This window comes from Panulirus ornatus, chromosome 11 (genome assembly GCF_036320965.1).
Source record: "Panulirus ornatus isolate Po-2019 chromosome 11, ASM3632096v1, whole genome shotgun sequence".
In the NCBI taxonomy this organism is placed as follows: Eukaryota; Metazoa; Arthropoda; class Malacostraca; order Decapoda; family Palinuridae; genus Panulirus; species Panulirus ornatus.
Window position 1 is genome coordinate 9,565 of NC_092234.1, and position 407,500 is coordinate 417,064.

General features: G+C 42.4%; 6 protein-coding genes across 26 annotated transcripts; 4 read left to right on the forward strand and 2 right to left on the reverse strand.

Annotated features, from left to right (window-relative positions):
• The first annotated feature begins 32,399 nt into the window (after window positions 1-32,399).
• On the forward strand, window positions 32,400-198,551 carry LOC139751162 (uncharacterized). 15 transcript variants are annotated; one of them, XM_071666264.1, is made up of 6 exons: window positions 32,433-32,526; window positions 35,652-35,753; window positions 43,879-44,529; window positions 49,652-49,882; window positions 85,742-86,099; window positions 152,825-153,019. In XM_071666264.1, exons 2-6 carry the CDS (start codon window positions 35,673-35,675, stop codon window positions 152,878-152,880), a joined length of 1,377 nt encoding a protein of 458 aa, XP_071522365.1. In that variant the 5' UTR covers window positions 32,433-32,526; window positions 35,652-35,672; the 3' UTR covers window positions 152,881-153,019. The 15 variants fall into 15 exon arrangements, 13 of the variants coding, with proteins under 13 accessions (XP_071522375.1, XP_071522370.1, XP_071522365.1 ...); XM_071666263.1 differs by lacking the exon at window positions 32,433-32,526 and adding an exon at window positions 33,047-33,288; XM_071666267.1 differs by lacking the exons at window positions 32,433-32,526; window positions 152,825-153,019 and adding exons at window positions 33,048-33,288; window positions 171,988-172,130.
• On the reverse strand, window positions 149,983-267,361 carry LOC139751160 (uncharacterized). Of its 6 annotated transcripts, XM_071666259.1 has the most exons (6): window positions 267,140-267,357; window positions 259,408-259,519; window positions 251,214-251,897; window positions 231,065-231,301; window positions 210,659-210,881; window positions 195,488-195,658 (listed from the first exon to the last, which is right to left on the reverse strand). In XM_071666259.1, the coding sequence occupies exons 2-6, from the start codon at window positions 259,486-259,488 to the stop codon at window positions 195,639-195,641; spliced, it is 1,245 nt and encodes a 414-aa protein (XP_071522360.1). In that variant the 5' UTR covers window positions 259,489-259,519; window positions 267,140-267,357; the 3' UTR covers window positions 195,488-195,638. The 6 variants fall into 6 exon arrangements, with proteins under 6 accessions (XP_071522362.1, XP_071522363.1, XP_071522358.1 ...); XM_071666261.1 differs by lacking the exons at window positions 195,488-195,658; window positions 210,659-210,881 and adding an exon at window positions 149,983-151,115 and having other exon boundaries at window positions 267,140-267,356; XM_071666262.1 differs by lacking the exons at window positions 195,488-195,658; window positions 210,659-210,881 and adding an exon at window positions 149,983-151,115 and having other exon boundaries at window positions 267,125-267,142.
• Window positions 267,362-275,830: 8,469 nt separating this feature from the next.
• Window positions 275,831-278,515, reverse strand: LOC139751164 (macro domain-containing protein CT2219-like). Its single transcript, XM_071666277.1, has one exon. The coding sequence runs from the start codon at window positions 278,513-278,515 to the stop codon at window positions 277,607-277,609; it is 909 nt and encodes a 302-aa protein (XP_071522378.1). The 3' UTR covers window positions 275,831-277,606.
• Window positions 278,516-279,630: 1,115 nt separating this feature from the next.
• pen-2 (presenilin enhancer) lies at window positions 279,631-291,528 on the forward strand. Of its 2 annotated transcripts, none has more exons than XM_071666281.1 (3): window positions 279,631-279,933; window positions 284,182-284,286; window positions 291,108-291,528. In XM_071666281.1, the coding sequence occupies exons 1-3, from the start codon at window positions 279,873-279,875 to the stop codon at window positions 291,245-291,247; spliced, it is 306 nt and encodes a 101-aa protein (XP_071522382.1). In that variant the 5' UTR covers window positions 279,631-279,872; the 3' UTR covers window positions 291,248-291,528. The 2 variants fall into 2 exon arrangements, with proteins under 2 accessions (XP_071522382.1, XP_071522381.1); XM_071666280.1 differs by lacking the exon at window positions 279,631-279,933 and adding an exon at window positions 280,039-280,072.
• A 9,976-nt stretch (window positions 291,529-301,504) lies between these two features.
• On the forward strand, window positions 301,505-365,894 carry LOC139751165 (probable tubulin polyglutamylase TTLL2). Its single transcript, XM_071666278.1, has 9 exons — window positions 301,505-302,042; window positions 324,513-324,650; window positions 327,496-327,599; window positions 341,217-341,353; window positions 344,523-344,647; window positions 348,966-349,123; window positions 350,108-350,226; window positions 353,097-353,266; window positions 358,555-365,894. Exons 1-9 carry the CDS (start codon window positions 301,920-301,922, stop codon window positions 359,407-359,409), a joined length of 1,929 nt encoding a protein of 642 aa, XP_071522379.1. The 5' UTR covers window positions 301,505-301,919; the 3' UTR covers window positions 359,410-365,894.
• Window positions 365,895-375,431: 9,537 nt separating this feature from the next.
• Window positions 375,432-395,237, forward strand: LOC139751085 (uncharacterized). The gene is made up of 6 exons (XM_071666189.1): window positions 375,432-376,123; window positions 384,039-384,243; window positions 384,889-385,008; window positions 386,927-387,009; window positions 390,024-390,166; window positions 393,731-395,237. Exons 1-6 carry the CDS (start codon window positions 376,010-376,012, stop codon window positions 393,963-393,965), a joined length of 900 nt encoding a protein of 299 aa, XP_071522290.1. The 5' UTR covers window positions 375,432-376,009; the 3' UTR covers window positions 393,966-395,237.
• Window positions 395,238-407,500: the final 12,263 nt, after the last annotated feature.

Sequence of the window (407,500 nt, forward strand, 5' to 3'; positions counted from 1 at the left end):
GCTAACCTGAGAGGTAAGGAGCGGAAGGTGGCGGAGCGCACACACCACGCCGCTTTTGCCCTCCGACACCCTGCGCCCGCTAACCTGAGAGGTAAGGAGCGGAAGGTGGCGGAGCGCACACACCACGCCGCTTTTGCCCTCCGACACCCTGCGCCCGCTAACCTGAGAGGTAAGGAGCGGAAGGTGGCGGAGCGCACACACCACGCCGCTTTTGCCCTCCGACACCCTGCGCCCGCTAACCTGAGAGGTAAGGAGCGGAAGGTGGCGGAGCGCACACACCACGCCGCTTTTGCCCTCCGACACCCTGCGCCCGCTAACCTGAGAGGTAAGGAGCGGAAGGTGGCGGAGCGCACACACCACGCCGCTTTTGCCCTCCGACACCCTGCGCCCGCTAACCTGAGAGGTAAGGAGCGGAAGGTGGCGGAGCGCACACACCACGCCGCTTTTGCCCTCCGACACCCTGCGCCCGCTAACCTGAGAGGTAAGGAGCGGAAGGTGGCGGAGCGCACACACCACGCCGCTTTTGCCCTCCGACACCCTGCGCCCGCTAACCTGAGAGGTAAGGAGCGGAAGGTGGCGGAGCGCACACACCACGCCGCTTTTGCCCTCCGACACCCTGCGCCCGCTAACCTGAGAGGTAAGGAGCGGAAGGTGGCGGAGCGCACACACCACGCCGCTTTTGCCCTCCGACACCCTGCGCCCGCTAACCTGAGAGGTAAGGAGCGGAAGGTGGCGGAGCGCACACACCACGCCGCTTTTGCCCTCCGACACCCTGCGCCCGCTAACCTGAGAGGTAAGGAGCGGAAGGTGGCGGAGCGCACTCACCACGCCGCTTTTGCCCTCCGACACCCTTCGCCCGCTAACCTGAGAGGTAAGGAGCGGAAAGGTGACGGAGCCGCATCCCACGCCACTTTTGCCCTCCGACACCCTTCGCCCGCTAACCTGAGAGGTAAGGAGCGGAAAGGTGACGGAGCCGCATCCCACGCCACTTTTGCCCTCCGACACCCTTCGCCCGCTAACCTGAGAGGTAAGGAGCGGAAAGGTGACGGAGCCGCATCCCACGCCACTTTTGCCCTCCGACACCCTTCGCCCGCTAACCTGAGAGGTAAGGAGCGGAAAGGTGACGGAGCCGCATCCCACGCCACTTTTGCCCTCCGACACCCTTCGCCCGCTAACCTGAGAGGTAAGGAGCGGAAAGGTGACGGAGCCGCATCCCACGCCACTTTTGCCCTCCGACACCCTTCGCCCGCTAACCTGAGAGGTAAGGAGCGGAAAGGTGACGGAGCCGCATCCCACGCCACTTTTGCCCTCCGACACCCTTCGCCCGCTAACCTGAGAGGTAAGGAGCGGAAAGGTGACGGAGCCGCATCCCACGCCACTTTTGCCCTCCGACACTCTGCGCGCGCTAACCATCGCTGCTTCTCTAGTTGGGATGCTGTCTTAGAGGCTTTCAGGCATAACCCCACGGACTTAGCGTAGCTCCAATGGCCGCTCGACCAAGAGCCCAACCATATGTCCGAAACTGCCGTTCCTCTCGTACTGAGCAGAGTTGCTATCGCAACGAGTGTCTGACTTAGACTTTGAACAGTAGGGTAGAACTAACCTGTCTCATGACGGTCTAAACCCAGCTCACGTTCCCTTTTAATGGGTGAACAATCCAACGCTTGGTGAATTCTGCTTCACAATGATAGGAAGAGCCGACATCGAAGGATCAAAAAGCGACGTCGCTATGGACGCTTGGCCGCCACAAGCAAGTTATCCCTGTGGTAACTTTTCTGACACATCTTGCCTAAAACTCTTAAAAGTCAAAAGGATCGATAGGCCCTGCTTTCGCAGTCCGTACTCGTACTGAAAATCCGGATCAAGCCAGCATTTGCCCTTTTGCTCTACGCGAGGTTTCTGTCCACGCTGAGCTGGCCTTGGGACACCTGCGTTATCATTTGACAGATGTACCGCCCCAGTCAAACTCCCCACCCGATTCTGTCCTCGGACCGGATCGCGGCAGGCGCGAACACGTCCGGGTATATTTCTTTCTTCCATTATCAACATCCTATTTTTCCCATATCTAAATTATCTATCTTCGAAATGAAGATGATGAGGATGAGAACAAGAGAGAAGGAACCCTTCCGCCGCTTGGGTCTAGAAGGAGGAGTCTATCCCGCCTGGGGAAAGCTCCGGTTCCGTCTCACCGAGTAAGTAGAGAAACGATCAAAGTAGTGGTATTTCACTACTGGCCACATAAATGGTCTCCCACTTATGCTACACCTATGATGTCTCTACAATATCAGGCTAGAGTCAAGCTCAACAGGGTCTTCTTTCCCCGCTGTTGTTCGCAGGCCCGTTCCGATTTTTAACCTGTGCTCTTGGACAACATCCTGTGAGTCCAGGTTAGGGCTTTGACCGTGCACACCTCAAGGTCCCGGTATGTCAGCCCTAACCCTCTGAGAGCACTCGCGCTTTCTTGACACCATGCACCTCGCCAACTTAAGGTGGCCGATGTTACGTGCACGGTGTCTTTCCCGGTGTATTCCCGTACGCCTTGTAAGACTTCCGGGGTACCGTAGTAGCTGCACTTATGATGGTGTGCACCTGAAAGCGGGAAGTGAACCCCAGAGACCTGTGTGTCAATTATGTAGGCCTATGTGCCTTTGGAAGCGACGATGTCCGGCTTCCGAAAGGACCCCACAATCGGAATGCGCGGCTCGCAGGACACTTCATAACCCCTTTGTCTCAGTCGCCCAGCCAAATAGGCACAGATGATGTCGTGCCGTTTTACCCTCCCGCCATGTGTACGAGGGCACATCTGTGCGATGTGCCCCAGCGTACCTGGCTTCTGACAGGTGTCACAGAGGCCGTTGATCTCGGGCCGGCCTCTGGACGCCCTGGCAGGGGTGGGTAATGCACCTATCCGCACTTGGACAGCCCTCACATAATCAGCGCCTGACAGGAAACGGTTCCCGCTATTCACCCATCTGCTCACCTGAGGCACAGCGGCAGATGGAGCGAGAGCTGCACCGTCGACGGTACTGACCAGGTTGGCCCTCCATACGTGCTGGCGTTCGGATTTACTACCCGCCTGTCGACCAGCAATGCATGCGGGTCCAGACCAGCGCTGCAGCTTGCTCAACACTGCAGGCTCCCGGACAGCCGCCTGAATCACTGGGTCGGTCGAACCGCGCTTGTTTATTTAGCCGGACGGTTGAAACAAAGTCTGGTATACCCAGCCCACCATCTCCAGTTGCCGAGTGGAAGAATGCACAGGGCACGTCATGGGCTAGGCGCAGCCAACGGCGGACCGCCACTCGCACTTGCCTGTCCATGCGTGCTCTGGTGATGTTTCGTAGCCCCTCTTCTAGCAAAGCCCCGTATGACTTACGCCGACCCCCGGCCCCGACAAGAATCCCGAGGTACTTGTATTCGTCCTCAGCACTCATGGATCCGACAGCGCTCTCCAAGACTTGGAACGCCCTGTTCTTATTGACGTACCAAGTCTTATGCTTGTCGTCGACCTCCATGCTGAGGGTACGACACTTCCCTGGGTTGACCTGAAGCCCATGCCCCCGCGAGGGTCGCAGCCATCACGTCCATTGCCTTCTGCAAGCCAGTGGGCGTCTGCGCAACCAGAACCAAATCATCGGCAAAAGCCAATGCTGACACTGTTTTGTCCCCCAACTTAACCCCTACACCGGTCTCCTTCACCCTTGCGATTCCCTCGTCAGAGTCATAGTTACTCCTGCCGTTTACCCGCGCTTGGTTGAATCTCTTCACTTTGACATTCAGAGCACTGGGCAGAAATCACATTGCGTCAACATCCATTACAACCATCGCAATGCTTTGTTTTAATTAGACAGTCGGATTCCCCTTGTCCGTGCCAGTTCTGAGCTGATTGCTTGATGCCAGCCGAGGTGGGACTAAAGTGAACCCAAAAGGCAACTGTTATAGTCCATCAACCCACAATCAACCAAATTGGAAATGGTAGTAGTAGTAGGTCCACGGAACCAAGGCCCAGCCACCATCGTGAGAACACGACCACGCAGCCTGGTGCGCTCCACGGAAGGGTCATCAGAGATACGCCGTCCGAACTGGATTCAGAGTTGTCGCTGTAGCAGTAAATGCTGGTTGTTGTTTATCATTATTATCAGTGACAAGCCGTACATCACAAAATTCCACACCCCTTCACCTTAGCCACCCAAAGACGCCGACACATTACTACTGCCTTGCTTGCCTGCTGCAACGACGACGACTACGACCCTGCCTGCACGTATGTTAATAATACCATGTTACAACATGTTACATCAACAACAGCAGCACCTTGTCCAGTCCTGCGCCTGAACCCAGGCCCGCTTCCTGCACAGGCCCGACTGGCTCAACCCTCACAGCCAATCCTTGTCCCGAAGTTACGGATCTAACTTGCCCACTTCCCTTACCTACATTAATCTATCGTCCAGAGGCTTCTTACCTTGGAGGCCAGATGCGGATATTGATATGTGCTGGCCCGAGACTAGGCGCAGCCGACTTTATTGGGAGGAAAAGTCTGCTCTACCTCAGTTACCTTCCCTCGCGTTTTCAAGGACCGGCAGTGGAGCACGGGACGCCGCAAGAACCGCGGCGCTCTACGGCTAACCGTTTTACAAGCACCCTTTCTTCCGGGGAATGGCTTCCAGGGTCACGGCGCCTTAAACAGAAAAGGAAACTCTTTCCCGGTCCACCGCCGGCGTACGAGAGCTGGTTACCGGGTTCCTGTACAGGTATGTCACGACTGCAGCCGCAACAAAATTATCAACGGCATTCCCATGCACGCTGCTGCCATAAACTCCAACTCCCCCTCCTCCTTCTACTAATCCTGCTAATGTTGTTGCTGCAGCTGATGATGATGCAAGAAGCAAGCATTCAGAGACAGACAGTCGTACAACGGACACAAGACGTAGAAGTATTAAGAAGAAGAGGAGCAAGGCAGTCAGACCATGTTACATCGAGAAGCTTTTCGATGCTGCCACAGTTACCTGTTTGGTGTCCGGGGCCAGGTTGCGGAATTATAACCGTATTCCCTTTCGCCACTGAACCCATCTAGCAACTCCCGGTGGGGTATCAAGGAACTAATGTGAACAAAAAATGGGTCTCGTAATAACAGCAGCAGTATTATGATTATTATGATTACTGTTACTACTAAGGCCGCTGTCAACACGTCATTCCATGACAATTCGCAACCGCTCACCTTTGCGGGAAAAAGACGAAGAGGCCACGGCATCAGCAGCAGCAGCAGCTCTGAGCTGTAAAGCTTCAAAAACTACGACTACTACTACTACCAACCAACCAACCCCTCCACTTTCTCGCTTGTGGTCGTTGCCTCTAACGTGGGATCAGGCTCTCGCCTTGGGCTTAGGATCGACTAACCCATGTCCAACTGATGTTCACATGGAACCCTTCTCCGCCTCGGCCTTCGAGGAGAGTCTCTCTTTATGATTTGCAACTACCACCAAGATCTGCACCAGTGGCGGCTCCAGGCCGGCCCACGCCGTACCCTTAAACGCACACCATAGCGACCCTCCTACTCACCGGGGCTTCGAGGCCCGACCACATACGTGTCGGACCATTAGTGCCCCGGCGGTCGAGTATCAGAAGAATGCTCGGGCGCCATTCCATTTTAAGGACTGCTAGTTGCTTCGGCACGTGAGTTGTTACACACTCCTTAGCGGATTCCAACTTCCATAGCCACCGTCCTGCTGTCTATAGCAACCAACACCTTTTGATGGGATCAAAACAGGCATTCATTTAGGCCCCTTAACTCGAGGTTTTGGTCCGTGTTCTGCTAACTAGTCATAATAATGATAAACACTTGGCCGGCGGCGGCTGCTGCTGCTCCGGTGTAAGACGCTAGACGATATGATGCAAAACAACCAACCTCTCACAGCGTAAGTACACCCACAACTACAGCACTACCCCGCAATCACAACAATGCATGCATGCCATCAGATCCTTTAGTGTTCTCACTGAAGAGGAGTCAGAGGAGGAGGAGGAAGTTGCATTGAAGGAGGCTCCTGTGGTTTTGGGGCAGATCACTGTTACTACGATTCGCACGCGCACGGCCAAGCGACATGGTGTAGCATGTACCTGCCCAGGCGCCGAGGTAGAAACTTAGGTCTCCCCGTACCGTCGTCTCATAAACCAACAACAGTTATTACCTTATCTTAAGCAAAACACCTCACAAACATAGACGCCATGCTTTTTTCTAATTTTCTCTTTCTCCATCATCAACTACCCACGGTTGTACCAGTAATAACACAGACCGTGGGTAGATATGTTTGTCCCAGTCCTCCTCCTCAGATACATTTGGCACCTGTAGTCCTGGTGAGGCAGCAGCCAAAAGCAGTCGGAGGAGCTTCATATTATCTCTCTCTCTTGGTTAGCGCGCACAGAGTGTAGGAGGGCAAAAATGACCTCGGATGCGCTCCGTCACCTTCCGTTCCCTACCTCTCAGGTTAGCGCGCACAGCGTGTCGGAGCGCAAAAATGCTACCAGAGGCGCTCCGTAAATTTGCGCTCCTTACCTCTCGGCCTCTCACGCACATAGTGTCGGAGGGCAAAAATGGTCCCAGAGACGCTCCGTTACTTTTCGCTCCTTACTTCTCAGGTTACCGCGCACAGAGTGTCGGAGGGCAAAAATGGTCCCGGAGACGCTCCGTTACTTTTCGCTCCTTACTTCTCAGGTTACCGCGCACAGAGTGTCGGAGGGCAAAAATGGTCCCGGAGATGCTCCGTTACTTTTCGCTCCTTACTTCTCAGGTTACGCGCACAGAGTGTCGGAGGGCAAAAATGGTCCCGGAGATGCTCCGTTACTTTTCACTCCTTACCTCTCAGGTTAGCGCGCACAGCGTGTCGGAGCGCAAAAATGCTACCAGAGGCGCTCCGTCACTTCGCGCTCCTTACTTCTCAGGTGAGCGCGCACAGAGTGCCGGAGGGCAAAAATGGTCCCGGAGACGCTCCGTTACTTTTCGCTCCTTACCTCTCGGCCTATCACGCACATAGTGTCGGAGGGCAAAAATGGTCCCGGAGACGCTCCGTTACTTTTCGCTCCTTACCTCTCGGCCTATCACGCACATAGTGTCGGAGGGCAAAAATGGTCCCGGAGACGCTCCGTTACTTTTCGCTCCTTACCTCTCGGCCTATCACGCACATAGTGTCGGAGGGCAAAAATGGTCCCGGAGACGCTCCGTTACCTTTCGCTCCTTACCTCTCGGCCTATCACGCACATAGTGTCGGAGGGCAAAAATGGTCCCGGAGACGCTCCGTTACTTTTCGCTCATTACCTCTCGGCCTATCACGCACATAGTGTCGGAGGGCAAAAATGGTCCCGGAGAAGCTCCGTTACTTTTCGCTCCTTACCTCTCGGCCTATCACGCACATAGTGTCGGAGGGCAAAAATGGTCCCGGAGACGCTCAGTTACTTTTCGCTCCTTATCTCTCAGGTTAGCGCGCACAGTGTAGGAGGGCAAAAATGACCTCGGATGCGCTCCGTCACCTTCCGTTCCCTACCTCTCAGATTAGCGCGCACAGCGTGTCGGAGCGCAAAAATGCTACCAGAGGCGCTCCGTAAATTTGTGCTCCTTACCTCTCAGGTTAGCGCGCACAGAGTATCGGAGGGCAATAATGGCCTTGGATACGCTCCGTCACTTCGCGCTCCTTACTTCTCAGGTTAGCGCGCTCAGTGTGTCGGAGGGCAAAAATGGTCCCGGAGACGCTCCGTTACTTTTCGCTCCTTACCTCTCGGCCTCTCACGCACATAGTGTCGGAGGGCAAAAATGGTCCCGGAGACGCTCCGTTACTTTTCGCTCCTTACCTCTCAGGTTAGCGCGCACAGAGTGTAGGAGGGCAAAAATGACCTCGGATGCGCTCCGTCACCTTCCGTTCCCTACCTCTCAGGTTAGCGCGCACAGCGTGTCGGAGCGCAAAAATGCTACCAGAGGCGCTCCGTAAATTTGCGCTCCTTACCTCTCGGCCTCTCACGCACATAGTGTCGGAGGGCAAAAATGGTCCCAGAGACGCTCCGTTACTTTTCGCTCCTTACCTCTCAGGTTAGCGCGCACAGTGTAGGAGGGCAAAAATGACCTCGGATGCGCTCCGTCACCTTTCCGTTCCCTACCTCTCAGGTTAGCGCGCACAGCGTGTCGGAGCGCAAAAATGCTACCAAAGGCGCTCCGTAAATTTGTGCTCCTTACCTCTCAGGTTAGCGCGCACAGAGTATCGGAGGGCAATAATGGCCTTGGATACGCTCCGTCACTTCGCGCTCCTTACTTCTCAGGTTAGCGCGCTCAGTGTGTCGGAGGGCAAAAATGGTCCCGGAGACGCTCCGTTACTTTTCGCTCCTTACCTCTCGGCCTATCACGCACATAGTGTCGGAGGGCAAAAATGGTCCCGGAGACGCTCCGTTACTTTTCGCTCCTTACCTCTCGGCCTATCACGCACATAGTGTCGGAGGGCAAAAAATGGTCCCGGAGAAGCTCCGTTACTTTTCGCTCCTTACTTCTCAGGTTACCGCGCACAGAGTGTCGGAGGGCAAAAATGGTGCCGGAGACGCTCCGTTATGGCCTCGGGCGCTCCGTACCTTCCGTTCCCTACCTCCGTTACTTTTCGCTCCTTACTTCTCGGCCTATCACGCACATAGTGTCGGAGGGCAAAAATGGCCTCGGGTGCGCTCCGTCACCTTCCGTTCCCTACCTCTCAGGTTAGCGCGCACAGAGTGTCGGAGGGCAAAAATGGTGCCGGAGACGCTCCGTTACTTTTCGCTCCTTACCTCTCAGGTTAGCGCGCACAGAGTGTAGGAGGGCAAAAATGGCCTTGGATACGCTCAGTCACTTTCCGCTCCTTACCTCTCGGCCTATCACGCACATAGTGTCGGAGGGCAAAAATGGTCCCGGAAATGCTCCGTTACTTTTCGCTCCTTACCTCTCAGGTTAGCGCGCACAGAGTGTAGGAGGGCAAAAATGACCTCGGATGCGCTCCGTCACCTTCCGTTCCCTACCTCTCAGGTTAGCGCGCACAGAGTGCCGGAGGGCAAAAATGGTCCCGGAGACGCTCCGTTACTTATCGCTCCTTACCTCTCGGCCTATCACGCACATAGTGTCGGAGGGCAAAAATGGTCCCGGAGACGCTCAGTTACTTTTCGCTCCTTATCTCTCAGGTTAGCGCGCACAGTGTAGGAGGGCAAAAATGACCTCGGATGCGCTCCGTCACCTTCCGTTCCCTACCTCTCAGGTTAGCGCGCACAGCGTGTCGGAGCGCAAAAATGCTACCAGAGGCGCTCCGTAAATTTGTGCTCCTTACCTCTCAGGTTAGCGCGCACAGAGTATCGGAGGGCAATAATGGCCTTGGATACGCTCCGTCACTTCGCGCTCCTTACTTCTCAGGTTAGCGCGCTCAGTGTGTCGGAGGGCAAAAATGGTCCCGGAGACGCTCCGTTACTTTTCGCTCCTTACCTCTCGGCCTCTCACGCACATAGTGTCGGAGGGCAAAAATGGTCCCGGAGACGCTCCGTTACTTTTCGCTCCTTACCTCTCGGCCTATCACGCACATAGTGTCGGAGGGCAAAAATGGTCCCGGAGAAGCTCCGTTACTTTTCGCTCCTTACTTCTCAGGTTACCGCGCACAGAGTGTCGGAGGGCAAAAATGGTCCCGGAGACGCTCCGTTACTTTTCGCTCCTTACTTCTCGGCCTATCACGCACATAGTGTCGGAGTGCAAAAATGGTCCCGGAGACGCTCCGTAAATTTGCGCTCCTTACCTCTCAGGTTAGCGCGCACAGAGTATCGGAGGGCAATAATGGCCTTGGATACGCTCCGTCACTTCGCGCTCCTTACTTCTCAGGTTAGCGCGCACAGAGTGCCGGAGGGCAAAAATGGTCCCGGAGACGCTCCGTTACTTTTCGCTCCTTACCTCTCGGCCTAACACGCACATAGTGTCGGAGGGCAAAAATGGTCCCGGAGACGCTTCCGTTACTTTTCGCTCCTTACTTCTCACGTTACCACGCACAGAGTGTCGGAGGGCAAAAATGGTCCCGGAGACGCTCCGTCACCTTGCTCTCCTTCTCAGCCTATGGGACATTGAGGGTCGGAGCTGAAAAACATGACAAAGATGCTCAGCTAACCCTTGCTGCTGCTGCACCCTCCTCTTCCTTGCATGGAAGGTAAGGGGGAAACATCACCTCACAATTATCGACGCCAGTAGCGTCCGCAGCGAGTTTCCTTCTTACCTGAGAACATTATACGAGTCACAAGGGGAGGGAAACCACTTTTAATGCCTGGTGGCGTGTCTGATCAATAGTTCCTCTTATAGCAGAGGTAAGGGACGATATTTTTGGGGCGACATTCTCACCTAGAGCAATGAACCCACATCTGTGATGCGAGGAGGAGGTACGGAAAGGAGCGACTGATGGAGGGACCCAACAGGAGGAGGATACAGGGAAATTTTCACACGAAAAATTTCCCCAAGTTTTTCCTCCGTTAACCAAGGGCTCTCTCTCTCCATACGTATGGTGGTGAACATCATTAGTGGACCTCTCTGAGGTGAGGGGGTACGTAAGGGAGCGATCGGCTGGCTGACATTTTTGCTCCCTCCCCGAGCGCGCATACATACCCACCACACACACACACACACACACACACACACAATCCTCACTGTCTCTCTCATCATCATCAGTTTCGAGTACCTGCCTGTCGTTGAAAATAGCTCGAGTGTGTTTTATATCTATATATGTAGGATGTTGCCATCGATTGGCGTGATAAACCCCTAACCTTTTTGGGGTTAAACCTTAGCGGATCGCACCTAACCTAACCTAAGCGAGAGAGCGGCGGCGGCCGATCCCCCTCCCTCCAGCGCGCATACCACACACACACACCAAGCCAGCCAGCCACCTCCTACTCACTCTCGCTTTCGATGACGCGCGGCCGACCCACCTCCCTCCCTTCCTCACCCACGGTGGTGGTGGTGAACATCAGTGGCCCATTATCGATCGACCCACATTGCATCCGTGGAGTTTGACATCACTCACTAGATTGGCGGTTGTTTTAGTAACGTATTTGTACGCGAGCGAGAGAGCGGGAGGTGGCGGGGCAGAGGAGGAGGAGGAGGACCGACACCCCCCCCCACCTGCACACCCCGCGCGGTCTCGCATTCCATACCACACACACCCAGCCAGCCACCCCCTCCTCACTCTCAATGCCGGCGTAGGGGGTCCACTTACGTTAGGTTAGTTGTACATTTACATACGTACAATGCTATTGACTTGTACGATTACTTACGGTGGCGAAATACACATGTCGATGGCATATAAATAAAATGTAAGTAAATGTACGGGCGCATACCACACACACCGAGCCAACCAGCCAGCATGCCGCCTCCTCACTCTCGCTTTCGATGACGCTCGGCCGACCCACCTCCCTCCCTTCCTTACACACGTTGGTGGTGGTGGTGAACATCAGTGAACCATTGTCGATCGTCCCACATTGCATCCGTGGAATCTGACATCACTCGCTAGATTGGCGGTTGTTTTAATAACATTGTCGTACGTGAGCGAGGGAGCAGGCCGGTGGCGGCGGAGGAGGAGGAGGACCGACACCCCCCCCCCCCAACCTGCACACCCCGCGCGGTCTCGCATTCCATACCACACACACCCAGCCAGCCACCCCCTCCTCACTCTCAATGCCGGCGTAGGGGGTCCACTTACGTTAGGTTAGTTGTACATTTACATACGTACAATGCTATTGACTTGTACGATTACTTACGGTGGCGAAATACACATGTCGATGGCATATAAATAAAATGTAAGTAAATGTACGGGCGCATACCACACACACCAAGCCAACCAGCCAGCATGCCACCTCCTCACTCTCGCTTTCGATGACGCTCGGCCGACCCACCTCCCTCCCTTCCTTACACACGTTGGTGGTGGTGGTGAACATCAGTGAACCATTGTCGATCGTCCCACATTGCATCCGTGGAATCTGACATCACTCGCTAGATTGGCGGTTGTTTTAATAACATTGTCGTACGTGAGCGAGGGAGCAGGCCGGTGGCGGCGGAGGAGGAGGAGGGCGGCAAACCCCCCCCCCCACCCCCACCCAAGTGCCTCCCTTTCCCCCACTGCCCGCGCGCTCTCACATTCCGTACCACACACACCCAGCCAGCCTCCTCCTACGCCGGCATTGAAAGTGAGGGCGAGAGGGAGGTCCAGTTACGGTGGCGAAATACACAACTCATCTTAATCCATATGTCTACTATGCAGGGGCTTTTGCCATCGATTGGCGTGACAAATCCCCTAACCTTTTTCCGGGTTAATCCTTAGTGGATCGCAGTGAGGAGACTGCTCTGCCACTCACGGCACCCAGGCCGATACGCAAGTCGTATGCAAACGGTTCGGTACAGCACATCAGGTTTTGGTTGATCCGTATTTCGGATGAGATAAAGTAGCAACTGTAGCTCTCAACTCTACCCAATTTCCTCCCTTTGCTGCTGCTGGGGCATTGGTGTACAACACTAAGACCTACGATTCGCACGCGCACGGTCAAGCGACATGATGCATGTACTTGCCGAGGCAGAAGCTCTGCTCTAATCATCACCCTCTAATCATCATCATAACAATTGGCTGGAGCGGGTACCACCACAACATCCCGCACCTTTTTAAAACAAGGAGAAAATCACATCTTGTGGAATTCTCAGGAAATGTGCTGCATTGAAGCGTCGGGGGAAGGTAGGAAACTCTCACAATAGGAAAAAGCCATAAACGGCAAGGCGTCGTCTCCCCCGTGCTGCAGCGGGGGCCATGACGGTTCCATACGGAGAAGAATGTCTTCGAAAAGACAGACCAAGGATATCATTAGACTGGGTCTAATGGAATTGAAGAAGGATACTACTAATGCAGCTGCCGCTGATGATGATGATGTTGCGGCGGCGGCATTAGGGTCGAACACTAATACTACGATTCGCACGCGCATGGCCGAGCGACGGGATGCATGTACTTGCCGAGGCAGAAACTTAGACGACGGTACAGGGAGACCTAACAAACCAACAACAAAAAGGAGAATCAAGCTCCTACGACCAAGGAGCTCCACAGGCATTCGTACAAGTATGACAAGACTCTTATGGTTTTCGTGCCTAACCTAACCTAACCCAACCACCCCAGGCGCATACCACACACAAACCGAGCCAGCCAGCCAGCCAGCCACCACCTCCTCCTCCTCACTCTCGCTTTCGATGACGCGCGGCCGACCATCCCTTCCTCACACACGGTGATGGTGGTGACATCAGTGAACCATTATCGATCGACAAGTAAATGTACAAGTCGATGGCATGTACATTTACTTACGTTTTATGTATGTTATCGACTTGTACATTCACTTACGTTTTATCTTTATGTCATCGACTTGTACAAGTTGATGGGTAATAAATAAAAGGCAAATGTACGATTTGCTGGCATATAAATGAAACGTAAGTAAATGTATAAGTCGATGGCATATATATAAAACGTAAGTATATGTACAAGTCGATGGCATACATATAAAACATAAGTAATTGTACAAGTCGATATATATAGAGTAACGTATCCCAACACCTTAAACCCTAAAAAATTCATAACGTGTTTCTTATCCCTAACAAGTTCCCCATTTTCTGTGATTATCATGTCAAGCCTAACGTAACCTAACCTGTCGATGGCATATAAATAAAACGTAAATAAATGTACAAGTCGATGACATATAAACAAAACGTAATGTTCGAGTCGCTGGCAAATAAATAAAACGTAATTAATTGTGTAAGTCGATTGCATATAAATAAAACGTAAGTATATATACAAGTCGATGGCATATATATAAAAGATATGTAATTGTAAAAGTCGATATATGCAGAGTAACGTATCCCAACTTCTTACACCTAAAAAATCCAATATGTTTGTAGAAAATGGTAAAATTTTTAGGGGTAACAAAGACCAATTTTTACCATTTTCTATTATTATCATTTCAAGCTTAACGTAACCTAAAATGTGGTTGGCATATAAATGAAATGTAAGTAAATATACGAGTCGCTGGCATAAAAATGAAACGTAAGTAAATATATAATCTAATGGCATATAAATAAAACGTAAATAAATGTACAAGTCGATCGCATATAAGTCAAACGTAAACAATGTACAAGTGAATGGTATATAAATAAAACGAAAGTAAGTGTACAAGTCGATATATATAGAGTAACGTATTCTAACTTCTTAAACCACCCAAAAATTCATAACGTGTTTGTAGAAAATGGTAAACATTTTTTGGCGTAACAATGACTAATTTTTATCATTTTCTGTGATTATCATTTCAAGATTAACGTAACCTAACCCGTCAATGGCACTTAAATTAAATGTAAGTAAATGTACATTTCCTTACGTTTTATTTATATGCCAGCGACTCGTACAAGTCGATGGCTTATAAATAGAAAGCAAGTTAATATACAATTCGATGGCATATAAATAAACCGTAAGTACATGTATAAGTTGATGGCATATAAATATAACGTAAGTAAATGTAGAAGACGATAGCTTATAAATAAATAGTAAGTAAATGCACATGTCGATGGCATATAAATAAAACGAATGTAAATGTACAAGTCGATGTCATATAAATAAAACGTAAGTAAATGTAGAGTCGCTGGCATATAAATGAAACGTACGTAAATATACAAGTCGATGGCATATAAATAAAACGAAAGTAAATGTACAAATCGATGGCATATAAATAAAACGTAAGTATATGTACGAGTCGCTGGCATATAAACAAAACGTAAGAAATTGTACATTTACTTACTGTTTATTTATATGCCATCTAGTTATACAAGTCAATGGCTTATATATAAAATGTAAGTAAATGTACGAGTCGATGGCATATAAATAAAACGTAAGTAAATGTACAAGGCAATGTATGTAGAGTAACGTATCCCAACTTCTTAAACCCTAAAGAATTCCTAACATTTGTTTCTTACCCTTAAAAATTTTACCATTTTCTACAATGACTAATTTTTACCATTTTCTGTGACTATCATTTCAAGCCTAACGTAACCTAACCTGTCGATGGCATATAGATAAAATGTAAGTAAAATTACAATGCGTTGTCATATAAATAAATCGTAAGTAAATGTACAGGTCGATGGCTTATAAATAGATTTTAAGTAAATGTACATGTCGACGGTATGTTAATAAAAGGTAAGTGAATGTAAAAGTCGATATATATATATATATATATATATATATATATATATATATATATATAGAGAGAGAGAGAGAGAGAGAGAGAGAGAGAGAGAGAGAGAGAGAGAGAGAGAGAGAGAGAGTAACGTATCCAAACTTCTTAAACACTAAAAAAATTCCTAACATGTGTTTGTTAACCCTTAAAAGTTTACCATTGTATACACTGAATAACTTACCATTTTCTGTGATTATGATTTCAAGCCCAACGTCACCTAGACTATCGATCGCACATGAATAAAATGTAAGTAAATATACGAGTCGCTGGTATAAAAATAAAACGTAAGTGAATGTATAATTCGATGGCATATAAATAAAACTTATGGAAATTTACAAGTCGATGGCTTATAAAAACGAAAGTGAATGTACAAGTATATATATATATATATATATATATATATATAGAGAGAGAGAGAGAGAGAGAGAGAGAGAGAGAGAGAGAGAGAGAGAAACGTATCCCAACTTTTTAAACCCTAAAAAATTCATAACGTGTATGTTACCCCTAAAATGTTTCATTTTCTACAAGGACTAATTTTCACCATTTTCTATGATTATCATTTCAAGCCTTACGTAACCTAACCTGTCGATGGCATATAAGTAGAACGTAAGTAAATGTACAAGTCGATGACGTATATAAAACATATGTATATGTAAAAGTCGATGGCATATAAGTAGAACTTAAGTAAATGTACAAGTCGAAATATATAGAGTAACGTATCCCAAACATAGCACATAACATCAAAACCCTCGAGTTAGTGTCAAGTTCTATCAGAGACACTGGGCGTGTATTTTGCAACCGTATCGCCAAATCCCTTACCTTATAAGAACACTCAAATCGTTGCACGGTAATTACAAAGTAGACCCAGTCACTTTTACCAAGATCAAATCATACACTTACTGGTAACTATTACTTTCAACGGTGTCTAATTTCCCCTAAAATCCCTTTAAGTTGCCCCAGGTACCTCGGACATTAGTTTTCAATTTCTGACATTCCTGATAACACTATTAAATGTATTACCGCGCTCTTCACACCAAAAGACAACTAAAGGCAAGCTAAAGAAGTTTGTCGCATCCAGACTTAAGGTAAAAAAGTTCTTCGCAGCCAGACATTTTAATGAAAGAGTTGAAACATATGACGTTGGACACCACAGGAGCTTTTCACCAGGAGTCGTTCAAAGTGGTGGAACCTTCTGATGAGTTGTCAATGCTTATTGCCAAAGCAAAGAAGGCTCACTTTATCGAAGACTTGAAATCATTCTTGTAGAGTCATGCAAATATTGTGCTTAGCGGCGCAGAGCCACAAAAAGTTACCCAAGATTTCACTTTTTGTTAACACATTGAAGCGTTGCGTTGATGAACTTTTAGACATTACAAAACGAATCATGATACAGATAATCCCACTGTTTTGGAACACAGTACGATGAAACCACTGATGCTGATCAAAGCTTTCAACTGCTTGTTTATCCTCGATTAGAGGATGGAGTTGCGAAATACGAAATGATTTTCTCGAAAGCACTGGAGACCACATGAAAAGCTTCCGGTATCAATGAAAGTCTTTTTTTCAGGAGAATTACATTTCATGGGAAACGATTGTCGGAGTCTCCAATGACTGTGCACAAACGATGCTTATGTCTCGCTCGGATTCATAGAATTGTTCAAAGAAATGAATGGATCCGTAACTGGGACTCTTGCATCATCCACAGAGGAGCACTTGCTGCCAAGACTCTACAGAAAACATAAGTAATTCAACTTCCTAATGACCTACACAATTTGTTGAATTTGGCAATAAAAGTTATTTTGTAAAGAGCTCTTTATATTCTTTGCATCTCTGCACAGATGTTGGACCTCATCACAAAGCTCTCCGTTTCCACATGGATGTCATCTGACCTTCAAAATGATATATGCAGGGTCGGCTCTATGAACGCAAGAGAGAGAGCAATTCTTTTCAATAAAGCCATAAACAAGTAGAACTGTAAGACGCATTTACAGGAGAAAAGTTTTAGTTTTCACGAGCGTACCTTGTGCACATTTCTGGGTATCAACAACCTCAATCTACAAGTTAGAAACGCAATTACCATAGCGTATTATGCAATCAAAAGTTTCAAGGAGAAAACTGCTTCGGAAACATCTGGACCTTTTCATAGTCTCAAGAAACTCCAAACAAATTTCAATGACTTCCTCACGCTTCAAACAAAAATGCATGTAGGTTTTTTTAAAATCCATTTTCCTGAGCAAAGAAGTTACGATTTTAGTTTTTTTTTTTTTTTTTTTTTTTTTTTACTTACAACACACAACAACCTACCAACGTTAAAGACTCCTAAACTTGTTGCTTCCCTTCCCAACAACCACTCACTCCCCACTAAAAATCTTACCAATCATCCTGACATCCCCGCTTCCCTAAGCTCTATCACAAATCCAACGTCCCTGGCCACCACCAGCACTACTGCAAAGCTTTCCTCAATTTCCCTAAAATTCTACATTCTTTACCACGACTCCCATCACCTCCCAGACCATCACTTACTCCAGGTCCCCACTTTATCAATTCCTCTCCTCCTTCCTCCCCCACACTGAACTTGGTCTTCCTGGAGGACCTCCAGAATCAGACCGTTAACTCATACGATAACTTCTCAATCAATACACTTTCCAACATTGAAATTCAATACCTCGACGAAGACACTTCCCCGTCAAACCCCAGACCGTCCTCGACCCATGACCAGACAACTCGTCAAAAATAATCACAATCGAATGAAATTGGCTTATCTAGGCAAACTTAAATCATTTGATTTTTCCCAAAAATAAAATACCTAAAATATTGCAATCCAACGTGTTCGGCTACTACAATAACCACCGCCTGACCGCTACTCTCCTTGAACACGTAAAAGCAGACCAGACATTGTCTTCAGCAGTGGGGCAGAAATTACCTTCAATTTCTATCTCCCAGGTCCCTATGGGGTTCCGATTACATTCCCTTCTACCTTCAACTCTCATCTAATAACCTCATTATCATTACAAGAAGTCCCATTGGGACACTTTCAGAAACTCACTAATCACACATACGCGAAAAATTGCCATTATCAATCCGTCACATTCACAGACACGGAGATAGGGCACATACATCAGCAAATCATATACAGCTGTCAACAGTCTCCAAATCACACTCTCCCCAAGATACTACTCCTTCCCTGCTACCAAAACCAAGTCTTCTCTGGTGCTACCGTCGATGATTTGACCAAAACTGACACCGATTAGGCCTAGCACACTGGGATCTCACTACCCTAAGCAGCCACATAATGAACAACCTCAGAGCAACCACATAATGAACAGCCTTAGACAGAGCCTAAGAATTCAGTAATCACCACAGCAGAGAAAAAAAAAAAAATCTCAAGACTTGTAGAAGCAAATCCATTAATTCAAAAGTACACCCAAAACAGACGTCAACAGGCTAAAAAATAGCACTTAACATCAAAACCTTCAAGACACTCAACATCTTTTAGAAACATTGGAAGGGTATTTATCAACCACATCCCCAACACTCAGATAGTTGCACAGCACATACAAAGTAGACCCAGCCACTTTGACCCAGTCAAGTCATACACTTATCCTTCCTCAAAGAAGACCACTTATTCCCAACTATTACGTTTAACGATGTCAAATTTCTCCTACTTAAAAATCCCTTTAACTAGCCCAGGTTGTCTCGAGCATTGGTTATCAATTCCTCACACATATTCCTGAAAACAATATTAAAGTCATTACCGCGAAATTCAAACCACAAAGCAACCAAAGGCCAGCTAAAGAAGTTCTTTGGAGCCAGACAGAATTGAAACATGACTGTGGACACCACGGGAGCTTTTCACCAGGAATCGTTCAAAGTGGTGGAAGCATCTTACGAGTTGTCACTGCTTATTGCCAAAGCAAAGGCGGCTCACTATTGAAGAGATTACTGAAATCATGCTCGAGACCTACAAATATTGTGCTTGGCGCAGATCCACAAAAAGTTATCCAAGATTTCACTTTCTGGTAACACTGAAGCGTCGCGTTGATGAACTTCTAGATGACAAAGTACAAATTATACAAATGAGAATCCCAGCGCTTTGGAACAGTACAACAAAACCACTGATGCTGACCAAAGCTTTCAACTGCTTGTTTATCCTACATTAGAGGATGGAGTTGTGAAAGAATCTTTCTCTGGAAAGCACTGGAGACCACGTGAAAAGCTTCTAGTATCTTTGAAAGTTCCCCAAGAAAATTATCTTCCATGGGAAACGTATGTCGGAGTGTCCAATGACTGTGCCCTAACAATGCTTGTCTCTCGTTGGGGATTCATAGAATTGGTCAAAGAAAAGAATGGAGCCATAACTGGGACTCTTGCCTCATCCACAGATGAGCACTTGCTGGTAAAACCCTTTAAGAAAACATGTAATTCATCTTTCAAGATGACCTACGCAATTCATTGAATTGGTTAATAGAAGTTGATTATTTTGTGAAGATCTTTATATTCTGGCCTCTTTGCAGCTCTCTGCACAGATTTAGTTGCTGATCATAAAATTCTCCTGCTTCCACATGAAAGCTCGCTGGCCTTGAAAAGGAATCGTGTCGAGTCGGCTCTATGAACGCGGCAAATATGAAGAGCAACTCTTCCCAATAAAGCCAGAAACAAGATCTGTATGACGCATTTACATGCGAAAAGATTTAGTTTTCACTAGCGTACCTTGTACATATTTCCGAGACCATCAACAAACTCGATTTACAATTACAAGGCAATCATTGTGCATTATGATGTAATCAGAGGTCTCAAGGAGGAGAAAACTCTGTTTTGGAAACGGCAGAACATTTTCATAGTCTCATCTCAAGGAACTCCGTGCTGACAGGAAAGATCATGATCAGTATGGTCTGGACACAAAGAAAAAATCTATCCCATCTGGATTCCGTTGCCGAGGAATCTATGCGCCATTTTCCATATCTTTGTGTTGGAAATTGGCGTGGTATCCATTTAACATTGATGTGGGGTAGTTAACGAATCCTGTGCAAGAAGCAGCCATCGAACTTATGCGCGACGCGAGTGCAAATGATGTTTGAAACCATGAGTATGGAAGAGCTCTGGGTCAAATAACTCCCAGTCTACCCAAAACTTGGCGAGGGAGCACTTCGTTTCAGGATTTTCTCTTCTATTTATCTCTGCCAAGTTGGCTTTTCAACTCTCATTGTACTGGACACAAAACATCGTAATCTAACGAATCCTAGAAAACTACTTGCGTAGTGCTCTTTTATCCCGGAAACCTATAATTTCTGAAAGAATGGCAGCAGCATCCACCTCGCTGAATGCACAAGATTCAAATCATCCTTTAACTCCAGTATGGTAATAGTTGAATATTAGATTCGACAGTTTTAATTCGTTTGCATATGATTTGTTTGTTCTAATGGGTTTACAAGATTTAACGTGTTTTTGGTTTCTATGATATTGGGTGTAATTTGGCTTTGGCTCACCTAAGTGTTGGCCAAAATGAATACTTATACACTTGATACATGTTATGTTTTGACATTATTTCTATCTAATTTGTCTTCATCCATGCTCACGAGATACAAGGCTACATAAATGACGAACTAGCTGATCCTCAATACTAAAGCACAACACAAAATGTCAAATTCTTCAAAAGAAATGGGGGGGGGGGGGTTGAGCGAGTATTTCGTGAAAGCCAACAGGCGAGAGTCATGAAAGCTTGAGAAACACTGATCCAAGTGTATCAGACGATAAAACTAAACTTATCCAAGAAAAAAAAATCGCCAAGGAAACCTGCAACGAAAATTTCGTTCATTTACTGTAACAACTGCCCGGCAGCGATGACCGAACTCTGAAAATCTTCACTATTTGTTAATGGACCGAATACATAAACGCCTATCGGTAGAGCATTAGGAGAAAATAATATTTATGAGAGTCAGTCGTCTGTCATGCAAACCAACAATACAGAACTTACACTTATGCCTATTACGTCCTGCTTTGTAAATCTAACTTCTGAAATGCAGTTGTGTTAAGGATGAGCAGAGATAATACACTAATTCAATTTACGATGAACAAGGAACATTATGATCCGAGTTACCCAATTCAGAACGTGAACTTGCCGTAGCCCTGACCACGGGAAGATGGTACCACCTGCTACATTACACGACACCTACGCAATCCTCGCCTTGCACTATATAAGAGTCAAGTGGCAGATTACCTCTAGGACGACTAGTAGTATCCTAATACCCAAACAACCAACTACCCTTCATATCTACATCTCTACGAGATGTTATGCTAAACCTTTTGAGAGTATGGTCCTCTGTCGTCATTTAGAGAACGAGAGATCCTCAACTTTCCATTCTACACAACAATGAACCTTTAACCCCATCCAAGACACCACAAAAATTAATGTAAACACTAGATAATAGTAAAAACTGTTACATCTAGCTGGATATCATGGCGGCTATATAAACAATATACCATCACAAGGACTTTCCAGAGGTCAGTTATAAGAAACAAATATGGCAAAAAGGAAAATAACAGTACTATAATGTAAACAATCGGGCGAATGTTCTGTCTATGGAAAACCCGCAGTCGGATAGCTGGCAGTCTTTGTATCAGATCATTTTCAGGACGAGTTACCGATTCAATCAATTACTCCTCCATGTTGCATCATTCACAATAAGGCAAGTTTCTTAGTGGTTCCTTCGTTATGGGTAGGAAATTGTTACAATAGGTTTGATAATCGTTAATTTTCTTTTTTTTTTTTTTATACTTTGTCGCTGTCTCCCGCGTTTGCGAGGTAGCGCAAGGAAACAGACGAAAGAAATGGCCCACCCCCCCCCCCATACACATGTATATACATACGTCCACACACGCAAATATACATACCTACACAGCTTTCCATGGTTTACCCCAGACGCTTCACATGCCTTGATTCAATCCACTGACAGCACGTCAACCCCGGTATACCACATCGCTCCAATTCACTCTATTCCTTGCCCTCCTTTCACCCTCCTGCATGTTCAGGCCCCGATCACACAAAATCTTTTTCACTCCATCTTTCCACCTCCAATTTGGTCTCCCTCTTCTCCTCGTTCCCTCCACCTCCGACACATATATCCTCTTGGTCAATCTTTCCTCACTCATTCTCTCCATGTGCCCAAACCACTTCAAAACACCCTCTTCTGCTCTCTCAACCACGCTCTTTTTATTTCCACACATCTCTCTTACCCTTACGTTACTCACTCGATCAAACCACCTCACACCACACATTGTCCTCAAACATCTCATTTCCAGCACATCCATCCTCCTGCGCACAACTCTATCCATAGCCCACGCCTCGCAACCATACAACATTGTTGGAACCACTATTCCTTCAAACATACCCATTTTTGCTTTCCGAGATAATGTTCTCGACTTCCACACATTCTTCAAGGCCCCCAGAATTTTCGCCCCCTCCCCCACCCTATGATCCACTTCCGCTTCCATGGTTCCATCCGCTGCCAGATCCACTCCCAGATATCTAAAACACTTCACTTCCTCCAGTTTTTCTCCATTCAAACTCACCTCCCAATTGTCTTGACCCTCAACCCTACTGTACCTAATAACCTTGCTCTTATTCACATTTACTCTTAACTTTCTTCTTCCACACACTTTACCAAACTCATCACCAGCTTCTGCAGTTTCTCACATGAATCAGCCACCAGCGCTGTATCATCTTTAGCGGTAATCTTTAGGTAACGCTTGGCTAAGTTAAAGAACGTTAGGCTTCGTAACGTTAAGACTAAATTGTGTTTGGTCTTGTTATGGGTCGTTAGGCTTCGTAATGTTACGGTTAAATTAGGCTGGGATTGATTACGTTTCGAGTTACGTTAGGTTAAGGTAGAACGGTGGTGTGTCAGTTTATATATATATTTGTAATCCAGTATTTCTCCCTCTCTAAAGCCCAACCACCCCACCCACTGTGTGGAACTCAAAAGTCTTGTACACTTTTTTACGTCATTTCCGTATTTAAACAAGACGAACTGCTCCGGATTATAATACTGCGTTGTTTCTCCCAGAAATAACGATGACAATAATAGTTAAAAAATAGCATAAACGAAGTTTCTACATACAGTTTTAACAGACATCAAAAATGAAAAATAAAGAAACAACGCGACTCAAATACTTAATACGTCCTGAGCTTTATGACAACTGAAGCAGCCCTTTGGCGCTTCCCTCATGCACTCACCGAGTGTTGTGGCAGCGAGGAGGTAATGGAACAGCAAAGCAGGATTTTGTTACTGTACATGAAAACCGATGTGTTGCGTTCAATGGTTTGCTATATCTTATTGCGCTTACTGTTACTTTCACTTTCAGAACGAAAAAGGCTTCCAAGCAAGATCTTACATCAATGGACAGGACAAATTCTGCTGTGTAAATGGAGTTTTTACGCCTAAATCAAACAAGACAAATATCACACCTAGTGAAAATCTACTAATTTTATTTTGGTGTGAAGATGGGAGACAACGATAGATAGTGGGCACCGCACGTTGTTAGGTTACATTATCTGTGAATAACCATGAATATAATGCGTTCATGGATAACTGCATTATTTTTCTTTGGTCGTTACATAAATCTATATATTAGAAAATGGTAACGTTTCCAGTCAACTTATGCACTGCGTAAAATAATGTCCTACATGACTTTGAAAGCCAGATCTGAATGCAGCAAGTCTGGATCGATCAGAAATTTTTTAGAAAAAAATTAGCGTAAATACCCAAATGACCAAACAACTAACTACAGAAAGACTAGTGGAGGAAATCAACACCGAAAGACTAAAATGAAGTAAAAATATAATCAAATAAAAACTCCATGGATAAGCGGAAAAAAATAAACGTTTCCCAAAATATATCAAGGATCTCACCTGGACGTGGGCGAAATTCTAGCATGATGAATCAACAGAAATGTTCGAGTATTACGGACGACCCTCACGAAAATATTGTACACAAAACATACCTGAAAAATGAGAGAAAAATATATTAGAATCAAGAAAAATATACAATTTCTTGGTTATTTGTATTGTAAAGGTTCAAGAAAAACCTGTGAAACTTTATAAGGAAACTAAGTTATAATAATGGCGTTAATGTTAACCTACTTGCTGAAATAGGCATCTTCAAAATTATGAAACTAGATAATCCCATACACATATAACCCTTAAATACCTTTTGGATGTGGTGGTACAAGGCAAAGACACGGGTAACATTTTATTATACGACCGAACGTAAACAATTCTTACTTAGAAATCGTAACATAATCGTCAAACTCCGTGTGGCACGTATGAACGATAATTATAGTAATATTCCTCACACCATATAAACTCAGATCTAAATATTTACCACAGTGTACATCAAATTTACGTAGATAGTTCGAGCCCAACGTGTCCACACATCACTGACCTGCTACATCCTGCAACGAACACGAGTCCTGGTACTGGCAGATGTAATACCAGCACAAACATTACTCTCACTTAGGCTGTTGTCAGTACATATTCTCTGCACACTTCCACACGATCAGGTGTTTCCCACAGCATCCCAGTTTGAATATACTTCTCGACAAACACAGACATCAACACACACCGCGACCCGCTCGTCCACCTGACGTTAACCCTATGGTAAAAGAGGTTCTGGAGTACCGGCAGCGGTGGTGGCATTATGGGAGAGAGACTTCAGCTGCACCAATCATCGGCCACAATGCTTTGTTTACATTTGCTGGGCGACAACGACTGCTCTAACTACCTCTTATCGTCAAGGTACAATTACACGGTAAAAGGTAAAACTTTTTATTCATAAATGAGATAAACTAAAGAGCACAATTAACAAACGAGTTCTCCAGGACTCAGGTAAATAAGACAATCAATCTTCAATCAGTACAATATTGATGACGCCTGAACTAGCCCGCCCACCGCGTGTTGACTGGTGCTTCGATACGGAGGATGAACCAATAGCAAGACCTTACAATAACGTATCTCTTACTTGTACAGTTCATTGTTGGCGAATCCATATGTATGATTACAGCATCACATGCAGTTGTGAAATTAAGAGAAACTGAACTTTGTTGTTTTTACGGTTATATATTCCTTGTAGTAGTAAATTCTGACGTTAGCCTTTTTTTTTTTTTTTTTTTTGCCAATGTCCAGCTGTGAAACCCGGCCTGACAGTGTCGGGTTCGCACCGTCAACATTCCAACAACGACGAGTCATTAACCCAGGTGCAATCAGTGCTTCGGGTTCACTGCTGGACCCAGCTAATAATTTTGCTTAAGGTTTATCCAAGATCCCATTATGAACCTTACTTCAGGTTCACTAATGAACCTTGTTGCGAACTTTACTTCAGGTTCACCCAAGATCCCACCATGAACCTTCAGATTCACTAAAGAACCTTGCTTCGTGCCATGAACCTCGTTTCAGATGCACTGAATAATAACAAAGAATTTCTAAGTAAAGTCAAGACTCATGAACCCTGTATCTGATCCTCATAGTTCCTCATATTCCTCTCGATGCAAAGATAACCATATATCAGGTTACACCGTCCCTGTCATTAAGAAAGGACCAGACACCTGGACCATGACAGATCACAAGCAGCAGAGACGATACCCCTCAAGGTGATGCTCAAACAACAAGGAGCGACATAACTACGAACACAGTAATGACACAAGTAATCACGTTACCAAGGTTACTGGGAGGAATGGAAAGTGATAAAGCTGGTGTGGTGTGGGCACTATGAACAGACATACCGCACTCTACTACCACACTCAGCACTGATATGGAGAGTGTCTAGGGGAATATCTATCAGAAGTAACCGAAAAAGATAAGAGAGCGAGACACATTCGCATGGGAAACTGCAGAAGTTGGTGTCAGAGTTTGGGAGAGTGTATGAAAGTAGAAACGTGAGAGTAAATGTGGATAAAAGCATGGTTATTCAGGTTTAGCAGTACAAAGAGACAGGTTACCTGAAGTGCGAGTTTCAATTGCAAAAAAAGGAGAAAGTGGGGTGTTTTAGATACCTGGGACAGCGAATGGAACCTTGGAAGTGGAGATGAGTCACAAGGTGGGTGAGTGGGTGAATCTTCTGGGAACACCGAGCAAAGTGTGGAAAGCGAAGCGACCTTTGGGAAGGTGAAAATGGGTATCCTTGAAGGTATAGTAGCTCCCAATGCCTAAAAACAGATGATAGGAAAGCTATAAAGGACCTTTAATGCTAACTGGAACCTCAGAGTACGATATTGCTGCGTATTGAATGTAGGTGGCGATGGCTGGCGCCTAAGTTTTCGTCTGCACGTATACAAAGTACGCGTTTCAGAAATACAGTTTTGCCATGACCATAACTCGTCTTTCATAATTTTACTCTGTAACCCAAAAAAAAACAACTATAACTTGTGAAACACCATCATGTACATACATATATACATTTCATTCAGGATATATACCAATGAACTGATCCGCAAAAAGGGACTACAGTTGTATATTTTTCAAAAATAATGCGAGACGAAATGGCTTTTTCTCATGTACACCTCAGCCAGCCTCCTCCTCCTCACTCTCACGTTCGATGCCGGCGTAGGAGGTCCAGTTACAGTGGCGAAATACACAACTCTTAATTTATATGTCGACTATGTTGGGGCTTTTGCCATCAATAGGCGTGACAAATCCCCTAAACATTTTCCGGGTTAAACCTAACCTAAGCGAGAGATCGGCGGCGGCGGCGGCCGACCCCACTCCCTCCCCGCGCGCATACCACACACATACCGAGCCAGCCAGCCTGCCACCTCCTACTCACTCTCGCTTTCGATGACGCGCGGCCGACCCACCTCCCTCCCTTCCTCACTCACGGTGGTGGTGGTGAACATCAGTGGACCATTATCGATAGACCCACATTGCGTTCGCGGAGTTTGACATCACTCACTAGATTGCCGGTTGTTTTACTAACGTTGTCGTACGCGAGCGAGGGAGCGGGAGGGTGACGGCGGAGGAGAAGGAGGAAGGCCAACTTCCCTACCTCCCGCGCGCTCTCGCATTCCATGCCACACACAAACACACACACCCAGCCAGCCTCATCCTCCTCACTCACTTTCGATGCCGGCGTAGGAGGTCCAGTTACGGTGGCGAAATACACAACTCCTCTTAATCTACCTCCCTCGCGCTCTCGCATTCCATACCACACACACACCCAGCCAGCCTCCTCCTCCTCCTCCTCCTCACTCTCACTTTCGATGCCGGCGTAGGAGGTCCAGTTACGGTGGCGAAATACACAACTCCTCTTAATCTACCTCCCTCGCGCTCCCGCATTCCATACCACACACACACCCAGCCAGCCGCCTCCTCCTCCTCCTCCTCCTCACTCTCACTTTCGATGCCGGCGTAGGAGGTCCAGTTACGGTGGCGAAATACACAACTCTTAATCTATATGTCTACTATGTAGGGGCTTTGCCATCGATTGGCGTGACAAATCCCCTAACCTTTTTCCGGGTTAAACCTTAGTGGATCGCAGTGAGGAATCTGCTCTGCCACTCACGGTACCCAGGCTGGTACGGGTTAGAGCAGCAACTGTAGCTCTCAACTCAACCCAATTTCCCCCCTTTGCTGCTGCTGCGGCATTCGGGTAGAACACTAAGACCTACGAATCGCACGCGCAAAGTCAAGCGACATCATGCATGTACTTGCCGAGGCGCCGAGGTAGAAGCTTAGGTCTCGCCTTACCGTCTCATCATCATCATCATAACAATTGGCTGGATCGAGTGCCACCACAACATCCCGCCCCTTTTTAAAACAAGGAGAAAATCCCATCTTGTGGAATTCTCAGGAAATCTGCTGCATTGAAGCGTCGGGGGAAGGTAGGCACACTCACAATGGGAAAAACCCATAAACGGTGAGGCGTCGTCTCCCCCGTGCCGCAGCGGGTGCCATGACAGTTCCATATGGAGAAGAATGTCTTCGAAAAGACAGAGCAAGGATATCATTAGACTGGGTCTAATGGCATTGAAGAAGGATACTACTGATGCTGCTGCTGCTGGTGTCGTTGCTGCGGCGGCGGCATTGCGGTCGAACACTAATACTACGATTCGCACGCGCACGGCCAAGCGACATGATGCATGTACTTGCCGAGGCGCCGAGGTAGAAACTTAGGTCTCCCCGTACCGTCGTCTAACAAACCAACAACAAAAAGGAGAACCAAGGCGCCTACGACAAAGGAACTCCACAGGCATTTGTACAAGCATGACAAGACTCTTATTGTTTTCATGCCTAACCTAACCTAACCTAATTTATATGTCGATGGCATATAAATAAAACGTAAGTAAATGTACAAGTCGATATATATATATATATATATATATATATATATATATATATATATATATATATATATATATATATATATATATAATTTATTGTTCCAACTCAGATCTGCCAAAAGCGCTCACTCAACATTGATTGCACTAGTCCAACCGCCCAATAAATTTAGTTTATGTTCTCTGTTTGTGCAGAATATAATGATACATGCACTACGACGTAGTCTATTGCGCATTGAAGATGAAAATACATTTTGTGTCACTTTCTTATGTGAGGCGCTCCATGTTGATGTTAGATATTTATTGTTGGCTTATGATACTCATCATTCACATAGAATTCAAAGTGTACGTCCTCTATGTTAGATGTAATATAGCAAGGAAAAGCTCACGAACAAAAAGTGGCCTTCAGTAGTAAACCTTCAGTGTATCTTAAATCAAAATAGACTTAACTAATTGGTAGATTTCGTGTTTTAAGAATAGTCTGGATATGAAAGAGAAACGAAATTGAAAAGCTATACAAAAAAAAAATCATAAATTGAATTCCTGGGCAGCTCTGGCTGGGGTTGGAACAATAAATCATAAGAGAGGGTTGCTACGCTGACCTTTCAAAGTGACGTCATAAGTGGGCGGAGTCAGGTTGTTAATGTTTCAGAGCACCGCCCACCATGACGTCTCCTAGGAGACAGTGTAGCAACCCTCTCTTATGATTTACTGTTCCAACTCAGATCGGCCAAAACTCACTCACTCATTCACCGGGAAATTTAGCTTATGTTGTCGTGTGTGTTTGTGTGGTGTAAAACAGAATGCACTATGACGTAGAGAATCTATTGCACAGTAAAGATATAAGAAACTTATGTCAATATATATTATTATTATTATTATTATTATACTTTGTCGCTGTCTCCCGCGTTCGCGAGGTAGCGCAAGGAAACAGACGAAAGAAATGGCCCAACCCCCCCCCCCCCCATACACATGTATATACATACGTCCACACACGCAAATATACATACCTACACAGCTTTCCATGGTTTACCCCAGACGCTTCACATGCCTTGCTTCAATCCACTGACAGCACGTCAACCCCGGTATACCACATCGCTCCAATTCACTCTATTCCTTGCCCTCCTTTCACCCTCCTTCATGTTCAGGCCCCGATCACACAAAATCTTTTTCACTCCATATATATATATATATATATATATATATATATATATATATATATATATATATATATATACACACACACACTCTCCACTTTCTTATGTAAGGTGTTTTTCTCTTGATGAAGTAGGCCATCGATGCCAAATGTAATAGATATGTTTTCTTCCTGCTTGGCGAAGATGCAAATCTACTCTAACAATTTGATGTGAACGGACATACTGTACAAGAATAATGATTACTTCTCTGATATATATATATATATATATATATATATATATATATATATATATATATATATATATATATATATATATTCAAATATGCATTAGAAACCTAAGAATAGCGTTCCTACTAAAAAAAAAAAAAGATATTATGAGGCTGTGAGCGGGAACCATATGATAATGAAAGGCTTGATTGAATTATTTCAAGAGTAACATTCATACATTTCTGTGCCTTCCCGAATTCGATTATTGCTGTGATCTGGGTAATATTGAAATTTACGGAACTTACACTTTGTGCACTACAAGACCTAACTAAGTAAGGGAAGTGTTTCCATTCATCATGTGATATGAGAGAAAACGACAAGAAAATGAAGGAGCTGACTACACTCTTAAGAACTCTCTCAAAACTTGAAGTGGCCATTTCTAATGAAATTCTATAGTGAAATGTAAAAGTGCAAACATAATAGAAACTTTATTTCATTAGTTGTTCTTGTAATCGGGTTAATAAAACTCTAGCAACGAAACCTGGTTAAGTAAATAAATTCAGTAACGGGTCGATGAATATAAAATTCTAGGTATAGCATATTCCGTTGTATTCCAAACAAACAGACGACAATATCATAAGCTAAATAATTCCTGGGCGTTGGGGCTGAGGTGAGCGCTTTTAGCGGCTCTGGGTTAGAAAAGAAATCATAAGAGGGTAGCTACGCTGGCCTTCCAAAGTGACGTCACGAGTGGGCGGAGTCTGCTCGACGTGTCATTTGACCAACGAAAGAACGAACGAACGCACGCATGAACGAACAAACGAACGAACGCATGCACGAACGAACGCACACACGTGTTTTTCGAACGGCCAAGATGAATGTCAAGGTTTGTCTGACCCAAGATGGATGTCAAGGTTTGTCTGACCCAAGATGGATGTCAAGGTTTGTTTGACCCAAGATGGATGTCAAGGTTTGTTTGACCCAAGATGGATGTCAAGGTTTGTCTGACCCAAGATGGATGTCAAGGTTTGTCTGACCCAAGATGGATGTCAAGGTTTGTCTGACCCAAGATGAATGTCAAGGTTTGTCTGACCCAAGATGGATGTCAAGGTTTGTCTGACCCAAGATGGATGTCAAGGTTTGTTTGACCCAAGATGGATGTCAAGGTTTGTTTGACCCAAGATGGATGTCAAGGTTTGTCTGACCCAAGATGGATGTCAAGGTTTGTCTGACCCAAGATGGATGTCAAGGTTTGTTTGACCCAAGATGGATGTCAAGGTTTGTTTGACCCAAGATGGATGTCAAGGTTTGTCTGACCTAAGATGGATGTCAAGGTTTGTTTGACCCAAGATGGATGTCAAGGTTTGTTTGACCCAAGATGGATGTCAAGGTTTGTTTCACCCAAGATGGATGTCAAGGTTTGTTTCACCCAAGATGGATGTCAAGGTTTGTTTCACCCAAGATGGATGTCAAGGTTTGTTAGACCCAAGACGGATGTCAAGGTTTGTCTAACCCAAGATGGATGTCAAGGTTTGTTTGACCCAAGATGGATGTCAAGGTTTGTCTGAGCCAAGATGGATGTCAAGGTTTGTTTGAGCCAAGATGGATGTCAAGGTTTGTCTGAGCCAAGATGAATGTCAAGGTTTGTTTGAGCCAAAATGGATGTTAAGGTTTGTCTGACCCAAGATGGATGTCAAGGTTTGTCTGACCCAAGATGGATGTCAAGGTTTGTCTGACCCAAGATGGATGTCAAGGTTTGTCTGAGCCAAGATGGATGTCAAGGTTTGTTTGAGCCAAGATGGATGTCAAGGTTTGTCTGAGCCAAGATGGATGTCAAGGTTTGTTTGAGCCAAAATGGATGTTAAGGTTTGTCTGACCCAAGATGGATGTCAAGGTTTGTCTGACAACAGCGGCAGCAGCAGATACGTGCCAGGTTCAAGTTATTGTTTACAAGACTATAGCAGGAAGATGTTAGCCATGCAATAGGAGGAAAGCTACTCATATAGATCGCATTTTTCATCAATTTCCACAGGATAAAGATATAGAATTAAGGTGTATTTTCTATATGAAGTTGGCGAGATATTCATAAATATAAGGAAAATGTACTAGTCATTGAACCTTGTTTTGGGAATGCTGGCTGGTAATTTAATAATATTTTTTGTGCTTGAGTAAATTCTGATTCCTTTTCCTCATCTGCATTTTATTATCTTAATGCACTGCAAGATGCAATTTCATTGGTGTTTTTTTTTAAGCTTTGCCATTTCTTTAATGTTGCTGCTTTCCAGGATTTTTGTAAATTTATGATTTTCCCGTTTGGTTTTATGATTTTTGTAATATATCAATTTTCTTGTGCTTTGTTTTCATGTTTGGTTATTCTGTAATTTATTTGTTATATAATATCATTATGTATACTGTGATTGTTTTGCAATCTGAGTAAAAGTTTTGTTATATTTTTCCTTTTTATGTGTTGTGAGCGAGAGGTCGTGATGCAAATTGGTGTAGGTGGCCCCAAGGTGTGGGACTCTAGAGAGGCTTGCCATTTTTGAACAAAAAAAAGTATTGTGTTTGTAAGTGAAACTTTAAAGATGGTTTGGAGAATGTGTGGGCAATAATGGTAACTGGGAATATCAAAAACTGCAAGAATCATAGGCGTGTTATGGTTAGGTTCCGAGGTGCACTTTCGTGTAATAATCACATCATCAGGGGAGACACGAGAGAAATATAACATTCAGTTGATATACAAGGAAGAGACAAGGAGGCCATTTGGTTTACCTAACCTAACCTAAGCTCACCTAACCTAACCTAACTTAAAACCTAACCTACCCTAAAACCTCAGCTAACGTAACCTGACCCAACCTAACCTAATGTAACTTGAGAGAAAATGTGTGTCATGACCAATAACTCTGCTTCCCATGTCACATAGTGGCGTCTTAACAATTATTTAGGAAGTGACCCACGCCTACTCGAAAACCACTTATGCATTTCCTTGTAAGGCTAGGTGCATTTTTTACCCCCTAGGTGTGTAGTACACTTTCCAAAGCTTCATGTTAGGGACAACCACTGGAACTTATATTTTACAGCCGAGCTCAAATAAGGCAAAGGTGAGCCTAAGACTACTATAGTGTCAGGTGTACCTTGCTGCACAAGGAAGTGTGACCCAGTATTGGATGGCTGATGGTAAACAACATGTGGAGTGAGCAGTGTTAACATAATTAGGAATGGTGTCGGCCAGTGTTAACCTAATTATTAATGGTGTCAGGCTAGCAAGACTCCTTTATATATGAACAAATATACAGTTCATCACACGGAAAGACCCTTGAATCAGTGACGTAAGTTGTACATGCTGATTCAATTCGCTTCCTTTGACTATAGTAACATGGTTTTGCAAATTTCATTTATTTACTCTTTATTTTCATAGTTGTGAAGAAAAAAAAATGAGATTGTATTGTGCAGGCTATTTTTTGTGCTTTGATGCTACTTTTGATATTACTGATGTGAATCATTGTCAATATTCATTTACTATCTTCAGTCTTTCATTGTTGGAATTTAATGGTTTATATAGTGGGTGTGCAGTAACCTCTTAACACCTTATCCTTCAAGTTACTTTGATATTTTGAATATAGAGCAAGTTAAGGTTGAGATGTGTGTGATTAATGATTGGCTTAAGGTAAACATTGGGCTGTAGTTTGTTTGTTTATTAATTGTTATGTGGGTTGCCTCTTGTGTGAGAGACAAATATCTGCCCTTGTACATTGTGATGCATTTGATGGGACTAATGGAAAGGTTGTGGGTGAACTTGTTGGTTATGTAAGGCTGAGGAGACCCCTTGATGAGCTAGGTTCACATTACTATGCATGATGTTATGCACAAGGTTAAGGCCTGACTTATCTTTAGACACTTTAGTGTGCAATACAACTATGTGCCATTATACATGAGTTTGATGAATGATATGTAGGAGGTTGTGCATAAGTTGCTTTTTCTTTTTTTCTTAGGTATGCAGTGGCCTGGACCAATTTATTTATGCCTTATTCTTCGTGGCATATTGCTGAGGATGGGAATTAGGTTGATGTATAATGCTTTATATAAAAGTTATAGGGTGTGCAGTGGCCTGGACCAATCTCTTTATTCCTTTGTGGCATCTTGCAGAGGTTGAGTGAGGGTGAGCGTAAAGTTGTGGATGAGGTTAAGGTTGTTGCATATGTCGGATAGTTATGGGGAACATTGGCCTGGATTTATTTTTTGAACCATTGTCTGTTACTGAGTATTAAAGTTCCTAGGGGAAGTTAGGAATGGTTTCAGGGGAGGTCTTTATTTCCAGAAGTGTTTCTTTTTCTTAGCACACATTTTTCCAAATCATCATAGCCCTCCCCACTTTTATTATCTGCTATTACTGTTGGACAGTAGTGCTCCAAATTCCATTCATTTGGTCTAAATGATTATAAGAATAATAATGAGGTCAGTGGTATATGTTCCTTGCTAATTCATATCATTTCTATGATGCCCATAAACTTGAACTTTATTGTACTGTATGTTTTTCACTTTCTTGTGGGCTGCCTCTCTTCTGGGCCATTGTTAACAGTTTTGAGTTGACTGCCCTGTAGGTTGCCAGTAACAGTTCGGCATTACTCATTGTTCTGAGTGAATGTTTGCACTTCCACTGTCATGTAGGACACTGATAGCACTTTAGCTTTTATTAGAGACTCTTTCTGTGGGTTGAGTAAATTTTGGGGTACCAGTAGCACTTTTGCGACTACAAGTACTTTGAATATTTTGATTTTTTTCAAATTTTCCCTCTTTAATTGCATTTGAAATTAAACTAATATTTTATTTGTCATTCACTTCTAGGAAAGGTATAGACTGTTCAGAAAAAAAAATTCCCCAACTTGACATTTGTATCAGTAATGAAGTGATGATTACAGGTTTTATTTGCCTCCATGGGGTTTTCTTTACATGCTGTATATTTTTCATTTATCTTTTTGTTAATTCATTCTTCATTTAGTATATATCTGCTTGTGCTTTCCTTTCTGTGATTAATTAGTTTTATTTTCCTCACATATATTGTACTGCATTTTTTGTGTTTTCAATTTCCTCATTGTTTTCATAATATTCAAGTAGCAGGAGAGTTGAGAAATTTACTTACCTATCCAATAGGGGTTACCTATCAGAGTATCTAAACTGCTTGTCTGTCATTACCATTGCTTTCCTCTCAAACTATTTAGCATATACCATGACACGTCCAGCCTCAGCATTATAATCTTTACCCAACCACTAACACGTTCTATGACATACTTTATTTTCACGTCTCTTTGATTGGTAGAAAATTCTTCATGTGAATCTAGGGAGCATATAGAGTAGACAAAGTGATCTACATAAGACTTTGGATTATGTACTCTCTGTAAGGGAATCAAAAGTAATAATAACAGTTTCCAAAAACTTTAGACTTATCCTATCTTAGAATCATTACATATTAACAAACGTGGTTTTAGCTGTTCTTGTATACGTATTGTATAATAGATATTGTATCCATAGTTGTTGCAGTTCTGTCAGTTCTGTGATATTGCAGAGCTGGAGAACTGTTATTATCTAAGCAATGTACAGGTTGTACTGTTATTTTGTAACTTGCTGACTGTGTGACCATTTCCTTCCATTTTGTCTCTTACTGACTATGTGACCATTTCCTACCATTTTTCAGACGCTAGCAAAGTAGTGCACCATGGACGGAGGATTGTTGTCACTTCGCTGGAATGACCATGGTCAAACATTCTTCAGCATGCTCTCCAGTGTCAGGAAAAGAGTAAGTAATAGAAAAAAGTACTGCCTACATATTCCCTGCATGTCATAGAAGGGGATGGGAGTTAGGGGGGGGGCTGGAAATCCTCTGTTCCTGTTTTACTTTACCAAAAGAGGGAACAGAGAAGGAGGCCAAGTGAGATTTTCCCTCTTTAGCTCAGTCCTCTGTTCTTAACACTACCTCGCTAACATGGGAAATGGCGAATTTGTGTAAAATATTATTTTTTTCTTTATTATACTTTGTCGCTGTTTCCCATGACAGCGAGGTAGCACAAGGAAACAGACGAAAGAATGCCCCAACCCACCCACATACAGATGTATATACATACATGCACACACACACACACACACACACACACACACACACACACACACACACACATATACATACCTGTACATTTCAATGTATGCATACACAGACAAATACATATATACACATGTAGATATTCATTCTTGCTGCCCTCAGCCATTCCCGTCGCAACCCCACCACACATGAAATGCCACCCCCTCCCCTCGTATGCGTGCAAGGTAGTGCCAGGAAAAGACAACAAAGGTCACTATTGTTCACACTCAGTCTCTAGCTTTCATGTGTATTGCACTGCAACCACAGCTCCATTCCACATCTAGGCCCCACAAAATTTTCCATGGTTTACCCCAGACACCTCACATGCCCTGGTTCAATCTATTAACAGCATGTCGACCCCAGTAAACCACATCGTTCCAATTCACTCTATTCCTTGCTCACCTTTCACCCTCCTGCATTGTCAGGCCCTGATCGCTCAAAATCATTTTCACTCCATCCTTCCACCTCCAATTTGGTCTCCCACTTCTCCTTGTTCCCTCCACCTCTGACACATATATCCTCTTTGTCAATCTTTCCTCATTCATTTGCTCCATGTGACCAAACCATTTCAATACACCCTCTTCTGCTTTGTCAACCACACTCTTTTTATTACCACACATCTCTCTTACCCTTTCATTACTTACTCAATCAAACCACCTCCCCGCATATTGTCTTCAAACATCTCATTTCCAGCACATCCACCCTCCTCCGCACAACCCTATCTATAACCTACATCTCGCAACCATATGACATTGTCGGAACCACATTTCCTTCAAACATACCCATTTTTGCTTTCCGAGATGTTCTCGCCTTCCACACATTCTTTAATGCTCCCAGAACCTTCTCCCCCTCCCCCACCCTGTGACTCACTTCTGCTTCCATAGTTTCATCCGCTTTTAGATCCTCTCGCAGATGTCTGAAACACTTCACTTCCTCTAGTTTTTCTCCATTTAAACTTACTTCCCAAATGACTTGTCCCTCAGTCTTACTGTACCTAATAACCTTGCTCTTATTTACATTTACTCTCAGCTTTCTTCTTTCACATACTTTACCAAACTCAGTCACCAGCTTCTCCAGCTTCTCACCCGAATCAGCCACCAGCGCTGTATCTTCAGTGAACAACAACTGACTCACTTCCCAAGCCCTCTTGTCCACAACAGACTGCATCCTTGCCCCTCTCTCCAAAACTCTTGCATTCACCTCCCAAACTACCCCATCCATAAACAAATTAAACAACTATGGAGACATCACACTCCCCTGCTGCAAGCTGACATTCACTGAGAACCAATCACTTTCCTCTTCCTACTCGTACACATGCCTTACATCCCTGATAAAAACTTTTCACTGCTTCTAGCAACTTGTTTCCCGCACCATATACTCTTAATTCATTCCACAAAGCATATCTATCAACTCTTATCATATGCCTTCTCCAGATCCATAAATGCTACATACAAATCCATTTGTTTTTCAAAGTATTTCTCACATACATTCTTCAAAGCAAACACCTGATCCACACATCCTCTACCACTTCTGAAACCACACTGCCCTTCCCCATTCTGATGCTCTGTACATGCCCTCACCCTCTCAATCAATACCCTCCCATATCACTTTCCAGGAATACTCAACAAACTTATACCTCTGTAATTTGAACACTCATCTTTATTCCCTTTGCATTTGTACAATGGCACAATGCATGCATTTCACCAATCCTCTTGTACTTCACCATGAGCCATACATACATTGAATATCCTCACAAACCAATCAACAACGCAGTCACCCCCTTTTTTCAATAAATTCCACTGCAATACCATCCAAACCCGCCGCCTTGCCATCTTTCATCTTCCGCAAAGCTTTCACTACCTCTTCTCTGTTTACCAAACCATTTTCCCTGACCCTCTCACTTCGCACACCACCTCGACCAAAACACCGTATATCTGCCTCTCTATCATCTAACACATTCGACACACCTTCAAAATACTCTTTCCATCTCCATCTCCTCGCATCACCACTTCTTGTTATTACCTCCCCATTAGCCCCTTTCACCGATGTTCCCATTTGTTCTCTTGTCTTACGCACTTTATTTACCTCCTTCCAGAACTTTTTTCTATTCTCCCTAAAGTTTAATGATTCTCACCCCAACTTTCATTTGCCCTCTTTTTCACCTCTTGCACCTTTCTCTTCACCTCCTGCCTCTTTCTTTTATGAATCTCCCAGTCATATGCACTATTTCCCTGCAAAAATCATCCAAATGCCTCTCTTCTCTTTCACTAATAATCTTACTTCCCCATCCCACCACTCACTACCCTTTCTTACCTGCCCACTTCCCACATTTCTCATGCTACAAGCATCTTTTGCACAAGCTATCACTGCTTCCCTAAATACATCCCATTCCTCCCTACTCCCCTTACGTCCTTTGCTCTCACCTTTTTCCATTCTGCTCACAGTCTCTCCTGGTACTTCCTCACACAAGTCTCCTTCCCAAGCTCACTTACTCTCATCACTCTCTTCACCCCAACATTCCTTCTTCTGAAAACCTCTGCAAATCTTCACCTTCACCTCCACAAGGTAATGATGAGACATCCCTCCAGTTGCATCACTCAACACATTAACATCTAAAAGTCTCTCTTTCACGCGCTTATCAATTAACACGTAATCCAGTAACACTCTCTGGCCATCTCTCCTACTTACATACATATATTTATGTATATCTCTTTTTAAACGAGGTATTTCCAATCACCAGTCCTTTTTCAGTACACAAATCTACAAGGTCTTCACCATTTCCGTTTACAACACTGGACACCCCTTGTACACCAATTTTTCCCTCAACTGCCTCATTACTCACCTTTGCATTCAAATCACCTATCACTATAACCCAGTCTCATGCATCAAAACTACTAACACATTCATTCATATATGTATTTATTTATTTATTATACTTTGTCGCTGTCTCCCGCATTAGCGATTTAGCGCAAGGAAACAGATGAATGGCCCAACCCACCCACATACACATGTACATACATACACGTCCACACACAGCACATATACATGCCTATACATCTCACCGTGTACATATATATATACACACACAGACATGTACATATATACACATGTACATAATTCAGAGAAGAGGTAGTAAAAGCTTTGCGGAAGATGAAAGCCGGCAAGGCAGCAGGTTTGGATGGTATTGCAGTAGAATTTATTAAAAAAGGGGGTGACTGTATTGTTGACTGGTTGGTAAGGTTATTTAATGTATGTATGACTCATGGTGAGGTGCCTGAGGATTGGCGGAATGCGTGCATAGTGCCATTGTACAGAGGCAAAGGGGATAAGAGTGAGTGCTCAAATTACAGAGGTATAAGTTTGTTGAGTATTCCTGGTAAATTATATGGGAGGGTATTGATTGAGAGGGTGAAGGCATGTAGAGAGCATCAGATTGGGGAAGAGCAGTGTGGTTTCAGAAGTGGTAGAGGATGTTTGGATCAGGTGTTTGCTTTGAAGAATGTATGTGAGAAATACTTAGAAAAGCAAATGGATTTGTATGTAGCAGTTATGGATCTGGAGAAGGCATATGATAGAGTTGATAGAGATGCTCTGTGGAAGGTATTAAGAATATATGGTGTGGGAGGTAAGTTGTTAAAAGCAGTGAAAAGTTTTTATCGAGGATGTAAGGCATGTGTACGTGTAGGAAGAGAGGAAAGTGATTGGTTCTCAGTGAATGTAGGTTTGCGGCAGGGGTGTGTGATGTCTCCATGGTTGTTTAATTTGTTTATGGATGGGGTTGTGAGGGAGGTAAATGCAAGAGTCCTGGAAAGAGGGGCAAGTATGAAGTCTGTTGGGGATGAGAGAGCTTGGGAAGTGAGTCAATTGTTGTTCGCTGATGATACAGCGCTGGTGGCTGATTCATGTGAGAAACTGCAGAAGCTGGTGACTGAGTTTGGTAAAGTGTGTGGAAGAAGAAAGTTGAGAGTAAATGTGAATAAGAGCAAGGTTATTAGGTACAGTAGGGGTGAGGGTCAAGTCAATTGGGAGGTGAGTTTGAATGGAGAAAAACTGGAGGAAGTGAAGTGTTTTAGATATCTGGGAGTGGATCTGTCAGCGGATGGAACCATGGAAGCGGAAGTGGATCATAGGGTGGGGGAGGGGGCGAAAATTTTGGGAGCCTTGAAAAATGTGTGGAAGTCGAGAACATTATCTCGGAAAGCAAAAATGGGTATGTTTGAGGGAATAGTGGTTCCAACAATGCTGTATGGTTGCGAGGCGTGGGCTATGGATAGAGATGTGCGCAGGAGGATGGATGTGCTGGAAATGAGATGTTTGAGGACAATGTGTGGTGTGAGGTGGTTTGATCGAGTAAGTAACGTAAGGGTAAGAGAGATGTGTGGAAATAAAAAGAGCGTGGTTGAGAGAGCAGAAGAGGGTGTTTTGAAATGGTTTGGGCACATGGAGAGAATGAGTGAGGAGAGATTGACCAAGAGGATATATGTGTCGGAGGTGGAGGGAACGAGGAGAAGAGGGAGACCAAATTGGAGGTGGAAAGATGGAGTGAAAAAGATTTTGTGTGATCGGGGCCTGAACATGCAGGAGGGTGAAAGGAGGGCAAGAAATAGAGTGAATTGGAGTCATGTGGTATACAGGGGTTGACGTGCTGTCAGTGGATTGAAGCAAGGCATGTGAAGCGTCTGGGGTAAACCATGGAAAGCTGTGTAGGTATGTATATTTGCGTGTGTGGACGTGTGTATGTACATGTGTATGGGGGGGGGGGGTTGGGCCATTTCTTTCGTCTGTTTCCTTGCGCTACCTCGCAAACGCGGGAGACAGCGACAAAGTATAAAAAAAAAAAAAAAAAAAAAAAAAAAGTAAGGCATGTGTACGTGTAGGAAGAGAGGAAAGTGATTGGTTCTCAGTGAATGTAGGTTTATGGCAGGGGTGTGTGATGTCTCCATGGTTGTTTAATTTGCTTATGGATGGGGTTGTTAGGGAGGTGAATGCAAGAGTTTTGGAAAGAGGGGCAAGTATGAAGTGTGTTGTGGATGAGAGAGCTTGGGAAGTAAGTCAGTTGTTGTTCGCTGATGATACAGCACTGGTGGCTGATTCATGTGAGAAACTGCAGAAGCTGGTGACTGAGTTTGGTAAAGTGTGTGAAAGAAGAAAGTTAAGAGTAAATGTGAATAAGAGCAAGGTTATTAGGTACAGTAGGGTTGAGGGTCAAGTCAATTGGGAGGTAAGTTTAAATGGAGAAAAACTGGAGGAAGTAAAGTGTTTTAGATATCTGGGAGTGGATCTGGCAGCGGATGGAACCATGGAAGCGGAAGTGAATCATAGGGTGGGGGAGGGGGCGAAAATCCTGGGAGCCTTGAAGAATGTGTGGAAGTCGAGAACATTATCTCGGAAAGCAAAAATGGGTATGTTTGAAGGAATAGTGGTTCCAACAATGTTGTATGGTTGCGAGGCGTGGGCTATGGATAGAGTTGTGCGCAGGAGGGTGGATGTGCTGGAAATGAGATGTTTGAGGACAATGTGTGGTGTGAGGTGGTTTGATCGAGTAAGTAACGTAAGGGTAAGTGAGATGTGTGGAAATAAAAAGAGCGTGGTTGAGAGAGCAGAAGAGGGTGTTTTGAAATGGTTTGGGCACATGGAGAGAATGAGTGAGGAAAGATTGACCAAGAGGATATATGTGTCGGAGGTGGAGGGAACGAGGAGAAAAGGGAGACCAAATTGGAGGTGGAAAGATGGAGTGAAAAAGATTTTGTGTGATCGGGGCCTGAACATGCAGGAGGGTGAAAGGAGGGCAAGGAATAGAGTGAATTGGATTGATGTGGTATACCGGGGTTGACGTGCTGTCAGTGGATTGAATCAGGGTATGTGAAGCGTCTGGGGTAAACCATGGAAAGCTGTGTAGGTATGTATATGTGCGTGTGTGGACGTGTATGTATATATCTGTGTATGGGGGTGGGTTGGGCCATTTCTTTCGTCTGTTTCCTTGCGCTACCTCGCAAACGCGGGAGACAGCGGCAAAAAAAAAAAAATAATTCATACTGTCTGCCCTTATTCATTCCCATCGTCACCCCCGCCACACATGAAATGACAACCCCCTCCCCCGACGTGTGTGAGGTAGTGCTAGGAAAAGACAACAAAGGCCACATTCGTTCACACTCAGTCTCTAGCTGTCATGTATAATGCACCGAAACCACAGCTCCCTTTCCACATCCAGTCCCCACAAAACTTTCCATGGTTTACCCCAGACACTTTACATGCCCTGGTTCAATCCATTGACAGCACGTCGACCCCGATATACCACATTGTTCCAATTCACTCTATTCCTTGCACGCCTTTCACCCTCCTGCATGTTCAAGCCCCAATAACTCAAAATCTTTTTCACTCCATCTTTCCACCTCCAATTTGGTCTACTTCTCGTTCCCTGTACCTCTGACACATATATCCTCTTTGTCAATCTTTCCTCACTCATTCTCTCCATGTGACCAAACCATTTCAAAACACCCTCTTCTGCTCTCGCATCCACATTTTTTTTATTACCACACATCTCTCTTACCCTTTCATTACTTACTCGATCAAACCACCTCACACCACATATTGTCCTCAAACATCTCATTTCCAGCACATCCACCCTCCTCCACACAGCTCTATCTATAGCCCATGCCTCACAACCATGTAACATTGTTGGAACCACTATTCCTTCAAACATACCCATTTTGGCTTTCCAAGATAACGATCTCGACTTCCACACTTTTTTCAATGCCCACAGAACTTTCGCCCCCTCACCCACCCTATGATTCACTTCTGCTTAAGTGGTTCCATCCGCTGCCAAATCCATTCCCAGATATCTAAAACACTTTACTTCCTCCAGTTTTTCTCTATTCAAACTTACCTCCCAGTTGACTTGTCCCTCAACCCTACTGTACCTAATAACCTTCCTCTTATTCGCATTTACTCTCAGCTTTCTTATTTCACACACTTTACCAAACTCAGTCAAGGGGTGAACAGTGTGAACAAACAAGCTAAGGGTTACCGACAAGACAATACCCTATGCAACACACTTGCCAAGTAAATCCTTCCCTGAATTTCCAGTTAAACATGAGGCAAACTGTGGGTTCCTCTTCCCAGTTTGGATAGACTCCACAGTTTGGTCTCCAAATTTTTCTGTAAACATGTGGCCATTAGAGTCTTAGGCATAACTGTGGCCATTAGCATCTTGGGCTGAATTGTGAGGAAGAAAAGCCTAGGTTCCATGAACTGTGACCGTTAGAGTCTCAGGCAGAAATGATAGATAGAAAAGGCTAGGAATGCATCACAAGACAAGGTAAGGAGGAAGACAAGGCTATATAACCATCATAAGGTAAGGTATAATCTTATATTTTTTTATACATACTGATGCAACTTTCATTCTTTTCAAACTAACTGATTTCTTAGTTTGAGCAAATAGTGACTACTACCTATGGAATATTTAAGCAGATGTTTTGAATGATACTATTCAGTATTCTATAAATGAGGAAAACATTGTATGGACAACCTGCATTTAAGTGCAGTAGAGAATGTGCATAATGAAGGAAAAGAAAAGATGGCATTATACATATGATTTATTAAAACTCATTGCTTTAGGGTCATTACCAGTAATTTGCATAGTAGAGGACTAGGATATTTGGGGAAAATCATGCAAATACAACTATGTTAAAAGTGAAGCATGAATGAAATTGACAGGTGGAGGGATTTGTTTAGTTTCTGACTATTGTTTTATAATTTTAATACATTGGACTTTTGAACATTTCAGGAGGTGTATTGTGATGTTACATTGGCTTGTGATGGACGATTTTACCCAGTCCACAAGCTGGTTCTCTCCACCTGCAGTGACTTCTTTGATCAGATGTTTGAGAAAACTGCATGCAAGCACCCAGTCATAGTAATGGCCAATATAGCACACAAAGATCTGGAAGCCCTGCTAAACTACATGTACCTGGGTGAAGTGAATGTCTTGCAGACTGAGCTCTCAGCACTTATGAAAGCTGCTGAAATGCTCAGGATTAAAGGTCTTGCTGAGCCAACCAAAGGGCTTTCAGCAAAGGACACTCGAGAGGGTAAGCGAACCATTTCATGGGATAAAGATTTACCTGATAGTAAAAGGAGGAAGTCTGAGGAAATACCAGGTTCTGTTTCAAGACTGTTTCAATCTTCTGTCAGTGAAAGTGATAGAACAACAAATACACGAGATACCCAAAAATCAAGAATAGCGAATAGTGATTCTCAGAATTCGAGGCTTAGTATTCAAATTCCAACAAGATGTGAAAGTAGTTCTAGCAGTTCAACTGACCAGATAGGCACATCATCCACAGAACCACCAAGTCAGCCCACAAGCCAAGAAGCAGGAGCATCTTCCCAGGCTGATCCCAGCTTTGAGCCTGTTGACAAGCCTCCTCGCCCTGAGGTATGCTGTACATTATAAGAATTAGTCTTACCACCAGTAGGTTACTTAGAGGCAGATGCTTGCTCACTTGAGTCAGTGCTGTCATTATGATTTTTCTTTCTGAATGTTTTTATGACAGAGCACATCAGTTAATGTTGGATAAATTTAGAATATACCAGGGTCAATGTGCTGTCAATGGACTGAACCAGGGCATATAAAATGTCTGGGGTACACCTTGGAAAGGTCTGTGGGGCCTGGATGTGGATAGGGAGCTGTGGTTTCAGTTCATTACACATGACAGCTAGACACTGAGTGTGAATGAATGTGGCCTTTTTTCCCTGTTTTCATGGCACTACCTCACTGAGGCAGGGGGTAGCAATGCTGTTTCCTTTGGGGCAGGGTGGTACCGGGAATAAATGAAGGCAAGCAAGTATGCATATGTACATGTGTATATTTGTCTGTGTATGTATATGTTGATATGTATGTACGTGTATATATGCCTGTATGGGCATTTATGTTTATTTATTTATTATTTTGCTTAGCCACTGTCTCCCGCGTTAACGAGGTAGCTCAAGGAAACAGACGAAAGAATGGCCCAACCCACCCACATACGCATGTATATACATACATGTCCACACATGTGTATATATATGTGTGTGTGTGGATGTAACCAAGATGAGAAAAAAGGAGAGATAGGTAGTATGTTTGAGGATAGGAACCTGGATGTTTTGTCTGTGAGTGAAACGAAGCTCAAGAGTAAAGGGGAAGAGTGGTTTGGGAATGTCTTGGGAGTAAAGTCAGGGGTTAGTGAGAGGACAAGAGCAAGGGAAGGAGTAGCACTACTGAAACAAGGGTGGTGGGAGTATGTGATAGAGTGTAAGAAAGTAAACTGTAGATTGATATGGGTAAAACTGAAAGTGGATGGAGAGAGATGGGTGATTATTGGTGCATATGCACCTGGGCATGAGAAGAAAGATCATGAGAGGCAAGTGTTTTGGGAGTAGCTGAGTGAGTGGTAGTTTTGATGCACGAGACTGGGTTATAGTGATGGGTGATTTGAATGCAAAGTGAGTAATGTGGCAGTTGAGGAATAAAGGTGTACATGGGGTGTTCAGTGGTGTAAATGGAAATGGTGAAGAGCTTGTAGATTTATGTGCTGAAAAAGGACTGGTGATTGGGAATACCTGGTTTAAAAAGAGAGATATTCATAAGTATACGTATGTAAGTAGGAGAGATGGCCAGAGAGCGTTATTGGATTATGAATTGATTGATAGGTGATCGAAAGAGAAACTTTTGGATGTTAATGTGCTGAGAGGTGCAACTGAAGGGATGTCTGATTGGTATCTTGTAGAGGCAAAAGTGAAGATTTGTAGAGGTTTTCAGAAAAGAAGAGAGAATGTTGGGGTGAAGAGAGTTGTGAGTGTAAGTGAGCTTGGGAAGGAGACTTGTGTGAGGAAGTACCAGGAGAGACTGAGTTCAGAATGGAAAAAGGTGAGAACAAAGGAGGTAAGGGGAGTGGGGGAGGAATGGGATGTATTTAGGGAAGCAGTGATGGCTTGCGCAAAAGATGCTTGTGGCATGAGAAGCGTGGGAGGTGGGCAGATTAGAAAGGGTAGTAAGTGGTGGGATAAAGAGGTAAGATTATTAGTGAAATAGTGGAGAGAGGCATTTGGACGATTTTTGCAGGGGAATAATGCAAATGAGTGGGAGATGTATAAAAGAAAGAGGCAGGACGTCAAGAGAAAGGTGCAAGAGGTGAAAAAGAGGGCAAATGAGAGTTGGGGTAAGAGAGTATCATTAAATTTTAGGGAGAATAAAAAGATGTTTTGGAAGGAGGTAAATAAAGTGCGTAAGGCAAGGGAACAAATGGGAACATCAGTGAAGGGGGCTAATGGGGAGGTGATAACAAGTAGTGGTGATGTGAGGAGATGGAGTGAGTATTTTGAAAGTTTGTTGAATGAGTTTGATGATAGAGTGGCAGATATAGGGTGTTTTGGTCGAGGTGGTGTGCAAAGTGAGAAGGTTAGGGAGAATGATTCGGTAGACAGAGAAGAGGTAGTAAAAGCTTTAAGGAAGATGAAAGCCAGGAAAGCAGCGGGTTTGGATGGTATTGCAGTGGAATTTATGAAAAAAGGGGGTGACTGTATTGCTGACTGGTTGGTAAGATTATTTAATGTATGTATGACTCATGGTGAGGTGCCTGAGGATTGGCGGAATGCTTGCATAGTGCCATTGTACAAAGGCAAAGGGGATAAAAGTGAGTGCTCAAATTACAGAGGTATAATTTTGTTGAGTATTCCTGGGAAATTATATGGGAGGGTATTGATTGAGAGGGTGAAGGCATGTACAGAGCATCAGATTGGGGAAGAGCAGTGTGGTTTCAGAAGTGGTAGAGGATGTGTGGATCAGGTGTTTGCTTTGAAAAATGTATGTGAGAAATACTTAGAAAAGCAAATGGATTTGTATGTAGCATTTATGGATCTGGAGAAGGCAAATGATAGAGTTGAGAATAAGTGAGAAAAGATTGACAAAGAGGATATGTGTCAGAGAGGGAGAGAACGATAAGTGGGAGACCAAATTGGAGGTGGAAAGATGGAGTGAAAATGTTTTGAGTGGTAGGGGCCTGAACATGCAGGAGGGTGAAAGGCGTGCAAGGAATGGAGTGAATTGGAATGATGTGGTATACCAGGGTCGACGTGCTGTCAATGGATTGAACCAGGGCATGTGAAGCGTCTGGGGTAAACCATGGAAAGTTCTGTGGGGCCTGGATGTGGAAAGAGAGCTGTGGTTTTGGTGCATTATACATGACAGCTAGAGACTGAGTGTGAATGAATGTGGCATTTGTTGTCTTTTCCTAGCACTACCTCGCGCACATGCAGGGGGAGAGGGTTGGTATTTTATTATGTGGTGGGGTGGCGACGAGAATGAATAAGGGTAGACAGTCCTCTGTTCTCAACGCTACCTCGCTAATGCGGGAAATGGCGAATAGTATGAAAGAAAGTATGAATTATGTACATGTGTATATATGTATATGTCTGTGTGTGTGTATATATATATGTATATGTTGAGATGTATAGGTATGTATATGTGCGTGTGTGGATGTGTATGTATATACATGTGTATGTGGGTTAGTTAGGCCGTTCTTTCGTCTGTTTCCTTGCGCTACCTCGCTAACGTGGGAAACAGCAACAAAGCAAAATAGATAAATAACACGGGAAATGGCGAATAGTTTGAAAGAAAGAAATATATATATATATGTTTATGGATGGGGTTGTTAGGGAGGTAAATGCAAGAGTTTTGGAAAGAGGGGCAAGTATGAAGTCTGTTGGGGATGAGAGAGCTTGGGAAGTGAGTCAGTTGTTGTTCGCTGATGATACAGCGCTGGTGGCTGATTCATGTGAGAAACTGCAGAAGCTGGTGACTGAGTTTGGTAAAGTGTGTGAAAGAAGAAAGTTAAGAGTAAATGTGAATAAGAGCATGGTTATTAGGTACTGTAGGGTTGAGGGTCAAGTCAATTGGGAGGTAAGTTTGAATGGAGCAAAACTGGAGGAAGTAAAGTGTTTTAGATATCTGGGAGTGGATCTGGCAGCGGATGGAACCATGGAAGCGGAAGTGGATCATAGGGTGGGGGAGGGGGCGAGAATCCTGGGAGCCTTGAAGAATGTGTGGAAGTCGAGAACATTATCTCGGAAAGCAAAAATGGGTATGTTTGAAGGAATAGTGGTTCCAACAATGTTGTATGGTTGCGAGGCGTGGGCTGTGGATAGAGTTGTGCGCAGGAGGATGGATGTGCTGGAAATGAGATGTTTGAGGACAATGTGTGGTGTGAGGTGGTTTGATCGAGTGAGTAACGTAAGGGTAAGAGAGATGTGTGGAAATAAAAAGAGCGTGGTTGAGAGAGCAGAAGAAGGTGTTTTGAAATGGTTTGGGCACATGGAGAGAATGAGTGAGGAAAGATTGACCAAGAGGATGTATGTGTCGGAGGTGGAGGGAACGAGAAGTGGGAGACCAAATTGGAGGTGGAAAGATGGAGTGAAAAAGATTTTGTGTGATCGGGGCCTGAACATGCAGGAGGGTGAAAGGAGGGCAAGGAATAGAGTGAATTGGATCGATGTGGTATTCTTTGTCTGTTTCCTGGTGCTACCTTGCTAATATGGGAAACAGCGGTTAAGTGTAAAATAAATAAAAAAAATTATTGTTATATCATAATTAATCACTGTTTCCCGCATCAGCGAGGTAGTGATAGAGTGTCAGGAACAAATGAAGAAAAGCTGCATTCACTCACATCCAGTCTCTTGCTGTCATGTTTAATGCACCAAAAACATAGCCCCCTATCCTCAACAGAGCTCCACAGACATTTCCTTGGTTTTACTCAGCCACTGTGCATGATCTGGTTTAGTCCATTGACATTTTGACAGCCCCTATATCCTACATCATTCCCAGTCACTCTATCCTATGCTTGCCTCTCACTGCATATCAATGATACCAGATGAAATCTCTGAGGCTCTACTTCTTAGAGTGCAGACAATAGAGGTATATCATCATAATATTATTTTTTTTATTATTATTATACTTTATTGCTGTCTCCCGCGTTAGCAAGGTAGTGCAAGGAAACACCTATACCTGGAAAATCCTAGAAAGTATGGTTCCCAACTTACTTTCAGAAATGTGATCCTGGTAGCACAACAGGCACTGAAATCTTTGTTGAATAGTTCCTCTGAAATCCAAAGATATGGTATACACAAAAAGAGAGAACATCTTTAACATCAAGGGCCCAAGTCTCTTTGACACCTTGCCTGCTATCATCAGAAATAGCATGAAATGCACAGTGAAGTTTGACAGTGCACTGGACAAATATCTACAAAGTCCACCATACCAGCCAGGCTGTAGTGACTATGTGGCCCTGTGGGCTACATCTTCCAACAGCCTGGCCCAGCCTAGGCTGCGGGGTGGAGACCCCTGAGGACTGCATCAGCCATATTCACTTGGCAAGTGTCATGATGATAAGAGGTATTCTGTGTATGATTTAGGACTAAGGTGCTTATCATTAACTTCATATGATGCTAAGTCTAAAGTAGCCCATCAGTTATTTCTTGTGAAGATTTGTTGCCTTTTTCCTAACTTAATAGATATTCTTTTCCAGGTTAAAATGGAAGAAGTATTAGTAAAAGAAGAGCCCTCAGGTTGGTTCCCTGACACAGAGGAAGGGCTGGAAAGCTTGCAGTACAGTGAACCAGACACAAGCCTTGAGTACAGTAGTCAGCAGACAAACTACCAGGCAGGATGTCTACCGTGGGAGTTGGCTGCCACTCAGGCACAGACCTTAGACACTCATTTGTCACAGAACATTCCTGGACCTTCAAGAATACAAGGGGTAAGTTTGACTTTGAAATTTTGATTGTGATTATGCCTTTATAATACTTTATTATTGTTTTTATTTTAAGTTTTCGTTTTTTCTTTGACTTATTCTTTTCCCTGATGGAATGAATTTGATTTTTCAGATAGTATTTTTTTCAGATGCAAAAGCTAGACTGGTGCACAATTTAAAATTTGATCGTATGTTGTTAATCATCATTAGAAGTAGAAGTAATAGGTAGGAGCATTAAAAGTAGTCTAAGGAACATTAGGTGGGAGTCTCTGCAAACAGTGCACTGGATTTGCCCTTTGTCAGTGGCCTGTTAAGATTGAGGCACTAAAGGCTAAGCATTGGCACTGGAGTTCTTTAGGTATGGAGATTATGTTGCAGTGGCCACCCCTTTGTGGGAGTTCCAGTTACAACAGACATCAAAGATATGGATAAATAGATCATTTACATTTTTCTGTGCTTTTGCCTTTTATCACGGGATGAATATGTCTTATCCTACAGTGAGTCAGTGAGTGAGCAAAGGAAATGAGGGAGTTTACTCTCTCTAGGAATAATTGGGCATCATCTAAGTAATAACCTGAGAGTAATCCTACCATCCATCTCTAAAACCAGGATCATCTTGTGTGAACCACTGCTCACTGCCTTTTTGCATCACAGGTTCAAGCCCAGAGTTTGTACTTAGTCAAATATTTATCTGCTACATGCTAACCTAAACAACAGTGTCTGGCCTGACCTAAACAACAGTCTGGTTTATTGCTTCATTTTTTACTTTTTCGCTCACCCTCTGTCAGGCCCTCATTGACAAAATACGCATCCTTTTACTTGTGATTACTTTTTGACTTGGGGAACAAGTAAGTAGGTCATTCCATCAAGATGAGGTTCATTATATGTGTTAAGGGCCCATGCAGTTCAAGTTTCTTTACATTTAAGAAGTGTGTGTCTCTCTTAATTTGGTGCTTCTTAGTGCACATATCAGTAGAGAAGTGTTTTTTAGTGTTTTTCCTCCATGTGGGTCATGTTTTGGCTGTACTTTTTTTATTTTTCCTGTGATTTTGGCATTGCTGTTATGAGATGCAATCACATTACCATCTCATAGCAGTTTTGATGACCATCTACTTCAACAAGGCAGCCAGCATTTTGTAAAACTTTCATATGTGTCCACTGTTTTCCATGTAAGCATGGTAGCACCAAAAACAAATGAAGAAATGGCCTCATTTGCTCACATCCAGGTGGCTTTGCAGGCCTCTCCATGATATTCCCTGACTGCTTCATATGCCCTAGTTCAGTCCTTTGACAGCACATTGCCCTTTGCATACCATTTTGCTCCATTTCACTCTATTCTATGTACATCCTACACGCTACTGCTTGTCCAGGCCCCAAGTACTCAAAATCTTTTTCACCCCATCTTTCCATCTACAATTTGGTTTGTCCCTTCCCTTGTTTTCACCACCTCTGATATGTAAATCTTTTTTATCAACTTATCCTCTATCATTTTCCCAATATGTCCAAACCAATTCACACCCATCCTCAATCATTTTCTCCATATGTCCAAACCAATTCACACCCTCTTCAGGTCTGTCAGCTATACTCCTCTTATTAGTGCAGCCCTCCCTTACCCTATCATTTATCACTTGGTCAACGTCAGCTATACTCCTCTTATTAGTGCAGCCCTCCCTTACCCTATCATTTATCACTTGGTCAACCCGCCTCACTGTATGTTGTCATCAGACATTTTATTTCCAACACGTTCACTTGCTTCTCTACATTCTCATCTAGAGCCAGTGCCTCGCATCCATATAACACTTGTGTGTAGTATACCTTCAGACATGACTATTTTTGTCTGAACAATCGCATGTTTACCAAATGGCATCCTGGCTTCGTCTTTCGATGTATATCAACTGTCTCCCCTGATGATGTGATTATTACACAAAAGTGCACTTGGGAACTTATCGTGTTTCATTTTCCCCGTGGACTCATAGGAATACCACATCGTTCCAATTCACTCTATTCCTTGCATGCCTTTCACCCTCCTGCATATTCAGGCCCCAATCACTCAAAATCTTTTTCACTCCATCTTTCCACCTCCAATTTGGTCTCCCACCACTCCTCCTTCCCTCCACCTCTGACACATATATCCTCTTGGTCAATCTTTCCTCACTCATTCTCTCCATGTGACCAAACCATTTCAAAACGCCCTCTTCTGCTCTCTCAACCACACTCTTTTTATTTCCACACATCTCTCTTACCCTTACATTACTTACTCGATCAAACCACCTCACACCACATATTGTCCTCAAACATCTCATTTCCTGCACATCCACCCTCCTGCGCACAACTCTATCCATAGCCCATGCCTCGCAACCATACAACATTGTTGGAACCACTATTCCTTCAAACATACCCATTTTTGCTTTCCGAGATAATGTTCTCGACTTCAAAACATTCTTCAAGGCTCCCAGAATTTTCGCCCCCTCCCCCACCCTATGATTCACTTCCGCTTCCATTGTTCCATCCACTGCCAGATCCACTCCCAGATATCTAAAACACTTTACTTCCTCCAGTTTTTCTCCATTCAAACGTACCTCCCAATTGATGCTCTCTGGCCATCTTTCCTACTTACATACTATGTATTATCTCGCTTTTTAAACCAGGTATTCCCAATCACCAGTCCTTTTTCAGCACATAAATCTACAAGCTCTTCACCATTTCCATTTACAACACTGAACACCCCATGTATACCAATTATTCCCTCACCTGCCACATTACTCACCTTTGCATTCAAATCACCCATCACTATAACCCGGTCTCGTGCATCAAAACCACTAACACACTCACTCAGCTGCTTCCAAAACACTTGCCTCTCATTATCTTTCTTCTCATGCCCAGGTGCATATGCACCAATAATCACCCATCTCTCTCCATTAACTTTCAGTTTTACCCATATCAATCCAGAATATACTTTCTTTCACTCTATCACATACTCCCACAACTCCTGTTTCAGGAGGAGTGCTACTCCTTCCCTTGCTCTTGTCCTCTCACTAACCCCTGACTTTACTCCCAAGACATTCCCAAACCACTCTTCCCCTTTACCCTTGAGCTTCGTTTCAGTCAGAGCCAAAACATCCAGGTTCCTTTCCTCAAACATACTACCTATCTCTCCTTTTTTCTCATCTTGGTTACATCCACACATATTTAGACACCCCAATCTGAGCCTTCGAGGAGGATGAGCACTCCTCGCGCGACTCCTTCTTCTGTTTCTCCTTTTAGAAAGTTAAAATACAAGGAGGGGAGGATTTCTGGCCCCCCGCTCCCGCCCCCTTTAGTCGCCTTCTACGACACGTGAGGAATGCGTGGGAAGTATTCTTTCTCCCCTATCCCTTATCCCCTATATATATATGTTTCTTTCTTTCTTTTCTTTTAAACTATTCGCCATTTCCCGCGTTAGCGAGGTAGCGTTAAGAACAGAGGACTGGGCCTTTTTTGGAATATCCTCATCTGGCCCCCTCTGTTCCTTCTTTTGGAAAATTAAAAAAAAACGGGAGGGGAGGATGTCCAGCCCCCCGCTCCCCCCATATATATATATATATATATATATATATATATATATATATATATATATATATATATATATATATATGACTCATGGTGAGGTGCCTGAGGATTGGCGGAATGCATGCATAGTACCATTGTACAAAGGCAAAGGGGACAAGAGTGAGTGCTCAGATTACAGAGGTATAAGTTTCTTGAGTATTCCTGGGAAATTATATGGGAGGGTATTGATTGAGAGGGTGAAGGCATGTACAGAGCATCAGATTGGGGAAGAGCAGTGTGGTTTCAGAAGTGGTAGAGGATGTGTGGATCAGGTGTTTGCCTTGAAGAATGTATGTGAGAAATACTTAGAAAAGCAAACGGATTTGTATGTAGCATTTATGGATCTGGAGAAGGCATATGATAGAGTTGATAGAGATGCTCTGTGGAAGGTATTAAGAATATATGGTGTGGGAGGCAAGTTGTTAGAAGCAGTGAAAAGTTTTTATCGAGGATGTAAGGCATGTGTACGTGTAGGAAGAGAGGAAAGTGATTGGTTCTCAGTGAATGTAGGTTTGCGGCAGGGGTGTGTGATGTCTCCATGGTTGTTTAATTTGTTTATGGATGGGGTTGTTAGGGAGGTGAATGCAAGAGTTTTGGAAAGAGGGGCAAGTATGAAGTCTGTTGTGGATGAGAGAGCTTGGGAAGTGAGTCAGTTGTTGTTCGCTGATGATACAGCGCTGGTGGCTGATTCATGTGAGAAACTGCAGAAGCTGGTGACTGAGTTTAGTAAAGTGTGTGAAAGAAGAAAGTTAAGAGTAAATGTGAATAAGAGCAAGGTTATTAGGTACAGTAGGGTTGAGGGTCAAGTCAATTGGGAGGGAAGTTCGAATGGAGAAAAACTGGAGGAAGTAAAGTGTTTTAGATATCTGGGAGTGGATCTGGCAGCGAATGGAACCATGGAAGCGGAAGTGAATCGTAGGGTGGGGGAGGGGGCGAAAATCCTGGGAGCCTTGAAGAATGTGTGGAAGTCGAGAACATTATCTCGGAAAGCAAAAATGGATATGTTTGAAGGAATAGTGGTTCCAACAATGTTGTATGGTTGTGAGGCGTGGGCTATGGATAGAGTTGTGCGCAGGAGGGTGGATGTGCTGGAAATGAGATGTTTGAGGACAATATGTGGTGTGAGGTGGTTTGATCAAGTAAGTAATGAAAGGGTAAGAGAGATGTGTGGTAATAAAATGAGTGTGGTTGAGAGAGCAGAAGAGGATGTTTTGAAATGGTTTGGTCACATGGAGAGAGTGAGTGAGGAAAGATTGACAAAGAGGATATATGAGTCAGAGGTGGAGGGAATGAGAAGTGGGAGACCAAATTGGAGGTGGAAAGATGGAGTGAAAAAGATTTTGAGTGATCAGGGCCTGAACATGCAGGAGGGTGAAAGGCGTGCAAGGAATAGAGTGATTTGGAACGATGTGGTATACCGAGGTCGACGTGCTGTCAATGGATTGAACCAGGGCATTTGAAGTATCTGGAGTAAACCATGGCAAGTTTTGTGGGTCCTGGATGTGGAAAGGGAGCTGTGGTTTCGGTGCATTATACGTGACACCTAGAGACTGAGTGTGAACGAATGTAGCCTTTGTTGTCTTTTCCTAGCGCTACCTCGTGCACATGCAGGGGGAGGGGGTTATCCAAATGCCTCTCTCTTCTCTTTCACTAATAATCTTACTTTTTCATCCCACCACTCACTACCCTTTCTAATCTGCCCACCTCCCACGCTTCTCATGCCACAAGCATCTTATGCGCTAGCCATCAGTGCTTCCCGAAATACATCCCATTCCTCCCCCACTCCCCTTGCTTGCCTTCATCCATTCCCGACGCCACCCCACCCCACAGGAAACAGCATAACTGCCCTGTGCTTCAGCAAGGTAGCCTTCATATAACATAGAAAAGCAAAAAGCAGTGGTAGTATCGTAACCAATGAGGTTAGGAGATGCTGCTTTTGTGAAAAGTGAAAAAAGCTAAAAAATGGAGAATGTCAAAATTCAGTGCCTCAAGGTGTACTTTAGCATCTTATAGCGTGTCCAAGTCTTACCCTCCCTTGTCGTAGTGACCTCGCTGATATGCCCCTTAGAAGTGGAACAAAAGTGGGAGGCATTACCATACTCCATCAGGGCAATCCTTTTAACTTTAGACTGTCACCAGGGGTGTGCTGTGACTTTTTGATATTTGGACAATTTTGGAGCCTCTGCCTCTGGAAACACTGCTCTGGAGTTGCCCTCTCCCAGTCACCTGTCTAAGGTTGAAGCACAAAAGGCTAAGAAGCAGCACTGATGTCTACCTGTTATGCTGAAGAGCAAAAGAGACAAGCAATGGGGGGGTCATGGCTCTGAATTTTAACAGGATGACTAGTAAGAGTAAGAGGAGGGAGCTTATGGAGAAGTTGAAAAGTTGTAGCTTGTTTGTGCTGGGGATTGAAGTAACCCATATCCTTGGGCAGGGTGTGGGGAGTGAAAATGAAGATGGCGAATGCAAGTTATGGAAGGGTGTGGAAGGAGTGGTATGGATGGGAGTGAGTGAAAATTATTGGGGAGGAGGGAAAGAAGAATGTGCAATTCTGCTATCAACAAGAGTATGGGAGCAAGAGCAGTGATGGAATGGATCAAAAATAGTGTGAGTGAAAGGAAACTTTGGGCCCGTGAAGTGTGCTTGGGCAGGTGTTTAAGCACATGTAAATATGAAGACTGTAAGAGGTAAGGATGAAATGAAGCTTTTCTGGAGAAATTTGAATGACTGTATAAATGGTTTTGAGAATGGGAGAAATGTGTTCATATTGGGTGATATGAATAGGAAAGTGGGATGTGATGAAATTGGTGAGATAGTTGGTAAATGGGGAGTAAATGAGAATGGAAGTTATCATGTGGATATTTGTTGCAAACACCTTTTTTCAGCACAAGATGATCCAGACATACATGGATGAGGAGTGATGGAAGAGAAGAGCAAAAGTATTTGATTTACTGTGTGGCTTTAGATGAAAGATTGAGGAAGGCCGTGCTAGATGCTAGAGTTGAGAGGATTCTTTGAAGATTGACCATTTCACAGTTCTTGTGGAGATGAGGATTAGGGAGAAGTAAAGTTATGGTGTAAGGAAGAATGGAGAGGTAAAAGTGTTGGCAAGCAGGAAGATTAGAAAACTGCAGGAAGGAGTATGAAAGGAAGGTAACTGATGGCAGGTGAGAGATGAATCAGAGAAACTGCAGGGAGGAGTATTAAAGGAAGGTAGCTGAATGCTTAGATGGAAGTGCAGTGAATATAGGGTTGCAGTCATGTGTGAATGAGGTGTTTGAAATGTTTAGAGAAATACTATTAAAGGTTGTAGAATTAGTATTTGGATACAAGATCATGATATATTCAAATAACAAGGGCAATGCTTGGTGGACAGAAGAGATTAGAAATTCTGCAGAAGAGAAGAAAAAGGCATATGGTAGATTGCTCAAAAGGAATGTACCAGTAGAAGTTCAGCAAAGGAGGAGCAAAGAATATAAAATATGTAAGCAGAATGTTAAGAAGGTGATAGAGGAAAACAAAGGAGTAGATGAAGATTTTGGAAAAAAGTTCAGTGAAAAGTTTTGGTTAATAAGAAATTATACTGGAAGGAGGCAGAAAAAGGAAATAGGTGGATGTGAGAGTGGAAATTGGAAATGTTAATGTAATGAGTAAAAGGAAGGGGAGTTTCTGAATAAAGAGGTAGAAGTTAAACAAAGATGGAAAGAGTATTTTGAAGAAATGATGAATGTGGCAGAAGGGGCGGCAGCAGTTGTTACATGCAAGGGTATGGAGGATGGAAGGAAGACGATACAAGTGCAAGGGCCCGTAGCAAAAAGTGAGGTAAGAAGAGCAGCATTGAGGCTGAAGGTAGGAAAGGCACTTAAAGTGGATTGGATTATGGCTGAAATGCTGAAATATAGGGGAGAAAGTGTGATAGAGGGGATGCATCTGATATGTAATTTAGTATGGAAACATGGTTGTGCTTGAGGATTGGGTGAAAGCTAATATTGTTTCTTTCAAAGGAAAAGGTGCGAAGGATATATGTAGCAATTATAAGGGAATAAGTCTCTTCAGTACAACAGGAAACCAGTATGCAAGAATGTTGATTGATAGAGTGATTGAAGTAACTGAATAAGTGAAGAGCAAGGGGGTTTTAGGAAAGGTAGGGGACGTGTGGATCAGATTTTTGTGGTAAATGTGACCAAGGAAAAGTATTCAGTGAAAGGTAAGAAGTTGTATGCAGCTTTTATAGATCTGGAGGAAGTGTATGACAGTCGAGTGTAATGCTATATGGAAAGTATTAAGGATATATGGGGTAAGAGACAATTATTGGACGATGTGAAAGCCTTCTAAAGAGGAGCAAATGATTGTGTTTCAGAGTGGATGAAGAGTTGAGCAAGAGGTTTGGTATACATGTAGGTGTGAGGCAGGGCTGTATGATGTCACTGTGGTTTTTTGATATATGTTTGGATGGAGTGATAAGAGATGAAAGCAAAGATAGGGAAAATAGATGCAGAGATGGATTGTGGTGATGAGATATTGTGGCCAGTGGCTAACCTGTTTGTGGATGACACTGTGCTGTTTGCTGAGATAAGAGAAGTTGCAGAAGGTTGTGTGTCTTATGATGTGAGTAAGTGTAGGCAATATAAATTACATACAAGTAAATGTAAAGTAATGGTGTTTGAAGGGAAACATAACGAAGTTATAGATTTTGTAAAATATTATCGAGTGAAAGAAGAAGGTGTTCTAAATTGTGCATGAAGATTTGGGGGAGAAAGATTGGAAGAGGTGAGAGAATTTGAATATTTGGGAGCTATCTTGGGTACACTTCATGATATGGAAAGAGAGATAAGGGAGAGAGCAGTACAGGGTAGAAGAGTCATTGGGCTCCTCAGTAGAATAATGAAAGGTAGAGGTGTAAGTATGGAAGTGAAGAGAGGATTAAGGGACTACACAGTCCTCTCAACCCTGACCTATGCAGCTGAAACATGGACATGGAATGAGCCACAGAGGTCACAAATCCTGGCTGCGGAAATGAGCTATTTGAGAAGAGCATGAGGTGTCACTAAATGGAATGAAGAAAGAAATGAAAGCATGTATGAGAGTTGTGGCATGGCAGGGAATGAATTGCGGAGTGGAAGAGTTGGTGAAATGTAATCCTTTGTGGTGGTTTGGGCATGTGGAAAGAGTACAAGACTGGGAGTTTACAAAGAGCGTGTATGATAGTACAATTAAAGGGGTTGGTGCGAGAGGAAGACCACCATTTACATGGGTAAATAGGGTGGAAGAATGCATGGCATTGTGTATGCAAGGGAGGCATGTATGGACAGGGGTAAGTGGAGACTCTTTTGCTGTGGCCATCCCTTGTTGGGAGTTCCCATAGGGAATGGGAATCAGAGATATAGATTAGTAGATAGAAGCAAAAGGCAAGCGGAACAACCTAAGCTAGCTTTGCAGGTGCTATAGTGTCACTAAAGCTGTTGAAGCTTCAAGCAGCCCTAGACTAGAAGCCTTATATGGTTTTTGTGTGGACGAAGAATACAAAGGAATTCAAAAATCTTGAGGTTGTTTGTGGTAGTAGAAGAGGTCAGAAGTACTTAGTTTAGTGTGGTTAGAGCAGAGAGACATGCAGATGTTTCAAAGAGAAAAACTGGAACTTTTCATGTAACTAATGAGGCACAAATATAGTCAGTTGAGTATTTGAAGTGATATATTTATATTCTGTTTTTAGATGTATCTGTGGTTCTGCTTTCATCAACATTAATCAGAAAATCATTCTATATGTCAACAGTCCCGTTGAAGAAAAAGTACCTCACCTCACTGGAGGTATGATGTTTGTCCATGACTTTTGTTCATTAGCATTAGGAAAATCAGATGGCTGTATCCTTAAATAGCTTGTTAGATCAAGATTACTGAAGCCTTTGATAGTTTTGATAAATTATAGTCTGCTGTTGTATTCTTTCCATTGTGTGCTTGTCGTCTTTCAAATAGGATGGTCAAAGCTGAACACAATATTTAAGGTAGGGACACATCATTGAATTATAAAGAGTGAGGATAATTTTCCTAGACTTAAATTCAATAGCCCTTCCTATGCATCCAAGAATTTTCTTAGCCTTTTACTGCAAGTCTTTTTCCTCATTTAAGTTTTTGTTGCTCAACAGTATTCGTAATGTATCTTGCCTTCTTGCTTTTGCTATTAGTATGTAAAACTTTACCCTTATCAATATTTAGATTCATATGCCACCTGTAAGCCCTGTCCATCATTTTGTGTATGTCAGTTTGAAAGTGCAGACGGTGAATTTCTGTAGATTTGTTTTTCCAGCTTCATATGCAAATTTCAATATCTCACCATGGAGCCCATTATTTGTATTATTGATATGAATAAGAAAGAGAGAATTCCAAGTTCACAGTATAGTTGCACCATCTCATGATTAAAATCAGTAGTACATATAGGTACACTACTGAATTTCCGGCAACTAATGGTTCGGCACCTCCTTTAGTCCGTACAGAATTACGTGAGGGAACTTGATATTACTGCAGCCACCAGACTAATTTACTAGGCAGCCACAGATGGCATTGTTTGTTGGGTGCGCTGATTTACATTCTTTACACTGCACTTTTTGTGAAGATACCACAATTCTGTGAGTTTCTTTGCTTATTTTGCATAGATTTAACCCTAGTTATGGCTTCTAAGACATTTGAGAGTGTCAATCGTGGTGTCAAATGTAAACACTAGTCCATATCGATCCAAGATGTTGTAAAACTGTTGAAAAAAATGGACTGTGGTGTTTCATTGCATAAGCTGTGTGACATCTACAGTATTGGTCCATCAACTGTTCATGATATAAAGAAGCAAAGGGAGAAAATATTGAAATTCTGTGCAGACAGTGATTCCAAGAAGCAAATGATGATTAGAAAAACTATGAAAGATGGGAAGAATACTGAACACAATCAAGTGATGATGGAATGGTTTCGACAGTGTCGGAGTAATGGAGTGGACTTGTCAGGTAGCATGGTAATGGACTAGGCTGAGTTGTTCCATAAAGAACTTAAATTACAACATGAGCGTGACTAGTGAAGGATGGGTTCAAAGATTCAAGAAGCGGCATGGAATTTCCATGAATAAAGTGTGCGGAGAAAAGCAGTCTGCAAACCACGAAGGAGCTGCTGAGTATGTGGACGAATTTGCAAACCTCATAGTTGACAAGCACCTCAGTCCTGAGCAGGTATATAATGCAGATGAAACTTGATTATTCTAGCGATGCATACCCAGGAAAACACTAACAACAAGATGAAGAAGACCCCACAAGATTCAAACTAATGTACTATTGTACAAGTAACTGTATTTCATTTGTTTATTTGATTTACATTTAATATTTGTTTAATTTAAATTTCTAGCAGTCCATGGTACACTTTAGACACATGGGAGATGTATAATTAGTGGGTTAGAGGTGTGTTGATGAATTATTATTACGTGACCATGGTTGGTCCGACAGAATGCTTAATCCAGCAAGGCTTTGGAACCAAGAGTGCTGGAAAATTGGTGGTGTACCTGTATATTACTTCCCTTTCATAAACTTGTGTTTACTTATTCCTCAGAAGCTGGATCTTTTTCAGGGTTCAGTGATCCTAATTTTACCATTTCAGAGGGTACTGATTTGGTTCCTTCTTTCTGCATCATTGCCAGAACCCAGTCTCATTTCCATTACTGTTCCTGTTAGATCTTTTAATGTACTGAGGGTGCTTTTCTGGTCAAAGATCTCTTTGTGAATGCAGCATTAAAGGAGTTCATCATAACATAGTTCCAATGGAGCTGCATACAAGTAGTCATGATAAGGGCTTCACAAGGATACTGGTAATAGCACAAATGTTGATTGTGTACTTGTTATGTTTTAAAACAATTTATAAATAATGATACTAATAATGACAAAATAGTGAAAACATCCAGAAACAATAGGTTATGGTGCAGTGCTGACCACTGTGGTTGCTCAGAGTAGTTAAAGCAGCCAATTTTATTAGGGGCATGTGTCACTGTGTGATGTCCTCCATCCACATGTCTGGCTGATTTTCCTTGAAAGAGTCTCAAACAATGGAAGGAGTGCACCTGATCTGTCCTAATTATCTGGGAATGTTCTAATTGAAGATGTACCAAACCCAAGCTTTAGTCAAAATTAACTTATAGCTCACCAGCCTCAGTGCACCCCATCAACTGCATTTTCATATCCAAACTAATGCTTTTCCTTGAATTCAAGTTTGGCAACACTACCATTACCATCACCTGCAAGCCTCCTTCCAGACAATTTGGTTGTCTTGCATCAGAAATGATGAAAAATAAGGTCACCTGACTGGTATATACAACTATGAGAACATTCATGACTGGTGGCCCAAATCACTAATTAGCTGAAGACTGTACTGTATTGTCTTTTCATTGGCTAATCAGACAGCTAAGACAAAAGAAGAGATTGATGTGTCCCTTGACCACCTTCTGTATACCTTATTACATGCATTTTATATGTATAAGCTCACTTTTCTTTAAATGACTACACGCATAACCAACACTATCATTTGCATACCATTTTCTTGACATTACGAATTTCTTGCACCCTGTAAAGTATGCAGAAATACTTGAGATGAATCCATCATGCTCTTGAAGACATAATATTGTGTGAGTACAAGCTTTATCTCACCTTATAGCCTGAATTTTCACATCCAAACAATTTCTTTTCCTTAATGCTTGCCCACATTATCATCACTAACACTGTGATGCCATCTTCCAGACATTTTGGATGTCTTGCGGACACACAAGTAGGAAAAAAATTAGAATAATTCCATCACACTGAGGTATGTTGGATAAGAGAGTGCCCAACATTGGTGGCCCAACACGCTGATTGGCTGAATGCTAGTCAGCATATGTTCTTCCCATTGGCATAGCTAATATCTCAGACATGATTAGAGACCTATGCATGTTGCATGTTTCTAGGTGGGACTTTTGAACGCTTGATGGGTTTTTTTCTTGCCTTTTTAAGCAACAATATTGCAGACAAGATGAAGCATTGTAACAAATCTGCACTAAATGGACCCTCACCCCAAGAGACCTGTCTGCATAGTGATGCAAAATGATCACAGCTGATGTCAGTTTTGGGAATTACTCTCCTGATTTTTTTTTCAATTTACTAGTGCCAGTATTGAAACCTCATTGCAGTAGAAGTCAATCAATGAATAAGATCCTTTACACTTTTCGATATTATTCAGTTTAAAGGGCCTTCCAAGAGTTACAAAAAGAAACCCAGGAGCCACCATCTCAGATAGGCATATGCCTTTGCTTTGTTGCCTCCATATACCATAATCAGTGTAATGCAACAGGTGCATTAGTTTCATACAAATTTCCAATATGGAACACTGTTCATTTGGGTGTGGAATTGATTTGAATCATTCAACTTCAGACATACTACACGAATACCCCAATTAGCACTTTGGATACATTCCTCAAAAATGGAGCGCCAAGTGAAACAGCTCTCTATGGTGTCATTATACTACTGCATATATGAAATTTACAGTATGGGAGGGTTACAGGTATTGATAAACACTGATTATTACAATAGCATATCTCTATTGATTAATGAATAACAAATAAACACTGCACAGTATTGTATCATGAATGACAGTCATGTGATGAATAGTGATGATTGCAGTAGAATGAGTGAAAAAGGCAGTGTGTCAGTGAGACACAATTGATGGGAGGGAGGTGGGGGGCAGTGGATATCATACAGCTCTGCTCTTGCTGAAGTTAATCCAACTCTTTAGCAGTGAAACTATGATTTAGATGATAATAATAGAGTTAGTAATGATGGGGCTGGTGATGATAGAGGTGGTGTTGGTGGTGGTGGAGATTGTTGTAAGTGGTGTTGAGGTGTTCCAGCTGTTGATTTCTTTGTTAATTGGCAGCAGCATTACTGAACAGCTAATGTCTAACCACAAAACTATGAGCAATAATGTATTTCTTTAATGTTATGTTACATAACATTTTAAAATAAAAATTGAGAAAGCTGAAGGATGGGGGTGATTTGAGAGGTGTAGTGGAAGGGTGTGGTAACGCACATCAGGTATGTTACCAAGCACTCATGAATTAACCTACCTTCACTTAACTTGCCTTTCATTTTTTGTAACAAACTGCTCCTTAAGCAAGTCACCTTTGTTGCCTTTACCTTTGTGTTTTTCATGGGAGAAGCTTTTATCTTACCTGCATTCTCAACAGTAGTTCTAACCGTCACTGTAGCCAGTTTGAAAGCATCACCAACATCAACCTGATGCTCACCAGCTTCCAACTGCCCAATTACTCGTAATTTTACATCAAAAGAGAAGCTTTTTTTAGGCACTAAAACTTGATACCTGGTGTATTAGTGCAATACATTCATCTGTCCTTCATCGACCCAGAGTTCCAGCTTACATCCTCCATGGTCCTGAGGATGTTCCCTGAGAAAGGTTGTATACCTTTACAATCTGATACCTTCTTATCAAGTTCTCATGTTGAAATCTTACTTTCAAAACACATATTTTATCACGATCCCCTCAAGATGGTAAATTAGTGAGACTTTTACTGTTCTGTCACATGGTCCTCTTCATTTTTTCATCAAGATCTTCTTTAAGTAAAGGATTTGCCCTAATCTTAAGTACCTTGCATAGAATGAAACAACCAGTTATGCCAGCATTGACATTGTTATTTCCAGTTGGAAGGGAACTTTTGGCATAGTCTATTCTGAAAGTGTTTGTAGATTCCACAGTTGACTGTTTTAAAGAGCATATCTTTGTCTCTTCTACCTCCAAACTTACTTTATTGGCAAGAAGCATTGCCTCATGTATCAAACACTTTGTCATGAAGCCCCAGCGTATCTCAGATGCTCACGTCCATGATGTCAGAAGGATGGCTTCCACTCCAGCCTGTCTTAAGAGCCTCTCACAGGAAGATAATGATCATAAAGGATGATAAGCTCTTCCAACACTGTCCACCATTAACTGAATCTGGACCTGCAGGACACTCCCATTGTGGTGCCAGGGAGTATGCCAGAGTCCTCTTCCAAACCCACTGCTCAAAATCTCATTTTTAGAGTATGGCCCTCATTTGCCAGGGTTCTCCTTTTTACTTTCCATTTCTTTTTTTTTTTTTTTTTCGCTGTCTCCCGCGTTTGCGAGGTAGCGCAAGGAAACAGACGAAAGAAAAGGCCCAACCCACCTCCATACACATGTATATACATACGTCCACACACGCAAATATACATACCCACACAGCTTTCCATGGTTTACCCCAGATGCTTCACATGCCTTGATTCAATCCACTGACAGTACGTCAACCCCGGTATACCACATCGCTCCAATTCACTCTATTCCTTGCCCTCCTTTCACCCTCCTGCATGTTCAGGCCCCGATCACACAAAATCTTTTTCACTCCATCTTTCCACCTCCAATTTGGTCTCCCTCTTCTCCTCGTTCCCTCCATCTCCGACACATATATCCTCTTGGTCAATCTTTCCTCACTCATTCTCTCCATGTGCCCAAACCATTTCAAAACACCCTCTTCTGCTCTCTCAACCATGCTCTTTTTATTTCCACAAATCTCTCTTCCCCTTACGTTACTTACTCGATCAAACCACCTCACACCACACATTGTCCTCAAACATCTCATTTCCAGCACATCCATCCTCCTGCGCACAACTCTATCCATAGCCCACGCCTCGCAACCATACAACATTGTTGGAACCACTATTCCTTCAAACATACCCATTTTTGCTTTCCGAGATAATGTTCTCGACTTCCACACATTCTTCAAGGCTCCCAGAATTTTCGCCCCCTCCCCCACCCGATGATCCACTTCCGCTTCCATGGTTCCATCCGCTGCCAGATCCACTCCCAGATATCTAAAACACTTCACTTCCTCCAGTTTTTCTCCATTCAAACTCACCTCCCAATTGACTTGACCCTCAACCCTACTGTACCTAATAACCTTGCTCTTATTCACATTTACTCTTAACTTTCTTCTTTCACACACTTTACCAAACTCAGTCACCAGCTTCTGCAGTTTCTCACATGAATCAGCCACCAGCGCTGTATCATCAGCGAACAACAACTGACTCACTTCCCAAGCTCTCTCATCCCCAACAGACTTCATACTTGCCCCTCTTTCCAAAACTCTTGCATTCACCTCCCTAACAACCCCATCCATAAACAAATTAAACAACCATGGAGACATCACACACCCCTGCCGCAAACCTACATTCACTGAGAACCAATCACTTTCCTCTCTTCCTACACGTACACATGCCTTACATCCTCGATAAAAACTTTTCACTGCTTCTAACAACTTGCCTCCCACACCATATATTCTTAATACCTTCCACAGAGCATCTCTATCAACTCTATCATATGCCTTCTCCAGATCCATAAATGCTACATACAAATCCATTTGCTCTTCTAAGTATTTCTCACATACATTCTTCAAAGCAAACACCTGATCCACACATCCTCTACCACTTCTGAAACCACACTGCTCTTCCCCAATCTGATGCTCTGTACATGCCTTCACCCTCTCAATCAATACCCTCCCATATAATTTACCAGGAATACTCAACAAACTTTTTTTTTTTTTTTTTTTTTTTTTTTGCTGTCTCCCGCGTTTGCGAGGTAGCGCAAGGAAACAGACGAAAGAAATGGCCCAACCCACCCCCATACACATGTATATACATATGTCCACACACGCAAATATACATACCTACACAGCCCTCCATGGTTTACCCCAGACGCTCCACATGCCCTGATTCAATCCACTGACAGCACATCAACCCCGGTATACCACATCGCTCCAATTCACTCTATTCCTTGCCCTCCTTTCACCCTCCTGCATGTTCAGGCCCCGAGCACACAAAATCCTTTTCACTCCATCTTTCCACCTCCAATTTGGTCTCCCTCTTCTCCTCGTTCCCTCCACCTCCGACACATATATCCTCTTGGTCAATCTTTCCTCACTCATTCTCTCCATGTGCCCAAACCATTTCAAAACACCCTCTTCTGCTCTCTCAACCATGCTCTTTTTATTTCCACACATCTCTCTTACCCTTACGTTACTCACTCGATCAAACCACCTCACACCACACATTGTCCTCAAACATCTCATTTCCAGCACATCCATCCTCCTGCGTACAACTCTATCCATAGCCCACGCCTCACAACCATACAACATTGTTGGAACCACTATTCCTTCAAACATACCCATTTTTGCTTTCCGAGATAATGTTCTCGACTTCCACACATTCTTCAAGGCTCCCAGAATTTTCGCCCCCTCCCTCACCCTATGATCCACTTCCGCTTCCATGGTTCCATCTGCTGCCAGATCCACTCCCAGATATCTAAAACACTTCACTTCCTCCAGTTTTTCTCCATTCAAACTCACCTCCCAATTGACTTGACCCTCAACCCTACTGTACCTAATAACCTTGCTCTTATTCACTTATACCTCTGTAATTTGAGCACTCACTCTTATCCCCTTTGCCTTTGTACAATGGCACTATGCATGCATTCCGCCAATCCTCAGGCACCTCACCATGAGTCATACATACATTAAATAACCTTACCAACCAGTCAACAATACAGTCACCCCCTTTTTTAATAAATTCCACTGCAATACCATCCAAACCTGCTGCCTTGCCGGCTTTCATCTTCCGCAAAGCTTTTACTACCTCTTCTCTGTTTACCAAATCATTTTCCCTAACCCTCTCACTTTGCACACCACTTCGACCAAAACACCCTATATCTGCCACTCTGTCATCAAACACATTCAACAAAGCTTCAAAATACTCACTCCATCTCCTTCTCACATCACCACTACTTGTTATCACCTCCCCATTTGCGCCCTTCACTGAAGTTCCCATTTGCTCCCTTGTCTTACGCACTTTATTTACCTCCTTCCAGAACATCTTTTTATTCTCCCTAAAATTTGATGATACTCTCTCACCCCAACTCTCATTTGCCCTTTTTTTCACCTCTTGCACCTTTCTCTTGACCTCCTGTCTCTTTCTTTTATACATCTCCCACTCAATTGCATTTTTTCCCTGCAAAAATCGTCCAAATGCCTCTCTCTTCTCTTTCACTAATACTCTTACTTCTTCATCCCACCACTCACTACCCTTTCTAATCAACCCACCTCCCACTCTTCTCATGCCACAAGCATCTTTTGCACAATCCATCACTGATTCCCTAAATACATCCCATTCCTCCCCCACTCCCCTTACTTCCATTGTTCTCACCTTTTTCCATTCTGTACTCAGTCTCTCCTGGTACTTCCTCACACAAGTCTCCTTCCCAAGCTCACTTACTCTCACCACCCTCTTCACCCCAACATTCACTCTTCTTTTCTGAAAACCCATACAAATCTTCACCTTAGCCTCCACAAGATAATGATCAGACATCCCTCCAGTTGCACCTCTCAGCACATTAACATCCAAAAGTCTCTCTTTCGCGCGCCTGTCAATTAACATGTAATCCAATAACGCTCTCTGGCCATCTCTCCTACTTACATAAGTATACTTATGTATATCTCTCTTTTTAAACCAGGTATTCCCAATCATCAGTCCTTTTTCAGCACATAAATCTACAAGCTCTTCACCATTTCCATTTACAACACTGAACACCCCATGTATACCAATTATTCCCTCAACTGCCACATTACTCACCTTTGCATTCAAATCACCCATCACTATAACCCGGTCTCATGCATCAAAACCACTAACACACATTCCAATTTTATCACCTATTTAGTATGGCAGCCATAATGTCCTCCTGTCTATCTTCTTATTGTCACCTTTATAATATGCTAGACACAGTGTCCTCCTTTCTACCCTGTTATTATGTCATCTGTGTTGTATGGCAAACACAAAAGCCTCCTTTCTTCCTGTTTATTGTGTCACTTGTGGCAGCCTCAGTGGCCTCCTTTCTACCCTTTTATTGTGTCACTTTTGTATTATGGCAGACACAATGTCCTTTCTACCCTCTCATCATGTCACCTTTGTAGCATGGCAGACACATAGGAATCTTTTTGTCTGTTGTCTGTCATTGGGAGTTGAGCTGTAACCTCAACCTGATCGTTTTTATAACTAGAAAATTGTAAATCAAGTACTCTCTACTGTTGTTTCTCAGCATTTGAAGAAGTGATTAGCATTAGATCCACAATTCTAATTTGGATTGTCCCTTAGGCTCCATACAAAAGATTTGGCCTATAGCTTAATGATGTTCATAACTTGAAGAAATTCCACCAGTAGCTGTAGAACTGTATACAGATGCTTTTTTTTTATGATTCAGGCTATATTTTTATATCCCCATCTATAACTATGCTGCAGTGCAAGTGACGTAGCTTTACCTTTATATTGTACAAATGCTGAGATCATCTCACAAGCTGAACAAGATTGATTCTTGACCTGAGAGAGGTTGTCTCACTCTCCTGTCTACACATAGGTCCTGGTCATGTGTCCATTGGCATCATTTTATTTGTGAACCATAACTTCTAGTCATTATAGGAGTTATACTTTATGTGAATATATTTTTTCTTTTAATGTCATAGTTCATTTGGATGTTACAGGATTTAAGAGGTTCCATCTTTCCCTGATAGTCTATTTTCCATAACTCAAGGGGAGTTATGGGCCTATGAACAATCCCTGAAGCATTAGCAGAGTTAAATGAGTTATCTTGCTCATTCATATATGTTTCAGCTCTCATCTCATGACAACAGCCTTCATTTTTAGAGGACACAGTGGCAAGGACTCCTTCCTGCAAGATGACCCCTGTCCTTGGGGGCATATGTTGGGTAAATCCACTGCATATTTTTTGCTTTTTTCTACATTATGTTGAAAGACGTCAGATTCCTCATCTATTCCATGCTTGCTGGCTTTCTCTTTACAAGGAAATAGCTTTTTTTCATTTTGAAATTCTGATTTTGTTTTATCGCTAAATCTTCACAAGTTTATAAATGTTGAGGGCAACATAATATGATATAGTAACCATAGTGATGCATCTGGCAGTACATATTAAGTACCAAGATTAATTGTTTCAAGAGGTAGGAAAACATAGAGTTTACCATAATGATTGGGAAGTTAAAGACATTAGGATGGAGTGACTGTGGTGCAGGTGTTTTGCTATGGTGTTCTTATGAATGACATCTCATCCCCAACACCCTTACGCTACTAAACTCATCTATCCCAGCACAGTGCCTCATGATTTTGTCTTAGATATTATGTATAAAGTGGGAAAAAATACATATTTTTTGTAGTTGTTGCTCATGCTAAGAAAACACAGTGTGTTTTGCATTTGAAGCCTTGTAGCCCTTGATGAATGTTCTGTGAAGTCTACGTGGCAACATCTTGGCTTACTGTAGCTTCCAAAATTGAGTAGCAGTGCTTACTACATTTGCCTAAGAATTTTGTTTGTTGTTTGGTTCCTCCACAAGGAAAGCTGTAAACCTGATTGCAGTAAAAGAAATTAGGCTTGTACATTGTGATTAGAATATGGGTAACCCCAGGAGGAGACACAATTAAAAGAAATGTGAGATAATGTAATGCAAAAAAGTTATTGTAGAGAAAAGGAATTGATTGAGTCTCTTAGAATCTTTTGAAAAGAAATGATACTCCATTACTCAGTACTACACCATGGATGTAGCCAGAGGAAGTGGACCATGATTTAAAGAATGGGAGACCAGAAAGTCTCTTTATTTTAACAACCCTAAAGCAGTCTGCCTTTTAAAGTATTCTAGGCTAACTTCCAGACTCGACTCTTCTCCTTATGCCACAATGTTGGTTCACTTTCCATCTTCTAGAGGTATTACTTTGGTTTTTGCTCTCAAGAATTGGTTGCTTATGTGCCCAAACCACTAACTGCTGTGTCAAATGATTATTGTGTGGCCATCAGCAACTCAAGGGTGGGCCGTTTTGATACCTGCTTCTTTCCCTACTCGTCGAAGCTTTGGAACTCTCTACCTTCTCATGTCTTTCCCAATAACTATGGCCTGGTTTATTTCAAAAGATGGGTTTTTCATTCTTAGAAATTCATAAATACTTTCCCTATATCTTTTCTTTTTCTGTTTCATAATTCTCTCTATATTTAAATTAAGGCTTGTCCTTGATGTGGACTTTTGTCTGTGATTGGCGCCTTCAACATAGAAAAAAAATTGTGCTGCAGTCCTTGCATGGAGTGACTGGAACCAGCTGTTGACTTCCTGGAATGTACAACACACCTCTCGACTTCTCTGATTCAGCACACTGAAATGAAGGATGAAATTGATCACCACCATCAATCAACAGGTTGAAGAAGATGGCAGTTTCCCAATGGGAAGAAGCCGTCGTGAATGCATCCGATGGACACCAGAGCAGCGTCTTCAGATCCATCAGGCCTGTTGTGAGATGGGTCCAGCTAAAGCTGCAAGAGAAATGTCTCAAAGGTTTGGCAGAAAACTAAATGAATCTACTGTGCGAAGCATACATAAAAGTTTTATTTTTAGGAGGTGAAGAGGAGCTAAATCCTATCCTCCATCATATCAGCAAGGTAAAACTGCTAAACTGATAGACTCGATACTACATGTGCACATATTACATGTGTAAGCCATATGTTATTTTCTTGATCCTGTATAATATTGCTGCAAAACCAAATTTGTTTTACTGTACAATACTGCTATATTCTTATGTTATATTAATGCTTTGAAAAGTTCTTTGTCACTTCATGCTTCAGTAATACCAGAATTATTTATCAAAGAGTTTGTTTATGATGTTGTTTGTGTCATCGTTATGAAAGCCAAGGGATTTGAGCTAAAATTATATCTTAAAAAAACCTGTTGAAGAATTGATGTAAACATTGATTATTACTCTTGATTGGTTTCAAGAATAATTACAAATTTAGATAAGTGCTGTTGAGAAAAAGAGTGAGGTACAGGGCAAGGTTTTTTTTTTGTTTTTTTGTTTTTTTTTCCTCCCCCCCCAAAGGAAGGAACAGAGAAGGGGGCTGGATGAGGATGTTTCCTCAGAGGCCCAGTCCTCTGTTCTTAACGCTACCTCACTGACGCGGGAAATGGCGAATAGTATGAAAGAAAGAAACACTAGAAAAGGCCACAGTTTAATTATATTTAGTACTAAATGAATATGGCATAACAGAATTTGTTTATGGGTGGGGTTGTTAGGGAGGTGAATGCAAGAGTTTTGGAAAGAGGGGCAAGTATGAAGTCTGCTGTGGATGAGAGAGCTTGGGAAGTGAGTCAGTTGTTGTTCGCTGATGATACAGCGCTGGTGGCTGATTCATGTGAGAAACTGCAGAAGCTGGTGACTGAGTTTGGTAAAGTGTGTGAAAGAAGAAAGTTAAGAGTAAATGTGAATAAGAGCAAGGTTATTAGGTACAGTAGGGTTGAGGTTCAAGTCAATTGGGAGGTAAGTTTGAATGGAGAAAAACTGGAGGAAGTAAAGTGTTTTAGATATCTGGGAGTGGATCTGGCAGCGGATGGAACCATGGAAGCGGAAGTGAATCATAGGGTGGGGGAGGGGGCGAAAATCCTGGGAGCCTTGAAGAATGTGTGGAAGTCGAGAACATTATCTCGGAAAGCAAAAATGGGTATGTTTGAAGGAATAGTGGTTCCAACAATGTTGTATGGTTGCGAGGCGTGGGCTATGGATAGAGTTGTGCGCAGGAGGGTGGATGTGCTGGAAATGAGATGTTTGAGGACAATGTGTGGTGTGAGGTGGTTTGATCGAGTAAGTAATGTAAGGGTAAGAGAGATGTGTGGAAATAAAAAGAGCGGGGGTTGAGAGAGCAGAAGAGGGTGTTTTGAAATGGTTTGGGCACATGGAGAGAGTGAGTGAGGAAAGATTGACCAAGAGGATATATGTGTCGGAGGTGGAGGGAACGAGGAGAAATGGGAGACCAAATTGGAGGTGGGAAGATGGAGTGAAAAAGATTTTGTGTGATCGGGGCCTGAACATGCAGGAGGGTGAAAGGAGGGCAAGGAATAGAGTGAATTGGATCGATGTGGTATACCGGGGTTGACGTGCTGTCAGTGGATTGAATCAGGGCATGTGAAGCGTCTGGGGTAAACCATGGAAAGTTGTGTGGGGCCTGGATGTGGAAAGGGAGCTGTGGTTTCGGGCATTATTGCATGACAGCTAGAGACTGAGTGTGAACGAATGGGGCCTTTGTCGTCTTTTCTTAGTGCTACCTCGCACACATGAAGGGGGAGGGGGATGGTATTTCATGTGTGGCGAGGTGGCGATGGGAATGAATAAAGGCAGACAATGTGAATTGTGTGCATGGGTATATATGTGTGTGTCTGTGTGTGTGTATATATGTGTACATTGAGATGTATAGGTATGTATATTTGCGTGTGTGGACGTGTATGTATATACATTGTGTATGGGGGTGGCTCGGGCCATTTCTTTCGTCTTTTTCCTTGCGCTACCTCGCAAACGCGGGAGACAGCGACAAAGCAAAATAATAATAAAAAAAAAGAAAGAAAAGATTCTCTCTCTCTCTCTCTCTCTCTCTCTCTCTCTCTCTCTCTCTCTCTCTCTCTGGAAAAATGTGACCATGAAAAAAGAGAAAAAAAGGAAGGCAGCATTGTTCTGCTAAACCTAATCTGCATTCACAAAACATAGACATAGAATAGAGCAGACAGATCTAGGACTCATGCTTCCAAAATGAGTTATTTGAGAGGTGTTTGCTCTATAATAGAGTAAGTGATGGTAAGTGTATAGAGGAGAAGACATAAAATATGATATCACAGTAAGTTAAGAGAAATGTGGTACCTTGAATTAGTTTCATCTTGTGGAGAGAATGCTTGATGATAGAGTGTAAAGTGTAAATTTATGGAACTAAGGTAAAAGGAAAGAGTAAGGGAAGGAAACTTACATCCTGGGAAGGGAAAATGAGAGAATATTATGGAAAGTACACAGGAAAATTAAGAGTAACGAATAATAATAGGTCAGTACATTTACTTATGGCAACTTATATTTCTTTATGCATGATAAAAGGTGAGCTAACATACCTTGTGACTCGAGTATAATGCTGAGGTTAATGTGTAGATCCTTCTGAGAGAAAATGGAGGAGGAGAGTTTGGGAGGGTATGCATGATTCTTATAATCTGTTTCTCTCCACAAGATGAAAGAAATATGCTTAAAAGCAAAAAATGTGTACAAGAAAGTGAGTTGATCTATCGTATATGTCTGTGGTATAATGCTGAAGTTAATGTGTAGGTTCCCTAAGCAAGTGATAGACAAAGCGTTTAGAAGTGTGTGTATGTCATTCGGATTTCCTGTTTCCTGTTACAAAATGAAAGAGGTGAATATGAAAGTAGAAAATATAAAAAGAAAATAGCTTACATATTTCTTATGTGTTTAGTAGAGCTGGATACTGCATAGATCCTTAGGTTAATGGTGGAGAAGGGTGTGCATCATGGGTTGAGGCATCATTGATTCACTGCTTATGCTGCCCACATACAAGGCAGAAACCAAGGCCTCACCAAGTAGCCATGTAAATGTCATGAGATTAGCACAGAATTCAAAATATGCTTGTGTCAGTGGGGACAAGTGTTATGACATTTGTTATGCCCTGGTAGTCAGCTATATATGGCTCCCATTTTTTAAGGGACAAGTATCCTATCATTCCATATTTGTAATTTAATTTGTCGGAGTCATTTTGGTGTTTAGTTTTGGATATATCTGCTGTACAAACAGTGTAGCATTACCTGACCACCTATATGTGGTTACTGTGCAAAGGAAAAGTCACCTTCATTTGGACTGTATCGTTGTTACACAGAGGATTAAAGGAGTTCAAACAGCAATGGACCATGGGATCCTTTTTGAGGGTACTTAATACCTGAACAGGAGAACAAATTTGGTAAGGAAGATTTCCCTCCAAAGGAGTGTGTTTTTTCCCAGCTACTGATTGTAGTGTAGTCTTGACCAGCAGAAATCATGTAAAATGGTTCCTATTATTATTGTTATTATACTTAGTTGCTGTCTTCTGCATCAGCAAGGTAGCTCAAGGAAACAGACAAAAAAATGGCCCAACCCACCCAAATATCCTATCATTACATATTTATGATTTAATTTGTCTGAGTCATTTTGGTATTTTGTTTTGGATATATCTGCTGTACAAGCAATGTAGCATTACCTGACTGCCTGTATGTGGTTACTGTGCAAGGGAAAAGTCACCTTCATTTGGGCTGTATCGTTGTTACACAAACGATTAAAGGAGTTCAAACAGCAATGGACCACCTGGCCCTTTTTAGGGTACTTAATACCTGAAAAGGAGAACAAATTTGGTAAGGAAGATTTCCCTTCGACGGAGTGCGTTATTTCCCACCTACTGATCGTAGTGCAGTCTTGACCAGCAGAAATCCTGTAAAATGGTTCCTATTATTATTGTTATTATACTTAGTCGCTGTCTCCAATGTCAGCGAGGTAGCGCAAGGAAACAGATGAAAAAATGGCCCAACCCACCCACATACACATGTATATACATAAACGCCCACACACGCACATATGCATACCTATACATTTCAACGTATACATACATATACATTTATTTATTTATTTATTTGCTTTGTCGCTGTCTCCCGCATTAGCGAGGTAGTGCAAGGAAACAGATGAAAGAATGGCCCAACCCACCCACATACACATGTATATACATACACATCCACACACGCAACTACACATACCTATACATCTCAGCATATACATATATATACACACACACAGACATATACATATATACACATGTACATAATTCATATTGTATGTCTTTATTCATTCCCATCACCACCCTGCCACACATGAAATAAAAACCTCCTCCCCCCTCATGTGTGCGAGGTAGTGCTAGGAAAAGACAACAAAGGCCACATTCATTCACACTCAGTCTCTAGATGTCATGTAATAATGCACCGAAACCACAGCTCCCTTTCCACATCCAGGCTCCACAGAACTTTCCATGGTTTACCCCAGACGCTTCACATGCCCTGGTTCAATCCATTGACAGCACGTCGACCCCAGTATACCACATCGTTCCAATTCACTCTATTCCTTGCCCTCCTTTCACCCTCCTGCATGTCCAGGCCCCGATCACTCAAAATCTTTTTCACTCCATCTTTCCACCTCCAATTTGGTCTTCCACTTCTCCTTGTTCCCTCCACCTCTGACACATATATCCTCTTGGACAATCTTTCCTCAGTCATTCTCTCCATGTGACCAAACCATTTCAAAACACCCTCTTCTGCTCTCTCAACCACACTCTTTTTATTACCACACATCTCTCTTACCCTATTATTACGTATTCGATCAAACCACCTCACACCACATATTGTCCTCAAACATCTCATTTCCAGCACATCCACCCTCCTCCACACAACTCTATCTATAGGTCACGCCTCGCAACCATATAACATTGTTGGAACCACTATTCCTTCAAACATACCCATTTTTGCTTTCGGAGATAATGTTCTCGACTTCCACACATTCTTCAACACTCCCAGAACTTTCGCCCCCTCCCCCACTTCCACTTCCATGGTTCCATCTGCTGCCAAATCCACTCCCAGATATCTAAAACACTTCACTTCCTCCAGTTTTTCTCCATTCAAACTTACCTCCCAATTGACTTGTCCTTCAACCCTACTGTACCTAATAACCTTGCTCTTATTCACATTTACTCTCAGCTTTCTTCTTTCACACACTTTACCAGACTCAGTCACCAGCTTCTGCAGTTTCTCACACGAATCAGCCACCAGCACTGTATCATCAGCAAACAACAACTGACTCACTTCCCAAGCTCTCTTATCCACAACAGACTGCATACTTGCCCCACTTTCCAAAACTCTTGCATTCACCTCCCCAACAACCTCATCCAGAAACAAATTAAACAGCCATGCAGACATCACACACACCTGCCGCAAACCTACATACACTGAGAACCAATCACTTTCCTCTCTTCCTACACGTACACATGCCTCACATTCTCGTTAAAACTTTTCACTACTTCTGACAACTTGCCTCCCACACCATATATTCTTAATACCTTCCACAGAGCATCTCTATCAACTCTTATCATATGCCTTTTCCAGATCCGTAAATGCTACATACAAATCCATATGCTTTTCTATGTATTTCTCACCTGATCCAGACATCCTCTACCACTTTTGAAACCACACTGCTCTTCCCCAATCTGATGCTCTGTACATGCCTTTACCCTCTCAATCAATACTCTCCCATATATTTTCTCAGGAATACTCAACAAACTTATACCTCTGTAATTTGAACATTCACCTTTATCCCCTTTGCCTTTGTACAATGGCACTATGCATGCATTTTGTCAATCCTCAGACACTTTACCATGAACCATACATACACTGAATATCCTTACCAACCAGTCAACACCATAATCACCCCCTTTTTTAATAAATTCCACTGCAATACCATCCAAACCCACTGCCTTGCCGGCTTTCATCTTCCGCAAAGCTTTTACTACCCCATCTCTGTTTACCAAACCATTCTCCTTGACCCTTTCACTTTGCACACCACCTCCACCAAAATGCCCTATGTCTGCCACTCTATCATCAGACATATTCAACAAACCTTCAAAATACTCACTCCATCTCCTCACTTCACCATTACCTGTTATTACCTCCTCATTAGCCCCTTTCACCGTTGTTCCCATTTGTTCCTGGTGTTATATAATTGAAAATATTACGTACAACATTGTTTATTTTTTACTTCAGGCTTTGTGTGCTTTTTCTGATACAGTTATTATGGTGGAGGCATTTGGTTTATAGCAAAATAGGAATTTGATCCATGTTGACTGATGAGATATGTTAGGTTTCCTCCATAACTGAAAATATGGCCACAGAAGGATTAGCATGGTTCAGATACTGGGGGAGATAGGATTAGCATGGTTCAGATACTGGGGGAGATTGCTGCTAGTTTTGGCCACATGATTGTTTAAGCCTTGCTGGTACATGAATTAGGAAGATGTCTTCTTATTATGACCTCAGGAAGGTTTAACATGCTAAGATAATTCACAGGTTTGGCTGCAAATTGCCTCTAGAGGGGTTATCATGCTTTCATAAATAAGGGTGATGGCTGTTAATATTTCTGACAGTAGGGTTTACTGCCTTTTTGTGAGACAAAAATGGCTTCAAATTACTACAATGGTATTTTCATAAGAGAGGAAGATGGTTGCAAATTACAGTAAGAGTAAGTTTTGCTAATTTCCAAATTATTGAGGGTTATGGCAGTTAATTATGACCAGTGGATGTTTAGATGATTGCTAATTTTTGCCGTTGGAGAGACTCTTGGATGTGAATGTGTTGAGAGGGGGCAAGTGGTGGTATGTCTGATCATTACCTAGTGAGGGAAGGTTGAAGGTTTTTACAAGTTTTCAGAAAAAAGGAAATAATATCGGTAAGAAGAGGGTGTTTAAGGTAAGTGAGCTTGGAAGAGAGACTTGGGTGAAGAAATACGTAGAGATGGTAAGTGTAGAAGAATGGAGGTGTGTAGCTGTCAGCATTTACTATCGGTGTAGTTTTTGTTACCTATTGTACTGGATTAGAATGATAATGTAATCAAAGTTTTCATTGTATGTTGTAACTCTACGACAGTAACGGCACTGCAGGAGGAAGGGCTGATGTATCATATATCAGTTTGACCACAACAATTATGGAATTGCATAATCATGGTTTCCCTACTGTTTAGAACTCAGAAATACTAAATACTGATTTTTTTTTTTTTTTTTTTTTTTTTTTTTTTTTTTTTTTTTGCCGCTGTCTCCCGCGTTTGCGAGGTAGTACAAGGAAACAGACGAAAGAAATGGCCCAACCCACCCCCATACACATGCCTTGATTCAATCCACTGACAGCACGTCAACCCCGGTATACCACATCGCTCCAATTCACTCTATTCTTTGCCCTCCTTTCACCCTCCTGCATGTTCAGGCCCCGATCACACAAAATCTTTTTCACTCCATCTTTCCACCTCCAATTTGGTCTCCCTCTTCTCCTCGTTCCCTCCACCTCCGACACATATATCCTCTTGGTCAATCTTTCCCCACTCATTCTCTCCATGTGACCAAACCATTTCAAAACACCCTCTTCTGCTCTCTCAACCACGCTCTTTTTATTTCCACACATCTCTCTTACCCTTACGTTACTTACTCGATCAAACCACCTCACACCACACATTGTCCTCAAACATCTCATTTCCAGCACATCCATCCTCCTGCGCACAACTCTATCCATAGTCCACGCCTCGCAACCATACAACATTGTTGGAACCACTATTCCTTCAAACATACCCATTTTTGCTTTCCGAGATAATTTTCTCGACTACCACACATTCTTCAAGGCTCCCAGAATTTTCGCCCCCTCCCCCACCCTATGATCCACTTCCGCTTCCATGGTTCCATCCGCTGCCAGATCCACTCCCAGATATCTAAAACACTTCACTTCCTCCAGTTTTTCTCCATTCAAACTCACCTCCCAATTGAATTGACCCTCAACCCTACTGTACCTAATAACCTTGCTCTTATTCACATTTACTCTTAACTTTCTTCTTTCACACACTTTACCAAACTCAGTCACCAGCTTCTGCAGTTTCTCACGTGAATCAGCCACCAGCGCTGTATCATCAGCGAACAACAACTGACTCACTTCCCAAGCTCTCTCATCCCCAACAGACTTCATACTTGCCCCTCTTTCCAAAACTCTTGCATTCACCTCCCTAAGAACCCCATCCATAAACAAATTAAACAACCATGGAGACATCACACACCCCTGCCGCAAACCTACATTCACTGAGAACCAATCACTTTCCTCTCTTCCTACACGTACACATGCCTTACATCCTCGATAAAAACTTTTCACTGCTTCTAACAACTTGCCTCCCACACCATATATTCTTAATACCATCCACAGAGCATCTCTATCAACTCTATCATATGCCTTCTCCAGATCCATAAATGCTACATACAAATCCATTTGCTTTTCTAAGTATTTCTCACATACATTCTTCAAAGCAAACACCTGATCCACACATCCTCTACCACTTCTGAAACCACACTGCTCTTCCCCAATCTGATGCTCTGTACATGCCTTCACCCTCTCAATCAATACCCTCCCATATGATTTGCCAGGAATACTCAACAAACTTATACCTTTGTAATTTGAGCACTCACTCTTATCCCCTTTGCCTTTGTACAATGGCACTATGCACGCATTCCGCCAATCCTCAGGCACCTCACCATGAGTCATACATACATTAAATAACCTTACCAACCAGTCAACAATACAGTCACCCCCTTTTTTAATAAATTCCACTGCAATACCATCCAAACCTGCTGCCTTGCCGGCTTTCATCTTCCGCAAAGCTTTTACTACCTCTTCTCTGTTTACCAACTCATTTTCCCTAACCCTCGCACTTTGCACACCACCTCGACCAAAACACCCTATATCTGCCACTCTATCATCAAACACATTCAACAGTTTAAAATGTAATCCCTCTTTTACCTTGGAATCCTACAATAGGTTTGATTTACATGCATTAGATGTGCATGGCATTTTCTTGAAATGCTTCCCACTTTTAAATCAAGGGAACAGGGTATTATACTGTGCATTATGTATAGTAATGAAATTGCTTTTAACTTTAAATCAGGGTAATTTGCTGAAAGTTAGCATTAATACAGACAGAAAACAAGCTTTGGATCATCAGATCTCCATTGTGAAATGAAATGAGTACATGTAAGAGTAAGGGGTATGAAAAAACCTACCTTACCCTGTCTGCAAATACCTTGTCTACCACCAAACACTTGCCCCTCCCCCCTCACAGTACCACAAAAATAAGATGTCACACTTACATTTTAGGTCCATATTTTGGGTCCATGGATTCTTGATCTCTTGAATAAGGCAAGGCACTGATAAGGTGTTTCAGGAAGTAAACTTGACTTTTATCTGGTGCATGCAATTCTTAATTGAGGTAAGGTCTGGGAAATTCCCAGGCCACTCCAGCAGTTGCATATTTTTCCCTGTTAGCCAATTCATCACCTCGCCAGTTTTATGACAGAGGGCACTGTCATTACTATCTTGCATAATCACATCCAAAAACCTCATAGAAAAGGAAGCTGATGGTCTTCTGGTACCTTAATATACTGCTCTCCATTTAGTATGGTATTTTAAGTTAAGAAGTCTAATCCTCCCCTGCCCATTGCACCACCGAAGCTACCTCAGATCATCACACTATTCAGGTGTTTCACCATCTTCATTGTGGAACATGAGTCATGCCAGCTGGCACCCTCCAGCCTCCTCACCCTCCCTTGCCTTAGTTGCTCAAATCTTAAGGAACTTTCAGCAGAACACATCACTACACCACTGTTGCTCACTTCAGTCCTTGTATTTCATTTGCAGATGCAAATTGTTTGCATTTCATTTTATTCATAATCAGGGTTTTGGCATCTGGTTAGTGGAAGAGAATGTGAAGATCTTTTTGTTGGTGATGTTGAGTGGTTCTTTGAGAGACATTTCATAGAGGTATTAGATGGCTTTTCTTGAGTTTGGCTGCTGAAGTTCAGGTTTGCTTCAATACTTTTCATCTTAGGTTATCTGTAAATCTAGAAGTCTTCCATGTGTGACCAGGGATAGGTTTTGATGATGTCAGGAAGGCCACAAGTGCTGGCAAGCAGCCAACTAATCATGTGTTCTGGGCACCCATTGTGCCTAGAAATGTCACTTGTACCCACATTTTCTTGCTTTCAGGCAAGATTTCCGGCTTTTTCCTCCTCAAAAAGGTAAGAGCCAACCATTTTGAAGCATAGGTGGAAGAAATACAACATCCTCAAGTGAAATCTCCAAAATGAAGTGGCAGCCAGGTGGAGTAGAGAAATAATATCCTCCCCTAAAGATAGCCTTAGGCACACTGACATGGGTTGCTGTATATCATACCTATAGTAGCATTATGGCCTTAGTGAATGGATCTACAGTGATTTCACTCTGTAATGTCATATTCTTGTAACCATGTTTCACCTTTGAAAATATATGGGGTGGACAACACTGAAGTTAATACACAGATTCCTAAGTGGTGGAAGAGGGTTTTCTGTTTCCCATTATTTAATGAAAGTATAAGAAAGTGTAAAGAATTTGTATAAGAAATGAGGTGATATATTTTATATGGTTATGGTATAATGCTGAGGTTAATGCATGAATCTCCCTGAGGAGTGGTGGAGGAAGGGGTTTTAGAGGGTGTGTTCACTTACTTTTTCTGTTTTTCATTATAGAATGAAAGAAGTATATTTAAAATGTAAAACGGTAGTAGTTGGTAGTAAGTAGTAGTAGTAGTTGTAATTAGGTATGCTGTGTAGTGAGCAAGCACTTTTTTGACCCAGGTAGCTGCCTTTTCTTTCTGCCACAGCCACACGTGGACTGCTGGTATTCTGTCCAAAAACTTACAATCTCTCATTGTCACAAATAACTCTTGACAAGGAGAGGGATCTGTATGGAATATATATGGATATGGAGAAAGGACATGATGAGGTTAATATTGATTCTTTGTGAAAGGTGATATGAATATATGGTGCAGGAGGAAAGCTTCTAGTAGCAAAAGACTTTTCATCAAAAGAGTAAGGCATGTGAATGACCAGGTGAAGATGGGTTTGCACGAAGGGTGTGTAATGTTACCATGAGTGTTTGATCTGTTAATGGATGGTTTGGAGAGGGAGGTAGATACAAGGGTGCTTGAGAGAGGGACAGGTTTGGATTCTGTTGGTGGGGAATAGATGAGCCACATCCCTGGTATTAGATTCAAGTGAGAAACTGCTGCTTGGTATTGTGAGTTTGGGAAAATTTGTGAAAGAAGGAAATTGAGTTATGTGAAGAAAGGCAAGGTTATGATGTTTAGCAGGGAAGAGAAATGGGTTGGTTTGATTGTAGAGAACCTGGAGGAAATTGAGAGTTTTAAATGCCTTGGAGTGGTCAAGGCAGTGGATGGAACAGAAGTGAATTATAGGATAGGAAAGGGCACAGAGGTATGGATGGATTAAGGAGTGTATGGAAAGAGGTCAGTGTATGTGTGCAAAGATGGTTATACTTGATGGTGTAGTAATCTTGATGATGCTGGATAAGTGTGAGTTGTAGGACCTAAATGCCAAAGTGTGGAAGAGGGTAGATGTGTTGGAAATGAAATGCTTGGGGACAATGTATGGTGTGGGGAGGGTTGATCAAGTGAGGAATGATGGGATAGAATAGGCATATCTTAATAAGTAGACTATGTTTAAGAAAGCTGAAGAGGGTGAACTGTATGTAGAGGATGAGTGAGAAGAGAATGACTAAGAGTATATTCAAGTCAGAGATGAGGAGACCAAGAACAAGGCTTTGAGTTATCAGGCATTTATGTATATGTAATGTAGCAATATGGATACAGGGGATTACATCTATCTGTGGGCTGAACCAAGGCATATGAAGTGGGGAAATCATAGAAAGATATTTGGGGCCTGGTTGTTGATAGAGGTCCATGGTTTTTGGTGAATTTTGCATGGCAATTAAGAGAATAGATGTGTGTATATGAGGCTGATCTTCATATATATGTGTAAATGGTAACCATGAACATTAATAAGTGTAATGTAGTGAATTTGCATCGTGAGACTAACTCCCTGTTGTACCATCCTTTTTCCACCTTCCTTCCACCACCTCTTCCAGGCAAATTACTTGTTCACTTTAGTATTATACTACCACCACATAAGTTATGTAAGCTCACTTGTTTTTACATAACCTGCATGCATAACATGCACCAGTATATCTTTCATGAATAATGCTAAGCATCATCACTGAATTCACTCATAGGACACACCCACCCTACTAATCCTACTCCCACATCTGCCACTGCCAGGTGATCTACATGTATCTTTTATCATTTGTCAACATAATATGGTCATTTAAGTATTGTTAGCTCACTTGTTTTGTACATATATTTTACTATGGCAAGCTAAACAGTGAAAATAAAATAAACTTGAGAAAATTGTTAAGAAAGCTAGGAAATTCAATGCAAACACTAAAACATTATATATGCTGTATCAGGAACGTGCAATGAAACAGGTGAAGATCATGCGAGATTTATCCCATCCCCTACACCAATACTATGCATTTCTAAGGTCAGGAAGAAGACTGTCTCTGCTTATACAGCTCACTGATAGATTCAGGAAATCATTTGGACCAAAAAGTATTCTACTGTTTAACCATCTAAAGATGCTGTAACTCCTCTGTGATATAGCTTCTTAGTGTAATAGATGATTCTTTATGTGGTACTTTTATGTCATATTTTATCATTTTTATTTATGATTCTTATACTTTCTGACCTTGAATTGAGCTTTTAGCCATAAACAATTTCATTTTGTATACATGTATCCAATTCATGTATACAATTTGACAATAAAGACATCTTATTCCTTTCAATTTATAATGGAAAAAAGAATTGGATTTTTCATTTCCACATATTCTTATTGCAAAATTTACCATTCATCTAGTACTTACAACTTAAGAAAAAAAAAATTTGTTACTTGAGATGACTTAAGAATATTAAAAACATGTTCCTAGGCGGGGTCTCAGAAGTAGTATAATCTAACCACATTTTTCCCATACACTGCTAATGTTTTAATTTACAGATTCAGCATTTACAGTATTTTCCAGGGATGTAAGCCAATAGATTATTGGGAATTGCTGTCAAGTTTTGTGCATAGAGATCATGGCATTTCCAGAGTCATTTTGTCATGAAAAAAGTGAAAATTTTTGATTTTGCCATTTTTTTGCATTTTCACTTTTAAAGGGTCTTTCTTATCTTGTTTAGAATTCCATATAGAGAGTATTTAGAAATAGATATTTGGATTTTAAAGAGTGTTTAAAAGATATTGCAAGTGTTTGTTTTTAGTATATGAAAGAAATTGAGCAAAATGGTTGAATAAAAAGGTAAATATATTCCATAGAATGAATTTGCATTACAGGTTTATTTATTTATCTGTATATACTCCTGGCCAATGTCTGTGAAAGAATCCTGGTGTTACCCAAGACCTTTATAAAGGCTCCTGCAGCCTTCCAGTAGCAGGGAGATGTAGATTCCTTTGGAGTGAGAAGTTCTTTGATGAGACTGTACTCCGAGTGATAAACCCTTGCCAAAGATGACTTTTTACACATGGTGTAACATGATGCTGGCATAGCCTGGTATGTACTCTCAGTGATAAAGCCTTGCCAAAGGTGACTTTTCACACATGGTGTAACATCTTGCTGGCATAGCCTGGTATGTACTCCCAGTGATAAAGCCTTGCCAAAGGTGACTTTTAACACATGGTGTAACATCTTGCTGGCATAGCCTGGTAGCACTCATGACAGTATTCATGTTGAGGAATATTACATATTTTACATATATTAGTTACAGCAGAAAATCACTTACATAGTAGAAACATAATTGCATCTTGTGGCTTGATTCCTGAAGTATCTTATCTTTCTCTTATGCTGTAACATCTTATTTAACCCATAAGAAAATTTGAAATGGAATGCAAAAATTTTTGAATAATTGAACCATGAAGATTTAAAGAACACTTATCACCCTCTTTTAAAAAAAGAAATCTTCATATTTATTCAGATTGTTTTATTATGAAGTGCAGTATTTTATATGGTAATCTCTTAGATTGAATACCATGATGTTAACATACATATAACATAATTATGATGAAAATACAGGTTAGCTATACGCAGAGTTTTGAGTCTAGGTGGATCAGTTTTTGTTCATTTACATTCATGTTTACTGATGATACTCACAGATGGCAGCAATCCATGTGGTTTTGTGGGCATTAAGGTCCTTTGATATGTAGCATATTACACAGCAGATGGCAGCAATCCATGTGGGTTCGTGTGCATTAAGGCTCTTTGATGTGTAGCATATTACACAGCAGAGGAAAATCTTTTCCATGGGTGCTATGAAGAAAACTGATTTTCTCAAGAATAAAAAATGTTGTCATATATGTGTGATTTCGGCAAAAATGTTAAGTATGGGATGGATATGAACTAATATATAAGCTTTCAAAGCTGTATATGCACATTTCATCTGAATTTAAATGAGTAAAAATATAGGAATTACAAAGATTGACTTCTTTTTATCTTTCTTTGCAAAAAGATTCCGTCGTTTGGAATTGCTATGGAGTTAACTATTAATAGCATCTGAAAGACCTTCACAGGTGACTGAAATTCTTCATATCTCTCTACAGACTGAAGAGTCATCCCAAGCAAGGCCGATGACTGAGAAGTCTATAGTTATGGATTCTGCTGAAGCAGCCATCCCACTTAATGCATCATCGCATTTATCATGTATCGACATTGGAACCCTCAACCTGTCTTTACCAAAGAGGTTCTCTACCTCTCTCATCAAAAAGATTCTCACAACACGATTTGTTCCACACAAATACTGGAAACCTCCACAACGGCAGTTTGGCAAGTATAGAAGGCGTGTACCAGAAAAGCTGTTCAATATTCAAGAATATCCCACACTCCGGTACAGTGTTATACAGGATGGCCTCTACTGTGCTCCTTGTGTTGTGTTCCAGAATACAGATGCCATTCTCATTGGTAAGCCCCTCCAGGATTGGAGCAATGCTATTCGTCACACGATGTATCATTTGCAGTCTAAAGGACACAAGTATGCTCTCCAGATGTCAGCCAAGTTTTTAAACAATGATAGATCTCAAAAATCATCTAACTTGGGCTCATCAGGAATGATTGTACCCGTGGCTGGTTGGGAACGAACTAGTTGTTTGTCATAAAGTTGTTTGTCATAATCTTACTACTTAAGTACAAGTCAAAGATTTCATTTCCACTTTTGTGCCATTTGATTTGGTGTCATTTTGTTGTCATGGTTTGGGTTTTTATATACTGAAGCAGGGGAGAAAGAATTCTACCTCAGTATTCCCTGCATGTTGTAGGAGGCCACTGAAGGGGATGGGAGCAGGGGGCTGGAAACCCTGTCCTTGTATTTCAATTTCTAAAAGAGGATACAGAAGGGGTCAAGCAGTGAGTGCTCAGCCTCCAGTAAGGCTCAGATTGAGGTGTCTGAATGTGTGTGGATGTAACCTAGATGAGAAGAGAGGAGAGATAGATAGTATGTTTGAGGAAAGAAACTTGGTTGTTCTGGGTCTGAGTGAAACAAAGCTCAAGGGTACAGGGGAAGAATGGTTTCAAAATGTCTTGAGAGTAAAGTTATGGGTTGGTGAGAGGAAACAAAGCTCAAGGTTAAAGGGGAAGAATGGTTTCAAAATGTCTTGAGAGTAAAGTTATGGGTTGGTGAGAGGACAAGAGCAAAGGAAGGAGTATCACTACTTCTGAACTGGAGTTCTTGGAGTGTGAGATAGAGTTTAAGAATGTACATTCTAGATTATTGTGAGTAAAACTGAAAGTGGATGACAAGAGATGGGTCATTATTGGTACTTATGCACCTGGTCATGAGAAGAAAGATCATGAGAGGCATGTATTTTGGGTCAGTGGGCATTATTAGATTATGTATTAATCAATAGGCATGTAAAAGAGAGACTTTTGGGTGTAAATGTGCTGAAAGGGGCAGCTGGTGGGATGTCTGATCATTATTGTGTGGAGGCAAGGGTGAAGAATTGCAAAGGTTTTCAAAAAAGAGGAAACAGTGTCACAGAGAAGAGATTGGTAAGAGTAAGTGACCTTGGAAAGGAGACTTATGTGAAAAAATACCAAGAGAGATTAAGTGTAGAATGGCAAAAGGTTAGAGCAAATGAAGTGAGGGGAGTGGTTGAGGAATGGGAGGTGTTTAGGGAAGCAGTGATGGCATGTGCAAGAGATGCATGTGGTATGCAAAAGGTGGGAGGTGAGCAGATTAGAAAGGGTAGTGAGTAGTGGGATGAAGCATTAAGATTGTTAGTGAAAGAGTAAAGAGAGAAGTTTGGATGATACTTACAAGGAAGGAGTGCAAATGATTAGGAGAGGTATAGGAAAAAGCAGCAGGAGGTCAAGAGGAAGGTGCAGGGAGTTTGAAAAACAGGGCAAATGAGATTTGGGGCGAGAGAGTATCATTAAACTTTAGGGAGAATAAAAACATGTTTTGAAAGGAAGAAAATAATGTGCGAAAGATTAGAAAACAAATGGTGACATCAGTGAAGGGAGCAAAAGGGGAAGTGATAACAGGTAGTGATGCAGTGAGATGGAGTGAGCATTTTGAAGGATTGTTAAATGTGTTTGATGATAGAGTGGCAGATGTAGGATGTTTGGGTCAGGGTGGTATGCGAAGTGAGAGAGTCAGGGAGAATGGTTGGTGAAAAGAGAAGAGGTGATTAAAGCCTTGCAGAAGATTATATCTAGCAAGGTGGCGGGATTGGAAGGTATTGGAGTTGAATTTATTTAAGAAAGGGGGTGACTTGTTGATTGGTAGGTAAGGATAATCATTGTATGTATCGATCTTGGTGAAGTGCCTTAGGATTGGAAGAATTCATGTATAATGCCATTGTGTAAAGGCAAAGGGGATAAAGGTGAGTGTTTAAACTACATAGGCATAAGTTTGTTGAGTATACCAGAAAGTTATATGGGAAGGTATTGACTGAGAGGGTGAAGGCATGTACAGAGTATCAGATTGGGGAGGACCAGTGTAATTTCAAAAGTTGTAGTGAGTATGTGGATTAGGTGTTTGCTTTGAAGAATGCATGTGAGAAATACTTAGAAAAACAGATGGACTTGTATGTGGCATTTATGGACCTGGAGAAGATATATGATAGGGTTGATAGAGATTCTTTTTGGAAGGTCTGAAGAATATATAGTGTGGGAGGTAAGCTGTGAGAAGTTTTTATCAAGAGTGTAAGGTGTGTGTACGAGTAGAAAGAGGGAAGAGTGATTGGTTTCCAGTGAAGGTTAGTTTGCGGCAGGGGTGTGTGATGTCACCATGGTTGTTTAATTTGTTTATGGATGGGGTGGTGAGAGAGTTAAATGCAAGAGTTTTGGAGAGAAGGGTGAGTATGGAGTCTGTTCGGGATGAGATGGCCTGGGAAGTGAGTCATTTGTTGTTAGCCAGTGATACAGCACAGGTGGTTTAATTGAGTGAGAAAATGCAGACGTTGGCTACTGAGTTTAGAAGTGTGTGAAAGAAGAAAGTTGAGAGTAAATATGAATTAAAGCAAGGTTATTAAATTCAACAAGGTTGAGGGACTAATTAGTTGGGATGTAAGCTTGAATGAGGAAAAATTGGAGGAGGTGAAGTGTTTTAGACATCTGGGAGTGGACTTGGCAGTGAGTGGAGCAATGGAAGTGGAAGTGAGTCATGGGGTGATGAAGGGGGTGAAGGTTCTGGGAGTGATGAAGAATGTGTGGAAAGAGAGAACATTATCTCAGAGAACAAAATTGGGTATGTTTGAAGAAATAGTAGTTCCAGTGGCATTTTGTGGTTGTGTGACATGGGCTATAGACAGGGTTGTGCAGAGGAGGGTGGATGTGTTGGAAATTAAATGTTTGAGGACAATATGCAGTGTGAGGTGGTTTGATCGAGTAAGTAATGAAAGGGTAAGAGAGATGTGTGGTGATAAAAAGACTGTGGTTGAGAGAGCAGAAGATGGTTTGTTGAAATGTTTTGGACATGTGGAGAGAATGAGTGAGGAAAGGTTGACAAAGAGGATTTGTGTCAGAAGTGGAGGGAATAAGAAGCAGGAGACCAAATTGGAGGTGGAAGGATGGAGTGATAAAGATCTTTAGCGATTGGGGCATGAACATACAGGAGGGTGAAAGGCATGCAGGGAATAGCGTGAAGTGGAATGATGTCGTATGTTGGGGTCGACATGCCATCAATGAGCTGAACCAGAATATGTGAAACGTCTGAGGTTAACCATGGAAAGGTGTGTGTGGCCTGAATGTGGATAGGGAGCTGTAGTTTTAGTGCATTACATATGACAGCTAGAGAATAGATGTGAGCAGATGTGGCATTTCTCCGTAAGGTCCTTGGCGCTACCTCATTGTCGCAGGGGGTGGCAATGCTGTTTCCTTTAGGGCAGGATGGCACTGGGATTTTATGTATGCATGTGTATGTGTTTGAACGTATATGTGTTAATATGTGTATGAGAATGGATGGGTCTTTCTTTGTCTGTTTCCTAGTGCTACCTTGCTAATGCAAGAATCGGCAATCAAGTTATTTATATATTTATTTTGCTTTGTCGCTGTCTCTCGCATTGGCGAGGTAGCGCAAGGAAACAGACGAAAGAATGGCCCAACCCACCCACATACACTTATATATACATACACGTCTACACATGCAAATATACATACCTATACATCTCAACGTATACATATATATATATACACATACAGACTTTTGGATGTTAATGTGCTGAGAGGTGCAACTGGAGGGATGTCTGATCATTATCTTGTGGAGGCTAAGGTGAAGATTTGTATGGGTTTTCAGAAAAGAAGAGTGAATGTTGGGGTGAAGAGGGTGGTGAGAGTAAGTGAGCTTGGGAAGGAGACTTGTGTGAGGAAGTACCAGGAGAGACTGAGTACAGAATGGAAAAAGGTGAGAACAATGGAAGTAAGGGGAGTGGGGGAGGAATGGGATGTATTTAGGGAATCAGTGATGGATTGCGCAAAAGATGCTTGTGGCATGAGAAGAGTGGGAGATGGGTTGATTAGAAAGGGTAGTGAGTGGTGGGATGAAGAAGTAAGAGTATTAGTGAAAGAGAAGAGAGAGGCATTTGGACGATTTTTGCCGGGAAAAAATGCAATTGAGTGGGAGATGTATAAAAGAAAGAGACAGGAGGTCAAGAGAAAGGTGCAAGAGGTGAAAAAAAAGGGCAAATGAGAGTTGGGGTGAGAGAGTATCATTAAATTTTAGGGAGAATAAAAAGATGTTCTGGAAGGAGGTAAATAAAGTGCGTAAGACAAGGGAGCAAATGGGAACTTCAGTGAAGGGCGCAAATGGGGAGGTGATAACAAGTAGTGGTGATGTGAGAATGAGATGGAGTGAGTATTTTGAAGGTTTGTTGAATGTGTTTGATGATAGAGTGGCAGATATAGGGTGTTTTGGTCGAGGTGGTGTGCAAAGTGAGAGGGTTAGGGAAAATGATTTGGTAAACAGAGAAGAGGTAGTAAAAGCTTTGCGGAAGATGAAAGCCGGCAAGGCAGCAGGTTTGGATGGTATTGCAGTGGAATCTATTAAGAAAGGGGGTGATTGTATTGTTGACTGGTTGGTAAGGTTATTTAATGTATGTATGACTCATGGTGAGGTGCCTGAGGATTGGCGGAATGCGTGCATAGTGCCATTGTACAAAGGCAAAGGGGATAAGAGTGAGTGCTCAAATTACAGAGGTATAAGTTTGTTGAGTATTCCTGGTAAATTATATGGGAGGGTATTGATTGAGAGGGTGAAGGCATGTACAGAGCATCAGATTGGGGAAGAGCAGTGTGGTTTCAGAAGCGGTAGAGGATGTGTGGATCAGGTGTTTGCTTTGAAGAATGTATGTGAGAAATACTTAGAAAAGCAAATGCATTTGTATGTAGCATTTATGGATCTGGAGAAGGCATATGATAGAGTTGATAGAGATGCTCTGTGGAAGGTATTAAGAATATATGGTGTGGGAGGCAAGTTGTTAGAAGCAGTGAAAAGTTTTTATCGAGGATGTAAAGCATGTGTACGTGTAGGAAGAGAGGAAAGTGATTGGTTCTCAGTGAATGTAGGTTTGCGGCAGGGGTGTGTGATGTCTCCATGGTTGTTTAATTTGTTTATGGATGGGGTTGTTAGGGAGGTGAATGCAAGAGTTTTGGAAAGAGGGGCAAGTATGAAGTCTGTTGGGGATGAGAGAGCTTGGGAAGTGAGTCAGTTGTTGTTCGCTGATGATACAGCGCTGATGGCTGATTCATGTGAGAAACTGCAGAAGCTGGTGACTGAGTTTGGTAAAGTGTGTGAAAGAAGAAAGTTAAGAGTAAATGTGAATAAGAGCAAGGTTATTAGGTACAGTAGGGTTGAGGGTCAAGTCAATTGGGAGGTGAGTTTGAATGGAGAAAAACTGGAGGAAGTGAAGTGTTTTAGATATCTGGGAGTGGATCTGGCAGCGGATGGAACCATGGAAGCGGAAGTGGATCATAGGGTGGGGGAGGGGGCGAAAATTCTGGGAGCCTTGAAGAATGTGTGGAAGTCGAGAACATTATCTCGGAAAGCAAAAATGGGTATGTTTGAAGGAATAGTGGTTCCAACAATGTTGTATGGTTGCGAGGCGTGGGCTATGGATAGAGTGGTGCGCAGGAGGATGGATGTGCTGGAAATGAGATGTTTGAGGACAATGTGTGGTGTGAGGTGGTTTGATCGAGTAAGTAACGTAAGGGTAAGAGAGATGTGTGGAAATAAAAAGAGCGTGGTTGAGAGAGCAGAAGAGAGTGTTTTGAAATGGTTTGGGCACATGGAGAGAATGAGTGAGGAAAGATTGACCAAGAGGATATATGTGTCGGAGGTGGAGGGAACGAGGAGAAGAGGGAAACCAAATTGGAGGTGGAAAGATGGAGTGAAGAAGATTTTGTGTGATCGGGGCCTGAACATGCAGGAGGGTGAAAGGAGGGCAAGGAATAGAGTGAATTGGAGCGATGTGGTATACCGGGGTTGACGTGCTGTCAGTGGATTGAATCAGGGCATGTGAAGCGTCTGGGGTAAACCATGGAAAGCTGTGTAGGTATGTATATTTGCGTGTGTGGACGTGTATGTATATACATGTGTATGGGGGTGGGTTGGGCCATTTCTTTCGTCTGTTTCCTTGCGCTACCTCACAAACGCGGGAGACAGCGACAAAGCAAAAAAAAAAAAAAACATACAGACATATACATATATACACATGTACATAATTCATACTGTCTGCCTTTATTCATTCCCATCACCACCTCGCCACACATGAAATAACAACCCCCTCCCCCTCATGTGCGCGAGGTAGCACTAGGAAAAGACAACAAAGGCCCCATTTGTTCACATTCAGTCTCGGTGTAATAATGCACCGAAACCACAGCTCCCTTTCCACATCCAGGCCCCACAGAACTTTCCATGGTTTATCCCAGACGCTTCACATGCCCTGGTACAATCCATTGACAGCACGTCGACCCCGGTATACCACATCGTTCCAATTCACTCTATTCCTTGCACGCCTTTCACCCTCCTGCATGTTCAGGCCCTGATCACTCAAAACCTTTTTCACTCCATCTCTCCACCTCCAATTTGGTCTCCCACTTCTCTTTGTTCCCTTCACCTCTGACTCATATATCCTCTTTGTCAATCTTTCCTCACTCATTCTTTCCATGTGACCAAACCATTTCAAAACACCCTCTTCTCTCTCAACCACACTCTTTTTATTACCACACATCTCTCTTACCCTTACATTACTTACAAGTATAGTAGATAATATGAATAATACTGTTTAGAAACAGTAGTTTTGTGTATTGTTAAGTCATGGATAGTAAACCCTGGATTTAACGCTCCCTGATATGATGGATTTCAAATTGACGAGAGCCTTTAGCACTGAGGTATATTTTCATAGGGAATCATGGTTTATGATCGGTATCTTCAAAACTTACATAGATTTGCCTAAGAGAGCCATAACTAGTCACATACTCAGTACCAAGAAAGATGATAGTGCAAAATTCATGGCCTTTTTTATTTTCTATTTTAGCTGAGGCAGCATGAGCAATTGAATGCCCTAATAAAAGCCATCTCATTAACACTATGTTTTAAGCAATTATGTAGATTTTGATGAGGGATCCATGAAAGTTGGCTAGTTCCTTTCTTTTTGATGCAGATATCTTTGGAGCCATGACTGCTATTCATTGGCTTCACTATTAATGCAGATGTGAGTGAAGAAGTTATGTATAAAAGCCATTATTATTATTGCTGATGCACATCTTTGTTGGATGGCCAAAACCTCTGACTGGTGTCATTAGTGTTGATGTGGATCCTCATTAGGTGGCCACTACTATTGGTTTATGTCTTCATTGCTAATATACATCTGCTTAATGGCCATGATCTTGGGCCATTTTCATTACTGATACAGATCTATTGGCTTGTCTTCATTGTTAATGTAAATGTGGATGGATGGCCATGACTGCTATCATGTCTTTAGAGCTGTTATAGATCTGGGTTAGTTGAACATGACTAATGGATTTTGTCATCATTGTCTATGCAGATTTAGATTAGATGTGCATGATTACTGACATGAGTCTTCATTGCTAATTCAGTGCTGGGTTGGGTGTCCATGACTGCTGACCTGTCTTTAATGCCAGCAGTGATCTGGATTAGGTTGCCACAAGTACTAGCCTGTCTTTTTTATTATCTGTGTAGATCTAGATTAGACGGCTATAATCTCTGACCAGTATTGTCATTGCCAATGCAGATATGGATTGGATGCTCTACCTTCACTACTAACACATATCTAGATTGGCTAGCCATGACTAGTGGCATGTCTTCATTGTTAATGCAGAACTGGATCGGATGACCATGGATAGTGGTATGTGCCTTCAGTGTTGTTACAGAATTGAGTCAGATGGCTATGGCTTCTGACCTGTATCTTGAGTTCTGTTGCAGATTTGAGTTGGGTGCCCATGACTACTGGCATATGTATTCAGTGCTGTAGCAGATTTGGGTTCAGTTGCCTTGACATAATGGCCTGTGTCTCCGCTGGTGTAGATTTGGGTTGGGTAGTTGTAATATCTAATCTGTATCTTCATTGGTGATGCAGATTTGTGTTGGTTGGCCATAATTTGCTGGTCTGTCTTTAGTTTTAATGCCATTCTAAAGGCAGCATGATGTTAGCATATTTTGTCTCAACGTTTTGATGTGTCACCACTTTTGATAGATTTGTGTCAGTATTGCAGCCTATCAAGCAGTACTAAATTGTTCATCTTGATCTTGAAATTTTTCATTAGTAGTCTTAGTCAAGATCTGTGCTTGTAAGTGCAAAGTTTTACTCAAATGAAATATGGTAGTTGAAAATAATTGATGGTATATTTATGATACTGTTCTTGTACTTTCTAAGACATTAAACTTGAAATTCAGTGTATTAACATTATTAATCAAAGACACATCTCATAGATTTTGTTTACATTCATATCACATGGCTTCATCTGCATGGCAGATACAATTTTGCTTGGTCTTTTTAGCATTAATTCCAGCATGGACACCCCAGGCTGAAGAATACCGTATTAAATATATAGGGTCCCATTGTTGTTTATGGGACATCAGAGATCCTATGTTTGCAATAATGTCAAGGAAGAGGAAGATGTACCATACAATAATGCTGGTGCTCAGAGAAGAGTTCCCTGAAGTCTCTCATGTTGCATTTCTGATATTTACTTTCAGTTTGTTCTTCTCATCAACCATAAGTACACTGAAATACACATTTTTGGATGCTTGGTCTTACTACTTTGTCTAGTAGGCACAAGCAAAGTTAAAATAGCTTCTTTTTCAGCAGTTAGTGCCATTTTGCTTGTTTATGTTTATGAAAAGGAAATAACTGGCCTATTTGTTCTACTCGTGTGTGATAGAGCATGTGAAAAAAAATGTGACAAAAATCAAGAAACTGATGCAAGCAATGCTAGTGTGATGCAGCCTTAAGGTGAATGCCCATACCTGTGTATCTATCTATAGCAGTGATGGCTGTTCCTGAGTGGAACACTTCAAATGGGTGGCTATGGCAGTAGAGCCTCCATAACTATGAACTCCTGTGCCTCTTTTTAGTGTTTAGTGCCATACCCTTAATTGGTCATTGGCAGAGGGCAGCATGAGCACAGTGTTTGCCCATAACTACTGACATATCTTCACTGCCAGTGAAATTTGCTGAGGGGCCATGACTATTGGCCATCAGTGCTGATAAAAGTGCATAGGATGGAGAAAGATGGGATTACTGTGCAGTCTAGTGTTTGCACTGCTTTTAGTGATATGCATTATGGGGTCATGACATCTGAGTCAAAGGCTGTGACTTCTAATAAGTGTCCTCACTACTAATAGAGATCTGCATTGTAGGCCTTGTTTTTAGTATTAATGAAATAGCGCTGGGACCATGACTGCTACCTATCGTCTTCACTCCTAACGAAGGTGTGGGAGAAATCATGACTATTGATTAATGTCAATTGTATCATGAGGGCATGAATACTGACCGCTATCTATAGTGATGAAAGTGGTTGAGAACTATGACTTTTAAGACATTTTCTTCAGTGCTGATGAAAATGCTTCGAGGACCATGGCTGTTGACCATTGTCTGCATTGTTGATAAAAGTACATGGGGGACCATGGCTAATAATTATTGTCTTCATTACTGTTACAATTGCATGAGGAACCATGACCACAGGCCGTTGTCTTCAAGTAGTAATGGAAGCACATGCAAAGCCATGACTATTAACCAGTGTCCTTAATGCTTATAAAAACACATCAGATGACTATGACTGTAAGGGTGTATCAGCAGCCATATTTACTATTTTGAAACTTCATGATGGGACTACAGTGATAGACCATTTTTGTAATGAAGAGCCATCAAAGCCATTTTATGTCATATGGTGGAGATGATTATGAAAGACACAATCATTGCTGTAGATACTGGCGTCTTTTTCCCCCATAGTAGGTGCTAACCTTACTGATATCAACCTATTTCCAAAGGGCTTTACTGTGTTTCAGCAGTGACATACTTAGGTATTATAACAAATCCCTTAAGTCTACATTTAAGAGGGCTTAGGACTTCTATCTAGATGAATCCATATGGAAACAAGCAATCCTCCATGTAAAACAAGATGATATTCCAACCTTCTTGCCTTCCACAGCTGCCTCTGGTAATCTGGTGTCTGAATATTGCCAGAAGTTGTGGAGAACGCTGTAGGTCTGTAGGTGAATGTTATCCCAATTTCATGTCTGCAGCTAGAGATTGGGGTGACTCTTTGGGTAATCTATCCAGATCCATTTCTTTGTAGACCCACAATTTAAGCAGCTGGGATAAATCAATCAAGGAAAGCATAACCTCAGTCATACAGGGTCAAGTCTCAGCTGTACTGGATTAAGCATCTTCTTTGCTGGACCAAACTACTGATTGCATAATGAAGGCTTACCTGTGAAATGTAAGGGCCCCTACTCAGGGAATTTCTTATTTGCTCTCCTGAACTCTTCCCTTGGTACTTCACCCTCATGTCTTGCATATTGGTAAAGCCCTTTCCCAGTGCCCCATCTATTCTGAATATCATTGTATCTTTTTAGGGAGAAGTGGTCAGTCAGTTTGGTTGATATGCATTGGAAAGAGTTCCATGGGATTGTTGACTAGGCTCAGCAAGATTAATGATTTAACATCAAGGATTGTACATTAATTGTCCAGCTAATGGAAGTGGCAAGTGGCCTGACATATAACATTATATTCCTGAAATAAGGGTAGGCATCTGGTGTGAGACTTCTTTTGTTCTTTTATCTTGAAAATGCAAATTTGGAGAGAATCTCAGAAAATCCAGAGGATTAATGGAAATAAACAAAACTTGAGGCCCTGGAACCTTTGTGTCTTGTTCCAGTTGCTTCAGAGATGTTTGGATATCGGAGGAGGAACACTCTTCACTTTATGAATAAGCTTGGTTACAGGATAATCATATCAACTAAGGACAAGCAAGCAGCAAGCTTTCTATTTCAGCAGCTCTATATGGCAATGAATGTTGCACTATTGCCTCGTGTCCCCTCTCTAAGGAACTGGAGGAAGTTAATATACATTTCAAATGTATTTCTATATAGATACTTTTTATGAGTCTGAATCTGATATTGATAGAATGAATGTCAGAGAAGGAAGTGATCGCTCAGGGAAGATATATTTGAAGTAATAACCAAGAAAGATCTCCCATTTTTATAGCTAATACAGAAGGGCCTCACTTGTTGTCACCCCAGTTAATGACACTTTGCTTAATGCCTTTTATCAGTTTTGGGACAGGTTTACATTAAGTCAAAGAGTTTTGCTTTTAAGTCACTAGAGTCATGAAACTGCAACTTTGGAAGTCATGACTATGGACCTTTTCCCCCAGTCATCAGTAAAACACACCCAGTAAGTCACAAGAGTGAGCTCTTGTCCGAGTAAGAATGATCATTGGGGGACTACAACATCCAGGTTAATGGGCTGATAGCCTCTTGCCCTACCACCTCAACCCTCTTTTGTAAGCAAGATTCGTTACCATATCTGGTAAGTGTTTATGTTCTTTGCATTCACACTGTAGTGTTCTGAAATGCAATAAACCTCCCTCAATCCAATTTTCAACACCAGACATACCCTCATCTAAAAGTACATTTCTCAGACATGAACAGGTTACACTCTTTTGACACCACCAGTCTCCAACAAAATGAACATTGATTTACCATATCAAGTTGTCTTCACAGCAGTCCCACTTTTTGTTACGGATGGCTTCTTAAGTGTTGCATATATTATAGTCCATACAAGGGGGTCCTGGGATGGGAAGTTAAAGTGTGTGAAGAAACCTAAAGAAATTGATGCCTTAAGTAATCCAGATCATATGCCATTATCACTAAGAACTGGAGAAAGTGCACTAGGATGAATATAAGGTAATGTAAAGGTCCATAGAAAATAGTATCAGTTATGCCCCATTACTTCATAGGTAACTTTTCATATTTTTGAAATAGACTAGCAGTTAAGTATAGTTACCACCTCAAACTTGCCAGCCAGATTTGCTCATGTATCTGATATATGTAGAAAATAACTAGAATTTCAGGGGAAGAAATCGCAATATAAGCACTCCACCTCCACACCACAGTAAAATGAAGTAATCAAAATACCTCAGTCGTCAAAACCTAAAGGTCTCTTAGCATCCCCTCAGTTGTGGTTTTGGGGCATTACACATGACAACTAGAGACTAAGTGGGAACAAAAGTGGCCCTTTTTTTTTTATCTGTTTTTCTGGTGCTACCTCACTTATGCAGGGATTGGTGATGCTGTTTTCTGTGGGATGGGGTGGCATCAGAAATGGATGAAGGAAGGCAAGTATGAATATGTACTTGTGTACATATGTATATGTTGATATATATATATGTACATGCATGGGTGTGTGTGTATATAAGTGTGTATATGAGTGGATGGGTCTTTCTTCGTGTTTCCTGGCACTTACCTTGCTGACATAGGAAACAGCAGGGTAGTGCCAGGAATGGGTATCTTGCTGACACGGGAAACAGCAATCAAGTATAATGAATAGATAGAATAGATATTTATTTATTTATTATACTTGATCGCTGTCTTCTTCATCAGGGAGGTTGTGCCAGGAAACAGATGAAGAACGGTCCATTCACACACACACACACACACACACACACACACACACACACACACACACACACATGCACATACACATATGTATATATATATATATATATATATATATATATATATATATATATATATATATATATATATATATATATATATCTTTTTTCTTTCTTTCATACTATTCGCCATTTCCTGCATTAGCGAGGTAGCGTTGAGAACAGAGGACTGGGCCATTGAGGGAATATCCTCACCTGGGCCCCTTCTCTGTTCCCTCTTTTGGAAAATTAAAAAAAAAAGTGAGAGGGGAGGATTTCCAGCCCCCCGCTCCCTCCCCTTTTAGTCGCCTTCTACGACACGCAGGGAATACGTGGGAAGTATTCTTTCTCCCCTATCCCCAGGGATATATATATATATATATATATATATATATATATATATATACATCCAAATATATATATATATATATATATATATATATATATATATATATATATATATATATATATATATATAAATATATATATATATATATAAATATATATATATATATATATATATATATATATATATATATATATATATATATATATATATATATATATAAATATATATATATATATATATTTACATCCAAAAGTCCCCAATTGATATGCACATCAATTAATATGTGCTCCAATAATGCCTTATGATCATCTTTCTGGGTTACACATATATATTCTTGTGTATGTCTTTTATCCCTGGGGATAGGGGAGAAAGAATACTTCCCGCGTATTCCCTGCGTGTCGTAGAAGGCGACTAAAAGGGAAGGGAGCGGGGGGCTGGAAATCCTCCCCTCTCTTTTTTTTTTTTCCAAAAGAAGGAACAGAGAAGGGGGCCAGGTGAGAATATTCCCTCAAAGGCCCAGTCCTCTGTTCTTAACGCTACCTCGCTATCGCGGGAAATGGCGAATAGTATGAAAAAAAAAAAAAAAATATATATATATATATATATATATATATATATATATATATATATATATATATATATATATATATATTCACTCTATTCCTTGCCCTCCTTTCACCCTCCTGCATGTTCAGGCCCCGATCACTCAAAATCCTTTTCACTCCATCTTTCCACCTCCAATTTGGTCTCCCACTTCTCCTCGTTCCCTCCACCTCTGACACATATATCCTTTTGGTCAATCTTTCCTCACTCATTCTCTCCATGTGCCCAAACCATTTCAAAACATCCTCTTCTGCTCTCTCAACGACACTCTTTTTATTCCACACATCTCTCTTACCCTTACATTACTTACTCGATTAAACCACCTCACACCACATATTGTCCTCAAACATCTCATTTCCAGAACATCTACCCTCCTGCGCACAACTCTATCCATAGCCCACGCCTCGCAGCCATACAGCATTGTTGGAACCACTATTCCTTCAAACATACCCATTTTTGCTTTCTGAGATAATGTTCTCAACTTCCAAACATATATTTATTTATTTATTATTCATTTATTAATTACCCCTGGGGATAGGGGTGAAAGAATACTTCCCACGCATTCCTCACGTGTCGTAGAAGGCGACTAGAGGGGACGGGAGTGGGGGGCCAGAAATCCTCCCCTCCTTGTATTCTAACTTTCTAAAAATGGGAAACAGAAGGAGTCACGCGGGGAGTGCTCATCCTCCTCGTAGACTCAGATTGGGGTGTCTAAATGTGTGTGGATGTAACCAAGATGTGAAAAAAGGAGAGATAGGTAGTATGTTTGAGGAAAGGAACCTGGATGTTTTGGCTCTGAGTGAAACAAAGCTCAAGGGTAAAGGGGAAGAGTGGTTTGGGAATGTCTTGGGAGTAAAGTCAGGGGTTAGTGAGAGGACAAGAGCAAGGGAAGGAGCAGCAGTACTCCTGAAACAGGAGTTGTGGGAGTATGTGTTAGAATGTAAGAAAGTAAATTCTCGATTAATATGGGTAAAACTGAAAGTGGATGGAGAGAGATGGGTGATTATTGGTGCATATGCACCTGGGCATGAGAAGAAAGATCATGAGAGGCAAGTGTTTTGGGAGCAGCTGAATGAGTGTGTTAGTAGTTTTGATGCACAAGACCGGTTTATAGTGATGGGTGATTTGAATGCAAAGGTGAGTAATGTGGCAGTTGAGGGAATAATTGGTATACATGGGGTGTTCAGTGTTGTAAATGGAAATGGTGAAGAGCTTGTAGATTTATGTGCTGAAAAAGGACTGGTGATTGGGAATACCTGGTTTAAAAAGCGAGATATACATAAGTATACGTATGTAAGTAGGAGAGATGGCCAGAGAGCGTTATTGGATTATGTGTTAATTGACAGGCGCGCGAAAGAGAGACTTTTGGATGTTAATGTGCTGAGAGGTGCAACTGGAGGGATGTCTGATCATTATCTTGTGGAGGCTAAGGTGAAGATTTGTATGGGTTTTCAGAAAAGAAGAGTGAATGTTGGGGTGAAGAGGGTGGTGAGAGTAAGTGAGCTTGGGAAGGAGACTTGTGTGAGGAAGTACCAGGAGAGACTGAGTACAGAATGGAAAAAGGTGAGAACAATGGAAGTAAGGGGAGTGGGGGAGGAATGGGATGTATTTAGGGAATCAGTGATGGATTGCACAAAAGATGCTTGTGGCATGAGAAACGTGGGAGGTGGGTTGATTAGAAAGGGTAGTGAGTGGTGGGATGAAGAAGTAAGATTTTTAGTGAGAAGAGAGAGGCATTTGGACGATTTTTGCCGGGGAAAAATGCAATTGAGTGGGAGATGTATAAAAGAAAGAGACAGGAGGTCAAGAGAAAGGTGCAAGAGGTGAAAAAGAGGGCAAATGAGAGTTGGGGTGAGAGAGTATCATTAAATTTTAGGGAGAATAAAAAGATATTCTGGAAGGAGGTAAATAAAGTGTGTAAGACAAGGGAGCAAATGGGAACTTCAGTGAAGGGCGCTAATGGGGAGGTGATAACAAGTAGTGGTGATGTGAGAAGGAGATGGGGTGAGTATTTTGAAGGTTTGTTGAATGTGTTTGATGATAGAGTGGCAGGTATAGGGTGTTTTGGTCGAGGTGGTGTGCAAAGTGAGAGGGTTAGGGAAAATGATTTGGTAAACAGAGAAGAGGTAGTAAAAGCTTTGCGGAAGATGAAAGCCGGCAAGGCAGCAGGTTTGGATGGCATTGCAGTGGAATCTATTAAAAAAGGGGGTGACTGTATTGTTGACTGGTTGGTAAGGTTATTTAATGTATGTATGACTCATGGTGAGGTGCCTGAGGATTGGCGGAATGCGTTCATAGTGCCATTGTACAAAGGCAAAGGGGATAAGAGTGAGTGCTCAAATTACAGAGGTATAAGTTTGTTGAGTATTCCTGGTAAATTATATGGGAGGGTATTGATTGAGAGGCTGAAGGCATGTACAGAGCATCAGATTGGGGAAGAGCAGTGTGGTTTCAGAAGTGGTAGAGGATGTGTGGATCAGGTGTTTGCTTTGAAGAATGTATGTGAGAAATACTTAGAAAAGCAAATGGATTTGTATGTAGCATTTATGGATCTGGAGAAGGCATATGATAGAGTTGATAGAGATGCTCTGTGGAAGGTACTAAGAATATATGGTGTGGGAGGCAAGTTGTTAGAAGCAGTGAAAAGTTTTTATCGAGGATGTAAGGCATGTGTACGTGTAGGAAGAGAGGAAAGTGATTGGTTCTCAGTGAATGTAGGTTTGCGGCAGGGGTGTGTGATGTCTCCATGGTTGTTTAATTTGTTTATGGATGGGGTTGTTTGGGAGTGAATGCAAGAGTTTTGGAAAGAGGGGCAAGTATGAAGTCTGTTGTGGATGAGAGAGCTTGGGAAGTGAGTCAGTTGTTGTTCGCTGATGATACAGCGCTGGTGGCTGATTCATGTGAGAAACTGCGGAAGCTGGTGACGGAGTTTGGTAAAGTGTGTAAAAGAAGAAAGTTAAGAGTAAATGTGAATAAGAGCAAGGTTATTAGGTACAGTAGGGTTGAGGGTCAAGTCAATTGGGAGGTAAGTTTGAATGGAGAAAAACTGGAGGAAGTAAAGTGTTTTAGATATGTGGGAGTGGACCTGGCAGCGGATGGAACCATGGAAGCGGAAGTGAATCATAGGGTGGGGGAGGGGGCGAAAATCCTGGGAGCCTTGAAGAATGTGTGGAAGTCGAGAACATTATCTCAGAAAGCAAAAATGGGTATGTTTGAAGGAATAGTGGTTCCAACAATGTTGTATGGTTGCGAGGCGTGGGCTATGGATAGAGTTGTGCGCAGGAGGGTGGATGTGCTGGAAATGAGATGTTTGAGGACAATGTGTGGTGTGAGGTGGTTTGATCGAGTAAGTAATGTAAGGGTAAGAGAGATGTGTGGAAATAAAAAGAGCGTGGTTGAGAGAGCAGAAGAGGGTATTTTGAAATGGTTTGGGCACATGGAGAGAATGAGTGAGGAAAGATTGACCAAGAGGATATATGTGTCGGAGGTGGAGGGAACGAGGAGAAGTGGGAGACCAAATTGGAGGTGGAAAGATGGAGTGAAAAAGATTTTGAGTGATCGGGGCCTGAACATGCAGGAGGGTGAAAGGAGGGCAAGGAATAGAGTGATTTGGATCGATGTGGTATTCCGGGATCGACGTGCTGTCAGTGGATTGAATCAGGGCATGTGAAGCGTCTGGGGTAAACCATGGAAAGTTGTGTGGGGCCTGGATGTGGAAAGGGAGCTGTGGTTTCGGTGCATTATTACATGACAGCTAGATACTGAGTGTGAGCAAATGGGGCCTTTGTTGTCTTTTCCTAGCGCTACCTCGCACACATGAGGGGGGAGGGGGATGGTATTCCATGTGTGGCTAGGTGGCGATGGGAATAAATAAAGGCAGACTGTGAATTATGTACATGTGTATATATGTATATGTCTGTGTGTGTATATATATGTGTACATTGGGATGTATAGGTATGTATGTTTGCGTGTGTGGACGTGTATGTATATACATGTGTATGGGGTTGGGTTGGGCCATTTCTTTCGTCTGTTTCCTTGTGCAACAAAGCAAAATATATATATATACATGATATATATATATATACATGATATATATATATATATATATATAATATATATATATATATATATATATATATATATATATATATATATATATATATATATATATTTTTTTTTTTTTTTTATACCTCGTCGCTGTCTCCCGCGGTTGCGAGGTAGCGCAAGGAAACAGACGAAAGAAATGGCCCAACCCCCCCATACACATGTACATACACACGTCCACACACGCAAATATACATACCTACACAGCTTTCCATGGTTTACCCCGGACGCTTCACATGCCTTGATTCAATCCACTGACAGCACGTCAACCCCTGTATACCACATCGCTCCAATTCACTCTATTCCTTGCCCTCCTTTCACCCTCCTGCATGTTCAGGCCCCGATCACACAAAATCCTTTTCACTCCATCTTTCCACCTCCAATTTGGTCTCCCTCTTCTCCTCGTTCCCTCCACCTCCGACACATATATCCTCTTGGTCAATCTTTCCTCACTCATTCTCTCCATGTGCCCAAACCATTTCAAAACACCCTCTTCTGCTCTCTCAACCACGCTCTTTTTATTTCCACACATCTCTCTTACCCTTACGTTACTTACTCGATCAAACCACCTCACACCACACATTGTCCTCAAACATCTCATTTCCAGCACATCCATCCTCCTGCGCACAACTCTATCCATAGCCCACGCCTCGCAACCATACAACATTGTTGGAACCACTATTCCTTCAAACATACCCATTTTTGCTTTCCGAGATATTGTTCTCGACTTCCACACATTTTTCAAGGCTCCCAAAATTTTCGCCCCCTCCCCCACCCTATGATCCACTTCCGCTTCCAAGGTTCCATCCGCTGACAGATCCACTCCCAGATATCTAAAACACTTCACTTCCTCCAGTTTTTCTCCATTCAAACTCACCTCCCAATTGACTTGACCCTCAACCCTACTGTACCTAATAACCTTGCTCTTATTCACATTTACTCTTAACTTTCTTCTTCCACACACTTTACCAAACTCCGTCACCAGCTTCTGCAGTTTCTCACATGAATCCGCCACCAGCGCTGTATCATCAGCGAACAACAACTGACTCACTTCCCAAGCTCTCTCATCCCCAACAGACTTCATACTTGCCCCTCTTTCCAAGACTCTTGCATTTACCTCCCTAACAACCCCATCCATAAACAAATTAAACAACCATGGAGACATCACACACCCCTGCCGCAAACCTACATTCACTGAGAACCAATCACTTTCCTCTCTTCCTACACGTACACATGCCTTACATCCTCGATAAAAACTTTTCACTGCTTCTAACAACTTGCCTCCCACACCATATATTCTTAATACCTTCCACAGAGCATCTCTATCAACTCTATCATATGCCTTCTCCAGATCCATAAATGCTACATACAAATCCATTTGCTTTTCTAAGTATTTCTCACATACATTCTTCAAAGCAAACACCTGATCCACACATCCTCTACCACTTCTGAAACCACACTGCTCTTCCCCAATCTGATGCTCTGTACATGCCTTCACCCTCTCAATCAATACCCTCCCATATAATTTATATATATATATATATATATATATATATTTTTTTTTTTTTTTTTTTTTTTTTTTTTTGCTGTCTCCCGCATTTGCGAGGTAGCGCAAGGAAACAGACAAAAGAAATTGCCCAACCCACCCCCATACACATGTATATACATACGTCCACACACGCAAATATACATACCGACACAGCTTTCCATGGTTTACCCCAGACGCTTCACATGCCCTGATTCAATCCACTGACAGCACGTCAACCCCGGTATACCATATCGATCCACTTCACTCTATTCCTTGCCCTCCTTTCACCCTCCTGCATGTTCAGGCCCCGATCACACAAAATCTTTTTCACTCCTTTCCACTTCCTATTTGGTCTCCCACTTCTCCTCATTCCCTCCACCTCCAACACATACATCCTCTTGGTCAATCTTTCCTCACTCATTCTCTCCATGTGCCCAAACCATTTCAAAACACCCTCTTCTGCTCTCTCAACCACGCTCTTTTTATTTCCACACATCTCTCTTACCCTTACGTTACTTACTCGATCAAACCACCTCACACCACACATTGTCCTCAAACATCTCATTTCCAGCACATCCATCCTCCTGCGCACAACTCTATCCATAGCCCACGCCTCGCAACCATACAACATTGTTGGAACCACTATTCCTTCAAACATACCCATTTTTGCTTTCCGAGATAATGTTCTTGACTTCCACACATTCTTCAAGGCTCCCAGGATTTTCGCCCCCTCCCCCACCCTATGATCCACTTCCGCTTCCATGGTTCCATCCGCTGCCAGATCCACTCCCAGATATCTAAAACACTTTACTTCCTCCAGTTTTTCTCCATTCAAACTTACCTCCCAATTGACTTGACCCTCAACCCTACTGTACCTAATTACCTTGCTCTTATTCACATTTACTCTTAACTTTCTTCTTTCACATACTTTACCAAACTCAGTCACCAGCTTCTGCAGTTTCTCACATGAATCAGCCACCAGCTCTGTATCATCAGCGAACAACAACTGACTCACTTCCCAAGCTCTCTCATCCCCAACAGACTTCATACTTGCCCCTCTTTCCAAAACTCTTGCATTCACCTCCCTAACAACCCCATCCATAAACAAATCAAACAACCATGGAGACATCACACACCCCTGCCGCAAACCTACATTCACTGAGAACCAATCACTTTCCTCTCTTCCTACACGTACACATGCCTTACATCCTCAATAAAAACTTTTCACTGCTTCTAACAACTTGCCTCCCACACCATATATTCTTAATACCTTCCACAGAGCATCTCTATCAACTCTTATCATATGCCTTCTCCAGATCCATAAATGCTACATACAAATCCATTTGCTTTTCTAAGTATTTCTCACATTCTTCAAAGCAAACACCTGATCCACACATCCTCTATATATATATATATATATATATATATATATATATATATATATATATATATATATATATATATTATTTTTATTTATTATACTTTGTCACTGTCTCCTGCATTAACGAGGTAGTGCAAGGCTACAGACGAAAGAATGGCCCAACCCACTCACATACACATGTATATACATACACACACATATACCAACCTATACATTTCAACGTATACATACATATACATACACAGACATATACATATATACACATGCACATATTCATACTTGCTGCCTTTATTCATTCCCATCGCCACCCCGCCACACATGAAATAGCATCCCTCCTCCCCCCACGAGGTAGCATGAGGAAAAGTCAAAAGGCCACATTTTTTTCACACTCACTCTCTAGCTGTCATGTGTAATGCTTCAAAACCACAGCTCCTTTTCCACATCCAGGCCCCACAAAACTTTCCATGGTTTACTCCAGATGCTTCACATGCCCTGGTTCAATCCATTGACAGCATGTTGACCCCGGTATACCACATCCTTCCAATTCACCCTATTCCTTGCATGCCCTTCACCCTCCTGTATGTTCAGTCCCCAATCACTTAAAATCTTTTTCATTCCATCTTTCCACCTCCAATTGGGTCTCCCACTTCTTGTTCCCTCCATCTCTTGACACATATATCCTCTTTGTCAGTCTTTCCTCATTCATTCTCTCCATATGTCCAAAGCACTTCAACACACCCTCTTCTCTTTGAAATCACAGTTCCCTTTCCACATCCAGGCCCCACAAAACTTTCCATGGTTTACCCCAGATGCTTCACATGCCCTGGTTCAATCCATTGACAGCACATTGAACCCGGTATGCCACATCCTTCCAGTTCACTTTATTCCTTGCATGCCTTTCACCCTCCTGTATGTTCAGTCCCCGATCACTCAAAATCATTTTTGTTCCATCTTTCCACTTCCAGTTGGGTCTCCCACTTCTCCTTGTTCCCTCCATCTCTTGACACATATATCCTCTTTGTCAGTCTTTCCTCTTTCATTCTCTCCATATGTCCAAACTACTTCAACACACCCTCTTCTCTCTCAACCACACTCTTTTTATTTTCATACATCTCTCTTACCATTTTATTACTTACTCAGTCAAACCACCTCACACCACATATTGTCCTCAGACATTTCATTTCCAACACATCCACCCTCCTCCATATAACCTTATCTATAGCCCATGCCTTGAAACCATATACTATTGTTGGATGGAACTCCTATTCCTTCAAACTTACCCATTTTTGCTCTCCAAGATAACATTCTCTCGTTCCACACATTTTTCATCACTCCCAGAACCTTCGCCCCCTCCCCCACCCTGTGACTCACTTCTGCATCCATAGTTCCATTAGCAGCTAAGTCTACTCCCAGATATCTAAAACACTTCTTAATCCAATTTTTCTCCATTCAAACGTAAATCCCAATTAACTTGTCCCTCAACCCTAGTGAACCTGATAACCTTGCTCTTATTCACCTTTACTTCCAACTTTCTCCTTTCACACACTTTTCCAAACTCAGTTAACAACCTATGCAGTTCATCACCCGAATCAACCACCAATGCTGTATCATCAGCGAACAACAACTGACTCACTTCCCAAGCCCTCTCATCCACAACAGACCACATACTTGCCCTTCTCTCCAAAACTTTTGCATTTACCTCCCTAACCACCCCATCCAGAAACAAATTATACTGCCATAGAGACATCACTCACCCCTGCTACAATCCAACACTCACTAGGAACCAATTGTTCTCTCTTCCTACTTGTACACATGCCTTACATCTCTGGTAAAAACTTTTCACTGCTTCTAGCAACTTACCTCCCACACCATATACTCTTAAAACCTTCCACAAAGCATCTCTATCAACCCTTTTATAATGCCTTTTCCAGATCCGTAGATGGTACATACAAATACATTTGTCTTTTCCAAGTATTTCTCACATACATTTTCCAAAGCAGACACCCAATTCACACATCCTATACCACTTCTAAAACCATACTGCTCTTCCCCAGTCTGATTCTCTGTACATGCCTTTACCTTCTCAATCAATACCTTCCTATATAATTTCCCAGGAATACTCAACAAACTTATGCCTGTGTAATTTGAACACTCAATTTTATCCCCTTTGCCTTTGTACCATGGCACTATATATGCATTCTGTCAATCCTCAGGCACCTCATCATGATCCATGCATACATTAAATATCCTTACCAGCCAATGAACAACACACACACACCTTACTTTTAATAAATTCCACTGCAGTACCATCCAAACCTGCTGCATTGCTGACTTTCATCTTCCACAGGGCTTTCACTACCTCCTCTCTCTTTACCAAACCATTCTCCCTGACCCTCTCACTTCACACACCTCCTTGACCAAGACACATTATATCTGCCACTCTATCATCAAACACATTTAACAAACCTTCAAAATACTCAGTCTATCTCCTCCTCACTTCGTCACTACTTGTTACTACCTCCCCATTTGCCCCCTTCACTGATGTTCCCATTTGTTCTCTTGTCTTACTCACAGTATTTACCTCCATCCAAAACATCTTTTTATTTTTCCTGAAATTTAATGACACTCGTTTACCCCAACTCTCATTTGCCATCTTTTTCACCTTTTGCACCTTTCTCTTGACCTCCTGCCACTTTTTTTTATACGTCTCCCTGTCATTTGCACTCCTTCACTGCAAGAATCATCCAAATGCCTCTCCCTTCTCTTTCACTAACAACCTTATTTCTTCATCCCATCACTTCACTCTTCCCCTTTACCCTTGAGCTTCATTTCATTCAGAGCCAAAACATCCAGTTTCCTTTCCTCAAAAATACTACCTGTCTATCCTTTCTTCTCATCTTGGTTACATCCACACACATTCAGACACCCCAATCTGAGCCTTCGAGGAGGATGAGCACTCCCCGCTTGACTCCTTCTTCTGCTTCCCCTTTTAGAAATTTAAATACAAGGGGAGGGGGGTTTCAAGCCCCCTGCTCCCACCCCCTTTAGTCACCTTCTTCAACATGCGGAGAATACATAGGAAGTATTCTTTCTTCCCTATCCCTAGGGATAGAGTATATAGAGGTAAATTCTCAATTGATATAGGTCAAGCTGAGGATGGCGAGAGATGGGTGATTATTGGTACTTATGCACTTGGCCCGAGAAGAAAGATCATGAGAGGCATGTGTCTTGGGAGCAGCTGAGTGGTTGTGTCAGCAGTTTCGATGTACGAGACCTGGTATTAGTGTTGGGTGATTTGAATGCAAAGGTAAGTAATGTTGCACTTGAGAGTATAATTAGGGTGCATGGAGTATTCAGTGTTATGAATGGAAATGATGAAGAGCTTCTGGTGTTGTGTGCTGAAAAAGACTGGTGAATGGAAATACCTGTTTAAAAAGAAAGAAATACACAAGCACCATATATGTATAGAGGAGAGATGATCAGTGGCATTATGAGATTACATATTAATTGATAGCATGTAAAAGAGAGACTTCTGGATTTAAATGTGCTGAGAGGGGCAGTTGGTTTGATGTCTGATCACTGTTTTGGAAGGTGAAGATTTATAGAGGTTTTTGAAAAAGAGGAAACAATGTTGGGAAGGAGAGAGCATTGAGAGTAATTGAGCTTGGAAAGTAAACTTGTATGAAGAAATACAGAAGAGACTGAGTACAGAAGGGAAAGGTGGGAACAATGAAGAAAAAAAAGGGAGTGGGGGGGGAAATTTGGATGAAATTTGGGGAAATCAGTAAAGGTTGGCAAAAAGATCTTGTGTCATGAGAAAAGGGGAAAGGGGTGAAAAGGGTAGTGAGTGGTGGGATAAAAGTAAGTTTTAGTGAGAAGAGAGAGGCATTTGGCCGATTTTTGGGGGGAAAAATGATTGGTGGAGATGTATAAAAAAAAAGAGACAGGAGTCAAGAGAAAGGTGCAAGAGGTAAAAAGGGGGCAAATGAGATTGGGTGAGAGAGTATCAAAAATTTTTTGGGGAGAATAAAAAGATTTTGGAAGAGGTAAAAAAAGGGTGTAAGAAAAGGGAAAGCAAAGGGGAACTTCATTTGAAGGGCAAGGGGAGGTGATACAATAGTGGATGTGAGAAGAATGGGGGGGGAGTTTTTTTGAAGGTTTGTTGAATGATTTGAGATAGAGTGGCGGGGTATAGGGTGTTTTTTTCAAAAGTGGGTGCAAAGGGGAAAGGTAGGAAAATGTTTGTAAACAGAGAAGAGTAGTAAATTTTGCGGAAATAAACCCGGGCAAGGCAGCGTGGATGGTTTGCAGGGATAAATTTAAAAAGGGGGGTGACTGTATTGTTGACGGGTTTGGGAAAAGGGTTTAAATTTAAAAATGTATGTATGACTCAGGGTGGGGTGCCTGAGGATGGGGGAATGCGTTCATGGGGGCCATTGTAAAAGGAAAGGGATAAGGTGAGTGCCCAAATTACAGGGGTATAAGTTTGTTGGTATTCCGTAAATATATGGGAGGTATTGATTGAGAGGTTAAAAAAAGGAAAAAAAAAATGTAAAAGAAAACAGTTTGGGGGAAGAGCAGGTGGTTCAGAAGGTAGAGATTGGGGAAAACAGTTTTGTTGAAAAAAATGTATGTGAAAAATACTTAGAAAAGCAAAGGATTTTATGTAGAAATTATGGATCTGGAGAAGGCATATGATAGAGTTGATGGGAGATGCCCGTGGAAGGTATAAGAATATATGTGTGGAGGCAAGTTGTTAGAAGCAGTGAAAAAATTTTTATGGGTTAAAGGGATGTGTACGTGTAGGAAGAGAGGAAGTGATTGTTCTCAGTGAATGTAGTTGCGGGAGGGGTGTTGATGTCTCCATGGTTGTTTAAATTTTTTTTTATGGGGGTTGTTTTGGGAGGAATGCAAGGTTTTTTTGGGAAAGGGGGCAAGTATGAATCTGTTGTGGATGAGGAGCTTGGGGAATGAGTCCCGTTGTTTTCGCTGAGATACAGCGGGGGGGTGGGTGATTCATGTGTAAACCTTTCGGGGGCTTTGGGGACATTTGGTAAAGTGGTGAAAAGGGAAAAAAATTTAAAAGTAAATGTGAATAAGAGCAAGGTTTTAGTACAGTAGGAGGTCAATCAATTTGGGGGGTAAGTTTGAATGGAGAAAAAAAGGAGGAGTAAAAGGTTTTTTGATATGGGAGGGACCGGCAGCGGATGGAAACATGGAAGGGGAAATAATCATAGGGTGGGGAGGGGCAAAATCCGGGGGCCTTGAAGAATGTGTGGAAGTCAAAAAATTATCTCGAAAACAAAAATGGTATTTGAAGGGAAAAGTGGTTCCAACCATGTTGTAGTTGCGAGGGGGGGGCTAAAGATAAAAGTTGTGCGAGGAGGGTGGATTTGGGTGGAAATGAGATGTTTTTAGGAAAAATGTGTGGTGGAGGTTTGATCGAGTAATAATGTAAGGTAAAGAATGTTGAAATAAAAGACGTGGTTGGAGAGCAGAAGAGGGTTTTTGAAATGGTTTGGGCACATGAGAGAATGAGTGAGGAAAATTGACAAAAAGGATATATGTGTCGAGGGGGAGAACGAGGAAAGGGGGAGACCCAAATTGGGGGTGGAAAATGGGTGAAAAAGATTTTGGTGATGGGGCCGAACATGCAGGAGGGGAAAGGAGGGCAAGGAATAGAGTTTTTTGGGATCGAGTGGTTTTCCCGGGTGCGTGCGCATGATGAATCGGGGAAAGGGGAAGCTCGGGGGGTAACCTGGAAAGTGTGGGGGGCCTGGATGGGAAAGGGAGCTGGGGTTTGGGCATTATCTTGACAGCTAAACTGAGTGTGACAAGGGGGGGCCTTTGTTGCTTTCCTAGCTCCCATCGCAACATGAGGGGGGTTGGATTCCATGGTGCAGTGGCGTTTGAATAAATAAAGGCTCGGAATTTTTTCATGGTATAATGTATTTCTGTGTGTATATAAAATTGTACATTGGGATGAAAGGGTATGTATTTGCTGTGTGGACTGTATGTAAATAATGTGAAATGGGGTTTGGTTGGGCCATTTTTTTCTTCTTTTTCCCTTGTCAACAAAGCAAAATTAAAAAAAAAAAAATATATATTTAATATATTATATAATATATAAAAATAATATATATATATATATAATATATATATATTATATAATATATATTTTTTTTTTTTTTTTTTTATCCCCGCCCGCTGTCTCCCGCTTTTTGCGGGTAGCGCAAGGAAACAGACAAAGAACCCCCAACCCCCCAAAAACACATGTACATACACATTTCCACACCCCGAAAATATAAAATACCTACACAGCTTTCCCAGGGGTTACCCCGCCCGTCACATGCTTGATTCAATCCACTGACAGCACGTCAACCCCTGTATACCACATCGCCAATTCACTCTATCCTTGCCCTCCTTCCCCCCTCCTGCATTTTTCAGGCCCCGATCACAAAAACCCTTCACCCCATTTTTAAAAACCCCAAATTTTGGGTTTCCCTTTTCCTCCTCTTTCCCCCCACCTCCGACACATATATCCTCTTGGTCAATCTTTCCTCCACTCATTTCTCCATGTGCCCAACATTTAAAAACACCCTCTTCTGCTTCTAAACCCAGGCTCTTTTTATTCCACACATCTTCTTACCCTACTTAAAACTCGATCAAACACCTCACACCACACATTGTCCCAAACATCTCATTCCAGCACATCCACCCTCCTGCCCACTCTATCCAACCCACGCCTCCAACCATACCATTGTTGGAACCACTTTTCCTCAAACAAACCCATTTTTTTTTCCCCCGAGATATTGTTCTCGACTTCCCCCCCTTTTTTTCCAAGGCTCCAAAAATTTTTTCGCCCCCCCCCCACCCATGACCCACTCCGTTTCCCAAGGTTCCATCCGCGACAGATCCACTCCCAGATATCTAAAACATTTCACTTCCTCCGTTTTTCTCCATTCAAACCCACCTCCCAATTGACTTGACCCCAACCCTACTGTACCTAATAACCTCCTTTTTTTCACATTACTCTTAACTTTCTTCTTCCACACACTTTACCAAACCCCGTCCCCACTTCTGCATTTTTCACATGAACCGCCACCAGCGCTGTATCATCACGAAAAACAACTGACTCACTCCAAGCCCCTCTCACCCCAACAACTTTATATTCCCCTCTTTCCAAAACTCTTGCATTTACCTCCTACAACCCCCTCCATTTACAATTAAAAAACATGGGGCATCACACACCCCGCGCAAACCTACATTTACTGAGAACCATCACTTCCTCTCTTCCTACACGTACACATGCCTTACATCCTCGTTTAAAAAATTTTTACTGCTTCTAACAACTTGCCTCCCACACAAAATATTTTTAATACCTCCACAGAGCTCTCTATCAAATCTATCAAAAATTTCTTCTCCAGACCATAAATGCTACAAAAAAATCCATTTGCTTTTCTAAGTCATTTCATCACATTCTTCAAAGCAAACACCTGATCCACACCTCTATATAATATAAATTAATATAAATTTAATATATATATATATATATATATATATATATATATATATATAATATTATTTTAAATTTATTATACTGTCACTGTCTCCTGCATTACGAGGTAGTGCAAGGCTACAGACAAAGAATGGCCCAATCACCACTATACCACATGTAATATACAAACACACACCTAAACCAACCTATACATTTCAACGTATAACATACAAATACATACACAGACACATACATATATACACATGCCACATATTCATACTTAGGCTCTTTATTCATTCCCATCAGCCACCCCCGCCACACATGAAATAGCAATACCCTCCCTCCCCCACGAGGTAGCATGAGGAAAAGTCCAAAAGGCCACATTTTTTTTTTCACACTCACTCTCTAGCGTCCATGTGGTAATGCTTATCAAAACCACAGCTCCCCTTTTTCCCCATCCAGGCCCCACAAAACTTTCCATGGTTTAACTCCAGATGCTTCACATGCCCTGGTTCAATCCATATACAAGCATGTTTTTTGACTCCAGTCATAACCACATCCTTTCCAATTCCACCCTATGCCTGCATGCCCTCACCCTCCTGTATGTTTCAGTTCCCCAATCACTTAAAATCTTTTTCATTCATCTTTCACCTCCAATTGTCTCCCCCTTCTGTTCCCCATCTCTTGACACATATATCCTCTATGTCAGTCTTTCCTCATTCATTCCTCTCCATATACAAAGCACTACAACACACCCTCTCTCTTTGAAATCACAGTTCCCTTTCCACATCCAGGCCCCACAAAACATTCCAAGGTTTACCCAGATCTTCACATGCCCTGGTTCAATCCATTGACACACATTTTGAACCGTATGGCCACATCCTTCCAGTTTTACTTTATTCCTTGCATGCCTTCACCCTCCTGTATGTTCAGTCCCCGATCACTCAAAATCATTTTTTGAATTCCACTTTCCACTTCAGTTGGGTCTCCCACTTACTCCCTTGTTCCCATCCATCTTCTTACACATAGATCCTCCTTTGTCATCTTTCCTCTTTCATACTCTCCATATGTTCCAAACTACTTCAAACAACACCCTCTTTCTCTCACCACACACTTTTATTTAGCATACATCTCTCTTACATTTTATTACTTACTCATCAACACCTCACACCACATATTGTCCTCAACATTTCATTTCCAACACAATCCAACCCCTCCATATAACCTTATCTATAGCCATGCCTTGAAACCATATACTATTGTTGGATGGAAAATCCTATTCCTTCAAACTACCCATTTTTGCTCTCCAAGATAACTATTTCTCACTCAGTTCCACACATTTTTCCATCACTCCCCCAAACCTTCGCCCCCTCCCCCACTGTGACCACTTCTGCATCCATATTTCCAATTAGCACTAAGTCACTACCCAGATATCTAAAACACTTCTTAATCCAATTTTTCTCCATTCAAACGTAAAATCCCAATTAACTTGTCCCGTCAACCCTAGTGAACCTGATAACCTTCTCTAATTCACCTTTACTTCAACTTCTCCTTCACACACTTTCAAACTCATTAACAACCTATGCAAGTTCATCACCCCGAATCAACCACCCATGCTGTATCATCAGCGAACAACAACTGCCTCACTTCCCAAGCCCTCTCATCCCCAACAGACCACATTACTTGCCCTTCTCGTCCAACACATTTGCATTACCTCCCTAACCACACCCGCATCCAGAACACATTATACTGCCATAGAGACATCACCCACCCCTGCTAACAATCCAACACTCACTAGGAACCAATTGTTTCCTCTCTTCCTACTTGTACACATGCCTTACATCCACGGTAAAAACTTTTTACTGCTTCTATAGCAAACTTACCTCACGACCATATAACTTAAAACCTTCCACAAAGCATCTCTATCAACCCTTTTATAATGCCTTTTCCAGATCCGTAGATGGTACATACAAATACATTTGGGGTTTTTTTCCAAGTATTTCTCACATAAAATTTTTTCCAAAGGAGACCCCCAATTCACACATCCTTTTCCCAAATTCAAAACCATACTGCTCTTTCCCCCAGTCTGATTTCTGAAAAAATGCCTTTAAACCTTCTAAAATCAAACCTTCCTATAAATTTCCCAGGAATACTCACAAATTTAATGCCTGTGTATTTGAACACTAAATTTTCCCCTTTGCCTTTGTACCATGGCACTATATATGCATTCTGTCATCCTCAGGCACCACATCATTTTCCTGCATACAATAAATATCCTTACCACCAATGAACAACACAAACCCCACTTAAATTTTAATAAATTCCACTGCATACCTTTCCAAACCTGCTGCATTGCGACTTTAAACTCCACAGCTTTCAACCTCCTCCCTTTAAACCAAACCATTCTCCCGACCCCACTCAACACACCCCCTTTGACCAAGACACTTTTTTTTTAATTTTCTGCACTCTATCATCAAACACTTTTTTAAACAAACCTTCAAAAACTCATCTATCTCCTCCTCACTTCGTCACTACTTGTTACTCCTCCACCCATTTGCCCCCTTCACGATGTTCCCATTGTTCTCTGTTCTTACTCACATTTTTTTTACCCCATCCAAAACATCTTTTTATTTTTCCTGAAATTTAATGAACTCGTTTACCCCAACTCTCATTTGGCCATCTTTTAACCCTTTTTTGCAACCTTTCTCTTAAACCTCCTGCCACTTTTTTTTATATCGTCTCCCTGTCATTTGCACTCCTTCACTGCAAGAATCATCAAATGCCTCTCCCTTTCTTTCACTAACAACCTTATTTCTTCACCCCATCACTTCATCTTCCCCTTTACCCTTGAGCTTCATTTCATTAAAGGGCCAAAACTCCAGTTTCCTTTCCCAAAAATACTACCTGTCATCCTTCTTTCTCATCTTGGTTACATCCACCACTTTCAGACACCCCAATCTGAGCCTTCGAGGAGGATGACACTCCCCGCTTGACTCCTTCTTCTCTGCTTCCCCTTTTAGAAATTTAAATAAAAGGGGGGGGGGGGGTTTTCAACCCCCTGCTCCCACCCCCTTTAGCCCACCTTCTTCAACATGGGGAGAATACATAAAAAGTTTTCTTTTCCCTATCCTAGGATAGGATATAAGGTTAATTCTCAATTGATAAGGTCAAGCTGAGAGCAGAGATGGGTGATTTTTGGAACATAAGCACTTGGCCCGAAAGAAAGATAAATGAGAGGAAATGTGTCTTGGGAGCACTGAGTGTTTGTGTCACATTTCGATGTACGAGACCTGGGGATTATTGTTGGGTATTTGAAAGCAAAAGGTAATTAATGTTTCACTTGAGAGTAAATAAAGGGTGCATGGGTATTCATGTTTATAATGGAAATGAAAAGCTTTGGTGTTGTGTCTGAAAAAAAAACGGTGAATGGAAAAACCTGGGTTTAAAAAGAAAGAAAAAAAACAACACCAATTGTAAGAGGAAGTATCAGTGGCATTATGAGATTTCATAAAAAATTGATAGGGATGTAAAAGAGAACTTCTGGATTAAATGTGCGAGAGGGGCAGTTTGGGTTTATTCTGATCACTGTTTTGTGAAGGTGAAGATTATAGAGGTTTTTGAAAAAGAGGAAACAATGTTTGGGGAAAGGAGAAGCATTGAGATAATTTTAGCTTGGAAAGTAAACTTGTATAAAAATACAGAAGGAATGAGTTTGAATGGCATTGAAGAAAAAAACAAGGGATGGCTAGGGAAAGGGCAGGTATTAGGGAAGCTTATGGCATTGCAAGAATGCTTGTGGCAGCAAAATGTGGGAGGGTGGCAGATCAAAAAATAGTGAGTGAAGGGATGAAGAACTAAAGTTTCATAAAAGAAAAAAGAAGATGTTTTTTTTGTAATTCAGGAAGGATTTCAAAAATTTGGGAGGTATATAAGAGAAAGTGAAGTCAAGAGGATTGGAGAAGTTGAAAAAAAAGGGAGTTCCCATTGGGAAACCCAAAACAAATATCATAATTTTAAAGGGGAAAAATAAAGATGTTTTTGGGTGGGGGTATATAAAGTGCAAATAACGAGAGAAGAAATGGGGAAAAATGGAAGGGGGTAAAAAGGGGTGAGTGATAACGGGAGTGTAAATTTAGATGTATATTATTTAAGGGGTGTGTTGTAAGGTTTGATTAATTCATTATCTTAAACATCTTTTTTTGGAAACTGTTGATATCTGTGTTGAAGGTCTACAAACTATAAAGGGTGGTTGCCCTTTCTAAAAACAGAAACGCATAGAATTTTAACACAGCAAATTATTATTTTTTTCATTTTTCTACAATTTGGCCTACATTAGGTTGAGGCACTGCTTTTGGGGCCCCAAAATTACCCAAATCATTTTTTGACCTGTTATTGGCATAAAGGTTTGGGATGATTCCCTTTGGATTTGGGCCTTTTAAATTTCATCGCTGGTAAAATGTATAGAAACATTCCTTGTTTTCTAGATCCTAGCATGAAATTTCTGAATTCTTAATACCCTAAATTCCTGACCTGTAAAAAGGAAATAAACATTTGAGCAAGAGGTCATGGTGTTTACCCCTTTCCTTTGGGTATCTTGTTTTCATCACTTTAACGTTCATTTGAACCTTTTCATGTGGGAAAAAACCTGCATTAAAGACATGACAAAACAAAGCTTTCCCATTTTTCCAACCCCTATAAGAGAAACCCTCATTACAACGTAGGTCACCAGAGTTTTTAGAAACTTGTTCAAAAATTTACTCCCTTTTCTTTTTGAACCTGTCTTTTGGAATAATAAATCAGTAATTGGTTTTAAATAAAAAAGTATTTTTGACAAATACCAGGGAAAACAACTTACTAAAGGGCAAATACCTTTTGTTTAAAAAAGCTACATGAAAATTTTCCCTATAACTTTCATTTTTTTCACAAAAACACCTCCAAATTACATATGGTTTTACTTCCAGTTACAAAAAAAGAGTTATGTAAAGGTCTACTTAAACTATTACATAATTTAGCCCAAATAATTTTTATCTTAGAAAAAACCGGAAAATTAATATGGTCATAAATACCAGTGCCTTTTCCTGAAAATGAAATTGCGTATATATTGGAAAATTTAAAGACACCAGTTAAAATTTAATGCATCTTTGACATAAAGGAATGCAGTTAGAATTATTTGGCACTTTGTTTTAAAGGGGCCATTCATAGAAAAAACCCCAAATAGTGCTGACCACCCAGTATTACGAACTCATTTTCCCATTTGCCCCCAGTTTACTCCAACAAAATGGTACCCTCAATAATGAATCTCTTTTTGACCATTTGGAAAAGTCCTCTTTAGTGAGCAACAAAACTTTTTTAAACCTTTGTTTTTAAAGTAAGCTTTCCCTTTAAATTTTTTTAATTTTTTGTACATTTTAGGGTTTTTTTTGTCTTCCCAGGGATTTGTTTTAACATTGGTTTTTTTCTTTTTGCTCAATTAAATCACTCATTATTTGGGGTTTTATAGGGTTCATGTAAAGGATTTCCCGTGCTCCAAACACTGCATTTTATTTTCTTTAAGTTTACTGATGTCTTTTGTTCTTTTTTTTTCATTTCACAACTTTAAATAAGTACCTATGGCATGAAAGTTTTTTTTAAAGTTTATCTGAGTGGAAAAGAATTTTGCTCTAAAATTGGGTTTTATTGAAAAAACAATGTTTTTTCAAGAGCTTTTGTTACTGGGTTTATCAGAAGCCTCGCTTCCCAAAGGACAAGTCCTTTCTGATAATTTTATATCTTTTTTTTTTCATACATTTTTGCCACATCCACATAGTGAAAAAAAATGCCCGGGAAAAAGACAAAGGAAAGGCATCATTCTCTCCCATAACCCCTATTTTCCCTGTATGATACACGAAACCCGTGCCCTCTTTCAACATACAGGGCCCCCCAAAAATTTTTTTATGGCTTCCCCTGAACCCTTTCATATTCCCTGGTTTTGCCCACTGATGACATCACCCCTGAAAACCCCCATCGTTTTCCCAAAATTTTTTCTCTCCCCCTTTCCCACCTTTCACCCCCCCTGCATGTTTAAAGGGCCCCATCCATAAACAAATCAAACAACCATGGAGACATCACACACCCCTGCCGCAAACCTACATTCACTGAGAACCAATCACTTTCCTCTCTTCCTACACGTACACATGCCTTACATCCTCAATAAAAACTTTTCACTGCTTCTAACAACTTGCCTCCCACACCATATATTCTTAATACCTTCCACAGAGCATCTCTATCAACTCTTATCATATGCCTTCTCCAGATCCATAAATGCTACATACAAATCCATTTGCTTTTCTAAGTATTTCTCACATTCTTCAAAGCAAACACCTGATCCACACATCCTCTATATATATATATATATATATATATATATATATATATATATATATATATATATATATATATATTATTTTTATTTATTATACTTTGTCACTGTCTCCTGCATTAACGAGGTAGTGCAAGGCTACAGACGAAAGAATGGCCCAACCCACTCACATACACATGTATATACATACACACACATATACCAACCTATACATTTCAACGTATACATACATATACATACACAGACATATACATATATACACATGCACATATTCATACTTGCTGCCTTTATTCATTCCCATCGCCACCCCGCCACACATGAAATAGCATCCCTCCTCCCCCCACGAGGTAGCATGAGGAAAAGTCAAAAGGCCACATTTTTTTCACACTCACTCTCTAGCTGTCATGTGTAATGCTTCAAAACCACAGCTCCTTTTCCACATCCAGGCCCCACAAAACTTTCCATGGTTTACTCCAGATGCTTCACATGCCCTGGTTCAATCCATTGACAGCATGTTGACCCCGGTATACCACATCCTTCCAATTCACCCTATTCCTTGCATGCCCTTCACCCTCCTGTATGTTCAGTCCCCAATCACTTAAAATCTTTTTCATTCCATCTTTCCACCTCCAATTGGGTCTCCCACTTCTTGTTCCCTCCATCTCTTGACACATATATCCTCTTTGTCAGTCTTTCCTCATTCATTCTCTCCATATGTCCAAAGCACTTCAACACACCCTCTTCTCTTTGAAATCACAGTTCCCTTTCCACATCCAGGCCCCACAAAACTTTCCATGGTTTACCCCAGATGCTTCACATGCCCTGGTTCAATCCATTGACAGCACATTGAACCCGGTATGCCACATCCTTCCAGTTCACTTTATTCCTTGCATGCCTTTCACCCTCCTGTATGTTCAGTCCCCGATCACTCAAAATCATTTTTGTTCCATCTTTCCACTTCCAGTTGGGTCTCCCACTTCTCCTTGTTCCCTCCATCTCTTGACACATATATCCTCTTTGTCAGTCTTTCCTCTTTCATTCTCTCCATATGTCCAAACTACTTCAACACACCCTCTTCTCTCTCAACCACACTCTTTTTATTTTCATACATCTCTCTTACCATTTTATTACTTACTCAGTCAAACCACCTCACACCACATATTGTCCTCAGACATTTCATTTCCAACACATCCACCCTCCTCCATATAACCTTATCTATAGCCCATGCCTTGAAACCATATACTATTGTTGGATGGAACTCCTATTCCTTCAAACTTACCCATTTTTGCTCTCCAAGATAACATTCTCTCGTTCCACACATTTTTCATCACTCCCAGAACCTTCGCCCCCTCCCCCACCCTGTGACTCACTTCTGCATCCATAGTTCCATTAGCAGCTAAGTCTACTCCCAGATATCTAAAACACTTCTTAATCCAATTTTTCTCCATTCAAACGTAAATCCCAATTAACTTGTCCCTCAACCCTAGTGAACCTGATAACCTTGCTCTTATTCACCTTTACTTCCAACTTTCTCCTTTCACACACTTTTCCAAACTCAGTTAACAACCTATGCAGTTCATCACCCGAATCAACCACCAATGCTGTATCATCAGCGAACAACAACTGACTCACTTCCCAAGCCCTCTCATCCACAACAGACCACATACTTGCCCTTCTCTCCAAAACTTTTGCATTTACCTCCCTAACCACCCCATCCAGAAACAAATTATACTGCCATAGAGACATCACTCACCCCTGCTACAATCCAACACTCACTAGGAACCAATTGTTCTCTCTTCCTACTTGTACACATGCCTTACATCTCTGGTAAAAACTTTTCACTGCTTCTAGCAACTTACCTCCCACACCATATACTCTTAAAACCTTCCACAAAGCATCTCTATCAACCCTTTTATAATGCCTTTTCCAGATCCGTAGATGGTACATACAAATACATTTGTCTTTTCCAAGTATTTCTCACATACATTTTCCAAAGCAGACACCCAATTCACACATCCTATACCACTTCTAAAACCATACTGCTCTTCCCCAGTCTGATTCTCTGTACATGCCTTTACCTTCTCAATCAATACCTTCCTATATAATTTCCCAGGAATACTCAACAAACTTATGCCTGTGTAATTTGAACACTCAATTTTATCCCCTTTGCCTTTGTACCATGGCACTATATATGCATTCTGTCAATCCTCAGGCACCTCATCATGATCCATGCATACATTAAATATCCTTACCAGCCAATGAACAACACACACACACCTTACTTTTAATAAATTCCACTGCAGTACCATCCAAACCTGCTGCATTGCTGACTTTCATCTTCCACAGGGCTTTCACTACCTCCTCTCTCTTTACCAAACCATTCTCCCTGACCCTCTCACTTCACACACCTCCTTGACCAAGACACATTATATCTGCCACTCTATCATCAAACACATTTAACAAACCTTCAAAATACTCAGTCTATCTCCTCCTCACTTCGTCACTACTTGTTACTACCTCCCCATTTGCCCCCTTCACTGATGTTCCCATTTGTTCTCTTGTCTTACTCACAGTATTTACCTCCATCCAAAACATCTTTTTATTTTTCCTGAAATTTAATGACACTCGTTTACCCCAACTCTCATTTGCCATCTTTTTCACCTTTTGCACCTTTCTCTTGACCTCCTGCCACTTTTTTTTATACGTCTCCCTGTCATTTGCACTCCTTCACTGCAAGAATCATCCAAATGCCTCTCCCTTCTCTTTCACTAACAACCTTATTTCTTCATCCCATCACTTCACTCTTCCCCTTTACCCTTGAGCTTCATTTCATTCAGAGCCAAAACATCCAGTTTCCTTTCCTCAAAAATACTACCTGTCTATCCTTTCTTCTCATCTTGGTTACATCCACACACATTCAGACACCCCAATCTGAGCCTTCGAGGAGGATGAGCACTCCCCGCTTGACTCCTTCTTCTGCTTCCCCTTTTAGAAATTTAAATACAAGGGGAGGGGGGTTTCAAGCCCCCTGCTCCCACCCCCTTTAGTCACCTTCTTCAACATGCGGAGAATACATAGGAAGTATTCTTTCTTCCCTATCCCTAGGGATAGAGTATATAGAGGTAAATTCTCAATTGATATAGGTCAAGCTGAGGATGGCGAGAGATGGGTGATTATTGGTACTTATGCACTTGGCCCGAGAAGAAAGATCATGAGAGGCATGTGTCTTGGGAGCAGCTGAGTGGTTGTGTCAGCAGTTTCGATGTACGAGACCTGGTATTAGTGTTGGGTGATTTGAATGCAAAGGTAAGTAATGTTGCACTTGAGAGTATAATTAGGGTGCATGGAGTATTCAGTGTTATGAATGGAAATGATGAAGAGCTTCTGGTGTTGTGTGCTGAAAAAGACTGGTGAATGGAAATACCTGGTTTAAAAAGAAAGAAATACACAAGCACCATATATGTATATGAGGAGAGATGATCAGTGGGCATTATGAGATTACATATTAATTGATAGGCATGTAAAAGAGAGACTTCTGGATTTAAATGTGCTGAGAGGGGCAGTTGGTTTGATGTCTGATCACTGTTTTGTGAAGGTGAAGATTTATAGAGGTTTTTGAAAAAGAGGAAACAATGTTGGGAAGGAGAGAGCATTGAGAGTAATTGAGCTTGGAAAGTAAACTTGTATGAAGAAATACTAGAAGGGATTGAGTGTAGAATGGCATGTGAGAGTAAATGAAGCAAGGGGAGTGGCTGAGGAATGGCAGGTATTTAGGGAAGCTGTGATGGCATGTGCAAGAGATGCTTGTGGCATGCAAAATGTGGGAGGATGGCAGATCAGAAATAGTAGTGAGTGATGGGATGAAGAACTATAGTTGCTCATGAAAGAAAAAAGAGAGATGTTTGGGTGGTACTTACAGGAAGGATTGCAAATGATTAGGAGGTATATAAGAGAAAGTGACATGTCAAGAGGATGGTGGAGAAGTTGAAAAAGAAGGCAGTTGCGACTTGGGATGAGCAAAGCAAATATCAGTAAATTTAAGGGAAAATATAAAGATGTTTTGGGTGGAGGTATATAATGTGCAAATAACGAGAGAAGAAATGGGAACATTGGTGAAGGGGGTAAAAGGGTGAGTGATAACAGGTAGTGATCAATTGAGATGTGAGTATTATTTAATGGCTGTGTGTTGGTAAGGTTTGATTATATGTCATTATCTTAAACATCTTTTTTTGGAAACTGTTGATATCTGTGTTGAAGGTCTACAAACTATGAAGTGGTTGTCTTTCTCAAAACAGAAACTGCATAGAATTTTAACACAGCAAATTATTATTATTTCATGTTCTACAATTTGGCCTACACTTAGGTTGATGGCACTGCATTGGGCCCCACATTAGCAAATGCATTTTTGACCTGTTATTGGCATGATGGTTGGATGATTCCCTTTGGATTTTAGGCCTTTATTTCATCGCTGGTATATGTATAGCACATTCCTTGTTTCTAGATCTCTAGCATGCATTTCTGAATTCTTAAATACCCTAAATTCCTGACACTGTAATATGGAAATCACATTTGAGCAAGAGGTCAGTGGTAGTTTACACCATTCCTTGGTATCTTGATTCATCACTTTAACGTTTCATTTGATACCTTTTCATGTAGGAAAACTGTCATTAAAGACATGACTACAAAGCTTTCCTCATTTATTCCAGACACCTATAAGAGAAATCTCATTACAACGTAGGTCACCAGAGCTTATGAAACTTGTTCTAAATTTACTGCCTTTCATTTTGAATTCCTGTCTTTTGGAATAATATATCAGTAATTGGATTTAATACAAAGTACTTTGACACATACCATGGTAAACAACTTACTGAAGGCAAATACCTTTTGTTTAGAAAGCTATCATGTATATCCCTATAACTTTCATTTTGTCACAAAAACACCTCCAAATTACATATGGTTTTTACTTCCAGTTACATATAAGAGTTATGTATAGGTCTACTTATACTATTAGCAGTAATTTAGTCAGATAAGTTTATCTTAGAATAACCAGGTATATATGGTCTATAAATACCAGTGCCATTTCTGTAATGCATTGCGTATATATTGGCAAATTAAGACACCAGTTAAAGTTATGCATCTTTGAGCATAAAGGAATGTCAGTTAGAATTATTTGGCACTTTGATTTAAAGTGCCATTCATGAGCATCCACATAGTGCTGACCACCCAGTATTACTGAACTCATTTTCAGTTGCCACAGTTTACTCCAACATTATGGTACTCTCAATAATGAAGTCTCTGTTGACCATTTGGAAAAGTCCTCTTTAGTGAGCAACAAAACATCTTTAAACCTTTGTTTTTAAAGTAAGCTTTCTTAATTTTGTTAATTTATGTACATTTCAGGTTTTTATGTCTTCTAGGGATTTGTTTTATCATTGTATTTTACTTTTATGCTCAATTATATCACTCATTATTTGGTTTTTATATGGGTTCATGTATGGATTTCTGTGCTCTAGCACTGCATTTTATTTTCATTTAAGTTTACTGATGTCTTTCGTTCTTTGTTTTATTCATTTCACATACTTAACTAAGTACCTATGGCATGTATGATTTTGTTTTAAAGTTTATCTGATGATGGAAAAGATTATGCTCTAAAATTGTTTCAGTTGAATAAACTAGATGTTTTGTCAAGAGCTTGTGTTACTGTTCATCAGAAGCCTCTGCTTCCCAAAGGACAAGTCTCTTTCTGATATTATATATCTTTTCTTTCATACATTTTTGCCACATCCAGCATTAGTGAAAACATGCCAGGAACAGACAAAGGAATGGCATCATTCTCTCACATACTCTATTTTCATGTATGATACACTGAAACCAGTGCCCTCTTTCAACATACAGGCCCCACAAACTTTTCTATGGCTTCCTCTGACCATTTCATATTCCCTGGTTCTGCCCACTGATAGTACATCATCCCCTGTATACCACATCGTTCCAATTTTCTCTCTCCCTTGCACACCTTTCACCCTCCTGCATGTTCAAGTCCAAACCTTTAAAGCATCTTTCATTTCCTCTTCCCACCTCCTTGGTTTCCCCCTTTTCCTTGTATCTTCCACTTCTGACATGTATGATTTCTAAGTCAATACTTCCTCTTTAATCCTATCCATGTATAAAGACCATTGCACCACACCTTCATCTTTCTCATTCATGCTTCTCTTACAACCACACCATTCTCCTGGACAATTATTTCTCATTTCAATCAACCCTCTTCACACCACATATTGTCCTGGATCATTTAATTCCTGACATTTTCACCATATTTTTTTTTTCTAAGGCCCAAGGCTTGCATCCTTATAGCACCAACAAGATCACTGTCCCATCAGGTATACCCATACCCATCTTTGAGCTTAAAGACAATGACCTCTCTTTTCACACATTCCACAATGTACTCAGAACATTTGCACCCTCACTTACCCTGTGGCTAGCTTCATATCCCATTGTTCACTACCAAATCCACTCCCAAGTATTTAAAGTGCAGTCCTTCCTCCAAGTTTTCAATACAACCACACTCAACACCTATACAATGTAACAAGGATCCTTTCAGTACAACATTCTCAGCACTCAGTTCTGTAACAACACTAGACTCTTCCCATCCAAACCATTCCATAACTAACCACTGACCTCACATAAAAAATAAGATCTTACCCCTGCCTCTCACTTCAGCAAGCTTTACTCACATATTCCTATCTCTCCTGATAAATGTGATACTGGCAAAATATATACATAGTGAAATAACCCAACAAGCATTGAACAGCCATACTCCCAACTCAGTTTTAAACTCCACCCCACCAGATTTACCCCCATCAGAAGCAACTCTTCCCCCCCCCCCCCACACACACACACACACACACACACACACACACACACACACACACACACACACGAGTCTCTCTTTCCCATGTACACTCTGGACATCACCCATCCCAACAACACTACAAACACCATTTCAACATATCCCAAGACCATTCATGCCCACAATGCAACTACCAAAATGAAGACATCCAGCACTTACTGTTCAACTGTCTCGCACCTTCCAAGAATATATGTACACACAGCGTCACTACACTTTATAACCTATGTTTCTGACTGGTGGGTATGACTTCCTAAGATTTCAAAAGTCGCAGATTAAGTTACAGCCCCAACTGGAATCTGAATCCGTCTTCATTGTCGTACAATATATTCATCACTTTCTTTTGATGAATAGAGCTGGTAGGCATCTGAGTCATCATCATTACCATTATAATGATGTTGTCATATACTATATTCATCACTTTCTTTTGTTGAATAGAGCTGGTAGGCATCTGAATCATCATCATTACCATTATAATGGTATCTTAGGTTTTTACACCATTATCGGACATACATTATCTTCATGTTTTAAGTTACACCTCCTCACTTCTAACTATGGTAAACTGGTACATTTTGTGACATCCCTCTTAGGTATTATGCAAATTATCCCAGCTGATGGCAGTATCTCCTTGGACAATAGTCAGTAGCCTGGCATGCTTAATTTAAGAAAAAAATACAGGACAAGAGTCACACATTGCCATCACTTTATAGGGGACTGAAAACTGACTGGCACATATGTGACAAAAATAGTGAAAAGGGTTGAATAACCAATCAAGTTTTCTTGCTGAGAATCCAAGTATTTTGGTATGGTATCTTTCTTTATCCCTGGGGATAGGGGAGAAAGAATACTTCCCACGCATTCCCCACATGTCGTAGAAGGCGACTAAAGGGGATGGGAGCGGGGGGCTAGAAACCCTCCCCTCCTTTTATTTTAACTTTCTAAAAGGAGAAACAAAAGAAAGAGTCACGAGGGGAGTGCTCATCCTCCTCGAAGGCTCAGATTGGGGTGCCTAAATGTGTGTGGAAGTAACCAAGATTAGAAAAAAGGAGAGATAGGCAGTATGTATGAGGAAAGGAACCTGGATGTGTTGGCTCTGAGTAAAATGAAGCTCATGGGTAAAGGGTAAGAGTGTTTTAGGAATGTTTTGGGAGTAAAGTCAGGGGTTGGTGAGAGGAAAAGAGCAAAGGAAGGAGTAGCACTACTCCTGAAACAGGAGTTGTGGGAGTATGTGATAGAGTGTAAGAAAGTAAAATCTAGATTGATATGGGTAAAACTGAAAGTGGATGGCGAGAGATGGGTGATTAATGGTGAATATGCACCTGGGCATGAGAAAAAAAGATCATGAGAGGCAAGTGTTTTAGGAGCAGTTGATAGTGTGTGTTAGCAGTTTTGATGCATGAGACTGGGTTTTAGTGATGGGTGATTTGGATGGAAAGGTGATTAATGTGGCAGTTGAGGGAATGATTGGTATACATGGGGTGTTTCAATGTTGTAAATAGAAATGGTGAAGAGCTTATAGATTTGTGTGCTGAAAAAGGACTGGTGATACCTGGTTTAAAAAGAGGGATATACATAAGTATACGGATGTAAGTAGGAGAGATGGCCGGAGAGCGTTATTGGATTACGTGTTAATTGATAGGTGCGCGAAAGAGAGACTTTTGGATGTTAATGTGCTGAGAGGTGCAACTGGAGGGATGCCTGATCATTATCTTGTAGAGGCGAAGGTGAAGATTTGTAGAGGTTTTCAGAAAAGGAGAAATGTTGGGGTGAAGAGAGTGGTGAGAGTAAGTGAGCTTGGGAAGGAGACTTGCGTGAGGAAGTACCAGGAGAGACTGAGTGCAGAATGGAAAAGGTGAGAGCAAAGGACGTAAGGGGAAGGGGGAGGAATGGGATGTATTTAGAGAAGCAGTGATGGCTTGCACAAAAGATGCTTGTGGCATGAGAAGCATGGGAGGTGGGCAGATTAGAAAGGGTAGTGAGTGGTGGGATGAAGAAGTAAGATTATTAGTGAAAGAGAAGAGAGGCATTTGGACAATTTTTTCAGGGAAATAATGCAAATGACTGGGAGATGTATAGAAAAAAAAGAGGCAAGAGGTCAAGAGAAAGGTGCAAGAGGTGAAAAAGAGGGCAAATAAGGGTTGGGGTGAGAGAGTATCTTTGAATATTAGGGAGAATAAAAAGATGTTTTGGAAGGAGGTAAATAAAGTGCGTAAGACAAGAGAACAAGTGGGAACATCAGTGAATGTGGCTAATGGGGAGGTAATATCATGTAGTGGTTATGTGGGAAGGAGATAGAGTGAGTATATTGAAGGTTTGTTGAATGTGTTAGATGATAGAGTGGCAGATATAGGGTGTTTTGGTCAAAGCGATGTGCAAAGTGAGAGGGTCAGGGAGAATGATTTGGTAAACAGAGAAGAGGTTGTGAAAGCTTTGCGGAAGGTGAAAGCTGGCAAGGAGGCAGGTTTGGATGGTATTGCAGTGGAATTTATTAAAAAAGGGGTGACTGTGTTGTTGACTGGTTGGTGAGGATATTCAGTGTATGTATGGCTCATGGTGAAGTGCCTGAGGATTGGCGGAATGCATGCATAGTGTCATTGTACAAAGGCAAAGGGGATAAAGGTGAGAGCTCAAATTACAGAGGTATAAGTTTATTGAGTATTCCTGGGAAATTGTATGGGAGGATATTGATCGAGAGGGTCAAGGCATGTACAGAGCATCAGATTGGGGAAAAGCAGTGTGGTTTCAGAAGTGATACAGGATGTGTGGATCAGGTGTTTGCTTTGAAGAACATATGTAAGAAATACTTAGAAAAACAAATGGATTTGTATGTAGCATTTATGGATCTGAAAAAGGCTTATGAGAGAGTTGCTAGAGATGCTTTGTGGAAGGTATTAAGAGTATATGGTGTGGGAGGCAAGTTGCTAGAAGCAGTAAAAATTTTTTATCAAGGATGTAAGCCATGTGTACGAGTAGGAAGAGAGGAAAGTGATTGGTTCCCAGTGAATGTCGGTTTGTGGCAGGGGTTAGTGATGTTTCCATTGTTGTTTAATTTGTTTATGGATGGGGTTGTTTGGTAGGTGAATGCAAGAGTTTTGGAGAGAGGGGCAAGTATGCAGTCTGTTGTGGGTGAGAGGGCTTGGGAAGTGAGTCAGTTGCTGTTCGCTGATGATACAGCGAGGGTGGCTGATTCGGGTGAGAAACTGCAGGGGCTGGTGACTGAGTTTGGTAAAGTGTGTGAAAGAAGAAAGCTGAGAGTAAATGTGAATAAGAGCAAGGTTATTAGGTACAGTAGGGTTGAGGGACAAGTCAATTGGGAGGTAAGTTTGAATGGAGAAAAACTGGTGGAAGTGAAGTGTTTTAGATATCTGGGAGTGGATTTAGCAGCGGATGGAATCATGGAAGCAGAAGTGAGTCACAGGGTGGGGGAGGGGGCAAAGGTTCTGGGAGTGTTGAAGAATGTGTGGAAGGCAAGAACATTATCTCAGAAAGCAAAAATGGGTATGTTTGAAGGAATAGTGGTTTCAACAATGTTATATGGTTGTGAGGTTTGGGCTATAGATAGGGTTATGTGGAAGAGGGTGGATGTGTTGGAAATGAGATGTTTGAGGACAATATGTGGTGTGAGGTGGTTTGATCGAGTAAGTAATGAAAGGGTAAGAGGGATGTGTGGTAATAAAAAGAGTGTGGTTGAGAGAGCAGAAGAGGGTGTTTTGAAATGGTTTGGTCACATGGAGAGAATGAGTGAGGAAGGATTGACAGAGAGGATATACATGTCAGAGGTGGAGAGAACGAGGAGAAGTGGGAGACCAAATTGGAGGTGGAAGGATGGAGTGAACAAGATTTTGAGCGTTTGGGGCCTGAACATACAGGAGGGTGAAAGGCATGCAAGGAATAGAGTGAATTGGAACGATGTGGTATACCAGGGTCGACGTGCTGTCAGTGGATTGAACCAGGGCATGTGAAGCCTCTGAGGTAAACCATGGAAAGTTTTGTGGGGCCTGGATGTCGAAAGGGATCTGTGGTTTTGGTGCATTACACATGACAGCTAGAGACTGAGTGTAAACGAATGTGGCCTTTGTTGTCTTTTCCTAGCGCTACCTCGCATGTGCATATGGGGGAGGAGGGGTGCCATTTCATGTGTGGCAGGGTGGCGACAGGAATGAATGAAGGCAGCAAGTATGAATATGTACATGTGTATATATGTATATGTCTGTGTATGTATATGTATGTATATGTTGAAATGTGTAGGTATGTATATGTGCGTGTGTGAACGTGTATGTATATACATGTGTATGGTGGTGAGTTGGGCCACTCTTTCGTCTGTTTCCTTGCGCTACCTTGCTAACACAGGAAACATCGACAAAGTATTATGATTAATATATAAATGAATATTTCTGGTATGTTCCCAGGTATTACTCTTGAGTTGATGTTTCTTTATCTTTTTGACTGAGTCGTTTTCAGGTTTAAAACATTTTTCTTTGACTTGTATTTGATGTCATACATTTATTTTCTTGTATCTCTCTTCTTCATTCTGGACAATAGTATTAAAGTTCCTTTAGTTGTTCATGCTCCAGTCCATCAGTTTTACTTGTAAAGTGTTTCTGTATTTGTTCTAGGTTGTATATTTCCATCTGCTAAACTGATGACCACACAGCACAACAGTTTTCAGTGGGAAGACAGGGTAGGTTGAGGGGGATGGGTATAATGAGGGATAGGGTAGAATGGATGGCTTGATAGAGTGAGGGTAGGTTAGAATAAGTGGCATAATAGGGAGATAGTGGGAAAAATGGAGTAAGGTGTTAGGGAAGATTAGGAGCAAGGTAGAATGAAGGACAGCATAGAGAAAGTCGGGATAGTGTAAAAAGCATGGTAGAGTAATGAGGCAGGTTATAGATTGGGAACATAGGATAGAGCAATAGCACTGAGTAGAATGAGGGGGTGCATGGTTGTTTTTTTCTGGTGAGACAGAATAGAGTGGTGAGGGCAGGGTAAAATGTGTTAAATGACAAAGTTTAGGGTAGGGTAGAATGAGTAGCATGATAGTGTTTGGGATAGGGTATAATGAGTTATATGATAAAGTAAGTGTTAGGGTAAAAGAGTGGCATGATAGAGCAAGGGATAAAGGGTAGACTGAGTGACAGGTTAGACTCAGTGCACTATAAACTGAGATGGAAGGATAGAGTGAGAGATTAGTTAGAGTGAGAAACAAGGTAAAGTGATGAATAGCAAAAAGTGAAAGAGCAGTGTAAAGTAAAGTGCCACAAATAGACGATGTTCCAGAATAATGGTAAATTTTTTACCATTATTCTGGAAATATACAACCTAGAACAAATACAGAAACACTTTACTAGTAAAATCATAGAGAGTTGGTCCTTTTCTGTAGTTTTCATTAGGTGTTTTCTGAAGCCCTTCTTTCATGTGGGTATGCTTACATGCTCAGTCCAGAGGTGAGAAGTACAGGCTTTAAAGGATGGAAACTAATTCTTTATTGTAGATAGAGCCTAGTCACCTTTCATTTCTTTTTCCTTTCCTTTTTTGCCCTGCTTTCCTTCTTAGAAAAAATAAATCTTGATCTGCTGCAGTAAAAGGCCTGAGACAGTCACAAATGATCACTGATTGATTAAGGCTTGAGAGGTCACAAGGTGGCACTTAATCTGTGTGCCATGTTGCTATATGTGTGGTTTGGTTTCCATATAATCATGTAGTTCTGTGAATGTGTATCTGTTTTCCTTAAATGTTTTATGATGGTCAAAAAGGATGAGTCCTCATGTGTAGACTTTATATGGGGATGAAATAGTGTTTTAACCCCCCACTGAGCAAGTGCTCCCTGAGGTGCTCAAAGGGTTGTGCCTGTGGTGGAGGAACAGTTTTCAGCTTTCAAATTTTACATTTTCATTGTGTGCCTCACCATAGAAAGTGTACTGTTGTAATTATTGTGCATTGTTTGTATAGTATATTATAAGCGTAAATACTTTGCTTTGTACAGGTACAGTATATTTTCTAGGCTCCAGCTGCAGATGCCTATTTGAGTAGTTTGTCATTATCATTATGATTATGAACATATCAACCTGATTTTACCTTCACACCAACTTACCTTAACCTTAATACCTACATATCTTTTTTTTTGTCTGATAATTTTCAATATTATTGTGGAATAGCTTTGTGCTAGCCCTCAACAGTTTATGAAGATCAGTGAACCATGACTGCCATGACTGTACTGTGAATTTGAGCCATGAATGCATGGAATGTGTACAATGTATTATGACTGAATTATGACTAATACAGTATACTGCATGGATTGTGTACAGGATATTATGACTTTATTTACCTCTGTTTATTACAAAATTTTTCATCCAACAATGTGTTTCATTACTGTGCTCCACAATGGTTAAGATTAGCCAGTTGTTTAATGTTGGGGATGAGAGAGCTTGGGAAGTGAGTCAGTTGTTGTTCGCTGATGATACAGCGCTGGTGGCTGATTCATGTGAGAAACTGCAGAAGCTGGTGACTGAGTTTGGAAAAGTGTGTGGAAGAAGAAAGTTAAGAGTAAATGTGAATAAGAGCAAGGTTATTAGGTACAGTAGGGTTGAGGGTCAAGTTAATTGGGAGGTGAGTTTGAATGGAGAAAAACTGGAGGAAGTGAAGTGTTTTAGATATCTGGGAGTGGATCTTGCAGCGGATGGAACCATGGAAGCGGAAGTGGATCATAGGGTGGGGGAGGGGGCGAAAATTCTGGGGGCCTTGAAGAATGTGTGGAAGTCGAGAACATTATCTCGGAAAGCAAAAATGGGTATGTTTGAAGGAATAGTGGTTCCAACAATGTTGTATGGTTGCGAGGCGTGGGCTATGGATAGAGTTGTGCGCAGGAGGATGGATGTGCTGGAAATGAGATGTTTGAGGACAATGTGTGGTGTGAGGTGGTTTGATCGAGTGAGTAATGTAAGGGTAAGAGAGATGTGTGGAAATAAAAAGAGCGTGGTTGAGAGAGCAGAAGAGGGTGTTTTGAAGTGGTTTGGGCACATGGAGAGGATGAGTGAGGAAAGATTGACCAAGAGGATATATGTGTCGGAGGTGGAGGGAACAAGGAGAAGAGGGAGACCAAATTGGAGGTGGAAAGATGGAGTGAAAAAGATTTTGTGTGATCGGGGCCTGAACATGCAGGAGGGTGAAAGGAGGGCAAGGAATAGAGTGAATTGGAGCGATGTGGTATACCGGGGTTGACGTGCTGTCAGTGGATTGAAGCAGGGCATGTGAAGCGTCTGGGGTAAACCATGGAAAGCTGCGTAGGTATGTATATTTGCGTGTGTGGACGTATGTATATACATGTGTATGGGGGGGGGTAGGGCCATTTCTTTCGTCTGTTTCCTTGCGCTACCTCGCAAACGCGGGAGACAGCGACAAAGTATAATAAATGAAATATAAAATAAAATATTAATGCTTAACAGGGTATTAAGGCGTAGATGCATATGTTTTGCATTGTTTTATTTATTTAGGGGAAAGGGGTTCTGTAGGTTTTGGAAGTGTTAGGTAGAAGTTTATTCCTGCTGTAGAATTGGTGGTTTGGTATGGAGTATTTTGGATGAGAAAAGTTTAATGCTTTTGCAAGAAACTAAGTACTGAGCACGTGAAGTTGGGACTGTTGGAAGTATCAATGTTTTGTTGTACAGCTGTTGAATGTTTTGTTTGCTAGACACTTAGCAGTTATTATAAGTCCTTTGTTTTGTGTGGTTTGCAGCTTTGCTATCCTGGGTTTTAACAGGATGGGTGATAAGATAGATGAAGCAAAGTTTAGGATGGAGCAGATGAATTGTTTGAATAGGAAACTAGGGTATTCTTTTCCTTGTCTGATTCTGATACCAGTGTTCTAAAAGATTTTAGTTTGTTTATGGTTTTTATGTTCATGTTTGTAGTGTGGGAAGTGGATATGTGTGTCATAGGTGATGCTGAGTAAGGTTGGAGCTTTGGTTAGTGGAACTGATTGGCCATTTAGGATGATAGAAGAGTACTGATTGGATTCATGTCTGTCAAGGGTGAAAATTTGAAGTGACAGTGGACTTACAGATGCAAACATTCTGTTGTATAAACCAGTGCTGTAGTTGCATAGTGTTGCATGTTTGGTGTTGCTTGGGTTGTTTGGTATTGCTCAGGTAATGTTTAGGTGCTGTGATGCAATTGATGTCATCTGCAGATGAGAGGACTTTCACTCTCTTCTGTGGGAGGTGCTGGAAGATCATGTAGGAAGCTTAGCCCACTGGTTGCAGATTTGGATGTTACAAGAGTTTCCTCAGTGATGTCATTTCTCCATTGGAAATGATTGACTTTTTTACAGTTTTCCCATGAAATGACCATGAATTTTCCACATGTGACTCTAAAATTTCTTGAAAAAATGTATTTCATATGAAAAAAATATATCAAGGATTGATTACCAGTAATTGTTATAAAGATATGACAATTATCCATCCCAAAAGCTTAATTATAATGTCACTGATAGATTATTTTCATGAAAGAATGTAAGTACTTTAAATTCTATAGCTTTATATTTGGTAAAAATGAGATGCTCTCTGGCAGATTGGTGCATTTTTTAAATAACATTAACAAAAATTGAACCATGCGGCTGACTGAAAAAAAGTCTTACTGTAGTTAAACTGCACAGCTATACAGTTGAAGTGGGCTGGGGATAGCACTGATCCATGGAAAACTCCACTGTATAGCTTAAAAGTGATGAAGGTGAAAACTTTGAAAGTTAGGAATTTGTATGACACGTGAATCACTTTAACTCAAATAATGGGGTCTGTCTTATTTATCTGTGGACTGTTTTGATGTACTTCTGGACTCTTTGATAAGACTATTTTCTTTATTTCTTTTTGCCCACTACTGATGCAGCTCTGGTTCAGAGTCAAGACTAGGAGTTTTTGCTGAGTCAGTCAGTATGTCTCAGTTAGGATTTGGACTGGATTCACTTTCCTTGCTTAAGATGTGCCAAAGGTAAAGCTACCAAAGATGCCTTCACGTGAGTTTCATTCATTTGCAGTCCCTTTCCCAAGTACAGATGAGTATCATAGATCTGAAAATTGACTACATAATCATCAGATTTTTGAAACTTTGAAAATCCTGTCAAAAATCAGTACCTGTACAAATGTTTCCAGAGGAAACTGCTACATTAAGTGAGTGCTGTGATAGCCTGCACTGCTCTCACATTTTTTATGTTCCATTATTCCCAGAATGAGTACAGAATAGAAAAAGGTGAGAACAATGGAAGTAAGGGGAGTGGGGGAGGAATGGGATGTATTTAGGGAATCAGTGATGGATTGCGCAAAAGATGCTTGTGGCATGAGAAGAGTGGGAGGTGGGTTGATTAGAAAGGGTAGTGAGTGGTGGGATGAAGAAGTAAGATTGTTAGTGAAAGAGATGAGAGAGGCATTTGGACGATTTTTGCAGGGAAAAAATGCAATTGAGTGAGAGATGTAGAAAAGAAAGAGACACGAGGTCAAGAGAAAGGTGCAAGAGGTGAAAAAGAGGGCAAATGAGAGTTGGGGTGAGAGAGTATCATTAAATTTTAGGGAGAATAAAAAGATGTTCTGGAAGGAGGTAAATAAAGTGCGTAAGACAAGGGAGCAAATGGGAACTTCAGTGAAGGGCGCAAATGGGGAGGTGATAACAAGTAGTGGTGATGTGAGAAAGAGATGGAGTGAGTATTTTGAAGGTTTGTTGAATGAGTTTGATGATAGAGTGGCAGATATAGGGTGTTTTGGTCGAGGTGGCGTGCAAAGTGAGAGGGTTAGGGAAAATGATTTGGTAAACAGAGTAGAGGTAGTAAAAGCTTTGCGGAAGATGAAAGCCGGCAAGGCAGCAGGTTTGGATGGTATTGCAGTGGAATTTATTAAAAAAGGAGGTGACTGTATTATTGACTGGTTGGTAAGGTTATTTAATGTATGTATGACTCATGGTGAGGTGCCTGAGGATTGGCAGAATGCGTGCATAGTGCCATTGTACAAAGGCAAAGGGGATAAGAGTGAGTGCTCAAATTTCAGAGGTATAAGTTTGTTGAGTATTCCTGGTAAATTATATGGGAGGGTATTGATTGAGAGGGTGAAGGCATGTACAGAGCATCAGATTGGGGAAGAGCAATGTGGTTTCAGAAGTGGTAGAGGATGTGTGGATCAGGTGTTTGCTTTGAAGAATGTATGTGAGAAATACTTAGAAAAGCAAATGGATTTGTATGTAGCATTTATGGATCTGGAGAAGGCATATGATAGAGTTGATAGAGATGCTCTGTGGAAGGTATTAAGAATATATGGTGTGGGAGGCAAGTTATTAGAAGCAGTGAAAAGTTTTTATCGAGGTTGTAAGGCATGTGTACGTGTAGGAAGAGAGGAAAGTGATTGGTTCTCAGTGAATGTAGGTTTGCGGCAGGGGTGTGTGATGTCTCCATGGTTGTTTAATTTGTTTATGGATGGGGTTGTTAGGGAGGTGAATGCAAGAGTTTTGGAAAGAGGGGCAAGTATGAAGTCTGTTGTGGATGAGAGAGCTTGGGAAGTGAGTCAGTTGTTGTTCGCTGATGATACAGCGCTGGTGGCTGATTCATGTGAGAAACTGCAGAAGCTGGTGACTGAGTTTGGTAAAGTGTGTGAAAGAAGAAAGTTAAGAGTAAGTGTGAATAAGAGCAAGGTTATTAGGTACAGTAGGGTTGAGGGTCAAGTCAATTGGGAGGTAAGTTTGAATGGAGAAAAACTGGAGGAAGTGAAGTGTTTTAGATATCTGGGAGTGGATCTGGCAGCGGATGGAACCATGGAAGCGGAAGTGAATCATAGGGTGGGGGAGGGGGCAAAAATCCTGGAAGCCTTGAAGAATGTGTGAATGTCGAGAACATTATCTTGGAAAGCAAAAATGGGAATAGTGGTTCCAACAATGTTGTATGGTTGCGAGGCGTGGGCTATGGATAGAGTTGTGCGCAGGAGGGTGGATGTGCTGGAAATGAGATGTTTGAGGACAATGTGTGGTGTGAGGTGGTTTGATCGAGTAAGTAACGTAAGGGTAAGAGAGATGTGTGGAAATAAAAAGAGCGTGGTTGAGAGAGCAGAAGAGGGTGTTTTGAAGTGGTTTGGGCACATGGAGAGAATGAGTGAGGAAAGATTGACAAAGAGGATATATGTGTCGGAGGTGGAGGGAACGAGGAGAAGTGGGAGACCAAATTGGAGGTGGAAAGATGGAGTGAAAAAGATTTTGTGTGATCGGGGCCTGAACATGCAGGAGGGTGAAAGGAGGGCAAGGAATAGATTGAATTGGATCGATGTGGTATACCGGGGCTGACGTGCTGTCAGTGGATTGAATCAGGGCATGTGAAGCGTCTGGGGTAAACCATGGAAAGCTGTGTAGGTATGTATATTTGCGTGTGTGGACGTGTATGTATATACATGTGTATGGGGGTGGGTTGGGCCATTTCTTTCATCTGTTTCCTTGCGCTACCTCGCAAACGCGGGAGACATATATATATATATATATATATATATATATATATATATATATATATATATATATATATGTCAAAGATGGAGGGAACGAGGAGAAGTGGGAGACCAAATTGGAGGGGGAAAGATGGAGTGAAAAAGATTTTGAGTTATCGGGGCCTGAACATGCAGGAGGGTGAAAGGCGTGCAAGGAATAGAGTGAATTGGAACGATGTGGTATACTGGGGTCGACATGGTGTCAATGGATTGAACCAGGGCATGTGAAGCGTTTGGGGTAAACCATGGAAAGTTCTGTGGGGCCTGGATGTGGAAAGGGAGCTGTGGTTTCGGTGCATTATTACATGACAGCTAGAGACTGAGTGTGAACCAGAATCTTTGGAACATATATATATATATGTCAAAGATGGAGGTAACGAGGAGAAGTGGGAGACCAAATTGGAGGGGGAAAGATGGAGTGAAAAAGATTTTGAGTTATCGGGGCCTGAACATGCAGGAGGGTGAAAGGCGTGCAAGGAATAGAGTGAATTGGAACGATGTGGTATACTGGGGTCGACATGGTGTCAATGGATTGAACCAGGGCATGTGAAGCGTTTGGGGTAAACCATGGAAAGTTCTGTGGGGCCTGGATGTGGAAAGGGAGCTGTGGTTTCGGTGCATTATTACATGACAGCTAGAGACTGAGTGTGAACGAATAGGGCCTTTGTTGTCTTTTCCTAGCACTACCTCACACACATGAGGGGGAAGGATGTTGTTATTCCATGTGTGGCGGGGTGGCGATGGGAATGAATAAAGGCAGACAGTATGAATTATGTACATGGGTATATATGTATATGTCTGTGTGTGTATATGTATGTGTGCGTTGAGATGTATAGGTGTGTATATGTGGTGTGTGTGGACGTGTATGTGTATGCATGTCTGTGTGGGTGGGTTGGGCCATTCTTTCGTCTGTTTCCTTGCACTACCTCACTAGCGCGGGAGACGGCGACGGGGCAAAGTGAATAAATAGATAAATATATATAGGGGAGAAAGAATACTTCCCACGTATTCCCTGCATGTCGTAGAAGGCGACTAAAAGGGAAGGGAGCGGGGGGCTGGAAATCCTCCCCTCTCATTTTTTTTTAAATTTTCCAAAAGAAGGAACAGAGAAGGGGGCCATATGAGGATATTCCCTCAAAGGCCCAGTCCTCTGTTCTTAACGCTACCTCGCTAATGCGGGAAATGGCAAATAGTATGAAAAAAAAAATATATATATATATATATTTTTTTTTTTTCGCTGTCTCCCGCGTTTGCGAGGTAGCGCAAGGAAACAGACGAAAGAAATGGCCCAACCCACCCCCATACACATGTATATACATACGTCCACACACACAAATATACATACCTACACAGCTTTCCATGGTTTACCCCAGACGCTTCACATGCCCTGATTCAATCCACTGACAGCACGTCAACCCCGGTATACCACATCGATCCAATTCACTCTATTCCTTGCCCTCCTTTCACCCTCCTGCATGTTCAGGCCCCGATCACACAAAATCTTTTTCACTCCATCTTTCCACCTCCAATTTGGTCTCCCACTTCTCCTCGTTCCCTCCACCTCCGACACATATATCCTCTTGGTCAATCTTTCCTCACTCATTCTCTCCATGTGCCCAAACCATTTCAAAACACCCTCTTCTGCTCTCTCAACCACGCTCTTTTTATTTCCACACATCTCTCTTACCCTTACGTTACTTACTCGATCAAACCACCTCACACTACACATTGTCCTCAAACATCTCATTTCCAACACATCCATCCTCCTGCGCACAACTCTATCCATAGCCCACGCCTCGCAACCATACATCATTGTTGGAACCACTATTCCTTCAAACATACCCATTTTTGCTTTCCGAGATAATGTTCTCGACTTCCACACATTCTTCAAGGCTCCCAGAATCTTCGCCCCATCCCCCACCCTATGATCCACTTCCGCTTTCATGATTCCATGCGCTGCCAGATCCACTCCCAGATATCTAAAACACTTTACTTCCTCCAGTTTTTCTCATTCAAACTTACCTCCCAATTGACTTGACCTTCAACCCTACTGTACCTAATAACCTTGCTCTTATTCACATTTACTCTTAACTTTCCTCTTTCACACACTTTACCAAACTCAGTCACCAGCTTCTGGAGTTTCTCATATGAATCAGTCACCAGCGCTGTATCATCAGCGAACAACAACTGACTCACTTCCCAAGCTCTCTCATCCCCAACAGACTTCATACTTGCCCCTCTTTCCAAAACTCTTGCATTCACCTCCCTAACAACCCCATCCATAAACAAATTAAACAACCATGGAGACATCACACACCCCTGCCGCAAACCTACATTCACTGAGAACCAATCACTTTCCTCTTTTCCTACACGTACACATGCCTTACATCCTCGATAAAAACTTTTCACTGCTTCTAACAACTTGCCTCCCACACCATATATTCTTAATACCTTCCACAGAGCATCTCTATCAACTCTATCATATGCCTTCTCCAGATCCATAAATGCTACATACAAATCCATTTGCTTTTCTAAGTATTTCTCACATACATTCTTCAAAGCAAACTCCTGATCCACACATCCTCTACCACTTCTGAAACCACACTGCTCTTCCCCAATCTGATGCTCTGTACATGCCTTCACCCTCTCAATCAATACCCTCCCATATAATTTACCAGGAATACTCAAAAAACTTATAACCTCTGTAATTTGAGCACTCACTCTTATCCCCTTTGCCTTTGTACAATGGCACTATGCACGCATTCCGCCAATCCTCAGGCACCTCACCATGAGTCATACATACATTAAATATCCTTACCAACCAGTCAATAATACAGTCACCCCCTTTCTTAATAGATTCCACTGCAATACCATCCAAGCCTGCTGCCTTGCCGGCTTTCATCTTCCGCAAAGCTTTTACTACCTCTTCTCTCTTTACCAAATCATTTTCCCTAACCCTCTCACTTTGCACACCACCTCGACCAAAACACCCTATATCTGCCACTCTTATCATCAAACACATTCAACAAACCTTCAAGATCTCCTTCTCACATCACCACTACTTGTTATCACCTCCCCATTTGCGCCCTTCACTGAAGTTCCTATTTGCTCCCTTGTCTTACGCACTTTATTTACCTCCTTCCAGAACATCTTTTTATTCTCCCTAAAATTTAATGATACTCTCTCACCCCAACTCTCATTTGCCCTCTTTTTCACCTCTTGCACCTTTCTCTTGACCTCCTGTCTCTTTCTTTTATACATCTCCCACTCAATTGCATTTTTTCCCTGCAAAAATCGTCCAAATGCCTCTCTCTTCTCTTTCACTAATACTCTTACTTCTTCATCCCACCACTCACTACCCTTTCTAATCAACCCACCTCCCACTCTTCTCATGCCACAAGCATCTTTTGTGCAATCCATCACTGATTCCCTAAATACATCCCATTCCTCCCCCACTCCCCTTATATATATATATATATATATATATATATATATATATATATATATATATATATATATATATATATATACATTTTACATTCACAAAAAGAATGGAGAAAAGAAACACCAGAATTTGAATAGCTCATGTTAAATGAAAGAATGATCATTTTCACCAAGCACCTAGAGTCCATGGCATTCAATGGGCAGGACCAAAAGTAAAGAAGTGTGATGTGTGTTTGTCTGAAAAGAGTACAGGACAGTTAAGGAGTAAGTTTTCATTGCCTTCAGAATGGAAGATACCTCTTGGGCATGATGGGTCTTGTAATGCATTGAATCTGTATTTGTAGTGTTGTAGAGATGAGTGTTGTCCAGAATACTGATAAGAAAGTGTCACATAATTTCAGATAGATTTATTTCTGGTGGGTTACAATTTTGTGACTATCAAGTCATTACAACATGTTCATGTTTACTTAATGTTTTGTTTGTTGGGGAGGGCAGGATCTGTGAGTATAGGTTCCAGATATGTGTGGCAGAGGCAAGGTTTATTTTGTCTTTACTTGTTTTTTGGTGGTTAGCTTGGTAAGGTTTGGTTTGGGAGGGGTCTTTTAGGGTCTGCTGCAAAGAATTGGGTTCCAGGCATATTGAAGTCAGAATGTATCATAAATATTTCTATTTTTTTTTATGCTTACATCGAATTTTTGTGATTGCTGCACAGGCTGTGATTATATTTATTTTATTTTGCTTTGTCGCTGTCTCCCGCGTTAGCGAGGTAGCGCAAGGAAACAGACGAAAGAATGGCCCAACCCACCCCACATACACATGTATATACATACACGTCCACACACGCAAATATACATACCTATACATCTCAACGTATACATATATATACACACACAGACATATACATATATACACGTACATAATTCATACTGTCTGCCTTTTATTCATTCCCATCACCACCTCACCACACATGAATAACAACCCCCTCCCCCCTCATGTGTGCGAGGTAACGCTAGGAAAAGACAACAAAGGCCACATTCGTTCACACTCAGTCTCTAGCTGTCATGTATTAATGCACCGAAACAACAGCTCCCTTTCCACATCCAGGCCCCACACAACTTTCCATGGTTTACCCCAGACGCCTCACATGCCCTGGTTCAATTCATTGACAGCACGTCGACCCCGGTATACCACATCGTTCCAATTCACTTTATTCCTTGCACGCCTTTCACCCTCCTGCATGTTCAGGCCCCAATCACTCAAAATCTTTTTCACTCCATCTTTCCACCTCCAATTTGGTCTCCCACTTCTCATTCCCTCCACCTGACACATATATCCTCTTTGTCAATCTTTCCTCACTCATTCTCTCCATGTGACCAAACCATTTCAAAACACCCTCTTCTGCTCTCTCAGCCACACTCTTTTTATTACCACACATCTCTCTTACCCTATTATTACTTACTCAATCAAACCACCTCACCCCTCATATTATCCTCAAACATCTCATTTCCAGCACATCCACCCTCCTGCGCACAACTTTATCCATAACCCACGTCTCGCAACCATACAACATTGTTGGAACCACTATTCCTTCAAACATACCCATTTTTGCTTTCCGAGATAATGTTCTCGACTTCCACACATTCTTCAAGGCTCCCAGAATTTTCGACCCCTCCCCCACCCTATGATTCACTTCTGCTTCCATGGTTCCATCCGCTGCCAAATCCACTCCCAGATATCTAAAACACTTCACTTCCTCCAGTTTTTCTCCATTCAAACTTACCTCCCAGTTGACTTGACCCTCAGCCCTACTGTACCTAATTTATATGTAGCTAATATAGATGGCTATGATTAGAACATTCAATGACCTATTCCATCTCAGTTGTCATAAGAAAGGGTGTAGCTGTGCACCTCTGCTTTTTGTGGGACAATGGCTGATGGCATAATTTTGCCATTAACTCTCATTCCTGACTGCATTGAAAAAGCTGTATCCCTTAGTCTTATCAATATTAAGAATGTTTAGATTATTAGAAAAATATTTGAGCCATTTGAATAACTATAGCCATTTAACCCTTTAACTGAACTATGCTGCATATGCAGCATGGGAGAAATTTTACTCTTAGTTGGTCCACAATGCGTAGTTTCAAAATTCCTTCATAGATTCAAAATTCAGCTGATACATTATTCCTCCATGCACCAATCATTGTAACTTCTGAGCCAGTTGTGGCCTGGAAAAAGTTTTCATCCATTCAGTGAACCCCTAAACACAATGGAGTGAGGTCATGCACCAACTTCTCATGCCACACATGGCACCTTTTCAAAGTGAGTTTGCCCTTGATTCCTACAAAGATACAAAGGATAGTCAATAGCTTCGGTAAGGAGGAAGATGATACTTCAAACAGGTATGAAGAGAGTAGTGACAAGGAATTAGTTTTGAGAGCACGGTGATTGCAGTGAGGAGAGTGAGCTTGGTGTGGGGGAGGAGGAGCACATCATTACAACACCCCACACTCCACACCCTCCCTCAAGGCCACATCATCCCCTAGAACTAACCACATCAGCAAAATGGTGAGTACCTCTTTTTTTTTCTTATAAATTCTCTGTTTTTAATTGCTGATCTATCATTTTAGAATTAGGAACCGTTAGGGAACAAAATTTCTTGGTGCTTATGGGGGGTCCTGCAGAAAAGTTTATTGCACAATTAAAGAGTTAAACTAAGTACTTTATAGGCATCAAAAGTTTGTATAAGTAGACATTTAAGTCTCAGTTTGCTTTGGCCATTTAACCCTCAGACAGTGATGTATCAATACACTGGTCTGCTATGATGGTTGCAATGTGCCAGTAGACTGGTAAAGACTTTGGCAAATAGTATTTTTAATTCCCTGCTGATTTATGATTCTTTCTCTTGCCTATAGATGTCACTGTCAGCCAAACATCACATGTAGAAAATTTGCATAACAGTTACCCATTAATCATCGACGAGTGTAATTATATCATCAGGGTCAGAAGCCAGATTTATATGGAAACTTTAGTACTCAGTTTTGTTATAAGAAAAATATATCTTGTGGTGGTATTTATGTTTTGATGAGACTGAATCTATTTTTTTATTCATGTGAATTATGTTTTGAGTATGTAAATAATATGTAAATACATTTTTTTTTTTCCACTGTCTCCCGCGTTTGCGAGGTAGCGCAAGGAAACAGACGAAAGAAATGGCCCAACCCACCCCCATACACATGTATATACATACGTCCACACACGCAAATATACATACATACACAGCTTTCCATGGTTTACCCCAGATGCTTCACATGCCCTGATTCAATCCACTGACAGCACGTCAACCCCGGTATACCACATCGATCCAATTCACTCTATTCCTTGCCCTCCTTTCACCCTCCTGCATGTTCAGGCCCCGATCACACAAAATCTTTTTCACTCCATCTTTCCACCTCCAATTTTATCTCCCACTTCTCCTCGTTCCCTCCACCTCCGACACATATATCCTCTTGGTCAATCTTTCCTCACTCATTCTCTCCATGTGCCCAAACCATTTCAAAACACCCTCTTCTGCTCTCTCAACCACGCTCTTTTTATTTCCACACATCTCTCTTACCCTTACGTTACTTACTCGATCAAACCACCTCACACCACACATTGATCTCAAACATCTCATTTCCAGCACATCCATCCTCCTGCACACAACTCTATCCATAAGCCCACGCCTCGCAACCATACAACATTGTTGGAACCACTATTCCTTCAAACATACCCATATTTGCTTTCCGAGATAATGTTCTCGACTTCCACACATTCTTCAAGGCTCCCAGGATTTTCGCCCCCTCCCCCACCCTATGATCCACTTCCGCTTCCTTGGTTCCATCCGCTGCCAGATCCACTCCCAGATATCTAAAACACTTTACTTCCTCCAGTTTTTCTCCATTCAAACTTACCTCCCAATTGACTTGACCCTCAACCCTACTGTACCTAATTACCTTGCTCTTATTCACATTTACTCTTAACTTTCTTCTTTCACACACTTTACCAAACTCAGTCACCAGCTTCTGCAGTTTCTCACATGAATCAGCCACCAGCGCTGTATCATCAGCGAACAACAACTGACTCACTTCCCAAGCTCTCTCATCCCCAACAGACTTCATACTTGCCCCTCTTTCCAAAACTCTTGCATTCACCTCCCTAACAACCCCATCCATAAACAAATTAAACAACCATGGAGACATCACACACCCCTGCCGCAAACCTACATTCACTGAGAACCAATCACTTTCCTCTCTTCCTACACGTACACATGCCTTACATCCTCAATAAAAACTTTTCACTGCTTCTAACAACTTGCCTCCCACACCATATATTCTTAATACTTTCCACAGAGCATACATGATATGTAAGTATACACGGAAAGTCCTTGATTTAACGGACTAATCGGGTAGGGGATGTCTGTTAATGCCAAAAGTCTGTTAAATTGAGAATGTAACCAATGGGCCATTTTTTTAATACAATATACAGTCCACATGTTTTTCTTTAATGTCTTTATCACTTGATGCCATTTCATATTGTAAGGATTGCAGTATTTTTCAATAATTAAAATTACAATTTGCTGTATATAACCCGACCACATGGTAGCTTGAGGCAGACTGAGACCAAAACAAAACGAGTACATCCCACACTACCAAAAACAAGTACGATGTGAAATGCACATGGTGTGGAGTTTGAGATTTTTTTATTTTATTCTCGATTTTTTAGATTATTAATTAATGTATTATTATTTGCCTGGTCCATTAAATTTGAAATCCATTAAATCAGGGGACCCTGATTTAATGGATTGAATCAAGGGTTTACTGTATACTGTATAAAAAAGTTATGCAAATCATATGTGTAGGATGTGTAAAATCAAAGTTGGAGAGAAAAAACATAAAGTTTGTAATTTGTTTAGGTGTATTTACAAAGAAAAAAGTGCACTAAGAAAAAACTTTAACCATCTTATACTTACATAGATAAGAGCATCCAGTCCATCATCCAGGACCCTCCACCATCAACTCAGTACCCTCACACACCAATATAGAAGAAAGTACGCTATTTATATATTATTATATTATTACTTTTACACTTAAACGCAAACGCGGGAGACAGCGACAAAGTATAAAAAAAAAAAAAAAAAAAAAAAAAAAAAAAAACTTAAACGCTGTTTCCTGCATCAGCGAGGTTTATTTCAGAGATTTTTTATTACTTTAGATACAAAATCAGAATATGTCAACCAAGTCACTTTATTTATTTATTTTCATATTATTATTTTTATTATACTTTGTCACTGTCTCCCGCGTTTGCGAGGTAGCGCAAGGAAACAGACGAAAGAAATTGCCCAACCCCCCCCATACACATGTATATACATACGTCCACACACGCAAATATACATACCTACACAGCTTTCCATGGTTTACCCCAGACGCTTCACATGCCTTGCTTCAATCCACTGACAGCACGTCAACCCCGGTATACCACATCGCTCCAATTCACTCTATTTATTTATTTATTTATATATTTTATTATACTTTGTCACTATCTCCCGCATTAGCGAGGTAGCACAAGGAAACAGACGAAAGAATGGCCCAACCCGCCTACATACACATGTATATACATACACGTCCTCACACGCACATATACATACCTATACATCTCAACGTATACAAGTATATACACACACAGACATATACATATATACACATGTACATAATTCATACTGTCTGCCTTTATTCATTCCCATCACCACCCCACCATGCATGAAATGACAACCCCCCCCCACATGTGTGCGAGGTAGCGCTAGGAAAAGACAACTAAGGCCACATTGGTTCACACTCAGTCTTTAGTTGTCATGTATAATACACCGAAACCACAGCTTTCTTTCCACATCCAGGCCCCACAAAACTTTCCATGGTTTACCCCAGATGCTTCACATGCCCTTGTTCAATCCATTGACAGCAAGTTGACCCCGGTATACCACATCGTTCCAATTCACTCTATTCCTTGCACGCCTTTCACTCAAAATCTTTTCACTCCATCTTTCCACCTCCAATTTGGTTTCCTACTTCTCCTCATTCCCTCCACCTCTGACACATATATCCCCTTTGTCAATCTTTCCTTACTCATTCTCTCCATGTGACCAAACCATTTCAAAACACCCTCTTCTGCTCTCTCAACCACACTCTTTTTATTTCCACACATCTCTCTTACCCTTACATTACTTACTAGATCAAACCACCTCACACCACATGTCCTCAAACATCTCATTTCCAGCACATCCACCCTCCTCCACACATCTCTATCTATAGGCCACGTCTTGCAACCATATAACATTGTTGGAACCACTATTCCTTTAAACATAGCCATTTTTGCTTTCCGAGATAACGTTCTCGCCTTCCACATATTTTTCAAGGCTCCCAGAACTTTTGCCCCCTCCCCCACACGATGATTCACTTCCACTTCCATAGTTCCATCCACTGCCAAATCCACTCCCAGATATCTAAAACACTTCACTTCCTCCAGTTTTTCTCCATTCAGACTGTAACTGTTGAGACTATGGGGCCCCCTTAGCAGTCACTCTGAGTGTATACACTGTTTAGGAATTCAGATGCTCTATCAAGGCCTAGGACTATATTGCCTGACATGTTACTGAGGTAGCTGTTTTTAAGTGAATCTTTTTCTTAAGACTGAATCCTTAGGAAGGTCTCTTCACCTAGAAGTCATTGCCCTTTTATTGTATTGTGTTTTCTCTTGCTTACACTTCAAAGGTATAAGGGGCTACTCCCATGATCTTTGGAAAGTTTAAACTCAAAGTATATATTTTTCTTTTAAAGATCCTCAAAAAAGTGATTCTTCTACTAATTGGTTTTCATGGTCTAGTGATATGAGTGTGCCAAATAGCATCCATACTATTAGCAGGTTATCCAGGATGAGGTCAAGAGTTGGAGAGTCAAGTACAAACTTTCAAGGAGTGTGGCAGATTTTGGGTTGGGTGGGATTATAAACTCACTAAGATGATGATGAAAAGCTCAAAACGAGTGGTATGATAACATTGTATCATAAAGAACTTTGTGCTTTTTAAGTTCTTTGTATGTTGGATTCAAGTACTGATATTAGTTATTTCTCTTGAAATTAATTACATAAGTATGGTTATTACGAGACTGGCAACAGGGTTTGAATGAAAACATATGTATGATATTTGATAATGTAAAACAGCTGATAGCAGTAAGCAAGGAATTTTTTTGATAAACCAAGTTAATAAGCTTTTATAAGCAAATTTTTTCATTGTACATTTATGTCATCGTTTTGGGAAGATGGTGAAGCTGATAAGGTTGTTTCGTTAGTCATCAGTGTAAATCACTCAAATGGTTAAATATATGTAGACGTATGCACATCATTGTGATTTACTTGCATGTAGATGTACATTCATTTTTCCTTTGGAATGATTGAAAGGACTAGAATTTGCTAGAGTGTATTAGCCGTTATTTATTCTATTATACAGCTTAAGGAGGGCGAATCCCCTCTGGTAGTGTACTACTGTGCATAGTTCCTCAGTCTTTCTTAATAAGTCATCACGATCATCAGATTTTGTTTTTAGAATCTTGACATTTAGATTAATTCAGATAGATGTTTACAAGAAGTTTTGTAGGATAATGAACAGAAGATTATTTAATTAATATTTGACCTTCCACCCATGGATAGTATTAGACAGTTTAGTATCTAAATGTTTTCCCTTCCACCCATAGACACTATAAGGAGGTATAGTAATCTTCTCCAGCTTTTCAAAGATACTAACAAAATCTGTTGTGAATGAATTTCACAAGTCTCTATCATGGAAAGAACGAAGATAATGACACTATTGCATTGTATGATAGTGCTTTAGATTTAGAGCCTTTGACCATGGCACTTGATATTCTTTCTGGCTCTGTGTGGAATAGATTATGATTTTTTTTTTCCAACCTAAAGTGGGGGCTTTCAAAGGCCTTTGATCTTTTACTATCTGCTAGCTCTTTGGGCAATATAGATCCATATTGTCTTCTTGTAAAGACTGTTCTTCATAGCTTTGAGATTAGGAAGGTAGTGTTATTCATTTAGTGTTTAGGCATATGGATTTACTGGTTTGAAGTTTTTTCATAGGTTGCATTAATTCAAAACTTACATAAGACTTAGATTTAGGAATAAATCTTTGTTAATATGGTTCAGAAAATTTCTTCCAAGTAATTTTATGCTTTGTATGCAGTAAGACTCAAAGATTTTCTTGGTCTCCTGGAAAATTACCAAGAATTTTTTTTCCTTTTGAACTCCTCTATCAGGAAAGTATATTTTTGGTTGGATCAGGAAACTTTTTATTGTATAACCAGGGTTGTTTACTGTTCTGTTTAGGTTGCTGGCTAATATTTACACCCCACACTCTCTTCCCTATGATAAAGTTAAGGGGTTGCATTTTGCATGATTTGGAAGAAACACATGGTAAATCCTTACCTTCCTGCCTGCCTCTGGATCTCCTTCTATTGGGGTTCTTGCTGTGCTTCAGAAGCCAGTTTCATCCACTTGGTGGCACCACAGGAAGTTAGGTGATATTGTGTTTGTCTTCCTGGAATGAGAACAGAAGAATTAAGAAGTATTTGATGTCTTAAATATGGAAGTTGTATCTTGGGTGTGAGGAGCTTTGTGTTGAATCAGTTTTTGTAACATTAGAGTGACAAGTGATTTCTACAATTCAGACAAGAAAATGGAATTTTTGTGTGCTTTAGGAATGAAGCTTCAGGTGGATGACTGTCTGGTGGAGTGATATTTTAGACTGGGATAACAGGATGGTTGTTTAGAGCCTGGAAGGTCATTATGTTATGTTTATATCAAGTATAGTTTGCTCAAGTATAAAATGGAAAATTTTTTTATTTCTATGTGAGGTTTGCTTTGTGATTTGTATTGGAGGGGTCTAGTGTTGCAAAATGCATGGCAAATTAAAAAAATATTTACAAACATTGGCCCAAAACCATGATTAGTGTTTATTGTGGTTATACAGACCAGGAAGAAGTAGAATTCTAAATAAAAAAGAATATTTTTGAGGAATACAGAGTTCCTTTTTGAATTACAGGTTTAACTTTATCAAATGAAACTCCAAAAGAGGTCCTCTTGGTAGCACCCACAGTGGGAGGAATGGATGGTATAAGTAGGGAAGGGGTGAAGTTGGCAAGAGAGCCTACAGAGCCCAGAATGTAAGGGCAATGGCTTTTGTTTCCTTTTCTTAAGGGACAACTCATTGATTAAGATTTGCAAAAGAGGCCTTTAACATTTGTCAGATACCTTTGTTCACTGATATAGATCTGGTTGATTTCATTGTGTGTCTTTTGATAAGCCACAAACAGAAGAGGATGGTCCAGAAAAAGTGTCAGCTATCATTAAGGGCAGGTCCTCTCTTTAATTTTCTATAGTTTTTTTCAAGTCCATTCTTCCTCTCATGAGTTTACTCTTAGGCACTCAAAGGGCTTCATTGTTGTTAGGGAAGATATGTAGATTTTAAAGAACAAAAGCCTATTTCTTTTCCCTTAGTTGAGCCCTATCAACACCCATTTATTTCCCACATCTCCTCTTTCCTTTTCAATAAAACATTTCTTTATTCCATGCAACAATTATTAACCACCACTGAATTAACGTGGATGAGAGAATGCTAAATGCCACCTCTCCTCCACACTATAACATCATAGGACTTGATGGGTTTCTGCATGGCCATTCAGCCCTTTGAATGAGAATCTGTTGGCCCTGTTTGATTTGTGGTAGTCATATGTGGAAATCCTTCATGGATACACTTCATCAGTAGGGGTTAAAATGGTGGTTCAGCACTCACTATAAAATCTTTCAGATGTTCATAGTGCTATACCTAGAGTAGAGATGGTTTCTCATCCTCCCAATACCTACATTTAGTACATTCATCATTGAGGCTTTTGTGTTATCTTAGGGAGAGATTGAAATTAGTTTGAATATACTTAGACTGGGGGCCATACTTAACTAGCATCAAGGAAAAGTTATATGAATAAAGACAGTAGTATCATATTAATTAATGACAAATTGAATTTCTAATGGTTTCCTGTAATTATGCAAAAACTACCAACAATAATATTTTCAAAGAAAAAATTAGATGATGAAATTAAGTAGAATAATTATAATAATCATAAAGTTGTATTTCAGAAACTTTGACAGAATAGGACTTCTTTGGAGTATCTTTTGTACCCTACAACCTTGAATGCTGCAGTATGTAACTGGTGAACATATTGCAGTACTGTATATATCATTCTTTTACAGATGGACGGATTCCTTATGCAGGAACATCAAGGGACAAATTATCAGATACTAAATAATGAGGATCTTTATAGAGCTAAGGAGAGAGCAAGGAAGAAAAGGCATTATGAGAGACAAAAGTGGAAATGTCATATTGACCAAGACTACAAAGAGGAGATACGTAGGAAATGGAGGGAAAGAAAAGCAAGACAGAGGATGAAAACTGATAAGCTAATTGGTGGACAAAGCTAGCAAGAGAAAGAACAGGCTGCTGAAATATTGCATATGTCATAGTGGTAAACACACTATCATTTTGACAGTAATAACTACACATTGAAAATTGATTATTTTTGACTTGAAAAATTAATCTTAGATCACTATCAACACAAACAACTTTATATTCTTACACAAACTGTATTCTCTTCCTCTTAAAATAGTTATTTAGTGCTTCTATTCTGCCTTATATCATTTTTATACTATTATTTAGTCTTTCATAATCCATTCTTTCCAAATTATCATAGTACCTCAGAACCCCATTTTTTTTTACTTCCTTGACCAGCTTTTTTTTCCTTTTTTTTTTTATAACATTATTCTTGTCATTTTTCTTACCAAACAAGGTTTGAATCAGCCTTTCTTATCATTGTAGAATTTAAGTGAATGATGATTATGTACATTACCACTGTGTGACCCATTTCTGTGATATTTTTTACCACTTGGATGGAGAGAATATTTGTCATGACACATCTCATGCTTTACTGTTTGATTTCTGGAAGCCTGCTTGAAGTATCTTGTGTCTGGCTATCACTTGCAGATCATGAAGACCTTTAATTTTCTCCTCAGTTGATAGAAATACCTACAGGGTCCCAAGATTATTTTGCATTCTCCAGTTTTGCATATGTTGTGTCCTCTTGGCCAATGAATAAAGGATACAGTTTACTTAGACATGCTGTTAAAACATAGTAAAACCATACTAAGTTGCAGAATTCATAAGGGCTTTGTAATAGAAATTAATAGAAGTCACTGCTGCAGCATGATATTGCAGCTAGTGTACTGGTCAGATTGACTTGGAGATATTTTTCTGTCCACATACCTTCCACAGTGAAGAAATATAAAAGCAGAGAATATTTTGTTCTGCTAAAAGTGAAAGAGCTACATGCACTGGCAAACACATCAGAAGAAAAAAAAGACATCTGTTTGAAAATAGTGAAGTTGTTACACAAATTTCTATGAAGCAGTGATATGCTCCATAAAATATTCCAGTTTGTTTTAAAGTCATGAATACCATTTTCTAATGTAATACTATTGTGTAAATATGTAATCATGTAATTATGGAGTATAATTGAATAAATCATAACACATAAGAGTACCTTTTCTGAAAACCTCATAATTTTACGTTTGTGGTTTTCTTATGATGATTTTATAGTGTGAATTGTCATGGAAAGTTTGAGCTTTTGGTATATTTTACACTAACATGGAGGAAAAGATATTTATTATTTATTTATTTTGCTTTGTCGCTGTCTCCCGCGTTAGTGAGGTAGCACAAGGAAACAGACGAAAGAATGGCCCAACCCACCCACATACACATGTATATACATACACGTCCACACACGCAAATATACATACCTATACATCTCAGTGTATACATATATATATACACACACAGACATATACACATATATACACATGTACATAATTCATACTGTCTGCCTTTATTTATTCCCATCGCCACCTCGCCACACATGGAATAACAACCCCCTCCCCCCTCATGTGTGCGAGGTAGCGCTAGGAAAAGACAAAGGCCCCATTCGTTCACATTCAGTCTCTAGCTGTCATGTAATAATGCACCGAAACCACACCTCCCTTTCCACATCCAGGCCCCACACAACTTTTCATGGTTTACCCCAGACGCTTCACATGCCCTGGTTCAATCCATTGACAGCACGTCGACCCCGGTATACCACATAGTTCCAATTCACTCTATTCCTTGCACGCCTTTCACCCCTCCTGCATGTTCAGGCCCCAATCACTCAAAATCTTTTTCACTCCATCTTTCCACCTCCAATTTGGTCTCCCACTTCTCCTTGTTCCCTCCACCTCTGACACATATATTCTCTTGGTCAATCTTTCCTCACTTATTCTCTCCATGTGACCAAACAGTTTCAAAACACCCTCTTCTGCTCTCTCAACCACACTCTTTTTATTTCCACACATCTCTCTTACCCTTACATTACTTACTCGATCAAACCACCTCACACCACATATTGTCCTCAAACATCTCATTTCCAGCACCTCCACCCTCCTGCGCACAACTCTATCCCATAGCCCACGCCTCGCAACCATCCAACATTGTTGGAACCACTATTCCTTCAAACATACCCATTTTTGCTTTCCGAGATAATGTACTCGACTTCCACACATTCTTCAAGGCTCCCAGAATTTTTGCCCCCTCCCCCACCCTATGATTCACTTCCGCTTCCATGGTTCCATCTGCTGCCAGATCCACTCCTAGATATCTAAAACACTTTACTTCCTCCAGTTTTTCTCCATTCAAACTTACCTCCCAATTGACTTGACCCTCAACCCTACTGTACCTAATAACCTTGCTCTTATTCACATTTACTCCCAAATTTCTTCTTTCACACAGTTTACCAAACTCAGTCACCAGCTTCTGCAGTTTCTCACCCAAATCAGCCACCAGCGCTGTATCATCAGCGAACAACAACTGACTCACTTCCCAAGCTCTCTTATCCACAACAGACTGCATACTTGCCCCTCTTTCCAAAACTCTTGCATTCACCTCCCTAACAACCCCATCCATAAACATATTAAATAACCATGGAGACATCACACACCCCTGCCGCAAACCTACATTCACTGAGAACCAATCACTTTCCTCTCTTCCTACACGTACACATGCCTTACATCCTCGATAAAAACTTTTCACTGCTTCTGACAACTTGCCTCCCACATTATATATTCTTAATACCTTCCACAGAGCATCTCTATCATATGCCTTCTCCAGATCCATAATGCTACATACAAATCCGTTTGCTTTTCTAAGTATTTCTCACATACATTCTTCAAAGCAAACACCTGATCCACACATCCTCTACCACTTCTTAAACCACACTGCTCTTCCCCAATCTGATGCTCTGTACATGCCTTCACCCTCTCAATCAATACCCTCCCATATAATTTACCAGGAATACTCAACAAACTTATACCTCTGTAATTTGAGCACTCACTCTTATCCCCTTTGCCTTTGTACAATGACACTATACAAGCATTCCGCCAATCCTCAGGCACCTCACCATGAATCATACATACATTAAATAACCTTACCAACCAGTCAACAATACAGTCACCCCCTTTTTTAATAAATTCCACTGCAATACCATCCAAACCTGCTGCCTTGCCGGCTTTCATCTTCCACAAAGCTTTTACTACCTCTTCTCCGTTTACCAAATCATTTTCCCTAACCCTCTCACTTTGCACGCCACCTCGACCTAAACACCCCATATCTGCCACTCTATCATCTAACACATTCAACAAACCTTCAAAATACTCACTCCATCTTCTCACATCACCACTACTTGTTATCACCTCCCCATTTGCCCCCTTCACTGAAGTTCCCATTTGCTCCCTTGTCTTATGCACTTTATTTACCTCCTTCCAAAACATCTTTTTATTCTCCCTAAAATTTAATGATACTCTCTCACCCAACTCTCATTTGCCCTCTTTTTCACCTCTTGCACCTTTCTCTTGACCTCCTGCCTCTTTCTTTTATACATGTCCCACTCATTTGCATTTTTTCCCTGCAAAAATCATCCAAATGCCTCTCTCTTCTCTTTCACTAATAATCTTACTTCTTCATCCCACGCAAATAAATTATGGAAAGTGTGAAATATGATTGGTGTAAATCTTTACCTTGTATTTATAAAAGGTGGATTGTACCCAAAGTGTTAATGTCTTCATTAAGATGGATTGAAGTACAGGTAGACCTTTATATTATACATGCATACTGGGGACTGCTTATTCATTGGATCTGTAAATGTTGTTTGATGAATATTTTAAAAACTTCTGATTAGGCATAATAACAAAGATGCATTTTACTTGGATTTTTAGCTAATTTTTAACACAGTTGTGGTAAAGTCTACTCATATTTTAAACCATGTCTGTAATGCTGTCTTAGTAATTTGCTGTGCATGAAATAACAACCTTCACAGTATAGTTTAACATACATACAACAATCAAACGTGGGAGTTTCTGTTGCACCTGTGGAGTCATTTGGTTCAGGAAATCATCTGGTTATTCTTTGAGTGTAATGAGAGAGATGTTATCATCAGCAAAGAAGAAAGGGGCATAATTGAAGAGACTGTACAGAATTAAAATTTTTTCCATTAAATAAGGTTTTATCTCATAAAATCCAGCCATCGTGGAAGTAGAAATATCTATTCCATTTTATGGTCTCTAGATCTTCTAGAATAGTAACTAGAGGTTATTAACCAAGATGTAGAGGCAAGATTGGAAAGTATTTTGTTTATAGAAATGAATCATACTAGAAAACCAAACAGTAGTGCAGTCTTGGTTGAGTTCAAGTTTTGAACCTCACATACAAAACGTGGTTCTTATTGGTCATCTGAAACTGCTGCTGAATTCTGTGGTCTAATTTTTTTTCTTTTTCTTATGCTTCTTCTTCTTCTTCTTCTTCTTCATGGATGGCCACTATCTTCCTAACCAGCTTAGCTTTGTGTAAGACTTTATAAGCAAGCAGGACATCATTGACATTAGTCCCTTAACATCTTTAGATGAATATTTATGTGAGTTAAATGATATTGTGAGACTGATATTTATGCATCTTTTACACCATAATATCAAGGCTATGTGCCAAGCTTGGGTGGTCACTGAGGTAGCAATGAGTGATAATTTCTCCCAACAGCCAATGAGAACACATTTTTGAGTTTTCATGAAAGAAATGGAGTGGCTTTTAAGTAGACTTAGAGGACCAGGCAGATGATCCTGAATCATTTGATGATGATCAGTCTTTGGGTCATGTAGAGAATGATTTTATGGACACTAACTCTTGCAGCTTTGAAAGTTGACAAATATGAGGGATGAGGAGGTTTTCTAACAAAAGTGGAGGCAGTTCTGCCAGCATCTACTAAATCATGACAGTACTGTGGCTGATAATTTGTAGACATTTATGCCTTTGCTATTATGGAAAAAAAAAAAAACATGAATCACACTGATTATAGTATAAGAAGAAATGCTTTTAACAGCAGCTGACCGGGATGGTACTACTGTCCTGACTGAGGAGTGTTAAAGTGGTGCCTGGAATCATCTTACACTCTCCATGTTAGGTTTGCTGGTTTTACTTTCTGTCTCATTAAGACAGAACTACCAGGATAGTCCTGGCATCTATTCCTAATAAGCACCATACACCTATTCAAACCTTGCTGATTCACTTCACATAAGTACTCTTCCTAAATCCTGTCTACTCACACATTTTTAAGCATAATCATGGTACAGTCCCACAAATTCATGGCCCCTAGGCCCCAGCATCATAGGGTACTAAGAATCTCTGATTTTCCTCCTGACTTTACTGCCAGTGCGAGGGAGAGCTCAGACAGTAGTAGTACCAACCCCTCCCACAAACTTTCTCTCTCAGTTAGACATTCCTCTTATTCTATTCAGTATACCAACAATTGTGGTCTCTCTAGTAACTTCTCAGTTGAACACCATTTGTGCCTAATATCTTACTTCTCTGATGATATTCTCACCAGTCCCTTTTTCATATCCAGCTATAATCTCCACTCACGATCCAGTTCGAAGGTGGTGTTTGTGCTTATCCCAACATCAACACACCTGTTACATGCCTCACGGACCTTGAGTACCTAAACTTAGATTTTATGTGGGTAGGTCTGTCTTCCTACTACCACACGTTTCCTCCATTTCACCTATTGCTCTCCTAATTCTGCAAATTTCATATCTTTCTTTGACTATCAAAACTCCTATCATGAGACTGTGACATCCTCTCACCAGCTAGTTGAGATCCTCTCCTATGGGGATTTCAACATTCACCACAGGGAATGGTTGAATTTCTCCCATACAGATGGAGAAGGAAGTGAAGCCTTCACATACTCCATTCTTAATTTTTTTTTTTTTTTTTTTTTTTATACTTTGTCGCTGTCTCCCGCGTTTGCGAGGTAGCGCAAGGAAACAGACGAAAGAAATGGCCCAACCCCCCCCCCCATACACATGTACATACACACGTCCACACACGCAAATATACATACCTACACAGCTTTCCATGGTTTACCCCAGACGCTTCACATGCCTTGATTCAATCCACTGACAGCACGTCAACCCCTGTATACCACATGGCTCCAATTCACTCTATTCCTTGCCCTCCTTTCACCCTCCTGCATGTTCAGGCCCCGATCACACAAAATCTTTTTCACTCCATCTTTCCACCTCCAATTTGGTCTCCCTCTTCTCCTCGTTCCCTCCACCTCCGACACATATATCCTCTTGGTCAATCTTTCCTCACTCATTCTCTCCATGTGCCCAAACCATTTCAAAACACCCTCTTCTGCTCTCTCAACCACGCTCTTTTTATTTCCACACATCTCTCTTACCCTTACGTTACTTACTCGATCAAACCACCTCACACCACACATTGTCCTCAAACATCTCATTTCCAGCACATCCATCCTCCTGCGCACATCTCTATCCATAGCCCACGCCTCGCAACCATACAACATTGTTGGAACCACTATTCCTTCAAACATACCCATTTTTGCTTTCCGAGATAATGTTCTCGACTTCCACACATTTTTCAAGGCTCCCAAAATTTTCGCCCCCTCCCCCACCCTATGATCCACTTCCGCTTCCATGGTTCCATCCGCTGACAGATCCACTCCCAGATATCTAAAACACTTCACTTCCTCCAGTTTTTCTCCATTCAAACTCACCTCCCAATTGACTTGACCCTCACCCCTACTGTACCTAATAACCTTGCTCTTATTCCCATTTACTCTTAACTTTCTTCTTCCACACACTTTACCAAACTCAGTCACCAGCTTCTGCAGTTTCTCACATGAATCAGCCACCAGTGCTGTATCATCAGCGAACAACAACTGACTCACTTCCCAAGCTCTCTCATCCCCAACAGACTTCATACTTGCCCCTCTTTCCAGGACTCTTGCATTTACCTCCCTAACAACCCCATCCATAAACAAATTAAACAACCATGGAGACATCACACACCCCTGCCGCAAACCTACGTTCACTGAGAACCAATCACTTTCCTCTCTTCCTACACGTACACATGCCTTACATCCTCGATAAAAACTTTTCACTGCTTCTAACAACTTGCCTCCCACACCATATATTCTTAATACCTTCCACAGAGCATCTCTATCAACTCTATCATATGCCTTCTCCAGATCCATAAATGCTACATACAAATCCATTTGCTTTTCTAAGTATTTCTCACATACATTCTTCAAAGCAAACACCTGATCCACACATCCTCTACCACTTCTGAAACCGCACTGCTCTTCCCCAATCTGATGCTCTGTACATGCCTTCACCCTCTCAATCAATACCCTCCCATATAATTTACCAGGAATACTCAACAAACTTATACCTCTGTAATTTGAGCACTCACTCTTATCCCCTTTGCCTTTGTACAATGGCACTATGCACGCATTCCGCCAATCCTCAGGCACCTCACCATGAGTCATACATACATTAAATAACCTTACCAACCAGTCAACAATACAGTCACCCCCTTTTTTAATAAATTCCACTGCAATACCATCCAAACCTGCTGCCTTGCCGGCTTTCATCTTCCGCAAAGCTTTTACTACCTCTTCTCTGTTTACCAAATCATTTTCCCTAACCCTCTCACTTTGCACACCACCTCAACCAAAACACCCTATATCTGCCACTCTGTCATCAGACACATTCAACAAACCTTCAAAATACTCATTCCATCTCCTTCTCACATCACCGCTACTTGTTATCACCTCCCCATTTACGCCCTTCACTGAAGTTCCCATTTGCTCCCTTGTCTTACGCACCCTATTTACCTCCTTCCAGAACATCTTTTTATTCTCCCTAAAATTTACTGATAGTCTCTCACCCCAACTCTCATTTGCCCTTTTTTTCACCTCTTGCACCTTTCTCTTGACCTCCTGTCTCTTTCTTTTATACTTCTCCCACTCAATTGCATTTTTTCCCTGCAAAAATCGTCCAAATGCCTCTCTCTTCTCTTTCACTAATACTCTTACTTCTTCATCCCACCACTCACTACCCTTTCTAAACAGCCCACCTCCCACTCTTCTCATGCCACAAGCATCTTTTGCGCAATCCATCACTGATTCCCTAAATACATCCCATTCCTCCCCCACTCCCCTTACTTCCATTGTTCTCACCTTTTTCCATTCTGTACACAGTCTCTCCTGGTACTTCCCCACACAGGTCTCCTTCCCAAGCTCACTTACTCTCACCACCTTCTTCACCCCAACATTCACTCCTCTTTTCTGAAAACCCATACTAATCTTCACCTTAGCCTCCACAAGATAATGATCAGACATCCCTCCAGTTGCACCTCTCAGCACATTAACATCCAAAAGTCTCTCTTTCGCACGCCTGTCAATTAACACGTAATCCAATAACGCTCTCTGGCCATCTCTCATACTTACATAAGTATACTTATGTATATCTCGCTTTTTAAACCAGGTATTCCCAATCATCAGTCCTTTTTCAGCACATAAATCTACAAGCTCTTCACCATTTCCATTTACAACACTGAACACCCCATGCATACCCATTATTCCCTCAACTGCCACATTACTCACCTTTGCATTCAAATCACCCATCACTATAACCCGGTCTCGTGCATCAAAACCGCTAACACACTCATTCAGCTGCTCCCAAAACACTTGCCTCTCATGATCTTTCTTCTCATGCCCAGGTGCATATGCACCAATAATCACCCACCTCTCTCCATCAACTTTCAATTTTACCCATATTAATCGAGAATTTACTTTCTTACATTCTATCACATACTCCCACAACTCCTGTTTCAGGAGTATTGCTACTCCTTCCCTTGCTCTTGTCCTCTCACTAACCCCTGACTTCACTCCCCAGACATTTCCAAACCACTCTTCCCCTTTACCCTTGAGCTTCGTTTCACTCAGAGCCAAAACATCCAGGTTCCTTTCCTCAAACATACTACCTATCTCTCCTTTTTTCACATCTTGGTTACATCCACACACATTTAGGCACCCCACTCTGAGCCTTCGAGGAGGATGATCACTCCCCGCGTGACTCCTTCTTCTGTTTCCCATTTTAGAAAGTTAATACAAGGAGGGGAGGATTTCCGGCCCCCGCTCCCGTCCCCTCTAGTCGCTTTCTACGACACGCGAGGAATACGTGGGAAGTATTCTTTCACCCCTATCCCCAGGGATAATATACATATATATATACATATACACACACACACACATACACACACATACGCACATACACACACACACACACACACATACATACATATACACATGAAAAATGCAAGAAACAATCTAGAAAACAAACTCTCAGCTTGAAATGAATGAAAAAAAAAATGAATGTCACATAATGGTTCAACCTCTGGCTATGGAAAAGGAAATGTACAATTTATTCACACTTAATTATTTAGAGCAAATTATCTCCCACTATTCCCGTATTCCTGACCACTGACCTCTATCTTATAAATTCTGGATCTGTTATTCACCTTTAGTCCTTGCCGCTGTAACTGTACAGTCTTGCCCCCACTCAGTTCATCTGATCACACTCTTATAAATGTATCTATTTTAATGGCACCTTCCCATCCAGCATCCCTTCTATACATAAATATTGGCACCTCAACAAAGCTGACTGGAATAACTTATGCAACATCTTTTCTGACTTTCCTTGGGTAAACTACTGTCTCTTTATTTGGTGGTGCTTCTGTCTTCACTAAATGCATAGCAGTGGTTATTCTTGCTGAAATGGAAGCATGTATCTACTCTTCCTCCAAGAAGAACTCCTCTCCTAATTCGTGATTCAACCGTTCCTGTTCTGAGGCCATTCAGGCAAAGGACCAGGCATGCTGTGCTCGGAAAAGCTCTCATTCCTGTGACTCCCATTCACCTTTTGTCACCGCCCATAATCATTCCAAGTACATTATCTGTGAGGCAAAGCGTTTCTTTATTCAAAGGAAGTACAATAACCTCTCCTTGTCATCCACTGATAGGTCTTTCTGGTCTTTAGCTAAGGGCATCTCTGACAACTTCTGTCACCCACATACACACATATATATATATATATATATATATATATATATATATATATATATATATATATATATATATATTATATTATCAGATTGGGGAAGAGCAGTGTGGTTTCAGAAGTGGTAGAGGATGTGTGGATCAGGTGTTTGCTTTGAAGAATGTATGTGAGAAATACTTAGAAAAGCAAATGGATTTGTATGTAGCATTTATGGATCTGGAGAAGGCATATGATAGAGTTGATAGAGATGCTCTGTGGAAGGTATTAAGAATATATGGTGTGGGAGGCAAGTTGTTAGAAGCAGTGAAAAGTTTTTATCGAGGATGTAAGGCATGTGTACGTGTAGGAAGAGAGGAAAGTGATTGGTTCTCAGTGAATGTAGGTTTGCGGCAGGGGTGTGTGATGTCTCCATGGTTGTTTAATTTGTTTATGGATGGGGTTGTTAGGGAGGTGAATGCAAGAGTTTTGGAAAGAGGGGCAAGTATGAAGTCTGTTGGGGATGAGAGAGCTTGGGAAGTGAGTCAGTTGTTGTTCGCTGATGATACAGCGCTGGTGGCTGATTCATGTGAGAAACTGCAGAAGCTGGTGACTGAGTTTGGAAAAGTGTGTGGAAGAAGAAAGTTAAGAGTAAATGTGAATAAGAGCAAGGTTATTAGGTACAGTAGGGTTGAGGGTCAAGTCAATTGGGAGGTAAGTTTGAATGGAGAAAAACTGGAGGAAGTAAAGTGTTTTAGATATCTGGGAGTGGATCTGGCAGCGGATGGAACCATGGAAGCGGAAGTGGATCATAGGGTGGGGGAGGGGGCAAAAATCCTGGGAGCCTTGAAGAATGTGTGGGAGTCGAGAACATTATCTCAGAAAGCAAAAATGGGTATGTTTGAAGGAATAGTGTTACCAACAATGTTGTATGGTTGCGAGGCGTGGGCTATGGATAGAGTTGTGCGCAGGAGGATGAATGTGCTGGAAATGAGATGTTTGAGGACAATGTGTGGTGTGAGGTGGTTTGATCGAGTAAGTAACGTAAGGGTAAGAGAGATGTGTGGAAATAAAAAGAGCGTGGTTGAGAGAGCAGAAGAGGGTGTTTTGAAATGGTTTGGGCACATGGAGAGAATGAGTGAGGAAAGATTGACCAAGAGGATATATGTGTCGGAGGTGGAGGGAACAAGGAGAAGAGGGAGACCAAATTGGAGGTGGAAAGATGGAGTGAAAAAGATTTTGTGTGATCGGGGCCTGAACATGCAGGAGGGTGAAAGGAGGGCAAGGAATAGAGTGAATTGGAGCGATGTGGTATACCGGGGTTGACGTGCTGTCAGTGGATTGAATCAAGGCATGTGAAGCGTCTGGGGTAAACCATGGAAAGCTGTGTAGGTATGTATATTTGCGTGTGTGGACGTATGTATATACATGTGTATGGGGGGGGGTTGGGCCATTTCTTTCGTCTGTTTCCTTGCGCTACCTCGCAAACGCGGGAGACAGCGACAAAGTATAAAAAAAAAAAAAAAAAAAAAAAAAAAATATATATATATATATATATATATATTATATACATATATTATTCCTGGGGATAGGGGAGAAAGAATACTTCCCATGTATTCCCTGCGTGTCGTAGAAGGCGACTAAAAGGGGAGGGAGCGGGTGGCTGGAAATCCTCCCTTCTCGTTTTTTTTTTTTTTTAATTTTCCAAAAGAAGGAACAGAGAAGGGGGCCAGGTGAGGATTTTCCCTCTAAGGCCCAGTCCTCTGTTCTTAACGCTACCTCGCAAATGCGGGAAATTGCGAATTGTATGAAAAAAAAAATACACATATATATATATATATATATATATATATATATATATATATATGGAGTGAGCATTTTGAAGGTTTGTTGAATGTGTTTGATGACAGAGTGGCAGATATAGGGTGTTTTGGTCGAGGTGGTGTGCAAAGTGAGAGGGTTAGGGAAAATGATTTGGTAAACAGAGAAGAGGTAGTAAAAGCTTTGCGGAAGATGAAAGCCGGCAAGGCAGCAGGTTTGGATGGTATTGCAGTGGAATCTATTAAGAAAGGGGGTGACTGTATTGTTGACTGGTTGGTAAGGTTATTTAATGTATGTATGACTCATGGTGAGGTGCCTGAGGATTGGTGGAATGCATGCATAGTGCCATTGTACAAAGGCAAAGGGGATAAGAGTGAGTGCTCAAATTACAGAGGTATAAGTGTGTTGAGTATTCCTGGTAAATTATATGGGAGGGTATTGATTGAGAGGGTGAAGGCATGTACAGAGCATCAGATTGGGGAAGAGCAGTGTGGGTTCAGAAGTGGTAGAGGATGTGTAGATCAGGTGTTTGCTTTGAAGAATGTATGTGAGAAATACTTAGAAAAGCTAATGGATTTGTATGTAGCATTTATGGATCTGGAGAAGGCATATGATAGAGTTGATAGAGATGCTCTGTGGAAGGTATTAAGAATATATGGTGTGGGAGGCAAGTTGTTAGAAGCAGTGAAAAGTTTTTATCGAGGATGTAAGTCATGTGTACGTGTAGGAAGAGAAGAAAGTGATTGGTTCTCAGTGAATGTAGGTTTGCGGCAGGGGTGTGTGATGTCTCCATGGTTGTTTAATTTGTTTATGGATGGGGTTGTTAGGGAGGTGAATGCAAGAGTTTAGGAAAGAGGGGCAAGTATGAAGTCTGTTGTGGATGAGAGAGCTTGGGAAGTGAGTCAGTTGTTGTTCGCTGATGATACAGCGCTGGTGGCTGATTCATGTGAGAAACTGCAGAAGCTGGTGACTGAGTTTGGTAAAGTGTGTGAAAGAAGAAAGTTAAGAGTAAATGTGAATAAGAGCAAGGTTATTAGGTACAGTAGGGTTGATGGTCAAGTCAATTGGGAGGTAAGTTTGAATGGAGAAAAACTGGAGGAAGTAAAGTGTTTTAGATATCTGGGAGTGGATCTGGCAGCGGATGGAACCATGGAAGCGGAAGTGAATCATAGGGTGGGGAAGGGGGCGAAAATCCTGGGAGCCTTGAAGAATGTGTGGAAGTCGAGAACATTATCTCGGAAAGCAAAAATGGCTATGTTTGAAGGAATAGTGGTTCCGACAATGTTGTATGGTTGCGAGGCGTGGGCTATGGATAGAGTTGTGCGCAGGAGGGTGGATGTGCTGGAAATGAGATGTTTGAGGACAATGTGTGGTGTGAGGTGGTTTGATCGAGGAAGTAATGTAAGGGTAAGAGAGATGTGTGGAAATAAAAAGAGCATGGTTGAGAGAGCAGAAGAGGGTGTTTTGAAATGGTTTGGGCACATGGAGAGAATGAGTGAGGAAAGATTGACCAAGATGATATATGTGTCGGAGGTGGAGGGAAGGAGGAGAAGTGGGAGACCAAATTGGAGGTGGAAAGATGGAGTGAAAAAGATTTTGAGTGATCGGGGCCTGAACATGCAGGAGGGTGAGAGGCAGGGCAAGGAATAGAGTGAATTGGATCGATGTGGTATACCGGGGTTGTCGTGCTGTCAGTGAATTGAATCAGGGCATGTGAAGCGTCTTGGGTAAACCATGGAAAGTTGTGTGGGGCCTGGATGTGGAAAGGGAGCTGTGGTTTCGGGCATTATTGCATGACAGCTAGAGACTGAGTGTGAACGAATGGGGCCTTTGTTGTCTTTTCCTAGCGCTACCTCGCACACATGAGGGGGGGAGGGGGATGGTATTCCATGTGTGGCGAGGTGGCGATGGGAATGAATAAAGGCAGAGAGTGTGAATTGTGTGCATGGGTATATATGTATGTGTCTGTGTGTGTATATATATGTGTACATTGAGATGTATAGGTATGTATATTTGCGTGTGTGGACGTGTATGTATATACATGTGTATGGGGGTGGGTTGGGCCATTTCTTTCATCTGTTTCCTTGCGCTACCTCGCAAACGCGGGAGACAGCGACAAAGCAAAGTAATAATAATAATAATATATATATACATAAACACCCACACACGCACATATACATACCTATACATTTCAACATATACATACACAGACATATATATACACATGTACATATTCATACTTGCTGCCTTCATCCTGTCGCCAACCCGCCACACATGAAATAGCATCCCCCCCAAGCGAGGCAGTGCCAGGAACAAATAAAACAGGCCACATTCGTTCACGCTCAGTCTCTAGCTGTCATGTGTAATGCACCAAAACCACAACTCCCTTTTCACATCCAGGCCCCACAGACCTTTCCATGGTTTACCCCAGACTCTTCACATGCCCTGGTTCAATCCATTGGCAGCACATCAACTCCAGTATACCACATCATTCCAATTCACTCTTTTCCTTGCACGCCTTACATCCTTCTGTATGTTCAGGCCGTGATCGCTCAAAATCTTTTTCACTCGATCCTTCTACCTCCAATTTGGTCTCCTGCTTCTCCTTCCCTCCACCTCTGACACATATATTTCCTCTTTGTCACTCTTTCCTCACTCATTCTCTCCATGTGTCCAAACCATTTCAAGACACCCTCTTCTGTTCTCTCAATCACACTTTTTATTACCACACATCTCTCTTACCCTTTCATTACTTACTTGATCAAACCACCTCACACCACATAATGTCCTCAAACATTTCATTTTCAACACTTTCACCCTCTTCCGCACAACCCTGTCTATAGCCCATGCTTTGCAACCATATAACATTGTTAGAACCACCATCCCTTCAAACATACCCATTTTTGCTCTCGGAGATACCATTCTTGCCTTCCACACATTCTTCAACGCTCCCAGAACCTCCTCCCCCTCCCCCACCATGTGACTTACTTCTGCTTCCATGGTTCCATCTGCTGCTAAGTCCACTCCCAGATATATAAAACACTTCACTTCCTCCAGTTTTTCTCCATTCAAACTTAACTCCCAATTTACTTGTCCCTCAACCCTACTGAACCTAATGACCTTCCTCTTATTCACATTTACTCTCAACTTTCTTCTTTCACACTTTATCAAACTCAGTCACCAACTTTTGCATTTTCTCACCCGAATCAGCCACCAGCCCTGTATCACACATGAACAACAACTGACTCGCTTCCCAAGCCCTCTCATCCACAACAGTCTGCATACTTGCCCCTCTCTCCAAAACTCTTGCATTCACCTCCTTAACCACCCCATCCATAAAAAAATTAAACAACCATGGAGACATCGTGCACCCCTGCCACATACTGGCATGTATATTTGCATGATAAATTTTGATCTGCTAATCCACATAGCTTTTGCTGAGAAGTACTTCAACATAACAGGTTTTCATACCCCTCAATGATGTCAGTGACCATTCATAGTTTGAAGGAGAAAATAGCAGAGTCAGCAATAATATAATTCAAATGTACATCTCATGACATAGCAAGCCAAGCTACATTCTAAGTATCTTAGAGAGAATTTTCACTTGTCTCAGATTTTAATGATATAGTGCTTTGCTCACTCTAATCTGGGGAAGTAAGAAATCCACAATTGTTATCATGGTTGGTGCCTTCCAGCATTTCCTTTCTGTAATTACCTATATACACATTATGAAAAGAAAATTTTAAACTCTTGTAATTTTTGCACCATCAACAAAGACTTAAATTTTGTAAGGTTGCTAGTGTTCACTCTCCCCATCATGCTTAGACCATTCCAACCATCCACTACTTTTTCACCGAATCAGCATTTCTTTATATTCTTTTTAACCATCCTTTGTCTATGCTTCTAATCGTGATCTTTGATAACTAGTACAGGTACACCACTGATTTTCCGGCACTCTTGGTTACAAATCCTTGACAGATTAACCATTTTGCCGGACCATCCGTGGTCACGTAATAATAATTCATCAACACACCTCAAACCCACTAATTATACATCTCCCATGTGTCTAAAGTATACCATGGACTGCTAGAAATTTAGATTAAACAAATATTAAATGTTTGATCACCCTAAGATGGTAAGTCTGTCCTTAGATTGTTTGAATCCTATGAGGCCTTTGTCTTCTGTTGTTAGTGTTTTCCTAGGTGTGCATCACCAGAATAATGCAGTTCATCTGCATTATACACCTGCTCAGGACTGAGGTGCTCGTCAGCTTCGTGTTTTGCAAATTCGTCCACATTCTCGGCAGCTCCTTTGTAGTCTGCAGACTGCTTTTCTCCACACACTTTATTCATGTTAATTCCATGATGCTTCTTGAATCTATGAAATTGTCCTTCACTATAGTCATGCTCATGTTGTAATTTAAGTTCTTTATGGAACAACTTAGTCTGCTACATTATGCTACCTGACAAGTCCACTCCATCACTTTGATGCTGTTGAAACCATTCCATCATCACTCGATTGGGCTCAGCACTCTTACCATCTTTCATAGTTTTTCTAATCATCATTTGCTTCTTGGAATTGCTGTCTGCATAGAATTTCAGTATTTTCTCCCATTGCTTCTTTATATCATAAATAGTTGATGAACCAGTACTGTAGATGTCACATAGCTTACGCACCAAAACACCACGGTCTATTTTTTTCAACAGTTCTACTTTATCTTGGATCGATATGGACTGGTGTTTATGTTTGACACTACAACTGACTCTCTCATAAGTCTTAGAAGCCATAGCTAGGGTTAAATTTAAGCAAAATAACCTAAGAATCTCACAGAATTGCGGTATCACCACCAAGTGCAGTGTAAAGAATGTAAATAAGCATACACTACACACAATGCCATCTGTGGCTGCCCAGTAAACTAGTCTGGTGGCCGCAGTAATTTCAAGTCCCCTCACATAATTTTGTCTGGATTAAAGGAGGTGCTGAACCATAAGTTGCCGGAAAATCAGTGGTGTACCTGTACTGCACCTTGTAAAGAAATGTTGACTGTCAGCTTCATCCAGTTGACTGTTGCTAGGTCACCCCTCTCTCTTCTCTCTTCTTGGTGGGCAGACATGTAGCCTTAAACCTTTCATTGAGCCTAAGCTTTTTTAAATTTGGTACCACCTTGGTTGCTCTTTGGACCCTTTCAGTTACCTTATTCTGTAGCACATAAAATGCTGTGGGGTATTAGACGCAATCCTTAATTGGTAGAGAATGTTTTGGAAAAGATTATTTGCCTGTATATAAGGGTTTCATGTTTCTTTAGGTCACTTACAATGAACATAAAGCATTTTTTCCAAAGAAATGGAATAAATTTCAAAAGAAATTAGATATTTTACTGTTATTCATACATGTATTCCTAAAACTTTAACCACAGTATTCCTGCTTCCAGTGTCTGCCAAAAAAAATCTTGCCCCCCCTAGTATATTTTTAAAGGTATTGTCACATTTACATTTTAGTACTTTATGATATATCCTTTGGTTTTGATGACCACCTGCAGACATCTGAGCATGGAAGTAGCACGGTTCCTGAAGTACTCTAGGTCCATGTTTTGGATCCATAGGGTTTTGAACTCCAGAATGAGGAGAGGCATTGATGAGATGTAGGAAGCAAGCTTGACTTTCAAGTCGCAGCCATTCTCAGTTCCCAGTGGGGTTAAGAGCAAGGGAGTTTCTAGGCCTCTCCAGCAGTTGAATATTTAACTGTTAACCAGTTCATTACCTTTCTATGCTCATAGCAGGGAGCATTATCTTGCATAAAGTGATCACATCTGTGATCCTCATGAAGAAGAAGCAAATGGTCCTCTAGCACCATAATGTACTGCTCTCCATTCACTGTAAAGTTTTTAGGTAAGAATTACAACCCTTCCCTACTCATTGCACCACTAAAAGTAACCCCAGATCATCGCACTATCTGAGTGTTTCACCATCTTCACTGTCAAACAAGAGTCGTACTCTCCAGCCTCCTCACCCTCCCCTGCCTTGACTGTACACAGTTGAAGGAACTTTCATTGTAAAACGTCACCGTACTCCACTTTTGCTCAGTCCAGTCCCTGTTTTTTTTTTTTTGTTTGCAAATGTGAGTCATAAGCAGGGGTTTGGCAGGTGATGTTGAATGGTTCTTTGAGAGACATATCCTAGAAGTTTTGGATGGCTTTTCACAAGCTCATCTTCTGAAATATAGAGTGCTTCAGTACTTCATGTCTCATGAGGTTATCTGTAGATCTGGAAGTCTTCCTTAGGTGACTAAGTATAGGTTTTGGTGGTGGGATGACGTTTTCAGGGAGGTCACAAATGCTAGTAAGCAGCCACCTTATCATGTATTCTGAGAACCCATTGCACCTACAAAATTGATACAAAAATGTGGTGTTGTGACAATGCCGTAACTGGGATCTGCCCCTTGCAATAATACAGATATTTTTTATATTATTTACATTCATCATTATACACACCATCAAGTTGAAGACCATTTTCATCAAGATAGTTTGCATATACAAGCTTTATCAAGTGTTGCCACTATGATCATTATTAGCATTATTGTCTTCATCATGATAGCAACCAGTTATAGAAGCATTATACAACACTTGCTTCATCTTTATCATTATTAACATCATTATTAGTGTCATCTCAAAAATTTTTCTTAGCTGAATAAGTTGAGTAATCCTGCAAACCAAGAGAATTGGTATTATAAATTCCTGCTGCATTTTATGGCTTTTTATGCTATGACCAATAGCCTTGTTATTAGTAAAAGACAGGTTAAGGATATGTTACCGTGGAGTTTGTAAAGAGATTCTTTGTTCTCTGAAATGAGAAATATAGCTCTATCTTTGAAGCAATGATTGTGAGAACAGTGATTTAGCTGTAAGATGGACAGAATGATTATGGACTTGAGAAAATTCTGTTAGCATTTTATATACTCTTAGAGAATATAGCTCTGTCTAGATATAGCATTTTAAGCCTTGTTGAATATTGCAAGAATCACTGAAGTATAACATTTAGCGTTTGACTGGATAATTTTTTCACTCACAGGACATCCTTGACTTCCAGAGGCAAGAGAGGTGGACACAATATATTGAAGAGCAACGCGAACGTTATAGAAAATATGAAGCCACCAAACGTTCCAGAAATTTTGTGGAAAGCTGGCGATTAGAATTTGAATGGGTTTACTACGACACCAAGAGGAGAGTCATGACATGCACAACCTGTTTAAAGTATGGTACAGAAGAAGACAGAAATTCAAGATTTGTGTCTGGTAATACTAACTTCAAACGCTTAGCACTAGTAAGGCACCAGCGGAGTCGGATACACAGGCGTTGCGAAGCTAGACGCATTGCTGAGCTTGGACCTGATGCCACAGAAGGTCATCATGGCATTCTTGCTTAAAATACTACGTCTTCAGTTTCAGATTTTAAAATTTCTGCCTACTTCATTCTAAGGTATACTTTGTTCAGATTAAAAAGACTGTTCTTTGAAAGCTGTCACAAATCGTTGATAGAATTATGGTCATAGAATACTGTTAGATTTACAGTGCCATACCTAATACTCTAGCAGTGTGGCCTCTGCATGTTAGTTGGACTATATTCATAATCACAAACTTAGGAGACAATGTAAATCTGGTCATTTTGCTGTCTCACCTATTCATTACCTGTCATTTTTTCTCTCTCTCTGATAGTACTCTGATTTTATAAAACTAAAGGTTGATCATTTTTATAAAATCCTGCTGTTAATAATATTCGTCTTTGATTTATAGTTATGTTTGTTGAAATACAATACAAATATGGGAACAATACAAATATGGGAAAGAAATTACTACAAAAATGAAAAATGAGAAATTATTAGACTATAAAAAGTCAATTTACCTTAACCTTTGTATTGCTTAGACTCACCACTCACTTTGACATAATGAAAATTAGCATGAGACTTAAATCTACTGAATCATCCATGATGCCACAAATTGTACATCAGGATTGCTGTACTTTCCTTCAACGCTTTCGAAGAACCTTCAAGTGTTCACCTGTATCACTATAAGACTTAGTGGTACACAACCTTGAATCTCGTCTTTCATCTTTACCACAAAATTGGTAATTTCTCCATCTCATAGATATCACCAGCTTGCTTTTTGGTTATGACAGTTAGTTTTAAGTTGCTAAACCTTTTACGTGATCCTTAAAGCAAAATTGTGTTCACTGTTGAGGAAGTCAGCCTGAGCCCACATGATATAGATGAGAGTGTTTGTCCACCTCTCTGCTTCTTTATAATTTTCGTTTTCATTTCTAAATAAGTTATACTACATTAACAAGTTCTTCCTCTCCTGTCATCACTTGGTTGTTTTTCAGTCATTATGAGTTAGAAAAAAAGCAATTTTTAAACTAAAAGTCATTGAATGTTGTGAAACAATGTGGAGCAGATATGCAAGGAACCACTGTAAATGCGTCACTGTTTATGTAAGGCACGCACCTTGAAAAAGAAGCTGCCTACCTGATGCATCCCTCCACCATATTCCTTTTTCATGCAGTAGTTAGCATTCTGTTACTAACTCAAATTTTCCATCTCAAAAAGATATTGTATTTTAGTTATGACAGAATATATGTAAAATTGCATTTCCATATGTCGAGTCTTCCATAAATTGGGAAGCATCTGTAGAAGTGAATGATAGTGACTCTTTGGTGTTACCAGACTATGCCTGCTCAAGGTTACATTACTAGAGAAAAGTCACCTTTGGTGAAGCCACATCATTAGGAGTACAAAGAACTTACTCCAAAGGAGTCTACATTTCCTTACTACTGGAATTAGCACATTCTTGGGCTGCAGGAGCCTTTAAAAAGGTTACAGGTAACACAATGATTCATTCATAGAAATTGGTCCAAGGGTAATTATGAATAGAATAAATACTGACACCAGATATTATAGAAATCAGTACATTGGTGTGGAAATGAATTACTGTCAATGAGATACATCAATTGAGTACAACAGATTGAGTGACATGAATTCTCACCATAACAGTTGTGACTTGAGAGCAATCACCGAATGGGAATAAGATCTTCAACGACAACAACTTAACAACAAACATGAAAATGTACTGTGAGAGAATAAGACAAATAATTATTGGAAAAAGGAGCAAATCAGAGGATACCAAGAGACAGTAAATACTGAATGAATAGAACAGGAGTACAGAAAATGAAGGAAAGGATAATGATGAAAGAAGCAAGAATATAAGAATTGGTTAGGTTAGGTTAGGTTAGCAAAAACAAGAAAACAGAGATTAGACCATTTTAAGTAAGAAGTAAATACAAAAATTGCTCCACAGAAATATGCAGTCTGTTGATTAAACAATATAAATCAGTACTTAGCTCAAAATGTAAGGAGAAATTGACCAATGAACTGTTCAACCAACTTATGAAATGCGGTGTGGTGTAATGCATGTTGACATCTTTTGAGTTGAAACTTTGCATCCTCTTTTAAATTCCTAAATGTATGACTCCAAATCTTATCCACGAATGTCACTGTGAAACTAGAAACACAACTGGACAAAGTTTTATGCATCATAGATACCCCAAACTCATTAAGGAAAGATGAATTTCAGTGACCACAGTGTATATTGTCAGTACTGTAAGCAATTCTGCAGTAAAATTAATTTTTGTTGTTTTAATGTTTATATTTTTCATGAATAGGGTTATTTTTTCATGGAAGTTATATCCTATTTTGTAAATTTTGTAAATATTAAATATTCAAATAATGCTTTCAAAATATAGAATATAAGATGCATGGAATCATGTATTTTAAAAAAAACTAAAAGTGTGTAATATGTTTAGCTACATGTGGATTGAATTCACTCCTAGAAAAACCATAATCATCATATGGTATACTTGCATAAATAGCAAGGATCTGTACTGCCACCAGGACATGCCTTTCTTCAACTGAACAAGCTCCCATACCAATATGAACGGAAGTATCCTACTTTTCCTCAGTAACATGTGATTTACAGATATCCTGTAAGGTGAAAAAAAATTATATTTTCTCTTTATTTTGCAAAGGGGAATTAATTTTTCAGAAAGAATTTGCAATAAAAGGTTTAGTGTAGTGCCTAGGATCAAATACACTAGTTTCATAATGCTGCACTAAGTCTGCTCATCAGTATAATTAGACTGAAAAATTCCTGTTTTGAATGAAGAGTGTTACCACATTTCTATTAGAACCTGCTGACTTAACTTCCAGAGGGATATCTCATTCAAAAACATTTTGTCATTTTCACATCTTTACTACTTATAGTTTTTCAATATTTATTGCCTACTTTTCAGTATGTCCTTTAGTACTACTGCCTTTACAAGATAACTTTAAAGAAATGCATGAAGTTTTGTCTGGAAAAAAAAAATATTTGCTGACACTGGAGATTGTTGGACACTAAGCTGTTTGATGAAAGTTGAATATATGATTAGGTCATAAAAGTTAATTCTGAAAAGAATAGTCCTTAGCAGATTAAAATAAGAGAACTATCATAATCAAGTTTACAAAATGAAGCCACCACAAAAAAAATCATCCTAAACTATGCACCTAGATTTAAAAGACAGTGAATACAATGTAATTAATAAAGTTACTGGAGAAAAGGCATTGATTTGTTCTAAAATGCACTTAGTGAACCTAAGCCAAATCTAGCATGTCAAGGCATATCCTATTGCACAGAGGGGACAACCTGATGTATCTGGGTGTCCTTCAGCACATCTTGTGCTTAAATGTCCTTTGGTATCCTTAAGCATGTATGTGTGTGTAATGTTCTGTAGCATGCCTCATTGTAACTCCTTGAATAGTATATTAGTGAACTTCTTTTTTCAAGAGGGAGTTGAATTTGTAGATATGCAGCTGCATCTTCACATGCATTTTATTATGCTTACAAAAGATGGGCCACACCTGAATGAACTGGGAGCTACACATTCTGGTAGGCTTCTTAGTAAGTCTACATGCGCAGTTTGGGTAAAGAATACAATTCATGTAGACGAGACCCATCCCCCTCCATAAGTGCTTTTTGAAACAGGTCTCAGCTTCAAATCAAAGTGTATTATGTTAATGTACAGAGTATATGCAGCAACATATGAGTTGTATTTTTGAATCTCGGTTAAATATCAAAAATAGACATTTCCATGCTGAACACATATTTGTAAAGTACATATTGTTTAACAGTTGTAAGGGAAATGAAATAAGGAGTGTTGTCTTGTTCTTTGTTAAAGCTAGTCTTAATTCTGTTATTAAAAATGTTGCACCCTTTGATAATATCATCTTCATTTTTGTAGAAATTAAAGATACAGTTCATAAGAAAATAACAACAGGACCAGTATAGGCCCCATGCACATATATATATTTTTCCTAATCCACACTCTTTTCATTACCACACATCTCTCTTACTCTTTCATTACTTACTCAATCAAACCACCTCACACCGCACATTGTGTAATGCACCGAAACCATTGCTCCCTTTCCACATCTAGGCCCCACAAAACTTTCCATGGTTTACCCCAGACAGTTCACATGCCCTGTTTCAATCCATTGATAGCACATCGATCCCAGTATACCACATCGTCCCAATTCCCTCAATTCCTTGCATGCCTTTCACCCTCCTGCATGTTCAGGCCCCGATCGCTTTAAATCTTTTTCACTCCATCCTTCCACTTCCAATTTGGTCTCCCACTTCTCCTCGTTCCCTCCACCTCTGACACATATATCCTCTTTGTCAATCTTTCCTCTTTCATTCACTCATTGTGACCAAACCATTTCAATACACCCTCTTCTGCTTTTTCAAACACACTCTTTTTATTACCACACATCTCTTTTACCCTTTCATTGCTTACTCAATCAAACCATCTCATACCACATATTATCCTCAAACATCTCATTTCTAACATATCCACCCTTCTCTGCGCAACCGCGCCTCGCAACCATATAACATTGTTGATATCTAAAACACTTCACTTCCTCCAGTTTTTCTCCATTCAAACTTACCTCCCAATTTACTTGTCCCTCAACCCTACTGAACCTAATAACCTTGCTCTTATTCACATTTACTCTCAGCTTTCTTCATCCACACACTACCAAACTTGCTAAATTTTATCATAGGCACTCACTGGAAGATAATCATCATTGAATTTACTACCAGTTTTTGTGGGGGTGCATCAGGTAAATACAGCCTCTCTAACCACTCATATACATCTCAAACCCATGGCCATTGTGTTAAACTAAAACATCAGCTTCCATAATTACATTTGCTTCTTACTTTTTCACTTTGCACATGAAGTTGATTCATCTGGTGAGACCAGTGTCTCCAATCACATTATCCCATACACAGAATTCTTACAATGCAGTCAAGTCTTTGGTAATTCTTCATATACCCGTAGCCTTAAATGATTCTCTCACTGCTTTTATCCATCTTTATTCCATGGTCTACATTTCCTCTTTATTGTACCAGAATTAAGAAAATTCAGTCACAAGGAAGGGCTAGAGGCTTTAAATTTGCTTACTTAGAAGAAGTAAAGTGAAGGTTGTCCTTATCACAATCTTTTAAGTTTGTAAAACAGATTTGACAATGTGGACAATGAACAGTTCTTCATGAGATGTAGGGACAGAGCAACCACAGGACTTAAAATGAAATTTAGCAAGAGACTTGTTAAAAATTATGTAATCTAGTACTTTTATAGTATATGAATGGAATAAGGTGACACAGGACGTGGTTAAGGGACAGCATATATAAATTCAAGTTATTGGATAGTAGAGAATGTTACAGGGATAGGGGCCCACAAGTTTCCCTCGCTATGCAATACAATTTTTATTTTTTTTTTTTTTTGCTTTGTCGCTGTCTCCCGCGTTTGCGAGGTAGCACAAGGAAACAGACGAAAGAAATGGCCCAACCCACCCCCATACACATGTATATACATACGTCCACACACGCAAATATACATACCTACACAGCTTTCCATGGTTTACCCCAGACGCTTCACATGCCCTGATTCAATCCACTGACAGCACGTCAACCCCAGTATACCACATCGATCCAATTCACTCTATTCCTTGCCCTCCTTTCACCCTCCTGCATGTTCAGGCCCCGATCACACAAAATCTTTTTCACTCCATCTTTCCACCTCCAATTTGGTCTCCCACTTCTCCTCGTTCCCTCCACCCCCGACACATATATCCTCTTGGTCAATCTTCCCTCACTCATTCTCTCCATGTGCCCAAACCATTTCAAAACACCCTCTTCTGCTCTCTCAACCACGCTCTTTTTATTTCCACACATCTCTCTTACCCTTACGTTACTTACTCGATCAAACCACCTCACACCACACATTGTCCTCAAACATCTCATTTCCAGCACATCCATCCTCCTGCGCACAACTCTTTCCATAGCCCACGCCTCGCAACCATACAACATTGTTGGAACCACTATTCCTTCAAACATACCCATTTTTCTTTCCGAGATAATGTTCTCGACTTCCATACATTCTTCAAGGCTCCCAGAATTCTCGCCCCCTCCCCCACCCTATGATCCACTTCCGCTTCCATGGTTCCATCCGCTGCCAGATCCACTCCCAGATATCTAAAACACTTTACTTCCTCCAGTTTTTCTCCATTCAAACTTACCTCCCAGTTGACTTGACCCTCAACCCTACTGTACCTAATAACCTTGCTCTTATTCACATTTACTCTTAACTTTCTTCTTTCACACACTTTACCAAACTCAGTCACCAGCTTCTGCAGTTTCTCACATGAATCAGCCACCAGCGCTGTATCATCAGCGAACAACAACTGACTCACTTCCCAAGCTCTCTCATCCCCAACAGACTTCATACTTGCCCCTCTTTCCAAAACTCTTGCATTCACCTCCCTAACAACCCCATCCATAAACAAATTAAACAACCATGGAGACATCACACACCCCTGCCGCAAACCTACATTCACTGAGAACCAATCACTTTCCTCTCTTCCTACACGTATTTGTATTTTTTTGCAATACAAATACGTAACTATAAATTGGGTTAAAGGTCATCTTCATAACACCATCTTTCCCACTACACTCCTTCATCTTCGCTATCACCCTTACAGGTCAGGTCAAAGGCCATCTTCACTACACCCTCAACATTACTAACCTTCAACCTGAATCTTATGGGTCAGGGTAGAGACAGTCTTCACTACACTCTTAACACCAATTCCCTTTGCCATATTCCTCATGAATCAGATCAAACACATCTTCACAATACCCTCAACATCATTGTCCTTTGACCTAACCTTCTCTACATCCTCAAAAAATCTTGACTTTAGTTTGGATACACTTGACCTGACCCTTATGGGTCAAGTCAAAACATCTTAACTACACCAAGTTTAGAGTGCTAATTGTTAGAAAGAAAAATAAGAATGGAAAGTAGAAACAGCAAAAACAGTATATTTCCCTCCTTTTGATTCATACAGAAGGAGATACAACATAAAAAATTTTAAGAAATGGAAGACAGGTTTGTGTGGGTCAAGAAAGAACAAAGCTAAGAGCAGTGGAGATGGTAACTTGGATTGCATAGTTGGAATTAGAATAGATTGATTAAAAATCAAGAAATGAGGTTATATGGTGTCAAGAAATCACCAGAAAAGCGCTTGGATAAAGGTCTTTTACGATGATAAAGTTATGTAGAACATATGACAACATAGATTAGTCAAGATAATATGAACTTTGGTAGTATGGAAGAAAGTACAAGAAGAGGCAGACCTTAGAATAGATGCATATATTCAGTGAGAGAGGATTAAGAATATGGATATATCAAATGAAGACAATACAGAAATGACTGAGGATTGAATGCTTTTATTTTATGGACTTTATGTAAATGGAAATGTTGGTCTTACTTTTTTTAATGTTTAAAGTGCAGAATAGAAAAGTAAAAAGCAGTTTACAAGTATGGAAGTTCATGATACACTTTAACCCACTAGAAATGGTTTGAGAAAGTGTACAAGTGGTCATATAAGCTGCATGTATCTGATTCACCCCATGTATTTGGGAATGGAATAATGATGACATGGATAGGTAGATAGGAAAATTTATTGTTGTTTAATGGTTCTTTTAGACATTAGATATTTGCCCCTCAGTGTTTTTGTATTTCCTTCATGTGTTATGTGCTTGACCTTGCACCTTACTGTTTAGTGATTCCTTTTGTAAGTGTTTGATGCTTGGACCCTGTTTAGAGTTCTTCATAATTTCAATATAACCTAGGCCTCTGTTAAGTAGATTCTTAACAGGTTGATTTGTGCTAGTTTTTCATTACGTTTAAAATACACCCTGTGGTGCACATCCTGTGAGCTGTAGTATAAAGGAATTACAGACAGACTCCATTGGGTTGATATTCATTCAAAATTTTTTTTACAAAATGAAATCTTCCTAGAAGTTAGAAAAGTATGATTTTCAGCTTTAACGGATCCTTCTTAGGTGTTAAAGGAGCTTGATCTCCAGTTTTAGCAAGTTTTTGTTTTGGTTGAGTTAGGCCTTCATAGCTTTGCAGGTCCTTTTTAGGTAATACATAAGCTAGTGATTGAAGCCATGTATAGAGCATGGTTTCATAAGTAGTAGAGGATGTGGATCAAGTATTTGCTCTAAAGAACGTTTGAGAAATACTTAGAAAAATTAATGGATTTGTATGTGGCATTTATGGATCTGGAGAAGGCATATGACATGGTTGATAGAATGTCTTAGGAATATACAGTATGGGAGAAAAGCTCCTAGAAGCAGTGAGTTTTAATCAAGGTTGTAAGGGAAGTGTATGAGTAGGAAGAGGGGAGAGTGAATGGTTCCAAGCGAAGATGGGTCTGAGGCAGGGGCATGTGATGTCACTATGGTTGTTTAATTTGTTTATGAATGATGTAGAAGGGAGGTATAGGCAAATCTTGAAAAGAAGGGTGAGCATAGAATCATAGGGGATCAGAGGTCCTAGGAAGTGAATCAGTTGTTTGCTGATGATACAGCATTGGTAGCGGATTCAAGTAAGAAACTGGTGACAGGGTTTGCAAGAGTGTGTGAAGAGAGGAAGCTAAAAGTAAATGGGATTAAAATCAAGGTTATTAAGTTTAGCAGGGTTGAGTGACAGATTAGTTGGGGTGTGAGTTTGAATGAAGAAAAATAGGAGGAAATGAAGTGTTTTAGATACCTGGGAATGGATCTGGTATTGAAAGGAACTGTGGAAGTGAAAGTGAGTCAAAGAGTGGGTGAGGTGGTGAAGGTTCTGGGAGTGCTGAAGAATGTGTGGAAAGAGAGATCCTTATTTGAGAGAGCAAAAATGAGTATGTTTAAAGGCATAGTAGTCCCAATGGTATTATATGGATGCAAGGCATTGCTTTTATTTAGGTAAAGCTGTGCAGAGGAGGATAGATGTATTAGAAATGAAATGCTTTAGGACAATACATATTGTGAGGTAGAGTGATTGAGTAAATAATAAAAGGGTAAGAGAGAGGTGTAGTAATCAATTGAGTGTGATTGAGATAGCTGAAGAGGGTGTGTTAAAATGGTTTGGACATATGGAGAGAATAAGTGAGGAAAGGTTGACAAAGAGGATATATGTGCCAGAAATGGAGGGAACAAGGAGAATGGGAAGACCAAGTTGGAGACAGAAAAATGATGGAAGGGTGGAGTGAAATAGATTTTGAGAAATCGGGGCCTGAACATGCAGGAGGGTGAAAGCTATGCACTGGATACAATGAATTGGAATGGTATGGTATACAGGGGTTAACATGCTGCCAATGGACTGAACCAGGGCATGAGAAGTGTCTGGGGTTAACCATTGAAAGGTTTAGTTAAGCTTGGCCTCCACCGTTTCGTGGGTCATTCACAAGTGTTTGAAAACTTGGTCTCATTATTTAATGGCCTCATTAAAGGAGATATATAATTTTATCCTCTAGTATTTAATGGGCCTTTCACAGTTGTTAAGCAATCTTACCTTTCATTGTTAGTCAGTGTTTCACATGTTTTAGATCAGTTTGGCTTGGTCTTCGAACTTTTTAAGTAAGCTTGGCTTTCAATGGTGTTAGGTAAGTTTTGCCTCCTTTGTGTTTACAATAAGGCAGTGTTATTTCTTCAATTGCAGAATGATGGCAGTTGTGTGATAGGTATGGGTAAGAGGAGCAGCAGAGGACGACGCAAAAAGCTGACAGAGGAAGAGCGCCAGACCCTGCTTGAGCTAGCCCAGACCAACCCTTATGTTTCCTCTGAGGTCCTGAGGAAGCTCTTTATCCAACACCTCCACACAAACATAAGTTCCCGTACCATCAGGCGGGAGCTCATACAGGCTGGACTACAGACCTTCCGCTCCTCGTACTCTCATATTACTTCTTCCCTGGTGTCACGACACAGCACCTCATAAGGCCAACCATGAGACCCCTAGTAAAGCCACCCAAATTGACACTGGTAAAACCTCGTTCAAGGCACCTCGTGTGGCTACCTTTACGGCACTTTTTTTTATGTTGAAGGCTCCAGTCAGGGACAAAAGTCCACATCAAGGCTGGGCCTTAATTGAAACATGGAGAGAATTAAGAAACAAAAAGAAAAGACAAGGGAAAGTATTTTCAAATTTTTGAGAAATTGAAAAAACCTTTCTCTTTAATTAAAATGTGCTAGGTCATAGTTATTGGGAAAGAAATGAAAAGGTAGAGAATTCCCGAGCTTCAGTGTGCAGGGAAAGAAGCAGGTATCAAAATGGCCCACCTTTGAGTTGCTGATGGCCACACAATAATCATGTGATGCAGCAGCTTGCCAAGTATTGCATGGTCAAGCTAGTGGTGTGGGCACACAAGCAGCCAGCTCTCGGCAACAAAAACCAAAGTAATACCTATAAAAGAGGGAAAGTGAACCAACATTGCAGCATAGGGCACGGGATCAATTTAGAAGTTAGCCTAGGACAGTCTGTAAGGCAGATCACGTTCGACTCAATTCTGTCAAGTAAGGATGTAGAGCTAGAACCACCCTAGATGTGAGAGCAGTACTCCATGCAAGGATGAATCAATCCCTTGTATAAATGAAACAACTGTTCAGATGAGAAGTTTTGACATCTAAACAGGACACCCAGTTTCTTGGAGGCAGACTTAGCTATTCCTGTAATGTGGGGTTTCCAAGAAAGAGTAGATATTACAGTAATGCCAAGTAAGTTCATTGAGTCAGGAGGTGGAATTACAGAACCTTCAAAGAAGAGGCAAGAGTTGTGAGGAGTTTTCAATAAAGAGACAGGTAAAAACTAGGTCTTGGAGGCATTAAACTTAACAAGATTTTGTCTACCCCAGTAAGATATCCTGTCCAAGTCTGAGTTTAATGAGGAAGCTGTGTCAAAATGAGATGCAGATCAAGTGAAAGAAGAGGAAGCAGTGGATTGTTTGTGGAGAGGAAATCGCTCAAAAAAAAAAAAGAAGAAAAAGTGTAGGGGACAGGACAGAACCTTGAGAGACAATGCTGTTGCTGGAGAAGAGGAGGCTGATCCACCAACAACCACAGAGATATATTGGCCAGAGAGGAAGCTAGATATGAAGGAGCAAAATGATGGAAGCCAAAAGAGGTTGGCTTAGAGATGAGACTCCAATGCCACACCCTCTCAAAAGCCTTAGATATATCAAGGGCAACTACACTTGACTCCCCAAAATCTTTCAGGGATGATGACCAGACATTAGTAAGATAGGAAAGAATATCACCAGTGGATCTTGCCTTATGGAAGCCATACTGATGATCAGATGGAAGACTGGAATTTTCGAGGTGTTTAGAGATATGGGAGTTGTGGAGGGATTCAAAGACATTGGAAATGGTAGATGTCAAAGCAACAGGACACTAGAGTAACCATCCACTTTTCACCTAGTGTGGCCATCCACAGAACGTCTAATATGGACACCTACAAGGCACCTATTGTAACCACTTATAGGCACCTTGTGTGATCATCCCAAAGGACACTTGGAGTCACCATCAACAAGGGTCTGACTATAACCACTCACAAGACACAGTCTGGCCATCTAATATGCAGGACATAAAGTCATCCCCAGGAAAATATGGCTACCAACACACGAACAGGGCATCAGGTTCACTTTTACACAAGACAGTGGTTGGCCACTATTCTGGTCATTCAAATTTTTGGATATATTCTAGGGAATTATTGCCAACTTAATTACTATTTTTTCCTTGTTGTAATGTTTTTGATTCAAGCACATTGTCTCTGATTCTCTACTTTATAATCTCAGCATGGTTGTATATTAACTATGATGCTGAGATTATAAAGTAACTTCTCTATTCTCTTTCTGAAAGAAAAATTTCAAGTTCTCTTAATATCTCATGACAGTTCAAGCATTCTGTTTCCTCAGTTTTGTTTATAAAACTGTTTCTGAATTCTTTCTAGTTTATTTTTACTTTAGCTTGCTTTGATGGTGACCATAAAGCACAGCAGTATTCAAATTTGATCATGTATAAATTGGACATTTTCATCATCTTTGAAATTTCCACCCTTCATGGTGGAAGTTTACATTATCACTGCAATCATTCCTTCACCCGTTGATGTGATTTTTTTTTTTTTTTAAATACGGTCACCAAATTCCAGCTTTCCATTTACAGTTACTCCCAAGTCTTTAAAGGTTTCCTTCACTGATTTCTTTTCCTTCTAACTCCTTGCAAGATGTAACTGTTGTGTCACCAGTCTTTTTATGATTTAGTTCTTCAAATATTTCTTACTAAATTCCATTAAGTTCTACTCTGCCCATTTAGATATTGAATTTAGGTTATCTTGCAATTATTCTTTCTCCTCTAAACTTATCTTACTTTCTCTAGTATGATCTGCAAAACAATGTGCCTCCTTTCTTTTACCATTTTGCCCATGTCAGACATCATTATCATGAAAAGTAAAGAGGCTAATGTTATTCCTTGTGACACAGATAATATAACATATTTCTTATCAGTCATAGTTCCATTTGCTACCGCTTTTTACATAGTTAGAAACTCTAAACTCTTGAAGGACCATAGTTGTTCGTTTTGTGGTATGGAGGCCCTATCCTTACCTGTAACAATTGCCTCTTCCCATCCTCATTTACATTAGAAGGCATGCTTAATCAGTATGTAGAGTTGTCTTATGTCACAAGCAATAAAATGATATGATATTTCTAAACAGGTTTTCTAAAAGGTTCGAAAGTTTAGAGGAAACTTTACCTTATGTAGAACTGTTTATAGCACCAGAAAAATATCTTTGTTATATTTATCCATATAGGACAGTGTCTTATCCTGTGGAAAATCTAGTCATACTTGTAAGGGATTTTTTTTTTTTTTGCCATCATTTGAACTGAAAAGCTCACTTCAGTGGGATGTAAATTGAGCATACCTAGAGCATTACACAATTAACACTAAATGTAAGTGTCAGGACATCTAGTCACTAGCTCATGTAGAACGATACTGGAGGTAATTGTTCCTTCTAGCTATTTTAGCTCTTTCTCTGTTATATGTTAACAAACTTTTCTATCATCACATGATTACTTGAGAAAACTAGGCACAGTTGTTTCATAATTTATGACATAAGCATGTGGTCAGTGGGGATGCATCCTTCCTTTTACATGATCCCATTGAAGTCATCCTCTTCACATTTCTCATGTTATTCTTCTCGACTTTCCTCACAAATTGATACATATCACAAGTGTTCCTTCTCATCAGTTACATCATTCAACTTTTGATGATTTTTCTGCAGGATTACCATAGATGCATGAACTGAGGGTCAACAGCCATACACTTATAATGGTGTTTGTAGTGGTTGACAGCAGTAAAGATCTCTTTAGGTGACTAATGGTATGATAAATCAGCTGGATACTTGAACAGAGGTGGAAAAATTCACCTCATTAATTGATGTTCACTGTGAGAACATCATATGATATAGACAGACATTTTTTTTTTTTTTTTTTTTTTTTTTTTTTTTTTTTATACTTTGTCGCTGTCTCCCGCGTTTGCGAGGTAGCGCAAGGAAACAGACGAAAGAAATGGCCCAACCCCCCCCCCCCCCCATACACATGTACATACACACGTCCACACACGCAAATATACATACCTACACAGCTTTCCATGGTTTACCCCAGACGCTTCACATGCCTTGCTTCAATCCACTGACAGCACGTCAACCCCTGTATACCACATGACTCCAATTCACTCTATTTCTTGCCCTCCTTTCACCCTCCTGCATGTTCAGGCCCCGATCACACAAAATCTTTTTCACTCCATCTTTCCACCTCCAATTTGGTCTCCCTCTTCTCCTCGTTCCCTCCACCTCCGACACATATATCCTCTTGGTCAATCTCTCCTCACTCATTCTCTCCATGTGCCCAAACCATTTCAAAACACCCTCTTCTGCTCTCTCAACCACGCTCTTTTTATTTCCACACCTCTCTCTTACCCTTACGTTACTTACTCGATCAAACCACCTCACACCACACATTGTCCTCAAACATCTCATTTCCAGCACATCCATCCTCCTGCGCACATCTCTATCCATAGCCCACGCCTCGCAACCATACAACATTGTTGGAACCACTATTCCCTCAAACATACCCATTTTTGCTTTCCGAGATAATGTTCTCGACTTCCACACATTTTTCAAGGCTCCCAAAATTTTCGCCCCCTCCCCCACCCTATGATCCACTTCCGCTTCCATGGTTCCATCCGCTGACAGATCCACTCCCAGATATCTAAAACACTTCACTTCCTCCAGTTTTTCTCCATTCAAACTCACCTCCCAATTGACTTGACCCTCACCCCTACTGTACCTAATAACCTTGCTCTTATTCACATTTACTCTCAACTTTCTTCTTCCACACACTTTACCAAACTCAGTCACCAGCTTCTGCAGTTTCTCACATGAATCAGCCACCAGCGCTGTATCATCAGCGAACAACAACTGACTCACTTCCCAAGCTCTCTCATCCCCAACAGACTTCATACTTGCCCCTCTTTCCAGGACTCTTGCATTTACCTCCCTAACAACCCCATCCATAAACAAATTAAACAACCATGGAGACATCACACACCCCTGTATGTATGTATGTATGGATTAAATATGTCCAGTCATACCATTCAACTTTTCTAGTTATCCAATTTCCCACAGGTCCCGGTATGGTTGGATAATCATAGTTTCACTCCATTTCCATTATGTTATGATCTGATATGCTTGTTTTATCTACTTCAGTTTCAGTAACGAATGTTATATGTAAATAGTTGATTTAATATGTTGTCTCTTACTGGTATGTGATAATCTTGAATGGTGTAGCTGAATGACTCATATACATTGTGTTCATTTCTCTTTTTAGCTATTCTTTCATATGCTAATCCATCTTTTTTCTTTTTTTTCAAATCTGTAAACATAAGCTAACCTCTTTCTTCCCTATCTACTAAGTGGAAACTAGTCTCCAGTCCAAGTAACTACTGTTCATGACAGGTTTGGGTCCAAAAAAAATTAAGTAAGTTTGCAACATGTTGCTTCAAACTCACTTTTCACAAAAGCTGAAATTTTATGTACTTATGTATTATGAAAACTCATTTCTTTGAAGCAACGTGAAAAAGCAAATAGGTTTGTAGCTGATGTGAGATTTTTTCTAAAGAAACCAAATTTTGTAGATTTTAGAATAGGTTTATCTGGAAACAATGCGTGCATAGTGCCATTGTATAAAGGCAAAGGGGACAAGAGTGAGTGCTCAAATTACAGAGGTATAAGTTTGTTGAGTATTCCTGGTAAATTATATGGGAGGGTATTGATTGAGAGGGTGAAGGCATGTACAGAGCATTAGATTGGGGAAGAGCAGTGTGGTTTCAGAAGTGGTAGAGGATGTGTGGATCAGGTGTTTGCTTTGAAGAATGTATGTGAGAAATACTTAGAAAAGCAAATGGATTTGTATGTAGCATTTATGGATCTAGAGAAGGCATGTGATAAAGTCGATAGAGATGCTCTGTGGAAGATACGAAGAATATATGGTGTGGGAGGCAAGTAGTTAGAAGCAGTGAAAAGTTTTTATCGAGGATATAAGGCATGTGTACATGTAGGAAGAGAGGAAAGTGATTGGTTCTCAGTGAATGTTGGTTTGCAGCAGGGGTGTGTGATGTCTCCATGGTTGTTTAATTTGTTTATGGATTGGGTTTTTAGGGAGGTGAATGCAAGAGTTTTGGAAAGAGGGGCAAGTATGCAGTCTGTTGGGGATGAGAGAGCTTGGGAAGTGAGTCAGTTGTTGTTCGCTGATGATACAGCACTGATGGCTGATTCATGTGAGAAACTGCAGAAGCTGGTGACTGAGTTTGGTAAAGTGTGTGAAAGAAGAAAGTTAAGAGTAAATGTGAATAAGAGCAAGGTTATTAGGTACAGTAGGGTTGAGGGTCAAGTCAATTGGGAGATAAGTTTGAATGGAGAAAAACTGGAGGAAGTAAAGTGTTTTAGATATCTGGGAGTGGATCTGGCAGCAGATGGAACCATGGAAGCGGACATGAATCATAGGGTGGGGGAGGGGGCGAAAATCCTGGGAGCCTTGAAGAATGTGTGGAAGTCGAGAACATTATCTTGGAAAGCAAAAATGGGTATGTTTGAAGGAATAGTGGTTCCAACAATGTTGTATGGTTGCAAGGCACAGGCTATGGATAGAGTAGTGCGCAGGAGGGTGGATGTGCTGGAAATGAGATGTTTGAGGACAATATGTGGTGTGAGGTGGTTTGATCGAGTAAGTAATGTAAGGGTAAGAGAGATGTGTGGAAATAAAAAGAGCGTGGTTGAGAGAGCAGAAGAGGGTGTTTTGAAATGGTTTGGGCACATGGAGAGAATGAGTGAGGAAAGATTGACCAAGAGGATATATGTGTCAGAGGTGGAGGGAACAAGGAGAAGTGGGAGACCAAATTGGAGGTGGAAAGATGGAGTGAAAAAGATTTTGAGTGATCGGGGCCTGAACATGCAGGAGGGTGAAAGGCGGGCAAGGAATAGAGTGAACTGGATCGATGTGGTATACTGGGGTCGACGTGCTGTCAGTGGATTGAATCAGGGCATGTGAAGCGTCTGGGGTAAACCATGGAAAGTTGTGTGGGGCCTGGATGTGGAGAGGGAGCTGTGGTTTAGGGCATTATTGCATGACAGCTAGAGACTGAGTGTGAACAAATGGGGCCTTTGTTGTCTTTTCCTAGCACTACCTCGCACACATGAGGGGGAAGGGGGATGTTGTTCCATGTGTGGCGAGGTGGCGATGGGAATGAATAAAGGCAGACAGTGTGAATTGTGTGCTTGTGTATATATGTATATATCTGTGTGTGTATATATATATTTGTACACTGAGATGTATGGGTATGTATATTTGCATGTGGGTACATGTATGTATATACATGTGTATGGGGGTAGGTTGGGCCATTTCTTTCGTCTGTTTCCTTGCGCTACCTCACAAACGCGGGAGACAGCGACAAAGCAAAATAAATAAAAAACACCTCATTTTTATTCTCATGCAATAATTTGTCATATCACACCCTTACAATGAATGATAACACTGAATGACTAGCATTACACCCAGGCTACACCATATCTATTGTAAACTCCCCTCTTTTGATGTCACTCATTTACATCTGCTGTTGTTTGTCTTATTTACCACATCTGTTTCTCTAATATCATCCTCAGAGGAACAGCAAATAACTTGCTCTATTAACTCAAACTAAAAAGTCGATAAAATTTGGTGATACCCAGTATGGAGGTTAATCAAAAATTCAAAAAAATATTTGTCATCAATTAAATAGAAATATGAAGAAAAATTACAAAAACAGAATATCAAGCAAACTTGCTTTCTCTGGTGCTGCATAAGCATTTACAGTTTGCACACTTGTCAATGATGCACTTGCTGCATTATCAATACTCACGTGACAGATTTTGTCATTACCTCAGCACCTGATAACTGACACTCTTAGTTTACAAAACTCGTATATATAGTTTTAATACTATATTAATAATACACTTCACACTTTTGAAGACACTGTATCGTTATTCCCAGTGAATGACAGATAATGATTATGTAAAATGGTTAGGCCCCATAGGGTTTTTACCTATGACTTCTATAATTTTCCAGTATCATATATTCATTACATTTTCTTACATAATTTTCAATATATATATATATATATATATATATATATATATATATATATATATATATATATATATATATATATATATATATTTTTTTTTTTTTTTTTTTTTTTTTTTTTTTTTTTGCCGGTCTCCCACGTTTGCGAGGTAGCGCAAGGAAACAGACGAAAGAAATGGCCCAACCCACCCCCATACACATGTATATACATACGTCCACACACGCAAATATACATACCTTCACAGCTTTCCATGGTTTACCCCAGACGCTTCACATTCAATCCACTGACAGCACGTCAACCCCGGTATACCACATCGATCCAATTCACTCTATTCCTTGCCCTCCTTTCACCCTCCTGCATGTTCAGGCCCCGATCACACAAAATCTTTTTCACTCCATCTTTCCACCTCCAATTTGGTCTCCCTCTTCTCCTCGTTCCCTCCACCTCCGACACATATATCCTCTTGGTCAATCTTTCCTCACTCATTCTCTCCATGTGCCCAAACCATTTCAAAACACCCTCTTCTGCTCTCTCAACCACGCTCTTTTTATTTCCACACATCTCTCTTACCCTTACGTTACTTACTCGATCAAACCACCTCACACCACACATTGTCCTCAAACATCTCATTTCCAGCACATCCATCCTCCTGCGCACAACTCTATCCATAGCCCACACCTCGCAACCATACAACATTGTTGGAACCACTATTCCTTCAAACATACCCATTTTTGCTTTCCAAGATAATGTTCTCGACTTCCACACATTCTTCAAGGCTCCCAGGATTTTCGCCCCCTCCCCCACCCTATGATCCACTTCCGCTTCCATGGTTCCATCTGCTGCCAGATCCACTCCCAGATATCTAAAACACTTTACTTCCTCCAGTTTTTCTCCATTCAAACTTACCTCCCAATTGACTTGACCCTCAACCCTACTGTACCTAATTACCTTGCTCTTATTCACATTTACTCTTAACTTTCTTCTTTCACACACTTTACCAAACTCAGTCACCAGCTTCTGCAGTTTCTCACATGAATCAGCCACCAGCGCTGTATCATCAGCGAACAACAACTGACTCACTTCCCAAGCTCTCTCATCCCCAACAGACTTCATACTTGCCCCTCTTTCCAAAACTCTTGCATTCACCTCCCTAAGAACCCCATCCATAAACAAATTAAACAACCATGGAGACATCACACACCCCTGCCGCAAACCTACATTCACTGAGAACCAATCACTTTCTTCTCTTCCTACACGTACACATGCCTTACATCCTCGATAAAAACTTTTCACTGCTTCTAACAACTTGCCTCCCACACCATATATTATTAATACCTTCCACAGAGCATCTCTATCAACTCTATCATATGCCTTCTCCAGATCCATAAATGCTACATACAAATCCATTTGCTTTTCTAAGTATTTCTCACATACATTCTTCAAAGCAAACACCTGATCCACACATCCTCTACCACTTCTGAAACCACACTGCTCTTCCCCAATCTGATATATATATATATATATATATATATATATATATATATATATATATATATATATATATATATATATATATATATATATATATATTCCTTCAAACATACCCATTTTTGCTTTCCGAGATAATGTTCTCGACTTCCACACATTCTTCAAGGCTCCCAGAATTTTTGCCCCCTCCCCCAACCCTATGGTCCACTTCCGCTTCCATGGATCCATCCGCTGCCAGATCCACTCCCAGATATCTAAAACACTTCACTTCCTCCAGTTTTTCTCCATTCAAACTCACCTCCCAATTGTCTTGACCCTCAACCCTACTGTACCTAATAACCTTGCTCTTATTCACATTTACTCTTAACTTTCTTCTTTCACACACTTTACCAAACTCAGTCACCAGCTTCTGCAGTTTCTCACATGAATCAGCCACCAGCGCTGTATCATCAGCGAACAACAACTGACTCACTTCCCAAGCTCTCTCATCCCCAACAGACTTCATACTTGCCCCTCTTTCCAAAACAATGTTGTATGGTTGCGAGGCGTGGGCTATGGATAGAGTTGTGCGCAGGAGGATGGATGTGCTGGAAATGAGATGTTTGAGGACAATGTGTGGTGTGAGGTGGTTTGATCGAGTAAGTAACGTAAGGGTAAGAGAGATGTGTGGAAATAAAAAGAGCGTGGTTGAGAGAGCAGAAGAGGGTGTTTTGAAATGGTTTGGGCACATGGAGAGAATGAGTGAGGAAAGATTGACCAAGAGGATATATGTGTCGGAGGTGGAGGGAAGGAGGAGAAGTGGGAGACCAAATTGGAGGTGGAAAGATGGAGTGAAAAAGATTTTGTGTGATCGGGGCCTGAACATGCAGGAGGGTGAAAGGAGGGCAAGGAATAGAGTGAATTGGATCGATGTGGTATACTTTGGTTGATGTGCTGTCAGTGGATTGAATCAGGGCATGTGAAGCGTCTGGGGTAAACCATGGAAAGCTGTGTAGGTATGTATATTTGCGTGTGTGGACGTGTATGTATATACATGTGTATGGGGGTGGGTTGGGCCATTTCTTTCGTCTGTTTCCTTGCCCTACCTCGCAAACGCAGGAGACAGCGACAAAGAAAAAAAAAAAAATGTGTTCATATATGACATCACATAACCTTGCCTTACACCCACATGTATATCATGGCAGTATCATCAACAAACAACTGACTCACCTCTAAGTCCCCAACTATCCCCAAGACACTCCATACCTGCTTCTCTCTCCAAGACCCTTGCATTTACCTCCCTTATTACCCCATTCATATAAACATTAAAAAGCCGTGATGAAATAACACACCCTTGCAGCAGACCCACCCTCAACTGCAACCATTCACCCTCCTCTCTTCCTACTTGCACACACTACTTTTGGCAGCTTTTCTCCCACACCTTATATTCCATAACATCTTCCATAGACCATCTCTGTCTAGTGATCATATATTCAATAACATCTTCCATAGACCATCTCTGTCTACTGATCATATGCTTTCTCCATACAGATCCATAAGTGCCAAATACAAAATCCTCCTGTTTCTATAAGTATTTCTTGCACATAGTGTCCTAGCAAACATCTGATCCACACACCCTCCTCTATTCCTGAAGCCACTTTGTTCTGAAACTGTGCATACCACCACTCTCTCAATCACCACTTTCCCATAAACTTACAAGCTATGCTTAACACCTCTCTAATTTGAAGACTCCTTATTGTCCCTCTTGCCTTTACACAATGGCACTGCAGGCATTCTGCCAATCATCAGTACCTCACCATGAACCATACATACACTGAAAATCCTAACTCACCATTCAACAACACAATCATCCCCTTTCTTAAAAATTCAACTGCAAACCCATCCACTCCAGCCAATTTGCTGAACTTCATCTGCAAGGCTTTCAACACCTCGTTTCATCAATCACCTTTACATGACTTTCTCATTTCAAAAGCCTCCAGGTCTAACACATTACACATCTGCTACCTTATCATCAAACACATTTAACAACCCTTCAAATTTCTCATTCCAACTCCTCTTTACCTTACTTCTGCCTGTTACCCCCTCCCCATCTGCCTACTTCAGCAATGTTCCCATCTGTTCTCTTGTTTTTCTCTTACTCTTAACTTCCATCCTTTTCTAATTCTCTCTAATGTTAGCTGATACTCACCTCATCCCAGCTCACATTTGCCCTCAGTTTTTCAGCCCCTGCTTTTTGCTCTTAAACTTTGCTGTTCTCCTGCTTCAGTTGATGCACATCACCAATAGAGAGAGCAAACTAAGTTACTTACAGTAACCCACCCGTTTTCTTTCTTTCTTGACTACCTGTGTATGTCATGCAAGACTTCCCCAGCCTTTATCAACATCTGACTGCTCATCAAAGTTACCTGTACAAGCAAAATTGTCAATCTCTCTATCTATATATCTGATGCCTGTTCCTTTTGGGAACTTCCTCAAGGAGGTGACCATGGGAAAAGGCTTCCATAACTGGTAAACTCCAGTGCCATTTCTTAGCCTTTAGTGCCTCACCCTTAATAGGAAAATTGGCAGAGGGCAACTCTAGTGCAGTATTTTCAGAGGCTTCTACCTAATGTTCCTGCCAACTACCATTACCTAATGCTCCTAGCTAATGTTCCAACCTACTATTACTATTACGTACCTAATGCTCCTTGCTAAGGTTCCTTCCTACTACTTCCTTATGTTTCTACTTAATGCTCTTATCTAATAATCCTGACTACTGCTTCTATCTATTGCTCCTACCATTTTGCCAAAAGGCAGTGTTAGTGCATAGCACTCTGCAGAAAAATTTAGTTAGGAAGAATGAGTTGTGTTAGTTAAGCATTTCTCAAGTGTTATGTGTGACAAGGAGAGACTGTATGTTTGTGGACAGAATGCCAGCATTCCACATGTGGGTGAGGCAGAAAGAAAAGAAATATTGTTTCTAAAAATTTAGCAATCTTGGCCAGCTATTAACTTAAAGGGATAAAGACCACTGATTTGGAAAGCCTGTCGTATCTTGTGGGAATCAACTACCTTCTTTAAAACTCTACTCAAAACTATGAAAAAACCATAATAAGACAGGAAGTGGTTCTTGGTTTCAGATTTCCATTCCTGGGCCTTCTCAGTCCAAGCAAGGCGTAAGGGATCCAACAGAGCTGTCATTACCGGCACTTGTTTGAGTTGAACAGTATATGGGTGGAGTGAGTGCACAATCACTACTTTGTTTTTGCATAACCTGCATAGTTCTGGAGTTATCAAAGTTCTATAATGCCCATGAAGAAATAGTATGACAGGAGTCTTGATATGTTCTCTATGAAGCCATGGGATAAACACAGTTTCCAGATAATCTAACAAGTTTTCTGACTGAATTGTGCCACATGGTGAGCTGCTTATATGCCACTTATACAGAATTGTTCTAAACTCTGCATGAGATGTAGAAGTCTTGGACACAAAACCAGGAATGGCTTCATCAGGAAAAACAACTGTTCCTGGAGAAACTTTGCCAGAGGCACTGATAGTTTCAAAAACTGACACAAACTGAGATAGTACTCTTGGGGTTCTGTCATTAACACTGCGGGGATCAAATACCGTGCCTGCGTTTGCATTCATTGGAAAGATAATAGAACCAGCAGAATAGATCCTACTGGCATCATTCAATATATCTTGAGAACCTATTTCAGTCAGAAACATTTCTAAATTTGAGTACCATAGTTTAAGGGCATCAAAGGTAGCTGTAGACTTAAGAATCAAATTTTCCTTGTGGATCTTGGATGTGATGCTAGGATGACGTTTGAGAAATCTACTGTACCAGGAGTTGTTGGGAAGATTATTTGAGAAAGGTGTTTTCCTCTCTTTTTTCATAAAAATCCTCTGAACAATATTCAATAGGTCATCTTTTAAGTGGGCAAACCCTAAATCATCTGACATTTTCAGCCAATCTATCACAAATTTTTCCTCTTTTGCAGTGAGGAAGACATCTGCATCTAACATTTCAGGAACATTTGTACTGATTGAGACTGCTGCCTGTTTCTGGTTGAGCGCTGCCTTCTGCTTCATACTTCTTGCTGCTTCATGCTCCTCTTCTGGCATCTGATGAAGGGACATATCATTATTATCAAATTACTCACAACCTGATAAGAAAAAGCAGCAATATCACAGTGTACATGAAGGGATGACAGAAGAGAGAAGATGCTAGGAGAATACATAAGATCAGAGACTCATGATTTCAATAAGATTGATAAACAGGAGGAGGAAAAGTCACCCTAGATATGTAAGCAGTGGTCCTTAGGTGAATAGTATCCTTGTTAATATTAAATGGCTGCTCACAAGAAAGCATATGCAGCACCTGTACAACTCCAGCTTTTTGGAAGCAAACTTTGCAATGTTACATGTTTACATTAGTAGAGGCTTGAATAGTGATGTAAAATTGAACATTGAGAAATAAATGATTCCTAGATACAGATGTAGGAAAGAGGTGCATGTAAGAGTGAAAATGTTGAAGCTGAGAAGTAAGGAAGGGGAACTGCTGGATCAAATGGAGGAAGTGAAAGGAAGATGGAAAGAGTTTTGTGAAGAACTGATGAATGTGAAAAGAAGGGGAGGCTGCAGTTGGTACATGCATGGGTATGGAGGAGGGAAGGAAGAGGATACAGGTGCAGGGGCCTTTAGCAAGCTGGGAGGTAAAAAGGGCAATAATGAGGCTGAAGGTAGGAAAGGCACTGAAGTGGATAGGATTACTGCTGAAATGCTCAAGTATGGAGGAGAAAGTGTGATAGAGAGGATGCATCTCGTATGTAATTCAGCATAGAAACAGAAGGTTGTGCCTGAGGATTGGGTGAAAGCTATTATTGTTCTAAATTTTAATCAAAGGAAAAGGTGTTAAGGATGTATGTATGTATGTTAAGTGAGGAAAAGTGTACGCAAGAATATTAACATAGTGATTTAAGTGACTGAATGCAGAGTAAGTGAAGAGCAAGGGGGTTTTAGGAAAGGTAGGGGATGTGTGGATCAGATTTTTGTACTAAAGATGACAGTGGAAAAGTATTTAGCGAAAGGTAAGAAATTGTATGCAGTTTTTATGGATCTGGAGAAAGCGTATGAAAGAGTCCAGTGGAATGCTTTAAGGGATGTGTTAAGGATATATGGTATAGGGAGACAACTGTTGGATGGTGTAAAAGCCCTTTAAAGAGGAGCAAATGAGTGTGTAAGAACGGATGGAGAGTTGGGCAAAAGTTTTCGAATACATGAAGGTGTGAGGCAGGGCTGTGTGATGTCACTGTGGCTTTTTAATATATATAAGGATAAAATGATAAGAGAGATGAAAGCAAAACTAGGAAAGAAGGGTTGAAAGATGGAGTGTGGCGGCAAGATATGGTGGCTAGTGGCAAGCCTGTTAGCGGATGATACTGTGTTGTTTGTGAAGAGAGAAGAGGAGTTGCAGAAGGTTGTGTGTTTTATGTGTGTAAGCAGAGGAGATTGAAGGTAAATGCAAGTAAAGTAATGGCTTTTGAAAGGAAAAAGAGTGAAAGTATAGATTGTGTAAAACCTTAGAGTGAAATAAGAAAGTGAACTAAATTGTGCTGTGGATATGGGGGGGAAGACTGGAAAAAGTGAGGGAATTTAAGTATCTCAGAGCTGTCTTGCAAAAGTGTGGCAATATCGAAGGAGAGATAAGGGAGGGAGCAGTACAGGGTAGAAGAGTCATTGGGTCCCTTAATAGAATAATGAAGGGTAGAGGTGTAAGTATGGAAGTGAAGAGAAGATTAAGGGGCAGCATAGTCCTCCCAACCCTGACCTAAGCAGCCGAAACATGTACGTGGAATGAGGCACAGAGGTCAAGTATCCAGGCTGTGGATATGAGCTGTTTGAGAAGAGCATGTGGTGTGACTAGATGTAATGAAGAAAGAAATGAAAAGGTGTACGACAGATGTGGTATGGCAAGGAGTGGTAGAATGGGGGAAATGTAATACTTTGAGATGGTTTGGGCCTGTGGAAAGAATGCAAGATTGGGAGTTGACAAGGAGAATATAGGATAGTACAATTAAAGGAGTTGATGTGAGTGCAAGACCACCTGCTACATGGGCAAATAGGGTGGAGGAATATTGAAGGGAGAAAAACACAGGAAGAATGTATAGAATGATGTATGCGAGGGAGGCATGTAAGGAGAGGTATGAGTGGAGACTTTTGCTGTGGCCACCCCTTGATGGGAGTTCACAGAGGGAAAGGGCATCAGAGATACAGATAGATAATTATATTCTAGCTCTATTAAATTTAACTATGTTACTGATTTAATATAAGAAAGAGAACAAGTATTACAAGGAGAGGAGGGGGGAAAGTGAGTTGATGTGGGTAGAGTGATTATTTTCATGGTACTCTCTTACTTTGAATGGTCCTAGCTTTTTTCCTTTTGCCTGTGCTTCATGTATGTATCTGTTGCAGTTAAAACCCAAAAATCAGTCAGAAGTAGTTTCAACAAGTCAAAACCCATTCCACCAGAAATGTCAAGATTATAAAGGTTAGGTTAGTTCTCTCAAACAAAGCAGTTGTTGAAACTACTTTTGACAATGTTTAGGTAAAACTAGGTATAAAAACACCAGTCCTGCACTTCATGTTTTACACACCGTCCTTTAGTGGAACAGGTTTTGACTAGAAATTAGTTCCGACTAGTTTTGATTTCAAACTGCATCATATCCATATAAAACTTTTGGATTTGTTCCATACTCATTTATTATTTCTTCATATACTCTCTCATGCCTTTTATGTGATTTTAATACCTTATTGTCAACATTTCTTAATTCATTGTCTAGTTCATCTCTTTTCAGCTTGTTGCATACCTCAGTATTTCTTCCATTCTGCTCTATTCATCCACTGTTTTTTTCTTGTAATATCTTTGTATGTTACTACACTTTCTTTAACAGTATATAGTATTATTCTGGTGATTATTTGTTCTGAATTCTGAGAAAAAAAATTATATTTGCTTTTGCATTGTTGTATTTGAGAACCTCTCTCCATTTTGTATTTGCTATCATGTTCTCGTCCTAATTTTCTGCTGTTGTAGAAATTTAAGTTGTTTATACTGTTTAGAGTCTAACCTTGTAGGATCCTGTCTCTCAACTGCTTTCCTATAATCAGTTGCTTCTTTGATAAAGTGATCTGACATCTGTCTGTTAAATGCTTCATATCATTAGTAAACAATAAGTCAGTGATGTTTCTTGTAGTACTGTGTACAGCCATTCTAATGTTAAATGTTTCACATATTGACATTACCTCTTTTCAACCGCTCCCTTTCATCTGGAGGCACACTGCCAATTTGAATTCATTATTGTATCCATAATCTTTCCATTTTTCTAAACCACAAAATTAAAGTTGAAGTTGCCTGACAAGGTTTTTGGTTCAGGTTTAGAATAATTACTCATCGACTTCTTGACTTCTTTCAGAACTGAACTTTGTTCTGGGCAGTCTATATGTCACTATATTATCCCCATAACTTCTCTAGATGGATTAGCAGGTGGCAAGGCCACCTGCTAATCCAAGGTGGTTGCTGAGCTGGCAGTGTATAACACTTTCTCCCCATAATCAGTTGTCTTCCAGCAATACTAATAGCAGCACATTTTTGTGAGTTTTTTTATGGAGGAAATGGTAACTTTTAAAGAGATTTAGAGGAACGGAGAAAAGATGATCCTGAATTACTTGTCAATGATGATCTGTCTTAAGATCCTGTAGAAGGTGATTTTATGGTTGATGACTTTTCCAGTGCTGTATGGACGTTAAAGAACATGGATGGAATGGATCAAGAATATCATGGATGGAAGGAAAGATCGGAATTATGAAGTATACAAGGGTATGTGTATGCATGCCTTTGAATATGAAGACTGTGTAAGGATGAAACAAAGTGTTTCTGGAGAAAGTTTAATGACTATCAAGGTAGATGTAATGGGTGGTATGAAAGCATAGATGGGATGTGATTAAACTGGTGAGATAGTTGGTAAATGGGAAGTACCTGAGTAATGGAGAATGGAAACTGTTTAGTGGATGTAGATGCTGATAGGGGTTTATTCCTTGCAAACACCATTTTTCAGCACAAGATCCGCAAGTATATATATGGAAGAGAAATGGAAAAGAGAATAGTAAAAGGGTTTGACTGACTATGTGGCAGTGGATGAAAGGTTGAGAAAGGCTGTGTTGGATGCTAGAGTTGTAAGAGGATTCTTTGGAAACTCTGACCATTTTGTGCTACGGAGGTCAGAAGCTGAGGTATGGTGTAAACAAGAATGGAGAAGTAAAAGTGCTGGCAAGCAGGAGGATCAGTCTGAAAGAATGCAAGGCATATGAAAGAAGGGTGACAAAAGTTTAGATGGAAATGCAGAAAAATTAAGGATACACTTATGTGTGAAGTAGGTGTTTAAAATGTTTTGAGAAAGACTGTTACAGGTTATAGAACTTATTGGATACAGAAATAAAAAAAACCCATGGTGGACAGAGAAGATTAGAAATGCCATGGAAGAAAAGAAACAAGCATATGGTAAATCACTCAAAAGGAATGTACCAGTGAAAGTTTAACAAAGGAGGAGGGGAAGAATATAAAATGAGTAAGCAGAATGTTACAAAACCGATGAGGAAAAGCAAGGAAGTAGATGAATATTTTAGAAAATAAGATGAGTAAGAGGTTTAAGGAAAAACGAAATTGTACTGGAAGGAGGTGAAGAAGGAAAGAGATGGATATAAGAGTAGAAATGTTAATGTGAGAAGGAAAGAAGGGGAGTTCTGAATCAAAAGAAATTAGTCAAGAAAGATGGAGAGAGTATTTTGAAGAACTGATGAATGTAGGAAAAGGTGAGGCATTAACTGTTACATGCATGGGTATGAAGGACGGAAGGAAAAGGATACAAGTACAGGGGCATGTGGCAAGAGAGGATCTAAAAATGGTGATAAAAAGGCCGAATCTGGAGTAGATGGGAATATGACGGAAATGTTGAAGTATGAAGAAAAAAGTGTGGTAAGAATGGATGCATTTGATATGTAATTTAGCATGTTAATAGAAGGATTGGGTGAGATCTATTAAGTGTTCCTTTATTCAAAGGAAAAGGTGCTAAGGATGTAGTTATAAGGGAATGTCTTTAAAGTATACCAGAAAATGGTTGCAAGAGTGTTGATTGATAGAGTGATGAAAGTGACTGAGTGGAGAGTGAGTGAGGAGCTTGGAGGTTTTAGGAAAGGGTGGGTATTGCGGATCAGATTTTTGTGGTGAAATGACAGTGGAAAAGTGTCAAGCAAAAGATTAGAAGCTGTATGCAGCTTTCATGGACCTAAAGAAAGCATATGACAGAGTTGAGTGGAATGCTTTATGGGACATGTTGAGGATATATGGAGTAGGGAGCTAACTGTTGGATGCTGAGAAAGCTTTCTAGAGTAGCAAATGCATTTGTAAGAGTGTATGGAAAGTTGAGCAAAAGTTTCGGTACACATGGGGGTGTGAGGCAGAGCTGTGTGCTGTCACTGTCGCTTTTTAACAAATATATGGATGAGTGATAACAGAGACGAAAGAAAAACCAGGGAAAGTGAGTAGAGAGATGGAATGTAGTGGTGAAGTATGGTAGCTTATGACAAGCATGTTTGTGATTGATAAAGTGTTAATTACTGTGGGTGAAGAGGAGTTGCAGAAGATTGTACGTGTGTTTTATGATAAGCGTAAGCAAAGGTAATGGAAGGTAAATATGAATAAAAGTAAAGTAATGATGTTTGAAAAGGAAGCATAGTGAAAAATATAAATTCTATAAAGCCCTATAGAGAGAAAGAAGAAAGTGTATTTAAACTGTTATAGATATGATGAGAGAAAGACTAGAAAAGGAGACAAAATTTATGTAATTATGAGCTATCTTGAGTTTTGTGAAATGGAATGAAAAATAAGGGAGATAGCAGTATAGGGTAAGAGTCACTGGATCCCTTAACAGAATAATACTGGGTAGAGGTGTGCGTATGGAATTGAACATGATTAAGGCACAGCATAGTCCTCCCAACCCTGACCTATGCTGCCTAAATATGCACATGGAATGAATCACAGAGGTCAAGTATCCATTTCGTGTATAAGACTTATTTTTAAGGAGAACGTGGTATGACTAGATGGAATGAAGAAAAGAAGGAGGGGATGTATGAGAGATTCAGTATAGTAGGGAATGAATAGTGATGGTTTGGGCATGTGGAAAGAATGCAAGACATAGAGTTTACAAGTGTATGATTAATGGGTTGATGTGAGAGGAGGACCATCTGTGACATGAGGAAACACAGTAGAAGAGTACTGGAGCGAGAGAAATAAGGGAAGAATGTGGGAATGGTGTATGTGAGAATATGTAAGGCCAGGGATAAGTAGCAACTTGTTTGCTGTGGTGACCCCCCTTGATGGGAGTTCCCAGAAGGAAGAGACATCAGAGATATAAATAGAAAGAAGGATAGATAGATAGTAAGTTGTCCACGATGAGGCTGGAAGTGTTCCTAACAAAAGTGGAGGCATTGTTACCAGCACCTGCCTGACCTTGAAAACACTATCTGACTGGTGCAGCTGGTAACTTTACAAACTTTTAATTTTCCTGTTAACAACTATTAATAAATCAAACCGATAATCACAAGAAATTATTCATATAATAGTTTAAAACTTTCCATAATTGATTCTTTGTAGGTATTTATTTATTTATTTTGCTTTGTCGCTGTCTCCCGCATTTGCGAGGTAGCGCAAGGAAACAGACGAAAGAAATGGCCCAACCCACCCCCATACACATGTATATACATACACGACCACACACACAAATATACACACCCATACATCTCAATGTACACATATATATACACACACAGACATATACATCAATACACATGTACACAATTCATACTGTCTGCGTCCACTTATTCCCATGGCCACCTCGCCACACATGGAATAACATCCCCCTCCCCCCTCATGTGTGCGAGGTAGCTCTAGGAAAAGACAACAAAGGCCCCATTCGTTCACACTCAGTCTCTAGCTGTCACTAGAAACTTATGCAGTACTAACTTGACACTCAAGCTTTACTCCTTTACTTTTCAGTGCTTGTGCTGAAGCATATTCATATTACAGGTACACCACCGATTTTCCAGCACTCTTGGTTCCAAAGCCTTGCCAAATTAACTATTTTGCCAGACCAACCATGGTCACATAATAATAATTCATCAATACACCTCTAACCCATTAATTATACATCTCCCATGTGTCTACTAAAGAATACCATGGACTGTTAGAAATTTGAATCAAAGAAGTATTATATGTAAATTAAATGAATAAATGATATACATCATACACCTGCTCAGGACTGAGGTTCTCGTCAGCTACGAGTTTTGCAAATTCGTCTACATACTCAGCAGCTCCTTCACGGTTTGCAGACCACTTTTCTCCGCACACTTTATTCATGGAAATTCCATGACGCTTCTTGAATCTTTGAATCCATCCTTCACTATATTTACACTCATGTTGTAATTTAAGTTCTTTATGGAACAACTTAGCCAGGTCCATTATCATGCTACCTGACAAGTCCACTCCATCACTCCGACACTGTTGAAACCATTCCATCATCACTCAATCGTGCTTAGTAATCTTACCATCTTTCAAAGTTTTTCTAATCATTATTTGCTTCTTGGAATCGGTCTGCATAGAATTTCAATATTTTCTTCATTTGCTTCTTTCTATCATAAACAGTTGATGAACCAATACTGTAGATGTCACACAGCTTATGCACTGAAACACCATGGTCCATTTTTTCAACAGTTCTACTTTATCTTGGATCAATATGGACTGGTGTTTATGTTTGACACCATGACTGACTCTCCTGACACCATGACTGACTCTCCTATGTCTTAAAAGCCAAAGCTAAGATCAAATTTAAGCAAAATAAGCTAAGAATCTCACAGAATTGCAGAATCACCACCAAGTGTGCGCCCTACACACAATTCCATCTGTGGCTGCCCAGTGAACTAGTCTGGTGGCCGCGGTGATTTCAAGTTTCCTCAAGTAATTTTGTCCGTACTAAAGGAGGTACCAAACTATCAGTTGCCAGAAAATCGGTGGTGTGCCTGTATTAGAGTGATAGTAGTGGATGAAATATACTTTTGAAGTTTTCTTTTCACTGTTAAATGAATATCTTTGAAATGGTAAGGTTAAATACATCTCTGTACAACTTGAAAAACAGATTCACAGGGTTGGAAAGAACACCTACTTCAGGAACTATGAGGTTAATTGCATTTAGTGCCAGTATGCCAACTGCTACTGATTTACATTTATTGTGACATACTTTCATGAACTGTTTTGCCTCAAACTTGCTGCTCACACAGATTGCTACACCACCCTGTTTGGTTTTCTCTTGTCTGCTCTTAAGTTCTTGTACCTTTCTAACTCTATTTCACTCTCTTCTCATTCATCCACATTTACATCAGGTTGAGTAGAAATATATAGTAAATTCTTTGAAATTATTAGTTTTAATCCTAGAGTTCTTAGTTTTATAAACTCTGTGCACCTAAATAAAATTGCTGTCATGGATCTCTCTCTCCTATGTGTCCTAATCTCATTGTTTTTTCTGCTTTCTTGGCTGTACTGTATCAATCCCCAAGGATTTTCAGAAATCTTCTAGGAGGAGGCTCTCAGCTTAAGGGCAAGAAGATGATATGGCCTCATGGCAGGAATTTAGATGGACAAAGAAATTATACAGTTTGTAGGGTTATGAGTGCAGTAAGATCAATAGAGGAAAACTGGTACTTTCATTGGAAGACAAATCTTGTCATATGACATCATAGTTTAGAGATTCAAAATCCATGAGGTGCTGTATGCAACGAGTGTGCTGGTGTTCGAATAAACAGACACCTACTATGAAGCAGAATCATGAATGACAGATAAAGTTGGAAAGGTGATAGGTATTACAGAAAACATTACTCAGCTGAATCTCAGAAAGGAGTAAGATATGAAGAAAGGTTCTAACCTGATATTTGTTCAACATAAAAATATCTTATGTTGGTGAAAAAATTGGAAAAAGTTGGGTCTATAAGAAAGGCAAAGGTCTTAGGAAAAGCCACTACTATTACTGCCAGAGCAGAAATATGGGCTTCTTGAGGTTTTTCACTCCATATCAAAAACTGGGACAAAAGCACTGTGCACTTAGTTTTTTGACTTCTTTATTTAAGGTAATCTTAGAATTTTCCTACACTTGAGCTGTTTCAATAAGTTTTGGAAATCAAAACAGATGTTACAGTGTTGTTTATCTGCTGGGTAAGATTTCAGGGATCATAAGTGTGCTAAAGTTTATATAATCTTGTTACTACATATCTATGACACCTTACTGTCACTAAAAATGAACTTAATATAGAACACAGATACTATTCAAAAGAAAAATTTGCTGAAATTAGAAGTTGTATATATCAGAGTACAATCAAAACTAAAGAATCTAAATTTCTAAAGTCTGTATTGCTCAAGAATCTGTACACTTTCAGACTTAAAGTAGCCAACAATATTGCTGTTGCCATCTTTGCCACCATTGCACTCCTGCCACACAGCTACTCATGTAGTTCTCTGTGACTAAGAATTGTTATAATTCTACCCTAACAATGGCTTCCAAGAAGAGACCAAGCAAAATTGATCCTTGCAATTGTGCAAGTGTCATGTATGCGAGGAAAGATACTGGAAGCAGTAAGGAGTTTTCAAGATAGTTAGGTGGGTGTTCGAGTAAGAAGAAATGAGGGCGAGTGATTCCAAGTGAAAGTGGGTCTGCAGCAGGGGGTTTGTAATATCACCATGGCTGTTCAATGTTAATGGGTGGGGTGAAGAAGGTGAATGCAAGAGTTATGGAGAGAGGAGCTCGACTGCAGTCAAAATGGAATTGGAGTAGTGGGGAGGTAAGTCAGTTGCTGTTTGCTGATGATGCAGCTTTGATAAGACTTGTGTGAAAAACTGAAGTTAATTTCTAAGTTTTGGATAGTTGAAGGGGAAAATTGAGAGTTAGTATGTATAAAAGTAAGGTTATCAAGTGGGAAGAAAGACTGATTGTATGGGGTGTGAGTTTAAATGGAAAGAACCTAGAGGAAGTGTAGTGCTTTAGACACCTAGAAGTGGACATGACAGTGGATTTAACCTTGGCAGCTAAGGTAAACCAAAGGGAAGGGTGGATAAGGGCTAAAATCTTCAATGCAATAAGGAGTGTGTGGAAAGCGAGGCCACTGTTTTTTGAGGACAAAAACAAGTATGTATGACGGAACAGCAATCCTCATAGTGTTATACGGATGCAAGACATGGGACCTACATGAAAGAATATGGAAGAGGATGGGTGTGTTGAAAATAAAATGTTTGAAAACAATATGTGGTGTGAGGAAAGTTGTTTGAATTTTCAAGAAATGAAAGGGCAAGAAAGAAGTGTGGATGTAAAAATATGCATAAGAGAACTGAATAGGGTGTACTGAAATGTTTTGGAAACAGAGAATGAGTAAAGAGAGGATGATTTAAAGGGTATACACGTCCAAAGTTGAGGAAACAAGGAGGGGGGTCTCGAGGAGGAGGTGGAAGGTTGGAGTTACAAGATGCTCCAAGTGTTTAGAACCTCAATATGTAAGAGGGTGTGAAGCATTTATGGGATAAAGCAAACTGGAGTGATGTGGTATAGAGGGGTGTTGTGCAGTCAGCGGGCTGAACCAGATCATATGAAAAGGCTGGGAGAAACCAAAGAAAGGTCTGTGAGGCTTGTCTGTAGATAGGGGGGGCTCCGATTTTTTGTTCGTTATACATAACGGCTAGAGAGTGGATGTAACCAACTAAGGCTGTTCTGTTTTTAGCATTACCTTGCTAACCAGGAAGCAATGAGCAAAAATTAAAAGAAAAACAGACAAATAGCCCAAATATTACAAAAACTAGACAAGGTGTGTTTCAGCACATAAACTCATCAAACAGTTTATAATATCTAGATGCAATATGACAAGATCTTGAAAATCTGGGCTAACTGTGAAACAAACAAGGTCATGGCACAGTGCACAAAGCAAGGAGAGCAGAGTCTGATAGATAGGGTGGTGTATGAGCTTCAAGCAACACATAAGTGTAAACGTGCCTATTTCTGGCTTACTTTTGTGCGAAAGGCTAAACAATTTCTCCAAACTTCAAAATTTATGAACATTTTATATTCTCTGAAAAATGGTTGCACCATGGGATCCCTCAAAAGTACAGTTTTCAGGAATCAACACAACACCTATTCCCAATGTGTTTGGATTTTTGAGCTTTGACCATAATTGTAAACAGTGACGTACTGTTTAGAAAATAAAAAATACCCTCATATAAATCATACTCAAACTGGTCAATCTGACTCACCTTTCCCCCTAATATAATTGGAAATTGTTATGATTAGTGTTCCTCAAAAATACAATGATAATAAGCCTGTGCCAAATCATTGTGACCTACTTCCAGTGATAATGCCTTTGTTATACTTCACGACATCTGACTATGCATCTTGATGACCTTATATTGGTTTATACACGTCAAACCTTTCACTGCAGCAAGCTTATGACCCAGCACCCATATCCTGTGCTTTAAAGTTTTTTACAAAAAAAAAAATTAATTGCAGCACTTAACAAATTATTTATTTCCAATTCCAAAAATACTTGACTCATGTCACACCAGTGTAAGCCTCAAACTAGTTGTGGCATGAGCTAGTCAGTGTTACCATATATATATGCTACACTGATGCATTTTTCTAGCTTTGAAAACCCAATTATGATGGTGTGCAGATTTGTTAAAGCTACCAAAATCAAATTATACATATATCTATTTTACCTGATATTAATAAAATATCTGCACAAAGTCTTGAAAAGTCCTTGGATTGTCCTACACTGCCATGGCACTGTCTTACTGCTCCCTCCAAATCTCTCAATAGATGGCAAAAATATTTGGTCTACTGTCTGGAAACATATGGCTGACAACATTTAACACCAATATTTACCTTCCACAACCTTGAGTGGCATTTTTGAAAGTGGGAATCCCTGTCCGTACCATCCACAGTATGTAAAAAATTAAATGAGATCCATAATATCTACAGTAAAATAGGGAATCCCTATCTGTACCATCCACAGTGTGTAGAAAAAAATGAGAGATATCCATAATATCTACAGTGAGAGGGTTAAATATCACCATACATATAACTACCATATACAAGGACATTACTACTTTTGGCTTCTCAATACCAATGTTTTCACACATCTCAATGCCTTGTAATTTACAATAATAAAATTAGGATACCTAAAATATTGAAGAAAGCAGCAACTTCTGAATTCAGTATTCTAAAAATCCAAACACAAGAAAATGATGATACATACACATGATATGAAGAATGAATGATTATTCTAAGGACCCACAATATGCTGATACTTTATGCCACATGAAGATAATGATTACAACCAAAATATAATAAGATTTACAGTAAGATAAGCCACAATATTTTGAGCCAAAAAATTATCAACATCCACACTGTTGATACTTAGAGCCACAATAAGATAGTAAGATCCAGAATACAATGACAAAGCCAAATTATGATGATACTGTACCTTAATCACAATATTATGGAGCCATAATATGATGATAATCAAGAGCTCAAATATAATGATGCAGAAACCAAATGAAGATACTTAGAACCACAACATGAAACTAAAGCTCACCAGAGGATGATATTGAGTCACAATATGAATCACAGGGCTCACAATCTTTCATGATGCATGACTTACAATAGTACTGTATCCTTCATGATGCTTGACCTACAACAGCACTCTATCCTTCATAATGTTTGACCCACAACAGCACTCTATCCTTCATAATGTTTGACCTACATCAGCACTCTGTCCTTCATAATGTTTGACCTACAACAGCACTCTATCCTTCAAGATGCTTGACCTACAACAGCACTCTATCCTTCATAATGTTTGACCCACAACAGCACTCTATCCTTCATAATGTTTGACCTACATCAGCACTCTGTCCTTCATAATGTTTGACCTACAACAGCACTCTATCCTTCATGATGCTTGACCTACAACAGCACTCTATCCTTCATAGTGTTTGACCCACAACAGCACTCTATCCTTCATAATGTTTGACCTACATCAGCACTCTATCCTTCATAATGTTTGACCTACAACAGCACTCTATCCTTCAAGATGCTTGACCTACAACAGCACTCTATCCTTCATAATGTTTGGCCTACAACAGCACTCTATCCTTCATAATGTGACCTACAACAGCACTCTATCCTTCAAGATGCTTGACCTATAACAGCACTCTATCCTTCATAGTGTTTAACCTACAACAGCACACTATCCTTCATAATGTTTAACCTACAACAGCACTTTATCCTTCATGATGCTTGACCTACAACAGCACTCTATCCTTCATAAGGTTTGACCTACAACAGCACTTTATCCTTCATGATGCTTGACCTACAACAGCACTCTATCCTTCATAATGTTTGACTTACAACAGCACTCTATCCTTCAAGATAATTGACCTATAAGAGCACTCTATCCTTCATAATGTTTGACCTACAACAGCACTCTATCCTTCATGATGCTTGACCTACAACAGCACTTTATCCTTCATGTTGCATGATCCACAACAACATTGTATCCTTCATGATGCTTGATATACAACACTCTATCCTTTATGATGCTTAATTTACAAGGGCACTCTATCCTTCATGTTGCATGACTTACAACAACATTGTATCCTTCATGATGCTTGACCTACAGCAGCACCATATCCCACATGATGCTTGACCTACAAAAGCACTCTATCCTTTATGATGCTTGACTTACTACAGTACTCTATCCTTCATGATGCTTGACCACCAACAGCTGTATTCCTTATGCTTCGAGTCCTGCATTAGCACATACTTTAATACAGAAACTGCTTAAAAATGAAATGTTTCCAACCACAAATTCCCCACTAAGTTTCCAAATTCCTATCAGAGGAGTGAAGTTTCTGTGCAAATATTTCCTGCAAATAAAAAAACAAAAACTGGTTTCTCCTACCAGTGGCAGACTAATCTTATAAAACACACAACTGGAAACAACCAAATAAATATTCTTTTCATCAAGTATTAGCATGTTTCACTGAAAAATTTAATAACTGCCTTTTTTTTTTGTCAGAATGATCATTAATGTAATTCTGCTACAGCTATGGTATTACACTAGCTTTACTATATTCTTATTTAATTCTATATGATGAACAAAACTGCACAAATCAGCAAATGTATCTGAAACCATGACCAATGCAATTTTACCTAAAAATTTTTGGCTAATATTCTGAGGAATCCTTAAATATTCTTAGTGTCACTGTTGCATCATTTACACTTGAAAGTGTGAGTACTACTGCATCCCTAAATGCCTGGTAGATTTTGCATGTTTCATCCTTCTTTACTGCAGAATATAAAATAAAATACTGACACAGATATCATAACTATAGTAGTTAGGACAGTTAGGCTTGCAGAGATACTTGGTTTGATGTCCTGAATCAGTCAAAACGAACTAAGCAATCTGCAACTTGGGGGAATACATTTTTCTCTTTAGATAATGTAGTGCACAGACTGTGGTTGACTGAATCAACTATGAGCTGTATTCTCAGAAATGCTCTCACTACTATCAAATGAACCTCTCACACTTCAATGTTCTTCCCATTCAGGAAACTTGGCAAACTGGCAATTCACTACACAGCAACACATAAAGCTTTCACAAAGTCATCAAGTACATTACAGTTTTGCATATAACAAAGCTAATCACCTAGTTCTGAATGTAAAAATGAAATCAGTTTACTAAATACAGCAACATAAAGACAGCAACTTGATCCAATGGTTTCACCATTTGAGAATGCAGTCACTGTTCCGATTATGGTTTGTACTTTTCACATTTAAGAAGTTAACAATGAACCTCCTGACCATTCAACAATATCTCGTGTACATTTTTGTACATGCTCGCGCTATGCTTTATTAACTAAAGAGAGAGCACTGCACTGCGTGATGTTGTAAGACTCTACAGGTACTGCTCCCCAGATCTCCTTACTTGTATGATTCACGAAATGCTCAATTTCTTGCTTCACATCTTTAAATTGCCTTCTCACATCTTCTGGACAAATATCACATTTCAAAATATGTGCTTTCATTTTGGTAGCATTGGGATAGCTGTATTTTAGTGTACAATATTTGCAGTAAACTACTGTCTTCCCATCAATCTTCTCAGATATGTAGTGGTTCCAAATTCCTGATGTAGGTCGTCCTATTTTTCTCTGAAATCAAAATGAAGTTGCTGTTTTACCAAAGTAATGTTTCTTTTGCACTGTTTATAAGCCAAAGACCATAGTAATGGAAGAGTATCCCATATGAATCAAACAAAATTCTAGGCTGAAACTTGCTGATTATAGACAGAAAGGTAAAAGGAGTCAATACATGATTTTTCAAGTATAACCAGGGTGCTTCCTTTTCATTCTCATCAGTGGGTACTAAATGCCAATCAACAAATCAATCTTCAAATACACTAATACTATACCAGAAAAATCTTGTTTTCTGTTCCTTAATGTTGATTTACAACTAAGAGGGTTACCTATGTTCAATTTCACTACAGACGTGCACATGGTGACATGTGATGACCCCTGTTGACTGCTACATCATGGAACATACCAAGACACTTAATCATAGAAACATTTTTCTCGCAAAAACACTCCCTACATGTTTCAACTTCCAAGTGTTCCCAATTTTCTCCAACATGTTCCTTTTCTTTCTCTTTAGCTATCTCATCAACACAAAAATCTTTAATTAATAAGATCCCCTCCCTCTTTTTCATTTTATCATGACAAATCATTCAAACTCCTAAACTGCACAGCATCTCAACATTATCACTTCTTCCAGAAACCTCTTCCCTTATTCAACCAGCCCCCATCAACAAAAATCATTTCTCTCACCAACATACTCAGAGTGGAAAGCAAACAAGAACTTTAAGCAAGAGGGATAGAAACAACAATGAAAATGTTCAATATATACCTACAGTAAAAAGGAAATTTTAATACCAATGTGGTGTCTGCTCACAATTAAAGCAAGATGAAATCAGGAAATCAGAAAGCATTCAGGAACTATTCAAAAGATGAACTTATGGAATGAAGCATACGAATTACCATTAGAGGTTGAAAAACCTTGAAATATACAGCCTAACAGAAAAGGAAAAAGATATTTGCAAACTAATAAGTGGCAAACTGATGGAATCAATGACAATGTGCTTGAAGAAAAAATCACAACAAAGAAAAAATAGGATAGTCAATCTGTAATAATCCTCAGAATATAACAAAAAGAAATCAAAGAAAAATATATATGAAAGGTGAGGCACGAAATAAGGAAAAACAATTTAATGTACTCCCAAGTGAAAAAACCTGCCTTGAATAAGCACAGAAAGGAGCCTATATAAATGGCTGAGAACAGTCCCAAATGATTCCAAGATAGACAACTCTGTAATGTGCAAGATGACACAGAACAAAAGCATTCATAATCATGCAAAATATGTGGTGAGCACTAAACACTAGCCCTGCCTAATGGCAAAACCTCATTATAGGTACTCCCTGATCTTCAACTCACTCCTTATCTTCTAATGTTTAATTTACTGTCATTATACACTCATTCAATGCAAATTCTTCCTTGACAATACCTCAAATAAATTTTCTTTCTGAAAAGTGTTAGCCAAGGACATTGGCACAATCTCTGGGAATAATAGTGATATACCCACCATCTGCTCCAAAGGACACGATCTCCCTCTATGAACCATCTCTCAACTCGATCTCCTCTGCAGATGAAGGCTCCTCTTACAAGTCCAGAGTAAATATGGACAAGAACAGCTAACTCTGCACTTCCCTAAGCAACAGCTGTTTTGTGTCTTCATTTTGTATGTCTTCTTTTCCACCTGCAACTTCCATTCAACCTTCACTTTAAAATTAACCTTTTATCAGAGCTCATATTCTACATTATGGGAATAAATGCTTGGGTCTTTCCTTGCAATCAAAAGTTTCTACATGACAAGAGCTTGACCAGTGTTGGTTTGCTTACAAGTGGAAGGCCTTTTATCCTTATCCTTTTCCCCCTTTCTCACATTCTATGTGACTTTATTGTGTGTTTGTTCTGGGAGTCATGTTTGAAATGCATTTTTTTTCCTTTGTATTAACTTTAGCTTCTCTTTTTGTACCACCGTTTCCTTTACCTTTTATTACTGTGTCACTGTCATGCAGCTTCATTTGCCTTACTTCTGGAAAATGGTTTCCCTTACCTAGTGGAGGTACTTGTTCCATCAATGTGTATTCTTGATACTGGTAGGATAAACCTGTCCCTCGTGAAAATATCTTACAGATCACTATCCTACTACTTTACTATGTTACGCAATTTTATGTGAGCTCAAGAACCTCCCTTCCTTTACTCCAGTAAAGAGTTTTGCAAGTATTTTGAAAGTCACTGAAAACCGTTATCTATAATTTTTGTTTTAATCTGCTTTTACATATCAAAACTACACCTTAACCATTCACCTTAGGAGCAAAAACTCTTGAACTATGAGTCTCTTAAAATGGGTTATGTTTTATGTCAGGTTACTACCAACTGTCTGTCTAAGCTATACACCAAATTGAGTTTTATAAATGCATTGTATTTTGGCTTACATATGCTTTGAAATCTTTGAGGAGATCTCTAAAGCATACTCTATGAATACTTAGCAGTTAACCTTTAAACCACTCCTTTGCCTAACAGTTCAAAAATGGACTGTTTCCTTGCAAGAGAGTTCCTATCCTAGGCTACATCCACATCTAGCCATTTGCTTCTAAACCATTCCTTTATGCAAATGCTTTGTAATGTGAGTTACAAGTCTGGAAATTTCTCTTTTCTGGAAATATATGTCAGTGTGGGAGCCTCACAGCCAATGACCTCAATCAACATACATAAAAAAAACAAAATGTGCTCTCCTTAGCAACAGGGCTGATAAAGGGCACTGAGCTCAGCCACAAATAGATCAGTACATGATTCAGCTACTAGTACACAATGTTCCAAAGTTCAGGTACCAGTTCCCAGAAGGAAAGCAGATATACCTATTTGTTTTTTGTTGCTACCCTATACTCTCCTTTAAAATAATCTGGCCAAATAAAAAACAGAAAATATCTGCTGAATACCTTAGCAAACCTTTGCCATTGTTAGCTTCACCCTGCTGGGGATCATGGAAGTTTCACCTTCACTGTCAATCGATTCTGAAACATCCTCTTCCTGCTATTGAGTTTCTCTACAATGACCTTCCAAAACATACAGTACCTCGATGGTATAGCTGAATGAGTTCCACTGGCTCAGATTCAATCCACAGCAAGTGCAGATGGCACTCAGCTCTCTATCATTGCCCCAAATCTTAAATGGGTATCAATTTTATTTAGGATTAGATGTCACTACTGTGACTGGCCTGGTCACCCTACAGGAGTCCATGAGGTATCTTCCTCATGGAACCTTGATAAACTACGATGAACACAGGGTGGTCCACTCCAAGCCTCACTCCAAAACTAGTCATTTCACTTTTGACCATTATTGGATTAGCTCTCGAACAATATATTATCTTGATAAGGGTGATGCCATCTTTTGCAGGAATCTTCATGGAAGGACACTGGCATTTTCTAAAGAGCAATACTCTCACCACAGCTGATAAAGAAAAAAACCCTATTACTCCAAAAGAGTTTGCTTTAGGTTTTCAGATAAAGAGATTCCACTTTCCAACAGTTCCCTGGAAACATTCAATTTTCATTTTCAAATCAAGTTCTAAATGCAGTGAGCCTCTGCCAAACATTCTGAACATGAAAAAACAGATTACAATGTCTATGATCCATTCTATAGGCTGAGTTATGTTTTGATAAGGGTAAGTGTGGTGATGTGGGTGGAGAGATAAGGGAGAGAGCAATAAAGGGTACAAGAGTCATTGGGTCCCTTAATAGAATAGTGAAGGGTAGAGGTGTAAGTATGAAAGTGAAGAGAAGATTAAGGGACTGCATAATCCTCCCAATGCTGACCTGAGCAGCCAAAACATGGACATGGAATGAGACACAGAGGTCAAGGATCCTGGCTGTGGAAATGAGCTATTTGAGAAGAGCATGTGGTGTGACTAGATGGAATGGAGAAAAAAATCAGAGTTTATGAGGGATGTAATATGGCAGGAATGCAAAGGGAATGAATTGTGGAGTGGTAGAATGGATAAAACATAATACTTTGAGGTGGTTTGGGCATGTGGAAAGAATGCAAGATTGGGAGTTTACAAGCAAAGTGTACGATAGTACAATTAAAGGTGCAGGTGTGAGTTGATGACCACCTGTGACATGGGCAAATAGGGTGGAGGAATACTAAGGGAGAGAAACAGAGAAGAATGCATGGAATGGTGCATACAAGGGAGGCACGTAAGGACAGGGATAAGTGGAGACTCTTTTGCTGTTGCATCACAGACATAGATAAATAGATAGACAAGTTTTCTTGGCATAAAACATGAAAGCTAAATATGAAACAGTGCAAAAGAAAGGACAAGAATTACCAATGCAATGTAATACACCAGTATATAGGCTTCATATTACTGAAAAAATAAATCATCATATTCCTTCATATGGGTCATTCTGGGTCCTCTGTAGTACAGATGACCACCTCCCCAACTCACATCAGTATGATGTATATTCAATAAGAGAATTTAAGTAAATTGAGAAAATTAATAATTTCAATCTTGTTTCGGATTACTAAAACAGAACAAGAATGGGTCAAAACAGCAAATGGATCCACCAGTGTGTGGAATTTTCCACAATGTTTAGGTGTCAAGGGTGATAAATATACTCAAATTCAAGCACCCTTAATCAGCATTAGTCACTCCAATAACTACAAAAGAACATTCAGTGTAGTTGTATTTGCAATACTTGATGCACAATAAAAGTGATATATGCAGATGTAGATGCCAAGGTCAAATTTCCAATTGTGGAGTTTTCAAAGCTACAACTCTTTATCAAAACATGGAAAGGAATCAGCTTAAACTGCTCCCTACTGAACCTCTAGCAGGAAGAAATACACCAGTTTTATACATGGTTATGGGAAAAGATGCATTCGCTTTATCAAATAATGTTATGAAACCCATATCAGGTCATCAAGCACAATCATAATCACAATCATAATTTTTTTTTTTTTTTTTTTTTTGCTTTGTCGCTGTCTCCTGCGTTTGCAAGGTAGCGCAAGGAAACAGACGAAAGAAATGGCCCAACCCACCCCCATACACATGTATATACATACACGTCCACACACGCAAATATACATACCTACACAGCTTTCCATGGTTTACCCCAGACGCTTCACATGCCCTGATTCAACCCACTGACAGCACGTCAACCCCGGTATACCACATCGATCCAATTCACTCTATTCCTTGCCCTCCTTTCACCCTCCTGCATGTTCAGGCCCTGATCACACAAAATCTTTTTCACTCCATCTTTCCACCTCCAATTTGGTCTCCCACTTCTCCTCCTTCCCTCCACCTCCGACACATATATCCTCTCGGTCAATCTTTCCTCACTCATTCTCTCCATGTGCCCAAACCATTTCAAAACGCCCTCTTCTGCTCTCTCAACCACGCTCTTTTTATTTCCACACATCTCTCTTACCCTTACGTTACTTACTCGATCAAACCACCTCACACCACACATTGTCCTCAAACATCTCATTTCCAGCACATCCATCCTCCTGTGCACAACTCTATCCATAGCCCTTGCCTCACAACCATACAACATTGTTGGAACCACTATTCCTTCAAACATACCCATTTTTGCTTTCCGAGATAATGTTCTCGACTTCCACACATTCTTCAAGGCTCCCAGAATTTTCGCCCCCTCCCCCACCCTATGATCCACTTCCGCTTCCATGGTTCCATCCGCTGCCAGATCCACTCCCAGATATCTAAAACACTTTACTTCCTCCAGTTTTTCTCCATTCAAACTTACCTCCCAATTGACTTGACCCTCAGCCCTACTGTACCTAATAACCTTGCTCTTATTCACATTTACTCTTAACTTTCTTCTTTCACACACTTTACCAAACTCAGTCACCAGCTTCTGCAGTTTCTTACATGAATCAGCCACCAGCGCTGTATCATCAGCGAACAACAACTGACTCACTTCCCAAGCTCTCTCATCCCCAACAGACTTCATACTTGCCCCTCTTTCCAAAACTCTTGCATTCACCTCCCTAACAACCCCATCCATAAACAAATTAAACAACCATGGAGACATCACACACCCCTGCCGCAAACCTACATTCACTGAGAACCAATCACTTTCCTCTCTTGCTACACGTACACATGCCTTACATCCTCGATAAAAACTTTTCACTGCTTCTAACAACTTGCCCCCCACACCATATATTCTTAATACCTTCCACAGAGTATTTCATAATATTTTTGGTATTTCATCAGCTTTATTCAGAGTTTTTCTAAAAACTATATATAGCAATGCATATTAACAAGGTTTAAGTTATTTCTCTAACTTGTATTTATTTACATAAACTTCCTTCATAGGAGGACTGTATCACAAAATTCTAATTCATCTCCAAGTACATTTGATTACAAGGATATATTGAATAGCACAATCATCCCAGGATTATGGAGAAACCAAATAAAGGATGAAAATATGGGTTTCATTAATTTACATTACGTACCAAGAAGGTCAGTGAAAACATAACTATATATTAGGAAAGAGCTCTGTGAATACTTTTTTTCAACTGAAGGAAGAATTCCTTGGAAAGACAATCATGCTAAGATCAACTGACTGTTACATTATTGCTTGATAATAAACACTATCTGAAAATAAAAATATATATTATGAGATTAGGCCGTATGCTTACCTTGTCTACATGGTTATCGGTGCTTCAGCTGCCTCTTGACATGTTTGCTTGAAGTAAAACAAGAAGTAATTTATATCTGAACCATGCACATTTCTTTGGGGATCAAGCACTTTTCTTGGAAACAATTAGCTTTTAAAGTTCTCTAAAACTGTTTCAAAAATGAATGATCTCTTCTCTATATTATAATAATTCACACTGTAATCATTCATCATTGTCTGCATGGCATATTTCTTCTTCGTTCATTTTCTATAGTCCAGACACGTAACGTTCAACAAACAAGCAATAAAATGCAATAACTCAATTAATTCACATGTCTTTTCAGCTGTCCACATTCTAACTGTAATTAGCCATGAACCTGAAAAAACACTGACTACACATACTGGCTATTTACAAAGTAAACATGGGTAAGACTAAACACCAGAAAATACCAATATGCACTGAAAAAAGAACATGAAGGGCAAAAGAGGCCTTCACATATGGTATCATATCATCACCAAATCAATTAGTTCTTGGTACAAATTCTAACATATAATGCAATTGCATGGATATTCTAATCCATTTAACTTCACATCGTGATCTTCGAACATCTGATGATATTCAATACTTGATTCATGCAGCGGGATGGTTTAATAATACCAATACATGTGTATTCTGCCATCTTCATTCCAATTACTGTATTCATGTGTTTTGTCTCAACAGGAAACAACTACATGAATAACAAGCTTGTCATCAACTGATTGGTGATCACTACTTTATGCTGCCAAACACATTCACAAAGGGAAACAGTGTATCTTGTTCTTGTCCCTCAATTGTTTCAAAATATTATCTCAGTAATTCTGGATTGCTACAAAACACTTGCAAAAAAGACCTACTCTTCTCTTGCAACAGTTTGAAAACAAAGTATCTTGGTCTGAACTAGGATTTTGATGAAACGTCACGATTCCTGAACTCCTACACATAAACCTGCAGTTACATGACCCTATGATGAATGACAACCCCAAACTTGATTTGATGCAATAATCCAAAACTAGGGAGAGATTTCAAGCAACTTCAAGACTCGAGAATCTCCTTTTTCTGTTCAAAAAGGAAAACATTTTCCCAGAAGGAAAACTTTTGAGACAGCAGCTTCACCCTGTCCTGCACAGGGCTGCAAAATTCAACTTTCTCAGCATAAACTCCAAATCACATCACAAAACCAAGGTCAGGGACTGTAAAGCAGTTACAGTATCTGCATTATCCCTAACATTATTCTTGGGGATAGAGAGAGAGAGCCTATCTAAGTATTCCACTGTAATAACAATCATGTAAAGATATGGATGGAAACTTAACGGGATTCAACCTGGTTAATGATAAAATGTACCTCCTGAAATGTCTCCAAGACCCAAAGTCCCTGTTTGACACAAACCTCCACTGAAGAGGGCATCACCAGGTATTCATAAGGATAAATCACCAAAACTACCATTACGGGATATAACTTTTGGGAGTAGGGCCAAATTACTTTGGCAAAATTTGTGGGCTATACATATGCACAAAGGCATCACCATGAATTGCCATGTCTTGAATGTCCACAAAAATACCATTCTGAGGTGTTCTAAAATATGTTAATAGAAATCCTTTAAATCTAAGATGACTATAAAGTAATTTAACTGAAAGGACTAGCATAAACTTTGCACTGTGGTCGTTTTGAACTGGTTTATAATGTGGGTATTGAGATACAACAAAAATTCTATCATTTTACTTTTCTAGTTGATTATTCTTTCCTGGACTCAAAAAAGTTAGGAAATTGGCCCCAACGCAGATCCAATGACCTTTCCCTTAACATCTATACCAAGTATCCAAAGCCCTCCCTTAAATGGGGTAGTTAAGCTTCCCAACCTCAACAGAGACTTTTTCTTAACATTAGAAAAACCCATATGTTGAACTTCTAAGACTTTAAAAAGCACTGGAGACAACCACTAACTCAAGAACTTACCTGAAAGTCCACAATAGCCCCAAAAGGAATGTTTTGAAGGATAATTCCCCTTTAGCACAAGAAAAACAGAACTTAATATATCTTCACCACAGTAGAATGAAAAGAGACATGGTTGATAAAAAGGTTTTCTCCATATTGATGGTTCTACAAGATCGAACTCTGAGAACCTTCTGACTAGTTTCATATAAAAAGGGGTAACAGAAAAGTGGAAACTGCATTAACTTAACCTGCTCACTTTTATAAAAAGAGGTCACAACCTGTCTGATTGTTGCTGAGATCCTAAGGAGCATGAGAGCCTCTTTATAGGGAACTGAAAGATGTTACAAAGCATGCCCTAAAACTTTCCCAATGAGTTGTAGTATAATCAAATTCTCCATATGGGAGGGACAGCATCTATATCAAACACAAAAATCTGCAGAGTGTTTGAGCAGGCCTTTCAGAACGATATGCAGGAAGGAAGATGAATAAACAACAGCAGGTCAAATGTCTCTGAATTACATTAACTTAGGCAAGACCGGATCTGTCTTTCCATTAACTGAGTATACATTCTGCAAAAGTCTAATACAGACTGACCATTCTCATTCACAAAGATAGCCTTAAAATGCCATAAAGAATACCAGATTTTAGTATCTGAAAGATTCCACATCCTATGGAATCTTGAACATCCTAAGATCAGCCACCTGAAAACCCTCCACAGGAAACAAGCTGTCTGAAAGGTTAAAGAATAGCCTTCATCTCTCCCCAAAGGCAGATTTGACATCCTTGGGGTTTTTGGTTATATCATTAAAAGACAGTGACATGCTCTCTTATCTCAGTAAGAAATTGTTTGGCATTAAACATGATCTGCCTCCATGGTAATGACAGTGGAGAATATCTGCCATGAACCAAAACCAAGCTTCTAGTGAATCAATTAACAGTTTACAGGAACCTCCAGGTAATAAGTGATGCATGAGAAACAAGCCAGGATTGACCATCAAAATCTGGTGAGAATGGAAGCTCAATTTTTTTCATAAACTAAAGTGCTCTAAAAGTGACTCTCCTGAGACTATTTCATCATAAGAAACCTTAAAACCATGGCTAAATTCTCCATAGACAGGGACAAAATGGAAACCATGGTCTATTAGGACCTGGTAAGGATCTTAATACCTAGGAAATTGCTCAGACACTTCCTCAGAGGAGATAAAAGAGGAGTATGGCATAGAGGTAAAAAAGTTCAAAGACCTTGAAGCATGATCCCAAGATATCCCATGAAACTAAAGAGGTGAAGGATCTCATAGGCAAGTCTTAGCAGCAATGGATGATTTGAAAAGGCCTCCTTCACCTTAGACAGAGGTGTGCCTGCTTGACAACTTAATGAACCCATAAGTTGTTGGGGGCAGCCAGTGGGTAAGCTCTGACAGTATGTAAATACTTCAACATTTGTGCAAAGAGAGATGGTTCAAGAGCCTTCCTGACAGGTGAAGCACCTGAATGTCTAATCCAAAGGTCCTGCATCAAATGATGGTCTGTCCCATAAAAACTGGTGGCTCTACCCTTGCATTGCTCATGTTACAAATGATGAGCTTACAAGATCTGCCCTCTTCTTAAATAGACTAAAATAATTTAGCAATCTCCATATAAACATTATGTCAGCAGTAGTTAGTACTGAAAGCCATTTCTGACACAGTGAGTACCTATCTGAGCAAAAAAGCATTTAAAGAATGTGCAGCTAGCACAAGAAACACAAGCTAGCAATACCATACACTTGGTCTTCATAGGTAAAGAAGACTGACCTGGAGGGATTGCTATTTCCTCTTGAAGAAAAGATGATGTATAGGTTAAATTAAGGAGAGATACCAAAAATCAAACATTACACAGGCTAAGAAAATTGTTTCTCCATAGACGAAGGTGTGAGTCTCCAAGCTGTTAACTATCATTTAAACAGCTGATGGTCACTTTGAAAAAATCATATTGGGGTGGCATGTTAACAAGGCTAGAAGCAGCCTAACCACAGGTGTTGGCCCAAAGAATAACTCCTATGAAATTGGATGAATTTATACAGAAAAAGTCACAAGATGTCACATGCATGAAATGGGACATGAACTGAGAGACAATAAATGATAAAACAATATCCTTTTTATTACCTTACCATATAATCATTAGGCTAATTTGCACCATAGTACCAAAGAATTGGCAATAGGTATATTGCTGTATACTCCAATGACAAAATCTCATCATTGTAACCAACTAATGGGCACTGCTGGCCACCAAACATTGGGATTATGGTAGCAATTGGAGAAGCCACTCTTACATACGAGTGTGGGGCATCCAAGTCGAAAATTTCACTGGTGTATCATAGGTATATCACCAAAGGCAAGGGACTTTCCACGACATTACAGTTACAACTATACATATGTATGAATAATGTGAAAAAGACAAGAGAACAAATGGGATCATCGGTGAAGGGAACAAGGGGGAAGTGATAACAGGTAGTGATGGAGTGAGGAGGAGATAGAGTGAGGATTTTGAAGGTTTGTTAAATGTGTTTGATGGCAGTGGCAGTTGTAGGGTGTTTTAGTTGGGTGTGGTGTGTGAAGTGAGAAAGCCAAGGAGAATAGTTGGGTGCAGAAAGAAGAGGTGGTGAAAGCCTTGTGGATGATGAAATCCGGTAAAGTGAAGGGTTTAGATGGTATTGCAATTGAATTTATTAAGAAAGGGGATGACTATGTTATTGATTGGTTGGTACGTATGTATGGATCATGGTGAAGTGCCAGAGGATTGGCAGAATGCATGCATAGTGCCAATGTACAAAAGCAAAGGAGATAAAGATGAGTGTTCAAACTATAGAGGCATAAGTTTCTTGAGTATTCCTGGGAAATCATATGGGAGGGTATTGACCGAGAGGGTGAAGGCATGTACAAAGCATCAGACTGGGGAAGAGTAGTGTGGTTTCAGAAGTGGTAGATGATGTGTGGATCAGGTGTTTGCTTTAAAGAATGTCTGTGAGAAATACTCAGAAAAACGGATGGATTCGAATGTAGCATTTATGGATCTGGAGAGGGCATATGATAGGGTTGATAGAGATGCTTTGTAGACGAGCATATGGTGTGAGAGGTAAGCTGCCAGAAGCAGAAAAGCTTTTATCAAGGATGTAAGGCATGTGTACGAGTAGGAAGAGAGAAGGGTGATTGGTTCCAAGTGAAGGTCGGTCTGTGGCAGGGGTGTGTGATGTCTCCATGGTTGTTTAATTTGTTTATGGATGGGGTGCTTAGGGAGGTAAATGCAAGAGTTTTGGAGAAAAGAGTGAGCATGCAGTATGTTGGGGATGAGAGGGCCTGAGAAGTGAGTCAGTTGTTTGCCGATGATACAGGTCTGGTGGCTGATTCGAGGGAGAAACTGCAAAAGTTGGTGACTGATTTTGGAAAAGTGTGTGAAAGGAGAAAGATGACAGTAAATGTGAATAAGTTATTAGGTTAAGCAGGGCTGAGTGACAAGTTAATTGGGATATAAGTTTGAATGGAGAAAAATTGGAGGAAGTGAAATGTTTTAGATATCTAAAAGTGGACTTAGCGACGAATGGAACCATGGAAGCAGAAGTGGGTCACTGAGTGGAAAGGAACTGAGGTTTTGGGAGTGATGAAGAATGTGTGGAAGAAAACATTATCTCAGAGAACATAAATGGGTACGTTTGAAGGAACAGTAGTTCCAACAATATCATATGGATGAAGGCATGGGCTATAGATAGGGTTGTGTAGAGGGGGGTTGATGCATTGGAAATGAAATGTTTGAGGACAATGTGTGGTATGAGGTAGTTCGACTGAGCAAGTAATGAAAAGAGAGGTGTGTGGAAATAAAAAGGGTATGGTTGAGAGAGCAGAAGGGGGTGTGTTGAAATGGTTTGGACATATGGAGAGAATGAGTGAGGAAAGATTGACAAAGAGGATATATGTGTCGGAGGTGGAGGGAACAAGAAGTGGGAGACCAAATTGGAGGTGGAAGAATGAAGTAAAAAAGATTTTGAGCAATCGGGGCCTAAACATACAGGAGTTAATTGGGAATGAAGAAAAGTTGGAGGAAGTGAAATGTTTTAGATATCTGGAAGTGGACTTAGCAACGAATGGAACCATGGAAGTGGAAGTAGGTCGCAGGGTGGGGGATGAGCCGAGGTTTCAGGAGCGATGAAGAATGTGTGGAAGGAGAGAACATTATCTCAGAGAACATAAATGGGTATGTTTAAAGGAACAGTAGTTCCAACAATATCATATGGTTGCAAGGCATGGGCTATAGACAGGGTTGTGTAGAGGAGGGTGGATGTACTGAAAATGAAATGTTTGAGGACAATGTGTGGTGTGAGGTGGTTTGATTAAGTAATGAAAAGAGAAATGTGTGGAAATAAATAGAATGTGGTTGAGAGAGCAGAAGAGGCTGTGTTGAAATGGTATGGACATATGGAGGAAAGAGTGAAGAAAGATTGACAAAGAGGATATATGTGTCAGAGGTGGAGGGAACAAGAAGTGGTAGACCAAAATGGAGGTGGAAGGATGGAGTGAAAAAGATTTTGAGCAATCCGGGCCTGTACATACAGGAGGGTGAAAGGCATGCAAGGAACAGAGTGAATTGGAATGATGTGGTATACTGGGGTTGATGTGCAGTCAATGGATTGAACCTGGGCATGTGAAACGTCTAGAGTACCCATGGAAAGTTTTGTGGGGCTTGAATGTGGAAAGGGAGCTGTGGTTTCCGTGCATTACACATGACAGCTAGAGACTGAGTGTGAACAAATGTGGAATTTGTTGTCTTTTCCTAGCGCTACCTCGCATGCATCCGGGGGAGGGGGGTGCCATTTCATGTGTGGCGGGGTGGCGCAGGAATGTATGAAGGCTTCACATGCCTTGGTTAAATCCATTGACAGTACGTCGACCCCAGTTTACCACAAAATTCCAATTCACTCTCTTCCTTGCACGCCTTTCACCCTCCTGCATGTTCAGGCCCCAATCGCTCAAAATCTTTTTCACTCCATCTTTCCACTTCCAATTTGGTCTCCCACTTCTCGTTCCCTCCACCTCTGACACATATATCTTCTTTGTCAATATTTCCTCACTCATTCTCTCCATGTGACCAAACCATTTCAAAACACCCTCTTCTGCACTCTCAACCACACTTTTTATTACCACACATCTCTCTTATCTTTTCATTACTTACTCGATCAAACCACCTCACACCACATATTGTCCTCAAACATCTCATTTCCAGCACATCCACCCTCCTCCACACAACTCCATCTATAGCCCACACCTACCACATAACATTGTCGGAACCACTATTCCTTCAGACATACCCATTTTTGCTTTCCGAGATAACGCTCTCGCCTTCCACACATTTCTCAAAGCTCCCAGAACTTTTGCCCCCTCCCCCACCCTATGACTCACTTCCACTTCCATGGTTCCATCCACTGCCAAATCCACTCCCACATATCTAAAACACTTCACTTCCTCCAGTTTTTCTCCATTCACTCTTACCTCCCAATTGACTTGTCCCTCTACCCTACTGTACCTAATAACCTTGCTCTTATTCACATTTACTCTCAGCTTTCTTCTTTCACACACTTTACCAAACTCAGTCACCAGCTTCTGCAGTTTCTCCCCTTCTTGTATTTTAACTTTCTAAAAGGAAACAGAAAAAGGAGTCACGCGGGGAGTGCTCATCCTCCTCGAAGGCTCAGACTGGGGTGTCTAAATGTGTGTAGATGTAACCAAGATGAGAAAAAAGAAGAGATAGGTAGGTAGTTGGGGTGAGAGAGTATCATTAAATTTTAGGGAGAATAAAAAGATGTTCTGGAAGGAGGTAAATAAAGTGCGTAAGACAAGGGAGCAAATGGGAACTTCAGTGATGGGTGCAAATGGGGAGGTGATAACAAGTAGTGGTGATGTGAGAAGGAGATGGAGTGAGTATTTTGAAGGGTTGTTGAATGTGTTTGATGATAGAGTGGCAGATATAGGGTGTTTTGGTCGAGGTGGTGTGCAAAGTGAGAGGGTTAGGGAAAATGATTTGGTAAACAGAGAAGAGGTAGTAAAAGCTTTGCGGAAGATGAAAGCCAGCAAGGCAGCAGGTTTGGATGGTACTGCAGTGGAATTTATTAAAAAGGGGGTGACTGTATTATTGACTGGTTGGTAAGGTTATTTAATGTATGTATGACTCATGGTGAGGTGCCTGAGGATTGGCGGAATGCGTGCATAGTGCCATTGTACAAAGGCAAAGGGGATAAGAGTGAGTGCTCAAATTACAGAGGTATAAGTTTGTTGAGTATTCCTGGTAAATTATATGGGAGGGTATTGATTGAGAGGGTGAAGGCATGTACAGAGCATCAGATTGGGGAAGAGCAGTGTGGTTTCAGAAGTGGTAGAGGATGTGTGGATCAGGTGTTTGCTTTGAAGAAAGTATGTGAGAAATACTTAGAAAAGCAAATGGATTTGCATGTAGCATTTATTGATCTGGAGAAGGCATATGATAGAGTTGATAGAGATGCTCTGTGGAAGGTATTAAGAATATATGGTGTGGGAGGCAAGTTGTTAGAAGCAGTGAAAAGTTTTTGTCAAGGATGTAAGGCATGTGTACGTGTAGGAAGAGAGGAAAGTGATTGGTTCTCAGTGAATGTAGGTTTGCGGCAGGGGTGTGTGATGTCTCCATGGTTGTTTAATTTGTTTATGGATGGGGTTGTTAGGGAGGTGAATGCAAGAGCTTTGGAAAGAGGGGCAAGTATGAAGTCTGTTGGGGATGAGAGAGCTTGGGAAGTGAGTCAGTTGTTGTTCGCTGATGATACAGTGCTGGTGGCTGATTCATGTGAGAAACTGCAGAAACTGGTGACTGAGTTTGGTAAAGTGTGTGAAAGAAGAAAGTTAAGAGTAAATGTGAATAAGAGCAAGGTTATTCGGTACAGTAGGGTTGAGGGTCAAGTCAATTGGGAGGTAAGTTTGAATGGAGAAAAACTGGAGGAAGTAAAGTGTTTTAGATATCTGGGAGTGGATCTTGCAGCGGATGGAACCATGGAAGCAGAAGTGGATCATAGGGTGGGGGAGGGGGCGAAAATTCTGGGAGCCTTGAAGAATGTGTGGAAGTCGAGAACACTATCTCGGAAAGCAAAAATGGGTATGTTTGAAGGAATAGTGGTTCCAACAATGTTGTTTGGTTGCGAGGCGTGGGCTATGGATAGAGTTGTGCGCAGGAGGATGGATGTGCTGGAAATGAGATGTTTGAGGACAATGTGTGGTGTGAGGTGGTTTGATCGAGTAAGTAATGTAAGGGTGAGAGAGATGTGTGGAAATAAAAAGAGCGTGGTTGAGAAAGCAGAAGAGGGTGTTTTGAAATGGTTTGGGCACATGGAGAGAATGAGTGAGGAAAGATTGACCGAGAGGATATATGTGTCGGAGGTGGAGGGAAGGAGAAGTGGGAGACCAAATTGGGGGTGGAAAGATGGAGTGAAAAAGATTTTGTGTGATCGGGGCCTGAACATGCAGGAGGGTGAAAGGAGGGCAAGGAATAGAGTGAATTGGATTGATGTGGTATACCGGGGTTGATGTGCTGTCAGTGGATTGAATCAGGGCATGTGAAGAGTCTGGGGTAAACCATGGAAATCTGTGTAGGTATGTATATTTGCGTGTGTGGACGTATGTATATACATGTGTATGGGGGTGGGTTGGGCCATTTCTTTCGTCTGTTTCCTTTCCTGCATGTTCAGGCCCTGATCACACAAAATCTTTTTCACTCCATCTTTCCACCTCCAATTTGGTCTCCCACTTCTCCTCCTTCCCTCCACCTCCGACACATATATCCTCTTGGTCAATCTTTCCTCACTCATTCTCTCCATGTGCCCAAACCATTTCAAAACACCCTCTTCTGCTCTCTCAACCACGCTCTTTTTATTTCCACATATCTCTCTTACCCTTACGTTACTTACTCGATCAAACCACCTCACACCACACATTGTCCTCAAACATCTCATTTCCAGCACATCCATCCTCCTGCGTACAACTCTATCCATAGCCCACGCCTCGCAACCATACAACATTGTTGGAACCACTATTCCTTCAAACATACCCATTTTTGCTTTCCGAGATAATGTTCTCGACTTCCACACATTCTTCAAGGCTCCCACGATTTTCGCCCCCTCCCCCACCCTATGATCCACTTCCGCTTCCATGGTTCCATCCGCTGCAAGATCCACTCCCAGATATCTAAAACACTTTACTTCCTCCAGTTTTTCTCCATTCAAACTTACCTCCCAATTGACTTGACCCTCAACCCTACTGTACCTAATTACCTTGCTCTTATTCACATTTACTCTTAACTTTCTTCTTTCACACACTTTACCAAACTCAGTCACCAGCTTCTGCAGTTTCTCACATGAATCAGCCACCAGCGCTGTATCATCAGCGAACAACAACTGACTCACTTCCCAAGCTCTCTCATCCCCAACAGACTTCATACTTGCCCCTCTTTCCAAAACTCTTGCATTCACCGCCCTAACAACCCCATCCATAAACAAATTAAACAACCATGGAGACATCACACACCCCTGCTGCAAACCTAATTTTCCAAAAGAAGGAATAGATGACTGAGCCTTAGAGGGAATATCCTCACTTGGCCCCCATCTCTGTTCCTTCTTTAGGAAAATAAATAAATAGGAGTAAAGGACTTCCTGCCCCCTGCTCCCTCCCCTTTTAGTCACCTTCTATGACACACATTATTGAGGTAGTTCCAGAAACAGATAAAGGAAGGCTATATATGTTCACATCCATTCTCTAGCTATCACAAATAATGCACCAAAACAACAGCTTCCTATCCAGAACTAGGCCCAACAGACCTTTCCATGATTTACCACGGATGCTTCACATGCTCTGGTTCAGTACATTGACAGCATGTTGACCTCAGTAGGCCACGTTCTTCCAATTCCCTCCATCCCTTGCATGCCTTTCACCTCCCTACATGTTCAGGCCCCAATTGCTCAAAATCTTTTTCACTCCATCCTCCCATCTCCAAATCGGTCTTCCTGTTCTCTTTCTTCCTTTTTGTCAATCTTTCCTCACTCATTCTCTCCTTATGTCCAAAACATTTCAGCACACTGTCTTCTGCTCTCACCCACATTCTTTTTATCACCACACACCTCTCTTATATTTTCATTACTTACTGAATCAAACCTCCTTACATCACAAACTGTCCTCAAACATTTCATTTCCAACAAATCCATCCTTCTCTACACAGCCTATCAGAAAAACTTCACTTACTCCAATTTTTCCCTATTCAAACTGACATCCCAAATAAACAGTCCCTCAACCCTGCTAAACCAAATAACTTTATTTAATTCGCAGTCTCAACTTTCTCCTTTCACACATACTTCCAAACTCAGTCACCAACTTCTACAGTTTCTTACTCAAATCTACCACCATTGCTGTATAATCAGCAAACAACAACTGACTCAATTCCCAGGCACTCTCATCCCTATCAGACTGCATACTCACCTCTCTCTCTCTCTCTCTCTCTCTCTCTCTCTCTCTCTCTCTCTCTCTCTCTCTCTCTCTCTCTCTCTCTCTCTCCCCTTAACTCTCGCATTTACCTCTCTCACCACCTGATCCATAAACAAATAGAAAACCATGGTGACATCACACACCCTTACAGAGACCAACCTTCAGTTGGAACCATCCACTCTCTCTCTCTCCACTCATATACAACTATCAAACCTTTGACAAAATCTTCTCTGCTTCTAGCAGCTTTCCTCCACACCATATATGCTTAAGACCTTCCACAAAGCATCTCTATCAACCATATCATATGCCTTCTCCAGATCCATAAATGCCACAAACAAATCCATTTGTTTCTGTAAGTATCTCTCACACAAATTCTTTAAAACAAACACCTGATCCACACATCCACTTACACTTCTGAAACCACACTGTCTCTCCCTAATTTGATGCTCTTTACATACCTTTACCTCTTATTCAACACCCATACAATTTTCCAGGTACACTCAACAAACTTATGCCTCTATAGTTTGAATACCTACCTTTATCCCTTTGTCTTTATACAATGGCACAATACGTGCATTCTGCCAATCCTCAGGCACCTCACCATGATCCATACATACGAAAATCCTTACCAACCAAGCAACAACACAGTCACCCCCTTTCTTACTAAACTCAACAGAAATACCACCCAAGCCAAATACTTTGCCACATTTCATCTTTCCAAGGCTTTCACCAACTCTTCTCTCTTCACCAAACCATTCTCCATGACTCACTCTGCATACCACCCTAAACCAAACACCACATATCTGCCACTCTATCATCAAACACACTTAATAGTCCTTCAAAATACTCACTTCATCTCCTCACTTCATCACTACCTATTATCACTTCCCTTTTTGCCATCTTCACTGATATTCCCATTTGTTCTCTTGTTTTTCGCACTTTATTTACCTCCTTCCAAAACATCTTATTCTCCCTAAAGTTTACCAATATTTGCTTACCCAATACTGATTTGCCCTCTTTTTCAACCCCTGCACCTTCTTCTTGACCTCCTTTCAATTTCTTTTATACATTCCCCAATCATTCGCACTGCTTCCTAGTAAGTACTGCCCAAATGCCTCTCTCTTCTCTCTTGCTAACATCCAAAATCCTTTATTCTACATGCCTACCAATTAATACGTAATCCAATAATGCCTGCTGGCCATCTCTCCAACTCACATGTGCACGCCCCTATTTTAAAGCAGGGTGTCCTAATTGCCAGTCCCTTTTCTGCACATAACTGCACAAGCTGTTCACCATTGCCATTCATAACAATGAATACCCCATATGTCACAATCATATTCTCAACTGCCACATTACTCACCTTTGCATTTAAATCAAACTTCACTAATACTTGGGTCTCTTACATCAAAACTGCTGATACACTCACTCAGCTGCTCCCAGAACACTTGCCTCTCATGATCTTTTCTTCCCATGGTCAGGTAAATAAGCACTAATAATCACACATCTCTTCCCATCCACTTTCATTTTTACCCACTCAACCTAAAGCTCACTTTCTCACACTTTCACACACTCCTACAACTCCTGACTGCATGGACAGATAGTAGTGTCAGTTGTTGGTGGGTGCTGGAGGACTAAAACAAGTCTGAATTATTCAAGCAATGAGCCATGCACTGTGTGAATTGTCCATGAAGGGTGACTGGAAATGAGCTTTCCTCACCAAACTTTGGGACTGTTGACAAATCAGGCTTCAATATTCACCAAAGAATATCTCATTTTTGTTCATGGAAAAACTACAGTGGAGAGAAACTATCTCAATATCCATCATATTTCAAATTGAATTTTGAAAACAATGTATACACAAAAGATGGGTGGAAAAGAATAATTGTATCATGTCTTACTTATCATTAATGAGTTCCTCTTGACTTAATTTTCCAACATACATGTATATCCCAAATGTGAAGGAATGTCTATGATGGGAATAATGGGAGATTGTTTAAAGTAAAACACTTAAGTCAATCACTAAAATTATGCTTTCTACCTGACAGCATGGGGTAACTTAAATATAACAGCTCATACTTACAGACTGTGATCCTGAAGGTCCAGGTACAGAGCTAGCAGGGTGATTAAGTGGTCCAGGTTGAGCCTTTGTCACCCTGTCAAACTCCCAGCTATCTGGTGCAGCTACTGGCAAGGTAGATGTGTTAGCAAGGCATGTCAGCCCTGGGTCTGAAAACCTGAACAACTGTGAGTCCCCTGTGCAACCTCCCTGTGACCAGTCCTCTGGCTCCTCTTTTACATTTACGTCTTCAAATTTCACCTAAAAAAAAAATTTACAAATTTACAAAAATTCTATCATGGTAAGCAGTTAATTATCTTCACAACAAAAGCAATTAGGATTTTCAACAAGAATCAAGCTGACTACAGAAAGTGTGACAAGTAGATTGAGAAAAAATCAATGATGATGGCAAGTAAACATTCTTAACTCTGCTACCACCACAATTAAATATATAATTCCCACATTTACACAAAAACAACATTAAATTCTCAGCATCACTATCACCAATATATCAACTGCCATATGTTCCTCCTCAAATTATGATGTAAACATTGATAAACTTGTTTCTTTTAATTTTCTTCTCCCATTCAAAATACACACTACATACTCTTCCTTCACTGTAAACAGAAATGATTTCTTCCTTAGATATATTCAAATATAATCAAAGCCCTCATCAATTAGACCTTATCGTTATAGAAACTTGTTCTTACTTTGATAACTGCTCAGAACACTTAATGAGAACAAAAGAAAAAAGTATGATACCTTCATAAAAATAAGTGTTTTTCAATACTGAAAACCTTTTCTCTGAGAGGCAGAGTCCCATGAGCAACAAGACATCACAAGAATCACAGAGGGGATTAGATCTCTCTAACTTCCCTCATTTTTAAGGATTAAAGTGGCATGCTATTTACTTGATTTTGAATTTTTCAGTGATAAACTTAGGATGCTTTGGGGGAGAATTTTCAAATGGTATCCTGAAGTTTATTGGACCAGTATCAGCAGATCTAACTCTGCTCTTTCAAATTTATATAATAAGAGAATTAGATATCTTTTAGACTGGGTAATGAAAAGGATGAGCAATAGAAGAATTCAAAGGAAATGATACATTTTTAAGCAAAAGAGTAATGAAAGTTGATGTGATACAGACTGCCGTAGGTTGAAAAAAAATAAAGCTTAACAGTCAAGTAAGGATTGAAGGGATAGTGAAGGGATAGAATGAGAAAATACAGTTGAGAAATGGATGTTGATGGAGGAAAGTGGAAAATGTATTAAGAAGCTGATAGAGGAAAGCAAAGTTTGAAGGAAGTTAAGTGAAAAGTTTCAGGATAATAAGAAACTATACTGGATGGTGAAAGAGGTGGACATAAGAGTGGAAATGTTATTGTGAGAAGTTAGGAAATGGAGTTGCTGAATCAAAAGCAGAAAGTGAAAGAAAGTTGAAAAGAGTATCTTGAAGAAGTGATGACTGTAAGAGAAGGAGAGGCAGCAGCTGTTATATGCATGGTCATGGAAGATGGAAGGAAGAGGATACAAATGCAAGGGCCTATAGCAAAAAGGGAGGTAAGAACAGCAATAAGGAGGTAAGAAAGGTACCTGGAGTAGATGGAATTATGGCTGAAATGCTGACATATGGAGGAGAAAGTGTGACAGAGTGGATGCACCTTAAATGTAATTTAACATGGAAACAGAAGGTTGTGCCTGAGGACTGGGTGAAAGCTATTATCGTTCCTTTATTCAAAAGAAAAGTTGCTAGGGATGTATGTAGCAATTATAGGATAATAAGTCTGTTCTATATACCTGGAAAAGTGTATGCATAGTGTTGATGTTTTATAATCCTCCAAAGGATATCAGTAATCCAGAACAAATACACAGAGAACATTGAAAGAACAATCATGATGGTACACAAAGTAGTAAAACAATCACTTCACAGTCGCTGTTTATACTAAGGATTGATCCATCCTGTGTGACCCTGCTGCCAGTGAAAGGGAGGGCTCAGGTAGTAATGGCCCTCCAATGACCTAGGCAAATTTAAAGCATACTCCCCTGACTACACTTTATTGTGTGACTCTGCCACCAGTGAGAGGGAAGGCTCAGGTGGTAGTGTATTGGCCCCTTCCAGCATCCCAGCTAACTCAATGGTCATCCTGTCCCCTACCCTTGGAGCAACAGTCCAAACATAAACTGGAACACGTTAACAGGTGACCAAGAGGGAATGAGCATAACGGAACTCATGGAAGACGCTTTCTAGAACAGTAATTAAAAAACCGACTAGGTAAAAACATTCTAGATCTTGTCCTCACCAATGACAAACTTAATCAACTCTTGCAATGTAGGTGAAACTTTGTCAAACAGCAATCACAGTTTGATTAGATTAGAGATCAATTTAGATTATAAAATAAATGACATCAAATTCTTAATCCCAGATTACAGGTGAGCAAATTTTGAAAACATAAGACATGAAATTCGCAGTACCAATAGGACAAAACTTCTTGAGATTTACAATGAAGAGGAAATTTGGAATAATTCTAAAATTACACTACTCGAGACTGAAAATAAACAAATTCCACGAATTACAAAGAGATCTTGCAATATTTCAAAACCATCATGAATGAAATGGAGAATAGAAGGACTAATTCACTAAACGAGGAAAACATACAAGAAATTCAAATTAATAGGAACTGATGAAAATCACTAAAAATTAATCAAAATCCAAAGAGAGTGTAAAAAATGGCATAAGACAGGGTAAACACGAGGAAGAAAAAAGAATTTCCTTGAAAGTTAAGAATAATCCTAAGGAATTCTTCAAATATATAAGACAAAGGAAGACAGTAAAAAAAGTAATTGGGCCATTATGAAATGAAAATGACACACTAACTACTCACGACAAGGAAATGGCTACCATACTAAGTTATTCTTTTGACTCCGTATTCACAATTAAAGACATCTTGAATACCACATCCAATGAAAATGTTTCAAGGATCTGATGAAGAGGAGTTGAAAATTAAAGAAATAAAGAGCTCTAAAGTACTTAAAAACCTGGACCAATTAAATCCTAACAAATCCAACAGCCCAGATAACTTAGCTCTAAGAGTTGCAAAGGAGGTCAGGATATAGCTGATACACCCCATAACATAAATATTCAACAAATCTCTATTGGATGGTCAGGTGCCAACTGACTGGAAACTAGCACATTTTACTCCTCTATATAAAAAAGGAGCCAAAAATTGTTCCTTGAACTATCACCCAATTAGCCTAAAAACAGTGTAAGGTACAATGATGGAAAAAATAATACGATAAAACTGACTAATTTCTAGAAGAACACATTATATTGAACAATCAACACGATTTCCACAGAAGATCCTACCTGACGAATATGCTGGAATTTTCTAATGTTATTCATCAGAAGCAGGAGGTAGCGATGCTGTTTCCTGTGGGGCAGGGTAGTGCCAGGAATGGATGAAGGAAAGCAAGCATGAATGCATACATGTGTATACATGAATATGTCTGTGTATGTGTATATATATGTATATACATGAGTATATGTTGATATGTATATGTATGTATATGTGCAACATGCATGCATAGTGCCATTGTACAAAGGCAAAGGGGATAAAAGTGAGTGCTCAAATTACAGAGGTATAAGTTTGTTGAGTATTCCTGGGAAATTATATGGGAGGGTATTGATTGAGAGGGTAAAGGCATGTACAGAGAATCAGACTGGGGAAGACCAGTTTGGTTTTAGAAGTGGTAGAGGATATGTGGATCAGGTCTTTGCTTTGAAGAATGTATGTGAGAAATACTTAGAAAAACAAATGGATTTGTATGTAGCACTTATGGATCTGGAGAAGGTATATGATAAGAGTTGATAGAGATGCTCTGTGGAAGGTATAAAGAGAGTAAGGTGTGTGAGAGGTAAGTTGTTAGAAGCAGTGAAAAGTTCTTATCGAGGATGTAAGGCATGTGTACGAGTAGGAGAGGAAAAAGACTGGTTCCCAGTGAATGTCGGTCTGTGGCAGGGATGCGTGGTCTAAATGGTTGTTTAATTTGTTTATGGAGAAGATTGTTATGGAGGGGAATGCAAGAGTTTTGGAGAGAGGAACAAGTATGCAGTCTGTTGTGGATGAGAGGGCTTGGGAAGTGAGTCAGTTGTTGTTCGCTGATGATGCAGCGCTGGAGGCTGATTCAGGTGAGAAACTGCAGAAGCTGGTGACTGAGTTTGGTAAAGTGTGTGAAAGAAGAAAGCTGAGAGTATATGTGAATAAGAGCATGGTTATTAGGTTCAGTAGGGTTGAGGGACAAGTCAATTGGGAGGTAAGTCTGAATGGAGAAAAACTGGAGGAAGTGAAGTGTTTTAGATATCTAGGAGTGGTTTTAGCAGCGGATGGAACCATGAAAGCAGAAGTAAGTCGTAGGATGGAGGAGGGGGCAAAGGTTCTGGAAGCATTGAAGAATGTGTGGAAGGTGAGAACGTTATCTTGGAGAGCAAAAATGGGTATGTTTGAAGGAATAGTGGCTCCAACAATATTAAATGGTTGTGGGTCATGGGCTATTGATAGGGTTGTGCAGAGGAGGGTGGATGTGTTGGAAATGAGATGTTTGAGGACAATATGTGGTGTGACGTGGTTTGATCGAGTAAGTAATGAAAAGATAAGAGAGATGTGTGGTAATAAAAAGAGTGAGGTTGAGAGAGAAGAGGGTGTATTGAAATGGTTTGGTCACACGGAGAGAATGAGAGAGGAAAGAACAAAGAGGATATATGTGTCAGAGGTGGAGGGAACGAGAAGTGGGAGACCAAATTGGAGGTGGAAAGATGGAGTGAAAAAGATTTTGAGCGATTGGGGCCTGAACATGTAGGAGGGTGAAAGGTGTGCAAGGAATAGAGTGAATTGGAACGATGTCATATACTGGGGTCGACATGCTGTTAATGGATTGAACCAGGGCATGTGAAGCGTCTGGGGTAAACCATGGAAAGTTTTGTGGGGCCTCCTGTATGTTCAGGCCCCGATCACTCAGAATCTTTTTAATTCCATCTTTCCACCTCCAATTTGGTCTCCCACTTCTCATTCTCTCCACCTCTGACACATATATCCTCTTGGTCAATATTTCCATTCTCATTCTCTCCATGTGACCAAACCATTTCAAAACACCCTCTTCTGCTCTCTCAACCACACTCTTTTTATTACCACACATCTCTCTTACCCTTTCATTACTTACTCAATCAAACCACCTCATACCACATATTGTCCTCAAACATCTCATTTCCAACAAATCCACCCTCCTCCACACAACTCTATATATAGCCCATGCCTTGCAACCATATAACAATGTTGGAACCACTATTCCTTCAAACATACCCATTTTTGCTTTCTGAGATAATGTTCTCGCCTTCCACACATTTTTCATGTGTATGTGGGTGGGCTGGGCCATTCTTTCGTCTGTTTCCTTGCGCTATCTCGCTAATGTGGGAGACAGCGACAAAGTATAATAAATAAACAAAATATATATGTATGTGTACACCATGGAAAGTTTTGTGGGCCTTGATGTGGAAAGGGAGCTGTGGATTCAGTGCATTACACATGACAGGTAGAAACTGAGTGTAAACAAATATGGCCTTTGTTGTCTTTTCCTAGCGCTACCTCGCATACTTGCAGGGGGAGGGGGGTGCCATTTCATGTGTGGCGGGTGGCGACGGGAATGGATGAAGCCAGCAAGGATGAATATGTATATGTGTATATATGTCTATGTCTTTTTCACAAAATCTTTGTGAAAAAGATTTTGTGTGATCAGGGCCTGAACATGCAGGAGGGTGAAAGGAGGGCAAGGAATAGAGTGAATTGGATCGATGTGGTATACCGGGGTTGACGTGCTGTCAGTGGATTGAAGCAGGGCATGTGAAGCGTCTGGGGTAAACCATGGAAAGCTGTGTAGGTATGTATATTTGCGTGTGTGGACGTATGTATATACATGTGTATGGGGGGGGGTTGGGCCATTTCTTTCGTCTGTTTCCTTGCGCTACCTCGCAAACGCGGGAGAAAGCGACAAAGTATAATAATAAAATAATACTTCCCACGTATTCTCTGCGTGTCGTAGAAGGCGACTAAAAGGGGAGGGAGCGGGGGCTGGAAATCCTTCCCTCTCTTTTTTTCTTTTTTTTTTCTTTTTTTTTTTTTAATATTCCAAAAGAAGGAACAGAGAAGGGGACCAGGTGAGATATTCCCTCAAAGACCCAGTCCTCTGTTCTTAACGCTACCTCGCTAATGCGGGAAACGGCGAATAGTTTGAATAAAAAAATAATAATGTCTATGTCTGAAAGTTGATGGAGAGAGATGGGTGATTATTGGTGCATATGCACCTGGGCATGAGAAGAAAGATCATGAGAGGCAAGTGTTTTGGGAGCAGCTGAATGAGTGTGTTAGTGGTTTTGATGCACGAGACCGGGTTATAGTGATGGGTGATTTGAATGCAAAGGTGTGTAATGTGGCAGTTGAGGGAATAATTGGTATACATGGGGTGTTCAGTGTTGTAAATGGAAATGGTGAAGAGCTTGTAGATTTATGTGCTGAAAAAGGTCTGGTGATTGGGAATACCTGGTTTAAAAAGCGAGATGTACATAAGTATACGTATGTAAGTAGGAGAGATGGCCAGAGAGCGTTATTGGATTACGTGTTAATTGACAGGCGCGCGAAAGAGAGACTTTTGGATTTTAATGTGCTGAGAGGTGCAACTGGAGGGATGTCTGATCATTATCTTGTGGAGGCTAAGGTGAAGATTTGTATGGGTTTTCAGAAAAGAAGAGTGAATGTTGGGTTGAAGAGGGTGGTGAGAGTAAGTGAGCTTGGGAAGGAGACTTGTGCGAGGAAGTACCAAGAGAGACTGAGTACAGAATGGAAAAAGGTGAGAACAATGGAAGTAAGGGGAGTGAGGGAGGAATGGGATGTATTTAGGGAATCAGTGATGGATTGCGCAAAAGATGCTTGTGGCATGAGAAGAATGGGAGGTGGGTTGATTAGAAAGGGTAGTGAGTGGTGGAATGAAGAAGTAAGATTATTAGTGAAAGAGAAGAGAGAGGCATTTGCACGATTTTTGCAGGGAAAAAATGCAATTGAGTGGGAGATGTATAAAAGAAAGAGACAGGAGGTCAAGAGAAAGGTGCAAGAGGTGAAAAAGAGGGCAAATGAGAGTTGGGGTGAGAGAGTATCATTAAATTTTAGGGAGAATAAAAAGATGTTCTGGAAGGAGGTAAATAAAGTGCGTAAGACAAGGGAGCAAATGGGAACTTCAGTGAAGGGTGCAAATGGGGAGGTGATAACAAGTAGTGGTGATGTGAGAAGGAGATGGAGTGAGTATTTTGAAGGTTTGTTGAATGTGTTTGATGATAGAGTGGCAGATATAGGGTGTTTTGGTCGAGGTAGTGTGCAAAGTGAGAGGGTTAGGGAAAATGATTTGGTAAACAGAGAAGAGGTAGTAAAAGCTTTGCAGAAGATGAAAGCCAGCAAGGCAGCAGGTTTGGATGGTACTGCAGTGGAATTTATTAAAAAGGGGGTGACTGTATTATTGACTGGTTGGTAAGGTTATCTAATGTATGTATGACTCATGGTGAGGTGCCTGAGGATTGGCGGAATGCGTGCATAGTGCCATTGTACAAAGGCAAAGGGGATAAGAGTGAGTGCTCAAATTACAGAGGTATAAGTTTGTTGAGTATTCCTGGTAAATTATATGGGAGGGTATTGATTGAGAGGGTGAAGGCATGTACAGAGCATCAGATTGGGGAAGAGCAGTGTGGTTTCAGAAGTGGTAGAGGATGTGTGGATCAGGTGTTTGCTTTGAAGAATGTATGTGAGAAATACTTAGAAAAGCAAATGGATTTGTATGTAGCATTTATGGATCTGGAGAAGGCATATGATAGAGTTGATAGAGATGCTCTGTGGAAGGTATTAAGAATTTATGGTGTGGGAGGCAAGTTGTTAGAAGCAGTGAAAAGTTTTTATCGAGGATGTAAGGCATGTGTACGTGTAGGAAGAGAGGAAAGTGATTGGTTCTCAGTGAATGTAGGTTTGTGGCAGGGGTGTGTGATGTCTCCATGGTTGTTTAATTTGTTTATGGATGGGGTTGTTAGGGAGGTGAATGCAAGAGTTTTGGAAAGAGGGGCAAGTATGAAGTCTGTTGGGGATGAGAGAGCTTGGGAAGTGAGTCAGTTGTTGTTTGCTGATGATACACCGCTGGTGGCTGATTCATGTGAGAAACTGCAGAAGCTGGTGGCTGAGTTTGGTAAAGTGTGTGAAAGAAGAAAGTTAAGAGTAAATGTGAATAAGAGCAAGGTTATTAGGTACAGTAGGGTTGAGGGTCAAGTCAATTGGGAGGTAAGTTTGAATGGAGAAAAACTGGAGGAAGTAAAGTGTTTTAGATATCTGGGAGTGGATCTGGAAGCGGAAGTGGATCATAGGGTGGGGGAGGGGGCGAAAATCCTGGGAGCCTTGAAGAATGTGTGGAAGTCGAGAACATTATCTCGGAAAGCAAAAATGGGTGTGTTTGAAGGAATAGTGGTTCCAACAATGTTGTTTGGTTGCGAGGCGTGGGCTATGGATAGAGTTGTGCGCAGGAGGATGGATGTGCTGGTAATGAGATGTTTGAGGACAATGTGTGGTGTGAGGTGGTTTGATCGAGTAAGTAACGTAAGGGTAAGAGAGATGTGTGGAAATAAAAAGAGCGTGGTTGAGAGAGCAGAAGAGGGTGTTTTGAAATGGTTTGGGTACATGGAGAGAATGAGTGAGGAAAGATTGACCAAGAGGATATATGTGTCGGAGGTGGAGGGAACGAGGAGAAGTGGGAGACCAAATTGGAGGTGAAAGATAGAGTGAAAAAGATTTTGTGTGATCGGGGCCTGAACATGCAGGAGGGTGAAAGGAGGGCAAGGAATAGAGTGAATTGGATCGATGTGGTATACCGGGGTTGACGTGCTGTCAGTGGATTGAATCAGGGCATGTGAAGCGTCTGGGGTAAACCATGGAAAGCTGTGTAGGTATGTATATTTGCGTGTGTGGACGTATGTATATACATGTGTATGGGGGTGGGTTGGGCCATTTCTTTCGTCTGTTTCCTTGCACTACCTCGCAAACGCGGGAGACAGCGACAAAGCAAAAAAAAATAAATAAAAACAATAAAAAAAAAATGTCTATGTCTGTGTATGTATATGTATGTAAACGTTGAAATGTATAGGTATGTGTATGTGGGTGGGTTGGGCCATTCTTTCGTCTGTATCCTTGCACTACCTTGCTAAAGCGGGAGACAGCAACAAAGTATAATAAATAAATAAATATTTGTATGTGTGTGTGTGTGTGTGTGTGTGAGTGGATGGGTCATTCTTTGTCTGTTTCCTGGTGCTACCTCGCAGACATAAGAAACAGTGATTAATTATAAAAAACTATCAGAATTGGGACGAAAAATTAGCATCTGATGATGTAGTATATTTAGATTTCCAAAAGGCTTTTCATAAAGTACCTCACAAGAGACTTTTACATACACTTAAAGCACATGGAATCAGTGAACTCTGTACATGGCTCAGAGACTGGCTTAACAGAAGAAAGCAGTGTGTAGTATTAAACGGCAAAGCCTCAGATTGGCTAGATGTAAAAAGTCATGTGCCACAGGGGTCAGTTCCAGGCCCAATTCTTTTCATAATATATATCAATGACCAAGAACTCTGTCTCATAACTAAAATCTCCAAATTTGCTGATAATACTAAACTAGGAGGTACAGCTAAACAAGCGGGACTACGAAATGATTCATTGAGATTTTAAAAGCAGAGTGGTCAGACAGATGGCAAATAAAGTTTAAAGTAAACAATAGTAAAATAATGCACTTTGGAGACAAAATTATACTTTATGACTACAACCTATTTGGAAACTTTATACCTAAAGTAAATGAAGAAAAGGACTTTAGAGTTGTCATTACCAACAATCTAAACACTAAATAGTGTCAAGCAGCAAGTAAAATAGGTGACCAAATGGTAGGTTTCATAGCCAGGAACATAGATTACAAGACACCAGAAACAATTCGCACTCTTCATTGTTCTCTAATAAGACCACACCTTGAATATGCAGTTCAGTTTTGGTCCCCAAACTATAAAAAGAGGTGGAAAAATTAAAACAAATAAAAAGACGCACGACAAAATTTATCCCATCCATTAGAAATCTGGCATACGAAGAAAAGCTAAAACAACTGGATCTCTTCTCCCTTAAAAACATAGACTTTGCGGGGACTTAACCCAAGTGCTCAAAATTCTGATCAAGTTCGATAAAGTATATCAGAAACAACAACTCAACAACCAGAATATTGGCCAAGAAAGACTACTCGAGCAATGCATTCCAAATGTTGCATTACAGCCAATAAGAGCACTGCACTACATGCACCCACCAGAAATACTCAGCCTCACACAGTTATCCACAGTTTTTCCCAGTTACTCCAACAACTTATCCACATGCTTCTGAAGATGATTTGATGGATTCAAATTGAAACGTTAAGACAACTCTAAGAAGTATCATACACAAGCTCCTCACCAATATGAAAAGCAATATTAGACAACTTGAAAAATTCAGAGTCTGATAAACAATCAGTTATCTGGTCATCTTAACAATATCTATTCATACTTGCTTGCCTTCATCCATTTCCAGTTCCACCCACAAGAAACACCAGCGCCATCCTCTGTGTCAGCGAGGTGCTCCAGGAAAAGAAAAAAAAAAGCCCACATTCGCTCACACTCAGTCTCTAGCTGTCATGTGTAATGCATTGAAACCACAGCTCCCTATCCACATCCAGGCCCCACAGACTTTTCTATGGTTTACCACAGATGCTTCACACGCCCTAGTTCAGTCCACTGACAGCACATCAACCCAAGTATACCACATCATTCCAATTCACTGTATTCCATGCATGCCTTTCACCCTACTGCATGTTCAGGCTCCAATCACTCAAAATCTTTTTCACTCCATCCTTCCACCTCCAATCTGGTCTTTCACTTCTCCTTGTTCCCTCCACCTATGACACATATATCTCTTTGTCAGCATTTCCTCACTCATTCTCTCCATATATCCAAACCATTTCAATGCACCCTCTTCTGCTTTCTCAAACCACACTCTTTTCATTAACACAGATCTCTCATTCATTCATTATTTACTTGATCAAAACACCTCAAACAACATATTGTCCTCAAACATTTCATTTTGAACACATCTACATTCCATACAACCCTATCTATAGCCCAAGCCTCACAACCACATAATATTGTTGGAACTACTTATCTTTCAAACACACCCATTTAACATATCCCTCAGTTAGGGAAGAAAGAATTCTACCTCCATATTTCCCATGTGTCAAAGAGGCAACTAAAAAGAGTGGAAGCAGGAGGCTGGACACCCTCCCCTTCTTGTATTGCAGTTTCTAAAGAAGGACACAGAAGAAGAAGCCAGGCAGGGAGTGCTCATCCTCATCAAAGGCTCAGTCTCTGGTGTCTGAATGTGTGTGGATGTAACTAAGATGAAAAGAGAGGGGAATTAGGCAGTATGTTTGAGGAGAGAAACCTGAATGTTCTGGCTCTGATTGAAGCTCAAGGGTATAGGGGAAAAATGGTTTGAAAATGTCTTAGGGGTAAAGTCAGGGGTTGAGGAGAGGACACGAGATAAGGAAGGAGTAACACTACACCTGAAGCAGGACTTGTGTGAGTGTGTGATACAGTGTAAGGAAGTAAATTCTAGACTGATGTGGGTAAAACTGAAAGTGGATGGCAAGAGATGGGTGATTATTGGTACTTATGCGCCTGGGCATGAGAAGAAAGATTATAAGAGGCAAGTGTTTGGGGAGGAGCTGAGACAGCATGTCAGCAGTTTTGGTGTACAAGACTAGGTATTAAATGCAAAGGTAAGTAATGTGGCATTTGAGGATATAATAGGTGCACATGGGGTAATTATTGTTATGTATAGAAATGGTGAAGAACTTCTGGAGTTGTGTGCTGTAAAAAGACTGATGAATGGGAATACCTGGTTTAAAATGGGATATATACATAAGTATGTGTATGTCAGTAGGAGAGGTGGACAGCAGACAATTTTAGATTATGTATTAACTGATAGGCATATAAAAGATAGACTTTTGGATGTAAATATACTGAGAGGGGCAATTGGTGGGATGTCTCTTCACTATACTGAGAAGCCGAGGATGACGATTTGTGGAGGGTTTTTGAAAAAAGGAAACAATATTGGGGACAAGAGAGTGGTGAAAGTAAGCAAGCTGGAAAGGAGACTTGTGTGTAAAATTTCCAGCAGAGATGGAGTATAGAATGGTAAAAGGTGAAAGCAAATGAAGAGAGGGGAGTGGGTGAGGAATGGGAGGTATAAAATTTATGGAAGCAGTGATGGCATGTACAAGGGATGCATGTGGCAGTGCAAAAGGCGGGAGGTGGGGAGATTATAATGGGTAGTGAGTGGTGCAATGAAGTTGCTAATAAAAGATAAAAGAGAAGCTTTTAGGCAGTTCTTACAAAGAAGGAGTGCAAATGATTTGGAGATGTATAAAAAAAAAGGAACAAGAGGTCGAGAAAAGGCACAACCAATGAAAAACAGGGCAAATGAAAATGAGAGTTGGGATGAAAAAGTATCATTAAACTTTAGGAAGAACAAGAAGAAGGTAAACGATGTGCAAAAGACAAGAGAACAAATGGGAACATTGGTGAAGGGGGGTAAAAGGGGAAGTGATAACAAGTAGCCATGAAGTGAGAAGGGGATGGAGCTAGTATTTTGAATGACTGTTAAATGTGCTTGATGATGGAGTGCCAAATGTAGGGGGGTTTTGGTCATGGTGGTATGCGAAGTGAGAGGATCATGGGGAGTGGTTTGGTGAAGAGAGAAGAGGTAGTGAAGGCCTTGCATAACAAGAAAAGCAGTAAGGCAGCTGGATTGGATGGTAATGCAGTTGAATGTATTATGAAAGGGGATGACTGTGTTGCTGAATGGATGGAAAGGATATTCAATGTATGTATGAATCATGGTGAGATGCTTTAGGATTGACAGAATACATGCATAGTGCCACTGTATAAATGCATGGGGGATAAAGGTGAGTGTTCAAATGACAGAGATACGAGCTTGTTGAGTATACCTGTTAAGTTAAATAGGAGGGTATTGATTGAGAGGGTGAAGGCATGTACAAACCATGAGACTGGAGAGGAGCAGTGTGGTTTCTGGGTGGTAGAGGATGTGTGGATCAGGTATATGCTTTACACAATGAGTGGGAGAAATACTTAGAAAAACAGATGGATTTTTGTGTAGCATTTATGGATCTAGAGAAGGAATATGATACGAGTAACCAAGATGTTTGTGGAAAGGCTTAAGAATATATGATGTGGGAGGCAAGCTCCTAGAAGCAGAGGTATTTATCAATGGTGTAAGGCATGTGTACGAATAGGAGGAGAGTGAATGTTTCCAAATGAAGGTTGGTCTGCAGCAAGGGTGTGTGATATCAACATGGTTGTTTAATTTCTTTATGGATGGGGTGGTTATGGAGGTAAATGAAATTCTTGGAGAAAAGGGCAAGCATGCAATCTATTGGATGAGAAGGTCTGGGAAGCTGGTACGTTAATGTTCACTGATGATAGAACAATGCTGGCTGATTCAAGTGAAAAACTACTTAAGTTGGTTACTGAGTTTGGAAGTGTGTGTATGAAAACAGAAAATTGAAAGTAAATGTGAATAAAAGCAATGAGGGACATCAGCTTGGACGTAAGTTAGAATGGAGAAAGATTGAAGGAAGTGAAGCATTTTAGATATCTAGGAGTGGACATGGCAGTGAGTGGAACTATGGAAGCAGAAGCGAGTCATTGGGTGAGAGAGAGGGCAAAGATCTTAGGAGTGTTGAGGAATGGGTGGAAAGAGACAATGTGACCTCGGAGGGTAAAAATGGTTATATCTGAAGGAACAGTAGTTCCAACAGTATTATATGGTTGCAAAGCATTGGCCATAGATATGGTTAAGCAAAGAAGGATAGAAGTGTTCGAAATGAAATGTTTGAGAATAATATGCGGTGTGAGGTGGTTTGCTCGAGAAAGTAATGAAAGGGTATGAGAGATATGTGGAAATAAGGAGAGTCTGGTTGAAGAGAACAAGATAGTATGTTAAAATGGTATGGACATATACAGAGAATGAGTGAGGAAGGCTGACAAAGACAATGTATGTCAGAAGTGGAGGGAGCAAGGAGAACTGGGAAACCAAATTGGAGATATAAGGATGGCGGGAAAAAGATTTTCAACAATCGGGGTCTGAACATGCAGGAGATTAAAAGACGAGCAAGGAATAGAGTAAACTGAAACAATGTGGTATACTGGGGTCAATGTGCCATAATTGAACTGAACTAGGGCATGTGAAACATGCACGGTAAACCTTGGAAATGTCTGTGGGGCTTGTAAGTGGTTAAGGAGCTGTGATTTTGGTGCATTACACATGACAGCTCATGTAAAAACAGGAGTGGATGTGGCCTTTCTTTATCTTTTTCCTGGCATTGTCTCACTGATGTAGGGAATTTCAAGGCTGTTTCCTGTGGGGCTGGTTTTGGATGAAGGCAAGCAAGTATGAGAGTTGGGATGAGAGAGTATCAGTGAATTTTAGAGGGAATAAAAAGATGCTGAAAAAAGGACAGGTGATTTGGAGTGCCTGGTTTAAAAAGAGAGATATACATAAGTATACTATGTAAGTACGAGAGACAGCCAGAGAGCATTACTGGATTACGTGTTAATTGATAGGCGTGTGAAAGAAAGGCTTTACGATGTTAATCTGCTGAAAGGGACAGCTGGAGGGATATCTGATCATAATCTTGTGGAGGCAAAGGTGAAGATTTGTTGAGGTTTTCAGAAAAGAGAAGAGAATGTTGGGGTGAAGAGAGTGGTGAGAATAAGTGAGCTTGGAAAGGAGACTTATGTGAGGAAGTACCAGGAGAGATTGAGTGCAGAATGGCAAAAGGTGAGAGCAAATGACAGAAGGGGAGTGAGGGAGGAATGGGGTGTATTCAGGGAAGCAGTGATGGCTTGCGCAAAAGATGCTTGTGGCATGAGAAAGGTGGAAGGTAGGCACATTAGATAGGGTAGTGAGTGGTGGGATGAAGAAGGTTGTTGGTGAAAGAGAGGAGAAAGGCGTATGGATGATTTTTACAGGGGAGTGGTGCAAATGACTGGGAGATGTATAAAAGAAATCAGCAGTAGGTCAAGAGAAAGGTGCATGAGGTGAAAAAAAGGGCAAATGAAAGTTGGAGTGAGAGAGTATCATTAATTTCTGGGAGAATAAAAAGATGTTTTGGAAGGAGGTAAATAATGTACATAAGACAAAAGAACAAATGAGAACGTTGGTGAAGGGGGCATACGGAGGGGTAATAACAAGTAGTGACAAAGTGAGAAGGAGATGAAGTGAGTATTTTGAAGGTTTGTCGAATGTATTTGATGATAGATTGGCAGATATGGGGTGTTTTGGTTGGGATCGTGTGTGAAGTGAAAGGGTTAGAGAGAATGGTTTGGTAAACAGAGAAGAGCTAGTGAAAGCCTTGCAGGAGATGAAATCTGGAAAGGTAGCAGGTTTGGATGGTATTGCAGTAGAATTCATAAAAAAAAGGGTGACTGTGTTGTTGATTGGTTGGTAAGGATATTCACTGTATGTATGTCCCTCAGCCCTACTGAACCTAATAACCTTGCTCTTATTCACATTTACTCTCAGCTTTCTTCTTTCACACACAACCAAAATCAGTCACAAACCTCTGTAGTTTCTCACTCGAATCAGCCACCAGTGCTGTATCATCAGCGAACAACAACTGATTCACTTCCTAAGCCCTCTCATCCACAACAGACTGCATATTTGCCCCTCTCTCCAAAACTCTTGCATTCACCTCCCTATCCACCCCATCCATAAAGAAATTAAACAACCATGGAGACATCACACACCCCTGCTGCAAACCGACATTCACTGGGAACCAATAACTTTCCTCTCTTCCTACTCATACACATGCCTTACATCTTCGGTAAAAACTTTTCATTGCTTCTAGCAACTCACCTCCCACACCATACACTCTTAATACCTTCCACAAAGCATCTCTATCAACCTTATCATATGCCTTCTCCAGATCCATAAATGCTACATACATATCCATCTGTTTTTCTAAGTGTTTCTCACACACATTCTTCAAAGCAAACACCTGATCCACACATCCTCTACCACTTCTGAAATCACACTGCTCTTCCCCAGTTTGATGCTCTGTGCACGCCTTTACCCTCTCCATCAATACCCTCCCTGAAAATCCTCCCCTCCCATTTTAAATTTTCCAAAAGAAGGAACAGAGAAGGGGGCCAAGTGAGGATATTACCTCTAAGGCTCAGTCCTCTGTTCATAACACTACCTTGTTAATGCAGAAAATGGCAAGTATGTATGAAAAAAAAAAATCTATATGTATATGAGAGGATAGGCCATTCTTTGTTTTTCCTGGTGCTACCTCACTGACAGGGGAAATAGCAATTAAGTATAATAAAATAATATCTATATATTTCATATTTATTATCATACTTTGTCGCGGTTCTCACGTTAGCGAGGTAGCGCAAGGAAACAGACGAAAGAATGGCCCAACCCACCCACATACACATGTATATACATACACGTCCACACACAGCACATATACATACCTATACATCTCAACATATACATATATATACACACACAGACATATACATATATACACATGTACATAATTCATACTGTCTGCCCTTATTCATTCCCGTCATCACCCCACCACACATGAAATGACAACCCCCTCCCCCACATGTGTGTGAGGTAGTGCTAGGAAAAAACAACAAAGGCCACATTCGTTCACACTCAGTCTCTAGCTGTCATGTATAATGCACCGAAACCACAGCTCCCTTTCCACATCCAGGCCCCACAAAACTTTCCATGGTTTACCCCAGACACTTCACATGCCCTGGTTCAATGCACTGACAACACGTCGACCCCAGTATACCACATCGTTCCTATTCACTCTATTCCTTGCACGCCTCTCATCCTCCTGCATGTTCAGGCCCCAATCACTCAAAATCTTTATCACTCTATCTTTCCATCTCCCATTCGGTCTCCCACTTCTCCTCGTTCCCTCCACCTCCGACACATATATCCTCTTTGTCAATCTTTCCACGCTCATTCTCTCCATGTGACCAAACCATTTTAAAACACCCTTTTCTGCTCTCTTAACCACACTCTTTTTATTACCACACATCTCTATTACCCTTCCATTACATACTCAATCAAACTACCTCACACCACATATTGTCCTCAAAAATCTCATTTCCAGCACATGCACTTTACTCTGCGCAACTCTATTTAGAGCCCACGCCTTGCAACCATATAACATTGTTGGAACCACTATTCCTTCAAACATACCCATTTTTGCATTCCAAGATAACGTTCTCGACTTCCACACATTTTTCAACGCTCCCAGAACTTTTGCCCCTCTTCCATCCTATGATTCACTTCCGCTTCCATGGTTCCATCCGCTGCTAAATCCACTCCCAGATATCTAAAACACTTCACTTCCTCCAGTTTTTCTACATTCAAACTTACCTCCCAGTTGATTTGACCCTCAACCCTACTGTACCTAATAACCTTGCTCTTATTCACATTTACTCTCAGCTTTCTCCTTTCACACACTTTACCAAACTCAGTCACCAGCTTCTGCAGTTTCTCATCCGAATCAGCCGTCAGTGCTGTATCATCAGCGAACAACAACTGACACACTTCCCCAAGCTCTCTCATCCACAACAGACTGCTTACTTGCCCCTCTTTCCAAAACTCTTGCATTCACCTCCCTAACAACCCCATCCATAAACAAATTAAACAACCATGGAGACATCACGCACCCCTGCTGCAAACCTACATTCACTGAGAACCAATCACTTTCCTCTCTTCCTACATATACACATAAAAAGGCATAAAATGAATAAAATAAAAAAATCTCTTTAAACCAGGTATTCCCAATCACCAGTCTTTTTTCAGCACACAAATCCAAATGCTCTTCACCATTTCCATTCACAACACTGAATACCCCATGTACACCAATTATACATTCAACAGCCACATTACTCACCCTCACATTTAAATCACTCATTACTAATACCCAATCTCTTCCACCAAAACTGCTGACACACTCACTCAGCTGCTTCCAAAACACTTGCCTCTCATGATCTTTCTTCTCATGACCAGGTGCATAAGCACCAACAATCATACATCTCTCTCTCTCCATCCACTTTCAGTTTTACCCACATCAATCTAGAATTTACTTTCTTACACTCTATCACACACTCCAAAAAACTCCTGCTTCAAGAGTAGTGCCACTCCTTTCTTAGCTCTTGCCCTCTCACCAACCCCTGACTTTTACTCCCAAGACTTTTCCAAACCATTCTTCCCCTTTACCCTTATGTGTATGAGTGAGTGGATGTGTCTTCATATGTTTCCTGGCCATCTTGCTAACATAGGAAACAGCAGTCAAAACAGGTATTATAAGATTATGTATCAACTAATAGGAAGGCAAAAGAGAGACTTTTGGATGTAAATGTTATGTGAGAGGCAACTGCTGGGATGGCAGATCACTGTCTTTTAGAGGCCAGGGTGAAGAGTTGTACAGGTTTTTGAAAAAGAGGAGACAATGTCGGGGAGAAGAGAGTGGTAAGAATAAGTCAGTTTGGATAGGAGACTTGTGTGAAGAAATACCAGCAGAGATTGAGTGTAGAATTGCAAAAGGTGAAAGTAAATGAAGTGAGGAAAGTGGATGAGGAATGATAGGTACTTTGGGAAGCAGTGCAAGAGATGCATGTGGCATGAGAAAGGTGGAAGGTAGGGAGATTAGAAAGGGTAAGGGGTAGTGAAGCGAACAAGTAAAGTTGCAAGTGAAAGAGAAAAAAAGACATTTGAGCAATACTTACAAAGAGAGAGTGCAAACAATTGGGAGATGTAAAAGAGAAAGCAGCTGAAGGGCAGAGAAAGGTGCAGGGGTTGAAAAAAAAGAGCAAATGAATGTTGGGGTGAAAGAATATCATTAAACTTTAGGAAGGATGAAAGGATGTTTTCAAAGTAGGTAAATAACGTGTGAATGACACGAGAACAAATGGGAACATCAGTAAAGGGAGTAAAAAGGGAAATGATAACAGATACTGATGGAGTGAAAAGCAGATGGAATAAATATTTTGAAGGACTTTTAAATGTTTTTGATGATAAGAGTGGTCAGAGTGGTATGCAAAGTGAGAGAATCATGGAGGGTGGTTTGGTGAAGAGAGAAGACGTGGTGAAAGCCGTGCAGATGATGAAATGTAACAAGGCAGCAGGAGTTCTTGGTACTGCAGCTGAATTTAAGAGAGAGGGTGACTGTGTTGTTCATTGGTTGGTAAGGATATTCAAATTGTGTAAGGATCATGGTGAAGTGCCTGAGGCTCGGCAGAATGCATCTATAATACTATTGCATAAAGGCAAAGGTGAGTGTTCAAACTACAGAGGTATAAGTTTGTTGAGCATACCTAGTAAACTGTATGGGAGGGTATTGAATGTGAGGGTGAAGGAATGTACAGAGCCTTAAACTGGGGAAGAGCTGTGTAGTTTCAGAAGTGGCAGAGGACATGCAGATCAGGTTTTGCTTTGAAGAATGTGTACAAGAAATACTCAGAAAAACAGATGGGTTTATATGTGGCATTTACAGAACTAGAGAAGGCATATGATAGGGTTCCTTGAATTCCTGAATGATGTTTGCATTAAACATGTCTTCAGTCATTCTATTCCATTCATCCACCACTCTTAATCCATAAAAGTACTTCTCTACATCATTTCTAACAATTTTCATGCTTAATTACAAATTCTGTCCTCTGGTTCCTCTAACCCTACATCTCTTGAAGAAATGTTCAATATCCACATCATAGATCCATTTAAGAAACTAAAAGATTCTGATCAGGTCGTCCCTTACTATGATTTTTGTGCACTGCACACGAGAGCTAGAGAATGAATGTGAATGAATGAGGCCATTTATTCATCTATCCATGATCTACCTTGCTAATGCAAGCAATGGCAAACAAGAATGAAAAAACTACTGATTAGTGATTAAGAAACAAAAACTAAAAGATATATACCTGAGAACTGTCACAATCAGTAATTTCACCATCACAACTTGCAGGGCCCTCATGACATCTAGATAATGTCGGTAGAAAGTCTGGCCCTAAGCCCAAAAGTGTCTTTGAGGTCACCTCAGCTGATGCCAGCAGAGGAAGAGGAGAAATAATCCCTGTTGTAGAAATGCTGGTTTTAGTATGTTCTCCCATTTTATCTTTATGCCTCTTTGGTTCAATATATGATTCTTCATTTCCCATGGGAACCTTCACTGGACCTGGGCTGTCAGATGAACTTCTTTGTATTGTTTTACTTTCAGAGAAGGAGTATCCAGAAGTTTCATCATTTTGTTTCCTGCGCTTTGACTCCCAGCCATCTTCCCTCCGTGAATAGCTCCTCTTGCTTTCAATGTACTCCTTCCTGGGGTTTGTCTCCATTGGTTCAGCAAGTCCTTTGATCTTCAGGCACTCAGCAGCCTTCATGAAGCCTGACAGATCACTCTGCATGACATTGACCTCACCCATATACATATAATCCAAGAGTGTCTCCAAATCTTCATGCTGGATATCTGCCAACACAATCATAAGATGCTGCTTGTCTGCTACTTCAAAAATCTGCTCAAAATATTCACTACAAGTTGAAAGAACAAGCTTGTGAACAGGATAGAACTGTCCATCACAGGCAATGGTGGCATCACAGTACATTTCCTGAAAGATAATTGAGAGATTAGAAACACAAATATTTCATCTCTATATCGCTATATGTTTAAATAAAACAGAGCACAGTTGTACCCCAATAACTTCTTTTTCAAATTTCTTTCATTAATGAGAATAACTCTAGCTACTTCTCTACACAATTCAGCAAAGTGGGAAAGGCAGTGCTCTCAATGCATTCCTTTCTCAACTCAACTGTAACACCCTTCCATCCCCTATGAACTTAATAAGCCATGTGAGATCAGGTGAAAGACCATGTTCCTTAGATACTGAGGGATCAAGTGTACAATACAATCTTGTTCATTTTAGTACTGTTGAGTTAAGAAAGAAACTTTGTTTATCATTTAGTTTTCAATGTATATATTCATTTGTACTCTTCAAGAGTCACTCCCCATGAAGAAATCCTGATAATCTAATGATAGCTTAGGAAGTTCCACTTTTTCTTTATGGAGAAATCCTGAAAATTTAATGATAGCTTAGGAAATTTTTCCACTTTTTCTTCAAGTTAAAATGACAGCTAGTGCTGAATTGTAAAGCAGAGGCCACCATATGACAGAAATGCTAAAAGCTGCCAGAGTAATCTCATCATGAAATGATAAGCAAAAAGCAAGGTAATAGCTACTTAATTGAACTGATGAAATCTCCCACAAAATACAACAAATTCATATCTATTTATATCTACTTTGCTTTGTCGCTGTCTCCCGTGTTAGCGAGGTAGCGCAAGGAAACAGACGAAAGAATGGCCCAACCCACCCACATACACATGTACATACATACATGTCCATACACGCAAATATACATACCTATACATCTCACCATATACATATATATACACACACAGACATATACATATATACACATGTACATAATTCATACTGTCTGCCTTTATTCATCCCCATCGCCACCTTGCCACACATGAAATAACAACCCCCTCCCCCCCCCATGTGTGCGAGATAGCGCTAGGAAAAGACAACAAAGGCCCCATTCGTTCACACTCAGTCTCTAGCTGTCATGTAATAATGCACCAAAACCACAGCTCCCTTTCCACATCCACACCCCACACAACTTTCCATGGTTTACCCCATACGCTTCACATGCCCTAGTTCAATCCATTGACAGCACGTCGACCCCGGTATACCACATCGTTCCAATTCACTCTATTCCTTGCTCGCCTTTCACCCTCCTGCATGTTCAGGCCCCGATCACTCAAAATCTTTTTCACTCCATCCTTCCACCTCCAATTTGGTCTCCTAATTCTCCTCGTTCCCTCCACCTCCGACACATATATCCTCCTGGTCAATCTTTCCTCACTCATTCTCTCCATGTGACCAAACCATTTCAAAACACCCTCTTCTGCTCTCTCAACCACACTCTTTTTATTACCACACCTCTCTCTTACCCTATTATTACTTACTCGATCAAACCACCTCACACCACATATTGTCCTCAAACATCTCATTTCCAGCACATCCACCCTCCTCCACACAACTCTATCCATAGCCCATGCCTTGCAACCATACAACATTGTTGGAACCACTATTCCTTCAAACATACCCATTTTTGCTTTCCGAGATAATGTTCTCGACTTCCACACATTCTTCAAGGCTCCCAGAATTTCTGCCCCCTCCCCCACCCTATGATTCACTTCCGCTTCCATGGTTCCATCCGCTGCCAAATCCGCTCCCAGATATCTAAAACACTTCACTTCCTCTAGTTTTTCTCCATTCAAACTTACCTCCCAATTGACTTGACACTCAACCCTACTGTACCTAATAACCTTGCTCTTATTCACATTTACTCTTAACTTTCTTCTCTCACACATTTTACCAAACTCAGTCACCAGCTTCTGCACTTTCTCACATGAATCAGCCACTAGCGCTGTATCATCAGCAAACAACAACTGACTCACTTCCCAAGCTCTCTCATCCACAACAGACTGCATACTTGCCCCTCTTTCCAAAACTCTTGCATTCACCTCCCTAACAACCCCATCCATAAACAAATTAAACAACCATGGAGATATCACACACCCCTGCCGCAAAACTACATTCACTGAGAAACAATCACTTTCCTCTCTCCCTACACGTACACATGCCTTACATCCTCGATAAAAACTTTTCACTGCTTCTAGCAACTTGCCTCCCACACCTTATATTCTTAATACCTTCCACAGAGCACCTCTATCAACTCTATCATATGCCTTCTCCAGATCCATAAATGCTACATACAAATCCATTTGCTTTTCTAAGTATTTCTCACATACATTCTTCAAAGCAAACACCTGATCCACACATCCTCTACCACTTCTGAAACCACACTGCTCTTCCCCAATCTGATGCTATGTACATGCCTTCACCCTCTCAATCAATACCCTCCCATATAATTTACCCGGAATACTCAACAAACTTATACCTCTGTAATTTGAGCACTCACCTTTGTCCCCTTTGCCTTTGTTCAATGGCACTATGCAAGCATTCTGCCAATCCTCAGGCACCTCACCATGAATCATACATACATTAAATAACCTTACCAACCAATCAACAATACAGTCACCCCCTTTTTTAATAAATTCCACTGCAATACCATCCAAACCCACTGCCTTGCCGGCTTTCATCTTTCGCAAAGCTTTTACTACCTCTTCTCTGTTTACCAAATCATTTTCCCTAACCCTCTCACTTTGCACACCACCTCGACCAAAACACCCTATATCTGCCACTCTATCATCAAATACATTCAACAAACCTTCAAAATACTCATTCCATCTCCTTCTCACATCACCACTACTTGTTATCACTTCACTGAAGTTCCCATTTGTTCCCTTGTCTTACACACTTTATTTACCTCCTTCCAAAACATCTTTTTATTCTCCCTAAAATTTAATGATACTCTCTCACCCCAACTCTCATTTGCCCTCTTTTTCACCCTCTTTCCTATGATTCTTCTATTTACCATTCACTCCTAAAATGTATGATTTACCTTGCTAGTATTTACTGCCAGTATTCATATCATGAATATAGCTAGGATGTAACACCATTCTCTATATCATAGCACCTATACCCAAGTATGGTGTCTCAGCATGCTTACTACTTTACTGCATGATCATCCTTGCCAGTTTCTACTTGCAATGATGAAATCATTTATGTACTAGTATGTTTTATTCAATCTATCCACATTTGTCTCTTTCTATATCATACTACTGTTATCAATGTAGGGTATCTATGCATCAAATGTTGTAAGGAATGTTTGTTGCAACTAGTATGTTTTATTCATTCTATCCATGTCTGCCTCTACCTAAGTCATACTGCTGTTATCAATGTATGGCATTTTGGTATAAATTTTCTAAGGAATGTTTATGGCCTTTCCCTAACCAATAGGGAAGGAGCAGTCAACACAAGCCAGACAGTCCTCAGACTTAGTGTCCTTCTACAAATTTCTACCCTAATTCTCAGATGTTGTCACCATCGTGAAGTATCACTCTGAATTGTTGTTCTGCAATGATCCCCTGTAATACAATAAATCCTATAACATCATAATTTCAGCAGGCTTACTGAGATAAATATTACTGCTAGCATGTGTATATTTACGACACTTATTGTATTCTTTAATGACGCTGAGTTTGGTCCTATGCAATTTTTCTTTCATTCATTTGTCTGTAAATGATTACTATATATCCTTAAAAAAGAAGAATAAGCTAACCCTTCTAACTATCAACCAATTGCCCTCACTTCTGCTATCTCCAAAATCAATGAAACTCTCCTTAACTCACTTTCTCATACATTTAGAATTCTTTTCCCTTCTTTCTGATCGCAGTACAGATACTGCAATGCTAGGTCTACTGATGATATATGTGACTCATTTCTGGTCCTCCTCTCCAAGGAATTTTGGAGAAAATTTTGTCATACCTCACAATATAAATGCATGTGACAGCAAGTGGCACAAGTTTTTGCTTTTTAAACTCCCTTTCTTTAGTTTCTCTGCTTCTCTCAGTTCCCTAACACATAGCTTCCTCTCAAGCCATTCCACTAAAGCAGTCACTTACTTCCCCTACTATGTTATCAAAAGTGTTGTTCCTTAAGGTTCTGTCCTACCACTTACTTTTTTACTTCGAAGCCTATTCACTCTTATGCTAATGATTCCACTTTACATCAACTCATTTTCACTCCTCTCCTTCTAATACTCATTTTCTTTCTCAAACTGAACTCATTTCTTTTCTCAGTTTAGAACTGTGCATAGTTAAACCAGCTAAAATGCAATTTCTTCCAATATGTCCATCTATGAATCATGTTACCTTTGTTCAATATCAGAACACCATAATTCAACCCTACAATAACATTATTTTCCTCCACTCTATCATGGACATCCCTCATATTCAAAATGACAAACTCTGCTTCCCTTAAGGTAGGAGTCTACAAATGCCATATCTATATTTCTAGTGGGCAGCTATTTCATACCTATATGGTCATATTTGCCAAAGAATGGAATACTACCCACACATCTGGGATGACTCATCCTATGTTTCTCTACTAACCAGAGTGGAATCAAAAGCCTTCCATCTCATCAACTCTCTGGGTATCACCTCTATTGAACCTTCCCTTTCCATATGCTGCAATGTTGCTGTTCTCCATCTGTCCAATATGTCATTCAGGCAACTGTTATCTTGAGTTGTCTACATGTATCCAGGCCCCTAAGGCTTGGACCTGAGGTACACCTCTAGCTACTGCTTCCCAGAGTTTGTGTACGGAAACCGGCCAAACGAGGAATGGCTGTCTTGATACCTCCATCTTCCCTCAAACATCCCTCTTCATGTGACCTTTCTGCCTTTAAGAGTCAGGTCAACAAACACCTTTAGAGCCATGACTGATTTCCTTTTACTTTTTCTCTCACCTGAGATAGCCTTTAACTAGGGCATGTTTTCCCCATGCCATGTCAATCATCATAACAAAAATTCTATATATACCATTATACACACCTAACAGTAAAGTTTATACCAATACCATTACAAAGCAAATTTGTTGATCTCTTCTATGAATACCTATTGCTGGTGAGAGGTGTGGGAAGGAAGCAGGCTTCTGTTTATCTAGACACATAGCATGGCTAGATTATGTACTGGAAAGGATGCATGGACTCAAACATGAATCTTAACACCCAAAAGTGTATACCATTGACCTAAAATTTAGTAATACTGTTTTGGTAATTTTTCTTCAAAGCTTTGGAAACATTCTGTATCCAGTGTAAGTTAACATAAGCACTCTGGGAGACACAAACTGAGATATCCAGGTGCTAGAGTGGTAACTACAGTACCTTTCACATAAACATGCCATCTTCACATAACCTCATCCTCCTCTCATTCACCTGTTCATAATATCTACACTACCTTTCTGTCAAGATTTATCCACATCACTAAATATTTATGCTGTCTGTAATAAACAAGAGCCTGCATCTTTACATGACCTCAGCTTTCTTTCACTTACAACTTCACTGCATTTAAATCGTGCCTTACTTACATCATCACAACATTCTAACCCTCACTCACAAAAACATGAACACATCTTAATAACCTTCAACAACACATATAGCCATGGGGTACCATCTGAATAAAAGTGTTAGGTACACTTGCTAGTCCCAAATGATCTGTATGCTTATGATACACAAAGATGAAACGTTACAACTTTATCACCCTTGAAGAATCTTTCATCAGCATTATTTCAAGAAAGTCTTTCCCGACTTATCCAAAATTCTGGAGATTATCATATGATGCATTAAAGATACAGCTTATTTCCTTTCCTGCTAACTGTTTTTACTAATGTTACAACTTCTAACATACAGCAAGCCTGGCTTGTCTGGAGATAGATCAGCTGGGAATAACCATTTTGGCATAGTATAGATCTGAGGCATTTTGTATGGGGATGGATCAGCTAGGACTGAGTAGTCTAGGGTTGCATGGTCTTACACTTCTTGTCTCTGTACAGATCAGCTGGGGCTAGATTGTCTGGGGTTGGATGGTCTGAGGGATGTTGTCTGGGGATGGATCACCTGAGGCTAAATTGTCTGGGGTTGGTTGGTCTGAGACATGTTGTCTGGGGATGGATCAGCCAGGGATAGACTGTCTGGGGTTGGTTGGTCTGAGGCTCATTGTCTGGAAATGGGTCAGCTGGGGCTAATTATCCGGGGTTGGAAGGTCTGAGGCTAGTTGTCTGGGAATGGGTAAGCTGGGGCTTGTTATCTGGGAATGGGTCACCTGGGGCTGGATGGTATGAGGCTTGACTTTTGGGAATGGGTCAGCTGGCGCTAGAATGTCTGGGGTTCAATGGTATGATGCTTGTTTTCTAGGAATGGGTTAGTTCAGGCTTGAATGTCTAGTGCTGGATGGTCTGAGGGTTATTGTCTGGGAATAAATAAGCTGGCTAGACTGTCTAGGGTTGGAAAATCTGAGGCTTGTTGTCTGGGACTAGGTCAGCTAGGGCTAGACTGTCTAGGGTTGGAAGGTCTGAGTCTTGTTGACTGGGAATGGATTAGACGGGGCTACACTGTCTGGTATTGAATGATGTGAGGTTTGTTTTCTGTGATTGGGTGAGCTGGGGTTAAACTGTTTAGTGTTGGATGGTCTAAGGCCTGCCATCTGGGAATGGGTCAGCTGGGGCTAGACTGTCTGGAGTTGAACAGTCTGAGGCATGATGTCTAGGGATAAGTCAGCTCAGGCTATTGGGCTATTGTCTGAAGTTGAATAGTCTAGGCTTGTTGTCTAGGAATGCACCAGCTGGGGCTAGGTTCTCTGGGATTGGATGGTCTAAGGCTTGGTGTTTGAGGATAAGTGAGCTTGGGCTATTGAATAATCTAATGCTTGTTACCTGGGAATGCATCAGCTGGGGATAGATTGTCTGGGGGCTGGATGGTCTGAGGCTTGTTGTTTTGGGATATGTCAACTACGGCTAGATTCTCTGGGGTTGTATGTTCTTCTGAGGCTTGTTGTCTGAGATGAGTCCCCTGAGGCTATGTAGTCTGGGATTGGATTGCTGAGACTTGGTGTCTAGGGATGGATCAGCTAAGGCTGGTTAGTCAGGAATTGGACGGTCAGAGACTTTTTGTCTGGGAATGGGTCAGCTATGGCTAAATATTGTAGTCAAGGGTTGAATGGTCTGTGGCTTGTTGTATGAGGATTCTCAGCTAGGGCTGAGTGGTCCGCAAGGACTGGATAGTCTGAGGCTTGTTGTTTGTGGATGGATCGGCTGGTTTACTAAACACTTCATGATGCCAAGAAAATAGTTCTCCACCAGAGAATGCTATCTAATTGTGAATTCTGATGACAATTCTTCTCTGCAACAAGAGCACCATCTAGCTGCACACCATCATATTGTTAATGAAGATATACTACACAACATTAAAATTCTAAGAAAATAAAAAAATTTCACTTTGCAAGAGTTCTTAGGGAAACTGGATAAAAATTCATAAAGATATCAAATGTTCAAATTAATACACAAAAGGTTAAATTACATGCTTCATTTACCTTTTTCCGAACAGATGAAAGTATACGAAAGAATGTGGAGCGATGATCCCTCCATTTCAGACAGAGGAGTCCCCCATCCATGATGGATGACACTTAATGTTGTCTAAAGTTTCTGTAATCATTGTATTTCTTAAAAATCAATACAGTGAATAGCATAGCTGAATCCATCTAAAGAATAAAGGAGAAAAATAATAGACACTAAAGTTTGGAAAGGGACATAAGTATCCACAGTTGAGGCTCAATCCTTCCGTAAGAAATGTGCTGTCAACAGTGTACCCATTTCAGTTTACACCAACTTTCATAGATATGAAAATGCAAAAAATCTTATTAATCTATATTGTAACAAACATATAAATTATGTCTCCCATTTTTTTTGCTATGTCTTTTCTTTCTTTTCTTCTTTCCAACAATCAAACACCTCAGTGCCACTCTTTCATTTTTGGGTTGACTAACTAGAAACTGAAATGGTATGTACATAACCAGGTTAAATATGCTTAGGTAGTGTTAACATATGCCATCTACCTCTGGTTACACCAGAAGCAAAAAGTTACCATTAAGGAGGCTGTTTGTATCATTACCAGTTGATGAAAGGAAGTACAGTCTTGTTAAAATACTTCTCACTCCAAAGGAGTCCATCCTTTCTGTTACTAATTGTAGTAGTGCTGCCTTGAAGCTGCAGTAGCCCTTGAAGAAGGGGTCCATGGGTTATACAATAATAATAATTTTTTTTTTTTTTTTGCTGTCGCTGTCTCCCGCGTTTGCGAGGTAGCGCAAGGATACAGACGAAAGAAATGGCCCAACCCACCCCCACACACATGTATATACATACGTCCACACACGCAAATATACATACCTACACAGCTTTCCATGGTTCACCCCAGACGCTTCACATGCCCTAGTTCAATCCACTGACAGCACGTCAACCCCAGTATACCACATCGATCCAATTCACTCTATTCCTTGCCCTCCTTTCACCCTCCTGCGTGTTCAGGCCCCGATCACACAAAATCTTTTTCACTCCATCTTTCCACCTCCAATTTGGTCTCCCACTTCTCCTCGTTCCCTCCACCTCCGACACATATATCCTCTTGGTCAATCTTTCCTCACTCATTCTCTCCATGTGCCCAAACCATTTCAAAACACCCTCTTCTGCTATCTCAACCACGCTCTTTTTATTTCCACACATCTCTCTTACCCTTACGTTACTTACTCGATCAAACCACCTCACACCACACATTGTCCTCAAACATCTCATTTCCAGCACATCCATCCTCCTGCGCACAACTCTATCCATAGCCCACGCCTCACAACCATACAACATTGTTGGAACCACTATTCCTTCAAACATAACCATTTTTGCTTTCCAAGATAATGTTCTCGACTTCCACACATTCTTCAAGGCTCCCAGGATTTTCGCCCCCTCCCCCACCCTATGATCTACTTCTGCTTCCATGGTTCCATCCGCTGCCAGATCCACTCCCAGATATCTAAAACACTTTACTTCCTCTAGTTTTTCTCCATTCAAACTTACCTCCCAATTGACTTGACCCTCAACCCTACTGTACCTAATTACCTTGCTCTTATTCACATTTACTCTTAACTTTCTTCTTTCACACACTTTACCAAACTCAGTCACCAGCTTCTGCAGTTTCTCACATGAATCAGCCACCAGCGCTGTATCATCAGCAAACAACAACAGACTCACTTCCCAAGCTCTCTCATCCCCAACAGACTTCATACTTGCCCCTCTTTCGAAAACTCTTGCATTTACCTCCCTAACAACCCCATCCATAAACAAATTAAACAACCATGGAGACATCACACACCCCTGCCGCAAACCTACATTCACTGAGAACCAATCACTTTCCTCTCTTCCTACACGTACACATGCCTTACATCCTCGATAAAAACTTTTCACTGCTTCTAACAACTTGCCTCCCACACCATATATTCTTAATACCTTCCACAGAGCATCTCTAATTATCTCTAATAATAATAATAATAATAATAATAATTTTCTCCCCTATCCCTGGGGATAGGGGAGAAAGAATACTTCCCACGTGTTCCCTGCGTGTCGTAGAAGGCGACTAAAAGGGGAGGGAGCGGGGGGCTGGAAATCCTCCCCTCTCGGTTTTTTTTTTTTTTTCCAAAAGAAGGAACAGAGGGGCCAGGTGAGGATATTCCCTCAAAGGCCCAGTCCTCTGTTCTGAACGCTACCTTGCTAACGCGGGAAATGGCAAATAGTTTAAAAGAAAAAGAAAATAATAATAATAATAATAATAATAAAATAAATAAAATAAAATAAATATGAATAATAATAATAATAATAATGATATTCTACCTATCATACTTAACCGCTGTCTCCTGCGTTAGCGAGGTAGCCCAAGGAAACAGATGAGAAATGGCCCAACCCACCCACATACACATGTATAAACATAAACGCCAACACATGCACATATACATACATATACATTTCAACGTATACATACATATACATACACAGACATATCTATATACACATGTACATATCCATACTTGCTGCCTTCATCCATTCTGGTCACCAAACCCGCCACACACAAAATAGCATCTCCCCTCCCCCTCCAGCAAGGCAGCGCCAAGAACAGACGACAAAGGCCACATTTGTTCATACTCAGTCTCTATCTATTCTTGAACTGGCTTTGATTCACAGTCATTTTGATTATGCTTGTTCATCATGGCATAGTAGTCATTCTAAGAAACTGAAGGGTTGGATGTGGATTATGGGAGTAACATATATGATACAGCATATGCCAAAGGCTCCTACCATAACTTAAACTAATTTTGATCAATCTAGTGTTTCTTATGTTGAAGGTTCTAATCATGAATAGAAGTCCACATCAAGGTTAGGTTAGGTTAGGTTAGGTTAGGTTAGGTTAGGTTAGGAGAATAATGAAAGGGAAAAAGAAAAGACAAGAGAAAGCATTTACAAATTTTGGAGGAAGTGAAAAACCTGTCATTTATAGTATGCTAGGTCATAGTTATTGGGAAAGACATGAGATGGCAGAGAGTTCCGAGTTCCAAAGCTTTGATGTCTAGAGAAGGAAGCACTTATGAAAACAGCTCACCCTTGAGTTGCCGATGGCCACACAGTAATCATGAGATACAGCAGCTTGCCGAGTATTCTACCAGTAACATACAGTTGAAAATAATGACAGATGTAAAGCATCTTAACCAACAGTGTCCCAGAATATAAAAGATGCAATGTTAAAATGGTCCATAATCAGCACAGGTATAGAACAAGGGCTAGTAATTTAACATGCGTTACATCTAGAGTAAAATTGAAAAGTTTTGGGAAAATAAGAAATCGTACTGGAGGACATGAAAAAGGAAAGAGGTCCATGCAAGAGTGGAAATTTTAATGTGAGAAAGAAGAGGGGTTGCTGAATCAAAAGGAGGAAGTGAAAGGAAGATGGAAAGAGTAGTTTGAAGAAATGATGAATGTGGGAGAAGGGGAGACAACAGTTTTTACATGCATGGGGATGGATGATGGAATGAAGAGGATACATGTGTAAGGGCCAACAGCAAAAAGGGAGCTAAGAAGTGCAAAAATGAGGTTGAAAGTTGGAAAGGCACCTGGAGTAGATGGGATTACACCTGAAATGCTGAAGTAATGAAGGACAAAGTGTGACAGAACGGACACATCTGATATGTAATTTTACATGGAAAGAGAAGGTTGTAAACTGGGTGAAAGCTATTATAGTTTCTTCACTCTAAAAAAAAAGGTTCTAAGAATGTATGTAGCAATTACTGGGCAATCAGTCTGTTAAGTATACCAAGAACAGAGTATGCAAGAATGTTGACTGATAGAGGGATGGGAGTCGCTGAAAGCAGAGTAAGGGAGGAGCAAGGGAGTTTTAGAAAACGTTAGAGATATGTGGATCAGAATTTTGCGGTAAAGATGACCATAGAAAAGTATTTAGTGAAAGGTAAGAAGTTGTATTCAGCTTTCATGGATCTGGAGAAAGTATATACCGAGTCAAGTGCAGTGCTTTATGGGATCAAATGCATGTGTAAGGGTGGATGGAGACTTGAGCAAAAGCTTCAGCATAGGTATGGGTATGAAGCAGGGCTGTGCGATGTCACCATGGCTTTTTAATATATAAACAGAGAATTGAAAAGAAACTTGGGAAAGGGGATGCAGAGATGGAGTGTGGCAATGAAATACGGTGGCAAGTGGCAAACCTGTCTGCAGATGATACTGTGTTGTTTGCTGAGTGCAAAGGAGTTGCAGGTTACAAATATGTTCTATGATGTGTGTAAGCATGAGCATTTAAAGGTAAATGCATGTAAAAGTAAAGTAATGGTGTTTGAATGGAAAAAGTGAAAGTATTGACTTTGTAAAACCATAATGAGTGAGAGAAGAAAGTGTACTAAACTGTGCTTTGGATGGGGGGGGGGGGGGAGACTGGAAGAGGTGAGAGAATTTAAGTATATTATCTGCCTCTTCACGTAAGACAAGGGAGAGAGCAGTACATGGTATAAAAGTCATTGGGTCCTATTCTTATTAGAATAATGAAAGGTAAAGGTGTAAGTATCTAACTGAAGGGAGAAATATGGGAAAGCATAGGCCCAGTACCCTGACCTATGCAGCTGTAACATGGATATGGAATGAGTCAAAGAAGTCTAAAAATCCAGGTTGCAGAAATGAACTATTTGATAGGTGCATGTGGTATGACTAGAAGCAATGAAGGAAGAAATGAAGGGGTGTACAAGAGATGTGGTATGGCAGGGAATGCACAGGGAATGAATTGTGGGTGTGGTAGAGTATGTGAAACATAATACTCTGAGGTGGTATGGGCATGTGGAAAAACTGCAAGACTGGAAAATTAAAAGGAGACTGTATGGTAGTACAATTAAAGAGGCAGGTGTGGGAGGAAGAACACCTGTGATATGGGCAAATTAGAGAGGAAGAGTACAGGAGGGAGAGAAATGGTGGAAGAATTCATGTAATGGAGTATGTATAGGAGACATATAAGGATAAGTGGAGACTTTTGTTGTGACAACCCCCTTGATAAGAATTCACAGAGGGAAAGTGTATCTGCAGGTACATAGATATTTTTTTTTTTTTTTTGCCGCTGTCTCCCGCGTTTGCGAGGTAGCGCAAGGAAACAGACGAAAGAAATGGCCCAACCCACCCCCATACACAAGTATATACATACGTCCACACACGCAAATATACATACCTACACAGCTTTCCATGGTTTACCCCAGACGCTTCACATGCCTTGATTCAATCCACTGACAGCACGTCAACCCCGGTATACCACATCGCTCCAATTCACTCTATTCCTTGCCCTCCTTTCACCCTCCTGCATGTTCAGGCCCCGATCACACAAAATCCCCTTCACTCCATCTTTCCACCTCCAATTTGGTCTCCCTCTTCTCCTCGTTCCCTCCACCTCCGACACGTATATCCTCTTGGTCAATCTTTCCTCACTCATTCTTTCCATGTGACCAAACCATTTCAAAACACCCTCTTCTGCTCTCTCAACCACGCTCTTTCTATTTCCACACATCTCTCTCACCCTTACGTTACTTACTCGATCAAACCACCTCACACCACACATTGTCCTCAAACATCTCATTTCCAGCACATCCATCCTCCTGCGCATAACTCTATCCATAGTCCACGCCTCGCAACCATACAACATTGTTGGAACCACTATTCCTTCAAACATACCCATTTTTGCTTTCCGAGATAATGTTCTCGACTTCCACACATTCTTCAAGGCTCCCACAATTTTCGCCCCCTCCCCCACCCTATGATCCACTTCCGCTTCCATGGTTCCATCCGCTGCCAGATCCACTCCCAGATATCTAAAACACTTCACTTCCTCTAGTTTTTCTCCATTCAAACTCACCTCCCAATTGACTTGACCCTCAACCCTACTGTATCTAATAACCTTGCTCTTATTCACATTTACTCTTAACTTTCTTCTTTCACACACTTTACCAAACTCAGTCACCAGCTTCTGCAGTTTCTCACATGAATCAGCCACCAGCGCTGTATCATCAGCGAACAATAACTGACTCACTTCCCAAGCTCTCTCATCCCCAACAGACTTCATACTTGCCCCTCTTTCCAAAACTCTTGCATTCACCTCCCTAACAACCCCATCCATAAACAAATTAAACAACCATGGAGACATCACACACCCCTGCCACAAACCTACATTCACTGAGAACCAATCACTTTCCTCTCTTCCTACACGTACACATGCCTTACATCCTCGATAAAAACTTTTCACTGCTTCTAACAACTTGCCTCCCACACCATATATTCTTAATACCTTCCACAGAGCATCTCTATCAACTCTATCATATGCCTTCTCCAGATCCATAAATGCTACATACAAATCCATATATAGATAAATATATCTTGGGTAGAGGGTAGTGTTAAGAGTTGGTTCATGTATACCAGTGGATTTTACTATTTTGCACTAGCAGTCAAACAACGTCAAGCTTACAATGTTTTTAAGAGGCAAATAAATTTGTTTCAAATGGAATATATTTGGTGCTAATAATCTTGATGTGTATATAACTAATTTTCAGTTCATTTACATCAGTGCTAGTAACCAAGCTCAATACTCTAATACTAGTTTTCCATTCTCATGAATCACTGAAATCAGTAACCAGTTAAAGTGCACCTTTGTACACTCCTAACATTATTCACTTTATGCCATTATTCATTCTGAACGTATTATGAGGTGATTGTGTATGCACTGTAAGTGCCATCCCCTATGAAATATTTACGTTTTCAATGTCTATGTATTTTGCCAAAAAAACTTACTTTTCAAACTCTCTTCCCAGGACCTAATGCAATTGACATCATAACATTTACTGTTATCAATCAACATTGAAAGTTTAAAATATGATCAGATAAGTTGGGTAAAGTACCAGCTTAAATGTACAACTCAACGTTTGGATTTGGATGAAATTAAAGTCAATGAAAACCTTAAACTTAATTTAAACTATTCAGACAGAAGGAGCGTGATTTGGAGTGTTTCATTTCATGCCATGATGATAGATAATGGTAGTTTGGGCGGCGTTATCTTGGAAAATGTTGGGTAAAAATATGGGAAAGCTTCTAGACTGATTAACCTATACTATGATACCTGTAGGGCACCGGGTTTTCCTTAATGTATAGTAACATACTCGAAATATACTTAAGTCATAGCACAACTTCCATCCATTTTTGACAGATTTCAGCTTAAGCCAAGTTACATTGCTAAGTCAGGAGAGGTTTTCATAAGTTTTGTCGATTTACTTAAGTGATCTCACTTTAATCTCACATATTCCTTGATCGTCAATAACCACTTCCATTACTATATATTGTGGTCATATAATACGATAAGATCCAAATTATGTTCCCCTAGTCTAAATCACTTCCACTATGTTGATTGAAATGCATTTCTACCACAATAAGTTACTACTGTGGCCCCCACTGAACTTGTATATATATACATACATATATATATATATATATATATATATATATATATATATATATATATATATATATATATAAAGCTAGTTTACCTCGAGACAATTAAAAACTCATTCGTGTATAGCTGTGTACTTGAACTTTCTTTTTATTGATTAACATTAATGATAATGAGTGATGCTATAAATATGTTGACAAAGTTGTTGTAGTAATAATCTTAACAACAACAACTACCTGCTTATGGCTTACCCTGGAGCCACGATTTCCTGAGCGGCAGTTGGAGCAACTATGACGTCATAGTAATAGATCTGATACATTCACACTAGATATTTACTTATAAAATATGTAACCTGGATTACTGCAAAATGTGTAACTCTTCCCAGAAAACTTATTTAGCCCCTTCCCAAGTGATATTACGACCTACTTGGCCGACATAACCTCCGTTAATCAGAAAAATCACCAGCCAGACATTACAACCAATACCACAAGCAAACTACATCAAGCCAAACACTATGGTTGTTGGTGTAGAGCACTAGGCTTTATTAAGTGTTTTTAGATATTTCTATCGACAAAAATATTAAAATTTTCAGTAACCAATATCATAACACGATAGCATACCTGTACAGACCCATAACCTGCCATTGATGTTTTAAAAGAAAATATATGTAAATAACACTAAACTTTTTAATATTGAAAAACTGAACAAACCTATTTTCATGAAGGCTTGATTATTTTTGTAGGACAATTACTTCCTGAGTTTCTACGATGATTGTATCAAGCAGAGACTAAGCGGCTCACACTATTATCAATGATGGATATTTGTGATTACCTATGGATATTACATGATACACGACTGATTTTATGATCAGCCATTACTTAGGTATATCACAGGGTATTATACAATGTCCAGTCTTTAACCTGCTTACTAAGGCCGACCATGTTTTATATATTAACACAATAATGTTTATTCACTGACCACCATCATGTGTCCGTCATGGTTGCTTGTAAATACCAGGGTTGGTTATAATCTCCAGAGCCTCACGTAAATTACGACCACATCAAACTGACTTTCCAGTGATGCAGTTTATTTGTGTCAGTTGGCTAAGACAGCAATGGCAAGTGAATGCTGCTCTCAAGGTCGTCTCATTAACAACTATTGCCCATTCCTTCAAGCCTAGGCGGGCAGTGAATGCTGCTCTCATCAAGGTCGTCTCATTAACAATTATTGCCCATTCCTTCAAGCCTGGGCGGGCAGTGAATGCGTTATGGTTGAAGAACACTATCCGATACATCACAGAAGCCCATGAAATATATTGCTAAATTACTTGCCAGCCTTTCCCACGCAGACACTAGACAAAGGTGAGGTAGTAGCTTCAAATGGATGAATATTGTTCAAGAAGGATGCTAAGAATGTCCACATCATTGGCAGCTGTTAAGCAGTTGGGTTATTACCAGGGACCAGCCAGGGACGACAGGCTGAGTAGTGTCAGGACCTGAGAAGAGAAGAGCAGGCAAGTACATCTGGTAGGCTAAGAGAGGGACACTCGTGTTAGGATCTGCTGTGGCCAGGTAATAAAGCTGGTAAATAGCACTATCATACATTGGATGTGACCTCTCCAATATTACTTTTACGGTCGAGAGCATAAGGCCCAGAACAATAAGCTTGGCCCCGGTCCCCAACATTATATGATGGCCTTCACGGATGCAGGAAATGCTGTTCCAGACACCCTAATTACTCAATTTTTTTACCTGGGACATGGTCCCAGATACTCCTAGAGCTCATAATTTCGGGGAAAGTTTGAAGAGTAGAGGAACCTTTCAAAAGAGACAGCCTAGGGCCTAAAACAGGCTAGGGTTGGTCATGGTTGAACCTATATGTTACATTTGTGGTTCTGAATAGGTACGGCCCTTGCCTTTTGAGAACTCTCAGCACTCTCTTTGTAGATCCCTCCATCCTTCAAACTAACCTAACTCACGAGCTATAGGGCGGCATATTGGCTATATCCCTATACAAATTTGAAAATTTATGATGTCTGGTACACCATTTCCTGTTTTCTGAAGGCTACTAAATACGTTCGGGAGTAAAGAGCTGCCTTACGTAAATGTTGGCGCCCTACCGATAACGCTGAGCGTATACAGTGGACAAGAAGGGGCTGCCTTGGGTCTAAAACTTTTTACATTCCGGGACTGGGAAAGACAACAGCGATACAAGGGCATGATGCTACCACCACAGTGGTTATTACTGGTGTAGGAGAGGCAAGTCGTATTGCTGGTGTAGGAGAGGTGAGTCAGGAGACCCATGGTACTGGTGTAGGAGAGGTGGGTCAGAAGACCCATGGTGCTGGTGTAGGAGAGGTGTCAGGAGACCCATGGTGCTGGTGCAGGAGAGGTGTCAGGAGACCCATGGTGCTGGTGTAGGAGAGGTGAGTCAGGAGACCCATGGTGCTGGTGTAGGAGAGGTGAGTCAGAAGACCCATGGTGCTGGTGTAGGAGAGGTGTCAGGAGACCCATGGTGCTGGTGCAGGAGAGGTGAGTCAGGAGACCCATGGTGCTGGTGCAGGAGAGGTGAGTCAGAAGACCCATGGTGCTGGTGCAAGAGAGGTGTCAGGAGACCCATGGTGCTGGTGTAGGAGAGGTGAGTCAGGAGACCCATGGTGTTGGTGCAGGTGAGGTGTCAGGAGACCCATGGTGCTGGTGCAGCAGAGGTGTCAGGAGACCCATGGTGCTGGTGCAGGAGAGGTGAGTCAGAAGACCCATGGTGCTGGTGCAGGAAAGGTGAGTCAGTAGACCCATGGTGCTGGTGCAGGAGAGGTGAGTCAGGAGACCCATGGTGCTGGTGCAGGAGAGGTGTCAGGAGACCCATGGTGCTGGTGCAGGAGAGGTGTCAGGAGACCCATGGTGCTGGTGTAGGAGAGAAGTCAGAAGACCCATGGTGCTGGTGCAGGAGAGGTTTCAGGAGACCCATGGTGCTGGTGCAGGAGAGGCGTCAGGAGACCCATGGTGCTGGTGTAGGAGAGGAGAGTCAGAAGACCCATGGTGCTGGTGCAGGAGAGGTTTCAGGAGACCCATGGTGTTGGTGCAGGAGAGGTGAGTCAGGAGACCCATGGTGCTGGTGCAGGAGAGGTGAGTCAGGAGACCCATGGTACTGGTGTAGGAGAGGTGAGTCAGAAGACCCATGGTGCTGGTGTAGGAGAGGTGTCAGGAGACCCATGGTGCTGGTGCAGGAGAGGTGTCAGGAGACCCATGGTGCTGGTGCAGGAGAGGTGTCAGGAGACCCATGGTGCTGGTGTAGGAGAGGAGAGTCAGAAGACCCATGGTGCTGGTGCATGAGAGGTTTCAGGAGACCCATGGTGTTGGTGCAGGAGAGGTGAGTCAGGAGACCCATGGTGCTGGTGTAGGAGAGGAGAGTCAGAAGACCCATGGTGCTGGTGCAGGAGAGGTTTCAGGAGACCCATGGTGCTGGTGCAGGAGAGGTGAGTCAGGAGACCCATGGTGCTGGTGCAGGAGAGGTGTCAGGAGACCCATGGTGCTGGTGTAGGAGAGGTGAGTCAGGAGACCCATGGTGCTGGTGCAGGAGAGGTGTCAGGAGACCCATGGTGCTGGTGCAGGAGAGGTGTCAGGAGACCCATGGTGCTGGTGTAGGAGAGAAGAGTCAGAAGACCCATGGTGCTGGTGCAGGAGAGGTTTCAGGAGACCCATGGTGCTGGTGCAGGAGAGGTGAGTCAGGAGTCCCATGGTGCTGGTGTAGGAGAGGTGTCAGGAGACCCATGGTGCTGGTGCAGGAGAGGTGTCAGGAGACCCATGGTGCTGGTGTTGGAGAGGTGAGTCAGGAGACCCATGGTGCCGGTGCAGGAGAGGTGTCAGGAGACTCATGTTGCTGGTGCAGGAGAGGTGAGTCAGGAGACCCATGGTGCTGGTGTAGGAGAGGTGAGTCAGAAGACCCATGGTGCTGGTGCAGGAGAGGTGTCAGGAGACCCATGGTGCTGGTGTTGGAGAGGTGAGTCAGGAGACCCATGGTGCCGGTGCAGGAGAGGTGTCAGGAGACTCATGTTGCTGGTGCAGGAGAGGTGAGTCAGGAGACCCATGGTGCTGGTGTAGGAGAGGTGAGTCAGAAGACCCATGGTGCTGGTGCAGGAGAGGTGTCAAGAGACCCATGGTGCTGGTGTAGGAGAAATGAGTCAGGAGACCCATGGTGCTGGTGCAGGAGAGGTGTCAGGAAACCCATGGCGCTGGGGTGTAGGAGAGGTGAGTCAGGAGACCTATGATTCACTTCCGCTTCCATGGTTCCATCCGCTGCCAAATCCACTCCCAGATATTTAAAACACTTCACTTCCTCTAGTTTTTCTCCATTCAAACTTACCTCCCAACTGACTTGACCCTCAACCCTACTGTACCTAATAACCTTGCTCTTATTCACATTTACTCTTAACTTTCTTCTTTCACACACTTTACCAAACTCAGTCACCAGCTTCTGCAGTTTCTCACATGAATCAGCCACCAGCGCTGTATCATCAGCAAACAACAACTGACTCACTTCCCAAGCTCTCTCATCCACAACAGACTGCATACTTGCCCCTCTTTCCAAAACTCTTGCATTCACCTCCCTAACAACCCCATCCATAAACAAATTAAACAACCATGGAGACATCACACACCCCTGCCGCAAACCTACATTCACTGAGAAACAATCACTTTCCCCTCTTCCTACACGTACACATGCCTTACATCCTCGATAAAAACTTTTCACTGCTTCTAACAACTTGCCTCCCACACCATATATTCTTAATACCTTCCACAGAGCATCTCTATCAACTCTATCATAAGCCTTCTCCAGATCCATAAATGCTACATACAAATACATTTGCTTTTCTAAGTATTTCTCACGTACATTCCTCAAAGCAAACACCTGATCCACACATCCTCTACCACTTCTGAAACCACATTGCTCTTCCCCAATCTGATGCTCTGTACATGCCTTCACCCTCTCAGTCAATACCCTCCCATATAATTTACCAGGAATACTCAACAGACTTATACCTCTGTAATTTGAGCACTCACCTTTGTCCCCTTTGCCTTTGTACAATGGCACTATGCAAGCATTCCGCCAATCCTCAGGCACCTCACCATGAGTCATACATACATTAAATAACCTTACCAACCAGTCAACAATACAGTCACCCCCTCTTTTAATAAATTCCACTGCAGTACCATCCAAACCCGCTGCCTTGCCGGCTTTCATCTTCCGCAAAGTTTTTACTACCTCTTCTCTGTTTACCAAATCATTTTCCCTAACCCTCTCACTTTGCACACCACCTCGACCAAAACACCCTATATCTGCCACTCTATCATCAAACACATTCAACACACCTTCAAAATACTCACTCCACCTCCTTCTCACATCACCACTACTTGTTATCACCTCCCCATTAGACCACTTCACTGAAGTTCCCATTTGTTCCCTTGTCTTACGCACTTTATTTACCTCCTTCCAAAACATCTTTTTATTCTCCCTAAAATTTAATGATACTCTCTCAATCCAACTCTCATTTGCCCTCTTTTTCACCTCTTGCACCTTTCTCTTGACCTCCTGCCTCTTTCTTTTATACATCTCCCACTCATTTGCATTATTTCCCTGCAAAAATCGTCCAAATGCCTCTCTCTTCTCTTTCACTAACAATCTTACTTCTTCATCCCACCACTCACTACCCTCTCTAATCTGCCCACCTCCCACGCTTCTCATGCCACAAGCATCTTTTGCGCAAACCTAAATGCATCCCATTCCTCCCCAACTCCCCTTACCTCCTTTGTTCTCACCTTTTTCCATTCTGTACTCAGTCTCTCCTGGTACTTCCTCACACAAGTCTCCTTCCCAAGCTCACTTACTCTCACTGCTCTCTTCAACCCAACATTCTCACTTCTTTTCTGAAAACCTCTACAAATCCTCACCTTCGCCTCCACAAGATAATGATCAGACATCCCTCCAGTTGCACTTCTCAGCACATTAACATCCAAAAGTCTCTTTTGCGTGCCTATCAATTAACATGTAATCCAATACATATACATATCCACATACACATACACAGACATATACATATATACATACATACATACTCATACTTGCTTTCATCCATTCCTGGCACAACCCTCCCCACAGGAAACAGCATTGCTACCCCCTGCTTCAGAGAGATAGCGCCAAGAAAACAGACAAAAAAAGCCACATTCATTCACACTTAGTCTCTAGCTGTCATGTGTAATGCACTGAAACCACAACTCCCTATCCACATCCAGGCCTCACAGACCAGTCTCTAGCTGTCATGTGTAATGCACTGAAACCACAACTCCCTATCCACATCCATGCCTCACAGACCAGTCTCTAGCTGTCATGTGTAATGCACTGAAACCACAACTCCCTATCCACATCCAGCTCTCTCTCCCTATCCACAGACCTTTCCATAGTTTACCCCAGATGTTTCACATGCCCTGGTTCAGTCCACTGACAGCACGTCAGACCCAGTATACTACATCGTTCCAATTCACTCTTCCAATTGCACGCCTCACCCTCCTGTATGTTCAAGCCCCGATCGCTCAAAATCTTTTTCACTCCATCCTTCCACTGCCAATTTGGTCTCTCGTATCTCCTTGTTCCCTCCACATCTGACACGTATATCCCCTTCAACAACCTTTCCTCACTCATTCTCATCATATGTCCAAACTATCTCACCACACACTCTTCTGCTCTCTCAACCACACTCTTTTTACTTCCACATATCTCTCTTGCCCTTCCATTACTTACTCGATCAAACCACCTCACACCACACATTGTCTTCAAACATTTCATTTCCAACACATCCACACTCCTCCGTACAATACTATCAATAGCCCATGCCTCACAACCATAAAATATTATGGAACCACTATTCCTGCAAACATACCCATTTTTGCTCTCCAAGATAATGTTCTCTCCTTCCACACATTCTTCATCGCTCCCAGAATGTGAAAGCTTTGCGGAAGATGAAAGCTAGCAAGGCGGCGGATTTGGATGGTATAGCAGTGGAATTTATTAAAAAAAGGGGGTGACTGCGTTGTTGATTGGTTGATAAGGATATTCAATGTATGTATGGATCATGGTGAAGTGCCTGAGGATTGGCGGAATGTATGCATAGAGCTATTGTACAAAGGCAAAGGGAATAAAGATGATTGTTCAAGTTACAGAGATATAAGTTTGTCAAGTATTCCTGGGAAATTATAAAGGAGGGTATTGATTGAGAGGGTGAAGGCATGTACAAAGCATCAGATTGCGAAAGAGCAGTGTGGTTTCAGGAGTGGTAGAGGATGCGTGGATCAGGTGTTTGCTTTGAAGAATGTATGTGAGAAATACTTAGAAACACAGATGGATTTGTATGTAGTATTCATGGATCTGGTGAAGGCATATGATAGGGTTCATAAAGATGCTTTGTCGAAGGTCTTCAGAATATTTGGATTCGGAGGAAAGCTAAAAAGCAGTGAATTTTTTTTTTATCAAAGGCATAAAACTTTTCTGCCATGGCCATTGTCTTGAAGGAGTTCCCAAAAGGGAGAGGTGTCAAAGTTATAGGCAGAATAGTAAAGACTGTAGATGAGTAGGAAGAGAGAAGACTGAATGGTTCCAAGTGAAGGTTAGTCTGTGACAGGAGTGTGTGATATCACCAGGGTTGTTCAATTTGTTTATGAACAGGGTATTGTGGGAGATAAATGCTAGGGTCTGGGAGAGAAGGGCGAGTATGCAGTTTCATGGGGATGAAACGGCCTGGGAAGTATGTCAGCTGTTGTTTGCTGGTGATACAGCACTGGTGGTAGATTTGAGTGAGAAACTGCAGATGTTAGTAAGTGAGTTTTAAAGAGTGTACAAGGGAAGAAAGTTGAGAGTGAATGTAAATAAAAGCAGGATTAAGACGTTTAGCAGGGTTAAGGGACAAGTTAGCTAGGGTGTGAGTCTGAATTGGAAGAAATTGGAGGATGTGAAGTGTTTTCAGTACCTGGGAGTGGATATGTCAACAAATGGAACCATGGAAGTGAGTCATAGAGTGGGGGAGGAGTGGAAGGTTCTGGAAGCACTGAAGATCGTGAGAAGAAAGTTATCTGGGAGGGCAAAATTGGGTTTGTTGGAAGAAACAATAGCCTCAACAATTTAATATGGATGCAAGGCAGAGGCTGTAAATAAGGCTGTGTGGAGGAGGGTGGATGTGCACTCACATTTATACTCTAGCTGTCATGCAAAATGCTCCAAACCCACAGCTCCCTATCTATAACCAGGTCCCACAGAACTTTACATGTTTTACCCCAGATGCTTCACATGCCCTGGTTCAGTCCATTAACAGGACATCAATTCCAATAGACCACATCGTTCCAATTTACTCTATCCCATGTACACCTTTCACCCTCCTGCATGTTCAGACCCTGATCACTCCAAGTCTTTTTCACTCCATCCTTCCATCTCCAACTTGGGCTCCCCATTCTCCTTGTTCCCTCCACTTCCAACACATGTATCCTCTGTGTCAACCTTTCCTCTCTCATTCTCTCTGTATATCCAAACCATTTCCGCACAAATTATGTATGTATTTTTTTATTTCCATCTTGAAGTTCATTAGTTTTCAATACTTCTGGGAAATGCATTCAATGAATTTTCGTTTCTCCTTTTCTGTAAAAACTGATCCTCTAAATTGAAGGAATGGACAACAACCTGAGACATGATGGGTGACTAGTGAAGGAGTAATGCCCCTAAGTCTGTTCAATCATTATGAGCAAATGTTGTTCCCTGTAACGGAATTCATTGTTTCAAGTGGGTATATACAATATTGTCAACTTTTTGTGATTTCTGTTTCAGCAAGCCTCCTTCATTGATTTAATGCATTTAATACCAGTTAAATTTGTCAGGACTGCAAGGTAAAAATTATTTACAAATGAAAAATACAGTATTTATTATATAATGCTAGAAAATAACCTGATTGACCATACTATTATTCAATTTCAAACAAAAGTAGTTCTGTCTCTAACCTTACTTTTGTATACAAGGTTGACTTTTAGAGTGCTACAGGATCCCTATAAGAAGGGTCCATGTACTAGTACAATATATTATTATCATTATGAATGTACAACCCTAGGACTCATTTTATGTTGCTCCCACTGCTTCAAGGTTGCACTCACACAGGAGCAGAAAAATTACTTGCTCCTTTTCATTTAGAGATTGTTTGACAAAACTTTACTTTTTTCTCTTCACTGATGATAATACAACCTCACAACCTCGTAACACAAATGTGTTTACGTAGTTAAACTTATTTTCTTCCCCAGGAGTCCTCTCTATCTTTATGAGGCTCCTGCAGCACTCAGGAACCTGGCCACTTCCATCTTTTGAGACCACAGGCAATCAAGTATGAAAAAAAGAAAAAAGAAATGTGTAATTTGATACAAAATTGTCCAAATCTAACTGAATTTGATACAAATTTAGGGAAAAGGCAGATTTTCTTGTTTCAATGAAAATCATATCATTGAATCTACTCAGTCTGCAGCAATTACTGTACTTTAAAAAAATATCAGTTAGAATTGGTTAGGTTATATTCATTAAGGCTTCTTGGTTTCCTCTTCTGGAAAACCATACATAAATAATGTATGCAAAGAAAGACAATTTCAGCCCAAGAAGCCAATGCTAACATTCTTTACAGTAATCACTGCTTGTTCAACTACTATTTCCATTAGTATCACATGGATATAAATATCATGACCCTCAACACAATTCTTACCTTTCACTTCAACTTTCAGTTATGACTGTCTTTAAAGAATCACCTCATCAATTTATAACAACAGCCAATAAACCATTATGCACATCATTCAGCAACATTTAACTATGCACACGCAAATTTAACAAGTGTTCAGAAGTTAGTAGAATTTCTTCAGGATTGGTTGCAGTTTGTGAGGATAAGATGGGGAGCTTGACTGGGATCATTCTGTTTTTTCTCAACTTCATTTTGATCAGAGCTTTAAAGACCAAGAAAAAAGCTGGGTTATGTAATACTAGAAACTGACAGTGCCAAAGAAAAGCTTAAATCCCCTTAGCAGTCAAACTTTACTTTAACCTTCAATGTTACAATCAAAATATGTCGATGAAATTGTACTGTAGACAAGAACCTGCTGCCACCAAGTGAAGAAAGTTTCCTAGAACTGTTTACATTCACTACAGCACGTTTTTGTAGGAATAAACATTGCTTAAACCTCCAAGAAACTGAATGAAAACAGGGGACTTTTTTCCAAGTATTAGAAATAAAATACCTTTTTGCTAATTAGGTAAGCTGGGAGATATTTTCAGATATTCTGTTATGTTTCATATACTTGTCACTATAAAGACATCTATTTACTAGAATAAAAAATAATCCTATTTAAGCTCCTTATATACCTTAATCTAATATTCACAAGAAATACAACCAATCCATTAAAATTGCAAAGACATTCTATCATTAATAAGATTAATTCTGAAAGTGAGGCTTCCACACAAACATTATAACTTTCTGAACTAAATGAAACAAATACACTTTAATAAGCACAGAATATTGTGATCAATGAAAGTTTTTATATAAACAAAATTTCCTACAACTGGGCTGGATATGATAAACACAGTACTTGAAAAAAGAAGCATTAAAGCTTGAGAGAACTATTACATGTTTTACAACTAGCATTAGAGCATATCTACTGTAAAGGAAAGAATATTGGTAAATAGCGATGGTAATGGTGAATGTCTCTTTCCACAAAAAGGCAAAATATTACGCGATCAATCTTATTCTTATGGGCCTCGAGCATGGTTCTGATGATGGGCAACACCACTGTAACTGCTGACTCACTGGGATAGCCATAAACGCCAGTTGAAATGCAGGGGAAAGCAATAGTCCTAATGTTGTTCTCAATGGCTATTTGCATTGACCTTTTGTAACAGGACTCCAGCATTGCGGGTTTCTCTCCAATAGGGCCGACAGTATGTATGACATATCGGGCTGGGAGGTTGTAGCCCCCAGTGATCTTGGCATTCCCCGTCTCACAGCCGTTCAACGAGAAGCATTCTTGATCAAGAAATTGTCCTGCTGCTTTGTGAATGGCACCATCAACGCCACCTCCACCAGAGAGAGTGTTATTAGCTGCATTCACCACCGCATCAACCTCCAGTTTTGTTATGTCTCCCATAAACAAAGATATTTTCTGGTTGAGGTCATTATCAACTTTATAACAGCTGCCTTGCAATACACTAGCAATGGCTGCCTGGTCTAATGCAACCTTGCTGCAAATGTATTTATTCTTCTTGTAATAGTTGTCCCATGTATCAAGTTGATGAAGCTCTGTGAAGTGGCCATGTACCTTGTAACGCCGTCGCCGTTCTTCCACAGACATGGCCAAACATTTGCGTTTCTCACTCTCGAAACTCAACATTTTCAGCGACGTAGTGTAGTTGACAGTTCTGGCTGCAACACACTGGATTCTGTGACGTGGTGAGGGACAGTATATCCTAGTTGCTGCCTGAATCACGCCAGAAAATACCTTCAACCCTGAAGAAAGTCTAGACCAAACAATGGAGTCAATGAGCATTTTGTAAACAAATGCCAACATGAACTTTTCCGCCGCTATTAATAAATACTTAATTTGTTACTTGTAGCAATGTCCCATATTAATATACCCAACTTATAGGTAAATTGCTTAATCTCTCAAGAATCCATAAAATGAATTATGATAAACTGAAAATTTCAGGATGATTTTTCTTGCATTAACATCTAACACACATCATGTAGATTACGTAGAAACTAATTATCATGGTAAAAAATCGATCCTTTTTACTCTTAGCACAATGGTAGTAAGAGTTTAAGACTGTTGAATTAGTGAACTTTGATATTTTGAAAAAAGAGATTGGAAAAGAGATTAATTCAATTTCTGAAGTAGCTGTCAGCCTTTCCACCCCTGAATGTCCTCATGTTGTGACAAAAAGCAAATAATTTTTCATTCCTTTCATTAATTTTGCTGATGAATGCATGTATGTAGGGTACTTTTTATCATATGTGTGTTTTTACAAAACATTTACACTAGATGATGTGTTCACTGAATGCATCACATCTATCTGATAAACATTCTTTTTAATATATCTGGTCTCTAGTTATTAAAGAAGTAACGTAATTCCTAGTGTTAAAGCCTCTTCTAGCAATAAGAGAAGTCCTTCATGGTGATATAACTCCAAAAACTCAAAACAGTTCTTGAATTACCCAATATCTTAAGATATGCTCAAAATGGTTTCCTCCAATCATGATCAATGAAAGTCTGATCTGATCTCAAATCTGCACAGAAATTGTATCTGGATTTTGAAAATTGTCATTCATGATGCTGAATGAACCTTTTGGGTGTAAATCCCTTCTTGTGCCTATGAAGATAATGCATATACTGGTAAAATGATCTTTAATGCGCTAAAGAAATTGTGCTCATATTCCTTTAGCCTTAATTCAGAGTTGTAGTCGAAACTCACTATAAATTTGGGTATAAATCAAGATTAAGCATAAGTTCTTATATATCTCACTTTCTGTATAATATCTCTGGTTGTAAGAGATATTTAGACATTTTTTGAAAATCACAAATTTTCTGGATTTTCATATTAATTTTTAATGTTGATGAAAAACTTTAATAATCTATTACGTATTGTGTCATGGAATGTAAAACTTTAAATCATGACTTGGCTAGTTACATCTATATACGTAACATTTCTTGAGATGAAAGTTATATTAGGTTAGAGTGGGTCAGAGGAAGTCAAGTTAGAGTTTGAAGATGAGAAAATAGAGAGATAAGATAAAAGGAAGAGTGAAAAGACTGGATACCAGGTGTACAGGGAACTATTGACCTGAGTCGCCATTATTAGTGTTGTGGTAAACTAGTTCAAGAGAAGATTCGTATTTACAACTCCATATTTTAAGATTAAAGTACAGATATGAATTTGGCAAAGCTGCCCAATGAGAGAAAGCTAACGCTTTGTCGGAAATACTATATGGGTTAGTGTCTACCGAATGTTTAGTACTCTCAATGTATATTGTTGATGGGGTAAGAGGGGTGTATTTATCAGACTTTAAGTTCAGCGTTACCTACTGAAGCGTCCTACACTTGATAAGATCATGGACTCCCTAATACTAGGTTGGTCTTGTCTACAGCCACGGAGCTCATCCCACATATTCTTAGAATAATGTAAGGTTCCAGCCAATGCATCCGCCAAGCTGGTCCAGAGATCGACCATCCTGTTGTTAAACCAGTGCTTCCCTACATCCAATCTGAGCCTGAATATTTCGATCTTGAAGACATTATTGCGAGCTCTAACCTGTTTGTCTTTCCTTAGAACATTGTCAGTTTCCCCCCAACCTGTCATCCATCTGTACACCTGTCATTTCCCCTGTGGCCTTCCTTCTTTTCAGTGAATGTAAATTCAGCCCAGCAAGTCTTTCTTCATAACTAATATCATTCTAGTCAAATTTCTCTGCTTCTTCTCTAATCCATCTATATCTACCTGATGGTAAGGCAACCATAACTGTGCAGCATAGACCAAATGAGGTGTAACCAATGCAAGATAAAGCTTTATTTTTTCATTAGGGTTTTATTACATCTCTAATGAATCCCAACACTGTATTTGTCTTGTTTTTAACTTTGATACTTATTAATACTCCCAAATCCCTCTCAGTCTGATTTCGCTATGAGTGTATCATATTGATAGTAGTTACCCACCTTCCCTACACTTAATGTCTTACATTTACTTACGTTGAAATCAATTTGCCATTCCCTCACCCACAGAGTTTATCCAAGTCCTTTTGTAACTTCCCTGCATCATTAGGCGAGTTTTAACGTAACCTATTTTCGTATCGTCCACTTATTGGTCACCACATCTTTTAACGGTGACTGTAGTGAGTGGTGAACAAATTATTTTAACTACCGAGGATGTGGACTTTCATCAGAAAGATAATAATAATGGCAAACTACAGAAGAGATAAGAACACTTTGTATTTTAATCCCTGTAAGAGGATTTTCTTGATAACTCACCATAATCGTTGTTAACTTTAAGGTGATCCCTTGTGGCACAGTCTTTCAAGGAAGATAACAGAGAGAGGTAATATCTCATCCTCTTCCATACTCTACAGTATTGTGATTCTGAGGTCAGAGTTGAAAATTGATCGCCCAGACATATAGTAATGTTATATATGATTTGTAATTATATTTGCAATGTTTTGCGGCATTTTGTGAATATATTTCCTGGTTTTGTTTACAGCTTTGGTTTTGGTGCAGTACACATGGCGGCTAGAGAATGAATGTGGATGGTTGTGGCCTTTGTTTGTTCTTGGCTCTACCTTGATCATGTGGGAAATGGTAATCAAGTATGAAAAGAAAAAAGTTTTCCCTTTAGATTGTTCTAGTCTTTCCCATTAATTTTCTCCTGTTCCTTACAGAATCCCATACACCCAGAACTGAAGGCCTCATTCTCAGAAAGTAAAGATGATTTTGAAGCATTATAGCTATTTGCATGGGAATAGGGTTGGTACCAAAGACTACCTTGACATTTTTTTTTCTGACTTTCTCCAGGTTTTGAGAAATATTAGCAAGGGACAGAACGCATCTGATTCTTTCAGCTTTACATTTTAAGGGTAATGAAACAAGTAAAAGTGAAGATAGTAAATATAATATCATGCATATATTAAATGTAGTTAACTGTTTACAGACAAATGAAAATAGATTCTAATTGACTAGAATTGAGTATTTTTTCTACATACCAACAGCAAACCTCATCTAAACTGTCTTAGCCTTATCTACATTTTTACATGAATTTTCACTTAAACTGGACTGGAGCAAGGTTGCTGATATACTGAATTACATTGCCAAGAATGATTTATTTTAATAAAAATATATTCAGATTAGGTTAGGCCTTCATTAGCAGAGCTGGGCAATTCCTGTATCTTTGTTCACCAAATGGTAAATCTTTCAAAGTACCAATGTTTTCACCATTACAAAGCAAGTTTGTTGATCATTATATATTTTATTATATTACTGTGTGCAAGAGCATAAAATTTACTGGAACGAGGTTTTGTGAAGAGCCCTGCTGAACCTCTGATGTTTGATACACCTACATAATATGTGGGAAAGGTTTAGCATGTACTTTAAAACAAAACATGCTTTTCTAGCCATATAAATGGGTTTTTATTGAGAATTTAAATCTTTAGATGCCCGTTGTGTACAGTCTACTCCAGCATAATTATTCTGCAGGATTGCATTGAGAAATCTGTGCGCCAGAATGTTGAGGTCTGGTTCCCACCCATTCAGTGTCGCCAGCTTGCAGATGGTATGCCACGCACTGAAACCTTGAAAAATGCTTATGCACACTAAAGTTATTACTGTTACAGGATAGTCCGCTTGTTCAGGAAATGTGCATTTGGAATGTTGCTAGGCCATTAGATCAGCTATTATTTTCCTTTCTGTAAGTATCAAAGTTTTGGGCCATATTTACATTTTCTCAGATATGCTTTCAGTAGATATGTTTTTTGATGTATTTCTTTATTTAAGACTTGGAGAAAATATGAATTAGCTTACAATGTTTGACCAAACCCACTTGTGTGGTTGGCTATGAAGAACAGAAAAATTTTGGTTTAGTGATATTGTAACAGTGTAAACTTTGGAAAAAATATTCAAGGGAGGGCTTTGATGCAGGAAAGAAGTGGGTTCAGAGGTGCAGTTCATTGGATTGGAAACATAAAAATAAAAGAAGTTTTGACAGAAAATGGGAGTAATTCATAATTTTTCCTTTGCAGCAAAGATAACGCTGGGGAGTTAATACATTTGTTTTGGATTGGTAGTGCTGCAGTATATTATAGTGAATGATTATTATCACTAGTGGATGACCAGATTTCTGATCTTTTAATATTAGTTGCATAATAATTGGGAAGGCTGTGAAGTACACAGAAAACACTGCTCGAGCTGCCCTCTGCTAGTGTTTTGTTAAGGTTGAGGCACTAAAAGCTAAAAAACCACAACTGGAGTTCACCAGTTATGGAGACTTATAGCATGGGCACCCCCTTTAAGGGAGTTTCTGAAGGGAACAGGCATTAGAAATATAAATGGAAAAATTAGGTAGATGAAATACACGGAAGAAGGGGGAAGGTTATGGATATATTATAGAAGCCTAAAGGAGAAAAGATAGGAAAGTGTGGAAAGTTGTAAGGAACAGGGGAAAAAATGGGTCTTTCAAGAAAATTTTGATTGTGAAAAAGTGCAAACTTTGAAAAAAATAGTGATGAAAGCTATGAAAACTGGGAAAATGTGGGATTTAGACAGGAAAAAGTTAGTCCTTCACCCCTAAGTGACTTATTGCAGAATTTGTGGTCATTATTGTGGTGATTTCTGTTCAGGGATACTGTTCCAATTCACTTAAAATGTTATGCAGATTTTTTTTTTTTTTTTTTTTTTTTTTTTTTTATACTTTGTCGCTGTCTCCCGCGTTTGCGAGGTAGCGCGAGGAAACAGACGAAAGAAATGGCCCAACCCCCATACACACGTACATACACACGTCCACACACGCAAATATACATACCTACACAGCTTTCCATGGTTTACCCCAGACGCTTCACATGCCTTGATTCAATCCACTGACAGCACGTCAACCCCTGTATACCACATCGCTCCAATTCACTCTATTCCTTGCCCTCCTTTCACCCTCCTGCATGTTCAGGCCCCGATCACACAAAATCTTTTTCACTCCATCTTTCCACCTCCAATTTGGTCTCCCTCTTCTCCTCGTTCCCTCCACCTCCGACACATATATCCTCTTGGTCAATCTTTCCTCACTCATTCTCTCCATGTGCCCAAACCATTTCAAAACACCCTCTTCTGCTCTCTCAACCACGCTCTTTTTATTTCCACACATCTCTCTTACCCTTACGTTACTTACTCGATCAAACCACCTCACACCACACATTGTCCTCAAACATCTCATTTCCAGCACATCCATCCTCCTGCGCACAACTCTATCCATAGCCCACGCCTCGCAACCATACAACATTGTTGGAACCACTATTCCTTCAAACATACCCATTTTTGCTTTCCGAGATAATGTTCTCGACTTCCACACATTTTTCAAGGCTCCCAAAATTTTCGCCCCCTCCCCCACCCTATGATCCACTTCCGCTTCCATGCAGATGTATCTTCTGAAATTTAATTTCTATTGATTTTGCTGTAGCTACTATAAATATTACATGATATTTTCTCCTCAGCTGGATTTGCTTTCCTGCCATTTATGTGGGCGATAAATGCCATCTGGTTCTTGAATGAAGCTTTCTGGGCTCCCACTTATCCTGAGCAGAAGCATATCCGCAGATGTAAGTATTGGTGTCAATAAATAGTAGTTGGTAAGCAGCCACTGACAAGAGAGGGTTTTACTGGTACTACCCGCTTGGGTATTAGGAGGGTTAATGACAGCTGTGTATTAAGTCAGCACTTCACTGGTTGTCAAGATGCACTCCTTTGACCTAGGTAGCTGTCTTTTCTTTATGGCATTTTGTCCACAAACATACAGTCTCTCCTTATCACACGTAACACTTGACAACACTTAACTCTCACAACTCATGCTTTGTAATTCTAGATTTTCCTGTGATGAATGATATGCACTAGCCCAAACTCTGCCTTTTGGCAAATTGTTAGAAGCAATAGATATAAGTAGTAGGTAGGAACATTAGACAGTAGCATTAATTGGAAACATTTGGTAGAAGTAGTAGATGGGAGCATTAGGTAGTAGTCAAGAGGTTAGAATAATAGGCAGAAATATTAGGAAGACATATTAGCTATCCCTGGGGATAGGGGAGAAAGAATACTTCCCACGTATTCCCTGCGTGTCGTAGAAGGCGACTAAAAGGGGAGGGAGCGGGTGGCTGGAAATCCTCCCCTCTCGTTTTTTTTTAATTTTCCAAAAGAAGGAACAGAGAAGGGGGCCAGGTGAGGATTTTCCCTCTAAGGCCTAGTCCTCTGTTCTTAACGCTACCTCGCAAATGCGGGAAATGGCGAATCGTATGAAAAAAAAAAAAAATTAGCTAGAAGTAATTTGTTAGAACATTAAGTAGGAGCCTCAGAAAACACTGTGCTAGAATTACCCTGTGCCAGTGGCCTGTTACGGGTGAGGCACTAAAGGCTGAGAAGCGGCACTAGAGTTCACCACTTGTTGAGACTTGTGGCCACTTCCTTTTGGGTGTTCCTGAAGGGTACTGTAGCCACCTCCATGAGGGAGTTCCTGAGGAGAATGGACAACAGAAGTATAAATAGGTGTTAAGGATGACTATCTTTATGAATACCCTTGGTATGATGACAGGAGCATGTAATCAGTTTTCACAGAGACTGGACTTGGGAAAACTAACAAGAAGATCGGTTAATAGCTAGATAGTAAACAGGAAAACTAGCATAATGATTGGTAAATAGGTTGATGGTAAACACAGTCTTGCAGTTTATTTGCAGGCTTGTGTAAAATTTGTACTTAATAAAAGGAAAAGGTTGTTAGAGCCAGGAAAAGGTTGCTAGAGCCAAATTATTTGGAATTACATCCTTTCAGAGAAAAAAAAAGACATATAAGGTAGTGAAATCAACCCTAAATACATCTTCAAAACTTGACTCACTGTCAGATGTAATGCTGGTTCACTTTCTCTCTTCTGTAAGTATTATTTTGGTTTTTGCTCCCGAGAGCTGGCTGCTTGCGTGCCCCCACCACTAGCTAGACCACACAATACTCCGGAAGGTGCTGTGTCACATGACTACTGTGTGTCCATCAGCAATTCAAGGGTGGGCTGTTTTGATAAGTGCCTCTTTCTGTCCATGTTGAAGCCTTAGAACTCTACCTTCTTATGCCTTTTCCAATAACTATGACCTGGCACATTTCTAAAGACAGGTTTTTCACTTTTACCAACATGTGTAAATAATTCCCTTGTCTTATCTTTTTTCCATACATAATTCTCTTTACACATTTCAATTAAGGCCCAGCCTTGATGTGGACTTTTGTCCTTGACTGGAGCTTTAAAAAAAGAAAATCACCCCTTTCAGTCCTACACATGTACCATGCACTCTTGGGACCTGAGTCCTCCACATGTTGGAGATACGGCCAACATTTTCCGCTTCATTTTAAATCTCCTAAAGCAGTCATGAGTTTCATACAGATACCGTATTTCAATTTCAGTGATAATTTATCTTTAGAAATTTCACAGTAGTCAGTTATCCTACAAATGCCATGGATGGTGGAAGGTTGCTTAATGGACCATACACCAGGTAGCTACTAGAGTGATAGCTATGCATTTGACAATAAAAAACAAACAGGCAATGCCAGGTGAAGAAATACATTGCAGTTTTAATGGAAAGAAGTGAATTTTTAGGAATATGATGATTACTGATATTTTATTTGGCAGAAACAGGCTTACAACCAGGGTCACATACCAGAGGCCATGGTAAGAAACTTTTTAGAAAAGATGTAAAGTACTTTTACTATCAGATTAATGGGTGAATGAATAAGCAAAGTATTGAAATTTTGATTGCTGACAGTATAAATAAGTTTATAAAGTTGTATGGAAGTGGAGAAAGTTCACAAGATTAGAACTTAAAGCTCATGAGGTTGGGATCTTCAGGTGTAGAACTCCCCTCCTGCCCTGTACAAATAGATGAGTACAGAAGGGGAAGTAGGACCGATAACTGGTCAACAACTAATTTTCATCACTCTTCAAAGGAAGTGAAATAACATCTCATCATCCACTGATAGTTCTCTCTGGTCTTTAGCTAAGGGCATCTCTAACAACTTCTGTCACTCTACCTTTCCCTTACTTTTCCATTCTGAGGGTACTATAGCTGTCTCTTCCTTTGACAGAGCAGCTCCCTTTGGTTCCTGTTTCTCCTTTAACTCCACCTTGGATGACGCTCCTCTTACCAATCCTATGACTCTTCCTGTAATCTCTTCAGAATGTCCGGAAAGCACTTCTATCTCTGGAGACAAGCAAAGCTTATGGTCCTGATGGCATCCATCCCACTGTACTAAAGAGTTTGCCTCAAAACTTGCACCTGTGCATGCTTGTCTGTTATGTTTCTGTTTAAAAACAAAACTTTCCCTTCTCCTTGGAAACATGCTTTGATACATCCCATCCCTAAGAAGGGTGACCATTCTGACCCCTCTAACTATTGTCATATTGCTTTGACATGTCCAAAGTCTTTGAATCCATCTTCAACTCTCATATCCTTAAACACTTCAAAAATCAGTCTTCTGTCTGATCACTAGTATGGCTTCTGTAAGGCAAGATCCACAGGTGATATTCTTTACTAATGTCAGGTCATTATCCCTGAAAGATTTTGGGGAGTCATACGTAGTTGTCCTCGACATATTTAAGGCTTTTGACGGTGTGGCACTGGGGGTCTCATCTCTAAGCTCCTGTCTTTTGGCTTCCCTTCCTCACTTTGTTCCTTCATATCTAGCTTCCTCTCCAGCCAATGTATTTGTGGTTGTTAATGGATCAGCCAACCCCATTTTCCCCATTAACAACAGTGTCTCTCAAGGTTATATCTGGTCCCCTGCAATTTTATTCGTTTTTCATCGATTTCCTCTCCTCTACAAACAACTCAGCAATACATTCATCCTCATCCTTCAGTTCTGCTCCCTCTTTTCTCACTCAATCTGCATCTCATCTTCACACAGCTTTCTCAGTAAACTCAGACTTGGTTGAACTGTTTATCTCATGGGTAGACAAAACCTTGTTTAATCTAATGCCTCCAAGACCCAATTTCTACCCATCTTTCTATTGAAAACTCCTTATAACTCTTGTCTCTCCTTTGATGGTTCTGTAATTCCACCTCTTTGAGTCAATGAACGTACTTGGTATTACTGTAACATCCTTTCTTTCTTGGAAACCCCGCATTCTGGGAATGGCTAAGTCTGCCTCTAAGAAACTGGGTGTCCCATAAGCTTCTCTTCTGAACAGTTGCTCTGTTTATACAAAGGATTGATTCATCCTTGTATGGAGTACTGCTCTCACATTTGGGTTGGTTCTAGCTCTGTATCCTTACTTGACAGAGTTGAGTTGAAAGCTGTCTGACTTATAAACTGTTGCAGGGTAACTTCCAGACTTGACCCCCTTGCCGTATGCCGCATTGGTGTTCACTTTCCCTTTCTATAGGTATTACTTTGGTTTTTGCTCTTGAGAGCTGGCTGCATGTGTGCCCCCACTACAAGCTAGAACAAGCAATACTCGACAAGCTGCTACATCACATGATTATTGTGTGGCCATTGGCAACTCAAGGGTGGGCCATTTTGATACCTGCTTCTTTCCTTACATGTTGAAGCTTTGGAACTCTCTAATTTCTCTTGTCTTTTCCAATAACTATGACCTAGCACACTTCAAAAGACAGGTCTTTTATTTCCTCTAAGTTTTGTAAATACTTTCCCTTGTCTTTTCTTTTTCTGTTTTGTGATTCTCTCTATATTTCAATTAAAGCCAGGCCTTGATGTGGACTTTTGTCTGTGGCTGGAGTCTTCATCTTAAAAAAAAAATTGCTTGTTTTGTACTTTAGATCTGAATGCTGTTTTTGAAAATGCACTCTGTTTTCTTGTATCACATCTACTTTTCTCCTAAGAACAAGCACTAGATTGTCTACCCTAGCCTAGACTCTGCAGTATAATCAGTGCCATACAACAATGACAACCTTCCCATTACACTACCACTGGAGGATGGCATCTGAAGTTGTTACGATGAAGAAGAGCATGGTGAGGAAGCTGCTGCTGTATGGGAAGAAATGGGAACAGATGCAGAGTTTGTACTTGACAATGAATCAAAGAAATGTTCTCAAGGAGAGTTAGATGATTTGGTCTGAAATTTGGCACTGCTGAAAGATAAAGCTGAACTTTTGGCATCTCGTCTAAGAGAAAAACGTCTGTTCAAGAAGGACGCTCGCATAACTTAATTTAGGAAAAGGAGTCTGACTCTAACTTTTCATCTTTCTTTAGATGGGCTGCTCTGTTTTTGTTGTAACATCGATGCATTATTCCACTGCCATCCCAAGAGCATGATCCCTCTCAATGGTGCTTGTTCATGGACTCATTTAAGAGAAGTCTAAAAGCAGTGCTGCTCCACATTGGAAAAAAAGAAACTTTCTGTTCCTGTAGGGCATTCACTGCACATGAAAGTGTGTTATGAGAACATGCAGGCCCTCCTAGCTATCATAGAATACAAAAATTACAACTGGAAAATATGTGGGGACTTGAAAGTGATCGGCTTGGTGATGGGAATGTAGTCAGTATTCATGAAATACTGCTTTTTTTTCTTTTTTTCTTTTTTTTTGCTGCTGGGATAGTTGAGTAATTTCCAGGCATTATATGGAGTCAGATTGGCCTCAACAAAAAGTATATGAGCCAGGAATTTCAGGTGCCCAGGATAAGCCTCTGGTTCACCCATAAAATGTTCTTCCCCCACTCCACATGAAGCTTGGTCTCATGGAGCAGTTTGTGAAAACACTAGCTGAGGGAAACATAAAAGGATTCGAGTATGTGGTGGAAAACTTTTGAAGATCACCAAGTCCAAGTTGAAAGAAGGCATCTTCGTTGGTCTGCAGATGAAGGAACTCTTGAAAGACCACAATTTCAGCACGTATCTTGATGACTTGGAGCTGACGACCTGGAGCCCTTTTGGTTGACTGTGTGAAAATTTCTTGGGAAACGTAAGATCTCTGGATTTTGAAGGCTGCGTGAAAAGATTTCTGAAATCTTATGCTGGTCTGGGATGTAGGATGTCGCTCAAGGTGAATTTCCTCCATTCACATCTGGATGTTCTTGTGGAGCACATAGGAGCAGTGTCTGATGAACAGGGAGAGCACTTCTATCAGTACATCAGTGCGATGGAGCATCAATACCAGGGTTTCTGGAATGAAGGAATGCTTGTGGATTACTGCTGGATGTTATATAGGGATGAACCCGAGTCCAAAGCTCAGCACTTTTAGCTTGTGAAGAGTGACATAGAAGGTTAAAAGCTCAATGTTTTTAGCTTGTCCTTCTGGATAGTATTTCTCTGTATACTTGCTGCTTGAGAATACTGAATTTCTGCAATACAAGTTTGAACTGGTACAAATTTTATTATTTCCTTTCACCCATGCATCATGCAGCAGCACTTGAACTGAAAAAGTATGTATCTGTAGAAAGAAAATGAGAGGTCTTGTACTGAAATGGACTAAAATTTTGTAATCTCCATTAGAAATAGGTCTTGAAAAGTAACATTGCATCCTTGATGAGAAAAAAAAGTCCAGTTTTGTTAACCTTTTTTTTCTTTTTTTTTTTTTTTTTTTGCCGCTGTCTCCCGCGTTTGCGAGGTAGCGCAAGGAAACAGACGAAAGAAATGGCCCAACCCACCCCCATACACATGTATATACATACGTCCACACACGCAAAATATACATACCTACACAGCTTTCCATGGTTTACCCCAGACGCTTCACATGCCCCGATTCAATCCACTGACAGCATGTCAACCCCGGTATACCACATCGCTCCAATTCACTCTATTCCTTGCCCTCCTTTCACCCTCCTGCATGTTCAGGCCCCGATCACACAAAATCTTTTTCACTCCATCTTTCCACCTCCAATTTGGTCTCCCTCTTCTCCTCGTTCCCTCCACCTCCAACACATATATCCTCTTGGTCAATCTTTCCTCACTCATTCTCTCCATGTGCCCAAACCATTTCAAAACACCCTCTTCTGCTCTCTCAACCACGCTCATTTTATTTCCACACCTCTCTCTTACCCTTATGTTACTTACTCGATCAAACCACCTCACACCACACATTGTCCTCAAACATCTCATTTCCAGCACATCCATCCTCCTGCGCACAACTCTATCCATAACCCACGCCTCGCAACCATACAACATTGTTGGAACCACTATTCCTTCAAACATACTGTGTAATGATAATCAAGAGAATAAATTGTGAACCATCTGGTTATGAAATTAACTATGGGGTCAAAGTTATTGTGTATTAGGATTTGCATGATAAGAATTTGAAAAACTGTTTATACTGCTGTACCTCTGTACTTTTTATTTTGTTTCCTTATAACCTCCTTTTAAGTGAAGCTTCTTGTTTGTGAGGAGGTGCAGTTGCATCTGCTTACCAAGAATTAATCAATTCACTGTTTTGACAGATGTCATCATATCAGCAGTAGGAGCACTGATGTGGCTGGTTGGGCTAATCTCATGGGTTGTAGTGTTCCAACACAACCGTAGTGCCTGGGGAGCCACTGCTGACTACATGTCCTTCATTATTCCTAAAGGAGTTCCATAGTAAAGAAGTCTTGTTTCCACCAGAAATGTGTCAATGGTTGATTATAATTCTTCCTGTAAATTAAAGGTGCTTGCTGTGTCTGTTTCTCATTTAGTGTCAAGGAGGTATGCAGCATTTGTAGTTTAACATGATGACATTTTTTATTTTAAGTATTACATTTTTCACTTTAGTTATAGTTGCAGGGACAGTTTTTTTTTTGTAAGTTTTATATAGAGAAGTTTAGTCCATTAGCTTTATTTGTACTTAATAAGGTGTAAATACAATAAACTATTCACTAAGAAGACTGGAATATGATTAACATGTACAGAAATATTATTTTCATGTTGCCTCTGCATTCATCCAACCAAATGTTTAACTAGGAAGTAAACCTGTGGATAGATTTTCTGATTTGATTGTCACTGCATATTATTTTGAGGACCAACTTATATCTAGAAATGTACCATCTTATAAGTATACAAATTTTACTTTATTCTGTTATCTCTGACTCCTTTTCTAATTACACAGTAAGGATGAAGTTTTATTTATGGAATTCCATATTGAGTCAGCATTAATGACCATGACACCTTCATGGGCCCAAGTGGGTTCCAATACTAGGCAGGGCAATAGGGTAAGTTTGGTGATATGGAAGGAGAGATAAGGGAGAGAGCAGTACAGGGTAGAAGAGTCACTGAGTCCCTTAATAGAATAATGAAGGGTAGAGGTGTAAGTACAGAAGTGAAGAGAGGATTAAGGGATATCATAGTCCTCCCAACCCTGACCTATGCAGCTGAAACATGGACATGGATTGAGTCATAGAAGCCAAGAATCCAGGCTGTGGAAATGAGCTATTTGAGAAGAGCATGAAGTGTGACTCAATGGAATGAAGGGTGTATGAGAGATGTAGTACAGCAGGAAATGCAAACGGAATGAATCGTAGAGTGGTGGAGTAGGTGAAACGTAATACTTTGTGGTGGTTTGGTCATGTGGAAAGAATGCAAGACTGGTAGTTTACAAGGAAAGAGCATGATATTACAAAGTGGTTGGTATGAGAGGAAAACCATCTGTGACATAGGCAAATAGGGTGGAAGAATACTGGAGGGAAAGACATGGTGGAAGAATGCATGGAATGGTTTGTAAGGATAACGATAAGTGGGGACTATTTTGCCATGGGTACACCTTGACGGGAGTTCCCAAAGGGGACATGCATTAGAGATTTAGATAAATGGATAGATAATTAGAGGTAAGTTGCTGGATGTAAGCCATGTGTATGAGTAGGAAGAGAGGAGAGTGATGGGTTCCCAGTGAATGTCGGTCAGTGTAAGAGATGTGTGATGTCCCCATGGTTGTTTAGTTTGTTTATGGATGGGGTGGTTAGGGAGGTAAATGCAAGAGTTTTGGAGAGAGGGGTAAGTATGCAGTTTGTTGTGGATGAGAGGGCCTGGGAAGCGAGTCAGCTGTTGCTTGCCGATGATACAGCTCTAGTGGTTGATTTGTGTGAGAAACTGTAGAGGTTGGTGACTGAGTTTGGAAAAGTGTGTGAAAGGAGAAAGTTGAGAGTAAATGTGAATAAGAGCAAGGTTATTAGGGTTGAGGGACAAGTTAATTGGGATGTAAGTTTGAATGGAGAAAAATTGGAGGAAGTGAAGTGTTTTAGATATCTGGGAGTGGAAAGAACAAATGTTATAATCATCCACTAGAAAGGAGACTGAAAAGAAGCACTGAACTAACTGGTTTCCTTAATGAGTATGATCTTTTTGGTACTGTTAAAATGATCAAATAACAAATAAATGACTTTCTGTGAAGTAGAAATTACTGAAGTGAAAGGCAACATGGATTTAGGGAAATGTCAAGTGTAACAAATGCTAGACAGCATTGAACACAATGCTGCATGAAACGTTGATTGAGAAGCTGGAACACTAGGTAGAAATAAAGGGGAGACTCTTTTGATGGATAGATTATCTTAATGGAAGGGCACAAAGGACAAATGGGTGGAGGCCACCAGCAGGGTATTTTGGGACCTTTACTCTTTTTGATCTGAGTAAATGACTTGTTTGATGATATGGACTCTTACTTGTATATGTTTGCAGATTATGCAAAGGTCATTTGGAAATGAAAAATATGGAGGATTTCATCAGATTACAAGGGGACCTGAACAAACTCCAAAGCTGGTCAGATACATGGTTGATAAAACTCAACCAAGGAATTGTAAAGTAATGAGGTTGGGATAGAGTGAAAGAAGGCTTCAGTGTGATTTTTATGTGACTGGAATTAAGCTTCAGAATTCTGTGACAAGGACTTGGGAGGCGACATCCTCCCTAACCTGCTGCCAGAGTCCCATATTGAGAGACTAGGAAAGGAGACAAACTACCTGCTGGCAAATACCAGAATAGCTCTCAGTTATATTGATGAGGAAATACTTAGCAAGCTGTTCATATCCTATATAAGGACAAAACTAGAATATGATTTTCAAGTTTGGTCAATGTACCTAAAGAAGCACAAAGAGCTAATAAAGTCCAGAAGAGCAACAAAGATGGTACCAGAATTAAGAGAGCTAAGTTACAGGGAAAGATTTGAGGCTTTAAATTTGTCCACTTTGGAAGGGAGAAAAATGAGGGTTGACCTAATCACAGCCTTTTAAGTTCTTAAAACAGATCTGTGACATGGACAGTGAACAGTTCTTTCCAAGCTGTAAGAATGAAGCAACCAGAGGATGTATCATGAAATTCAGTAAGAAATATATATAAACAAGTATTTTTATATTATAATAGTGATGAATAAATGTAATTTAATGACTGAGGACATGGTTAATGCAAACACCAAACACAGATTAAAGTGTATGCTGGTAGAGAATGTAATTACACATATGCATGCATGGATTACCTGGGATCAAACCGGCATATGTATGAATCCTGGTTGTGCTAGCCATCAACAGTCCTACCAGCTAGGGGCTGGTTGACAAAATGGTAACTGGCATAGGCTGGGGTGTGTAAGTGCATTCATACATAGGAGTAAAGATGTAGTACATACATACAAAGTTTAAAGAAAGGGCAAAGTGAGTGAAGAACTCTCTCCCTGTAACACACACACCATATGTACTGAAGATGTGTGCAAATACTTTAGATAAACCTTTTGAAATACTGCTAAAATTGTTACGAGAGAGGAAGAGTACCAAGGGAATGGAAAAAAGGCAAATGTTATACCTATCTAAGTGACAGAATACTGAAAAGAGTCCCCGAGCTACTGATGAGTTTGGTCTATAAGGTTTTAAAAAGGATACTCGGAAAGTAAAGAGATGGCTTTACTGAGGAGACATTACCTAAGTAAGAGCCAGCATGGTTTTATCCAGACAGTCAGAAAGCATTTGACACAGTACTGAATGGGAGGCCAACCAAGAAGCTGGATCTCAAGGCAGGAATAAGTGCAGAACTCCCTCAGTGAGTAGGATTATTTCAGTGGAAGGGAACAGAGGACACAAGTCCAAGGGGCCTTCTCTAGTGGGTTGAGGTGACCAATGGAGTGCCACAGGGTTCTGCTCTGAAATCATTACTCTTCTTGATATGTGTAAATGATTTGCTTGAAGGTACGGGCTCCTACCTAAATTGCATCTGATTACAAGGGGACCTTGAAAGGACTTCAGAGTGGGTCTGATACATCGTTAAATTCAACCTTAGCAAACATAAAGTAATGGGGATAGGAGAAAGTAAAAGAAAGAGTTTAATATGATTATTATCTAGCGGGAAATAAGCTTCAGGATTCTGTTTTTAAGAAGAATCTGGGGGGTCGACATCATCCTCAACCTTCTCCAGAGTCCCATATTAGGAGATTATTAATGGAAATAAACTATCTGAAAGCAATTATTAGAATAACTTAAAAATAAATGATTAACGACATATTCAGCTAGCTGTTCATATCCTACATAAGGCCAAAGCTAGAATGTACATCTCAACTTTGGTTACTACTTCCTAAGAAGCGTAAAGAGCTGTAGAGGAAGTCAGTAAAGGTGATAAAGTAATTAAGACATTAATTACCGAAAATGGCTAGTGGCTTTATATTCAACCACCTTGGAATAGAGAAGAGAGAGGAATAACCTGATCACAAGCTTTAAATTTTAAAACATCGATGACGTGGAGAGTGGATACATTTACTAAATGTAGGGATAGAGCAACCAGGGGACAACACGAAATTTTAGCAAGAAACTTGTTGAAAAGGTTGTAAAGAAGTATTTTTATAGTATAAAAATACACTGATTGGGGACTTGCTTTAAGCAGGCATGATACATAAATTTAAGAGGCTGTATGATAGAAAATTATTGATAAATGGGGCCCCATGAGTGTAAAACTCATTCCCCGTACGGTACAAATACGTAATTAATCCCCCCCCCCCCAACACACACACACCCACACACACAATAACCTGTAAAAGAAGCACATATGAGAGAATTTAGTTCTGATGATCGGGGATATCAGAAAGACTGTCGGACTGGATTCTGGTTAGTAGTGTGAGCTGGCCAGGTTGTTGCTTGGCTGGTGTTGAACGCTGGCCAAGTTGTTAACTAGCTAGTGGTGAGCGCTGGCCAGCTTGTTTCATGGCTAGGGTGTTGGTTGGCTGGTGGTGAGCGCTGGCTAGTGATGAGTGCTGGCCATGGTGTTGGCCGGCTGGTGGCGAGTTCTAGCCAGGTTATTGGCTAGGTCGTGGTGAGCGCTCGCTAGGTTGCTGGCTGGCTAGTGGTGAGCGCTCGCTAGGTTGTTGGCTGGCTAGTGGTGAGCGCTGGTCGGGTTGTTTACTGTTTGGTGGTGAGCGCTAGCAAGGTTGTTGGCTGTTTGGTGGTGAGCGCTGGCCAGATCGTTTCCTAGCTGGTGGTGAGCGCTGGCCAAATTGTTGTCCGGGTGTTGGTAAACGCGGGCCAGGGTTTTGGCTAGCTGGTGGTGAGCGCTGGTAAGGTTGTTTCATGAATGGTGATGAGCACTATTTTGGTTCTTTTCTAGCTTTTGGTGAGCGCTGACCAATTTGTTGGCTGGCAGGTGGTAAGCGCTGGTCATGGTGATGGCTGGCTACTGGTGAGCGCTGGCCAGGTTATTTCCTGGCTAGCGGTGAACGCTGGTCAGGTTGTTGGCTGGCTGGTGGTGTTCGCTGCCTAGGTTGTTTCTAGCCGTTAATGATCGCTGGCAAAGTTGATGGCTGTCTGGTGGTGAGCACTGGATAAGGTTTTGATGGCTAGTGATGAGCGTTGGCCTGGGTGATGGCTGGCTAGTGGCGAGCGCTGGCCAGTTTGTTGGCCGGATTGTGGCGAGTGCTGGCCAGGTTATTGGTTGGATGACAGTGAACGCTGGCCAGGTTGTTGGCTGTCTGGTCTCTATGGTGATGATCGCTGGCCAGAATGGTGGCTGGCTGGTGGTGAGCGCTGGAGAGGTTGCTCGGTAGCAGGAGGAGTTCTGCCAGAGCCTCGCTCCCCCGTGAGGTAAGACTAACATCAGTGTGTCGGGAGTTCTTCTGACGATCGGAGGTACTGTCCCAGCCTTTTGTACCATCATTAAGTTCCACTTGATCCGGTGTGACCCTAGGCAGTTTTCGGATAGTCAGATAAGGTCAGGTGATGGACAGTAGTTAGTGTTGGAAACATACCAGGGAACTGATTACTAGCATTTCTATAACACGCACACACACACACACACACACACATATATATATATATATATATATATATATATATATATATATATATATATATATATATATATATATACAAACGTGTGTGTGTGTGTGTGTGTGTGTGTGTGTGTGTGTGTGTGTGAGGTGGACTCGTGTGAGGTAGAGGTAGCACTGTAATTTAGGGTCTTTGGTCACCTCTTTTAGTGGTATGAGTATATACGTGCGGGACTCTGCCCAGCAGGTGTCAAGTGTGTGTGTGGCCCTGCCCAACAACTGTCAGGTGTGTGTGGCCCAACCTAGCATTCGCTAAGTGTCTGGTCTACGTCAGCAACTGTCACGTGTGTGTGGCTCTCCAGCAGCTGTTAGTTTTTTTTTTTTTTTTTGGCCCAGCCTTGGAGATGTCAAGTGTTTGTGGTCCAACCAAGCTGCTCTAAGGTGTGGGTAGCCCAGCTTTTCCGCTACTCTGAGAGTGTAGTCCAGCCCAGCAGTTGCCAGGTATGTGGCCCACCTCAGTAGCTGCCCAGCCCAGCATCATGCAGGTGTGTGATCTAGCCAAGCAGCTGTCAGATGTATATAGTCCAGTCTAGAAGCTGTCAGGTGTGTATGTCCTAGCCCAGCAGCTCTCATGTTTATGTCGTGCAACACAACAGTTGCCGGGTTTGTATGGCCCAGCCCAGTAGTTGCCGTTTGTGTGTGGTTCAGCCCGCAGTTGCTAGGTATGTGGGTAAACCTACCAGCTTTCAGGTGTGTTTGTGTCAGTAGCAACCACGTGTTTGGCCCAGCCTAGCAGTTGCCGGGTGTGTATCGCCCAGCCAAATGGTTACAAGGTGGCTGTGGCCCAGCCCACCATGTGGAAGGTGTGCATGGGGCAGCAGTGCCAGATGTGTATGGTGCAGAAGCTGTGCGGCCCACGCCGGCAGCTGCCTGGTGTCTCTGGCCCAACACCTGCTAAGTGTGCGTGTGGCGTAGATGCTGACAGATGTGTGTAACCCAGCACTGTCAGACGTATGTGGTTCAACCCAAGAGCCGCCGGATGTATGTGGCACTGCAGCTGCCAGGTGAGTGTGGCCCAACCCAAAAGCTGCCAGTTGTGTGTGACCTAACTCAGCAGCTGTCAAATATGTGGGGTTCAACTAAGCATCTGCCAGTTTTGTGTGTGGTCCAGCCCAGCACCTGCCATGTTTGTGCGTGGCCCAACTCAATATCTGCCAGGTTTGTGTATGGCCCAACTCAGCATCTTTCAGTTTTGTGTGTGGGCCAGCTCAGCATCTGTCATGTTTGTGTGTGGCCCAACTCAACATCTGCCAGGTTTGTATGTGGCCCAACTCAGCACCTGCCATGTTTGTGTGGCACAACTCATCATATAAAAGGACTGTGTGTGACCCAACTCAGTGTCTGCCAGGTTTGTGTGTAGCTCAACTCAGCATCTGCCAGGTTTGTGTGTGGCCCAACTCAGCATCTGCATGGTTTGTGTGTGGCTCAACTCAGCACTTGCCATGTTTGTGTGTGGCCCAACTCAGCATCTGCCAGGTTTGTGCGTGGCCCAACTCAGCATCTGCCAGGTTTGTGTGTGGTCCAACTCAGCATCTGCCAGGTTTGTGCGTGGCCCAACTCAGCATCTGCCAGGTTTGTGTGTGGTCCAACTCAGCATCTGCTAGGTTTGTATGTGGCCCAACTCAGCATCTGCATGGTTTGTGTGTGGCTCAACTCAGCACTTGTCATGTTTGTGTGTGGCCCAACTCAGCATCTGCCAGGTTTGTGTGTGGTCCAACTCAGCATCTGCCAGGTTTGTGCGTGGCCCAACTCAGCATCTGCCAGGTTTGTGTGTGGTCCAACTCAGCATCTGCTAGGTTTGTATGTGGCACAACTCAGCACTTGCATGGTTTATGTGTGGCCCAGCTCAGTATGTGCGTGGTTTGTGTGTGGCCCAACTCAGCATCTGCCAGGTTTGTGTTTGGCCCAACTCAGCATCTGCATGGTTTGTGTGTGGCCTAACTCAACACCTGCATGGTTTGTGTGTCGCCCAACTCAGCATCTGCCAGGTTTGTGTGAGGCCCAACACAGCACCTACCAGGTTTGTGTGTGGCCCAAATCAACATGTGCCAGGTCTTTGTGTGGCCCAACCCAGCACCTGCCACGTTTGTGTGGAACCAACTCAGCACCTACCAGGTTCGTGTGTAGCCCAACTCAGCACCTGCATGGTTTGTGTGTGGCCCAACTCAACATCTGCCAGGTTTGTGTGTGGCCCAACTCAGCATCTGCCAGGTTTGTGTGTGGCCCAACTCAGCTCCTGCCATGTATGTGTGTGGCTCAACTCAGCACCTGCATGGTTTGTGTGTGGCCCAACTCAGCACCTGCATGGTTTGTGTGGCCCAATTCAACATAGCCAGGTTTGTGTGTGGCCCAACTCAGCACCTGCCAGGTTTGTGTGAGGCCCAACTCAGCATCTGCCAGGTTTGTGTGTGGCCCAACTCAGCACCTGCCAGGTTTGTATGTGGCCCAGCTCAGCACCTGCATGGTTTGTGTGTGGCCTAACATAGTAGCTACGAATTATGAGAAACCTAACCCAGCAGTCGCCAGTGTGTGTGATCTAGCAGTTGTCAGGTGTATGTGGCCCAGCAGTCGCCAGTGTGTGTGACCTAGCAGCTGTCAGGTGTATGTGGCCCAGCAGTCATCACATGTGTGTGGCCCAGCAGTCGCCAGTGTGTGTGACCTAGCAGCTGTCAGGTGTATGTGGCCCAGCAGTCATCACGTGTGTGGCCCGCTGTCGCCAGTGTGTGTGACCTAGCAGCTGTCAGGTGTATGTGGCCCAGCAGTCATCACGTGTGTGGCCCGCTGTCGCCAGTGTGTGTGACCTAGCAGCTGTCAGGTGTATGTGGCCTAGCAGCCGTCAAATGTGTGTGGCCCAGTAGCTGCTAGGTGATTGTAGGTCTATCCAACAGCTGCCAGATGTATGTGTCTTAGTACAGTAGCTGGCAAGTGTATGTGGACCAGTAGCTGCCAGATGTGTGTGGCTCAACAGCTGTCAGGTGTCTGCAGCTCAGCAGCTGCCAGAGGTGTGTGCCCTGTAGCTGCAAGATGTTTGTAACCCAGCCAAGCGGCTGCCAGGTGTGTGTGGCCCAACCCAACAGCTGCAAGGTGTGTGTGGCCCATCCCAGCAGCTGCCAGTGTGTGTGGGCCAACCCAACAGCTGCCAGGTGTGTGTAGCCCAACCCAGCAGCTGCAAGGTGGGTATAGCCCAACCCAGCAGCTGCAAGGTGTGTGTGGCCCAGCCCAACAGATGCCAGATGTGTGTGGCCCAATCCAGCAGCTGCCAGGTGTGTGTATCCCAACCCAGCAGCTGCAAGGTGTGTTTAGCCCAACCCAGCAACTGCCAGATGTGTGTGGCCCAATCCAGCAGCTGCAAGGTGTGTATAGACCAACCCAACAGCTGCCAGGTGTGTGTGGCCTAACCAAGCAGCTGCCAGGTGTGTGTGGCCTAACCAAGCAGCTGCCAGGTGTGTGTGGCTAAACCAAGCAGCTACCAGGTGTGTGTGGCCTAACCCAGCAGCTGCCAGGTGTGTGCAGCCCAACCCAGCAGCTGCCAGGTGTGTGTGGCCCAACTCAGCAGCTGCAAGGTGTGTTTAGCCCAACCCAACAGCTGCCAAGTGTGTGTGGCCCAACCCAGCAGCTGCAAGGTGTGTGCAGCCCAACCCAACAGCTGCCAAGTGTGTGTGGCCCAACCCAGCAGCTGCAAGGTGTGTGTAGCCCAACCCAGCAGGTGCCAGGTGTGTGTGGCCCATCCCAGCAGCTGCAAGGTGTGTTTAGCCCAACCCAGCAGGTGCCAGGTGTATGTGGCCCAACCCAGCAGCTGCAAGGTGTGTGTAGCCCAACTCAGCAGCTGCCAGGTGTGTGTGGCCCAACCCAGCAACTGCCAGGTGTGTGGCCCAACCCGCCAGCAAACGAATGTGAGTGGGTCGGGTGTGGACAGTGTCAGGAGACAGTTTGATGGTAGGTTGGTTGCCACCAGTGGTAGTGAAGATGGTATCTTGGTTCCTACCAGTGGCAGTGATGATGGTAGGTTGGTTGCCACCAGTGGTAGTGAAGATGGAAGGTTGGTTCCTACCAGTGGCAGTGATGATGGTAGGTTGGTTGCCACCAGTGGTAGTGAAGATGGAAGGTTGGTTCCTACCAGTGGCAGTGATGATGGTAGGTTGGTTGCCACCAGTGGTAGTGAAGATGGAAGGTTGGTTCCTACCAGTGGCAGTGATGATGGTAGGTTGGTTGCCACCAGTGGTAGTGAAGATGGAAGGTTGGTTCCTACCAGTGGCAGTGATGATGGTAGGTTGGTTGCCACCAGTGGTAGTGAAGATGGTATCTTGGTTCCTACCAGTGGCAGTGATGATGGTAGGTTGGTTGCCACCAGTGGTAGTGAAGATGGAAGGTTGGTTCCTACCAGTGGCAGTGATGATGGTAGGTTGGTTGCCACCAGTGGTAGTGAAGATGGTATCTTGGTTCCTACCAGTGGCAGTGATGATGGTAGGTTGGTTGCCACCAGTGGTAGTGAAGATGGAAGGTTGGTTCCTACCAGTGGCAGTGATGATGGTAGGTTGGTTGCCACCAGTGGTAGTGAAGATGGTATCTTGGTTCCTACCAGTGGCAGTGATGATGGTAGGTTGGTTGCCACCAGTGGTAGTGAAGATGGAAGGTTGGTTCCTACCAGTGGCAGTGATGATGGTAGGTTGGTTGCCACCAGTGGTAGTGAAGATGGAAGGTTGGTTCCTACCAGTGGCAGTGATGATGGTAGGTTGGTTGCCACCAGTGGTAGTGAAGATGGTATCTTGGTTCCTACCAGTGGTAGTCATGATGGTAGGTTGATTTCCAGCACCACAAGTGTTGAGTGGTATATGAATGAGTTATGCGCAAGACCTAGCCTGTGAAAATGCCAGTAATAATAATAATAATAATAATAATAATGGCGCCTTAGGAAGGGAGTTAGTTAGTGTTGGTGAAGAAAGGTCATGTGAAGTAGTGGGTTATAAAGAGTTGATGAGCTGCCATCAGGATGGGTCACGGAGAAGGAGAGGCTTATGACGACCTTCCTGTACGTCATGTAACTGGCAGAGTGGAAGGTCCCATCTACTACAGAGTTAATGATGACAACACTGGCCCGGAACTCTTCATGGAGGTCAGTGGTAACATCAACTGCTTGTTTGATGATCAACATATAAGTTACCTCTTATGTGTACAATACTTACATAGTCTCACTTTACTACAACTTGTTACTACTATTCACACGTAGTAGTAACTTGTTATCATTTGTCAAATGGTGTGAATTCCTCCTCACATTGTCTTACGGGATGTGTTTCCATAAACATAATCGAGATTATTTCTAATTATATATTTTTCCTTTGAAAATTACAGGTCAACTTTGCTACGTATTTTCAAAATTTTGAAGTCCTAATTTGGTGCCTGACCTATGAGCGACATCCCTGACTATCTTGTAGACCTGACCCACCTTACACGTCTCCAGGCAGGTGTTGTAGACCTGACCCACCTTACACGTCCCCAGGCAGGTGTTGTAGACCTGACCCACCTTACACGTCCCCAGGCAGGTATTGTAGACCTGACCCACCTTACACGTCCCCAGGCAGGTGTTGTAGACCTGACCCACCTTACACGTCCCCAGGCAGGTATTGTAGACCTGACCCACCTTACACGTCCCCAGGCAGGTGTTGTAGACCTGACCCACCTTACACGTCCCCAGGCAGGTATTGTAGACCTGACCCACCTTACACGTCCCCAGGCAGGTGTTGTAGACCTGACCCACCTTACACGTCCCCAGGCAGGTATTGTAGACCTGACCCACCTTACACGTCCCCAGGCAGGTGTTGTAGACCTGACCCACCTTACACGTCCCCAGGCAGGTGTTGTAGACCTGACCCACCTTACACGTCCCCAGGCAGGTGTTGTCGACCTGACCCACCTTACACGTCCCCAGGCAGGTGTTGTAGACCTGACCCACCTTACACGTCCCCAGGCAGGTGTTGTAGACCTGACCCACCTTACACGTCCCCAGGCAGGTGTTGTAGACCTGACCCACCTTACACGTCCCCAGGCAGGTGTTGTAGACCTGACCCACCTTACACGTCCCCAGGCAGGTGTTGTAGACCTGACCCACCTTACACGTCCCCAGGCAGGTGTTGTAGACCTGACCCACCTTACACGTCCCCAGGCAAGTGTTGTAGACCTGACCCACCTTACACGTCCCCAGGCAGGTGTTGTAGACCTGACCCACCTTACACATCCCCAGGCAGGTATTGTAGACCTGACCCACCTTACACGTCCCCAGGCAGGTGTTGTAGACCTGACCCACCTTACACGTCCCCAGGCAGGTGTTGCAGACCTGACCCACCTTACACGTCCCCAGGCAGGTGTTGTAGACCTGACCCACCTTACACGTCCCAAGGCAGGTGTAGACCTGACCCACCATACGTGCCTCCACTGTTCATACGGTAACTACACAACCCTACATACCTCCACTGTTCATACGGTAACTACACAACCCTACATGCCTCCAATGTTCATACGGTAACTACACGACTCTACATACCTCCACTGTTCATACGGTAACTACACGACTCTACATACCTCCACTGTTCATACGGTAACTACACAACCCTACATACCTCCACTGTTCATACGGTAACTACACGACTCTACATACCTCCACTGTTCATACGGAAACTACACGGCCCTACGTGCCTCCACTGTTCATACGGTAACTACACAACCCTACATGCCTCCACTGTTCATACGGTAACTACACAACCCTACATACCTCCACTGTTCATACGGTAACTACACAACCCTACATGCCTCCACTGTTCATACGGTAACTACACAACCCTACATACCTCCACTGTTCATACGGTAACTACACGACCCTACATACCTCCACTGTTCATACGGTAACTACACGACTCTACATACCTCCACTGTTCATACGGTAACTACACGGCCATACGTGCCTCCACTGTTCATACGGTAACTACACAACCCTACATGCCTCCACAACCGTCTTTTGAAACTGATTTTGACAGGGGTTCCCATTGTGACAGTCCCAACTTAGCCTAGGTTTATTGCCTCTAAGATAATTTTCTCCTTATTTATTTATGAGAACTTTTATAGTGCGTTGGTGTGTCTATAAATGACAGTGAACCAATTATAAATTGATATTGATTGCATTACACAACAAACAAAGTTTCGTTCATGTGTTTAAAACTCTTGTCTGTTGAACAGTTTATCTCTGTTATATATGTACAAATGAAGTCAAAGCCAACCAGGACCAAGTATATACAGTTATCATGATAAAGCTAAGAGATGTGGACCGCCCATATAAACACATAGGTAATAAAGAGTAAGTAATAATACAGACACACGGACACACAAGTCATTAACAGCCAGCCTCCCCTCCACACTAAGTCTTAACTGGCACTATTTTAAGACTATTGGGGAGGGTGTGGCTGACGCTACCAGCCACACTACACCTTCTATATGGTGTGGTTTGATGGACTCCTGTTTTAGGCTGGATCACTGGTGTGGGTTGCACCCCTTGTGTGGGCTGGTTCTCTGGTGTGGGCTGCATCCCAGGTGTGAGCTGGTTCTCTGGTGTGGGCTAGTTCTCTGGTGTGGGCTGGATCCCTGATGTGGGCTGGTTTTCTGGTGTGGGCTGGATCCCTGGTGTGGGCTGGTTCTATGGTGTGGGCTGGATCCCTAGTGTGAGCTGGTTCTCTGGTGTAGGCTGGTTCTCTGGTGTGGGCTGGATCCCTGGTGGGGGCTGGATCCCTGGTGGGGGCTGGATCCCAGATGTGGGCTGGATCCCAGGTGTGGGCTGGATCCCTGGTGTGGGCCGGATCCCAGGTGTGGGCCGAATCCCAGGTGTGGGCTGGATCCCTGGTTTCGGCTGGTTCTCTGGTGTGGGCTGAATCCCAGGTGTGGGCCGAATCCCAGGTGTGGGCTGGATCCCTAGTGTGGGCTGGTTCTCTGGTGTGGGCTGGATCCCAGGTGTGGGCTGGATTCCTGGTGTGGGCTGGATCCCAGGTGTGGGCTGGATCCCTGGTGTGAGCTGCATCCCAGATGTGGGCTGGATCTCAGATGTGGGCTGGTTTTCTGGTATGGGCTGGATCCCTTGTGTGGGCCGAATCCCAGGTGTGGGCTGGATCCTTGGTGTGGGCTGGATCCCAGATGTGGGCTGGTTTTCTGGTATGGGCTGGATCCCTTGTGTGGGCCGAATCCCAGGTGTGGGCTGGATCCTTGGTGTGGGCTGGATACCAGATGTGGGCTGGATCCCTTGTGTGGGCTGGTTCTCTGGTGTGGGCTGGATTCCAGGTGTGGGCTGGATCCCTGGTGTGGGCTGGATCCCAGGTGTGGGTTGGATCCCTGGTGTGGGCTGGATCCCAGGTGTGGGCTGGATCCCAGGTGTGGGCTGGATTCCTGGTGTGGGCTGGATCCCAGGTGTGGGCTGGATCCCTGGTGTGAGCTGCATCCCAGATGTGGGCTGGATCTCAGATGTGGGTTGGATCCCAGGTGTGGGCTGGATCCCAGGTGTGGGCTGGATCCCTGGTGTGGGCTGGGTCCCTGGTCTGGGCCGAATCATAGGTGTGGGCTGGATCCCTGGTCTGGGCCGAATCCCAGATGTGGGCTGGATCCCTGGTGTGGGCTGGTTTTCTGGTATGGGCTGGATCCCTGGTGTGGGCTGAATCCCAGGTGTGGGCTGGATCCCTGGTGTGGGCTGGGTCCCTGGTCTGGGCCGAATCCCAGGTGTGGGCTGGATCCCTGGTCTGGGCCGAATCCCAGGTGTGGGCTGGATCCTTGGTGTGGGCTGGATACCAGGTGTGGGCTGGGTCCCTTGTGTGGGCTGGTTCTCTGGTGTGGGCTGGATCCCAGGTGTGGGCTGGATCCCAGGTGTGGGCTGGATCCCAGGTGTGGGCTGGATCCCTGGTGTGGGCTGGATCCCTGGTGTGGGCTGGATCCCTGGTGTGGGCTGGATCCCTGGTGTGGGCTGGATCCCAGGTGTGGGCTGGATCCCAGGTGTGGGCTGGATCCCTTGTGTGGGCTGGTTCTCTGGTGTGGGCTGGATTCCAGGTGTGGGCTGGATCCCAGGTGTGGGCTGGTTCCCTGGTGTGGGCTGGATCCCAGGTGTGGGCTGGATCCCAGGTGTGGGCTGGATCCCAGGTGTGGGCTGGATCCTTGGTGTGGGCTGGATCCCTGGTGTGGGCTGGATTCCAGGTGTGGGCTGGATCCCTGGTGTGGGCTGGATCCCTGGTGTGGGCTGGATCCCTGGTGTGGGCTGGATCCCTTGTGTGGGCTGGTTCTCTGGTGTGGGCTGGATTCCAGGTGTGGGCTGGATCCCAGGTGTGGGCTGGATCCCAGGTGTGGGCTGGATCCCTGGTATGGGCTAGATTCCTGGTGTGGGCTGGATCCCAGGTGTGGGCTGGATCCCAGGTGTGGGCTGGATCCCAGGTGTGGGCTGGATCCCTGGTGTGGGCTGGATCCCTGGTGTGGGCTGGATCCCAGGTGTGGGCTGGATCCCAGGTGTGGGCTGGATCCCTGGTGTGGGCTAGATTCCTGGTGTGGGCTGGATCCCAGGTGTGGGCTGGATCCCAGGTGTGGGCTGGATTCCAGGTGTGGGCTGGATCCCAGGTGTGGGCTGGATCCCTGGTGTGGGCTGGATCCCTGGTGTGGGCTGGATCCTTGATACAGTTTTAGACCCCTGGTGTGGGATGGACCCCTCGTGTGGGCTGACGACATAGTGGAGAGTTTAGTGCCTGGGTCAGGTCAGGACTACAGCCAACGCCAGGTCAGCACCTTGAGTCAAATATTCAGGCCAATAACCCAGGTCATTACTTCGGGACAGGAACCTCAGTTCAACACTCCAGGTCAACAAAACCATGCCACTACCTCAGCTCAACATTAGATAAACAATTTAGATAATCCACTAAGGTTAACATATATATATATATATTTCTTTCTTTCTTTTAAACTATTTGCCATTTCCCGCGTTGGCGAGGTAGCGTTAAGAACAGAGGACTGGGCCTTTTTTGGAATATCCTCACCTGGCCCCCTCTGTTCCTTCTTTTGGAAAATTAAAAAAAAAAAAACGAGAGGGGAGGATTTCCAGCCCCCCGCTCCCTCCCCTTTTAGTCGCCTTCTACGACACGCAGGGAATACGTGGGAAGTATTCTTAATCCCCTATCCCCAGGGATAATATATATATATATATATATATATATATATATATATATATATATATATATATATATATATATATATATATATATACATACATATATTTATATTTCATACAAATTTGCCATTTCCCACATTAGCAAGGTAGCTTTAAAAACAGAGGACTGAGCCTAAGTGGGAAGGTCCTCACTTGGCCCCCTTGGCTATATATATATATATATATATATATATATATATATATATATATATATATATATATATATATATTTTTTTTTTTTTTTCTTTGTCGCTGTCTCCCGCGTTTGCGAGGTAGCGCAAGGAAACAGAAGAAAGAAATGGCCCAACCCACCCCCATGCACAATGTATATACATACACGTCCACACACGCAAATATACATACCTATACATCTAAATGTACACATATATATACACACACAGACACATACATATATACCCATGCACACAATTCACACTGTCTGCCTTTATTCATTCCCATCGCCACCTCGCCACACATGGAATACCAACCCCCTCCCCCCTCATGTATGCGAGGTAGCACTAGGAAAAGACAACAAAGGCCCCATTTGTTCACACTGTCTCTAGCTGTCATGCAATAATGCCCGAAACCACAGCTTCCTTTCCACATCCAGGCCCCACACAACTTTCCATGGTTTACCTCAGACGCTTCACATGCCCTGATTCAATCCACTGACAGCACGTCAACCCCGGTATACCACATCGATCCAATTCACTCTATTCCTTGCCCGCCTTTCACCCTCCTGCATGTTCAGGCCCCGATCACACAAAATCTTTTTCACTCCATCTTTCCACCTCCAATTTGGTCTCCCACTTCTCCTCGTTCCCTCCACCTCCGATACATATATCCTCTTGGTCAATCTTTCCTCACTCATTCTCTCCATGTGCCCAAACCATTTCAAAACACTCTCTTCTGCTCTCTCAACCACGCTCTTTTTATTTCCACACATCTCTCTTACCCTTACATTACTTACTCGATCAAACCACCTCACACAACACATTGTCCTCAAACATCTCATTTCCAGCACATCCACCCTCCTGCGCACAACTCTATCCATAGCCCACGCCTCGCAACCATACAACATTGTTGGAACCACTATTCCTTCAGACATACCCATTTTTGCTTTCCGAGATAATGTTCTCGACTTCCACACATTCTTCAAGGCTCCCAGGATTTTCGCCCCCTCCCCCACCCTATGATTCACTTCCGCTTCCATGGTTCCATCCGCTGCCAGATCCACTCCCAGATATCTAAAACACTTTACTTCCTCCAGTTTTTCTCCATTCAAACTTACCTCCCAATTGACTTGACCCTCAACCCTACTGTACCTAATAACCTTGCTCTTATTCACATTTACTCTTTCTTTCACACACTTTACCAAACTCAGTCACCAGCTTCTGCAGTTTCTCACATGAATCAGCCACCAGCGCTGTGTCATCAGCGAACAACAACTGACTCACTTCCCAAGCTCTCTCATTCACAACAGACTTCATACTTGCCCCTCTTTCCAAAACTCTTGCATTCACCTCCCTAACAACCCCATCCATAAACAAATTAAACAACCATGGAGACATCACACACCCCTGCCGCAAACCTACATTCACTGAGAACCAATCACTTTCCTCTCTTCCTACACGTACACATGCCTTACATCCTCGATAAAAACTTTTCACTGCTTCTAACAACTTGCCTCCCACACCATATATTCTTAATACCTTCCACAGAGCATCTCTATCAACTCTATCATATGCCTTCTCCAGATCCATAAATACTACATACAAATACATTTGCTTTTCTAAGTATTTCTCACATACATTCTTCAAAGCAAACACCTGATCCACACATCCTCTACCACTTCTGAAACCACACTGCTCTTCCCCAATCTGATGCTCTGTACATGCCTTCACCCTCTCAATCAATACCCTCCCATATAATTCACCAGGAATACTCAACAAACTTATACCTCTGTAATTTGAGCACTCACTCTTATCCCCTTTGCCTTTGTACAATGGCACTATGCACGCATTCCGCCAATCCTCAGGCACCTCACCATGAGTCATACATACATTAAATAACCTTACCAACCAGTCAACAATACAGTCACCCCCTTTTTTAATAGATTCCATTGCAATACCATCCAAACCTGCTGCCTTGCCGGCTTTCATCTTCCGCAAAGCTTTTACTACCTCTTCTCTGTTTACCAAATCATTTTCCCTAACCCTCTCACTTTGCACACCACCTCGACCAAAACACCCTATATCTGCCACTCTATCATCAAACACATTCAACAAACCTTCAAAATACTCACTCCATCTCACATCACCACTACTTCTTATCACCTCCCCATTATTTTTTTCTTCCAAAAGAAGGAACAGAGAAGGGGGTCAGGTGAGGATATTCCCTCTAAGGCCCAGTTCTCTGTTCTTAACGCTACCTCGCTAACGCGGGAAATGGCAAATAGTATGAAAAAAAGAAAAAAAAAAAAAAAAAATATATATATATATATATATATATATATATATATATATATATATATATATATATATATATAGTGTTTTAGATATCTGGGAGTGGATCTGGCAGCGGATGGAACCATGGAAGCGGAAGTGAATCATAGGGTGGGGGAGGGGGCGAAAATCCTAGGAGTCTTGAAGAATGTGTGGAAGTCGAGAACATTATCTCCGAAAGCAAAAATGGCTATGTTTGAAGGAATAGTGGTTCCAACTATGTTGTTTGGATTGAATCAGGGCATGTGAAGCGTCTGGGGTAAACCATGGAAAGTTCTGTGGGGCCTGGATGTGGAAAGGGAGCTGTGGTTTCGGGCATTATTGCATGACAGCTAGAGACTGAGTGTGAACGAATGGGGCCTTTGTTGTCTTTTCCTGGCGCTACCTCGCATACATGAGGGGGGAGGGGTTTGGTATTCCATGTGTGGCGAGGTGGCGATGGGAATGAATAAAGGTAAACAGTGTGGATTGTGTGCATGTGTATATATGTATATGTCTGTGTGTGTATATATATATATGTGTACATTAAGATGTATGGGTATGTATATTTGCGTGTGGGGACGTGTATGTATATACATGTGTATGGGGGTGGGTTGGGCCATTTCTTTCGTCTGTTTCCTTGCGCTACCTCGCAAACGCGGGAGAGAGCGACAAAGCAAAATAAATAAATAAATAAATATATATATATATATATATATATATATATATATATATATATATATATATATATATATATATATATATATTTCTTTTTTCTTTTTATATTTTGTTGCTGTCTCCTGCGTTAGCGAGGTAGCGTAAGGAAACAGACGAAAGAATGGCCTAACCCACCCACATACACACACATATATATATATACATACACGTCCACACACACACACACACACACACACACACACACACACACACATATGTATATATATATATATATATATATATATATATATATATATATATATATATATATATATATATATATATATATATTCATAAATATTCGCCATTTCCCGCGCTAGCGAGGTAGCGTTTAGAACAGGACTGAGCCTTAGAGGGAATATCCTCACTTGGCCCCCTTCTCTGTTCCTTCATTCGGAAAATCAAAAACGAGAGGGGGGATTCCCCCCCACCCCTTTTAGTCATCGTCTGCGACAGAATACATGTTAAGTGTTCTGTCTTCCCAGGTCAACACTCCAGGTTATCACCCAGATCAACACCTTAGGTCAGCATGCAAGGTCAACACTCCAGGTCAGCACCCGGATCAACACTTTAGGTCAACACCCTAGGTCAGCATGCCAGGTCAACACTTCAGGTCAGCACCCAGATCAACACTTCAGGTCAACACCCTAGGTCAGCATGCCAGGTCAACACTCCAGGTCAGGACCCAGATGAACACTTCAGGTCAACACCCTAGGTAAGCACCCAGATCAACACTTTAGGTCAACACCCTAGGTCAGCATGCCAAATCAACACTCCAGTTCAGCACCCAGATCAACACTCCAGGTCAGCACCCAGATCAACACTTTAGGTCAACACTCTAGGTCAGCATGCCAGGTCAACACTTCAGGTCAGCACTCAGATGAACACCAGGTCAACATCCCACGTCAACACTTCAGGTCAACACCCTAGATCAGCATGCCAGGTCAACACTCCAGGTCAGGACCCAGATGAACACTTCAGGTCAACACCCCAGGTCAGCACCCAGATCAACACTTTAGGTCAACATCCTAGGTCAGCATGCCAAGTCAACACTCCAGGTCAGCACCCAGATCAACACTTTAGGTCAACACCCTAGGTCAGCATGTCAGGTCAACACTTCAGGTCAGCACTGAAATGAACACCAGGTCAACACCCTAGGTCAGCATGCCAGGTCAACACTTCAGGTCAGCACTCAAATGAACACCAGGTCAACACCGTAGGTCAGCATCCCGTGTCAACACTTCAGGTCAGCACTCAAATGAACACCAGGTCAACAACGTAGGTCAGCATGCCAGGTCAACACTTCAGGTCAGCACTCAGATGAACACCAGGTCAACACCGTAGGTCAACATCCCACGTCAACACTTCAGGTCAACACCCTACGTCAGCATGCCAGGTCAACACTCCAGGTCAGGACTTAGATGAACACTTCAGGTCACCACCCTAGGTCAGCACCCAGATCAACACTTTAGGTCAGCATGCCAGGTCAACACTCCAGGTTAGCACCCGGATCAACACTTTAGGTCAACACCCTAGGTCAGCATGCCAGGTCAACACTCCAGGTCAGCACCCAGATCAACAATTTAGGTCAACACCCTAGGTCAGCATGCCAGGTCAACACTCCAGGCCAGCACCCAGATCAACACTTTAGGTCAACACCCTAGGTCAGCATGCCAGGTCAGCACTTCAGGTCAGCACTCAGATGAACACCAGGTCAACATCCTAGGTCAGCATCCCACGTCAACACTTCAGATCAACACCCTAGGTCAACATGCCAGGTCAACACTTCAGGTCAGCACTCAGATGAACACCAGGTCGACACCGTAGGTCAACATCCCACGTCAACACTTCAGGTCAACACCCTAGATCAGTATGCCAGGTCAACACTTCAGGTCAGCACCCAGATGAACACTTCAGCTCAACACCCTAGGTCAGCATGCCAGGTCAACACTTCAGGTCAGCACTGAAATGAACACCAGGTCAACACCGTAGGTCAGCATCCCGGGTCAACACTTCAGGTCAACACCCTAGATCAGCATGCCAGGTCAACATTTCAGGTCAGGACCCAGATGAACACTTCAGGTCAACACCCTAGGTCAGCACTCGGATGAACACCAGGTCAACACCGTAGGTCAGCATCCCGGGTCAACACTTCAGGTCAACACCGTAGGTCAGCATGCCAGGTCAACACTTCAGGTCAGCACTCAGATGAACACCAGGTCAACACCGTAGGTCAGCATCCCGGGTCAACACCAGATCAACACCCTAGGTCTGCATGCCAGGTCAACACTCCAGGTCAACACCAGATTAACACCCTAGATCAACATGCCAGGTCACTAGTATATCAGGTCAGCACGTGAAGTCAGTTCGTGTTGTACAACATTAATTGGTCATCAGTAGTTAGCCCACATAACAATCATATCATCTGATCCATTATGATGGCGCTGGGTCATGTCTTCTTCCAATCATGTAATTGCAAAAGTGACCAATGTTGATATTATTGATCATAGTCTTGTCTTGTGAGACTTTTATATTACAGCTGAGACAGCAACTGAAGGCCATCTTATTAATGATATATATATATATATATATATATATATATATATATATATATATATATATATATATATATATATATATATATATATATATATTATCCCTGGGGATAGGGGAGAAAGAATACTTCCCACGTATTCCCTGTGTGTCGTAAAAGGCGACTAAAAGTGTGTGTGTGTGTGTGTGTGTGTGCGTGGGGGGGGGGGGGGGGGGGGGGGCTAGGAAATCCTCCCCTCTCGTTTTTTTTTTTTTTTTTCCAAAAGAGAAGGGGGGTCAAGTGGGGATATTCCCTCTAAGGCTCAGTCCTCTGTTCTTAACCCTACCTCGCTACCGCGGGAAATGGCGAAGTGAGCCAGTTGTTGTTCGCTGATGATACAGCGCTGGTGGCTGATTAATGTGAGAAACTGCAGAAGCTGGTGACTGAGTTTGGTAAAGTGTGTGAAAGAAGAAAGTTAAGAGTAAATGTGAATAAGAGCAAGGTTATTAGGTACAGTAGGGTTGAGGGTCAAGTCAATTGGGAGGTAAGTTTGAATGGAGAAAAACTGGAGGAAGTAAAGTGTTTTAGATATCTGGGAGTGGATCTGGCAGCGGATGGAACCATGGAAGCGGAAGTGAATCATAGGGTGGGGGAGGGGGCGAAAATTTTGGGAGCCTTGAAGAATGTGTGGAAGTCGAGAACATTATCTCGGAAAGTAAAAATGGGTATGTTTGAAGGAATAGTGGTTCCAACAATGTTGTATGGTTGCGAGGCGTGGGCTATGGATAGAGTTGTGCGCAGGAGGATGGATGTGCTGGAAATGAGATGTTTGAGGACAATGTGTGGTGTGAGGTGTTTGATCGAGTAAGTAACGTAAGGGTAAGAGAGATGTGTGGAAATAAAAAGAGCGTGGTTGAGAGAGCAGAAGAGGGTGTTTTGAAATGGTTTGGGCACATAGAGAGAATGAGTGAGGAAAGATTGACCAAGAGGATATATGTGTCGGAGGTGGAGGGAACGAGAGAAGTGGGAGACCAAATTGGAGGTGGAAAGATGGAGTGAAAAAGATTTTGTGTGATCGGGGCCTGAACATGCAGGAGGGTGAAAGGAGGGCAAGGAATAGAGTGAATTGGATTGATGTGGTATACCGGGGTTGACGTGCTGTCAGTGGATTGAATCAGGGCATGTGAAGCGTCTGGGGTAAACCATGGAAAGCTGTGTAGGTATGTATATTTGCGTGTGTGGACGTATGTATATACATGTGTGTGGGGGTGGGTTGGGCCATTTCTTTCGTCTGTTTCCTTGCGCTACCTCGCAAACGCGGGAGACAGCGACAAAGCAAAAAAAAAAAAAAAAAAAAAAAAAAAAAATATATATATATATATATATATATATATATATATATATATATATATATATATATATATATATATATGTGTGTGTGTGTGTGTGTGTGTGTGTGTGTGTGTGTGTGTAGTCAGGATATCTCTCATATTTGTACCGTTAATTATTTTTTATAATTATTCAGTTATTATCATACTGTTGCTGCTGTTCTCAGCCTGCTTCATGTACATTACCGGCCAAAGTTCATTGCCTGCATAGTAACATAATGAAGTAACAAACCTCAGTATACTTCTTCTTACGTATACAGTAAGACAATAGTAACATAATGAAGTAACAAACCTCAGTATACTTCTTCTTATGTATACAGTAAGACAATAGTAACATAATGAAGTAACAAACCTCAGTATACTTCTTCTTACGTATACAGTAAGACAATAGTAACATAATGAAGTAACAAACCTCAGTATACTTCTTCTTATGTATACAGTAAGACAATAGTAACATAATGAAGTAACAAACCTCAGTATACTTCTTCTTATGTATACAGTAAGACAATAGTAACATAATGAAGTAACAAACCTCAGTATACTTCTTCTTATGTATACAGTAAGACAATAGTAACATAATGAAGTAACAAACCTCAGTATACTTCTTATGTATACAGTAAGACAATAGTAACATAATGAAGTAACAAACCTCAGTATACTTCTTATGTATACAGTAAGACAATAGTAACATAATGAAGTAACAAACCTCAGTATACTTCTTCTTATGTATACAGTAAGACAATAGTAACATAATGAAGTAACAAACCTCAGTATACTTCTTCTTATGTATACAGTAAGACAATAGTAACATAATGAAGTAACAAACCTCAGTATACTTCTTCTTACGTATACAGTAAGACAATAGTAACATAATGAAGTAACAAACCTCAGTATACTTCTTCTTACGTATACAGTAAGACAATAGTAACATAATGAAGTAACAAACCTCAGTATACTTCTTCTTATGTATACAGTAAGACAATAGTAACATAATGAAGTAACAAACCTCAGTATACTTCTTCTTACGTATACAGTAAGACAATAGTAACATAATGAAGTAACAAACCTCAGTATACTTCTTCTTACGTATACAGTAAGACAATAGTAACATAATGAAGTAACAAACCTCAGTATACTTCTTCTTATGTATACAGTAAGACAATAGTAACATAATGAAGTAACAAACCTCAGTATACTTCTTCTTACGTATACAGTAAGACAATAATGTTTCGTGACTTGTGTCACATTTTCAGGTATAAGGACACTAGGGTATGGTTAACGTATATGTACAAAAATCAAATATTAATGAAAAAATTATGGACCAGTGAGGGATGAATACGCTTGGCGGTTACTCACTTGTCTGACCAAGGAAAGATCAGGTCAGCTGCTGTGTGAGGTCACCAGTCCTCGTCTGGCTGGGACAGGTCAGACGTTATGCACTCGGTAATACAAGAAGATCGTTCCTCTCCATCCTTCATTTGCCCTCATTCTGTCATGACTTCTTCTCTTGTACATCTCCGTATCACTTGCACTCCTTCCTCGCCCATATACCTATCTCTTGTGTTTCACTAACAACTCAACTTCGTTATCACACCACACACTAACCTTTGTAATATGCTCACCTCCCACATGTCACACACTTCCCTAGAACATGTCGGCAGTGCTTCCCTAAATACCTCCCTTTTCTCAGCCATTCCTTAGTATCATATACTCTCACTTTTTGCCATTTTACTCTCAGCTTCTTATAACTCTCCATACAACACACTTGTCCAAGGTCACTTCCTTTTGCCGCCCTCTTCTCTCCCACATGATTTCCTCTTCCTAAATCTACACCTTCCTCTCCACCAAGCAATGATTACACATTCCACACGCTGCCCCTCTCAGCACATTCACATTACTAGCACGCTTATCAAGTAATCCAATTATGCCCGCTTTCCATCTCTCCAACTCACCCACGTATATTCATGTATGTCACTTTTTAGAAGATTTCTTCCACCATTTCTTTTCCAGCACACTGATTTACTCCCACTTACCTGCTCATGATCAAGTGCCTAAGCACAAGTAATCACCCATTTCTCGCCACCCACTTATAGTTTTGCGCCAGGAAATAGACGAACAAACACCACATCCATATACGAGCTGTTATGTGTAATGCACGGAAATCTTAATTCCCTATCCACATCCAGGCCCCACAGACCTTCCCATGGTTTACCCCAGACGCTTCACATGCCCTGCTTCAATCCACTGACAGCACGTCGACCCCGGTATACCACATCGTTCCAATTCATTCTATTCCTTGCACACCTTTCACCCTCCTGTATGTTCAGGCCCCGATCGCTCAAAATATTTTTCACTTCATCCTTCCAACTCCAATTTGGTCTCCCGCTTCTCCTTGTTCCCTCTACCTCTGACACATATATCCTCTTTGTCAACCTTTCCTCGCTCATTCTATTCATATGTCCAAACCATATCAACAAACCCTCTTCGGCTCTCTTAACCACTCTTTATTTCCACACATCTCTCTTACCCTTTCATTACTTGCTTGATCGAACCACCTCACACCATATATTGTTCTCAAACATTTCATTTCTAACACATCCATCCTCCTCCGTACTACCCTATCTTTAGCCCATGCCTGGTAACCATATAGTATTGTTGGAACCACTATTCCTTTAAACATAACCATTTTTGCTCCCCGAGATAACTTTCTCCCTTTCCACGCATTCTTCATCGCTCCCAGAACCTTCGCCCCTTCCCCAACCCCATGACTCACTTCTGTTTCCATGATTATTCACTGGTAAGTCCACTCCGTGATATCTAACACGCTTCACTTCCACTATTCAAGCTTACATCCCAAGTAACTTGTCCCTCAACCCTGCTGAACCTAATAACCTCGCTCTTATTCACATACCCTCAAATTTCCCCTTTCACACACTCTGCCAAATTTGGTTACCAACCTTTACAGTTTCTCACTCGAATCCTAGCGCTACCTCGCTGAAACAGGAGGTGGCGATGCTGTTTCTGTGGAGCGGGGTGGCACCAGGAATGTATGGAGGCAAACAAGTATGAACATTTACACGTGTTTACATGTATATATATATATATATATATATATATATATATATATATATATATATATTTATATATATATATATTTTTTTTTTTTTTTTTATACCTCGTCGCTGTCTCCCGCGGTTGCGAGGTAGCGCAAGGAAACAGACGAAAGAAATGGCCCAACCCCCCCATACACATGTACATACACACGTCCACACACGCAAATATACATACCTACACAGCTTTCCATGGTTTACCCCGGACGCTTCACATGCCTTGATTCAATCCACTGACAGCACGTCAACCCCTGTATACCACATCGCTCCAATTCACTCTATTCCTTGCCCTCCTTTCACCCTCCTGCATGTTTAGGCCCCGATCACACAAAATCCTTTTCACTCCATCTTTCCACCTCCAATTTGGTCTCCCTCTTCTCCTCGTTCCCTCCACCTCCGACACATATATCCTCTTGGTCAATCTTTCCTCACTCATTCTCTCCATGTGCCCAAACCATTTCAAAACACCCTCTTCTGCTCTCTCAACCACGCTCTTTTTATTTCCACACATCTCTCTTACCCTTACGTTACTTACTCGATCAAACCACCTCACACCACACATTGTCCTCAAACATCTCATTTCCAGCACATCCATCCTCCTGCGCACAACTCTATCCATAGCCCACGCCTCGCAACCATACAACATTGTTGGAACCACTATTCCTTCAAACATACCCATTTTTGCTTTCCGAGATAATGTTCTCGACTTCCACACATTTTTCAAGGCTCCCAAAATTTTCGCCCCCTCCCCCACCCTATGATCCACTTCCGCTTCCATGGTTCCATCCGCTGACAGATCCACTCCCAGATATCTAAAACACTTCACTTCCTCCAGTTTTTCTCCATTCAAACTCACCTCCCAATTGACTTGACCCTCAACCCTACTGTACCTAATAACCTTGCTCTTATTCACATTTACTCTTAACTTTCTTCTTCCACACACTTTACCAAACTCCGTCACCAGCTTCTGCAGTTTCTCACATGAATCCGCCACCAGCGCTGTATCATCAGCGAACAACAACTGACTCACTTCCCAAGCTCTCTCATCCCCAACAGACTTCATACTTGCCCCTCTTTCCAAGACTCTTGCATTTACCTCCCTAACAACGCGAGGTAGCGTTAAGAACAGAGGACTGGGCCTTTGAGGGAATATCCTCACCTGGCCCCCTTCTCTGTTCCTTCTTTTGGAAAATTAAAAAAATGAGAGGGGAGGATTTCCAGCCCCCCGCTCCCTCCCCTTTTAATCGCCTTCTACGACACGCAGGGAATACGTGGGAAGTATTCTTTCTCCCCTATTCCCAGGTATAATATATATATATATATATATATATATATATATATATATATATATATATATATATATATATATATATGCGTGTATGGGGGTTTATGTGCATATATGTGTATTTGAGTGGACGGGCCATTCTTCGTCTGTTTCCTGGCGCTACCTCGCTGACGCGGGACACAGCGATCAAGTATGATAATAATAATAATAATAATAATAATAATAATAATAATAATAATAATAACAAAAATAATAATAATAATAATAATGACGATAATAATAATAATAATAATGATAACAATAATAATAATGCTATTTCGTGTGTGGCGGGGCAGCGATGGGAATGGATGAAGGTAGCAAGTATGGATATGTACACGTGTATATATGTCTGTATATGTATACGTTGAAATGTATATTAATGTATATGTGTGTGTGTGGGCGTTTATGTATATACATGTGTATGTGGATGGGTTGGGCCATTCCCCGTCTGTTTCCTTGCGTTAACTCGCTAACGGTTAAGTTTATATATATATATATATTGGAAAGGATCACAATTTTGCGCGTGATCAAGATATTCCTATGAGTCCACGAGGAAAATGAAACACGATAAGTTCCCAAGTGCACTTTCGTGCAATAATCACATCAGGGGAGACACAAGAGAGAAATATAACATTCAGTTGATATACATCGAGGAGACGAAGCTAGGACGCCATTTGGTAAACATGTGATTTTTTACCAAATGGCGTCCTAGCCTCGTCTCTTCGATGTATATCAACTGAAAGTTATATTTCTCTCTTGTGTCTCCCTGGTGATGTGATTATTACACGAAAGTGCACTTGGGAACTTATCGTGTTTCATTTTCCCCGTGGACTCATAGGAATATATATATATATATATATATATATATATATATATATATATATATATATGTGTGTGTGTGTGTGTGTGTGTGTGTGTGTGTGTGTGTGTGTGTGTGTGTAAGAGAGAGAGAGAGAGAGAGAGAGAGAGAGAATGTACCCAGAGAATCAGTAGTACCTTCTGTAAGCCAAGCAGCGAGGGTGGGTGGCGTTGGCGCCTCCTGTCCTGCAAAATTAATTTCCCCCAAAGCTTCTGCAGCAGCAGCAGCAGCAGCAGCAGCACGCTTGGTTACATACAGCTGTGGCTTGGATCCTCATCACGGAAACTGAAACGGAGGGAAGAGATAGATAGATAAAGTAGGGATATAGATAGACAGATAGATAGATAGGTAGTGTGAGTGTGTGTGTGTGTGTGTGAGAGAGAGAGAGAGAGAGAGAGAGAGAGAGAGAGAGAGAGAGAGAGAGAGAGAGAGAGAGAGAGAGAGAGAGGGTTGGTGCAGTGGAAGGGGAGGGAGGGAGGGAGGTGTGTTCGTGTAGAGAGAGGGTAAGGTAAGCCACGCGCGCCACCACGCATCATAACGCTAATGGCCCGCCTCAGGTGCGTGTCTCATGAGCTTAGCGGGCTCCAGCCGCCCTCACTGGTCCAAGTTATTTCTGTGCCATTGATTTGTGGCAATGGTTATATGTGATTGTTCTTTATAGCAGAAATTACGGATCGTCTGATGGATTCAATGATTGATTGGTTCTTGTAGTTTATGACCGTCAGCAACGATTGTCTTGCAATACAAACATTAACAGTAGCGAGCATGTACATATGATGATCATGGAAAAGAAATTCATGGATCAAGTATAATAAGAGTAGAGAGACATACACGTATATCTTGGTGAAGAAAGTATAATAAGAGTAGAGAGACATACAAGTATGTCTTGGTGAAGAAAGTATGATAAGAGTAGAGAGACATACACGTATATCTTGGTGAAGAAAGTATGATAAGCAAGACATTACATGTATATCTTGGTGAAGAAAGTATGATAAGAGAAGCAAGACATTACATGTATATCTTGGTGAAGAAAGTATGATAAGAGAAGCAAGACATTACATGTATATCTTGGTGAAGAAAGTATGATAAGAGAAGCAAGACATTACATGTATATCTCGGTGAAGAAAGTATGATAAGACAAGCAAGACATTACATGTATATCTTGGTGAAGAAAGTATGATAAGAGAAGCAAGACATTACATGTATATCTTGGTGAAGAAAGTATGATAGGAGAAGCAAGACATTACATGTATATCTTGGTGAAGAAAGTATGATAAGAGAAGCAAGACATTACATGTATATCTTGGTGAAGAAAGTATGATAAGACAAGCAAGACATTACATGTATATCTTGGTGAAGAAAGTATGATAAGACAAGCAAGACATTACATGTATAACTTGGTGAAGAAAGTAAAACTTTTCTGGATTTCAATTGAAATATCTATCAAGCATATTGTTAAATGTATCTATCAAGCCTATTGTTAAATGTATCCATCAAGCCTGTTGTTAAATGTATCTAGCAAGCCTATTGTTAAATGTATCTATCAAGCCTATTGGTAAATGTACCATCAAGCCTGTTGTTAAATGTATCTATCAAGCCTATTGTTAAATGTATCTATCAAGCCTATTGTTAAATGTATCTATCAAGCCTGTTGTTAAACGTATCTATCAAGCCTAATGTTAAATGTATCTATCAAGCCTATTGTTAAATGTACCTATCAAGCCTATTGTTAAATGTATCTATGAAGCCTATTGTTAAATGTATATATCAAGCCTATTGTTAAATGTATCTATCAAGCCTATTGTTAAATGTATATATCAAGCCTATTGTTAAATGTACCTATCAAGCCTATTGTTAAATGTATATATCAAGCCTATTGTTAAATGTATCTATGAAGCCTATTGTTAAATGTATATATCAAGCTTGTTGTTAAACGTATCTGTCAAGCCTATTGTTAAATGTATCTATCAAGCCTATTGTTAAATGTACCTATCAAGCCTATTGTTAAATGTATCTATCAAGCCTATTGTTAAATGTACCTATCAAGCCTATTGTTAAATGTATCTATCAAGCCTATTGTTAAATGTATCTATCAAGCCTATTGTTAAATGTACCTATCAAGCCTATTGTTAAATGTATCTATCAAGCCTATTGTTAAATGTACCTATCAAGCCTATTGTTAAATGTATCTATCAAGCCTATTGTTAAGCGTATCTATCAAACCTATTTTAAACGTATCTAACAAGCCTATTTTAAGAGTATCTAACAAGCCTATTTTAAGAGTATCTATCAATCCTATTGTTAAACGTATCTACCAAATGTATCAATCACGTCTGTTGTTAAACGTATCCACCAAGCCTATTGTTGAACAAAAGTACCTCGTCTCATTCAAGATCAAAACTTTTGGCCACGAGTTTATATCCATTATTACTAGTTAAATCACATGAACTTTCCTTAACAGCATTGTTACATGATCGAGATTGACGAAACCTTGGATAATTTTGAACACTTGTATTTGATCATCTCTGAACCTTTTCTGTGGCTGTGTTATATAATAACTGTCTTACAGAGCAGTTAGAAGTGGTTATGTTATTTGATGATTCTGAGCTATCTTACATGTCATTATATCTATCTGTTGATGGTTGAACAAGATGATCCTGCAATAAGTTGTTACTTTAATCGTGTAAGAGAGAGAGAGAGAGAGAGAGAGAGAGAGAGAGAGAGAGAGAGAGAGAGAGAGGGGGGGGGGATGGCGAATTAAGAAATTAAGTTAGTTATCTACATCACTGGCCAGATATATTTGATGATAGTTGGTTCAGGCCAAACTAGGTCATTACCAGGTCAAAAAGTGGCCCGGAAAACAGAGGCTCATCCAAGACTTAACAAGAAGCCACACTGATGCCCGAACTAACTGTTCATTACTTAACGCCTTAATTATGTCATTTGGATCACACAAACGAACACTAAAGTCATTATCATAAATAATTGGTCAGGTAGTTTTACCAACACAGATATTAACACCATCGGTACTGTTAACACAGATACTAACACCATCGGTACTGTTAACACAGATACTAACACCACTGGCACTGTTAACACAGATACTAACACCACTGGTACTGCCAACACACACTAACACCACTAGTACTGCCAAAACAGATACTAACACCACTGGTATTGCAAACACAGATACTAACACCACTGGTACTGCAAACACAGATACTAACACCACTGGTACTGCAAACACAGATACTAACACCACTGGTACTGCCAACACAGATACTAACACCACTGGTACTGCCAACACAGATACTAACACCACTGGTACTGCCAACACACACTAACACCACTAGTACTGCCAAAACAGATACTAACACCACTGGTACTGCAAACACAGATACTAACACCACTGGTACTGCAAACACAGATACTAACACCACTGGTACTGCCAACACAGATACTAACACCACTGGTACTGTTAACACAGATACTAACACCACTGTTACTGCCAACACAGATACTAACACCACTGGTACTGCCAACACAGATACTAACACCACTGGTACTGCCAACACACACTAACACCACTGGTACTGCCAACACAGATACTAACACCACTGGTACTGCAACACACACTAACACCACTGGTACTGCAAACACAGATACTAACACCACTGGTACTGCAAACACAGATACTAACACCACTGGTACTGCCACCACAGATACTAACACCACTGGTACTGCCAACACAGATACTAACACCACTGGTACTGCCAACACAGATACTAACACCACTGGTACTGCCAACACACACTAACACCACTGGTACTGCCAACACAGATACTAACACCACTGGTACTGCCAACACACACTAACACCACTAGTACTGCCAAAACAGATACTAACACCACTGGTACTGCAAACACAGATACTAACACCACTGGTACTGCAAACACAGATACTAACACCACTGGTACTGCAAACACAGATACTAACACCACTGGTACTGCCAACACAGATACTAACACCACTGGTACTGCCAACACAGATACTAACACCACTGGTACTGTTAACACAGATACTAACACCACTGTTACTGCCAACACAGATACTAACACCACTGGTACTGCCAACACAGATACTAACACCACTGGTACTGTTAACACAGATACTAACACCACTGGTACTGTTAACACAGATACTAACACCACTGGTACTGCCAACACAGATACTAACACCACTGGTACTGCAAACACAGATACTAACACCACTGGTACTGCAAACACAGATACTAACACCACTGGTACTGTTAACACAGATACTAACACCACTGGTACTGCCAACACACACTAACACCACTAGTACTGCCAAAACAGATACTAACACCACTGGTACTGCAAACACAGATACTAACACCACTGGTACTGCAAACACAGATACTAACACCACTGGTACTGCAAACACAGATACTAACACCACTGGTACTGCAAACACAGATACTAACACCACTGGTACTGCAAACACAGATACTAACACCACTGGTACTGTTAACACAGATACTAACACCACTGGTACTGCCAACACACACTAACACCACTAGTACTGCCAAAACAGATACTAACACCACTGGTACTGCCAACACAGATACTAACACCACTGGTACTGATAACACAGATACTAACACCACTGGTACTGTTAACACAGATACTAACACCACTGGTACTGCCAACACAGATACTAACACCACTGGTACTGCCAACACAGATACTAACACCACTGGTACTGCCAACACAGTAGTTCCAGGCTCTAGAGCCAAGCTTTGCTGCCAGGATCTGGTGTTAGGTCCTGGTGTCAACCTTTGGTGTCTGGCCCCTGTATGTAATGATCTGGTCTCAGGGAGTGGTGTGGTGGTAGTGACCATTATAAGGGAGCACTATATGGTCTGGTCTTGCACAGGTGTGTGTAGAGCGCGGGTGGAGAGTGTGGGAGGGGATGGTGGAGAGTGACGACTGGGGAAGCGCCGGCCCTTCCTGGCATCTCTGGTGGCGTCATGGCTTTCCTCCCGCTGTCTACAAGAAGCTTAGATCACACCAGGTAAGTCTACAGGAGGCTCAGATCACACCAGGTAAGTCTACAGGAGGCTCAGATCACACCAGGTAAGTCTACAGGAGGCTCAGATCACACCAGGTAAGTCTACAGGGGGCTTAGATCACGCCAGGTAAGTCTACAAGAGGCTCAGATCACACCAGGTAAGTCTACAAGAGGCTCAGATCACACCAGGTAAGTCTACAGGAGGCTTAGATCACGCCAGGTAAGTCTACAAGAGGCTCAGATCACACCAGGTAAGTCTACAGGAGGCTTAGATCACGCCAGGTAAGCCTACAAGAGGCTCAGATCACAACAGGTAAGCCTACAAGAGGCTCAGATCACACCAGGTAAGTCTACAGGAGGCTCAGATCACACCAGGTAAGTCTACAGAAGGCTCAAATCACACCAGGTAAGTCTACAGGAGGCTCAGATCACACCAGGTAAGTCTACAGGAGGCTCAGATCACACCAGGTAAGTCTACAGGAGGCTCAGATCACACCAGGTAAGTCTACAGGAGGCTCAGATCACACCAGGTAAGTCTACAAGAGGCTCAGATCACACCAGGTAAGTCTACAAGAGGCTCAGATCACACCAGGTAAGTCTACAGGAGGCTTAGATCACGCCAGGTAAGTCTACAAGAGGCTCAGATCACACCAGGTAAGTCTACAGGAGGCTTAGATCACGCCAGGTAAGCCTACAAGAGGCTCAGATCACACCAGGTAAGCCTACAAGAGGCTCAGATCACACCAGGTAAGTCTACAGGAGGCTCAGATCACACCAGGTAAGTCTACAGGAGGCTCAGATCACACCAGGTAAGTCTACAGGAGGCTCAGATCACACCAGGTAAGTCTACAGGAGGCTCAGATCACACCAGGTAAGTCTACAGGAGGCTCAGATCACACCAGGTAAGTCTACAGGAGGCTCAGATCACACCAGGTAAGTCTACAGGAGGCTCAGATCACACCAGGTAAGTTTACAGGAGGCTTAGATCACGCCAGGTAAGCCTACAAGAGGCTCAGATCACACCAGGTAAGTCTACAAGAGGCTCAGATCACGCCAGGTAAGTCTACAGGAGGCTTAGATCACACCAGGTAAGTCTACAGGAGGCTCAGATCACACCAGGTAAGTTTACAGGAGGCTTAGATCACGCCAGGTAAGCCTACAAGAGGCTCAGATCACACCAGGTAAGTCTACAAGAGGCTCAGATCACACCAGGTAAGTCTACAGGAGGCTCAGATCACACCAGGTAAGTCTACAGAAGGCTCAGATCACACCAGGTAAGTCTACAGGAGGCTCAGATCACACCAGGTAAGTCTACAGGAGGCTCAGATCACACCAGGTAAGTCTACAGGAGGCTCAGATCACACCAGGTAAGTCTACAGGAGGCTCAGATCACACCAGGTAAGTCTACAGGAGGCTCAGATCACACCAGGTAAGTTTACAGGAGGCTTAGATCACGCCAGGTAAGCCTACAAGAGGCTCAGATCACACCAGGTAAGTCTACAGGAGGCTTAGATCACGCCAGGTAAGCCTACAAGAGGCTCAGATCACACCAGGTAAGTCTACAAGAGGCTCAGATCACGCCAGGTAAGCCTACAAGAGGCTCAGATCACGCCAGGTAAGCCTACAAGAGGCTCAGATCACGCCAGGTAAGTCTACAGGAGGCTTAAATCACACGAGGTGAGTTTGTAAGAGGCTGGTACCATACGAGTCTACAGGAGGTTTAGTTCCCACCAGATGAAACCACAGTGGATTTGATTTCCACCAGAGAGTCTGTAGGAGGCTCAGATCCCACCAGTTGAGTCTCCAGGAGGCTCAGGATCCACCAGGTAAGCCTTGAGGGTCAAATCTTCCCAGTACAGTCTGCAGCAGGGTTCGGTTCTCGCCAGAATAGCCTACATGTGGTTTAGATTCCACATGATGAGTCTAAACTAGGCTTAGATACCACCAGGTAAGTCTACAAGAGGCTTAGATACCACCAGGTAAGTCTACAAGAGGCTTAGATACCACCAGGTAAGTCTACAAGAGGCTTAGATACCACCAGGTAAGTCTACAAGAGGCTTAGATACCACCAGGTAAGTCTACAAGAGGCTTAGATACCACCAGGTAAGTCTACAAGAGGCTTAGATACCACCAGGTAAGTCTACAAGAGGCTTAGATACCACCAGGTAAGTCTACAAGAGTTCAGATCCTACCACCTGAGTCCACTTGAGGCTTTTTAGATAAGTCTTCCGGAGGCTTAGATCCCACCAAGTGAATCATTAGAAGGATTTTCCCAAGTTCAACCTCAGGTGATCCCTGATGACCCTAGGTGAATTCGTCACTACCTAGTTCAATCCAAGATGACCCCGATGCTCCCAGGTGACCTCAACAATCCATAGTTCAACCCTAGGTGATCTCTGATGACCCCAGGTGAACTAAATACCACCTAATTCATACCTAAGTCGTCAGTGATGACACCAGGTGACTTCCCTAGTTAAGCCCTACGTGATCCCTGATGACCCTACATGACCTCAGTTCAACTCTAGGTGATCCATGATGGACCCTGGTGACCTCAGCCCTCCCATAATTATTCAACCTTAGGTGACCCCTAATGACCGCAAGTGAAATCACCACTATCTAGTTCAACCCAAAGTCATCCCTGATGGGCCAAGGTGACCCCAACAGGTTCAATCCTTGGTGATGTCTGATGACCCCAGTTGACTTCTGCAATACCTACTTCAACCTGATGACCACCACCTCCCAGGTCCTCACTAGGCGACCCCTGATAGTGATGTCAGCACTCAGGGCCTTGTTCAACCTTAGGTGAAGCATGACGACCACAAGTAACCTCAAACCCTCTCTCCTTCAGGTCATCAACCACATACCGCGGGCCAACGGTCTCTGCAAGAAAGACAGCCTGGCCAGAGCACTCCAAAAGATGAAGCATGTCTTTGGCACCACCTTCGACTTCATGTGAGTTTAGCCACCTATAGGCTTAATCCATCCCCTGTCTCCTAATCCATCCCCTGTCTACTGATCCATGCTGCTACTGTTGGCACTAATGCTGCTACTGTTGGTACTAATGCTGCTACTGTTGGTACTAATGCTGCTACTGTTGGTATTAATGCTGCTACTGTTGGTACTAATGCTGCTACTGTTGGTACTAATGCTGCTACTGTTGGTACTAATGCTGCTACTGTTGGTACTAATGCTGCTACTGTTGGTATTAATGCTGCTACTGTTGGTACTAATGCTTCCACTGTTGGTACTAATGCTTCCACTGTTGGAACTGATGTTAATACTCTTGGTACTAATGCTGCTACTGTTGGTACTAATGCTGCTACTGTTGGTACTGATGCTGCTACTGTTGGTACTGAGGCTGCTGTTGTTGGTACTGATGCTGCTACTGTTGGTACTGATGCTGCTTCTGTTGGTACTGATGCTGCCTCTGTTGGTACTGATGCTGATCCTGTTGGTACTGATGCTGCTACTGTTGGTACTGATGCTGCTACTGATGTGAATACTGTTGGTACTGTTGCTACTACTGTTGGTACTAATGCTGCTACTGTTGGTACTAATGCTGCTACTGTTGGTACTAATGCTGCTTCTGTTGGTACTGATGCTGCCTCTGTTGGTACTGATGCTGCCTCTGTTGGTACTGATGCTGCTCCTGTTGGTACTAATGCTGCTACTGTTGGTACTAACGCTACTTCTGTTGGTACTAATGCTGCTACTGTTGGTACTGATGCTGCTACTGTTGGTACTAATGCTGCTACTGATGCTGCTACTGTTGGTACTAATGCTGCTACTGTTGGTACTGATGCTGCCTCTGTTGGTACTGATGCTGCTTCTGTTGGTACTGATGCTGCCTCTGTTGGTACTGATGCTGCCCCTGTTGGTACTGATGCTGCTACTGTTGGTACTGATGCTGCTACTGATGTGAATACTGTTGGTACTAATGCTGCTACTGTTGGTACTAATGCTGCTACTGTTGGTACTAATGCTGCTACTGTTGGTACTGATGCTACTACTATTGGTACTGATGCTGCTTCTGTTGGTACTGATGCTGCCTCTGTTGGTACTGATGCTGCTCCTGTTGGTACAGATGCTGCTACTGTATGTACTGATGCTGCTACTGTTGGTACTGATGCTGCTCCTGTTGGTACTGATGCTACTACTGTTGGTACTAATGCTGCCACTGTTGGTACTTATATTAATAATGTTGGTTCTGATGCTGCTACTGTTGGTACTAATGCTGCTACTGTTGGTACTAATGCTGCCACTGTTGGTACTGATGCTGCTACAGTTGGTACTAATGCTGCCACTGTTGGTACTGATGCTACTACTATTGGTACTGATGCTGCTACTGTTGGTACTGATGCTGCTACTGTTGGTACTGATGCTGCCACTATTGGTACTAATGCTGCCACTGTTGATACTGATATCAATACTGTTGGGACTGATGCTGCTACTGTTGGTACTAATGCTGCCACTGTTGGTACTGATGCTGCTACTGTTGGTACTCATGCTGCCACTGTTGGTACTAATGCTGCTACTGTTGGTACTAATGCTGCTACTGTTGGTACTAATGCTGCCACTGTTGGTACTGATGCTGCTACTGTTGGTACTAATGCTGCTACTGTTGGTACTAATGCTGCTACTGTTGGTACTAATGCTGCCACTGTTGGTACTGATGCTGCCACTGTTGGTACTAATGCTGCCACTGTTGATACTGATATCAATACTGTTGGGACTGATGCTGCTACTGTTGGGACTGATGCTGCTACTGTTGGGACTGATGCTGCTACTGTTGGTACTAATGCTGCTACTGTTGGTACTGATGTTGCTACTGTTGGTACTGATGCTGCTACGGTTGGTACTGATGCTGCTGCTGTTGGTACTGATGCTGCTACTGTTCGTACTCATGCTGCCACTGTTGGTACTAATGCTGCCACTGTTGGTACTAATGCTGCCACTGTTGGTACTAATGCTGCTACTGTTGGTACTAATGCTGCTACTGTTGGTACTAATGCTGCTACTGTTGATACTGATGTTGCTACTGTTGGTACTAATGCTGCTACTGTTGGTACTAATGCTGCTACTGTTGGTACTAATGCTGCTACTGTTGGTACTAATGCTGCTACTGTTGGTACTAATGCTGCTACTGTTGGTACTGATGCTGCTATTGTTGGTACTGATGCTGCTACTGTTGGTACTGATGCTAGACTTTCCTTCTCTGCTGTGGATATCTACAGCGCAAGAGATGGGGCTGCACGAGTTTGAACTCCCTCCCCGTACAGTACAAGAGATGGAGCGCCACGAGTGTAGAACCCCCTTCCCGTACAGTGCAAGAGATATGGCCCCACAAGTGTAGAACTCCCTCCCCGTACAGTACAAGAGATGAGACACCACAAGTGCAGAACTCCCTTCCCGTACAGTACAAGAGATGAGACACCACAAGTGCAGGACTCCCCTCCCGTACAGTACAAGAGATAGGGCCCCACAAGTGTTGAACTTCCTCCCCGTGCAGCACAAGAGATGGGACCCCATGGGTGTAGAACTTCCACCCCTACAGTACAAGATATGGGGCACCACAAGTGTAGAACTCATTCTCCATACAGTAAAAGAGATGGGATCCCACGAATGTAGAACTCCCTCCCCATACAACAGAAGAAATGGGACCCCTTAAGTGGAGAACTCACTCCCTGTACAAGAAATGGGGTCCTACAGATGTAGAACTCTCTCCCCGTACAGTACAAGAGATGGGGCACCATGAATGTAGAACTCAATCCCCTTACAGTACAAGAGATGGGGCCCCACGAGAGTAGAACTCCCCGTATAGTACAAGAGACGGGGCATCACAAGTGTATACCCCCCTCCCCTCCCCGTACAGTACAAGAGATGTGACCCACGAGAGTAGACTAGTACAGTAAAGGAGATGGTACACCATAAGTGTAAAACTCCCTCTCCGTACAGTACAAGAGATGGGGCACCATGAATGTAGAAATCACTCCCCTTACAGTATAAGAGATGAGGTCCCACGAGAGTGGAACTTCCCCGTGCAGTACGAGAGATGGGGTCCCACAAGTGTAGAATTCACTCCCCGTACAGTACAAGAGATGGGGCACCACCAGTGTAGAACTCCATCCCCGTGCAGTACAAGAGATGGGGCACCACAAGTGTATAATCATCCCCATACAGTACAAGAGATGGGGCCACACGAGTGTAGAACTCCCTTCCCGTACAGTAAAAGAGATTGGGTCCCACGAATGTATAACTCACTCGCCGCACAGTACAACAGATGGGGCCCCACGAGTTTAGAACCCCTCTCCGTACAGGAAAGGAGATGGAACCCAACGAATGTAAAACTCCCTCCCCGTACAGTACAAGAGATGGGGCCTCACGAGTGTAGAACTCCCTCCCCGTACAGTACAAGAGATGGGGCCACACTAGTTAAGAACTCCCTCCCGTACAGTACAAGAGATGGGGCCTCACGAGTTAAGAACTCCCTCCCCATATAATACAAGAGATGGGGCCCCACGAGTTTAGAATCCCTTCCCGTACAGTACAAGAGATGTGGCCCCACGAGTTAAGAACTCCCTCCCCGTACAGTACAAGAGATGGGGCCCCACGAGTTTAGAATCCCTTCCCGTACAGTACAAGAGATGGGGCCCCACGAGTTTAGAAACCCTTCCCGCATAGTACAAGAGATGGGGCCCCACGAGTTAAGAACTCCCCGTACAGTACAAGAGATGGTGCCCCACGAGTTAAGAACTCCCTCCCCGTACAGTACAAGAGATGGTGCCCCACGAGTTAAGAACTCCCTCCCCGTACAGTACAAGAGATGGGGCCCCACGAGTTTAGAATCCCTTCCCGCATAGTACAAGAGATGGGGCCCCACGAGTTAAGAACTCCCTCCCCGCACAGTACAAGAGATGGGGCCCCACGAGTTAAGAACTCCCTCCCCGTACAGTACAAGAGATGGGGCCCCACGAATTAAGAACTCCCTCCCCGTACAGTACAAGAGATGGGGCCCCACGAGTTAAGAACTCCCTCCCCGTACAGTACAAGAGATGGGGCCCCACGAGTTAAGAACTCCCTCCCCGTACAGTACAAGAGATGGGGCCCCACGAGTTTAGAATCCCTTCCCGTACAGTACAAGAGATGTGGCCCCACGAGTTAAGAACTCCCTCCCCGTACAGTACAAGAGATGGGGCCCCACGAGTGTCGAATTCCCTCCCCATATAGTACAAGAGATTGGGCCCCACGAGTTTAGAATCCCTTCCCGTACAAGACAAGAGATGTGGCCCCACGAGTGTAGAACTCCCTCCCCGTACAGTACAAAATGGTAAGCACACACAGAGATACACAAACACAATGAAAACTGCATAACCTCTTTCTCCGTAAGGAAGGTTTGATATTGATAATAATAATAATAATAATAATAATAATAATAATAATAATAATGTGTTGAGAGAGGTAGGTGATGGGATGTGTGACCATTATTACCTGGTGAAGGCGTAGGTCTAGATATGTAGATTAGTTGGAGATTGATGCGGGATCTTACACCGTTCTCAAACACTTCATTTGCAACACATTCACCTTGTGTGTGCTCTCTTACATATGTAGAGCTCATGCCTCGCACCTACACACAATCGTCGGCTCTGGTGTACCATCAAACACACCCTCTTTACTCTAACATGATGACTTTTCTTTCCTTATACTTCTTATTGCACCTTAGCCCCCTGCACCTACACTGTGGCTCACTTCACCTTCCATAGTTCCACTTGCTGCCATATCCCCGGCCAGGTTCTCTCAATTTAAACTCACATTTTGATTAAAATGTCTTTTTTCTTTTTTCTTTTTTTCTCAACTTAATATCATTGCTTTTCTTTGCTTTATTCTTAACTTCCTCCTTTCACACACTCTTCCATTCTCAGGCACCAGCTTCTGCAGTTTCTCACTTGAATCTGCCACCATCGATGTGTCAACAGTAAACAAGAACTGATTTATCTCACAGACCTCCCCTTACCCCAAGGTACTGAAGATCTGTCCTGTCCAAAAACTTTACATTCACCTCACCACTCCATCCAGCACACATGACACCCCACCGGAGGGCCACCTTTACTCTTCCTACTCGTACTTTCGATAAAACCTCTTCATTGTTCCTGACAGGTTTCTTGCCACACCATATTTTAGTAACACTTTCCCCAGACCATTTTTATAAACCCCATCATATGCCTGTCTAAGGCAATAAATGTCACATACAAATGATCTTTCTCTGAGTATTTTTCACACTTTAGAGCAAACACCGGATCTACATACTCTGCCATTCTTGAAGGCAGATTGTTTCTGCCCCAACCAGAAGCTTTGTGCATGGCACACTCTCTCAGTCACCACTCTCTCACAACTTACCAGGCACATTCAACAAACTTAAACCCTCTGTCTTGAGCATTCACTTTTGTCCCCCTTGCCTACACACAATAGTAACATACAGGCTTTCCCACAGTCCTTTGTCGCCTTACATACATACGATTAAAATCCTAACAAACCGATCAATAACGGTCGCCTCAAGTACAATATCATCCACTCGGGCCGACTTGCCACACTTTGTCTTACGCATGAATTCATCACCTCTTCTCCTTTTACAAAACAACTTGTCATCTCACTTCGCACGCCTCCTCGACCCAAACACTCCACATCTGCCATACTATCATCAAACACATTTAACAAACCTTCAAAATACTCACTTTTCTGTGCCTGTTGCCACTTTCCCATTTACCCCTTTCGTCGATGTTCCCATTCGTTTTCTTGTTTTTCTCATCCTGGTAACTTCCTTCCAAAGCATTTTTTTCCTACCTAAAGTTTGCTGACATTGGTTCGCCCCATTTCTCATCTGCCCTCTTTTTCAGCCGCTGTGCCTTCCTTTTGACCTCCTGTCACTTTCTTTTGTACATCTGCCTGATACGCTTACTCCTGCCTTACAAGAAACACCCAAACACTATTATCTTCCACTAACATCATCCCATCATCCATTACCCTTCTCAAATGCCACTCACCACCTTCCGCATGCCTAACACTTCTCACATATCCGTCAGCACCGCTTCCCTACATGTCTTCCATGTCTCACCCACTATAATGATAATAATAACATCAACAAATAAAAATGATAACAATAGATGATAATAATGATAATAATAATAATAATAATAATAATTTCAATAGTAACATCAACAATTAAAAATGATAATAATAATACTGATAATAATTTCAATAATAAACTGATAGTTATAATGATAATAGTAATAATATTAATAATGATAAAAATAATAATAATAATAATAATAATAATAATAATAATAATAATAATAATGATAATAATAATAATAATAATAATAATAATAATGATAATAATAATAATAATAATAATAATAATGATAATAATAATGCATGTTTATAAGTAGGACTAGGGGTGAGTGATGGTTTCAGGTGATGTGATGTCACCATGGCTGTTTAATCTGTTCATTGAACGGAATGGTGAGGGAGAAGAATGAGTCCTGAGGTTGGGGGCAGGTTTACAATAGACTAGGGGTTAAGGGGCCAGAAGGTGAGCCACTTGCCTTTAGCACATGACCACAGGCGAAGCTGGTGTCTGGTTTGGGGAACATGTGCGAAAGATGTGTCGAGAATTGACACGAACAACAGCAGCACTAGCGAGGAGACAGAGGGGAAAGTTTAACGATGTGGAAGCAGTTGATGGTTTAGGTGGGAATGGACTTGCCTGAGGTGGAACCATTGAGTCATAGCGTGGCAGAGGCTAAGGTTCTGGCTACTTACTGTAAGGAGTAAGAACGAGGAGAGATCAGTGTCTGCTGGCAGACTGAGGGAAGACTAGTCCCGCCTGCCCAGTGCATCTTGGACTCCACTGCAGATGATTGGGTGAAAATGAGCCAGTGGCAAGTGAAGTGCCTAACTTGGGACGATGTTTGGTGTAAGGTGTGGTTGGAAGTGGAGGATGACTGACAGCGTAGGAGAGAGGTATGGTTGGAAGTGGAGGATGACTGACAGTGTAGGAGAGAGGTGTGGCAGGAAGTGGATGATTACAGACAGTGTATGAGAGAGGTGTGGCAGGAAGTGGAGGATGACTGACAGTGTAGGAGAGAGGTATAGTAGGAAGTGGAGGATGACGAGCAGTGTAGGAACCAGGTATGGTAAGAAGCGGAGGATGACTGACAGTGTAGGAGAGAGGTGTGGTAGGAAGTGGAGGATGACTAGCAATGTAGGAGAGAGGTGTGGTAGGAAGTGGAGGATGACTGACAGTGTAGGAGAGAGGTGTGGTAGGAAGTGGAGGATGACCGACAGTGTAGGAGAGAGGTGTGGTAGGAAGTGGAGGATGACCGACAGTGTAGGAGAGAGGTGTGGTAGGAAGTGGAGGATGACCGACAGTGTAGGAGAGGTGTAGTTGGAAGTGGAGGATGACCGACAGTGTAGGAGAGGTGTGGTAGGAAGTGGAGGATGACTGACAGTGTAGGAGAGGTATGGTAGGAAGTGGAGGATGTCTGACAGTGTAAGAGAGAGGTGTGGTAGGAAGTGGAGGGTGACTGACAGTGTAGGAGAGAGGTATGGTAGGAAGTGGAGGATGACCGACAGTGTAGGAGAGAGGTGTGGTAGGAAGTGGAGGATGACTGACAGTGTAGGAGAGAGGTGTGGTAGGAAGTGGAGGGTGACTGACAGTGTAGGAGAGAGGTATGGTAGGAAGTGGAGGATGTCTGACAGTGTAGGAGAGAGGTGTGGTAGGAAGTGGAGGATGACTAGCAATGTAGGAGAGAGGTGTGGTAGGAAGTGGAGGATGACTGACAGTGTAGGAGAGGTGTGGTAGGAAGTGGAGGATGACTGACAGTGTAGGAGAGAGGTGTGGTAGGAAGTGGAGGATGACCGACAGTGTAGGAGAGAGGTGTGGTAGGAAGTGGAGGATGACCGACAGTGTAGGAGAGATGTGTGGTAGGAAGTGGAGGATGACTGACAGTGTAGGAGAGAGGTGTGGTAGGAAGTGGAGGATGACCGATAGTCTAGAAGAAGTGTGGTAGGAAGTGGAGGATGACTGACAGTGTAGGAGAGAGGTGTGGTAGGAAGTGGAGGATGACTGACAGTGTAGGAGAAAGGTGTGGTAGGAAGTGGAGGATGACCGACAGTGTAGGAGAGGTGTGGTAGGAAGTGGAGGATGACTGACAGTGTAGGAGAGAGGTGTGGTAGGAAGTGGAGGATGACTAGCATTGTAGGAGAGGTGTGGCAGGAAGTGGAGGATGACTGACAGCGTAGGAGAGAGGTGTGGTAGGAAGTGGAGGATGACTGACAGTGTAGGAGAGAGATATGGTAGGAAGTGGAGGATGACTGACAGTGTAGGAGAGAGGTGTGGTAGGAAGTGGAGGATGACTGACAGTGTAGGAGAGAGGTGTGGTAGGAAGTGGAGGATGACTGACAGTGTAGGAGAGGTGTGGCAGAAAGTAGAGGATGACTGACAGTGTAGGAGAGAGGTATGGTAGGAAGTAGAGGATGACTGACAGTGTAGGAGAGAGGTATGGTAGGAAGTGGAGGATGACTGACAGTGTAGGAGAGAGGTGTGGTAGGAAGTGGAGGATGACTGACAGTGTAGGAGAGAGGTGTGGTAAGAAGTGGAGGATGATTGACAGTGTAGGAGGGAGGTATGGTAGGAAGTGGAGGATGACTAGCAGTATAGGAGAGAGGTGTGGTAGGAAGTGGAGGATGACTGACAGTGTAGGAGAAGAGGTGAGGTAGGAAGTGGAGGATGACTGACAGTGTAGAAGAGAGGTGTGGTGTTAAGTGGAGGATGACTGACAGTGTAGGAGAGAGGTATGGTAGGAATTGGAGGATGACTGACAGTGTAGGAGAGAGGTATGGTAGGAATTGGAGGATGACTGACAGTGTAGGAGAGGTGTGGTAGGAAGTGGAGGATGACCGACAGTGTGGGAGAGGTGTGGCTGGAAGTGGAGGATGACCGACAGTGTAGGAGAGAGGTGTGGTAGGAAGTGGAGGATGACTGACAGTGTAGGAGAGAGGTGTGGTAGGAAGTGGAGGATGACTGACAATGTAGGAGAGAGGTGTAGTAAGAAGTGGAGGATGACTGACAGTGTAGGAGAGAGGTATGGTAGGAAGTGGAGGATGACTGACAGTGTAGGAGAGAGGTGTGGTAGGAAGTGGAGGATGAATGACAGTGTAGGAGAGAGGTGTGGTAAGAAGTGGAGGATGACTGACAGTGTAGGAGAGAGGTATGGTAGGAAGTGGAGGATGACTGACAGTGTAGGAGAGAGGTGTGGTAGGAAGTGGAGGATGAATGACAGTGTAGGAGAGAGGTGTGGTAGGAAGTGAAGGATGACTGACAGTGTAGGAGAGAGGTGTGGTAGGAAGTGGAGGATGACTGATAGTGTAGGAGAGAGGTGTGGGAGGAAGTGGAGGATGACTGACAGTGTAGGAGAGAGGTGTGGGAGGAAGTGGAGGATGACTGACAGTGTAGGAGAGAGGTGTGGTAGGAAGTGGAGGATGACTGACAGTGTAGGAGAGAGGTGTGGTAAGAAGTGGAGGATGACTGACAGTGTAGAAGAGAGGTGTGGTAGGAAGTGGAGGATGACTGACAGTGTAGGAGAGAGGTGTGGTAGGAAGTGGAGGATGACTGACAGTGTAGGAGAGAGGTGTGGTAGGAAATTTACATAGTCTGCAAACTATAATATTTGCTTGAGCTGCGCAGTAATGTTCTCCTGGGCTGCTTAGTACAGTGTTCTCTTGGGCAACGCAGTAATGTTCTCCTGTTCTGTTTAGTACAGTGTTCTCCGAGACTGTGCAGTATATTGTTCTCCTGGGATGCTCAGTATTGTGTTTTAAGCCGTACAGCATAGTGTTCTCCTGGGCTGTGCAATAGCGCTGTCCTGGGATGTACAGTACAGTTTTCTGCGTTGCGCAATACCGTGTTCTCCTGGACAGCGCAGTACAGTGTTCTCCTGGGCTGTGTAGTACGTGTAGTACAGTGTTCTGGGCTGCACAGTACAGTGTTTTAGGCTATGTAGTACAATGTTCTCCTGGGGTGTGTAGTACAGTGTTCTGGGGTGTGTAGTACGATGTTCTCCTAAGCTGTGTAGTACAGTGTTCTGGGCGGTGTAGTACAATGTTCTAGGGAGTGTAGTACAGTTTTCTCCTGGGCTGTGTAGTACAATGTTCTGGTGTGTGTAGTACAGTGTTCTCCTGGGGTGCGTAGTACAGTGTTCTCCTGGGCGGTGTAGTACAGTGTTCTCCTGGGCTGTGTGGTACAATGTTCTCCTGGGCTGTGTAGTACAGTATTTTCCTGGTCTGTGTCGTACAATGTTCTCCTGGGCTGTGTAGCACGGTGTTTTCCTGGGCTCTGTAGTACAATGTTCTCCTGGGCTGTGTAGTACAGTGTTCTCCTGGGCTGTGTAGTACAGTGTTCTCCTGGGCTGTGTAGTACAGTGTTCTCCTGGGCTGTGTAGTACAGTGTTCTCCTAGGCTGTGTAGTACAGTGTTCTCCTGGGCTGTGTAGTACAGTGTTCTCCTGGGCTGTGTAGTACAGTGTTCTCCTGGGCTGTGTAGTACAGTGTTCTCCTGGGCTGTGTAGTACAGTGTTCTCCTGGGCTGTGTAGTACAGTGTTCTCCTGGGCTGTGTAGTACGGTGTTCTCCTGGGCTGTGTAGTACAGTGTTCTCCTGGGCTGTGTAGTACAGTGTTGTCCTGGGCTGTGTAGTACAGTGTTCCCCTGGGCTGTGTATTACAGTGTTCTCCTGGGCTGTGTAGTACAGTGTTCTCCTGGGCTGTGTAGTACAGTGTTCTCCTGGGCTCTGTAGTACAATGTTCTCCTGGGCTGTGTAGTACAGTGTTCTCTTGGGCTGTGTAGTACAGTGTTCTCCTGGGCTGTGTAGTACAGTGTTCTCGTGGGCTGTGTAGTACAGTGTTCTCGTGGGCTGTGTAGTACAGTGTTCTCCTGGGCTGTGTAGTACAGTGTTGTCCTGGGCTGTGTAGTACAGTGTTGTCCTGGGCTGTGTAGTACAGTGTTCTGTTGGGCTGTGTGGTACAGTGTTCTCCTGGGCTGTGTAGTACAGTGTTCTCCTGGGCTGTGTAGTACAGTGTTCTCCTGGGCTCTGTAGTACAATGTTCTCCTGGGCTGTGTAGTACAGTTGTAGTACAGTGTTCTCCTGGGCTGTGTAGTACAGTGTTCTCCTGGGTTGTGTAGTACAGTGTTCTGTTGGGCTGTGTGGTACAGTGTTCTCCTGGGCTGTGTAGTACAGTGTTGTCCTGGGCTGTGCAGTACAATGTTCTCCTGGGCTGTGTAGTACGGTGTTCTCTTGGGCTGAGTGGTACAGTGTTCTCCTGTTCTGTGTAGTACAATGTTCTCCTGGGCTGTGTAGTACAATGTTCTCCTGGGCTGAGTAGTACAGTGTTGTCCTGGGCTGTGCAGTACAATGTTCTCCAGGGCTGTGTAGTACGGTGTTCTCTTGGGCTAAGTGGTACAGTGTTCTCTTGGACTGAGTGGTACAATGTTCTCCTGGGCTGTGCAGTACAATGTTCTCCAGGGCTGTATAGTACGGTGTTCTCTTGGGCTGAGTGGTACAGTGTTCTCCTGGGCTGTGTAGTATAATGTTCTCCTGGGCTGTGTAGTATAGTGTTCTCCTGGGCTGTGCAGTAGTGTTCTCCTGGGCTGTGTATTACGGTCTTCTCCTGGGCTGTGTAGTACGGTGTTCCCTTGGGCTGAGTGGTACAGTGTTCTCCTGGGCTGTGTAGTACAGTGTTCTCCTGGGCTGTGCAGTTAAGTGTTCTCCTGGGCTGTGTGGTACAGTGTTCTCGTGGGCTGTGTAGTACAGTGTTCTCCTGGGCTGTGTAGTACAATGTTCTCCTGGGCTGTGCAGTACAGTGTTCTCCTGGGCTGTGTAGTACAGTGTTCTCGTGGGCTGTGTAGTACAGTGTTCTCGTGGGCTGTGTAGTACAATGTTCTCCTGGGCTGTGCAGTTCAGTGTTCTCCTGGGCTGTGCAGTACAGTGTTCTCCTGGGCTGTGTAGTACGGTGTTCTCTTGGGCTGAGTGGTACAGTGTTCTCCTAGGCTGTGTAGTACAGTGTTCTCCTGGGCTGTGTAGTACAGTGTTCTCCTGGGCTGTGTAGTACAGTGTTCTCCTGGGCTGTGTAGTACAGTGTTCTGTTGGGCTGTGTGGTACAGTGTTCTCCTGTTCTGTGTAGTACAGTGTTCTCCTGTTCTGTGTAGTACACTGTTCTGGGCTGTGTAGTATAGTGTTCTGTTGGGCTGTTTGGTACAGTGTTCTCCTGGGCTTTGCAGTACAATGTTCTCCTGGACTGTATAGTACGGTGTTCTCTTGGGCTGAGTGGTACAATGTTCTCCTGGGCTGTGTAGTACAATGTTCTCCAGGGCTGTGTAGTACGGTGTTCTCTTGGGATGTGTGGTACAGTGTTCTCCTGGGCTGTGTAGTACAATGTTCTCCTGGGCTGTGTAGTACAGTGTTGTCCTGGGCTGTGTAGTACAGTGTTCTCCTGGGCTGTGCAGTATAGTGTTCTCCTTCGCTGTGCAGTACAGTGTTCTCCTGGGCTGTGTAGTACAATGTTCTCCTGGGCTGTGTAGTACAATGTTCTCCTGGGCTGTGTAGTACAATGTTCTCCTGGGCTGAGTGGTACAATGTTCTCCTGGGCTGTGTAGTACAGTGTTCTGTTGGGTTGTGTAGTACAGTGTTCTCCTGGGCTGTGTAGTACAATGTTCTCCTGGGCTGTGCAGTATAATGTTTGCTTGGGTTGTGCAATACAATGTTTCTTACCTTGGTTTTTTGCTGCAATGGTGACTAGGCTGTGGAGTACAATGTCTGTCTGGGATTTGTACTACAAAATGTTTGCCTGAGCCAAGCAGTACAAAGTTTATCTGGTCGATGCAGTACAATGATTACCTGAGTTGTGCAGTACAATACTTGCCTACCCTGTGCAGTACAATGATTGCCTGGGCCAGGTAGTACAATGTTTGTCTGGTTTGTGCAGTACGATGTTTGTTTGGTTTGTGCAGTATAAACTTTGCAGTAAAATGTTTACTGGAGCTGTAGAATATAATGTTTGACTTGGCTGTTCAGTATAATATTTGCCTTTACTTTGCAGTACAATATTTGCCTGGGCTGTGAAATTCAATTGTTGAACAGGCTAAGCTATACGATACTTGCCTGGGCTGTGTAGAACATTGTTTGCCTGGGTTGTGTAGAACCATGTTTGCTTGGGCTGTGTAGAACAATGTTTGCCTGGGCTGTGTAGAACAATGTTTGCCTGGGCTGTGTAGAACATTGTTTGCCTGGGCTGTGTAGAACACTGTCTGCCTGGGCTGTGTAGAACATTGTTTGCCTGGGTTGTGTAGAACAATGTTTGCCTGGGCTGTGTAGAACAATGTTTGCCTGGGCTGTGTAGAACATTGTTTGCCTGGGCTGTGTAGAACAATATTTGCCTGGGCTGTGTAGAACATTGTTTGCGTGGACTGTGTAGAACATTGTTTGCCTGGGCTGTGCAGTACAGTGCTTGCCTCGCCTAACAGGCCGGCCACGTACCTTCTGCCGTGCGAGTACACGAAGCTGGTGGCCGAGTACACTCGCCTAATGTACCACCACAACCACAACAACAACAACAAGGTGGCCGAGCATGGAGTGAAGAGTGCACCGTTAACAACCACAGGTACCACTCCTCTACCCACACTCACACCATCCACCATAATTAATCTAATATTTACTTTCATAACTTATTTAAAGCGTTGTTCACAAATTATCATAACTAAAAGTAAATGATTTAACTAAATATGTCAATAATGATTTTACCCAACAATAAAGTTAAATAATCTAACAGTAAATACTTCCATAGGTTAACAAATCAAATATAGGCATTTCTGAATACTTTACGAGGTAATGAATATTCCTCCCTCATCACCCAACCAGAAGGAGGGACCCCTCCCTCATCACCCAACCAGAAGGAGGGACCCCTCCCTCTTCACCCAACCAGAAGGAGGGACCCCTCCCTCTTCACCCAACCAGAAGGAGGGACCCCTCCCTCTTCACCCAACCAGAAGGAGGGACCCCTCCCTCTTCACCCAACCAGAAGGAGGGACCCCTCCCTCTTCACCCAACCAGAAGGAGGGACCCCTCCCTCTTCACCCAACCAGAAGGAGGGACCCCTCCCTCTTCATCCAACCAGAAGGAGGGACCCCTCCCTCATCACCCAGCCAGAAGGAGGGACCCCTCCCTCTTCACCCAACCAGAAGGAGGGACCCCTCCCTCTTCACCCAACCAGAAGGAGGGACCCCTCCCTCTTCACCCAACCAGAAGGAGGGACCCCTCCCTCTTCACCCAACCAGAAGGAGGGACCCCTCCCTCATCACCCAGCCAGAGGGAGGAACCCCTCCCTCTTCACCCAACCAGGAGGAGGGACCCCTCCCTATTGACCCAGCAAGAGGGTGGGACGTCCCTTCCTGATAGAGCCAGAGGGAGGTGCCACTCCCTTCTGACCCAGCTAGTAGGAGGGACCCCTTCCTCCTAACCCAGCCAATGAAAGGTACCCTCCCTGACCTAACCAGTGAGAGGGAACCCTCGCTCCTGACTCTACAGTGAGAGAGAACCCTCTCCCCTGAGCCAGCCAGTGGGAGGTACCCTTACTTCCTGACCTAACCGGTGGGAGGGAAGCCTCCCTCATAACTAAGCTATTGGGAGAGAACCTTCCCACCTGACCCAACCAGTGGGAGGGAACCCTCACTCTTGACCCAACCAGTGGGAGGGCACCGTTCCTCTTAACCCAACCAGAGGGAGGGAACCCTCCCTTCTGACTTAACCAGTGAGAGGTACCCTCACTTCCTGACCTAACCTGTGGGAGGGAAGCTTCCCTCCTGATCCAACCAGCGGGAAGGAATCCTTCCTTCTGATCCAGCCAGTGGGAAGAAACCCTCCATCCTGACCCAACTAGTGGGAGGCACCCATTCCACCTGACCCAACTAGTGGGAGGCACCCATTCCTCCTGACCCAACTAGTGGGAGGCACCCATTCCTCCTGACCCAACTAGTGGGAGGCACCCATTCCTCCTGACCCAACTAGTGGGAGGCACCCATTCCTCCTGATATAACCAGTAGGAGGGAACCTTCCTCCTGACTCAACCAGTGGGAACGAACCCTCCCTCCTGATCAGCTAATGGGAGGGAACCCTCCCTCCTGACCCAACCAGTGGGAGGGAACCCTCCCTCCTGACCCAACCAGTGGGAGGTACCCATTCCTCCAGACCTAACCCCTGGGAGGGAACCTCTCTCCTGACCCAAACAGTGGGATGGAACCCTCCCTCCTGATCCAGCCAGTGGGAGGGAACCCTCCCTCCTGACCCAACCAGTGGGAGGTACCCTTCCTTCCTGACCTAACCAGTGGAAGGGAATCCTACATCTTGACCCAACCAGTGGGAGGGAACTCTCCTCTCTGACCCTGCCGGTGGGAGGGAACCCTCCTTCCTGATCCAGCCCATGGAAGGTATCCCTTTCTCCTGACCAAACCAGTGGGAGGGAACCCTCCCTCCTGACTCAACCAGTGGGAGGGAACCCTCCATCTAGTGTATTCTGTGGCCCCTCCACCACGTGTATACTGCAGCCTCTCTTCCACGTATATACTGTAGTCCCTCCACCACGTGTATAATGTAGCCCCTCCACCAGATGTGTACTGTAGCCCCTCCACCGCATGTATACTGTGGTCCCTCCACCACATGTATACTGTGGCCTCTCCACCACATGTATACTCTAGTCCTTCTACTATGTGTATACTGTAGATCCTTCACCACGAGTATACTTTAGCCACTCCACCACGTCTATACTGTAGCCCCTCCACTACGTGTATACTGTGGACCCCTCCACCACGTGTATACTGTAGCCCATTCACCACGAGTATACTGTAGCCTGTCCACCACGTGTATACTGTAGCCCTTCTACTATGTGTATACTGTAATCCCTCCAGCACGTGTATACTGTAAATCTACTATGTGTATACTGTAGCCCCTCCGCCAAGCATACACTTTGCCCCTCCACATCGTGTGAAATGTGGCCCCTCCATCACATGTATACTGTAGCCCTTCTACTATTTGTATAGTGTAGCCCCTCCACCACGTGTATACTGTAGCACCTCCGAACATGTATAATGTAGCCCTTCTACTATGTGTATACTGTAACCCCTCCACCACACTATATACTGTAGCTCATCTACTATGTGAATACTGTATCCCCTCCACGAGCACGTGTATACTGTAGCCCCTCCACCACATGTATACTCTAGCCCTTTTACTATGTGTATATTGTAGCCACTCCACCACTTGTATACTATAGCCCCTCCACCACTTGTATACTATAGCCCCTCCACCACGTGTATACTGTAGCCACTCCGAACATGTATAATGTAGCCCTTCTACTATGTGTATACTGTAACCCATCCACCACACTGTATACTGTAGCTCATCTATGTGAATACTGTATCCCCTCCACCACTTGTATAGAGTTGCCCCTCTACCACGGTATAGTGTTGCCCCTCTACCACGGTATAGTGTTGCCCCTCTACCACGGTATAGTGTTGCCCCTCTACCACGGTATAGTGTTGCCCCTCTACCACGGTATAGTGTTGCCCCTCTACCACGGTATAGTGTTGCCCCTCCACCACGAGTATATTGTGGCCCCTCCACTACATGTATACTGTGGCCCCTCCTCCACGTGTTTGCGGTAACCCCTCCACTACGTGTATACTGTGGCCCCTCCGCCATGTTTATACTTTCAAAATCATAATTACCTCCCTCTCTCCCTTTCCTTTTCCCTTCCCGCCTCCCTCCCACTTTTACAGGACAGACAGGAGTGTTACTGGGGAACCAGTGTTGGGGTCAGGCCCCCCAGGACCCACCTGCACATAACATCTGGATCTGTAAGCCGACGGGAAGTTCTCAAGGTCGTGGCATCTCTATCTTCCAGGTAATGACCCCACACCCCAGGACCTGACCCCACACCCCAGGACCTGACCCCACACCCCAGGACCTGACCCCACACCCCAGGACCTGACCCCGCCCCCCAGGACCTGACCCCACACCCCAGGACCTGACCCCACACCCCAGGACCTGACCCCACACCCCAGGACCTGACCCCACACCCCAGGACCTGACCCCACACCCCAGGACCTGACCCCGCCCCCCAGGACCTGACCCCGCCCCCCAGGACCTGACCCCACACCCCAGGACCTGACCCCACACCCCAGGACCTGACCCCACACCCCAGGACCTGACCCCACACCCCAGGACCTGACCCCACACCCCAGGACCTGACCCCCCCCCCCCAGGACCTGACCCCGCCCCCCAGGACCTGACCCCGCCCCCCAGGACCTGACCCCACACCCCAGGACCTGACCCCACACCCCAGGACCTGACCCCGCCCCCCAGGACCTGACCCCACACCCCAGGACCTGACCCCACACCCCAGGACCTGACCCCGCCCCCCAGGACCTGACCCCACACCCCAGGGCCTGACCCCACACCCCAGGACCTGACCCCACACCCCAGGGCCTGACCCCACACTCCAGGACCTGACCCCACACCCCAGGACCTGACCCCGCCCCCCAGGACCTGACCCCACACCCCAGGACCTGACCCCACACCCCAGGACCTGACCCCACACCCCAGGACCTGACCCCACACCCCAGGACCTGACCCCACACCCCAGGACCTGACCCCGCCCCCCAGGACCTGACCCCACACCCAGGGCCTGACCCCACACCCCAGGACCTGACCCCACACCCCAGGACCTGACCCCACACCCCAGGACCTGACCCCGCCCCCCAGGACCTGACCCCACACCCCCAGGACCTGACCCCCGCCCCCCAGGACCTGACCCCACACCCAGGACCTGACCCCACACCCCAGGACCTGACCCCACACCCCAGGACCTGACCCACACCCCAGGACCTGACCCCACACCCCAGGACCTGACCCACACCCCAGGACCTGACCCACACCCCAGGACCTGACCCACACCCTCGGACCTGACTCCACACCCCAGGACCTGACCCACACCCCAGGACCTGACCCCACACCCCAGGACCTGACCCCACACTCAAGGACCTGACCCCACACCCCAGGACCTGACCCCACACCCTAGGACCTGACCCCACACCCCAGGACCTGACCCCGCCCCCAGGACCTGACCCCACACCCCAGGACCTGACCCCGCCCCCCGGACCTGACCCCACACCCCAGGACCTGACCCCACACCCCAGGACCTGACCCCACACCCCAGGACCTGACCCCACACCCCAGGACCTGACCCCACACCCCAGGACCTGACCCCACACCCTAGGACCTGACCCCACACCCCAGGACCTGACCTCACACCCCAGGACCTGACCCCACACCCCAGGACCTGACCTCACACTCCAGGACCTGACCCCACATTCCAGGACCTGACCCCACACCCCAGGACCTGACCCCACACCCCAGGACCTGACCCCACACCCCGACCCCACACTCCAGGACCTGACCCCACACCCCAGGACCTGACCCCAAACCCCAGGACCTGACCCCACACTCCAGGACCTGACCCCACACCCCAGGACCTGACCCACACCCTAGGACCTGACCCCACACCCCAGGACCTGACCCCACACCCCAGGACCTGACCCACACTCCAGGACCTGACCCCACACTCTAGGACCTGACCCCACACTCAAGGACCTGACCCCACACCCCAGGACCTGACCCCACACCCCAGGACCTGACCCCACACCCTCGGACCTGACTCCACACCCCAGGACCTGACCCACACACCCTAGGACCTGACCCACACACCCCAGAACCTGACCCCACACTCCAGGACCTGACCCCACACCCCAGGACCTGACCCCACACCCCAGAACCTGACCCCACACCCCAGGACCTGACCCACACACCCCAGGACCTGGCCCCACACCCCAGGACCAGACCCCACACCCCAGGACCTGACCCCACACCCCGACCCCACACTCCAGGACCTGACCCCACACCCCAGGACCTGACCCCACACCCTAGGACCTGACCCCACACCCTAGGACCTGACCCCACACCCCAGGACCTGACCCCACACCTCAGGACCTGACCCCACACCCCAGGACCTGACCCCGCACCCCAGGACCTGACCCCACACTCCAGGACCTGACCCCACACTCCAGGACCTGACCCCACACCCCAATACCTGACCCCACACTCCAGGACCTGACCCCACACCCCAGGACCTGACCCCACACCCCAGGACCTGACCCCACACCCCAGGACTTGACCCCACACCCTAGGACCTGATCCCACACCCCAGGACCTGACCCCACACCCCAGGACCTGACCCCACACCCTAGGACCTGACCCCACACCCCAGGACCTGACCCCACACTCCAGGACCTGACCCCACACCCCAGGACCTGACCCCACACCCCGACCCCACACTCCAGGACCTGACCCCACACCCCAGGACCTGACCCCACACCCCAGGACCTGACCCCACACCCTAGGACCTGACCCCATATCCTAGGACCTGACCCACACACCCCAGACCTGACCCCACACCCCAGGACCTGACCCCACACCTCAGGACCTGACCCCACACCCCAGGACCTGACCCCGCCCCCCAGGACCTGACCCCACACTCCAGGACCTGACCCCACACTCCAGGACCTGACCCCACACCCCAGGACCTGACCCCACACTCCAGGACCTGACCCCACACCCCAGGACCTGACCCCACACCCCAGGACCTGACCCCACACCCCAGGACTTGACCCCACACCCCAGGACTTGACCCCACACCCTAGGACCTGACCCCACACCCCAGGACCTGACCCCACACCCCAGGACCTGACCCCCACACCCCAGGACCGGACCCCACACCCCATGACCTGACCCCACACCCCAGGACCTGACCGCCACACCCCAGGACCTGATCCTACACCCCAGGACCTGATCCTACATTCCAGGACCTGACCCCACACCCCAGGACCTGACCCCACACTCCAGGACCTGATCCTACACCCCAGGACCTGACCCCACACCCCAGGACCTGACCCCACACTCCAGGCCCTAACCCCACACTCCAGGACCTGACCCCACACCCCAGACCCTGACCCCACACCCCAGGACTTGACCCCACACCCCAGGACCTGACCGCCACACCCCAGGACCTGATCCTACATCCCAGGACCTGATCCTACATCCCAGGACCTGACCCCACACCCCAGGACCTGACCCCACACTGCAGGACCTGATCCTACACCCCAGGACCTGACCCCACACTCCAGGACCTGACCCCACACCCCAGGACCTGACCCCACACTCCAGGCCCTGACCCCACACTCCAGGACCTGACCCCACACCCCAGGCCCTGACCCCAAACCCCAGGACTTGACCCTACACCCCAGGACTTGACCCCACACCCCAGGACTTGACCCCGCCCCCCAGGACCTGACCCCACACTCCAGGACCTGACCCACACACCCCAGGACCTGACCCCACACTCCAGGACCTGACCCCACACCCCAGGACCTGACCCCACACCCTAGGACCTGACTCCACACCCTAGGACCTGACCCACACACCCCAGGACCTGACCCCACACTCCAGGACCTGACCCCACATTCCAGGACCTGACCCCACACCCCAGGACCAGACCCCACACTCCAGGACCTTACCCCACACTCCAGGACCTGACCCCACACCCCAGGACCTGATCTCTCACCCCAGGACCTTATGTCTCACCCCAGAACCTGATCCCACACTGCAGGACCTGACTCCACACACCACGACATGACCCCACACCCTAGAACCTGACCTCACACCCCTGGACCTAACCCCACACACCAGGACCTCACACCCCAGGACCTGATCTCACACATCAGGACTTGATCCCTCATCCCCAGATAATGACCCCACACCCCAGGACCTGATCTCACACATCAGGACTTGATCCCTCATCCCCAGATAATGACCCCACACCCCAGGACCTGATCCCTCACCCAAGGCCATGGCACCAGACCGCAGGACCTGACTCCAGATCCCAGGTCGTGGCTCCAGACTCTCAGGTCATTTCCAGTGCCTGACCCCACAGCCAAGGTCATGACCCCAGATCCCAGGACCTAATGCTTTGGTTCAAGCATCCTGGCAGTAGATGTAGTTTACATACAATGTATGTATTGCCTGGTTACAGAGCGTTGTTATAGAGTGTATTGTTAGTTTGGGCACATTATAATGGTTGGTCTTAACTGTTACTGTCTGAGATGCAGGAACTACATGACCTGACGTACGCATCTAGTGCTGTAGTACAACGCTACGTCCACAACCCATTGTTGGTGGGTGGCTACAAGTGTGATGTACGACTGTATGTGTTGGTCACTTCCTTCCTCCCACTTACCGTCTACATGTACACCGAGGGAATAGTCAGGTATGTCTGAACAACGGATCATGGTGGCTTGTAGTGGGTCATGGTGGGTTGTGGTGGGTCATGGCGGGTTGTGGTAGGTCATGGTGGGTCATGGCGGGTTGTGGTGGGTCATGGCGGGGTGGTCATGGTGGGTTGTGGTGGGTCATGGTGGGTTGTGGTGGGTCATGGGGGGTTGTGGTGGGTCATGGCGGGTTGTGGTGGGTCATGGCGGGTTGTGGTGGGTCATGGCGGGGTGGTTCATGGTGGGTTGTGGTGGGTCATGGTGGGTTGTAGTGGGTCATGGCGGGTTTTGGTGGGTCATGGCGGGTTGTGGTGGGTCATGGTGGGTTGTGGTAGGTCATGGGGGGTTGTGGTGGGTCATGGCGGGTTGTGGTGGGTCATGGCGGGTTGTGGTGGGTCATGGCGGGGTGGTTCATGGTGGGTTGTGGTGGGTCATGGTGGGTTGTAGTGGGTCATGGCGGGTTTTGGTGGGTCATGGTGGGTTGTGGTGGGTCATGGTGGGTTGTGGTAGGTCATGGGGGGTTGTGGTGGGTCATGGCGGGTTGTGGTGGGTCATGGCGGGTTGTGGTGGGTCATGGCGGGGTGGTTCATGGTGGGTTGTGGTGGGTCATGGTGGGTTGTTATGGGTCATGGCAGGTTTTGATGGGTCATGGCGGGTTGTGGTGGGTCATGGTGGTGGAGTTATGAGTGGGTAATGACTGGTGGTAGGTAGTACTAATGATATCATAATCTTCCTAAAATGTTGATCTGTCATTCCTGTATACCAATCATATATTGAGTTGAGAGCTTCAGCCTGGCTCATCATCATACATACATGCACAGGACACCAAGAATGATGAGTTATCACATAACAACGTATTGTATGTATGTATGACACACACATTGACAGGCATGGTCTTGTGAGCAACTCACTAACTCTCACTGCTGCACAAGTTCGGCAGAGAGGATGTTGCGAGCAACTCACTAAGCTTTGCTGTTGCACAGGTTTGGAACGGAGAAGTACTGCTTGACCGCTCTGGACAACGTCTTCAGTCACCTGACGAACACGTCCCTCAACAAACTGGCTCCTGGTTATAGAGCTGAGAAGGAGCGAGTAGGAGCAGGTGAGTTCCCCAGTCTCTGACTCTGACCTATACATCGCCAGGTGAGTCCCCTAGTCCCTGACTCTGACTCATATATCGCCAGGTGAGTCCCCAGTCCCTGACTCTGACTCATATATCGCCAGGTGAGTTCCCCAGTCTCTGCCACCGACATATATATCGCCAGGTGAGTCCCACACTCTCAGTCTCTGACTTATATATCGCCAGGTGAGTCCCCCAGTCCCTGACTCTGACCTATGTATACCCCAATCTCTGACTCTGACCTTCATATCGCAAGGTGAGCCTCCCAAGCGCATGGCTCTGACTTGTATATTGCCAGATGAGTATATAAGTAAGGTCAGGCGAGTCCCCAACTAGTAATGAACTTTCTTTGTAACATTGTATTGTCAATACCATCAACTCAAGTGAACCATCATATCATCAATGCCATCATCAACTCTAGTGAACCATCATATCATCAATGACATCATCAACTCAAGTGAACCATCATATCATCAATGCCATCATCAACTCAAGTGAACCATCATATCATCAATGCCATCATCAACTCAAGTGAACCATCATATCATCAATGCCATCATCAACTCTAGTGAACCATTATATCATCAATGCCATCATCAACTCAAGTGAACCATCATATCATCAATGCCATCATCAACTCTAGTGAACCATTATATCATCAATGCCATCATCAACTCAAGTGAACCATCATATCATCAATGCCATCATCAACTCTAGTGAACCATTATATCATCAATGCCATCATCAACTCAAGTGAACCATCATATCATCAATGCCATCATCAACTCAAGTGAACCATTATATCATCAATGCCATCATCAACTCTAGCGAACCATCATATCATCAATGCCATCATCAACTCTAGTGAACCATTATATCATCAATGCCATCATCAACTCTAGTGAACCATCATATCATCAATGCCATCATCAACTCAAGTGAACCATTATATCATCAATGCCATCATCAACTCTAGCGAACCATCATATCATCAATGCCATCATCAACTCTAGTGAACCATTATATCATCAATGCCATCATCAACTCTAGCGAACCATCATATCATCAATGCCATCATCAACTCTAGTGAACCATTATATCATCAATGCCATCATCAACTCTAGCGAACCATTATATCATCAATGCCATCATCAACTCTAGCGAACCATCATATCATCAATGCCATCATCAACTCAAGTGAACCATCATATCATCAATGCCATCATCAACTCAAGTGAACCATTATATCATCAATGCCATCATCAACTCTAGTGAACCATCATATCATCAATGCCATCATCAACTCTAGTGAACCATTATATCATCAATGCCATCATCAACTCAAGTGAACCATCATATCATCAATGCCATCATCAACTCTAGTGAACCATTATATCATCAATGCCATCATCAACTCAAGTGAACCATCATATCATCAATGCCATCATCAACTCAAGTGAACCATTATATCATCAATGCCATCATCAACTCTAGCGAACCATCATATCATCAATGCCATCATCAACTCTAGTGAACCATTATATCATCAATGCCATCATCAACTCTAGTGAACCATCATATCATCAATGCCATCATCAACTCAAGTGAACCATTATATCATCAATGCCATCATCAACTCTAGCGAACCATCATATCATCAATGCCATCATCAACTCTAGTGAACCATTATATCATCAATGCCATCATCAACTCTAGTGAACCATCATATCATCAATGCCATCATCAACTCAAGTGAACCATTATATCATCAATGCCATCATCAACTCTAGCGAACCATCATATCATCAATGCCATCATCAACTCAAGTGAACCATCATATCATCAATGCCATCATCAACTCTAGTGAACCATTATATCATCAATGCCATCATCAACTCTAGCGAACCATCATATCATCAATGCCATCATCAACTCTAGTGAACCATCATATCATCAATGCCATCATCAACTCTAGCGAACCATCATATCATCAATGCCATCATCAACTCTAGTGAACCATCATATCATCAATGCCATCATCAACTCTAGCGAACCATCATATCATCAATGCCATCATCAACTCTAGTGAACCATCATATCATCAATGCCATCATCATCTCTAGCGAACCATTATATCATCAATGCCATCATCAACTCTAGCGAACCATCATATCATCAATGCCATCATCAACTCTAGTGAACCATTATATCATCAATGCCATCATCAACAACTTTATCAGAAGATAATTTTGCTTCTAGAGATGTCAGTCAGTCAAGGTAGCCAGTCTTTCTTGTTTCGAAGACAAACTAGTTAAACTGGTAGTGCCATTTACCTCATTCACTTGTAATTACCATGGTAATAATCCTTCTTCCATACAACCTTCCTTGCCGGAGGGAGGAGTGGCTGGGTGGGGAGGTGTCGTGTGATTTACTCTCCGGTTTCTACCACAATATTTGCTTCTACATTGGCTAACACTCTCACGAAAATGTACATAGGTCTTATGTTCTTCATCCTTCCCGTATACCATAAGAATCGGCATTGTTCATTAAGTAATCATTTATGTAATCTTCTGTGTCAGGAGGATAGTGGGACAGTACAAGTGTGTCAGGAGGATAGTGGGACAGTACAAGTGTGTCAGGAGGATAGTGGGACAGTACAAGTGTGTCAGGAGGATAGTGGGACAGTACAAGTGTGTCAGGAGGATAGTGAGACAGTACAAGTGTGTCAGGAGGATAGTGGGACAGTACAAGTGTGTCAGGAGGATAGTGAGACAGTACAAGTGTGTCAGGAGGATAGTGGGACAGTACAAATGTGTCAGGAGGATAGACTGACGCCGTCCCTGTGTGTGCAGGGTGCAAGTGGACAGTTGGAGAGCTACGGCGCCACCTGTGTGGGACTGGGATCAGGGACTGGCTACTGTGGCACCAGGTGTGGTTGTTGGTGACCTTGACCTTGGTGAGTCAGGTCGGACTCGTGCCTCACCACCACAACTGCTTCGAACTGTATGGTTTCGACATCCTGGTACGTACCGCTACAACCTGCCTACAACATCCGCACCACAATCTGTCCGCAACACACCCTACCATAACCTGCCCACAAAGTAAGACCACAACATGCTCACCACAACCCGTGTACAACACCACCAACACAGCTTGCATATAACATCCCAATATAACCTGTCCACAACATCCCACCACAACGTCTTCACAACACCTCCAACACAATCTGTCCACAACACTAGCACCACAACCTACCCCACCGTAACCTGCCCACAACATCCATCACAACCTTCCCATAACACCCTCACCACAACCTGCTCACAGCACCACAGCCTGACCACAGCACCAACACCACAATACCACCACAACCCGCTCAAAACATTCCACTACAGTCTGCCTACAGCAACCTGTAACATTCTATCCACAACATCAACACCACACCCCACCTAGAACACCAGCACCACAACATCAACACCACACCCCACCTAGAACACCAGCACCACAACATCAACACCACACCCCACCTAGAACACCAGCACCACAACATCAACACCACACCCCACCTAGAACACCAGCACCACAACATCAACACCACACCCCACCTAGAACACCAGCACCACAACATCAACACCACACCCCACCTAGAACACCAGCACCACAACATCAACACCACACCCCACCTAGAACACCAGCACCACAACATCAACACCACACCCCACCTAGAACACCAGCACCACAACATCAACACCACACCCCACCTAGAACACCAGCACCACAACATCAACACCACACCCCACCTAGAACACCAGCACCACAACATCAACACCACACCCCACCTAGAACACCAGCACCACAACATCAACACCACACCCCACCTAGAACACCAGCACCACAACATCAACACCACACCCCACCTAGAACACCAGCACCACAACATCAACACCACACCCCACCTAGAACACCAGCACCACACCCCACCTAGAACACCAGCACCACAACATCAACACCACACCCCACCTAGAACACCAGCACCACAACATCAACACCACACCCCACCTAGAACACCAGCACCACAACCTGCTCATTGTCCACACCCCCCCCCCCCCCCACCACCACAGCCTGCCTACAGCAACATCTTAACGTTCCTTGTGTTACCCATAAATCCGCTGGTACTATTCTTTGTGTTGCATCTGCATCAATATTACTGTTCCATGTGTTGCATTCCCATCAAATAATACTGTTCCGTTATTTGTGTTGCATCTCTGCTAATTGTTACTGTTCCTTGTGTTGCATCTCCATCAAATAATACTGGTCCTTGTGATGCATCTCCATCAACTGTTACTGTTCCTTGTGTTGCATCTCCATCAAATATTACCGTTCATTGTGTTCTATCTCCATCAAATATTACTGTTCCTTGTGTTGCATCTCCATCAAATAATACTGTTCCTTGTGTTGCATCTCCATCAACTGTTACTGCTCATTGTGTTGCATCTCCATCAAATATTACTGTTCCTTGTGTTGCATCTCCATCAAATAATACTGTTCCTTGTGTTGCATCTCCATCAACTGTTACTGTTCCTAATGCTGCATTTCCATCAAATATTACTGTTCCTTGTGTTGCGTCTCCATCAACTGTTACTGTTCCTTGTATTGCATCTTCATCAAATATTACTGTTCATTGTGTTGCATCTCCATCAACTGTTACTGTTCCTTGTGATGCATATCCATCAAATATTACTGTTCCTTGTGTTCAATCTCCATCAACTGTTACTGTTCCTTGAGCTGCATTTCCATCAAATATTACTGTTCCTTGTGTTCAATCTCCATCAACTGTTACTGTTCACTGTGATGCATCTCCATTAAATATTACTTTTCATTGTGTTGCATCTCCATCAAATACTACTGTTCATTATGTTGTATCTCCATCAACTGTTACTGTTCATTGTGTTGCATCTCCATCAAATACGTTGTTCCTTGTGTTGCATGTCCATCAACTGTTACTGTTCCTTGAGCTGCATTTCCATCAAATATTACTGTTCCTTGTGTTGCATCTCCACCAGCTGTTACTGCTTCTTGTGTTGCATCTTCATCAACTGTTACCATCCCTCTAGCCCACAACTCGGTTGCCCCATCAACAGGTGGACCCTGACCATCCCTCTAACTCATCACTAACTTGCCCAATTACCAGATGGATCCTGACCATCCCTCTAACTCATCACTAACTTGTCCTGTCATCAGGTGGACCCTGACCATCCCTCTGACTCATCACTAACTTGTCCAATTACCAGATGGATCCTGACCATCCTTTAGCTCATCACTAACTTGCCACATCACTAGGTAGCTGGACCCTGATCATACCTCTAGCCCACCATTAACTTGCCCATCACAAGGTGGGCCCTGACCACCCCCTACACCATCACTAACTTGTCCCATCACCAGGTGGACCATGACCATCCTTTAGCCCATCACTAACTTGTCCCATCACCAGGTGGAGCCTACCATCCCTCTAGCCCACCATTAACTTGCCTATCATAAGGTGGACCCTGACCACCCCCTACACCATCACTAACTCGTTCCGTCACCAGGTGTACCCTGACCATCCCTCTAGCCCATCACTAACTTGTCCCATCACCAGGTGAACCATGGCCATCCCTTTAGCCCATCACTTACTTGCCCCATCACCAGGTGGACCATGACCATCCCTCTAGCCCATCACTAGGTGGACCCTAACCATCCTTCTAGTCCATCACTAACTTGTCCCATCGCCAGGTGGACCATGACCATCCCTCTAGCCCATCACTAGCTTGCCCTATCACCAAGTGGACCCTTACCATCACTCTAGCCCATCATTAACTTGCCCCATCACCAGGTGCACCCTGACCATCTCTCTAGCCCGTCAGTAACTTGTCCCATCACCAGGTGCACTCTAACTATCCCTCTAGCCCATCACTAACTTGTCCCATCACCAGGTGGATTCTACCCATCATTCTAGCCTACCACTAACTTACCCCATCACCAGGAAAGATCCTGACCATCACTAACTTGCCCCATCACCAAGTGGATCCTAACCATCCCTCTAGCCCATCACTAACTCACCTAATCATTAGGTAGACCTTGACCATCCCTCTAGCCCATCACTAACTTGCCTTATCACCAAGCGGAACCTGACCATCCCTCTAGCCCACCACTTACCTTTCCCTTCACCAGGTGAACCCTGACCATCCCTCTATCCCATCACTAGCTTTGCCCATCACCAGGTGGACCCTGACCATCCATTAAGCCCATCACTAACTTACCCCATCACCAGGTGGACCCTGACCATCACTTTAGGCCATCAATAACTTTCCCTATCACCAGGTGGACCCTAACCCTCTAGCCCGTCTCTGACTTGCCCCATCACCAAGTGGACCCTGACCATCCCTCTAGCCCATCACTAACTTGCCCCATCACAAGGTGGACTCGGACCATCATTCTAGCCCATCACTAACTTACCCCATCACCAGGAAAGACCCTGGTCATCACTCTAGGCCATCACTAACTTGCTCCATCACCAAATGGATCCTAATCATCCCTCTAGCCCATCACTAACTTACCCTAATCATTAGGTGGACCCTGACCATCCCTCTAGCCCATCACTAACTTACCCTAATCATTAGGTGGATCCTGACCATCCCTCTAGCCCATCACTAACTTACCCTAATCATTAGGTGGACCCTGACCATCCCTCTAGCCCATCACTAACTTGCCAAATCACCAGGCGGAACCTGACCATCCATCTAGCCCATCACTTACTTTTCCCTTCACCAGGTGAACCCTGACCATCCATTAAGCCCATCACTAACTTACCCCATCACCAGGTGGACCCTGACCATCACTTTAGGCCATCAATAACTTTCCCTATCACCAGGTGGACCCTAACCCTCTAGCCCGTCTCTGACTTGCCCCATCACCAAGTGGACCCTGACCATCCCTCTAGCCCATCACTAACTTGCCCCATCACAAGGTGGACTCGGACCATCATTCTAGCCCATCACTAACTTACCCCATCACCAGGAAAGACCCTGGTCATCACTCTAGGCCATCACTAACTTGCTCCATCACCAAATGGATCCTAATCATCCCTCTAGCCCATCACTAACTTACCCTAATCATTAGGTGGACCCTGACCATCCCTCTAGCCCATCACTAACTTACCCTAATCATTAGGTGGATCCTGACCATCCCTCTAGCCCATCACTAACTTACCCTAATCATTAGGTGGATCCTGACCATCCCTCTAGCCCATCACTAACTTACCCTAATCATTAGGTGGACCCTGACCATCCCTCTAGCCCATCACTAACTTGCCAAATCACCAGGCGGAACCTGACCATCCATCTAGCCCATCACTTACTTTTCTCATCACCAGGTGGACCCTGACCGTCCCTCTAAACCATCACTAACTTGCCCTATCACCAGGTGGACCCTGACCATGCCTCTAGCCCATAACTAACTTGCCCCATTACCAGGTGGATCCTGACCATCATCCTAGCCCATCACTAACTTGTCCCATCACCAGGTGGACCCTGACTATCCCTTTGTCCCATCACTAACTTGCCTCATCACTAGGTGGACCCTGACCATCCTTCTGGCCCATCATTAATTTTCCCTATCACCAGGTGGACCCTGACCATCTCTCTAGCCCATAACTAACTTGCCCCATCACCAGGTGGATCCTGACCATCACCCTAGCCCATCACCAGGTGGACCCTGACCATCCCTCTAGCCCATCACTAGGTGGACCCTGACCATACCTCTAGCCCATCACTAGGTGGACCCTGACCATCCTTCTAGCCCATGATTAACTTGCCCCATCACCAGGTGGACCCTGACCATCCCTCTAGCCCATGATTAACTTGCCCAATCACCAGGTGGACCCTGACCATCCCTCTAGCCCATGATTAACTTGCCCCATCACCAGGTGGACCCTGACCATCCCCCTAGCCCATGATTAACTTGCCCCATCACCAGGTGGACCCTGACCATCCCTCTAGCCCATGGTTAACTTGCCCCATCACCAGGTGGACCCTGACCATCCCTCTAGCCCATGATTAACTTGCCCCATCACCAGGTGGACCCTGACCATCCCTCTAGCCCATGGTTAACTTGCCCCATCACCAGGTGGACCCTGACCATCCCTCTAGCCCATGGTTAACTTGCCCCATCACCAGGTGGACCCTGACCATCCCTCTAGCCCATGATTAACTTGCCCCATCACCAGGTGGACCCTGACCATCCCTCTAGCCCATGATTAACTTGCCCCATCTCTAGGTGGACGAGACACTGACCCCATGGCTTCTGGAGGTCAATAGATGCCCGTCGCTCAGCTACGACTGTGATGTTGACAGGGTGGTCAAGAAGCCGCTGCTGCACCATCTGTTTGACCTGCTGGGTCCTCCCAAGGTGATGGAGCCCCTGGGGCGGAGTCTGAGGCCGCCGGTGGTGGTGCTCCTGGCCCACAGTGACTCTGCCGCTACGGAGGAGGAGGCACTCAGTCTCAGGCAGTATGAACGACTGATGGATAGTCTTCAGCGGCTGCGGCCCACAGCCCGGGCCAGAAAGGTCGGTACCAGCACCTGCCAAGACCGTGGCCAGCAGGCCGTGGTCACACCTGGCCAAGGGCGCCAGTCCTCACTGGCTGTGGTCCGTGTGGGGAAGAGGGAGGTTGCCAGGAACAGCCAAGTGAAGAGTCTGATGGCTGACGGGAGGAAAAGGCCGTCCGTGGGAGGAGGGAAGAATGAGCTTCTGTTGCCGGAGGAGACCTTCCTGCCCGCCACTACCAACACAACTTTCCAACGGGTACGACAACAATTTGCCAACAACATGACAACCAGAAGTTACCTGGGTCGTCGTGAGGGCCAGGAAGGGGTTGTGGAGGGAGGTGGACCACAGCGGTGCCCCCCCAGGTGTGGGGACTGGGTGCGGACCTTCCCCTACAACGCTGCCACCCTCCACGCCAGTAAGGACCCTTACTACACCAAGACGCTAGTGGCGGAGGTTAACAAGGTCAAACGGATCTGTGAGAAGGTAGCCAGGGAGAACCCTACTGCCCCTAGCGACTTCCTGGACTCCTTACTACGTAAGCATTTGTGGAGAGACAGTATTATATGGAGACCGAAGACCTAACCCGGTAGAGAGACAGCATTATATGGAGACCGAAGACCAAACCCGGTAGAGAGACAGCATTATATGAAGACCAAAGACCTAACCCGGTGGAGAGACAGCATTATACGGAGACCGAAGACCTAACCCGGTGGGGAGACAGCATTATACGGAGACCAAAGGTCTAACCCGGTAGAGAGATATCGTTATATGGAGACCAAAGACCTAACCCGGGGGAAACAGCATTGTATGGAGACCAAAGACATAACCTGGTGGAAGGACAGCATTATTTAGAGACCTAAGACCTAACCTGGTGGAGAGAGAGCATTATATGGAGACCAAAAACCTAACCCAGTGGAAAGACAGCATTATATGGAGACTAAAGACCTAACCCGGTGGAGAGAAAGCTTTATATGGAAACCAAAGACAGCCTGGTGGAGAGACAGCACTATATGGAGACCAAAGACCTAACTCGGTGGATGGGCCGCATTATATGGAGACCAAAAACCTACCCCGCTGGAGGGGAGCATCATATGGAGACCAAAGACCTAACCCGGTGAAGAAACAGCATTATATGGAGCCCAAAGACCGAACCCAGTGGAGAGACATCATTATATTGAGACCAAAAACCTAACCCGATGAAGAGACAGCATTATATGGAGACCAAAGACCTAAACCGGTGGAGAGACAGCTTTATATGGAGACCAAAGACCTAACCTGGTGGAGAGACAGCTTTATATGGAGACCAAAGACCTAACCTGGTGTAGAGACAGCATTATATGGAGACCAAAGGTCTAACCTGGTGGGGAGACAGCTTTATATGGAGACCAAAGACCTAACCCGGTGGAGAGACAGCTTTATATGGAGACCAAAGACCTAACCTGGTGTAGAGACAGCATTATATGGAGACCAAAGGTCTAACCTGGTGGAGAGACAGCTTTATATGGAGACCGAAGACCTAACCCGGTGGGGAGACAGCATTATATGGAGACCAAAGACCTAACCCGGTGGAGAGACAGCTTTATATGGAGACCAAATACCTAACCTGGCGAAGAGACAGCATTATGTGAAGACCAAAGGTTTAACCTGGTGGAGAGACAGCTTTATATGGAGACCAAAGACCTAACCTGGTGGAGAGACAGCTTTATATGGAGACCAAAGACCTACCCCGGTGGCGGGACAGCATTATATGGAGACTAGAGACCTAACTTGCTGGAGGGACAGTATTATATGGCGACCAAAGACCTAAGCTTGTGGAGAGACAGCTTTATATGGAGACCAAAGACCTAAGCTTTTGAAGAGACAGCTTTACAAGACCAAAGGCCTACGTCTGTGGAGAGATAGCTTCATATGGAGACCAAAGACCTAAGCCTTTGAAGGGACAGCTTTATATGGAGATTAAAGACATAAGCTTGTGAAGAGATAGCTTAATATGGAAACCAAAGACCTAAGTTTGTAAAGACAGTTTATATAGAGACCAAAGGGTTAAGTCTGTGAAGAAACAGCTTTATATGGAGACCAAGGACCTAAGCTTGTGAAGAAATAGCTTTATACGGAGACCAATGACCTAACTTTCTGCAGAGACAGCTTTATATGGAAACCAAAGACCTAAGCCTATGGAAAGACAGCTATACATGGAGACCAAAGACCTTAGCTTGTGGAGAAACAGCTTTATATGGAGACCAAAGACCTAAGCTTGTGGAGAAACAGCCTTATATGATGACCAAAGAACTAAGCTTGTTGGAGAGACAGCTTTATATGGATAACAAAGAACTAAGCTTGTGGAGAGACAGCTTTATATGGAGACCAAAGAACTAAGCTTGCGGAGAACCATTTGTCGTGAATATTGTCTCCCTAGCAGAGCGTTAAGTGCCACCCACACTGCCACACCACCCTTGTCGTGTAACCGGCCTCGCCTCTTGAACTATGACAATAAGGATGATACTTTGTGCCATTATGTACTTCCCCTGGTGTTAGAACCTTTATATCCTTCCCCTGGTGTTAGAACCTTTATATCCTTCCCTGGTGTTAGAACCTTTATATCCTTCCCCTGGTGTTAGAACCTTTATATCCTTCCCTTGTACTAGAACCATATCCTTTCCCTGGTGTTAGAGCCTTTATATCCTTCCCCTGGTGTTAGAACCTTTATATCCTTCCCTTGTGCTAGAACCATATCCTTTCCCTGGTGTTAGAACCTTTATATCCTTTCCCTGGTGTTAGAACCTTTATATCCTTCCCCTGGTGTTAGAACCTTTATATCCTTCGCTTGTGCTAGAACCATATCCTTTCCCTGGTGTTAGAACCTTTATATCCTTTCCCTGGTGTTAGAACCTTTATATCCTTCCCTGGTATTAGACCCTTTACATCCTTCCCTTGTGCTAGAACCTTCATATCCTTCCCCTGGTGTTAGAACCTTTATATCCTTCCCTGGTGTTAGAACCTTTATATCCTTCCCCTGGTGTTAGAGCCTTTCTATCCTTCCCTTGGTGTTAGAACCTTTATATCCTTCCCCTTGTGTTAGAACCTTTATATCCTTCCCCTTGTGTTAGAACCTTTATATCCTTCCCCTGGTGTTAGAACCTTTATATCCTTCCCCTGGTGTTAGAACCTTTATACCCTTCCCCTGGTGTTAGAACTTTTATATCCTTCCCCTAGTGTTAGAACCTTTATATCCTTCCCCTGGTGTTAGAACCTTTATATCCTTCCCTTGTGCTAAAACCATATCCTTCCCCTGGTGTTAGAACCTTTATATCCTTCCCTTGTGGTAGAACCATATCCTTTCCCTGGTGTTAGAACCTTTATATCCTTTCCCTGGTGTTAGAACCTTTATATCCTTCCCTAGTGTTAGACCCTTTACATCCTTCCCTTGTGCTAGAACCTTCATACCGTCCATTGGTGTTAGAACCTTTATATCCTTCCCCTGGTGTTCGACCCTTTATATCCTTCCCTTGTGCTAGTACCTTCATATCCTTCCCCTGGTGTTAGAACCTTTATATCCTTCCCCTGGTGTGTTAAAGAATTCTTATTTTCCCCTGGTGTTAGAACCTTTATATCCTTCCCTTGATGTTAGAACCTTTATGTTCTGCTGGTGTTAGAACCTGTATAACCTTCCCCTGGTGTTAGAACCTTTACAGCCTTCCCTGGTGTTAGAAACTTTGTATCATTTTCCTGGTGCTAGAACCTTCATATCCTGCCCCTGGTGTTAGAACATTTATATCCTTAATTTCGTGTTAGAACCTTTATATCCTTCCCTGGTGCTAGAACCATTATATCCTTCCCCTGGTGTAAGAACCTTTCTATCCTTCCCCTGGGGTTAGAACCTTTCTATCCTTCCCCTGGTGTTAGAACTTTTATATCCTTCCCGGGTGTTAGAACCTTTATATCCTTCCCCTGGTGATAGAACCTTTATATCCATCCCGGGTGTTAGAACCTTTTTATCCTTTACCTGGCATTATAACCTTTATAACCTTCCCCTGATGTTAGAACCTTTATATCCTTCCCCGTTTATATTCTTCCCCTGGTGTCAGAACTTAATATCCTTCCCTGGCGTTAGTGCCTTTATATCCTTCCCCTGGTGTTAGAATCTTTCTATCCTGCCTATGGTGTTAGAACCGTTATATCCTTCCCCTGGTGTTAGGACCTTTATATCCTTCCCAGGTGTTAAAACCTTTTCATCCTTCCACTGGTGTTAGAACCTTTATAACCTTCCCGTGTTAGAACCTTTTTATCCTTTACCTGGTGTTGGAACCGTTATATCTTTCCTCTGGTGTTAGAACCTTTATATCCTTAATTTGGTGTTAGAACCTTTATATCCTTCCTGTTTAGAACCTTTCTATCCTTATCCTGGCGTTAGAACCTTTATATCCTTTCTCTAGTGTTAGAACCTTTATATCCTTCCCTGGTGTTAGACCCTTTATATCCTTACCTTGTGCTAGAACCTCCATATCCTTCCCCTGGTTTTACAACCTTTATATCCTTCCTTTGATGTTAGAACCTTTATGTTCTGCTGGTGTGAGAACCTGTAAACCTTCCCCTTGTGTTAGAACCGGTGTCCTACCCTGGTGTTAGAACCTTTCTATCCTATCTCTGATGTTAAAACCTTCATATCCTGCCCCTGGTGTTAGAACATTCATATCCTTCCGTTGGTGTTAGAATCTTTATATCCTTTCCTGGTGTTAGAACCATCATATCCCTCCCCTGATGTTAGAACCTATCCTTCCTTTGGTGTTAGAACCTCTCTTTCCTTCCTCTCGTGTTAGAACCTCTCTATCCTTCCTCTCGTGTTAGAACCTTTCTATCCTTCCTCTGGTGTTAGAACCTTTATATCCTTCCCGGATGTTAGAGCCTTTATATCGTTCCCCTCGTGTTAGAACCTTTATAACCTTCCTGGTGTTAGAACCTTTTTATCCTTTACTTGGTGTTAGAACCTTTATATCCTTCCCTTGGTGTTAGAACCTTTATAACTTTCCCTGGTGTTAGAACCTTTATAACCTTCCCCTGATGTTAGTACCTGTATATTCTTCCCCTGGTGTTAGAACGTTTATATCCTTCCCCTGGTGTAAGAACTTAATATCCTTCCCCTGGCGTTAGAACCTTTATATCCTTCTCCTGGTGTTAGAACCTTTATATCCTTCTCCTGGTGTTAGAACCTTTATAACCTTCCCCTGATGTTAGTACCTGTATATCCTTCCCCTGGTGTTAGAACGTTTATATCCTTCCCCTGGTGTAAGAACTTAATATCCTTCCCCTGGCGTTAGAACCTTTATATCCTTCTCCTGGTGTTAGAACATCTATAACTTTTCCCAGTTGTTAGAACCTTTATATCCTTTCCCTGGTGTTAGAACCTTTCTATCCTTTCCCTGGTGTTAGAGCCTTTATATCCCTCCCCTGGTGTTAGAACTTTTTGTCCTTCCTCTGGTGTTAGAACCATTATATCCTTCCATGGTGTTAGAACCTTTCTATCCTTCCCTGGTGTTAGAACCTTTATAACCTTCCCCTGATGTTAGAACCTTTATATCCTTCCCCTTTTGTTAGAACCTTTCTATCCTTCCCCTGGTGTGAGAACTTAATATCCTTCCCCTGGCGTTAGAAACTTTATATCCTTCCCCTGGTGTTGGAACTTTTATATCCTTTCCCTGGTGTTAGAACCTTCATATCCTTCCCCTGGTGTTAGAACCTTCATATCCTTCCCCTGGTGTTAGAACCTTCATATCCTTTCCCTGGCTTTAGAACCTTTATATGATTCCCCTTTATATCCTTCCTCTGGTGTTAGAACCTTTTTATCCTTCTCCTGGTGTTAGAACCTTTATATCCTTCTCCTGGTGTTAGAACCTTTATATCTTTCCCTGGTGTGAGAACCCTTATATCCTTCCCCTGGTGTCAGAACCTTTATATCCTTCCCCTGGTGTTAGAACCTTTTTATCCTTCTGGTGTTAGAACCTTTATATCCTTCCCCTGGTGTTAGAACCTTTTTATCCTTCTGGTGTTAACCTTTATATCCTTCCCGTGGTGTTAGAACCTTCATATCCTTCCCGTGGCGTTAGAACCTTTATATCCTTCTCCTGGTGTTACAACCTTTATATCCTTCTCCTGGTGTTAGAACCTTTATATCCTTCCCGTGGCGTTAGAACCTTTTTATCCTTCTCCTGGTGTTAGAACCTTTATATCCTTCTCTTGGTGTTAGAACCTTTATATCCTTCTCCTGGTGTTAGAACCTTTATATCCTTCTCCTTGTGTTAGAACCTTTATATCCTTCCCGTGGTGTTAGAACCTTTTTATCCTTCTCCTGGTGTTAGAACCTTTATATCCTTCTCTTGGTGTTAGAACCTTTATATCCTTCTCTTGGTGTTAGAACCTTTATATCCTTCTCCTGGTGTTAGAACCTTTATATCCTCGTAGTGTTAGAACCTTTATATCCTTCTCCTGGTGTTAGAACTTTTATATCCTTCCCCTGGTGTTAGAACCTTTATATCCTTCTCCTGGTGTTAGAACCTTTATATCCTTCTGGTGTTAGAACCTTTATATCCTTCCCGTGGCGTTAGAACCTTTATATCCTTCTCCTGGTGTTAGAACCTTTATATCCTTCTCCTGGTGTTAGAGCCTTTATATCCTTCTCCTGGTGTTAGAGCCTTTATATCCTTCTCCTGGTGTTAGAACCTTTATATCCTTCCCCTGGTGTTAGAACCTTTATATCCTTCTCCTGGTGTTAGAACCTTTATATCCTTCTCCTGGTGTTAGAATCTTTATATCCTTCTCCTGGTGTTAGAACCTTTATATCCTTCTCCTGGTGTTAGAACCTTTATATCCTTCTCCTGGTGTTAGAACCAGGTACATACACTGCCTCTAGTAAGCACTGGTTTACCTCGTGCACAGTAACAACCACATTACCATTTGTCACCTCAGGAATCTACTGTCACGCCCACAAAGTTGGCGTCTTATGCAAAAATGTAACCAAAGAAAGCCCTCCTGAGGTGAGGTCCGGCCAGTAGGAATAAAACTGTTTTCAATAATAGTTTGTCTCATTATCTCGTATTTCAGTAGAACAACTTTCCTATATACACACACGCATGGTCCAGCCTTAGATGGGTTTGGATGTGCGGCATGCTGCTCACGGCCTGCCCACACCTCAACAGGTCGACCTAAACTCTCTCTCTCTCTCTCTCTCTCTCTCTCTCTCTCTCTCTCTCTCTCTCTCTCTCTCTCTCTCTCTCTCTCTCTCTCTCCCGGTGAACTCCTGAATTACTGAACTTTACAAGTGAACCGGTAGATACTGTCGCCTCAGTGTAAACAATGGGCCACAGCCCCCGACCATTGGAGTTGTGACCCACCCAGCTGACCACAGGGGTTGTGATCCACCCAGCTGACCACAGGGGTTGTGATCCACCCAGCTGACCACAGGGGTTGTGATCCACCCAGCTGACCACAGGGGTTGTGATCCACCCAGCTGACCACAGGAGTTGTGACCCACCCAGCTGACCACAGGAGTTGTGATCCACCCAGCTGACCACAGGGGTTGTGATCCACCCAGCTGACCACAGGAGTTGTGATCCACCCAGCTGACCACAGGGGTTGTGATCCACCCAGCTGACCACAGGAGTTGTGATCCACCCAGCTGACCACAGGAGTTGTGATCCACCCAGCTGACCACAGGAGTTGTGACCCACCCAGCTGACCACAGGAGTTGTGATCCACCCAGCTGACCACAGGAGTTGTGATCCACCCAGCTGACCACAGGGGTTGTGATCCACCCAGCTGACCACAGGAGTTGTGATCCACCCAGCTGACCACAGGAGTTGTGATCCACCCAGCTGACCACAGGAGTTGTGATCCACCCAGCTGACCACAGGAGTTGTGATCCACCCAGCTGACCACAGGGGTTGTGATCCACCCAGCTGACCACAGGAGTTGTGATCCACCCAGCTGACCACAGGAGTTGTGATCCACCCAGCTGACCACAGGAGTTGTGATCCACCCAGCTGACCACAGGAGTTGTGATCCACCCAGCTGACCACAGTTGTGATCCACCCAGCTGACCACAGGAGTTGTGACCCACCCAGCTGACCACAGTTGTGATCCACCCAGCTGACCACAGGAGTTGTGATCCACCCAGCTGACCACAGGGGTTGTGATCCACCCAGCTGACCACAGGAGTTGTGACCCACCCAGCTGACCACAGGAGTTGTGATCCACCCAGCTGACCACAGGAGTTGTGATCCACCCAGCTGACCACAGGGGTTGTGATCCACCCAGCTGACCACAGGAGTTGTGATCCACCCAGCTGACCACAGGAGTTGTGATCCACCCAGCTGACCACAGGAGTTGTGATCCACCCAGCTGACCACAGGGGTTGTGATCCACCCAGCTGACCACTGAAACTCCATTAATTTCCTCGAGGGTGAGAGGAGGAATGGTCTGACCCAAGTCCGTCACCACAATCACCTTGTACCACCAACCAGCGCTGTACAGACAGACAGATACGAGAATTGTACCACCAACCAGCGCTGTACAGACAGACAGATACGAGAATTGTACCACCAACCAGCGCTGTACAGACAGACAGATACGAGAATTGTACCACCAACCAGCGCTGTACAGACAGACAGATACGAGAATTGTACCACCAACCAGCGCTGTACAGACAGACAGATACGAGAATTGGCCTATAGCGAAGGTCAAGTAGTCCAGTGCACAGATAAGAAAGCATTTAACTGTTTGTCATAGTTATGTGTATGATAACTATTATAATATATCCAAAGTGAAAATATTGATCACTTAATACATGATATTTCTCAGGATCGGATTACTGTAACTCCTCATTAATTGCATAATGTATGTCAATACTGTAGTTTAGCCATTATGTAACTTTACCTCATGTAATGTTCAACTAATTAAATATATAAAACCCATAAAATTTGCTCTGTAAAAGGTCGTGTACAATGTAGATCGACTTGACTCTTGTGTTTACGTAAAGTGTTGAAGCTCTTCCTTGGTCTCTTGTGATTAACTGCTCACTATTATAACCCCTAAATTATGTTCACTCTAAACTGTATAGTTTCAGCCAAATGGATACTTGAATTCAATAAACTATTCCTCATTTATTTACTATATTCATTGATTACGCAGACATATGAAGATGGAACATATGTTTAAGATACTGTAAATATTCCCACTACGTTTTAGGAACACCTAACCTGACAACATTGATGAAGGTTCCTCAGACTGCACCAGACCCATACTGAGGGTACTGGACCAGACCCGGGTACTGGACCAGGCCCATACTGAGGGTACTGGACCAGGCCCATACTGAGGGTTTTGGGCGGAACACATACCGAGACCACTGGACCAAACCGATACCGAGAGAGGTGGGCCAGACCCATGCTGAGAGAGGTTGGCCAGACCCATGCTGAGAGAGGTGGGCCACAGATATCATGACATCATAGTTCTCTGACAATTCTTCTGCTCACAAAGTATGATGTAGAAAATCATTTTCCTGCAGGTAATCCTCTCTCATGTGTTAACGAGACCTGCTAGTGTTCCAGCCAGATTCTCACTTTGTACCTAAATGGTTGTAGTACAACTTCTTGGGAACTGTAACTTACCACATAACTATCCATCTGTTGTATCTTCAGTTGTCACTTCACCACACCTGGGTCTCTTCGTTGTCTCTTACCAGACATATTGCCTCGTAGTTCTTGTGGTTGGTCCAGGTTGAAGTAGTTCTTGTGGTTGGTCCAGGTTGAAGTAGTTCTTGTGGTTGGTCCAGGTTGTAGTAGCTCTTGTGGTTGGTCCAGCTTGTAGTAGTTCTTGTGGTTGGTCCAGGTTGAAGTAGTTCTTGTGGTTGGTCCAGGTTGAAGTAGTTCTTGTGGTTGGTCCAGGTTGAAGTAGTTCTTGTGGTTGGTCCAGGTTGTAGTAGTTCTTGTGGTTGGTCCAGGTTGTAGTAGTTCTTGTGGTTGGTCCAGGTTGTAGTAGTTCTTGTGGTTGGTCCAGGTTGAAGTAGTTCTTGTGGTTGGTCCAGGTTGAAGTAGTTATTGTGGTTGGTCCAGGTTGAAGTAGTTCTTGTGGTTGGTCCAGGTTGTAGTAGCTCTTGTGGTTGGTCCAGCTTGTAGTAGCTTTTGTGGTTGGTCCAGGTTGTAGTAGTTCTAGTGGTTGGTCCAGGTTGTAGTAGTTCTAGTGGTTGGTCCAGGTTGTAGTAGTTCTTGTGGTTGGTCCAGGTTGAAGTAGTTCTTGTGGTTGGTCCAGGTTGTAGTAGTTCTTGTGGTTGGTCCAGGTTGAAGTAGTTCTTGTGGTTGGTCCAGGTTGAAGTAGTTCTTGTGGTTGGTCCAGGTTGTAGTAGTTCTAGTGGTTGGTCCAGGTTGTAGTAGTTCTTGTGGTTGGTCCAGGTTGTAGTAGTTCTTGTGGTTGGTCCAGGTTGAAGTAGTTCTTGTGGTTGGTCCAGGTTGAAGTAGTTCTTGTGGTTGGTCCAGGTTGAAGTAGTTCTTGTGGTTGGTCCAGGTTGAAGTAGTTCTTGTGGTTGGTCCAGGTTGTAGTAGTTCTTGTGGTTGGTCCAGGTTGTAGTAGTTCTTGTGGTTGGTCCAGGTTGTAGTAGTTCTTGTGGTTGGTCCAGGTTGTAGTAGTTCTTGTGGTTGGTCCAGGTTGAAGTAGTTCTTGTGGTTGGTCCAGGTGGTAGTAGTTCTTGTGGTTGGTCCAGGTTGTAGTAGTTCTTGTGGTTGGTCCAGGTTGTAGTAGTTCTTGTGGTTGGTCCAGGTTGTAGTAGTTCTTGTGGTTGGTCCAGGTTGTAGTAGTTCTTGTGGTTGGTCCAGGTTGTAGTAGTTCTTGTGGTTGGTCCAGGTTGTAGTAGTTCTTGTGGTTGGTCCAGGTTGAAGTAGTTCTTGTGGTTGGTCCAGGTTGTAGTAGTTCTTGTGGTTGGTCCAGGTTGTAGTAGTTCTTGTGGTTGGTCCAGGTTGTAGTAGTTCTTGTGGTTGGTCCAGGTTGTAGTAGTTCTTGTGGTTGGTCCAGGTTGAAGTAGTTCTTGTGGTTGGTCCAGGTTGAAGTAGTTCTTGTGGTTAATCCAGGTTGTAGTAGTTCTTGTGGTTGGTCCAGGTTGTAGTAGTTCTTGTAATCAATTACTTGGGGGCCCAGCAAGCTTGGTGTTCTCATGAGACACCCTGGAGTACGTCCTAAACCCGAGGAAAGTAAACACTGGGTAATACAAGTCCAGATGACACATGACACAGGGAACCTACAAGAGAACCACCATCGTGCAGCCAACGTCCCGGCCACACCACAGGTGTTTGATGGGCTCTGCCTTCCTGATACACTGCACAGGTGTTTGATGGGCTCTGCCTTCCTGATACACTGCACAGGTGTTTGATGGGCTCTGCCTTCCTGATACACTGCACAGGTGTTTGATGGGCTCTGCCTTCCTGATACACTGCACAGGTGTTTGATGGGCTCTGCCTTCCTGATACACTGCACAGGTGTTTGATGGGCTCTGCCTTCCTGATACACTGCACAGGTGTTTGATGGGCTCTGCCTTCCTGATACACTGCACAGGACGTCCGTTGTAGCATATCCAGATGGCTGTTGTCAGCGTTGCCCCTCACACTCTGCTGCTCGACCTCACTGTCATGGTTGACCAGATACTGCCTGACTCCTCTCAGCCCTGACAAGTAAGCAGCTGTTGCCATCCTAACAGCCCTTCATCGACCTTACTGTAGTAGTCTGTTGTAAGCTCTGGCGGCCGCTACATCATGGTGTCTTGGTCAAGCTTTTCCCACGGACATGTTCTCACCTTCAACAACATTATGGTCACATCCACCTCGGCTAGCAGGCCTCCATTGGACCTGGCCTTCCACCAGTTTGTCCTCACAGTCGACATATAACAAACATCAATGGTAATAAATTCCTGGCATAGTTACCCCATCCTTGTGGGCTCATGCATTAACGACCTCCAAGGACACAATTTAAACACCCCCCCCACCTCCTGCACCCCACATCTTCAGCACCCCACACCTCCTGCACCCCCCACCTCCTGCACCCCACATCTTCAGCACCCCACACCTCCTGCACCCCCCACCTCCTGCACCCCACATCTTCAGCACCCCACACCTCCTGCACCCCCCACCTCCTGCACCCCACATCTTCAGCACCCCACACCTCCTGCACCCCCCACCTCCTGCACCCCACATCTTCAGCACCCCACACCTCCTGCACCCCACACCTCCTGCACCCCACATCTTCAGCACCCCACACCTCCTGCACCCCCCCACCTCCTGCACCCATCATCTGCACCCCCCACCTCCTGCACCCCACATCTTCAGCACCCCACACCTCCTGCACCCCACACCTCCTGCACCCCACATCTTCAGCACCCCACACCTCCTGCACCCCCCACCTCCTGCACCCCACATCTTCAGCACACCACACCTCCTGCACCCCACACCTCCTGCACCCCACATCTTCAGCACCCCACACCTCCTGCACCCCCCACCTCCTGCACCCCACATCTTCAGCACCCCACACCTCCTGCACCCCACACCTGCACCCCACATCTTCAGCACCCCACACCTCCTGCACCCATCATCTGCACCCCACACCTCCTGCACCCCACACCTCCTGCACCCATCATCTGCACCCCACACCTCCTGCACCCATCATCTGCACCCCACACCTCCTGCACCCCACATCTTCAGCACCCCACACCTCCTGCACCCATCATCTGCACCCCACACCTCCTGCACCCATCATCTGCACCCCCCACCTCCTGCACCCCACATCTTCAGCACCCCACACCTCCTGCACCCCACACCTCCTGCACCCCACATCTTCAGCACCCCACACCTCCTGCACCCCCCACCTCCTGCACCCCACATCTTCAGCACACCACACCTCCTGCACCCCACACCTCCTGCACCCCACATCTTCAGCACCCCACACCTCCTGCACCCCCCACCTCCTGCACCCCACATCTTCAGCACCCCACACCTCCTGCACCCCACACCTGCACCCCACATCTTCAGCACCCCACACCTCCTGCACCCATCATCTGCACCCCACACCTCCTGCACCCCACACCTCCTGCACCCATCATCTGCACCCCACACCTCCTGCACCCATCATCTGCACCCCACACCTCCTGCACCCCACATCTTCTGCACCCCACACCTCCTGCACCCATCATCTGCACCCCACACCTTCCTGCACCCATCATCTGCACCCCCCACCTCCTGCACCCCACATCTTCAGCACCCAACACCTACCTGCACCCCCCACCTCCTGCACCCCACATCTTCAGCAACCCACACCTCCTGCACCCATCACTCTGCCACCCCACATCCTCCTGCACCCCACACGTCCTGCACCCCACACCTCCTGCACCCCACACCTCTTGCACCCATCATCTGCAACCCCACACCTCCTGCACCCCACACCTCCTCACCCCACATCTTCAGCACCCCACACCTCCTGCACCCATCAATCTGCACCCCACACCTCCTGCACCCCACACCTCCTGCAACCCCATCATCTGCACACCCCACTTCTCACCCCCACCTCCTGCACCCCACAACCATCCTGCACCCCTCACCTCCTGCACCCATCATCTGCACCCCACACCATCCTGCACCCCACACCTCCGCACCCCTCACCTCCTGCACCCATCAACTGCACCCACCACACCTCTGCACCCCACATCTGCACCCCACACCTCCTGCACCCCATCATCTTTCAGCACCTCACACCTCCTGCACCCCCACCTCCTGCACCCATCATCTGCACCCCACACCTCCTGCACCCATCATCTGCCCCCACCTCCTGCACCCATCATCTGCACCCCTCACCTCCTGCACCCATCATCTGCACCCCTCACCTCCTGCACCCATCATCTGCACCCCACACCTCCTGCACCATCATCTGCACCCTCACCTCCTGCACCCACACCTCCTGCACCCATCATTTGCACCCCTCACCTCCTGCACCCATCATCTGCACCCCACACCTCCTGCACCCCACACCTCCTGCACCCCACACCTCCTGCACCCACATCTGCTCCCACATCATCTGCACCCTACACCTCACTGCACCCATCACTCTGCACCCCTCACCTCCTGCACCCATCATCTGCACCCCTCACCTCCTGCACCCATCATCTGCACCCCACACCTCCTGCACCCATCATCTGCACCCCTCACCTCCTGCACCCCACATCTGCACCCCACGCCTCCTGCACCCATTATCTGCACCCCTCACCTCCTGCACCCCACATCTGCACCCCACACCTCCTGCACCCACACCTCCTGCCACCCCGCACACCTCCTGCACCCCACACTCCTGCACCCACACTCTGCACCCCCACCTCCTGCACCCATCACTCTGCACCCCACACCTCCTGCACCCACATCTGCACCCACACCTCCTGCACCCACCCTCCTGCACCCCACTCTGCACCCACACCTCCTGCACCCTCACTCCTGCACCCCACACTCTGCACCCCACACCTCCTGCACCCCACACTCTGCACCCCACCTCCTGCACCCACACCTCCTGCACCCCACACCACTCCTGCACCCATCATCTGCACCCACACCTCCTGCACCCACACCTCCTGCACCCCTGCACCCACCTCCTGCACCCCACACCTCCTGCACCCATCATCTGCACCCCACACTCCTGCACCCCACACCTCCTGCACCCCACATCCTGCACCCACACCTCCTGCACCCCACACTCTCCGCACCCACACTCCTGCACCCACACCTCTGCACCCCACATCTGCACCCCACACCTCCTGCACCCCACACCTCTGCACCCATCATCTGCACCCCTAACCTGCACCCCACACCTCCTGCACCCCTCACCTCCTGCACCCCTCACCTCCTGCACCCATCATCTGCACCCCACACCTCCTGCACCCCACACCTCCTGCATCCCTCACCTCCTGCACCCCACACCTCCTGCACCCATCATCTGCACCCCACACCTCCTGCATCCCTCACCTCCTGCACCCCACACCTCCTGCACCCATCATCTGCACCCCACATCTGCACCCCACACCTCCTGCACCCCACATCTGCACCCCAGACCTCCTGCATCCCACACCTGCACCCCACACCTCCTGCACCCCTCACCTCCTGCACCCCACACCTCCTGCACCCCACACCTCCTGCACCCATCATCTGCACCCCTCACCTCCTGCACCCCACATATGCACCCCACACCTCCTGCATCCCACATATTCTGTACCCCACACCTGCACCCCACACCTCCTGCATCCCACATATTCTGCACCCCACATATTCTGCACCCCACATATTCTGCACCCCACATCTGCACCCTACACCTCCTGCACCCCACACCTCCTGCACCCCACACCTCCTGCACCTCACACCTCCTGCACCCCACATCTGCACCCCACACCTGCACTCCACAGTATTACTAAAGCAGCATGAGACCAGCAACCCCGCCAGGAACCCTCACCTGCCCACTCTACACCTCCAGCACCAGGAACCCTCACCTGCCCACTCTACACCTCCAGCACCAGGAACCCTCACCTGCCCACTCTACACCTCCAGCACCAGGAACCCTCACCTGCCCACTCTACACCTCCAGCACCAGGAACCCTCACCTGCCCACTCTACACCTCCAGCACCAGGAACCCTCACCTGCCCACTCTACACCTCCAGCACCAGGAACCCTCACCTGCCCACTCTACACCTCCAGCACCAGGAACCCTCACCTGCCCACTCTACACCTCTAGCAGCAGGAGACAGCCAGCTTCCTCGTCCGTGTCGGTCAGACAATTTTCCTGACAAGAAAGGTTGAAGTGGATGTCAGCTGCTGCTCTATACGAGGAGGCGACACGGTGACTCATGACAATATGACCACCTCAGTCCATGTAAACCTGATCATTCTCCCACCACCTGACCTGCCTACTGTAACCTTGTCTGGCCTTCATTCACCAACGTCACTTGGGGCGCCCCGTCCACCCACATAAGTAAGGTTCTTGTGGCTGGAGCCGTGGTCCAAAGTCTGAGACCAGGTTTCTGGACGCAAATCATGACAAAGGTCCCACTCACAACCAACTCTTGTGGTCCTTCAGGTCACAACCAACTCTTGTGGTCCTTCAGGTCACAACCAACTCTTGTGGTCCTTCAGGTCACAACCAACTCTTGTGGTCCTTCAGGTCACAACCAACTCTTGTGGTCCTTCAGGTCACAACCAACTCTTGTGGTCCTTCAGGTCACAACCAACTCTTGTGGTCCTTCAGGTCACAACCAACTCTTGTGGTCCTTCAGGTCACAACCAACTCGAGCGATAACGTGATACAGTTGGTTAATGGTTCCTGAGCCATAAATAACTTTACTACATAAAATTGATAATAAAGTAAACGTACACCAAAGTTGACCTAGAGTATACCCGACTCTACAAAATATAAAACTGAATGTAATATGTAGCATAGAAAGACTTGGTAACGCCTGAAGCTCCTCTTAATGATGGCATACATGTTGTTGTCAGCGGTAGTAGTGAGTGTGGAGGTGGTCAGATTACCTCACCCAGGAAGCCATACCTGGACGTCACTCTTCCTCAGGCCACGGCTCCCAACTGAACTCGACCATCACTAAAGTACGTAATCCAGAAGGGATGAGCTAATATCAGTTTTTCTTTTTGATATTTTGAACTTACTGCGAAGACAAAAAAGTTTTGGAAACGAAAAATATTTGCTGTTTAGTTATGGGCCATACATTACAGAGAGGGAGAAGACAAGGTTAGCGGGTGGTGTGCGAGGCCAAGCAAGTGGAGCGGCCCCACGTCAGTACTCACTTGCCTGGCTCGCCGGACGGACGCCGCTAACTTGCCACACATTCAACCATTATCTTCAACAATAGTGGAGGAGAAGACGCGTCTCTGGAAGACACCAACATTATCTTCAACAATAGTGGAGGAGAAGACGCGTCTCTGGAAGACACCAACATTATCTTCAACAATAGTGGAGGAGAAGACGCGTCTCTGGAAGACACCAACATTATCTTCAACAATAGTGGAGGAGAAGACGCGTCTCTGGAAGACACCAACATAATCTTCAACAAAAGTGGAGGAGAAGACGCGTCTCTGGAAGACACCATCATTATCATCATAGTGAAGCCCGACCATGGCCACCATCAAGCTCCGTCTGCCTAAGTTTTCCATCTTGAGAATGTTCTGTTTCGTCATACTCCTCCCTACTACAATGGTATTCATCACCATAGCTACCATGCACCATGATGTGAGTAATGACACATTCCCATGGTAAAGATCCCCATCCACGACCCTACCCTGACGCCAGTAGAACCCCACCATCCCCATACTATGACACCAGTAGAACCCCACCATCCCCATACTATGACACCAGTAGAACCCCACCATCCCCATACTATGACACCAGTAGAACCCCACCATCCCCATACTATGACACCAGTAGAACCCCACCATCCCCATACTATGACACCAGTAGAACCCCACCATCCCCATACTATGACGCCAGTAGAACCCCACCATCCCCATACTATGACACCAGTAGAACCCCACCATCCCCATACTATGACACCAGTAGAACCCCACCATCCCCATACTATGACACCAGTAGAACCCCACCATCCCCATACTATGACACCAGTAGAACCCCACCATCCCCATACTATGACACCAGTAGAACCCCACCATCCCCATACTATGACACCAGTAGAACCCCACCATCCCCATACTATGACACCAGTAGAACCCCACCATCCCCATACTATGACACCAGTAGAACCCCACCATCCCCATACTATGACACCAGTAGAACCCCACCATCCCCATACTATGACACCAGTAGAACCCCACCATCCCCATACTATGACACCAGTAGAACCCCACCATCCCCATACTATGACACCAGTAGAACCCCACCATCCCCATACTATGACACCAGTAGAACCCCACCATCCCCATACTATGACGCCAGTAGAACCCCACCATCCCCATACTATGACACCAGTAGAACCCCACCATCCCCATACTATGACACCAGTAGAACCCCACCATCCCCATACTATGACACCAGTAGAACCCCACCATCCCCATACTATGACACCAGTAGAACCCCACCATCCCCATACTATGACGCCAGTAGAACCCCACCATCCCCATACTATGACACCAGTAGAACCCCACCATCCCCATACTATGACACCAGTAGGTGATGAATAACCCAGGAAACTACCGTCCAATCAACTTAACGTGTTAAAGTCATTGGCTTTACGTCAGGTGGCAAGGATGGGATGTACTTCCATAGTTGGAATATTGGCTGACTAACCGTATAATGGTCAAGCCTGGGAATGATTAGACGTAACAATTGGCGTTCCACAAGGATCATTCTTGGGACCGATTCTCTTTCTCATATGAATCAATGATACTGATTATGGGCTTCATTGTGAGATATCTAAATTCGCGGACGATTCTAAGCTGGGAAATAAATCTACAACAGAAACTGAACGTCTGTAGCTTCAGACCGACATAGAAAAAAAAAATGACAATTTTAAAGTTCGAGAAAATTTGGGTACCAGTGATCACCGGCAAATTGCTATTGATTTGACTTTCAACATTGCGTGTCATGCTGGTCACAAAAAGATACCAAATTTTAGACATGCATATTCTAACCATCTTCGCGTTGCTCTTGATAGTCATATTTAGGATTATGTCGTCAATGAAAACGAATGGGAGTAGTTTGGGGAAGCTTCAGTGAAACTTTCAACGCAGTGGAGGGATCATATGTGCCACTGCCAAGTTAACAAGCCGAAATGGTGGAACGATGGCATGAAGAAGTACTTGTTGTTTAGGAAAGTGTCACTTAAGAAACTCGACTAATAACTAGCATGATTGAGTCTATCATGTAAATCTGAGTAGACAAACTTAACGTCGAAGTAAACTAATGTACAGCACATAATGCTGAACACTTGTATGTAGACATACTTAATGTCGAGGTAAAGTAATGTACAGCACATAATGCTGAACACTTGTATGGTTCGGGGGGATTGGAAGTTGCTTCTTGTAACATCGACATTCAAAGAAGGTAATAAGTTACTGCCTAGAAAATACTTAGCGTAAGTTGGTCAACTTATGGAAACCAGAAGATTGCCAATTATTTAGAGAACTTTCATATAGTCTCACCATTCATGTCTGTTGACAAATTGGTTTGATTTCTTTTAATGACATAATCAACAGATATGATGAAAGTAAAGGAGTTAACATCATCTATTACGATTTCCAAAAAAAACATTGGATAAAGTTGCTGTAGGTAATATCATTATCAAAACCATTGGATAAAGTTGCTGTAGGTAATATCATTATCAAAACCATTGGATAAAGTTGCTGTAGGTAAGATCATTAGCAAAACCATTGGATAAAGTTGCTGTAGGTAAGATCATTAGCAAAACCATTGGATAAAGTTGCTGTAGATAAGATCATCAGCAAAACCATTGGATAAAGTTGCTGTAGGTAAGATCATCAGCAAAACCATTGGATAAAGTTGCTGTAGGTAAGATCATTAGCAAAACAATTGGATAAAGTTGCTGTAGGTAAGATCATTAGCAAAACCATTGGATAAAGTTGCTGTAGGTAATATCATTATCAAAACCATTGGATAAAGTTGCTGTAGGTAATATCATTATCAAAACCATTGGATAAAGTTGCTGTAGGTAAGATCATTAGCAAAACCATTGGATAAAGTTGCTGTAGGTAAGATCATTAGCAAAACCATTGGATAAAGTTGCTGTAGGTAAGATCATTAGCAAAACCATTGGATAAAGTTGCTGTAGGTAAGATCATTAGCAAAACCATTGGATAAAGTTGCTGTAGGTAAGATCATCAGCAAAACCATTGGATAAAGTTGCTGTAGGTAAGATCATCAGCAAAACCATTGGATAAAGTTGCTGTAGGTAAGATCATCGGCAAAACCATTGGATAAAGTTGCTGTAGGTAAGATCATTAGCAAAACCATTGGATAAAGTTGCTGTAGGTAAGATCATCAGCAAAACCATTGGATAAAGTTGCTGTAGGTAAGATCATCAGCAAAACCATTGGATAAAGTTGCTGTAGGTAAGATCATCAGCAAAACCATTTATTGTTACACTATTTGTACTTCTTTACCTACAAGGAAACTTTACGTAACGTTGTTACACTATTTGCACTTCTTTACCTACAAGGAAACTTTACGTAACGTTGTTACACTATTTGCACTTCTTTACCTACAAGGAAACTTTACGTAACGTTGTTACACTATTTGTACTTCTTTACCTACAAGGAAACTTTACGTAACGTTGTTACACTATTTGCACTTCTTTACCTACAAGGAAACTTTACGTAAGGTTGTTACACTATTTGTACTTCTTTACCTACAAGGAAACTTTACGTAAGGTTGTTACACTATTTGTACTTCTTTACCTACAAGGAAACTTTACGTAAGGTTGTTACACTATTTGTACTTCTTTACCTACAAGGAAACTTTACGTAAGGTTGTTACACTATTTGTACTTCTTTACCTACAAGGAAACTTTACGTAAGGTTGTTACACTATTTGTACTTCTTTACCTACAAGGAAACTTTACGTAACGTTGTTACACTATTTGCACTTCTTTACCTACAAGGAAACTTTACGTAACGTTGTTACACTATTTGTACTTCTTTACCTACAAGGAAACTTTACGTAAGGTTGTTACACTATTTGTACTTCTTTACCTACAAGGAAACTTTACGTAAGGTTGTTACACTATTTGTACTTCTTTACCTACAAGGAAACTTTACGTAAGGTTGTTACACTATTTGTACTTCTTTACCTACAAGGAAACTTTACGTAACGTTGTTACACTATTTGCACTTCTTTACCTACAAGGAAACTTTACGTAACGTTGTTACACTATTTGCACTTCTTTACCTACAAGGAAACTTTACGTAAGGTTGTTACACTATTTGCACTTCTTTACCTACAAGGAAACTTTACGTAAGGTTGTTACACTATTTGCACTTCTTTACCTACAAGGAAACTTTACGTAAGGTTGTTACACTATTTGCACTTCTTTACCTACAAGGTAAACTTTCGTAAGGTTGTTACACCTATTTGCATCTTCTTTACCTACAAGGAAACTTTACGTATAGGTTGTTACACTATTGCACTTCTTTACCGACAAGGAAACCTTACGTAAGAGTTGTTACACTATTGCTCTTCTTTACCTACAAGGAAACTTTACGTAAGGTTGTTACCTCTATTTGCACTTCTTACCTACAAGGAAACTTTACGCAAGGTTGTTACACATATTTGCACTTCTTTACCTACAAGGAAACTTTAGCGTAAGGGTGTGTTACACTATTTGCACTTTCTTTACTACAAGGAAACTTTACGTAAGGTTGTTACACTATTTGCACTTCTTTACCTACAAGGAAACTTTACGTAAGGTTGTTACACTATTTGTACTTCTTTACCTACAAGGAAACTTTACGTAAGGTTGTTACACTATTTGCACTTCTTTACCTACAAGGAAACTTTACGTAAGGTTGTTACACTATTTGCACTTCTTTACCTACAAGGAAACTTTACGTAAGGTTGTTACACTATTTGCACTTCTTTACCTACAAGGAAACTTTACGTAAGGTTGTTACACTATTTGCACTTCTTTACCTACAAGGAAACTTTACGTAAGGTTGTTACACTATTTGCACTTCTTTACCTACAAGGAAACTTTACGTAAGGTTGTTACACTATTTGTACTTCTTTACCTACAAGGAAACTTTACGTAAGGTTGTTACACTATTTGCACTTCTTTACCTACAAGGAAACTTTACGTAAGGTTGTTACACTATTTGCACTTCTTTACCTACAAGGAAACTTTACGTAAGGTTGTTACACTATTTGTACTTCTTTACCTACAAGGAAACTTTACGTAAGGTTGTTACACTATTTGCACTTCTTTACCCCACTTCTTTACCTACAAGGAAACTTTACGTAAGGTTGTTACACTATTTGCACTTCTTTACCTACAAGGAAACTTTACGTAAGGTTGTTACACTATTTGCACTTCTTTACCTACAAGGAAACTTTACGTAAGGTTGTTACACTATTTGCACTTCTTTACCTACAAGGAAACTTTACGTAAGGTTGTTACACTATTTGTACTTCTTTACCTACAAGGAAACTTTACGTAAGGTTGTTACACTATTTGCACTTCTTTACCTACAAGGAAACTTTACGTAAGGTTGTTACACTATTTGCACTTCTTTACCTACAAGGAAACTTTACGTAAGGTTGTTACACTATTTGCACTCTTTACCTACAAGGAAACTTTACGTAACGGTTGTTACACTATTTGCACTTCTTTACCTACAAGGAAACTTTACGTAAGTTGTTACACTATTTGCACTTCTTACCTACAAGGAAACTTACGTAAGTTTTACACTATTTGCACTTCTTTACCTACAAGGAAACTTACGTAACGTTGTTACACTATTTGCACTTCTTTACCTACAAGGAAACTTTACGTAACGTTGTTACACTATTTGATTCTTTACTCAAGAAACTTTACGTAAGTTGTTACACATTTGCACTCTTTACCTACAGGAACTTACGTAACGTTGTTACACTATTGCACTTCTTTACCTACAAGGAAACTTTACGTAAGGTTGTTACACTTTATTTCTTCTTTAAGTCAATAATTATGTAAGTGTTAACACTATTAGATTTGTTCCCTACAAACAAATACCAAAGGTTGTTAATTTGTCGCCTCCTTTATTACATGTAGCTTACGTCCAAGCAGTTACACTTTTATCTTTACACAGAAATACGGAAGTTTCCTCGTCATTCTTCTTTACCTACAAGGAAACTTTACGTAACGTTGTTACACTATTTGCACTTCTTTACCTACAAGGAAACTTTACGTAACGGTTGTTACACTATTTGCACTTCTTTACCTACAAGGAAACTTTACGTAACGTTGTTACACTATTTGCACTTCTTTACCTACAAGGAAACTTTACGTAACGTTGTTACACTATTTGCACTTCTTTACCTACAAGGAAACTTTACGTAAGGTTGTTACACTATTTGCACTTCTTTACCTACAAGGAAACTTTACGTAAGGTTGTTACACTATTTGCACTTCTTTACCTACAAGGAAACTTTACGTAAGGTTGTTACACTATTTGCACTTCTTTACCTACAAGGAAACTTTACGTAAGGTTGTTACACTATTTGCACTTCTTTACCTACAAGGAAACTTTACGTAAGGTTGTTACACTATTTGCACTTCTTTACCTACAAGGAAACTTTACGTAAGGTTGTTACACTATTTGCACTTCTTTACCTACAAGGAAACTTTACGTAAGGTTGTTACACTATTTGCACTTCTTTACCTACAAGGAAACTTTACGTAAGGTTGTTACACTATTTGCACTTCTTTACCTACAAGGAAACTTTACGTAAGGTTGTTACACTATTTGCACTTCTTTACCTACAAGGAAACTTTACGTAAGGTTGTTACACTATTTGCACTTCTTTACCTACAAGGAAACTTTACGTAAGGTTGTTACACTATTTGTACTTCTTTACCTACAAGGAAACTTTACGTAAGGTTGTTACACTATTTGCACTTCTTTACCTACAAGGAAACTTTACGTAAGGTTGTTACACTATTTGCACTTCTTTACCTACAAGGAAACTTTACGTAAGGTTGTTACACTATTTGTACTTCTTTACCTACAAGGAAACTTTACGTAAGGTTGTTACACTATTTGCACTTCTTTACCTACAAGGAAACTTTACGTAAGGTTGTTACACTATTTGTACTTCTTTACCTACAAGGAAACTTTACGTAAGGTTGTTACACTATTTGCACTTCTTTACCTACAAGGAAACTTTACGTAACGTTGTTACACTATTTGCACTTCTTTACCTACAAGGAAACTTTACGTAACGTTGTTACACTATTTGTACTTCTTTACCTACAAGGAAACTTTACGTAAGGTTGTTACACTATTTGCACTTCTTTACCTACAAGGAAACTTTACGTAACGTTGTTACACTATTTGCACTTCTTTACCTACAAGGAAACTTTACGTAACGTTGTTACACTATTTGCACTTCTTTACCTACAAGGAAACTTTACGTAACGTTGTTACACTATTTGCACTTCTTTACCTACAAGGAAACTTTACGTAACGTTGTTACACTATTTGCACTTCTTTACCTACAAGGAAACTTTACGTAACGTTGTTACACTATTTGTACTTCTTTACCTACAAGGAAACTTTACGTAAGGTTGTTACACTATTTGTACTTCTTTACCTACAAGGAAACTTTACGTAAGGTTGTTACACTATTTGCACTTCTTTACCTACAAGGAAACTTTACGTAAGGTTGTTACACTATTTGCACTTCTTTACCTACAAGGAAACTTTACGTAACGTTGTTACACTATTTGCACTTCTTTACCTACAAGGAAACTTTACGTAACGTTGTTACACTATTTGCACTTCTTTACCTACAAGGAAACTTTACGTAACGTTGTTACACTATTTGCACTTCTTTACCTACAAGGAAACTTTACGTAACGTTGTTACACTATTTGCACTTCTTTACCTACAAGGAAACTTTACGTAACGTTGTTACACTATTTGTACTTCTTTACCTACAAGGAAACTTTACGTAACGTTGTTACACTATTTGCACTTCTTTACCTACAAGGAAACTTTACGTAACGTTGTTACACTATTTGCACTTCTTTACCTACAAGGAAACTTTACGTAAGGTTGTTACACTTCTTATTTCTTTCTTTGAAGTCTAATAATTGTATGTAAGTGTTATGACACTAAACTGTAAGATTTGGTTCCCTTACGTAAACATAAATACCAAACAATGGTTGTGTAGTGTTATGTGCGCCGTGCCTGGCTGGCTGGCAGTGTACATTGTAGCATGCTACCGTCCAAGACACACGGTTCACCAACTCTTTATCAATACTGTCATCACAGAAGATACGGAAGTTTCCTGCGGTCAATCTCTCTCAATGTATCTTTATAGTGAAGTTTCTCGTGTGAAAATCCTCAACCATTTCCCTGCTGATTATGCTTGTGTTCTTGTGACCATCGAGGAATGACTCTCTCTCTCATCTACCCAGAGTCGGGAGTTTAAGGTGACACATGAAGTCTACTTCGACGTGGAGTCGGAGGGACAAGCGCTCGGTAGGATGGTTATGGGTCTATTTGGAGAAGCTGCCCCGCTAACCGTCGAGAACTTCATGACCTTTGCTACCAAGGGTCACAAAGGCTACAAGTATAAAGGAACAACTTTCCACAGGGTCATTAAGAAGTTTATGATACAGGGTCAGTGAGTGTTATAATGTTGGGTTATCTTGATTACATGGAACAATAATTACCTAACAGTATACTTCAGGTCAAGGTCATTACGGGTCGTGTTAGGTCGTCAAGGGTCACCTTGGCCTGTCTAGCATCATCTTAGATCATTATGGGTTACATCTGGTCATCTAGGTTTACCTTACATCATCAAGGGTCGTTCCACGTCATTCTATGTAATAATCAGTGCTCGTTTCCGGTCATTATAGGTCATCTCAGATCATCATAGTTTTATCATGACCTTATTATTATTATTGATACCTGTGACTCTGACCATTTACCTCATCACAATCAACATGACATAATATCATATCAAAATATATGGCCATCTTGATTCTAATATGGCACATTATGGAGCTGCTTTCAACATCCTACCTTAACAAAGTTTCATCTTAGTTAACAAAGAAAATAATAAAGAAAAAGTTTATTATGGTCAAGAACCTTTGAGTATATATTGTTAACAACTTTCCTTAAAGATGACATAAAGGTTAGAGAAGGTTGAGCAGTAGCTGCTGCAAGTGTGAAGGATGTTGTGAGTGGCATTCCAGTGTCATTTATAAAACTATTGTAAGTGTGTGTCCGAGGAAGATAGAGACTCACTCTTGCTGCCTGCAGGAGGAGACGTGGTCTCTGGGGACGGCATGGGAACCGTCTCCATCTATGGGCCAACCTTCCCAGATGAGACCTTACATATCAAACACTCCCGCCCAGGCTTTCTCAGCATGGCTAACCAAGGTATGATCACTCTCTCACATTCTTACCTAGAGAGATACATCTCTCCTCTCTCTCTCTCTCTCTCTCTCTCTCTCTCTCTCTCTCTCTCTCTCTCTCTCTCTCTCTCTCTCACTCTCCATAGTCTCTCCCTCTCCTGGATCACCAACACAGGAGACAAGTCTTTACTTACCAACATAGGAGATTCTCCTCACTATGTTGTCCAATTCTCCCCTCCTCATTGTGATTTGCTTCACCCTTGCTTCACTACCTTTAGTATGACCAAGTCAACCATTACCTCACTATCCTCAGCATGACCAAGTCCACCCTTTCCTCACTATCCTAATTGCGACCAAATCCATCCTTGTCTCACTATCCTCAGTATATACACCAAGTCCACCCCTGCCTCACTATCCTCAGTATGACCAGTTCACACTTGCCTCACTATCCTCAGTATGACCAGTTCACACTTGCCTCATTATCCTGAATATGACCAGTCCACACTTGCCTCATTATCCTCAGTATGACCAGTCCACACTTGCCTCATTATCCTCAGTATGACCAGTCCGCACTTGCCTCATTATCCTCAATATGACCAGTCCGCACTTGCCTCATTATCCTCAATATGACCAGTCCACACTTGCCTCATTATCCTGAATATGACCAGTCCACACTTGCCTCATTATCCTCAATATGACCAGTCCGCACTTGCCTCATTATCCTCAATATGACCAGTCCGCACTTGCCTCATTATCCTCAATATGACCAGTCCACACTTGCCTCATTATCCTGAATATGACCAGTCCGCACTTGCCTCATTATCCTCAATATGACCAGTCCGCACTTGCCTCATTACCCTCAATATGACCAGTCCGCACTTGCCTCATTACCCTCAATATGACCAGTCCGCACTTGCCTCATTATCCTGAATATGACCAGTCCGCACTTGCCTCATTATCCTCAATATGACCAGTCCGCACTTGCCTCATTATCCTCAATATGACCAGTCCGCACTTGTCCACACTTGATGTTTCTCTGCGCCTCGTCTAAAGCCACTGTCTGTCCAAGATCTTCAGGTCCATAGTTTCTTGTTTCATAGTCAAATGGTCTCTGCTCTCAATCTGTTGCCCCTCAGATAGGAGCTACTTTCCCACTGTTGCCCTACAGACACGAGCTTTCTCTCTGTTGCCCCTTAGACAGGAGCTACTTTCCCACTGTTGACCCTGAGACAGAAGCCACTTTCCCTCTGTTGCCCCTCAGACAGGAGCTGCTCTCCCTCTGTTGCCCCTCAGAAAGTGCTTTCCTTCTGTTATCTCTTACCCTGGAGCTTCTCCCCCATCCACCCTACCATACTGTTCCCCTTCCAACTGTCTCACTCCTTTTGCTTTACCTCTACTTGATAATCTAGAAAAGTTTACTTGAATTATAAAACTTAGCAAATCCTCATTACTTACTATGTTTACATATAATCTCTAAGGGTAAAATTTCTCTTGTTTATGGAAGAAAATAAAATTTGCCATTCAAATCAATTTGTTTGTAAGCATGGAGCATTGTAAACCCAGCATGCTCATCCTGAGAAGGATGTAGGATGGTAATGTTAATGTTTGTGATTGCATTAGCTTCAGGGCCACATGGGGGAAGGTGTCGTCAATGATTGTGGTACATGAGGGTTGGTCGTCAGAGTTCACATTGTTAACGACTGATCAATAGAGTGTCTCTGACCAGTGTATGGTCGTAAGTGTTAATGTGTAGTGCGATGGGTCAGAGTACGTCCCAAATGGTGAAGACTAAGATGTGTTTACTCTCAACCTACCACTGGGTGTTTAACACATGGTTAGCTAGTGTGTGGTTGTGTAGCATGATGTGACCGTGAAGGGTGCTGTGCTGTCATGCCGGGACTGGTAGCCAGCCACAAGTGCGTCATGTAGTGTGTGTGTTGCAGGCAAGGACACGAATGGGTGTCAGTTCTTCATCACCACCATCGCGACTCCCTGGTTGGACGGTCATCATGTTGTCTTCGGCAAGGTACACTGATGACACCTTGTGTAATATTCCTGGTATACTGTCCCTATGGTGAATTACTGGTATGATTCCCTTCCTGTATGCTTTATGGTATACTGGCCTTACGGTGTACCATATGGTATACCGCCCCTCCAGTATGATACATGGTATACTGCGCCTCCCAGTATACCTTCTCTGGTAAACAACCTTGTATACACTTTGGTATTCTCCCTGCTATACTACCCTTCTGGTGTATGCCTTTCCGGTATACTACGTGATATACCACTCCTCCAATGAAATAATTGGTATACTACTTGGTACACTAGTAGAGTCCATGAGGTATGTTGTCTGGCGCAGTGATAGATTCTCTGAGGTATGCTGCTAAGTATGCCGGTAGAGTCAGTGAGGTATATTGCTTGGTATACGAGTAGAGTACCTGAATTAATCTCCAACACCACTTACTGTACACAGTTCACAATGACAACACCCAACCATTCTCCATCACAACTGGTGATACAAAATATCTCACAATGATAACCTTGAAAGGCAATCTATAATTATAATAACCTTGAAACGGAATCTATAATGATAATAACCTTGAAAGGCAATCTATAATTATAATAACCTTGAAACGGAATCTATAATGATAATAACCTTGAAAGGCAATCTATAATTATAATAACCTTGAAACGGAATCTATAATGATAATAACCTTGAAAGGCAATCTATAATTATAATAACCTTGAAACGGAATCTATAATGATAATAACCTTGAAAGGCAATCTATAATTATAATAACCTTGAAACGGAATCTATAATGATAATAACCTTGAAAGGCAATCTATAATTATAATAACCTTGAAACGGAATCTATAATGATAATAACCTTGAAAGGCAATCTATAATTATAATAACCTTGAAACGGAATCTATAATGATAATAACCTTGAAAGGCAATCTATAATTATAATAACCTTGAAACGGAATCTATAATGATAATAACCTTGAAAGGCAATCTATAATTATAATAACCTTGAAACGGAATCTATAATGATAATAACCTTGAAAGGCAATCTATAATTATAATAACCTTGAAACGGAATCTATAATGATAATAACCTTGAAAGGCAATCTATAATTATAATAACCTTGAAACGGAATCTATAATGATAATAACCTTGAAAGGCAATCTATAATTATAATAACCTTGAAACGGAATCTATAATGATAATAACCTTGAAAGGCAATCTATAATTATAATAACCTTGAAACGGAATCTATAATGATAATAACCTTGAAAGGCAATCTATAATTATAATAACCTTGAAACGGAATCTATAATGATAATAACCTTGAAAGGCAATCTATAATTATAATAACCTTGAAACGGAATCTATAATGATAATAACCTTGAAAGGCAATCTATAATTATAATAACCTTGAAACGGAATCTATAATGATAATAACCTTGAAAGGCAATCTATAATTATAATAACCTTGAAACGGAATCTATAATGATAATAACCTTGAAAGGCAATCTATAATTATAATAACCTTGAAACGGAATCTATAATGATAATAACCTTGAAAGGCAATCTATAATTATAATAACCTTGAAACGGAATCTATAATGATAATAACCTTGAAAGGCAATCTATAATTATAATAACCTTGAAACGGAATCTATAATGATAATAACCTTGAAAGGCAATCTATAATGATATAGCTTCACAAGATGAAGTGCCACATAAGACAGGTCTATCTTGATATAGTGCCCGTGTAGAAAGCCTGACCACTAGTATAGCTTTGTGTGCAGACTTTACTGTCCACCATCTCACTTGAAATCATCATTGTAGACACTCAAGATCCCTGAGGTGAACCATTCATAATGAACTAACTGTGTCCTTTCAATATTGTTAACCTCCACACTCATGCATGCAGACTCACCATTGTACCAACTCACCACACCTCTGCAACCCTACATACACACATTAATTATTGATGAACACACCTTTCATAATAATCTCAACATCAGGGTACACATTAGACTGCATAATCACAAGTGTCACTATAACAAGTTTAGGATCAACAAGACTGCTCTAGGATGACCCGACCCCTGCCTTTACTCACCTAACTCTTGCTTGTCATGACCCGATCCCTATCTTTGGTGATCACTATCTTACGTCGTCAAGTTCTCGGCCTAACCTTCCCCTGGGGCGCCTCACACATCATATGTTCGTCAAACCTTCGTTTGTTCATGTCTCTCTGTATACCAACCAAACCCAAGCAAAGGACGAACATAAGGTGAACTGCCGACTGGATGCTGCGCCCAGGATTCGAACCAACGTGGGCCGAACCTAGGGCGGGATCGTGCACGTAGCTTAAATGGAGCATAGTGCTTGTGCAAGGCGATATAGTGCTTATCTATGTTCCTAACTATGGTAAAATAGTACCTACCTATTATAGTGCTTGAATATGATATGTGACATATATATATATATATATATATATATATATATATATATATATATATATATATATATATATATATATATATATCTTTTCTTTTCTTTTAAACTATTCGCCATTTCCCGCGTTAGCGAGGTAGCGTTAAGAACAGAGGACTGGGCCTTTTTTGGAATATCCTCACCTGGCCCCCTCTGTTCCTTCTTTTGGAAAATTAGAAAAAAAAAAAAAAAAAAAGAGAGGGGAGGATTTCCAGCCCCCCGCTCCCTCCCCTTTTAGTCGCCTTCTACGACACGCAGGGAATACGTGGGAAGTATTCTTAATCCCCTATCCCCAGGGATAATATATATATATATATATATATATATATATATATATATATATATATATATAATGATGCTAGGTGTAGCGCTGCACTACAGGTCATAACATAGGATATGATAACGGATATATTGTCTGCTATAGCAATAGTGTAGAAGTGTGGGAAGGTGGGTGGAGTGTGAGCTGGCCAAGGTAGGTGGTAGGGTGTGGTCAGGTCAGGTCAGGTAATGTAGTTACATTTTCTCACTGCAGATTGTGAAGGGGGAGTCAGTGCTACATAAGATCGAGTATTTACCAACAGACTGGAATGATCGTCCACTCAAACATGTAATTATTGCCAAGTGTGGTGGTAAGGTTGTAAACAACCCCTACTACATTACTGACGACCCTTACAAGTGAGTTACCTGCACACTGTCCTCTACCCTGATGATGATAGTACACTCTGAGAACATGATAGTACACTGTGAAAACCTGATAATGATAGTACACTGTGAAAACCTGATAATGATAGTACACTGTGAAAACCTGATAATGATAGTACAGAACCTGATACTGATGATAGTACAGTGTGAGAACCTGATGATGATAGTACAGTATGAGAACCTGATGATGATAGTACATTGTGAGAACCAGACGATGATGATGATAGTACAGTGTGAGAACCTGACGATGATAGTACAATGTGAGAACCTGACGATGATAGTACAATGTGAGAACCTGACGATGATAGTACAATGTGAGAACCTGATGATGATAGTACAGTATGAGAACCTGATGATGATAGTACATTGTGAGAACCTGACGATGATGATGATAGTACAGTGTGAGAACCTGACGATGATAGTACAATGTGAGAACCTGACGATGATAGTACAATGTGAGAACCTGATGATGATGATGATAGTACAGTGTGAGAACCTGACGATGATAGTACAATGTGAGAACCTGACGATGATAGTATAATGTGAGAACCTGATGATGATGATGATGATGGTACAGTATGAGAACCTGATGATGATGATGGTACAGTGTGAGAAACTGAAGATGATAGTACAATGTGAGAACCTGACGATGATAGTACAATGTGAGAACCTGATGATGATGATGACAGTACAGTGTGAGAACCTGACGATGATAGTACAGTGTGAGAACCTGATGATGACGATGATAGTACAGTGTGAGAACCTGACGATGATAGTACAGTGTGAGAACCTGATGATGATGATGATAGTACAATGTGAGAACCTGATGATGATGGTACATTGTGAGAACCTGATGATGATGATGATAGTACAATGTGAGAACCTGATGATGATGGTACATTGTGAGAACCTGATGATGATGATGATAGTACAGTGTGAGAACCTGACGATGATAGTACAGTGTGAGAACCTGATAATGATGATGATAGTACAGTATGAGAACCTGATGATGATGATGATAGTACAGTGTGAGAACCTGATGATGATAGTACAGTATGAGAACCTGATAATGATGATGATAGTACAGTGTGAGAACCTGACGATGATAGTACAGTGTGAGAACCTGATGATGATAGTACAGTGTGAGAACCTGATGATGATGATGATAGTACAGTGTGAGAACCTGACGATGAAAGTACAGTATGAGAACCTGACGATGATAGTACAGTGTGAGAACCTGACGATGATAGTACAGTGTGAGAACCTGACGATGATAGTACAGTGTGAGAACCTGATGATGATAGTACAGTGTGAGAACCTGATGATGATAGTACAGTGTGAGAACCTGATGATGATAGTACAGTGTGAGAACCTGATGATGATGATGATAGTACATTGTGAGAACCTGATGATGATGGTACATTGTGAGAACCTGATGATGATGATGATAGTACAGTGTGAGAACCTGACGATGATAGTACAGTGTGAGAACCTGATGATGATGGTACAGTGTGAGAACCTGATGATGATAGTACAGTGTGAGAACCTGATGATGATGATGTTAGTTCACCACCGTCACCACCACCACCACCATCAGCGACACCATCTTCACCATCATCACCATTATCACCACTAATATCCTTATCATCATCACCATTATCACCACTATGATCCTTACCATCATTATCACTGCAATCACTATCATCACCTTCAGTATCACGAATAGCAGCTCAAAGATCATCATCACCGTCATCATCACATCACCACTATCACTACCATTATCATCATGATGATCACTATCACCATCATCATCACCACCATCACCACCATTATCATCACCATGATCACTATCCCACAATTCTCATCATCATATCACCATCATGATCACAATCAACATCATCATCCTATCATTATCATGACCACGATTATCTCGACTATCAACACTATCTTCACCATTATCATCATCACTACCACTTCCATCATCCTCATCACCGTCATCCCTATCATAAACACGATCATCAACATAATTACAACACTCGTCATCACCATCGTCGTCACTATGACCACCATTATCCCCATCATCACTATCATTATCAACACTACCATCATTACTGCTACCATAATCATCATTATTACCATTATCACTATCATCATCATTATCAACACTACCATCATTACTGCTACCATAATCATCATTATTACCATTATCACTATCATCATCACCATCATTATCAACACTACCATCATTACTGCTACCATAATCATCATTATTACCATTATCACTATCATCATCACTATCATTATCAACACTACCATCATTACTGCTACCATAATCATCATTATTACCATTATCACTATCATCACCACCATCATTATCAACACTACCATCATTACTGCTACCATAATCATCATTATTACCATTATCACTATCATCATCACCATCATTATCAACACTACCATCATTACTGCTACCATAATCATCATTATTACCATTATCACTATCATCATCACTATCATTATCAACACTACCATCATTACTGCTACCATAATCATCATTATTACCATTATCACTATCACCATCATTATCAACACTACCATCATTACTGCTACCATAATCATCATTATTACCATTATCACTATCATCATCACCATCATTATCAACACTACCATCATTACTGCTACCATAATCATTATTACCATTATCACTATCATCATCACTATCATTATCAACACTACCATCATTACTGCTACCATAATCATCATTATTACCATTATCACTATCACCATCATTATCAACACTACCATCATTACTGCTACCATAATCATCATTATTACCATTATCACTATCATCATCACCATCATTATCAACACTACCATCATTACTGCTACCATAATCATCATTATTACCATTATCACTATCATCATCACTATCATTATCAACACTACCATCATTACTGCTACCATAATCATCATTATTACCATTATCACTATCATCATCATTATCACCACTACCATCATTACTGCTACCATAATCATTATTACCATTATCACTATCATCATCACTATCATTATCAACACTACCATCATTACTGCTACCATAATCATCATTATTACCATTATCACTATCACCATCATTATCACCACTACCATCATTACTGCTACCATAATCATCATTATTACCATTATCACTATCATCATCACCATCATTATCAACACTACCATCATTACTGCTACCATAATCATCATTATTACCATTATCACTATCATCATCACCATCATCACAACTATAATTATTGCTATTATCACTATCATCACCACAACCAAAATTATTAGTCACCACCTTTGTCATCACTATCATCATCAACACCCTTATCAACACCACTATCACCACCTTTATCATCACTATCATCACGTTTTTCATGACTATGACCACCTTTATCACTACCATCACTATCATGGTCACCATCCTTATCATTACCACTCTCACCATTATTATTAGAGCTACCATCCTAACCACCATTATCATCATGTTGACAGCCTGAAGGACTGGCTTAAGACCATTAGCATCCCCCTGGGCCTCTCTTTTACCATCATCGCCATCTTCAACTACTTCATCAAGAAGATGGACAGCTGCATCATAGATGATGATGGTTCCATGGATGACGATGAGACGAGACAGCGCAAGATGATGCAGGAAGATGATGACCACCAGGAACAGGAGGGAGACACTATACTCAGGAAGAGAACAGGAAGACTTGATGATGAAGAGTGAGAGAGAGAGAGAGAGAGAGAGAGAGAGAGAGAGAGAGAGAGAGAGAGAGAGAGAGAGAGAGAGAGAGAGAGAGAGAGAGAGAGTCGTTATAAGTTTTGTTGATAATTTTAGGGAAATGGTCACTTGCGATAATATTAGGGAAATGGTCACTTTCGATCATGTTAAGGAAATGGTAATTTCCGATAATGTTAGGAAAATGGGCACTTTCGTCAATGTTGGAAAATTGGTCACTTTCGATCATGTTCAGGAAATGATCACTTTCGATAATGTTAGGAAAATGGTCACTTTTGATAATGTTAGGGATATGTTCACTTTCGACAATGTTAGGGAAATGTTCACTTTTGATGATATTAGGAAAATGGTCACTTTCGTTACGGTAACGTTAGGGAATTGTCACTTTAGACAATTTTAAGGAAATGTGCACTTTTAATAATGTTTGGGAGATGGTCACTTTCGATAATGTTAGCGAAGTGGTCACTCTCGATAACGCTAGGGAAACAGTCACTTTCGATAATGTTACTTTCCATAATGTTAGGGAAATGGTCACTTCCCATAATGTTAGTGAAATGGTCACTTTCCATAATGCTAGGGAAATGGTCACATTCCATAATGTTAGGGAAATGGTCACTTTCCATAATGCTAGGGAAATGGTTACATTCCATAATGCTAGGAAAATGGTCACTTTCCATAATGCTAGGGAAATGGTCACTCTCCATAATGCTAGGGAAATGGTCACTCTCCATAATGCTAGGGAAATGGTTACATTCCATAATGCTAGGAAAATGGTCACTTTCGAAAACGTTAGGAAAATAGTTACATTCGATAATGTTAGGGAAATGGTCACATTCGATAATGTTAGGGAAATGGTCACATTCGATAATGTTAGGGAAATGGTCACATTCGATAATGTTAGGGAAATGGTCACTTTCCATAATGTTAGGGAAATGGTCACTTTCCATAATGTTAGGGAAATGGTCACTTTGTATAATGTTAGGGAAATGGTCACTTTCTATAATGTTAGGGAAATGGTCACATTCCATAATGTTAGGGAAATGGTCACTTTGTATAATGTTAGGGAAATGGTCACTTTCTATAATGTTAGGGAAATGGTCACATTCCATAATGCTAGGGAAATGGTCACTTTCTATAATGTTAGGGAAATGGTCACTTTCTATAATGTTAGGGAAATGGTCACTTTCTATAATGTTAGGGAAATGGTCACTTTCTATAATGTTAGGGAAATGGTCACTTTCTATAATGTTAGGGAAATGGTCACTTTCTATAATGTTAGGGAAATGGTCACTTCCCATAATGTTAGGGAAATGGTCACTTTCTATAATGTTAGGGAAATGGTCACTTTCTATAATGTTAGGGAAATGGTCACTTCCCATAATGTTAGGGAAATGGTCACTTTCTATAATGTTAGGGAAATGGTCACTTTCTATAATGTTAGGGAAATGGTCACTTTCTATAATGTTAGGGAAATGGTCACTTTCTATAATGTTAGGGAAATGGTCACTTCCCATAATGTTAGGGAAATGGTCACATTCAATAATGTTAGGGAAATGGTCACATTCGATAATGTTAGGGAAATGGTCACATTCGATAATGTTAGGGAAATGGTCACATTCGATAATGTTAGGGAAATGGTCACTTTGTATAATGTTAGGGAAATGGTCACTTTCTATAATGTTAGGGAAAAGGTCACATTCCATAATGTTAGGGAAATGGTCACTTTGTATAATGTTAGGGAAATGGTCACTTTCTATAATGTTAGGGAAATGGTCACTTTCTATAATGTTAGGGAAATGGTCACTTTGTATAATGTTAGGGAAATGGTCACTTTCTATAATGTTAGGGAAATGGTCACTTTCTATAATGTTAGGGAAATGGTCACTTCCCATAATGTTAGGGAAATGGTCACATTCCATAATGTTAGGGAAATGGTCACATTCCATAATGTTAGGGAAATGGTCACTTCCCATAATGTTAGGGAAATGGTTACATTCCATAATGTTAGGGAAATGGTCACTTCCCATAATGTTAGGGAAATGGTCACATTCCATAATGTTAGGGAAATGGTCACTTCCCATAATGTTAGGGAAATGGTTACATTCCATAATGTTAGGGAAATGGTCACTTTCCATAATGTTAGGGAAATGGTTACATTCCATAATGTTAGGGAAATGGTCACTTTCCATAATGTTAGGGAAATGGTTACATTCCATAATGTTAGGGAAATGGTCACTTTCCATAATGTTAGGGAAATGGTCACTTTCCATAATGTTAGGGAAATGGTCACTTTCCATAATGTTAGGGAAATGGTTACATTCCATAATGTTAGGGAAATGGTCACTTTCCATAATGTTAGGGAAATGGTTACATTCCATATGTTAGGGAAATGGTCACTTTCTATAATGTTAGGGAAATGGTTACATTCCATAATGTTAGGGAAATGGTTACATTCCATAATGTTAGGGAAATGGTCACTTTCCATAATGTTAGGGAAATGGTCACTTTCCATAATGTTAGGGAAATGGTCACTTTCCATAATGTTAGGGAAATGGTCACATTCCATAATGTTAGGGAAATGGTCACATTCCATAATGTTAGGGAAATGGTCACTTTCCATAATGTTAGGGAAATGGTCACATTCCATAATGTTAGGGAAATGGTCACTTTCCATAATGTTAGGGAAATGGTCACTTTCCATAATGTTAGGGAAATGGTCACTTTCCATAATGTTAGGGAAATGGTCACTTTCCATAATGTTAGGGAAATGGTCACTTTCCATAATGTTAGGGAAATGGTCACTTTCCATAATGTTAGGGAAATGGTCACATTCCCTAATGTTAGGAAAATGGTCATTTTCCATAATGTTAGGGAAATGGTCACTTTCCATAATGTTAGGGAAATGGTCACATTCCATAATGTTAGGGAAATGGTCACTTTCCATAATGTTAGGGAAATGGTCACTTTCCATAATGTTAGGGAAATGGTCACTTTCCATAATGTTAGGGAAATGGTCACTTTCCATAATGTTAGGGAAATGGTCACTTTCTATAATGTTAGGGAAATGGTCACTTCCCATAATGTTAGGGAAATGGTCACTTTCCATAATGTTAGGGAAATGGTTACTTTCCATAATGTTAGGGAAATGGTCACTTCCCATAATGTTAGGGAAATGGTCACTTTCTATAATGTTAGGGAAATGGTCACTTCCCATAATGTTAGGGAAATGGTCACATTCCATAATGTTAGGGAAATGGTCACATTCCATAATGTTAAGGAAATGGTCACATTCCATAATGTTAGGGAAATGGTCACATTCCATAATGTTAGGGAAATGGTCACATTCCATAATGTTAGGGAAATGGTCACATTCCATAATGTTAGGGAAATGGTCACATTCCATAATGTTAGGGAAATGGTCACTTTCTATAATGTTAGGGAAATGGTTACATTCCATAATGTTAGGGAAATGGTCACTTTCCATAATGTTAGGGAAATGGTCACTTTCCATAATGTTAGGGAAATGGTCACTTTCCATAATGTTAGGGAAATGGTCACTTTCCATAATGTTAGGGAAATGGTCACTTTCCATAATGTTAGGGAAATGGTCACATTCCATAATGTTAGGGAAATGGTCACATTCCATAATGTTAGGGAAATGGTCACATTCCATAATGTTAGGGAAATGGTCACATTCCATAATGTTAGGGAAATGGTCACTTTCCATAATGTTAGGGAAATGGTCACATTCCATAATGTTAGGGAAATGGTCACTTTCTATAATGTTAGGGAAATGGTTACATTCCATAATGTTAGGGAAATGGTCACTTTCCATAATGTTAGGGAAATGGTCACTTTCCATAATGTTAGGGAAATGGTCACTTTCCATAATGTTAGGGAAATGGTCACTTTCCATAATGTTAGGGAAATGGTCACTTTCCATAATGTTAGGGAAATGGTCACATTCCATAATGTTAGGGAAATGGTCACTTTCTATAATGTTAGGGAAATGGTCACATTCCATAATGTTAGGGAAATGGTCACTTTCCATAATGTTAGGGAAATGGTCACTTTCCATAATGTTAGGGAAATGGTCACTTTCCATAATGTTAGGGAAATGGTCACTTTCCATAATGTTAGGGAAATGGTCACTTTCCATAATGTTAGGGAAATGGTCACATTCCATAATGTTAGGAAAAATGTTCACTTGAGTCGACCAATAGATTATGTATGTATGTTTACTAGTACGACCTTCTTGATTAAACATTGGTGAGCCTATAATGCAATTGTTTTCATCTTAACCCACCCTGTCTCCTCACAACGCTGACCCGCCCACCCCTGTCTCCTCACAACGCTGACCCGCCCACCCCTGTCTCCTCACAACGCTGACCCGCCCACCCCTGTCTCCTCACAACGCTGACCCGCCCACCCCTGTCCCCTCACAACGCTGACCTGCCCACCCCTGTCCCCTCACAACGCTGACCTGCCCACCCCTGTCCCCTCACAACTAGGAGATCCATTCGTCGATATTCTTCATCATGACGTTATGACTTGTAAGTTAATTCATGATATTCTTCATCATGATATTATGACTTGTAAGTTAATTCATGATATTCTTCATGTCTTATACTTCATAATATGTTGTTTCAATAGTGGTTTGCGTTGTTCAGTTTGGATCATTTGTGGAGTATATTTATCTATGTTTTTGTAGTATGTATTGTAAGTACTTTACTGAATGTATGTGATGCTTAAAATGTAACTGTGGCCAATATACTCAACTATACTAACTAGGTATGAACACTGCTCAGAAGACTTGTTCCATGTAAGATATTGAAGCTCATAACGTCATCCATCGATTCTATGGTTGACCACAATTATTTTGGTTTCCTACTAATTTTAGGCCGTCACATATGAGGATGGATAGGACAGTTGACTATCCTTCTATCCTTGATGGACTTTATCCAAGACCTTCCTGTAGTCCCAGGAGACCCTGTACACACACCTAAAGGTTGCCAAGACCTTCCTGTAGTCCCAGGAGACCCTGTACACACACCTACAGGTTGCCAAGACCTTCCTGTAGTCTCAGGAGACCCTGTACACACACCTACAGGTTGCCAAGACCTTCCTGTAGTCTCAGGAGACCCTGTACACACACCTACAGGTTGCCAAGACCTTCCTGTAGTCTCAGGAGACCCTGTAAACACACCTACAGGTTGCCAAGACCTTCCTGTAGTCTCAGGAGGCCCTGTACACACACATACAGGTTGCCAAGACCTTCCTGTAGTCTCAGGAGACCCTGTACACACACCTACAGGTTGCCAAGACCTTCCTGTAGTCTCAGGAGGCCCTGTAAACACACCTACAGGTTGCCAAGACCTTCCTGTAGTCTCAGGAGGCCCTGTACACACACTTACAGGTTGCCAAGACCTTCCTGTAGTCTCAGGAGACCCTGTAAACACACCTACAGGTTGCTAAGGCCTTCCTGTAGTCTCAGGAGGCCCTGTACACACACTTACAGGTTGCCAAGACCTTCCTGTAGTCTCAGGAGACCCTGTACACACACCTACAGGTTGCCAAGACCTTCCTGTAGTCTCAGGAGACCCTGTACACACACCTACAGGTTGCCAAGACCTTCCTGTAGTCTCAGGAGACCCTGTACACACACCTACAGGTTGCCAAGACCTTCCTGTAGTCTCAGGAGGCCCTGTACACACACCTACAGGTTGCTAAGGCCTTCCTGTAGTCTCAGGAGACTCTGTACACACACTTACAGGTTGCTAAGGCCTTCCTGTAGTCTCAGGAGACCCTGTAAACACACCTACAGGTTGCTAAGACCTTCCTGTAGTCTCAGGAGAGCCTGCACACACACCTACAGGTTGCCAAGACCTTCCTGTAGTCTCAGGAGGCCCTGTACACACACCTACAGGTTGCTAAGACCTTCCTGTAGTCTCAGGAGACTCTGTACATACACTTAGAGGTTGCTAAGGCCTTCCTGTAGTCTCGGGAGACCCTGAAAAACACACCTACAGGTTGCCAAGACCTTCCTGTAGTCTCAGGAGGCCCTGTACACACATCTACAGGTTGCCAAGACCTTCCTGTAGTCTCAGGAGACCCTGTACACACACTTACAGGTTGCTAAGACCTTCCTGTAGTCTCAGGAGGCCCTGTACACACACCTACAGGTTGCCAAGACCTTCCTGTAGTCTCAGGAGACCCTGTACACACACCTACAGGTTGCTAAGACCTTCCTGTAGTCTCAGGAGAGCCTGTACACACACCTACAGGTTGCCAAGACCTTCCTGTAGTCTCAGGAGAGCCTGTACATACACCTACAGGTTGCCAAGACCTTCCTGTAGTCTCAGGAGGCCCTGTAAACACACCTACAGGTTGCCAAGATCTTCCTGTAGTCCCAGGAGCCCCTGTACACACACCTACAGGTTGCCAAGACCTTCCTGTAGTCTCAGGAGACCCTGTACACACACCTACAGGTTGCCAAGACCTTCCTGTAGTCTCAGGAGGCCCTGTACACACACCTACAGGTTGCCAAGACCTTCCTGTAGTCTCAGGAGACCCTGTACACACACCTACAGGTTGCCAAGACCTTCCTGTAGTCTCAGGAGACCCTGTAAACACATCTACAGGTTGCCAAGACCTTCCTGTAGTCTCAGGAGCCCCTGTACACACACCTACAGGTTGCCAATACCTTCCTGTAGTCTCAGGAGCCCCTGTACACACACCTACAGGTTGCCAAGACCCTCCTGTAGTCTCAGGAGACCCTGTACACACACTTACAGGTTGCCGACTCATATTTTTTACGATCGCAAAACATTGCATTAAATATGAGGAACCTCAGGTAGGCTTAACCTTAGCCACTACGATAAACAAATATTAACAAATCTCATACAAAGTTTCATAACGCATGAAACCTCTTCAAACTGGCTAGCTCAGTCTTTATATGTCACGAGGAGAAATGATTGAACCACTAACTCTTGTAACACCACACAAATAGTTCTCTCTAGAAAACTGTTCCATCAATCACTCTTGCCATGTTTATTGAAGCCTACATAATAGCGTGCCACATATTGCATTCCTATGACTACCTTTACGTGAACATAATCGTCATGGTCAAATAGATAATCTTGCTCATCATTGTAGCTTGCTCCCACATCAATATAGCCAAGGAATGATAACCCATCACACCGCATTTACCCGTAACATACAAAACCTTATGAGAGATCCTGAAAGATCATGTATATGTAAGAGATCCTGAAAGATCATGTATATGTAAGAGATCCTGAAAGATCATGTATATGTAAGAGATCCTGAAAGATCATGTATATGTAAGAGATCCTGAAAGATCATGTATATGTAAATACTATAATAATGTAAAGTTGTAGACATGGAAGGCACCCGACCTGTACTGAACAAAGTCATATATAAGACAAATGATAAGACTGACTGTACGGTACAAGTAACAACTTGTGATAATGATAGACTGACTGTACGGTACAAGTAACAACTTGTGATAATGATAGACTGACTGTACGGTACAAGTAACAACTTGTGATAATGATCAGTCTTCCAAGTAGTAGCGAGTCTGTCTGTACTTGACCCACAATGATGACGACAACAACCATAACACACTATGAGCAGAGGAACCTCAAACCAATGATTCACACCTCAAGCCCACAACTTTCCACAACTTTATTACTACTTAGTAACATCCTCTAACACATTTGTTTCATCCTCTAACACATTAGTAACATCCTCTAACACATTTGTTTCATCCTCTAACACATTAGTAACATCCTCTAACACATTAGTAACATCCTCTAACACATTTGTTTCATCCTCTAACACATTAGTAACATCCTCTAACACATTTGTTTCATCCTCTAACACTTTAGTAACATCCTCTAACACAGTAACATCCTCTAACACATTAGTTTCATCCTCTAACACATTAGTAACATCCTCTAACACACTGATACACGAAATTCACATCCTATGTTGAAGCGTCTCAAGGAATCATGTGTAGTGCTAAGACATTTTGTAACCATGTCCTTATGTAATGTAGTTTGGAACTTATTACTAGCAGTTTTAACAAATGAACACAAAAGATTTTGTACACTTTCTCATATAAAATGATACTCTGTGTATTTGTCATTTGTTTGTCTCTATATTGCAAATGCCAAATTGTGTAACCCATATATTGTACAAAGTACACCTTAAACGAGACTGTGTATCTATCTATCTATATCTATATATATATATATATATATATATATATATATATATATATATATATATATATATATATATTTTTTTATACTTTGTCGCTGTCTCCCGCGTTTGCGAGGTAGCGCAAGGAAACAGACGAAAGAAATGGCCCAACCCCCCCCCCCCCATACACATGTATATACATACGTCCACACACGCAAATATACATACCTACACAGCTTTCCATGTTTTACCCCAGACGCTTCACATGCCTTGATTCAATCCACTGACAGCACGTCAACCCCGGTATACCACATCGCTCCAATTCACTCTATTCCTTGCCATCCTTTCACCCTCCTGCATGTTCAGGCCCCGATCACACAAAATCTTTTTCACTCCATCTTTCCACCTCCAATTTGGTCTCCCTCTTCTCCTCGTTCCCTCCACCTCCGACACATATATCCTCTTGGTCAATCTTTCCTCACTCATTCTCTCCATGTGCCCAAACCACTTCAAAACACCCTCTTCTGCTCTCTCAACCACGCTCTTTTTATTTCCACACATCTCTCTTACCCTTACGTTACTCACTCGATCAAACCACCTCACACCACACATTGTCCTCAAACATCTCATTTCCAGCACATCCATCCTCCTGCGCACAACTCTATCCATAGCCCACGCCTCGCAACCATACAACATTGTTGGAACCACTATTCCTTCAAACATACCCATTTTTGCTTTCCGAGATAATGTTCTCGACTTCCACACATTCTTCAAGGCCCCCAGAATTTTCGCCTCCTCCCCCACCCTATGGTCCACTTCCGCTTCCATGTTTCCATCCGCTGCCAGATCCACTCCCAGATATCTAAAACACTTCACTTCCTCCAGTTTTTCTCCATTCAAACTCACCTCCCAATTGACTTGACCCTCAACCCTACTGTACCTAATAACCTTGCTCTTATTCACATTTACTCTTAACTTTCTTCTTCCACACACTTTACCAAACTCAGTCACCAGCTTCTGCAGTTTCTCACATGAATCAGCCACCAGTGCTGTATCATCAGCGAACAACAACTGACTCACTTCCCAAGCTCTCTCATCCCCAACAGACTTCATACTTGCCCCTCTTTCCAAAACTCTTGCATTTACCTCCCTAACAACCCCATCCATAAACAAATTAAACAACCATGGAGACATCACACACCCCTGCCGCAAACCTACATTCACTGAGAACCAATCACTTTCCTCTCTTCCTACACGTACACATGCCTTACATCCTCGATAAAAACTTTTCACTGCTTCTAACAACTTTCCTCCTACACCATATATTCTTAATACCTTCCACAGAGCATCTCTATCAACTCTATCATATGCCTTCTCCAGATCCATAAATGCTACATACAAATCCATTTGCTTTTCTAAGTATATATATATATATATATATATATATATATATATATATATATATATATATATATATATATATATATATATATATACTTGTTTTATACAAATTCCATTAGTACCATTCCTGCCATTGCGACGTGAGGGAGAGGGACTGGTATGTGTATTCGTCAGTGGCCCCGAGACCCGCCTCCTCCACCTAACCATGTACCTTCATCCCTACTGTTAGTGAGGCGTTATACAACTGGCAAATATAAATATTAGATTAATGGGTTGTGTTGTTCATGAAAGAGTCAAGTCTCTCATGAGCAGATGTCAGCATACCTTAGTATAATACCATCAATAGTGAGCTCACGGTGAGACAGAGAATGTGAATGATGAGCATCGGGTTAGCTAAGTTCTTCAGGAACAAGGAAGCAAGTTGCTGAAGAGGCCACACAGTCACCCTTGATCCACATGAACCTCTTAATCCTTCACTCCAACTGTTCCAGGAGGAGGATCTTTCTAGTCGTGATAGCGAAAGCAGACTCAAGGTGCTTGAAGGCTGTGCATTCATTACGCTGGGCATCACAATGATGAATGTTGTTGTTTGGCAGGTAACTAAAGATGTAACACGATCATGATAAGATTGATATTGTGTCCGACTCTGGTCAATATGACAGGATTCAAGACTTTAAACAAACTGGAACTCTGTGTATAGACATCATGGTGCTGTAGAAGCAGCTATTCATTCTCGAGGGATCTTGTTGAAGACATCATAATCCTTGTTTAAGATGAGTCGAAGTACATGGTCGTGGACACCATCATACCCTGGTGCAATGGTCGTGAACACCATCATACCCTGGTGCAGTGGTAGTGGACACCATCATACCCTGGTGCAGTGGTCGTGAACACCATCATACCCTGGTGCAGTGGTCGTGGACACCATCATACCCTGGTGCAGTGGTCGTGGACACCATCATACCCTGGTGCAATGGTCGTGAACACCATCATACCCTGGTGCAGTGGTAGTGGACACCATCATACCCTGGTGCAGTGGTCGTGAACACCATCATACCCTGGTGCAGTGGTCGTGGACACCATCATACCCTGGTGCAGTGGTCGTGGACACCATCATACCCTGGTGCAGTGGTCGTGAACACCATCATACCCTGGTGCAGTGGTCGTGGACACCATCATACCCTGGTGCAATGGTCGTGGACACCATCATACCCTGGTGCAGTGGTCGTGGACACCAACATACCCTGGTGCAGTGGTCGTGAACACCATCATACCCTGGTGCAGTGGTCGTGGACACCATCATACCCTGGTGCAGTGGTCGTGGACACCATCATACCCTGGTGCAGTGGTCGTGAACACCATCATACCCTGGTGCAGTGGTCGTGGACACCATCATACCCTGGTGCAATGGTCGTGGACACCATCATACCCTGGTGCAGTGGTCGTGGACACCAACATACCCTGGTGCAGTGGTCAAGAACACCAACATACCCTGGTGCAGTGGTAGTGGACACCATCATACCCTGGTGCAATGGTCGTGGACACCAACATACCCTGGTGCAATGGTCGTGGACACCAACATACCCTGGTGCATTGGTCGTGGACACCAACATACCCTGGTGCAGTGGTAGTGGACACCAACATACCCTGGTGCAGTGGTAGTGGACACCAACATACCCTGGTGCAGTGGTAGTGGACACCAACATACCCTGGTGCAGTGGTAGTGGACACCAACATACCCTGGTGCAGTGGTAGTGGACACCAACATACCCTGGTGCAGTGGTAGTGGACACCAACATACCCTGGTGCAGTGGTAGTGGACACCATCATACCCTGGTGCAATGGTCGTGGACACCAACATACCCTGGTGCAGTGGTAGTGGACACCAACATACCCTGGTGCAATGGTCGTGGACACCATCATACCCTGGTGCAATGGTCGTGGACACCAACATACCCTGGTGCAATGGTCGTGGACACCAACATACCCTGGTGCAGTGGTAGTGGACACCAACATACCCTGGTGCAGTGGTAGTGGACACCAACATACCCTGGTGCAGTGGTAGTGGACACCAACATACCCTGGTGCAGTGGTAGTGGACACCAACATACCCTGGTGCAGTGGTAGTGGACACCAACATACCCTGGTGCAGTGGTAGTGGACACCAACATACCCTGGTGCAGTGGTAGTGGACACCAACATACCCTGGTGCAGTGGTAGTGGACACCAACATACCCTGGTGCAGTGGTAGTGGACACCAACATACCCCGGTGCAGTGGTCGTGGACACCAACATACCTTGGTGCAGTGGTAGTGGACACCAACATACCCCGGTGCAGTGGTAGTGGACACCAACATACCTTGGTGCAGTGGTCGTGGACACCAACATACCTTGGTGCAGTGGTAGTGGACACCAACATACCCTGGTGCAGTGGTAGTGGACACCAACATACCCTGGTGCAGTGGTAGTGGACACCAACATACCCTGGTGCAGTGGTAGTGGACACCAACATACCCTGGTGCAGTGGTAGTGGACACTAACATACCCTGGTGCAGTGGTAGTGGACACCAACATACCCTGGTGCAGTGGTAGTGGACACCAACATACCCTGGTGCAGTGGTAGTGGACACCAACATACCCTGGTGCAGTGGTAGTGGACACCAACATACCCTGGTGCAGTGGTAGTGGACACTAACATACCCTGGTGCAGTGGTAGTGGACACCAACATACCCTGGTGCAATGGTCGTGGACACCAACATACCCCGGTGCAGTGGTAGTGGACACCAACATACCCTGGTGCAGTGGTAGTGGACACCAACATACCCTGGTGCAGTGGTAGTGGACACCAACATACCCTGGTGCAGTGGTAGTGGACACCAACATACCCTGGTGCAGTGGTAGTGGACACCAACATACCCTGGTGCAGTGGTAGTGGACACCAACATACCCTGGTGCAGTGGTAGTGGACACCAACATACCCTGGTGCAGTGGTAGTGGACACCAACATACCCTGGTGCAGTGGTAGTGGACACCAACATACCCTGGTGCAATGGTCGTGGACACCAACATACCCTGGTGCAATGGTCGTGGACACCAACATACCCTGGTGCAGTGGTAGTGGACACCAACATACCCTGGTGCAGTGGTAGTGGACACCAACATACCCTGGTGCAATGGTCGTGGACACCAACATACCCTGGTGCAGTGGTAGTGGACACCAACATACCCTGGTGCAGTGGGAGTGGACACCAACATACCCTGGTGCAGTGGTAGTGGACACCAACATACCCTGGTGCAGTGGTAGTGGACACCAACATACCCTGGTGCAGTGGTAGTGGACACCAACATACCCTGGTGCAGTGGTAGTGGACACCAACATACCCTGGTGCAGTGGTAGTGGACACCAACATACCCTGCTAAATCCCATGGTTTACCCCAGACCACCGACGTGTTTAGGTGTGTCTGGAATTTGGTGTGTGTTGGTCTGAACACCACAAGAATGTTCAGTTAAGATGTCCTCCCACAAGGGTGTGTTCTGTGTTAAGATGTTCTACATACTGTTAACATGTTCATTAAAAGACAACATCCGTGACGGTGAACATCAGTCCTGTAGCGTAATAAAGAAGTGTGTTCACAATGTTCAACGCTCACACAAGTAAGGCAGGGTGAGGACAAGGCCTGTACCAGTCAGGTAAGGACCTGGCTTGCTGGACCTGTAACAGGAGACGCTGACACTTGTTGACAGCGTCCACCTGCTGCCCTGATGGGAACCACCTGTCCGTCACGTGACGAGAACCATCTGAGCGTCACGTGACACTGGAATATGTGACTGACGTGGTCGACATGGTCACGTCTGAGCCACAGATCATGATGATGATGTAGGCTTTCCGCTCTGCTG

Coding starts and splice junctions, on each gene's coding strand:
- LOC139751162 (XM_071666264.1), top strand. CDS start 35,673: ATGGACGGAGGATTGTTGTCACTTCGCTGGAATGACCATGGTCAAACA. Junction 44,530..49,651: donor ACAAGCCTCCTCGCCCTGAG/GTATGCTGTACA, acceptor ATTCTTTTCCAG/GTTAAAATGGAAGAAGTATT. Junction 86,100..152,824: donor TACAGATGCCATTCTCATTG/GTAAGCCCCTCC, acceptor ATTCTTTTACAG/ATGGACGGATTCCTTATGCA.
- LOC139751085 (XM_071666189.1), top strand. CDS start 376,010: ATGGCCACCATCAAGCTCCGTCTGCCTAAGTTTTCCATCTTGAGAATG. Junction 376,124..384,038: donor TAGCTACCATGCACCATGAT/GTGAGTAATGAC, acceptor TCATCTACCCAG/AGTCGGGAGTTTAAGGTGAC. Junction 384,244..384,888: donor TAAGAAGTTTATGATACAGG/GTCAGTGAGTGT, acceptor TGCTGCCTGCAG/GAGGAGACGTGGTCTCTGGG.
- LOC139751164 (XM_071666277.1), bottom strand. CDS start 278,515: ATGTTGGCATTTGTTTACAAAATGCTCATTGACTCCATTGTTTGGTCT.
- LOC139751160 (XM_071666257.1), bottom strand. CDS start 259,488: ATGGATGGGGGACTCCTCTGTCTGAAATGGAGGGATCATCGCTCCACA. Junction 251,898..259,407: donor TTTCATCTGTTCGGAAAAAG/GTAAATGAAGCA, acceptor ATTATCTTTCAG/GAAATGTACTGTGATGCCAC. Junction 231,302..251,213: donor CTGATTGTGACAGTTCTCAG/GTATATATCTTT, acceptor TTTTTTTTTTAG/GTGAAATTTGAAGACGTAAA.
- pen-2 (XM_071666281.1), top strand. CDS start 279,873: ATGAATTTGGCAAAGCTGCCCAATGAGAGAAAGCTAACGCTTTGTCGG. Junction 279,934..284,181: donor TTGTCGGAAATACTATATGG/GTTAGTGTCTAC, acceptor TTTTCTCCTCAG/CTGGATTTGCTTTCCTGCCA. Junction 284,287..291,107: donor GCAGAAGCATATCCGCAGAT/GTAAGTATTGGT, acceptor CTGTTTTGACAG/ATGTCATCATATCAGCAGTA.
- LOC139751165 (XM_071666278.1), top strand. CDS start 301,920: ATGGGTCACGGAGAAGGAGAGGCTTATGACGACCTTCCTGTACGTCAT. Junction 302,043..324,512: donor GCCCGGAACTCTTCATGGAG/GTCAGTGGTAAC, acceptor GGTCTTGCACAG/GTGTGTGTAGAGCGCGGGTG. Junction 341,354..344,522: donor TGCACCGTTAACAACCACAG/GTACCACTCCTC, acceptor CCACTTTTACAG/GACAGACAGGAGTGTTACTG.